The following is a 487,900-nucleotide window of genomic DNA, read 5'->3' on the forward strand; positions in this document are numbered from 1 at the left end:
TTCCACCGATCCTCTAGCAATTATCCTGCTCACCCTTCCGCCGACCAAATATAACTGACTAACAAATAAAATATAAAAATAATATGGAAAGAATGCCGAATTTAATTATCAAGTCCAACCTGCATTCGAGCAAGTGTCAACTTTAACAATAACATAAACAAGAATCATTCTCAAGCAGTGTGATCTTTTCTCGCACAATTCCTCCTAAACAAATAGTAGTGGATGTTTCAACAAACACACCTAAATTACGACAAACGAACATTCCCATATACATGCACACGTTGCTATACATACCATTGGCCACCATAGGTACCTTCACACCCACAACGTAGCCAACTATGGGAACGTGTAAAAATTGATACAATGCCATTCTAAGGGTAACCAATTATCCTGTTCATCCTTCCATCGACAAACGTAATTGACTAACAAATAAAATATAAAAATAGCATGGACAGAATGCAAGAGATACCTAAAAATACCATACAATAGGCACTTCCACCAGACTAGCTCTAATGGATGAAAACATCAAGGAACTTAACAGATTACCTCTAATATCTGAACATATAACCCTACAGTGGGTACATGTAATCATTAGAGTGCCCAAATTAAGCAGTCCCGAAATGATCGACACCCTCAAGGAATCCGCAATCAATTTCATACGACGCTCCCTAGGATATTTACTCAGCGGGGAGTGTTATAAAAATCTACACCGCCACCACCTCAACGGCCATCACGTATGCGGTCAATAAAGGAGTCAGTACTTATAGATGTACAAGAATTGGTACCAGGCAACCCAAGTATATAAAAGGCCAAATAATAAAATGTTAAAAAACTATATGGACATGCAATCAAACAGTGGAGCTAGAATATCTCCAGGTCCAAACAATAACAAAGATAACACCATTATGGAGGTTCAACCCTCTAATATATTTTGAGGTTGTATGTAGTGGAAACCAAACACAACATTCAACCCAAACAAAAAAACACAGACCCTGATCGTGAGAGATATTCCGAATATCCCACAAACGACAGGAAGATACACATCTCGCTGTGATAAGTTGATAAATATCATGATGAAGCCTAGGAAGTAAGCAACGTGTCGACGTGGTTTTAAACCCGATTTTTGTGGACCAACTTGCTAAACAAAATTATTTCAATTTATATTAACCTACTTCCATAATAAGATAACAATTATTGAGGCTTTGCAACCACAAATATGGCAAACGCAAACGATATCAGCAACGATGCCAATTCCTCCTTAATAAAATCCAACAACTCAACCTTGGCGGCCTTATCAGACCATCGAAAAATCCATATTTTACCGCAATCCTACTACAGAAAAAGAAGGGCAGTTCCACACAAATATCCGGTCGTCCACATATATGTTCAATGACAAGAACTATAGTACTTAACATGTTAGTATGACGTCTATAAAAATTTATAGACGCTATACTATGAGGACTTGACTTCATTCCATGTTACAATGATAACGTTCCCGTGATATCCACATCAAATTTTAATGGTTTTGGAAAATATAATGTCCCCTCAGGATAAAATCGTATGTTCTCGTTACGATGCGGCCACAGAGCATTGTATAAAACATCAACGTTCACCAAGTCGAGTTAAGAAAACCTAAACAAATCACAGCCATGATTCAGTTCACTACAAATAATTGAATTAATAAATTGGATTACTACGGGGAGTGCTTATTTACATCAGTCTAGCTGAAATGAATCGTTGATGCTAATAGTATAAAGCACAATGAATTCAAAGGCAGTTTACACTACGGAGCTATCAAAGAGGTTCTCAATATCGGCGGAAGAACTCTTTTATCAACACCGTGGACAACTAAACCTGTTACTGGAAAGGCTTCGTGGTTTCCTTAAAAAGGAAAAATTTATTTATATGGCCGACGTACCGACGTAAAGGTTTGCGACGGGAAATTCCTAAAGATTTAATATTACTGAGCATAGAAGAGGTATCAAAAGGATAAAAAAAAACAACAGCTGATAAATATGAAATCCCTAGATCAAGTTTGCAACACACAGATTTATAACCTCCCAAATTTTCACCGACGAAGAACAAAAATTGTCAAATTACGTGATAATTTGTTCTAAACATAATTTTGGATTGACAAAGATACAGGCACATAAATTGGCCTATGACTATGTTGTAGCCAGAAAGAAAACTAATATACCCAATAATTGGACCAAGAAAGCAATCGCATCTAAGGACTGGATAAGGGGATTTCTAAACAGGCAATCTCACTTATCAATACAGACACCAGAAGCTACATCGTTGTCACGTGCAACAAGTTTTAACAAGACAAATGTGGATAATTTTTTCGAAAATTTAAAAGCAGTCTTCGACAAAAACGACATCATTTTGGCCCCAAAGCTATATATAATATCAACTATATTGATATACAGGGTTGACGACTGTTCAGCGTACAAGAGTGATTGCTTCAAAAGGCCCGAAAAACAAGTTGGACAAAAAACACCTGCAGACAGGGGCTCACTTGTTACAGTGTGCTGTGGGATCAATGGTATTGGAAATACAATGCCTCCATACTTCATATTCCCGAGATTAAATTTAAAACACTACATGCTTCATGATGCCCCCGTTGGGTCAGATGGCTCAACACATCCACCTGGATGGATGACATCTTCAAATTTTATTAAATATATGCATCATTTTACGGAACATGCCAAACAGACGCCTGAAAATCCAGTGTAATCCTTAATCCGTATAAATCTCCTTGATAATCATGAGCCGCATTTCTGCGGACGTCTTAGACTTTTGCAAAGAAGTTGGCATTGTTGTGATGACCTTTCCACCACACTGTAGCCGCAAGCTACAGCCACTTGACTTAACAGTGTATGGACCACTAAAAAATTACTATAATAAAGCTTTAACAGACTGGATGGTCAGCAATCCTGGAAAAACCGTAACAATCTACAAAATCCCCAAACTAACAGCCATTGCTATACCTCTAGCGTTACTCTCGTACCTACTATACCTAAAAAACTGGCATCAAGCCGACCAAATAAAGATTTTAAAATAACCAAAGTACTCAAACCGGCAATTATCTATATGTAAAACTAAGAGCTGTCTTATCTAGTTGTCGTCAGAAGGATTCTCCTCACTAACAAGTAATAGAGCGTAATTTGTACCTACTTATTCAATTTGTCGCATTTACCGTGTCTCAACCGGCATTGCTTCTAGCTATCCTAGAATAATCAACCTAGAATCAACAAACATCTTCATAACATTGCATACTGTGTTCAACCAGAAAGCAAACCCAACCCAATTTTATCGATCGAAAAATTCCAGACGCCATATCCTCCATCCAATTATTTTATTCAAGGCGTACACCTACCTCCGAAAATGAATTCTTTCATACAAATTTCAACATCTACCACCAAACAAAATCAAAAACCTATAAAGAGCAGACTAACCTAAATAGTCATCTCACTACCCCGCATGAAGAAACCATCGAGACAGTAATACAACTTTGCCGATACAAGTACTTCCAACATCCACCACCAAATTAAATCCCAAATTACAAGCAAATAAAAATCTAGCGTCACAGCATCAAACGAAAAAACCAAAAAGAACGGACCAGCCGAAATACGGCAACAAAATACAAAGAAACTGGGTTACTCATTGATTAATCGACGAATATGTAGTCTCAATCAAAATAGCGAGATAAACCATAGTTTTCCATCGTTAAACTTTATCTGCCAAGAAATAAAAACATTTCTTACATTAATCACTACACCATCTGAATCCTGAAACTTCTCAAGTATAACAACCCACTCTGATCCATAATAAACCAAAAACTGACAAAGAACAAACAAAAGGGAAAAAGAGATATGACAACCTGTTAACACAGAATGAAAAATTTTGTTTCATAGCCATTCAGGTCACAAAACCAATAGAGAACTATTTACCCTAGCCATCTTACAATCAGCATGAAAAACAAACCAAATTTAGCGAAACAACATACCACCTAACATAGTCACCTTACAAACTTCAAAAGTAAAATAATTTAAGAACAAAATACTCCTGTATAGATTAAACCCTCGGAGTATAATCATCATATGCCTCTAGGTTTTTTTTTTAATTAAAAGACCAAGCACCTAATAATTTATTAAATAATAATACATTAAAAAATATCCATAAAATATGAGAGTCGCCATATATATCTTCATCTCTTCGTCAGCCTTGGCCTTGACGTTGTAAGCCAATCATCTAGAAACAAAAAAAATATTAGTTTAAAATCCTAGAGAAAACGTTACTATTGAAACCGAAATAATGATAACGCCGAAAGATAACAAAATATAATAGCATTGTTAAATAATGTATGAAATGCCACTCGAACACAAATTAGATTCCTAGATGTAGTACACTTCGATAATCTACGCATGTAGTTATCTATATATATTAATCGGCTTAGCGAAAATCTGGCCTATCTTTTTGAAGAGAACGGGGGCACTTGGAGGCATGACATTTGGCATGGTTAAAGCTCACATTAAGGAAGAACTTTTAGGCCCAATTTTTTTTTTGGTGTAATATGCGCCACAAATAAATATATTCCAATAAAATGAAAAGTGCCCAAATCAAGCAACCTGGAATAACCGTCAGATCGGTGACACAAAATATATAAACAAACCCAACGGGTAGCCATGGGGGGTAAAAGTTTAGTCCGCCGACGATAACGTACGAATCTCGCTGGTATAAAGGTTTTTAAGATTTTTCTGTAAATTTGAGTGCTACTAACTTCTGATTAATATCGGGTTTGATTAGTAAATTCTTAAGTAGAAAGCAATAGACTAACAAATGCCATAGAATACAAACTGAATATATAGTATCCACAAGGGCGAGATGGAAGAGTGAAATAAATAAGCAAAGAACAATGCAATATTATTTAAAAATTTAGATAAAGGAATTATTCTTTTATTCGGCCTGGTGTAATTATTGATTTTGTAGTATATGTTTTAGGTGAGAAATTTCGATAAAAGATAAGATTTATAAAAATACATAAATAAATAATGAAAATATGCAGCATAATTTGCATAGATGGAACGCATAAAACACTGATAAATATTAAGGTGTTTAATGATTAATGCAATAATATATGTGACTATATGACATTTTATTCTTAGAACCTTATATCAATTATTTTGATTATCTACTTTATAGACCTAAGTTTTGGAAAATCAATAGTTAATTTATTTATTGTAATATACATTTAATTCTTTAATATACATCTCTAAATGGTAAAAAATAAACTATCTAATTGTGTTCATTATTGTTTTAATGTACTAAAGTCAAATATCAATTTCCAAATTGTTTTATTCATATATTCTGTTTTAATATACAAACATGTATTAGTTCATTTATTATTCCATACTTTCTAAATACAAAAAGTACACAAGACCACATATATAAAATAAGATAAATAATTGATCAATATAATAAAGTTTGATCAAAAACAACTGATATACATAGCAATTACTGTTTGGGAAAAAGAGAAGCACTATAGGTTATTTTAGAACAAGAGAATAATAAGAAGGAAATAATTTGAAAAATATACACGAGAAATAAATGCCGTCAATATAAAATCAAAAACCTTCAAAGCCCAAAGAGGACTAAGACTGAGCGGTTATAGTCCAAACGGTCAAAGCGGAGTGAGCGGTCAAATAGACAAAATAGGACAGCATATAGGGTATAAGAACATGGAAAAAGTAGAAATGTCGATGGGAGCTTTTGCACATGATGTAATAATAATAACTGATGGCCCGAACTTCAGAACATCAAATATAAATCTACATGATCTTTCTTTATTTTTATGTTTTTATATATATACATATATATATATATATATATATATATATATAACATATATATATATATATATATATATATATATATATATATATATATATATATGTTATATATTTATATTTGACGCTCTGAAGTTATTACAGCTCTGAAAATAATCTTCCTTATGGTATTTCACTTTAACGTTCACAGGAATAGTAACTTAGATGCATTAATATATTGTTGATTATTGAAAGTTAATTGAAATTACATTTAATTACATGCAATTTAAAAAATGTCACTGAGTGTACGGACTAGCTTAATGCCAGTAAATATTTAACAAATACTAACTAAAATACTTACTATATTTCTGGCTTAGTTGGCGCAGTGGTCAAGACGACAGCACGGTCCACCTACTGATGCGATAGTCGAGGGTTCGAAACATGGGGTGCATGGATGTACTTTATGTTTGTGATTCTAAATATCCTTATAGGCAATAGTAGAAAAGCCAAGAATGAATAACCATCCCAGTCACGCCGGTAAACTAGTTGGGTAGTAAGACCGGATGTCTTCTGGGCTGCTCTCTAATTTGGTCTTTGGTCATTGGCCAATCAGCAGGTGGTTCGGTGCCCACGTTGAATAGTAGGTCTAGTATAAATAAACCCTCGTTAGTAAAAAGCAGACTCTAAAATATATTAAAAAAACTTACTATACTACATATATACTAATGTAAATAAAAATACCAGGAAGAATGAAGAATGTAAAATGTAACTAGCTATCTAACACTGTGTGGTAGGGTTTATTGTTCATAGTAGTTATTAAAAACAAGACGCTTATAGGTCTAAATTTGATATGAATACAGAAAACTACAGGTACTGACACTACTGCAGGCAATATGGAGCATTCAAGTGTATAAACGATAATATATCAAGAATAAATAATTATCATTATTAAATAAAGTAATTATACGTAGAACCGCGGAAAATTGAATTCGGACAGAACAAGCATATATGTTATATCGCGCGACTAATACGACCTTGACTATGGACTGTGCATTCAAAGGAACAAGGCCAGTACTTTATGTTAAGACTAAATGGTGTAATGACTAAAACATCTAGAGATGTGAGTTTGATTTATTTGGAATATGTACAGTGATTTGAAAATATATGCTATTATATTATTCGACATTAAAAATATACCAGTTAGAATTAAATACATCACAAGTGAATGATGGTCAAATTAATGATAGTTAGAACAACATACTGAACTTTTTGTTTCCTCAATTATGCAAATTATGAAATATTTGTTCAACTAACAAATTTAACAACTTTAGATCAACGGAAAAGTTAATTAATGAATTAAGGTTTCTTGAGAAAAAATCAAGCAGTTTAATATGAGAAACCAACATATAAGAGTATAATATATATATAAACATCAGCATTGATTTTATGTTATTGTCTTGATATTGTATTAACATCATATAGATCAATTTATTAATAATAATAAATTAGATGTAATTTCAATAAAACGATTGCCAAGTAACCATTAGTCGCCATCTCAATAGTCTCTTGTAAAAAATCAAAATTATTAAAGTAGAAAAAAGCAAACATGTTATCCAATGTATCTTCCTAAGTAATATCGGAGACCAACAAAAGCGAATGCTGTTCAAAATATGTGAATTGAAGATGAAATAATATTTCCTGAAAAAATTAATTTATCTGAAACTTAGGAAAACAAAATATTCTTCAATATATTTCACACCACAAAAAGCACTTATAACAATGGTCAATGATTTCAAGAACTAAGTTACATTTAAACTACAACATATAATATTAGATACCACTTTCATAAAATATATCTCTATATCACTATTGATGAATTAAGTGTTAATTAGAAAACTGCTCTTGAATCCATGGAAATTAATCTAAAATTCAGTAATACTATTATGAAAATACATATCAGTATCGATTATATGTTAGTATATCTTACAGTAATACTACTGATTCCGTAGGCTATTTTTATACCTATCAAACTTGTTTGTTGAATATTATTATTGCATTGGTAAAAAGCCAAAAATCATGTTCTTGTTCTCCTTGTCTTTATCTTATGTTATAATATCTATGTAATATTAGATATTTTCAAATTACTATCTATATTTATTAATTATTCGCTAAATATTTGCCGTACATTTAAGAACTTAGCCTCTTTCTCACTTACCACCATATAAATCAATAGAAAAAATCAATAATATCATAACAATCTAATAAAATATTTTACACAAATATATACATTGTCTCCTAATAAGCATTCTGCATTTTAACAGAAACAATTAAAATTAGAAAATTGTAATTGTACCATAACTGTATTTTAATGTGAACTGTAAATCCTATATTAGTTCGAAAACTACTAATAAAAAACTTAATAAAAAATGTAATATCAAAAACTACGTACCTTTGAATATTATAATAATTACGCCATTGTTGCACTTCGATAAGGAACTTTTTTCCAGAAGATAAGCCTTCCAAAGAACAAATAATCTGTTTGGAATCTATGATAAAAATATAAAATACATTTATATTAGAAATTATGCTAAAATTACAGCAAATGCAATCATATTTACATTACCTTTTACACATCTTTTTAAACAAAACCGTTAAGATGGCAGTCTTGAAACTAAATAAAAAACGCTCGTACTTTTACCGACCTCTACGACTTCCCCCCCAGTCTATTCCTGTTGTGGTATGTGGATGCATTAGTCGATTTACGAACTAAACCTGCATTAGTGTTGGGCATAATCGATTGGTAAAATTGAAATAATGTAGATTACATTATATTAAAATGAGTTAATAAATTTGTATATTGACATATATATTTTAGCATAATCAGTATGCCTCAATTAAATATTAATAAGTGTATGGAATTAGGGTTGTAATAATTTTCGTAATATCGATATATTTTTTTTATATTTAACATAGATTTAAATCGTTTCTAATATGTATTTGTTTGTTTAAAGATATCAACATTTTTCCCAAAATATATCAGTTTTGATGCCCTTTTCATATACATGAGAAAATTTCGATATTCAAAAAATACTGGTCTATTATACAAAGGCTTGTTAAAAGATATAGTTTAAGATTATGTTACAATAAAAATATATTTCTGGGGAAAATAAATTTTCCAATGCTGTTCGTCCAACTTTTGGCGTCCTGAACTGCGATGCTTGTGCCAAAAAACAACAGATTGGGAATATTCAAGCATGTAAGTGTTTTTTTGAAGTCTCCTTTTTACCAACTAGGGTTTAATTGAACTGGCCCTACAGTTTTAACATCCGGCCTTACCCAGTCTGAATATCATTTTCCTTGTCGGATTTCGCACTATTGCCTAGGACAATCACAAACAAATTTACGACCATGTCCCAGCAGGATTCACATACCCAGCAGTAGGTGAACTGTCCTGTCGCCTTTGCCACTAGGTTTTTACTTCTAATACTTCATAGCTACCGAACTTATATGCTATAGTTTTAGTTGAACTCCATCTCACTATACAAAAGAATGCATCGATAACTGTAGTGACATTGCCAATCCAACATTAAGTCTTCTTTTCTTGATATGTCTTCTTTCTATTGAAACATTGTGTAGGGTTTAAAACAAATATTTGAAATTATTTTACAAAATTAATCTCTAATTTCGAAGGGTAAATTACATCAAATTCTGATTTCTCTCTTGTTATTGGGGTAGCATTTTTGCAACTGACCGAATTTGTTCAATTATATTTTTGGCTTGTTGCTCAAGATCATTTATACTTTTGAGTCTTACTTTTAAACTAATATTTTCCTGCTGTATTAACGATAAGTAAATCTTATCGATTATATACAACTTTATTATTAATTTCCGCTAACTGTCAAATAGTATAATTATAATTCGAATTCTCAGCTTATTTATTTCCCTATAGGTTCAGAGGCAGAGCGGTTGTCTACAATTCTTTGGTAAGAAAAAAAATTAAAACATTTTTAAATACTTGGTATATAATTCTATAAATATTGTTGTCGGTCTATTTGTGAGGCAATTAATAGTAGCTGTGATAAATAATTCCGTATAAAACATGTAATAAAGGAATAAAATAATGACCTCTTTTTATTTTAATAAGAATAATATTTATAATATGCCGGCTTGGTGGCGCAGTGGTAAAGGCGATGGGATGGTCCTCCTACTGTTGCTATATAGCCGCGGGTTCGAATCATTCTGGGGCATGGTCGTAAATTTATGTTTACGATTTTTTTTGAAATTTGTGAATGTTCTAGGCAAGAGTGTAAAATCTGACAAGGAAAATGATCCCAGTCACGCCAGTAACCAGGCTGGGTAAGACCGAATGTCTTCTGGGATGATTTCTAAAGTTGGTCACTCGCCAGTCGGTAGGCTTAATGCTGAGGTAAATCCATAGTTGGTAAACGTAGACTTTAAAATATATTTAAAAAAAAATATTTATGATATGTGTATATTTTATTTGCAATGAACAGAATTACATTTTTTAAACAAGAATTCCATGTACATTCTTTATGAAATATTTTAGTCGCTGTTGTTTTAAATATTTAGTAAACGATTTTTAATGTCTTAAAGCGAAATTTTGAAATGAAATCATCGTAAATCCATTTGATTTCGATGTCATCGTTGGTAACATGGCGTTAAGCGTTAAGAATGAATCAAAGGACTTTGTTAAGCCAGCGTTAGACTAGTTGGTTTAATTTGGTTTTGCTGATTCTACTTGAATAATAGGGTATCTATGAAGTGATGTTAATATGTTTTAGTGATATGATTAGATTTTTGTCACTTCGCTGTAACATAAAATTGACTTGGACGAATTGGGAGCTATTAAGCTGTATTTTTCAGTCCATTAGTCCATACTGTGGACTTCTACTACTAAATTTTCTCTTAAAAAGATAACACTCCAGCAATTAACAATAGTTCCGCATAAAAAAATTGCTGATGTTGTGTTATAGTTGGTCAACATTTTGAGAAACATCCACAAATATTGTAAGCTCGCATTTTTAAGCGCTTTTTTTTATGTATTGTTACCTTAATTTCACTTAGTTGATTGTTGAGTCATGATTTTAACATCCAAACTATAAATCTACTATTTTTATAAGTGGTTTAATACGTTTTAATAACAATTTCTTAACTAAAATCGATATCTCAAGTAACGAGATAATAACGGTCTGCAAAATCCCTGTTGCTCTACCGTTTGGTCATGTTTTTAGCAATAATTATTTGTGGCGCCATTTTAGTTTCAAATTAGCGTAATTATGTGTGTTACTAGTTCTTCCAATAATCCAGGTATAGTATTGTTAACCGTTTTAGAATGGAGATTGTTGTCACTTTCGGTGACAAGTTCCACTAGAGAATTTTGATATAATAGGTAGCATGCAAACATTATTTGTAAACAAGTTCCTTTAGAATGACGTATTTCATACTATCTGTATCGGTCTTATATATTTTTAGTCATAATATATAGTTATATATCACAGGAAATGGGCATTTTCAAAGGCTTTTATACAAACTGGTGATCGCCCTGTTGTCGAAATTCGACCACAATAAAGGGAATACATTACAAATGACATGTTAATAATACTAAAACCTGTTTTGGCAATATTTTCAATATAAAATGATATATTTTTTATTATTTAATTATTACATTGTTACTAGTCGTTTCCGACTAACCTACAATTTGTCTTTATGATAACTTTAATCCAGGTATATAACTAGAAGAACCTATCGTCTCTATCTCAATCTCTGGTGAAATAATGTTTATACATGTCACTGCTATATTTTTTATTAAATGCGCCTCACTATACAACAGTACACAAGATCAGATGGTTTGATTCTTTTGAGTATGTGTCATGCTCTGGTGGTATCCAAAAGTTGCAATACTTCAATATTCTCATGAGAATGGAGTCTATATATATATATATATATATATATATATATATATATATATATATATATATATATATATATATATATTCCATATCATTCTTTCATGAAATATTTTAGTCGCTGTTGTTTTAAATATTTAGTAAACGATTTTTAATGTTTTAAAGCGAAGTCTCCGACAGCTGTAATCACAGATCATCAGCAAATGTAGTCACAGGTATACGAAAGTGTACTGACGCTCTTTATTTTGCTCCTTTAGCTTCTTTTATTGTAGAGTAAGCTTCTTCTTGTTTGACTCTAAACATTCTGGTTATAATGTACGATTTTTAGTAGTTCGGTTTGTTGTTTTGATAACATTTTCTGTAGTTTATGATCAAGGCCTACATGCAAAACCTTACCGAAGGCTTGTGCTACATCTAAGAATATTGCTCAGCATACTTTTTTTAGTTTTGTAAGCTTTTTCAATAACATCCGTTATTCTGTGGACATGGTCAATTGTTAAATGCTTGTTAATAAACCCAAACTGGTGTGTTGGTATTAGTTTTTTTCTCTCTATTTTTATTTCGTTTTATTCTTTTCAACAGGAGTTTTTCAAAAACCTTAGATATTACTGGCAGCAGTGATATAGGTCTATAGGCTTTTATTTCGTTTGGAAAATCATAAATGTATTTGATACATAACATTAATTACAACAAGTGTCTATATATTATTCTATATGCAAAATACCTCAATAAGTTACACTCACTAACCTTATTTATGTGCCACTTAATTATTTCTAATGTCTATTAAGTTTTCTAATAAGTAATTTATATATATATATATATATATATATATATAATATTTAATATATATATATATATATATATATATATATATATATATATATATATATATATATATATATATATACAATAATTATAAGTCCCGGCTAAGATAACAGAGCATCCGTCGGACTGAAAATGGTCGACTTGAACAGTCGATAGTAAAAAGTAGTTAATTACTAAACAATCGATAGTCAATTTCAGTTGAAAGTTCAGACATAAAGACTTGCCTTCCGCTTGCCGGCATTTTACGGTACAGCGTTGCCAAATTTGCATGTCCGTAATTTATTTACGTACAACAGAAACGGCGAATAATCTACCGTATTTGAATTCGAACTGACAGCGGGTCGGCCAGTTCCAATGAATAAAATGGATAATGGAGGATAAAATATTTGTTTATATTATTTGTGTCATCTATCTGAGGGCTATACGTGGTTGCTTGATTTGGACGTATTTCGTTCTATTGGAATTTATTTATATATAGAGCATATTACACAAAACCTTTAGTTCTAAAAATTCTTCCTCCGTATGAGCTTTAACCGATTAACATATAGATTCATCAAAAATATTGAATAATATATGATTTTTTTTGTTTATAGGTATTAAATGGAAATGTCAACTGAAACTGCGAGTGTAGGTGAAAGTGCAGAACACAAAAATTGGTAGTTTTTGTTACATTATAAAAATAATTAATTAATAAAATCTTTTAGTTTTTGGCTTTTTATTTACCAGGCTTTATCCTTTCATCAAACAAAAAAGAATTTATTGCATGAACATTGCCGGATAACTTGGGTTTCTTCGTGATTTGTTGCTGTTTATACTATTCTGGATGCTACTGTTGATATTCAGGTGGCTTTTGGTTTCCAATCTGATATTTGATATTTTTAAGGCAAATTTTGAATCTGAATTTTGCTTACTCTACTGTAATTATTTCAGGCATTCGAGGCATAGGGAGAGTGTACTTCTCAACCAATAGTGTGGTTTCGATGTAGTCTATTGTTATAGTCTGGTATCTTTTAGATAGATTTCGGTAATGTCGATCCTCTATCTTCCATCTAAAAGTCGATTTTATCACAGAAGTCTGTGCGAATTCGTTTATCATTTATTCGGGGCATGTCCATTGCTCCAAGCATTGTAACCTGCGTTTCTGGATTTGCTACTCATGATGTATGCAAAACGACTGGCATGACAAACATTTGAAAGAGATGAATTTTTAGTCTTGATTGTATTTTTTTTTTGTTTGACATGCGCCATCTTAGAGCAACTAGGCTCTTTGTTACTTCAGATCTTCATCTTATTTTCCCTCAATTCTCAAACCATATAGCTCCGCAATCTGAATGTTGTAACAATAATATATCATGTGGAAGCCTCAACATTTGTATCACCGAATATAACGGTAACATCAGCAAACCCTATGTTGGTCAAGGAACTTAGCATATTATGCTATCGTAATGAGAAACAATAAATTTAGAACAACAACGTCTTCTTGACGTACCACAGTTCGGATTTCCGATCTGATAATATATTTCGCCCTCGTCTGCAGCACAAAAACCATCGTTGCCTGTAGAAATTTAATAATTTTGAGAGAACATTTTCGGCTTCCAAAGCTGCCTAAACTGTGGATCACTATATACAGCCGAAACTAAAGCCAATATAAAAAAAGAAAGCATTTACTATAGCTGACGCGTTGCTCTAAAAACTGAAAGAGTGCGAAAATTTTATGTACACTATCTGCTCCTTGTCCGTCTTCTCTTTTAATGACATTTCAAATGAGACCTCGATGGTTTTAACGATGTTTACGATATTTATAATCAGTACCTTTTGGATGTTTCCGTATTAGTCGATGCTTCAGAATACATTAGTATACAACATAACAAACCTTGAAGTTATTTAGGAATGTGCTGAAATATTAAGATAGTTTCTTTTGTCGTCTAAGGAAAAGTAATTCATTCTATAACATTTTTTCTGTTTTTTTGGGTTTTTCAATTTGGACTTCTTTAATGTGAATCTTGCATATGATGTTCTCTAACCTTGAGAGAATATTATATTTTCCAAGAACCTTACTCCATCAATGTTGACCGCAACTTGTACTTTTTCTATAGCCTTAGACATGCTAATTGTGTCGCCAGCAAATGTTCCATATACTGTTTTTTGGGATATCGGCAGTATAGAGTAGATATAGGAGTGGTCCCAAGACACTACACTGGGGTACTCCAGCCGAGATAAATTTAAGTTATGAGAATGCCCCTTCACGCGAGAGTCTAAATTGTCTTTCGAAAAGATATCATTCCAGCAGTCGACAGTAACTGCGCGGTAACAATTTCCTCATGTTGTAGATTAATCCTAAATGATGTACTTCGTCAAAAGCTTGTAAGACATCCAAGAATATTGCAGAGCAGTATTCTATTCGAAAACCTTTTCAACAACCGCTGTTACTCTGTGAACTTAGTCGATTGTCGTCGAATGGTGATTCCCAATTACAAATTGGAGATCTAGTATTTTTTTAAATGGTTTAATGCTTTTTGACGACAATTTCTCAAATAATTTTGATATAGGGTAGCAGTGAAATAAGCCTTTAAGATTCAGCTTGTTTTGTATGTTTGTTAGGTTTTTACATGTACAGTATGTATGTATTTCCCAAATAAAAGTTAAAAATAAATTTATTCACTAAACAAATTCGTGTGGTTTGGTTCTCTTCAATTTTCTGATTTCCTGCGTGTTGTTCAATAACTGTATTGCTACCAAGTTGCTGTCATTTAGCAACCTTATTTCATGTTTTGGAGGGACATTTTGGATCGCTTGGTGTATCTATTTAATTTCGAGATTATCGTACAGCTCTTCGTTAGCTACTTCGTTAGTAGTGATAAAGATTGGTAATTAATCGAAGAACCCTGTTTTGGGTGCGTTGGATTACTAGTTGGTTTGATGTTTTAGTGCAACCCCATTTTTGCATCCCATAGGGCTAATTAGGCTTTATGATTGACTGATAAATTAATGTCTTTTATTTTAGGGCACATTGTGAGTATCTTCCGACTAACCAGTACAGTTGTTTGACTTTGAGTGTAATCTGCTCTGCTTTTTGTCTAACATGATATTTCCAATTTGATCTGTCATTGAGGTATATTCCGAGGTACAGGTTTGATTCTGCTTGAGGAATCGTACATCAGTCCAGTGATATATAACATGGACAGATTTTGAGCTATTAAGCTGTATTTTCCAGTATCTAGCGCATATAAATATAAAATTATAAACATATAAATATTGCAGGGCAGTATTGTCTTTGAAAATCTTTTCAACAACCGCTGTTACTCTGTGCACTTAGTCGATTGTCGTCGAATGGTGATTCCCAATTACAAATTGGAAATGGGGTATTTTTTAAATGGTTTAGTGCGTTTTAGCGGCAATTTCTCAAATAATTTTGATGTATGGTAGCAGCGAAATATTTATTAGATTAGATTTAGCTTGTTGTGTATGTTTGTTAAGTTTTTTAAGCATAATTATTCGAGCAACCTTAATACATTCCGGAACATGCTTCAATATCCAACAGGCATTGAATATATATTTGAACATGATTATTGCTTTTCGTTGCAGCTCTTTTAATAACCCAGGTGAAATATCATCACTTCCAGGAGCCTTTTCAGGATTGATGTTGTTATCAGTTTCTGTGGCAACTTCAGTTGGAGAATACTGCATCGAATATACCGGCAAATAAAATAGTCAATATAACGAGGTTGGAAGTAGCAAAATCGTATATTTACTACTGTAACGATTAAAAAAAAATCGGAATATATTTTAATATCTGACATAATTCCAGATTCTCTTCTAAATAAAAATTAGTTAATAAAACAAAATGAAAAAGTTCAATTTTCATCGTTCGAAATATTTTCCAATAACAATTGCCAATTTTGCAATTTTTCTTCTAAAATATTTCATGTCTTATCTTTCATAGAATTACTCACAAAATACTTGGAATCATCTATTGTTTTCATAAATATTCTCGTTTATTGAATATGGCGTATTTGGGTCCTTTTAAAGTATCAGAAACCTTGTTCTTTATATACTGATTTACTAAAAGTCAAACAATTTAGAGATCTGTACGATAGTTTTTTTTTATAATTACAACTAATCTAGAATAAGAAGAAGAAGAAGAAGTTCTGAAAACTTTGTATGACTTCTATATTTTCTATATTTATTCTTCTATATTGCTTCTCTTGCAGTCCCCCAAAGTTGTAATGCATTATGTCCACACAGGCTTTAGTACCTGTTTGTATATCATCAACTTATCTCGAATTTCTAGTTCAGAGTATGTACCTAATAGTCAATATAATTTTCTATATTTGAGATGCAGCTCTTCTCTTTTCTTTCTAATATATCATTTCTATCGTAACTTCATCTTCTTCATATCGTAACGTAGCGTCAAGGTTCATGACTAGGTACTTGCTGTGTTTGCATATGGAATAATACGATTATTAACAATTATTGGCATTTGAACAGTGTGTTATTGGTAAAATTTACAACCACTAATTTACATTCATTGAATTATTTCTTCTATTATCCTCTTGGAGTTTTTCATTAGCTTCTTGTTCCGTATTGCCAGCTGCTGGTACACATATGTCTATCGGAGATACAGCAAAGGACCCAGAACGCTGTCCAGTGATACCCCAGCCATAATTGATCTTAATTTCAAATACTGTTCTTGCGCATCTAGTGCGAAAGATTCTTTTATTATCATAAGGTTTTAATAGCAAGTTGTATTGCTCGGGTAAAAATTTTTTAAGCGTGTGTTCAAGTCCCCGATGCCAGACATGCAAGAATGACCGGTAACAAAGATATTGGTTTATATGGTGGGACTTCATTTATAGGTTTTGTGGGTTTAGGAATCATGATGACCTCCGCCACTTTCCAGCAGGTAGGCACGTATTTTAATCTAAAGTTTGCACTAAATATGTAAACATCACCAGTTTTTCTATTACTTTTATTTTCGAGTATTTAAGAATTTTTCCTGTAATCAGATCATATCCAGGTGCTTTTTTAGGGTTAATATTTGACTTTATTTCTTTTGTTCGGTGTTACTGGTTCTACCTATTTGGTGGTTACTTCATTTATTTGAGGTAGGATTTCAGTGACTTCTGTTTTATTTGGTTGGACAATATAGCCAATGTTCCGTTTTCTCTCCTTAAAGGAGAATTATGTGCTGTTGGTCTTTTTTTCCCTTTAGTGGCCATCCACAGAGAATAGTCAGTGTCTTTCTCATATGTAGTACCTTGAAGGCAAGAATTTATTGTTTCGTTCTTTATTTTCTTTAATTCTCTTAGAGTTTGTGTGATATTATTTAACCTATGTTTATTTATTGGCGGTCTGTTTTTTTAGTCTTCTTTTTTTAGCTGCAATATTCCTTATTTCAGTTGGATAATTGTTAGCAGAAATTGTTCCTTTTTTAAAATTGTAGTCACTTCAACACTGTTGTGTTATTTGGTGACTTAAACGTATATTTACTTTATTAGCACTGTGATGTATATATTATTATGTATGTCTAGTTGACAAAATCAAAACAGAATAAACATGTATCAAATACATATACGATACAAATACAATTTGAATAAATAATACAATAATCAATCAATATATAAAACAAGTTAAAACATAAATAAATATTATACATTTAAAATGTATCAATAGATAGATAGAATATAAAAATAAATATATAAATGAAATTAACTTAAAAACACATATAAAATAATATCAGTATAAAAAATTATAATTCGTAATATATAATATATTAATATATTGAAACCAAAGCAGTAGATAAAATATAACGTAAAGGTTATAAATATAAAATAGTTTGGTTTTTCTTAAATAAAATATAAGAATAAATATGAGATAAGAAATTAGATAGAATACTGTAAATTAATTTCATGTAAATAATGAAATATTTTATGGATGTGATTTGGAGTGAAAAGAGTTTTCAGATTTCTAGATATGTTATGTCTAATTCGAATAGACCGTAGAGCCTCACATGATTGTAAAACATGTCGAACTATTTTTAATAGTCCACAATAATCACACAACGGAGGAACATCGCCAGTCATAAGATATGAATGTGAGAACTGCCCGATCATTAGCCTATTTAACAGGATCTGCTTATACCTATTAGTAGATAATGTCATAGAAGTAAAAAAATCTTCCTTAATAAACCACAATTTATTATCGCCTATTGGTAATAATGGTATATAGATCCTAGCTGCTTTGTCTGCTCTCTCATTACCATCTATGTCCACATGACAGGGGACCCAAATAAATGATATTCTTCTTTTCCGTTCAACAAGATTGTGATAGATGTTATAGATACCAACGATAATAGGATGTCTAAAAGTTGCATTTTCAATTGCCAGGATAGAGCTCAGGGATTCAGTACAATTCAACCAATCGTCAGACTCAACCTCCAATACAGTCTGTAGAGCTTTCCAGATGGCTGTTAATTCTGCCGATAATATGGATGAATGTTTATGAAGTTTGTAATTTTCTATTCTAGAGGATCCAAAAACAGCTGCGCCTACTCCCTCGGACGATTTGGAACCATCCGTGTACAAAACTTTATAGCTTGGATACATATGACCTTGAAGATTCTAGGACCAAAATTATCCTTGCTGTGAATCGTTAGAGATCTATCTGTGGGCAGCGATGGAAACATCCATGGAGGTAACACACTTGTCTGTTTCACTAAACAATTGTATGATAGTATGTTAGAAATTATATACTTTTTTTTTCTTCATACGAGCCTATTGTCTGCATTTTTTTGGCCAGATGTTAGAAATGAACTACTCAAAGACAAAAATAAAAAACTGAATACTGAGAATAGTACAATTAAAATGGAAATAAGCTAAATAAAAACAGAAATAAATAAACCGAGAGAAGGAAGAAGGAACCAAGGAAGGAAAGAGTAAGATAAGATAAAGGTGTTTGAAAATTGATGGCGACAAGATCGGGGGAAGCTCCAGCTGTAGGTGACAACAAAAAGCAATGACGCACTTATTATGAAAACGGCAGAACACAAAATAAAGAGAATTGTCTGCTTTTCTTTTTGTCAGATGTTGGAAATGAACTGCCCAGAAGATGGGAATAAGCCGAATAAAAATTACAATCGATAATATCGATCGATGAAAAGGGAAACGTAACGTAGTTGTACGGGGATTGGTTGTAAAATTATAAATTGAGAACGAATTAAACAAATTATATACTGACTTTCATGAAATGCAAACTGGACATAATTTTATCTAATAGAATTAAAAAATAACAATGAAAAAGAACTTAAATAGTCATAAAAATAATCTGACCAAATTAATGGACATATTAGTGGGAAAATTTAAAGGACAGAGATAAATAAACCGAGAGAAGAAAAAAAGAAGCAAGGAACGATAGAGGAAGATAAGATAGAAGTCTTTGAAAATTAATTGAGATAAGATGCAGAGGAACTCCACTTGTAGGTGACAAGAAAAAGCAACGACGCACTTGTTATGAAAATGGTAGAATACAAAATAAAGAGAAAAAAATAAACACAGCAAGATGGAAACACCATAAATTGCCAAAGGAACTCGTGAGGAAATACAAACCCTAACTATAAACAAATTAGATTGTCTAATAAGTTACCTGGACTACATTCCGGAGAATTTGTGAGATGTGAGTGAAGAGCAAAACGAAAGATGGAAAAATATGTCTAATACTTTTGTTGGGCTGTTGGATGCTTCAGATAGACCTTCCATATCCGTCCCCTAAGCGGAAATGTACAAAAAGGAACCTTACTAGGAAAAAACACAGGTTTTAGTGTGCTAGTTAACAACAAATGTATCATATTATGACAAAAATAATGATTTTCGAATTCACAACACTTAAAAACATAAAGAATACACCTGTATTAACTAATGTTTTAGAAAATGGTGAATGCGCCAGTAGTGCTCCTATTTGCAGCACGCATTCTTTACACATAAATACACATATATATTCATTGTTTATACATAAAGCATCTGAGATACTATTGGAGTAATGTAATATGTTAAATAGCGTTTTATTAATATAAATATGAATGTCACTGCACCGACTACCAATAACCACCAACTGATTAAGTATTAAACTCAAAAAAGTATTTCTCTCCAAGAATTTGATGAATTATTTCAATATAAGTGTGATATCGTTGTGATTGTGTTGGTTTAAGTATCAACAAAGTATACAATAATGCCTTCCTAAATATAAGATGGCATCTTTATATTGTAACACCTTTTTCAATTTATTATAACTATAGTGTCCAAAATCCCAGTTAAAAAAAAGGAAACTAAACTTTACCAATATTACATATTGCTCATTTTTTTAATTACTAATCCATGGATCTTATAACTTATATTTAGTTGTATCAAGTATTCTTACGAATATTAATTTAAATTGATGAAGGAAGAGATGCACGTTATTTACTGGTATTATACCCCTAGAGTATTATTTTAAGCTATTTGTTTTCCAACTTGCTTGGTTTCTAGGAAAATATTTTATCTAACTTAAAAACAGAGAACTGAACACATACAATATCTTATAAATAAGTACAATACTAAACATAATTTGAAATCACATCTGGCTGGTTGTACTTTTATTTTAATATTCTAGTTTCGCCAATTTACAATCCTATATTTTATAATATCCCATAATAATAATATAATTGTTTTCCTTTCACACTACCATTAAGTCATCGTCAATACTAATCCTTAATGTCGTTTTTCTTTGTCTGCATATATGTTGAATGAAAAATGTATAATAATTTTAAAAGAGAAAGAGAATTTATTAAAGGTATATTGACCTATCACATTAAGTCTTCCTAAAAAAGAAAACAACACTCTAATATTTTCTACTTATGATAATTAAGTACATAATATATATTAAAATAATAATACTGCTGGTACTCAAGTGGTAATTTTAAAACACTTCAATTATGTTTAATATATGTATAAAAATAATTTAAAAGGTTTTAAAAAAATCCATATTTTTTGGCCAATATGTCAATATTTTTGTTTTCCCATATATGTTTATAAAATACAGGTATATTTCCTAGTTATATTATATTAATCACCGATATCTGGATGTTTTTTAAATATCAAACCGAATATATTATTAAAAATTTTATATTAATTTATAAAATGTTAGATGTCTTCATTCTAAATATATTACAAATTTTTATATAATGATATAGCAAATGTTAAAAAATTCAGCAATAATAATTAAACCACTGTAATTTCTTATTACCTATTATTAGCTTAAGATCATTTTTAAATTGACAATTTATTCTATCTTTTCGCCTTAATTCCTTGAAAGACAGTTTCAAAAAAAGAAGAAGAATAATATGATTTTTAAGTGAGAGTGATTCAATTTTCTAGAATAAATTAATAATTACAATTGCATTTCAAATCTTAATTGGAGAATCGAAAAGAAAGAAACGAAAGTGTATAACACGGATATTTCATTGGACATATTATGATAAATATCATAATCGATAATCTAAATAAGAGTCGAACATCCTTAAGTTAAAATACGTTTCCGATTGGCAGAACTGCGCAGCTTCAAAATTTTAAATTTAGCGATAGTGAAGGTCATTTCGTTTTCTGTTCGTTAGCTGCTTGGTGAGAGAGATTTCGCTCTAAAGGATGTTTAAAAGGTAATATAAGCTTTTATTATAAATGTAGTATAATTTTTAATGTATCTCTTTCGTATTTGTTTAGATTAAAAACAGATTATCTTGTTTTTGGAAATTTTATAAGAAAAATGATTCAGATTGGATGGCGAACAAAGGTGTCTTAGATAATATTCAAACGTAAGTGATTTTTAACATTAATCTTTATTGATTTTATGAATATCCAAACACGAAATATTTCATTCAAAATTATTCTGTTACTGAATTTTTGTGTTCTCTGGAATACATGTTTTAATATTTACATGTAATATTTTACTAATTATAAAATATTAGTGTTTCGGCATTTTTGGAAAATTACTTTAATAATTAGACTATATACAGTAGTTAAATGTTCTTATAGAACATAATATTTAATATTCAGAGTACTTTTTATCTGTAAATAAGCTGAGCTTATGTTGAATATGTTTATGGCATTAATACTGTTTTTTTGAATAACTTCCAGGGGTGATATTTTGTAATACAGAGGGAATCTGTTATCTTTTGTTTATTCTAAAGCTTCTTTCTTACACACTGAAAGTATGAGATGTATTTGTGGCACTAATGAGTTGTTTTTTCTTGTGCTCATTCCTAAAGGGCTTTTCTAAGAACCAGTTCATCTCAGTGATTTTAAGTTTAGTATACTTGGCATTTGGTATTCGGCCATTTAAGTTCACAAAATCTAGGTATATTTCTCTTGATATTCCTTTTATGTCTAGTGCATGGAAGATTTCTGCATTTTCAGTTCATATTATGGATTTTGTAAAAATTTGCCTTTAACTCTACTTGCTTTATTTTTTGTGCTTCATGTTACTTTATCCAATTGTTTCTTTGGAAGGTAATAGATTAACTTTATTTGTGTGTATATTTAAGTCTATTTTAATCTCCATATTAATGACTAGTGGCATAAGTAAGGAATTTTTCATTACTTCTTTAATTGGACTATTATTTCAAGGAGTCATCATACCATTTAAAACAGTATTATCATTTCTATTAACTTAGAGATTTTTAATATATATATATATATATATATATATATATATATATATATATAGTTAGTGTATTTTTACTGAATCAAATAATTTAATTAAACCGCACAAATTGTAATTTGAAAGTTCATTTTAATAATAGTCTTTTACAAGTAAATATGTATCGTGTAACAATCTTACAAGCATTTGCAACTACAATAATTTATCAAGCACTTCACAAACATCTCTGTTTAGGCTTTAACCTATAAAGTTGATTGACTGATGAGATTATTGACTCCCACAAGTGTACATTTGTGAGATTAAACCAGTCATATTTTATTGAATATATTATTTGGTAACTGAAAAAACTCCAAAACTATTAGACAATACTCCATAAACAAAACAAATGAGGCCTAAGATCAAATGTTATGAATAGTCTATTCACCTCCATGTTGCGTTAATTATACTTCAGACATAATTAAAGCTGCTTGAAATAGTAAATATATACATTGAAATAATATTGCTGGGAATAAATTACCGATGTTCAAACAACACTGGCTGGTTCCCGCCTTGCAATATTTTTCTACCTTGGAATGAAATTACACATGATTGGGGTTGTTAGCGACGTATAATTACTTTAGATCAGTCCAGTTAAACCCCTAGTTGCCAAAAGAAGACTTTCAAATATTTAAAAAAAAGAAAATGTTATAATGACTTTAAAAACAATTATATCCTCAATATTATTTACCGCCGTCGAATTTTGTTCTAAATTATTAAATGTAATTAAGGTTATTATATTAAACTAGAAATCTTCAAATGTAATGATACAAAAGTGAAAAGTGTACGGATATAAAATATAGTAGTTCAGGGTTTCTGAGAATAGAGGTAAAACGAAAAAAAAAGTTATTTATTGGCCATATAAAAAATATATAGATAAATATGGCAGCGGTATTACCTGGAGACGAGGCTTAGTTGTAGGCTATTTGTCGCTGCTGGCACCCCGCCCCATGTGCAACATCTGGGATTATATTTCTTGGTTCTTTGTTGACCGTTATTCCACGATGTAAAATTCGGCATGCCTCAAGATCGCTACAGTAAGATTGTAAAATTAATTCTACTAATTAATTTTAGTCATATGGATATTTTGTTAGATTCTATTTTAGGATATCTGAAATTTATGATTGTAATGTAAAATTTATAGGAACCATTTCCTTTTGTTGTAAATATTTAGTAACTAATGAGGTTAATTTGTATGTTAAGTTGACTTATTTCCAAATTTTTACTTCATTATTTAATTATATTTCATTGGCTGATGTAATAATAATGTGTAATGTATCTGTTATTTACAAGGATTACTGTAGATGGATTTTTTGATTTTTACGAGTAACTCTTCAAACTATTCCACCAACAATTTTTTTCTAATAGGCCGTTATATGTGAATACTGTTGATTTTTATGTCTTCTTGCTTTGTTCAGGTAATCTGTGTAAATTGTAACAGCTAATCTGTTAATGTAATACTTTTATTTGCTTTCCTATTCAGAATTCTTCCGAATAAAATATTGATTAGTTTTAAACATGTGGATTATCAGCTTTCCGTGTGTTTTTTCCATTTAGTTTAGTCAATATTTTTTCATCTCGTTAGTGTTAAGGACATGTACCATTCAAGGAAATCATAAATTGTTGATATTTTGGGACGTTTATGATTAAGTAGGAATGTTCGTCTGGTATCAACATATTCCAGTTTTCTCTTTTTAATTATCATTTATTATTTATTAAATCTCTATTTATTATGTTCTATTTGTTATTTTTAGTAGCCTTCATTTATTACTATCTATTTATTATTTCTTATTTAATGTTCTCTATGCATTACCCTCTACTTATTCATCTATTTATCATTTTATCGTCCTCTTATTTTATTATTTCTTCGAATCGTTGTATGGTCGATAATAATATTGTTAGATGATAATTGTGTAGTTGCAACTGTAAATGTACATGACTAGCGTTGATTGACTACTGTTTACTATCTATCGACTGTTTCAGTCGCTATTTTCGGTTCGACTGATATTATTACTATTTACTAGCGTTGGGAACTATCGACTGAAAACAGTCGAAACAGTCCATAGTAGCAAAACAGTCGAAACAGTCGATAGTCAAAAAAAATAGCGAGTGAAAATAGTAATTACTATTTTCAGCCAAATGCACGGTTCGACTGTTTTTTTCTATTCGTGATGTCAAACGAAGATGTACGAATTCTTGTCTGTATAAAATGTGAGATAGGAAAGGACGGAGATAAATGCTTGGTGCAGTTAATTTTAAATGACTTTATATTCTCCAATGGTAGTATAAACGAGACAGAGATGTATATATATTTATTCACGTGGTAACTTTAAAAAAGAAAAGGAAAAAAATTAATTTCTATTATCATGTAATAAATAATATAATTTTAAAGGAAGTAGGATTACTTTTATACTGAATGTTCTATGGGTGTGTAAAAACGAATGGAATAATAACACCACAAATGTTTTATCGTCTTTTAATATATTAATTGCTATTTTTAAATAACATAGCATAATAAATATAAATTATACATACAACTTAAATAAAACTTAAAAACTAAAGATTTTCAATAACCATAACTACTAAATCAAATGTAAACATATACCTATTCATTTAAAAATCTAATCCATGATGAACCTAAAAATGATCGCACAATAACTACCAAACACTTTTTAAATAAAAGTTTTATTTATTTTTGAACGGAAATATTTTTAAATTACTGTGAATATTATCATGTTAAACTTTTCTCCCGTGAGGCGATTTCTTCGATCGTTAATTATTTACCCAGATTTTGAAAAAAACTCGTTCCCAGGGGACAGATGTTGCGGGTATAGAGGTATTTTACATGAACTGATATAATTCAGGTAGTTTCATTTTATGGGTTTGCCAAAAATCCAATGGGTTTTCTAAACGCCCAATAAATGGAATTTCCAAATACTGCTAAATCTGTAAAGTTGCTGCAGTACTTGGAGTAATTACTTCTTTCATTTTAGTAATTTTTTTATCAAAATATCTCCAGCTGGACCAAATCCTGCTTTTTTAAATCTAGGATCTAAAAATGTGGATTTCCCTGAAATGTTCATTTTTAAAATTGCCAGTCTTGATGACATCTAATAGACAATTTTGTCATTTTTCCCCATTCACTTGTAAAAATCCTGGATTTGATGGAATGTTGCAATCCTCTTATTAACCGTATAGTTAAAGACATCGTTGGGATATCTTTCACCAGATAACTCGGTGGTCATTATTTCAATGGGCTTTAAAAGTTGAACACATTCTGTTAAGATAGTCCGTTCTTTAACAAATACAAACTGTGGTGCTCTTCTTAATAGCCAACAAAATAAATTGTTGAATATTAGTAGAGTTTTCCTATCAGAAAATTACAAATATTTAATATACTTTTTTTACCTCTTTGCAGTTAATATTTTTAAAAGAAATTTAACAACTTCTACTATAAAAAATTCTTCAAATCTTTTGGATTTATGCAATTTCTGAAACCTTTGGAACCTAATTTTAGTTTTCAAGATTTTAGGAAAAAAGTTTCGACAAACAAAACGCTTGGACAAAAATCGTGAAAGATTATCAAAAAAGTATTACCTATTATGCCAGTCAAAAGTATCTTAGTATTTCTCCTTTACAATTTAATTTTTTTGCCCTCGAAAACTAGCGTTCCAAAATACTGCTATATTAATTTACAACATATAGTTATTCACAAGCAAATATATAAGCATAAATTCGGGACATTACTTTCAAGGTCGGGGCTAGGACGGAACGCCAAAATGTTAAAAATCAGTCGAATGTACTAGTAGAACGAAAATAGTAACTAAAAGTAAACGACTGAAACAGTCGATAGTAAATAGTAATAAAATCTGTCTAGTAATAAATTTACTGTCGTTTGTTTCAGTCGTGTACTTTTAATTAAAATTTTGGTTTCATTGACTGATTTTTAGGCTCTGCCATCCTAGCCGGGACCTTAAAAGAATATGCCGAATGTACTTGTATAAAACTGTTTATTATATATTATCTTTATTGCAACTTCTCAAAGTTCTTGGCAAATATTTTATAGTACTTTTTACAGTTTGACTTCATCTTGGCCAACCAAGATCATTTCTCAATGCCTTGTCAAGAATTCGTCGAATTACATATCAACTAAACAACCTAAAATTGTTTTTTTAACCGACTTTTAAAAGGAGGACGTTCTATGTTCGGTTGTATATATGTTTTTTTAATGTATGTTCTCCGATTTATTAATCAATTATGGACCAATTTTCAAAACTTTTTTTTTCGAAAGCGGCCCCATTAGAACCAAGTTATGATCAGATGAGGGAAGAGGGGCAATCGAAGGATTTTCAAGCAATTTCAAAGGCATGTACAAAGTACACATGTCTGAATATTAAAATATAGAATGTGAAATTTGATCTTTTCCGTTTGATTTGTTGTTTTGTTATATTGATATATTCTATTGATGATGGTGTATTATTGATGATTTGATTTATTGATAAATTATTTAATTATAATTAATAATCCTACATTATTTGTTGCATTTCTTAATGACAATCCATACATTTATTAAATATGAATAATTTAATTGTCAATCAAGTTTATGTTTGATATGGATTTCACGGAAATATATTTACATTTAAAAAAAATTAAGAAAAGAAATATTCGGAAATATTTAATTTAGTGTCTTCAGTCTCCACTACATATATCCCTTTCATGCGATAAGAATATATTTAGTGTTATTAACATTATATCTAGATTTACTTAAATGCTAGTTTAGTTCTAATTTATTAATTTACAAGATATATGGCCGATTATTTCTCTTCAAGTGAATTATTTTTAAACGCCTCTTGATTTTATTTTAACCTTTTTAAAAAATTTTGTGATTGGATAGACTATACATTTTTTTGTGTACATATTAGTTGTATGTTATTTGCATATCCTTTGTATGTTCATAATTCTGTATTTTTAATGTTTGAATGTTCACTGTTTTCCATATTCTTAAAATATATTTTTTTGTTTCAGGTGCCTGGCTTACACTGTCAACTCAATCAATTTTGGGGGAATGCCAATGCTAACGACACAAGAAGAAATGTATAATAGATTGACCTAATCTAAAAACTTTTAATTATTTAATAAATTTACTGAGTTCCTTGTCTTTTAATTAACTATTAAGGTTGATGACATCTATCTCTCTTGAGTGGTATCTTCTATTCTTTCTCGATTTAGTTTAATGGTAGATGGTGAAGAATTAAAAAGTAAGAAGAAAATTAAATTGCAACACTTGGATGGTTGCTGCATGCTGTATCGTGAGGTGGCTATCACAGGTGATCTGTACTATTGTTTATGAAATATGTTCTGGTGACATATTGAAAATATATTAGCTATTATTGACCTACTTATTTTCCTACACTTGGATGGTTATTGCATGCTGTGTCGTGAGGTGGCTGCTCAGATGATCTGCTCTATTCTTTGTGGAATGTGTTCTGGTGACATTCTGAAAAGATAATAGTTATTATTGACCTACTTGGATGGTTACTGCACGCTGTGTTGTGAGGTGGCTATCACAGGTGATCTGCTCTCTATTGTTTGTGGAGTATGTTCTGGTGTCATGTTGGAGAGATATTAGCTATTATTGGCTTACTTGTCTTTCTAGACTTGAATGCTTCCTGCACGCTGTGTCGTGAGGCATTCACATTCGTCACAGGTGATCTGCTATCTTTGTTTGGGGAATATGTTCTGGAGACATGTGTTGAAAAGATATTATCTATTATTGACTTACTTGTTTTCCTACACTTGAATGGTTACTGCACGCTGTGTCGTGAGGTGGCTGTCACGGGTGATCTGTTATCTATCGTTTGTGGAATATGTTTTGGTGTTATATGTTGAAAAGATATTAACTATTCTTGACCTACTTGTCTTCCTACACTTGAATGGTTACTGCACGCTGTGTCGTGAGGTGGCTGTCACAGGTGATCTGCTCTATTCTTTGTGGAATATGTTCTGGTGACATTCTGAAAAGATAATAATTATTATTGACCTACTTGGATGGTTACTACACGCTGTGTCGTGAGGTGGCTATCACAGGTGATCTGCTCTCTATTGTTTGTGGAGTATGTTCTGGTGTCATGTTGGAGAGATATTAGCTATTATTGGCTTACTTGTCTTTCTAGACTTGAATGCTTCCTGCACGCTGTGTCGTGAGGCATTCACATTCGTCACAGGTGATCTGCTATCTTTGTTTGGGGAATATGTTCTGGAGACATGTGTTGAAACGATATTATCTATTATTGACTTACTTGTTTTCCTACACTTGAATGGTTACTGCACGCTGTGTCGTGAGGTGGCTGTTACAGGTATTCCGCCTTCTATTGTTTGTGGAATATGTTATGGTGTCATATGTTGAAAAGATATTAGCTGTTATTGATCTACTTGTCTTCCTACACTTGGATGGTTACAGCACGCTGTGTCGTGATGTGACTGTCACGGGTGATCTGTTATCTATCGTTTGTGGAATATGTTCTGGAGACATGTGTTGAAAAAATATTATCTATTATTGACTTACTTGTTTTCCTACACTTGAATGGTTACTGCACGCTGTGTCGTGAGGTGGCTATCACAGGTGATCTGCTCTCTATTGTTTGTGGAGTATGTTCTGGTGTCATGTTGGAGAGATATTAGCTATTATTGGCTTACTTGTCTTTCTAGACTTGAATGCTTCCTGCACGCTGTGTCGTGAGGCATTCACATTCGTCACAGGTGATCTGCTATCTTTGTTTGGGGAATATGTTCTGGAGACATGTGTTGAAAAGATATTATCTATTATTGACTTACTTGTTTTCCTACACTTGAATGGTTACTGCACGCTGTGTCGTGAGGTGGCTGTTACAGGTATTCTGCCTTCTATTGTTTGTGGAATATGTTATGGTGTCATATGTTAAAAAGATATTAGCTATTATTGACCTACTTGTTTTCCTACACTTGGATGGTTATTGCATGCTGTGTCGTGAGGTGGCTGCTCAGATGATCTGCTCTATTCTTTGTGGAATGTGTTCTGGTGACATTCTGAAAAGATAATAGTTATTATTAACCTACTTGGATGGTTACTACACGCTGTGTCGTGAGGTGGCTATCACAGGTGATCTGCTCTCTATTGTTTGTGGAGTATGTTCTGGTGTCATGTTGGAGAGATATTAGCTATTATTGGCTTACTTGTCTTTCTAGACTTGAATGCTTCCTGCACGCTGTGTCGTGAGGCATTCACATTCGTCACAGGTGATCTGCTATCTTTGTTTGGGGAATATGTTCTGGAGACATGTGTTGAAAAGATATTATCTATTATTGACTTACTTGTTTTCCTACACTTGAATGGTTACTGCACGCTGTGTCGTGAGGTGGCTGTTACAGGTATTCTGCCTTCTATTGTTTGTGGAATATGTTACGGTGTCATATGTTGAAAAGATATTAGCTATTATTGATCTACTTGTCTTCCTACACTTGGATGGTTACAGCACGCTGTGTCGTGATGTGGCTGTCACGGGTGATCTGTTATCTATCGTTTGTGGAATATGTTTTGGTGTTATATGTTGAAAAGATATTAACTATTCTTGACCTACTTGTCTTCCTACACTTGAATGGTTACTGCACGCTGTGTCGTGAGGTGGCTGTCACAGGTGATCTGCTCTATTCTTTGTGGAATATGTTCTGGTGACATTCTGAAAAGATAATAATTATTATTGACCTACTTGGATGGTTACTGCACGCTATGTCGTGAGGTGGCTATCACAAGTGATCTGCTCTCAATTGTTTGTGGAGTATGTTCTGGTGTCATGTTGAAGAGATGTTAGCTATTATTGGCTTACTTGTCTTTCTACACTTGAATGGTTACTGAACGCTGTGTCGTGAGGCATTCACATTCGTCACAGGTGATCTGCTATCTTTGTTTGTGGAATATGTTCTGGAGACATGTGTTGAAAAGATATTATCTATTATTGACTTACTTGTTTTCCTACACTTGAATGGTTACTGCACGCTGTGTCGTGAGGTGGCTGTTACAGGTATTCTGCCTTCTATTGTTTGTGGAATATGTTATGGTGTCATATGTTGAAAAGATATTAGCTGTTATTGATCTTCTTGTCTTCGTACACTTGGATGGTTACAGCACGCTGTGTCGTGATGTGACTGTCACGGGTGATCTGTTATCTATCGTTTGTGGAATATGTTCTGGTGTCATATGTTGAAAAGATATTAACTATTCTTGACCTACTTGTCTTCCTACACTTGAATGGTTACTGCACGCTGTGTCGTGAGGTGGCTATCACAGGTGATCTGCTCTCTGTTTGTAGAATTTGTCTTGGTGGTATATGTTGAAAAGATATAAGCTATTATTGACATACTTTTAGCGTTAATGCTCAGTGAATGGAGGTAAAACGAAATGAAACAGTGGTGTTTAAATTATGTGACCGTTATTTATTGAATATATAAAATAAAATGTGGAAAATGCAAGTGATAAAAGAATCGGCGCTGTCGATAGAGGTCGAGCGAAAGAAGTCATCATGATATAAACATAGCGCCGAAACAAAAGTCGAAATAATGATTAGATGGTGATGTCAAAATCTCTAAGCATTAAAAAAATTGTCAGAAATAAAATTTGGGAAAAAAAATGAAATGAAATTAAAGGTTCATTGTTCCAGCACTAAAATAAAATTTAATGAGGAACGAATGCTTGAAAGAATGTAATGCTGAAGGAATAAAAGTAAAATCGAAAAAATCTTGTGTGCTCTTCTGTCCTTCATGAATTTGCACATGTTTACATGTTGTGTTTTTTACTATATATTCCGGACAATCACAGCAATAACGAAGTATAAAAAATTTGTATACTCTGCAATATAATGTTCTGCAAGTAGTCTCACATACTTCCTCGATATTTACAGAATAACTTTAAGGACAGGGCAAACGTTAAAACTTGAATGTCACACTTTGGGTTATTATATATTTATCTCGCATTTTCTCTCAATATGTGTGCTTTAATAATTACTCTGTATGTAATAAGTAAATAGGTTCAGTTCTGTCTAGGTGGTTTGGACTGGCATTGGAACGTTCTATATTAAATATTCTCTTCCATATCTTGCTATCCACTATTTATTCAAGTAACTTTTCCACTGCTATCATAGATTTTCTCTTTAAATGGCTTGTCTTCAACAAATTATTGAGATACTATTGCCATGTTAGTATTTGCACCTGCATTTTTGCGAGAGCGGTGAGCATACATCTTGATTCGCTTCTCATCTCTTAAGTTATACCTAAAAAAACTTAACTACAGAGTGTATTACCATAAATTTATATGTATTTCGTTAAGTAGTTTATAAAGAATTCACTGTTTCAGAAAATTATTCAGTCACCATTATTATGCTTTTCAAATATCCCCCATGGAGTATTTTGGATGTTGTCGAGGGTGTATGCTTGCTTCATATCTGTATTCTGGTTCTTGAAACAATTCCGGTACTGGTTTTCTTCCTAGCTGATGGTGCTCTAGTGTGATGGCGCTGGTTGAACGTTGAAGATCTGATATTAAATTTTTTACAGGTTTTTCGATCAAGATTCTTCTGTAGGTATATCTTTGTGTCTAATTAGTTGTCGACCAAGAAGGGAGTTTGCAGACTTAGGACTCTGTACACCACTGGTGTTCAAAGTGATGCTTAGTACAGTGACCTAATTTGCATTGTGTAAACAGCTGTGTATGAATCTCCACAATTGCTACACTTGGGTCGGTGTTCGCGTACCTTGGTGCACGAACGGGTATCATGGTGAACGGCCCCTTATTGGCCAAACAACTGGATGTTGTAAGGATACGTTACTCTTCAGTTATCTCCTGACTTGGCGCATGTGCATATTAAGCTCAATTTAATTTTAATAAAGAGAATATTCCGAGTTTGGTAATAATAAAGTAAATAGGTTCAGGAGGTAAATAAAAATTGTAAAATTTTGGAAATAATACATTTTATTTAAAAAATAATTAATAAAACGAGATAATAAAAATATAATTAATATACGTTCAGCCATTCTATTTTTATAAAAACACAAGTGACTTACTCGAACTCCAAGCACAATATATGTAAACCTCATAGAAAAAACTTATAAAATCTACAAGACCAATCACCAACACTATATATTAAAGATATATTTAAGAATTTACATTAAGATGAAGTAAATATAAAGCTATATTTGCAGAATTTACTACAAGACCAATTACTAACCCATATTATATTATTTGGATCAAATCTAACATAGTTGCCTCATTAATACCTCATCTTTTATATCTTATTGGGAATACACTGTGAGAAATCACTTCGTATGGTCTATCGTAGGGCATCTGCAGTGGCGTTTTGGGACTGTCGTGACGTACGAAGACGTGCGTAGCTGTAGCAAGGTCTTTGAAGACAAACATCTTGCTGTCGCCGTGTCTTGTTCTTTCAACTGGTCACAACAACTTGAATTGCCTTCGTAAATTGCGCACGAACTCGACGGAGTTTTCTAGCTCCTTAGCGTTGGTTACCAGGAATTCGCCTGGCAGTCGTAATGGTTCGCCGTAAACCATCTCTGCTGTAATCGATTGTGGATCCTCCTTCCACGCAGAACGAATGCCCAGCAAGGCGGTTGGAAGGGCTTCCGTCCAGCGGTCAGGTTGGAGGCACTTGATCGCAGTTTTTAATTGGTGGTGTAGGCGTTCGACCATACCATTGGGTGGTAGGCCGTTGTCCGGAGGTGCATGGTTCCCATAAGATGATTGAGGCAACGGAAGAGTCGAGTTTCGAATTGTCTGCCCTGGTCTGTAGTAATCCGAAGGGGGACGCCGAACCGTGCGACCCAGTTGCTGTAGAAAGCCCGTGCTACGGTCTTTGCTTCCTGGTCTAGTAGGGGAATCGCCTCCGGCCACCGCGAGAAGCGCTCGACGCACGTCAGGCAATACCTGTAACCTTGGGAATACGGCATTACGACTAAATCCACGTTGACAAGTTCGAGTCGCCGAGATGGCATATGAAAGGTGCCGATCGCAGAAGAGACGTGTCTGGTGATCTTAGCTTGCTGGCACTGGACACAAGAACGAGCCCAGGTGCGACAGTCATTATCGATAGATGGCCATACATACCGTTCCTTCATTAGCCGTACTGATGCTCTGACTCCAGGATGTGACAGCCCATGAATTGCGCTGAAGGCTGCCCTGCGGAAAGCTTTTGTGAGAAATAGTCTAGCGGTGAAACAGTCTAGTGTCTTGACATCGCAGTATACCGCTGTCGTTGAGCCAGGGATGAGAATTCTTCGCATGTCCAAGCCCCTGTTGCCGTTTTCCAAGTAACTCCTCGTCTCGTTCCTGGGATGCTGCTAAGGCCTCGAAATTGACTGCTGGTGATGTAATCTCATCGATACGGGAAAGTGCGTTAGCTACAATATTGTCCTGCCCGGAGATATGTTGAATGTCTGTGGTGAACTGACTAATGAAATCGAGATGACGGAACTGGGGTGGTGAACATTTGTCGGTCTTCTGACGGAATGCGAATGTCAGCGGTTTGTGGCCTGTTAGTATCTTGAAGTGGCGTCCCTCTATCATATGACGGAACCGCTGCACAGCACTGTAGATTGCTAGTAATTCACGATCGTACGCACTGTATTTGCACTCCGCTTGGTTAAGTTTTCTTGAAAAGAAACCAAGCGGTTTCCAATGGTCTCCTGCGCGTTGTTGTAAGGCGGCTCCAATGCAGTAGTCTGAAGCGTCGCATACCAGTGATATTTCTGCCTCTGGTTCCGGATGTGCCAGTAAGGTTGCTTGGGTAAGCTGATCTTTGCAGTCCTCGAAGGCTTTTTGTGTTGCCTCATCTCACTTGATAGGCTTCTTCCCTTTTATGTTGTTCTTCAGCAGTTCGTTGAGCGGTGCTTGGGTTCTGGCTGTTCTATGTATAAATCTCCGATAAAAATCATAGCCAGAAATTGTCTTAACCCCCTCGCCGTTTCTGGCCGTCCAAACTCCCGTATAGCAACCACCTTGTCTGGGAGCGGCTCGGTCCCTTTTTCTGAGACCCGATATCCGAGGAAGTGAACTTTGGTTAGTCCAAAACAGCATTTACTAGGATTGACCACCATGCATCACATTGCTGCAGACGCTCGAACACGAACAGAGTTTGAAGATGTTGACGATGTTCCTCTTCTGTTGTTGATGCTACCAGGATGTCGTCGATGTAGGCATAGCAAAAATCAAGTCCCAAAAGTACCTCGTCGATGAACCGTTAAAAGTTCTGTGCTGCATTTCGCAGACCGAAACCCATGACGGTAAATTCATACAACCCGAAAGGAGTTGTAATGGCGGTTTTCGGGACATCTTCGGGTGCCATGGGCATTTGATGGTATGCTCTGACTAGCTCGATGGTTGAAAATACCTTCTTCCCGTGGAGTGTCTGTGTAATGTCTGGATTTTATGGACATGTGCTTTACAGGTTATCGGTCTGGGATGGTGCGTGCGTTGAGCGCTCTGTAATCGCCGCAAGGACGCCATTGGTCGCCCTTTTGGGGACCATGAGTAACGGAGAAGACCAGCTACTCTGTGACGGACGGCATAATCCTAGTTTCAACATGGTCTCGAATTCACTCTTGGCGTCTCTTAGTCGGTCTAGAGCCAGGCGTCGTGATTTCGCAGCTACACGCTTCATCGGGTCGAGTGATTTCCGGGAACTTCTGCAGGATGTCGTGATATCGCGAACTGTTGTTTCTGAGTTTTATACTCGCGATATTTTCGTACTGCGGTTGTCTCCCGTTGACACTCATGCGCGCGTATTCCGGTCCACCAATTTCCTGTTTCTCAGATCAACTAAGAGGTAACAAAATCAACCCCGATAATAGGCCTCGACACATCCGCGATAACGAAACTCCATGGAAAATCGCGTCGTAAACCGAGGTTTAAAGTCATTGTCTTAAAGCCATAAGTCGTTATGATACTGCCGTTCACCGCAGTCAGATCGTAGTTCGTTTTTTTCGATGTCCGTTCACCAATCGCCGAGGAAACACGCACAAATCCGCTCTCGTATCCACCAGGAATTCCTGGTTGTTGTTCCGGTCTTTGACGAACAGGTGGCGCGTGATATGATGGCCGTCACTTGCCACCATTAGTGACCGCCCGGCTGGTTTCCCGCATTCGCGCTTGGGCTTCTATCGTAACGGCACCCCGGTCTGCACCTCCGTGCCCTTTCAGAGTAATTGTAATGATACCAGCACAAACCATCGTAGAGCTCGCAACCGCGGATACGAGACCGGTCGGGACTTGACGAGCGCGACGATAACCGGTTACGGAACGATACGCGTTGGTGCTCTGCTACCTCGTCAACTTTGGCTTGCAGCCCGTGAATCTGCAGCCTCAACCGCGCGAACTCCTCCGCCAATTGGCTCTCTGAATTATTCGTCGGTGCCGTACCGCCTGCTGGCCGCCACGAGCCTATGGAGTCTTTAATGTTGTCAGCGATTTTCGCCAGGTCTGCCAGCTTGTTGCTCCCTTGCTGCGCCAAGATACTAGCTCGGGTAATGGGGTCTAACTGGTTCATCCATATTACTTTAATGATATCGTGGCCCTCTGCGTCCCCTGCTAATGATTGTAACCGACGGAGAAACTGCGACGGGCTGCGGTCCACCAATTTCTTCCCATTCAAGGAGTTGTCGTGTCCGGTTCTGGATTGACAGTCCTAAGCATTCCCGCAGCGCCTCTTTTAATTTGTTGAATGGATCTTCAGCTTCCGATGGGAGATTAAACAAGAGGCCGCGCACTTCCTGAGTATAGATGGGGTCCAGTGCTGCCCCTACGATTTCAAACTTTTCTGCACTTGTGGTTATCCCTGCGTGTTTCACGGTCCACTCGACCTGCAGGAACCATATCTCTGGATCGTTCGGATTGAACGCAGACAATCTGATGTTTGAAGCCGACATGATACTTTACAGGAGAATAAATAAAAACAACAAAATTGCGTCACAAACCAAAAATAACTAAACCTTCAAGAGTCCGGAAACGAAAATAAACCAGAAAAAAAAGTGGAATATAACACGATGTCGCACGTCGGTGTCACCAATTTAGGGTACAGGTGCGGTTAGATAAAGACAATATATTCGGCGATTTATTTCGGTACAAATGGAATCTAATTATATGCAAAGGAAATATTTATTTTTAGACGAACATATATTAAACAATAAACAAGATATTAAACACTAAACAAGATCACACTAAAAATATAAAAGGAAAGAAATGCACGTGGCAGGGTTACCTTCAGATGTTACGAACTGTGGCACGTCTAATATATTTTGTCATGTCACGAAGAAAGATGGATGGGATTCTTTCCTTTTTAGGAGCAGTGGTGGGATTTGGGTTCGCCGAAGGAATTTACATAGGTAGTTGGGTTGGAGTTTGTGACAGTTCCTAAAGAGTTTAGAACCGTGCTTGCTGAAAGAGAAATATTTGATGGCATAACTACTGACTTGAGTAGGCTGGGTTCTTTCCATGGTTTCTTGCACTTCTCTAATAATAAGTCCTATCAGAGCTTTACCCTCGTTGTAACTGGCGTCTGTCCAGATTGTAGTGTTTGCTGCTCCGTATCTGGATATTCTGGTGAACAGTTTTTCCACGTTGCTACTCTCCTCTTGCTGTCTGAACTTCCTTTCGATTAGGTTCGCGATATCCCCTATCTTCGGTAGTGTTTGGCCGACAACAGTACGGTCGCTTATCCCGTACTGCATTTTCTTGAAAGCCTGATGAATTTTGGTGGTTTTACCTTTAATTACGTCTAGGCATAACTCTATATTTTCTTTGAGTTGGGTGACATCCATCGCCACCAGTGCGCTAAGTCCAGCTAGTATTTCTATTTATTCCTTCGTGCATGTTTGCTTCCCGTTCTGTGGCCTCCAATTGTTCAGTATCTATCTTTTTTTTCTCGTGACGTGTTTGTCCACGTTGTGTCAGAGCTACTGTTAGCTCTAATAGCTCTGACTAGCTACTGTTAGCTTCTAGTAGCTAGTCAGTTACTGTTATTATAGCATTTTCGTAGGGCTATGCCCAAATGGAAAATGGAGCCAGTAACATTATCTATTTGGTTATGTTGGTATTGCCTTCTGCTAGACTGGTTTGATGCAGTTGTTCCTGTTCCCGAAAAAAGTTCCTGTCTCCGCTGACTTTAGGGGGGTATGACATTTTGAGTCGCCAGAAAGTTGCGGGGCCATCCATCCTTTGGTCCGCTAGAAATATCATTCCACGACATGATTTTAAGCCCTTTGAAAGCAGCCATTTTGATGAATAAACAACTGCTGAAAGTTAGACGATAAAGGGGGGGTTGCCGCTTAGGCGGTTACATTGGGAAGTAATTGTTGGGACTGAAAGAACTGCAGGATGCTGAGCATCTGCTGTAGTGTGAAGGTAGTTGGAAGACCCGCTGGCAGTGCAGAAGGTTGCATTGGGGCAGGGGCTGGGATATTGGCGGGAGCCGCCCGGTTGGAGGAGGCCAGCTTTTGAGCTAATCTCCCTCCCTGGTTGATCCACGCAGAGTTTGTGTTGCCGGAGGCTTGTCTGGATTGGGTTGGTCTAAGATTCCTGGGAGCAGGTCGACAGCTACATCCTGTGTAATTGGCTGTGTGTGGGTCTCCACAATTGCTGCATTTAGGTGGCTCATCGCGTACCTTGGTGCACAAACGGGTTTCATGGTGTCCGGCGCATTTGACACACCGGGGAGGCGCTCTACAGCGAGAGCTGGAATGGCCAAACAGCTGGCAGTTGTAGCACTGCACAGGCTGGCCGTTGCCTCGCTGGAGTTCGACTTTCACGATTGACAGGCCTATTTTGGTGAGATTAATGATGTTCCTTTCTTCGTTAGGAACAACGACCTGGATTATGGGAAGGTCTTCGCCTGATTTAAGTTTCCACCTTTGAAGAGATTTTGGGTGGAAACCTTGCGAAATAAGGTGTTCTTCGGCTTCGTCAACCGTTACAATCGTTGGGATGTTGCGGATGATGACTCGTATTGCTCTTTCAGAAGGAGGGCAGAAGGAGTGAAATGCGTATTTCCGGTCTTCAAGAAGCTTGGTCAGTTTGCGGAAATCGTTCGAAGTTGGTACAAATAAGCGAGTTCCGTCCTTTCGGCTTAAAGTTGCGGTAATTTCTTTTGAATTATCTTTCGCAATTCTAAGGATTTCTGAATATTTTTTCGTGTCACGAAGAACAATGGGTGGGATTTTTTCCTTTCTTGGAGCAGTGGTTGGATTTGGGTTCGCCGAAAGAGTTGGCATAGGTAGTGATGTTGGTGATTGTGAGGCAGTTCCCGAAGTGTTTGGAACTGTGGTAGCTTGAGGCGATGTATTTAGTGAATTAATAGCCTGGCTACTTACCTGAATTGGCTGGGTCGTCTTGACGGCCGCTGGTTTGGGCGTTGGCTGGGTAGCTGTCTTAATTAGCGGCTTGGTGGACGCTGATCTGACGGCATTTCTGGAGGTTGATGGTTGCGAGTTGGCCTTGGCTCTCTGCTGGATGGGTTGGGTAGACGGCTTGGCAGCCGGCTTGGTTGCAGCTGCATGTCTAGCCTTATCGACGGCCTTCGACAGCTGACTTGGTTGTGGTGGGGTGATGGGGCCCCTCTTCCTCTTTCCCACCACGGTGAATCCATCATCCGGATCTTCATTTTCTAGCGGTTGAGATGTAATTTCATTTGTTGTCTCTTGAGGTTGATGTACTAACTGCGCCGGGGTGGGTTTAGTAAGGGCGTCTTGCAGCATCATCCGCATTGCGGAGAGCTCTTCTCCTTACTTTGTTAGCAGTATTCGCAGTTGGGTGACCTCAATTTTGAGCTCTGCGTTTTCAATTTTTAGGTACTCGATAAGTTCATTACCTCTCATCGGGGCATCGTCAGGGCTATCATCGGCACATTTGTCGGTTGTTAGATGGCAACTTTCTGAAGGCGGTGCTGGCTCTGGCGTGTGGGACGCCATTGCCCCGCTTGTAAAACGCTTTCCGGCGTTTACAAACGTTAAACGTTGTCTGTAAATGCGCCTTTTCGGCGCTTACAGACGCTTTTTTTTTTGAAGTAGGCACTGGTGGAAACGTGATAACGGATCGACCGTCTTTGAGAAAGTTTCGGGTAATTCTCGGAAGCGCAGGTAGGTTCGGCGGACCGGACACGACCGTTCTCTTCGAGAGCTAGCACGGAACTCACTTACCGTTCTACCGTTGCACGCGGCGATTCGGACGGATGTCGCTACCTTCCCGACCCTTTTCGACGGGTTTTTACGAAATTTTGCACTGATTTTCGGCTATTTGCCGTTGTATTTAGGATAAACTGCACTTCATTCTTCTATTGTCCTGTCTTTTTCTATTCTATTGCGGGCAGCTATAGTCGGTTGCCTTGTGATTCGTATCATCTTGCTTGGATTTCGCCGCTCGCACGCAGTTGATGCACTTGGTAGTTTCCTGTTTGCAAGTGTTGCCCTCATGCTTCTCTCCGCATTTGTAGCATGCCGGTTCCGTTGCCGTGCAGTTCTTGTGGCTGTGTCCGTACCGACATCATCTCATGCAGGTCAGGACACTTGTCTCTTCTACCCTGTATCTCATCATGTCCACAATTATTGTCCTTTCCTTCATAATTCTACTGAATTTCTGCGGGGTTACCTCGATGATCCAGTTTTGTCTTTGGAATCGACTGTTCCGCGGGATATGGATTATTTTGATGTGATTTCCTTCGGATTGTTGCTCCAGCATTCCTTTTATTTTCTCGTTTTCGTTCTTTATATTATCGATGATCACCTCGCCGCGAATGTTGCTGGGTATCCCGATGATTTTAATACGAGGATTCAGCCTGATACCTTCTTTCACTTCCGCTGTATTAATTTTTCTCCATCTTCTCCTTCACTGCTTTCTTCTGTTCCGCGATTATGCACTCTACTAGGACAGACCCATTTTTTAGTATTCTGATGCCCTTGAAACTCGTCTGCAGCCCCTTAAACGTCAGATGTTTCTTTAGCTCTGCTTTGGACTCTTCGCTTTTTTTATTAATGAAACTAACTATAAGCTCGTTTTTCTGCTTGATTCGGTCCGGCGGTGTCCATGCTTTAGTCGTCTCCTTGCTTCTGTTGGTTGCGTTATTCATCCTCTTCTCCGTTTTCTTCTGCAAGGCTTTGACATATGTCAGTGTGGGCGTCGTTTCTTCTCTGTTTGTCTGTTAATTAGGCGTGTTTTTTCCAACTTGTCCATTTTGTTTTCCATGCGAGCCATTTGCTCGCCCATTTTGGTGAACATTTTCTCCATGTTACTCCTCCTGCTGCTTGTATTTTCTCTCCATAAGGTTTGCGATGGCCTATTTTTTGTAATGTTTGGCAAACAACAGTACAGACTCCGATTTCATGCCGCACCTTTTTGATGCCTGGTGTATTTTCGTAGGTCTACCTTTGATCACTTCCAGGCACAGTTCAATTTTCTTCTTTAGCTGTGTAATGTCCATTCCAATGAGAGCGCTCGTTGTTAGTCCGGATAATTCCTCTTTCTTTCCATCGAAGCCAGTTTCGCCGTTGTTTATTTCTAGTCCTTCTTATGTTTTGTTCTCGCTCTGTGGTCCACTTGGTCGGCATCGATAGTTATTTTTCTTGTGATGCGCTTGTCCAATTTTTTTCTAAGCGGTGGTGTTGTGTGTTAGTGTGGCTGTGCCCCGATGGTAGGGAGTGCTAGCGACAATGTCTGTCCGGCTAAGTTTTTCGCGCAGTTTGGTGACGGTGTCTCTAATTGCTTCTGGCGAGTGCGCCTGAGTAACTCTTATTCTGATGGATTGGCAACTGCCCCGGGCTTCTGGCTTGTTGAGAATATTGTGACTACATGCTGTTGTGATGAAATGGTGACTACGAAGTGTAATAATTTCTGACAACATGGTGACAAGGCCCCAAAAAATCGTCGGAAATGGCAGATGCGTTTAATACAAATAGAAACAAAACTTTTAAAACTGTTTTAACCGAAGATGTTACCAAATGTGACAATGACCAAAAATGGCAAACACTAGACGACACACACAAAATGAGAAATAAGAAATTAATATAATTAATTATATTAAGTATCGCTTGGATTCACTGAATTGTTCACTGGATTATGATCTGATTGTTTTAAAAGTTAATAAACGATCCTACCTTATAGTTTCCACGTGATAACCGTTAATTTAGATCAGGTAGGGACAAGAGAAATGTAGGCCATTTCCCCATTCTGATGCATTTACATGCTTTGAACCGGCCGCTACCAACTATCCGTTGAAATGACTCTCAAGGGAACCCTCCCGTGCCACCATCGCGTGACACACCACCAGCACTTTCTCACAAGAAAAATTAGCGGGGGGTTGAAGACCCTGTTGAGCTTTATTTATTACCTTCAAGAATGTTTACAATTTTCCTTACGCTAACAATATCTCTCCTAAATTTTACTTATACCTAACTTATAACTTCTACTTATTTTTTAACTACTTATTTCTATTTTATTCATAGTTCATTGTGTGTTCACGTTGTGTTCTAGTCCTGCGAGTGATGTGATTTGTGCACTATAGTTGGTAGTATAACCGTTTTTGTCTAACCTTTTACCACTTGTCACTTTATTCGTCCGGTCTATAAGCCACTAGGGGCTGCTCCTGGCTGGTGCTTTGCGAAGATTGTCTTTCCACTATGGTGTCTTCGATTAGCTTCTCCGCTATGTCGTTGACTCGTCGAATAGCCACCTGGTCGTTCATACCATTTGTTTTCCTCAGTTGTGCTAATTCAAAGCAAAATGGATATTTGGCCCTTATGCTGATTCTCTCCGGTCTCGTGCAGGTAAACAAGATGTGTTCGGTGTTTCCATTCCACATCTGCTTTGGCACTGTCCGGTGGTCTCCTGCAGCTTGAAGCGTGCCATATACGCGGCCAAGTTACCATGTCCAGCTATCAGTTGCGTGGCTTTATTGCTCACTGCTGGCGTGGCAAATTGCTAGTGTCCGCTTCTTCTCCCCGCATTGCGCATCCCACTAGTCGTTTCCGTGTTTAATTGTGACTACCCTCTTCTTTATCCTATTGCTCATGCCTTTCAAGATCTGTTGAAGTACGGTGGCTTGTTCCTCTATGACTTTGATTTCTACGGTAGGTCAATATCCATTTGGATATTCGCGAAGCGTTGTCTGATTGAATCTCAGTTTGTATTTCATGTTCCTCGTGGAGCTCGAAATCGAGGTACTTGTGATCGCTCAGGGTTTCTTCGGTTGTGTTGATGTTCCAACCGACGACTACGGTGCTCCTGCTCCAGTTTGTGTCCACGTTGCTTCTACTCCTGTTAGTGCAGAAGGTTGGCATCGTGTAATCACCTTCGGCGACCTGCAGACCCTGGCTCACTGCCCAATTAGTTCCTCACCTCTTGTGCTGTTTTCAGTACTGCCCCACAGTCTATATACGTTGGTGAAAATTACGTCGCCTGCATAAACTAATGTGATATTCTTGGATGACATATTTTCAATGAGTGTCGCCCTAATGGTACCCTTGATCCATATCTCTGTTTTGGTTCTAACTCTTTACTGTACAGCAGCTATCTTTCCCATAATGTTGTTTTTGGTGTCGGTTCTTGTATAAGAACTACATCGAATCTGCCTTCCGACGCTTTTTTTCCTCATTAGTGCCGTTGCGCTAATGTCTTTCCCTATGTTGATTTGCAGGGCTTTTATCATCCGTAGTCCGGAATTCTTCTGTTGTCCTGCCTCTTTTTATTTTGCTGCGGGCAGCTATAATCGGTTGCCTTGTGTTTTGTTTCCTCTGTCTTGGTTTGCCCTGCTCGTATGCAGTAGACGCACTTGGTGTTTCCCTTTTTACAGGAGTTGCCCTCGTGGTTTTCCCGCTTTTATAGCATGCCGGTTCTGTTGCCGTGCAGTTCTTGTGGCTGTGCCCGTAGCGACAGCATCTCATACAGATGAGAGCACTTGTCGTCTCCTCTACCCTGTATCTGAGCATATCCGCAATTACTGTGCGTTCTTTCATAATCCTGCTGAATATCTGGGAGGTTACCTTGAGAATCCAATTCTGTCTTTGGAATCTGCTGTTCCAAGGGATATTCTTAATCACTTTAATGTGATTTCCTTTAGGGTGTTGCTCCAAAATTGTTTTTATTTCCTTTTTTTTTGTTCTGGCCTAAAAACCAGGCGGTGGAATGCATGACGCATACCTGGTCGCGGAGACTTGCCTTGGATTGACAAGTTGGACCGGGTTATGTGGGACTGCCTCTGGGCTTACCAATACACTAAACCGAAACCGCCTCACAGTTGACCCCTGTGGATCACTACTGCTACTGCATTAAATGTGGGGATATGTTACCCGCTGATCGGGCAGCCGTTATTGGGCACGCGGGCCCGGCGATTCTATTGATTCGGGAACCTGAGTTAACACACAACTGGGTACTGTTGTATGGGGGCAAACGTTATGACTGTAGCGACGGATGAGGTCGCTTCAGCCTGGAAAAGGGGGGAGCTTGGCGGTGACGCGGTGCTAAGCTCCCAGCATGTCGACCAGCTCGCGAACAAGCGCGTTTTCAGAAGAACTTGAACTGAGTTGTTGTTTGTAGAATGATTGAGATATGAAGTGCTTGATTTCTGGAGTGTCAGTTTCCCTATAAATTTGATTATTTCTGACAAACCATGGAGCGTTTAATATTAGGAGAGGAGTACGGACCGCATTAACATCTTGTAAAATAAGCATTTGATGTAGATGGGAAGTCTGCTAGAAGGGCAGATCAGAGAAGATAGCAGGTTTGCTATCCCCGAACCTTTTTGGATTGCTTTCTAGATTTGGGAATGCCAACCGAACCGCCGGTCGAAGTGAAGACCTAGGTACGTGACGTTATCCAGCCATGGAATCATTGCGGTGTCGATCTTTAGTTGCGAGACGCGCAGTGCATAACGCTTCTTATGGAAAATGGTGGCCTGGGTTTTCAGGGGGTTGATTTGCAAGCTCCAGAATTTGAACCACTTGACCGCATGATCGAGCTGCTTCTGTAAACGTTCATGAATTGTAACTTCGAACCTAGCGACCGTGAAGAAAGCAGTGTCGTCAGCGTAAAACGCGACGTCAATGTGCTCTTTTCTCGGCAGATCTGAAATAAAAAGGTTAAATAAAGCTGGGGCCAGTGGGGAACCTTGAGGTACGCCAGCATCGATTTGTGTTTTTATTTCCTCGTTTTCGCTCTTTATATCGCCGATGATCTCCTCAGTTTTTAAATTGCTGGGTATCCCGATGATTTTTATGCAAGGAATCAGCCTGATGGCTTCTTTAATTTCCGCGGTTTTGATTATATCCATTTTCTCTTTCACCGCTTTTTTTGTTCCACCGTTGTGTATTCGACCAGTACCGACCCAATTTTAAGGATTCTGATGTCCTTAAATCCAGTCTGCAGCTCTTTTGTTGTCAGGTGTCTTTTAGCTCCGTCTTTGTTTCCTCCCCTGTTTTGTTGGTGAAACTAACAATCACTTCGTTCTTTTGTTTGTTCTTATCCGGGGGTGTCCATGCTCTGGTCGTCTCCTTGTTTTTGTTCATTCCTGTTGTCATTTGCTCTGTCTTGTTTTGCAAGGCTTTGGCATAGGTTAGTTTGCTTGTTTTATTCTCCATGTGAGGTTTCTCTGTTTGTCGCGTCCTTTCCATCTTCTCGATTTTATCCTCTATGCGCGCCATTTGCTCGCCCATTCTGGTGAACAGCTTTTCCGTATTACTGTTTTCGTCCCGTTTCCTGATTTTCCTTTCTATTAGGTTCGCTATGTCCCCTATTTTTGCAGTTTGGCAGACGACAGTACAATCTCCTATTCCGTACTGCATCTTTTTTAAGGCCTGATGGATTTTCGTCGTTCTCCCTTTGATTACTTCTAGGCATAGATTTATTTTTCTTTTTATTAGTCCAGTTAATTTACACTCATTGTTAGTCCAGTTAATTCAACCTCCTTTGTATCAAGGTCTGTTTCACCAGAGTTACCGTCTAGACCTTCGTACATGTTTGCTTCCCTTTCTGCACTTTCCAGTTGTCCGGTGTCTGTAGTTTTTTTCCTGGTAATTCGTTTGTCCATGATGTCGAATCGGTTTTGGTCAGATACTGCCAGTGTCAGACAATGTCTATTAGATGGCGCTAGTGCAACTGATTTTGTTGGTTCTATGCGATGCAACCCACACAATAACTCAGTAAAAAACAAGGACCACGTGGAATTCTTTCGTTTTTCCAATCATTCATTTGATGCGCTTTTATAGCTGATTTGAATGTTCTATGCCAGCGTTCGATCAGTCCGTTTCCCTCCGGATGGTAGCTTGTTGATCCTGATGATGGAGTTCCTATCATTTTAGCAAGTGCATCGAACAATTGAGAATCGAAATGCGATCCGCGACCTGTAGTTATCTTCTTTGGCTTTCCAAATCTGGCCACCCATGTTCCGAAGAATGCGTCGACTATGGTGTTTGCCGATATGTCCTTAGTTGGTGTTACTTCAGGCCACCGTGTTAGTATGTCGATTATTGTAAGACAGTATCGATAATCCTGAGATGTCGGCATCGGTCCTACAATGTCGATGTTAACATGGCTGAATCTCTCGTCCGGTATGGCAATATGAAGAGGCTCTCTGCGTCTTCCGGAGAGTCTGCGGGATATATGATCTAATGGTGGCGTTCGACACGTCGCAATATATTGTTGTTTCTGTATTGTCCAGTTGGAGTAATTTTAACGTCAACGACATCGGTTCTCGCAACAGCTTGTGTAATTCGGCATCTCGTTCTTGTTCACGTGCGATATCTGCAGTAGAAACTATGACGGGCATGGTGATGTCGTTGATGTGGGACAATGTGTCGGCGACATTATTCTTGAGTCCCTCGATGTGTCGGATGTCTGTTGTGAATTGTCCGATCAAATATAAATGTATCTGCTGCCGTGGTGATGCCTTGTCTGGATTTTGGTCGAAAGCGTAGGTTAACGGTTTGTGATCTGTGAATATTACCGTCTCCCTGCCTTCGATCATGTGTTTAAAGAATTTGATGGAGTCGTATATCGCCAGTAGTTCTCGGTCGTAGGTGCTGTATCTGGCTTGTGTCTGCGAGAACTTTCTAGAAAATAAACCAAGTGTTTGTCTGTTACCATTTGATATTTGTTCTAGTGCGGCGCCCATCGCTTGGTGAGTTGTTGTTTGCATTCTGCAAATGCAGCTTCTGTTTGCGGGATTCATTTTACGGGTCTTTTGTCTTTCTTTTTGGCGCATGCCGTGAGCGCATGAAGTGATGCTTGCGGTTCTGCTGCATGTTTTGATCATTGAATTGATCATACCCAGGAACCGTCGGAGCTATGTGACTGTTTGGGACTTCGGGAAATCCTGGATTGACTTGACTCTATCCTTCAATGGTTTGATACCGCTGGCGTTCACTTCGTGTCCAAGATATTCTACTGATAGTTTACCTAGGACGCATTTTTCGATCATCAAACCGTGGAGCTTCAACCTATCCAACAACTGGTTCAGGTGGTCTCGATGTTCTTCTTCGGTCTTGGATGTTACAGGTATGTCGTCTATATATCAAAACGCAAAATCCAGTCCCCGGAGTATGTTGTCCATAAATCGTTGGAAGGACTGTCCTGCATTTGTTAAACCGAATGGCATCACATTGAATTCGAAGAGACCGAATGGCGTGATCATAGTAGTCTTCTCACGGTCCTCTTTGGCCATTGGAATGTTAAAATAGGCTCTTTGAAGGTCCAACGTCGAGAAAACTGTACAGCCGTGGAGTTTGTGTGCGAAATCTGGAATATTAGGAACTGGGTACTTATCCGGAATCGTTGCATTATTCAAGTTCCTGTAATCACCACATATTCGCCAGCTGCCGTCTTTTTTCGTAGCAGAATTGCGCTGGAATATGGGCTCTTGGATGGACTGACAATCCCATCTTCGATTTCCTTTTTAGCTGCTTTGTATCTTCTGGGTGACAACCGTCGTTTCTTAGCGGTGCATGAGGGCCCGCGTGTTGTAATGTGATGCTTGACGCTGTGCTTCGGTTCCCGGATCTTCGCTGGTCGCGTTACTTCCACGTGTTGTTCGAGAACTTTATGAAAATCGGCTTCTCCATTCACGGTTTTATTGGTCGGCGTCCGTGCGTCTTGCGAGATTTGTCCGATGGAGGTGAGGCTGGTCGTACGGTCGATGAATCGCTGGTTTCACAGATCGGGTAATAGGTCGAATTCGTGAAGAAAATCGCTTCCCACGATCGGTCGGGCCACGTCAGCTAAAACGAACGTCCAAGGGAATGGTCTTCTTAAATTGAAATCCAACGTCACCCGTTTTTCTCCATATGTTTTAATCGCAGTTTTGTTGGCAGCATAGAGAGTTTTTTTCGTGGGACTCGCATAACTCGAATATGATTTGGGGAGCACTGAAATATCGGCACCGATGTCTATAAGGAATCGAGTGCCAGTTTTGATGTCCTTGAGTATTTAGTTTTCCGACTGCTTCTGCGGTGGTTTCCAGCTGCATGGGAATGTGCAACGATACGCTTCGGAACCAAATCTTTGATGGTAGAAACATATCGTTTGATCCGCGTTTCGTCGTGGTGTCCGTTCTCGACTACTGGCCCTGGGTCTGTTCTGATATCGTCGTGGATTGTGTTAACGCTGTTGTGGTTGTGTTGTCATTTCCTTCAGTTCCTGCCATAGTTCGTGCACCATTCTCGTGAGTTAATTTATTTGTTGGCTATTGTTATCCGGTTGTGAATACGCTTGCGGTGTTGGCATCGTCGCCGGCGTCGCCCGTACTTGGAATATAACCGGTTCCAACGATTCCATTATGCGGTCAGCCATTACAGCAAGCGCGTTCAGAGAGGTCCCATCGTTCAGCGCCAAAATTGTCTTCACTTGTTTGGGCAATTGTTCCAGAAATATGCGTTTGACTATTGCATCTGGGAATTGTTTCCCGCCTAGATTGCGTATCCGTTGTAGGTAAACTGTAACTAACTAAACTAGTATTTTCTTAATTCGCACGTCTTCGGAGCCCGAATGGAAGCTGATAAGTCTATCCTTCAGGGCCTCGTATTTTCCAGTCTTGGATGGCTAATCCAGAATGTCTACCACGAGGACCGCCAAATCAGGTTCCAAATTTGATAACACGTATCGGTATTTTACAATATACTTTATTGTTACGTGATGTAACGCGAACATGTTCTCGGCGATGTCGAAATACCTGACGGGGTTATACTTTCCGAATGGGTGCAACGTTATTTTCGTCAACGCTTGGACCTCGAAACGTTCTCGTTCTGCCATTTCGCTGAACAATGGTGCGGATGTTGCTGCTTCTTTCTCCATGTTCCCTTCTTATGTTGTTGTGGCTTTTCTTGTGTAATGATGTAGCCGGTTGGCGTCGTGTCGGTAATCACGTGGACTAGCACAGTGCTCAGAGAAACAAAAATGTTTGCCGAAAAAGGCTCCTACCTTGCTTTCCAAATCACGTCGGGGTCACCAATTTGTGGGTTCTATGGGATGCAACCCACACAATAACTCAGTAAAAAACAAGGACTACGTGGAATTCTTTATTTACAGACAACGGTCCGACACGACACAAGGGGTACTTCGTCTGACAGCGGAAAAATGAGAAAGAGGGTTTTTCGGGAGTTGCAATTTGGATTTATACCTGGCCGAATGCTATGGTGCCAATTACACCAGTTGGCAATCGGCCAGTGTAAAGTATAAGAAGAAATACCCTTCACTGTTGTCGGTTTTATTTTTGGGCTTTGCGCGTTGTACAGTATGGCTGGTTATCTAAGCCGCCACAATTTTGTAGGAATGTTCGACGGGTCGGTCAGTGGGTCGAAATGTGTGGCTGCCGCTGCGATTATTTATCCGAACACTCACTACTATTTGTGGAAGGAATTTGCACGAGAACTAAAATCACTGGTTAGATCAAACTTGTTTATTTCGTTATTAAATTGATACATGTGATCGACGGGAGAATTGGCAGGATATTAGGTTAGGTAGAGGAAGTACGGTACCGTTGTGGAAGTGGTACTGTTACAAGGGCATGGAGAAAAGAAAAGAGAACGAGACGTCGTCCTGATGGTCTTTTATAGCTTGGAACTGCATGGTACCAATCCACCTGTGTTTCCAACTTTGTACTTGTTGTTGGTGAATTCATGGCGGTCGCCACAATGAGGTAGATTCGTCAGACTTTTTTGTGATCAGTTTCTCATGTCTGGCCATCCTACCCTCCCACTTCTTGTCCATCATCTCCATCTTCTTTTTGATGGTCTCTTCGATGTTTTTCATTCCTTTGGTTGCCTGTTCTAACTTCCTTTTGATGTCCAATTCCATGGATATTACAAAGATGATTTTTAATAGTAGGTCCATTTTTTGCCCTTCTATTTTGGCGACCGCTTTCGTGAAGGTTAGTTTTTTAGCTAGCGGGTTTTTCTAAGTTACTAGTTGCCTCACTCTTTTGGCCTGCCTGTCCGACAGATCTACCAAGCTTTTAACCGACATACTTTTCAGCTCCTCCAGCTGCTCCTCGTGGTTTATATCTTCAGCCGCGTCGGTCTTTTCCACGGATTGCCTTTCATCCGTGGTCTACGACCTCGTTCTCCTTGGGCTTCCTTCTCTCGGCTCTTTTGTCGCCCTTATTTTGGTTAGGGCTGGGTTGTTAAACCAGTCCCCCTCCTTTATGGACGACAAGGTTGCCTCTGCGGCTGCTTCTTTAGAGGCCATTGTGACCTCCTTACCGCTACTTTGTTTATTACCCAACACCGCCTTGTTTATTAATTTATATTGGGCGTGTACTGCCTTTCATCGTGCAATTTTCTCTTTTCCAGGATGACTTGCAGTCTTTTCTTAATTATTGTGTCCAACACTTTCCCCAGGGTAGGAAGGAGGCTGATCGGTCGTTCCCCGCCACATTTTTTCTTGATCCAGCATATCCGGACTGTTTTCCATATTACCGAAAAATGGCCTGCATCGTAACCGTTCCTGTATAGTGTTACGATGCTGCTCTTTAGCTGACTTATTACCTGTTCAACTTCCTGATCGGTAATGCATTCTTCTCCGATCTCCGTAATTGGCCAGGTGCCGTTGGTGATTCCAGCTATGGCTTCTGTTATGTTCTGTTTTTCTTGCTGGTCTACCAGCGGATGGTACTTTTTCTTTCTTGGCTGATTTTTCTTTCTTCACATCTGTTGGCACCTTCAACAGTTGCGTTCTCCTGAGTGGGTGCCGACTGACCTCGCTGTACTCCTATCTTCGTGTGCCTTCTTCCCATACCGTGTGCCATGGTTTGGATTTAATGGTGTTGTTGATCACCGAATTAGTATATTCCCGTTTTTGTCATTTATGAGCTCGCTGTATTCCTTTCTTCTTTTGATTCGATGTTCCTCGATTAGTGTTTGATTGTCTAGTGTGTTTCGAACTCTTCTCTTGGAAATTGCTACTGTTCGCTTCTTTTCCTCACACTACGCGTCCTACCAGTCATTTCCGTGTTTGACTGTGATTATCCTTTTCTTGATTCTGTTGCTCATGCCTTTAATTATTTGTTGAAGTTATGTGGCTTGTTCTTCAATGGTTTGGATTTCAACGGTTGGTACAATATTCAATCGGATATTCGCGAAACAATCTCTGATGGAATCCCAGTTGGTGTTCCTGAAATCCCATTCCGATTTTTTGGTCTTCCTGGCCTCGTATTCGAGTCCACCCTCCGATGCCTTTTTTCTCATTAGTGCCGTTGCACTAATGCCTTTCCCCGTGTTGATTTGCAGTTCTTGTGGCTGTGTCCGTACCGACAGCATCTCATGAAGGTGAGGACACTTGTCTCTTCTACCCTGTATCTCATCATGTCCACAATTATTGCCCTTTCCTTCATAATTCTACTGAATATCAGCGGGGTTACCCCGATGATCCAATTTTGTCTTTGGAATCGACTGTTCCGCGGGATATGGATTATTTTGATGTGATTTCCTTCGGATTGTTGCTCCAGCATTCCTTTTATTTTCTCGTTTTCGTTCTTTATATCATAGATGATCACCTCGCCGCGAATGTTGCTGGGTATCCCGATGATTTTAATACGAGGTTTCAGCCTGAAACCTTCCTTCACTTCCGCTGTATTAATTTTTCTCCATCTTCTCCTTCGCTGCTTCCTTCTGTTCCGCGATTTTGCACTCTACTAGGACCGACCTATTTTTGACAATTCTGATGCCCTTGAAACCCGCCTGCAGCCCCTTAGACGTCAGATGTTTCTTTAGCTCTGCTTTGGACTCTTCGCTTTTTTTTATTAATGAAACTAACTATAAGCTCGTTTTTCTGCTTGATTCTGTCCGGCGATGTCCATGCTTTAGTCGTCTCCTTGCTTTTGTTGGTTGCGTTATTCATCCTCTTCTCCGTTTTCTTCTGCAGGACTTTGACATATGTCAGTGTGGGCGTCGTTTCTTCTCTGTTTGTCTGTTAATTAGGCGTGTTTTTTCCAATTTGTCCATTTTGTTTTCCATGCGAGCCATTTGCTCGCCCATTTTGGTAAACATTTTCTCCATATTACTCCTCCTGCTGCTTATATTTTCTCTCCATAAGGTTTGCGATGGCCTATTTTTTGTAATGTTTGGCAAACAACAGTACAGACTCCGATTCCATGCCGCATCTTTTTGATGCCTGGTGTATTTTCGTAGTTCTACCTTTGATCACTTCCAGGCACAGTTCAATTTTCTTCTTTAGCTGTGTAATGTCCATTCCAATGAGAGCGCTCGTTGTTAGTCCGGATAATTCCTCTTCCTTTCCATCGAGGTCTGTTTCGCCGTTGTTTATTTCTAGTCCTTCTTATGTTTTGTTCTCGCTCTGTGGTCCACTTGGTCGGCATCGATAGTTATTTTTCTTGTGATGCGCTTGTCCAATTTTTTTCTAAGCGGTGGTGTTGTGTGTTACAATGTGTGTCCGGCTAAGTTTTTCGCGCAGTTTGGTGACTGTGTCTCTAATTGCTTCTGGCGAGTGCGCCTGAGTAACTCTTATTCTGATGGATTGGCAACTGCCCCGGGATTCTGGCTCATTGAAACGATTGTGACTAGATGGCGTTAGTGCAACCGATTTTTACACAAAATTGGTGACTGCGCGGTGTTGCGCTGTTGTGATGAAATATTGACTGCTATGGGGTAATAATTTCGAACCAAAGATGTTACAATAGACAACGACCAAAAGTGGTCACAAACACTAGACGACACAAACAAAATGAGAAAAAAGAAAATTTGATATAATTAATTATATTAAGTATCGCTTAGATTCACTGCATTGTTCACTGGATTATGATCTGATTGTTTTAAAAGTTAATAAACGATCCTACCTTATAGTTTCCACGTGCTAACTGTTAATTTAGATCAGGTAGGGACAAGAGAAATGTTGGCCATTTCCCCATTCTGATGCATCTACGTGCTTTGAACCGGCCGCTACCAACTATCCGTTGAAATAACTCTCAAGGGAACCCTCCCGTGCCACCATCGCGTGACACACCGCCAGCACTTTCTCACCAGAAAAATTAGCGGGGGGTTGAAGACCCTGTTGAGCTTTATTTATTACCTTCAAAAATGTTTACAATTTTCCTTACGCTAACAATATCTATCCTAAATTTTACTTATACCTAACTTATAACTTCTACTTATTTTTTAACTACTTATTTCTATTTTATTCATAATTCATTGTGTGTTCACGTTGTGTTCTAGTCCTGCGAGTGATGTGATTTGTGCACTATAGTTGGTAGTATAACCGTTTTTGTCTAACCCTTTACCACTTATCACTTTATTCGTCCGGTCTATGAGCCGCTAGAGGCTGTTCCTGGCTGGTGCTTTGCGAAGATTGTCTTTCCACTATGGTGTTTTCGATTAACTTCTCCGTTATGTCGTTGACTCGTCGAATAGCCGCCTGGTCGTTCATATCATTTATTTCTCTCTCTTGTGCTAATTCAAAGCAAAATGGATGTTCGGTCGGTCTCGTGCAGGTAAACAAGATGTATTCGGTGTTTTCCATTCCACATCCGCATTGGCACTGTCCCGTAGGCTCCTGCAGCTTGAAGCGTTGCCATGTACGCGCCTAAGTTACCATGTCCGGTTATCAGTTGCGTGGCTTTATTGCTCACTGCAAGGGTTTCGAAACCGACTTTGGGGCAGAACTTATAGAGAGTTCTGCTCTTCTCCGATCTATTCCAGTAATCTTGCCATCTTCGTAGCACCTCGACCTTTTTTTCTCCCTTGATGGTATTCTTGCTGACCCAGCATAGTTCCGTTAGCTCGGCATCGCCAAGGTTCGTGGCCTGCCTTGCTAGTTTGTCAGCCTCGGTGGATTCCATTGATTGTAGCCTCTTTTCCCACTTGACAGAGATGACCTTCCCTCTACTTTCCATCTGAGCCAATCGCACTTGTGTTTCCGCTATCTTCTTGATCCTGGTTTCAGTGTCTTCCAGCCAATAGTTGGCCATTCTACTGGCTGTTATGATTTCTACCGGACCAAGTAGATTTTGCCGTTCGACTTCTTCTATGGCTTGTCTTATTGCCACGAACTCTGCCGTTCTCGCGGTTATTCCGTCCTGTATCCTGGTACTACGCAGTATGGTTTGGTCGCTGGTTGTTTTAGCCACCAACCCTATCCGGCTCTTTGTTCTCTGACACTTGCATCCACCCATATCCTTGTGGTTGGACTCGGGTCAGTTGGATTTTTCCAGGACTGCTCCCATGGCCATGGTTGTTCCGTAGGGTCTGGTTTCTCGGGTCTGTGTGGGTATCCGTATCTTGCGGTTGCCCAAGCTTGAGTTACTGCATCAATGTGCAGCGGCGACGTTCCAACTATGACTGGAAGTGCGTCTTTTGATGTAGTTCTGTACGCACCCTTTACCGCAATCAGCACTGATCTCTGTGCGGCTGCCAGTTCTTCCTTATTCTTTCGGTGTCCCCTCTAACTCCCCATATCTCGGCTCCGTATTGAATCGCAGGCCGTATCACTCTTTGATAAATTGTCTTCAGAGTTTCTGTCGCGATTCTGTCATTTTTCTTCCTTAGCGGTCCCCAAAGTCTTCCCATATTTCCGCTTGCCTTTGTCCTGACTTCTGTAACGTAATCTACGTACTACTCTCGTCTATCAATGGTGATACCCAGATATTTGAGCTTATCGGCTGGTAGTATGGATACTTCACCAAATGATAGATACTGTGCTCTCCTTTTGATGGCTTCCGTTTTGGTCGCGTTGTAGTTTGCTCTAACTTCCTACGACCACTCGTTTCATTTGTCCCAGCAATCCTGCCATGCCGTGTCCAGTCGTCCTTTGATCACTTTATAGCTTAGCGCAATAATCTGATCGTCCACAAACTCCTGGATTCTGATCTCGCAGTCGTTGATGTTGGCGGTATCCATCTTGCGGAACCATCCCTTTATGTTCAGCCTCGCTGAGAAAGGTCAGACTCAGAAAACATCCCCCTTTATTTTTGAGCTCCTTCTTCGCCTCCTCCCCCGATTTGTTGCTGATTTTAATAATCAGCTCCTTCTTCGCCATCTCTTTCGGCGGGGGGCTCCAGTTCCTTCCTGGCTTGGCCTCTACGTTGGCATAGCTGAGCATTCTTTTCGTTTTGTCAATCGTCATCCCTTTCGTCGCCATGTTGCTCCCTGCCATCCTCTTTTCATTGCTGGACGTCTTGGTAGGTTTGGCGGTTTTCTCATAACTCTCGTGTTTTACCATAATGGTTTTCCGTTTTACCAGTCTTCCTGCTGCCTGTATGGCTTTCTGAAGACAGGTCGCCTGCTCCTCAATAACTTCTTGTATTACTGTTTGTCCGATATTGGTCTCTATTTCTTCCAGTTTCCCCCTGACCAAATCCCAATCGGTGCTGGCGAAATCCCATTTCGCCCTTTTTCTTGGGTTGGTTTTCCCATTTTCGCTTGCCACTCGATATTCGATATATCTGTGGTCGCTTAGAGTTTCTTCGTCACCTTTGATTTTCCATTCCTCCACGTTTATTCCCCTACTCCACGTGAGGTCTATGTGCCCTGTGCCCCTATTACAATGCTGGCTGGAAGCTGGGCACCGTGTAGTCTCCTTCTGCGAGCTCTAGTCCGTGGCTGATTGCCCAGTCTAAAAGTTCCTCACCTCTTGGTGAGTTTCTGGAGCTTCCCCACAACGTGTTTTTTGCGTTGAAGTCTCCGGCGACTATCCATTTGCCTCGGTACCTGTTTATTCCGGCGTTTAGTTCGTCTAAACTTTTCAAAGCCCTTTCGCCAGGTTCCTGGTAGACATTTGTGACCAAAACGTCGTCTATTGCGATTGTTGTCACATTCTTTGTTGACAACTCTTCTATCAGTAGGGACTGGATTTCTTCTCTGGTCCAGATTTGGGTTTTGCTTCCTGTCATCCTTCTCATGAGTTTCCAACCTTCCCATGCCTGTGTCCTCGGCGTTGGTTCCTGGATTAGGACTACCTCCAATCCTTCTCTTGCCGCCTTTTCCCTTACCAATGCGGTTGCACTGATTCCTTTACCCACATTAACTTGTAGGATTTGGCGGTTTCCGCGGGCTCATTTTTTTTGTTCTTGTCGTTTGTGGAAGTGGATTCGACAGGTTTTTGTTTTGCAATAAGTTTTTCCAGTCTGTCCATCCTACCCTTCCACTTCTTGTTCATCCTCTCCATCTTTTTCCCGATGGACTCTTCTAAGCTTTCCAATCCCTTGTTGGCCTTCTCGGATTTTCTTTTGTTGTCCAGCTCCATGGACATTACAAAAATGACCTTTAGTAGTAGGTCAATTTTCTTCCCGACTGTTTTAGCGTCGGCTTTGGTAAAAAATAAAAAATAAAACATTTCTTAGCCAACGGGTTTTCCCGCGTTATTAATTGTCTCATCCTCTCAGCCTGCCTTCCCAACAGGTCTACCAGGCTTTTAACTGGCATCTCGTTCTGCGACCTCGTTCTTCTTGGGCTGCCTTCTGTCGGCTCTGTTGCCGCCCTTATTTTGGTTAGGGCTGGGTTATTAAACCAGTCCCCCTCATTAATTGAGGCCGAGGTGACCTCTGCGGTCGGTTCTTTAGAAGCCATTGTGACCTCCTTACCGCTAATTATATTAGTAACCCAACACCACTTTTTTTGTTGGGTCACGCCCTTAATTGGTTTTCCCAAGTATCATAATGTAATATACTGTTGATCGTATCCAAATACCGCTCTTTTATAAACTTATTGTTTGCTTAAGCACGGTGTTGAGATATCCCAGATGCAACAGCAAGTTTGGTGGATGTTTATTACACAGAGAATTTATTTTTATTTGAATGGTTCGGTTATAACCGTACGGATTAATTTGTTTATTATTGAGTTTAGACTTTGATTAAAATTTTATAATGACTTTATAGTGCAATAAGATAAATATTATTGCTCGCCGTAAGGGTAAATTTGATTATTTTGATTTTAATTACAGTTTAATGATGAATTAGCAGTATATGAATATTATTATTGCTATCTGTCTAATAAAATTCCACCCCGACTTTGATGATCGGTCACGCACGTTGTGGAATTTCCCAAAGTTTTAATGAAATTTTGATGCCTGATCGCGTAATTAAGCCGGATAAATTTTGCTGGTTTTTGTTTAAATCAATTTAGAATTTTGAATAATTTGGAGAATTAAATCCGGGACTGTAATTCCACAGCACTGCGCTACTTTAACCTTATTTTCTATCACTAACCTTTGTTTCCAGCGCTTCGGCCCCCTTTGACTTATCGCCACTTGGTTACCTACCTTCACACTGGTCACTGATTTTCACACACAGACACTGTGCACACCACTCGCTCTTTGTTTTCGGATAGGTTTCCCCTCCTAAAGAGTGTGTTTATCCTCTTCCTCCTCTGTACAGCTTTAATTTGGCAATCATGCAAGATTACACAAGAGAACGAAGTAGACCGAATAGTATCTAATAATTAGATTATATTCTGATTCAAATTTATTAGAAAAGCTCTAATTTCTTTTAAATTTGATTCACCCTGCACTTCCACTACACAAATTCACTTCTCACTTCCACTCAATATCACTTTATTGACCAACCTGAGAGAGCTCTCAGACACGACCGTTCGCTTGCTCGATGCGGAATCAGCCTACTAAGTTCCATTTCCAAACTTGCTGAAAGAGTAATTCTTTATGCTCTTAACGATTTTACGAAGACAAACAATATCATTCCAGATAAGCAATTCGGGTTCCGCGCCAAACACTCACCCGTTCATCAGGCACATTGGCTGGCCGCAAAATTCAACCGTGCTTTTCACCGACGTGAAAGACTTGGCGCGGTCTTCTTGGACCTAACCAAAGCCTTTGACAATTTTCCTTTCAGATATCCCTAGGAGACCACAAGTTGAGGCAGCTTTTTACGCAGACGACACTGCTTACTTTGCTTCTTCAAGAGTAGCACCGCACATCCGAAGCAGACTCCAAAAACTACTCGATGAGACGGTCCAGTGGTTACATTTCTGGAGGTTGCAGGTCAACCCACAGAAAACCCAGGCCATCTTCTTTCACAAGAAGCGTTTCGCACTGAGCATTTCGCGTCTTAAAATCGAGAACGCCGAAATCCCATGGTCAGAAGAAGCCACCTATCTCAGTCTATTCGATCGCAAATTTAGGTGGAATTCCCACATTCAAAAGTCCCTCCATAAAGGTGAAGGTATTGTTAATTTGCTGTTCCCGCTTATCAATCGGGCCTCCTCTCTCTATAAAATCTCTCCTGTACAAAATGCTGGTTCGATCAGTCGTTATATACTATCTAAAATTCGTCTCCCCTAGCAAGGTGGAACGTCTCCAAGTGTTTCAAAACAAAATTCTCAGGAGAATAATCAATGCCCCCTGGTTCGTCAGGAACAATCAAATTCATAGAGAAACAGACGTCCCCCAGGTTCACGATTTTATATCCGAGGTTTACTCGAGATATTTCTCTACTCTTCGTCTCTCGGACAATAGATGTATTACCGAGCTGGCCGATATTTTAGACCAATAACTCATTCGGGTCTTCGTAGCCTTATTCTATCACAGCCGACACTACGCCGTCGTGCTCTAACTCCAGATTGTCTCGACCTTCTCCGGTGAGCGATTAATTCATGTACCGCAAGCTGCGTGGTGTGATAACGACGCCACGTCCTTGCCTGGCCCTTGTGCCTCTTAACGGTGTTACCGGTTACGGGCACCCTCCTTACTAACAGTAAGAAGTATCAGTTAGGGTCATTGGATTAGCTGATAGGGTGGGGTTTAGTGGGTAGCCCAACTCGCTTATTCCTGCAGGCCTTCCTGACCAGGAAGACCAGGAGGATTTCAGTTGTTTACTTTTAGTTACTATTTTCCGTTCTACTAGTTCATTCGACTAATTTTTAACGTTCAGGCCTTTCGTCGTAGGCGCGACCTTGACTTTTATAGCCCATTGAAATAATGACCACCGAGTTATCTGGTGAAAGATATCCCAACGATGTCTTTAACTATAAGGTTAATAAGAGGACAGCAACTTTCTATCAAATCAAGAATTTTAACAAGTGAATGTGAATAGAAGACTGGCAATTTTAGAAATGAATACGATATGCGGGAAATCCACATTTTTAGATCCTAGATTTAAAAAGCAGGATTTGGTATTGCAAATAATTCTTAGGCGATACAAAAAGTTATCACAAAAGAGGTATCTTGAATTCTAACTTCAAAAAATACAAATATAGTTCCATAACTCGAAATTCGAGACAGCACTACTGACCAAGAATGTATTGACAACTGGAGATAGTTTGATAAAAAAAAATGGCTAGAATGAAAGAAGTAATTACTCCAAGTACTGCAGCAACTTTACAGATTTAGCAGTATTTGGAAATTCCATTTATTGGGCGTTTAGAAAACCCATTGGATTTTTGGCAAACCCATAAAATGAAACTAGCTGAGTTCTATCAGTTACACGTAAAATATTCCTCTATACCCACAATATCTGTCCCCTGGGAACGAGTTTTTTGAAAATTTGGGGAAATAATTAACGATCAAGGAAATCGCCTCACGGGAGAAAAGTTGAACATGATAATATTCACATAATTTAAAAATATTTCCGTTCAAAAATAAATAAAACTTTTATTTAGAAAGGGTCTGGTAGTTATGTACGATCATTTTTAGGTTCATCATGGATTAGATTTTTCAATGATTAGGTATATGTTTACATTTTATTTAGTAGTTATGGTTATTGAAAATCTTTAGGTTTTATTTAAGTTGTATGTATAATTTATATTTATTATACTATGTTATTTAAAAATAGCAATTAATATATTAAAACAGGATAAAATATTTGTGGTGATATTATTCCATTCCTTTTTACACATCCACAGAACATTCAGTATAAAAGTAATCCTACTTCCTTTAAAATTATATTATTTATTACATGATAATAGAAATTAGTAATTTTTTTGCATTTCTTTTTTAAAGTTATAACCTGAATGAATATATATACATCTCTGTTTCGTTTATACTACCATTGGAGAATATAAAGACATTTAAAATTAACTGCTCCAAGCATTTATCTCCGTCCTTTCCTATCTCACATTTTATACAGACAAGAATTCGTACATCTTCGTCTGACATCACGAATGAAAAAAAATGGTTTTGCGGAGAAAACAAATGAGATGTGCCCGCTTTATCGGAATGTGACAATTTTATCCCAACGAGGATAACAAGAATCGTCTGTTTTCTTTGGTTATAATATATTTTGATATATTAGATATTATTTGTTTGTTCTAATTATTTGATTGTTATAATATATTAGATTTTCAAAATCACAATATTAAATTAATTTGATGTCTGGTGAAGCAACAGAGAGACAGAAAAATTGTTCTTGCTTAAGCACTGTTATTAATTGATATTTATCTGCAGAGCAGACATAGTATATCATTGTATTAAAAGTAATTCTGAAGGTTGTTTATTTTATTCTGTATATTTTGGTGATATTAACTTCTGATTAATTTCTGTTTTCATTACTAAATGTATTTCTTAAGAAAGAAGTAACCGAATATTGCAGTTAATTTGTGCATCAAAATTTAAAATCATACAATATTAACAATTATAAAACAGTTTCATTTCAAACAGTTTTTTTCAGAATTTTAATTGGAACACAGGGACATAAGACAAAGCAGGAAACAATAGATAAAGGAAAACCATAGAAGCAATAGAACAAACTAAACATGAGCTATCTGCAAGGGCGAGATCGAAGAGTGAAACATTTATTTAAGCAAAGAACTATTCAATTAAAAATTACATAAAGAAATTATTCTTTTAATCAGCTTAGTATGTTTAAATTGCTTTTTTAGTATATATGTTAGGACAGAAATATGGATGAAATATAAAAACTATATGAAGACATAAAAGAAGTAATGAAAATATGCAGGATTTAAAATTACACTAGATACATAATTCACATAAATGGAACACATAAAATTGGTAAAGCCAAATATCAATTCCAAAATATATTGTTTGTTTTAATTTATAGACGTGTATTATTTAATTTATTCTTCCATACTTATGTTTATAACATTAATTAAAGAAATATGATGTATACTTATATTGCATACTTATATATACTGTAGAAAATTATTTTTTTTATGTATGCTCTGAAGATATTCTCATTAAACATTTCTGAAAATAATGCTATTTTACTTATAATATTTTGTTATAATATTCAGCGGTGTAGTAATTTATACTTATTATTACTTTGTTGATTATTGAAAGTTAAATTAAAAGGAATTTAAAAAGTATTAGTGAGTGTTATTTCTTGAGATAGTTTACATATATTTTAATATGTTGTAATATATAGGCATTTATTATTTTTAACATTATTTTAGTAACACATATCAAACATGAAAAACATAGTTAATTTAATATATGGTGGTCGAATTTGTGCCATTGGGCGATCACACGAAGTCTGACAGGTAAGAAGTAAATCCTTGGAGTGTGATGTTCCCCTGGCCGCCACCCTCTGTAACCTCTACAGTGTCTAGAGAACACCAAAACCTTGCGTACATGTAAATTTTTTTCAGCCATATTCAGGATAGAATGCGAACATTTCGATAAAGTCACTTTCAAAGAGTAAACGGAATAGCCGCTTAGCGCTTAGCATAATAACTCACAAACTTGTGAGTAGAATATCATGACATTTTAACAGCTTTCTTTTGAAGGTTTGTATTAAGCGGTGAATGGAAGCAAACTAGCGCCTCCTATGTGTTAGGACCGATACTTTTCAGCCCATGTGTTATAAGCTCACAATATCTTCTTTCTGAAACGGAGAGATAAAAATGTTGGAAAATACTTCAGGTGAGAAGATTCAGCAGTTAAATATAAAAAAACCAAGATCATTTTAATAATGCTATTCCATGTTAAATAAAACATACGGTATTAATGTCATCATATCAGTTTCACTTTTGATACCTATACCTATTACATTACCTATTTTTATAGGTAATTTCTAATTTTCAAACAGTATACATGTAAACTGAGATATGTAAGCTATCTTTAAAGATTATCTATATCCATTATCTAAATTTAAATATTTAATAATAAAACATACTGTAAGGTTCACGTGTCTTGCCATAGCCGGTACTAGGAGTGTTGATCTCCAATATATTGATATTTAAAAAAATATCGATATATTGGAGGAAAGAAATATCGATTTTTTTTACAATAGGTATAAAAAATATTGATATTTTACAAAAAAATATATCGATATTTTTAGGAAAAAATAAAAAAATGTGAAATGTTAGTCTAAAAAATTAATAACCTTTAAAATTAAGTAAATATCAAAAAATATCGGCTCAAAAATATCGATATATAGACCAAAAATATCAATATTTCGATATATCGATATTTTAAAAAATATCGATATATCGGAGGAAAAAAAGTATCGATGTTTTTTGCAATAGGTATAAAAAATATTGATATTTTACAAAAAAATATATCGATATTTTTAAGAAAAAATTCAAAAAAGTTAAATATTAACCTAAAAAATTAATAACCTTTAAAATTAAGCAAATATTGGCTCAAAAATATCGATATTTTTTGCAATAGGTATAAAAAATATTGATATTTTACAAAAAAATATATGGATATTTTTAAGAAAAAATTTAAAAAAGTGACATAAACGAATCCAACTCCAATAGGTATAAAAAATATTGATATTTTCAAAAAAACAGTAAGTATAAAGAAAATGAGTCTAAACAATTAATAACAGTAAATATCAAAAAATATCGGCAACAATATCGATATATAGGCCAGAAAGTTGATAAAGATAATGATAAAGGTAATGATAAAAATAATGATAAAGGTAATAATAAAGGTAATGATAAAGATAATGATAACGATAGTGATAAAGATAATGATAAAGATAATGACAAAGATAATGATAAAGATAATGTTCATGGTAAAGATAATGATAAATGATAATGATATGTTACAGTGAGTACTTTTTTATTTATATCCAAGTATAGCTGAAACTGTCAACAGTGAGCAACTAAGGCAAATTGAAGTTATCGTGTCTATCGTCGCTATGTCACTGGTGCTAATAATACAAATAAATAAAAGGGCTCCACAGGCAGTTTACTACGAGAACTACGAAGTTCTCCAATATCGATAGGAGAAAAATGTTACACATTGCATACATTCTTAATGCTCCTTTATGCTCAAAAGCCAAAAGAGGTATAGACAATTTGCGTTCTTTTTTTACACAGATACCCTTAATTTTACATTTCGGATCAGTCCGGTCGTGCTAGAGTGTTACATCCCTAGCTACTCCAGATAGTCATTCCTCTAATAAAAGCATGGAAATCGAAAGGTATGAAAATCAAATGAAGTGTAGAATGAATGCATCATCATCATTAAATATTACAATATTATGAGCGCACTAAATAAACACTGTATTTAAATAGCATGTTGGGCCATAGTTCAGAAGTCTTTGGTATTAAATAGTTACAACTTACCGTATCATCATAACACTACACCACTTTTTCACTGTTGATTGACTCGTTTCGACAACTATAGAATTATGAGTTTATATCAAAGTGTTCCAGATCCAAAATTCCAGCTATTTTTTATTACAAAATACGACGTATATTTATTTAAAAGATATTATATAAACTTCCTTGTCACAGTTAATCATATTAGTTTATTATACAAACAGTTCCTGTTATTTGTGGTGAAATATTTGGCGTATCGTATAACATTTAAAATAATCAAATATATTTCAGAATGGGACATTGGGTCGCTTATGGTTTGTCATGGTGTAAAAACTGTTAAGACAAAAAAAGTTAGTAGAAAAAGATAAACGTAGGAATAACAATTAAATAGGAATTATTAATCGTAATAGTTACTAATAATTCATTGCAGATATATTGTTTTTGTTTTTCTTACAATTGTTGAGTTGGAATGGTTAATAACAGATTTTAGTTTGGATGAACTCGATCAAGCAGATTGAAGAAGAACTCACTTGAATACAATTTTCTTTCCTTTTTTTTAATAATAACAGGTCAATTGAAAAGTCCCCGGCCTGACACATAGATGGCGCTACTAGAATTAAATCCATATGTTTTTTAGTTAACCCTAACCCTCAAAAAATGCGTGTATAAATTTGACAGCTGTCGGATCATTAGTTTGTGAATTATAGCATTTTGAGTGAAGCAACTTTTGTTATTGTGAAAAAAATGGATAAAAAGGAATTTCGCGTGTTGATAAAGTATTGCTTTTTGAAGGGAAAAATACAGTTGATGCAAAAATTTGGTTTGATGTCGAGTTTCCGGACTCTGCCCCAGGAAGATCAACCGACAAGGATTGGTATGCTAAGTTTAGACGTGGTGAAATGAGCACCGAAGACACGGTAGACGCCTAAAAGAGGTTGTTATATAGAAGTATTACTAGTTGCCTATACGACTATTAAATTTTTATAATTATTTATTCAAAAGAAACTGTTCCAAATTAAATATTAATAATAACTTATGATATTAAGAAAAATACAATTTATTTATAAATACTTTATTATAAACGTTAACATGTACATTATTTAAATAAAATAAATTGATGAACTGTTTCGTAATAATTACATTTGTGTTTTAAAACAATATTATATTTATAAAAAATACAAAAATATGTTTACTTTTTTTAAACGGTAGTCGTAATCGGTATCTCACGTCAAATTAAAAATTAATTTAGACGTATTTTGAGTTACATACAATTCAGGCGTATATCTGGCACACTTTTGATTTTGACGTTAGTTACGTTTGAGAATTTAAGTAGGTATTTTGTGCGAAAAAATAAAAATGAGTAGTGCGTGATTAATGTGCCCAGACCAGTGTTTCTACATATCGTTTTTAAAATTTTAGTACAAGAAGCTCCTAAAAATAGTTCATTATGTCACTAAACAGCAGAACTCCTCGTTTATTACTTCAACTATCGAAGTTTACCCTAAAAGGCAACTTTTGCACTCCGTCCACAACACTAACAACTTGCTTGAGATCTAACGTAAAGATGGATAAGAGAAACCTGCAACTCTATAGCGTATTGAGAGGCACTGCAGGTCACAAAGAGACAACAAGCATGACACAAGGTTTGACCAAGCTGCAAGCACAAGAACTGATCCTCAGACTGAACGACGAGGAGAGGAATATTCTAACTACTGCCCTTCACGAATATCAATCGAAACTAGTCAAAGATGAATATGAAGGCAAGTTCAGTAAAAATCATTGGTCTTGGATTGATCGTTTAGTGTGACTCGCTGTCAGACTCATTCAGCTTTAGCCTCTTCCCTTCACAACAACAGTTCTGTTTATTTTCCTTCATTGTTTTTTTCGTTTTTAGTTTGCGATTTTTATTTGATTACATCTTAGAAAACTAATTTAAAGGTCAGCTAGCAGCTTCCAGATGGAGAAGTAAATTTGGCAGGCCATCAAAACTACCGAGTTTAGGTGATGTGGATCCCACAGGCACATACTGTCCTGTACCGGAAGACTGGTTGATAAAAAAAGTTGGTAGGCATTATATTTTTTTTAATTCTCCCTTGAAACCAATAAAAATGAATAATACTGTAAAGGACTCCACAAATATCATTCAAGGTGTAATGTAGTAAAATCATTACATTTTACATCACTTTTTTTTCAAGTCTTTTATAACATTGCATGTATTCTTCTTGAATAATATAAATTCTTCGTGTACTCCAACAATTCATGAGAATATATTTATTGCTTTATTAAAGTAGGTTAAAACCTATTTTAAGAATTATATCAGATATATGTTAATGAAGTAAATATATTTTGATACATTGTTGATAGTCTGATTCATTATCTATAATCATATATATATAAAACCATTTGTAAATACCATCACATTATCATCAATCATCATTTGTCTGTTACATGTTAATTAAAAATGCATTCATATAATGCTTAATAGCTGGAATGTTCCAAATATACAATAGATTTAATTACTTCTTGGTTTCTGCAGATAATTATTGGTAAATAATCCTTAAAATGCCCTGAAAATAATAATTTAATGAACTTGAAGGTTAATCTATTCCAATGAAATTCAGACAGTACCTGTTAGTCTGGCTATTATATTTACCACAGATTAACAATGTTACCTTTATTAAAATCACTAGTTAGATAACAGGCTGTTGGCTGGAAAAAAAATGTTGGATTTTAAATATAATTTGGGAATATATATATTTTTAATTTGAGGTTTGTTCAATAATTTCTTATAAATCCTTAGATAAAAATTTAGAAGAATTCGTAACATCCAAAATTAATTATTTTTAGTTATTGTAAGCTAATAAGAAAATATTAAATTGACGAGTGTCATTCTGTATCTATATTTTGTTCTTTCGATGAAATGAATGATTGTGTATGTTTTTACATTTTCGAAAAAAAAGAGATAGTAGAAAATTAGACAGGATAAAGCCTAGTCTACTTGATAAAATAAAATAAGCCGATAAAGAAAGCAGACGATTTAATGAGTAGAATATAAAAAGTTTACTATTTTGTAATGATATAAAACCTTTTTTCCAAAAAGGGTTGATTTTACCAAATATTCTATCGGTTTCTTAAGCTTTTGTAGCCAAGAAACGTTCACCACGTAGTTTTTATTTTATCGAACCCTACCTCAAGTAATTACAAATTAATGCTATTGCAATTTAAATAATAACAACATTTTAGAAACGTGATAAAAGTCACACTTTTGAATGACTTTTTACTTTTTAGTGGGAAAATTAAATTGTTTCATTATTTTTTTTTAATAGCTGTTTTACAAATTCGATGTTATGCCCCAACAATTGTATGAGTGTACCTGGGGTAGTAGCCAATCTTGATCTTGGTTTGTTTTTTTTATAAATGTCAATTGAAAAACTCATATTGATATGTCGGAACAAAGAGGAGCAAAGTTACAATAGTCTTAATTTATTTGTCTATGATTATATAATTTATGCTACAATACTATACTATTAAGGGCTTACATGTCTTATTATAATCTCACTTTTAAAACGTGTATGGAGAAAAATATTTACTGTCGCTTTCTGTAACTTTTTTCATCTTTCGAGCGGACCTATTATCGCACTTTAGCATTTCGAAATATTGTACAATTTATCTGAAACAATGGTAATCAGAAGGCTAGTGAGTGCGTCCGTGTTGCCTTCACAAATTATGAACTTGTAAATGAGCGTTATTATGCAAGGGGATGATTTTGCCTCTGTTACTATTGTTGATCTTGCTTATAAGTCGTTTAATTGATTTCTGCAATAATAGCTTCTCTAAGTTTTAGCTGATTGCTGTTTTGCAGATTACACCATATGCATAGCAAATCATCATGGTCATTGAATATTCCGCTTCGATTTCAATGTGGGCTCTGGCTCGATGGCAATGGCTCTTTTGAGCTAACTCATGAGAGTTTGTGAGCTTTTTTCGTTCAATAAGCCCTGCGGTCTTTTTTAATATATTTTTTTATTCCTCCAGGCTGTAGTTATTAAAATTACTGCTTTTGAATAATTGAAACTAATGCGAACTAGTGAAATATGACGGAGTAGCATCACCATAAGTTTCTAAAAGACAATATTTAAGTTAAGATATATAATATATTTATCAATATATAAACGCCATCATCCCTAATCATCTTCGATTACATTGTTTAACAAACAAAAAGCAATCTTATTCCTATCAGATTTTTAATGTATTGTATTTCACTTTTTCATCCCTTTTGTGTCAATTTTATACCAGCTAGACAATGAGAATCTTTTGATAAATTCCTGGTCGATTACACTCGAATTTAAAAGTGATAATATTTTTACCAAAATGGGAACCCCCAATCTTAATAAACTTTGTTTGTATTGTACCGCTCTTTGCAATAAGCCAAAAAATATTTGCAATAAAACAACTTAATACTTAATAATATACTTTTCTTTCTGACCAGGTCTTCATTATCCAGTTCATATTTGAAGGAACTGATTGTATAGAGATTGTATCTGACTATTTCTAATTCCTAATACTGATAGATTTGGCATTTTCAATCAGAATAATTACGAATATTAAACAGCGGTTATCAAAACCAAAGCGCCAAAACAACATTTGCTGGTTTAGAACCTCTAGTTTTTATCATTAATGTTTTGAATAATTCTGCAGACCTATGGCAACAGTGTCTATCTCTATCGGCACAAACCGAATTTTATTAGCTTTTTTTTCTCTCATTTACACTAGAATAATTCTAATTAGTAAACTGAAGGGAAAATCCACTCCGAGTTTAATATGAGTTTTACATTGACGGGTTCATTGAAAAAACTTCAGTGGGAACGTGCATACCCTCCTCACTTACCATATATGCTTATCTTCGTTCCATACATTAATATCGACTGGACTACAAGCAATGTTGGGATTCACCATTTTTAATAAGTTCAAGGGCTAATCCAAGGACGCATTGACAAAGATATCCGCATTCGGTTGCAGTTAATTACACATTATTTGCAACAATAACCATATATAAAGTTCAAATAGCTAAATTATTTCTGTTTTGATAGTTAAGAGGTGCTAATATCAAAAAACAATTTCCCACTATCTGAAAATGTAAGGTATAAAAAATACTTTTTATAGTGATTTTATTAATTATGGAACAGATGATAGAATATTTGTGAATCGGAAAGGTATAAAAATACTTTTTATAGTGATTTTATTAATTATGGAACAGATGATAGAATATTTGTGAATCGGAAATAATCAAGTTCATTCCATATCGATAGCGAGCGTTTGGAAAAAATAGAGATATCTATTGGATTTAAATCGTTTTTTAAGTTAAAGAAAACAAAACTAAAACAATATTAGGTATAGAAATATACACTTCATATTAATTATTTTTAATTAATTTTTGTAAGAGCTCATTGAACAAACCTCACGCGAACTAAATTTTAAAAATATATATGAAAAGGTTTTTTTCCGGTGTTTTTTAACTTCGTTTGTTTAATGTTCACAGCCGCCTCTGTTCCCAAGCCAACGACGAAAAATTTAGTTGACAGTAAGTAACCTCAGTGTGTTTTAAATTATTACCTAGTGTGTCGATAATTCCTTTCCGGCGTATTCGAAAAAGTGAACATATTATTTATAATGGATAGTTAAAATGTATTCATTCAAAGCATTCAAACCATTTGATTTTACATATTTTGCCTATCTCTAAGAAAATATATGGATGTGATTCCAGAAGGGCAGTTTCTCTTTTAAGCTAAACCGTTCATCGAGCCATTTTTTCCAGTCAAATTTCATTTAATTGGTTTTGTTGTATGAAACGGTGAGTTGTCATGCTACGAAATCGCCTTATCCGGTCTTTGAGCGTATTATGGATGTTTTTCGGTCGATTCACAGTTCAAATTGATCATTTACTGTCGGTAGTGATCAGTATTAACTGTTTCTCTATTATTCGACCGACCATAATATACGACACCGACCTAGCCCCAACCAGACACTTAGCATGGTCTTGCAACCAAAACGACTTGGAGTCGATGGAGTAATTTCATCATATGATAACCCTCATTTTTTCGCTTGAGCTTTTCTATGTAAATCCGTTTTTCAACGCTCATTAACATTCGATTGAGAAATAACTTAGCTTCATACGTTTAAAAGTTTGCTCCATCGCTTATACTCGTTCTCGGATCTTCATCCAATAGCTACTGCAAATTCGCATCTTCAGACGGCTTCGGCCTACCAGGGCATCTCTACCAGCAAACGATGACTTTTAACGACCTTTTTCTTTTGATAAAACTAATGTTTTCAGACACACAACTCGTCATTTTCAAGAAAAAAACTAATCTATTACGCTGGCAGAACGTAACTAGTAGTAACCAATTTTACGGTTAATGTCAATAGAATCAAATGACATGTTCGAAAATCATAACAGTGTATATTTATGGCTAGTGAAATCTATTACAAAAAGCCGAAAGTAATTACTGACAGATCTGATGTATTTTGTTTTTGTACATGCTAAAAAGCCTTTATTTTCAGTTGCTATAGCGAATTCGATTCCCTTCATTGGTTTCGGCTTTCTGGATAACTTCTTCATGTTAATATTTGTAAGTGACACGTTTAATATCACTAGTTTGACAAATTTGGATCAACTTTTGGACCTGAGCAGATGAGAACGATTCTTAATATTATTTGATGCGCTGAATCCAGATCTTCAATCCGTTTGTCAAGATTGGTTCTAGTTTTCGAGCTCGCGCGTGGTGGGAGCACTATGCTCTTATAACGGGTGTCAGCTGACGTTGCATTAGACATCATTTGGAACTTATTGTCATGCTGTGATTGTGCCTCCAAGTGTATGAAAGTGCAGACAACGTTGCAAAGTATTTTTGTTGCGTTTGTGGATGTTATATATGATCGGTAAACGTGGAATAATCATGACAAATGCATGACATAATTATGACAAAGATTCGTATTTGCAGTACTTTGATTGTGCCGTAGTAGACACTGACAAATTGCAACAGGGAATACTTTAAAAATCTTGATGACGTATGTTCATTGCTTCTTTGGATAGGCTATATAATTACGTCTCAGCAGTTGCTCAGGTCCAAAACGCTGTATATTTGTGTAACAAAGAAAATCAACAGATCTGATTTTTTTTTGTTTTTAGGGAGATTACATCGACTTGTATTTAGGATCGTATTTGTGTTTATCAACAATGGCGGCCGCCGCCTTAGGAAACACCCTGTCTGACATACTGGGCATCGGCACGGCCTTCTACGTCGAGCGACTAGCAAACAGAATCGGCTTCACGCCGCCCAAACTGTCGCCCATACAAATGGACATGAATTGCTCTAGGAGGGCGGCGAACCTGGGCAGGGTCCTGGGGGTCACCATCGGGTGCTGCCTGGGCATGTGTCCGCTATTTTTCAAGCTCAAGGGTAGCTCGGACGAGGAAAAGTTGGAAGAGACTTAATAGAAATGACACGATGGCGTTCAGGCTTGCCGATAGGAGGTAAGAACCCCCAAACCACTTAGGAAATATACCCGTTACGTATTTGTTTTGTAAATATGTGTCGGTGCTTCGCTGCCTTATAGAAGACAATCAAAGTATTAGATCAGACCAAAGGCGAGTATATCATTTTATTATATGTTGTACTGTTTTAACGTGACCGTACAAAACAAAAACACGTCCAATGTCAGATAAGGATTGTTTTTTGAACTCGTAACCTAGCGTACATAGGCTACTTGATCAAATTCATAAGATAAATAGAATTTAGAAGTGAATGCATAATAAACGGCACAAAGGAAAAATGCATTCAAACATTACATGGAATTGTATTTCATAAACTACGGGTTTCTGATATGATAATATATTAAGCAAATGTCATTTAATCGATAAATATAGTCTATCCAATTAAACAACCAATGCTAGTCATCAAAATGTAACATGAGCACGTCACAGTGTTGGCGCATTAGCTTAGAATTTTGGTTTACGTTTTCCGGTCTGTAACCTCTAATTATTATCATTAACGTTTTGAAGAATTTTGTAGACATTTTCTTCAGACCAACAAAAATCGAATTTTTATATGATAGACGGATTTGTTACATATTTCAACGTATCACACAACCTTCTGTCTCACTTTAACCGGGGTAAAAGGAGAAGAAAAATCCGCCGCGAGTTTAAAACAAATTTTATATTTTCACAAACAGAATTTGTCAGTATATTCGACGTTATCTATGACGTGCATTGACTGTTTTATTCGAATTGTTTATCCATACAGGTGTTTTTTATCTGGTAAAAAAGAAAAATTATCTAGCAGTAGAAAAAAAACATTTATGTTCCTTTAGATTTTTCAAGAAAATTAATGACAATATTTTAAATACATTAATCCAAATATTTCTATAATTTTATAACAGGACATTAAGTACTTTTTAAAGTTTTCTTTCTAATTTTATATTTTTTATGCCATTTTTATGTTTTAAATATATAAAAATAAATAAAATATTTCAATAATTTTATTTAAATACGTTAAAATACTTTATTTCAAGTTTTTCAGTGAAATTTTGCGTCACTTTTCTGTCAAGATGTAATTGAAAAGAACAAGAGAAAATTTAAAGTAAATTTTTTTATACCTAACCAATACAAAAACAAATCGCTTATTATTAATTAATAGCATTTTATATGAAAAATTCTTAACGAAAACTTTGTTATTAAAATTATTTGTATTCTCTTAAATTTTATGTTATTTAGATTAAAATCCCTTATATTTAACAAAATAGAAAAAGTTACCTTAGCATTTTGAAAATAATAATTTTTGAATAAATTAAAATTCAAAATTGTACTCAAGATGTATCAATAGAATAGGAACTATTTATTAAGAAATTTTTATTTTACGTTTTTTTCTTTTTACATTTAACAAATAAGAATTCCCCCCACCTATATTTAATTACATTTTATATCATTTATTTTTATTATTTTTTAGTGAAAACTTATTTCTGTTTTTAAATTTTTTGCCACATTAATTTTTTTATTTTTTTATTATTACTCTTAGCGATTCAATCTGACCAGTTGGCAATAAACATCTGTTATTATTTGAAATAATAATATAAAATTTAAGGATATTTAAGTAAGCTCCTTTATATTTAAAAAAAACTTTCTAGTATAGCTGTTAAGGGGCTATATTACCTTGAAAAAAAATCAAAAATATTTTCTAAATCCATTTCATTCAAATCATATTAGAAAGCACTTTTTAATTTCATGTTTTTTCTTATGTTTAAAAAATAATGTAAATGTTCCTTTCGCCGCCACATGAATAATATTTGATATCAAGAATTCTTATTGGAAATTTGCATTAAATAAAGCTATATTTAAAAAATATTTTGTTGGAACAATAAGAAAGTTTATATTATAACCGTATGTAGCTATATTACCTTTGAAAAATCATAATTCTTTGAATAAATAAAAATGTTAGGAATTTTTTAGAATTATATGTTTTTTCTCTTTATTTTTTTAACAAAATTTTTAACAATTAGTTAATGTAGGGGTAGCTGTTAGCACTCTGAAAAATATACTTTTTTCGATACATCAAAGTAATTTTCTAATAAATCCGAAATGAATCATGTTTATTTGCAAGTTATTAAAGATAAGAGTTATAAAGTTGTGTGACATTTGTTCTGTGTACATATAACTTATTGCCATCTATCTTTGCTCTATTTAAATTCACTTCTAATTTCTATCTGTATTTTATTGACCAAATCCATCATATATCCTTTTTGGACAAGCTTTTACATTTTTTATAGAGTATTTCTGTATATTGTTTATTTATTTCTTGATTGCCATACACTCAGCTGCCATTCCTGAGCTACAAGTGAATTTATATATGTTTATATAATTTTTTAAAAACTTTGGGTTAATGTAACAATTGTCCTTGTAGTCATGAAATAGTTTGATGTACATAGTAGTAAAAATTGATTAACACCAGATAGCTAGGTGCTTCCAAAATTATATCACCACTTAAGATAAATATGACTAGCAACAACCTACAATGATACTCATTATGTTTCGATAAACAATAGGAATTTTATGAGAGAACAGTAATATCAAAAACTATAGGATCTCTATTAAATTAGAATTATTCCATTCTGGTTAAATTGCAACATAGTTAGTATGTAAAGTAGGTATCATTTCGACTGGTAGTATATTAAATGAGACTTGAACTATTAGGTTATAGTGAAGAATAGCTCGTTTCACAGGGTATCAAACATAGAGCAATTGTAAAACACCAACGTCCTAATGTAATAATTAATAGAAGTGTTAAGAATTGAAGCTTCCAAATTTTAGCACTGTTGTACATAATATTTTGAACAATATATTGCCAGTATATATATATTTTTATTTATACCAAATGGCTGGATAAGTTGTTTGCTTATTATGGTGGTCCCCATCATCTTTGTTCCAAACTTTGATTTGTATATAGATTTTTAATAATATAGATGTGCTTTTAATTTAATATATATATAAATATATTTATGTTGCCTATACAATGTTGTTTTATTCCTGTATAAATGTCAGAACCATAATACAGACACTGGTTCATGTGAACTAATTCACATTATCGAAATGTATGCATTAACGGACGTGATTTAAATAATAAACGTTTTATTAAAGGAACCGATTAACACATATACATATATTTAAAACAAATATTCTAACGGCTTTAGCAATGGGAAAGTCAATTACCTAATCAATCAATTTTACCCAATCAAATTATTACCGCCACGGACATTTACATTTATAAAGTATATCCATGTCCTGCGGGATTCGAATCTGCGACTACGCAGTAAAATGAGAACCATCTTATCGCCTTAAACATTGCGGCTGATGATGTTGGCCGCAGAGAGAAATATCGATATTTTGAAAACTAAGGAAGTTTGAAAAGTTTCTTTTTACCCTGCAGTCATCCATTTTCTTCTAAAAAAACATACCGCATTGAGAGGATGAGAGAAATATAACATCAACAATATTATATATTCAAACGACATAAGATGTAAAAAGGATATCAGCTAAAGTACAAAGTGCATACAAGATCATAATAAAAACTGTGAGCATAAAAAATTAAACGGATTCAGAACATTCGGTCAACTTTAGCTAAACATCAAATTCAGTTCATTAAATCCTAATAATATCCCAGAACTGTTGTGAACTGTGAGAGAAAACATCAAGAGCGCTATGTCCGAGCACTAAACATCTGACGCACTATGCCGCAAAAGTCCTTGACGGTTGATTATAGAACGATAACAGGCACTTGTCTAAATGGGATAACCTGATTTGAAAAACTTTCGCCCTAAAAATGCAATCTGCAACAATTGCGAAACGCCGGTTAGTTTTAGTTAACAAATGCTGCAATTTAATTGACCGTCTAAATCAAATTTAAAAAAACCGACGAATCTTAAATAAATGTACAACCTACCTTCGCTGTCCAACATACGTGAACCAAAATATTTTTATTTACAAAAGTCCATACAATTTATAACTGAATAAAATATTTAAAACAAATTGACTAATTTTTATTTCATAATTAAATTCACTCAAATACCTTAATTAATTATCACATAAGTTCGGGATTATTTCGCCGAATCAGCAGATACATTTTTACCGGGAGTAACACTATTGAACAGTCTATCTTTGATCATCTGGGCCATGAGGCCATGTATAATTTCGATGGTCGTCTTGCAACTGTCTTTCGTCGCCTTTAACAGCTTGTCCTCTGTTCGTTTTTCATTGGGATCAGCAGCACCTACTATGAAACCTCCCCTACCTAAATACAAATTCAAAGTGACCTAAAATATATGACCTATAAAATATGAAATTGTTTTACCTATGGCTGCTTCGGATTGTTCTAATTTTTCAGAGAGATCGAATATTTGGCCCGTGGTGTAATCAGCATTTGTCAAAAGACTGGATGAACTAAGTGTATTAACCCAGTATTTATTCCAGAGTGAATCCAACAGCCTTCTATCAAGAGCAGATTTGAAATATGACACTTCCAGTGAGTAATATTGTTTACAGTGCACGCCAAAATCTTCAATTTTATTTAGAGGTATAGTCTGATACTCTGATGGTTCCTCATTTGCTGGTTTATAGCCCTAAAAACATTGGTGTAATAATTATAATATCAAATCACAAAAAATTAATATAAATACCTTTGGGTAAGTCCTGAAAGCTCCCAAACAAACTTTACCCGCTGAAATTGTTCTCACTGGATCAATTACAATTGCAACAAAGGGTTCTTGGAAATTCTGATTCAACATTTGAGTACTGACATCTATTCCCGATAACCAGCAACCATATCCTGGGTGACTGTGATACCAACCGATAGCATTTTCCTGCCTACCGACCATTTTGGCTGCTTCGATGTAGGAGCTCATATACTCATAAGCTTGAGCTTGCGCGTTAACTCTGGTTTCGGTTCCTTCAACTGGTAGTGCGAATGAATCCATAACAATCATCGTGTTCCCGTCTACTTTGCCCAGAATCAAACCCATTACTTCAAGAGTGCCTCCTGATCGAGCATGCATTACCATCTTGAGAAGGGCGAGTGCAGATATTTTAATGTCTTTAAAAAAGTGAGGACTGAAATAATAAATAAGAATATAATAATGTAAAATTGATAAAGCAATCCAATATCTCACTCTTTATCCCATGGTTTTGCTGTCAGAATATCTTGCTGTTGTTTTCTATCATACTTATATATTTCATCAACGGAACTCACTATCTCTACATTGTTAGCTAATTCCCAAGTTTTCTGAGCTATTTGAGATTGAGCCTCAGCGCTGGTACTAGCCTTGGACATTTTTTCGAATATAAAATGACTTCTAGCTTATATTCTCAATTCGTTCTCAAAACCGTAACAATTGTATATACGTATATGGTGTATTGTTAAAAACTTCCCGTGTAAGGTCAACTCCACAAAACATTAAAATTGAAGTCTGTATATTTTGTGGTTAACTTCTTTGATTTACTTCATGTTAGGGGTGTTGGCCACCCTGTAATATCGATATTTTGATATTTAAAAACCTGGATATCGAAAACTATTGGCTAAAAAAATTTTGATATATCGGGCAAAAAAATACCGTCCAAAAATATCGATATTTTTTTCGGAAAATATCGATATTGTTTCCGAAAATATCGATATTTTTTCTGCCTCCCTACTTCATGTTTTGGATTCAAAAATACTAACCTCTATTTTCCCTATAAGCAATTTTTTGTTTTTTTTATCGCGCTTGTGAAATTTGTTAAGTAAATAAAAAATGTCAAAAAAATGTGTCAGCAATAATACTTCATGGGTTACATCAGCTATGGGTTTGACGAAACTTATTCATAGAGCGAATTTCCCACCGCATTAAATTCTATGCCTCTTTATTGTCATCAAGATAATTAAATTAGCTGTTGTTTTGTTTTAAAACACGCAGGCTATATTAGATAATAGCCCATCAGAACATCCTGGTCCCTCTCCATCTTGTAATATTCTTGACCTTATGGTGTGGTTTTAGTGAGGAATTACTCTTACTGGTGACGTGTTAATATTGCGACCATACAAATTTCGCACAAAACACCATGGACTCTTTATCGGAATATCTTCAACCCTACAAAGGATTAGTGGGCGAAGTAGCTAGTTATGTTACTATTCTACAATTTTTTTCTGGTTGTTTTGTCTGTAAAGACATTTATAACAAACACTCAACCAGGGGAATAAACCCAACCCCATTTATAGGAGGTATAGCTTTGTAAGTATTTATTTTATTATTTTATATATTTTATTGATATAAATAATTTTTGCAGGGGCATATTAAATTTAAAGTATGGGTTACTTTTATCTGACCCTGCTATGATTAAAGTAAATATAGCAGCAATATTTCTTAATATTGTGTACTCTTTATTCTTCTACCAATTTGCCGAAGATAAAGTAATAGAGGTTTTAAAACCCCTCAGTTTTGCATTTGCTATTGTTGCTGTGATATTGGGTTATGCAGGATTTGAAAACCCTGATAATCTGGAATTCCGATTTGGGTTTATTCTTACTGTACTTTCTTTAGCGCTGCTTGGAGCTCCATTGAAAGATTTGGTATGTTTTTTTTTTTGTTGAAATTTAAATATGTTTGAGTTTTTAATATCCTAGAGAAAAATCATATCCAATAGAGATGCATCTTCCATTCCATTTTCCATTACTTTTATGGCAACCCTTGTTACATTCCTTTGGCTTATTTATGGTGTAATTCTTTTAAACACTTTTATGATTGTAAGTGTCTGTTTTATCTGTAGAAGTATTATTTTGTATGCAGTGTTATTTTTAGATTCAAAATACCATTGGTTTCCTTCTATCACTTACTCAAGTGATATTAATATTCTTGTACCCCGGAAGGGAATCTTCGAGTAACAGTTCTCAAAGTAAGAAGAGAAGCACTTCGAAAAAGGACAAATAAATATCAGGGCGCTTGTTAATTTATATTTTATTCCAGATTCTTCATAGACTGTGTCATAAGAAAGCCCATCTAGCTAGAACAAATATAAATGTATATTGTTAAAATTAATAACAAATATTTCGATATATTGCTTATTTCTTTTTTGTGTCCTGTCTTTTAAAAGTTACCCTTTTACATTTTTACTTTAAAAGTATTTTTTACCAACGAGGGTTTATCTGGACTGGACCTGCAGTTTAACTTAGTTCCGAACCACGATCCTCAGCGTTAAGCCTACCGACTCGCTAGTGATCCCAATTTAGAGATCATCCCAGAAGACATCCGGTCTTACCCAGCCTGGTTACTGGCATGACTGGGATGGTTATTCCTTGCCGGTATTTTCCACTGTTCAAATCAAATATAAAGTACATACATTCTCTAGCAGTATTCGAACCTGCGACTATCGCAACAGTAGGAGGACCGTCCTGTCGTCTTGACGACCGTGTCAACGAAGCCGGCCTTGAAAGTTATTAAACAGTATTAAGTATATATAGGCAGTGTTATTATATACAATACACAGTATTATGTATATATTAATTTATATTCTGGTTTTTTTGCTTTAAGTATTGCCGCCACGGAAGCAACATGTTTGTGCGGCATACAATTTTGTTTAGCGTATAAAAAATCGTTGATCTTTTGGCCAATTAATTGAGAATTATGATTTTATCTTTTACATAATTATACATACATATTTAGTCATTATATATTATAAATATACATATATACAGTATATATTCTATATATTTCAATCTTCATAACAGGTATTTTATGTTGTATTTTGACCATAATCGAAATATTTCTATTATGTAACTTACGATGAACAGTACTAAAATTACGGATTTTTAATTTTACAATACGATTGATAATCATTTTATCATAAATAAATAACTTGCAGTTAATATATCTTAAATAATTTAAACTTGAAATACCTTGAAAACACAATTACCAAATAAATTTAACTATATAACAAAATACTCTATGTGGTAAATTCGCGTTTGCACTGGAATTAAAGCGCACCTTTCCTTACTCTTGACACAAAGCACAAAATATGAGAATTCCTCTGTGTTTTGTGACACAAAGCAAAACACATCAAAATTCTATCCTACCCCTACCTACAACACTTTCTTTCTTACTCGTATTTAATATAATAGTTTATATAGTAAAATTGGCAACGGCACACGACAACGTGACGTTCCGAGCCGGTTAAGTAAAAAAAGGTACTCACTACTCCGTGCGTTTGACTGAAAATAGTAATTATCGTTTAGCTAGCTAGATTTTTGACTATCGACTGTTTCGACTATTTCCGGTCGATAGTTCCCAACGCTATATTAAATCAAGCACACCTGATTAGACATGTGGGGAGCTGAGGAAAGTATTAGCTAGCCTCGGAGAAAATATCCTTACTTCTTTTTAACAATATTAATTGTCCGCCCAAAATTCTTTTTTGTCATTCAAAGGTTCAATCATTTTTGACATCGAACTTTTTACCAAAAAATGTTTTCATATACTTAAAAAAATCCTGGGTTTTTAATAACTATATTTTATTTTGAAACTCGAGTTCGATACCACATTTTTTGAAAAAATATTGATTTTTTTAAAAATTTCTCCTCCTCGAGTAAAGTCTCCTTTTACCCACTAGAGATTTATCTGGACTGGACCTAGTTTAACATGGGTTAGGGATACTGAAAAAAATATCGAATTTTTTTGTCCGAAATATCGATATTTTTTCAGAATAGATTAAATGATTTTTAAAAAACTTTTAAAATCAGTACATAATTTTAAAGGTTTAGTTAATTTTTCTTTTTGATATATTTTAAAGTCTCCTTTTACCAACTAATGGGTTTATCAGGACTGGGCCTAAAGTTTAACGTGGGCTCCGAACCACGGTCCTCACCATTAAGCCTACCGACTGGCGAGTGACCAGCTTTAGAAATCATCCCAGAAGACATCCGGTCTTACCCAGCCTGATTACTGGCGTGACTGGGTTCAATTTCCTTGTCGGATTTTGCACTCTTGCCTAGGACAATCACAAACATAAACTTACGATCACGTCCTAGCAGGATTCGAACGCGATAGTTGGCAACAGTAGGTGGTTCTTTCTGTCGCCTTTACCACTGTGCCACCAAGCCGACAGATATTGATTTTGAAAATTGAAATTTTTTTCCGTTTCAATCATAGAATAGTCAGATATTATGGAATTTAAAGCCCAGTGGGAGATTTAAAAAGTATATTTTTATTAAACAATTTTATTTGTAAAAACATACATAATAACAACCATTTGATATTTGAATATTAAATAAAATAAAAAATGGAAAATTAGGCCAATATTTTAAATGGAAATATACTATTAAGACTGTGTTATACTCACATAATTTGAAGACATTAAATATTATCTTATATTTCCTCAGTCACCACTAATAAATTTCATATGAATATACACGTAATTTGGTATGTGAAGACTTAGGAAATAAGTATATATTATATATTGTTAATAATTCATGCCTTAAATTTAATATAATTTTTATAACCGAAGGTACTAACATTTCAATGTAATATCTACATTTTGTACGCTGAGAAATACAATTGCTGTATTAAAAAATTTCACTACTTGCTGCTAACAAATAACAATTAGACATTAAATTTATTTAAAATTATCAGTTTACTCCCTTTAAAGAAACAATTGAACTAACCTCATGATCACTTTGGTGTTATACACTACTTGCTCCTTGTCTGCCCATAGTTGAACGTGCAGATCGATCTGTTACCATATAATCTATATAGAAACACGTTAAATTTTTCATTTCAATTAAAAAAATACCAAATTTTTTTTAAACTTATATTTGTACTGGGGATTCCAATATGAGGCTTGGATTTTTTTTTTCAATTAGTAAAGGACCTGTGAATAAAGTCAGACTATTTCAATTCAATGTGTATATATATATATGTATATATATATATATATATATATATATATATATATACATTGAGTCTTACAATTTAAATTGTGTTTAGGAATTGCATTTTTATTAAACAATGTTCTTGTTCTTCCACACTTGGTTTATAAATCCTCCAGCCTGAAATGTAATGAACAAACCCTTTTCTGCTGAAGCAAGTTCTTTACACAAGAGATTTCCTTTAGTTTTTGATTGTTCACCTTTAAAATCCATTTTTGGCTTAGAGCAGGCTCCATTTGAAAACTGCCTTATTATTTATTGGGGCATTTACACCTTGGAACAGAACACCTTAATTTCCTTTTACACATCAACAAATCATTTTTATCACCACAGCTGCAAAAATGACGTGATAAAATAAGCTATTCATTTCTAAAAACTTATTTCCTACAAGAACACTTAGTCAATATCTCCTCTTAATATAATGATATTCTAAGCAATAATTTCTTAGCGAAAGAAGCAAAATCAGTAGTAAAGAATATACATATTAATGAATATATTGACTAATATATTCAAATGATTAATATGAACTCCAAGCACCATGTATATAAATATTATATTAAAATATGTTTACAGAATTTACATGAAGATCAAATACCAAGAACAATTACATCAAATCTAGCAAACATAGATAAAACAAAACAAAAAAGCTACCAGCGCCATTTTACATGAAAGCTCTGAAATATCTTTAAAATATCTAAGTATGATTCAGATAGTTTTAATTTACTTTATGCATATATATGTTTATACCTTATCTTTTATGTCTCACTGGGAAAATTAGTCTGCTTTTCTATTTTTATTTTTTTGCATATTTCAGCCATGTTCCATGTTCCTTCCAGAAAACGCTTATTCAGTAATTTTAGTTCTTCAACATAAGTAGCCATTTCATCGAGACTAAGTTTCCTGTGCATAATGTTTATCTGTTCACATATCTGTAAAAGAGACAATCAAATTTTTAAACTTATACTTTTTATATGAGTACCTGTGTTAACAAAGAAGCTGTTTTATTCTTTAGCTGTTCTTCAGCAGAGGTGCTTTCTTGCAGATTATCCTTATAAAATATAATTCATTAACCGATGTATGTGATTTAATTATAAAAAGCTTTTTTTATTACCCTATCACCAACATTTAAATTATTTTCATTTGTATTATTGGTGAGGTTTTCAGTATGTCTAAGGTCAGAGTCCTCATCCTGTATATCTTCATACTTTTCACCTAAAACAATATATGACTGACCAATACAACTTTTACAAACCAATAGCCTATTTAATACTTATGCTATCACTGTTATGTTTTAAATTTGTGTTATTTTTGTCTCCTTTGCTGCACACTTCTACCTTAGGGGAAGTAGCCATTAGACCACTAGGTTGTCTTTGATTATTAATATTATAAGTTCTAATTATTCGTCTTAAAGTCTGCCTTGTCAATAAATTAATCCTTCTGAAAGTATTATCATTCACTATCTTAGCATCCTGAAGAATCTTATCCATTGTAACACCTGCAATTAACTGATCTCTAATTTTGGTTTCTTCAGCTTTTGTCAATCTTTTGTATCCTATATCATCTTCATGTCCTACATGCGTTTCAACAAAGTCCACAGAAACTTCACCTAAGGATGTAAAATGTTTACCACAAGATACCATAATTAAAATATGTTACTATTACCAGTTACTGCAATTGTTGCTGTTATTTTCGATGGACAAAACCCATTAATATACTGACTACCAATTTTTCTTGGTCGACGTACTGTACATTTACTTTTATAACCTTAGTTGAAGGAATGGTTAATTCCGAAAATTATATATGAAAATAATAACATTACTACCTGCAGTGTTACTTCGAATGCAATTGTATACTATTTTTCTAATACCCCTTGGATATTTTGTATTTATCCTACATGAATAATTTTCTTCTCTACCATCCTGACTCCTCCAGAATTGAAATTCTTCAATATTTCTAAAATGTAAGGTTGATATCTTAGTATTTATGTTGTGTGTCTCCAACAGATGTCTGCGGAAGTTAAGATGATGTACAAAACTCTCCAATTGTGAGCATAAAGGGCAGATAATTCTTCTTGTTGTTGTTTGTGTAGCTGCTTGAGAGTGAAATTTACGCATATGTTGATTTCGACTTGAAGTCGATGAAAATGATTTCTCACAAATGTGGCATCTAACATTATCACTATAAAAGTTTCATGCTCTTTAGTTCTTACACTTTTTAACTCTAAACTTTCATTTTATACTTACCCTTGGTTTTTCATCATTAAAAACAATTATTGCTCTCAAACACCAAAAATAATACACCGTAAATTGAATATATATAATCTTCCACTTGAAAGCACTCAAATGCAAAAGTACCTAATTAATTAACTCCGTATTAACACTGTCGGAGCTATAACATAGAATAAAGAAATTCTTTATTCTATGTTTTGTTTATTCTATGTATGTATGTTTTGTGCTTAAAAAGGCGATCTCCCCTGTATAAAAAAGTGACCAAATTATGCCCTGCCCCGCCACCAGAAGTCGCGCAAAGCGGATTTATTTTATACGGGGGAGGATTAAAAAATAAGAATAAAATTTATTTATATTACAGGAGGAAATTAAAAAATACAATATTAATAAAATATTTTATTTAAATACTAGTTAACATTTGTTTAAAATATTTTCTAAATACTTATAATATGACAACTTATTTTCTAATCGTATATTAATTATTGTCGTAAATATTATAACATAAAAATCTATAAGTCCAGGATAGTTACGATTTTGATTACGAAAACCTCCTTTTTTTATGTATTTTTATAATTAATTGGACCCTATACATACTATAGATGGCCATGCAAAATTTTTCCTTTTGCAATCGTGTTTACTTTTTTCATCTATCAGAACACTCAACACATAATTATTACTTTTCTTATATTTCCCCCTTCTGGATGTGGAGCACAAGTAATGGTTTTAACACTCTTTTTTGCTAGCATAACATTTTATCAAGAATATCCTTTAAATTTTTCTTTGGCACATACTTTGGGCAATACATAAAAAATTCTAGTGATGGCTTCAAAAACATATGAATTGAAACAAGTTCCTGGTATTGTATGACAACATTTGTTATACTGTTTGATACCCCCTTTTTTGAAAACGTTTTTCCTTTCATCATAGAATAGTCAGATATATCGATAAATTAAAAATTGGGACTAAATTATGGGATTGAGGCCACAGAGGACGCCACAAGCGGGAAATTTAAAAAGTATCTTTTATTAAAAAAATGTATTTGTAAAAACATATACATAATAACAATATAAATACAAATTCATATTTGAATATTAAATAAAATCAAAAATGGAAAATTAGTTCAATAATATTATTTTTAATGGAAATACACTATTACGATCCTGTTATACTCGAATAATTTGAAGACATTAAATATTATCCAAGTAAATCATATTCCCTTCAGTTAACACTAACAAAAAAATCAATTTTGCACTTCATATAAATATATGTGATATATATATATATATATATATATATATATATATATATATATATATATATATATATATATATATATATATACATATATACATATATATATATATATATATATATATATATATAGGTATGTGAAAATTTATTTCCTAATTATGTATTGTTAATAATTAATGCCTTAAATTTAATATGATAATTTTTATAACCAAAAGTACTAACATTTCGATGCCAATCTGCAAAATACGCTGAGAAATACAATTGGTTGTATTAAAAATTATCAGTTTACTTCCTTTAAAGAAACAATTGAACTAACCTCACGATCTCTTTGGTGTTATACACTACTTGCTCCTTGTCTGCCCGAAGTTGAACGTGCAGATTGATCTGTTACCATATAATCTATATAGAAACACATGTTAAATTTTTCATTTCAATTAAAAAAATACCAATTTCTTTTTAAACTTATTATATTTGTACTGTGGAAAGAATTGGTGATTCCTGTATGAGGCTTGGTGGTTTTTCTTTCTAATTGGTAAAGGATCTGTAAATAAACACAGACTGCATTTCAATTCAAGTATATATATATATATATCATAATGAGAGTCTTACAATTTAAATTGTGTTTAGGAATTGCATTTTTATTAAACAATGTTCTTGTTCTTCCACACTTGGTTTATAAATCCTCCAGCATAAAATGTAATGAACAAACCCTTTTCTGCTGAAGCAAGTCCTTTACACAAAGGATTTCCTTTAGTATTTCATTTAAAATCCAGTTTTGGTTTACCGCAACTGCTGCAAAAATGACGTGATAAAATAAGCTATCCATTTTTAAAAACTTATCTCTTAATCTAATGATATTCTAAGCAATAATTTCTTAGTGAAAGATGCAAAATCAGTAGTAAAGAACTAAAATTAATGAACATATTGACAAATTTATTTTTATAAAAACACCATATTAAAATTGACTAACATATCCGAATAATTAACATGAACTCCAAGCCCCACATATATAAATATTATATTGAAATATGTTTACAGAATTTTGCATGAAAACCAAACATAATAACATCAAATCTAGCAAACATAGTTAAAACAAAAGAAAAAAGCTACCAATGTCATTTTGCATAAAAGCTGTGAAATATCTTGAAAATCTCTAAGTATAATCAGATAGTTTTAATTTATTTTATGTTTATACCTTATCTTTTATGTTTCGCTGGGAAAATTAATCTGCTTTTCTATTTTTATTTTTTTGCATATTTCTGGGGTGTCCCATGTTTCTTCCAGAAAACGTTTATTCAGTAATTTTAATTCCTCAACATAACTAGCCATTTTATTGGGACTAAGGTTCCTATGAATAATATTTATCTGTTCATACATCTGTAAACAATACAATCAAATACATTTTTAAATTTATACTTTTATATGACTACCTCTGTTATCAAAGCATCTGTTTTGTCTCCTTCTTCGGCAGAGGTGCTTTCTTGCAGATTATCCTTAATAAAATATAATTCATTAACTGATGTATGTGATTTAGATATAAAAAGCATTTTTATTACCCTATCACCAACATTTAAATTATTTTCATTTACATTATTGCTGTGGTTTTCAATATGTCCGAAGTCAGGGTCTTCACCCTGTATATTATAATACTTTTCATCTGAAACAATTTATGATTGGTCAATACAACTTTTACAAAATAATAACCTATTTAATACCTATGCTATCATTATTATGTTTTAAATGTGTGTTATTTTCATCTCCTTTGTTGCACACTTCTACCTTCAGGGAAGTAGCCACTAGGTCACTGGATTGCTTTTGATTATTTATATTATAAGTTCTAATTATTCGTTTTAAAGTCTGTCTTGTCAATAAATTAATCCTTCTCAAAGTATTGTCATTCACTATCTTAGCATCCTGAAGTATCTCATCAATTGTAACACCTGCGATTAATTGATCTCTAATTTTGGTTTCTTCGGCTTTTGTTAATCTTTTATATCTTACATGATCTTCATGTCCTACATGCGTTTCAACAAACTCAACAGACACTTCACCTAAAGAAAAGCCAAAAAATCATTACTAAAAGACATCATACTTAAATGTTGTTATTATTACCAGTTACTGCAATTTTTGCTGATATTCTTGATGGACAAACTCCATTAATAAATTGACTACCAATTTTTCTTGGCTGACGTACAGTACATTTACTTCTATAACCTTAGTTGAAGGAATGGTTAATTACCACAAAATTTGTATAAAATAATAAGATTACTACCTGTAGTATTACTTCTAATGCAATTGTATATTATATGTTTAATACCCTTTTGAGATTTCATGTTGTTTACTCTACAAGAATAACTTTCTTCTCTACTGTCCTGGGTTCTCCAAGACTGAAATTCTTCAACATTTCTAAAATTTAAAGTTGATATCTTTATATCTATGTCATGAGTCTCTAAAAGATGTTTGCGGAAAGAAATATGATGGCCAAAAGTTTCCAATTGTGAGCATAAAGGGCAAATAATTCTTGCTGTTTTCGTTTTTATATCTACCTCTGGGTGAAATTTACGTATATGCTGATTCCTACTTGATATTGATGAAAATGTTTTTTCACATGTTTGGCATCTATTATTCTCACTATAAAAGTTTCATGCTGTTTAGATCTTACACCTGATTAATTTTAAGATTTCAATCTGCACTCACCTCTGCTTTTCCATCATAAGCATTTAAAATCCAATATCGCTATCAAATATCAAAAATAACACCCAGTTAAATAATTATCAACCCACAATTACAAATTTTATATATTACAGATCTTCCCCCTCAATACATTCAACAGCAAAACCACAAAATATTAAGATTCATAGAAAACAGAGACTGTATTTTAGTATTCTATATTTTGTGAGAAAAATGGCAAAACCGTAAAGACTAGCGTTGGGAACTATCGTCTGAAAATAATCATAACAATCGATAGTGCCAAAACTGTCAAATTAATCGATAGAAAAGACTAGCGACTGAAAATACTAATTTCTACTTCACTCACTAATTTTTAGAGAGGAAAAGACGGAGAAAAGTTTCTCTGTGCTGTACAGTGTGTGTTTGTAATTCTATGTTTTGTGATTATTTCTATTTACAAAAATCTGTATGCTTTACTCTATATTTTATGTATATAACCTTATTTTCTCTGAGTAAACCAAGCAGTTTTCTTTTAAAGGTCACAGTCGTGATTATGGGCTTCTCCAGTAGATGGCGACTTAGTATATTTTTAATTTTTAATAATTTATTTTTAGAAGTATAGACACATTTTATCAGATTTCTGTTATTAGGTAATAACATTTCACAAGATGTCATCATTAATGAAACATTTGACGAGATGTAAGATATGAATCCTTAATTTTAAACTAGACGGACAATGATAAAAATTATGTTATCTATTATTTTGATTTTTATAATCTTGTAAGAGGTACTCCATGTGATAAAGACAACGAAATCCTAGTCTATTCAGTACAGTCATCTTTATTAGCACGATGTATATATAGTTTAATAAATTAATTCAGCTGGTCTAGTGGTTGTTGTGTTGTATCATAGATCGTATTTTTAAAGTGTCTTGAAGCCTAAATTTGTTAATAAATTTATTTGGCCGTCATTAAAACGCCTACTATCAGTAAAATGGAAAGTATCTCCCAAATTCTGCAGCCTTACAGGGACATTGTAGGCGAAGTAGCCTCCTATGTAACCATTGCACAATTTTTTTCTGGTATTCTACTGTGTAGGGACATCTACAAGAAAGGAAGTACCAAAGGATTCGTAGCAACTCCTTTCATTGGAGGTTTAACATTGTGAGTATTAATTTGAGTTTTGTACTATAATTTTGTATCAGTAATATATGTATATGTAATAAATATTTTTTAACGTATGCGTATGTTGTTTCTAGTTATAAATATTTTATTATTTTATAAATAAAATTATAAATAAAAGTTATCAATAAATCTTAAATACTTTTTATAACTTTTTATTCGTAATATTAAGAAAAAATGTAATTACAGCAAATTTAGTCTATTTCAGAAGTTAGTTGTTACGTTAATTCAGACAAAAAAAAACTCAAAAATATTAAACATTTCTAGGATACTTCCCTATGTAATAGACACATTCGTATATCTACAAGAACTTTCGTGTACGTTGGGTTGCATAACACTATATAATACTTTATGTATTACTCAAACAAACATACTGATCAAGTAAATTGTTTGAATTTTTGAAAAATTATCTAAGTAATTAAAAAATAATAATATTTAAACACTAAGACCCTGCCTGTATTTTGGGTTGTATAGATACGGAAATATTTTTCTGAAATAGATTTGTTATTCTATTATAAAGAGGGAATTATAATTATTTACATTTCATGAATATAAATTAACATAACGACAGAGTAGGTGACATGGGGTGGCTCCGTAAACTTTTGTTATAAATGTTATTAAAATGTTTTTAATAGATTTTAGAAAGTATAATTTGAAAAAATATATGTCGATATATCGGAGAAAAACTATCGATAAAAATAAAAAATAAATTAAATACAAACATTTATCAAACATTTCAAATTAAATAACAATTTTAAAGGTTTATTAAAAATAATATTTTTAATTTATTTTGAAAAAATATTGAATAATATCGGCTAAAAATATATGGATATATCGGTAAAAAATTCTATCGATATTTTTTCCTAGTTCATACTGCTCACTTCGCCGAGAACATGATAAAATGTTGATCGTGGAAGCAAATATGTAAATATGTAGATGTATGAACAAAATCTGAATATAATATAATAAACGGAAATATTAGATTTTATATTATTTGATGATTTTATGATTTTATATATTAGATTTTATGTAGTGCGTCCTGTTTATTACCGATAATCTCGAAAGTTTTCGAGAAATTATACATAAAGAAGCTAAACTATATAATAGAAAAAAGAAAAATTATTCCAGAACATCAGTTTGGCTTTCGCAATAAAAATTCTTTCGCAATGAAACAAAATCCACGCATGTAACGTTTACCCTGCGTAGAAGAACATGTGCACCAGTGAATATCAATCATCATCAACTCCCCCAAGCAGAGCAAGTTAATTATCTTGGTATGCACTTAGATCGACGCCTAACCTGGAAGAAACACATACTCTATAAACGAAAACAACTTCGACTGAAATTATATCAAATGTATTGGCTCATCGGGCGCAAATCCAAGTTATCATTAGATAACAAGGTGTTGCTGTATGAGTCTATACTCAAGCCTATTTGGTCATATGGAATCCAACTATGGGGTACCGCTAGCAAATCTAATATATCCATCATTCAACGGTTCCAAAATAAATTGTTGCGTGTCATTGTTGATGCTCCATACTATATTTCAAATAAAGTGATACAGCGCGATATTCCTTTAGAACCTATAATGAGTGTAATTCAACGTGTTTGTGTGAAGTACTTCGAAAGAGTGTCAGTTTATGTTAGTTTATCCTAATGTACTCGCTAATCAGCTAAATATGCGACGTGATAGTGAAGTGCGTAGACTAAAACGTTAACACCACCTGATCTGATTACTGGTCATATGTAGACTTTAGAATAAGCTTTAGAATAAAACTAATTAATGAAGACAATATTTTATACAGAAGATTGCTTAATGAAGTGATTTTCTACATGCCATATATATATATAATATAGACATAAGAAATAATTATTGCCAATAGGGCAGATTGTGGAACCACGAATAGTAATAAAAAAAGTGTAGTGCGTCCTCGAGCATAGACCATGAATAGAGTTTTTAATTAACTTTTTACTTGTGATGAGATTTTAGGTTATTTCAATTATAGAGACTTATTTTAGAAACTATTGTACTGAGTTTCGTATAGTCTTGTGCTATTAAATTAAAACGAATCTACTATAAACACGTGTATGAATTTTAACGCTTGACATTTAACTTGATACTTTATTCAATAATGAATATGACAATTATAACCCCAAATACAAAATTTGCCTATCGATCGTTTCTCCAGAAATGGACTATGGCTCTCACCCATACAACGCTGTCTCCTACACCTACCTCAAGACACTTGAGGTCAACCAAATTCGGTGCTCCGATTTCCGATCATCACCAGCAATAAATTTGTACGGTCTTACATGTACCATTCCCTGCACTTGTCCCTTAAATTAAAGGTCAGATCGATTACCCGGCCTTTCTCCACCTACCTAGTCTGTTTATGGACTTATCCTCCTACCTGTGACCCCTTATACTCCAGAACTTCCTCCATTATATTTGACTTATCTTCCAAAAGTGAATTTAGTTTCCTTTATTTATTCCCTATTCCATTTTTCAAATTTCCCCTTGGATTTTCACGGCTTCTGTATAAATATTTCCCTCCGTCTATACTTCGAGAGGGAGCACTCTCCCTCTATCCCGAGAGCAAAACTTTGTTGAGCTAGTCAATATCAACCCGGAGTAGAGACACATTTATACTGACGGCTTCAGATCCAGAACAGGACTTGTTGTGCCTTTGTCTATAATGGGCGAATCTGCCTCTTCAGGGCACGATACTCACCGTTGAGTTATACGCCGTACACTAGGCCCTAAAATATATAGTCTATCCAAAGAAGTTTTGATATGACGCAATATCGTCGTATCAACTGCGAGTTTTAGTTCAACAAAATTCTATTTAATTTTTATGTAGTTGTATCCCCTGGAGGTTTGTTGGAATTTGAGGAATAGTTGTATATCTAAGTAATGTATTTTATTTCCATTAGAGAGCATATTTACTGTTTATGCTTAGTTCTTGTGCTCTTCGATACAGTGTTTCCTCGTAAAGACATTTTAATATCACTATACATCTTCTTAGTTTGTTCTGACACATTTTAACCAAATGCTCATGTATATTCTGAACAACTACACACATTTGTGCACATATCACAACATTGAATCATATCATATCCAGAAAGTTTCAACAAGTGAATAACTAAGTTGTTAATTTTTAATCTATCTAAAATTTGTTCACAATTCCATCATTTGTCAATTTCTTCATCAATGTGTCTAATCTAATTCATCCGAACCGAAGTTGTTATTAACCATTCCTGTTTCCAGCATCAAGTACAATATATCTGCAATGAATTATTAATAAATGTTACGACTAATAAAACCTAATCAATTGTTATACCAACGTTTTTGAGTGATGGGTGACCATTATTATATGCTTTTAAAAATTGTATTCTTTATCCGGAAGTTCCATTAAACCCCTTCGATACTTTTCAGATTAAGGGTTTCCTCTGAAATAATTGTATTTCATTATGTTTGTTTTGAAAAAGTACTCACTGTCTTGAAACATTTCATATATTTAATCTCTGATAGAGCTATCATCAAGCTGTTCTTGATTCGTCATCCGCTTCGTATGAGGACGATTTTTTTTCGATGAATTCAATGTTATATTGTAATTGAAATTGAAATTTATCAAAACAAGCACATTTTTGTTTATCTACGTCCTATAGTCGAAAAGCGGCAAAAAAGATGTCAATTTTACTTAGACAATCGCCTATATCCGTGCTATATCATACGGATATTTTTGAAAAACCAAAGATTAGCATAGCAGAATAGCATTAAACATCAGAAAATAGATCGAAGTCATACTAATGACCGTCACTTAATTAACGAAATATTTGTAGGCATAATTAAAAACGCGTTGAAAATGAATGTTTACGGGGTATAATGTCGTGTTTTGTCAACAATCGTGATGTAAAATGATAAGGTTAATGAAGTGAATGTCAGATATTAAAACCGCATCTTTGGGTTATCGAATTAAATATTATGTTATGTAACGGTTTCTTTATAAAATATTTTTAATAAAAATATTCAAAAAATAAATAAGGAACTCACTAAAAATTAAAGAAATAATCAAACTTAGATTTTTAACACAAAAAAAACTACTATAAAACTTTTTACAAATCCACGGAACATTCAGCATAAAAGTAATCCAACTTCTTTTAGAATTATATTATTTATTATATGTTAATAGAAATTAGTAATATATATTTTTCCTTTTCTTTTTTAAAATTTGCACGTGAATGAATATACATCTCTGTCTCGCTTGTACTACCCTTGGAATATATATAAACACATGTAAAATTAACTGCTTCAAGAAATTATCTCCGTCCTTTCCTATTACACAATTTATACAGACAAGTATTCCAACGTCTTCGTCTGACATAACGAATGAAAAAAAAAATATATGTCTATCTATATTATAAAAAAAATTCTATTTTTTTGACTATCGACTATTTCGACTGTTTTGCAACTCTCGACTGTTGCGACTGTTTTCAGTCGATAGTTTCCAATGCTAATCAACACCAATATATAGACTTTAAACAAGTACATTGCTTTTCTACACTTAATATGTTCAGTACAAAACATTAGATATCATATCACGTGCAGTCTCATTAATAGTAATAATGTAATTGTTCTTTGAACAGTTGCAATCAAAATTACGCACAACCTAACCTAAATTCGTCTGGTGTCAAAGGCCAACAAAAAACATTGACACAGATGGAATCTTTCTAAAATATTATTTACACGACGTCAAAACTATTTTCTGGTCGATCAATAATATTTTAAATTGTTTTCAGAGGCGTGTTGATGCTGAAATATGGCTTGCTGCTTTCGGACCCTGCATCTATCAAAGTTAACCTGGTGGCCATTGTCTTGAATATCCTTTACCTGTTGGTGTTTTATCAATACAATAATAACAGGACCCAGGATGTGCTTAAACCTCTTGGATACGCCACGACGGTGGTTGCAGTTCTGCTCGGATATGCGGAAGTAGAGAGTCCTGACAAAATTGAGTTCCGTTTTGGATTGATAGTGAACGGGTTTTTGTTGGCTTTAATAGCGTTTCCTTTGTTTGGCGTGGTAAGATTCTCCCCATAAGAAGGTATTCTGGATCTAGAGCGCTTTGCAAAATTCAAGTTCCCAACACATATGTATCATTTACGACAGTAGTTGTATATGGTTACAATCACAATATGAGTATTGATATTATATGAATAAAAACAATATAACACTGTGTGTAATAATAAACTACTGTTCTGTTGTACTTGCGTTAATACACAAGCAAGGCGATATACGGTATGGTACGATGAATACATCAGTATGTATTACAAAAATTAAAATACAACATACACTTATACAGTAAACAAGTTCGTGTGGTTTGGTTTGGTTCAATCATCTGATTTCCTGCGTGTTGTCTAGTAGCCATATTGTTTCAACGTTGCTGTGATTCAGCAACCTTATTTCATTTTTTTAAGGCGAAATATTTGATCACTTTGTGTATCTATTTAATTTCGGGGTCATGGTGCAGCTCTTCGTTGGTCACGCAGCGTTATACGTTATCCAATGCATAGGATTACTAGTTGATTTGATCTCTTAGTACAACCCCATAGTTACACCCCATAGGTTCAAATTGGCTCTATGATTGACTGATAAACCAATCTCTTTGATTTTAGGTCAAATTGAGAGTATCTTCCGACCAGCCGTTATAGTTTCTTGACTTTGAGTCTAATTTTCTCTGATTTGATGTTTCCAGTTTAACCTACCAACTGATTCAGGAATCAGGTATCCGTCAAGTGATATATTCAGGTTTTTGTCATTTTGCCGCAGCGCAAAATTAGCAAGGACAGATTTGGAGCTCTTAAGCTGTATTTTCCAGACTTTAGTCCATTTGTAGGTCTTATTGACCACTTGTTGTACATTTTCTACAGCCTTAGACAGAGATTCTTTTGACATGATGACGTATGCATATATGAATAGAAATTTGTACAAGATATAAACGACATTTGGATAGCAACATTTGCGATCGGGTAGCATGTTGTAGTTTAAGAATTTCAAGGAATATAAGGGGTTTAGGTGAACGAATCTGATAGACAGTGAGGAAAGTTAGGTTCAAATTCTCAACGTGGTCAAAGAATTACATTATAAAAGTATATGGTATGCTGAGCATGAGGAGCCATAGCGAGGACATTGAGACCGAAGGCGGTGAACGCAGCGGACGCTCAATAGAGGTTGTTACCGACGAAAACATTAAAAAAATTCACAAAATGATTTTGAATGAGCGTAAATTGAAATTGCACGAAATAGCAAACTCTCTAAAGATATCAACTAAACGTGTACATCATATCATTCACAAATATTTTGGTATGAGAAAGCTCTGTGCAAAGTGGGTGCCGCGCGAGCTCACTTTTGACCAAAAAGAAACGACGGGATGATGATTCGGAGCAGTGTTTGAAGATGATCAAGCGTAATTAACCCGAGTTTTTGCAGCGATATGTGACAATGGATGAAACTTGGCTCCATAATTTCACTGCGAAGTCCAATCGACAGTCATCCGAGTGGACTGCACACGATGATCCCGATCCAAAGTGTGGGAAAACGCAACAGTCGGCTGGCCAGGTTATGGCGTCTCTGTTTTGGGATACGCATAGAATAATTTTCATTGACAACCTTGAAAAAGGCAGGACCATCAACAGCGACTGTTACATAGCGTTATTGGACCATTTGAAGGACGAAATCGCCGAAAAACGGCCGCATTTGAAGAAAAAGAAAGTGATGCTTCACCAAGACAATGCACCGAGTCACAAGTTAGTGAAAACGATGGCAAAAATCCATGAATTGGGCTTCGGATTGCTTCCTCGTCCACCGTATTCTCCAGATCTAGCAGCCAGCAACTATTTCCTGTTCTCAGATCTCAAAAGAATGCTCGCTGGGAAGAAATTTTCGAGGACTGAAGAGGTGATCGCCGAAACTGAGGTCTATTTTGAAGCAAAGGACAAATCGTACTACAAAATTGGTATCGAAAAGATGGAGGGTCGCTACAATCAGTGTGTCACCCTTGAAGGGAATTATATTGAATAAAAAAAAATCCAAAAAATGTGTTTTACTATGGTAGGCCGGGGACTTTTCAATTGACCTGTTATATTGTTGAATTTGCCTTTAGACCAGAATATCCTGTTAAAGACAGTCCATCTTGCATAATTTGATTTCTTTTTTATAGAGAGAGATCATAGCAAAACGAGATGCATCCAGCATTCCAGTCCTGATGACGTTTATGTCCACCTTAGTGACATTCATGTGGTTATTATACGGAATTATATTACGAAACACCCTGATGGTGGTACGTACTGTTATCGAAACTTGACGAAACCATTGGTTATATTTTCTTCGTTTTCAGATACCGAACATTATTGGGTTATTGCTGTGCACAGTTCAGTTTACGTTGTTAGCGTTGTACGGGTCCAAGCCGCCGTCAAAGAGCGGAAAAAATAAAAAGAAGAAGAACAAGAAGGAATAGCGTAAATTAAAAAAAATAAAGTATTTGTTTTTAAAACTTGTTTTATTTAAAGATAATAAAAACCGACCTTATAATATACGTTCAAGAGTTCAAGTTAAGTTAATATAAAAAAATAAAATTACGTTATAGAAACACAGTGAGTATATTTTGAGGGATTTTTTTGTGAAAAATTGAATCCCTTGTTTTTTCACTGTCTTTCGTTGTGTTTTTTCAGTGCAGAAAGCAACGCAATAGCGTAACAACATGTGCATTATGCAGCGAAAAAAGACACCCTGCCTATTATAAAGTGTGTGTAGTACACCAGAAAAAAAGAGAACTTCAGGCAAAAACCTGACAACTGTACAACGATTAAGACAACTCGACAAAGCTCAAAACTCTACAAAACTATCTGTTATTAAAAATAAAAAACTATAAAAAGTAATTTAAAAAAAGCAAAGTAAGTAGAAGAAACGCAGGAAACTGTAACCAACGGGCTAACCATCGTCGACATGATGAAATTGTTCATTGAATTTTAGACTGAATGCGCCAAAATTTCAGTCAGTTAGCAAACATGGTAAAAAAATTAGAAAATTTCTAAAAAAAATTTAAAAAGAAACAAAAATGAGTAATTCGTTCTTAAGAATTATAACACAGAATGGCAGCGAGTCCAGGAACTAGAACTATTTGTAAGAACAAATAGCATAGATATGTTATAACTCTCATATCGAAGATTCATTATTGTAAAAAATTACATTTAAATACGGGGTTATGATGCATATTTTATAATACACCCAGTGAGCTCGAGGCGGAACAGCTGAAATAAACCTAGGAGCTATATATTGTCCATCAAGATACACAATAACCATTGCTTACAAGAAAACTACTAAAAAATATATAAAACTACATATATTACAAATAAATATATGTAAGCATAGATTGGGTACAATTTTATCAAGGTCGCGGCTATGACGATAGAGCCAGAACGTTAAAAATCAGTCGAATGAAAATAATAGTCGAATGAAACACTCATTGGTAAAAAGTAGTCAATTGCTAAACAGTCGATAGTCAATTTTAGTTGATAGTTCCCAACGTTATTTATAACCGAATAACACTAGCCCAATTATGTTAGATTCACTATGGTTCAAGGTGTTGAAAAGAGTAAACCTCAAAAATGTTTAAAAAACCTTATAGTACCTAAAATATTTAACAAATATAATTTGACATAGTTTATTCCATAAATTTTTCATCCTGGTAGCCGAACATTCAGATCTCCTGCTATTGTTTGAAAGATAACGACATCCGAATCATTCCAAGAAACCTATTTTCGGTAGAATGTAGCCCGGATATCATAACAATCGATTTCGCATCGACTAACGTAACCTCGTTTAAAATCAGTCCACGATGTAATCCGGAAGATAGCGCTGTTGTCCGTCACGGCTGTCACGATCTTCCCGCCAGACCCATTACTCTCGAATCAAGGATGAGCTCAATCGAACAACGAAAACAAGTGTCTTACTTAATCCCAATCCGAACCAATTGTGCATGCACGTTCTCAATAAATAAGGCATTACAGCCGACCTGACATGGCGCGAGTCGTATTTTTCAATGAAATACTGGCGATAATGAGTCGAAATTCTTCGTTAATTAGGCTTCGCGAGGTCGGAGAAACAATAAACATGCGACAGTGTCGAATAAATGGCGGTTACCCTTTTGATTTTAATACATCCGATGTCCTTGAACGATAAAAAATGCATTACACGTAAAAACATGTTTAATAACAATTATTAACGCTTGGTGTACGGTAACGATGATTTATAATAACAATTCATGTTGTTTACCTGGTGTTTCTTTCAGAAAAAATATATTTACTCAATACCCTAATAATAATAATTATTTATTTATAGCTAATAGTCACTTATTCAATGATTATATCTTATTTGGTGACTAATCATTTGGTTATTTATTGAACAATAGAGTTTAATTATAAATTCCATTACTAATATAAGCATACATATTTTATTATTATAGTAATCTAGCAAATAATAAGCTATTTTTAACCGACTTCAAAAAAAGGGGAGGTTCTAAGTTCTACTGTATATTTTTTATGCATATTCATCGATTTCTCCGTCAATTGTGGACCGATTTTCAATTTTTTTTTATTCGAAACACTATCCTTCCGAGGTGGTTCCATTGAAACCAAGTTAAGATCAGATGGGGGGAAGGGGGAAACTCGAGGGAAAACCTTTCAAATTTTAAAGACACGTACAATGTTCTCACATATTTTTTATCTAAAGTAATCAGATATTTGTCTATAATGTTATGGTTGAACTGATATTATTATTTCATTAATACATTGTTACTAGTCGTTTCCGTCTAACCTACAATTTGTCTTGATGATAACTTAAATATAGGTATATAACTAGGAGGGCCCATCGTCCGTATCTCAGTCTCTGGTGAAATAATGTTTATTCATATCACTGTTGTAATTTTTATTATATGCACCCGACTACACAACACTTTCTATTTTATTTGTTACTATTTGCAGAACATCCCCATAATTGAACTCCGTATGTCCATATAGGTTTCAGTATTTGCTTATATAATAGCAATTTATTATGTACTGATAATTGTGATTTTCTTCCAATTAGCCAGTATATTTTCCTATATTTCAATTCCAGTTTTTTTTTCTTCTTTATACGTTCCTTCCAGCAAAGTTTTGCATCAAGATTTATTCCGAGATATTTAGCGTTGTTGCTATATGATATCATTTAATGTTATTGGTGCTTGTACGGTCTGTTTATAGGTGAACTGCACATGTACAGATTTACTTTCGTTAATTCTTATTTTCCAAACTTGTGTCCAATTATTTATATTGTCACTTGCCTGTTGTAATTTTCGTCAGTCTTCTTCACCATTTTCTCCGACAGCTATAATCGCAGCATCATCAGCAAATGTAGCCATCGTAATATTCTCCATTTGTGGTATATCACAAGTGTAGAGTAGATAAAGCATTGGTTCCAGTACACTTCCTTGTGGTACACCAGCTTTAGCTTCTTTTATTGTAAAGTAAGGTTCTTCTTGTTTGACTCTAAACATTCTGGTTGTACTGTACGATTGTAATAGTTCGGTGTGTTGTTTTGGTAACATTTTCTGTAGTTTATGAACAAGATCTTCATGCCAAACCTTATCAAAGGCTTGTGCTACATTTAATAATATAGCTGAGCATACTTTTTTACTTTCGTAGGCTTTTTCAATAACTTCTGTTATTCTATGGACCTGGTCAATTGTTGAATGCTTGTTAATAAACTCAAACTAGTGTGTTGGTATTAGGTTTTTTCTCCCTATGATCGGATTTATTCTTTTCAGCAGGAGTTCAAAACATTAGATATTACTGGCAGCAGTGATATAGGTCTATAGGCTTTTATTTCGTTTGATGTCTTCCCAGGTTTTGGGATCATTATAATTTCCGCCATCTTCCAAATGCCTGGGACATATTTTAATCTAAATACTGTATTGATCAAGTTGGTGAGTCTTATAATTCCCTTTCTTGGTAGTTTTTGCAGTAATTCTCCTGTTATTAACTCTTAATATTAAAATAGCCTGGTGATTTCCTGGGGTTAATGTCAGTTTTAATAACTTTGGTTAGCTCTTTCGGCGTAACTAATTCAATCATCCAATTTTCAGCTTCTATGTCCGGCAAATTATTCAATTCATTTATATTCAATATTAGTTTCGTTTGGTTTGAAAGTTTTTTCTGGATATTCAGAAAATGCTTCTGCTTTTTGGTGATTGTTACGTGCCCAGTTCCCACATAGCTATCTTATAAGTGTGGAGTGGAGTGTGTAGACATGAGCGCTTTAGATATTTTTCTTGATCAGTCGGCCAATAAGTTTTCCAGTTGACGTGTAACTACTTCGTAGTTCAGCAGCTGCTTTATGCAGTTCATTTTTGAAATGAAATGTTTCTAATTTATATTTTTACAAATTGTATATAAACAAATTATATCTGGATGCATCATATCTAGGTCATATCTACATGGTATCGGGGTACTAAAGTCATCATTAGTTTCAATGTTGGGAAAAAAAACAGAAGGAAATGGAAAATTGCTTTTATTTGAACAAATAATAATACATATATTTTAATATTCCGATGACCAAATATTTAAAATTTGGAATGTTGGTTTTTAACATTTCCATAGATTACCGGTTGTTTTGATGATAATGCTCCATAAATAGTGGTATTAATAATAACAGTGATATTATTTACCCTCTGCATCATGTGCAGAATTAATATGCTTAATGGTTATTGCTACCTCTGCGTTAACAGTGATTTTAATAGGTTTTTGTAATAATAGTATGTGTGGTACTGGTTCACTCAGTGCATTGATTATTGTTACAAGAATTGCACTTAGTTAAAAATTGTTTATAGTTAAAATATGAGATTGCATTAGTTTATTTGGTGTTTAAGAATATAGTGGTTTTTTATTTACATTTACTTCGTTTATAGCTAAAATACATTATATCATTCGTTTACCCGTTGTAAAAATTGTATTTAAAATGGTTAATAGCATAGCAAAGGTTGCATATTTTATGGCTGACATACAGGACAGTGTTGGCTTACTTGTTCTGTTCTACAGATTCATTATACTTAGGGTTATCGATAGTCTTATCGTTACGTAACCAAAGAGCTGTACATTGACCTCGAATTCAAATGGATATACGAAGTAATCCAAGACTTTGCCTGAAAACTTGAAATAAGGTTGCTAAGGTAATAAAGTTGCAAGCGTAATAAAGCCGAGTTTTTGCGTCGATATGTGACAATGGATGAAACCATCATCTCATTTATTTCATCTCCATCATTTCATTTCGAAATTCAATCGTCAGTCATCCGAGTGGACTGCACACGATGAACATTCGGCTGGCAAGGTTATGGCGTCTATATTTTGGGATGCGCATGGAATAATTTTCATTGACTACCTTGTAAAAGGAAGGACCATCAACAGCGACTATTACATAGCGTTATTGGACCGTTTGAAGGACGAAATCGCCGAAAAACGGCCGCATTAAAAAAAAAAGAAAGCAGATCTCCAGATCCAGGTCTATCCCCAAGCGATTATTTCATGCACTTATATCTCAAAAGAATGCTCACTGGGAAGAAATTTTCGTCGAATGGTATATCAATGAAACTGAGCCCTATTTTGAAGCAAAGGACAAATCATACTATATCAAAAAATGGTATCGAAAAGTTGGAGGGTCGCTATAATCAGTGTATCGCACTTGAAGGGAATTATGTTGAATAAAAAAAACTAATTTTGCCAAAAACTGTGTTTTACTATGGTATGCCGGGGACTTCAATTGGAATGTTATAGATTTCATATATATTTCTGATCTTATGTTGAAAATATTGTCGAAATTAGTTTTAGTTTTAGTAACCTGACATATTTTTAAATTATAAATTATAATTTTCTATGATTTTTTTATAAATATTTCAAAGTCTCCTTTTTCCAACGAAGATTTACCTGGACTGGACCTACAGTTTAACGTGGGCTTCGGACCACGGCCCTCGGCATTAAACCTACCGACTTCCTGCCTGTACCGACCTGTTCTATCCGGCCTGGTTAGTGGCGTAACTGGGATAATTTTCTTTGTCGGATTTTGCACTCTTGCCTAGGACTCTAGAACAATCACAAATATTAAACATTCATAAACATAAATTTACGACCATGCCCCAGCAGGATTCGAACCCACGATTATCGCAACAGTCGCCTTTACCATTGCGCCAACCAAGCCGTCAATTATCTCTGTTATATGAGAAACACAATAAACTCAATAAATCGTGGTTTCTAATAAACAAAAATAAAATAAATCCGAATTTCGACAACTGGGCGATCACTATTTAGTATTAATTTTTTAGTAATATTCTAAAATTGCGTAACAGTTGGGAAAATGTAGTAGTCAGCGATCAATAATAATTTTAATTTCATGTGTTCATTAATTTTGTTATGAAATAAATGCATTTTTAACCACAAAGAAATAACCGAACTGCTGAATGATATGTATGTGTGGAAATACTTGGAGATGGTATTTTGGATGACTAACAAAATCAATTTCCGTATTTGGCGAACTAACAGAAATGAAACATCAGAAATTTGCAGCGCACCTCGTTGATGCTAATCGTGTGAAAAGGCAAATCACGTTTTTAACATTTGAATATAGACATCCTACGTTTCTTTGTAATAATTTTTGTTGGACGCACTATTCATCATTAAAAAAGACAGCTTTCCTCTAACGTTCATTAAGTAATGATATTTAACGATCATAAAAGATTAAAAACGATTTTGTGTTTTAATTTTACACTTCTTGATGAAAACAATACCGTTCAAGCGAAGCAACAGCTTGAAAAGTGTTATAAGGACTCCGCTCCATCAGATACAATAATAAAATGTCGGTTTGCTGACTTCAAACATGGCCGTAGAGATACCGGCGATGCAGAATGCAGTGGCCGTCCAAATGAGGTGGTAACACCAAAAAACATATAAAAAAATCAACAAAATCGTTTTGAATGATCGAAAAGTGAAGTTCTGTGAGTTAGCTAACATCGTAAAGACACCAAAAGAACGACAACGTTTTATATCGTATCAACATTTGACTATGAGAAAGCTCTATACAAAGTGGCTGCCGCGTTTGCTCACTGTTGGCCAAAAAAGGACGTATTGATAATTCTGAGGTCAAACACCATGTTAGAGCGGCGCTAGAATGATTATGTGGGACTTTTCAGCCCATTTGTTATATTAGCACTGATTAAATATTGCAATAATTGTAATAAATGCTCTTATTTTTAATTTTGAAACATATTGTTAATTATGAAAAAATGTTTACAGATAAAGACAGAATACTGAATTATTTTGTGAATAAAATTCGACATATTAATGGAAAATTTTTACGTTAGGCAATGTAAACCGCTGTAAACATCTAGTTATTGAATCTACTTACGACTGTAAAACTGAACTGTTATGAAACTCTGATGAACTTAAGACATATCAAATATTACATCTGAAAATAATGTTGCACACTTGGCCCAAGAGCGTTGCCATTTGAACTGGCCCTGTTACCGGATGTCAGAAATAGATTTCAAAACATGTTTTAAAGATTCCCAGAAATGCCTCAAAAAAGGTTTAAAAAACCAACTAACCATTATATTTTAATTATAGTTTATGATACTTTCTACGAATTGCATATCTTTTATATCTTTGTAAAGATTAATATAGGAAAAATAATTTTAAAGGAACTCTTAAAAACGTGTATTTCTTGAAAATCTTACGTACGTCTTAGTGAACAAATAGTTTAAATCCATCCAAAAAAAGCGCAGGCTTCTGCATTTTGTCCCATTTAATTTATTACATAGTAGTAGACCGACCATTAACCGATAACAAAAAATAATATTTGGTAGAAAACTATAACAGAGTATAATTCATAACAATTTGAATTTGTGACATGTGCCAGTTCTTGCAAATTATTTAAGGATTTAATATAAACAGAATATATTCATAAATGAATCTAAAATTTTCCTCGAAACTGAAGTCAAAATTTGTTGGTACAATTTTGATTACCTATAATATAAAAAATTTAATATAAAAAACCTTTTATAAGTCAATTGAATTTTAAAATAATTTTGAATGGAAATTAGAGAAAAAAAAACAATGAAATTATTTATCAATATATAAATATTATAATAGCAAACAAAATATGCTGTGAGGTGGTTCCTGATAGGTAGTTATGCTGATATGTAGTGAGTAGTAAAAAACACATAAGGTAGTTACACAGTCTGGGTACACTTTTTTATGTCATGTCCCTGTAAGTCTAGTTCATAAGCATAGATTTATCTCTACAATCACACAATAATATTTATTTTCTTTATAACATCTTTATTAGATACGCTTAGTACATTCTTAATTTACAATAAATTTATTACTACTTTTCCTATGTACTTGGATTAATTTACAAGCAAGACCAGTGAGAGAAAATACATCAATATGTCAATATGTATTCCTCAATTATAAAATTATAATAACTAAAAGTTATAGTTTACACTAAAGGTATACACTTTAAGTTCGTATGATTTTGTTCGCTTCAATCTCCTGACATCCTGCGCGCTGTCCAGCAGTTGTATTGCTCCCACGTTAGTAGATTATTATTTAGTAATCTTCTTTTGTGTTTCAAGACGAAATATTGGATAACTTCGCAAATACATTTGATTTCCAAGTCATCGTGCAGTTCTTCGTTGGTTACGTAGAGATAGGTATTGGTAATCAATCGAAGAACCTTGTTTTAACAGCGTTGTATGAGTAGTTGATTTGAATTTTTGTGCAACCCCATATTTCCACCCCATAGGTCCAAATTGGCTTTATAATTGTATTATAGATCAACCTCTTTGATTTTAGATCAAGTTGAGAGTATCTTCCGACTAACCGGTATAGTTGTTTTATTTTGGTTCTAATGTGTTTTGCTTTTTGTCTAACGTGATGTTTTCAATTTAACATACCGTCAAGATGGATTTCAAAGTATTTAGCCGATTCTGATTGATGAATCGGGCATCCATTTAGTGATATAATTAAGTTTTTATTATTTCGCCGCAATGTGAAATTAACGTGGACAGATTTGGAGCTATTAAGTTGAATTTTCCAATCTTTCGTCCATTTGTAGATTTTGTTGACTGCCACTTGTACTTTTTTTAATGCCCTAGGCAGAGATATACCTTTTGCCATAATAATTATGTCGTCAGAAAAGGTTCCAAATAGTGTTTCTTTTGCTATTGGAATGTCAGCAGTGTAGAGGACATATAGGGGAGGTCCTAAGACGCTACCTTGTGGAACTCCAATCATTTTAGTCATTTTACTAAGGTCGTCTAAAGTTAAAAGCTTTTCTTTCTGGAATATTCTCCAATGCCACAACAACGAAAATCTATTAGACCAAGTTGGTCAAACTTAGACGATGAAAAAAATACATATGTTCTTCGTTATTCTTTCCAATAATGATACCTATCGCCATCAATCAAAAATAACGATGAACAAACATATAGAGTAGCATCATAATTTCATCTCGACTACAGTGTAAATTACTCGGTTTTGTTTTGGTTTTTGTTTCGCGATAACGGCAGCGATCTCGGTTTCATTATGAAGTATAACAGATTTATTTATGTAAATGACTGAGGCGCGTTTCTTACAATTAGGAAAGGCAAGGTTAAGGTCAAAGAAAGAGTGACTCTGGGTCAGCGGCGCTCGAGTTCGGTTCCGTCATTCCGTATTCATCAGTCGATCGGTTGGTTGGGTTTCGCGGCCTCGCCGAGTAGAGCTCCACGCGTTTGTTTACTTTTACAACCAGTTCGCGTTCGACATCGTGCGCGTCGCCATGTCAGTCGTCCCGTTTTTGCTACTGACAATCGTCATCGCGTCTACCTATGCACAAAGACAATGCGAACGTATCACGGTCAATACGGACACGGTCGTGGGCACCTGTTGCCTGTCGCCCAAGAATCCCAACCGTCCCGAAGACGTCCGAAACTACGCGCTTCATTATCTACCCCCGGGGCCCCGTCCTGGTCCACCACATTCGCGTCCACCTCCCCCGCCTGACGGTAGACCGTTTCCCGACAGACCAAGGCCTCCGGTTCCGCCAACGTCATCGTCTCAAGCACCCCTGACCAGCCAGGCTTCAGCGGAGACCTCCAACCTCGAAAAAACCTCATCATCGACAACCATGGCTACCACCACGGTCACGACACAGTCTTCGTCCACCGCGATTGATAAGTCGCCCAAGACCACCGAAGACGGAGGGGACTCTGGTTTCGTGTTCCCCAACGAGATAACCACCACCGTGAAGACGGAGAACAAGATCGCCATAGACGTGCCCCCCAACGGTTGTGTGAACGGTGGTGCCAGAGACCCGAGTGGTAAATGCGTAACCCCATTTTAAGTTTATGTAAATCGACGCTATTTTCCTTTTTAATATAATAAATGATGCCTTTAGTTTTGATATAAACGGACGTTTTATTTAAGTCCCAACAATGTAAGAAATGCGTGTTGGTGATAAACAATTGCATTTTTTCACGTTACGAAAAAACTAGACCGTCGAGATTCTCTCGAGGGCGACGTATCAGGTGTGCGAAAATGTAATTGACGCGAGGCACTGTAAGTTTCTTCAAGATATCTTTTATTTATCGGTATTGGAAGGGTTTTTGGACTTGTATATAGATGCAGCATAGACAAAATAATATGAAAACCTACTTCCATATTGCCAATACCACTAGAGTGTAAATAATCCACGCATGTATTTATTGCTCAGTTTATATGCCAAGTCTTGTAACAGATCAATTGAAAAGTCCCCGGCCTACCATAGTAAAACACATCTTTTGGCAAACTTAGTTTTTTTTATTCAACATAATTCCCTTCAAGGTGATTATAGAGACCCTACAACTTTTCGATACCATTTTTGTAGTACGACTTGTTCTTTGCTTCAAAATAGGCCTCAGCTTGGGCGATTACCTCTTCATTCGATGAAAATTTCTTCCCAGCGAGCATTCTTTGAGATCTCAGAACAGGAAATAGTCGTTGGGGGACAGATCTGGAGAATACGGTGGATGAGGAAGCAATTCGAAGCCCAATTCATGGATTTTTGTCACGGTGCATTGTCTTGGTGAAGCAGCACTTTCTTTTTCTTCAAATGCGGCTTTTATCAATTTTTTCATAGAACTATGATTTGTCGATGTTAGAACTACCGATATATCTGAGCTAAAATTTTTAGAAGCCTCTACATTATTAAGAAAGTTTTTCAGAGACAGAACTGCAGTAGATATACAGAATCTTTACAGCTACTCCATCTCAATTTTTGCCAAGCCTTCTAAAAATATGTCTGCTCTATGTTATCGTGATGAAAGACAACGCTTTTCATATTGAACAGTTCTGGCCTTTTTTTAATTGGCTATTTCAATCGCATCAGCTGCTGACAGTAGACAGTCGAATTAATGGCTGTTGTGCCTCTTTTTCCTCCCGTTTATAAGAGAAAGAAAGTGGCAAGAAGAAGAGAAAACTAAATGTTGTTCTGAGCCTTCAATGGTTTGTGTGACGACTGTGTATATTTGTTTTGACGACTGTGGTCAGTTATTTATAGTGATGGAAAGACTTATCCACTGGTGATTTCCTTGTCTCCATACCCCTCACCTTTCTCACGGATGTTCAAGGTTAATACGCTTCTCGATATATATTTACTTATTAACACCATCGAAGGTCCAATCCGAGGTATTGAAATGTTAACGGATTCTGTCTGGCTCTTAGCGTTTGCACCCTCGTTATCTCAAATACATTGATGGTCTCAAATACGTCTGGTAATAGTTTTACAGGATCGATATCTTAGAAATTTAGGTAAGCTAATTTCGAAGTTCCAAACTAATAACAATAATACTTTTAAAGATTTTTTGATTTTTTTATCATACTAGTATATAAAAAATAATATTGATGATTTATAGAAAAAAAAAGTGAACTACTTTTTCATATATTTATACATAAGATATACTCAATGTCTTTACAATCGAAAAATGTTGGCAATAAATCGTAGTTACCTAGCGAACAAACGAATGACTGATACCGACGACAACGGTGTCACCACCGATGAATTGCAGATAAACATATCTTTTTTGTTCAGTAGTACAGTTATAATTCGATATTAATCGAATTCGCGAAGAGCATGAGGTAGAAAACAGGATTAGTGCTAGAAATAGAGAGCGGTTTTTTCGATGAGGTTTTAAAAGTATATTTCGTTCATGTTTTTGGTTTTTTTTTCTTCGATACTTGCCCATCCTGTTAGAATGTAAAAATTGTCAGTGGCAACTGATATGAATATGAGATTATATCAATATTATTAATAGAATAACATTATATTATTCTGTGTAAATGGTAACTGAAATTTTCTTCTATATATTACAGAACTGTGTCTCCCTTTTTGAGGAAAACGGTGACACCTGGAGGCGTAAAATTTAGCACGGTTAGAGAATATATCGAAGGTATTGAAGAAGAATTTTTAGGCCCAGAAGCTTTGTGTAACATACGCTACAAATAAGTAAATTCCAATAAATAGAAATTGATCAGTGACATAAAATATATATAAACAAATATTTTAACGCCAACAGGAAAGACACATTCTTAAGTTTCGTATTTGAAACAATATAAAATGGAGTCGGCTTGGTGGCGCAATGGTAAAGGCGATGGGACGGTTCTCCAACTGTTGCGATAGCCGTTATTATGTTTGTGATTGCTTAAAATTTGTAAATGTCTAGGCAAGAGTGTAAAATCCGACAAGGAAAATGATCCCAGTCACGCCAGTAATCAGGCTGGGTAAAACCGGATGTCTTCTGGGATGATTTCTAAAGTTGGTCACTCGTCAGTCGGTAGGCTTAATGCTGAGGACCGTGGTTCGGAGCCCACGTTAAACTTTAGGCCCAGTGCAGATAAACCCATAGTTGGTAAATATATATATATATATATATATATATATATATATATATATATATATATATATATATATATAGAATAGTATGATCATATAAAGTTTCATTTTACATGTTTTGTGATTTATCGGAATACGCTTTATCGAAAGGTACATATATGATATGATATGACTATATGGTACTTTTTTATAATATTCAATGGCGTGGTAATTTACACTTATTAATATTTTGTTGATTATTGAAAGTTAATGGGAATTAGATTTAAAAAATGTTAGTGGGTGTTTGTTCTTGAGATAATTTGCATATATTTTAATATGTTTTAATATATAGACATTTATTATTTTAAGTCAATTCCTTCACTCTATTATGAGAGAAAGGTTATTAATTTAATACATGTACGAATTTTGACCACAGGGTGATTACTAATAGAAATAAACAGACATAAATTGCTATCTCCCATGTAGAAAGTAGGATACATTGCTACACAACATCTCCGGATTTGGCACGCGCGCACTCTTCTGCGTAGAATAAACCATAGAAAAGAATAAACTATATGAAACTATATTGTCTTCCTTTTTTAATGGCGGTCAACTTTTTACGAGTCGATCGCTACGGTCGATCAGATCAAAACAACAAAAAAATGTAGAATATTTAGATTTTGTGTTATATTAATAATTCTATAACAATAATAAGTAAATTGTTGTGTTGTTCTTGGTGGTCTAACATACATTGGTTTTAAAATATGGCAGATCAAGGGTAAGTGCAGAATATAAATTGCTATCTCCCATGTAGAAAGTAGGATACATTGCTACACAACATCTCCGGATTTGGCACGCGCGCACTCTTCTGCGTAGAATAAACCATAGAAAAGAATAAACTATATGAAATTTTTAAATGATATAAAAATGTAGAATATTTAGATTTTGTGTTATATTAATAATTCTATAACAATAATTTTTTTTTTTTTTTTTTTTTTTTTTTATTATTACTCTTCGTGAGTCCACAATCAGCATCAATATTATATATACATGGCATGTAGAAAATCACTTCATTAAGCAATCTTCTTATAGTGGGAATTTTAGCTGCCAAAATGAAATTGGACCTGGAATAAATATCAAAATTTAGTGATGACAAGAACATAGAAGACAAAGATTGTTGTTGTATTGGAAGTAAACAAGTCATTAATAAGATTTGCCCATCAAGAATAGTAGCAAAAACTGTAGTAACTGGTAATAAGAAGAAATTAGACAGCATTTTGCTAAGATATAGAAACAGTGTACAGTAATACTTTGAAATACAAAATAGACCTGAATCAAATAAACAAAATATAAAACTGTCAACGACACCCTATTGATATAAGGACAAGGAAAATATAAAGCATTATTATATAAGAGTATAAATAAAAAAATTATTGTTTTGTTAATATAATGGTATATTGACTGAGATGTATTTTGTGCTTTAAAGTGCGATCATCCATTCGTTTTAGGCTAGTAAATGTACAATATGTTAATAGAAAGCTCGAGGTAGTCATTTCATTAACGGGCTTTGTGAATCAGGAATAGTAGCGATAATATTTGGATATTTTTAGGAAAATTTTTGCTGCTTTCATATTAGCTGCGTTTGATCTAAATGATTTTGGTCTTTTTTATGTTAATGTTATTAATACGGTTCTTGGAGTTTTTATTAATTGTTTGAATAAGTAAATTTATTTAGCTATGGTGTTTTTATAACAATAGAAAAGAATATAGAAATTATTTTTATTATTCCATTTTATTCAATAATTTTTTAAATAAAATGTGTTGTTTAAAAAAAATTTTAATGTTTATTTCTCTCCTTATATAGAGTATCAATATTAAATCAATTATTTATTATATTTGTGTATGTTTATTTATAAAAAAATAATGATGATGTGTAATATGATGTTTTTATAAAAATAGACATATAGCTGGACATATATTAATTATAATTGTATTATTTCGTTTTATTCAATGCTTTTTTAAGTTATTACTAAATTTACTTCCTGAACCTATTTACCTACTTAAGATATTCGATATTAAATCTAATAATCACGATAAAAATAAGTAAATAAAGCTGTACATACGCATGCGGAGAGGTTATGAAGCAACGTATCCTGTAAAAAGTGGTAATAGGATTTTAATCACATATTAACTAGTCAACATTTATATAAAACATTTTAAAAATACATCAAAAACACTAACACTCGTTTTCTAATTAGACATTTTTATTGTCTTATATATATAAACTAAAACATTATAAATTAAGCATTAATTTATCCAAAATAAACTTAAAAATACAATATTTTAATTTATTAATTATAGTAATTACATGTTACAATTTTGATTACGAAACCACTTTTTCTTGTTTATATATTTTTATGAGTACTTAATTGGAAACTATCCATAATATATGAAAATTGGAGCTAAGGGGTGCAAATATGGGGTTGCACTAAAACACCAAACGAACTAGTAACCCAACGCACCCAAAACAATGTTCTACGTTTAATTACCAGTGCTTATTGCTGCGTAACCAATGAAGAGCTGCACGATGACCTCGAAATCAAATGGCTTTAATATGTGATCCAACGAGTAGGAAGTAAAAAGATTGGAGCGAACTAAACATCACGAACTTGTGGTAGTGTTACTTTTAACTTTTACTTTACTTTAATTTAATATTTATTAATCCCGTACTCGCCTTGCTTGTGTATTAATACAAGTACAATAGAACAGTAGTAATAAATAAATTTGTAAATTAATATTATGCTAAACATATCTAATGTAATATGTAATTAGTAAAAAAGAATTCGAAGTTCTGTTAATAAAATTGAAAAGCATGTGTACATGTGAATGTAACGAACATACACATTTGTTTTTAAAACTTTTTTGAACGAAATGTGTTCTATGAAATAATATTTGTCGTTGCGACAATTTGACACCACAGGTTGCCTATAGTTTGTAATATTTCCATGGTAACCGCATCAAGAGTTATGCAATTATCTCACGCAACCTAATGTTGGGTTACCGCACATTCGCAGGACAAAAAACCGATGGATTATCATTTTCTTGGGTTTTATCTCGGTATTTTTTAATTTAAGAAAACTCTATCCTTCCAGGAACGCATAATATCGATGACGACATGTTACGAGATGTGTTGTTTCACTTTTTGTTAGGTCACCAAATACGGAAATGGATTTCGTTAAGTCATTCGAGCTATCGGCGATTGTTTCCAAGTTAAACGAAGAAGATTTAGGTTAAAAATATTTGCTTTTAATTTTTATGGTATTGAGTTAAGGTAGATACGAGGGTCAAGCAAGTTCAGTTATTTAGAATAGAAAGTTTAATAAAAAAATTTGGATTTTTATTTTGAACATTATCAATATAGTTTCCTCTATAGTTTAAATGTAATCAAGAAGAGTAGAGGCCAACTATTAAAATAATAAATTACTATCGAAATAAAAATTTTAATCAGATGTTCCAGCAAATGGTGCATTTTTCAATAATTTATTGTGTACAACATCATGAGCGAAGCGCTGAAATAATAAATCTATAGTAAAACACATTTTTGGTAAAATTAGTTTTTTTATTCAACATAATTCCCTTCAAGGGTGATACACTGATTATAGGGACCCTCCAACTTTTCGATACCATTTTTGTAGTACGATTTGTCCTTTGCTTCAAAATAGCCCTCAGTTTCGGCAATCAACTCTTCATTCGACAAAGATTTCTTCCCAGTGAACATTATTTTGAGATCTGAGAACAGGAAATAGTCCCTGGGTGCCAGATCTGGAGAATACGGTGGACGAGGAAGCAATTCAAAGCTCAATTTATGGATTTTTGGCATCGTTTCCACTGACTTGTGTCACGGTGCATTGTCTTGGTGAAGCAGCACTTTCTTTTTCTTCAAATGCGCCCGTTTTTCGGCGATTTCATACTAAGCGTAAAAGTGAGCTCATGCGTCACCCACTTTGCACAGAGCTTTCTCATACCCAAATATTCGTAAATGATGTGATGTACACGTTCAGTTGATATCTTTAGAGTGTATGCTATTTCATTCAATTTCAATTTACGGTCATTCAAAATCATTTTATGGATTTTCTTAATGTTTTCGCCGGTAACAACCTCTTTTGGGCGTCCATTGCGTTTACCGTCTTCGGTGCTCATTTCACCACGTCTAAACGTAGCATACGAATCCTTGATGATTGATTCTCGTGGATCAGCATCCGGAAACTCGGCATCAAAATTCCTTTTTATCCATTTTTTTCACAATAACAAAAGTTGCTTCGCTCAAAATGCTATAATTCACAAATTAATGATCCGACTGCTGATAGAGCCTCTGTTCATGTCTTTAGGTACACTCCTTGAAAACATTATCGACAATTTCTACCTTCAGCTTCTTATAAACCAAAAAATGGTCAAGGAAGCGTTGAAAGCACGTGGATGGGACATATTATCGTACCCGTGGTAGTCTCCAGATCTTGCCCCCCTGACTATCAATTTTTGTGCATCAGTGGGATGCGCGCTTGCAGAGCACCACTTCACCAATTTCGAAGAATTGAAACCATTTTTTTGAAATGGCATCGATAAATTGCCTGAAAGACGGACAAGACGTACAGCGCCAAACGGCCAATACCCTAAATAAATATATTTTCATCCGATAAAATAAACGATAAAGACTTTTGGGTACATCTGGTAATAATACTGGCAACTAGTAGTTGCTACAATGCCTTTATCAGTTAGTACAGTGATAACGGTTAGTAAAGGTAATTAATTACACCGACAAATAATGGTATTGATAACATCAACAATAGATAATGATAATGATCAATATCAAGTCAATAGCAATGACAGAATAACTATGATCGTTAATAATAACCTTAGACAATAATTATCAATGACAACAACAATTATAACAGACAATAGTAATAATTGATAGCAATCATAAACAAGTTAGAATGAAATACGATATGTGCACACGGTACAAAGGGACTGACGTACTCGTTTCTAACCTGCCACTAATTAGAGTCGACGTACAATGAGATCATGCATTGATGGCAGTAAAATCACAAATAAACCAATAAACAAAGTTGTGCACTCACCAAGAATGATGAACGTGCAGTGTGCACAAAGGAAAAACTCAAAGACAAACACGCTAGACATGCTATCACCATAAGTCGACAGGAACCACTGAATGGAATTGGTAACGTTTATGTTTGATTCAAATTATTAATAATCGATAAATATACATCAGTTACTGCTATCCACTTTGGCATCAGTCTGACTTATAAAATTGTTAGAAAATATTTTAGAGTTGCGACCATAAAACACTATTATTTTTAATTGTAATATGGGTAAAATAAGGTTCCGGCCAATCCGCACGCACGACTTTGTTCTTGTACTGTCGTTTCAAGATATCACATCTGACAATAGCGGCCTACGAAAAAGGATCAACAATTCATGTCAATTGTCTTTCTTGTTGGATAACCGCAAGGGCGTCAGATCCCAAAAAAAGGACGAAGCAGGAAACCCGTCTTGTTAATTTTTCATTATCAGATTCAAGAAAGTTTCGATTTTCTCGCTGAACAAAAGTGCCCATTAATAAGTTCTAAAATATAGAATTATTATTAGAAGGATTGTTTTTTAATATTTTAAAATCTCTTTTTTACTAACGAGGGTTTTTTTTTAACTGGACCTACTGTTTAACGTGGGCCCAGAATGACGGTCCTCAGCATTAAACCTACCGGCCAGTGACCAATTTGGAGACCATCCTAGAAGATATCAAGTGACAGGAATGGTTATTCCTTGTCAGATTTTCCACTGTTGCTTATAAAGATATTTACAATTTTAATCACAAACATAAAGTACATTCATACCCCAGCAGGATTCGAGCCCGCGACTATCCCAACAGTAGAAGAACCGTCCTGACGCCTTAACCACTGAGCCAAGCAAGCCGGCATTAGAAGGAATTGTAAATACCATGAATATTAGGATTACGATTTATGCATTTCCTTGAATGACATGTTTTCGTTTTCACTTGGGCTATAAGAAAAATTTATAAAGAATATATAATCAAAAGAAACTCGTTGTTATATCTTTAAGTTTATACCCTATATTACTCTGGTTCACTGTACAGTGTAATATATGGTTACGGCTTAGATATTGCCGAAATTTGCAACTATTATGTGTTTTTAAGATTAACTGAATGCTGTAACGAGAGACATGACGAGTAAAGAAGAGAGGTTCACGTTGGATTGATAATCGTTCAGCAGTTATTCGAAGTATTAGGTTCGGAAGTTAAGTGGAGTTCTGGCAAAAGCATCGCAGCTGAAACTACAAGGTCACAAAAGGTGGATTGAAGATACTTAAGAGTCCGTAAACTATTACAGGTAAGAAACATTGAGGCTTTGAAAAACACCCCCAAGTAGCATAGCCAATTAGAATTTGACAGAAGCTTGCAGTTCAGAGTGTACGGTCACCCAAGCAGATTGTAGTAGTTCAGTTTCTCATCCGTAGATTATTAGAATTCAAAGTCATCAAGAATTCATTTAGAAGATCAACAAAGGCACAGTGGCAGACAAAGATACAGGTGATACTCAAAAATAATTTTATAGCAACTATAAGATGTCTAGACGCAATCGTGCAATCGATATCATGCAATCGTTACTCCACTGGCTATCGCGGACATATGCAAGAACCATGTGTTTTTAAGACTGTCTGAATATATCTGGTGTAACGAGTGACATGATAGAAACCTTTTTATTGTTCTCACCTAAAACTAGGCAGTGGAATGCATGACGCATACCTGGTCGCGGGGACTTGCCCTGGAGTGACGAGTTGGACCGGGTTATGTGGAACTACCTCTGGGCTTACTGATACACTAAACCGAAACCGCCTCACAGTAGACACCTGTGGATCGCTACTGTTACTGCATTAAATTTGGGGATATGGCACCCGCTGGTCGGGCATCCATTATTGGGCACGAGGACCCGTCGATTCTATTGATTCGCGAACTTGAGTTAACACACGACTGGATACTGGCGTATGGGGGCAAAAGTTGACTGCAGCGACGGATAAGGTCGTTTCAGCCTGGAAAAGGGGGGGGGGAGGTTAGCGGTGTGGATTGCTTTCTAGATTTGGGAATGCCAACCGAACTGTCGGTCGAAGTGGAGACCTAGGTACGTATCATTATCCAGCCATGGAATTATTGCGGTGTCGATCTTAAGTTGCGAGACGCGCAGTGCGTAACGCTTCTTATGGAAAATGGATTGACGGCATGATCGAACTGCTTCTGTAAACGTTCATGAATTGTAACTTCGAACTTGGCGGCCGTGAAGGAAGCAGTGTCGTCAGCGTAAAACGCTACCTCAATATGTTCTTTTCTCGGCAGATCTGAAATAAAGAAGTTAAATAAGGCTGGGGCCAGCGGGAAACCTTGAGGTAGGCCAGCATCGATTGGTTTTCGACTGGAAAGTGTTTTCCTGATCTTGACCTGGAAAGATCTGTCCGATAGATATGACTTGAGGATAGCGGTTAGGTCTTCTGGGAGGCTTAACCGCACGCATTTTGCAATCAAACCGTCGTGCCAGACCTTGTCGAAGGTTTTGTTTAGGTTCAGAAGGACTGCTCCAAGCTTTTTACGTTAATCAAGGGCGTGATGGATGTGTGCGGCCAGACGGGATTGACCATTAAGTGGCGAGCGCAAAAGCCAAATAAAATCAGGAATGATTTTATTTTTCTTTGTGAAAGAGTTGAGGGCGTATAGTATTACCCTCTCGGCAAGCTTCGAAATGGCACTGAGAAGGCTGATGGGCCTGTAGTCAGATGGACGTGATAAAAACTCTCAGTGCCGTTTCGTAACACTATTCAACAACTTGCAACTTCTTTCCCTAAATAATATTAAGTATTTTAGTCAAATTAAAAGTTTTATCGTTTTAAACTCCTTCATATTTTATAACTAGTGTATATATTAATTAAAAATATATACTCTTATATACAAAAAGCAACATTTGCACTATGTGACCCCACTTAAAAAAAAATAAAAATTTAGATAAAATGCGTTCATCAAACCAATGTTCCTGATATTCATCATCTTATAATAAGTTGACAAAAAAAAATTAAACAGAGTGTTTTATTTACTGTATGATAATCCCTGTAATTAAAATCAGCCAGGATCAGTGTGCATAAACTGATGCCGTGTGCAATATATGTATAACTATGTCACATATTTAAAAAAATTATCCATACAAGAATTTCAATGATTATATTTATTAAAGTTGACTCATTATTATCAATTCATTTTTTTTACTCTTTGTGATTCCACAATCTGCCCTATAGGCAATAAGTATTTCTTATGTCTATATTATATTTACATGGCATGCAGAAAATCACTTCATTAAGCGATCTTCTGTATAAAATATTATCTTAATTAATTAGTCTTATTCTAAGACTTATTCTAAAGTCTATATATGTTTAGTAATCAGATCAGGTAGTGTTAAACGTTTTAGTCTACGCACTTCACTATCACGTCGCATATTTAGCTGATTAGCGAGTACATGGGAATGCACTGACACTCTTTCGAAGTACTTCACACAAACACGTTGAATTACACTCCTTATAGGTTCTAGAGGAATATCGCGTTGTATCATTTTATTTAAAATATAGTACGGAGCATCAACAATGGCACGCAACACCTTATTTTAGAACCGTTGAATGATGGATATATTAGATTTGCTAGCGGTACCCCATAGTTGGATTTCATATGACCAAATAGGCTTGAGTATAGACTCATACAGCAACAACTAGTTATCTAATAATAACTTGGATTTGCGCCCGATGAGCCAATACATTTGATATAATTTCAGACGAAGTTGTTTTCGTTTAAAGAGTATGTGCTTCTTCCAGGTTAGGCGTTAATCTAAGTACAAACCAAAATATTTAAATTGCTCTGCTTGGGGGAGTTGACGATGATTGATATTCACTGGTGGACGTGTTCTTCTACGCGGGGTAAACGTTACATGGGTGGATTTTATTTCATTGGCTTTAATGCGCCATGTCTTCAACCATAATTGTATTTGATCCAGGTGGGTTTGTAGGTATATTGATACTGTGACCGAATCCTCATGGGATGCCAATATTGCTGTGTCGTCTGCGTATGTTGCCACAGTAGTAATTTTTGTGGTGGGAAGATCGGTCGTATACATAAGATACAGTACTGGACCCAGTACACTAGCTTGCGAAACTCCTGAATATATGGGATTTAATTCGGTATGTTCATCGCCTTGATTTACAATAAAATGTCCATCAGTGAGATACGATTTTAGTAACTGATAATCCGGATGTGGGAGAAGTTTCTTTAGTTTAACCTGCAAGCCCGTATGCCATACTTTGTCAAAAGCCTCAGATATATCTAGAGAAGCAGCCGAACAATATCTTTTGGCATTTAGATCAGTGTTTATTTTGTTTACAAGTCTGTGCACTTGTTCTATAGTCCCATGCTTATTAGGAAACCCAAACTGATGTTCTGGAATAATTTGTCTTTTTTCTATTATATAATTTAGCTTCTTAATGTACAGTTTCTCGAAAACTTTCGAGATTATCGGTAATAAACTTATAGACCGGTAGGAGGCCACATCTTCTGGTTTTTTCCTGGTTTAAGAATCATTAGTATTTTAGCTACTTTCCAGATGCTAGGGAAGTAATTAATTCGTAGCATATCAATTCATTATTATAAAAAAATAAAAAGTATTATAATTTTTCAGTAAATTTCGTGTTTGATAAAAAAGGGCAACGAAAAAGTGGCTGGAAAAACTTTTCGAACCAATTTATAATTTCAACCAATTTCGTATTAGATAGCTTATCAGTTTTTTATAACTCACAATTCCGTTTCACAATATGACATCCATAATGTACCTCAAGAAATTGAGAAATTGTGATATACAAAATTTTTTAAAAATTATAGTATCTTTTAAGAATATTAAATTACTAAAATTAATTTACAAATTTGGTTATTTTTTATATATTTTAAAGTCTCCATTTTACCAACGAGGGTTTATACTTACTGGGAACCGCTTAACGTGGGCTTCGAACCACGGTCCTCGGCATTAAGGCTATCGACTGGCCAGTTACTTAGAGACCATCCCAGAACATACAGTCTGCCCGCCAGCCTAGTTACTGGTTTGACTGGGATGGTTATTCCTTGTCGGAATTCCCACTGTTGCCTACAAAGACATTTACAATGACAATCACAAACGTAAAGTACATCCATGTCCTAGCTGATTCGAACCCGCGACTATCGCAACAGTAGGAGGACCGCCCTGTCACCTTGACCACCGCGCCAACGGAGCTGGTTATTGTATTAATTAATTATAGCTTAACCCTCGTATTTGCCTTACACGCAATAACACAACAATTAAAAACAAATATTTTTTTAACCAAATTATTTTTCATTTAACATGGAAACAATCGCTGGTATTTTGGATGACTAACAAAAATCATTTCCCTATTTGATGAGCTAATAGCGGTGAGACAACAGAAACTCCTAACGAGCCTAGTCGATATTTTGCTTTCTTGGAAAAGTAGCCTGCTCTCGAGTTAATATGGACCGAGATAAAACCCAAGAAAAATATAATCCATCAGATTTTTGTATTATAAATATGCAGTCATCGTCATCATTCGTATTACCATTTCCCTTATAACCACGTCAAAATGCTATAGAGCGAATATCAATATAACAGGTTAATTGAAAAGTCCCCGGCCTACCATAGTAAAACACATTTTTCGGCAATTTCGTCTTTCACACGGTCCAATAACGCTATGAAATAGTCGCTGTTGATGGTCCCAAAATACAGACGTCATAACCTTGCCAGCCAACTGTTGTTTTCCCACGCTTTGGAGCAGGTTCATCGTATACAGTCCACTCGGATGACTATCTATTGGACTTCGGAGTGAAATGATGGAGCCATTTTTCATCCATTGTCACATATCGACGCAAAAAACTCGGATTTATTACGCTTGATCATCTTCACAGACTGCTGCGAATCATCAACTCGTCGTTGTTTTTGGTCAAAAGTGAGCTCGCGCGGTACCCACTTTGCACAGGGCTTTCTCATGTCCAAATATTCGTGAATAATATGAAGTAAACGTTTAGTTAATATCTTTAAAGTGTAAATATTAATTATTTCATTAAATTTTAATTTACGGTCATTCAAAATCATTTTGTGGATTTTTTCAAATGTTTTTGTCGATAACAACCTCTTTTGGGTGTCCACTGCGTTCACCGTCTTCGGTGCTCATTTAACCACGTCTAAACTTAGCACACCAATCCTTGATGGTTGATTTTCCTGGGTCAGTGTCCGGAAACCCGACATCAAGCCAAGTTTTTGCTGCGACTGTATGTTTTCCCTTCAAAAAGTAATATTTTATCAACACGTGAAATTCCTTTTTATCCATTTTTTTCACAATAACAAAAGTTGCTTCACCCAAAATCCTATAATTCCCAAATTGACCTGTTATGAGCGTAAAATTGAAAAAAATTATACTTTTTTATATGAGTTTATAATCTAGTTTCATAAAATTTGAAAATACAAAAAAAATATAAAGTACTTTCAATCAAACAATAAATTGATTGATCTTAAATTAAATAGGGAAACGTCGAATGTTGAAATAGTACCTGAGCAACCAATTTGTGAGGGTAAGGGTAAAATATAGGGAAAATTAAATTAGCCGTATTATTATTAAGATAATTATCGGCTAGGATGAATAATGATGATGATGATACTGATAAATAAGACTAATAGACTGATAATTAAATTTATACATCGGTCTGTTGAGTTTTCAGTGTCCATAGTGATAACAGCCAGACCAGATAGTGATACTAAAGTCTTGACGTCTAATTTTAGGATATTGATGAAAGACAATAGCTATATTTGATAGCAATGATAAACAGCTAAGATGAAGTATGAGATGTGCACACGATACTAAGGGATACTAATGGCGTGCAAAGAAATGCGAAAAAAAGAAAAAGCGCTATAGACAATTTTGATTATATTTGGCACAAGATATGTTATGTTATATATATATATATATATATATATATATATATATATATATATATATACATATATATGAAAATTTTAAACCTTTTCGTTTATAATATGTAAAGGTTTTCAGGATAAAATATTACGAATATTACATTCAGTTGATTTTTAGTTTGAAGTTATTCGAATTATAACAGGGAAAGATGAGGAATTTGCTTACAATGTAATAAAATTTAAAAAAATAGAAATCTAATAGATCATAAGATAAGAAGCAGAAAACTGTAATGATATAAATAAGTGGGAACAGACAAAAAGTCCTGAGAAATATGGCGTATACAACCAGGTACTATAGGAACAATTATTTACACTGACACCTTCGGATTCTAACTGTTATAGAGGAAATTAAGAGATTTGCATTAGAGTAATTTAAGAATTCAAATGTCTTTGTGAATACTGTATTCATGAAAACGAGTATTATTACTTACCGACAATTATTCTGAATACAATTAAAATTAAATGATAGTACTACGCTTAGATAACCGTGTCGATAACCTTTTACTTTCAATAATCAATATCTGTCAATTGAGAGTGATTGGACATTTTCAAAACAATGACGAAAATGTACAATATGAATATTTGCATAATGATGCAATATAGTAGAAGAGATGCAAAAGAAACTACAAAAAGCACTTAGAGTACATCATATGTGGATTAAAGCATCAAACACTATTGTAATAATTAACGAGATAAGGCATAAGCTTATTTTTATGTGAATTAAATTTTAATAAGTAAATTATTAGGATTGAGAGAGGCTTAAATGTAGTACGCTTCATCAAAATAATAAAGTTAAAGATTTTTGGGATGTTATTCTGCGTATTTATACCCTTAACCTACTAGTTTAAAGGAATTTTAGAAGGGGTGACGTTTTGTCAATATTTTCACAGCTTAACCCTTCAAGAATATGCCTTTAAGAGGATTTTCAAACTTGACTAGACACTAGAGATTACAAACTAGTGACACTAGAGAATCTAAACTGGCTAAACATTTCGTATTCTATATATATGTTATATATTCTGAAATGCGATAACCGAAGGTGTGTCCTGTCCTGTGTAGTAGGAATGCTGAAGAAATATCGAAAACAATTATTAATATTTTTTTAAATATCGATATAATGTAATATCGATAATTTTTTCGGTGAGCGACACCGCTACTGTGTACGCTGAAATAATCTTTCGTGCTTAGTATTCAATTGAAACCAATTAAATTATAATGTCACTTAAATTATAACCTTTAAGTAAGGTGGGCGCACGTACTCTGGATAAAATTCAAATAATTTTAGTCTCAATATTGTAGTATATTTCAAGTTTATTTGTATATGCGTCATCGAAAGTTGTGATGTCAAAACGTCGCAATGTTGCCGCATGAACTCTGAGTTTGACTTTGAAATACAACAAAATTCTAATTTAAATAAAATAATTGGACAAAAATATTATCAAATATAATTTATTTTAACATCATAGTACAACTAAAAACTATAGTTAATTATACAGCCGCAATAGTTTATAGGTTATAGTTATAACCTTTTATCATTATTGGTTTCAAGAATTTTGCATACGTCTGACAATCGGACGACTTTCACAGGCTCATTCGTTTACGTGTTTGAAGAACGTAAATATTCATCTAGAATCAGGCATTCTATTCTAGATCTAACGATTGGGATTACCGTATCCAAGGGTCTCTGTCGCCCGCAAAACCCAATTTTCCTGAACCTAAAGCGACATCAACAAAAAACCAATTGGTTCTAGCTGGTCACTATGGAAAAAGAAAAAAAAAGAAAAATAAAATGGATTTTTTTTCATACCTCGGTCGAAAGTACGTACTTTTGCCCCTAATAACAAAGAATAAAGTTAAACATTTACTACCTGTGAGAAGTACACTCGCGCCCTCTATAACGGCGGGAGGCAAGAATTTCTTATGCCTATTTATACTCGTAACTAGGGATTATTTATTTTCCCGCTACAACAAATTGTTTACCGATGTCATTAACGTTGCTACCTCTACTCTCAAAAATAATCATCAATGTTGTTTTGTCGCCTCGAGTCAATAATCCAGAAAAAAAGGAACAATACCACGGGCGAGGAAGATGTTATACGAAATTTTGATGCAGTAGCGCGATTGATAAAAAATACAGATACGTGGCCGAAGAAGTCTATTGATAAGTTAAATTAATAACGTACTTTCGACCGGCTATGAAAAAAATCGTATACACCATACGGACCAAAAGTTGAAATCTCTGTCCTGCAATCATGAACATGAGCGAAAATTCAACTTTCGGCCTTTGTGGTGTAATATACTATTTTCTCTTGTCCGAAATCCAACAGTGGTGTTATTAATTCCGTCCAGAATTATAAGTAATTCGTACCATTTTCAAATCCTATTAAAATATTTTGAGGGTCAATTTAAATTAGGTCGAAAATCCAGCAGAGAGAGTTCTTTGCGAGCGAATCGATCTGAAAAAGAAAATTCCAAGGCAATAAACATATTACGGGACAAGAAACCAGTTTTACGGGTGCATTAGCAGCATAATTTATCAAACCGGGTGATTCAAAATAATTTAGTGATATTTTTGACGAATCTTTAAAATTAAGTACCAATATACCTTTAGTACCAAAGTACCTTTAATGTAAATAATTTCTTACCCCTGTAGTAAAAAAACTACTTTGCGAGCCATCAGGTGGCTTGGACGAACAAAATTTGATTGCAACTTTATACAAGGGAGATCGCGTTATAAGTCTGTCCATTTTGTGGATGGATATTTGTCAAGGGTTGTCAAATTGTACATACTACAGCTGTCACGAAAACTTGTATACGGCTGCAAAATTAAGAATCATTTCATTCTGATTCTAATGCTAATCCAACTAAGTTTACTGTTTTCAGCGATGAGACTTGTGATAAAAGAGATTTCACCTTACTATTTGGAGTAATCACGCTTGCAGCTAAACATTTCAGGAAAATTGCCGTTACAGTTATCAAAATCATAGAGTATTATAGATCATAGATCAAAATCCAATTTCTGGCAAGGCTGTAATGCGTTGAAAAATAAAAGAACCTTCCGATATTCCTGCGTTTAACGATTAATATGAGGAATATTATACAATAAATCATATGGGCAGTGCAGGAAAAACGGAGGTTCATATTATTGTCGAAATGTTTGGTAGATTGGTTGAAACACATGGTGTGAAATATATTTGGGATAATGAAGGTGCAAAAATGAATTGGTGAACAAACATATGAATAAAACATGAAATTTTAACAGCTTTCTTTTGACGGTTAGTACTAACTGAAAATTCGTTGAATGCAATAAAACTAGCGCTATCTATGTGTTAGGCCTGTGACTTTTCATCACAATATACAATATATTTATTGCCGACTAGGTTTGGAAATGTGGTGTAAATGGAAAAAAGCTACAGATAAAGTTACATTAGACGAATTTGATCACGAAAACCCCTCTCTTTGTCGATTTAGGAGAATTTATCGTCTGAAATCTTACTGACTTGATATTTAGATTCAAGGAACTTAAAATAATGATTCTCTAAATTTATTGATATGGACTTTTCTGGTCCATAGAGGTCGTTGGTCTGAGAGAAAGAAGTTGGGAGAATGTTTTTTTTAAGTACAGGAAGGTCTAATGTATGACGGAAAAATTGTAAAAAATGTAAGTGTAAAGTACTCTTGAAATACTTAGACTGCATATCACTTTACCTGAAACTTTAAACGCGATTTTCTCGAAACTACTTTTTTCCAGACGTCTGATGTGATATCTCAAGCTTGACTGAACCAACTTAAGTAAATAAATTAAATTTCAGAAAATCCTCTTAGGGCACATATTCCTAAAAGATTTAGCTTTGGAATCAATTCAAAAATAAATTTTTAGACTGGGATACTAATTCTTAAATAGCTGAATAAAAAATACTTTCTGATCTTTGTTAAAATCGATATATATATTTCGAATAAAAACTTATATATCAATATAAATCACACATAACACAGTATAGCCAGGTGATATCGTAGAAAGGAGAAAAATAACTGAAAATACACTTTACCCTAACCTAAAGGGGAAAAAATCATATGTTTTAAATTTTTCTATTATCACAGCCTTCGTCTAGCCTAAAACAAATTTGTTCGTCTCTCCATGGGGTCCATCGAAACTATCCGTTCTCCAAGTTGTTATTCTCGCGCTTCCCGGTGCTTGCTATCAGTTTCGTTCGCGATCAGCTACGGATGAAAGCAGCTTCGCTTCGGAACTACCTGTCGAATCTATGTTATGGCAGTTATGTGTTGAGAATCAGAATCGTTCCTATAGCGGAAAAAATAAGTCGTCGTCAGGAAGCCACTCGCGCTGGGTAGCCAGTAACTTTCGAATAATTGCAAGGGTAGACGGTATCAGCGCCTACCCGAAAGGCACTAACACTGCAGAGCTCCGAAAGCATCAGTTGTATTCGCACATATGTCCGCAGCCGGTTGGGCATAGGCTCGTCTGAGACATCCATTGTTTGATGTGGCCGATGTGACCGCCATGTGAACAACCTTGGCACCAAACGTACAAACCTGAAATAGATCATTACATTTTATATACTCTTAATAATTCAGAATAAAATACGAAATAATCCACGGATGAATGATATAAGATCAATCAATAAGTTTTGTTATTAGATAAGAAAATAGGTTCGCAGTTTTCCATTCATGTTATAGCAAATTACAAACAGTAAAAAAACTACAAACAAACCAAAAACCATTCTGGTTTCAAAACGAATAAGGATTAAAGATATATTAACAAACTGATAAAACAATAAATTTAAATTATAACCTTACGGACCAGCTGAATATAAACATTCATATGAAATAACAATATTCACAATTAACACAAGTCTCCTACTGCTATGACACTTGTGGCTCGAATCCTATTGGCGCATAGTAGTAAGTAAAGATATTAGTGAACATGAAACAAATACTGATATTACCCAGATAATATAATATATGTCATAGCTGATGCAGAGATGGATGTAATTAAATCAGAAAATGGCGAAACCAAGTGGGAAACTATTATGCTGTAATATTGTATTAAAAATGATTATGAAAACAGTTCTACTTGAGAACAATGACAATTCGTATATCAACATATTGCAACATTTGGACAGGTATTTGAGGCTGTTTAAAAGTTTTATTTTAAAGTTTTGTTTAACAAAATTTGAGGTGTGTTTAAAACTGATTCATACTATAGTGACGCACAAGTAATGTAAGGAAAGCCTGATTGGATTTGGACAAGAGGATAATATAGTTTCAGTGTCAATAAAAAGGAAAATCTTTGTCACTGAAGATATATAAATGCGACAAGTACTTCAGAACAGAAACTAAAATACAACAGGAGAGATGAATACATCAAGGACCTCAGGAATCCTACAGAACCAAGAATCCAGCAAAAAGTTCTGATTACATATGCTACAGGTATTTTCAGATGTACATTGACTGTATCAAAATAACCATTGGAAATGCGATAAAAAGACATGAAGCGGTTACAAAGAACTGCAGAAAATATATAGATTTAACTTTATAAGTGAAATGGAGAAATATTTCGCGACGTCCAATATCTAGATGTCACTACTTTGAACTTATTTCTTTTTTAATCGCAATGTTAAGAGTAGTGAAAGCATTTGATTCGTGTATTTGTTGTTTCAATGTGCCTTACATAGGGAAGAATGCGTTTGGTTTTTTATACGGTTTAATAATTGAATATTTACTCATTCAGCAGACCGATAACTTGATACTAATTTTATAGACTCCCAACTAAATTGTTTTATTATATTGTTAGTAGGGCTTTGAGCGATGTTTATTATTTTATAGGGCGATGTTGCCACGTTGATAATATAACAGATTTTTTGTGAAATATTATGAAAAAAGTACATTTAAAAGGTTTTAATTGCACAATACATAATGATATTCCAGATAAAATATTAAAAATAATAACAAGGTAAGTTATAAACTTTTGGATTAAGCAAGTAAATGGAATCTTAATAAGGAAACAATCAAAGTTTGCTTTCAGTATCAGAAAACAATAAATAACACGGAACTCTTAATAGATCCTATTAAATAGATTAAAAAAATTGAGCACGAGAATCGACGAAAAAGAAAATTTTAAACTGTACATGTAACACACAGCAGTTTTTTCTTGTATATTAGTATTATTTTGTATATTATATTATATTATATATATATATATATATATATATATATATATATATATATATATATATATATATATATATATATATCTATTTTTATATCTTTATTGAATTATATTTAATAAAATTATTTCATAAAAAAATTGTTTTCTATTTAAATTTCGTTGGTTAATGAAAAAACTACTTGAATGGACTATTATAACCCCATCTGGATATAGCGAAACTTTTCTCCAGAGACCTTTATTGGCCTTTCTCTCTATTGGTCTATAAAATGAACAAATACAGTATTTTTGCCTCTGTCTAACATATACATGAATAAAAGATTAGATTTTGACAAAGAGGCCAGAACTGAGATTGTGTATGCGCTTTTATGATCCCATACTTAAAAATAGAATGGAAAAGGGTCTAACTAATACTCTTCATATTTAAACGTCGATAAAAACATTTTACCTTTAACCACCTGATGACAAACGCTGCAGAGTCCATATTCGGACGTGTGACACCGATCGCACAACCATCCCACTCTCTGTAGCGGCTTCAAACATTTCCCGCAGTTGGTGTTGAAACTGGTGCTCTGCTGATTCATCTGGCTGATGCTCGGTATCCAGGACAGTTTCAATATCCTCGTGACCAAGTTCCACAACTTGTACCGGGCCAGCAGCTCGATATACCCCATCATCCAGTGTTCCTGCACTGCCTCGCTGAGACCCGTCAAGTACTTCCGACTATCGCCGAGAACGATTAGTACCGTGGCCGCGGTCTGCACGTCCCCCAGCGTGGCGTAATGTTGCAACGTCTTTATAACGACCGAGCTGGGATCCCAGGTTAGTTGCTTCGGCGGTAGTGAGACGGTCAGCATCGCGGAATGCTGCTCGTCCAATTGGAAGGTGTGCAACGTGTCGATCTGGATGCTCGCCGAGTGATGATGGTTGGGGAACTGTTCCGGCGGCGGGGAATGATCCATTATCTCGTGCTGCAGCTGGAATGCCTCCGTGGGTAACGTCCAGTCGATCTGGTTGTACTCCAGCTGACTGAACCGTCCGTAATGGTAGTAATTGAAGAACATCGGGGCCCCGTCCAACTCCACGTCCAGCTCGTTCTCACCGAAGAAGAAGTCGCCCTTGGGCAGACACCCGTTACGGAGATTCATGTAGTTCGGGAAGGCGTTGTCCACCTGGTCCTCGGTCTCGGTATCGTCGTCGCCCCCGCTGAACTGACCGCCGGGTGTCTCAGTTCCCTTCTGATCATCCGATGCTATCTCCGCCTCCTCCTTCTCTGAGGGGGGCAGAGGGACAACCTCCTCGATCACAGGAGCGATCGCGGTCAGGTGCTGCACGAATTCCTCGCCATACATCGTCCCTACTATCTTCCAAGTCACGGCCACGTCGCTCTTGCCGAAGTCGCGCGCGATTACCGAATTTCGCTCGCATAACTCCGACACGCTGCGTCCCTGCAAGATGTAGGTCTCCGCCAGTCTCAGGAACGCGCAGGTGTTCTGCATCTCCTCCGTCTTCCTCTGCCCGTCCGTCTCCGGTCGGAAGGCGTAGAGGCAGCTGGAGGCCTGATGGAAGTTATCCACCGCCTGGGTCGTGGATATCTTTCGGATCATACCCACCGCTTTACTAATGGAGTTCTGCGAGGAGCTGTTGCTGTTCGACAGGGTGTTGGGGACCTTCCTTGAGTATATGATTTCGCCAAAGGTATTCAGAGTCACGCCCTGCGGGTTCGCCTTGCTGGCCGGTCTCTGACCGTCGCTGAACGCATGATGGTACAGCCTATAATCCTAGAAAGCAACAACAACAATTAACAATATAATTTTACTATTTGGTGGTGATTAATTTGGGATGATATAATCAAGATTAATTATAAGGAACTTAAACTGAAACGGTGTTTATTCTACTCATTTTATTCTAGTTAAAAAGAGATAGAATGCTGTCTGTGAATACGTTCGAACAGCATACAAAATTCGCCTGATTGTCAAACGACTGCGAAATCTTCCAGAACATTAGTGATAATAATTACTGGCAAACATTATTTTGAGTAGTGGCTATTTCTGGAGAATCTAAACCATATTCGGTAAACTTCTGTAGTTTTGGCCTGTTTATGCGACGTTGCCATTTACAAGCAATCGAGAAGTTTAATTCAACAGACTACAACAAATATTTTAGATTTGACCCTGGCATTGCTAGGAGCTCTGTCTTCTAAGGTTAAGAACTGTTTATAGTTTATTTGTTCTTGTACTGTTCATATTTTAATTATAAATGGTAAGCAGTAATGGGTAATTATCGATTTGTGAATATTGTCAAAAAAGACGTTACAACACTTAATCTAAACAGACATATGAGGACATTCCATCCAGGTGCATATCCATTCCATTTTTATTTTAATTTTACAAATTGAAATCAATTTTATACCGAATTATTAATATTTTAGGCATAGTTAAGCCTGTGGAAGTAACAGTACAATGTAGTAAAATTATGTGAGTATGAATGTGTGACAGAATCACAGCTCGTTGATCATGTAGTCGATCTACAGCATTAAAATTGAAAAAGAAACATTGGCGCGAAGTTTGGCTCGTTTGAAGTTTTTTAAGATTGGGGTTTCCTATTTTGGTAAAAATATTACTACTAAATTTGAGCGTAATCGATCAGGAATTCAAAAGAGTGACAGGGGAATGTTATTAAAATTAGATAAAAATATGATTGCAACTAAGCAAGCAGCTAAAATTCAAATGGATATTGGATGAAACACGAACCAATTTAAGTAGTGGCAATATAAAAAGACTAGGTTTATTGACTGACTCAAAGATTTATATAATATTCAACAAGCACACCAACTGAATTCAACAGATACAAATTATAAAAGAGACGTTACAAGTGATGAAGAATGGGTAAATGAAGGTAAAAATACAGGACGCGTGTTAAGAGCTGCATATACAAATCTTATTTTCTGAATACCTACCCTATTTTAAATAAAAAATATTTTATGTTAATCGTAATAAATGAAAAACAATATGAAATGTTATTGTATGTTAAAGCTTTTAACCATGAATTTATATGTCCATATTCCACACACAACAGGCTTAAATTTAATTGATATATCAGATCGATGGCATATAACTGTGGCAAAGTGGTTTCTAAATCGTTGTTGTATGGTGTCCCTGACAGCGCCACGTTTATTTGAACAAAAAAAACTAGTATTCCGTACTAAATTAATTTTACTATGTATATGATTTTTAATGATAAGTAGCGAGATTATTCGAGTGTCAACATTTTGCTGAAGCTGCTAGAAGTTGAGCGCATTTGTTTGTTGAGATGAAAATTTACAATCGAACTCACTCGATCGATTATGTAAATTATGAAACTATTAAAAAAAAACTCACCCTTCCGCTGCTCAAAAATATATTGGGATCGTCCTTCCAAGCGATTCGACTGGCTATGTCCCTGTGTTCTGTGAAAGAGGCAAAAGGTATATAAGGTCTGCGTACATCCCACACGTTGATGCTGCTGTCGATCACTAGGGCGCAGCTGGCGATTTGATACTTGTACTGCGGCCGCCATTTAACATGCCCTATCGACGCTATGGTATGTATTGTATACTCCAGCACAGGCTTATTCCCATTCAAGTCCCAAACCTGAATAAGAATCGTTAGGGTTATTGTAGGGTTGATAAATAAGTTTTGCCGTTCCACAATAAAAAGGGAATTTTGCAATTTAAATTATGTTAAATGGAATAAGTCTTAACATCCAGTTATTTAAAAAGATTATAAGAATATCATAAGCGTTCTCATACTAAGAGGGTGACGAATAGTAATCACTTTAATGTCCAGCTATGTAGAGAGAAGCAGTGTCTGGATATGTGGTGAGAAGTAAAGACTACAAAATAGCTTCGGTTTGGGTGAACTCCATGAGACATGTAGAAAAAGAAATTGGACAGCCCAATTATTGACTTCAATAGTGACTCAGAATGCGACATTGACTGAATGATGAACTTTCTGGATATGGGATTATGATCCAATGCTGACATTTACCAAGACATGGTGGTGAGAGTGGAAACAACTAAAGGTAAATAATAATTAATTGAATATAACTGTAGAAAATGGTATTATAGAGCGTGAAAGATTTGTGTGCACAGTTATGATTGTAATTGTTCAGAATTAAACATGAGCATTAGGTTAGAATGTATGAGAAGAGAAGGAATATTAACTCTTTTGCATATATGGAAAATGCAGTAAATCTAATTTTATCAAGAACAATAAACGCAGGTAGTAATAGAAGAAACTGAGGAGAAAAACAGTGATACCAACTAAATGTAAAAAGGTAAATATGTTCTCTAATGAAAGTAAAAGACATAACTTGGATATACTGTTGTTAATTAGGTGGATTAAGCTTCCAGGGGACACCACTACATATAAAAACGCGCCTAGAACTCTACCTCATGGGTGGTGTGAAAAAGAATTCAATGTAAATATAACAAACTCTAACTTATAAACTATTGCGGTTGTATCACTAACTGTAGTTTAAAATACTCAATAATATATGTATTAGATGTACAATAATGAACTATATGTATTTTAGGTTCCCGTTCTATTCCAAGCAAATAAACGAGTGTTTAAACGAAACAAACAAAATACGACGACAAAACTGATCTTGCTCATTTTGATTTTATTAGATACCTTGATGGTTTTATCCCTACTGGAGGTGGCCAACCAATGGTTTTCTGGATGCCAGTCGCACGAAAAAACGGGTCCTGAATGGGCAGTAAACTGACTCAAATACCGGTCGGGTTTTCTCACGTCCCATATTTGGACGCTGCCATTGTCCGACACTGCCGAGAAGTTAGTCGTACGGTGAGGGTTGATCTGCACATCTCGGATGCTTTCGGTTTTACTGAAAAAAAAATCGTTAATCCAGATGATAAAGTGTTACGCGAGTTAAAATTCATTTATTAAACACCAAAAATGTCCTTTGAAAAATAACTTTATCGATATACAAACAGTCCAACGTAGCATTGAACTCACGTCATCTCAATTTATGACGCCACAACGGTGCAATGTTGCCGTATTTAACGTTGAAATTTCACAAGTTTTAGTTACCATGACATATTCAAAACTTAATTTATGTTTTGCAATCCAATCCTTAATTACAGCCTTTGTCCACCACTTGTTGGGATATTTCTATTTTTAGCATGAAGAACAATATATCTTGCAACAAATATTAAAACATATTATGATTTACAAAAACTTTTACTTTTACTTTTTTCCATCAACTTTGCTTTCCTTTACACTCTTTTTATTAACGTCTTGCCAAGAGTGATCTGACGCGATGACTTATATCATATAAAAACAGTGAGTAGTCTTTGAGGCATGTAGAACTTTCCTTCGTATACTGTTAGGTAATATATAATTTAAATTGTTTAAAGACAACTCACGAAGAGGTCTAATGGAACTTCACAACAATGCTTTTAAAATAATTCCACTTTTAAAGGGATATAATAAAATTAAGGAAGATTTATTATTTCGCATTATGTATCTAAACGAGACATGGATGTTTTAAAATGGAACATTGGGACACTCTTGGCAAAACGCTAATAAAGAATGCAAAGACAACAAAAGTTGATAGACAAAGGTAAAACTTACAATAATATTTTGTTAGGTTTTGTTAGTCATAATAATTCATTGCAGATATATTATTGTTTGAGGTTTGACGGTGAGCTGAGTCAGTGTTTTATCACTCAAAATATATATTGATAAAATATATATTAAATGTTAAAAACTTAATTTTGATTTGCCAACCTTGTAGTGTTATAAATTGTGACGACGTACATCGGCTGTTTTTTTGAACAGGCCATATATAAAATGTAACCCTATTTCCCTTAGTCACGCCATAACTTGAGATCGACATTAGCGATTTTATTAATTATTTTTTACGTATTCTAAGACTCCGTAGGTTATTACGTCTAACTCATAAGTCTCGTAACGCAGTGAAACTAACCATTGAACACATCTAGTAAGCAGTAAAATCGAACCCCCGAAGAAAAATAATAATAACCCCTAATGCACAAACGGCCAGCAGCTTGGGCATACTAAACATTTCTGCAATAAGGAATCTAGATATGTGAAGTGTGCTGGTAAATATCCCAGAAATCAATATAGGCTGCAACGTAGTATCAATATAGCGTAGCAACATATTAGCACATGAGACTAAAAAGTTCCGTGCGTAACAAAGAAAACGCTTTTTTTCCTTCAAAATTGGCTTTATTCATCAATGTAATCTCTATCAAGAGCCACACAGTCATTACAGCACCGCTCTAACATTTCAATACCACTTTTGTAGAACGAATTTTTTACCCCAAAATTGGCCCGTTGCCAGTTGCTATCCACTCAGATGACGATCGTTTTGATTCCCGAGTGAAGTGATCCATGTTTCATCCATTGTCACATATCGAGCAAAAATTCAGGTTTGTTACGTTTAAAGATGGCCAAACAGAAACATTCAACAGTGAGCAAATGCGGCACCTACATGCAACTTGCGGCACCAACTGATATTACTACCTCATTTGGTCGGCTACTGCGTTCTGCATCATCGGTGTCTCGACAACCACGTTTGAAGTCAACAAACCAAAGTTTTATTGTCGTTTCTGATGGACCGAGTCTTTATAACACTTTTCAAGTTATTGCCTCACTTGAATGGTATTTTATCCCATCAAAAAGAAGTGTAAAATTAAATATCACGAAAGTTTAACAGCTTTCTTTTGAAAGTTAGTACTAACTGAAGAGGCGGTGAATTTAATAAACTAGCGCCATCTATGTGTTCTGTCCATGTGTTATGTAATGAAAAAGGACACCCTGTCAATTATAAAGGATGTTTTTTTTAGGTTTACCAAAAAAGGACTTCAGCCAAATAAAATTACAGCAATAACAATTCACTTGACAAAGTGACAAAAAGACAAAAGGCGCCAAAAAATCTAGCGATAAAGAAATCAAAACAAAAACGCAGCAGACTGTAACCAACGAGCCAACCATCGTTCACATGATGAAATTGCTCAGTGAATTTCAGACTGAAATGCGACACAGTTTCGGTCAGTTATTTAACGGTACAAAAACTGGAAAGTCAAAGAAAAAATGAGTAATTGATTCTTAAGAACTATATCATGGAACGCACATGGGTAAAATTAACGGGTTCAGGAACTAGAGACTCGTTTTTCAAAAAAAAAAAAACATTACAACACACTCCAGCGAATGTTCTCAAGGTAGAATAGCTCTAATTATATAAAAAATTTTTTCGATATTAAAAAAAAATTAAATACAAGCTACGATAGTTAGCATCGAAAAAACAGCCGCTGAAATAAATATTGGCGCTATATACTCTCCAGCAAGACACAAAATGACAGATACACAACAAAACACAGGCTTTTTTTAACATTAGGCCCAAGGTTTATTATTAGAGGGGACTTTAATGTTAAACATACAGCTTAGGGTTCGCCATTAATAACACCTAGAAAAGGAAATGAATTATTCACAGAAATTATGTGTATAATATTATTAATAAATTGTGATTATCATTGAATACGCGAACCAACTTATCGATCTACCGAGAGTAATGAAGTGTCAAACCTACTGGATTTTTACATTTCCGTATTGTTAACACTGGACGCAACAATCCTGAAAAAAAAAACAAAAAAAAAGTTAAATTTTACTAACAAATTTACTAACTGGGAGTTAAGTTTAGGCTTATAATCAGGAACGTCAGGTTAAACGTAAGACTTAAAAGTATAGAGGATCTTGAGCAACAAACCTGAAATATACATCAAGACAGAAATCAGAATATGAGGTAAATTACCCTCTAGAAATTGGGGAATTGATAAAAGGAAGACAAAAAGCTAGAAGAACCAGAAATTCTTCAGACAAAATAATATTTAATAGAATTAGTAAGCAAGTAAATTAAAAGATTAAAGAAGATTAACAGAATTGCTTTGAAAAATATGTAAGTGAATTAGACCCGGAAGCACACAAGATTAACTGCTATGGAAATAAACTACAGACCAATTTCCGGAGATTTAAAAGACCAATTATCAGAGTATCGCCCATTAAAAATGATTGAAATGAATGGGTTCCACGCAATGATGAAAATGGTTCACACGAATTATTCACACAACATTTAGCTTGTGTGTAACAACAGAACGGTAGTAATAAATTAATCTATAAATTAAGATTGTCTAATGTAAAATGTGATTTTTTTAACTGTATTATGAGCAATATTTTAACTGATTTTTTTCAAAAAGTTGTGGATCCAATCAGAAACTTATTACCTAATGATCTAAAAAATCAAAAAATCTATGCTCATAAATTAAACTTATAAATGATTTGAAACCAACGTGAACATTATTTTATCTCTTATCTATGGATAAGACCTAAGATCATGATCTTCCGTCAAAGTGAATCAGTTTTTTCAACTGCAAAAGGAGCTTTATTTCTACATCACCGCCAAACAAGTAAAACAATAGGCTCAAAGTATATATTAATTTTGGGGTCAACTACATGTAAAAATGCCTAAGAACAAAGTAGGCTTAAAGGGCAAAAATCAACGAAAATGTTCAGATAAAGCTTTTCCCTATAATTCAAAAAATCATAGCAAAAATCAGTTAATTTTAACCTTTTCCTCTTGTTTTACTCCTCGATATTCATTTTTATATTTTATAGTATCTTGGATTATTCAAAGTGTTAGAGTTTAACAATACTATTATCGTGTTACTAGCGGCCGTTTGTAAATGAGTAATTATATAATGAATAAAGTTGATTCTTAAAAAAGTCTGTTTTCATTCATAAGAAATGGTAAAATCTCTCCCCAGTCCATAAGTATCCTGTACTGTAATCTAGTCTCTCCCCTATTTTGAGTATTTTCCCTGATTTGTTATAAAACAGGATAAAATTAATAAATAGATTGGCTACCTTGGAGATATGCACAAATAAATTGTTTCAATAAAAACATTATATAATTTAATTAAAATTGTAACATTTATATCATGTTGCTTTCCATAACAAGCAAGTACCTCTTAATTTAGCATGACGTATATACACAGTGAACTTATGAATAAATTAGAATTGCAATTATAATTTCTTGTTCAAAGATAATTCACTTGTTAACAAATTATTCATAAAGCTTAAGGAAATATTTTTCTGTAAAGACATAATATATTAAATATAATATAAAACAAAACAATGTGCTTTAAAATTTTATCAAACCTGACGAAACATTACCTAAAAAAGGCCCAATCTATTTAATACTGCATATAGACAATACAGTAACTCTACAATGACTTAAAATTGAACCACTAACCAGTTTTGTTTAAAAAAACTTACATTTAAATGATATATAATTAAGGTACTAACCTCTGGAATATCAGAGCAGGAACTTCATTCCTAAGATCAAAATAACGCATAGTTCCATCCTGAGAGCCCGAAAGCAACTTGTTTGAATCATGGATGCTAAAAAGAACCTTATTAACAGTCCGTTTGTGGTCCTGATAATCCTGTATTGGACGTCCTGTTTTCGTTAAATCCCAAACAGAAACGTGCCCATTTGTGGCAGCAGCCGCCAAGCAGTTATCTGAAATCGTTTTAGTGACAGCCTGAGGAGTAAAATGCTAACAACCCTACCATCTGTTGGATTCCAAGCGACGTCATTACAAGAAAATCCCTGACTCAAGTATTTCGAATTCCTCAAATTACACAGCTCGCGAAATCGGCCGTCTTCGATCAGATACACCTTAAAAACTGGAATAAAAACAAACACAAATATGCAGACAAAAAATCAGTATGTCCTGTTTAATTGTCGAATGTGCAGTTTAAGATGAATTTGAAGCAATTAAGCCCCAAAAAGTGTATAAATACCGTGAAAAATGCAAGGTTCGTAACATTAGATATTACCATTGCGTCCTCCTATTGCCACACGACTGTAATCTCGATTTAAAGCTAAGGCATTCACGGGGCCATCCTGTAATACGCAAAACGTAGTCATGCTATTCGGACAATTACGGTTAAATTGGTGAGAGTTCGATTAAATGCATCAAAATTTTAAAACAACGCACTTCTCCGACCACATCATTATCTTTTTTGAGGTTAGGAAATTAATTAAAAGTAATGTTTGTTGACATATCGGATGATACCTTAACGCAACAGCAGAGGTCAGAAGACGGCAAATTAAACAAGATAACGTATATGATTGGTTCATGGTGCACATGCTCATTCTAATGAGATTCCCATAGATATTTTTAAAGACTACAGGGAAGTGAATTTATGTGGAAGTGAGCGAGATGTATATGATTGACAGAGTGACTCTGTGTACATTCAAATAAAATTAATAATGAATGAATATTTCAGTTTACTTTGGTTATATTAGGCTCGTATTTCGATGAAAAGTAAATTTAAGGATACTGTTTCTCTTTGACAAATAATTCATCATAATACGATCACAATTATTAATATTTTAGGAATTGAAAGTTTAGAATAGATATTTATGTTGCTCAAATATCAATTAGTATGCCTTCCTTCTTCACTAAAAAACTTAAAATAATGTTGAAAATAGTATTGAAGCATTACTGAAAACAAAAAGAAACTAAACAAAGCTGGTGTCAAATATGGTATATTTTAATATCGTAGTAACAGCGTCAATATATTAAATTATGCATATTCATCTAGTATAGATGTATTTCCTTTGCATTTGGTTTTTTCACACCACCAATATGATGTAAATGTTCCTTGTATATCTGCATTCTTCTCTTGCAACTCTATTTTTCAACTAGTAGGATTGATGCATTTTTCATACTTCAAACATGAAAAATACTGTCTGAACCTGCAACAAGTGTATATGCTCTCAAATCAAATTTTTTAATAACCACTAGGACTGAAATTAATGTTAATATATGAAGATTAAACATATACCCTACCAAATAGTGTTAATTAGTTAAATTTTACATTATGTAAGTTTTTAAATCATCCTGGTAATTCTGTTAATATTGTCACATTTACAATATATTACACTAAATATACTTAGTACAATTTTTATTTATATTTTTTTAAAATATATTTTAAAGTCTCCTTTTACCAACTATGGGTTTATCTGGACTGAACACTTTAAAAATCATCCCAGAAGACATCCGGTGGTCTTCTTACCCAGCCTGTTTACTGGCGTGACTGGCATCAGTTTCCTTATCGGATTTTACATTCTTACCTAGGACCATCACGAACATAAATTTTCGACCATGTCCCAGCAGGATGTGAACCCGCGGCTATCGTAACAGTAGGAGAACCATCCTATCGTTGTTACCACTGCGCCACCAAGCTGGCTTATTTATAAAATGATGTTACTTTTGTTTTGTATTAGAATCAATTTACAGGCAAGGCGAGTGTAGAATAAATTAAGAATTAGAAGATTAGAATTAAACTTAAGGTAAAGGTAATAGTGACATTTAAATAAGTACATGTAATTTTGTTCTGATTTCCTGTGGGTTGTTCAGTAATTATATTGTTTTCATGTTGCTGTAATTTAGTAACCTTTCTGTTTGTGGCAAAATCATTGATAACTCTGAGAGTCCATTTAATTTAGAAAATTATTGGTCATTAATCTGTATAGAAACTTTATTGTGGGAGCGTTGGAATACATATATTTTATTATTGACTGATAAATCAACCTCTTTTATCTTAAGTTTAGTTTGTCAAGTCTGTTACTAATAGTTATATACAACTGGCCGAGTTAATAGTTTCTTGTTTAAGTTTTAATCAACACATATATACTCCATAAACGTCTTAATTCAGTCTCACTATAATTTATTTTTTTATTTGTGTTAAAAATTTACTAAATGATTAAAAATATAATCTAGAAATATGAACTTTCTACATTTAGCGAAATAAATAATAAAATTAGAAACAAATCGTAATCATTGAAATACACATATACTTAACTGTACTGCATACTGAGGGAAGGCTGTACTGCCTATTTTTTGAAAAAAATATGGATATATTATATTATATATTTTATATAATTTTTTTTGGCATTCCTACGCTGTTCAAGGACGCTAAACTGACATATCGAGTTAACCTCATTCTGTCCGCAGTAAACAAATTACAAAATTTTGAAATAGTTTGAATTATATTTGTCGATTTAAAAGATATTTTAGAAATCCTATGGCCACCAAACAGGAGGTGCGATGGTCTCCCATAGAAAACCGTTTTGTTACTTGGACGTTTGATACCCTTTGCTTATACGACTCAAAACCTATAGCAGATTGTCATCAAAATGGTAAATTTCAACAATTCTTTAATATTTTTATTGATTATTGCCTATTTGTAGCGATTAGGATATCAAATAGGCATGGGGCGGAACTTATTGGTAACGTTAACATACAAAATAACTTAAAATGTGTAGACATTCATCCGAAGTGTGACAATAATGATTTACTCTTCGCCTTGGGATTATCAAATGGCACCATAAAACTGGCCACTTTCTCTCAGCTCGATTGGGAGCCCAAACCTACCCCAGCAAAAGAACTAGGTTTGTATTATATTTTGATATTAATAAATGTAAAAGATTCATTGCAAGTATTTGATATTCAAGTTCCTAAAAACCCAAGACAGTGCAATACAGTGGTTTTCAATCCGGTTGAGAATAATTTGTTGGCATCGGGACTGGATAAATATAAACCCGACAACTGTATAGCTATTTGGGACATAAACCACATATCAAATGCCAATAACGCGGCACGATTCGATCCCAAGGCAACTCCTCCGGCTGATCTGCCCAAACCTTTATGGGAGTATGGGCAATCAGAACATTGTGTATCTATAGATTGGTTCCACAATAACAGTAAAGTACTCGTTGCTGGCATGAATTTAAAGCACGTCAAGCTGATTGACATAAGAGGTAAGTGGTTGTTTTATGTTGTTCATATTGAATTCTGCCTATTTGATTTATTTGTCCAATTCTTAAAATTTAGGATTTGTCTTAGTAATACTTTTATTATATCTTTTCTTATAAAATTGGAATATAAAAACAAATCTTAACGTCTGTATCAGTGATTAGAGCGTTATCATCAACGAACATCAGATTGGTCTCTATACTACAATAATACTACTTTTATCTATAAACTGACAGAGTGCGAAAATCTTATCTAGACAACCTCGATTGGGTCTAAATTCCGCCTGCTCTTTTAGGCTTGTCTCCTCGTGAGTTCCTTGAGGTCTTGTTTGTATGATGATCATAAACACCCTTTCGACAATTCATACTGTTGCCTTTTTTCGGTATACATGCGATTTTCGCTTTCCTCCATGCTAATGGTACTCTTTCCGACCTTCTCTCCTACCTGCCTTTATAACTTCTGTCGTGACTTGATCGGGTCCAGCGATCTTATTACCGTTTTATTGATCTTGTAGTTCGTCCATTGTTGTCTCGTCATCAGGAAATAACGTTTCCGTTAAAAAATGTTGAACAAGGCCGGTAGGTGGCCAGGTTCTGTTTTTCAAAAAATTCTTCTGGGATTTGACAATTAATGATTTTAGCTACTTTCCAAATATTAGTGACAAGTGCATTTGGAACATTAAATGTAAATGGTATTAATTTTATGCATTTTTCTAGTAGCCCTAGTAGAATTTTTCATTCTTTCATATCTATGAGGTTCTTATTTTTGGGAATAATTTTAAAACAGGCTGTTACTGTTATTGGTAATGAATCAGACGACAGATCAAAGCATGATTCTATCCTTCTACACTTTTTTGTACAGATATTTTTCGTGACATAAAAGCAGGTTTCGGGGTTTTGGTTCCTATCTGATGGCCAATATGTTGGTTCAGCAGTAGATATATTGTAAGTTTTTTGTCTTCATCGTTTTGATTAATTACCTGCCTTTTGATGTTATCAGTCAGTCTTCTCCGACACGAGGGTTTAAGTTTACAACGTTGCCAGTTGTTCAAAATTATACATTTATTTGAAGAATATAATACAATAAATTATCTTGAATTCACAAGTTAATTTAATAACATAGAATCTAATGATTCTTTCGAGACGCAAGTTAAAATGTTTTTATAGATTTTTTGTCCCCTAAAAATGTAATATGAAGAATCTTGTATACACATCTTTCATTTTAAAATATTTTTAAGAAGAAAAAATAAAAAAATAAAACAACATGTAATTATTTAGCAATACATAAACACTACACTAACAAACCAAAGTTGTAGTTCTTGTAAATTATTCGTATGCTTCAGGAGTATAATATTTATTCTGGAATTTGAAAATTAACTTAAAATCTCACTTGACACTCAAGTTCAATTTTAACTAAGTTTGCTGTCTATTATTTTAAGCTTATATATTTTGTCTAAGTTATTTAACCCTTTCTAAACATATTTAATTTTAAAAGGAAAAAGAGAAAATAAAAAAAATGTTAGGTAACAAATATCATTTATTTATCAATAGATATAAATACAAGTATCCATTTATCTTGAAAATTGTTCAATAATATATCTTACACGGCACTAAAAATACTTTTGTACCTCATCGAATCTCTTCGGTATGCAAAAGCAGCATGAAAACCCTTCTCTCAAATTCAATTCAATCTTCATTCAATCAAGGCAATGAATGCTATTTAAATCGATATGCTTTAAGGCTGTGTGTAGAATATACACGTATAAATTCAAGGCTATATTATTTCTAACATTTCATATTGTCCTTCATTTATTGTGATTTAAAGTAGGGTAGATACTGAGAAACAAAGATTGTGGCTTATGTAACACACATCCTGTGTTTTGCCACTAAATTAGTTCGTGTTTCATCCATTTGAATGTTAGCAGCTATTTTGGCTGCAATATTTTTATCTAAACTCTTACTTCACACCCTTTGATATACTCTTATGAATTCCTGATCGATTACGTTCAAATTTAGAAGTGGTAATATTTTTAAGTACATAGATATAGTTATGTAGATATGTTTTAGTAAGAACCCCCAACATATTTTTACAGATAATCGAGTCATACATCTATCAGTACTTTTACTTTTAATTAATTACAATTTGCAAAATTAGAATTGAATGGATACGCACTTGAATTGAATGTCCACATATGTCTGTTCAGATTAAAAATATTATAATAGCTTTTTTGGGAATATTCACGAATCGATGGTTTATACATTACCGCCTTCCATTTATAATTAAAATATGAACAGTACAGGAACAAACAAACTATAAATAATAAAATTCTTAACCTAACAAAACAGAGATCTTAGCAGTACCATTGTCAAATCCAAAATGGCCGTTGTAGTTTGTCGGATTCCACCTCTCGATTGTTTGTTAATGACAACATCGCAAAATCGTGCGGAAATACCAAAATTTCCCGAATAACAGTTATGATTCTCCAGAAATAGCCACTACTCCGGAATAAGATCAAAGACATAACAGTATTATTCTTCAGCAGGACAACGCAAGACATATGTTGCAAAATAGGTGCAAAACCATACTTGGAAACATTAAAATGGGAAGTGCTACCACCCACCGTATTCTCAAGACTTTCCTCCTTCTGTTTACTACTTGTTCCAACATATGAGTCGTGACCTGCCTAAATAGCGGTTCACTTATTAAGATACTAAAAAAATGGACTGATTTGTAAATGGTTCTTTCGAGATAGAATTCGTGAATTGTCTGAAAGATGGGAAAAGTAGAGGCTATCGATGGACAATACTTTAAATAAAATACATTATACCGATTCATCACAATAAAGTTTCAAATTTAAAAGAATCCCTTAAAACTAATTTATAGATCTAATAAGCGTCGCTGTTCATATGTATTAAATAGCGATAGTTAAGCGGGTTAACGAGTTTTTAATGTTCAAAAATAACTTTAGAGACCCCAAGACTGATTAGCCAGACCCTGACAAAGGCTGCTTTGGGTGTCCATACGAATCCAAGCGACGACAAATATTTGGCCACATTTTACGACAACCAGATCCTCATCTGGGACACCAGACACATGGAGAAGCATGTACACATGCTGTACCAGCAGAAACAGATCGCCAAGATCGGTTGGAGTCACACGAGGTAAGGAAGTGTCATCGATATCACGGGTCAATTATTCGATGATGTTTCAGGCCCAATATATTGACCTGCTTGCTCAAGGAAAGCAATATACTCAATTTATATGATATTGATCATCCTATTGCCGATCCGGCGGCCGTCATGCCATTACTAATGGAGAGGATTGTGAATCCGAACTCACCTTACTTTCTCAATTCGTTCAGTTGGCACCCGACTGATAAAAATAGGATACTCAGCGTTGGAGCGTCAGATAAAAGTAGGTGGACTTAGGTGTGTGAAAGGAAAAATAAGTAATCTACGTTTTTAATCGTCAGCATAATTTTTTATATGGTCTATCTAAAGTAGCAGTGAACTCACGTCGTCTCAATTTGTGACGTCAAAACGGTGCAATGTTGCCGCATTTAACGTTAACATTTTACCCATTTTAGTTTATTCTAGCTTCAATATACGACAACATTCTAATAAATAAAATAATGAAACAAAAATATTATAAATTATAATTTATTTTAAAATTACAGTGGATATAATGTATATATTACTGAAAGACTTAAATTACAGTTAATTAAACAGCCGTAATAGTTTGTATGTTAGAGTTATTTTATTTTATTTACACTTTTGTAAACCACCTATGGTATCCTCTGGAGGTTTAATCCATCTAATTACTAATTGTACATTATTAGATTTAATCACTGAATTCTCCTTAATGCATTTGCCATATCTACAAAACAGTTTTCATTGTCTCCTCGAATATTTTAACCAAATGCTTATATATATTCTGAGCACAATTACACACCTATATCTCTATACATATGAATCTTCCAATCTAATACTAGTACATCATTCCACTATTTGTCAATACCTTCTTCTGTGTGTTTGATGAAGTTCATCCAAACCATAGGGTATTATTGTAGAAAGTGTATTGCTTTCCACGTATCCAAACAGTTCTTGACTTTATATCTTTATTGGCCTGCATATCTACTGTAGTAATTCATTGCCACAGACACACAGAGATTTGCAATGTGTCAAAACAAGCAAAGCCGCAAAACAACGTTTGCCTTTTTATAACCTCTTGTTATTACTTGAAGAATTTTGCAGACTTTTGACAACCGAACAACTTTTGCAGGCTTATTTGGTTACATGTTCGAACGTACCATAGAACATTTTATCTCTTTTTAACTGGAATAAACTGAAAAGGAAAATATTGTCTGGTATTGAAATAAATTTGCAAACTGTAATCGGCAATAAATTATACATCTTGATGACGTTGTTCACAGCTACTTCGGATAGACTATATATATATATATATATATATATAAATAAACGTAGTTTACTTTTTCACGATTACTATACTTGGTATTAGACCGTGTTATCGTCCCTTTGCTATATTGAACTTGTTTCAGATATTATGATTGACTCCCAAGTTCATGACAAGGTCATAATAGGGTGTACCCCAGCGTCTGATGTGGTGTGGTCTAGTGGCAACAAAGTTTTACAAAGCATAAATACGAATAGCGCGGCCGAATTGCAGGACATCTCGTCGAAAATGATGGACAGAGCCAAGAGTCAATACGGTTTGGCGGTAGGTAAAACTACCAAGTTCTAATTGGTCTTGGAAATGTTTAAGTAATAATAATAATTCTTAGTTAAAATATATCAGTCAGTTTTGGGGAACTCAGAATCCTCAATTAATTCATGAAACATCATTGCATCCTCTAAAAACAACTGTGTGGTGTGGTATTCATGCTGGAAACATCATTGGTCCCTATTTTTTTTAATGATCAAGGTGTTGCCGTTACTGTTACTGCTGAACGGTACCAAGACATGATTCGAAATTTTCTTGTGCCTGAAATGGAAAATCAGTAAATAGAGCACATGTGGTTTCAGCAAGATGGGGCCACAACAAACACAGCCCGTTCAACAATTCAATTATTGAATGACGTTCTTCCACGAAGACTAATTTCTCGAAATTGCGATTTAGCATGGTCAGCCAGATCTCCGGATTTAACAGCACCAAACATTTTTATGGGGTTTTTTAAAATCAAAAGTTTATGTGAATAAGTCCCAAACGATTCAACATCTTAAAGACAATATTCGTCACGAAATTGAAGAAATTCAGCCTCAGATGTTGCAGGATGTCATGAAAAATGCCTTTAAAAGAGCCGAAAGTTGCATAGCGAATCGCGGTCACCATTTAGCCGATATAATTTTTCAATCTTAACGAAAAAAAAATGTAGACCAAATAAACTTTTTATGAAAACCAAACTTACTTATCTTTTATTTACGCAAAGTTATAGGCTATCAAAATGGTAGCGGGACTTTTGTCCTACGTTGTATATAATGATTTACAGATAAAACAAGAGATTTTTTACACGAACAAGAACGTTTTTGGACAAAATAGTGGATATGGTAACAAGAAAGCAAATGAATTAAAGTCTTTAATACACCAAAACAGTAGCTTTCATTTAACTTTTCAATACAAATAATATTATTGTGTAGGAGGAGCTGTACAAGAACGCTGACGCCGTTAAAAACGACGAAGTTCTATCGAACGTCTGGAATTGGTTACATTTGAGCATGAAACTCGTGGAAGACGATAAACTCAGCATACCTGGGGTGATGTACAAACATCCAGGCGTGCTGTCTGTGCTAAACATCGATCCGGAAAAGAATCCGTCTGAGATGGTCAGCGTGACGTGGACCGAATTGGGCCACACTAATTGCGGAGGCACCATGAAATACTACAAGTAGGCCACGTTACTATTGTTCGGTGACGATCGTTCTCTAATGGTTTCTGGTGATTTTTCAGGCACGAAGACCGCGACAAGGCTCTGTTGCTGTGCAGTTGGCCCATCGACCGGAACGCGGAGCTGTTGAACACCGTTGTAGGCAACCTGGAGAGGGCCGGCGCGTATACCAGGGCGGCTGCTCTGGCTGTCTTCAATCTCAACGTGCAGCTGGCTATAGACATATTGAGTCGGGCACCTGAACACTACGGGCCCAGTCTCAACATCGTGGCCATGGCTCTATCGGGATTCTCGGACGATCCCAATAGCGTTTGGAAGAAGTTTTGTTCGTCCACCATCGGCACCCTGACGGATCCCTACCTCAAGGCGATGTTCGGCTTCCTCACGGCCGACGGTAATTACGAGAGTCTTCTGAGCGAGTCGAATATTGCGGTGGACGACCGCGTCGCCCTCGCCTGCATTTATTTGTCCGATGTCAAGCTCATGGAGTATGTTAAGAAACTGATCCAGGAACTTCGCGACCAAGGGAACCTCGACGGTTTATTACTTACCGGTATCGTCGACGGAAATCGACCTCAAGCCTCTTGTTAACCACTTTTTCTTTTAGGTAACAGTCCACAAGGTCTGAAGCTGATCGGTAAATACCTCGATATGACCGGGGACATTCAGTCCGCGGCTCTGTTAGCCGTAAAGGCGTTCAGCAATGAAATCAACACGACCACCGTGCAGAACTGGGTTTTGAAGTGAGTGTTCAGACGGGTAGTGTATTGAACCTAATCGAGTTTATTTCGATTATTTTCTATTATTTATCAATATGCTAATAATAACACTCAAGGTTTCATTTGATACTGCTTTGATAGAATCACATTTAAATTTTACTCATGATGGAATGATTTATTTTAATTAAATATTGTGAGGGGTATATAACAGATGTAGTTAATAGAGTTAAAGGCAAACAATTTGAGTCGAGCATATAAATAGTACATAGGAAATACTGTGCAAGAATGTAGAATACTCATATTTATGTCTCTAATTCAGTTCCAAAAAAGATATGTATTTTATTATGGTTATTTGACTGACGGCTTAAGGGGTCAATAGGTGTAGGCTTATGCATTTATGGACTTTTTTTGCCAATTAAAAATCAATTTATATTTTGAAATCATATTGTACGTGTATTTAAGAGTTTATAAACAAATTTTGACGAGTTTTTTTCATTAGAAATGCAGATATTGGAGGCCGAGCGTTGTGCATTTTCTTCTGAAACAAACTTTAAAAAAGTAGTTTTTTTAATGTCTTCAATGTGAACTAAGATTAAAAAAACGAACGAAAACGATTAATATTTCTTTTCGGAATGTGAAAATCAAGTACGATTTTTTACTATTTTTTTACACTTTCATGAAACAAAAAAATAGTAAAAATTGAAAACCAAATGGTTAAAATACTGGAACTTCCTTTATTAAATAAGCACGCAGCCAAATATACCGACGAGACCTCAACGATACTTAAACCATAATGCAAATGTTTTGAAGCCATTTGCCAAACTGTTGAATTGAAGCTTTCATTTGCATTTTGAGTCTAAGCTTCTCTCAAAAAATCTTCGTTTTCACTTTTTTCCTCTTTCTTTTCGTCCCCTTCTTTCACTTGACTGATGACGATCTTTTACAAGGTCTAGTATTACTGCTCGAACCACCTTACTCGTTTTTTGGATACGATGACAGTTTTTGTATAAATGAAGCGCACGCTATGTAAGTTAAATTAGACTTGAATTTAAAATGTAAATGCCCTTGCTCGGTCACTAATACTTCTTATACCTTTTTATCAAACATATTTCTTGTTGAAAGAAACAAAGAAAACTTCCAATACCGTCCTGTACTAGCCCTCAACTTATTAAACCGTCGTCACGTCACGCGCTTCACCCATTACACCGGAGGACGCTCGCTAAAACGCTTATAACTATTAAATGGTTTGGAGCTTTACTTTGAAATGTTCTAAGTATATTCTTGAATAATTTTAATATCTATTTATAACTTTGATTTTGTTTTCAGCAGCAATACTGAAGCTGGTGTAGGGAGTCATATGTTATCATTTATTGTTATTATTCATTTCTGTGACATTATTCTTTCGTGACGCTTTGCCGAACAGGCAGAAAAGTTTTGATATCTGTAAGATTGAGGTCCTTCAAAAGTGATGCCTAATGCAAATTATATTCGTTTATATCAAGTTCTAACACATTCCCTTTTTCTGGATAACATATCTGTATTTTCTGCCCGCAATCGAGTTATACACGATGTTCAAATTCCTCATAATACCTGTGAACCATAGTTAATAATCATGTCAAATCAACAAACTCCAACTTCAAACTTTCTTAACATATATGTACTTATACTTTTTTTATTTAATATATTCTCAATTTTTCGAATAACAAATGTTTATTTGATGACCTATTTCTCGTTCATTTTTTCACACCCACTATTTTATAAACATCTGTACAAAAAACTGGCCCTGGTTCTTGCAGTATGAAGTAACTTAATATAACAGCTGGAAGACGACAATTAAGAATTAAAATGAATTATTCGAGTTACTCAAATTAATTTATCGTTTCAGTTATCAGGCGTTGCTCAATAAGTGGAAACTATGGTTTGAACGAGCCCATTTTGACATAATGACCGTCAAGCTCAAAAAGGAGAAGCCACTGCCGCAAATATTCGTGTCCTGTGCTTATTGCGGCAAAAATATATCGTCACATTTGCGCAGCCTCAAAACACAACAATATTCCAGGATTAACATGACGGGATCGTCCAACAAAGTAAGCTGGAAACGTCTCATCGCTAACGTCATCTGATTTTTATCGGTTTTCACAGTTAACGGCGTGCCCCCACTGTCGCAAACCTCTGCCAAGATGCACCATATGTCTGATGAATATGGGTGGATCCGTGGAGGACAGCGAGAAAGACCGGATCGCCGGCTTCGATAGCAGCTTTACTTGGTGCCAGAGTTGTCGTCATGGAGGTCACGCGAAGCATCTTTTACAGTGGTTTGAGTAAGTGGTAATCTATGGTTTTGGTCATCAGTTCTAATGACGCTTCCTTTGCAGTGAACACTTGGAATGTCCTCAGGTTGGATGTGCTTGTAGATGTAATAGTTTGGATCCTATCACGACAAAAAATTAATAGTTCGACTGATTATTGTTAAGTGTTATTTTACATTTTGTGCTTAGTATACAAATATATATAATTTTTCTTCAAATGTTCATTTTATTTTATATTTTATATCTAGAATACGACGAAAGCAAAACCTCAATTTAAAAAAGCATATATGCATCAGTAGACTGGTCATGGGAGTTCAAAATAGGCGAGAGTAACAATGATTCATTTGAACTATGCTACCTTAAAGAACTCCCCTGATTTCTCAACAAAAGATAATGGATCATAATAGTCGGCTAGGATATTAAGTTTGCAAAAAAACCACATGCTATGCCACATAACATATAATATCCATTTCAAAAATTATCTTGATCCAATTAAATTATCCAGAACCTTGAATTAATTTATAGGGGTTTTATAACATTCGATCCAAATCACCCTAGACCTGCACCCTCAAAATGAGCAACAAGATTCAAGATAAAATACAACCTATATCAAGATAAAATCACTGTTCCTCCCATGTTTTCAAGGAATATCAGATCGTATTGGAAAGATCATAAAGAAACGCCTATTAGAATTATCTTAGTCTCGGTCGCTAAAGTTGTACTCACCTGTTATGTGAGTACAGATACGGTAGAGAATGGGAACGGGTACATAGGAGAAATTAAGGGAGGATCATAAGCGTACAGATAAACAGTCGTGTCAGCTTTGGATAGATACTGGCTACAGCATTCAGTTCAATAAATTCAAGGATCTACCCACTCCACAAGGATATTTTGGGAGTAAACATCGAGAAGGTTTTGATATCTATAAACGCAAAAATAGTCTAACTGGACAAGAGTTATCTTGTCTTTTTGAAGAAATTTTGAGAGAGAAGAGAGGGATAATTTGGATAGTCATTATTTCACATAATTCGCTTAATGTTTCTTACTTGAATCGATAAGTATTTTCAGTTATGGATATAAATTATAATGAGTGGTCATATACCCCGGTTTAATTTTGAAAATGTATGCCGAATAAAGATGTAATTTTATGCTTTTGAAGTAACAGACACGTTATGAGGATTTTGGTTTAAATAGTTTTTTTTTTAAATATTCTATGAAAAAAGTGCATGCTTGACTATATTCTTAGATTTAAACCAATCCTTTTAGATGTGGCAGGAAATAATACTACCGAACTCTCCAAAAGTTTTTTCTTTTATGATTGTTACAGTATATCTTTGTAGTAATGATAATGAATAATATAAAGTAATATATTAATAGCCTCAGTATAGCCATAACATGGTGAATAATATACAAGTTATCACAGATATATACAATAATTCCCATAAAATAATTTTTAAACAATGGAAAGTAGATAAATATATATAATCGTGACAAGCATAGCATGCCAATGAATAATAACGGGTGCTATGATCTAATCTACTTAGATGACCTTTACACATATATACACACACAAGTGGAGAATTTAATGTAGCTACGCTAGCTTAGTTCCGTTTGAAATACATGATTACACATTTTTAGTTACAAAATAGTAAATAATATAACTCAATTTACAGAAAATAATGTTATGAATAATTATAATTATTAGATGTACTAATAGTTTCTTCGTTCAACGAAAATAAATGTAAAAATGTCAGGTTTAAAATACATCGTAAAATTAGACATCTGTCAACAACATAACCTTCAAGTATTAATGATTTTGTAACAGTACTGCATTTTTTTCCCTTTTTTGATATTTTACTCTTTAATTTTAAGAAATCTGGAAGGCAGACCTAAAAGCGTATTTTCGTAATCCTTCGAATATTTATTTTAAGATTACGGAAACAAGCGGAATAATGTTTGGAGATTTTATATTGAACAACCTGAAATAGTTTACATTAAAATGTATAACAAACCAGGCTAGTTGGGATCAAGAAAGAGAATCACTTTTCAATCTACTCAATTATGTTCGTGGATGATTGAGAAAATTTAAGTTCCAATAAAACAAATATATGATTATTTAATTATATGACAGAATTCTGAGTTATTTTTATGTAATTGTTTATTTTAACTACTTCATCATGCATATTTATTATTAACATATATTTTAATAACTACTATTATCTCGAATACATCATCGTGACTATAACTGGTAATTTTAAAGTATGAAATAAATTATTTAAATTTATTTATTTTTTATATATATTTTAATGCCTCCTTTTACCAACCGACTGGCGAGTGACCAACTTAGAAATCAATCCCAGAAGACATCCGGTCTTACTCAGCCTGGTTACTGGCGTGACTGGGATCAGTTTCCATGTCGGATTTTCCACTCTTTTTTCATTTTTTCTTAAAAATATCGATATATTTTTGTAAAAAAAATATCGAAAGCGATATATCGATATCCTTTTCGGTTCGCTAGATGGACCGTCTTGTCGCCTTTACGATTGCGCCAACCAAGCTGGCTTTAAATTTATTTATATCAGTCATTCAAATTATTCATTTAAACCACATGACCTTAAATTGTTTTATTTATTGAAATTAGCTAAAATATAGTTTGTCTGAATTGCATTAACTTTGACAATTGTTCATTTGAGCTACTTGTGCTTAACATTGCTGTACGTAATGAAATAATTTTTTTATTTTGTATATGTTTGAATGGCTCTGAGCTAAACTCGTTGTCCATTCGAACTACTTATTTTTTGGTTTATTATATATTTTTTTATGCCGGTAAAAGTCAAATAAAAACAAATGTACTATTAAGTTAAACTACTTATACTTGTCAATGTTAAAATATGGCATTAACTTCTGTTTGATGGTATGACGGTTCAAAAATTCGAACCAGTAGCGATTCACTTTTTATGTAAACATAAATGTATGTTACAATTTATATAAAAAACGATAAAGGTGTTAAAGCAACGTCTTACACATCATTTTTTACATAAGATACTATGTAACTGTTTATTTTAATTATATTAGTTTATCCTTCGTATCGTAGAAAAAATATTTAGCAACGATAAGGCTATGTTTTCCTTTATTAAAATATGGATTAGTTTGTATTATTATAGTTTATATAATACTAACTTAATTGTTAAAATCATATATATTACGGATAAATCAACATATTACAAATCATTTTTTAAAACAAGACTTTATATAATTGTTCATTTGAACTACTTCATACTTTAAACTAATTTTAAAGTTCCTTTCAACTGAACAGTCTTAGTTTGTATACTGTACAATAACTTAAACTGTAATTTGAACTAGTGATATTGAAAAAATATCAATATATTGATATTTTTTTCAAAGTATGGAACTTTTAGTTCCAAACTAAAATAGTGATATTAAAAATCTAGTATTTTCGAACAAGAGTATCGAATTCTCGTTTGTTTGAATTACTTGCTGTTTCTTTTTTAGATTAATGCAGATTTTCAGCAGCAATAAACTAATAATTTATATTGAAATATAATACAGATCAAAGTTTGCTTGTTCATTAACACCACTCGCGATATTAATCCATTTATTTTTGCTGAAATAGATAGTTTTTATATCCGATCATCATAGCCGACAGGAAGTTTGATCTCTAACTATGGAAAATTAGATAAATGAGTTATTTGAATTACCGAATATGAATAAGCTCCGTTTTTCTATGAATTTGATTTATCACTAATTTTCTAGCACAAAGAAACCCAATAGCTTGCAATAAAATAATATTTATTTATTTTTTGTAAAGTACAATATGAAAACTTTATATAAAATTTGAAAGCGAAGTACATTAAGAGCATTGTCTCAATCGAATTATTTTTCAGATAACATTACATCATCTGACAACCAATACAAAATAAACTGAACTTCTATTAAAACTAGGTGAAAGAACAACTCAATATCATGGTCACGAATGGAACAATATCTTAGAACTAAAACATACTTACTGGCATCAAAACTATTTATTTTTCTCCATTAAATCAGTGCTTTTAGCGATTTTAGTTTCATTTATTTAGTTTAAAGCTTATCATCGCTTCAGATGGCGATGTTTTAAAACAATAGTTCAATCATAACCTAACTCATAACTGTATACTATAAACGGTGTGTACACCTCTTGTTTCAAAATCTGTCCATGGCCATCTTCAATTTAATGAACAAAATTGGGCAGACATCGAAAGGAAAATGGGCAGTGTAGACTACACGGATAAATAAAATCTAGTGGACTCTTAGCAATTGTGTCAGGTTTTTAGCTTACCCTGTACTTTGTTATTTACAGTTAATGTAAATTTTAATACATATTAATCATATAAATAATATATAAAATGAGTCATTGTCGATAGCATGAGGGCTTCCTTCATTCTTTTATATCAACACAATTACTAAGATAAAGGATATTTATACAAAAGAAGCTTACACATATCTTTACACATGTTTGTGGTGCTTAGGGAATTTGCACTCGGTTTAAATGCTTTTATTGGACCGACGTCTTTGACCTAGAGAATGCAACATTTCAGTTTCTTTTTCTTGTTTTTGTCTTTGCCTCGGCCATTGCTAGTCTTGTTCTCTTCCTTCTTTCTCGCTCTGATCTCCCGCATTAGATCGTAGAAAACCTAAAAATAGGTTATCAGGTTTTCGATTTTACTAGGCGAGTAACAGCCATACTTTATCAACGTGCTCCCGGGTTTTGGCCGAGGTCTCCACGTATGGTACACCCCACTTGTTGGCCCGGTCCTGGGCCTCTTGGAATGACACTTTTCGCTTCTCCTCTAAATCGCACTTATTACCAACTAAGAGGAATGGAATGTTATCGTCATTTTTAACGCGAAGGATTTGTTCTCTGTAATATTGATCAAATAAATAGCGCGCGAGGTCATTTGATTGTTATTCGGGACCCACCTGAATTCTTGGGTAGCTTGGAAACTTTCATCTTCAGTGATCGAGAATATACATAAAAATCCCTCTCCACTTCTGAAGTAGTTGTCCCTGATGGCGGCATAATCCTCCTGCCCGGCCGTATCCAGAATATCTATTTGGACTTCTTCGCCGTCGAGAAGAATTTTTTTCCTGTACGAATCGGCTTTGGTGGGTTCATAGTCTTCCACGAACTCGTCGTACATGAACTGGAGGGTAAGGGCTGACTTCCCCACGCCTCCACTACCTACCATTATTACCTTATGAAGGGCGGGTTGAACCGTAGGTTTCTTGGACATTTTCGAGTATCTATAACGAAGTGCTATAAAGGCGTGTGCCTCTACATTTATATGTATGTCACTGACCTGGGAGATGGAATTAACAGTAATAAAACTACGTTAATATAAACACTAACTTTCCTACTAACAGTCACATAAAATAGAGTATTTTAACATGAATTCTGTTTGATTTACGCGAGTTTCGGTGAACAACCGGATTGCATAAATTGCTCGTGTTTACTTCTGTCGTACTAATCACATTCACAATTATATATCCCTAAGCTTACTCATGTAATTCTTTGAGTACATCCAACGTTGTCAGATTAATTGTATTAAATAAGTGGCAAATTTATATCGTAATGAATACTAGTTATTAAAAATCTCGTTTCCCCTATTCTGTCAAAATTGCTTACCTAAACATTTTTAAGATAACTGTTTTTTTACGAAAAACGCCCCTTATAAAATATTGATTGTGTACATTTGGCAATGGTGGTTTTCCTCTCGATTCTGTCATATTCAACAAAAGAAATAATCACTTTAAACTGCTAAATACCTTTTTAATATGTCGATCCTTTTTTACTCAATGCAGTAAAAGAGATGGAGAATCGTTGTTGTTAAACAATCCTGTGACAGTTTACAAGTTTACTTGACGTGTAATAATAACAACGAATTTTATTGAAAAGCCTCCGATATACTTTGTAATTAAGCATAATTGTTTAACGATGCGTAGGTTCGTATGAGTGATATTGGGGGATAACTCGTTAGTTCCCATTAATTGTCGGATTTTTAGCTAAGAACAAAGTTAGTTTATATATTGAGGAATATAAACAAACTTAGACTACATGAGAGCTATGACGAAGCCCCCGACAGACAACTTGCCCACGGTTAAATTAGTGGTCGTGGGTGACGGTGGTGTGGGGAAAAGTGCCATAACAATACAGTTCTTTCAAAAATTGTTTGTGACTGATTATGACCCAACAATCGAAGACAGTTATATGCAACATGTCGAAGTTGATGGGCAGTGGTGTATGCTTGATGGTATATACATTCTTGTAACAAGTAATTGAACGAAGTACTTAAACCTATTTTGTTTAGTTCTGGATACTGCTGGGCAGGAAGAATTTAGTGCGATGAGAGAACAATATATGAGAAAGGGTGATGGTTTTTTGTTGGTATATTCGGTTACAGATAAAAATAGCTATGAAAATATTACCCATTTTCATACACAAATTCTTAGAGTCAAGGACAGGTAAGTACAATGTTCTTACATCAATCATTAAACATAATGTTTGGGTTTTATTAGAGATACATATCCAATGCTTCTGGTGGCGAACAAAGTAGATTTGGTGCATTTGCGTAAGGTAACAGAAGAGCAAGGTCGTGAACTTGCTCATAAACTGGGCATACCTTACATTGAGACCAGTGCAAAAGACCCACCATTAAATATTGATGCCACATTTCATGAAGTATGTAATTCCTCATAATATTTTGACAAAATTCATGCTTGGTATTGTGTTTTAGGTGGTAAGGATCATTCGAAATCAACCTCAAAATGACAATGACAAAAGGAAAAAGAACAAAATGCAGGGGTGCGCGAAGTGTATTTTGATATAGACGTCGTCCAGACTCCTCCCACTGTTCTTCATATTATTATTACCATATTTTTGGGTCAGGTGCATGACACGAAGCTTATCAATAAACCAATGTGTTCAGTGTCGTTCAATGTTGATTTTTGCTTCGTCATTCGTTGTTCTACATGGCACTTTCTTCTAGATTTGACGGGGCCGGGTCCCAGATCTTTATATACAGTTTTATTATCCAACGTATACCAAAGAAATCGAAGTGCTGTTATATGTTTCTTACGAGAGGCCTACATAATTGCAATGAAAATGTTTTCGTTAACACATTGTTCGCTATCTAATTGTGTAAATAAACTGCTCAACTTGTTTATGTCATTACTAATTATTGTTAATAAATGGTAAATATAGACGTACCTCTTGAATAATCGTGTTCTTTTATTATTTTTCCTATTTTTATTAAATATTTTTAATGGTTATAATTATTTGAATTGTATTTTAATATTGTTTGATGGGTATTATGCAACCAGATATACACATAAGGTTGCATTTAAAAATTTAACCTTGAAATGTTATTTTATTATTTTGTTTACTTTTATATTTATACTTTTTTATATTAAGAATAATAAAACAAGTAATATGCCGTAATTTAGTATACGTTCTCCAATCTGTGTAATTTTGTACTGTTTTTTTTTAACTAGAATGTCTCTTGACTTGAGAATTAATTAACAGTGAGCCCACTGTACTGAACATCCCTGGCGGTGATTATTGGTTCGATTGATCCTTATCTGATTATGGTTAAACCGTCAGGATAATATCTTTATTAACCAATGTAGCACGTTTGAAAGGATTAAAGTTAGGAACATTAGGTGTAACATGTTATTAAACTGTATCAAGCATGCGGGAAGTTCGAAAAACAGGTTGCTTAGATTATCTAAAGTACGATTACTAGTACTATTAAAGTACGAGTACGCTTTTTTTCACATTTGGCATTGGTACCACACTTGACAATCATAGTTATACTACTATTAAAGTAAGCGCTGCTGTATTAGACGTATAATGTAACATAACAGGTCAATTGAAAAGTTCCTGGCCTACCGTAGTAAAACACATTTTTTTGGCATTTTTTGTATTCAACATAGGTCGTTCAAGGGTGATACATTGATTATAGCGACCCTTCAACTTTTCGATACCATTTTTGTAATACGATTTGTCCTTTGCTTCAAAATAGGCCTCAGTTTCGGCGATCACCTCTTCATTCGATGAAAATTTCTTCCCAACGAGCATTTTTGAGATCTGAGAACAGGAAATAGTCGCTGTGGGCCAGACCTGGAGAATACGGTGGAATACATTGTCTTGGTGTAGCAGCACTTTCTTTTTTTTCAAATGCGGCTGTTTTTTTCGGCGATTTCTTCCTTCAAATGGTCCAACAACTTTATGTAATAGTCTCTGTTGATGGTCCTTCCTTTTTCAAGGTGGCAATAAAAATTATTCCATGCGCATCTCAAAATACAGACGTCATAATCTTGCCAGTCGAATGTTGCGTTTTCCCACGCAGTCCACACGGATGACTGTCGATTGGACTTCGTAGTGAAACGATGGAGTCATGTTTCATCTATTGTCACATATCGACACAAAAACTCGGGTTTATTACGCTTGATGATCTTCAAACACTGCTCCGAATCATCAACTTGTCGTTGTTTTTGGTCAAAAGTGAGCTCGCGCAGCATCCAATTTGCACAGAGCTTTCTCATACCTAAATATTCCTGAATGATATGATGTACACGTTCAGTTGATATCTTTAGAGTGTCTGCAATTTCATTCAGTTTCAATTTACGGTCATTCAAAATCATTCCGGGGATTTTTTAATTTAATTTTTTGTTTTGGGCGTCCACTGCATTCATCGTTTTCGGTGCTTATTTCATCACGTCTAAACTTAGCATACCAATCCTTGATGATTGATTTTCCTGGGGCAGTGCCCGGAAACTCGGCATCAAGCCAAGTTTTTGCTTCAACTGTATTTTTTCCCTTCAAAAATCAATATTTTATCAACACGCGAAATTACTTTTTATACATTTTTTTCACAATAACAAAAGTTGCTTCAGTCAAAATACTTTAATTTACAAACTAATGATCCGACAGCTGTCAAATTTATACACGCATCTTTTGAGGTTTCGGGCTAACTAAAAACATGTGGATTTAATTCTACTAGCGCCATCTATGTGTCAGGCCGGGGACTTATCAATTGACCTGTTATATGCATTTAGGTTATACATGTTTTGTATATTGTAAAATTCTATAGTTTTTTTTATGTTCAAACAACATTTTACTCAATATTTTTTATTGTTTTCGTGTAATTGTGAAAAAGTGCTACAGTGACAAGAGGCGGAATAGTTTTATATTTGAATGCAAACTGACTTCTGACCGTGAGAGTTTGTTTCAAATCATAGTTCACAGCAGAAATGTAGAGTGCTTAAGTTGCCAGAAGTTGACTGCAGATTCATATTCTGAAAAGAATCTAATTCATGACATCGCTTTCGCAGTTGCGTCAAGTTTTTTAAAAAGCAGATTTTTTAAACAAGAGAAATGTCGAAACTGCCAACAACATATTGTATTCAATAGTTCTCGTCAAAATGCTATAATAACACATGGATTGAAAAGTCCCGGGATTAACACATATATGGCGTTAGTTTTATCGCATTCACTGCTTCCTTGTGACACAATTATTGTTATTTTCAAAACAATGGATCAAAAACATTTTCGTGTTTTTATTTCAGAATACTCCTTCATGGGAAAAAATACCTTTCAGGCGAAGCAATGGTTTTTTTGTTGGAATTTTTGCGTCGATATGCGACAATGGATAAAACATGGATCCATCACTTCATTTCGGAATTAAAACGATCGTCATCTGAGTGGACAGCAACTGGTGACAGGTCCATTTTGAGGCAAGAGATAAATCTTTTTATAAAAGGGGTATTGAAATGTTAGAGCGGCACTGGAATGAATAAGAATAGATATTTGCCTAATATCAGAAACCCATTTAACAAAAGAATCCTTCATAAAATTTAGAGGATATACATTTTATCATACCGTACATCCAGCTAACACCGCAAGAGGAGGAAGTGCAATAATAATAAAAAAGAACATTTCCCACCACCAAGAATCCGGGCTCAATATAGCAGAAAATCAGGTAACAGCAGTAACTATTAAATCAAGCAGATACAAGGTTACAATAGCCGCAATTTATTGTCCTCTAAGATACAATCAAAAAAAAGGAAAATTATTTGAATGTCCTAAGCAACCTGGGAGAAAAATTTATAATTGGAGGTGATTTTAATGCAAAAAATACAACATGGGGATCCAGAATGATAACAACTAAAGGCAATGAACTGCATAAAGCAGCTGCTGAACTAAGATATAGTTACATGTCAACTGGAAAACCAACTTATTGGCCGACTGATCAAGAGAAAACCCCGGATCTGTTAGATTTCTTCATAGTATGAAACATAACATCTAACTATATAAAAGTCGAAGAAAATTTTGAGCTATGTTCAGATCATACGCCAGTGATTCTGACGTTCAGTAAAGACATAATAAGAAAAGAAAGAAACATAACGTTAACAAATAAGAGAGCAGACTGGGAAGGATTTACTGAAGAATTGAACAAACGAATTCAACTAAATATACTCCTCAAGACAACTGAACAATTAAATCTTAAAGCAGAAACATTCGTAGTAGATATTCAACAAGTTGCTTGGAATAATACTCCAGAAATTAAGAGTACAGCTAAAGGAATTATCCAAAAGAAGTAAAGGAAATGGTAGCTGAAAAACGTAAATTATCAAAAAAAAATGGCAACAAAACAGAACACCTGAAAATAAAAAGAGTTTAAACAATATAACCCAAAGACTGAAAAGAGAAATACTGGAAATAAAAAACAAAACCATAAATGACTATCTCAGAAATTTAACAGCTGGTAAAGAAACTTATTACTCACTCTGGAAAGCCACAAAATATCTAAAGCGCTCATGTCTACACAGTCCACCTATAAGAGACCTATGTGGGAATTGGGCACGTGACAATCGCCAAAAAGCAGAAGCATTTGCTGAATATCTAGAAAAAACTTTCAAATCAAACGAAACTAATATTAAACATAATTTGTCGGACGTAGAAGCTGAAAATTCGATGATTGAATTAGTCACGCCGAAATAGTTAACCAAAGTTATTAAAACTGACATTAACCCCAAGAAATCACCAGGCTACTATTTAATAACATGATAATTACTGCAAAAACTACCAAGAAAGGGAAAACTACCAAGAAAAGAAATTATAAAACTCACCAACTTGATCAATACAGCATTTAGATCAAAACATGTCCCAGACATTTGGAAGATGGCGGAAATTATAATGATCCTAAAACCTGGGAAGTCACCAAACGAAATAAAGTCCTATAGACCTATATCACTGCTGCCAGTAATATCTAAGGTTTTTGAAAAACTCCTGTTGAAAAGATTAAAACCGATCATAGAGAGAAAAAACTTAATACCAACACACTAGTTTGGGTTTATTAACAAGCACTCAACAATTGACCAAGTCCACAGAATAACAGATGTTATTGAAAAAGCCTACAAAAGTCAAAAAGTATGCTCAGCTATATTCTTAGATGTAGCACAAGCCTTTGATAAGGTTTGGCATGAAGATCTTGTTCATAAACTACAGAAAATGTTACCAAAACAACACACTGAACTATTACAATCGTACAGTACAACCAGAATATTTAGAGTCAAACAAGAAGAAGCTTACTCTACAATAAAAGAAACTAATGCAGGTGTACCACAAGGAAGTGTACTGGGACCAATGCTTTATCTACTTTACACTTGTGATATACCACAAATGGAAAATATCACGATGGCTACATTTGCTGATGATACTGCGATTATAGCTGTCGGAGACAATAGTGAAGAAGCCTCACGAAAATTACAACAGTTAAGTGAAAATATAAATAATTGGACACAAGCTTAGAAAATAAGAATTAATAAAAGTAAATCTGTACATGTGCAGTTCACCTATAAACAGACAGTACAAGCACCAATAACATAAATAATCTCGATGCAGAACTTCGCTGGGAGGGAAATATAAAGTAGAAAAGAAAAGAACTGGAATTGAAATATAGGAAAATGTACTAGATAATAGCAAATATTGAAACCTATATGGACATACGGAGTTCAATTATGGGGATGTTCTGCAAAGAGTAACATAAATAAAATAAAAAATTTTCAGAACAAAGTCGTGAGAGGTATCGTGGGTTCACAAATACTATAGGACTGATTACCTACATCGAGACCTTCAGATACCTATAGTCAGTCAGGAAATCCAGAGAATTGCAAGGAGGCATGATGAAAGACTCCATTCTCATGAGAATATTGAAGTATTGCAACTTTTGGATACCACCAGAACAGGACACAGACTCAAAAGAATCAAATCATCTGATTTTGTGTAGTGTTGTATAGTGAGGCGCATTTAATAAAAAATATAACAGTGACATGTATAAACATTACTTCACCAAAGACTGAGTTAGTGAGCCGATAGGTCCTCCTAGTGATATACCTAGATTTAAGTTAGCATAAAGACAAATTGTAGGTTAAACGGAAACGACTAGTAACAATGTATTAATTAAATAATAAAAAAAACTGGAATTATTGTGTGGCTCTTAATGGAAGTTACGTTGACGAATAAACCCAAAAAAATGTGTTTTCTTTGTTACGCCCGGGACTTTTCAGCCCATGTATAATTGTCAAATGTAACATTTATTTTCACACATTTTCACCGTTGGAAAATATAACCACATTTATAATTAAGTGTTTTAAGCAATTATCTCCGGCCTTTCTTCTATCACAATTTATAGAAGAAAGGATTCGTACATCTTCGTCTGACATCACGAATTAAAAAAAAATAGCCGAACCGTGTATTTGACTGAAATATTATTTTTTTTACTATTAACTGTTTCGACTGTTTTCAGTTGATAGTTCCCTACGCTACTAAAAACTAAACTAAAACTCAGAGTTGATGCGGCAACATTGCCACGTATTGACATCATAAATTGAGATCAGGGGTGTGCAACTCCAATGGTAAGTAGTGGGGCAAAGTTTTGCTTAGTTCAATCATTGGCGGCGCTGACACTGTGAATTTGATTGGTGAGTTTAAAATAGTTATGTAGGAACCTGTAAGGAAAATACTTTGCTTTGATTGGTCTGCCATTTCGCCTGATTACTTTGTGATGTCACATCTATTGGCCAATAGTATTTAAATGAAAATCAAATATAATTTTTAAAATTAATTTATTAAAATAAAATCCTATACAAATATACATAAGTGTAAATAATATAAATATATATAAACAAAAAGCAAAAAAAAAAAACAATTATGAACTCTATTCTAGGCAAAATTAAAATATCTATAATTCTTCTATAACGCCTTTCCATATATGTTTAGTGCCATCAATTTTATGGGATCCATTAGAGTTCTAACTTATCTTGATATATTGAAGTTAAACTTTAAATCCTTCCCTGTCGATATTCATATCCCTCATAATAACTTTTAAAATTTGGTCTTGAAAATATTATGGATTGGACAGTTGAAACACTAAATATTTATGTGTTTTTTAAAGATATTTAGATTTTAGAGTATTTAATCTGTGGAACTACTTAATATAGAATGTAGACAAATATTGAAGAAGAAGATTTTCAGAAGTTTTGTTAAATAGCCTGAAATAAGACTAAAATACAATATTAGACTCTTGTTTTTCTCAGAGCAAAGTTCTCTGAAACTGAAAATATAGACTCAGCTGGTGATTTAACAACCTCAAGTGGTACTAAATCTCCTGTTAAAAAAGAATATAAGTTATCTAACATGTTCATCTTCTTCACAATTTTCTCCGGGAGAATGATGTGAAAAAATTGAAGTGATCATGTGCCCTTTTAAAGATTTCTCGAACATACTAGCTGAAGGATGCTGTTTCTACCTCCATGACCTCTAATAGATCCAAAAAAAATTTTTAAGCAATCTTGGTTAAGATTTGTTAAACAAATGTAGTTATTTGTAAATTTCTTAGACAGAATAGATTTTCTTGACAAAATAGATTTCTTTAATTCCCTAAAAGTAGCAATTAAATGTTTAATTGATGGCACGGTAACAAATATTTTTTTAACCAGGCAATCAAATTTAAATATACAATACCTCTACTATAAAATTATTGAACACTGATTGTTCTAAATAGGTAAAGTATTACACATATTTTACAATTAAAAGTAGTATTTATTACTACTAATTATCCAGTTATATTAATCATTACTTTCTTGTAAGACTTCTTTATGTAGAGACATCACACTGACAACATACGAACAACTTGGTAGATTAATAATACCTGTTCGTGAAGGAAGGATAATTCTAAATTTTTCACTAATGTCCGTGACAGTCACCATGACGTTGATATATTTGCATTGTGGTTTATCCAGGTAACTTACTACTATTTACTTGATCAACCGATTTTTGGAAAGGAGCGAGATCATTATTTGGGAAACGATGTCTAATTTCCATAGTAGATTTTTACCCCGGTTCACTACAAATTTTACTACACTGACGCATTGTCATCAATTTTTATATTATCACTCCATAATAATGAATGTAAAGCAGAAAATATGCACAACGTAAAACGAAAATTTCTTGATCTAAACAAAAACCAAAACCTACAAACAACAAACTTAAAAATGGACGCCCATAGAAAATGCTGACTTCACACAATTAGATCGACCAATCACGTTTCATGTTAGTGGCGGCACCAGGAATTTAAACTAGCCAATCACAATTTGCGATCGCAGCGCTACCGTTGATTGAACTAAACAAAACATTTCCCCAAGATCGCCTATACCGTGAAATTTCTATTTTTCCTATGATTGAGGTTCACTGCTACTTTGGATGGACTATAGTAATTCCTTAAAATGAGTGCCTATAGTGTATCATCGCGTGGTAGCCTTTGGTTCGCTGTCACTGATTCAATGCTATGGAGTTATTCAACCAGTTATACACGTTTTTTTTTTGTATAAATATTGAACTTATAGCTTACATGTTCATCAAGTTAATATCAGTTAAGACATTTCTTGATATTCGGTGGTATTTTCAATTATTTGTGCGCGATATTAAATGGTATCGGGGGGAAGGAGGTTGGGAAGTGGGATAATGTTCCGTATTTACATCGCTGTTTACTACACGTCCACCGTTTGAACTAAATCAATAAAACTCCCGGTGTGGAGCTTCCCGCATTGTCCCGTTATTCGCGAGGGATCATGCGCGTCTCGACTCCGGGAATAAAGAGGGATATTTAGAGCGCCCCATTGCCGATATTATGCGTGTGCCGAACGTGTCCGTGACTAAAATAGGGGTTTAACGGGGACGATGGCACCGAATCAGAGACGAACGTGGCACAGTGACGGTTACGCGATGATGGTCGGTTCTACTTGGCCCTTCGGCGGTAAACTGTGGTGATGATCGAGGAGGAACTGGTTGTTATTGTTGTTGTTTGAGGTGAACGATGTGGAGTTCGGTGGTTCCGGATGATCCCCATGGACAGGCACCGTCGGCTAGGGCGAAGCATAGCGCCACGATAGTGGGGGAGAACGTTTATGTGTTGGGGGGACGAAACGGCAACCTGCCGTTGAAGGATTTCTGGAGATATAACTTAGGTGAGCGCGATTTTCGTGTATGTATTGGTGGCGTGAATACTTTATCCGCTATTATAAGTTTTTAACATGATCTTTGATATTAAACATCACCAGGAACGACGTTTTAAAATTGATAATATGCGGTGATAGCAACACGCTGTTCAATAATACTCCAGGATAACAAAGAAACGGTGCTTTCGGTTTTCGGTTTTGGTGAACTTTTATTCCGGGAAAAGTAGTTTTCCAAAATAATTTATCGTGTCTATTTAGAAATATGCTTGACGAATTTATTCAACATCTCTAGTATTAATTGAATAGATTTGTCAATAAATGAATAAGCTTTTCTTGTTGTTGTTTGTTCTTTTATTATTTTTTAAACTAGATACTGATTGATTGAAGGCCTTATTCTTAGATCCATTTCCTTGTTGCATTGTACAGCGTTCGATGTTTTAGTTTTGGTAGTTCATTGGTGTTTTACTTACATATCTCGGATCTCTAGCACAGTACCTCACCTTTGAGTATAGCTTATCTATGGTCATACTCAGGGGCACTACTTGTTAAAAACCGTACTTGTATGTCTATGATGTCAGTTGTAGTGAAAACGTTATTAACGTCGTCGTAATTTCTGATTGATAGTATGAACATATTCATAGGTTGTCTTATTTGGATGCCTTCTTTATAACATACTTATTTTTCTATATTTTGGATACTTTTTCCGGAATACAGTCTGTGTGACAATATTTTTGATTAATTAAGTATATAATATGTTATATCAATGTAAGGAATGTGTTTTATTTCGCCTGATCATCTTTACACAGTGTGTTTGCTTTTGGTGTAGTGTATCGGATTTTGCTCTCACCAGATCTTGACTTCAGTTTACATGATCTATCCTGTAGTAAAAATAGACGAGAGTAAGGGGTACTAACCAGTTTCGCATTTGGTAAACACAGAACATACATTATATATAGGAGAATATATTGCAGCGTTGAACAATCATTTATTCTCTATATATCCTAACTTATATAGAGAGTAAATTAATATAAATTGAGATAAAATAATTTAAGATTAATTTATAATTAATGAAGAGATAAATTGAGCGTATAATACATGTAAGGAATCTGTTTTATTTCGTTTTATCAGCTCCACTATTCTGAATTGTTGATGATTTTTTGATATTGATATCGCGTGTCCGAGCAGTGATTATAATATATAACGGTTTATGCGGTGGCAAACTGTGGTGGTGATCGGCGAAGAAGTGGTTATAATTTTTGTTGTTTGAGGTGAACGATATGGAGATAGGAGAATTTCCTGTGTAAAATATATAAATAATCTAATAAAACAGTAAAATAATATGTTCATTAATGAAATCGGATGGTAGTGAATGGTGTAGTCTACGCACATTTATCTGACTGGGAGATGACGCTCTTTGGATGTACTTAACACTAGGATACATTAAAAATAATTGTGGTGCGGTAGATTCTATTTATAACCAAATTTCTGATATCGGCATAGTATTAGGTAATGTTCATAAGTTTTATATCGACCTATATATATCACACATATATAAATACATAGTAAAAATGATCTTTAAAAAACAGTAAGATGATATATTAATTTAGAGCAGGTAAAAAAAAATTCAGCATTATATTAAAATTTTAATTATAAATTAAAGAATATAAAACAATGAACCTTAACTATACCATAAACCATTTACTAAAGTACCACATATTTGGATATACAATACTACAAATGTATTATATATCAATACAATTTCATTCTTTTATACTTCTCACACTAATTACTAATTAATTATAATACAATAAGAGTTTCAATAGCACATTTTTCCAAATAAATGCAAAGTTAATATATTTTAATTTCATTTCTAATTTTTCTAATTTCAGTAAACATTTATCTTGAAAAGTGTCGGAAAATCTTTACAAGTGACATTTTTTAAACCTAAACTTACGTATATGCTTACAAATTAAATTTATGAATGTAGATAAGCGTTAATAACTAAAAATACTGTTGCATGGCACAAGTATCTTTGAAGCTTTCGTGTTGTTTTTCATAATAAATATTGTTTCTTCAGTTGGCACCAGATTTCCATGAAAATAGTAATTACTATTTTAGTTTTTTTCCATTCCATGTCAGACGAAGATGTACGAATTCTTGTCTGTATAAAATGTGAGATAGGAAAGAACGCAGATAAATGCTTGGAGCAGTTAATTTTAAATGTGTTTATATTCTCCAATGGTAGTAAAAGCGAGACAGATTTTAAAGAAAGTAGAGTTACTTTTATATTGAATATTCTGTGGATGTGTAAAAAGGAATAGAATAATAACACCACAAATGTTTTATCGTGTTTTAATATATTAATTGCTATTTTAAAATAATATGGTATAATAAATATAAATAGTACAATACAACTTAAACAAAACCTAAAAACTAAAGATTTTCAATAACCATAGCTACTAAATCAAATGTAAACATATACCTAATCATTGAAAAATCTAATCCATGATAATCCCTTTTTATATAAAAGTTTTATTTATTTTTGAACGGAAATCATGTTGAACTTTTCTCCAGTGAGGCGATTTCTTCGATCGTTAATTATTTGCCCAGATTTTGAAAAAACTCGTTCCCATGGGACATATGTTGCGGGTATAGAGGAATTTTTTACGTGTAACTGATATAATTCAGGTAGTTTAATTTTCTGGGCTTGCCAAAAATCCAATGGGTTTTCTAAACGCTCAATAAATGGAATTTCCAAATACTGCTAAATCCGTAAAGTTGCTGCAGGACTTGGAGTAATTACTTTTTTCATTCTAGCCATTTTTTTATCAAAATATCTCCAGATGTCAATACATTCTTGGTCAGTAGTTGTGTCTTGAATATCGAGTTGTGGAACTATGTTTGTATTTTTTGAAGTTAGAATGGAAGATACCTATTTTGTGATAACTTTTTGTATCGCCTCAGCATTATTTGCAATACCAAATCCTGTTTTCTAAATCTAGGATCTAAAAATGTGTATTTCCCACATATCGTGCGCATTTCTAAAATTGCCAGTCTTTTATTGATGACATCTAATAGACAATTTTGTCATTTTTTCCCCATTGACTTGTTAAAATCCTGGATTTGATGGGATGTTGCAGTCCTCTTATTAACGGTATAATTAAAGACATCGTTGGATATCTTTCACCAGATAACTCGGTGGCTGTTAACTCAATGGGCTTTAAAAGTTGAACGCATTCTGTTAAGATTGTCCATTCGTTAACAAATAAAAACTGTGGTGCTCTTCTTAATAGCCAACAAAATAAATTGTTGAACATTAAAGTACAGTTTTCCTATCAGAAAATGTATTTATTACAAATATTTAATATACTTTATTCACCTCTTTATCCTTAATATTTTTAAAAGAAATTTAAAAACTGTTACTGCGAAAAATTCTTCAAATCTTTTGGATCGATGCAATTTCTGAAACCGTTGGAATCTAATTTTAGTTTTCAAGATTTTAGGAAAAAACAAATTGTTTTAACAAATAAAAGGCTTGGACAAAAATCGTGGAAGTTTATCAAAAAAGTATTACTTATTATACCAGCCCAAAGTATTACCTATTATTCCAGTCAAAAGTATCTTACTATTTATCATTTACAATTTTACTTTTTTTACCCTCGAAGACTAGCGTTCCAAAATGCTGCTATATTAATTTACAATATATAGTTATTCACAAGCAAACTACAAGAAAACATAAAACCACATATATTACATATAAATCTATATAAGCATAAATTAGGCGCATTACTTTCAAGGTCGTGGCTAGGACGACAATTCCAGAACGTTAAAAATCAGTCGAATAAACTAGTAGAACCGAAAATAGTAACTAAAAGTAAACGACTGAAACAGTCGATAGTAAATAGTAATAAAATCAGTCGGACCGAAAATAGCAACTGAAAACAGTCATTAGTAAAAACAGTCGAACCAAAAATAGCGACTGAAACAGTCGATAGTAAAATGTAATCGATTACTAAACAGTCGATAGTCGATTTCAGTCGTTTGTTCGCAACACTACTTAAAATGACATAAAATTGCTAACATTTTGAAGTTATATTACTGATAAACGACCATTATTTCGATATGTTGTTTTATATTACCAATATTTTGAAGCATAATTTATAGCATGGCGTCTTAAGCGGCAGAGATGTGTTTGTATCCCCAATAATATATCGATTACCATTCAGTAAAACCCTAGGGACACTTCTAGTTTGAGGTAAACAACTGTCGACGGTGAAATAGCATCAAGAGGGTGTTACTTATGTGATAAACATGGTTAGTTTCTAAAAGATGTATGTTATTAATCTCTTGGGGAGGGTATCGACTGCTCGAGACACTTTTATTTATTTGGCGACATCTACTATTTATTATTTATTTAGTCTTTCAATGTCGTTTTTGTTAGTTGATGCAACTGTTATTATTCATCGTTCCTATTTATATTGTTTCATTAACTTTAAGTGCGTTTACAATGAAATATATAAATATATCCCGGTACGATGTAACAGCATCTGATTTCATAACAAAACAATATTTGTTCTAATATGTTGTTATTATATAATTGTTGTTGTATATTGAATAAATCCATTTTTAGCGACAAAAATGAAGAAATATATAAGTTACTAGCGACCCGGCCCGGCTTCGCACGGGTGCAATGCTGATACTAAATTAAATACACTACTGAAAAAATATGAACGTTGTATATAAAAACATAGCGGCCCGCTCCGACTTTGCACGGGCATAAAATATATATGCCTATGTCACTCAATGAAAACATGATTAAAATCGATCCAGTATTTTTGGTTCATTCATTACTGCCCTTGGCCTGCACGCATTAAATTTGGAGTAAAACAATTCCTCTTCCCCTATACTTACTATGAAGATTTCCTGCTATCTTTGGAATATCTAAATTCATACAATTTTTATTACATTACACATTTTTAAACGCAAATTTTAAATTTGTAATATCTCCGAAAATATTTGTTTAATTTACATGCTGTAAGGAACCATATTGATCTATATTAATTGCACACTGTATTTAAGGTACTTAATTCGATAAGGATTAATGCCGTATTGCTTAAAATAGCTTCGTAAATAAGCCATTTTCTCACGTAAAAAGTAAACAATAAAAATGGTTAATGTGGGTTATCCCTAAAAGATAAACATATACCATCGCGGACTTTTTTGTAGACCTTTTTATGGTGTACAATACTGTAGTACATTAATTTGATCTAACTCGTAGGGTTAGGCAGCGTTTTTGCTAATTGCTAAATAAGCCTAAAAAATAGGTTAATTTACGACATCACGTTAGAAACCTCTAAAATTAGCAATGTTGCCTTAGTACATTATGCATGTATTATACATATAAACCTTCCTCTTGAATCACTCTATCTATTGAAAAAAACCGCATCAAAATCCGTTGCGTAGTTTTAAAGATTTAAGCGCACATAGGGATATAGGGACAGAAAAGGCGACTTTGTTTTATACTATGTAGTGATAATAAGTGAAAAGGTTCAGAACACATTCACACGTTCGCTCTCGATCTGGGATCAGATACTTACCCTAGAAGCCGACTACGTTTTTTTTGTTACGCGCCGGAGACAGATCGGCACGGAGGTTACTGAGGTATTGCTGATGACAGAGTAACGCGCGAGCGCGTGGCAAATGAAAACGGGCAGAATAGGAAAATACATTGTTGATTAGAAGATATAATTTAATATACCATAACAAAATTATATATATAACGGGAATTATTTAACTACTAAAATAAGATGCAAACAAACAAAATATCTATTGAAGTAAATTGAGAAGTCAATAGTAGTAAATGAACGACCATAAGCTAATAGAAATTTTCTCACTAAAAATCACAAAATAAATACAAACCCTATTCAAATAAATCATAAGAGGTTACTCATGACTAATTTTTGCGCAGTCTAAACTGTAACCAGGATATCCAGTACATGCACTGCATTTTTTTAGTAAATAACAATTTTTACATTGCTGTCTCATTACCTTTCCTGCTTTCTTCTCTTCTTGTATTTTCAAAACATATTCGCTGATAACCGCTCTGGATGTAGGTTTGGACGGAACCTTTAGTAACCTTTTTATGACCGACAAACGAAAGTCGTAAATTGGAAAGTCGTTTCATATTTATTTTTCCACTTTTAGGACGAGATAGCCCTGATATCGATATTATTTCCCGCTATATGCAATATAATACATATGAATCAACACGGAAGAATCGAAAGCAAGTACGTCAATGACTCACCTATAGTCTTCAGATAAGTACTAAATGCTGAACTAAATGCAGGGCTTAGAAAGACCATTGTACATTTGAGTTGCTGGAGCGTCCAAGGAAAGCTCAACATTACGCGCTAGCGCGTTATTGGCAGCGAACGTGTTAACATAAAGAAGAGGCGACTTGTTGAACGGCGATATAAAGCGACGCTGAGGATTCTTATTTATTAGAAAACACACTCCTCCTTCTCAATTGTGCACCATTCAGTTAGTTTCTATACAGATGGTCGGATAGTCAGGACCGCATTATATAACACCTCCCTCCTAAAGAAATGGTCATAGGGTCATATCAATCTGTCTTCTTATTCCACTTGGATAGTTAGTAGTTATTGTAAAATTATGTTTTAGTGTCGTTTGTAGTTTCACCCGCCAGTTTGCCTTTGAAGATCTTCGAAATGGCACTGTCTCAACCCAAATGTTCATGGCATCCCTTCATGATTCTATGGAACGGTTTCCCATCTTTGGTGACTCCACAAGATTCTAATAATCTACGGCTAAGAAACTGAGCTACTGCAATCCACATCTGATGACCATTCACCCTAAACTGCAAGCTTCTGTTCAATTTCAATAAACTATGTTAAATCACAGCAATTTCAATCCACCATTGGTGACTGTGATGTATGTGCCCGGACTAGGGGTGTTTATCAAAGCACGTATGGTTCTTAGGGGTAGTTGAGCTCCTTCAATCCACCCTTCGTGCCCTTACAGCTTCAGCTGCGATACTTTTGCCCGAACTCCACTTAACTACACCAAGAAACGCTTCGAGTATCTACGGATCTATTACCAAACTGTCTTCTTTTCTTGATAATTAATTTGATCTCGAGGAATTTCACCGACTGCGTGAGTTAAAGGGTTAGAAAACAAAAACTATTTAGCGAAAAAGATTTGAAAGTTGAAAGAGAGAAAAAGTTGTTGAAATATATATTTTTTATTACTCTTAGTTGTTCCACAATCTGCCCAATAGGCAATAAGTATTTCTTATAGTTTACAGTTTCAATAATCAGATCAGATGGTGTTTAACGTTTTAGTCTACGCACTTCACTATTACGTCGCATATTTAGCTGATTAGCGAGTACATTGGTATGCACTGACACTCTTTCGAAGTACTTCACACAAACACGTTAAATTACACTCGTTATTGGTTCTAGAGGAATATCGCGTCGTATCACTTCATTTGAAACATAGTACATAGTTAGGCGTCGATCTAAGTGCATACCAAGATATATACATATACATCCTCTGCTTGCGGGAGTTGACAATTATTGATATTCACTGGTGGACATGTTTTTCTACGCTGCGTAAAATTTATATGGGAGGATTATTGAAATATCGAGGAGTTTAAAACAATAAAACTATTAATTTACTTTAATTTACTATTTTATTTAGATGACACCAAAATTCGGCTTTGCTAGAATCTCATTGGTTCACATTAGGGATGCAGAAAAAATATCGATATTTTTGGTCGATATTTTTTTGACCGATATATCGATATATCGATATTTTTTAAACGTTATAAAAAATTGGTACTTTTAAAGATTTAGTATATTTTGATACTTGATTTTAAAACATTAGTATATTTTGGTACTCAATTGTAAGGATTTATAAAAAATAACAATATAATCAATATTTTTTTTCTCCGATATAATGATATTTTTTAAAATATCAATAACATATATCGAAATATCGATATTTTTCTCGGTGGCCGGCTGCTCTAGTTTACACTAAGCATGAGTACGTATGAAATTTGTTTAAATTCAATAGAGCTGGTACATTTGAAAGAACGGTCACGTGATTGGATTGATCACGTAGTTTTGTTTTCGTATGTGCATTTGTGTAGTGGGCAGGTTTTTAAAAATCAGCAACAGAAAAGTTAAAATAGATACAACTATGAATGTTGTATTATATACAGATTTTAATTTTATTTTATTTAACTTTTAATAATAGGGATTAAAAATTGGTTAGTTTAGAATGATAGTTTAAATGTTTTTAAGGTTACATTTCCATCTACATTATTCTTTTATGTCTAGGATAATTATGGTATACCCTATTAGCATAATTTATAAGTCCAAGTCATATTAGGAAAGTTATACAAAACTATCTGTTATTAAATCACTTTAATAGGCGGGATCAAAACCGAACTTGGTAGAAAGTCAAAATAAAAGTGATATTTAACAATTCTTATATTTAAGTGTGTTACATTCAATTCCTTTAATTGCAGTTATCGAAAATATATTAAGAAGTATTAAGTTGTTAAATAATGCTTTAGACAACAACAATGGTTGTTCGGCAGGTTTATATGAACATCCAGTAAAAAAAAAATAAAAAGAAAGGGAAACAGAAAAATGCATCTAGTTTAAAAATAGCATGTTATTTTTAGTTCTTGAAATTAACTATTCACTAGTAATAGAGAATAACTAGTCACCTAGTAAATATTAAATATTCCTCTTAGATGTTTCTTTGTGTTTTGCAGAATATTTGTGATAATAATTATTCATTAAAGAAAAACAAAAAAAAGCAATATGAATTCAATAATAATCCAAAGCACTGAATTTGAAAATAACACATTTTAGCAATGGAAATAAAACAAATCTTATGTTATAAAATATTGTTTATTTCAATATCAAGTTAATATAAGTGTATTTTATATAGATGATGTATGTTTTATATATATATACGATATATAGATGTAATGTAATGTTTACTCACAAAACTTATGTACAAGTTTTTATTTGTTAATGTCTACCCTTTAACATTCAAAGTTGGTAATGGTAGGTATGCTATTAATAAAAAATATAAACATTAATAAATTAAATATTGAAAAATAAAAAATATAAATATAAGTTGGATCCAACTATCATTTATTTATAGGAATAGTCATAATTTTAGACATTAGGAAATATGAGTAATGAAAATCCACCTCTGAAGGGTATTCAAAACGTCCAGGAAGTTGACCATTGCAAGAGTTGAAGTTATTGGGTTTTTGTGATAATCACCATATCTTGGTAATTATTCTTATTGTGGGGTTCTATATTAAATATATCTCTCATTATCCACACGTTTTTCCAGTACATTCAATAACTTTCTTACTATTATCGTAAAATTATTTTTAAGCGATTTGTCTTCAACAAATTGTTTGACAAATTGTGTTGACATTTCCTTATTTGTTGCATTCATTAATATTATAATCAGAGTTAGACTTCTGCTTTGTTCTAGTTTTTCTGCTTGTGTTTTGACGGTTTTTGATTTCATGTTATCTGCAATAAGGGAATTGATATTTATCCTCTATATTTCTTGAACTGTTCTTATCATTTTATTACTTACACCTCTTTGTTCTAATACAACCCATTGGATTGCATTTCTCTTCTTACTCACTCAAATGTCCTTTTTAAATCAATGAATGTTAGCTATATCTGTTTTTTTAAGTTAAAGCTTCTTCACTATTTATCTTATACTAAATATATGGTATTAAATTACTAATTAATTAAATATATGTCTTATAATAAATGACAAAAGCAGCAATACTATTTTTCATAGTAAATTTATATCCTATCTGTCTTCTTTCATATCGATTATATCAAACTAAGTATTGTATTTCATTTTACGGGGCCATTATTCCATCAATTTAATATTTTTTGGACTGAAAATTAATTTCGAGGCCCTCTTTGGTCATCAATTCCAATCAAGTCAAAATAAATTTCCTAAATACTGAAGATTGGAATATATTTTTAATCGATAATTTCTGTTTACTCTTTTGCCATATTTCCATATAATATGTTTGATCAATATGTCTTAACTTTCGTTAATATAACTCCCATTTTTGACTTGAAATAAATTACAGTATTTTTTTTTTCCAATTATTTGGCTTTTTTAAAACCTTGAAACACTTAATTTTTTCAATTAATTTCACGTCACATTAATTATGTTTAGTATAATCTTAATTTAAAAATTAATTTATTGTTTTTGTTATGTTGTACTTGCATTAATAGATAAGCAATGAATACGGGAATAACACATAAAAATGTTTGGTGAATACTTAATCACAATATAGCTTTTGAATATTATTTTTTAATTTTTCCAATTGTAAAATACTAATAGTCAATAAAAATGTAAAAGTAAGATACTTTTAACAAAAAATCAATAAATAAGGAACTCACTAAAAAGTATAAAATAATCAAACTTAGATTTTTAACTCCAAAAAAAAACGGTTTGAAATAAAATATGTACATAATAAGCGTTGTTATAACTAAATGAAAATAAACAAAAACCTTATTTAACCTATTCACTACACGTATTTGATTTTCTGCTATATACACTTATTATTTTAACTACTATTAACTGATCACACCACCTTTTTTGAAGTTGGTTAATAATCTAATATATTCCTTTAATCCTAAAAACAGATTACCCTATTCTTGTCCTTCTGATTTATATATAATTATAATCAAGTAAGAATTTCTACTGATTTTAATATTCTAGTTACGGGGCAATGGAGCCAGTTGAAGCCAGCAGGGGAGAAGCTGCCCTCCTTGCAGGAACACACTGCCGTAGCTTACAAGGACAATATTTACGTCTTCGGCGGCGAAGTCAGCTTCTCCGCGAGCACTGAAACGCCATTATGGATCTACGACATCCGACATAATAGCTGGAGAAAAGTTAAAACAAAGAAAGGTATGTACAGACAGTAGGAAAACTTCATTCACTAAAAACTCGACATTTTCAGCTTTAAGATTGCCTAAAAATCAATGAAAATTACTTTCTTTAGAGATAACCAAGCCGCTAACTCTATCGCGGTAAAATTCTCATCGAATTCATTGTTTTTATAAGTTTTCTTATTTATGGGCCAACAAAAGTGCCTTCTTTTAATTTATCATCACTTAATTTAGAGAAAACATTGAAAGATACAAAAATCCTTTAACATTTGTATAGTCTGGACAACAATTTTTATTAAACCAATTTTTTTTATATACATTTTAAAGTCTTCTTTTACCAACTATGGATTTATCTGGATTAGTCCTAAAGTTTAACGTGGTCTCCGAACCACGGTCCTCATCATTAAGCCTATTGACTGGCAAGTGACCAACTTTAGAAATCATTCCAGAAGACATACGGTCTTACCCAGCCTGGTTGCTGGCGTGACCGGGATCATTTTCCTCGTCGGATTTTACACCCTTGTCTAGACAATCACAAATTTTAAACAGTCACAAACATAAATTTACGACCATGCCCCAGCAGGATTCGAACCCGCGGCTATCGCAACAGTAGGAGGACCGTCCTATCACCTTTATCACTGCGCCACCAAGTTGGCTAATCCAAGTTTTAAGTGTATGGCTGGATGAATCATATCTTCTTGTGGAATAAGAAGTTCATTTTTAACGTTTGATTTGCCACAAAGAAAGTCAGTTGCTTGTGGCCAGTCTTTAACGTCGTAGTGGTTTTTGGTGTCTCTACTGTCCCACAAACAGAAAACACAACAATATTTCGTGAAACATCCCTGTATTAGAATAAGAAGATCAAAACACGTACATCATACATATTATTTATGTTAAAAAAATTGCGTCACGCAGTGTAATTAGAGATTACAAATCAAAATTCAAACCAAAGTTAATGGGGCAATATTGCGACGTGCTGACGTCATAAATTTTGATGACGTCATTAGTTTGTTTTATTGGCTAGACTATATGTGTTCTAACCAACATATTCTTTGATTCAGGAGTGGCAACGCCGAAAAACCGTAGAGGTCACACGTCGCTGGTCCATAATGGGTCGATGCTGGTCTATGGGGGATACCAGGACCTGAAGGGATCCTGCGGGGAGTTGTGGGCCTTCCATTTTGGTAATAGAGGGAGTTTTGAGTGCGAAATGATAATGACGGGTGGTGATTTCGATTTTAGAGACAGAATCTTGGCATCTGGTATCAACACCACCCAGCAAAGGTTCGGATCAGTTTCCGCCATCTCGTCATAAGCATTCAGCTGTGATACATGAGGAATGTATGTGGATCTATGGAGGTAATATACTATCTTAGCATATATTAACATATATAATAATTAACATATATATATATATATATATATATATATATGTTTTTTTTATCCAAATGTCTTCAAATGAAATATATTCGTCGTCAGTATTTGTGTCTTGAATTTCGAGTTGTAGTACAGTATTTGTATTGTTTGAAGTTAGAATGGAATATTTCTCTTTTGACATAATTTCTTGTATCGCTTCAGTATTATTTGTAATACCAAATACTGCAGAAGTTGAGGATTCTCTTTCAAAATATTCTCACACTACAGAACGTTTAGTTGAATGCATCATTCTACTGCTATAAAATAATAAAAATAGATTGTAAAAAAGACTTCCTGCCTTACCAGCTGATAAAATAAATCTTATCTAAAAAGTGTCGCGACCATCATTTTTTCTTGTACTTATATTTATATTTATTTGTATATATTGTATTTATAACCAAGAAAAAAAATTGTTGAATATTACAGAAGAGTTTTACTATCAGAAAATGTATTTAATAGAAATATTTAGTATAAATATTGAATATAGTTCATGACCTCTTTACAGCTAATATTTTTTATGAAATTTAACTGCTACTGCAAACACGTTTCGAATCAATTCAATTTCTGGAACTTTTCGAATATAAATTTTGTCTTCAAGATTTTAGCAAAGAAGTTTTGGCAATCAAAAGACTTGAACAAAAATCGAGACATTTAGATCGAAACCAAGATATTAATCAAAAGAACTATTACCTATTATTGCCATAAATACAGTATATATAAAAGTATTTTACTATTTATCATTCACAATTTAACTAACAATTAACAGTAACAATTTTGAAAAATATCGTTCCAAAATGCTGCTATGTTAATATACATTATATTGTTATTTACAAGCAAACTATCAAAATAATCATAAATCTATATATATATATATATATATATATATATATATATATATATATATATATATATACTAATAGAACCGAAAATAGTAACTAAAAGTAAACGACTGATACAGTCGATAGTAAAAAGTAGTAAAATCAGTCAAAAACGAATTTATTTAATGTCCTGCGGCCCAAAACAGTGTATAACATATTTGTATTATTTCTATTTAGGCATGATGGATCTACATGAGCGGAGCGATCTATGGAAATTCGATTTCTACACGAAACAGTGGAGCTGTATAAAGACGAAGATCAATCCAGGACCCCTTCACAGTCACGCCTGTTGCAAGATGCCATCCTCGATGATCCTGTTTGGTGGCGAACGTAGCGGTCAGAGCTCGAATGATTTGTGGAAGTTTAATTTCGGTGAGTTAGTTCTTTGTGCGGGTACGGTGGTCAATGGTAAGTTTTGTTCCATCGCAGACTTGGAATGTTGGGAGAAGATTGTGATTAACGGCGTCAAGCCCCAGCCCAGGAGCGAGAGCAGGGCCCTGATCGTGTCCGAATTGATGTTGAAGGGGACGTCGAGATTGTCTTACGAGTCCCGGGCGGTCAGGGTCAGAGCCAGGACGTCCAACTCGGTGGACAGAGGCAACAGACACTCCTCGTATCTTCCAAGTAATCGGGTGGCACCAGCGGAAAACACCTACGTGTTCCAACCGTCTAAGTTCAACTATACCGATGGTGAGTTAACGTTCATTAATAAAACATTAGAATCTCGATAACATAAATCAATAAATAATCATTAATTGCGTTAATGTAAACAATATCCGGGCTCCAGTTTTTTGTTCTGGCCTAAAACCAGGCGGTGCAATGCGTGACGCATACCTGGTCGTGGAGACTTGCCCTGGAGTGGCAAGTTGGACTGGGTTATGTGGCACTGCCTCTGGGCTTACCAATACACTGAACCGAAACCGCCCCACAGTTGACCCCTGTAGATCGCTACTGTTACTGCATTAAATTTGGGGATATGGCACCTGCTGATCGGCCAAAAGGACTGCTCCAAGATTTTTATGTTGGTCAAGAGCGTGATGGATGTGTGCGGCCGGACGGGCAGCCTGAAGGACGGATGAGCGTTGAGTGCGAAAGCCGAATTGTTCATCAGGAATGATGTTGTTGTCCTTTGTGAAAGAGTTGAAAGCGTAGAGTATTGCCCTCTCGGCAAGCTTCGAAATGGCGCTGAGAAGGCTGATAGGCCTGTAATCAGATGGAGATGATTTTGCTCCTTTCTTGGGTATAACCGCTATATGTGCGTGTTTCCAAGACGCCGGGAAATGTTGCAGCCTCATGATGGAGTTAATGATATTTGCCAGTTCCACGAGCTTTTTAAACAGGGTAATCGAAATTCCGTCGAAACCTGGAGATTTTTTGGTTTGAAGTTTGCCGATCATAGTCTGTAGAGACTTTGGAGACACGAAATGGTTGAGAAGAAAGGCTGAGGTTACTGATCTTTTGATGGAGTTGGATTCGTTGATGACAGTGTCATTGTCTTCAGCTTTAGTGTTCTCTGCGGGTGGGGGGAGGCATTTCATCTGAGCCTCTTAGGTCTCTGCGAGGAGCTCGACTTTTTCTTGGTCAATGACTGCGAAATTTCCTGTAACCGCTGACTTCAGGGGGGGATGACATTGTGCGTCTTTCCCACGGGGCATTTGGAGACACGCCAGAAAGAAGGGGGCCATACAGTCTTTGATCCGCGAGAAATGACTTACCCCCTTGCATGCTCTGTTCGCCTCCCTTTTGTCTGCAGTATCAAGGGTGAATCGAGCTAATCGGCATAGACCGTTTTTGATGCGAATTTCACGTTTAAGAGGAGCGGGAGTTCGGCGCGGTAGAGAGAGGGGTACTAGTTCAGTCATGTAACGGTGGGTAATTTGGAATTAAATATAAAACATGTAATATGGTCATTCATGAATACATAAACACTACAATAACAAACCAAGGTTATAGTTCTTGTAACTAATTTGTATACTTGAAGAGTTTATCAAATATTCTGGAATTCTCAAATAAACCTAAAATCTAATTTGAATTTCAAGCTCAAATTTAATTAAGTTTACTGCCTATTATTTTAAGCTTATATATTTTGTCTAAGTTATTTAATCTTTTATAAACATATTTAATTTTAAAAGAAAAGAGAATATAAACAACCTGTAAGATAACAAATATAATTTATCAATAAATTAAAATAATAAATTAAATATCTTTAAAATTACTCAATAATATATCTTACGCAGCATTAACATATATAGGACATATAACATATGTAGATAGGACGGTCCTCCTACTGTTGCGATAGTTGCGGGTTCGAATCCTGCTGGGCATGGTCGTAAATTTATGTTTGCGATTGTTCTAGGCAAGAGTGTAAAATCCGACAAGGAAAATGATCCCAGTCACGCCAGTAACCACGCTGGGTAAGACTGGATCCCTTCTGGGATGATTTCTAAAGTTGGTCATTCGCCAGTGGGTAGGCTTAATGCTGAGGACCGTGATGCGATGCCTACATTAAACTATAGGTCCAGTCCAGATAAACCCATAGTTGGTAAAAATAAAAAGTTGGTAATAAAAATATCTCATTGAATCATTTAGATATGCAAAAAATAGCATGGAAAACCCTCCCTAATTCATTCAATAAAAGCAATGAATGCATTTCAAATCTATATATAGTACCAAAATAGGAGCCCCAAACTTAAAAATCTTCAAGGGAGCCAAACCAAACCAAACTTCAATTTTTTTCTGTAATCTTGTGATGAGATATACTCATATAAATAATACCGAGTGATATTTATGTGTAATTTTACTTACGCAGGGTCAACTATGCGTAGGATATAAAGAATTTGGTATACAATGGAATTTAATATGCAAAATTAAAATAAAAATTGGATGGATACCTGGATGGAATGTCCTTATGAAAGAATAGCTTTCATGATATAAGATATAGGATGTCAAACAGTATATTCCTGAAGTGGTGTCATAAGGGCTTTGTCGCTCAGATATAACAATGATTTTGTAATCGTAAATGTTCTATTTATAATTTAAAAATACATATGTTGATAATTGGTAGATAAAAGATATTCCAATCAAACATATCCTTCATGGTGCAGGTATGAGGTACCTACATGTTTTTAATCAGCGATATGTATTAATATAAAAGAGTGTAAAAGATGTAAAAGTATTAATAAGTGTGAAATTTTATGGTTTTTATATTTCTCTACATAAAATCAGTGATACAGTTAATATTACTGAGTTATTTAGTATATATAGCCAGTGTTGCACACTCAGCATTCTTGCAAATCAAAAAACAAGTAAATCTCTACCCCCAGAATTCCATTTTTTGCCATTTTTTATAGAAATTTTCTTAACATAATAGTATGCTTACTTATTTTATGTTTTAGGTAGTACCTTAGCGCACCAATATGGCGACAACCGCTCTTCCAAAAACAGCTTCCTCCAGGAGATCTCAAAACTATCCCAGATCAACATCTCCAGAATCAGCAACAAATGCAACTACACCGTCCTCTCCAAGGGACAGGCCACCGACAGCACGGAAAGTTTGCTCAGGCAGCACTCCAGTCCTCAACAAGAAATAAACACGACTCTGGTCGAACCCGAATCGATAGCCACGCCATCTAGAGGTGAGTTATTCAAATAGTTTAGCGAATGCATTCAAGATTTAAATCATACAAAACAACAGTTTAAAAAATTACCATTGGCTTGTTTAAAAAATGATGTCGATTGTTGAATTGAATTGATATAAGATTTCAAAATTATTATCTTAAATGCTGAGTATTCTAACATTTTTCATGATGTAGTTCGCACTGAGCCTGAAGGCTATTGAAAAAAGAACCAATATTATAATAAAGATTAATATCCACCTGTTTCGAATGCTTAAATTAGCAATCCATCTCTATAGCTTCGAGATTTCTATTTCTATTACAGATTGATATGGGATCTATAAGTTTAAGGTTTTGTGGTCAAGCGTTATACTTAAGGCAAATTCGTCATGCTTTTCTTCGAGATTATGTTATTCATTCGTTCACACGTGGTCACACGTCAGGCGACGGTGAACCAGTGAACAGTTAAGTAACAAATTCATGGACGCAGATTCGATCAAATTAAATACATACGTCTTTGATTTTAGAGACAAGAATTAAGATAATCGAAAACGATTTTAAAGTTAGGAAACTAATGTTGTCCGAGGTCAGAACAGCTTTGGCTTATTGCCAAATCTGGCGAAGAATATTCAAAATCCTGTGGTACCAACGGCAGAGCGTTGATTGAAAACTGGACACTCTCTTCGAGCGTCGATTATTGATTGATATTGATGATGAGTCATGGCATTAAATTTTTATGAAAAAAAAAAGATTATAGATACAGTTGACATGATATCAAAAAATATTGAACTATGAGTTTTAGTTTATTTTGTCTTTGATCTATAACAAAATTCTAATCCAAATAAAATAACGGGTCAAAAATATAGTACATCTAAAAACTACAGTTAATTATACCGCCACAATAGTTTATAGGTTAGAGTTGTAACCTCTTATTACTATTGTTTTCAAGAATTTTGCAATATTGCCACATTAACTATGAGTTTTAGTTTATTTTGTTTTTGACCTATAACAAAATTCTAATGTAAATAAAATAATGACGTAAAATAAATACGTTTGACAACCGGACGACTTTGTCAGGCTGGTTCGGTTACAGGTTCGAATTTATCACCCAGCATTGTGTCTCTTTTTAACTAGAATAAAAAGAGAAGGAAAATATTGTCTGATTCTGAAACGAATTTGCAAATTACGACAGGCAATACATTACACATCTTGATCACGTATGTACAAAAAACTTTGAATGGGCTATTTTTATGCTTTTTTGGTTTTTGCCCACTGCTAACAGTGCTGTATCATCCGCAAATATAGCTACCGTATTTCCTTCAAGTTTTGGCATGTCACTAATATAAAGTAATAAAGGATAAGTCCCAGGCACTCCTGCTTGTATATCTTTTAGTTCAGAATATCTTCTTGTTTAATTCTGAAAAATCTATTGGAGATATATGGTGTTGATATCTCTACATATTGTTTTTGCAGCATATTGTTTAATTAATATATAAAGCCCTGCTACTAAACCTTATCGAAGGCTTGTGCTAAACTTAAGAATAGAACAAGTTCATAACGCTGATGAAAGTAGTCTTTATTGTAAAATGTTATCAGAAAAACATATGCTGCATCATCTGAAAAATCTCTCCTGAGTATAAAGCAGCAAAACCAACGAATAACGTTTCTAGCTTGTATTAAAGGGTACCCCTTTACTGTTGTATGTAATGTACCTAGTCATACTCTAGACTGAAAATTATAGGTTGGAAATGTAGTGACTGACGCGCAAGCTATATACGTTTTTAACCAAGCTTTAGATTGGGGCTGAAAGAGAAGTTTGATACCCAAATATTTTCGTTCTTTGTAAATTATTGGCACAGGCATTTGAAGATTATTTATTTTTGTTCTAAATAAAATAATTATCGGTGTTGAAATATTTATTTAGTTTGTTTCAAATCTATGTTTATGTATTAATGTTTCTTTTGATAAAACGTCTATTATTCGATAATGCGAACTACACTTGATTTGAATTAGTTCGTATTAACAGGCGCTTGTGTAGGCTCATTGAAAATTGGGTGTTATTTATGGAGATGAGTGCTTAAGTGAAATCGACGAAATTCTTAAAAATATGGAGGTTGACTGATATATTTCGACTAGACTGATATCTCGTGCCATCGCCAGGTTTCTGGGTGTAAAACATTTTTGAACCATTTTCATATATGGTAACAGGTCAATTGAAAAGTCCCCGGCCTACTATAGTAAAACACATTTTTTCAGCATAATTACTTTTTTGTTTATTCAACATAATTCCTTTCAAGGGTGATAGACCAGAGCGACCCTCCAACTTTTCGATATCATTTTTGTAGTACGATTTATCCTTTGCTTCAAAATAGGGCTCAGTTTCGGCGATCATCTCTTCATTCGACGAAAATTTCTTCCCAGCGAGCAATCTTTTGAGATGTGAGAATAGGAAATAGTTGCTGGCGGCCAAATCTGGAGAAAAGGGTGGATGAGGAAGTGTGTGAATGTGATGAGTTGTGACACGGTGCATTGTCTTGGTGAAGCAGCACTTTCTTTTTCTTCAAATGCGGACATTTTTCGGCGATTTCGTCCTTCAAACGGTCCATTAACGTTATGTAATAGTTGCTGTTGAGGGTCCTTCATTTTTCAAGGTAGTCAATGGAAATTATTCCATGCGTATCCCAAAATACAGACGCCATAACCTTGCCAGCCCACTGTTGCGTTTTCCCACGCTTTGGAGTGGGTTCATCGTGTGCAGTCCACTCGGATTTTTGGTCAATAGTGAGCTCTCGTGACACCCACTTTCAAAAAGCAATATTTTATCAACACGCGAAATTCTTTTTTATCCAGTTTTTTCACAATAACAAAAGTTTCTTCACTCAAAATGCTATAATTCACAAACTAATGATCCGACAGCTTTCAAATTTATACACGCACCTTTTGAGGATTAGGGCTAACTAAACATTAAGATTTAATTCTAGTAGCGCCATCTATGTGTCAGGCCGGGGACTTTTCAATTGACTTATTATAACTGGAGACGAAAACAAGTTCGATAATTGGGTTCCACGTGGATTTAATGAGCTTAATCTTCATTTGCGACTGTATATTGAAATGGGATGAAGAAAGTGGATCACTTATGTCAATAATGCATGAAAATATTAAAGTCGAAGCCTGGAAAAGCTCAACAAACGGTTGCAAAATCTGCATTGATCATGTTCATCATCTGAATTGGTTCAGAATTAGAAAGAAAGTAATTGTAATTGATCAGAATGCCATGAATTTCTCGTTGAAATTCGAAGAAATAATGCATATTGAAAAGTGAAGCCTGTTAGTGAGGGTTCAACATGAAGTTGGTTACAAATGTACCAGATGCGTTGTTGTAAATCCTTTAAAATTAATTTATAGATCTGACAACAAATTTATTATTTGGTGATAACAAAAACCGACATTATTTTTAGACAATCTGGTGTTATAAAATATCCCCGATATTTTCCATTTATTGATTTAAAGTTGTTTTGTATGATTGATGACATTTACACACTAATACACTACACCAACGGGGGTTATTTGGAGACAGGTCTAGCATGCTTTGTAAGATATATACGAAGACGTAAACGTGGTAATTTTTTCCTATTTTTGTTGTTCTAAGCTTTGTTCTTAACAGCTTTGAGCACTCTAACACCCATTGTAGACTTTATTCATTGTTCTAATCTTTGTTTATACATGTTCGACATGGCTTGTGCGACATTATTGTAGGTTATGCAAGTCCTTCTGGCCATATCACTGAAGAATGCGAGTCAAAAAGCTTCTATTAGTATTGCCGTTTGAGGTTAAGTTTTTTAAGCACTGTAGATATAATATAACTGATGGATGAAATTGATTGAAACATTATTAAGTTGGCAAGAAAGTATTTTCCATTTTTAATCATCTGAAAATAGATATAAAATTTGTGCACCGTATCATTGTTTTTAACATTTTATCCTGAAAATCGATTTATTAAATAAAAGAGATAGATCGAAGATCAACTAGCAGAATAATAAGCCAATTTTGATGGAGTTTATTGGAGCATGAGATACAGCATCTTGGTATATATAATGAAAAGAGAATATAAACAAAATTAACATTATTTTTTTAAGATGCTGGTTAAGAGATTTTTATTTTTACACATGTGGTTTAATAGATCCAAGAAAAATCTTCCATTTCTATAAATAATTTACTCCTTAACAAAATCAATGTTAAAATCAATGCTTTTTAAATATATTTTAAAGTCTCCTTTTTACCAACGAGGGTTTGTTTATCTGGAGTGGACCTACAGTTTAACATGGGTTCCGAACCACGGTCCTCGACTAGCCAGTGGCCAACTTAGAGACTATCGCAGAAGACATGGGGTTTTACAGTAATTATAACCACAAACATAAAGTACATTCATGTCCCAGCAGGACTCGAACCGGCGACTATCCGCAACAGTAAAGGGACTGTTCTGTCCTCTTGACCACTACATCGACCAAGCTAGCAAAATCAATCTGGCATTGGTTGATGCCATTTCATTAAGAATATCTTTAATGGGTAATACAATTTGGCACTATTCAAATATTGAACGGTTTTGCGCTAAACATTTTCATGTAGCCTAGTCTCATTTACCTTGTTATTATAACAGTGTGTCCTATTCGAAATTTTGGGTTTATATTCTGGATAACATTTTCATCATCATTACCTATTTGTTGATAATGTAGTGGGAATAGGAAACTTACTGTAAAGACGATGATTGTGTGTATTTATGTTTCACTTAATAAAGTGATGAGTGGGACGTCTAACAGTTGCCACCTCTTTCTGCAAAATAAAATAGTTTTTAAAATAAAATAATTTTTTTTAAGATTTTAAAATTTTCTTATTTCATTACATAATCTAACTAAACAGATTTGAGAGAACAAAAAGGAATTTGAAGTAGTCGAATAATATTTTTACTTAATACTGATCCACAAACTTGTTAACTCGAACTCATCTTTTATTATAATTTGTTGCAGATCAGAAATTAGAAACTATTTTCATTACAATTGTAATTTAATATAATTTATATACTAACACTAAATAACTTCCGTTTCTTCAATGAACGTCTGAAACATTTTTTATTCCTATAGTAGAATTTCATATGAAAATAAGTGTGTAATAATAATTTTAGTTGATAAATGATTTCATATTGGGACTTAAATGTTTCTAAATACTATCAAATGCAAAATGGACATCTTGTAATTTCGGTAATATGAAAATTTTTACATTATCGTAAATCTAACTTGCCTTAAATACAATATATGTATTTTTTAAGACCATTTATTTTTTTAAATATTTTCTCCAATATATATTTATTATATGTATATATTTCGACAATGTCCATATAAGCTGAATTATATTTGTAGCAATAAAAATGTTTTGTTATTTGTGATTGTGTTGACTTCCCTAATAAAAAAATAACAGTTAATTATTTTTAAATACAATATCAGGACAAAATTTATTGTCTTAAAAAATACAAGTATTTACTGGTATAAAATATTATTAAGCTGTGATTTTATGTTAAGTTTTAAGTTGGATGAAATCAAGTCCAGATATTGCTTCACCCACAAATACATTAAAATACCTCCTAAGCTTTTAGTTCAATTTGGAAACCCTTAAAAATGATATTTTGTTCTTTTTACGTTTTGCTAACATTCACAGATTGACTTCTGTTAATGCCAAAATTTTATTTATATTTTCATTTTCGAATGGCAATACAAAAAAAATTGTAAATGAAGATATATCATGTATTTAAAATCAATTACACACTGTTACCACAATGAGGGACTTCTGTTTAACTCTATTTTGTTAAACAAAGGTTTTCCATGTTCGGCTTTATAGCCAGCCTGTCTAAAATGCAAACTACGAACGTTTTAGGTCTTATTATTTAAGCAATTAAGCTTCTTTTGGTAAACTAGAACACAAAACACATAGGTGTATGACTAAAATTCTTAGGAATGCTACAGCTGCAGGAAATATTTAAACATTATACGAAATAGTACAAAATATATCTAATTATCGAAATTTTCCAAAAATCCAATATTTCTTCAATCGAATAAATGAAAATTTGCTTACTTCCGCAATATTCCTTAAAAGTAATTACGTCAAGTTTGTTATACATTTTGATTTAAATGTAAGACTTATAAGTATAGACGATGTTGAGCAGCAAACTCGAAATACAATTGAATAAATTTGAGCTGCTGCAAAATGAGTACCCCAACATCAAGAAATCAGAATATGAGGTAAATTATCCCTTTAATATTAACGAATTGATAAAAGAAAAACGAAAATCTAGAAGAGTATGGCAGAGAACCAGAAATGCTGTAGACAAAATAATATTTAACATAATTAGTAATCAGACGAATCAGAAGATAAAGAAACTGGAAAGCAACTCGGGTGTTATAAGACCAGTTACTAGAGTTTTTTTTTGTTCTGGCCTAAAAACCAGGTGGTGGAATGCATGACGCATATTTGGTCGCGGAGACTTGCCCTGGAGTGACAAGTTGGACCGGGTTATGTGCGACTGCCTCTGGGCTTACCAATACACTAAACCAAAACCGCCTCACAGTTGACCCCTGTGGATCACTACTGCTACTGTATTAAATTTGGGGATATGGCACCCGCTGATCGGGCAGCCGTTATTGGGCACGAGGGCCCGGCGATTCTATTGATTCGCAAACCTGAGTTAACACACAACTGGGTACTGTTGTATGGGGGCAAAAGTTATGACTGTAGCGACGGATGTGGGCGTTTCAGCCTGGAAAAGGGGGGGAGGTTGGCGGTGACGCGGTGTTAAGCTCCCAGCATGTCGACCAGCTCGCGAACAAGCGCGTTTTCAGAAGAACTTGAGCTGAGTTGTTGTTTGTGGAATGATTGAGATATGAAGTGCTTGATTTCTGGAGTGCCAATTTCCCTATGAATTTGATTATTTCTGACAAACCATGGAGCGTTTAATATTCTCCTGAGGAGCTTATTTTGGAAAACTTGAAGCCGTTTGAGTTACTAGAGTACCGCCTATTAAAATGATTGAAATAAATGAGTTCGACGGAACGACTAAAAAGCTGAATTATTCGTAGAATATTTAGCTGGCATATTCCAACCAAGTGATATAGAATCTACAATAGATGCAAGTCCTATTTATCAGCCCGATGTAGCTTTAAATCTGACACTAACAGCGGTTATTGAAAAGGCATTCGAACAAAAAAATACAGCCCTACAATATTCCTGCACATTTCACAAGCCTTTGACCAGCTATGGCTTTTGGAGCTAATCTAAAAACTGAGCAAATTGTTATGGCGGAACTATTGTCGACTTCTAGGATTATGTCTTTTCGAAACAGTCCCGCATTCTCATTTTTTAATTATTATTATAGCTGTCTAACGTCAAAAAATTAAAACATTGTTTCACATGAGCCCATTTAAGATATCCTTCCATATTCTCCATATTTTGTGCACGTAAATTTACGACTTACGTTGATTAGTTAGATATTTACGAGCCTGCGGTACACTCAATCATTATTTGTAACATCAAAATACTTTCTTGTGGACCTAAATTTTTAGGCAGTTGGAATGGCAGCTTTTTGATGACAAAGACAAACAGTATCTCCAAATAGGAACATACCTAATTATTTCACATGGTTCTTAAACATATTGCTTCTTTTTACGAAATCTCTCTATTACTATCTACTCATTCAGTCATCCCTTTCAACTAAACCGACCAACCAGTAACTACGATCGTGTTTGGTATAGGTACGATGGTGAAGTCCAAATCGGCTTACGTCATCAAGAAGAAATACGCGGACAACTCCCCATCGTCTGACGAAGAAGAAGAAGAAGAAGTGAAGGAGAAGACCAGGAAGAAGAGGGTGGAGTTCGACAGCAACATCAAGAAGATCCCCAGGGATCCTATTTCTGTGCCCAACTTCAGTTTGCTGACTCTTCCGACGCCTGTGCTCACACCAGTTGAAGCTTCCAAGCTCGTGTATCTGACTGACGAGGAGACTGATGTTGAAGCTAAGGCGTCTGCTATCAAGAGTGTTGTTGAGGTAGGTAATTAAATACTAAATTAGTGTTTAACTAATTATTTCTACACACATTTTGAAACTGGAATATTATAAATTTTGCGTTTGCAGGTGGAGTCTACAGAGACCGAAGAAGAAGAGTACGAAACTCTGAAACTTTTGAAGCGAACCGACAGCTACAGCTCTCACCTGGGCTACGCGGACAACCCTCTCTACCAGAACATGAGGGAGAAATCGGAAGAAATTGCATCCTCCACGTCCGACTACTACAGCATCGAGACCGTCAATCGCTTGTCCTCCGCCAGCAGCTACAGCGTGAAGACCAACACTCCCCAAGACGACGGCATCAAGCACAAGGAACCCGGCCAGAAAGAGGGTCCCTTCGGGTTCTGCAACCCGAACTACTTCGGGCCGGGATCGGGCAAGTCCATGCTTACCAGCGACGAGAAAAAATCGGTCGGCAAGATGCTGACGACTGAGACGACGACGGAACACCGCAGTACCGACGAAGAGGACATTCTGGAACTATTGAGCTACGACGGAATCCTGGACAGGAACACGAAGGTGGTGTATCGAAACTCTGGACGAGCCGGTCGTCCCGTTAATCTCCCTCTGGTTAAGAACCACCACCAGAAGAAGAACCCGGATCAGCGGGCTCGAAGCGCCGGCCGGGCCAAGCCCGATAAGCACATCAAAGAAACCGCGCAGTACGTGGACCCTTACCTCCCCCTCTACGTCTACGTGATCGGTGGCAAAGAGCAAGGTCACGTGACGATGTTCCAGAGACCCATCTCCATATGGAGACTGAAGCTCTTTTAAATGGTTGAAACACACCATAGTTCAAAACATCGTGCCAATAATTCTATTACCTTTTTTAAAATTCTACATTTCTTGAAATAGCGAAGGAGTATCGTTCAGTTGTAGAACATTTTGTGTGGATTGGTGATTGTGTAATGTTAACGCTAATTTAAGCCATTTATGATATTTAACTGTTGTTTCTCCTAGTAATAGTTGGCTTTGTCTGAATTGATAACAGTGTGTTCGATTGATACCTTATACTTATTTAAACCCCTTTACTTTTTAATGTTTTACCCTCTGAAACTGAATGGTACTCCTCGAATATTTCAAAATTTATTTAAAAATGTTTGGTGTTTATTAAGTAAGTAATCATTGATTTTATTGTATATTTTTTAATTAATCGTTTTAAGCAGTATTATTAAAGAAAACTAACAATTGAAAGTAATAATATTGATAACAATAAGAAACCCCTCAACAATGAATAAGACTACTGATAGATAGTTTATACTTTTGTAGGATCCTAGTCCGGTAGATTCGATAATTTGCAAACTGTAGAGGTGATGATGTGAAATCGAAAGAGAAATGTGAACATTTTCGTCCAAGTATTCAGTCCGTTCGTTGTAAATTTGTACGATACTAGATATAAATTATTTTTGGAAAAAATTCTATTTTTGTCGATCGGTAGATGAGCGTAGTGCTTGAACACAAATCTTCAAATAAATTTATTGGAGTATATACTGAACTGGTGAAGGCGCGAGACACGCTTCTTTTATGTAGCAAAACAACAATTTTATGGTTCTTAATCGGTTAATATCATTTTCGTGCAAATTTATAATATTTCTCTGACTTTGATTAGATTTGTGTTGATTTGTGCAATATTTCATATCATTAAGTTAAGTTAGTTCTGTTTTCGTTTCATGTTCATTTGTTTCGTTGTGTTTGTCGATTTGGAATGTCTGATATTATTAAATAAAAATAATTGCAATTTTCTTTGGCTTTTATTGTTGAAAATAATATAAAACAAGAATAGAATGATGAAGAGATATTTTGAGTTTCAGAAAGATTTCATTATCTTAGTTAAGTATGCAAGTTTGATATAAATCTAGTAAGAATCATTCAGTATGAATTGATGAAGCTGCTGGGTAATATATTTTCAAAACAGCAAAAACTAAATTTTTATAATTCTTAACATGTTATTATGGTTTCTTATGAAATCATAGTATAGACTCCTTTAATTGTTTTATAATTCTATTATGTTTTTGTAATTTTTAATATCATAGTTTAATATAATATCAATATATCATAATGTATTGCCGATTGCGTATAGTTATTGATTTTTATGGCAGAATTTTTAAATAATTTTCTTTAGATTTCTATTGATTGGTAAACTATTACACTGATATGGTTTTGCTATTGAGGATTTGGCATCGATTCGCATTCATTTTTTCTATAGTATTTGCTGATTTGGAATGTGTGATATTACAATAATATAGTAAAGTCAGTTGGGAATTTCTGTAGTCCTTATTAGTGCTAGGTGATTATAATTCTTGTAAATTAAGTTCTAATTGAAAATGATTAAAAGTAATAATAAACCAATTTATTTTAACTAACATTGTTGATTTTTAGAGAATCTAACAAATGCCGTTCGTTAAATTTAATACTTTTAAAAATTTGTTGAAGTATATAACGTACTGGTGAATGCGCTAGGATATATTATTATATTCTTGGTTTAATTTTCTTTATGTAATTTTTTTTCTTTCCTTGTGCTCGTACGGTTAAATGAAAAGTATAACAATATTCTTAAAATTTTTATTGTTCATTTCAATTGTTCAATTGGTTTTGTTGTAAGATTATCGTGGACTATTGTTCACAACAAATAATAATATAAAATGTAACAGTGGATCATTTGATTTTTAAGTACAAAAATCATTTAAATAAATAATCTTAATATACTCGACTTTCAGCGAAACATGAGGTATTCTAAAGTTCTTTGCTTGTTGTTGCGTCAACGTATGAGATGTATCTGTCTTTGTTTTCGCTCTAATTTAACTACAACTTGTGTTAAGATGCAGATTCATTTTTTGTATGGACGTGATGTAAATGTTCGTGACCATAGTTGGTTCTGACCCAGCTGATGCACTGATCAAGTTTTTCATTGTCTATGTTATCTGAAACAGTATAAAATTATCATACATAATTAGATTTCAGCTTCAGAAATGTTAAAACAACCTTTCTTACTACAATCTATGAAGAAGTCCATCGCTAAATCGTTGAAGATTTTCTTGCTCCCTATATGTTCCTGAAAAACATGGTGGAATATTTATATATTGTGTTTGTCTCAGATTTTTTCAGCGTTTCTTATATGGTTTAAACTTTTTCAAACTAAACTTTTTCAAACTAGATTTTTTAGTAGCTTTTGGAACTATCGACTGAAAACGACTACCGATTTCTTAGTAATTTACTATTTTTTACTATTAACTGTTTCAGTGATTTACTTTCAGTCGCTATTTTCGATCCGACTGATTTGACTATTTTTTACTATTGGCTGTTTTGGTCGCCTAATTTCAGTTACTATTTTCGGACCTACTAGCTTCATTCGACTGATTTTTAACATCTTGGCTTTGCAGACTTGGACGCGGCCCCGAAAATAATGTACCGAATTTATGCTTATAGATTTATATGTTATATATATATATAGTTTTATGTTTTATTTGCATTTTGGAACTCTATTTTCAAGATTATTGACTAACGTAATAAGGTAAAAAAATAACATTTTGATTGAGAAATAGAAAAATAGTATTGACTGTATTTATGTTATCTTGACAACTATTAACCGGTCAATTAAGTCCCTGGCCTGACACATAGATGGCGCTACTAGAATTAAATCCTAATGCTATTTTAGTTTTTTAGTATTTTAGTTTTTTAGTTTTTTAGTTTAGTTGTTTTAGTCAAAAGATGCCTATATATAAATGATGTATAAATTTCAGCTTTCGGATCATTACTTTGTGAATTATAGAATTTTGACTGAAGCAATTTTTGTTATTGTGAAAAAAATGGATAAAAGGAATTTCGCGTGTTGATAAAATATTGCTTTTTGAAGGGAGAAAATACAGTTGAAGCAAAAACTTGGCTTGATGGTGAGTTTCCGGACACAGCCCCAGGAAAATCAACAATCAAGGATTGATATGCTAAGTTTAGACGTGATGGAATGAGCCCCGAAGACGGTGAACGTAGTGGACGCCCAAAAGAGGTTGTTACCGACGAAAACATTTAAAACATCTACAAAATGATTTTGAATGGCCGTAAATTGAAATTGAATGAAATAGCAAACACTCTAAAGATATCAACTGAACGTGTACATCATATCATTCACGAATATTGAGTTGGTGATTCGGAGCAGTGTTTGAAGATGATCAAGCGCAATAAACCCGAGTTTTTGCGTCGATATGTGACAATGGATGAAACATGGCCCCATCATTTCACTCCGAAATCTAATCGACAGTCATCCGAGTTGACTGTACACGATGAACCCGCTCCAAAGCGTGGGAAAGGCAACAGTCGGTTGCAACAACAAAAAACGCATGTAATAATTTTCACTGACTACCTTGAAAAAGGAAAGACCATCAACAGCGACTATTATATAGCGTTATTGGACCGTTCGAAGGACGAAACCGGCGAAAAACGGCCGCATTTGAAGACAAAGGCAAATAACAAATTGTTCTATAAAAATGGTATCGAAAAGTTGGAGGGTCGCTATAATCAGTGTATCACCCTTGAAGGGAATTATGTGGAATATAAAAAACTTTTTCGAAATAACATTTTAATTTTATCGTTTATTGTATCGTTTTTTCTCAATCAATCTTTATCAACCATCGCACTCTTTTGAAATACAATATTTATTTTATTTATCATTACTAAAGAATAATTTAAGACTATTATTTATTGAAACTTGAATGAAAGAATATTTAACATTCAAAAGGCATGAACAAACATCCAGAGATTTAAAAAATCGAAAAAGTCAATAAAAAAATCCAATAGTTGCCAAAATCATATAAATGACATCATTATCACACATTTTTACCTTATTACATTAATAAATCGAAAGAAACTACTAAAACCGAAAATTGTAACTGAAATTACACGACTGAAACAGTCGATGGTCGTTTTCATTCGATAATTCTCAACGCTAAATCTAATGTTATTTTTCATCTGTTTGATACTTACCTTCACCATTTTATACTCCTCGGCCGCCTCACACATATTACTGAACACCTTGATGATACCGTTGAACAATGTGTGAGATGATTCTTTCGATAATTCCAGCGATTTGTCGAACAGATTTAAAATGATGTCACAGCCGATTAATTGATGATCGTAGAGGGCTTCGGCGTTTTCGGTCAAATGACTAAATTCGTTAAGAGGTAGGTCCTGAAATGAAGAAATTATTTATAAAGGTTTTTGTTTAATAAGCACATGTTAATATCGTTCTTAAGGTTTAGAACTAACATTTCAGACCTAAACTTAATTAGCATTTGATGGATGTACTCATACTTGACTCCACATACTTTTAAAAGATAGGCACATTTTTTACATATTGTTTAGTTATATTAGTTCAAAGGGTTTTTATCTCTTCAACTTTCGAAGTTTACTGTTTGTCGAGCAATTGTACGTCGTTATGTTTACGAAATCTCATTTGATGTTCCTTTACGCAAACCATTTACTTTCTACACTGAACTGACTGTTACTACCTTTGGATCTCCTTGTGGAGTTAACAATAATGCGAATAACTTTGTTTTGGTTGGATCAAATTGACATTAAATATATTTGTACAACCCCATGGTTGCATACCGTGTAGACCTGACAACACATGGCTGAAAAGTCCCAGGTGTAGCAAAGAAAACCCGTTTTTTTTTGTTACACTTGTATTAATTCAAGTACAACAGAACCGTAGTAATATAACAGTAGTAAATTGAAAATAATCAATTGAAAATTTCCCTGCCTGACACATAGATGGCGCTACTAATATTAAATCCATATGTTTTTTAGTTAGCCCTAATCCTCAAAAGATGCGTGTATAAATTTGATAGCTGTCGGATCATTAGTTTTTGAATAATAACATTTTGAGTGAAGCCACTATTGTTATTGTGAAAAAAATGGATAAAAAGGAATTTCGCGTTTTGATAAAATATTGCTTTTTGAAGGGAAAATATACAGTTGAAGCAAAAACTTGGCAGGAAAATCAACCATCAAGGATTGGTATGCTAAGTTTAGACGTGATGAAATGAGCACCGAAGACGGTGAATGCAGTGGATACCCAAAAGGGCTTAAAAAAGTGTACTGACGAAATTATCCATCAAAAAAATCCACAAAATGATTTTGAATGACCTTAAATTGAAATTGAATGAAATAGAAGAAACTTTAAAGATATCAACTGAACGTGTACATCATATCCTTCACGAATATTTGGATATGAGAAAGCTCTGTGCAAAGTGCGTGCCGCGCGAGCTCACTTTTGACCAAAAAAAAAACGACGAGTTCGTAACTCGGAGCAGTGTTTGAAGATTATCAAGCGTAATAAACCCGAGTTTTTGCGTCGATATGTGACAATGGATGAAACGTGGCTCCATCATTTCACTCCGAAGATCAATCGACAGTTATCCGAGTGGACCGTACACGATGGACCTGCTCCAAAACGTGGGAAAACGCAACAGTCGGCTGGCAAGTTTATGGTGTCTGTATTTTAGGATGCGCATGGAATAATTTTCATTGACTACCTTGAAAAAGGAAGGACCATCAACAGCGATTATTACATAGCGTTATTGAGCCGTTTGAAGGGCGAAATCGCAAAAGTTCTGCTTCACCAAGATAATGCACCGTATCACAAGTCAGTGAAAACGATTGCAAAAATCCATGAAGTGTGCTTCGGATTGCTTCCTCATCCACCGTATGCTCCACATCTGGCCCCCAGCGACTATTTCCTGTTCTCAGGTCTCAAAAGAATGCTCGCTGGGAAGAAATATTTGTCGAATGAAGAGGTGATCGCTGGAAACTGAGGTCTATTTTGAAGCAAAGGAAAAATCGTACTACACAAATGGTATCGAAATGTTGGAGGGTCGCTATAATCATCACTTTTGAAGGGAATTATGTTGAATAAAAAAATTAATTTTGCCACAAAAATGTGTTTTACTATGGTAGGCCGGAGACTTTTTAATTGACCTGTTACGTGACGTTTTCTTCTTCTGGTTTATTTCCATTCTTATTTCAACCACCATGTTTATTTGTTGTTAGGTATATATTTTTTGTTAATATTGTATGTCAATTTCTCAGCATCTATTTATGAGTTATTCAGTTCCTTGTCCTGTAGATCTGAATCACTAAATAGTATAAAACAAAGTCGCCTTTTCTGTCCCTATATCCCTATGTGCGCTTAAATCTTTAAAACTACGCAACGGATTTTGATGCGGTTTTTTTCAATAGATAGAGTGATTCAAGAGGAAGATTTATATGTATAATACATGCATAATATACTAAGGCAACATTGCTAATTTTAGAGGTTTCTAACGTGATGTCGTAAATTAACCTATTTTTTTAGGCTTATTTAGCAATTAGCAAAAACGCTGCCTAACCCTAAGAGTTAGATCAAATTAATGTACTACAGTATTGTACACCATAAAAAGGTCTACAAAAAAGTCCGCGATGGTATATGTTTATCTTTTAGGGATAACCCACATTAACCATTTTTATTGTTTACTTTTTACGTGAGAAAATGGCTTATTTACGAAGCTATTTTAAGCAATACGGCATTAATCCTTATCGAATTAAGTACCTTAAATACAGTGTGCAATTAATATAGATCAATATGGTTCCTTACAGCATGTAAATTAAACAAATATTTTCGGAGATATCACAAATTTAAAATTTGCGTTTAAAAATGTGTAATGTAATAAAAATTGTATGAATTTAGATATTCTAAAGATAGCAGGAAATCTTCATAGTAAGTATAGGGGAAGAGGAATTGTTTTACTCCAAATTTAATGCGTGCAGGCCAAGGGCAGTAATGAATGAACCAAAAATACTGGATCGATTTTAATCATGTTTTCATTGAGTGACATAGGCATATATATTTTATGCCCGTGCAAAGTCGGAGCGGGCCGCTATGTTTTTATATACAACGTTCATATTTTTTCTGTAGTGTATTTAATATATGTTATCAAAAAGAAAAACTGTAATATGATCGCGGGTAAACATGTATCACTGATTAGTATTTTCAGTATATATGAATACTTTATTTTGAAGAATATGAATAGGTTTGTTTCAAAACTTTCTCCTAATATTTTTAAAGGCCACTAAACACTGTAAACCAGGAGCTACTTACGTGAAGGTGTTGAAATAAATTCTCCCATAAAACTTGGCTGTAGTTTACTGCATATAGACCTCGGAAACCTTCGATGTTGAATATTATCCAACTAGAGTTTGCTATCCGTGGAATACTAACTGAAATAAAACAGTAAGTTTATTATTATCTATTCGTTGTCGAGTTAAGTGGTTACATGACTTTGAAGATATTAAAAAACATTCATTTGTTTCGTTGCAAGTCGAATGTTTTCCCAAGGACTAAGCCTAGGAGAAAATGTTTTTGAAATGTCTTAATAAATTATGTTGTATAAAAATTCTATATTTAAAGTCAGCAGACAACATTTACAATAACATTTCAAGTTGTATTGGTCATTCGATTCTAGACATTTTTGACCATCTCTCTCAATTTATGGATGCTACTCCGAAATAATAGTGTCTGCTTTGATCCAAATCATCGAAGGATCTTTTAACTTCTTGAGATTGGCAGAAGATTCTTTAAGATTAAGTGCTGCTTTGTAAGGGCGAGTCACATCCCTTTGTTTCTCAGGTATGAACGTGGCATTTGAATGAAGCCAGGTTTGGAGATTACGACGTGTGCTATAGAACTTCTATGTGTTATAGAAGTTAATTCAGTACTTCTAGTTTTGCTATATGTCTATTTTCATGCTGTAACATCACCTCATAATATCTTTGATTCAAGAGTAAATATTTATATTTCGGAAAAAGGAAAAAAACAAGTAGTTAAGCTGCGAATATATTTTTATTGTTTTTCAATGAATTCGCAAAGATGATCGATACACTTTTGCATACGCTTGAGGTATCTTTAAAACATGATTTTTGGACGCTTCCATAGCTTCTTCGGGCGATGAAAATCGTTGACCATGCAGTTTATTCTTCACGGATGGGAACAAAAAGAAATCGTGGGGTGCCAAATCAGGGCTATACGGCGGTATGACTGATGTATGACCCATCAGTTCGATGTTTTGAGTGCTCAAATAGTTTCTTGTTTGAGCCGATGTGTGAGAGCTCGCTTTCTCACGATGAAGAACAATCCGGCTTCTCTTTTTTGTTTTTTTCTATTTCACCGAATACTTCTGGCAAACAAATGATTGTGTACCAATCAGATCTACGATCCTCTAGAGGCACTGTTGCAATATGACCGGTTTCCCGAAGAAACAGGCCACCCTTTTCTTTTTTTGTTGGATTTGGTTAAACTTGGAACACCCATACAGTCACCCGCTGCTTACTTTCGAGCTCATACGAATATATCCATGATCCGCCGCCTGTCACGATTTTATAAAGGTCTTTCGAAGAACCGCGATTGAATTTTTTTGCACCAATCGACACGAGCTTTTTTGAGCGGTTGTGTGGAATCCAACGCAAACATAACTTTTGCACAGCTAAGTGTTCATGTAAAATCGCATATATGCTGGTGGAACTAATGCTTAGGGACGCCTCAATCTCACAATAGGTGACATGACGATCTTGCTTAATCATTTCGCACACAGCATCGATGTTTTCTGGCACAACAGGCGATTTTGGACCACCTTCACGAAACTCGTCGTACAGCGAACTAGGATTCCGATTGAATTGACTAAACCAGCGATACACGGAGGTTTTTGATGGAGTTTCATCGCCAAAAGTCAAATTAAGTTGATTGATGCATCCTTGTTGTAATAATCCGCGTCGAAAATCGTAAAAAATCATCGCACGAAAATGTTCACGATTCAGTTCCATTTTTTGCCGAGACGAAACTTTCAACTAAATATAAAATAAACAAATAGCGCCCGTGCGATAAAATGTTCTGTTGTTTAACTCTGACTCTATAATCTCTTTTATCACTTCCAACAGGACTTTTTCAAATACCTGGGATATTTCTAAAGACAGTGAGGTCGGTCTATGGGTTTTATCTCATTTGATAGTTGATATCTATAATGAATTAGAACATTATTTAAAAAAGTTTCTAAAAAATTTCTGCATTGAACTTCTTAAATAATAATTCTGATAAATAACAGTTAAATTGACAAATTGAACAAATTGAGTCTTGAAATTAATGGTCGTTAAAACGAGGCTCATAATAATGTTGTATAATTATTTTTTTCAAACTTTTATTCCGAACTTAATTTCCAAGGTATCCTCCCCTGGTTAGTACCAAAATATTTACCTGATTGCTGATCGTCTGAGAACCACACATGTCCAGTATTATTGCCTTCTTGCAGATACGAAATCGGAATAGTCCACCTGAAAATTAACTGTTATATCGTAACAAGAACCTTATATTTATTCGATTTGAGCTTACCTTCTGTCACCGTGCCACAAGTCATGTTGAGTTAGAACATAAGCATCGGTATGCTGCTCGACAGCAACTATCGGTAAACCGTTTTGGTACAGATAACTTTTCAGGAAGGAAGTGATGTTGCTTTCCGGTTTTTCTTTGGCAAACTCATCGACCAAATCGTTGGAACTGGCGGAGCTGTAGGCGAATGCTCTCAGGTAACGTCGGATGGCTCTTTGGAACGCGTCAGGGCCTAACACATTCTCTACAGAGTAGAATAAGGCGGCTCCCTATAATTTAGTCATCAGGACTCTTAAGCAATTACATATGAAATGATATGAGTTGCATATGAATTAAACTAACGAAATGTATATGTGAAATAAACCACCAAATTAAAATATTGAACGTAGGTCAATAAAAGAGATCAGGGCATTTAGAGATATAGGGCTACGAGGCTTAATTTTATCCTATGTTTATGTTATGTAAAACACCATTGATAAGATATATAAGAAATATATAGAGTAATGGCAACGTCAAACTCGCAGAAAAAATTATATTGCACGCCTTAAATAGTTAGCTTCACAGACGTAAACCACATACACCTAATTCCTTACGAACAATTCAGTTTCCATGTCAAACACTCAAGCCTTCATCAAGCTGCTCGCGTCGCAACCACCATCAACTAGGCTCTCCCAAAAGGTCGCAAGATTGGTGCTGTCTTTCTAGACGTCTGCAAGCTTTCAACCATGTTTGGTACGAGGGTCTAAGCCAAAGAACTAGGTTTTCCGGATGATCTAGTATCTAATATCACTGATTCACTTGGAAGGAAGGTCAAGTAAACATTGGTGACGTAATGTTCTTAAAATTAATATACCCAATGGTCACTCATGGCATGATGATAATAAAAATTAAGAAGAAGAAGAAATTGAATAGAAGAAAGAAGTATTACAATGGGTAGGCCAGGTAACGGTAACATGTCAACTGAAAAGTCACCGGCATGACACATAGATGGCGCTACTAGAATTAAATCCATATGTTTTTTAGTTAGGCTTAACCCTTAAAAGATGCGTGTAGCAATTTAACAGTTGTCGGATAATTAGTTTGTGAATTATAACATTTTGGGTGAAGCAATTCGAGAGCAACTTCTCGTGTTTATAAAATATTGCTTTTTGAAAAGAAAAATTCAGTTGAAGCAAAAACTTGGCTTGATGCCCGAGGAAAATCAACCATCAAGGATTGGTACGCTAAGTTTAGACGTGGTTAAATGAGCACCGAAGACGGTGAACGCAGTGACGCACAAAAGTAAGACCTTTGAAGGATGAAATCGTCGAAAAACGGCCGCATTTGAAGAAAAGGAAAGTGCTGCTTCACTAAGACAATGCACCGTGTTACAGGTCAGTGAAAACGATGACAAGCATCCATGAATTGGGCTTCGAATTGCTTCCTCATCCACTGTATTCTCCAGATCTGGCCCCCAGATATTATTTCCTGTTCTCAGATCTCGAAAGAATGCTCGCTGGGAAGAAATTTTCATCGAATGAAGAGGTGATCGCCGAAACTGAGGTCTATTTTGAAGCAAAGGACAAATCGTACTACAAAAATGGTATCGAAAAGTTGGAGGGTCGCTATAATCAGTGTATCACCCTTGAAGGGAATTATGTTGAATAAAAAAAACTAATTTTGCTAAAAATTGGGCTTCCCAATCGCCCTGTTACAGTGCGTATGAGGAAAAATAAGAACAAAGGACAAAGGAAGTGCAGTATTTCGAATAAAAAAATAAATTTAAATAATTGATGAAGAAATCGGCGAGCATAAATTATAAAGAATATAGACAGCCAAACATAGAACGCCCTTTTTTTTGAAGTCGGTTAAAAAATGGACAGATATTTTATTTGAAACAAGAAAAAATAGAAACCAATTTATGGCAAAAAGTGTGTTTTTAATGACCAAACACACGCATTTTCACACCTAATAATTCCTGGATTTAATTAATATGCAACTGGATTCCTACCTTTGCGTAAACAATATCGCCGAAGACTTTTTCAATTTCGGCATTGCTTTCGATTTTAGGCACGATGGGGATTGTGTTTGGTTTTGTCTCAAGTCGAAACAAGTCGGATATATCGAATAGTTTAAATAGCTAGAACGAAATGCAAATAACAATCGTCTCGTCGTGGATGCTTTGTGGGGTTACTTACCGCTTCATTCTTAGATAAATCGTTGACGAACTTCGTTGATATGTAGGTTGCCAATCCCTCCTGAAGCCACAGATGACTCCACCAACTATTTGTTACTGAAAAACATAAGATAGATACCATGCAATATTGTAACATCTTGTTGCAAGTTCAACTCCTACTTTGTGTAAATAATGTGTATGTATTGCTCAGTTTATATGCCCAGTTTTGTAGATTATATTTCAGTGTGCTATAAGCTTTGTTCGAAGTTACTTAACGCAAGTAAATGGTGAAATATGTGAATAGACTTCGAAAGAGGACACATAGTTGGCGCTGAATGAACTAAAAGTCAAAATTGATATGGCAATATTGCTACTTCTTGACGTCTTCATTGCGATGACGTGAGTTCGCTGTTTTATTGAGTTGACATTATATATTATATTGTTTATAGTGTAGTAATTTAAACATTAATAAAACGAAGTATGACAGACATAATAATCAACACTCAGGTTCTAAAACTTGAGCTGGAATATTTATTAGGTCTGATAGTTCCTGATAAAAAGTAATAATCAAAATAATTGTAGATGATTTGGGTTTCACTGGGCCATTTAGTCCTAAACATTTTCTTAGCGTTTCCCTGATTTGATCAAAAACAATGCAAATGATAACTTACAGTGGATATTGGAAAATTTTTCAATGATCAAGTCACGTTACAATTTATTATTTATACCTAAGTTACGTACCTAAATCGCCAAACCAGAAATGGGAAAATTCATGAGATATTGTCAGGAACCTTTGGAAGTTATCATAACCCAATAGGTTTTCGTTAATGGTACCGCGTCTGAACTGTACCAAGCCCCAGGTCTCCGTTGCCACCGCTCTCGTTTTGGCATATTCGATCATATCTGTAAAAAACGTTCTTACTCAATCTTTGTTTTATAGTATATACCATATACAAATGAAACATTTAGTTGTAAATAATACATTTTAAAATATACATATCGATTTATCGTCGAAAATCGGCTAAATTTGAAGTAAAAGAAAGTGCTGATTCACCAAGACGATGCACCGTGTCAGAAGTCAGTAAAAACGATGGTAAAAATCCATGGATTGAGTTTCGAATTGCATCCTCATCCGCGTATTCTCTAGATCTGGCCCCCAGCGACTATTTGCTGTTCTCAGATCTCAAAAGAATGCTCGCTGGGAAGAAATTTTCATCGAATAAGAGGCGCTGAAGAAGTAAAAAATGTGTTTTACTATGATAGGCCTTGGACTTTTCAATTGACCTGTTAGAATGTCTTACTTTTGAAATGCGTCATTTTAAATAGCGTCCCAATAAAAAACCCATTCCTTTTATGGAACGAGCGGAAACTCAATAAATTCGAATTAACAGGGTAATTAAATCAGATCCTAAAGTTACACCTGTTGAAAAAATGTGTTTGAACAATTTTCATAATAAAACTGTAGTTTCAGCAGCTCTGGCAGATTTGCAAGATCCTTGTTAGGTATATGTTACTAATTAAACAACGTTTAAAAGGACACGAATATCAAACATTTATTAAACAAACACATTTGAGTATCACAAATTTGTGAGTATCCATCCTGTATCAGAACAAATAGCGATAACAACAATTTGAATTGGTATTTATAAATAATATGGCACTTCCAGGAGACGAAAGATTTTTACAGAATTATGGAATTCCCAACACCAAAAGAGAAAACAACCAAGTTCGGCCCTCAATATAGCACCCAGGGATTGAGCTTAACCTATGAAAACACATATATTCGTCTCTCAAAGCCAAAAAGCTTGGTCATATATTCATACTTGGACGGTAGGTCTTTTCAAGTGAGGATCGGTGACGCAGTCTCCTCTCGAAAACAGAAGTCCTGCAAGGTGCTCCACTAGCCCCTGCCCTGTTCAACCTTTACATTTTTGATTTTTCAAATCCACAAACATTTCCACACAGCATTTTATGCAGTTTATACAGCTTTCTTCACAATCGGTTACAGTCCCGAGGCTAATTACAAATTCTGCAGGCTATGCTGTTCCACCGCAAGGACTTCCGCGCTAATCGCCTCCAAATGGATAAAGTCCCTATCTCCTAGATCCAGAAGGTATCATACCTCGGTCTCCAGCCTCGACCGCAGGTTCTAATGGTCAGCCCAAATCCAGCACGCTATCTGCAGAGGCAATGGCGTGTATACTCTACTCTTCCCACTTCTCTGTACAAATAGACTCTGTATAAAATGCTAGTCCGTTTAGTCTGCCTCTACGGAGCACAGGTGTGGTACAGGTATGTCTCTGAGAGACAATTTGAAGCACTAAAAGTGTTCCAACCCAAAAAGTCCGCGCGTTATTCTATGCCCCATGGTTTATGAGGAACGTCAACAGTCACTTCGGATCAGGCTTCTCGTTCGTGAAGATTCACGAACATGCTCAGTGCAAGGTTCTCCCTAGGCGCCTTAGAACACGACAATACCTTGATAAAGTCCTTACCCATCGACAAATCTTGGTAGAAAACTATCTACGACAATACCAGTCGTAACCCAGGTTCTTTGTCGCTCGCAAAACACTATGAACCCGAAGCGACATCAGCAAAAGACCATTTGGTTCTAGCTGGTCATCTTGAACAAGAAAAAAAACTCGACGGTCTCTTTTTGCTCGGGGTATCCTCGAGTAGTTGCGTTGTCAACTATAAATTCTCATTCGCCCGAATAAATCATAAATAATTCGGCTACTCTCGACTCACCAACTTCAACTCGTACACATCTTCAGTTCTTAGTGTAGAATTAAATATAGTATAGTGCCCATAGTGCTTATTAATTGTGACGCTATCACAAGTCAAAGATCGAAATGTAACTGAACGATAGTTAAAGTCATTAGGTCAAACTTGTTGAGAAATATATCTAAATAAACGTGGCATATTATTAAAATGTAGTATTTGATAAAAACTGGCCGTTTCGAGCAGCATTTTTATTATTCATTGAAGATAATGAGGCGGTATAAGCAATATAAATATTATTTTAAAAGTAATCTAGTTTAACAATATGAAGTAAAAGACCGGGGTGATTAGGTTGGTAAGGGTGTCGGAACTGAGGACACAATTAAAACCAACAAATTATGAAGTGTATAATTAAGCTCTTTTTTTGGGCCAAACATTATCATAGTTATCATTTTTATTATTAGTATTATTAGTCTTCTTATTACCAACTAGGGTTAATCTGGACTGCTTCTATTGCTTAATATGGGCTCCGAACCTCGGTCCTCGGCATTAAGCCTACCGTCTGACGAGTCACCAACTTAAATCATTCAAGACATCCGGTCTTGTTCAGTCTGGTTACCAGTTTGATTAGTATGATTTTCCTTACGCGATAGTGCACTTTTACCTTATCAATAATTGCAGACATAATTTTACAACCATGTGCCAGTAGGATAATATTTAGATTTACTCGAAAAGTTATAATTTTAAAGTTGTTTAGATCTATTAATACTCTTTAAATTGTAGTATAGCACATTTGAAAGGTAGCAAAACATTTGATGAATGTATGCTTGCTGGAAAGCTTTGAATGATTAGCATCAATAACAACATTGTGGGCTCCTGTGTGTGGACAGTTGATGTAAGCTGATATCAGACGTAATATTCTATACGATGCCACTGTTTCTATCCAAATTTCTATTGTGTCCCTTTATGGATCCGATCCAAATTCCAATAGTCTAAACTTGAGAACTAAGCTAAGGTTAATGGTTAACTAAACATTTTCAAATTTCATAAACATTTTAGCGAGACTAGCGAATAACAATTCATTTTTACATACGTAGAAGACAATTACAATAATAAAATTATTTACTTGTATAAAAATTCTAAAAAATAAGTTTCCTCATTCTTTTTTTCTACGCCAACTTATATTACCACTTATGATCCCCTTATCTTTCTTATCGATTTTATATCTTACAATCGATTTTTTTTAATATTAGGTCAGAAAGGTGTAACCATTTATCTGTCATTTTGTCATTAACAGCTACAAGAGAAACATACTGTCAATATGATGCTGTATTAACAGGAAAACTTCCATGAAATAAATGTCATTGGTGGAAATGAATTTAATCAGTAAATTAGCGTAACCTCCATGATTGAATTTTGTTTTAAAGTAATTGATATAAACAACTAATTGAAGTAAATTAACCTAATTTTTAGTTTATTTTTCTTGTTTAATTATTGCTTTATATATCTGATTATGGCTTATAACTAGCTATAGCGTTGAATTAACTTGAATATTTCGATAATTTTCGACTTTTGAGTTACATCTAAAGAAGTAACTTTAAACTAGTAACTAGACATGTTGAAAGCATTGCTTTTAAAGAATATTTATCTTTTGTTAGATCGGTACTGACTGTCATTTGTTACAAAATCAAGGGAATAGGAAAGTGGTATGACGTATGTGACTCCATTTTCATGTTAACACTGAATTATTGATCCAAAAGAATGATCTCACGTTGTATTACAGTGTAGTTTCATATTTTATTTCTTTATATATTCTAAATTTTTTTCTTAAAATACAAAGACCTAAACCATTCAAAGGAATCGTAAATAGTTTCGAATATCGCCTATTCGTCTATGTACTTTAAATAGATTTTAAGTATAATGTAAACTGAATTAGACAGGCATGCCGCTTATTTTTAACTATCGCATAAAACTTTGTCACCTTTTATACAATTCATGGATTTTTTCCATCGTTTTCACTGACTTGTGACACGGTGCATTGTCCTGGTGAAGCAGCACTTTCTTTTTTTTTTTAAATACGGCCGTTTTTCGACGATTTCGTCCATCAAACGGTCCAATAACACTATGTAATAGACATTGTTGATGATCCTTCCTTTTTCAGGGTAGTCAATGAAAATTATTTCATGCACATCCAAAAATACAGATGCCATAACCTTGCCAGCCGACTGTTGCCTTTTGTCACGCTTTGGAGCGGGTTCATCGTGTGCAGTCCACTCGGATGTCTGTCGATTGGACTTCGGAGTGAAATGATGGAGCCATGTTTCATCCAATGTCACATATCGATGCAAAAACATGGGTTTATTACGCTTGATCATCGTCAAACACTGCTCCGAATGATCAACTCGTTGTTCTTTTTGGTCAAAACCCACTTTGCACAGAGCTTTCTCATACCCAAATATTCGTGAATGATATGATGTACACGTTCAGTTGTTATCTTTAGAGTGTCTATTTCATTCAGTTTCAATTTACGGTCATTCATCAAATCATTTTGTGGATTCTTTAACGGTTTTCGTCGGTTTTGGGTGTCCACTGCGTTCACCGTCTTCGGTGCTCATTTCATCACGTCTAAACTTAGCATACCAATCCTTGATGGTTGATTTTCCTGGGGCAGTGTCTGGAAACTCGGCATCAAGCCAAGTTTTTGCTTCAACTGTATTTTTCCCTTCAAAAAGCAATATTTTATCAACACGCAAAATTCCTTTTTTCATAATAGTAAAAGTTGCTTCACTCAAAATGCTATTCACACACTAATGATCCGACAGCTGTCAAATTTATACACGCATCTTTTGAGGGTTAGGGCTAACTAAAAAACATATGGTATTAATTCTAGTAGTGCCATCTATGTGTCAGGCCGGGGACTTTTCTCTTGACCTGTTATTTTGTAAGTAGTTATTAAATCATTTATTTAAAACTGTTTTTATTTATTTAAGATGTTAGATTGTTTTGTAATATAATTTATAATATAACTCTTACTTGATGCCCTGGGGTTAAAATTAACCATACAAATATAGTAAGAAAAAACATTTAAATATATTTTCAGATACAGTTTCGCCCTGGAAATACCTTACTCTATATAACAATTTAGTGAACCGTATTCTAATTAATAAACTTTGTTTTGAATGGAGATACGATTAGTAAAAATTGACGGTTGAAAACCATATTTTTGGTATAACACGATAACGATTTGCACTAATAAATTAGTGACGATATCTGAAGACGTAATAATAATTGTCTGTGTAAATTAACGCGATTTCGCTTGGCCTTTGCGATAACATTTGTAGATTTCTTTATTCGGCACCGTGGTCTCGGTTTAATTCAACATTAATATTTTTTGTTGGTTTAGTAACAGAGATAACTAAAAGTAGTTACTCAATTAAAGTGTGTAGTTTATTACGTTTGTCAGTTATGTTTTTTATTATATATTATCTATTTTGGTAGTAGTTTGGGAGCTGCGTTTTTTTATAGTTGTAAAAACTTTAAAAGTCTCCAACGGTAATAGCGACCAATTATATCAATAAAAGTATTCTAATGCTTAACAAAACTTCATACGCAAGGAAAAATCTAGAAAATTACGCACAAAACTGAACATTTTCAGAAAACAACGTTTCTATGTTCGTACGTTTGGCAGTTCTTTTGCCATATAATATAGTTTTATATCTATCAATAAAAATTAATTCATTTCTTTTTGCACAGTTTACTATTTATGAACGTTTATCCAGTTTTGATTTTGTTAAGTAAATTTTTAAGAAGTTTTTGTTCATTGCAGTTACTTCACCGCATCACGCCTTGTACTAAAATTAATTCAATATCGAATTTTGCTAAGTTGCCAAATCACACGTAGTATACATACATGCAGAAACACCAACAAAGCCAATTTGTTATTTTCATTTGAATTTGATTCTTCAAAATATCATTGATTAAACGTACCAATTTAGATCGCAGAACTAGCAATGCTGCAACTCAAAGATATACACGAGCTAGTCAAACCAACGAGCAACGCGAAGTGTGAACTGAGGCATTGAACGAAATCGATGGAATCAAAGTCAGCAACATAGAACTGTTGCATTTAATCCCCACCAAGCTGCGTTCAAATCAGTGCAGTTGTGATTATAAAGTGACAATCTAGATTATTTAATTACGCGCTAGAAAACAAACTAAAATATTGTTGTTTATTAAAGAGTATTATAAAAAACACTATGTTTTTAAATAATGTTCTTATTATTTATTCCGGTTTGAATTGAATATTCATAATTTAGATAGGACAACGTCTGTCGGATCAGCTAGTATAGTATAATTATGTGCTAAAGGTAATTTTCAATTGTATTATGTAGAATAGAGATAAAATATTCAAAATGTATTTCACGTTTGCTATTTATATGATTAAAATATGATTGATGTTAAGTCAATCAAATGTGCGACGACATTAGATAAACTTAGTTGTTTAGGCTTCTCGAACAGGAGTTTATTTGGTGTCTTTTTTGTAACTACGGATAATAAGACTACGACTGATCACTGACGTGAAGCCGTGTTCGTCCTCTCGGTACAGTATAACCTAGTGATACATAACGGAGGCTTAAAAACCAACGTGACAAGAGAAAAATGCGAAATTATTATGGGTCTATTTAATTTCGAAGACTATCAATGTGTGCAAGGCAAAATATAAAAAACCTGGTATTGGCAATGAATAACCGTTATCATCCGCTATTGTATACTAATTATTTAAAGAATAGTCACTTAATTACACATATTACATTATTTTTTTAATCATATATGGTGCATGTCATAATAACGAAACTGAATTATTTTTTCGTTACAATCAATTTGCAGTAACAAATTTGGATTTTATTTAATATTCTCATTTTTACCAACTAGGGTTTATATGGTCTGGTTCTACTATGCATTAAATCTACGGGTTGGCGAGTGACCAACTTGGCGATTATCACCGAAGAGATCCGGTCTTACTTAGTTTGGTTACTGAGTGTTTCTTGTCCAATCTTGTTTTATGAATAATCATCATTTTTAAACAATCGCAAATATGTACAAGCGGCATTCGAGCTCGCTGGTCATCATGACCACTGCACCAACCGGTCCTGCTTTATTGATTAATGTGTTTTGTACTATTTCGACAACACTATTGAAATAATACGCTCTTCATCAATATGTTGTTCAGTAGGATTTCGTTCTCGCTTCGGATAGAGTTGTTTTCTTATTTTTTTGATTGATCTAAATGTGTTTTTTGACCTTCCTGTTGTATCTTTCGTCCACAAAGTTGATTTCTCTACAGAATCTACGAGGTATCATTTACTCTTCATATTACTAGTATGTTCAACATCCGATATAAATAGTCGGATAATTTTATTTTTAACCATCAAGAGATGTCGTCGTTTTTTGTAACGGCAGTGGTCGCGCGTAACCTAAAAGACCTATGGGATTATACTAGAGAAAATCAACACTTATTAATCAATATCATTTATTTTTTGATAATTAGGAGCATAACTTTACTTTAGGTGAAAGCTAACATAAAAAATCGAATATTACAACGATTCTTAGGATTCTCAGGCAAGGTTAAAAACTCAGTTTAAGAACAAAAATCATCTTAGGTGCTTATTTTTCGTTCTCTTATGTTTCTTTTTAGCATTCTTGGAACATTCATCATCAGAGATAGCTCCATGCCCAATTGACGTATATACGTTTGCCTTTGCCTTGGCTTTTTTTGTATCACAACTTTATTTGCCGTCAATATTACCATTGTGTTTATTGCAGCAATATCATAGAGACGAAGGAATAGTGTCAACGGTCATCTATAATTATTCGAACTCGAATACCACTCCGTCTGATGTGGTGTAATTGTTCTAGAAAAGAGACAAGAACAGCTATAATTCGGGGACGTATTTGATAGTATATCAGCGCTCATTAATGGGAACTAATTCTAAACGTAGTTCACATTAACAAACGTGATTTAAATCATGAATGTTTTATTACAAGAAATGATAAACACATATACATATATTAACAATAAACTAGGCAAATATTTCAATACCGATAATTCATTTTTAGTTAGAATTTTAGTTAGAATTAGAATTTTTAGTAATTGCAGCAATATCAAAGAGACGAAGGAATAGTGTCAACGGTCATCTATAATTCTTCCTTGTAATAGTATTCATTTTTACTTCTTTTTCGATTTCATCGACACCGCCTTTCGTTTTATTGTAAAAAGTTACTGTGTTTGGTTTATGATTTTCATTTATATTCTCATTAATTGCAACAGCGCAATGAAATGATATTAGTACCACAGATCTTTATTTTGGGCACGTATGACCCCAAAATGGAAGTGTCAGAATATACAAATCTACTTAAGGTAGGTATTCAGGTAGGTTTTTATCTGTAAAACAAAGAGGTATTTCTTTTTTTTACGCATGGTACCCACAACAGAAATCTTATGATTTTTTGCTAAAACACCCACCAAAGGAAGACTGATGTACCAATTATCGATTATTAGATTTAGAAATTAGTCTAACTACCTCTTCACTGCTTGTGCTGGAGCATTACTCAACTGGTATAGACCTTCTGGCTGCTTGGCGTCATAATGCCCAATGTTGAGGACATAAAATGTAAAAGCATCAAGAAGTAGATATAGCTTTATTCCGTATTTGTCGGGTATAGATTCAATATACCATCTAAAAGGTGCTTTCCTTCGAAAACATGTCATTAATGACAAAATCTTGTCCTATAGAATAAGGTAAAATGCAATTTCGTGTAAATTTTTCTAATATATCTCTGATCGCAATGACGTCAAAAGAAATGTTACTCTATATTTGAGTGTGACATCCGCAATGTTTTTGCAATATGCAATAACAATATGAATAGCACTTCAGTTTTTATAGCATCAGTCGGTTTGTAGTCACCGGGGTCTGTTATATGATGGTTTCTTTTTCTGTATAAATGAGTTGGTATATATATATATATATATATATATATAACAATTTTATCAATAATATTCTCAAAAATTGTCATCCCACGCCATTTCTACGAGGTTGGCGTTTCACTTTATTGTTGTTAGCCTTTTTTCACTTTGTTATTTTATCACGTGCTATAAAACACGAAATTATTTCTGAAAGAGGCAAATCTAAATATGAATTCTCTCTTTCTCTCTTCTCTATTCTTCAGAAGATTGACGTTTCTCTGAAACTATGTAATCTGAAGTTTATAATCCTTGTTCACCAAGGTCTGATTCACTCTCGTCATCTTCTTGTAGTATTGTCTCGATTATGACCTTCGGTGTTAACGAACTCAACCATTGGTGAGTTATTTTATAAATAAAACGCTTAGTTTAACAATACTTTATCATATTCCAAAAAAATATATCATCAGGCGTCGTGCGTAACCCTTTTGATGACAAGCGTGGTTTCAATCCTTCTGGGGTATAAATATACTTTATGTTTGCGGTTGTAAATGTCTTTATAGGCATCATTAAAAAATCTAACAAGGAATAGCCCCCCCAGTCATGCCATGTCATGCCATCAGGCTGGGTAAGACTGGATGCCTTTTGGGATGGTCTCTAAGCTGGTCACTGGCCAGTGAACCAGTAGGTCCAGTCCAGATAAACCCTCGATTGTAAAAAGAAGTCTTTAAAATATATAAAAACAAAATTATTTCTGTATTCTAAAGTAAATGAAGCTGTACATAAATATGTGCCAAATTCGAAATCGTTTGACTGACTTTTTAAATTATGTTTAATGTAATGTCGACTGCTAACAGCCGTTATAAGAGCACAGTGATGCCAAAACTACGACCAATATTGATTCAAGGATTGAAGATCTGAGTTCAGGCCATCAAATGGCGTTAAGAATAATTCTCATCTGATCAAGTTCAAAAGTTAACAAGAATTTATAAACTTTTGTAATGCTTATCAAACTTATCAAACAAACTAGTATCTTTGGATACGAAAACCTGTTTAACCGTTATTTAATATGTAATAAAAATAACAATCACCCGATGAGAGCGCAAAGTACATGCCTGTTAAGGAGGTCAAGGCTTGAGGTTAACCTTGAAGCATGTCGAATTTTACATCTTGGAATGATTGTCAACAAAGTACCCAGAAATATAATTCCAGATGTTGAACACGGGCGGGGAGCCAGCAGTGACAACTAGAACACGATAACGAATAGCTGGCAACCCCGAGACGTTTATCTGGGATGTTATTGAAGGGTATTTCTATGATTCAGTAACCGACCATAGTTTGGTTTAGACGCGCCACCATCGACTGCCCAAGCCTCGTCTTCAGGTAACACCGCTGCCATACGTTTTATCTATTTTGTATTTTCCACATTTTTTTGTATTGCCGATAAATAACGGTCACATAATGTGAACACCACTGTTTCATTTCGTTTTACCTCCATTCACCGAGCCATCTAATTTACCCTAACGTAGTGTTTATTTCACAAAATCTAAAAATATAAACAATGACAGACGACGAATAAGACTTACCCAGTTTGCTCAGGGGGTAACTGATGCCCGTGTAGTTCGAATAAAAGGACATGGCTTTTTGGGCATATCTTATAGCTCGTTTGTTGTTATACTCGCTGGCGTTTGATGAGTATACCCTTATTGGCAGGTATCTGTCGTCTAAATGCACTGTGTTCATGTAACAAGGAAAATTGGTCACCGCCAAAGATATCAGGTATGTGGACATCTTCGGGCTGTTTTCGAACTCGAATACCACTCCGTCTGATGTCGTGTAATTGTTCTAGAAAAGAGACAAGAACAGCTATAATTCGGGGACGTATTTGATAGTATATCAGCGCTCATTAATGGGAACTAATTCTAAACGTAGTTCATATTAACAAACGTGATTTAAATCATGAATGTTTTATTACAAGAAATGATAAACACATATACATATATTAACAATAAACTAGGCAAATATTTCAATACCGATAATTCATTTTTAGTTAGAATTTTAGTTAGAATTAGAATGTTTAGTAAAATGGTAATAAAATATTGCTAATACAACAAAAGTTGATGGAAAAAGGTAAACGTTGAAATAAATAATAATTGATTAAGTTTTGTCAGTCATAATATTTATTAATAATTAATTGCAGATATATTGTTCTTCGTGCAGGAAACAGACATGGTCAGGAATAAACCTGATAGAGTTAGTGTTTTCCTGTACATGGTTTTGCTGTGATTTGACAATTAGCTCTTAATGAACTACCATAGTATACTAGTGGAGAGGATCCCGAGTAGTAGGCAAAGGCTGTAATTAAGGAATGGCTTGCACTACATAAACTAAGTTTTGAAGAAACCATGCTAAAGAGTGAACCATTTTGCTCGGTAAATATAAATGAAATGTTTAGTTGGGTTTTATGTAATTTTTTTTTTAAATAGGCCTGAAAAAGGATACATAGTAGATCAGATGGCTGGACAAACTGAGAACATTGTTCTTGGCCAGTACAGTCGCCAGATCTCAATACTATTGAACAGTTATGGGGAGTTTTTTTAAAACAGAGAATGAGGATTGGATTTTCACCTCCAACATCATTGAAGAAGCTGGCCAGCTAGAATGTTATGTCATAAGAATGGCACAACATTCTGTTGTACACTATTCAAATATTCTACAAAGAAATGCAGATGTTTTAAAAATAAATGGTCTTTCAATACCGGTACTGGCAGTACGTGTTCATATTGTTTTGTGCATACCCTGTAGTTAAGCGTTTATACCTTTAGGTTATTTTTTAAATATTAATCTGAACTTGATACACTAAATTGAATTATTGAACGAGAAAAACGAGAAGCACTTAACCTAACTTAAAAACAGAATTACTTATTCATAACAACAATACTTACTATTTGTGGCATATTGGACACAGCGAAATACGAGCTATTAGGAGCAACCAAGATTATATGAAACGTTGCTTTGAAATGAGGTTCATCAAAGCAAGGAAACGCTTTCCTAGCACCAATTGGTTCGAACTCGTTTACTATGAGCACCCTGCAAATCCATCTTTTAGTTTACATCGTCATAAAGGTATCGTTGAAACCTACCCTGTGCTATTACCTTCAGTGTACTGGACTTTTCCCAGTCCAAACTCGCCATAAGTTCCCCGGAACTGTATGAAGAGATCGTGTTCCCCTGGTTGCAACTCGTCCCCGCTATCTAAGACAACCTCCAAGAAGTCGTTGATTGTTGTGGTGGCAGTAGCTGGTAGACCATCGAGTAAACTTTGCGATATATTCAACAAACTCGAGTGTAGAGTTATTTTGGGCAATGTAATGGTAGTGTTTAAGGTTATGTTGACTTGTCCTACGAAGAAATTGGTGTCGAGGTCCGGTTGGAACTTGATGGTGTAGTGCGTTGGGAAACTGGTATCCGGTAAAAGGAAACATGATGCTGAAATAAATATAGAAGTTGTTTAATAAGCTATATGTATATTAATCGGTTAAGCGAGAGTTTATAAGCTTAGTTCAGGGATACATTCAGGATAGATCTTGCGACCAATGCGATTTAAATCTTATTTTGACGTAATGTAATTTGGTATATTTTCAAGTTTAAAATCGGTAGAACAAAATGACGTTTGTATTAAATCATAACACTGCATACTTGCTGATTTTATTAAGCTTTATCCAATGTAACGCATAATACCAAGCAACCAAATGAAGAAAATCAATCTAAGAGAAGAACTGAAGAACACCTGGGACATTTCTTTAAAATAATAACAGGTCAATTGAATAGTCCCCGGCATACTATAGTAAAACATATTTTTTGGCAAAATTAGTTTTTTTTTATTCAACATAATCCCTCAAGTCCAACTTTCCAACTTTTCGATACAATTTTTGTAGTACGATTTGTCCTTTGCTTCAAAATAGGCCTCAGTTTCGCTCGATCACCTCTTCATTCGACGAAAATTTCTTGCCAGTCAGCATTTTTTTGAAATCTGAAAACAGGAAAAGGCTGGCGGCCAGATCTGGAGAATATGGTGGATGAGAAAGCAATTCGAAATAAAATTCATGGATTTTTGCCATCGTTTTCACTGACTTGACTTACGTGACATCGTGTATTCTTTTGGTGAAGTAGCACTTTCTTTTTCTTCAAATGCTGCCGTTTTTCGGCGATTTCGTCCGTCAAACGTGTGGTTCATCGTGTGTAGTCCACTCGGATGACTGTCGATTGGACTTCGGAATGAAATGATGGTGCCATGTTTTATCCCTTCTCACATATCGATGCAAAAACTCAGGTTTATTACCCTTCATCATCTCCAAACACTGCTCTAAATCATCAACTCGTCGATGTTTTTGGCCGAAAGTGAGCTCGCGCGGCACCCACTTTCACACAGAACTTTCTCATACCCATATATTCGTGGATCATTTTGTGGATTTTTTAATGTTTTCGTCGGTAACAACGTCTTTTGGGCGTCCACTGCGTTCACCGTCTTTGTTCCTTTGTTCACCGTGTTAATTCCATCACGTCTAAACTTAGTATACCAATTCTTGATGGTTGATTTTCCTGGGGCAGTGTCCGGAAACTCGGCATCAAGCCAAGTTTTTGCTTAAACTGTATTTTCTCCCTTCAAAAAGCAATAATTTATCAACACGCGAAATCCCTTTTATCCATTTTTTTCACAATAATAGAAGTTGTTTCACTCAAAATGCTACAATTCACAAACAAATGATCCGACAGCTGCCAAATTTACGCATCTTTTGAGAGTTAGGGCTAACTAAAAAACATATCAATATCATTCTAATAGCGCCATTTATGTGTCAGGTCGGGGACTTTTCAATTGACCTGTTACGCCACAGCTCAAATATTCAGAGATAAACAAGACATCTATTTCTACAATCAAAAAAAATATGCTATAAGTATTATATGCGTAATATTATAATAAAAGCTATTAATTAAACCATATTTGTTGATGATGTTGCAATGCCAATAGTGGGAAACACCGTCCCCGAGGCATAACAAACAACATAAATTCATGAAAAGGACAATGACGTAGTAAGATAAATAAACGTAATTGTGTTTCTAGTAATTTATGAAAATAAAATAATATCGTTCAATTCGAAAACAGTTCATAAAACTTCTACGAATATCGTAAAAAAACAATCAAATATTTAAACCTTAACTTAGATGACGATTTAACATAACAAAAATTAATGTTTCATTGAAACAAAAGTAAAACATGAGTCATGGGGTTCTGATATTGTAACTATATGTGTAAATAATTTCGAATTAAGTGATATAGCTTTGATGATTTAAAAATAATAATAATAATGAAACCATTCTGTTTTGGATTGGTTGTGTCAGTGTGGCTGAACTGCTTACTCGTTACACCACTCAAAAACAATTGGAAGAGGCGTTAAATGTGACCCAAGAAACGATTAGCGAGCGATTACGAGAAATGCAGACATCCAGAAAATGAAAATTAAGCCGGCCGATCGACTTCATGGCCAAAATGTTTTGGTCGCAAGACAATTCTCTGTATTTGGTGGGTCAGAGTGGTCCTCTATTACGAACTATTGATTGAAAACTGATGAAATAGTTAATGGTGAGCACTACCGCCAACAAATGATCAATTTGAACCATGCATTGACCGAAAAACGCCCAGGATGGGCTCGAAGACACGGTAAAGTTATTTTATAGCACGATAACGCGTCACCGTCTCATAAAGCAGAACTGTTCAATGAAAGGTATATGGATGGGACTTATTATCGCACCTGCCCATCTCTTTAGACCATGCCCCGCTGAACTATTACATTTTCGCCTCAATGGGACACGTGCTTACAGAGCAGCACTTTGAGATAAGTTAGTAAATGGCTGAATTTATCGTTTTGCTCAAAGGACCAATAGTTTCTTTGGCATAGCATTCATAAATTGCCTGAAAGATGGGCAAGATGATTTCTTTAAAATTATGTAGTTTTTTCTTCCCCGAAAGAAAAAACGGAAGTGACTTTCGGATACACCTGGTTTGTCATTTGCCTTCGTTCACATTGTTATTATTTAAAGAAGTATTTTAATATATGTGTTATTATAATAATTAATTATATATAATTTAAAAAAATATCTCTCGTACCGCATAATGGTATACATGTGTTATGTTTTACATTATTCCTGTTATCTCTTTAGCTTTAGTCTTTTTGCTTCGACCGAGAATTTTCTTCTTCTCTGAAGCATATCTCTAATACATTCATTCCAGTTCAGTTCCAATCTTCGTAGGGTGAAGACGTATTTTCAATACGGTCCAAGCTATAAAAAGATACCTTTCTTTAAAAAAAACCCAGTATTTTATTACGGTTATTTAATAGAGTGTTAAAAACGCATAACAGATGCGGCTATCCGTCTCTCAGTGGACCTAAAGTGTAGTGAATACGTGTTTACGTGACCAGACAAAAGGACTGCATCTCATTTTTATTAGTGTTTAAAATTATTTCATCTTATTTTACAACAGTCCTTTTGAAATTCATTTATAGTATTTACAGTAAAAAACTAGTGCTAAAATAACGTAAGTGAAAAATGAAGTGCGTGAAATAAACAATGTATTTATTTTATTTTTTTTATCCTCTGGAAGTAAATTAAATAAAATATTAAAAATTAAAAAATGGCAAACCATAGCGATTCAACCAAATCACCTGCACACTTTGATATAAGATTAGAACAAACAGCAATAACGCAAACTCCACCATCAGAATGGACTACAGTCATTAACAAAAAACGATTGAGAAGTCCAGAAGAAGAAGTCGCGAGGAAACAAACAAGAATCAGTGACTATTGGTTGCAGAAACCGATAGAGACAAAAAACAGTTTTAGCAACCTGTCGGAAGAAATTGAAGAGAACATACAACCAAGCCCTGAAAAAGTTGTTCCCAAACCACCACCAATAACAGTCTATAAGGTAGGAATAATAAAAAACATCCATGATTTATTGAAAACCATTACTACGAACTACACAATTAAAACAGTGAGCTATGAAACAATTAAAATCCAATTGTACGAAGCGGATCACTTTAAAGTTCTTATAAAAGAATTAGATGAAAGAAACACCCAATACCATACATTCAGGCCAAAATCCGAGAGAACATTTAAATTCGTATTAAAAGGATTACATCACGGGACGGACTTTAACACCATCAAGGTAGCACTAGCTGAAAAAGGCCACGAGGTCGTAAATATTCACAATATACGACATCACACGACAAAAAAACCTCTGCCTATGTTTTATATAGACATAAAACCTAATGGAAATAATAAGGCGATGTATGAAATCACCAAATTGGAAAATAATATTATTAAATGCGAACCACCACATATAAAAAGAAGTATACCACAATGCACAAGGTGTCAAGCGCACGGGCACACAAAGACTTACTGTCGCAAATTATATAGATGCGTAAAATGTGCAGGAGAACATAAGACAGGAGATTGTACTCGTAAAGTTCGCCATGAAAAAGTGAAATGTGTTAACTGTAACGGAAATCATCCAGCGAACTACAAGGGTTGCGTAGTTCACAAGCAACTACAGCAGAAACTCTATCCTACCTTAAGGGAAAAAAGACATCAACAAAAACAATCCACTACTACCAATCTACCACTACCCACCAGAACAAGTCAACCAGACATAACTTATGCCCAAATAGTTGAAAATGGTTCAGCACAAAAACGAGAGACAATATCTCAACCTACTGAAACTAGCAACATCTCAAGATTAGAAAATATGATGGCCAAACTAATGAATCAAATGAGTACGATGCTTGATCTACTCACAACCGTCGTAAGCAAACTTGCCTAATGCCTGAAACCAATAGCTACAAAATCGCCGTCTGGAATGCCAATGGGCTCCAACAAAACGCCAGGGAACTAAAAATGTTCGTAAATGAACAAAATATTGACGTTATGATGGTTTTCGAAACACACTTTACGGACAAGAATTATCTGAAAGTTCCTAAATATAAGCTTTATCATACAAATCACCCTGATGATAAAGCACATGGAGGTACAGCCATAATAATTCGAGATGATATAAAGCATTTCGAAAAAGAAAAATTCCGCAAAGACTACCTGCAAGCCACCAGTATAACCATAGAGGAAGCCCATGGACCATTAACAATTTCTGCGATTTATTGCCCACCCAAACATAACAACAAGGCAGAACAATTTCAAGAATTCTTCAGTACGCTAGGTAATAGATTTATAGCAGGAGGAGATTATAATGCAAAACATTTAATGTGGGGTTCAAGAATAATAACCTCAAAAGGTAGAGAACTGCTCAAAGCCATAAGGAAAGATAACTTACAACATATCTCTACTGGTGAACCAACATATTGGCCTTCAGACAGAAATAAAAAACCAGATACAATAGATTTCTGTATTACAAAAAATATTGATCCAAAAAAGTGTCAGGCAGAATCATGTTTCGACCTGTCTTCTGATCATTCACCAATAATAGTAACAATTTCTTCAAAAATTACCATCAAAGATAAACCCCCTTCGCTGTGCAATAATAGAACTAACTGGCCCTCATTTAGAGAAAACTTAGACCAAAATATCTCTCTAAACTTACCGTTACAAACTGAAATGGATATAGAAATAGCAGCAATAAATCTTACAAAAAATATACAGGAGGCAGCATATTCCGCGACTCCCAACAGTGAAACATTTCCAAGAAAAAATACACATATATCATGTACAATACAGAAAAAGATAGCAGAAAAAAGAAAGTTACGACGAAATTGGCAACAGCAAAGGACTGAAGAGAATAAAAGAAAATTTAATAGGGCCATAAAAGAGCTGAGAGATCTAATCCAAATTGAACAAAACCAAGGCATTCAAGAATACCTAGAAAACTTGACATCAACTGAGGCTACAGACTATTCGTTGTGGAAAGCAACAAAAAAGCTTAGGAGATCCCAGCAGCATAACCCACCTATTAAAACAAGCGAAAATAATTGGGCGAGAAGCAATAAAGAGAAGGCCGACATTTTCTCAAAACACTTAAAAAATGTTTTTAAACCTTTCCAGTCTCAGCTACATAAAGATGACGAAAATAAAATTACTAGCTTTCTCGATTCGCCATTTCAAATGGATTTACCGCACGAGAAATTAACGGTCAAAAAAGTTAAACATACAATAATGAGAGAGATTAATATTAAAAAAGCTCCTGGTTATGACTTAATTACTGGCAATATTTTAAAAGAACTATCAGAAAAGGCTATAAAACTATTAACATATATTTTTAATGCTATGCTACGAATTAATTACTTCCCTAGTATCTGGAAAGTAGCTAAAATATTAATGATACTTAAACCAGGAAAAATACCAGAAGATGTGACCTCCTACCGACCTATAAGTTTATTACCAATAATCTCGAAAGTTTTCGAGAAATTATACATAAAAAAACTAAACTATATAATAGAAAAAAGAAAAATTATTCCAGAACATCAGTTTGGCTTTCGCAATAAGCATGGGACTATAGAACAAGTGCATAGACTTGTAAACCAAATAAACGCTGACCTAAATGCCAAAAGATATTGTTCGGCTGCTTTCCTAGACATATCTCAGGCTTTTGACAAAGTATGGCATACGGGCTTGCAGGTTAAACTAAAGAAACTTCTCCCTCATCCGGACTATCAGCTACTAAAATCGTATCTCACTGACAGACATTTTATTGTAAATCAAGGCGATGAACATACCGAATTAAATCCCATATATTCAGGAGTTCCGCAAGGTAGTGTACTGGGTCCAGTACTGTATCTTCTGTATACGGCTGATCTGCCCACCACAAAAATAACTACTGTGGCAACATATGCAGACGATACAGCAATCTTAGCATCCCATGAAGATCCAGTCACAGCATCAATAAACCTACAAACCCACCTGGAGCAAATACAATTATGGTTGAAGACATGGCGCATTAAAGCCAATGAATCAAAATCCACGCATATAACGTTTACCCTGCGTAGAAGAACATGTCCACCAGTAAATATCAATCATCGTCAACTCCCCCAAGCAGAGCATGTTAAATATCTTGGTATGCATTTAGATCGACGCCTAACTTGGAAGAAGCACATACTCTCTAAACGGAAACAACTAGGACTAAAATTATATCAAATGTATTGGCTCATTGGGCGCAAATCCAAGTTATCATTAGATAACAAGGTATTGCTGTATGAGTCTATACTCAAGCCCATTTGGACATATGGAATTCAACTATGGGGTACCGCTAGCAAATCTAATATATCCATCATTCAACGGTTCCAAAATAAGGTGTTGCGTGCCGTTGTTGATGCTCCGTACTATATTTCAAATAAAGTGATACAACGCGATATTCCTCTAGAACCTATAACGAGTGTAATCCAACGTGTTTGTGTGAAGTACTTCGAAAGAGTGTCAGTGCATCCCAATGTACTCGCTAATCAGCTAAATATGCGACGTGATAGTGAAGTGCGTAGACTAAAACGTTTAACACCACCTGATCTGATTACTGGACATATGTAGAGTTTAGAATAAGCATTAGAATAAGTCTAATTAATTAAGATAATATTTTATACAGAAGATTGCTTAATGAAGTGATTTTCTACATGCCATGTATATATAATATAGACATAAGAAATACTTATTGCCAATAGGGCAGATTGTGGACTCACGAAGAGTAATAAAAAAAAAAAAAAACTCGCCCCTTGATTTTTCTCCGGCCTTGTTACCCATATGCTCTTCTGTCTTCTGTAAGTGTCCTTATCAACTTTCTATATATTCAATATGATGGTATTTTCTTACTTCTATACTTCTCATCCTGTTCACCTTCTTTATACTCCTAGCTCTTCTGGGGTATTTCATTTCTGCTGCTTCTATCTTCCCTTGGTAATACCCAGGGTTGGTAAACGAATGTTAACGTAACATATGTCGTAACATATTCAATCTGTTTTATATTTTCTGTAGGTATTCTGGCCTATGAGTTGTTATCATTATATCATCTGCAAAAGCTACTGCCAACTTTTCTTACCAATTACTACCAAACTTTCGCATTGTCTTAGCCCGCCTAGGCTTAGCAGTATAATGATGTATTGGTATATAAATAATATAATTGGTATAATAAATTTTATTACATATATATTTTTGTTCAATCTATATCTTCTGTGTGCTCTTATTTTATCTTATTGTTGCTCGATATATCTTGTGGTTCAGTGGACAAATTATTCTTCCAATTCTTCTCATCTCCCAAGAAAATATTTCTATCAATACTCCTTTATTATTTTATCTTTTCTTTGTATGTCTACGTTTCTACCTTTTACGCATCTATAATTACTCTATATTTCTCTTCTGCAATCTTATAAAGTTTTATAAAAATGTGGCTTTTCGCCCATCTCCATCTCCATCTCAATTTGTGAGTCTCCATTCCTTCTTCAAATTGTATTCATATTTTTTATTATTTGTATTATTTATTTTACTTCTTGTCTTTTTTATTTTCTTGATTTTGTCGAAATTTTCTTTTGTCAATAGTACTGGTGAATTTCTCTGCATCCAATAAAGAATTCTTGAACTAATTCGACAGCTGTTTAGTTGTTTGTTCTTTATATTGCTTCATATCTCTGTTAATTTTCTATTTTTTTTTAGTAATTTGTAAGTTTCTATGGTATCCAACTGTGCATCTTTCTCTGTTCACTGTTTCTGTTGTACAGAGTCACTATCTATTTACTACTACTAAATTCTGATCATCAGCTATTTTTGCTTCACACCTAGTGTAACATAAACAATCATAATATTTGTGCTATCAATTTTGCCTATATTTCTTAGTGGATCAATAGAAGTATAGAGGATATTTAATGTAGGATAAATAACAAATATTTATCAAAAATAATTTTACATTCTACTATTTGGTTATCAAACATTTATTTTTTATTACTTACCCGATATCTGTGAGACATTGGTTTAATTAATTTCTTAATTAAAGTTTGTGAAATTTCGTTTATCAGCTCTATTTGTTTTGGTTGTGTTTGGGTTCATTATCATGTCGTAATTTCCAAACCAAGTATATGTTTTCTTCAGCATAGATTATTATTTTATTTTTTAGTATTTGAAAATATGTGCAAATATATACTTTACGATTGATAAACATTTTAAAAATTTTCTGTAATTTTTACGAAAAAAAAATCTATTTTTTATGAATTAATTTCATCCTAAGTTCTTTTCTGGTAGTCACTTTGTCATTAAAATTGTCTATTTTGGAGACAAATTGTTTTCCAATAGATAGCATGGAAAAAACTGTTAAACAATGTGCGGCCATTTAATTTCAGAGAAACGTTTTAATTCACTTTAGTGTTGTGAAACACCTTTCGGCCTCTGATTTTGTGATGGGAGCTGTTACCATTTCTCATAGTTGTCTAGTCTCATTCAACGTGTCTCCAAGATTGTTTGTTATTAAAAATTTTAGAAGGGGTAGTGCACTATTTAATGTTCTGCAATCATTTTTTGAATAAACAACTGACAGTTTTGTTCGTAATCGTTATTTGTCAAGCGTGGGATAAAAGCAAAGCATAAGTTTACGACCATTCTCCGGCAGGATTCGAACTCGCCACTATCGCAGCAGCAAGAGGACCGTCCTATCGCCTTTACCACTGCACCAACCAAGCCCGCTGTTTAAAATTTAATGCAGTGACTTTAGTATTTGTCACAAAAATTTGGTTTGGTTTGGTTTGGTATGTTCTATTTATTTAAGTCGTATAAATGTAATCCACGTAATTTTTCGAAAAACTGTGGCTAACATCAGCTAATATCAAAACGTTAAATCATCGTATAAATTAATAGCTACATTTATTTTAATCTAAAACAATTTTCTACATACAGAACTATAATAAATAATAAGAAACGTTATAGGGTTTAACAAGAGTTAACTAATATATAATAAGTTTAACAAAAGTTAATAACTCTATTTTAATTGTAATGTTTTAATTCTACATTTTTCTATCCTACAAAGTAAAGTTTTTAATTGCATTGTTTTCTAGTTACAATATTGAGACAACAGTAAATAGATTATAAGCAGCTGTTAACATTAATGAGCGGGGTAAGAAATGGTGAATCTTTGAATTCTTCAAAGTTCACAAATGTTGATTTCGTGTATAAAATGTAGTAGAGACAGCAGAAAACAAATGGAACTTTTAAAAAGAAACGAGAAGAACTTTGTGGGAGCCTTTGGGCTAGGATACTCCATTAATTCACAGACATGTTTTGTTTGGCCTGTTAGATACCAAAATGTTTAACGCAGCTAACATAGATTATTATTTCTCACAAAAAATGGTTTATTTTTATTTTCTTATTATTTGTACAAATCTAACCCAAGTGACATTTCCAAGAAGTGTGGTTAAAGTATATATTGTGTTTGTATACATGTTTCGTATTAATTAATAGCTATAGTCCATTCAAAATTTTTTGGTACATACGTTAATATGTACAAAAGACATCAAGATGTTTAATTCATTGCCTGTCGCAATTTATAAATTCGTTTCAGAATCAGACAATATTTTCCTTCTCAGTTTATTCTAGATGAAAAGAGACGCGATGCTATTTGATTGGTTCGAACACGTCAATGAATAAGCCTGTCAAAGTCGTCCGGTTGACATATGCAAAATTCTTGAAAGCATTAGTGATTAGAGGTTATAACTCTAACTTATAAACTATTGTGGTTGTATAATTAACTGTAGTTTTTAAATGTACTATAATATTAAAATAAATTATATTTGATAACATTTTTGGTTAATTATTTTATTTAGATTAGAATTTTGTTGTATGTCAAAGCCAAACTGAACTAAAACTCACTGTTGATATGGCAACATTGCGACGTTTTGACGTCACACATTTAGATGACGTATGTACAAAATAACTTTGAATAGACTATATATCTATTTTAATTGAAAAAATCGATATGTTTTGCTTATATCCGTATACCTAACGGTCATATTAGAAACTTTTTTGGATCAATAAAGTTAATAACTCTGTTTTAATTATAATAATCAATAAAGATTTTTTTGTCGTCTCATGACATATGCATAATTTGGTGTCAATGAAGGTGGCTGTATATGGTTACAATTGCAATAGGAGTATATAAAATATAATAATATAAAAATAACAGAGTAAAAAGGGGCATGCCTAAAAACATATAGAAATTTGTAGAAGGTATAAATGACAGCAACATTTCTGATCAGATATCATGTTGTAGATTAAGGATTTCAAGGAATCTAAGGAGTTTAAATAGGTTTTTCGAGGTGAACAAGTCTGATAAACAGTGAGGGAAGTTGAGCTCGGTTATATAACATACTGAGTAAGGAGAATCACAGCGAGGGCAATGGGGAAGATGGTCTCTCCTTTGTAAAAGGGGATGGGTGAAGTTACAACGCCCTATCATAAGTCGGTTAAGGATAACTTGGCAGGGTCTGGGTTTGTATAGTATGATAGAGGAGACTGTATAATTGCTCAATGTTTTTATGATAGAAGACATAGAAATTCGACTGTATAAATGTTTATAAATGTTTTCCAGATTTTCAAGATAACATTTTATGTTAGGTATTCATTATATTTTTGGGTCAAATAAATGCAATATTAATAATAAAACACTTAAAGCTTGCTTTCAGAACAACAAAACTAGAAGATAGAACTCTAATGGATCCCATAAAATTGATGGCATTAAAGAAACATGAAAAACGGAGAAGCTGAACAATAACATTTTAACTATATAGCTTGGAACACTCAGTTTTTAACCTTTTTATTTATACACTTATATTTTTTATTTTTGTAATATTTGTTAAGTTATTTATATATTTACATGAAGGACCGATCAAAATAAAATATTTTCTCCAGAGGTTTCTATATGACCAACTTAATCTGAAAACATCTTCCCAGGAGACTGGTCTTTTTATACAGATAGTGTACAAAAGTGGATTGTTGTTCTTGTGTTGATACACAGACAATTGTTAAATTTCGAGAAACCTGTATTGATAGTTCTTTTCGATCTAATTTAAAATATTCAGTTTCGGACAAGGATCAAAACACTGTTATCTCAACGTCTTGGCAGAGACTTAACGAATCGGAAACGAAGATAAACCGCGTTACGTCACTGTTAAACCGATCGATTAATTCGTTAATACGCATCGAGTAAACGGAAGGAAATGCTGTTAAAGGAACCGTACCATCTCAAAGATGAGTGAAGAGAGAGACTTACCGTCAGCTGACAGCAACACACAAACCAGACACGCGAATATGAACTGCATATTTGCCACGGAAAATGGCCAACGAAGAACACCCGAAGCGTACTATCGACGACAGTTGATAGTAGTCACGCGTTCGGTTGAAATACGGATTTGGACGGAGACTGTTTGTTCTGGTGATGTTCGTTGAATCATTTGTGTAGCGTCGATCGCGGTTACACGGCAGCGTCGCCGGATATGGGACGATATTTGGAACGAAACACGTCATGGTTTTGACGATTGACGTTAGGACTGATTATCCGGATAGAAAGAAATAAATAATAAACGATGACGATTTATATATTGTATCAATACGATTGTCGCGCGTCTTTTTCCTTTCGCTAATAAGAGAGAAACTGGCAATTTTCTATTTATTATTCTTGTACTTCCACAATGTTCAATAGTTCAATAAGTATTTGTTATGTTTATATTATATATACATGGCATGTAGAAAATCACTTCATTAAGTCATCTCCTATATAAAATACTAATTTAATTAATTAGTCTCCTTCTAAATTCTATGTGTCACATGATCAGATCGGATGGTGTTAGATGTTTTAGTCTACGCACTTCAAAGTCACTTCGCATAATCGGTCAATTGAAAAGTCCCTAGCCTACCATAGTAAAACACATTTTTTTGGCAAAATTAGTGATTTTTATTCAACATAATTCCCTTCCAACCTTTCGATACCATTTTTATAGTACGATTTTCCTTTGCTTCAAAATACGCCTCAGTTTCGACAATCACCTCTTCAATCGACGAAAATTTCTTCCCAGCGAGTATTCTTTTGAGATCTGAGAACAGGAAATAGTCGCTGGGGACCAAATCTGAAGAATACGGTGAATCAGGAAGTAATTCGAAGCCCAGTTCATGGATTTTTGCCATCGTTCTCATTGACTTGTGATACGATGGATTGTCTTGGTGGAACCGCACTTTCTATTTGGTCAAATGTGGCTTTTTTTTAAATTTCGTTAATTACTCTCTTTACGAAAGAGGCTTGTTAACAAACGGCGATACACCTTTTTTTATCTTCAATTGTCAATCAAGTGGTATGAATTAAAGCTGTTATTAGAACATTTTACACTAACGGGCGATGACTCTATACCTTCAATTTCAGATATTCCTCTACGAACAAATGAAGTAAGGCAATATCTTATGCTCCAGATGTTGTTTCATTATACTGCCACTAGCTATTTGAGCTACCTCTTTTATTTTATCTCACTATAATAATATTTTCATATAACGTTTATAGTCTATTCAAAGTTTTTTTTTGATAATTGATAAATGTGGTGGCGCAATGATAAGGACGACAGGACGGTTCTACTGTTGCGATAGCTGCGGGCTCGAATTCTGCTGGGGTATAGTTGTACTTTATGTTTGTGATTGTTTGATACTTGTGATTGTCCTAGGCAAGAGTGCAAAATCCGACAAGGAAAATGATCCCAGTCGCGCCAGTGATCAGGCTGGGTATGTCTTCTGGGGTGATTTCTAAGTTGATCACTCGCCAGTCGGCGGACTTAATGCCGAGGACCGTGGTTCGGAGCCCACGTTAAACTGTAGGTCCCTGTAGGTAAGCTGTAGTATATGTTGTAGAAATGAACAAAAAAAAAGAAAATTTCTAGAACAGCTCTGATATATTATTTATCTACAATGATTTAAAAAATCGGTTATTTTACTATCTCAATTAGTATTTTATTTATTTATTAATTGATAGCTATATTAAGCATTACAGCTCAAGGTTTCTTGATATTTTATCGACCATACCAATGTAAATATATTTTTTTTCGTGTGTGATAATTGGAGAATAACATTACGTTTTTCTTTGGAGAGCAACATTATGTTTAATTACGTTTTTCTGGCGTTTTAAACACATCCGTTATTTTACGCTAGCCAAATTTTTCATATCTGATAGTAAAGGGATAAGCGATTTTAATTTTGATACCTTATAAGTATATTTAAAGTTTCCTTTTTACCAACCAGGGTTTGAACCACGGTCCTCGTCATTAAAACCTATCGACGTCAAATGAACAACTTAGAAATCATCCTTCATCCATCACCTTTTACCTAGGACAATCACAAATATTGAAGAATCACAAAAATAAATTCACGATTATACCCCAGCAGGATTCGAACCCGCAATTATCGCAACAGTAGATGGACTGTCCTGTCGCCTTTACCACCGCGCCAACCACCCGGTTTTCGGATCTTTTAGTTGAATTCCTGTTTCTAATATGAAGAACAATATATCTCCAATAAACTATTAAAAATATTATGATTTTTACTTTTTACCATCAACTTGTATTTTCTTTATAATCTTCTGGCCTAAGGCGGCCTAATATTCCATTTTGAAATACCTGTACATAAATTGAAATAATCTATTAATTTTATTATATGCTTTTAAAAATTATTTTCTATTAAAAACAATGCCTGGAAGCAGCGTTGGACGAAGAATCGTGGTTATCTTTATACTATTGAATTCCGACATTTCCTAACAGTTTTTCCAGTGATGTTTTATATCCCTAATTTTTGAATACTTTCCATATTAACCGTTATCTCTGAAATAATTGTATTAATATTATTTAGACTACAGCATTTCTGGTTCTGTGCCATACTCACTGGGGAGTAAATGTTGATTCTTACATTTGAATTGATTCGTTTTGGCATTATAAGTCTAAACATGCCCGAGTTCCTAAATGTATGAGTAAGATTAGGCTTATTTGTTTGCTTTAGAATTGTCGCGCCTAGTGTTAACAATACTGGAGTTAACAATTTGAATTTTTATTTGATTGCATGAGATGCCTTTCGAAATATAAGTGTCCAGTAGGTCTGGCATTTTATTGGAATGGGCCAGTAAGTGGGTAACATTAAATTTCCCTCCAATAGTAAACCTTGGGCCAAATTTTATAAATAAATATCTGTGTATAACTCCTATGTTTATTTCAACGTCGTTCTTTTCAATACAAACTATCATAGATTGTATTTCTTCTTTTTCCTCGTCGTGTTGGAAATGCTATATATTTTGTTTTATACTTAGAGCTGTTCCACATTTAGTTCATTCATTGATGTGTGGACCCAGTAAGCAAAATAACCCCGTATAAATAAAAAAATTGGATTAAACAATTATATCAATTTATAATTATGTTATCAAACATTATATGAGAGAACTATATTTATGTAATTTGTACTCAGAAATAATTCTAGTTCCCGGACTCGCTGGTTTAGCTCATGTGCATTTCATGTTATAATTCTTAAATTATTAAACGAATTATTCATTTTTGTTTGTATACTTTCATATGAAGGGCTGTTAATTCATTCTGATTCCTAATTTTGTTAATGTTGTTTTAATATTTCTGTACAGATTTCCTAATAGCCTTCGCACATTTTACAAATAATAAATGTAAACAATAAACAAATAAACAACCTTAAATTATTAATCAAAACTTAATTTTATTATTATCCCTATATATATATATATATATATATATATATATATATATATATCACTACATAGTATAAAACAAAGTCGCCTTTTCTGTCCCTATATCCCTATGTGCGCTTAAATCTTTAAAACTACGCAAAGGATTTTGATGCGGTGGTTTTTTTCAATAGATAGAGTGATTCAAGAGGAAGGTTTATATGTATAATACATGCATAATATACTAAGGCAACATTGCTAATTTTAGAGGTTTCTAACGTGATGTCGTAAATTAACCTACTTTTATAGGCTTATTTAGCAATTAGCAAAAACGCTGCCTAACCCTACGAGTTAGATCAAATTAATGTACTACAGTATTGCACACCATAAAAAAAGGTGTACAAAAAAGTCCGCGATGGTATATGTTTATCTTTTAGGGATAACCCACATTAACCATTTTTATTGTTTACTTTTTACGTGAGAAAATGGCTTATTTACGAAGCTATTTTAAGCAATACGGCATTAATCCTTATCGAATTAAGTACTTTAAATACAGTGTGCAATTAATATAGATCAATATGGTTCCTTACAGCATGTAAATTAAACAAATATTTTCGGAGATATTACAAATTTAAAATTTGCGTTTAAAAATGTGTAATGTAATAAAAATTGTATGAATTTAGATATTCCAAAGATAGCAGGAAATCTTCATAGTAAGTATAGGGGAAGAGGAATTGTTTTACTCCAAATTTAATGCGTGCAGGCCAAGGGCAGTAATGAATGAACCAAAAATACTGGATCGATTTTAATCATGTTTTCATTGAGTGACATAGGCATATATATTTTATGCCAGTGCAAAGTCGGAGCGGGCCGCTATGTTTTTATATACAACGTTCATATTTTTTCTGTAGTGTATTTAATTTAGTATGAGCATTGCACCCGTGCGAAGCCGGGGCGGGTCGCTATATATATATATATATATATATATATATATATATATATTCATTCATATATTAATTATCAATTCATATTCACAAGGAAAAACTGTATCCAATTATTGATTCATAGTTATCCATATATGTTAATTTTTCTATTACTAATCAAAATTATCAGCCAATAACCTAAACGTAAACACCGCTATTCCAATCAGGTGGAGTTCTGTCAATTTTTCGCGCTCTGACGTATATAGACAAATTTCGCAGTTATTGTATAACGCTTTGTTGAACATTTGTATTTTATTTATCAAGAAATACAAGTATTTCTTACATGAAAGTTAATGAAAATTAGATTTAACTAAATGTTATTCAAAATGTGTTAGTAAGTTTTGGTTCTTCAGGTAGTCTACGTATATTTTAATGTGTTTTAATATATAAATATTTATTATTTTAATTAATGTTATCATCCATCAAATATATTACTATTCTTATATTGAAAATACTTTGAAAACAAGTTTTAATAACTCTCATCATTCCCATCATTTTTAAATTAGTCCTTTTACATTATTATGAGAGAAACATAAATTAATATGACGCATTCTTGTCGTTACCAAATCCAAGTGAAATATTTGCCATTAAAACAATCCGGAGTAAATGCGATTATGTATTTGAAATTTTTGTTACATTATTATTTCTTATATTAATATTTTAAGAATTATCAATTTTTGCAATGACAAACACCATCTACGCAAACACCATAATGGTATCCATCTACCATGCAATGAACTGTGCATGCAACAGTGGTGCCTCCATTGTGACCGTTGCAAGTCACACCAAGGGGTTCTTTGGGTGCTTCGTTATCTAAAAGAGAGAAAAGAAACGATTTATTATTGAAGCTGTGAATTAACTTTATGAGATTTATCAATAAATGGCTTAAATAATACTTCTAGTAACAGTAATAATAAGGTTTTTAGTATCTGGCGTTTCGGATTTTTGATCAATGGATTGTTTTCTGCTTTCAGAAATTCAGGCTTTCTATTATTGAAGTTCATAGCGATACCGCTCCATCATGGATTAGCGGTCAAGTTTGATTTCTACGATTTAGTAACAATTATATTCAAAAATTGTTATCTGTGATAAAAAAGAACCAAAATAAAATTAAGAATGCAAAGAAATTCAACTATAATTGGAATAAAGGTCATGTAGTGATTTTCCCTAGCGTTGGGAACTATCGACTGAAAACAGTCGATAGTCAAAAAACTAGGGAACAAATGCACGGTTCGACTGTTTTTTTCAATTCGTGATGTCCTGTATAATCGTGTTTCCTGTATAAATTGTGAGAGAGGAAAGAACGGAGATAATTGCTTGGGACAGTTAATTTTATAACAGGTCAATTGAAAAGTATCGGACCCAACACATAGATGGCGCTACTAGAATTAAATCCATACGTTTTTTAGTTAGTCCTAACCTTTAAAAGATGCATGTATAAATTTGACAGCTGTCGGATCATTAGTTTGTGAATTATAGCATTTTGAGTGAAGCAACTTTTGTTATTGTGAAAAAACTGGATAGAAAGGAATTTCGCATGTTCATAAAATATTTCTTTTTGAAGGGAATTCAGTTAGTAAGGCAGAACATTAAAAATATTCGGTATAAAACTCGAATGAAGTAGCCCTGAACAGTCGGCAGTTCTGTTCATTTTATACTTCCCAACGTTACTTATTACCCACTGGATAAATTGTTGTATTACAAAAAATAACAAAAATATATGCTTACCAACTTCCTTGATAGCTGCAGCCTGCGTTAGAGCAGCACTACATATCATCACTAGAGTGATCACGAGGATAAGTTTGGCGAAAAGGTTTTTGAACTGCATGTTGGACCTTTGAAGTTTAATGCTTCTGACTACTTACTAGAGACCTAGCAGGGCACGGCTTATATATACTAATTCTAAAATGTTTGTCAGTGTATGTTTTGCTTATTTTATCTGTTATATTTGTGAAAACACTCTCAATAGCTTTTTTTTGTTGTCCGATAAGTATATAATCAGTATTTTTACATCTAAGACCGTATATTTAGTGATTTGTTTACATATCGTTTAAGGATGTTGATAGTAATAAAAATATTACCTTAAATTATCAAGCTACTCTGATAAAAAAAAAACAATAAGACGTAGAAAATATGGTAGTACGATAGTACCCCATGGACCCATTTTCGCATCTCCTGTACTCCGCAACTGATTTCTGTGGATGATTATCGGTCGACTATTCTCTAAACTCGTAAATTTTTTTGGCAAAATGGGTCATTATAATATTTACATTAGCTCAGATCTGAAACCTACATTAAGGTTCGTTTTCTCAATATTCCAGACGGTAGTTCGTGAATACAAGAAACATGTTAAGCAGGCGTAATCGTAACCATGTTCTCAATGTGCGTATAAGTCACTAGAAGACCGAAGATACAAAAGCAAGAAGGAGTAACAGATTTATTGCCTCTTTCTCTTTCACAAGCTTTGAAAAACAGCAACAATGCACGCACTAAATCCATAAGGCATAGAAGTATAGGAAGGGAACTTAAATAGATACACCTGTAACCATGTTTTGCATGTCCGAATCTCTAGAGGACCAGACGTGATTATTTTCTCTATATTAATTTGAAATTTTGTAAAGCGTTTAAGTCATATTTGGTTTCTTTCTATTTTTAATCGAACTCAAAAAAGAGGAGGTTCTATGTTCGAATGTAGATTTTTTATGTATACTCACCGATTTCTCCGTCAACTGTGAATCGATTTTCAAAATTCATTTTTTTATTTGAAAGTGTACACTTCCGAGGTGGCCAGGAAAAAGGAAAAAGGATTCCTCAAATTTCAAGGGCAAGTACAGTGTTTTCACATAATTTTTATCGAAAATAATTAGATATTTGTGAACGGTTAAGAGTTAGAAGATGTTTCTTTAAATGTTATGGGGACTTATAGACAACAGATCATAAAAGCCGTTGAAACATTGGTGGTAACTGCCTCTTTGGTGGTTAAACTGTTCAGCTCACGCGCTGTGGTCGTGTGTTCGATTCCCGGCGAGGGCAACTACTTTTTGTTATTGTTTGGTTAGAACATTTGTCAGATCACCTCCAATGGTTTTTTATTTTCAATCATTGTTTTTTTATTCCCATTTTTCCTCATAGGGACTGCACCTCTACTTGACCTACCCATTGTAATAATATAATTTTATGTCATATACATATAGTTAAATTACGAACAAAACAAATCTAATTTGTTGCTCGTACTCTTATTGTAAGATATTGTCCCTTCCACGTTGTGTAGCTACCCCCTCCAATCTCATAGATGGTCCCATACCTATTATAAGATCAGTTACGAGGTAATACAAACTGTTGTCCTGGTACCCTTCTGGGAATGATATCAGATCGTACTTTTAGATCTACTGATCCTCTGGTCTTCTTCAGGACTAAAATCTAACAATATGGATAGTGTACAATTAAGTACATATATAAAATATATAAAGAAGTAAAGGAGGTTTTGTCCTCAAAATTGTAACATGTATTTACTATATTCAGTAAATTCAAATATTGTATTTTCAAGTATATTTCGAACAAACAATTTTGCAATCTACAGTTTTTTAATTTTTGGTATTTAAAGAAATAACAGTCTACAATTAGAAAATAAGTTGTCAATTGCCAAATTGATGCGCCCCCTGTTGATTTATACGAACAAAACTCGGCTAAATCTTTATACAGGGAAATCGCAAGTCTGTATATTCTTTGACTGAACCATTTCACACATATTAACAACACAATCCTCGACGACATTCGGTTTTCGTGCCAAAAACTTCAGGCTTAATTAAGCTGCTTGCATCGTAGCCACCATCGACAAGGCTCGCCGTATCCAAGACCTTCAACCAAGTTGGGCAAAATAGAAGATAAAAAACTAGGTTTACCTGAGGACCTAATATCTTAGAATCACTTCTCTCTGGAGGATAGGTCCTTTTGAGTTAAAGAAAGTCCAACTATATCTCATGGCCAAGTAAAACCAGTTAAGTAAGTCAATTCAATTTAAACACAGTTAACAAATATTTGACCTTGAAAACAGTAATAAAATTTCTAGAATATATTCATATACCATGCATTTAATACAAATTTATAAATGTTTATATAATTTCTGCCCTTCATCATTGACAGATAAATTTCCTGATGACTCCATTTATACATTTGGTGCCATCAAATAAAAGTAATATTATTAATTTATGGTTTTCTTATATCTATCTCATAGTATCTCATAATGAGATGAGATATCTATCTCTATTGAGAATAGAACCTTTTCTATGTAATATTTTGTCGTCGTTACAAAATTGTCGATGTCAAGAACGTAAAGTTGTATAAACGTAATTCTTAACTGTAGAGAAAAAATTAAGGAACAGTTTAATTAAATAATTAATTACATCCATCCTGAAAATGATAACATTATTAAAACAATTGACACCAATTTATATTTTTATGATATAATTATTATTGGAAAATAAAAACAAATTCAATAGAAATATATTACGTCAAAACAAACTTATTTTATTGATATTATCAAATTTATATAATTGACTTTCAATTAAAGGTTATTCTCAAGTACAATTTACCTAATAAATAAAATCAGTTAGAGATAAAATCCAACATACTCGATACAATAAAATTAATCACTAAGTTATCCCTAATTAATTTATCATATGTACAAAACAGTTAGTATTCATTATCTCCTCATACATTCTAACCTAATGTTCATATTTAATTCTGAACAATTACACACATATCTAACACATAAATCATTCACACTCTTAGATACAACTTCTTACACTTACCGTATATTAATTATATACTCACTTTTAGTAGTTGTTTCCACTCTCATCACCCTGTCTTGGAAATTGTCAACCTTAAATCATAATACCACCTTTAGAAAGTTTAATAAAAGTCAATAACTAAGCTGTTAATTTCCAATCTATATAATATTTGTTCACGATTTGTCAATTTCTTCTTCAATGTGTGTGATCGAGTTCATCCAAATCAAAGATGTTATTAACTATTACAACTCAACAATTCTAAGAACAAGAACAATATATCTCTAATGAAATATTAATAAATGTGACGACCAATAATACCTAATGAATTGTTATTCCAACGTTTATCTTTTTCATCAACTTTTATTGTCTTAACGCTTTTTATTATTATCTTGCCGTCAGTGACCCAATATCCCATTCTGAAATATTCATAACCTCTTCGTGGTTTATCTTTACACGTATTATATCTCATGGCGCCAAGCTATCTATGGATACTTTCTAGACAATTTCCTCTGAAATAATTGTATTAAATTATGTTAATATTGAAAAAACTACTCAAATACTACTAAAAACTGTCAAGCATCATGTTGATCTTGATTGGTCACCCGCTTCGCATGAGGACTTTTTATTTTCGGTGAATCCAAAATTATATTTTTAATTTTTTGAGATATTTTAATGACCGTGCCCATATTAATATTCAGGGTAGCTGCGAACGAATTTTGCAGGCCCATTTGTATACGTGTTCGAACGTATCAAACGGCATTGTATCGCTTTTAACTGGAATAAAATTGGAAGGAAAATATCCGATTCTAAATCCGATTCTGAACAGAAAACTAACACTATTAAGGAGCTCATAACATGGTAGGAAATAATAATGTACTATGGACCAGAGATAATATGTAATAAGCAGAACTCTTAGCTGAATATCTGGCTAAGATATATAGTCTCAAGCAAGACAAGTAGACAATAAGCATAAGTTAGCCTTTATTTATGATTTGTCCTATTACAGCCAGCCCTTAGGTTTTAGACAACCAACCAGTATCAACACAAAACAGTACTGCAAGAGCTCTTATACGCTACGCCATGCAATCGATATGGCGCAATCCTCCAACACTTTCTTTCAGGAAAAATCAGCGAGGATGGTCACCACTCATAGAGAAGCAACGCCCCCCGATATTGAAGACAAATCCTAATAATCACAAGCAATTCTGGCCAATTTGCTCATTGTTTGTGGCCTTATCTATAAATATTAACGTATTTCGCACTTCCTTTTTTAAAATTTGTTTTAATACAAAAAAGCAATGATATTAATAAAGTTTCCCCAACCACTACTATCATTGTTTATTTATATAGTTATTATTCCCTTTACAAACTCACAAAATTTAATTCTTATCAGAAAAAAGTCTAAAACCCTTAATTTTCTTTGTGAATTGGAAAAAATCAAAAATCTTATATTTTCAACCCTAACCCCCTTGCAACTACTCATACCCTCGCGAGTCGTCAATCACCCTGTTTTACCATGTATTTATATTTACCAGGCTTAATTCGCTCACACATCCCCTTCATCCCTCAATTCCCCCTCATTACTGATATGATCAACCCATGTATTTTTTTTAATTTTATATATTACTTTATTATCGAGTCCCATGTTTGTACACCCCACGTATTTATATAATTCAGTTAGTCCCCTACCCTTCTCTTAATTATCCCACTGCATCTGCCAACGATGTAAGACCTTCCTTTCTTTTAGCGATACACGATGGTTTTTGATGGAGCTTCGTCGCCAAAAGTCAAATTAAGTCGATTGATGCACCGTTGTTGTGATAATCCACGATTGGTCAACCATTTCTGGACGTTTAACACATGAGCTGAAAAGTCCCGGGAGTAACAAAAAAACGCACTTTTTTTGCTCAAAGTTCATCAAGAGCCACACAGTCATTCCAGCGTCGTTCTAACATTTCAATACAATTCTACACTTTTGACGATTCAGATGACGATAGTTTCGATTCCGGAATGAAGTGCGGGGTGATGTTTCCTCTATTGTCACATATCGATGCAGAAATTCCGGTTTGTTACGTTTATACATGGCTAAACACTGCTCAGAATCATCAACACGTTCTTGTTTTTGGTCAACAATGAGCAAAAGCGGCACCCACTTTGAACAGAGCTTCTCATAGTCAAATATTCATGCAATATGAAACCAACGCGTTCTTTTGATATTTTTACGATTTTAGCTAACTCACGCAACTTCACTTTTCGATCATTCAAAACGATTTTGTGGATTTTTTTAATGTTTTCTGGTGTTACCACCTTATTTGGACCACGTTTGAAGTTAGCAAACCAATATTTTATTGTTATTTATAATGGAGTGGACTCCTTATAACACTTTTTAAGCCATTGATGCGCTTGAATTATTTTTTCATTGCTTGATAAACAAAGGATGAAATGTTTTCTGACGCGTATTATGATTAAGGATGAACAGTTGACCACTATTATAATCCCAAGCTCAAGAACTCATAAGTTAGTCATCGACAAGACATTAACTGAATAAACTAAATGATAAGTTATTGCAAAGAACGCCACCAATAACAAGTAAAAGTCGCAAAGTTATATTTTTGTCTAACCGAAATTCTACCGCAATTGTTGTATCTTCCATGCATAATGAACGGCTTTAAAATATTGAAAAAATGCGAAAATAGATCGATAATTGGATAACAGCCAAACTAACATGGTTTTTTTCGATAACTAACATACATACAACAACTAAATACTAATGATGATGATAAGTTAAGTCTCATGCAAAGAAATACATTTATAATGAAAGACAATCCGTAAGTTGCCGAAATATATGCGAATGATGTAACACCAGATATTCATACTTGAACGTCAAATAAACAAAAGATAAGGTCTGATGTATTTACAATATAGCCATAAGATGAAAACGATTATCTAAAATAACCTAATTAGGTTCATCTATAATTGTTGCTATCTCTTATCGTTTTTTTTGGATTTAATAAATTGTACTTGCAAGTAACCTTTAAATGAAAGTCAACAACTTAAATCTGATAATATCAAAAATCAATTAAAGTCATTTAAATATATCATACGTTATCAATAATATTTATATAAAATTTGTATGAAAACGTTATTTTTCGTTTTTTTTATTAAGATATTTTTCTTGTGGAGTAAGGGTTCAGATGAGCTTCCTAGGAGCATATAAGAACTACTAACAGGTCAATTGAAAAGTCCCCGGCCTACCATAGTAAAACATTTTTTTATCAAAACGCAAAACTAGTTTTTTTTTATTCACAATAATTCTTATTATAGATTATAGCGACCTTCAAACTTTTCGATACCATTTTTGTAGTACGATTTGTCCTTTGATTCAAAATAGGCCTCAGTTTCGGCGATCACCTCTTCATTCGACGAAAATTTCTTGCCAGCGAGCAATTTTTTGAAATCTTAGAACAGTAAATAGTCGCTGTGATCCAGGTCTGGACAATACGGTGGAGTTGCCATCGTTTTCACTGATTTGTGACACGATGCGTTATCTTGGTGAAGTAGCACTATTTTTTCCTTCAAATGCGACCGTTTTTGGCAATTTGGTCTTTCAAACGGTCCAATAACGGTATGTAATAGAAGCTGTTGATATTTATTCTTTTTTGAATATTATTCCATGCGCTTCCCAAAATGCAGACGCCGTAAACTTGCCAACCGACTGTTGCGTTTTCCCACGCTTTGGAGCGGGTTCATCGTGTGGAGTCCATTCGGATGACTGTCGATTGGACTTCGGAGTGACATGATGGAGCTATGTTTCATCCATTGTCACATATCGACGTAAAAATTCGGGTTTATTACGCTTGATCATCTTCAAACACTGCCCCGAATCATCAGTTCGTCGTTGTTTTTGGTCAAAAGTGAGCTCACCCGGCATCTACTTTGCACAGAGCTTTTTCATACCCAAATATGTATGAATGATATTATGTACGACGTACAAGCCAAGTTTTTGCGTCAACTGTGTTTTTTCCAGAAAAACGCAATATTTTATCAACACATGAAATTCTTTTTTATCCGTTATTTTTCACAATAACAAAAGTTACTTCACTCAAAATTCTAGAATTCACAAACTAATGAACGGACATCTGTCAAATTTATATAGGCATCTTTTGAGGCTAACTAAAAAACATATGGATTTATTTACAGTAGCGCCATCTATGTCCACCGAATTTCATTCTTTGACACCAAGGAAATGATTCACCAAACAAGCTTTCCTATGGCATATTAGACCCGCTATTTATGAATATGGAGAGTATTTCAATTTATCTCTTATATTTTCCGCTATAAAGGCATCCGGCTAGAGAGTCATATTGAGATATATATACAGTTCTTATATTCTTTGAATGATTTTTTGAGATTAAGATCTATATTATAAATTAAAATTAAGACTACTATTTCATTAAAAGTTAATTCAGTTTATATACTATCGATTCCATGATCAAGATAATGAATTCATGAAATTTGCGTTCAATTTAAAGCATCAGGACTATCCTTAAATTCTATAATATTATAAGGACGGAAGTTTAAAGGACGAAATCGCCGAAAAAACGGCCGCATTTGAAGAAAAAGAAAGTGCTGTTTCACCAAGACAATAAACCGTGTCAGTAATCCATGAATTGGGCTTCGAATTACTTCCTCATCCACCGTATTCTCCAGATCTGGCCCCCAGCGACTATATACCTGTTCTCAGATCTCAAAAGAATGCTCGCTGGGAAGAAATGTTCATCAAATGAAGTGGTGATCGCCGAAACTGAGGCCTATTTTGAAGCAAAGGACAAATCGTACTACAAACATGGTATCGAAAAGTTGAGGGTCGCTATAATCAGTATATCACGCTTGAATGGAATTATATTGAATAAAAAAAACTAATTTTGCCGAAAAATGTGGTAGGCTCGGGATTTTTCAATTGACCTGTTATACTTCTGAAAGCCACAGAGCGTCCCAGAGGGAGAAAAAAATAGAGCGCGATATCGAATTTATTGACAAACAGTAACTTAATTAAAAAAAAAATTCTTTGTATTTTACTTCCCTACGACTGTGCACGCTCTTGTCTCATGTACTTGCTTTGTAACATTGTAATTTCTCTTGAGGTAGTAATCTGTACAAGCAGATCGATAAACACGAATTCTGAATCCTAGCAACGTATTTGTAATTTTGGAAAATTTATTATCACGAAATACAAAAAAAAAATAACAATGTCGAAGCATACGTTGATCAAATGTTTATATTATTATTGAAGACGGTTTTGTTCTAAATAATCAGAAGTGCTTTCCACAAGTATTGTTAGATAAAAGTCACAAAAAAAGATAGAAAAAATCTATTCTGCGGGTATATATACGCAGCGTTCTTATTCATATCCCAGAATTCAGTTTAACCTGTTACCAGAACAATGCAGATCAAAATCTTGAGACTTCTTCTCTGTATCACCCTTGCGGTGCTATTTTTTGTTCAAGTAGCCCATGGTGCAGCCATCAAAGAAATTGGTAAGTTTATCTCAGCAGAGTATTATATTTTACATTACATTTTTTCAAAACTAATTTAATTTAACATTTTTACTTTGTTGGTTTGTATATTTATTTGACAATATAAGCCTAATTATAAGTTAGTCAGATAGAATATGTTTTCAACTATATATTCTACATATAGGGAATTGAATAACATTTATATTAATTCGAATATAACAAACCGAGTTCTAGTAGAAAAAATAACTTTATTTTTTCGCCACATATTTAGAGATACGTTTAGTACAATATTAATTCATTCTCCTTTTTCTTTTGTGTTAGCAATATACGAGCAAGACGAGAATAATACAACAGTCTGTATTTATCAAATTAATATTAAATATGATTAATTTCGACTCTACAACTTCGTGAGGTTCGATTTGTATCAACCTTTTGATTTTCTGTGCCTTGTCCAGTATATCTGCTGCTGTGTCAGACTCAGTAACCTTTTTCATGTTTTAAGACGAAATCTTGGGAAACTTAGTAGATCCATTTGATTGAAGTTATTCGTTAGTTACGTTGAGATAAGCATTGGTAACTAATGTAAGAACTTTTTTTTGGTAATGTTGGCTTACTAGTGGAATTGATATCAAAGGTCAACTTGGAAGTATACCTTGACTAAAAAGTACAGTTTTTTGATTTTGAGTCTGCTCTACTGAACTTTTTGTTTGACATATTTTAAAAATATATAATAGGAATCGATTTTGGTATTGTAATGAATAGCATTTATAATATTTCTTCTATTTTCAATAGTTTTGGCTGTGTACTGACTATAAACGCAAAAACGATTATACTATTTTCTGTTTCAGAAGATGCGCCATCCTCAGACGATTCTGCGCCTCTCCGTATAACATGCGATGGTCACAATGGAGGTACTACCATTCCCTGTACAGTTCATTGCATGGTAGACGGATATCATTACGGCGTTTGTAAAAATGGCATCTGTCATTGCAAGAATTAATCCTTACGTTACACTAAATTAACTAGAAATTAAGAGAAAATAAATGGACTCATCAATATACCTACATTTATTTCATTAGTTTCCTTTATTTTATTTGTCCTATCGCTATAAGCCAGACAAATAATTTTTAACGAGAGAAAACAGTAACAAAGAGAGATAATTTAATTATATTATGTGTAGACAAACTAAATTCCGACAATTTTAAATATGGTAACTGTAATATACAAATAACACTCTTTTAAGGATAAAAGAATGAATTATAAAAAATAATAAAGATAAATTAAACAAATATTTTATAATTTACAGAAGCTATATATATTTATTTTTTGAAACTTCATTACAACAAATGTACAGAAACAAAGAAATAAAGGGATTAATGTAAGTTAGTCAATCTACCACTGCAAAGTGTGATTATTCGACGACAGTTATAACACTGTTGCTTGTTTTGTGATTGCGGCTGGATAACTGAACAAATATGTAAGTTTGAAAGCTTTCCAGTTTTGTTGCAAGCATTTTGTTCATGTTTTAGCATTGCCTACTTACACAATGAAGTGTTGAATGCCTTAACTTTCGAAGTTCGTACAACATTTTTTTTATAACATCTTTATAAGATACGCTTAGCACAATCTTAATTAATTTATTACTACATTTCATTTGTACTTGGATTAATTCACAAGCAAGAAGAGTGCGAAAAAATGCATTAGTATGTATTCCTCAATTATAAAATTATAATAACATATAGTTATAGTTTACACTAAAGGTATATACTTTATATAAGTTCGTATGGTTTGGCTCGCTTCAATCTCCAGAGATTCTGCGCGATGTCCAGCAGTTGTATTGCTTCCACGTTAGTATGATTTAGTAATCTTCTTTCGTGTTTCAAGGCGAAGTCTTGGATAACTTCGCAAATACATTTGATTTCCAGATCATCGTGCAGTTCTTCATTGGTTACATAGAGAAAGGCATTGGTAAACAATCGAAGAACCTTGTTTTGACTGCGTCGTATGACTAGTTGATTTGAATTTTTTATGAAACCACATATTTGCACCTCATAGATCCAAATTGGCTTTATATATATCAACCTCTTTGATTTTAGATCAAGTTGAGAGTATCTTCCGACTAATCAGTATAGTTATTTTATTTTGGTTCTAATGTGTTTTGCTTTTTGTCTAACATGATGTGTGTACAACATTTGATGAACAAAATATCCACCAATAATAGTATATTTTCAAACAAAACTCTCAGGTAGCTAACAATGTTGCAAACGTTGATGATTCAACCAAAATAATACCTGCGACTGAAATATGCACTGATGATGTTATCACTGATATTGGCTTAAGATAAAGTACAACCCAAAAGAGTCAATATTCATCAGTATCACGTATTAATATAGTGAAGGTAGTACCTCTACAGCCATATCGTAACAAAATATTACATAAAAGAAATATGTTCATCATTTATTTCATGTCATTTTCACCAGCATACCTAAAAACAGAGGAGAAAATAAGCTAAGGAATTTTTTTTATTTTTACAAAAATTTTTTAAAATAATACATATTTTATTCATATGATATACATAATAATCATTGTAAAAACTAAATAAAAATAAACAAAAACCTTATTTACCCCATCCAATAGGTCAATTGAAAAGTTCCCGGCCATAGTAAAACATATTTTTTTTGCAAAATTAGTATTTTTATTCAACATAATTCTCGTCAAGAGTGAGACACTAATTGTAGCGATCCTCCAACTTTTCGATACTATTTGTGTAGTACGATTTGTCCTTTCTTTCTAAATAGGCCTCTGTTTTGGCGATGAATGAAGAGGTGCATTCAACGAAAATTTCTTCCAGTGAGCATTCTTGTGAGATCTAAGAACATGAAATAGTCGTTGTGGGCCAGATCTGAAGAATACGGTGGATGAGGAAGCAATTCGAAGCCCAATTCATGAATTTTTGCCATCGTTTTCATTGACTTGTGATACGGTGCATTGTCTTGGTGAAGCAGCGCTTTTCCTTCAAATGCGGCCGTTTTTCGGCGATTTCGCCCTTCAAACGGTCTAATAGCGCCACGTAATAGTCGCTGTTGATGGTCCTACCTTTTTTAAGGTGGTCAAAGAAAATTATTCCATGCGCATCCCAAAGTACAGACGCCATAACCTTGCCAGCCGACTGTTGCGTTTTCCAACGCTTTGGAGTGGGTTCATCGTGTGCAGTTCACTCGGATTGGACTTTGGAGCGAAATGATGGAGCCATGTTTCATCCATTATCACATATCGATGCAAAAACTCGGGTTTATTACGCTTGATCATCTTCAAACACTGCTCCGAATCAACAACTCGTCGTTGTTTTTGGTCAAAAGTGAGCTCGTGCGGCACCCACTTTACACAGAGTTTTCTCATACCCAAATATTCGTGAATGATATGATGTACACGTTCAGATGATATCTTTAGAGTGTCTGCTATTCAATATCATTTTGTGTATTTTTTTATGTTTTCGTAGGTAACAACTCTTTTTGAGCTGCACTGTCTTCGGTGCTCATTTCACCACGTCTATACTTAACATACCAATCCTTGATGGTTGATTTTCCCCGAGCAGTGTCCGGAAACACGGCATCAAGACTAGTTTTTGTTTCAACTGTATTTTTTCCCATCAAAAAGCATTATTTTATGAACACGCGAAATTCCTTTTTATCCATTTTTTTTAACAAAGTTGCTTCACTCAAAATGCTATAATTCACAGACTAATGATCCAACAGCTGTCAAATTTATACACGCTTCTTTTGACGGTTAGTGCTAACTAAAAAACATATGGATTTGATTCTAATAGCGCCGTCTATGTGTCAGGCCGGGGACTTTTCAATAGACCTGTTAAATCAAAATGCATAAAATATCGACTTTAAAGGAGTCAACGTTGAGAAATGGACATGACATCAGCTCACTCTTTCTTTGGATAGACCCTGTATAAAGGATACATAAATAAAACAAAGGGATTGATTTTTTTCAAATATATTTTGGATTTTTATTGATTTATATATTGTTTCTTATTCCTCTTTACATAAACAGTATTTATCGAAACATCTCTCGTCCGATTGTCTAAAACGGACACAAAATGCAGCACATGTATACAACAATTCTATGAGACGGTCGTCGCATAATTTATTAAAACGGAGCTTAAAATCTATATAATCTGAAACAATAAAAGAAGTAAGGCCTTAAATAGTTCTTCTGTTAAATAATATATAATATAATAACGCATTGGGGAAAAGGAACTTTTATGTGATTCAAGGCAAATTTATTTCTACTGAGAGTGATCATCATGTGATCGAAATTCAACCGCAATGTATTTAATTAATCGTGTTTGTTTCATCGCTTTCAGAACAAGGTTCTTCGAATGATTACCAATGCCTATCGCTACGTAACCAACGAAGAACTGCACGGTAACCTGGAAATCAAATGGATTTGCGAAGTTATCCAAGATTTCGCCTTGAAACACTGAAGAGGATTACTAAATCATACTAACGTGGAAGCAATACAACTGCTGGATAGCGCGCAGTATGTCAGGAAATTGAAGCGAACCAAACCATACGAACCTATTTAAAGTCTATATCTTTAGTGTAAACTATAGATATAGAGGAATACATATTAATGTATTTTCTCGCACTCGTCTTGCTTGTGAATTAATCCAAATACAAATAAAATGTAGTAATAAATTAATTTATAATTAAAATTGTACTAAGCGTATCTAATAAAGATGTTAACAAAAAATATTTGTTTCATAATAGAGTAAAGAGAATAATTTAAAAACGTTATGTTACTAAAATTTGTTTTTACAGTATTTTCAGTGTAAGATCAGAAATGTTTTTAATAAATACATAATAACAATTAAAATAATCAATGTCCGTATATCCTTTCATTAGTCAATCAAATATTGCAGACAAGTCTCTGAGACCATGTCAAAAGTCTCAACATTTTTGACTTTTTTTAGTATGAGATTGTAACAGAACTATGAACAAAATTTGTTTTAACTAGTACATGAATAGGGCCACTTAAAAATGCAAGTAATTTAATCAAAATAAAAAACACTATTTTAGCTATATAGGATTCTTAAATACTAGATTTTCCTAAACATTGTAATACGTTAAAGTAGTAAATCTATGCATTTTTGAAAATACTTTCTTTATATGCTGTACATATTGTAGTAACATGTTGCAAACACATAAATTTGTTACAGTTACAACACGAAAACTGTGTTTTCCTATTTTTTAGTCACTGTTGTGACACAGTTTTAACTTATTTTATACTTATGACATGGGAAAAGGATTATGACTTAAGACAAAATATAATATCACACGGTATCGAATATCTGGTGATAACATGCCAATCAAGAAATGTCCACTGTCAATTATCCGTACCCTCTACCTGAATGGGATCAGGACAAGTTTACTATGGATCCCTTCTCTCGTTGGCATAACGGGAAATGAGCACGCAAATAGTACGGTTAAATCGGCAGCCCCTCCCCATTACGGATGTTTGTGTCCATACCGATCTTATACCATTAGCTTCCTATTTCACAAATAGCGAGGTACAACGTCGTTGGACCCAGGAGGCCAACCACAGCAGACTATTTGAGGTTAAACCTGATTTTTTTCTCCCCTTCCCTTCATCGTCATACTTAGCTCATAGCTTTATACCGACTAAGACTGAATCGTCACTATCGCTTCTCGCACGGTCACTTGACGACTGCAAGCTCGTCTGCTCACTGTGAGATTTGTCACCGTGCCCCTATTTCAGTCTACCACATATTGAACAACTATCCACGGCTCCCCCAGACTAGAATTAACTATGGGCTGCAAAATTTTAAAAATGCCTTAATAGGAAAAAATACAGACAGACTCCTCGAATTTCTGCGAGAAATCGATTTTCTCCATAGAATCTATCGTATACTAAGTTTGGTATTACTGACCAAATAACCATTATCACTTTGGTTCGGGTGCAGATGTGTGCTATCTGGATAGAACCTCTACTTCGTTATGGTTGTATTTATAGTCCTGTATTTGTGTTCCTTTTTGGAATTATATATACACTATTTATGATTTTAACCCCCTTTTTAATTTTATTAATTTTATAGTATAGTCACGAAATGATGAAATCCGTCAAAGCATTAAAAAAAAGAAAGGGTATCCCATCGGCTCGTTGCCGAGTATTTCGAGTAATAGGGTTTCAAGTACCGAGGCTGCTAGACGAAGCCTGTCAGTGGTTTCACCTTATGACCCCTTTAACCGTAATTCGAAATTCAGGTGTTCTCTGGGCATGAGACGTTTCTTATTGGAAGAGTCGTTCCCGCCCCGATATACTGAACCAATCGGAGTTTCTAGGACTAGCCTTGTCCACTACCACCAAGAACCCAAGGGCAATTAAACCTGATGCATCGACAACGAGAAGTAGTGTTGTTAGAAGTATTATAAAATAGGTTTTGATAAAAATATCGAAGAAAACATTTGATAATGAAATCATTGTTAAAAGCATTGATTGAAGAAAGTATTGTTAAACGCATTTGTTGCGACGCAAATTTAATTATTTATATTTGGGGCTGTCGTGTAAATTTAAGTTTAGGTTAATTGTAGAAATATAGGTCGTATAGTTAACAGGTCTAATTTATTAGACCTTTAACTGATGTTCCTAATATTTATAACAAGGGACAGGCATAGTGATATGGATGCAGTTGGCCAACCGAGGTAGGTGCCGAGTAAAGAGAACATGCGTGTTCAACGAAGAAGAGTCCCATCGGCTCGTTTTCGAGTGTTTCGGATAACGGGGGTTCACGTACCGAGGTTGGACGAGTCGTGTCATATCAAGAAAACCAGAAATCGTGGAATTTTAGGGGAATTCCTTAAGAGCCCGAAACGCGTATGTTTCATCAGCGTGGAAAGTTCCTAACTGGAAGATTGTGTCCCGCCCCGATATCCCCAGTCAATCGGGGTACAGAAGAGGTTTCCTTGTACCATCCTTGTCCACCACCCTCAAGAACCCGAGGGAGCAGCTTCGGTGATAAACCACCTGTGCATTGACAACGAGGGGAAGAAAATATTGAATTAATTGAAGAAAACATTGAAATAAGAATCGTTAAAAGTATTAATTAGTAATGTTAACTCGAACCAAGCGCAACCAGTAGAATTCCAGTAGAATATATATATATATATATATATATATATATATATATATATATATATATATATATATATATATAATATTATTAATTTAAATAAAACAATTCGTCTTTGGGCTGAAGAATTTACTGAAAGAAGAGAGAAAATAAAGTGTACTTTATTTCCATTTTGCTAGACATTTGCTTGTCCCTCTTACCGGTCTATCCCCACCACATCTTGCGAACGCAATTTCAAATTTCGTGGCGAACTGCTCATAGCTGCTCGTCTACGTAGGTGCGGATTATCCATCCACTAGCCATTTCTAGCAGAAACTCCCTTCGAAACACATTTTGTGGGTTATTAAGAGCAGTAAATATTAAGAAGGAATCTATTTCGGCGATGTTCAACATTGTATAAAATATTATGAGCCTCTAAATATTCCTGATCTCTCCGCCAAAGATCTTAACATATCAGTCGAGTTGTTCTATTCCGCTCGCTGCAGATAAGTCCAAGCAAAGCACGGATTCCAAAAATATCCGTAGGACCGTTTCATGTGAGTAGTTTTTCTTGACAGAAGTGACATATTCATTAGTGTTCTCAACAGCAATATGAACATAATTGTGTTGTCTACAAAATACTCCCATATTTCTACAGGTTTTTCCAATAACTTTGTTTCCTATGTTGGCCCAGGTAAGCATATTATAAATTTTTTTTCCTTGTCGTTTTGAACCACTGAAGTGTATAGACGAAGAAATTAACAGGTTTACAAAATAACATCATGAAAGGCTGCCTGAACATAAAAATGTCGAATTACCAACAAATCCATTGATCTAATAGCGTTAAGTGTGAAAACTGTGGAATGTTTCAAACTAGTCTATTCAAAACAACAATAAACTCACGTCATCAAGATATTGAATATATTGGCTATGGCAATTTGCAAATTTATTTTAAAGAATGACAATATTCTCCTTCCCAATTTATTTTATTTTAGAAAAAATTCTAGAAAGATATACATACTAGATTTACCGAAAAGACGAATTACCTTGATATTATCCCTATCACAGATCAAATTTGTAAAATGTATAAAAACGGTGAGAATTGTTGGTCTGGAAAGTATCTCTAGAAAAGTTACAGATATACAGCTCCTTGAGAGATGTAGAGAGCTTCATACACTGTTGGAAAACATAGAATTTAAATGCAGTAAAGAAAACCCACGAAGAGTATTAATTGAATAAAGGCGTCGTTTTTAAAAGAATGCATTGTTTAAAAGCCTAATAAAATCAAGGCTCGCTATTTAAATTTGTCTATTTATATGAAACATGAAAATTATACTATTTATGGAAAAATGAAATGGTGTAAAAAGAAACAAAGTTGATAGAAAGTGATGATCTGATTCTTTATTTACTTTATTAATGGATGATTAATTAATTCATTAATTCTCTTTGATTTATGTTATTGTATTAAATAGTTTATTAAAAAAAATACAGGGAACTCATGTCGTCAAGATGTTGAATGTATGATCTATCGCAATTTGTAAATTCGTTTTATTTAATATCACACCAAATTTTCCTTCTTAAGAGTCCGAGCATGCAACTGAATCAATCAATAAAATTCGTCTAGTTGTCAAATATCTGCAAAAGATTTCAGAATATTAATGATTATGATTTTCAACCACTCTATCAAGTTAACAAGTCAATTGAAAAGTCTCCGACCTGACACATAGATGGCGCCACTATAATTAAATCCATATTTTTTTGTTAACCCTAACCATCAAAAGATGCGTATATAAATTAGACAGCTGTCGGATCATTAGTTTGTGAATTACAGCATTTTGAGTGAAGCAACTTTTGTTTTTGTGAAAAAAATGGATAAAAAGGAATTTCGCGTGTTGATAAAATATTGCTTTTTGAAGGGAAAAATTACAGTTGAAGCAAAAACGGCTCGATGCCGAGTTTCTAGATATTGCCCCAGGAAAATCGACCATCAAGGATTGGCATGGTAAGTTTAGATATGATGAATTGAGCACCAAAGACGGTGAACACAGTACACGCTCAACAGTGGTTGGTACCGATGAAAACATTTAAAAAATCCACAAAATGATTTTGAATGACCGTAAATTGAAATTGAATGAAATAGCAGACACTCTAAAGATATCAACTGAACATGTACGTCCTATCATTCACGAATATTTGGGTACAAGAAAGCTCTGTGCAAAGTGGGTGCCGCGCGAGCTCACTTTTGACCAACAACGACGAGTTGACGATTCGGAGCAGTGTTTGAAGATGATCAATTCTCGCTGGGAAGAAATTTTCGTCGAATGTACCTGTTCATTCATCGCCGAAACTGAGACCTATTTAGAAGCAAAGGACAAATCGTACTACAAAAATGGCATCGAAAAGTTGGAGGGTCGCTATAATCAGTGTATCACCCTTGAAGGAAATTATGTTGAATAAAAAAAACTAATTTTGCCAAAAAAAGTGTTTTACCATGGTAGGCCGGGGACTTTTCAATTCACCTGTTAATATTAACATAAATTATTCGTTATAACATTTTTGTTTCATTATTTTATTTGCATAAGAATGTTGTTATATATAAAAGCCAAAATAAACTAACATTTTAACATAAATTTAGATGACGTGAGTTCACTGTTTTTCAGGGTATACTATAAAATATGACTACATAAATGCTATCAAGTAACATATTTATGATTAAACACAAACATACACACAACTAATGTTCATTAATACAGGAATAAACGTACCCTCTGGCGGTTCCCTTAACAAGTCGTCTGGGTGTTTCAAGTGCCTAGGCTGTTTACCCTCAGCTAGGATAACGAGAAATAACAGGATTAGTATTTTGGCGGACATATCACTGGGACCTTTTCGACGTGTCTTCGTCCTAAACGAAATTAAATCAATTTGAGAACGGACAAGTCTCTTTATACTTTCTAGATTCTTAATTGTTCAATGACGCCTTTTATCCGAGGTGAATAGAACGAGTCAGGAGTTCATTGAAAGATAGCGTCAAGTTAATTTTCGCTTGAGCCGAATTAGAGGAAAGAAAAATAAGCCGTTAGTTTTATAGACGAAGTAGTAGTTAGTCGATGGTATACATATAATACAAAAATTGTAATGTCCAAATGTTCATTAAATCATACTTGACAATATCAGAATCAGTTGATATATTTTATTAGTCGAATAAAGGAGGCATGAATAAACATAGAATAACAAAAATATAGATTCACATTAATACGATTTTACTACAGTCTCTACAAAGTTGTTGTGAACATACGTCATCAATATGTTTAATGTATTGCCTGTCGCAATTTGTAAATTCGTTTTAGAGTCAGACAATATTTTCCTTCTCATTTTATTCTAGTTAAAAAGAAATAAGATGTTGTCTGATACTTTCGATCACGTAAATGAACCAGGCACCAGGCTATCAAAGTCGTCCAATTGTTAAACGTATGCAAAAATGTTTAAAACATTAGTGATAAGAGGTTATAAAACAGCCAACGTTTTCTTAACACTTTGCTTGTTTTGATAAATTTCAAATAGCTGCTTATTATTACTCTGATTAAAAATGCCGATGTCACAGGAAAAGAAGAAGAAGAACACAGAAGAAGACAGAACAGATTGACACTCTTATTAGTTACTTCAAACAGGAACTAGATAGTGGAGGCCAACTCTAACTATAAAATTCGTTGCAAATTGGTGCAAGCATTGTTACTATTATATACCAACAAATCAATTGAAAAGTCCCAGGCCCGACACATAGATGACGCTACTAGAATTAAATCCGTATGTTTTTTAGTTAGCCCTAACCCTCAAAAGATGCGAGTGTGAATTTGACAGCTGTAAGATCCTTAGTTTGTAAATTTTGTTATTGTGAAAAAAAAACGAATAAAAATGAATTTCGCGTGTTGATAAAATATTGTTTTTTGAAGGGAAAAAGGAAAATATACAGTTGAAGCAAAAACTTGGCTTGATGCCTAGTTCCCGGACACTGCACCAGGAAAATCAACCATCAAGGATTGGTATGCTAAGTTTAGACGTGGTGAAATTAGCACCGAAGACGGTGAACGCAGTGGACTCCCAAAAGAGATTGTTACCAACGAAAACATTTAAAAAATCCACAAAACGATGTTGAATGACCGTAAATTGAGAACAAAAACAAAGACGGGTTAATGATTCGGAGCAGTGTTTGAAGATGATCAAGCGTAATAAACCCAAGTTTTTGCGTCGATATATGACAATGGATGAAACATGGCTCCATTATTTCACTCCGAAATCCAATCGACAGTCATCAGAGTGGACTGCACACAATGAACCCGCTCCAAAGCGTGAGAAAACGCAACTGTCAGCTGGCAAGTTTATGGCGCCTGTATTTTGGGATGTGCATGGAATAATTTTCATTAATTACCTTAAAAAGGAAGGACTATCAACAGCGACTATTACATAGCGTTATTGGACCGTTTGAAGGACGAAATCGTCGAAACACGGGCGCATTTGAAGAAAAAGAAAATGTTTCTTCACCAACACAATACACCGCATCACAAGTCAGTGAAAACGATGGCAAAAATCCATGAATTTGGCTTCGAATTGCTTTCTCATCCACCGTCTTCTTCAGACCTGGCCCCTAGTGACTATTTTCTGTTCTCAGGTCTCAAAAGAATGCTCGCTGGGAAGAAATTTTCGTCTAATGAAGAGGCGATCGCCGTAATTGAAGCCTATATTGAAGCAAAGGACAAATCGTACTACAATAATGGTATCGAAAAGTTGAAGGGTCGCCATAATCAGTTAAGGGAATTATGTTGATTAAAAAAAGCTAATTTTGCCAAAAAAAATGTGCTTTACTATGGTAGGCCGGTGACTTTTCAATTGACTTGTTAATTTTTTCTCTCGACTACTCTAAAAGTAAAATATAACTTAACGTGTCCATATTACTTTTAGTCGTTTTTTATCCAAACTGCTTAAAATTCTTGTTTTTGTTTAAAATTTAAAGGTTTATCTTTCGATTCAAAATTGCCTGCCGTCATTATGCGTTCGTGATTGATTTATATACAACAGAAACGAGGAATAATCTACCGTATACGATTTGGAAATGGCAGCACGTTGGCCAGAACCTAAAATATTTCTTTATATATTTTGTATCACATATATTTGAAAAACATGATAAATCAAAATTATTTTTCATCAATCTACTATTTTAAAGCTTTAACCACAACGTATTTTCTTGTCTACATCACTATTAATAAGTTTTAAAAGCATATCAATGGAACTAACAACCGAAAATGAAAGTAATGAGTGTTTTTTCCGTTCAAGTCAATTGAATACGCAACGGTAATAGTATACAATACGCATATAGTGTTTGTTGACAAATTAACGGAAGCAAACACTAATGAGTTAAACGTGCTGCCACCTAAGAGAGTTCTAGACAAGTGTTCAATAATTTCAATTAAGTTACCATTTCTTATCCGATGTATAAAAGGTTTTTATATGACCAGAAATTTCAATATGAGTTTGTTCTCTCATTTTTTACCTACCTATACCCCCCGTTTGTCTTGAAGACCTATAAAAACCTCCATTTGTTGTTATTATTGTATATAGTCAGCTTGATAAATGGTTGTTTTTTGAATTTTCTGCACGGTAACATTAAATGCATTTCTGCTCTCCTCGACTGCTAACAATCTGTGTAGTTTAGTTTCTTTTTTATGTACATATTTTAAAGTCTCCTTTTACCAACTAGCGGTTTAACATGGGCTCCGAACCACGGTCCTCAGCATTAAGCCTACCGACTGGCGAGTGACCAACTTTAGAAACTATCCCAGAAGACATCCGGTCTTACCCAGCCTGGTTACTGGCGTGACTGGAATCATTTTCCTTATCGAAATTTACACTCTTGCCTAGAAAAATCACCCGCGGCTATCGCAACAGTAGGAGGACCGTCCTGTCACCTTTACTACTGCGCCACCAAGCCGGCAGGTTCGTTTAGTTTTTGTTTGAGTGCCATTGTTTGACAACATTGACAAAATGAAAAAAAGAAGAAAAGGGCATTTTTGGCGCACCAAAATCAAGGAGAAGATAATACTGTAAGAATTCTACGCCATCAACAGATAATAGACAGACATAGAATGTGATTTCCCATGAATAAATCCATGTTACGAATCACTTATTCGGAGCGGGATAGAGTTATTAACACCACTTATGTCTTTAGAGCCTCGATACAAACTACAACGCCCTCTACTTGTTCTTCTTTTCTACATACTATAGAATTAGCTCTTGTATATGCATGAATCATATATTTAACACTCCATCTCCATTTAAATATATCTAACTAACCTAGTTAATATTATGAACAAATATCATTACAAAAATATATGTAAATTGCGAGAATAAAACCATTACATTCTACATATAGATTTGTTTAAACTATTCTATTTCTACATCATGAGAATTTAATTTTACTTAATGATATCACTGAATAAGGCTGCACAATTATCTGGAAAATGAACGTAATTAACAATTAACTTTTTTCTTTAAACGCTATTAAAAACTTTAAACAATCATAGAAATAACCGCCAACAACTGTCCACTTTTAACGCCAATTAATTAGTTTGTTCTTGGGCTGTCAAACCTATGCGTATTTGCCTTCGAATGGTATAGGTAGGTATTAAGCTAAGTTGTGTGTATAAGTAGAATATAAAATACGTGTAGTAGATATGTTAAATAAGGCTTCTGTTTATTTTTATTTGGTTATTACAAGGACTATTATGTAATATTTTATTTTAAAAGGTTTCTTTGTGTTAAAAATAAATTTAAAAGAAATAAATAAAATTTTTGATTATTTTTTTACTTATTATTGAGTTCCTTTTTTATTTTTTAAATTTAAAATTATTATATGTATATATCCTGATACTTAAAAATCTGTTTTCTAGAAACAATAATCTAACATATTGTCAGATTTTCATCGGTAGATATATTTTTAGCTGAGTTGTGCAGCCATTGATGTCATCCTCATGTTGTCTCTGCGAATTTTAGTGTTGGATCTACTTCGCTGAAGTATCTTAGACTGCTCAATCCCTGCAGTTCAACTATCAGCAGCTAACTGATATGTGTTCATATATTGCTCCAGTCTACCCTGACAGTTTTTGCTGTATGATTCAATTTCTTCCTTCATTGTTCGTAGTTTCAAATCTAAATACACATATTTATTTTTTATGTACGGTGGAAACTAAAAAATAATGATATAATATTTGTTGTTATAGTATATTTGTTTAGTTTGTTATAAACATCAAATTCCTTAATATAAACATTTCGATTATGCCCAACACTAATTTATGTCACTATCGAAATATTTCGATTATATAATCCTGCAACGAATAACTCGGCATATAGCATAAACTACGTTAGTTATAACAAACCTTGTTATCAAACTGAGTCAGATTGCTAAATAAAAACAAATTCTGATTTGTCAACAATTATATCATAACCATTAATATTCAATATCAAATTACTGTAATTTATCTGAACATTAACCAAATGCTTATGTTAAAAGATTAGCCAGATTTGGCTCCCAGCGAGTAGTGGCTGTTCGTAGACTTCAAAAAATGCTCACCGGTCAGAAATTTCGCAAGAATGAAGAGGTTATCGCTGAAACTGAAACCTATTTTGAAGCAAAATATAAATCGTTCTGCAAAAGTGGTATTGAAATGTTAGAGCGGTGCTGGAATGATTGCGTGGCTCTTGATGGAGATTACGTTAACGAATGAGGCTAATTTTGAACAAAAAAAAACACGTTTTCTTTATTACACTCGGGACTTTTCAGCCCATGTGTTACTATGTGCATGTCCTACTATATTTTAGCATAGTAGTACATTTCACACTATATTTAATAATAATAATTGTTATTATAATTTAAAAGAAACACCGTTTTGCCTAGTCGGCTAATATAATCGCAACAATTTACTAATTGGATAATACTAAAATAATAATAATAAATAATAATCTAATAAACTATGATGTTTTGTAAATTTTATTAAGGTCAGACAATTAAAATGCAATTTAGCTTACGATTGTTATAAAAGACGCTGTCGCTGTGTAGTGTCATGTTAGTGATATTTTGACAGATAAGGGCAAAATGTTGGGGAAATTTGTCGTTTTGTTGTTCGTCGTCATGGTCGCCGTTAATGTGGAAGGCAAGTATACTCAATTAACAATATGTTATAATTTATTTCTAACACAAAGCAATACAATACATTCATTTTCTAAATATTTTACAATAAAAAAGATTAAGCCAATAAAACGAGTTAATAATCAGATTTTTTTAAGGAATTTGGGACCCAACATTGGAACCGCCAGTTGTTGAACGGGTGATATTTATGATGAAGAATTCTTTAAGAGCTTATACTTGCTTTGATTTTTTCCATTAAATAGTTTTATTATTACTCTATTTATTTCCACAATCTGCCCAGAGGGCAGTAAGTATTTTTAGTTTATACTATATATATATAAGGCATGTAAACTCTATTTAAAGCTTATTTTAAAGTCTATATATGTCCAACAATCAGATCGGATGGTATTAGACGTTTTAGACAGTGCACTTCACTGTCACTTCTCATATTTAGCTGATTAGCGAGTACATTGGGATGCACTAACACTCTTTCGAAGTACTTTACATGTTGAATTACACTCGTTATTGGTTTGAATGTCGCGTTGTATCACTTCATTTGTTTGAACCGTTGTATGATGGATATTTTAGACTTGCTAGAGGTGCCCCATAGTTGGATTCCATATGACCAAATAGGCTTGAGTACAGATTTATTAAAAAATATCTTGTTATCTAATGATAACTTGGATTTGCGCCCGATAAGCCAATATATTTGGTAGAGTTTAAGTCCAAGTTGTTTTTGTTTGGCGGGTATATGCCTCTTTCAAGTTAGGCGTCGATCTAGATGCATATCAAGATATTTAGCATCCTCTGCATACGGGTATTAACAATTATTGATATAGACTGGTGTACTCTTGTTGGTAAGAACGAGAATTTAAAATATAACAAAAAGAATTATATTAAAACTGTTAAGTAATTTGACATGTTCATTTACAGCACAATTTGAAGCATCACCAGGGTGGAGCCATCAGCAAACAGCTTTTATACCAAGTTCTCAAAGGGAGATGTGCTCTGAAGGACAAGTTGGATCAACACGGCTCTGCAACGAATTCTGCCAATTGAACGGTGGTTCACCGGGACATTGTAACGAAGGAACTTGTACTTGTCAACATTAGAAAGAACGTTAACGTTTATAATAAATATCTTATTTTTTCACGTGTTTTACTCATTTTAACTAATCTGAACTTTTAATTTCCATATTTGTTGATATCCCATTTCGAAAATATTAAAATGACAATCCGACAATGAAAGTTATGTCTATGGCTTGTACGGTATTGTATAGCATCTTTGATTAGTTTAGTGTTTGAAGGCGTATTATAGTCTAGAGACATGAACTTTTAGGTATTTTTCATGTAAATTAAAAAGCCAATAATTTTTCTGTCTATTTTCACTAGATATTTTTGATTGTTTAAACAAAACATGAAAGAAAAAAATATAAAAATAAAATCAATCAGTGCATCCTAAATCAGTAGAAAAATTGGCGTGTCCTCGTTAACACTATAGCAATCTTCCTGGGAATCTGAGTTGAAATAAAAATTAATTTAGTGATGATTTTTTATTACCGTTAGCAGTTCCGCCAAAATCTGCTCAAAGGACAATAAGTATTTGTTATGTTCGTATTATATATATATGGCATGTAGAAAATCGCTTCACTAAGTGATTACACTGTTAAGTAACAGTATTTCTAATGAATTAGTCTTATTCTAAAACTTATTTTAAAGTCTATGTATGTCCAATAATCAGATCGGATGATGTTTAGTATACGTACTTCACTATCCCTTCACATATTTAGCTGATTAGCGAGTACATTAGGATGCAGTGACACTCTTTCGAAGTACTTCACACAAACACGTTGAATTACACTCGCTATCAATTTTGAGGAATATCGCGTTGTATCGCACGCAACGTATATTAAACTTGCTAGTGGTGCCCCTTACTTGGATTCCATATGACCAAATCGGCTTGAGTATAGACTCATAGAGCAATACCTTGTTATCTAATGATAACTTGGATTTGAGCCTGATGAGCCAATAAATATTGCAGAGTTTAATTCCAAGTTGTTTCTGTTTGGCGAGTATGTGTTTCTTCCAAGTTAGGTCATCCTCTGCTTGCGGGAGTTGACAATTATTGATATAGACTGGTGGACATGTTCTACGGTGCGTAAATTTTGTATGACTAGATTTTGTTTCGTTGGCTTTTATACGCCATCTTTACAGCCACATTTGTGTTTAATTTAGGTATGTTTGTAGTTTAGGGTAAATGATGTGGCTAGGTGAATGGAGGTAAAACGAAATGAAACAGTGGTGTTTACATTATGTGACCGTTATTTATTGGCAATATAAAAAAAATGTGAAAAATACAAATAATAAAACGGATGGCAGCGGAGTTACCTGTTGACTAGGCTTGGGCAGTCGATGGTGGCACGTCTAAACCAAACGAGGGTTGAGGACTGAATGACCGAAATACCCTTCAATCACATCCCAGATAAACGTCTCGGGGTTGCCGCCAGCTATTCCTTGTCGGGTTCTAATTGGCGCTGCTGGCACCCCGCCCGTGTTCAACATCTGGGATTATATTTCTGGGTATTTTGTAGACCGTTATTCCACGATGTAAAATTCGACATGCCTCAAGGTCGCTACAATACTCCCCTACCAGAATTTTACATAAAATTACTCTTCTGTATCATTCTCTTCATTTACGATATTTAAACGTAAAAATATTTTCCGTAGGCTTTTTTTTTGGTACAAACATTGTATTTACAATAACAAACACAACAAAAAAAATATACATCGAATTTGGTGCAGTAATTCTGAAGTTATGCGCGTACATACGTTTCGGCGATTCGTTTTTATTTGTACAGATGAGAATTCTGAGTGATTTCTCTTCCCATTTCAAATGTATCATCTTTCTGTTCTCAATAATTGTTGACTGACCCTCGTACCTAGTTCAGATAATGTTTGCTTGTTGTCAAGTATAATTACTGATACAAGATCAGTTCTCGTATGTCGTTGAACGAAATATCTACGCGAAAAAATGTTGAAAATATGCATCGTGGCTTTATTGTTAGTGGCACTAACAGCCAATGCCCTGCCTTTGAATAACAACATGTTTGCTACTTATGGTAAGAAAATAGTACAGTATATGAATAAAATATGGTACAGAAATAGGTATTAACTTCTCTTTAGATAAAAGTACATTTAATCAGTCCCCGCAATATTTATGCTCAGATGAAAAAGCACATACATCAGACGATTGTTATAGTTTCTGCTATTTATCGGGCTCATCATCGGGGCAATGTATTCTAACTAAATGTATATGTCAACCATAGTAAAAATATATTTTTATGAAATATGACAGAAGTATTATTCATCCAATATATCAAGGAATTACTTGTTCAAATAAAAATATAACAGGTCAATTGAAAAATCCCCGGCCTGACACATAGATGGCGCTACTAGAATTAAATATATTTTTAGTTAGCGTTAACCCTCAAAAGATGCGTGATAAATTTGACAGCTGCTGGATCATAAGTTTGTGAATTATAGGATTTTGAGTGAATCAACTTTTATTATTGTGAAAAAAAAAATGGATAAAAAGGAATTTCGCGTGTTCATTAAATATTGCTTTTAGAAAGAAAAAAATACAGTTGAACCAAAAACTTGGCTTGATGCCGAGTTTCTGAACACTGCCCCGGGAAAATCAACCATTAAGGATTGGTATGCTAAGTTTAGAAGTGGTGAAATGAGCACCGAAGACGGTAAACGCAGTGGACGCCCAAGAAAGGTTGTTACCGACGAAAATATTTAAAAAATCCACAAAATGATTTTGAATGACCGTAAATTGAAATTGAATGAAATAGCAGACACTTTAAAGATATCAACTGAACGTGTACATCATATCATCCACGAATATTTAGGATGAGAAAGCTCTGTGCACAGTGGATGCCGCACGAGCTCACTTTTGACCAAAAACAACGACGAGTTGATGATTCGGAGCGGTGTTTGAAGATGATCAAGCATAATAAACCGGAGGATCCATGAGTTGGTCTCCCAATTGCTTTCTCATCCACCGTATTCTCCAGATCTGGCCCCCAGCGACTGTTTCCTGTTCTCAGATCTCAAAAAGATGCTCACTGGGAAGTCGTAGAATTTTTCGTCGAATAAAGAGGTGGTCGGCGAAACTGAGGACTATTTTGAAGCAATGGACAAATCATACTGCAAAAGTGGCATTGAAAAGTTGGCGGGTCGAATAAAAAAATCTAAAAATGAAATAAAAAATGTTGAATAAAAAAACTAATTTTGCCAAAAAAATGTGTTTTACTATGGTAGGCCGAGGACTTTTTAATTGACCTGTTATCTGTTAGGTGCTTGCATGTATTATAATAGTTTTTCACTTTAAGAAAGGTAATTGTTGCGACAAATCGCCAATATATTTTCCACTATTTTCTACAACTTTTTCCATATTTCTGGTAATATCGTGATTCCATTTTTACAATCTCTTTGGCAATATGGCGGCATTATGTCGAAAAAACGACGTTGGTTTGGTAGTGATTTAATTACTTGCCGTTTTTTATAACAACGCGTTGTTTATTCTCAATTTTCAATTCTTCAATTTTTACAGATAGACTCTGACATTCGGTCTCGGCAGCTCGTAAATTACTACACCTGGCTGATTCCACCAAGGCACGGCAAGACTTCATAGCTCCAACGTACACTCCCTTCGTACCTCTCACATAATTGCAGATCTTCTGGAATTGGCTTATTGCATCATTTCCTTGTCCACTACCCAAATTTTCCCCCTTGGATCTTCACTACCCCCTTCATAAACATATCTTCATATCAATTTTATAAAAGAGAACATTGTCCTTACCTTATTCGGTCCAAGTTCTGTGAACTTCTTCACTTTTACCCTGGCCGTAAGCACATATATATCGATGGCTCCAAATATCGCAGCGGGCTTGGCAGTGCAATTGTGGTGGACAACCGGGCATTCGCGATATTCAAAGCTTTAGCGTACATCTCAGCACAATCCTTCAAAGAATGGCTAATCCTAACCGACTCCTGAAATGCTCTCAGTGGTATCCCCTGGTCACCGTTGGTGTACCTCATCTTCTCTTCCCATCATAGATGCCTGTGTCCATATCGACCTTATTCCATTCGTTTCTTGTTTCACAAATAACGAGGTACAAAGTCGTTGGGCCCAGAAAGCCCAGAAGGCTCTTTGAGGTTAAAGCTGATTGTTTCTCCTCTTTTCGCTTTCCTTCCCTTCGTCACCATGCCGTAGCTTTTTTGGTTTTCGTCCAATAAGCTCTACAATTCATTGTCTTAGGGCCCTTTTGGTCCTTCAGGCTGTTCCTTGCCATTGACACCAAAATCACCACGTCAACATCGTTCAATGTTTAAATCAAATACAAATTGATGATTAGCCTCTGCATACACTGAATAACTCAATAATACTAAATAGAAAACTGTTATTTTATGAACCGACTTCAAAAAGGGAGGAACTTCTATGTTCAACTGCACTTCCGAGGTGGTCCCACTGGAACCAAGTCAGGGAAGATCTCAAATTTCAAAGGCACGTGCTAATTTTCACATACTTTTTTTAAATAATCAGATATTTGTGTGTAATGTTAATGCTGATGTGATGGATGACCGGAAAGTCGTTCAGTTGCAAAAGCCGTTCAGTTTGCTTTTTAAGTATTACCCATATCATATGGAAAACTAGAAACATTGCAGGCGACTGCTTGTATGGTGTAATGGTTGGAGCGTTCAGCTCACTCGCGGAGGTAGCGGGTTCGATTCCCGGCGGGCGCAACGACTTTTTGTTGTTGTTCTAGTTTGATTAGAATATTTGTCAAATTACCTAGGCTAGGTAGCAGACCCCGGGGCCTGAAGCGTCCCTTATTTTCAATTATTGTTTCTTTATTCCTATTTTTCCTCATACGGGCTGCACCTTTACTTGGCCTACACAATGTAATACTTCATAAAATAATGTAATTTAAAACGGAACAATAAAATACTTTTAACAATTTTTTTTAGAATTATTTCAGAGGAAACTGTATGGAAAGTATCCATAGATAGCTTAGAACTATGAGATATGGTCTTTGAGACACGTAGAACATCCCTTAAATATCTGATAACATTTTTGTTTAATTATTTTATTTAGACTAGAATTTTGTTATATGTCAAAGCCATAATAAATTAAAATTCAGAATTGATGCGGCAACATTGTGACGTTTTGACGTCATAAATTTAGATGACAATTTTATTGGATAGGTAGACTATAAGTTTACCGAATGCCGGTTATGATTCTCTAAAATCAGCCAATAATGCCAGAAATAAGCCGTCTAGAGTGTAAACTCCTTTTGGTCCAGTGATTATCTCTTTGCTATTCCGTAGGATTAAAAATCAAGGGATCCTTATTGTAATAAAAAGATGTCCTAGATTTTTTTCCATGTTATTTTCATTTTCATCATAACAAAATACATAGAAGAAAAATTGAAAATCAGAGAACAATAGAAATCGCGGTCTAACCAGTTTTCAGAAGTTCGTAATATGAATCCACGTTATATCAATTGTCACTTACTGACAAAAAACCAAAACAAACAGCGCTGTGGATCGTCAATGAATTGTTTGTGACCAAATGCGGCAACCACTTTGATTACAACTTTCTCACCGACAGATGCTCATGCGAAATAGTGAGTTGTTTCAGCTTTTATGTTATCTCACGCAACTTTAATTATGACTAAAGTTTTGTTGCCACAACTGCTGAATTAGTTTTGTCTCATATATATTTGTGTAGAGCACCAGAAATATGTATCAAGCCAATCATTAAAAAAAGAAATAAACCAAAAAGTAACTATTTATAAAATCCTTTTCATTTATAGTTTGGATAACAGCAGAAGTTCTTTCGATAAAATCTCTGTAACCTTTAAATCGAACGCCTGATTGCCATTTTGACATATGTCACGTCAAGTTTCAACTGTTAGATTAGGTTTTGGAGGTTAAGTGGTGTCATCTATATGTCAGGCCATACTTATTAAGTGGTGTGCTAATCGTTAAAGTTAACCATATAAATTGGTTTTGTACTGGGATAAATCAGTAAATTTAAAGAAAGTAAGTAATATTACAGAATTATAACATTATATTTAGCTGAGTTAGATGACGTTAGCTATTATTTATTATTAATATTTATACTACAATAGGTACATATAATGTACATAACATTAGCATATTGTAATTGTGATTCAGCAGTAATGATAACCTTGTCCATAGAAAAAGACATGCTCTACTGCAACACTAAGAGAAATAGCAAATACCTAAAATATTTTTTTATTTACGCCAAATTCTGGGCAGTGCTTTTCAGAGATTTTCAGTCTCAAATCGGCAACAGTACAAACAATTATTTTTCATTATTGCTGATCCCGTTAGTACTAACATTACCTTTCTCTATAAACATTACTTCAACTTTTACTTACATAAACTACTTGTCTTTTAAGACTTTAGAGCCACAGTATTATACTTTTGCAGCCCCATTAGTTAAAACTTAGGGTGAAAAGCTGCTGACATTTTATATTTGACATTGTTTTTGTTTCGTTTAAGAATCAATATATAATACCTGAAGATTATGTTAGTTTTACTTTACTAAAATTTATTTCTAAATATTAAACAGATTATCAACTTCTTTAATCAATGATTGAAAAAATAAAATAAATATACAAATACACGGTATATAAAGTATAAGAATAAAATATGTATAAATTAAATTTTTTAAAAAACACCCTTTTTCATATAAAAGATAAGATAAATATATCAGATTACTAAATACATATTTGGCTATAATTTTAGCCATTTTACTTACTACATGGATCTAAACTTGTTTAAAAGTATCAGTTACGAACTTTTTGTCCTGATATGTGGATATTTTAGCACTTCTTAAAAACATTTTTTGATTGTCTTTCTCTCTGTTAATTAATAATTCCTTAACTAATTGAACATATTCAAATTAAATATCGGGCAATAAATAACACACATATTTTACTAAAACTTTTATTTTGACTTTAACAGCAACAAATTTAGCTTAAAATGAAATAAAACAACCTTACTTAGCTACAGAGTCGTATGTAATGTGTTGTGTTGTTTTCTTTTATATTGGAACGTTGTAAAGTCGTCAAACTACATACTTTTATGGTTAATACGATTAGGATTGCCTGAGCGATTATTACACAGTACACCTAAACTTTTATTTATCAGAATACCGCGATACCATGCAAGTAAAAATGGGAATACTCTTCATTGATTCGATAAGACTACACTCAACTCCAGTCTAACCTAATTGGCAAATAATAACTAGTTCTATATACAATACAAAGTAAAAACAAGAAAAGAAAAAACTATTTACATTACCTAGATAATAATAACAGCACCAAAATTATCATTAGAATTACTATTTGTGTGCTTAAACTGCTTGATAATCTTCAGCTCACATCATCAGATCAGTAGCAAATTAAAATCAATCTCGTAAATCACAATATTGGTTTTTTTTTTCAGACTCCAGAATATTTTTTTTATTTTAGGGTATTAGACGTATATGAGCATTGATAATATACCGGGTTTGTAGTAGGCACCTAATAAAGATCCTTCATTGGATCAAATACTATTCTCGACACCGATTTCTTCAGACTAGATTGGTTTTGTGTGTGTATGTTTGTTTGCTGGGGTGAGAAGAAAGTGGAAAGCCCAATCTCTGGCGGGCCTTTACGCTTCTGGTAAAGGGCGGGGAGAGTGAGTTTTCACGGGAGATCCGGCGATTTCGCCATTTCAAAACAAACCCCCCTTCCTACCGAAGAGCAGACTGCTCAGGGTGCCCAGAGTGGATGACTGCGGCTGCTTTTGTTCGCGTTCGGGCGTCTGTCTTGTGGAGACCGTTCCTAGGTCGGGGCGGGTTTGCCCGGTGCCCCCTTGTCTTCGTTGTTTGCGGGCGTTTAACTGATCCAAGCGGCGATTCAAGGTACCACTGCCCGGTTTACCTGGTACTCCCAAACTTGTGGCTGGCTTTGTAACTGCAACAAAAAAAAAACAGGTCACGTCAACGACTTGACTTTGACAACGAACATGCTGCCGGTTTTCTTTAACGTTACGGACGAGTGTCTCAAGAATCTGCGCCAGTTGGAGCTGGAAGCGTACTCGATCCTGGTGTCGGTGCTGGTAGCGCAAGGGCCTTTGACTACCGAAAAGAAGAAGCTACTTAAGGATGCGGGGCGGATACTGCACGTATGTACGGACCGGCATAAGTTGGAAGTTCGCCGAGCGGTGAACGACGATCGCCTAAACGCCATCGCGTACCACGTCTGCGGGACTGGTATTTCTACCGAGGATTGGTGCCACGAAGGCAGCAGGACGCTGTCGGTGATGCAGAGAATCGCTCCCCAAACTCTCAGACCCATCGTCTCAAGAACGTCCTTCGAAATAGAGCCGGTGTCGGAAAAATGCGAAGGCGCCAAGGAAACGCCCAATTCTGAACAGAAGGAACCTTATACCAAACCGATGTCGTCTACGTTTGACCTGAACAGAGCGAAGAAAACGTTGGGAAAAGGACAAAAAGTGATGATCGTTCCCAATTCTCAGTCCACTACCACCAACAGTATCCTACACAAAACCCTATCGGTTCCCATGACAAAGGTAACCAAACTCAACCTGGACAAGTTCAAGATCATACCCAATAATAATCCCGCTGCGTCGGCCCTACAGGTCGCCACCATCAAGTCCGGTAAAAAGATCATTCCCTTGTCACAGCTTCAAATACTGAACCACCGTTTCGCTCCGAAAGGAAGCTTCAAGGTGCTGCCGCTGAAGGGCAAATTCATCGGGAAGAACGTCACCATGGCCCGCATTACACCCATTCACGACATGAAGAGCGTCGTCCCTCCTTTAACCATGGTATCCAGCAACGAAGACAAAGCGGAAGCGGACAACACTCACCAAAAAGCTTCGGATGAACAAAAACCCGAAACCATCAAAGAAAACGACCCGGGGCAACCTCAGGACGATGATGCCAATGGTAAAAACGAGGACTGTTTAAAAGAAGACCGGGAGGGCGAAGAGAGTTTACCGAAACTGATGGATATAGATACAAACGAGTTGATAGAGTCAGAAATCAATATTCCGACTGCAGCTCCGGTGCCTGAATCAAAAGAAGATTGATGTTAAAGTTCGATTTGATTATGTAAGATTGTTATGTAAAATACGACTTAAAATTATATTTTGTATAATTTTAAAAGAAACGATTTTGTTTATTTGTTTACACTTTTATCTTTAGTGTTGGTATTACAAAACATTGTTGCAACGTTATTAGATAATCAGCAGTACTTTACTTGGCCATAAAAATGTATCTTCGCACAATTTATTTAATAAAACTATTTCTTCTCCATTATTTTATTTCAATATTGCTACAAATCTCGTAATTATCAGGATGAAATGCTTAATATTATGGAGCTTAGTGATTTTAGATGATTAATTATTCCATTTTATGGTCTTATGTTTACTGTCGACACTAGAAAACTTTGTTTCAATAATGATTCTTTCGCCATCTCATCGATTCATCATCAGTTCTTTGTACCCTTGTTTTTTTGTGCGTTTATTCATCATTTTTCCTGCTTCTTTTTATTAAAAATTGCACTCTTAGGTCTGTTTAAGTCTTTTGTCCTATTTACTGTATCTTACGTTTCTTTTATTGATAGTGTACTGTTCATTTTTTAGCCTCATGTCCATCTTCTCTTAACTCTTACTTTTTGCTTTAGTTCTTGTATCTTTGTTCGTTCCTATAATTAGTTAATAAAACCCTTTTTTAAAATATATTCTTAATAGTTATTTCATTATACCTCTCAAAGCAGCAGTCTCTTTTTTTGTACTTTTCATTTCTTCACTTTTTTGTAATTATTTTTATTACGACACTATCTCCTTTAATAAATCAGATCTTTCTCGCTCTAACACATACTTAATACAATTTTATTCAACTACACATCATCAGAATATCTTAAGCCTTGTTATTTTAGTTGATCAATTATATCCAATTTCTGTCTGATATTAGAATATTTTGTAACAGTGTTACCGTCATGAGAAATCCAGCTCCAGATATATTACTCAATCAAACCGTTTATTTTTTATTATTTAATTGAACAAGCGTTAAAATGTTAATGCTTTGTGATTCTTCAATCCCATTTCAATAATATGAGAATATAGACTGTGTTTTGAATCAGCCTCACTGTTTCTATTTTTTGAAAGCTACATTATTTTGGCTTTTTTTCTTCCTTTTTGCTTGGTTCTTCAACAAAAACATGGCCATAAATGGATTGTCCATTATAAGCTACGGACAAAGAGCTTTTGAAAGAACCTAGCCAACTGGTTCCATCAAATACATTGGGGAAACTTTCAACAGTGGATATTTGGTGAATAACAATGAAGAACCAAATTCGACCACATCGGCAATAAAATTAGATAATGATCCAAAAGAAGAACGTGTTGACGTCATTTATGTTCGAATAATCTAAATTCGTTGTACATCAACTAGTAATGACCAGCTCTATCAACGAAAAACAGCGAGCTTACCTGCTGATGTGAATTGTTGCATGTTGGATGCGGATTTCTCGGTGATGTTGGTCAAGTTATCACTGCTCTGGCTGGGCAGCAAGCATGTTAGTTGTGCCATAGGACTGGTCAGAGAAGACCGGGAGTACATGCCTCCTGGTATGGACATGGCGCCGCTGCCCGTCATCAGGTTGCCTATTCCGATCTTCTCGATCTTCCCCACCAAACTCTGGAACAGAAAACAAACGCCAAATCAATAAAAGCTCGACGGAAACGGTTTAAGTTGGCCAGCCTGTTATCGAAAAAAGTTCGTCGGCATACAGAATTAATATAGCATTCTTGACCTTTGTACGAATGTCCTACCTGAACATGAATAATCTAGAATATTTATCAATTTTTTTTACTTATCTCGTACATATAAAAGGTAAATAAAAGCAAGAAGCGAATGTATTAAGCAGCCTTTTATTTACAATACAAAAATATAAGAACCAAAACAAATACATATCTATAACAACAACAACAGTTAAATATTGATATTAGTGTTCTATTTTTAGTCGACATACGCTGAAGGTCAAGCCAGGCTATTAACCGAAACCCAAATATAGTGTATTGAAATACCAGGAGTACTCTATTTGTATGCAGAATAAAATATGTGTTTTCTAAATTTTAAAAATCATATAATATAAAAAATTATCAAAAATATATATACAAAAATATATTTCTAGGAATATTAGACATTAACGACAAGTTAATGTTAATAATTATTTTAAAAAACCCTATATGGCCTTTTTTTAATAGTAGTTAACCAACCATTTTTTTAGTATAATGTTGATGTTTTTCAGAATGACTATTTTTTAAATAACTGGTTGCATATATAAGACGATGTCAAATACAATAGAATAAAATAATAATAAAACTTTCAATATCATTACTTGTCAGTTGACAGATGATGATAATAAATCAACTCTGAAATGACGTTTATCAAAATTAGGCAATATGTATACATAGAAAGGGACGATTTAAAAACTGTACGAATGACGGGCCGGGCTTTATTCCCTTAAAAATGAAGCAGACTGAACAGGTATGTAAAGGATATGATTTTTCAATTAAAGTAGGATTTCACTTTAGATTTAATCAACACAAGTTTTAATGCAAGCCAAAGTTCTATCATGCTAGAAAATGACACTTAAAACATTAAAATGGTATATGTAATTAAAAACCAGCCCCTTTTTAATTAAAAAAGCCCATAAAAAAATTCCATGGTTGCCTACAAATTAGAATAACAATTGGATAAATGTCTTAACGAATGAGTTTCATATCGCTTATTTTTGTTATAATCATAAATAATTACCTCAACGTAATCAAATTTAAAGCTTATCATCGTTGTTCATTTTACCAACTTTAGAATACAAAGTAATTTAAAGGATATTAAGAGCTTTAAAATTTTGTAAAAATTACTGGTTGTATATCAATCAGAGAAATAATTATGTTTCTTTAGAGTGTAGTTATTTTGGTGATTGTCATTTTAACAACTGGAGGCAGATATAAAAAATTAAAAAAAAAATAGAAATTACTATTAACCAAAACCTAAATATAGTATTCTCATATACCAAGCAATGTATTCGATTACACTAAAACTACATCACAGAATAAGATAATTGTGTCTCAATGTCCCGCCCCTCTCCGATTCACTACACCTCATAAATAGTCTCAAAAAAAGCCAGCTTGGTAAAAGGACAGCTGTTTACCTCTTGTTTCTCCACTCGCGCTGCCCTCCTGGTGGCCTTCGTGTGCGCTGGTTTCTTGACTCCCACGCTGCCCCGTAAGAACTGAGGCATCGAACTGAGCAGTAGTTGAGGCAGACTGAAAACTTCCGCAGGCTCGGGCGATCCGTCCCTGGTACTACATGGGCTCTGGTCTGGGCTGTTGTGGGGTGTGGCCGTCGGTGTAAAACTGTTGGGTCCACTGGGCGTGTTGAAAGCGGACGGCGTCGCCGCCTTGATGCCTGCAACCGAATCGGAGGTTGGTTTAGTGATGAATCGATTCGTGCGGGTGGAGGTGTACTGGTGATGCAAAAGCTCGCACAACGAAGCTCTATCGAATATTTACAGTATGTGGGCGTACAGGAAAGCACATACCTCGCTCGTTAAGCATCTTAGCAAGACCGAACGTTGTGGAGAACGTGCTGCACGAATTACGCCGGCTCAGGGCCGCGGGCGTCTGAGGCGGCGAGTTCTGAATACTGCTACAGACTGAAGCCACTCTACTACCTCGGTTGCTCGGCGTCACGAAGGTCCCGTCATCGGGATGCATCACTGTGCTGTTGGTGTACGTGTAGGTGTGTACGGAATTGTCGAACAACTTTCCGGGATTGCTGTATTCCTCGTCTTCCTCCAGGTCGCTCAAGCCATAACACTCCAGTCCCATGTCTTCCAGTTCTTTGCCACCTCTGCAAAATTAATTTTATTAATATGATTATACTGGCTGTATTTGCTTTGGTCTTGATACCTTACTAAACTAGTTTCTGAGTTACAGTTAATATTTGAGTAAATTAGGTTATGGTTGGTATATTTTTAAATTACTTTGAACTACAGTTTGACATATCCAGTTTACAAATTATCCAAATTGTTTTGAGTTATGATTGATATATTTTAGTACTTTGATTGCAACAAACACGAGGAACACGTTTGAACCACAGCAGACACTTATTTAAATTGTTTTGAGTTATAACATTTTGAAATACCACACTTGAACTACAGTTAATAGCAAATTGTCTTGAAATAAATCTGATATATATATATATTTTAGATTATACTTTTGAGTTGCAGTTGACATTTGTTTAAATATAAGTTATAATTAATAGTTTAGTGCTTGGATTTGTATAATTAATAGCTGTATTTAGTGGATTGTAAGAATAATTGATATTTTAGCAAGTTATTTTTTACATTTAATTTGCAAAATAACTTTCAGTTTTAAATTTTAGCCAATATATAGGACATCGTTTTGATCAACGTTTAATACTTTGGTACATATTTTATTGTATTAGTTATATAGTTAATATTTTCCTAGACTATTTTGAGCTATAATTAAAGGATTAGTATTTTTTTAAACTAGAGCTGATATTTTAATGCTTATTTTGAGATAGAAGAAAATAGATTTTGAGAAAGGATATTTTGATGTAATATTTTAAGCTAATACTTATATTTTTCAAACTTTTTTGTTAATGGTTTAGTCATTTTTTGAAATACAGACCACATTATAGTACCTGGTTCGTTGACAGTGTTCTAATTTGTTTACAGTATTCTAGTTTTTTGAATATTTGATATTTAAATAAGTTTGTGTTGTGGTTAATGCTTCTTTAGACAGTTAATGGCATAACAGTGGCTTTGAACTACTGGAGATATCTTATTACAGTGGTTTATATGATGATCCAAGATGTTTAGAACATTTCAGCACAATTAAAAATTACTATATACAAATACTTAAATAGAATTATATATATTGGTATATTGTTTTTGGTTTATAAATCAACAAAAAATCATACCTAATTTTAACTCCAGGTCGTTCTTCCAGTAGGCCTCCGAATGTAGGCTGCGCTAATTGCGACCAATGGTGTAATGTTTGCGAGCCCTCCATCGGTTTCACGATTTGCAACTTTTCGGGCAATTTCCAGGTGGTTCCGTAGTAGTTGCTGCCAGAACCTGTAGACATCAGGCTGTCTGGTGTACGACAACCATACGGCAAGTAAGTTTCGCCCTCGTATCCGCCATAGGAAGTTCCTGTTTGTAGGTTAGCTCGCCGGGCCAGCACGGCCCCTGGAGTTAGTCTCTGTAAGGCGGCTTCTAGTTCGGTTGCACCAGGTATGCCCGGAACGCCTTTACGTGGGGCACCCCTGAAATAGAAATTACGGATATTCAAATCGGATATCGTCCACAACAGTAAAACCGCTTTCGACTTACGGATAACCCTCCTCCGAGTCCGTGGTAGGCATAGAGTCGCTATCGGACTGACCTGTCGAGTCAATGCTGGGATAACCCAACGAACTACTGCTGTAAATTGATGAAGACGATCTTCTATAACTTTGGCCAATTTGGGATCTAGAAACCAGTGAAGTATTATCAAATTAAGATTTAAAATTGAATAAAAACAAAATTGTAGCAATTGTTTAAGAATATTACAGTTTCAACAACAAAATCAACAAATGGGCCCATTGTTTCATTAAAGACTATGTTGAAAAGAAATTATGTCTTGACCAAATAGAGCTGTTATTATAGGTAAAATAGGTATAAGAGAAAAATCAATTTTTACCTAACGCTCATTCTAGGACCACCTCCTTGCAGACTTGAACTGCTAACGTAACCACCCATGGAGGAATGTAAGCTGCCCAGACTATCAGCGCTACTCAACGAATTCTGGGAAGCACATCGCACAGTTTCGAATACCTTCCTATACTGAGGCCTGCAATTTGTTCATAATTTATTAGACCAAGCACTCACGCCAAAGATCAGTACGTACATGTCGTTGGTAGATATTCCCGAATCCATACTGAGCTCTGAATGCATGGACATCTCCAGTTCGTTCTGCAGACTGTCATAAGGTGCTGTACCGGTGGCTCCCAAGGACGAGAACAGACTCAACCTAGCGCCCGGCGTATGTTTCTTGCGCAGCTTCCTTATCTGGTCTTGAGCATCTCTGAGCAAAGCTTCCACCTCGTAATATCTGGCCTTGAACTCCGAGAGCTCCACCGCTAGGCTGCCCTGGTTGTCTTTGGTGATTTGAAGCAGTCCACTCATTTCTGAGTTCTCGAGTAACATCTGCAAGAAATATTGAATGTCAGTGGTTCGGTTTTGCTGAAAATATTAAGGGCGCGAGAAAGTAATTCGTGCATTTGTAATTTTCAACTTGCCGAAGTGGATTTCCATCAACAATTACATTTTTGTGGTGCTGAAAAATTGAATGATGGCCAAAAGATTGGGTTGGTTGGAACATTTTTTCGAATCCATACATTTTTCCACGTATTTTTTTATAGTTTTTAATTATTCTTATTGGGAAATAAGTCTGAATTATAGACATTTCTAAATAAGAAGTTACATGTGAGGTTAATATTTTCTTTTCCCTTTGCCTCGAAGAATCAAAATTATTACTTAATGTTATTGTTTTAGAACAGTGCTTCCTTAAATGATGGTTATTTACCTTTCTCAATTTGTCTTCGGTGTCTTGAAGTTGGGACTGAAGAGAGAGAATTTGTTCGTGCTGGGCTCGGTTCTCGTCTTTGACGCGGTCCAGTTCATCCTCAAGGAAACCCATGCTGGAATTGGCACAAGCTGAAACAGATTAGTAAAGTGATACAGTGTTATAACGATCTGTAGATGAAATTTAATTTCGATTACAAATGGCGGTATAATGTGGTTTTAGTGTACTTTCTACTATTGTAAATAATATTCAAAATATGGTTATTACTTTTTGACGAAAAATGATAATTTATTCGAGAAGCGAATTGGCTTGGTATATATTAATCACATCTATAGACACCAGCTTATCCTAGAACATTAACATTACCACGAGTACGGCTTTATAAAGTGTGTAAATAAGTTTTGAAACTTTTTGGTAACTCTGAAGCCTTATTTGTTAGAAATTGAAATATTGTCCTCCCATAGCAATCACTGTTCCCCAATCTTTCAGGAATCATACGGTTTCGGATTGAGGACATCTTCAAAATTAAATAATACAAATGTGATTCCGTCTTTTGTAAAGTAAGCATCATTTACTCAGCAGTTTGTATTTGTTACATTTGGCAACACTAATACATGACAAGTGCGGCCATAAAATCTCACTATTGGTTTATAAAATTTGTTTTAAAAGCAAATAAATAATTCATTTTCTGACCTGGAAATACCCAAGTTTATTTTAATAAAGCATCATTTAAATTTTGATACTTATACCTCGAATTATTTTGTATATCGTTATATAAACAACTGCTTTTTAAAACCATTGCATTTTGATTTTTATTTTTAGATGTTCTAAAGTTGTTAAAAATACGTTTCGTATTTAAAAATGGTTTCTCATTTATTTTAATACGCTAAATTAAAAAATTACCATACATAAAAGTGCAGAGTAGATCTAGTTTTAAAAATACAAGTGATCTTTGCTATATTTTCAGCAATGGCTAATATCATTGTTCATATAATTTCTTGTGAAGACTATCTAGGGTCTATATCAAGGCAGGGGATCAAAAGCAGTCATACATGTTTCAACTCATATTGAAGATTATATTACAAGAATTATTGGTAAATAAAAAAAAAACGTTAAATATTTTTGTAAGGCCAATTAATAGGCCATTGCTATTTTTATTTAACTCAGGACATCTAACGCAGGACTATTATTGAAGAAGGAGTAATGAAATATCCAAACCTTCCATGTGCTATTATTCAGGGACAGTTATGCAATTAGAAGAACTCAATGAGTACTTCAATATATTGTAAATAAGCATATTCATTCATTTAATTAAAATATTAACTTGATAATTTAATAATATGTTCTATTAGGTTTCTGTTCTCATCCGTTTTCGAAGCTGTCTAACGGAAATTAACATTGATGTTTTTCACTTTTTTGTCAAGAATAGTACAAATTAGTTTACTAATTAAAACAATCGTTTTTTATCTTACGGGTTTCGATACGACTTGAGAGATCTTCCATGTTAAAATAATAGTTCTTTTGGCAAATTTTCTTTAAATTCACATTCTTGCCAGTATCATGCAGCCTCGATTTGTTGTGGCAATAAATTTACTATACGAAGAATTTATAAAAACTAGCTTTACTATTGGCGACAAAAATGCGAACTGGTTCCTCCAGTTAAGTCCTTATAAAATGACAACCAGTTTCCTTCTGATTTTTTATGAAACCCCGATACGTTACGTTTGCGAGATGTAGTAAGAAATCCATTATTATTCGATTTAGGTCAAATATGTATGGTTTTATTCGATGACTTGTTGCCAGTTTGAAGATAAATTCTATCTCATACTCTCATTATCGAAGTCCCTATTGATGCGAATTTCTCATCAGCAAAGAATTTAGCATGGACAAAAATAGGTGGTAATCACTTGGTACCAAGTCCAGACTATAAAGTGGATGCGGAAGAATCTCTAGGATTTTTCTAGGGTAGTTATTACCGTTTAGTTTCCGTCTGATTTCTGGAGCATTTTCCCATGCCGATTGCTCAATATCCTTGATCAAATTCTCCACCTCAAAATCCAGTTATTCCTCAATCTCTATCCCAAGTATCCAATCGGGTTTCCTATTAAACAGACAGCAATTATTTGGCTTTATGATGCACTTACATAAAGTCACAACCATCAGTGAATGGTCTGAGTTTAGTTCTAGATTTTCTGCAATTTTCATATAATTGCTTGAAATGTTTCTAGTAATGGTATAGACATTTGATGCGGGAGGTTTTTGTAGTTTAACTCGTGGCATCTATATATCCAGCTTCACTTTAAACCTAAGCTTTTTAAATGGCTTTAAACGGTTTTCTGTTTAATATACTTTTATTACTGATTACAGTGCCTGAACCATAAACATCATTAACATTTTTAGCCTCCTGGATTGGGCTTCCACTTTTATCGAATAAAAACTATAAAATAAGCGTATTTTCTCTTTAGTGGCCCATCTTTGATGAGATTTAAAACTAAATCAAATACATGGTCTATACACGTAATATGCAGGAAAAAATGTTTGGATCAATAAGTACCTATTTTTATTGTAATATTATATAACTGTTAAAAAAATCTCTATATATGATCGTTATTGTTACTTTATTCATAGTTAATGAATATTGATGGCAGAAAATGTCAATGAATCACTTGTGTGCATTGCCATTTTAATTATGGGTTTTTTAGTCATGCTGTTACATAAGACGCGATATTTGCAGAATAACAAAATTGTTGATGCACTATTTGTTTTCAACAAATGTAATCGTTTGTTTCTGATTCGCATAAACTAACCGGTTTCTTTTTTAAAAACAATTTTAATTTTTAGGTTAACTTTAGGTCAATTTTCGGAAAACAACCATCGTAATGATAAAATAATATTGTTTAATGCGTTTCTTTGAGTATTTTTGAATATAATATAATATTATGTATTAGAAGTCGGAAATTTATTTTACTTATGGACCTTAATTAATTTTAACGATATAAGGTTTAATTATCGATTTAACTTTTAGTTAAATTCATTAGATTTGACAATTTTTCAGCACGAGATGTTATTAATATTTCATTTACTTTTTACACAATCTAAACATCTATAGAAACAATTTAGAATCTGAATCTGAATGAGTTCTAGTTGTCAGAGGTTGTAAATAAGTTTGACCTAAGTTTTGGAAAATCAATAGTTAATTTAAATAATTGTAAATATTTGTAATTCTTTTAATGTACATTTCTAAATTGTAAAAAATAAATTACCTAATTGTATTCGTTATTGTTTTAATATACATGGTGAAATCTAATATCAATTACAGTTCTGAAAATAATGTTACTTATGATACTTTGTTATTAATGTTCAGTGGCGTAGTAATTTGCACTTATTAATTCTTTGTTGATTATCGAAAGTTAAAAAATTAATGTGCGTGTTAATTCTTGAGATAGTTTGCATATATTTTAATATACAGACACATAGATGTGTATATAAATTTGACAGCGATCGGATCAATAGTTTGTGAATTATAGTATTTTGAGTGAAGCAACTTTTGTTATTGTGAAAAATATGGATAAAAAGGAATTTCACGTATTGATAAAATATTGCTTTTTGAAGCGAAAAAATACAGTTGAAGCAAAAATTTTGCTTGATGCTGAGTTTCTGGACATAGCACCAGGAAAATCAACCAAGGATTGGTATGAAATGAGCACCGAAGAAGGTGAACGCAGTTGTTATTGTGAAAAAAATGGATAAAAAGGAATTTCGCGCGTTGATAAAATATTACTTTTGAAGGCAATTCAGTTATATATACAGTTGAAGCAAAAACTTGGCTCGATGCCGAGTTTCTGGACTGTGCCCGGAAAATCAACCATCAAGGATTGGTATGCTAAGTTTAAACGTGGTAAAATGACCACCGAAGACGGTGAACGCAGTGGACGCCCAAAAGAGGTTGTTACCGACGAAAACATTAAAGAAATCCACAAAATGATTTTGAATGACCGTAAATTGATAATGTATGAAATAGCAGATACTCTAAAGATATAAACTGAACGTGTACATCAAATCATTCACGAATATTTGGGTATGAGAAAGCTCTGTGCAAAGTGGGTGCCACGCGAGCTCACTTTTGGCCAAAAACAACGACGAGTTGATGATTCGAAGCAGTGTTTGAAGATGATCAAGCGTAATAAACCTGAGTTTTTCCGTCGATATGTGACAATGGATGAAACTTGGCTCAATCATTTCACTCCGAAGTCCAATCGACAGTCATCCGAGTGCACTGCACACGATGAACCCGGTCCAAAGCGTGGGAAAATGCAACAGTCGGTTGGCAAAGTTATGGCGTCTGTATTTTGGGATGCGCATGGAATAATTTTCGTTGACTACGTTGAAAAAGGAAGGGCCATCAACAGCGACTATTACATAACATCACTGGGCCGTTTGAAGGACGAAATTGCCGAAGAACGTCCGCATTTGAAGAAAAAGAAAGTGCTGCTTCACCAAGACAGTGCAAACGATGGCAAAAATCCATGAATCTGGGCTTCGAATTGCTTCCTCATCGACCGTATTCTCCAGACCTGACCCCAGCGACTATTTTCTGTTCTCAGATTTCAATATAATGCTCGCTGGGAAGAAATTTTCGTCAAATGAAGAGGTGATCGCCGAAACTGAGGCCTATTTTGAAGCAAAAGACAAATCGTACTACAAAAATGGAATCGAAAAGTTGACGGGTCGCTATAATCAGTGTATCACTTTAGTACGGTTTTACTATAGTAGGCCGGGGACTTTTCAATTGACCTGTTAACATATGATTTTTAAATTAATCCTTTTACTATATTATGAGGACAGATCTATATTACAGGGCGATCGCTAGTTTTTATATAATCTCGTAGAGAATGAAAGAACACGCATTAAAAATAAACCGGATCAATGCCGCGTGATTCAGCGCATCTAAATCGAGCGTGTCGTACTACTTACTCAACTGTCCGGTCAAATCCCTAAGCAATCGTTGTTCCTGTGCCTCGAAGTCATCGGCACACGACGCCAATCGACAGAACTCCGTCTTGAGGCTCTTGTTCTCGTCCTGCAACGACGCTGCAACAGAAACACCACCAACTTTAAACTAATTCCGTCTGAGACGACTTACATAATCGGGTCGGTACCAAGTCCGCGCCATTATCAGTGCGGTGGCATCATCAAACAGCGCGGCGCCGACAAAAAATAACATCAACATCACAAACTAGTTATTAGTAATATTTTTACTTTCGATGGTAATTGATGAGTTGCGAGCCGGTTGTAGTGTACCGGAGAATGGCAGCACGAGCCAAAACTATCTTTACGCCGAAGGCTGTTACAAGTTATATTTACAGTGCGACCAACTCTTTAATCTGTCTGGTTATACAGGACTCTCTATCCTGAATATTCCAGTACAGATAACTGTTAAATTAAATTGGTAAGATTTTATCAATTACCTTAGATATTTTTTTATTTACAAACTAAATCTAAAATTCGATATGATTTTTTATTATTTAATAATATCTCAATGTTATCACTAAAAATTATAAGCTGAACAATTTTAGTTCGTGGGTTTGGAACATGACCCATGGGTATGGAAGTTATTATTACCAAAAGAGAACCAAATTAGATACTACTTTTAACTATCAATTGTTTCAATCGTTATTTTCTTTCCGACTGATTTTACTACTTTTTACTACCGACTGTTTCAGTCGTGTACTTTGGGTTACTATTTTCGGACCAATTAGTTTCAGTCCAGCCGCGACCTTGAAAATAATTTGCCGAATTTATGTTTACATAGATTTATATGCAATATATATGGTTTTATGTTTTGTATGTAGTATGATTGTAAATAACACAATATTGTACATTAATATAGCAGCATTTTTTTTATTATTTATTAATGTAATAAGGAAAAAAGGACGTTTTGATAGATAAATAGAAAAATAATTTTGGCGGCCTTCACGTTATCTTGGCCACTATAGGATATTTTGATTGACTTTGTCTCTCTATGTTTGTTTATGCCTCTTAAATTTTAAAACTTCTTTCATTCAAATTTCACGAATAATATAAAATATTCCTTGTTAATTATAAATAAAATTATTATTGTATTTAATTATAAGAATGCTATGATTAAATAGTTGATAAAGATTGATTGAGAAATCATAGCAATTATTTCATTTCTTTTTCTTTCCCACAGAAAGTTGGAAAATAAATGTGTACATCTCTGTCTCATTTATGGCATGGTTGAAAAATTGAATGGAATAGAAATAAACCAATTACTTTTATTATATTATGTCATTGTTACTTTCCGAATATTGAAATACCATTAAATATATTTCGGATCATTATTCCATTCCTTTTTTCACACTGCCACTTGTCAATTTAAAATTAACTGATCTGTACAGCGCAGAAAATAAAATAATTATCTCTGTCGGGAAGGAATTCGTACATCTCGGTACGTCATCGTTGGATAGAAAAACAGTCGAAATTTGACTCAAATAGTAATTGCTGTTTTGCAACTATAACTGTTGTCTACTATTTTCTTATAGCCAATATTCTTATTCCTAACACTAGTTATTAGTAATATTTTTACTTTCGGTGGTAATTGATGAGTTACGAGCCGGTTGTAATGCAAACAATTAGTTGTAACATTTATTAATAATTCATTGCAGATATATTGTTCTTGTTCTGCTTAGAATTGTTGACTTGGAATGGTTAATAACACCTTTGGTTTGGATGAACTTGATCAGACACATTGAAGAAGAAATTGACAAATGATACCGGGAACAAATGTTAGATAAATTGGAATTAGTTAGTTATTGATTAATATTAGTTATTAATTTCCAAGACAGGGCGATGATAGTGGAAACAATTAAAGGTGAGTATATAATTAATATACGATAACTGTAGGATATCTTATTGTAGAGTATGACAGATGTATATGCATGAATGTGTGTGATTGTTCAGAATTATATATGAGCATTACGTTATAATGTATGAGGAGAGGATATATACTAACTGTTTTGTAGTTATGGTAAATGCATTAGTGAGAATTCATTGATTAATTTTATCAAGAATAGTGTACACAGGTAGTGAAAGAAGAAACAAAAAATACAGTGATACCAACGTAAAAAGGTAAATATGCTCTCTAATAAAGTAAAATACATTACTTGGATATACAATTGTTAATTAGGTGGATTAGGCCTCCAGGGCATACCACTACATACAAAACGCGCCTGGAACTCCATCTGATGGGTGTTGTGGAAAAGAGTTGAATGTAAATATAATAAAATAACTCCAACCAATTGTTAAAATAACTCCAACCAATTGTGGCTGTATAATTAACTGTAGTTTAAATTATTCGATAATATATGCATTAGATGTACAATAATGTTAAAAATGAATTGCATTTGATAAAATTATTGTTTCATAATTTTATTTAGACTAGAATTTTGTTATATTCAAGAGTTGATGTGGAACATCGCGACGTTTTGACGTCATACATTGAGGTGATCTATGTTATCATATAGTAGCCCGTATATATATAAAATAAAGTTGAAAATGTCGATAGAACTCACCAATTCTTTTTTGCATCAGGTCTAGATTGATCCGTCCGGATGAGGTGCTTTCCAGCGTGGATTCGTCCATGTCATTGGTAAGTATCTGAATGAGTTCGGTTTTTTTCTGCAACTCATGGCTCAGCTGGGTGATTTTCTCGTGGGCGGCCTTCAAGTCGGTCTCCAAAGAAGCGACGGTATTCTCGAGCTTGTTGTTGTGCTGGAGCAGTTCCTTGCCGATGCGTGCGGTCAGTTCTAAATCTTTTTCTTTCTGAAAATATCGATTCAATGATTTGAGGTACCGGAAACATAAAGGGGAAACGAAGAAAACGAAAGTAGCGGTTACGTAGTATTTTATAGGTTAATGTTATGTTTACATTATTCTTCAATAAGTTTATATGTTATTTCTGTTTGGGACTTTTGAACAGTTTTGAGACCCATATTTTTCTACCTGAAGACCTCTGCTTTGCAAGATAATACGATATGTAGGAGGATTTTTTAATCGGCATTAATTGACCATTTTAATATTATACAAATAAACTACAATATTTAGATTTTGTGACGCATTAACAAATCTACTACGGCTGTTGGCCACCGAGAAAAATATCGATATTTAAAAAAAATCGATATATCGGAGAAAAAAACATTTGATATTTTTTCGCAAAATATAGATATTTTTAATAAAGCCTTACAATTAAGTAACAAAAATTAAGTACCAATTTAAACTATAAAATTATTAAATGTTTTTTATAACGTTTAAGAAGCATAATTAACTTTTTTGAAAAAATATCGATATATCGGCCAAATATAGCTATGTCAATAATTAAATTGTTGTGTTATTCTTAGTGTTGTAACATAACAGGTCAATTGAAAAGTCCTCTGCCAACCATAGCAAAACACATTTTTTTGGCAAAATTAGTTTTTTTTTAATTAACATAATTCCCTTCAAGGGTGATACACTGATTATAGCGACCCTTTAACTTTTCGATACCATTTTTGTAGTACGATTTATCATTTGCTTCAAAATAGAAAATTTCTTCCCAGCGAGCATTCTTTTGAGATTTGAGAACAGAAAATAGTCGCTGGGGGCCAGATCTGGAGAATACGGTGGATTTTATGCTATGTAATAGTCGCTGTTGATGGTCCTTCCTTTTTTAAGATAGTCAATGAAAATTATTCCATGCACATCCCAAAATACAGACGCCATAACCTTACCAGTCGAGTGTTGCGTTTTCCCACGCTTTGGAGCAGGTTCATCGTATGCAGTCCATTCGGATGACTGTCGATTGGACTTCGGAGTGAAATGAAGGAGCCATGTTTCATCCATTGTCACATATCAACGCAAAAACTCGGGTTTATTACGCTTGATCATCTTCAAACACTGCACAGAGCTTTCTCATACCCAAATATATATATATATATATATATATATATATATATATATATATATATACATTACATTAAATTACGTTTAATTAAACATTTTATTAATAATTCATAGGTTACACACATATTTTCAAATTGTCTGCAGCTAATTTTCTTCATTAAGTAACAAAGAATCATATAAACTTATTGAAGAACAATGTGATCATAACATTCACCTAAAAAATACTGCCTAACCCTTACTCTCGCGCGGTCATTGTGGCTCAAGCGTGGTCATCGGCATAGAAATGTTGAAAATATTATAAATGTTGGAAATATTTGAGCAAGCGTAATGCACAAAATAATACAGGATAGGGCGAACTTTAATATATGCTATATTTACCTCCTCTAGAAGCCGAGTTACTGCTTCTATATCATCGTAGGTCTTGGTCATTTGGCTTACGCGGTCACTACATAGAACTGAAACAAGAAAACGTCAAGTTAATTTAATCGAAAGCAACTATTTTTACATAAAAGTGACATTAAATATAACTATAATTAAAATTATAATTAAATATAAATAAACACAGTATAACAACCGGTACAACCTTCACGAGAGCCTCGCCTTAATTACATATATGAAAAAGTAATCCACGTTTATATTATTTTATGAGCACCTTTTACATTACATTATTTATGTTAAATATGTTTAAAATAATTTCTGTTCGCAATAATATATTCAACAGTTAGTTTAAAAGCTTTGCTTCAATTAAAATATAAATTACAAACTACCACCTCTCATGTAATTAAAATATGAAAACAAAATATTACCTCATTTGTCCTTCAAAGTCCTTTATTTGAAATATAAAATGCAGTTTATTTAACAATTTTTATTTAAAATACAAAATACGAATTACAAAATATAGTCAGATGTTAGGTTATGTAAATAGAATAGACCTAATCTAGCCTGTCAATTAGTAAAAGAAGAATTTTAAGAAGACGTACTGAGTCAAAATAAAAATATTTTATTTTTCTCTTTTTAGTATTATATATTTAGTCAATGAATTACGCAAATATACACAAATAACTGATTATCATAGATACAAAATATGTGAAAAGGTTGTACGTGTCTTTGAGATTTTAGCGTTTCCCTCGATTTACCCCCTTCCCCCAACAGATCCCGATTTGGTCCAATGAGACCACCTCGGAAGTGCACTCTTTCGAATAAAAAAAGAATTTTGAAAATCGGCCCACAATTGACGGAGAAATCAGCGAACATACATTAAAAAAAATTATATACAGCCGAACATAGAACCTCCTCCTTTTTCGAAGTCGGTTAAAAATATACAGCATATCCAACAAGACGAGATAAAAAAAAGAAATAGCATACAAAATAACGGCTCTGAAACAAACATTGGCGTTACCCACGTTGCACAAAGCTTTCTCATACCCAAATATTCGTGAATCATATGATGTACACGTTCAGTCGGTATCTTTAGAGTGTCTGCTATTTCATTCAATTGCAATTTGCGATCATTCGAAATTATTTTGTGGATTTTTAAAATTGTTTCCTTGGTAACAACCTTTTTTGGGCGTCCACTGCGTTCACCGTCTTCGGTGCTCATTTCATACCAATCCTTGATGGTTGATTTTCCTGGGGCTGTGTCCAGAAACTCGGCATCAAGCCAAATTTTTGCTTCAACTGTATTTTTTCCTTTCAAAAAGCAATATTTTATCAATACGCAAAATTCCTTTTTATCCATATTTTTCACAATAACAAAAGTTACATTCAAAATGCTATAATTCACAAATTAATGATCCAACAGCTGTCAAATTTATACACGCATCTTTTGTGGGTTAGGGCTAACTAAAATATATATGGATTTAATTCTAGTAGTGCCATCTATGTGTCAGGTCGGGTTTTCAAATGATCTGTAATTCCAACCAAATGAGATATAACCTACAATGGATACAATTCCTGTATATCAGCCTGATGTAGCTGATTTCTCCAATGGAAGTTATAGCAGAAATTGACAACATCAATATGCATGGAATGAATCAAAAGGCTTCTGGAACTGATGATATTTGACCTGTGTTATTGAAAGGGCTAGCACGAAAAGCAATAAAATTGATATACATATTCAATGCCTGTTTGAGACTGAAGCATGAAGTAAATGAAACAAGTTACATTGATAACTTTGGTACTGTATATATTCTTCCAACATCATACACTGGTAGTGGGTGGCATATACAAGAATGTAGACTATATTCAAGACGCTTTTATAAGAATATATTCACGGCTTTTGTATGAATATACGGTCGCCCAGATCTGTCCATCGTGTTTAGGTGCAATCCAAACTGGGAGGAAATGAAAATGTTGTTAGGTCAAATATCAATGCATCGCTTGATATCACCACACGTTTGTTCAAACAAAAACTAAAATCGTTGGTCAACGTGACTATACATCAGTCGGCATGAAAAATGATGTTTAAACAGGACGTATGTCCGGTCTACTAGTTTCTCTATAAACGTTTTCATCCAAGCTTACATCATCAAAGTAAATCATGACATTTTCATGTTATTCGTTTCATTGAAATGCGGATACATCAAAAGTATCAACCATATAACTCTTATATGTTCTCCTGTCGCCTATTCGAGTACATCGACGCCATTTTGGCCAGCATAATGAATGGCATCAGATATTAAGTATTCGTATCACATTCTTTCTTAATAACAATATCGTGACTCATACGGCTTCATTGCAAAACCAGTCAATAAACGTTTAAAGGCGACGTCTGTTGCTCGGTCGTAACATTCATTCCCTTGCCATTTACTTGCCGGCCTGAAGATAACACGCCTCAAGCGGAGAGAAAGGTGAAGTATACGAGGGCGAATGTGGATCGTAGAAATATTAGAATGTCCCGAAATATCGGTTTCGTTTTTTTTGTGTGAGGGATATTCATTACTAGAGGCTCAACTACCTTAATTTCGTTAATTTTTTAACATATGGCCCGATCTGACTCATGTATGGGGCACTATTATTGACAAACTCATATAATACAACACTACTATTTTGATTGCCTATAACTTTACCCAAAGAAAATATAAGTAAATACGGTTTTCATAAAAAGTTTATTTGGTCTTTACATTTTTTTTCGTTATGATTAAAAAATCATATCGGCTAAATGGTGACCGCGATTCGCTATGCAACTTTCGGCTCTTTTTAAAGCATTTTTCATGACATCATGCAATATCTGATGCTGAATTTCTTCAATTTCGTGACGAATATTGTGTTTAAGATGTTGAATCGTTTGGGGCTTATTCGCATAAACTTTTGCTTTTAAAAAGTTCCACAAGAAAACGTCTGGTGCTGTTAAATTCAGAGATCTGGCTGGCTATGCTAAATCGCCACTTTGCGAAATTAGTCTTCGTGGAAAAACGTCATGCAATAATTGAATTGTTGAACGAGCTATGTGTGCTGTAGCCCCACCTTGCTGACACCACATGTCCTCTAGCCCTTGCTCTTCCATTTCAGGCACAAAAAAATTTCGAATCATGTCTTGGTACCGTTCACCAGTACAGTAACTACAACATCTTGGTAATTTTGAAAAAAAAAAAGGGACCAATGATGTTTTCAGCATGAATACCACACCATACAGTAGTTTTTAGTGGATCCAAAGATGTTTCATGAATTAGTTGAGGATTCTGAGTTCCCAAAAACGAACTATTCTGTTTATTGACGTGACCACTGAGAGGAAAATAGGCTTCATCACTCGTTATCAATTCAGATGAAAAATCTTCAATTTCACCAGACAGCCTTAGGATTGCATTGATGTATTCAACTCGATAGATGAAGATCAAGATCTCTCGGTAGCAAATTTTGGATTAATATAGATTTTCAAATCAGTTTTCAACTGTTTCGTCTTAAACTGCGTGCAGAAATGTGTAACTGGGAACCACGTCTTCGAATTGATGTTTCTGAGGACTCTGCAACACTATCGCGCACCAGAGCCACATTTTCAGCGTTAAGAGAAGTCTGTTGTCATCCTCCCGAGGCCTGTCTGCTGTACTGTACCGTACTGTCGAAAATTCGCATGTAAACGATAAATTGTGATTTTGTGAGGCACTGGACGTTTAGGCTGTTTTTGAGTTTAAGCAATTTCCGCCGAGTGGCAATAATGGAACGATTATTTTCAATAAATATTGTCACTATTTCTGCTCGTTGTTGTGGCGTATATTTATTCATAATAAAATATAGACATCTACACAACACAATGGTTAAAGCCAACCTGAGTTAAACGTTACTTAACCAAGATGGCGCGCAATCGAAACAGTAGTGGGACTTTTGTCCCACCTGCTATATAAATATTATTCTTCAATCACAGCGTATTTCAACCATTAAGTTCAAGCAGTTGTTGGGAAATATTTGTTGTTTTAAAAAATAATATCGTATATTCATTAAAGATTGTTTTTAGATAGAGCAGCCAAACAAAGAATGGGTAATAGTTACGGCCAGAATTATTATTTGACAACAATCAGTAACTTCTGCACGATCAATTGATGAATACTGATTTATATTGTTGATATTCACTTTCACTAATATTTCTTCATCATAATCAAAAATGTCACTAAAAGCGCTCTTTCTTTTGCATTATCCATGTTGTACTTTGATAAATAAATTTAGACTAACTTTTGGACATATTAACTGCTCGTTTTTGTTTTCATTTAAAACTGGAGATATTATTATCAATGACAAAGAACGGCTTGGGGGACCAAAAAAGGTTGAATAAATAAATCACAAGGGTTACTGAATGAAAAGCTAGTTCACTCTCTAAGTCAGAATCAGACAGCTCAGCAGCTAATGAGTAAATAGTTTCTAGATATTAATATGCAATGGGAAAGATTCAAAAAGAATAAAAATGGCTACCACATAAATTAACTGAAATTGCCATTTCCAACCATTTCAACATTGGTATTTCATCTACTAGATAAAAACAGAAGAGTTTTCTTGAAATCTCAAAACAAAAGTTCGTTGTTATTATGATTTTTCAAAAAATATGTATATATTTTATGTAATGCGGCTATGACTATCCGCCCATGTGTTTGAAAACTACCTGAAGAGTGAACGAGTGCGGCAGTTTGGCCTGTTTTCTAATAGATAAGAACCTCGGTATCGCTCTTTAGCTCCATTCAGACCAGTCGCTTTTTCTTTCCATAAAATAAAATAGTTTTTGTAAGTAAAATAATAGTTTATTTTTGGTCAAAAAAGTTGTTTTATTTCGTACATACTTCATCTAAATTTACGACGTCAAAACGTCGCAATGTTGCCGCATCAACTCTGAGTTTTAGTTCAGTTGGGCTTTCATATACAATAAAATTCTAATCTAAATAAAATAATTGAATGAAAATGATATCAAACATAATTTATTTTAACATTACAGTACATCTAAAAACTACAATTAATTATACAGCCACAATAGTTTATAGGTTAGAGTTATAACCTCTTATCACTATTGCTTTCAATAATTTTACATACATCTGACAACTGAACGATTTTGACAGGCTCATTCGTTTACTTGTTCGAGCTAATTAGACAGCATTGTATCTCTTTTTTTTTACTAGAATAACACGAGAAAGAAAATATTGTCTGATTCTGAAACGAATTTACAAATTGCGACAGGCAATACATTAAACTGATGACGTATGCACAAAAAAATTTCAAAATTTACTATTTCAAAAATCTTCTCCGCCATTATTTGACAACTTTTTAAGGGAAAAAAACCTGTTTTATAAAAAACAAATTTTATAGTTATTATACTAATGTTCCTGTTATTAATCTTAATATAATACTCCTGCCGAGAAAAATAAAATATATGCAAGGCTATTTATTAAAAAAATATAGTTAATAAAATATATATAAATATAATTTTAACTTCCTGGACTGCATGTTCGCCTTCACCATTATTGTTAATCTATTCAAGGGAAAAATTATAATTAGCGGCAATTGATCGGAATATTGTGGTCTATGATATAGTCACGCTATTAAAATCGCTTTATTAAAAATATAAATACAACAATTAAATAAATGAAAGTATATGCAAGCGTATTTCGATTAATGTTTATGTTGAAATGTGCTTTCACCAGATTTTCCCATCAATAGAAGTCCCGAAATTAGTTACACATAATAAATTGTCATCCTTTCTATGGTCATAACATTAACGTTTATATTTTTTAAGTTAATATGTTCATCGAGTAAAAGAAAGCGTGCATAAGACTATTTTATATATTTTCACTAGAAAACCGCCTTCGCCATTTTTGAAAAACATTAAAATGGAAACCAAAATTGGGTCATGTGTAATATTTAATAGTTTATTCTTTATTAGCCGTGTTATTAGTGTTATCAAAAGCTTATTAATATATACGAAAGCGCCTTCACCGCCGAAATTAGGAATATAATATCTCGGAAAGTGTTTTTTTTAGTCGTTACAAGATTAATATTCCTGTTAACACGCCCATCGAGAGAAAGACAATGCATGCAAGGCTATTAATAGAAAAAATCTAGCAACCGATCAAGATAATGTTGGTTTGTTCTCCTCTTTTGTATTTTTCTCGATGGTAAAGTAAAAACTAACGCTAACTAACTTACGAAAATAGTTTAAGGTCTCTCGGATCTGGTCCGGCGATAGCTGTAGGTCCGTCTCGTCCACTTGCAGTGCTGGCGATGGTATAAACCAGTCCTGGTTCTCGTATCCTGCAAAAAACACCCAAAAAGGTATTATCACTGACAGTACAACAACCAGAAAATTACAGAAAACGACATGTTTATTCAATTTAATAGTGACAGGTAGCGTCAAACAATGACGGACATCTCTCATTAAACAATCTCAAGTATGGAGTCATCAGATCTAAGCCGGGTTTGTATTTAAGATACTTCACTTCTTATAAGACTTCACGACTCACCGGATCTCATCCCGTGTGATCACCGATGTCTTCATCAATGTATAACAGTGCAAAATTAAACTACACAGCGCTGGATACGTATAGAGACTAAAATATGTACTAAAAACTGTGTTATTGCTCGATAAAAACTCCTCAAGGTCGATTTTTATCTTAATTAATGTAAACATATAAATAAATTAAGATTAATGTATATATAATACGTCTAGGAAAAAGTATTGTCGTTTTTATTCAGCTTTGGGATTGGATTAATGCCATTCTGGTAATGCCTACGAATTTGAGCAAATCAATCAAAGTCTTTCATAAAAACCTACATCGATAATTGATTTGAAATACTTTTTTTTTATTATTTACAAGTTAAATATTGGAATCAGCCGTTGCTCAGCTTACCTTAGAATCTTGAAGAATAATTAGAGTTAAGCACAAATCTCATACTTTTTTCAAAGGAAGTAAACTGGAAGGTTTGAAAATAGCAACTTGTAATACATGAAAGACATGATTTAGAGAAATAGGTGAATCTGTGGCTTCAACTTGCTGATTACAATGCTGTTGCAAGAACAAGACAATATAATATTAAACAAACTAAGATCTGCCACATATACAGGTAATAATGCAAATAAGAATTATTATCTTAGTTAGTTAGTTAATTAATGGTAACAGGAAACTATTTTAATCCGTTTATGTGGGAAGCTACCTCTAGACTTTTTATTTATTGGCAAGAGAATGTATATAACCAAATATAACGAAAATTATCATTCATATATTGCCAGGAAATGGCGATCTTTTTTAAAATGATTAATTGTGCACAACATACAGAGCAAAGACAATGTAATAAGAAAAATAATAATAATAATAGATGTTGGTTGTTCTGGTGGATGGCAAAAATACTGATAACTACCAACAACAAATGATCAATTTGAACTGTGTATTGATCGAAAAATATTCACAACACGTTCAAATACATGATAAGGCGATTGTGCAGCATGACAACGTGCCGTTTCATACAGCAAAACCAGTCAAAAAAGCGTTGAAACCATTTAAATGATTCTACTACCATCTTTTCGCAATAATGGGGCGGGCGCTTACAAAAAAAAACCACAAACTTTTCTTTTGAACTGGCTTCCATAAATTGGCTGGGAGATGAGGCAAAGAAATGAGGCAAAATGTATAGAATCAAATGAGCAATATCTTGAATACATAAATGTTAACCGCCTGTTAACGACACACCTGCTATACTACCAGTTTTATTTAGAGATATTTCAAAGCTTAACACACGAGAAAGAGCTTAAAAGAGGCTTCAGTTTTAAACAAGTGAGCATTGAAATGGGTAAATCCGATCATATCAATTTCATTCAAATTAAATCAACAAAACGACGTACAAAAACTTAATAATTTAATATCCAAAACAAACCTAAACGCTTTATAGTGTATCACAGAAAAGAAAATAATGACAGATTGAGATACATACACGAAAACCAACATGAAAGAACATCATGAAAAGTTATGTATCGACCTTGAACTTCAATACGTCGACCCAAAGGAGCATTAACTGAGATTATGCCCCAGGATAATGAGGTTTTTAATGGAGTTTTAATGAACCCTGCTATATTACATCAACGGAGAAGATTACGGTAGAGTTGAGAAAAAGTATAAGGGCGTTTTGTCTGCTATCAACATCTTAAAAGTGATGAAAAAGTAAATCTTACTCGGTTAATAAATGATAACAAGTATAATTGATCCCGATCATTTAAAGTGGATTAAATATTTTATTACATTGATGTTTCATTGTTTGTAATATTCTAACAAGTTAATTCAGCTCGATAGAATGCAGTTGCCAAACTTGTCACGTGTTACCAAGTCAATCTCTTTCGCTTCACCTGGTACCACGTGACTTTTATGTATTCCCTAATAAGTTTAACCTGAATTAAAAGCCAAATTAAAAAAAGCGCATAGAACAAGACATCCAATATTGCTTTGAACCAAATATGGATTGAAGAGAGGCCTATATTTAACACAATTAATAAATATATGATATTATTTAATTATTATTAATTAGCTACGGAATTTTCTAGCTAGATCTCATACGGTAAAACCATTACAATTATTATAGCGTTATATATGTTGTTAAATTTCGGTGAAATCTTTGAAAACGATCGCTATATACAACAATTAAGTGAGTTTGTGAAGAAATGCGAAGCCCATCTGTTGTTAGAAAGATGGCAAACATAGAAAACAGAGTTGTTGTTTTTTTAAATACCATATATTTATAAATAACAATATTCTAAAATAAGTATTCATTTAAAACTAATAAAATATTTTTAACAGAAACATTGAACCGACTTAAAAAATAAATATCTCGCTAAAAAGTAAAAAATAATCTTATATATATATATATAAATATAAATATATCTTATATATATATATATAATAAATAAATAATATATATATATATATATATATATATATATATATATATATATATATATATATATATAAATAACTTATATTTAAAACACAAAATAAAAACGTTTTAAATCAAAATACGTATATAATAATCGTCATAATAACTAAATAAGAATAAACAAAAACCTTATTTCACCTATCTACTACGCGTATGTTATATTCTACTATATACACACAATTTAGCTTATAATAGTACCCATCTAAACTTATTTATCTACATACAATATTATTTTAGCTACTACCAAATGATTACTTTAGAGTCGTGAGTAATTTGCGAGATAAAAGCAGTAGAAATGAAATATAAGAGTCAGGAGTGTAACAAAGGTAGACAGAATGAGAAGTAAAGAAATAAGAAAATACAATACAATGGAAGAGTACTATACACAGAAAGGAGACGAGATTAGTTGGTGGAGACACTAACATCGCATGGAGGATATAAGACAGGTAAAAACATTTTGGAAACTATGGTAAGCACAAAAATCAGAGGAAAACCTAAGTGAAGGAAGACAGGACTGAGAGTTATTGCTTAACCACTTATTATTCAACAACCAAGGAACACTGATGACACATTCATTTGACATTGAACAAAAAACAGGTTTAATTATATTTAAATATATGTAAGTAAATATTATATGTTGCATTATCTAAAATAATTATCATATATCATAATTATCACATTTTAGGCGAATATTTTCGAACAGAATGATCAAATGAAATACTCAACAATTATGTTCAACATCAATCAAAACATGAGAAGCTCGGATAGCCTGGATAAAACCAGTTAGTTGTATTTATATTTCCAGAACAAAAGAAACCTGAATCTATACGCCTTAATTTCTTGTTATTCTCTAATCCTCATTTTAGTTGTTCTAACTAAATAATAATCGATTTCAATAAGATAAATTTTTATATTGAACCTAAATTGTAATATTTGCTCTAAGATATCTGCTTGCTCTTATGCACCAAAATTGAACTCTCCTTGCTGTAAGTAAATTAAAATTAAATGACATAATTGATATAAATAAACAAAAACCACCCTAACACAAGCAGAACGATGTCCTCTTTCGATTATCACTTGTTTAAGTTTAATTAAGTGACGGACAATACAGCTAAAAATAATAATGGACACAGTTTTTACGATGGGGCTTTGAAATACAATGAAAACCTCGGAATTAATTGTATTCCTTTTAAAAACTTGTTGTAATTTATATGATAGGCACTTTAAATATTTGGCGAGTGACTGCTTCGTTACCTTGATAATCTTACGAGAAATCGGCACTATGCACAATGATTTAGATCATCCAGTACACTCGTCGTCAACTAAAAGCCTACAGCAGCAAAAGAACACACCAGGAAGGGTGTTGGGACAAGACTTAAACATATTTTCTATTACGTATTTCAAATATATTCTAGAATAGTGCTTTTTAATTCGAATTTTAATTAAAGCAAAACGTATATTTTGCTCAGCTCTGGTTACAGTATAAAGTGGAAAAGAGTTAAGGAAGACTTTGGAAGGGTTGTACTGTATAATTTATTGATATTCAAAAGAAATTTAAAATGGAAGAAAGCGATGACAATCTGATAATGAAAAACAGTATTTGAAATGTTTTGCAGTAACTATCATCTGCAATACCTTGGTTCTCACAAATTTCCTGGTAAAGATTTGGGAAACAAAGGTACTCTATCGGTAAAAATGTATAAGTATTACTTTGAGCCCTAAAGAAGAAACAAAAACCACCCTAACATAAGCAGAACGATGTCATCTTTCAAATATCACTTGTTTTAGTTAAGGACAAGACAGCTAAAAATACTAATGGACACAGTTTTTTGCAATGGGGCTTTGAAATACAGTTAAAACATCAGAATTAAATCGCATTCCTTCCAAAAACTCGTCGTAATTTATATGATAGGTATTCTTTAAACAAATATTTGGCGAGACTGACTGCTTCATTACCTTGATAATCTTACGAGAAATCGGCACTATGCACAATGATTTAGATCATCCAGTACACTCGTCGTCAACTAAAAGCCTACAGCAGCAAAAGAACACACCAGGAAGGGTGTTGGGACAAGACTTAAACATATTTTCTATTACGTATTTCAAATATATTCTAGAATAGTGCTTTTTAATTCGAATTTTAATTAAAGCAAAACGTATATTTTGCTCAGCTCTGGTTACAGTATAAAGTGGAAAAGAGTTAAGGAAGACTTTGGAAGGGTTGTACTGTATAATTTATTGATATTCAAAAGAAATTTAAAATGGAAGAAAGCGATGACAATCTGATAATGAAAAACAGTATTTGAAATGTTTTGCAGTAACTATCATCTGCAATACCTTGGTTCTCACAAATTTCCTGGTAAAGATTTGGGAAACAAAGGTACTCTATCGGTAAAAATGTATAAGTATTACTTTGAGCCCTAAAGAAGAAACAAAAACCACCCTAACACAAGCAGAACGATGACATCTTTCAAATATCATTTGTTTTAGTTAAGGACAAGACATCTTTTAGTTAAGGACAAGACAAGACAGCTAAAAATACTAATGGACACAGTTTTTTGCAATGGGGCTTTGAAATACAGTTAAAACATCAGAATTAAATCGCATTCCTTCCAAAAACTCGTCGTAATTTATATGATAGGTATTCTAAATGTTTATTGAAATTAGGATTAGATAAATTAAACAAATATTTGGGTTGTAAAAAACACGGCGTTTCCAGCAAAGTGAGATTGTTTGAACCTGATGACGTAGCGGACAAGAAAAATAATTTCAAGATGGTCCCCCGTAGAATTCCGTGAATACAAATGTTTTTTATGTCAGACTGACTGCTTCATTACCTTGATAATCTTACGAGAAATCGGCACTATACACAATTATTTAGATCGTCCAGTGCACTCGTCATCAACTAGAAGCCTGCAGCAGCAAAAGAACACACCATGGAGGGTCAGCACGAGTTGTACCGCGACGAAAGACACCTGAAATCGATCGGAATTGTTTTTTGAACGGGCGACGTTCATGATCACGTGAGCGAGACACGGGTACGAGGCGGCGCGGCTTCCGAGATGGTGGGTACCGATCGACTAGCGGGTACTGCACGCCGAACGTACGAAAAATCGCACCGTTTCGGATCGAACCACGACCTAACCGTTCAGGGTGGGACCATGAATGGAATAGCTGGATAGTGTACAGGGTTCGATCGAAATTATCTCAGATAGGAGTATGCTTGGAGATATTTGTACCGGTATTTTCTTCTCCCGCATTTGATGTTAACCATATTTTAAAAGCGTGTTTTATTTGTTTATATTTTTAGTTGGTATTTTTTTGCCATAACACAGACGAAGATATGTACCATTCAAGGAAATCGTAAATCTTTTCGAACAAGTATGGTATTTAGAATTCTACCTCGTACTTCGATATTTTAGACATTTTAATTTTCGATCGTTTATGTTTTTTTTAAAGAGGTTGAACGATAATGTAAAGGAACTAGGCGGGTTTGACGCTTCTTTTTAATTGTAGAGTTTGTTGCCTTAGCGAATACTTAGCAATTACCATGAATTGCAACATTGTTTGTTTCTTCGGGGGCTCTATTTACTACATATGATATATTAACGGGTTCAAGGGACGTTAAAATGAAGCTCTATGAAGAGTTCATTTGTAAAGACGCGATGTTCAGAGCACGTACATTTTCTTATTTAGTTTATTTTACTGTGTTTTGTACCGCCCAAGCTGAGTTTCATTAAATGGTGAGTTTGTTTACAGAGCATTTCAGTTTTCCCTTTTTAATTCCCATTTATTATTTTATATTTATTAGTCTTTTTTACATATTTTAAATTTTCCTTTTACCAACTATGGGTTTATCTGGACTGGACCTACTATTTAACGTGGGCTCCGAACTACGGTCCTCGGCATTAAGCCTACCGACTGGCGAGTGATCAACTTAGAAGTCATCCCAGAAGACATCCGGTCTTTTCCAGCCTGGTTACTGGTGTGATTGGGATCATTTTCCTTGTCGGACTCTTGCCTAGGACAATCACAAACATAAATTTACGACCATGCCCCAGCAGGATTCGAATTCGCGACAATCGTAATAGTAGAACGATATATATATATATATATATATATATATATATATATATATATATATATATATATATATATATACTAGCGACCCGCCCCGGCTTCGCACGGGTGCAATGCTGATACTAAATTAAATACACTACAGAAAAAATATGAACGTTGTATATAAAAACATAGCGGCCCGCTCCGACTTTGCACGGGCATAAAATATATATGCCTATGTCACTCAATGAAAACATGATTAAAATCGATCCAGTATTTTTGGTTCATTCATTACTGCCCTTGGCCTGCACGCATTCAATTTGGAGTAAAACAGTTCCTCTTCCCCTATACTTACTATGAAGATTTCCTGCTATCTTTGGAATATCTAAATTCATACAATTTTTATTACATTACACATTTTTAAACACAAATTTTAAATTTGTAATATCTCCGAAAATATTTGTTTAATTTACATGCTGTAAGGAACCATATTGATCTATATTAATTGCACACTGTATTTAAGGTACTTAATTCGATAAGGATTAATGCCGTATTGCTTAAAATAGCTTCGTAAATAAGCCATTTTCTCACGTAAAAAGTAAACAATAAAAATGGTTAATGTGGGTTATCCCTAAAAGATAAACATATACCATCGCGGACTTTTTTGTAGACCTTTTTATGGTGTACAATACTGTAGTACATTAATTTGATCTAACTCGTAGGGTTAGGCAGCGTTTTTGCTAATTGCTAAATAAGCCTAAAAAAATAGGTTAATTTACGACATCACGTTAGAAACCTCTAAAATTAGCAATGTTGCCTTAGTATAATATGCATGTATTATACATATAAACCTTCCTCTTGAATCTATCTATTGAAAAAAACCGCATCAAAATCCGTTGCGTAGTTTTAAAGATTTAAGCGCACATAGGGATATAGGGACAGAAAAGGCGACTTTGTTTTATACTATGTAGTGATATATTATTAAAGACTGAAACATATTTCTTGTTATTAATTTTAAGTTTGATTATTTTTAGTGAGCTCTTTATTTATTTTTGATACCGGTTCAATTTTTTTTGTTAAAAATATGTTTTAAAGTATTGTCCATCGATCAAATATATTTCCGATCTTCGTTCAAGCTCGAGCTTTATACATCTATTAATAAAAAAATATATATTTTTTTAACTTCAGTCATGAACCAGTCACCAGTTACCATGACCACGGCGAGATAATTTTATTTTGGAGAGGTCATTTGTCGTATTTAACAAATACTTTTGTATAATTTGAAACCCACCCAAGCTTTTAAGCGAAAAAAAGAAGTGCAAAAAATATTTGCTCGTCCCAATACAACTGTTTCTCGCGTGTAAACGCGAAAAATTTGCGCCTTAACAAATTTATGACCTCTACAAGTTCGGAACGGCGTTAAACGTTAACGTGAAAAACCAACAGAATGCTCATCACGGTTATATTTAGTCTCATCCAGTCGTGCACTTGCAAATTAACAACCAGCCGGTCTAGAGAGCAAAGCAAACTGAGAATATTTTTTAGTATTCCATTAAAAACAAACCGCAAATACCTTGAACATTACATAATCGAAAATATGAAAATTAAAATTAAAACGGCGACTGTACAAATTTATACGATGACTTTTAGAAGACGACTTTAACGCGACGACATTTTTTACTTGATGAAATTATTGATTATAAAGGTTGACACGATTTCAAGTTGTTTAATATATTTATTAATTATATCTTACATTAGATATTCTTAGTACAATCATAATTTATAAATTAATTTATTACTACTGTTCTGTTGTATTTTTTTTTTGTATATTTTAAAGTCTCCTTTTGCCAACTAGTGGTTTATCTCGACTGGACCTACAGTTTAACTTGTTTTATTATATATATATATATATATATATATATATATAAAGTCCCCTTTTACCAACTATGGGTTTATCTGGACTGGACCTAGTAAACGTGGGCTCCGAACCACAGTCCTCGACATTACGCCCACCGACTGACGAGTGACCAACTTAGAAATCATCCCAGAAAACATCCGGTCTTACCCAGCCTGGTTACTGGCGTGACTGGGATCATTTTCCTTATCGGATTTTGCACTGTTGTCTAGGACAATCACAAATATAAATTTACGACCATGCCCCAGCACGATTCGAAATCGCGACAATCGCAACAATAGGACGACCGTCCTGGCGCCTTTACCACTGAGCCAACCAAGTCGGCTTCTGTTGTATTTACATCGATATACAAGCACGGAGTCAATAAATCTTCTGATTTCCTGCGAGTTGCCCGATAACTGTATTGCTTAAATGTGGCTATGATTTAATAAACTTATTTCATGATTTTGTAGGGTAAAATGATGTGGCTCGGTGAATGGAGGTAAAACGAAATGAAACAGTGGTGTTTACATGATGTGGCCGTTATTTATTGACAATATAAAAAAATGTGAAAATACAAATAAATAAAATGGATGGCAGCGGAGTTACCTGTTGACGAGGCTTGGGCAGTCGATGGTGGCACGTCTAAACCAAAGGAGGGTTGAGCACTGAATGACCGAAATACCCTTCAATCACATCCCAGATAAACGTCTCGGGGTTGCCGCCAGCTATTCGTTGTCGGGTTCCAGTTGGCACCCCGCCCGTGTTCAACATCTGGGATTATATTTCTGGGTATTTTGTAGACCGTTATTCCACGATGTAAAATTCGACATGCTCAAGATCGCTACAATTTAATGCCAAAAACTTCGTAAATTCAGATGATTTAGATTTAGATTAATCGTAGAGCTTTGTTTGGGCAGCGTTGGATTACTAGTTGGTTTGATGTTTTTGTGCAAATCCATATTTGCACTCCATCTCCAAATTAGTTTTTTGATTGATTGATAAAACAGTATCTCTGTTTTTGAGTCAAGCTGAGAGTATATTCCGACTGAACGGCTTGATTTTGAGTCTGATCTGCTCTGGTTTTTGTTTTCAATGTAACCCACCATCAATATAGCTACCGAAGTATTTAGCTGATACTACTTGAGGATCCGTCAAGTGATATAATTAGGTGTTTGTTACTTCACCACAACACAAAATTAACATGGAAATATTTGGAGCTATTCAGCTGTTTCTTCCAGTCTCTAGTCGATTTGTAGATCTTGTACTTGACTGTCACTTGTACATTTTCTACATCCTTAGACAGATATTTCTGTTGGCATAATAACTGGGATGTCAGCAAATGTCCCAAGTACCGTTTCTTTTATTACTGGGATATCAACAGCGTAAATTAGATACAGGATGGCAGTAATTCCGCTATAGCAATTTGCTCATATTGTAGATTAATCCCAAATGCCATACCCAGTTAAAAGGTTGTGAGATATCCAGGAATATTGCAGAACAATATTTTTTTCCTTCAAATATCTTCTCAACACTCGTTGTTACTCTGTGAACTTGGTCGATTGTTGAGTGGTTATTTCGAAATTTAAAAAGGAAATCTGGTATTTTTTATGAATAGTTTAATGCGTTTCATCAGCAGTTTTTCAAATAAGTTTAATATGTTGTTAAATGTTTAAAGAAATGCTTGTCTGTATTTTCACCAGCGATAACAATTTTTCATTTAATTTTATTGAGTTATTTAGTGTTGTTTTCAGTGTGAAATGTATCAATATAGATGAAAGATAATAAACTTTGCACTAACTGTACATTTTCTTACCTCTTCTGACAATTATAAGGATAAGGAATTATAAGGATTCTCCCATGTACTAAATAAACTAGATGACAGGCAACAACAATAAAACGTGACCTATAAATGACCATCAGTTATGACCATGATGCATACAATGACCGTCAATCTGGCAGAGAGTCCCAGACATACCCTCATAAAGTTATAAAAGTGACGATATAATAAAAACGGTATTTCGAGATAAAAATTTCAAACTGACCTGAAAAAAATTTCTGACAACCTAAACAAATATTTTCTACAACATCCACACCAACACGAAATATTCATAGCCATAAAGCCTTACTATGAATATGGTGTGATCAGCAAAGTATAGAGTAGTATGCTTTATTAAAATCGATTGAGGCGATTCTTCTTCGCCTGTGTTGCTACTGAAATATTTAGAGAAAAAAAGCTATTCACGAGATGTGCAACCTCTCAAGGAAAAGAGCATCACTCGTAACAGCATATTGTAAAGAAGTGGTTAGATTATATAAAATAATGACTTTGATAATGATACAATTTTTTATTGAAATTGAAATGCTTTGATTTTAATTTATAACGCCTAAAAGTTTTAAAAGTAAAGAAAAGCTGTTTTCAACTGACTGACTTCTATCTAAATTGACACGCTGAAAATGAAAATAATATGAAAAATTGTTAAGACGTCTGGATTTTCTGCAAAATATAAAATTATTATAACGATACGGTATTTTTTAATTTCCAATTATCATAAAAATAATTTTTTATACTAGATACCATACTAGGATAGTAGATACCTAATAAATCACTGGACCAAGAAGAGAAGAGTCCGCCGAGCGAACTTAAGGTTAAGGGTAAAAAGAACATCTTCACAGTGTTTTTATCAGTGCTGCACCTAAAGTTAGGATTGATGAAGCAACTTAGAAAAGCACCTCCCAAAGATGGATATTGTTTCAAATATATAGTACATTGTATAGCAAAAGAAGAGTGAAGAGCAAGGTGAACGATTTCACCAGGACATTAAAGAGATACGGAAAAGATACCAAGAAAAATGGAGTATCCCAGTGATATTGGACACTTCAGATAGACCTAGTGAACGTATATTAGATAAAAAAAAACATTGGTATGGTTAATGGTTTGTAAATTAAATAGTATTTACCAAGTTTATTATCTGTTATACTAATGTAACAATGCCTTCAACATAATTATCCAAATTGTCAAGAAAAGTATCATCCTATGACAAAAAAGGAAGTCATTTTCTGATTCAGCACACCCAAAAACATAAAAATTACGTCACAAAACCTGAACAGCTCTTAGAATGTATTTACAGACTAGTGTAATTATTTGCTGATTTTATTGCTAACATTGTTTCAAATATATAGTACATTATATAGCAAAAGAAGAGTGAAGAGCAAGGTGAACGATTTCACCAGGACACTAAAGAGATACAGAAAAGATGCCAAGAAAAATGGAGCATCCCAGTGATATTGGACACTTCAGATAGACCTAGTGAACGTATATTAGATAAAAAAAACATTGGTATGGTTAATGGTTTGTAAATTAAATAGTATTTACCAAGTTTATTATCTGTTATACTAATGTAACAATGCCTTCAACATAATTATCCAAATTGTCAAGAAAAGTATCATCCTATGACAAAAAAGGAAGTCATTTTCTGATTCAGCACACCCAAAAACATAAAAATTACGTCACAAAACCTGAACAGCTCTTAGAATGTATTTACAGACTAGTGTAATTAATTGCTGATTTTATTGCTGACATTGTTTCAAATATATAGTACATTATATAGCAAAAGAAGAGTGAAGAGCAAGGTGAACGATTTCACCAGGACACTAAAGAGATACAGAAAAGATGCCAAGAAAAATGGAGCATCCCAGTGATATTGGACACTTCAGATAGACCTAGTGAACGTATATTAGATAAAAAAAAACATTGGTATGGTTAATGGTTTGTAAATTAAATAGTATTTACCAAGTTTATTATCTGTTATACTAATGTAACAATGCCTTCAACATAATTATCCAAATTGTCAAGAAAAGTATCATCCTATGACAAAAAAGGAAGTCATTTTCTGATTCAGCACACCCAAAAACGTAAAAATTACGTCACAAAACCTGAACAGCTCTTAGAATGTATTTACAAACTAGTGTAATTAATTGCTGATTTTATTGCTGACATTGTTTCAAATATATAGTACATTATATAGCAAAAGAAGAGTGAAGAGCAAGGTGAACGATTTCACCAGGACACTAAAGAGATACAGAAAAGATGCCAAGAAAAATGGGGCATCCCAGTGATATTGGACACTTCAGATAGACCTAGTGAACGTATATTAGATAAAAAAAACATTGGTATGGTTAATGGTTTGTAAATTAAATAGTATTTACCAAGTTTATTATCTGTTATACTAATGTAACAATGCCTTCAACATAATTATCCAAATTGTCAAGAAAAGTATCGTCCTATGACAAAAAAGGAAGTCATTTTCTGATTCAGCACACCCAAAAACATAAAAATTACGGCACAAAACCTGAACAGCTCTTAGAATGTATTTACAGACTAGTGTAATTCATTGCTGATTTTATGGTATTTTATTTAATCTAATCATCCGCAAAAACCGATAAAATAGGACGTATATGATTAAAATACATAAAGCAATAATAGATATTAAAATAAACTACAACTTTGCAATTATAGGTCGTTATTTAACAATTAATAACAAATTACATATCCAGCAAATCAGTTTGGAATAAAATTCACGTATAATGAAACAGCTTGAAGTTATCTGTGAATCACATAATAATTTCGTGGTTTAGCACGTGACTTATTAATGAAAAATTATCTTTTAATTTATCTGTTAAAATCAATTATTTATTGTCTGGTTTTTAAAATAATTATTTTACGAAACTAAGCAGTATTCCAACAGTGTTTAAGTGTCACGTATGTTATATTAATACTGTTATCAATTATGTTTGAGTAGAACTAACTATCATTTATATGCGATAATACAACATTTGGATTAGAATATACGTAATTTAATTTTAAACATATACGCACAGCTAGTTATAAATCAGTTTTGGAAAAAGTCGTGATGATTTTTGTTATTAACTAGTTTTTCTATATGAGGGTTGCTATTTAAATTGTAAGCCTAATAATTTAACAGGTCAATTGAAAAGTCCCCGGCCTACCATAGTAAAACACCTTCTTTTGCCAAAATTAGTTTTTTTTATTCAACATAATTCTCTTCAAGGGTGATAAACTGATTATAGCGACCTTCCAACTTTTCGATACCACTTTTGTAGTACGATTTGACCTTTGCTTCAAAATAGGCCTCAGTTTCGGCGATCACCTCTTCATTCGACGAAAATTTCTTCCCAGCGAGCATTCTTTTGAGATCCAAGAACAGGAAATACTCGCTGGGAGCCAGATCTGGTAAATATGGTGGATGAGGAAGTAATTCGAAGCCCAATTCTTGGATTTTTGCCATCTTTTTCACTGACTTGCAACACGGTGCATTGTCTTGTTGAAGCAGCACTTTCTTTTTCTTCAAATGCGGCCGTTTTCCAGCGATTTCGTCCTTCGAACGGCCGAATTACGCTATGTAATAGTCGCTGTTGATGGTCCTTCCTTTTTCAAGGTAGTCAATGAACATTATTCCATGCGCATCCCAAAATACAGACGCCATAACCTTGCCAGCCGACTGTTGCATTTTCCCACGCTTTGGAGCTGGTTCATCGTTCTTCAGAGTGAAATGATGGAGCCATGTTTCATCCATTGTCACATATCGACGCAAAAACTCGGGTTAATTACGCTTGATAATCTTCAAACACTGCTCCGAATCATCAACTAGTCGTTGATTTTGGTCAAAAGTGAGCTCGCGCGGCACCCACTTTGCACAGAGGTTTCTCATACCCAAATATTCGAGAATGATATGATGTACACGTTCAGTTGATATCTTTAAAGTGTCTGCTATTTCATTCAATTTCAATTTACGGTCATTCAAAATTCATTTTATGAATTTTTTAAATGTTTTCGTCGATAACAACCTCTTTTGGGCGTCCAATGCGTTCACCGTCTTCGGTGCTCATTTCACCACGTCTAAACTTAGCATACCAATCCTTGGTTGATGATTGATTGTCCTGGGACAGTGTCCGGAACTAAGCTATATGTTACATAATCAAGATGGCGCGCAATCAAAATAGTAGCGGGACTTTTGCCCCATCTTTTGTCTGGGGACGAGATATTTGCAGGATGGCTGACTGTAAGCTGATTTGTTTGTACAAATCCCTCCCACCTTTTTTTATTACTCTTAGCGGTTCAACAATCTGCCCAGTGAGCAATAACATTTTTTTATGATTATATTAGATACATAACATGACATATAGAAAATCACTTTGTTAAGTGATCTGATCTGTGTAAAATATTTTAATTAGTTAGTCTTATTATGAATGTTATTCTAAAGTCCCATACCCAATTCCAATGGTGTTACACGTCTTTTAGCTCAATAACGAGCACATTGGGGTAGACTAAAACTCCTTTGAAGCACATGACACAAACGCTTAGAAGCAGCAGATATTTAACATCCTCAGCTTGGTGAAGTTGACAATTATTGATATTCATTGGTTGTTTCATTTGCTTTAATACGCCACGTCAGCCGCAGTTGTATTTTACCAAGGTGTGTTCGGAGGTTCTTTGTATGCTGTTATTGGATCTTAGGGAGATGCAGAGATGGCTGTGTCATCTGAATATGTCCCCACGGTAGGAATTGTTGTGATTAGTACACTGATTTGTGGAACTCCTGAATATTTTGGATGTAATTCAATGAGTTCGTCGTCTTCTTTATAATGAAATGTCTACGTGTGAAACTGGAAAGACGCAGTTTTACCACGACCCTCACAAAAATCTCAACGCAAGAACACACACCAAAGAAGAAGAGATAAAGATCCACAGTTAATATTTTCGATAGCACTGAATCTTCAATATCTGTAGATTTAAGAAGGACGAAGATGTCCTCACTGGACAAAGAAAATATTATGGTCGCAATTCAGAATTACTCCTAGAAATGGTTAGACCGGGAACCGAAACTCTGACATTAAAGAAAACACACAAAATTTGGGAATACTTATACAACGACACAAAATAATTCCACTTAATCATCAAAACCCAACAATAGAGATAATTTGAAGTGACATAATTGTAATCACGCCAAAAGGAAAACAAAACAAAAAAACTTACGTTATCGTTTCATTGTTTTCAGATAATTCCTAAATAGAACATTATCAGCTAGTTTGTTTGTTTTCGTCCACTCGAATTCCGACAACAATCTGAATAGTAGCCGTCGCTTTTCGCGGATATTCATTTGTTTTCGAGTATGATTGTCGTCGTGGATAATTTACGCGCGAGAGGAACGGACGTGCCTTTCGGAATGTAGAGCGTTTGTGGCTGGAATCGGTTTCGGCGCTCATGTAGGTCAAGCTCGCCTAAATTTGGCAAGTGATTCCAAACAGTGCGACGAAAATACTGTCACGAAATCAACTACAAGGGATCTGATAAAAGTATGGATCGATGTTGTATCAAAAGAGACCTTCTTTCAGAGAAAGAAAGATATTCTCTCTTTTCTCTAACTGGACTGCAAAAATTAAGCCTTACGAGATTTTCATTGGTTTTTATTAAACATGCGAGATTCGTTTAAATATTATAGAGAGGGAATAATTGACGGAACAATCACGTGGTTTAAAGAGTCTCATGAAAACGACGGTAAAAGGACCCCACCATGAATGTTGATTAGCCAGAACTGCTCATGCGCATTTATTTTCAACCAGTTGGACAGATTTCACTGCCACGCGTTGTTTACAAAAATTTTGGTTAGAATGTAATTTTTTAAGGTTAATTTTAATTTTACAAAAGTTTGTTGAAGTAATACAATTATTTATTATTTAATAATGAAAATTAACTGCTAACAATGTGAAAAAATATTAGTTTTTAGTTAAATTGTTTTAGTTACGGCAACAAGGCTACAAAGGTTATTATGTTCATGGCATGTTTTAAACAACATTCCCGTAAAAAGGAAAATAAAAAACCTGGAACTTAGAGCGCAAATGAAGGAAAAAAAGACAAAAATTATTATTGAAACATACTAAACGAAATTTATGCAACTGGCGGATGTGTACATTACAAAATCACGAAGTTCAATTTTTAACTTATTTTTGCAAGTATGTGGTACTACTATATGAACAATTACTTTATGGTTACATTATTTTTGCAGGTAGTAATTATCAGATGAGACAGGATACAAATGTGGTGGGCTCATTGGTTCCAAAAAAAAACGCTGCAATCAACACAAAAATAAGAAAAGTAAAAAAGTTTTTAGTAGTTCTTGAACAAACTCGTAATAATTAATGCTAGGAAATAGTTGAAAAACTATAAGACTCATTAGTTGATTTGATATCGAACGACCAAATGTTAATAATTATCAAGATGGTATAATTAGCAAAGCCCATGAGAAAACTCACAAAAGATAAGTACATAATCCAGACAATTTTGCAGCATTCAGGCAAATCTGAAGTAAAATATTAGGATAAAAAATGTGTTACAGTATACTATGTCAAAATAAATATTTTATTTATGTCATTTATGAGTGTGCATCTTAATTAATCCAATAATTGTGCAATAAAATTTGCATATATATGTATATATATATATATATATATATATATATATATATATATATATATATATATGTATATATATATGTATATATATATATATATATATATATATATATATATATATATATATATATATATATATAAACCGAAAGAAGTAATAAAGCACAAAGCTTCAAATCTTATGTTACTATATCTTATATTTATAATATCCTACATTCATTTAAACATCTACTACTTTGTTAATATTTTAAAATATCTTTACTATAATGTTCAAATAAATTCTGTTTTCATATTATTTAATATAAATATAACTATGTTCCATAGCAATCAACAAAATTATAACATTTTACTAATAATTCATACCTTATATACTTATTTTCGAATTATCTGCCGCTATTTTTCTTTATCACTACATAGTATAAAACAAAGTCGCCTTTTCTGTCCCTATATCCCTATGTGCGCTTAAATCTTTAAAACTACGCAACGGATTTTGATGCGGTTTTTTTCAATAGATAGAGTGATTCAAGAGGAAGGTTTATATGTATAATACATGCATAATATACTAAGGCAACATTGCTAATTTTAGAGGTTTCTAACGTGATGTCGTAAATTAACCTATTTTTTTAGGCTTATTTAGCAATTAGCAAAAACGCTGCCTAACCCTACGAGTTAGATCAAATTAATGTACTACAGTATTGTACACCATAAAAAGGTCTACAAAAAAGTCCGCGATGGTATATGTTTATCTTTTAGGGATAACCCACATTAACTATTTTTATTGTTTACTTTTTACGTGAGAAAATGGCTTATTTACGAAGCTATTTTAAGCAATACGGCATTAATCCTTATCGAATTAAGTACCTTAAATACAGTGTGCAATTAATATAGATCAATATGGTTCCTTACAGGATGTAAATTAAACAAATATTTTCGGAGATATTACAAATTTAAAATTTTCGTTTAAAAATGTGTAATGTAATAAAAATTGTATGAATTTAGATATTCCAAAGATAGCAGGAAATCTTCATAGTAAGTATAGGGGAAGAGGAATTGTTTTACTCCAAATTTAATGCGTGCAGGCCAAGGGCAGTAATGAATGAACCAAAAATACTGGATCGATTTTAATCATGTTTTCATTGAGTGACATAGGCATATATATTTTATGCCCGTGCAAAGTCGGAGCGGGCCGCTATGTTTTTATATACAACGTTCATATTTTTTCTGTAGTGTATTTAATTTAGTATCAGCATTGCACCCGTGCGAAGCCGAGGCGGGTCGCTAGTTAAGTAATATATTGATTATATTACCTCAAAAAACATTTTGTAACCTAAACATTAATTCCTAACCACAACTGTCGTAAACAACAACGCGTAGCTGTGAAATCGGTCAAGTTAGTTTAGACTAAATGCCCATGAGAAGCTTTGGTCGATCAACAAACACGTTGGGGTCCCTTCTGTCATCTGTCATCTGTCAAATGAGCACACAATACTACGTGACCATTACAATCATATGGCTGTAAGTGAATCGATATTCGGTAGACATCGGCACTTTCCGCATTATTTTGCGATGTTGCCGTTTTACAAACGACCAAGATGTAGAATCCAATGAACTACAGCAGTCATATTTGTTTTTACGCTAGCATCCGTAAAAACTCTAAAATTCTTTAATGTCTGTTTTTATATTTCAAGAAAAACATTTAAAATAAAACTAACGTCAATTTAATTTTTCGACACACTTAAAAAACACCTGTAGTAATTAAATTAGTATTTTATCCATACTCTTATTCATGGCCTAGTAAGTTCCTCGAAAATCAACGTATATATCCTTCAGAGTTAATTAAAAATAACAGACTTTTCATTAAACGAAAACTTAAATCAATTCATGCTAAAATGATATAAATTCATTAATTTAATGAATAAGATTTCTGAAAAATCGTGTATTGTGTGTTGAATTATAAGTCAATTGAAAAGTCCCTGGCCTGACAAATAGATGGCGCTACTAGAATTAAATCCCTATGTTTTTTAGTTAGACCTAACTCTCAAAAGATGCCTGTATAAATTTGATATTGTCGGATCATTAGTTTGTCAATTATAGCATTTTGAGTGAAGCAACTTTTGTTAAAGGAATTTGGCGTGTTGATAAAATTTTTTAAGGGGAAAATACAGTTGAAGCAAAAACTTGGCCTGATGCCGAGTTTCCAAACACTGCCCCAGGACAATCAACCGTCAAGGATTGGTATGCTAAGTTTAAACGTGGTAAAATGAGCACCGAACACGGTGAACGCTGTGACCGCCCAAAAGAGGTTGTTACCGACGAAAACATTAAAATAATCCACAAAATGATTTTGAACGACCGTAAATTGAAACTGAACGAAATAGCAGACACTCTAAAGATATTAACTGAACATGTACATCATATCATTTACGAATATTTATAGAGATATAGATATAGATATTTATAGAATATTTATATAGTATGAGAAAGCTCTGTGTAAAGAGGGTGCCGCGCGAGCTCACTTTTGACCAAAATGTTATTTGAAGCAATGTTTGAAGATGATCAAGCGTAATAAACCCGAGTTTTTGCGTCGATATGTGACAATGGGTGAAACATGGCTCCATGATTTCACTCCGAAGTTCAATCGACAGTCATCCGAGTGGACTGCACACGATGAACACGCTCCAAAGCGTGGGAAAACGCAACAGTCGGCTGGCACGGTTATGGCGTCTGTATTTTGAGATGGGCATGAAAGAATTTTCATTGACTACCTTGAAAAAGGAAGTACCGATTATTACATAGCGTTATTGGACCGTTTGTAACACGAAATCGCCGAAAAACGGTCGCATTTGAATAAAAAGAAAGTGCTGCTTCACCAAAACAATGCACCGTGTCATAAGTCAGTGAAAACGATGGCAAAAATCCATGAATTGGGCTTCGAATTGCTTCCTCATCCACCGTATTCCCAGATCCCCAGCGACTATTTCCCGTTCTCAGATCTCAAAAGAATGCTCGCTGGGAAGAAATTTTCGTCAAATGAAGAGGTGATTTGGTGAATTGAGACCCATTTTGAAGCAGACAAATCGTACTACAAAAATGTTATCGAAAAGTTGGAGGGTCGCTATCAGTGTATCACCCTTGAAGGGAATTATGTTAAATAAAAAAAACTAATTTTGCCAAAAAAAAATATGTTTTACTATGGTAGACCGGGGACTTTTTAATTTTAGACATGTTACATAGTAGAATCTAAAATACGTGTCATAGATAGGTTAAATAAGGTTTTTATTTATTTTTATTTAGTTATTACAACGATTATTATGTATAGACTTTACATTAAAATGTTAAAGTTAATTATTTTTCTCTTTTAGTGCCAGATATTTATTCAATAAATTACGCAATTATTTTAATCAATATTACAATGTGTGGGCCAAGTAAAGGTGCAATCCGTATGAGGAAAAATGGGAATAAAGAAACAATGATTGAAAATAAGGAGCGCTTCAGGCTCCGGGGTCTGCTACCTAGCCTCGGTTATTTAACAAATGTTTTAATTAAACAACAACAAAAAGTTGTCTCCGCCGGGAATCGAACCCGCAACCTCCTTTTGGGAGCTAAACGATTTATCCATTACACAATAGAAGCAACTGCCTACAATATCTCTACGAGATCTTATATTCTATAGATCTTATTTGCTTAAAAAGCAAACTGAATGGCTTTTACACTGAAGGACTTCCGATTTTCCGTCATTTGAGCTCAGAAATAACATTATACACAAATATCCGATTACTTTAGATTAAAAAAATGCGAAAAGTTTCTACGTGCCTTTGAAATTTCAGTTATTCCCTTGATTCCCTCCCTTTCCCCCATAGATCCTAATTTGGTCCCAAAACAATTTTAAAAATCGGTCCATAATTGACGAAGAAATCGGCGAACATACATTAATAAAATATATACAGCCGAACATAAAACCTGCTCCGTTTTCGACGTCGGTTAAAAAAGCACGAGAATGTCTTAGAATTAAAAAAAACTTAAAAATTAAGTACCCTATCATATTATGAGAATTACGAAAAAAAAACTTACCGCCGAACTTCGTTAGAGTATCAGCTCTCAAACGGTAGCGGGGTATCTGCTCCTCCAGGAGACTGATGATCTCTACTTCCGGAAGAGATTCACCACTGCACAGTTCTGAAACAAAAACCACCAGGTCAGTTTTCACGCGGCGGCATGATCCGAGCGCCGAACACCCGACGCTCTCATAACAATAACAAAAACAAACGCCGGCCGACCGGTCATAGCCACCTCTAACAAAATCCGCGGAACTCGTTCGCGACTCCTCTCCCCTCCGCGGTGCTGTTATCCGTAAGAATAGGGGAATACGGTAAAGGTAAAGTGGCTGATCGATGAATAAACCTGCGTTAATGAACATAACGTTTCTGTATTCTCGGTTAATTTTTCCCGATTAAGAAACATATGATAGGCGGACGTCTGATAACAACTCATTATACTACCGTCTTAAGTGTTGTCTACATTAATTTCCATATGGTGTTAAAACCTATGTTAGTGGTAAAGACTATTTTTTTTAAATAATATAACTGTTGAAAATATTGGATGCTTATGAAGGTTCTCCAGTTTCATTCAGAAAAACTATATTTGAATTCAACTTCATAATTGCATGACATAAAAATCAGAGCACCATTTTCTTCTGAAACACAATTCGCAAGTAAATAACAGAATTCGAGCTTTTATGATAATCTGGTCAAAAAGACTCCAGTACTTATTTATTTTCTTCCTCAGACTTGTATTATTGCATGGTAAAATTAAAATAATGGAATCATCAAAGAAAATACTTCATATAATACCGAGAATCGAAGTTTAAACAGTATATTTCACATGTATTTTTTTTAATTGTTTAAACAATGCACGACATAAATATCTTTACATTTCATAACAGAAGTAAATATTTGCACAGATGCGCTAAAATTATGAACAAATATTTATGTAATGATTATAAAACTAATGCAAAAAGTCTGTATTTCTACACTGTAGTATTCTTTTAATATAACGGTTTAGAGGCCCCTTTGGGTCTCCAATCTTAAGAAAAGAATATCTTATGAAGGGTTTACTTGCCAAACCAATAAAGCATTTTGATTAGCAAAAAAAAATAGATATTCTTCAATTTAACAAGAATCTGTTGAACAACCAAACCTAATTCTTAAATTTGATGGCTTTGATATTTGTGTGCAACGCATGGGCTGAAAAGTAACAGATAGATGGCGCTAGTTTTGGCAACTTTTTCAGTTTGCACTAACCTTCAAAAGAGAACTGTTAAACTTTCGTGATATTCTAATCATAAGTTTATGAGTTATTCGGCTAATAGTGACATTATTTTTGATATTTTCAAAACACTTGATCAAAAACAATTTCGTATCTTAATTTTACACTGTTTTTTGATGCGAATAAACACCGTTCAAGCGAAGCAATGGTTTGAAATGTGTTATAAGGACTCTGCTCCATCAGAAACAACAATAAAACATTGGCTTACTGACTTCAAACGTGGTCGTAGAGACACTGATGATGCAGAACGCAGTGGACGTCTAAATGAGGTGGTAACATCAGAAAACATTTTAAAAAAAACACAAAATCGTTTTGAATGATCGAAAAGTGAAGTTGCATGAGTTAGCTAACATCGTAAAGATATCAAATGAACACCGGCGTTTGATTATGAGAAAGCTCTGTTCAAAATGGGTGCCATGTTTAAACGCAACCAACCGGAACTTTTACATCGATATGTAACAATGAATGAAACATGGATCCATCACTTCACTCCGGAATCAGTGACAGACAGACCCATTTTGCGGCAATAGGTAAATCGTTCTAAAAGTGCTAATGAGATGTTCAGTGAGTTGCGGTTCTGGAATGGTTGTGTGGCTCTTGATGGATAAAGCCAATTTTGAACAAAAAAAACCTCCGTTCTCTTTGTTACGCCTTGGACTTTTCAGCCCATGTGTTCTTTTCTTCCAATTGGCGAAGTGCTGCTCTTAATGCACGTGTCCCATTGATGCGAAATGTTAATAGTAGAATGGGGCAAGGTCTGCAGAAAATGAAGGGTGCAATATGTCAATTTCAAGTGCTTTCAACGCTTCCTTGACCGGTTGCGTTTTATGAGACGGCGTTTGTGCTGTAAAATCACTTTACCATATCGTGCTCATTCTGGAGATTTTTCCATCTTCGTTTTCTTTTTTATTTATTTCTTTACTGTTTACCAACAAACTATACCGCGCATATTCACTAATTAGATAACAAAAGAAACACAAACAATGCCTTATATGATTCTCTGGCGCTGCTTTATCTAGGATACTTATGAAACACAGGCTAGAATAACAATAGATAAGCTCATATTTCTCTCCCACGTAATGAGAACTTTTTAATTATAATATACGACAAAGATCTGACGGAACCATTTCACCGATAGGTTTCCCACCGAAACGTTCTCATTCTAAGACAATGAAGTTCGAACAGAACTGTAAATATAACTGGCTAGAGGGTTTCTCCGATATACTGACAGGTAGAGAAGCGTAAAATAAGCGAATAAGCGCAAAATATTCAGAACAGCGGTTATATCAGATGCTTGCATATATTTATCATGATTATTTATCTTTATTATGAGGTAAATTACCCCTTCGAAATTACAAAATTGACAAAAGATAATGGAAGAAATTGGTGACAACCTTAATACCAAAATTGCACCTAGGTTATTGAAAGAGCTGCCACGAAAAGCAATAATCATGTTGACATATATATTCAATGCCTGTTTGAGACTGAACCATGTTCCGGAATGTGTTAAGGTTGCTTGAATAATTATGCTTAAAAAACCTGATAAATCAGCACAACATTGGATCAGAAAGTTGGATCTTACAGTCCTATTTCGCTGCTGCCTGCGATATCAAAATTATTTAAGAAACTGCTGTTAAAACGTACTAAACCACTCGACAATCGACCAGGCGCATAGAGTAACAGCGGTTGTTGAAAAGGCAATCGAAGAAAATAAATACTGCCCTGAAATATTTCCGAATGTCTCACGAACTTTTAATCGGGTATGATATTTGGGCAACAACAACAAAATGAGCAAATTGCTACCGCTACGTATCTTTTCGAAAGAAAATTTAGAGTCTCGAATGAGGAGCATTCTCAACACTTAAACCAACTTCAGTTAGAGCTCCACAGGATAGAGTTTTGGGACCACTTCTATATCTGCTCTATACTGCTGTTATCCCAACAACAAAAGAAACGGGACTTGGAACATTTGCCGACGACACAGTTAAAGCAAAAGATTATATCTGTCTAAGGGTGTAGAAAAAGTATATCACTTGACGAATGGTCGATTCCTCAAGCAGAATCAGATACTTAGGCATCCACTTCGGATTCATCGATCAGCAGAACATATCAGACTCAAAATTAAATAATTACACGGATTAGATAGAAAGATACGAAAACGAAAGAATATATATATATATATATATATATATATATATATATGTGTGTGTGTGTGTGTGTGTGTGTGTGTGTGTGTGTGTGTGTGTGTGTGTGTGTGTGTGTGTGTGTGTGTGTATTTTTTCTATATGTATATGTATTTTTTCTTCTTTTATTTTATTCGCACCATCAATGTGCTCTAAAAAGCTGTTCAGGATGCCAGAGAAATATATGGATAAAATAATGAAGTAGCAGGAATAAATTTAGTTAAGTAAAGTGTCAACGTGTGACGCAAGAAAGTCTAGCTGAAATCGTCAGCTGTGAACAACCAAGGCGCAAAGTAAATCTACAATAAAAAAAAGAGCTCCTATTGCAGTTTGCTATGATAGCTATCGAAGAAGTTCTACAATAGACGATGAGAGAACAAGTTTTATTACCATATTATATAGTAACATATGTGTACATTGCGTACTCTAAACATCAACAATTCTCAATCACATTCCTCACATATTCTCACGTACATGCTTACATATCATATTCTCTGATAACCACCAAGAACAATGTTCATAGAATTAGCTAATAATAAACATCCGGTCTGACCTAGCCTGGTTACTGGCGTGACTGGGATTATTTTCCTTGTCGGATTTTACTCTCTTGCAAACTTTTACTCTCTAAGAACAATCACAAACATAAACTTACGACCATGTCCCAGCAGGATTCGAACCCGCGACTATCGTAAGAGTAGGTGGACCATCCTGTCGCCTTTACCACCGCGCCAACCAAGCCGGCTCATAAAACATTTTGTTTATAAATGTAGACTATTAAAAAACTAGTACGACCATATTTCTTTTTCTTTCGTTTTACTATTTTCGGAACAAACTTGACCTCCATATCTAACTTAGTAAGTAATAAATATTCAGTGTTTTCAATCCCCTCGCAATTTCCCTTTAAAGGATAGTTAGTGAGTGCGTAAACAAAAATCAATATAACACACATTCCCAGACATGCAAACATCTAATAAACGCAATTGGCTGAACTTTTGTTTGGAATAGTTGTAGGTTGACCCTCGTATAAACATTCTTTATCTGTTTATTTATTATTATTATTATTGGAACGGTTTAAAACGATAAAATAAATGGGTTTGCAAAAAATAATATTGCGTATTACTAGAATTCAATATTGTTATCTTTAAAGACCCATTTTGAAAGTGATAACTGATTACATTTTTCGGTATAACATATTTTACGATGTTTTACTAATTGGAAAGATTTATCGTTACCTTGTCACACTGGCGAATTTGTACAATTATTTTTACGTAAATAATTCAATGACAAGGCTTATCAATATGTTCAGTGACTTGTAAAAACCGCAGAAATTCGCCAAATCGCCTGTACGTCTCGGACAAGTACTTTTCGAGCTCTTTTCACACAGCGGTACTTACGGTTGTGACTTCTTCGGGATGTAGCAACCGAATTAGTTAGAGACTACGGGACGGACAGACGTAATTACATGGTTTCTGTTCACTAACCGCGACCAGATCAATCAATCAACTAGAAAGCCACCGGCTGCATGACTATGATTATCACTTTTATCTTATCTCGTTAGGTATTTGCGCTATTTAAAAATAAAAAACCAGTATTCACGCAAAAAAAATATCTCTAGACGTGTCCTCCGTGTTTACAGATGAATATTTGCTTTGCCGTTTTCTTATTGCGTTACCTCAGTAGAGATAACAATTAGCGCAGTGACTTTATATGAGGGTTTACGTGGACCAATACCCGATATAAACTAGTTGCATTTGGTAATAGCTCTAATTAATATTTTAATTTATGATATTTAACAGTCAAAGATATCTACTAGAAACCCTGTAGTATAACATTTGGGTGAAAAGTCCCGGGAGTAACAAAGAAAGCGCGTTTTTATTAAAAATTGGCTTTATTCATCAAAGTAATCTCCATTAACAGCCATACAATCATCACAGGTGCTGCTCTGACATTTCAATACCACTTTTGTAGAACGATTTATCTTTTATCCCAAAATAGGTCTGTCACCAGTCGCTGTCCCCTCAGATGACGATCGTTTTGATTCCGAAGTGAACTGCTGGATCCATATTTCATCCATTATCACATATCGACGTAAAAATTTCAGTTTGTTACGTTTAAACATGGCCAAACACTGCTCAGAATCATCAACACGTTCTTGCTTTTGGTCAACAGTGAGCAAAAGCGGCACCAACTTTGAACAGAACTTTCTCATAGTGAAATGTTCATGCAATATAAAACCAACACGTTCTTTTGATAACTTTACGATGTTAGCTAATTCACGCAACTTCACTTTTCGGTCATTCAAAACGATTTTGTGGATTTTTTATTATGTTTTCTTGTGTTACAACCTCATCTGGACGTTGAATGCATTCTGCATCATCGGTGTCTTTACGACCACGTTTGAAGTCAGAGGGTCAACTAACTTGGTCTCGATTTTTGCCGGTTAAAGCTTCAAGCTCTCTACATACTCAAATTGGTCTTATAGAGAATACTTGCCAAAAGCCTCGATATTTCACATATATTTAAAAACATTAAATTGAGAGCATAATAGCTCCAATGCCCATATAGACTATGACTATGACAATGGATGCAGAATGTCGGAAATTTTATAAGTCTTAAATTCACCTTTTTCGAATACCCATCTTAACAATCCTTCTATATGGCTCCCAGGCTTGGGCATTGTTACCAGTTGATATATGTAAACTTGAGGTCTTTCAAATGATTTCAAATGACATCATCAATGATCTGTCCAATAGAAGGTAAACGAATCTCACCGAAATTATGTGGCGAAAGCAACCTTTAACGAATGAAAAAATTCGACATGGCAATATAACTCAATATAATAAGACATCACTTGCAATTGTACGACTCAATAGCATTCGATTGGATCAACTACAAGCCGGAATAAACTAACGATTTTAATCAGATCACATCGGTCAAACTGCAAGGACTTTAGCTTCTGGGGAATTATGTTAAGATGACAATACATACTAGTTAAAAAACAGACTCTTCTAAATGTATATTTTGACAATTCTGTATGTCCCCGAAACTTAAAGACTTCTGCAGGGTGATTTTTAAATATAATACCTAAGAAAACTGCCTTTTTTCAAAATCATATTAAAATGATGTTACTGGATTCAATTGTGGCCATCATTGAAGAGACAAATTAAACAAAGAATGTGTATCTTAGAGATTTATGTAGAGGAATAGATTTTTTTAGACTAAATACTAAACGATCGCAAAAATAAATATATTTGGATCATAAAGAACAACACGGAATGAAGGCCAACATATCGACCACCAGCGAAACGCTACGGGCCGAAGTTAAAAGGAACGACGTTAAGGATTGATGATGATGAATGATTAATTTAAATATAACCTACCTTTCAGCATAACAAAACCGCTTCACACACATTCTTAAATAGACTCCCGCTGTCGGACTAGTAAAATATGCGGTTATTAATAACTCATACACTTTCCATAATCCATATTTAAGTATGTAAGTAAAAAAAGGATTCTTTTAATAGGTTTCCGAATCCATAGGAGCTTGGCGGAGGACAACTCTAGGATATTAACCTCGAAAATACAAGATTTGTTTGACAAAAACAACGATCTGGCAACATTGGAATCATCGAACAGCGCTAAATGACGTTTAACTGTTAATAGCGAGAGCCGACTTAAAATCACAATATTAAAAAAGGTTATTGGAAAATTATGGCTTCTTTTTGAGTATGTGTGAAGTTTATATAGATTGATTCATTCATTCTTTCTTTAATAGTTTAGAAGAATTGGTTGATGAATTTAAACATTTAAAAAATTTAATAAAACCTAAAATAGCATATTTTGGTTGAAACTATGGGTTTCGGACAGCTGTGTGCATAACGAGTGTCCCAATAATATATATTTTCCGTTCAATAAAACAGTGAACTCACAGTTGCCACGTCAACTTTGAGTTTTAGTTCAATTTGACTATGATATGTAACAAAATTCTAATCTAAATAATGTAACATTCTTGTAAATTGTAAATGTTAATCCATAAAATTCTCGTTGTAGTCAGCATATATCATAAATAAATAAAAAAATGCATGTAATGCATCTATTATCTCGTTCTGATGGCTTCAGTATTTCCGATCAGAGTAATAATAAGCAGCGATGTGAAATGCACCAAAACGTTTGCCGGTCTATAAACTTTAATTATAACCAATAATTCTTTGAAGAATTTTTCAGAGGTCTGACAACGAGGCGAATGTTGTAGGCCAATTCGGTTACATGTTTGAACGTATCAAATAGTATTGTATCTCTTTTTAACTAGACTAAAATGCGAAGGAAAATGTTGTCTGATTTTAAAAAGAATTTACAAATTGCGATAGGCAGTATATCTCACTTTATGTATTGTTTTATCGATATGGATGAAACATGGGCCTATAATAGTAAATCGAAATCAAAAAAGAATTAAAAAAGAACAACTGTTGTGTATTGGATACTTCGATTTCCAGTGAAGTTAGAAATCGGTCAAAAAATATGTGTTAGTTTATTGTGGTATAAAAGGAATTTATCTCGTGTATTATTATCTGCCATACAAGCAAAACAATAAACTTTAATCCTTTGAGTCAGTTGAATGTAAAAGTCGTGAAAAAAAATCTTGATTTATCGAAGAAAAAATATTTAGGTCTAGTTATATGGTCATTTATGTCCACCTAAACAACTTACTAACCTTTAGACTTAAGAATAGCTAACACAGCATAATTTTACTATAAATGTAAAGGCAGAATGCCTAGATTTCAGTCCCGCCTATTCCTCTGTATTGTGCATATCAGTGTAGTTAAGTCTCGCTTATTGTAGTCTTAATCATTGTATTGTATTGTAACAATTGTTGTAAACCTCTTCATTATTATTTTTGAAATAAAGTTTGTTTTTTTTAAAGACATTCTGAGTTTCAAACTTAATTGGCGCAGTCGGTAGGATACTTCCGGATTATCATATAGTTCGCAGTGAATTGTGATCACCGTTTGTATCTACAATTAAGAAGAAAGAACCACCACTCAACGTTGTTACTTCAATTGGAAGGCGGACTCCTGCTTTGGAACTGGACAAAGAATCCCAACCATTAGCAGTTAGCATAAGGAACCAGGACAACTTGGCGTAGCTAGTGTCCAAGGCGTATAGCAGACCAGTCGAGAAGTGAATTCTCCTCGCAGACGGCTTCTACTATTACGACATCAGGAGCAATCCAGAGACGAATACATTACTGTAAGTCACTTATTGGTATAATCCTGATTAATTAAGAAACAAGAAGAATAATAATTATTGAATTGAAAATCTTGATATTTATATACTATTTATATAACAATTATTGTAAAAAAGGAAATCCAAGGACAACTTATTCATTAAAAGTTGTATCCCATTGGTGCATTCCATATAATTTCATTGATATTTATATACGATTTATATAACAATTATTGTAAAAAAGGAAATCCAAGGACAACTTATTCAATAAAAGTTGTATCCCATTGGTGCATTCCATATAATTTCATTGATATTTATATACTATTATTATATAACAAATATTGTAAAAGGAAATCCAAGGATAACTTAGCTTGATAATTATAGATAGTATAATATAATAATTAAGTTATATCCTATTGGTATATTCCATATATATATTGTAATTTCATTATTTTTATAAACTAGTTGTATGAAAAGATTTACGAAAAAATTAGAGGGAATAACATACCCAACTATTAGAAACAGAAACAGAGAAAGCTCCGACGAAAGTTTAGAAAATATTTATTCACACCTAATTAATTTTTTCGATACCGATATGGCAGAATCATTAAGATCAACTGTTCAGTTATTGAAAACATTCGACGGAACTTCATCTAAATTAGATAGCTTTATTAACCAAATTGACACATTTTATGCTCGATATTATACGAATGATCAATCCCAACAAGAATATGTGCTGTTAGCAATCAAATCAAAAATAATTGGTGAAGCTGAAGATTTCATACTTACACGTCCCGATCTAATTTCTTGGGATCAAATTAAAATTGCTCTTCAACAAAAATTCAGTGACCCAATAACTAGATGTAACTTACAACAACAGCTCATCTTCTTGGTGAGAAACAAAAACGAACCATGCTTAGATTATATTCAAAGATTGAAATCCATTAATACTCAAATTAATACTAAGATTTGTACAGAAGTACAAAACTTAGAAGCACGAAACATCTTAATCAAACAAAACGAATTAACAGCTACACAAAATTTACTTGCTAATATATCGAACGAGTTAAGAACTTTATTGATCGTACAAAATCCGCAGAATTTAGATTCCGCGATTGATATTATTACTAATTACGAAATATTGTCAAGTCAAGACAGATTTAAGAATAATTTTACACAGAATTTTGAGTCAAAAAGTCAAAACATTAATTTAAAACGTAACTTGTTCCTTAAACAAAATATGACAACATATCCAAAAAATCAATTCCCTAGTCAACCAATACCCATTAGACCACAACCGGTTAAAACATATTTTCCCCCAGCCTATGCAACATTTGGCAAAAACTTCCAAAAAACTCAAACTCCTCACGTTAAAAGTCAATATCCAAAACCCATGTCAGGTGTTAGTATAACTCCACGACAACCCCAACAATCAAACTTTCAACATCAATATCGAAACAAACCACAACATTTTAATACCAATCAAAATCATTTCAAAAATCAATACCCTCCAGGTCAACAAAGATTTAAGATAGAAGAATTAACTCACGTCGAAAGAAACTTACCAGAGTCATCCTCAGAATCAAACGACTCTGAAATGAATGATCCACCTAATGATTATCCTTTCCCTTATGATGACCAAAATCCAGAAAATTTATATCCAAATGAAGAAGAACAAAATTACTACGTAAACTTTCCCCCCGAATTAGAAGATAACGAAAATTTTTGTTCACAAGTTTCGGAAAATCATGTCTCCAATTAAATACTTTTCAAGTCAACCAACTTCCTTATATCTATATCCCAAATTTAGATTTAAAATTATTAATTGACACAGGTTCTCATGCCTCTCTGCTTAGACCTTCTATAGCCGAACATTATTTCCCAGAAACAATCAAACCTCATATAACAACACTCCACACTTGTACAGGCAGTCAAAAAGCATTTTCAAAAGCCAGAATTCCTCTATTTCTTAGTTTAGGAATATCCCAATCAGTCAATTTCGTATTATATTCTTTCCATGATTACTTTGATGGAATATTAGGAATCAAAGACCTCAAAAGATTAAACCTAAATATTAATCTAGAAGAAAACCTATTATATAATGACTATCTCAGAATACCATTCTATTTTCGCGAAGACTTCAGTACATTCATTGTAGAAATTCCTCCTAATACAATAAAAAACACAAGATTGTTCACCAACCTTCCTGAAGAATCTTCTTGGTATATCCATGAATATAAAACCGACCAACTAACAATTCAACCTACTATCGTAACAATTAAAAATAACTCTTTCTGCGTGGATATTAAAAATCCAACTAATAAACATCAAACAATTAGGTACTCGATAACAGAACATCCCCAAATGAGTCCATTTAACGAAGATAACTTCGACATTTATAACCTTGATATTGGAACTAATAATAATTATTATAAATCAAACGAAATTAGCGACAAATTAAATTTAAAGGAACTAATTAGACATTCTCATTTAAACCACGAAGAACAAAACAGTCTATTCAAATTATTACAAAAGTACCGTCACGTTTTACATAAAACTGGAGATAAACTGACATTCACGAACGAAGTAAAACATAAGATCAAAACCACTGACGAAATTCCAGTGCATGCTAAAACATACAGATATCCCTATGTCCATAAGAACGAAATAGAAAGACAAATCGCAGAAATGCTTGAAAATAAAATCATACAACCATCAAGCTCACCTTGGAGTTCTCCCGTATGGATAGTGCCCAAAAAACTAGACGCATCAGGACAAAGAAAATGGCGCTTAGTAATTGATTACAGAAAACTTAACGAAAAGACCATCGACGATCGATACCCCATCCCGAACATTTCCGACATTCTCGATAAGTTAGGACGAGCACAATATTTTACAACTTTAGATCTTGCTAGCGGTTTTCACCAAATCGAAATGGACCCAGAATCAATTCAAAAAACTGCTTTTAACGTAGAACATGGTCACTACGAATATTTACGAATGCCATTTGGTCTAAAAAACGCACCCGCTACTTTCCAGCGTACAATGGATAACGTATTACGTGGTCTACAAGGAAAAATATGTTTAGTATACATGGACGACATAATTATCTTCTCAACTTCCCTACAAGAACATTTGGAATCTTTAAGAAAAGTCTTCGATCGCTTAACCTCCTATAATCTAAAAATACAGTTAGACAAATCTGAATTTTTAAAGAAATCAGTAGAATTTCTTGGACATGTAATCACTCCTGAAGGAATTAAACCAAATCCTAAAAAGGTATCCGCAATAAAGAATTTTGAAATCCCGAAAACTCCTAAAGAAATAAAATCTTTCCTCGGATTAATAGGATACTATCGAAAATTTATTAAGAACTTTGCAAAAATCACAAAACCTCTCACACAATGTTTAAAGAAAAACTCCAAAGTTAATCACGATAGAGCTTTTATAGAAGCATTCGAAACATGTAAGAATATCCTTATGAATGATCCTATTCTTCAACACCCAGATTTTCAAAAACCCTTTATCTTAACAACAGATGCTTCGAACTTTGCTATTGGTGCTGTATTATCTCAAGGCACAATTGGAAACGATTTACCTATTGCATACGCTAGTCGAACCTTAAGCACTACGGAATGCAATTACTCCACTATAGAGAAAGAACTATTAGCCATAGTTTGGGCAACCAAATACTTCCGCCCTTATCTTTTCGGTAGAAAATTCTCAATAGTAACTGATCACAAACCTCTTCAATGGCTATTTTCTATTAAAGAACCCAACTCAAAATTAGTACGATGGAGATTGAAACTCCAAGAATTCGACTTTACCATACATTATAAAAAAGGAAAGCAAAATCTAAACGCTGACGCTCTTTCCCGTCCTCCTCTTAAACATTCAATTGAAATACATCCTGTAGAAATACCCAAACCTCCTTTAACTCATATCTCAGAAATAAGTGATAGACCAGATGTAAATACTGAAGATCAATACCTATGGCTTGATCGAGTAAAACACTTTTTCGAAACGCAAGAACAAATACCAGTCTTTGAGAAACCAAAAAAGATAAACAATAATAATAGTGAATATGAAATTTGGAACAAAAACTGGATGAATATAGAATACTCAGAAAAAATTCGAGAAATTAAAGGAAATCTCTTCGAACAATCAACAGATTACTCATTAGCGCACTGTGTTGCAGCTGACCTTCGAATGAATAAAGGAATAGCGTGCATATTTAAGCACAAATATAAAAATCAGAAGGAACTATTAGAGAAAAAGGCCAAAGAAGGAGAAATACTTATATGGCCAGATCAAAAAGAATCCCATAACATATATTATCTAATTACAAAACGAAAATCGGAAGACAAACCAACGTACGAACTTCTATGGAAAACATTAGTCCTTATGAGCGAACATATAAAAGAAAATCACATTCGAAAATTAGCCATCCCAAGATTAGGATGTGGCCTTGATCATCTGGATTGGAAAAAAGTAAAATCCATGATAGAATACATATTTAAAAATATAAGCATTGACATACTTGTATGTAATTTGGAAGAACCAATGATATCGATAAAAGAAAAGCCTAAGATCAAAATCATTTCAGACATACAAATTAGACCACCCTACAGTAAATCAAATATTCAAGAGAAATCGCAAAACTCCAATGAATCAAATATCCCTGAAAACGCTCAAGATAACATTTCAGAATCCGATACGATACACACCTCTTTGGAAAATCCTATACTTGGTGCTCCGTATGTGAATAAAAGCATCAACACTTTCAAAAACCAAATCGTTTTTAAATGGACAAACAAAATTAAACCATACGTGGTAAAACAAAACTTGTTTAACGAAAAGAAAAGAACATTTATATTTGTAAATGAAAACCCCACTACGGAAGAAATTCAAAATTTAATCATCAGTTATCTACCTCCAGATACATATTGTCTACACTTCCCATTTAAGGAATTAGAACCACTCATTCTTCGAGTATTCGCAGAAACTTTCAAAAACAATGCTTACAAATTAACTATATCAAACACTCTATTAGAAGATGTAACCAATCCTGATAAACAGAAGGAAATTATCGAAAAATACCACAAGACAAAGACATCTCACAGAGGTATTACAGAAAATATAAAAAATATAAAGCAAACATATTATTGGCCAAGCTTAGAACGAGATGTAATAGACTATATAAAAACATGTGAAACATGCCAGAAGAGTAAATACGAAAGACATCCGTACAAAGTAATTTACAAACCTACACCTATCGGTTCTAAACCCTTTGAACATATATACATGGATATATATACCATATCATCTCAAAAATTCCTAACGATTATAGATAACTTTTCCAAATTTGCCTCTGCTTTTCCTCTAAACGACAACTCGATAGAGATATGTCAAAATCTAATCAAATTCTTTTCTCAACATGGCACTCCAAATATTATTACCACCGACAATGGCACTTCTTTCAAAAATAACCTCCTACAAGAATTATGTAAACTTTACCAGATAGAACTTCACTTTACTACTCCCTATAACCCAAATTCAAACTCACCAATTGAACGATTTCATTCCACATTAAAAGAAAGCTTAGTTGCATTAAAAGACGAGCATCGTTCTAAAACAATCCAAGAATTAGTAGACATTGCCCTCTTAAACTATAACAATAGTATACATTCGTCGCATGACTACACACCGTTTCAAATAATTAAAGGAAATTTGAATTACCAATTAAATTTCAATAGAAGTCTAAATCAAATGCAGACAGATTACATATTTGATCTATCAAATATTTTCAAAGAACTAAACGAACATATACACTCTAAATTAAATGCAAGAAAAGCAACCACTTTAGCAAAATTAAATAAAAATCGAGAAAACGACCCCGAAATACCAGAAGGCACAGAACAATTAATTCAAACTCCCCATAGGCTACCCACGAAAAATCTCAATCCAAAATTTATCAAAACTAAGTTTACTAATCAACGACATCCAAAAGACGTTAAAAGATTTAATTAACCAACCACTTCCAGATAAAATCCCTATAAACAATCCTCTTCTTTATAACTTACATGTATGAACAATACAACATAGAAACCTAAGATAAATCAAGATAATATATTAACTATGATGGGTAATCTTTCTGTAACGATGTCAATGACAACGCTTACTACACACTTTATCCTAACAATGGACAATATAGAAAGTAATTTGCGTATCATATCAGATTTATGCAACAATATACAAACCGCAATCAACTTTGCTGAGACCGGTACCCTACATCACAGCATAATAAAAATCACAGACCTAAATAAAATTATCATACAGATAAATCCCAAGGCGCGAATCCCATTCGATAACATAATCAAATATTATGAAACAGCACACGCTGACGTTCTAATAAAAAATAGTTTAATCATATTCCATGTTGCAATCCCGCTAATCTCGGACATACCATATACATTATACCACCTTTTTGCTATACCGATTCAAAATCATATTGTATCTATTAAAAATCCTTTCCTTTTATTAAATAAGAATGATTATTTTAATACCCCAGAAAATTGCATTAAAATCGAAGAAATAATATTATGCTCAAAATTTAACTTGAATAAAGATGAAAAATGTATAGTCCAAACTATTAATGCTGAATTCGATCATTGTCCCATGATACCCATATTATATAATCAAACTAGTGTAAGACAACTGCAAGATAACTCCATCATAATTATACCAGCACTTGAAGAAAGAATATCACTATTTTGTCCGAAACAAAATTCTATTGAAATAGTCAAAGAACCTTCAATTATTTTCCCAAAAACATGTAAGGTTAATGTTAAAAATGAACATTACGAATCCCAAAAAAATCAATGTAATTAATTTACGGCTTAAATTGCCATCCATAAAAATTAATACTGGTTTATTCCAACAAAATAAACCTGTAAAATTAAAATCAATAAATTTAGAAACTTTGCATAATGATATAAAAGCTGTTGATTCCCTATCAATTCATCCTCTCCATTCTTTCAATGTAGGAGAAGGAATTTCAATTTTAACTATAATTATTATATGTATTGTATTTGTAACTTTAGGAATATATATGTACTTTAAATATATTAAAAAGGACGATGTAAAAATGAGCATAAAACTAGACCCACTCGAGAATGCCACCCCATTCTCTCATACTTAAGGAGGGAGGAGTTATATGGTCATTTATGTCCACCTAAACAACTTACTAACCTTTAGACTTAAGAATAGCTAACACAGCATAATTTTACTATAAATGTAAAGGCAGAATGCCTAGATTTCAGTCCCGCCTATTCCTCTGTATTGTGCATATCAGTGTAGTTAAGTCTCGCTTATTGTAGTCTTAATCATTGTATTGTATTGTAACAATTGTTGTAAACCTCTTCATTATTATTTTTGAAATAAAGTTTGTTTTTTTTAAAGACATTCTGAGTTTCAAACTTAATTGTCTACACTCTCACATCACTATCACTACATAGTATAAAACAAAGTCACCTTTTCTGTCCCTATATCCCTATGTGCGCTTAAATCTTTAAAACTACGCAACGGATTTTGATGCGGTTTTTTTCAATAGATAGAGTGATTCAAGAGGAAGGTTTATATGTATAATACATGCATAATATACTAAGGCAACATTGCTAATTTTAGAGGTTTCTAACGTGATGTCGTAAATTAACCTATTTTTTTAGGCTTATTTAGCAATTAGCAAAAACGCTGCCTAACCCTACGAGTTAGATCAAATTAATGTACTACAGTATTGTACACCATAAAAAGGTCTACAAAAAAGTCCGCGATGGTATATGTTTATCTTTTAGTGATAACCCACATTAACCATTTGTATTGTTTACTTTTTACGTGAGAAAATGGCTTATTTACGAAGCTATTTTAAGCAATACGGCATTAATCCTTATCGAATTAAGTACCTTAAATACAGTGTGCAATTAATATAGATCAATATGGTTCCTTACAGCATGTAAATTAAACAAATATTTTCGGAGATATTACAAATTTAAAATTTGCGTTTAAAAATGTGTAATGTAATAAAAATTGTATGAATTTAGATATTCCAAAGATAGCAGGAAATCTTCATAGTAAGTATAGGGGAAGAGGAATTGTTTTACTCCAAATTTAATGCGTGCAGGCCAGGGCAGTAATGAATGAACCAAAAATACTGGATCGATTTTAATCATGTTTTCATTGAGTGACATAGGCATATATATTTTATGCCCGTGCAAAGTCGGAGCGAGCCGCTATGTTTTTATATACAACGTTCATATTTTTTCTGTAGTGTATTTAATTTAGTATCAGCATTGCACCCGTGCGAAGCCGGGGCGAGTCGCTAGTAGCTTATAAATTATCGCAAGAGTCAGTTCATTAAATTAGGAATTGGCATACACCCTTACTTATCAGATAATACAGGAAATACTTTAAACTTAAGTACCAATTTTATGTTTTTTATAATGTTTAAGAAATATCTAAAATATTCTAATATCATATGGCATTCTCCCTTTGTAGAAGAAAGTATCTCCAGTAAAAATTAATAGCTATGAACTCCCGCAAGCAGACAATGTTAAATAACTGGGAATAAATTTTGATCCACGTTTAACATGGAAAGAACATATAGTGACAAAACGTAAACAATTTGGGCTTAAATTAATCCAAATGTATTGTCTGATAGGGCGTAAATCTAAATTATCATTAGACAACAATATTTTGCTTTATTATTCATTACTTAGGCCCATTTAAACCTATAGTATTAAGCTGTGGTGTACTACTAGCAAATCTAACATAGCTATTCATAGCTTCAGAGGTCTCAGAATAAAGTGTTGCGAGTCATCGTCGATGCCCCATATTACGTCTCCAACAAACTATTTCAGCGCGATATCCCCTTAGAACCCACAACGAGTGTTATTCGAAGTGTTAGTGCAAAGTACTCTGAAAGATTGTTAGTGCATCCCAATGCACTTGCCAAACAGTTAAATGTGCGCGAAGACAATGAAGTGCGTAGGCTCAAACGTAAACTACCGTACGAACTGATTAATAGAGTGAAATATAATAATCTCTAGAATAAGTTAGAGTAGTCTACAGAAAAAGTTCAGTTTTGAATAGTTTGTATATTTACTAAAAATAAACCGTCTTTATGCGAAACAGGTGACGAATCAAGATCAGCTTGATGTCAGCTATATCAGAGATCAAATATACGAAATGTATAAAAACAGTAAGTAGTTTTTTTCAATCAAAACATAATTTAATACAATTATTTACAGAGCAGTGTTTGAAGATGATTAAGTGTAATAAACCTGAGTTTTTGGTCGGTATATAACAATGGATGAAACATGGCACCATCATTTCACTCCGAAGTCGAATCGACAGTCATTCGAGTGGACTGCACACCATGAACCCGCTCCAAAGCTGGCAAGGTTATGGCGTCTGTATCTTGGAATGCGCATGGAATAATTTTTATTGACTACCTTAAAAAAGGAAATACCATCAAAAGCGATTATTACGAATTAGCGTTATTGGACCGTTTGAGGGACGAAATCGTCGAAACACGGCCGTATTTGAGGAAAAAGAAAGTGCTGCTTCACCAAGACAATGCACCGTGTCACAAGTCATTGAAAACGTTGACAAAAATCCATTAATTAGGCTTCGAATTGCTTCCTCATCCACCATATTCTCCAGATCTGGTCCCCAGTGATTATTTCCTGTTCTCAGACGTAAACGACCGTACGAACTGATTAATAGAGTGAAATATAATTATCTCTAGAATAAGTTAGAATAGTCTACAGAATAAGTTCAGTTTCGAATAGTTTGTAGAGTAAGATTTATAAGTTTGTATAGCAGATCACTTACTGAAGCGATCTTCTATATGTCAGTATAGTTATATTGTATAACGGAAATATAGATAAAGTTCTAAGAAATTAATAGAAAAGATACTGAGTATGGGATGGGATTTCCTGGCTGACCAGCCATAATTTGTCAGAGCTTGAGTGGATTGCTTTGATGCATTAACTAACCTTGAACTGGCCATTGGAACTAAACTGATTTTTTATAGAAAAAAGTTCGAAAAAAATCAGTCAGTTTCTACATCCTAAGGAAATCAGTCGAATTTGTGTAAAAAACCGAAGAAAACAGTAGTTTCAATACAAACAAAAAGAACCCAACATATGATCCACCCTATAAAATTCATTTCTCAATACAGAACGTTGATTTAGTTGCACTGATGATAAGACGCTGCATATGACGCAACCATCTCACCGCCTCCAGCAGCAATCCCATTTCGATCAAAACACGACTACATCTGTAGGCGAACAACAGATAAACACATTTTTTTACGCACGTAAACTTTCTACGTCCAACCGGCTTCTAGTTTACCAACAGTGTCCGAGTTCGATTACCTCTCCACCGACCCCATCGCACCACGTGACGTTACGACATCGTTCCGATCGTTTCTCCTTTCGTTGATGCCGATCAAGTCACCATTAATCTCGAGGTGCACCGGCCCGAGGATCGGAATGACGCGCGAGATGGTTCTGGGTGCGAGGAATTCGTAGGAACCCGTTTCAGTACTATTATGACCGACATCGGAGGGAATTTAAATAAGGGGTCACCGAAATCCGACGGAAAACGTTTTCGGGAAGGGGCGAGAGGGGAACGGTCATCCTCCAGTTCGGTTTCGAGCAGTCGGAACGCTGCTGGGCTCTTTATCTACGAGGTTATCGATCGTCATTAAGAGAAATACGGATTAGATTAGAGAAGGAAACTGAACTAGGCGGAGAAAGTCTCGAAGGAAAGAACGTGTTTTGTATTGGGTTCGTGTCTTCTTGGTTTTCGTGTCACATCTCTGGGAAAATTCAAAATTCTTGATACGAGGGCTGTTTTCCTTGACGATATACAGGAGAGGTTCCTTATTTGAGATGTTTCTATTCAGAATATATAGTCTATTCAAAACAGTAGTGACGCTCGTCTTCAATATGTGGCTGTTAAAAGTTCGTTAAAAAAAGTTAAAAATTCGTTTTACAGTCAGATAATATTTTTCCTTCTTTTTCTGTTTCACAAATTCGAACATGCAACCGAATGAGCCTGTAAAAGTTGTCCCTTTGTCAAACGTCTGCAAAATTCTTCAAAACATAATAATTACGGGTTATAAACCGGTAAAGGTTGTTTTAATAAATTTCATATCGCCGCGGTTTTTATTGAATACATGTTTTAGCGCCTTGCAGCTGCACTGAATATTGGTATAGACAGGGTCACTAAAATATCTCAAAAAATAAAAAAACAATATAACCTTCAATTCACCAAAAAGAAACCGTCTTTATGCGAAACAGGTGACGAATCAAGATCAGCTTGATGTTAGCTGTATCAGAGATCAAATATACGAAATGTATAAAAACAGTAAGTAGTTTTTTCAATCAAAACATAATTTAATACAATTATTTCAGAGAAAATTGTATTGGTCTGGAAAGTTGATGATTCAGAGCAGTGTTTGAAGATGATCAAGTGTAATGAACCCGAGTTTTTGCGTTGGTATGTAACAATGAATGAAACATGGCACCATCTTTTCACTCCGAAGTCCAATCGACAGTCATTCGAATGGACTGCACACCATGAACCCGCTTCACAGCGTGGGAAAACGCAACAGTCGGCTGGCAAGGTTATGGCGTCTGTATCTTGGGATGCGCATGGAATAATTTTCATTGACTAGCTTGAAAAAGGAAATACCATCAACAGCGATTATTACAAAGCGTTATTGGACCGTTTGAAGGACGAAATCGTCGAAAAACGGCCGCATTTGAGGAAAAAGAAAGGCTGCTTCACCAAGACAATGCATCGTGTCACAAGTCATTGAAAACGATGGCAAAAATCCATTAATCAGGCTTCGAATTGCTTCCTCATTCACCGTATTCTCCAGATCTGGCAGCCAGCGATTATTTCCTGTTCTCAGATCTCAAAAGAGTGCTCGCTGGGAAGAAATTTTAGTCGCTCTAATCTATGTATCACCCTTGAAGGACATTATGTTGAAAAAAAAACTAATTTTGTTAGATTACCGAGAAGGTGAAAAGTCCCTTTAGTTTATTTTAACGCTAGGACTTGCAAAATGCTAATTTTATTGATATTCAATTCTTCAAAAACTATTCTGTGTTAAATCCTTTCATAATACCGTTGCTAGTCTCTGTCCCGATGCTATTAAAACGGCAAGAGAAACGGGAGCTATCCACAATTAACGATTAGAGATAAGGCAAATGAATGTAAAATAATGTGAAATGAAAATCGGACGAAGTATGTTGCAATACGGTTCGTCTAGTGCCGATAGAAATTCATTTACAGTTAAACGGCCGCCCGATTACGGCAAATGATAATGGTAAAATTCCGAATCGCGTCGAGAATGTGCATTTTTAACTTCCTTCCCGCTTCCACGACCAAGTACGACCGACGTACTTTCACGCTAACTGTCGATGATGAAAAGTAACGACCCTTATACGGCCGAAAAATCAATTTCTTTTTCGTTTAACAGATCGAGGATCGTCAGTGCGCTGTTCCTTTCCAATTTGTGTAAACAATCGTTCAGAAGAAATTGTTACACAGGCTGAGAAATAGTAGTACTGATAGTGTGACGTCTTTCTCGCTTTCTTCTTTTAATCATCAACATTAGCCCTTTCAAGAACGACTATTTTATCGCTCAGTTTATCCAGGTGTGTAGTAGTAACTCAATGTTTCAACAATTGATTTCGCTGGTATAGAGTGTCTAAGTGAAAAGTAAGAAGAACCTTTAAATTTGAAAACTCTATTGATGAAAAATACACGCAAGATGTCTTACTGGACATTTTTAGATTTCAAAAACTATCCCCTACTACCAGAACTTAAAAATTACAATTCTGTATAAAAGTATGTTGTAAAAAAATACGTATATGATGGACAATATTATAGCATCATTCATAGGAAAAATCTGCACAAAAGATGACTAAAAATATGTTAACCTGATATTATTTTAACTAATTGTATATATAGAAGCAAACAATATTGTAGCAATATTTATACGATTATTGTTCATAATTACATACAGCTTTACATTAGGGATATCGGCCACCGAGAAAAATATCGATCAGTTTTGGACATATATTGATATTTTTAATAAACATTTACAATTAAGTATATAGGTGGAGAATTTGACTATAATTAAAGTTTATTAAGGCAAAAATACAGCCAATAAGGTACTACAACACAAACTGATTTTAAGGAGGTTCGCCAAGTCAGCTAGTAAATATTATCTTATTATGAAATTCGTAATGTTTTTCCTATTTTACTAAATTAAATCAATTCTAGAACAACTCGAGGCAGTTTCTGGACAACTCACTTTATTCTGTCTTTAGATTACTGCGAAGAAGGTGAAAAGTCCCTTTTGTTTATTTTAACGCTAGGACTTGCAAAAATACTAATTTTATTGATATCCAATTCTTTTTTTATAATGTTTAAGAAATATTTTTCTTTTAAATATCGAACAATATCGGCTTACAAAAATCTCGATATATTTTTTTAAATCCACATATCGATATTTCACATTACCGATAAGTGTACAATCGCCTTTAATTTTAGGACACTATTCAATAACAATTAATTTCGCTAGTAGAGAGTGTCCAAGGCGTTTTCAGATATAATGTTTGATTTTTAAAAGTATTTCTTGTTATAATTTTGCTTCGTCTATTTTTTTTATTACTGGCGTGTCCGACTGATACTGGCGTAACTTATGGACAACCAGAATTATCTATGGCTTCGGTCTGCGACGAGGCCATCACAAATAGAAAGATATATGAATAGAAAAAATAAACTGTTTCTACGTAATCCTCAACAGTAACAGTAAGTGTTTGTCAAATTAAGTATATTCGTCACAGCTTCGTCCACAGTGGTCCTATATATCTATTTGTTCGACCAAAAAATTGCTGAACGATGTGTTAACATACATAGTGTCGACAAACACATTTTCATTTCCGATATACAATTAATTTTTATTCCGAAATACTACCAAAATAATTCGGTTAAACAAGTATTTATTGAAAAAAATATCGAAAAATGATTGATGGTAATTGTGAGGATATTAATTAATTCCCGAAATTGAAATCTAACATTGCTTGACAAAAATGTCATTGAAAAAGACTAAATGCACTTGATAAAATAACCCATTTGCTCATTTTATTTTAAGTCTTATTATTTTTAGATCACAAAGTAAAATTTCACAATATATTTTTTGTTAAATATCTCCTACAATGAAGGTAAAAAATATGACTCTTTTCTACTGCCTTTACAAAATAAAGAATCCAAAAGGTATTTACAAAAAATATGTAGGTGATATAAAACATGAAGCGGAAGACACCTGAAACAACCTTCTCCCATAGGGAAGAAGCAGGGTCCACTGAACTGAAAAACTACCTGGTTTACAGCCTGTGAAAATCTCCAACCAGTATTTGATATTTAAAAATGTGAGCACCAGGGTTTGTATGCTGAGCTAAAAAAATAACGCACCATAACGAGCAGGAGATAAAAATATTAAATATTGTAACAGTTAAGACACAAAAGATAATAATACTAAACTGTACACTAAAGGCTGTGATATAAAAATCATAATTTGGTGTAATAAACACGAACCAATACACAAACAATTAAACATTTTCTAACAATAATTTTTCAACAAAATTATCAGCCCTAAACACGAAAGACATATCACAACAAATGTGAAGGGGTTGTTCCCTTGATGGGTTTGCTTTTATCTTTATTCAATTGAATAAACAAATTAAAAGGACCTATACTCTGAGCTGATGACATACAGCTCTGGTACCTCTGGCCTTAAGGAAATGACATCATATTCGTATGACGCCAGAAAAATCAAGAACAGTGGTTAAATATTATAAAAATAAACAAAAAATAAATCCAACAATATATTGTTAATGTATAACAGAATATAAAAAGTAAATAATCAAAGATCTATTAAAACAGTTTTTCTAAGCAATGCTGTCTTGTAGACACAAAAACAACACTCAGGTAGGGTCTCTGTTAAAACGAACACCTAAGATTACCTTTTGGAAATGTGATAAATCCCACTAGTTTTAAATAAATACAAAAAGGAACGTGAAATACTTTTTGAAGGATTTACATGACGTAACTTATGCTACTATCAAACTTTTTGGTCACTACATTTTGGCTTTTCCGAATTTTTCAAAAGCAGTAAAAATAGCAAATCTTGGAACGATAGAAGAATGTATAGAGAAGGCTCACATGAAATTTTAAACAAATTGATCAGTAGAACTAAAACAAGTATATCACTGAAAATAATATAATGTTGGGAAGTCCCCTTAAAACTAATATAAAGAATGCTTGGATAATATGGAAAAAAAACGATCTTTTCAAATCTCTACAAAACAATTTAACGTTCAAAATTTAGAGAAATATTGAAAATTGAAAAGAGAGCGTATAGATGAAAAAAGTCGATTTATTAATATATATTATTTCCCCTTGACCGAACACTTATTAAATGATCAATTAATAACAACTTTTAAAACTAGTTCCCTACCAGAACATAAAAATTAAACCTACCGTCATAAACTTCATAAAACTCGAAACTCTAAACCTATAAATAAATAAACAACAGTTCTATACAATTGTGATATGAACACATAAGATATATGTACGTACAAATCTACACAATATCTGAAAAAAGCATCAGATCGAAAGATCATCAAAAATATGTCAAGCAATATTATTTTAGCCAATTTTATATAAAATACAAGCAAACCACATCGTAATTTCATCAAATTTTGGTAAATGACACAATTTTGAAAGGATCATAAAAATGAAAATATTAACTAATGATTATTTTCATTATTTCAAATATATATAATTATTATTATTTATTAATGGTGGTGTGTTACATAAAAACAATTTATAATATATTATAATTAAGCATAAAATGAGTGTATTTTGTGATTCCCTGTAAGTTTCAGATAGCCAACACGTTTATAACCGTCTAAATATCATATAATAATATTTCCAAAACAATAAACAGATGTTGTAATATGAATAAAAAGACACAACAAAACATATATTACTACAAAAGAAATACAACACAATCAGAATATATTTTCAATATGTATACCTCAATAAATAACTACCATTTTGTATAAAAAATAGTACAAGTAAGTAGATTCAACATCCTACCTTTGAACTCTTTGCTTGTACTCCAGAAAAGAATGATTCTCACGCAATCGAGGTGCAATGAAGAGATGTCGATGAATCTCGACCGGTGCCGACGAGGAACCACCAGAACGAGTACCATTTCTCGACCGTGACGACTGTTCAATGATAAGTCTTGAGTGGTCATCGAAATAGTCGAACTGGTCACGGATGGACGTAAGTCCGACGGTAGGTCGTTAGATGGCGCACCGATGGCGACCTACCCTCGGAAATCGGTGGTCTAGTTCGAGTAACACGCTCTGAATAACGCCACAGATCAAGAGCAAGATCGTCTACGTGACTATTTGTTCAGCTCGATTCAACGATGATACATTTTTGGATCGAGTGAATATGATTAATACAAATAAAGCTGAACAAGAAACCTTTTGATAATACTCTTCAGCCAACACCAAAAATTTACTTTAAATAAACCATAATAACTTCATTAATTCGTTTTTTTTTGTCGCTTTCGATGATTTTGTCGATATTCCGCACGTATACAATTGTATTTCTGTAATTAGAACCGTATATTCTATACAAAGCACATGGACAAACATAAATGCATATATGTATAAATAGAATATATATAATAAGCTAGAGTAAATTAAAACAAAAAATGATAAAGTAAACAAAAACTTATGAATAGATAAAATCGTAAACAACGAACTGTCAACTAAGAATAGTAACTATTTTGCAGATATGGCAAATGCATTGGGGAGAATGCAGTGATTAAATCTAGTTTTTTCAAGAAAGATGTATACAGGTATTACCAGAACAAACGAAGGTGAAATACAATGATATAAAAATATCTTTACAAAGATGCACTGTACCGAAGGACACAAGAACTAAGCGCAAAAGGTAAATATGCTCTCTAATGAAAGTAAAATAATTACTTGGATTGTTATTATTGATTATTGTTGATTACTTGCAATTGTTAATTAGGTGAATTAGGCCTCAAGGGGAACAATTACATAAAAAAACGAGCCTAGAACTCTACCTCATGGGTGGTGTTAAAAAGAATTCAATGTAAATATACCAACTCTAACTTAACAACTCTAACTTTGAATAGATTATAGTTAGTTATTGTTACAAATAGTAAAGTAACGCAGAAAAGTTTTCCTTCGAAGAAGTATTTGGATGTCTTCAAAAATGGTTCATCACTACATAGTATAAAACAAAGTCGCCTTTTCTGTCCCTATATCCCTATGTGCGCTTAAATCTTTAAAACTACGCAACGGATTTTGATGCGGTTTTTTTCAATAGATAGAGTGATTCAAGAGGAAGGTTTATATGTATAATACATGCATAATATACTAAGGCAACATTGCTAATTTTAGAGGTTTCTAACGTGTTGTCGTAAATTAACCTATTTTTTACGCTTATTTAGCAATTAGCAAAAACGCTGCCTAACCCTACGAGTTAGATCAAATTAATGTACTACAGTATTGTACACCATAAAAAGGTCTACAAAAAAGTCCGCGATGGTATATGTTTATCTTTTAGGGATAACCCACATTAACCATTTTTATTGTTTACTTTTTACGTGAGAAAATGGCTTATTTACGAAGCTATTTTAAGCAATACGGCATTAATCCTTATCGAATTAAGTACCTTAAATACAGTGTGCAATTAATATAGATCAATATGGTTCCTTACAGCATGTAAATTAAACAAATATTTTCGGAGATATTACAAATTTAAAATTTGCGTTTAAAAATGTGTAATGTAATAAAAATTGTATGAATTTAGATATTCCAAAGATAGCAGGAAATCTTCATAGTAAGTATAGGGGAAGAGGAATTGTTTTACTCCAAATTTAATGCGTGCAGGCCAAGGGCAGTAATGAACGAACCAAAAATACTGGATCGATTTTAATCATGTTTTCATTGAGTGACATAGGCATATATATTTTATGCTCGTGCAAAGTCGGAGTGTATTTAATTTAGTATCAGCATTGCACCCGTGCGAAGCCGGGGCGGGTCGCTAGTAATGTAATAAATCCCAAACTGACTGTTTTAAATATCAAAAAAAGGTCGTTATAACGTGTTTTGTTGTTGCAAGTTGGGGCAAGTTTATTCATATATATATATATATTATTTATACATAAAATATTTATATTTTAAATTTATAAAATAATCCCCTTCCGAAAGAAGCTATGCAAACGGAGATATACTTTTAATCTTGGATTAATTAATTGATAGTTGCAACTACTCTCAAATAATAACTACTGAATGCAAAACTTTTAACCGAGGATTAACCGTAGTTCAATACACTAGGAATCTTGGTGCAAAGCGATTCAGAACCTAAATGTTATTGCCAGTGAAAGAACAAATTTGTTAAACTGCCATCAATTACAAATTTAATACCAACCTTGAGGGGGTTCATTTCATTAAAGAAAAAAGTGTAATTATCCGAATAAATATATTTGCATAAGACTTTTTGGATCTATTGGATCTCTTGGATTAAGGAATATACATCCTTTGACTAGTATCTTTGAGAAATCATTTAAAGTACTCGGCATAAATTCATATTTTTTCATCGCATTCGCCTTTAGGAAATTGTGAAGGGAATGAACATGAGGGCCCTTTAGATAATTTACATTCCATAATAACGGGGGATGTATTACCTGTAATTGAGAAATTGAAACTGAAGAAAGAATTGAGAAATTGTCAATAATATAACGTATTTTTTATCAAATATAAATTTAAAACCTTTTAATTGAACGCTACATAATGATCTTCCAGGTAGAATATTTAAAAAAAGAGATGCCCCGTATACTGGATAAAACAAGTAAACAGGATTATAATATGGAAAAACTCAAAGTTTGCTTTGATGAATATGAAAAAGGTAAAAGAAAGAAGAGATAATTTTGATTTGTTCCAAAGTTCACCAAAGTTCTTTGTTTATTATTAAATATTTATTTATTTATATATTGGTCAACTAAACGTGACATCAGTCCTGTCACGTGCCAAACTTTATCAAAGAGCCAATCAAATGTCTTCACAGCAAAATGGTTTTCCGATAGGTGACTATAATGGAGATTTAAATTCACCAATTAAATTGCTTGAATGGCCGAAGTATGCAAATACTTTTTAAAACGAAAAAAACTTATCAGAATACATGTAAGGATATAATATATCACATGAATCAAGAGAAATAATGATTGTTTATAAATATATATAAATACAACAAACACAAAAACAGAAAGTGATCTTTTAAAAATTCTAATTAACATTAAATAATCAAATTGATGATTAATAAGGATTAAAGCTTAACTCGTTTCAAAAACCAGGATAATTACCATCATTCCAATTGGTCAGCAGCTCGCTCTGCTTTTGCCAATCGGGCAAATTTAATGCTCTTCCTCCCCTAACCCTAGGTCGTTCTCTCGTTATCCTGCTCATCATGGATCCAGGTCACCACACTGTTATCACTAAACGACATATTGGCACATCACTGTCCCCTCGATTGTACTGTTAGTTATTTATTTATTGTCTTCCTATTCAGCCGTATTGCACCGTCTATTGTTATTCCAACCGATTCCGAAAATAGCAGTAACTGAGTCTATTAGAATTTTTTATCGCCCCAGCGTTCTGAACAAGTGAAAGGCGGTCGAAATTTAAAAAATCACAAACGGTTAATTGCAAAGAATTATTTATTATTTGCAAAGTACGAAGGAAACACTCTTCGTTGTTCTAAAATCAACAATGACCGCTTTACTTCGTTCAGCGAGTGTATTGCACGCAATTAAACTCTATCGGTCAGGTGAATTTCACGATAGAATAGAATTTGCATTTAAAAAGAAATTAAAAACAATTAACGTCGTTATTACATTACATGGCGCATTCGCCATAGTGACAAAAGATCATTCACCATTTTATCGACAACGGTATTTGCTTCAATTATTAATTCGTTTTTATTAATTATATGTTTTGTTTGTCTCATGATCTGTATTATTTTTAAAACGCATTTAAAAAATATATGGTAACTATGATATTACGTAACAATCTGAATGAATTGTATAAAAATAAAAACCAGCGCAGTCACCATTTTATCCTGAATATTTTCATATGGTTTTTTAATTTATAAAATTATAATATGTCATACTAGTATATTTACTGCAAAACAAGGAACTAAACCACCAACAACGCTCGCACAATTTTTTTTGTTAAAAACTGTTTACCGACAAAATCTCGGGGCACTTTTCCAACAAAGACGTTGTGAATGAACGCGTATGTTTCCACGCCACGTTTAAAACTGCGAGGAATCGGGCCTCCTCTCGATAGACCTCCGAAACGTCCGGATCCCGGTCTGTTGGAATTGGGCCAATTTTGACGGTTACGTAAGGAGAAATTGGGAAAATTATCGTAAAAAATAGACTGTCGAATCGATTTTTCCTCGCGTATGTGCGAAGAAACGCGAGGTAGCCTTGGTGGATTCAAAAAGTGAGTTGATAACGAGTAAAACAACGACTGGGTAATGAAAAATAAATCCCGTAAGACGAATGCGGTGTTTTGGCGAAGGCGCAATAAAGTTCATCGATTTAGGACAGTGCCAACGATGTTATACGAGCAAATGTCAGTAATATTTAATTTACAACCGCTTTCTGATGCCAACAGTTTTATTCAAACAACAACAAAATTTGACCAGTACTAAGAGTAGACAATTGTATTTTTGTTGGTGTATTCATGAATACAACACTGTTACACGTTATAATTGTTGAACGCTCTATTTATTTTTTAACCTTCAATTAACACCAATATGTAGTAAAAGAGTTATACAATTTATCAATACATCAACGTAAATATTACATAATACCTAGTCATGGTTAGTGAATGAAATATAAGGCTTGTTAAATAAAAACAACATTTTGGCATATGCTGAAACCGTTCTATATGTTTTGATATTCCTAGTAGCAGTACATTTATTACTGAATAGTAACAGGTCAATTGAAAAGTTCCTGACCTACCATAGTAAAACACATTTTTTGACAAAATTAGTTTTTTTTTATTCAACATAATTCCCTTCAAGAATGATAGACTGATTATAGCGACCCTCCAACTTTTCGATAGCATTTTTGTTGTACGACTTGTCCTTTGTTTCAAAATAGGCCTCAGTCAGACCAAAAAATCGCTGGGGGCCAGATTTAGAGAATACGGTAGATGAGGAAGCAATTCGAAGCCCAATTCATAGATTTTTGCCATCGTTTCCATTGACGTGCATTGTCTTGGTGAAGCAGCACTTTCTTTTTCTTCAAATGCGATTGTTTTTCGGCGATTTCGTCCTTCAAACGGCCCAACGCTATGTAATAGTCGCTATTGATGGTCCTTTCAAAGTAGTCAATGACAATTATTCCATGCGCATCCCAAAATACAATCGCCATAACCTTACCAGCCGATTATTGCGTTTTCCCACGCTTTGGAGCGGGTTCATGGTGTGCAGTCCACTCTGATGACGGATGACATTCGATTGGACTTCGCAGTGAAATGATGAAGCCATGTTTCATTCATTGTCACATATCGATGCAAAGACTCGGGTTTATTACGCTTGATCATCTTCAAACACTGCTCCGAATCATCAACTCATCGTTATTTTTGGTCAAAATTGAGCTCGCGCGGCACCTACTTTGCATAGAGCGTTCTCTTACCCAAATATTCGTGAATGATATGATGTACACGTTCAATTGCTATCTTTTGAGTGTCTGATACTTCGTTCAATTTCAATTTACAGTCATTAAAAATCGTTATGTGGATTTTTTCAACGTTTTCGTCGGTACCAATCTTCTTTGGGTATCCACTGCGTACACTGTCCTCGGTGCTCATTTCACCACGTCTAAACTTGGCATACTTGATACCTTGATGCATACCTTGACGGTTGATTTGGGGCAGTGTCCGGAAACTCGTCATCAAGCCAAGTTTTTGCTTCAACTGTATTTTTCCCTTCAAAAAGCAATATTTTATCAACAGGCAAAATTCCTTTTTATCAATTTTTTCACAATAACAAAGGTTGCTTCACTCAAAATGCTATAATTCACAAACTAATGATCCGACAGCTGTTAAATACACGCATCTTTTGAGGGTTAAGGTTAACTAAAAAACATTTTTTTCGATTTTGATTCTAGTAGCGCCATTTATGTGTCTTGGCCGGGAACTTCTCAATTGACCTGTTATTAGAGATACTTTAAAACACCGTCTTAGTGAAATAATACGAAGGTATTGCTGACTGCTGGTAAAAATATCATGCATTACGTGTTCAACTTTAGTATTTGATTTGTTTGTATTAAATCCTACTGATATAACGTATGGACAAAATCTAGTCATGATTGCTGAATGAATAATGATATTTGTTAATTAAAAACAATATTTGGTACATATGTTTAAAAACAATTTTCTTCATTATATTTTGATATTTTCTGTAGTAGTATAATAATTATTGAATAGTATATCTATTAAAACACTTCCTTTGTGAAAAAAATAAAGATATTGCTGACTGCAAAAAAAATTCATACATTATGCGTTTAAGTGGTGTATTTTATTTCTTTGCGCTATATGTTCATAATATAAAAAAAGTTTTTTCGTCATTATATTTTGATATACATTATTATTAAACAATGTCTCTATAAATAAATAGCATAAACTGTGAGAGAATTTCCTGGTTATTACTGAGTTAAAATGACTTTGATAATAATTAATACTTTTATAAAATTAATTCGGGAATAAGACTATAAACTCCTTGGCAATTCCATACCCTTTGAATTCAACCGAAATTATTGCTAACTGAAAATATAACTTACATGAAATGTACATGATCATTGGAAAACATTCATTACTGTGTGTTAAAAACAAAACAAATAACAAAACCTGCAAAATTTATTATAAATATTAAATTTAGAAAGTGAGTGAATATACGAATATACGAGGTTTATCATAAATAAATAATGTATTAATTATTTCATTATACAATTAAACATTCCATTTTAATAGTTATACAAATCCGTATATATATACTATAAATTTGTCTGGCTATTTTTTATAACACTGTGAAAACTGTTATTGTCTTTTTCATTACTGGGGCCTCTATTGGACAGTCGAGTGTTAACCAGAAGATTTTTTTACTATTGCTGAGTGAATATTATACTTTAGCAGCTTTAAACTGCTGATAATATAATATAGTATAGTGTATGACCTTGTAATTGAGTAATATTTGACAGGTTCAGAGAAATTTAAATGTGAAACATTCGGAAAAACTGCGTATTATAGAAACACGTCCAAGTTTTTTGCTATCCCCGTTAAAAACGACGTTCTTGACGTCAAGCAAGACGAGGACGCTACACTGGCGAACTGAAGTATTTATAATGAATGGCAATCACGCGACCAACCAATCGGAAACCGTTACTATTAATCAGCGTCTAAAATAAACAATAAACCGAAGGCATATGTTAAAAAAAGGAAGACAATGTCCGCTCTTTAATAACCCTCTGATGTCATATCGAATTTATTTCATTTAAATTCAACAGCTGTTCACTATGTACGAGGAATAAACATAAAGTTATCGGATAAGAGATAAAATGTGTGATTGTAAATGACAATAAAAATATGTTTCAATGCCATTGTTATCATTAGTTTAAATATAGCATAAAATCGTGTTTAATTGCCTAATTTGCATAGTTCTGTATTCATAAAGATAATTTTGGTATTAAATACATTATTATGATTATTTTTTAATGGTATTTGAAATCAAGCCATTTTTAGATAAAATAAACATATTTAAGGTAGATCTGTTGCTGAGTGTCTGCAATTAACTCTTATTATTAAAATTTATTATTTACTTATTAAATTTATTTAATATTAGAAAAATAAAAAAAGTTCGCCTGTATATTTTTTAATGTATGTTCCTGGATTTCTCCGTCAATTGTGGGGCGATTTTCTAAATCCTTTTTTATTCGAATTTACTTCCGAGGTGATTTCCCCCTTTCCCCATTGGGGAAAGGGGGCAAATCGATAGAAACCTTCAAATTTCAAAGGCACGTACAAGTTTTTCACATATTTTTAAACTAAAATAATCAAATATTTGTGTACAATGTTATTGCTGAGTTGATGTGATGGTCAATCGGCCATTGTTTACTTTATAAGCACTATATCATATGAGATTCCGTAGAAATATTATAGGCAACTACTTCTACGGTGTAACGGTTAGAACGTTCAGTTCACGCGGAGGTCGCGGGTTCGATTCCCGATAATACAATACAAAAATAATAATATAATATTGTGACATATACAAAAAATTAAATTACTAACAAAACAAATCTAATTTGCTCGTATCGACTTCAAACTGATCAGTTGGTGATAGTTAAAATAATATTGTAAATAGATAAATAGGTTTAAGTAGGTATTAAGCTAAATTGTGTATATAGTAGAATATAAAATACGTGTAGTAGTTTGTTTTTGTTTAGTTATTATAAAGATTATACATATTTTATTTTACTTTTTTTTATGATAAATATCAAAGTTTTATTATTTTTTACATTTTAGTGAGTTCCTTATTTATTTTTTGAAGTCGGTTCAAATTTTTTGTGAAAAATATTTTATATTTAATAACTTTTTATCCTAATTTTTCTAATCCTTTTTCGAAGTCGGTTAATAAAAACTGATGCATTGCGAATATTGAAGTAATAAACTATTAAATATGTTAACTGAACGATAAAATATCTTTTTTCAATAATGCTGGTCGTAAATTGAGTATAAATAGATTACAGCTACTGAGTGCAAAATGAATATAATCAAAATATGACTAGGTAGTTAAAATTTCACATCACAATTAAAAATATTAAATGTGTTGCTTTGTGATTATGACTAGCTATAGATCATTTTTACTTGCTGAATGAAACAGATATATAGAATATTAGTGTTGCTGACTAGAAATACAATAAATATTACTGTGAGAAGTTAATACCAGATGTACCGGAGGGTCATCAGTGGTTTTTCTAAAAGATGTTGCTAAGCATAAATATACGATGTTAACTTGACACATGTAATTTTATTCAGCTGATGTCAGTCTTCAAAGCTATACATGTTATATTTGGCAAAAGTAACACCGCCATAGATTTACACCTCTTTGAAATTATCAAATTTGGTGCCTGAAAACGTGGATTTCCGGCACGCATAACTTTCTTGGAGCATGCGCTAACCTCAAAAACATACGAGGCGTGGCTTCGAAATTCGAAGGTAGTGATTTCGATGTGCAAGACAGAAAATGTTCTGGTAGATCGAAAAAGCTTGAAGATGCGAAACTGCAAGAGTTGTTGGATGAAGACCCAAGCCAAACTCAAAAACAATTGGCAGAAGTGTTAAATGGGGAAAATTCAAAAGATGGGAAGATGGGACATCAATTGAATGACAGCAAATGGAAAATTCAAAAACCGTCTGTGAAATGCTGCTTCAAAGGTATGATCAGAAGTCATTTCTGCATCGAATAGTGACTGGGGATGAAAAGATGAAAAGGATTCATTTTGAAAACAGTTATCAGTTGGAAGAAGCCGGCAGATCGACTCCTAGGCAAGTCGTTTTGGGGTCGCAAGACGATGCTCTATATTTAGCGGGACCAGAATGGCGAGGTGTATTACGAATGATCGAAAATTGGTGAAACAGTTAATAGTGATCCCTACAGGCAACAAATGATCAACTTGAACCATGCGTTGATTGAAAAAAGTCCAGAATGAACCGGAAGACACGGTAAAGTTATTTTACAGCACATAAAGCAGACCAGAATGGCGAGGTGTATTACGAATGATCGAATCCTGGTGAAACAGTTAATAGTGATCCCTACAGGCAACAAATGATCAACTTGAACCATGCGTTGATTGAAAAACGTCCAGAATGAACCAGAAGACATGGTAAAGTGATTTTACAGCACATAAAGCAAAACCGGCATAGACAGCGTGGAAATCACTTGGAGAGGACATATTACCGCACCCGCTGTACTCTCCAGACCTTGCCCCATCCGACAATCAACTTTTAGCATTAATAGGGGACGCGCTTGCAGAGCACCACTTTCGAAAATGTTATAAATGGCTTGATGAACAGTTTTGCTCAAAAGACGAACAGTTTTTTGGGACGGCACCCATAAATTGGTTGAAAGATAAGCAAGATGTAATAGAATCAAATGGCCAATACTTTGAATAAATAAATGTTTCTATTATTTTGAAAATTATGTAATTTTGTTTGAAACCGGTAATGACTTTCCGGTACATCTGGTAAAAACGGACGCTTTGCAAGTATTGAAACATTGCTGAAAATATCTGATAATGTTATTAAATCAATCACATAAATGATGAACTAACATATGGGCTGAAAAGTCTCGGATCTAACACATAGATGGCGCTAATTTTACTGCTTTCGCCGCTTTTTCAGTTAGTACTAATCTTCAAAAGAAAGCTACATTTCAAGATATTCTACTCGTATGTTTGTGAGTTATTGTGCTAAGAGTGACACTACTTTTCTTATTTTGAAAACAATGTATCAAAAACAAATTCGCGTTTTAATTTTACACTGCTTCTTGATGGTAAAAAATACCGTTCAAGCGAAGCAATGGCTTGAAAGGTATTATAAGGTCTCCGCTCCATCAGAAACAACAATAAAACGTTGGTTTGCTGACTTCAAACGTGGTCGTAGAGACACCGATGATATAGAACGCAGTGGACGTCCAAATGAGATGGTAACACCAGAAAACATAAAATAATCAATATAATCGTTTTGAGCGCTCGAAAAGTGAAGTTGCGTGAGTTAGCTAACATCGTAAAGATATCAAAAGAACGCGTGAGTTTTATACTGCATGAGCATTTGACTATGAGAACTATGACAGGCAAAAGATGAATCGTTCTACCACAGTGGCATTGAAATGTTAGAGCGGTGCTGGAATTTGAATGTGTTGCTCTTGGTGGAGATTACCTTGATGAATAAAGTCAATTTTTAACAAAAAAAACTTGTTTTCTTTGTTACGACCGGGATTTTTCAGCCCATGAGTTATTAAGTATTTTAACTGAATGAGAAAGTAAATATTAATATAAAACTAATGTTTGATATCACATTGTTTGTATAAGAAATGTTTTTTTCTCCATTACGATGTTAATATAGGTGTCAAATAACACTCAAATGACTGACGATAAACCCAGCGGTGACGTTAATAGAGTAGAATGCTAATTGCTGATAAAACTTATCGATACCACTATCGTTTCTGATACAGAAATAATAGAAAGACGGTGAAAAAACACTTTTTGTCACAAACGGTTATCACGTTTAATGCGTTCACATTTTCGCGACGATGACGACACGCCCTCACGCTCGATGGGTCGTACTGGATTGGATTTTGTTTTTTCGACGGCTAGACCACCGTGCCACGACTGATTCACTTTCGCGGATCTAATTACTGGAACTAACTCGTGACTGACATACGAACGGGCGAATGTTTGAAGATTCCATAACCAAATTAAAATATCGCGATAAAATTTGTCCGATAAAATAATTAGCGTCGGCGTAACAATAAGCACGACAAACAAAAGACGGTTTTTTCAATTTACACCGAGCGATGCATTGTCATTATCAAGTCGGCGATAGCAAGGGTAGATCAAAATTATAATAGCAAGGCGGCTTCTAAATATGGATTGATGTATTAATTCCGTTATGACAAAATATATGCCTATAGAATATCTAAAAAAAATAAAAACAACATACATTAACAAATTAACTTAGGCGTCACCGAAAGATTGGAACGTTTATGGAATTATATAATACATGGGCTGAAAAGTCCTGGCTGTAACACAGAAAATGCGTTTTTTTTTGTTCAAAATTGGCTTTATTCATCAACGTAATCTCCATTAAGAGCCACGCAATCATTCCAGCGCCGCGCTACATTTCAATACCACTTTTGTAGAAGGATTTATCTTTTACCTCAAAATAGGCCTGTCGCCAGTTGCGGTCCACTCAGATGACGATCATTTTGATTCCTGAGTGAAGTGATGGATCCATGTTTTATTCATTGTCACATATCGACGCAAAAATTACAGTTTATTACGTTTAAATATGGACAAACAATGCCCTGAATCATCAACACGTGCTTGTTTTAGGTCAACAGTGAGCCAACCACCTTGGACAGAGCTTTCTCATATGAAATGCCCATGCAATATAAAACTAACACGTTCTTTTGATATCCTTACGATGTTAGCTAACTGACGCAACTTCACTTTTCGATCATTCAAAAGGATTTTGTCGATTTTTTTTTATCTTTTCTGGCGTTACCACCTCATTTGGACGTCCACTGCGTTCTGCATCATCGGTGTCTTTACGACCATGTTTGAAGTCAGCAAACCAACGTTTTACTGTGGTTTCTGATGGAGCAGAGTCCTTATAACATTTTTCAAGCCATTGCTTCCCATGAACGGTATTTTTCCCATCAAGAAGCAGTGTAAAATAAAAGACAAAATTATTTTTGATCCATTGTTTTAAAAATAATAAAATTAGTGTCACTCTTACCACAAACTTATGAGTATAATACCAGGAACTTTTAACAACTATCTTTTGAAGGTTAGTACTAACTGAAAAAGTGGTGAATTCAACAAAACTAACACCATCTATGTATTATGGCCGGGACTTTTTAGCCAATGTGTTATGCGCAAAACTTAACAGGCATCATAGTAATATTTTATATAAGCAAATGCACGTTTTCAATACAATCAACTGTATTAAGATTTTTCAACGAGATATAATTCAAAAGATAATAGTTAAGCATTATTTTGGTTTTTGGTGGATGAGAAAAGTCAACAAAAATTCAAAAGGCCAGAATGAAACGTTTCTTATAGCAACATTTAAATATAATTCAGCTTATATGGATGACGTACAATTACATACTTACAATAAATATATCTCAAAAGAAAAATTTAAATATAGATAGTCTTCAACTTTATATATATTGTACTGTACTGTGTTGTGTACTGTTTTAAAAACAATTTGTACTTAGTTTTTTATGTTAGTTATGATATAACGATTAAGAAAAATATTATATACTTTACATTATTTGTAGGGACAACAAATAAACGTGTCCCTTTTATCGAGAGTTATATTCAGCTGTGAAAGAAAAAACCGATATCTGTGACACGATTTCGTCCTCCAGAATAACAAGAATGATCTCTGCTCTGTTTATAAGGTATTTAGATTTTCGCAAGCAGCTTTTTCAGATTCATAACATGAACATCAATCGATACATTATTAATTTTAATAATTTCAATTAATTTGATATCTGGTGAACACAGATCAACTACGAAACATTGTCTCTGCTTAAGAACTGGTATCTAGACTAGCATCAATGAACTTACAAACATACCTAAATCAAATACAACTGTGGCTGAAAAGATACCGTATAAAATCTAACGAAACTAAATCCAGTCATATAACTTAGAAGAAGCACATATTCGCTAAACGGAAACAATTTCAACTTAAACTCTATCAAATGTATTGGATTATCGAGCGCAAATCCAAGTTATTATTAGATAGCAAGACATTATTGCATAAATCTATACTCAAGCCTATTTGGTCATATGGAATCCAAATATGGGGAACCGCTAGCAAGTCTAATATATCCATCATGCAATGGTTCCAAAATAAAGTGTTGCGTGCCATTGTCGAACGCGATATTCCTCTAGAACCAATAACTAGTTTAATTCAACGTGTTTGTGTGAAGTATTTCGAAATAGTTTCAGTGCAACCCAATGTACTCGCTAATGCGAGTGATAGTGAAGTGCGTAGACTAAAACATCTAACACCATCCGATCTGATTATTGGACATATATAGACTTTAGAATAAGAGGAATTAATCAAAATAGTATTTTATACAGGAGATCACTGAATGAAGTGTTTTTCTGCATGTCATGTATATGTAATATAAACATAACAATGTGGAACTATAAAGAGTATTAAAAAAAGAACTGGATATAGAGGAAATTTTAAAAATTCATTAAGATTTGTCTGTAAATTTTATTTCTAATCCATTTCAGGTTTCATTAGTAAACGAATTTGGTAACAAAACAATTACCAGATATTGCAGGTATTAAATATATTTATTTCGGCATCAAGAGTTAAAATTTATATTTTATTTTCTCATTTGTTGGTAACTTCTTAATCCTCATGTAGGACACAACGCCAAGTAGAAAGCAGTAACTATATTAACGAAAACCATAAAAGATAAGTTAAAGATGAGCTATCTGTAACGGTGAGATTCCAGAATATTACATAAAATTATAGTTTGAAATAAATAGATTTACTGACAGAAAAAAAATATGATAGCTACTCTTTAAATATTGAATAGTGGAATAAATAAGTAAAGAACGATGCAATTTTATCTAAAAATGTAGGTAAATAAATTATTATTTTATCAGCTTTTAAATGAGCCTGGTTTTTTATTACAATTGTTTTTCAATGTATATTTTAGGTAAAAAATGTGTAGACAAAGTAATAAATATTAAGATGTCTGACCAATAATGAAATACAAATATGTAACTATGTGACAAGGAGATTTTCACGTCTTATCTATTATTTTAGTTATTTACTTTAGAGCCCCAATTTTGAGTAGTCATTATATAATTTTTATATTGTAACAAATAAAGTGCTTAATGTTTAAATTATTATACAACTATGTATTACTTCAGTTAATAATCCATGTTTATGTTCATAACATAAAACTAAATAAAAATCATATATACTTATATTTGATGCTGTAAAGTTGTTGCAGTTCTGAAAATAATCTTACTCATGATACTTTTGTTATAATGTCCAGTGATTAGTGAATTAGTAACGTTATTAATACTTTGTTGATTATGTAAACTTACTGGAAATTATTTTTAACTAGTTAATTAAAAAAGTTTTGAGAATGTTAGTTCTTGTGGCAGTTTGCATGCATTTTAATATACATACATTTGTTACTGTAATTAATGTTATATATCATATATATTTCCCATATTATAATGAAAATATTATCAAAACAAGTCTTAGTAATATTAATATATCATTTTTAAGCTATTCTCTTTACTTTGTTATGAAAGAAATTTGATGAACTATATAAACTGGGGTCGAATTTTTATTCGACTCGCGAATTGCGATCACTAGTGACTATTAAAATTGACAACCATATCATGATATATTACATTACGTAAATTTTTCCCACTAATAATTGACTTTGCCTAATTCAGTAACAATTGATCTAACTTTGTGGCATCCATTTTGGCAATTATGAAAAATCAGACAAACCGTAAGGAAACGATGATAATATTAATTTCATGGAATTTTAAAATCTACCTACAAACTAGATACATATAATTTTTTTTTGTTTTGGAAAGAAATTGTCGATAAGATAGCCGGTTAGAATATTTTTAGAAATATTATTTCAATCGCTGATATAACGGTTCAAACGTCAGTGGCGCAGAGAAAAAAACTGAAAATAAATTGGGATATATTCCCACCATTTCCTGTCTAATAGTAGCAAAACATCAATGGAAAAGCCTTCGAATATTTTTAGTATTCGCAATATATCCGATATCCAATCTGTGTAAGACTTTACATTAAGCGTTTATAATCCTTTTATAGTGCATTATCCTTTTATACGCCTTTATATAGTATTTCCCGTATTATGTTTATCACTGGTATACACACTGATCCCAGTTTGTTTTGAAATAATTGCGCGTTATGTCTAAATATGATAAAATGGCGAAGGAACCATATAGGGGATCATCCTTCACCATTTTATTGCAATTTTATTCGTCATATGTAGATTAGATTAAATAATTCACTGTACAAATCAAATATAATAGTTAACCGAGATATTACTTATAAAATGCTAATTATTTTATGCATCCATAGATGTTGTAAATAAATAGGGGAAGGGTAATTTGTTAGTTTCTTTTTCCTAAAAAACAGTTAACAAAAATTAAAATTATGTTAATTAAAAAGTTAATACATTAGTGCACCATTGACCAATCGAGTCCGGACAAATATAGGTTGTTTGACTTGATAAATCCTTGTTAATTATTTTTTTCACAAAATTAGTATAAAATTTATTTTTTAACTGAAATAAAATCGAAATGCGCCAAAAATTCAGGCATTAGATTTTCTACTAAAACATTAGAAACCATTCTTGTAATTTAAAAATAGATAAAGTTTTTTGATAACTTTAACCACTTAAATGAGTAATACATTTTAACAACATTGATGTCAACTTTGACAAGATACCTAATATGACGTAAACTTGACAATTATGTGCTCCATTGTTCTCTTAACTTTGACAACTGAGCTTCCAATTATAAATCTTCAAATATCTTTAAATGTTGTTCAAAATATTACTTCATGAAGTTGGCAATATTTATTATACTTATAACACGAGGGTTGCTATTTATATTTTTGGCCTTGGCAGCACAAGGTGTTATTAGATACCATCTGACGTGTTCGCAAGAAACTTGGCATTGTTGAACTTAACCTTCTTAAGAAAATTTTCTAATTTGAGAGCGATTTTTGTTGTTTACAGTGTCTCGAAAAGGTAATCGAACAAATTAAGTTCTAGTGAACCAGGTCCTTGAACCTTTCTGTGATCTTTCTCTATACATTCTTGTATCGAATCAAAAGACGAGAAGTCAAACAAAAAATATTTTTTACAAAAAATTCTACTGTTTGGGTGAGGCACCGACTTCAAACTGGTAGTTGGTGATAGTTAAAATAATATTGTAAATAGATAAATAGGTTTAAGTAGATATTAAGCTAAATTGTGTGTATATAGTAGAATACGAAATACGTGTAGTAGATAGGTGAAATAAAAAGGTGGTTATTATTAAAACATTTTTTTATGTTAAAAATCTAAGTTTGATTATTATTTTTTATGATAATTTTTAGTGAGTTCCTTATTTATTTTTGAAGTCGATTCAATTTTTTTATTAAAAATATTTTGCTGGGTTAGATATTTACTCAATAAATTACGCACTTAATTTATTTAATATTACAGTGGGTAGGTCAAGAAAAATTGCAGCCTGTATGAGGAAAAATAGGAATAAAGAAACAATAATTTAAAATAAGGAGCTTGAAGCGCACCATCCAGGTGATTTGACAAATGTTCTATCTAAACAACAAAAAGTTATCGTCCCCGCCGGGAATCGAACCCGCGACCTCCGTTTGGGACTCCAAACGCTCTAGCCATTACACCATAGAAGCAGCTGCCCACAACATTTCTACGAGGTCTTATATGCTTATGAGCATCTATTCTGTATCAGAATAATTAGCGACGTCAACAATCTGAATTGGTCTTTGTAAATAGTATGGTATTCCCCAGAAGACAAAAGGTTTATGGAGTTCTCAACACTAAAAGAGAAAACGCCCAAGTCCCGCCCTCGATCAAGGACCGAACTATGGAGTTGGACCTATAAAAAACCCCGACACAGATAGTCGACGGTTGCTTCTTCTCCGGGTTCCGTCGAGTAGCTGTGTCTTCAACTGTAAATTGTCAATCACTCGAATAAACCATAAATAATCTCGTTAGTTTCTATCACTTTACCACGTGTCCATCCTTCAATTATAACATGCTATAGTTAGCGTTTAAAAAGCACGTTGAATGGCATTTGCACTGAACGACTTTAGATTTTTCGTCACGTCAGCTCAGCAATAACATTATACCTAAATATCTGATTATTCTAGATAAAAAATATGTGAAAACCTTGTACGTGCCCTCGATTTACCACCCCCTTTACTCCAACATATTCTGATTTGGTTCCAATAAAACCACCTGGGAAGTGTACTCTATGGAATAAAAAAACAATTTTGAAAATCGGCCCAGACGGAGAAATGAAGGAGAAATCGAAAAACATACGTTTATATACGACCGAACATAGGAGGAGGAGTCCTTTTTCCGAAGTCGGTTAAAAATTATACTTAAGTTAAAGTTAAGTATTTATCCAGTTTTGATGCCTATTATCAAACCAATAGTGCATCGGTGAACTAAATTCTTGATAAGGCGAGAAAGTACCATCTTACAGCAGTGTAACAAACTGGTATAACGAATTCAATCCTAGTTGACATTCGCTCCAGGGGGAATTTAATTCCAGAAATGTCATTCTAAATCGTTTGTTGTCATAAAACACCTTATAAAGCAAAATCGCTTACCACAAACAGTTTTAAATAAAAGTTATTCCCGGAAAAAACAAATGGTTACCTGATTCTTCGGCATTATGGGTCACCAAGTGACAATGGCGTTATAACAACGTAGAACTGTTAATTCTGAAAGATATACGACCATTTGCTTGCCAGATGTTTTCGGATACATTCGAAAAATCGATGAGAGTCAAAAGGTTTTTGTGTACTTTTTTATACTTTCTGGTGTTATCACCGCATTTGCACGCCCGCTGCGTTCTGCACCATCGGTGTCTTTACGATCACGTTTGAAGACAGCAAATCAACGTTTTATTGTTGTTTCTCATGGAACGGGGTCCTTATAACACTTTTCAAGCCATTGCTTCACTTGAACGGTATTTTATCCCAACAAGAAGTAGTGTGCAGTGTAAAATTAAAACATGAAATTGTTTTTGATCATTTGTTTAAAAAAAAGAGTAGTGTCGTTCTTAGCACAAAACTCACGAACTTGTCGGTATAATGAAATTCGTGAAATTTTATTAGCTTTCTTCGGAGATTAGTACTAACTGAAAAATTGGTGAATGCAATAAAACTGGCACCACCCATGTGTTAAGCCTGGGACTTTTCAACCGATGTGGTGACAAATATCAATAAAAGATAAGGACTACATGAATACATAAATGAAATGATGAAAATATGCAGGAATTACATAATTTGTATGGATGGAACATACAGAAAAAAATAGAAGAAATTATGAATTACTAACTTAATTAATTATTTTGATGTTTTAATATAGACATTTATTAATTTAATTAATATATCAAGCTTTAGTATCATTATATTATCATTTTTTCATCATTATTTTTAGTATAATATCATTTTTAAATTATTCCCTTTACTCTGTTATAGGAGAAGAATGATTAACATAATAAATTGTGGTCGAATTTCCACCACAGGGCGATCACCATTTTATTTAATTTAATGTCAAAAGATATGTTTTTCTCAAACTAAAACCGCATTAAAGTAACGCCACACTTTCTCACTTCGAAATTTCGTCAGGTTAACACCCACAGTCTCAATCACCGAAGAAGAAAGACGCCGACATCCTTAACACTTCCTCCGACCTGAAACGATCTTAGATCCAGACGCGGCATCCGTTCTATTTTCGAAAAGTCGCCCGCGAGGTATTGCTCCGGACAGCTGACGGAGTCCACGGCCATATCTTCGTTGAAATCCAAAAATCCAAATTATCGCGTCCCGTCTTTTTCAGTATCGAGGATGGCGTAGCATACTGTCACTTGTTTTAGAATAACGACCTAAAAATATAAACGAGCAGTACAGCCACTCGGTCAGAACTGGCCCTGGCCCAACGAAAAACGATCGATGGTCCGTACTAAAAATAGAGAGAAATTCGATATTTTTACAAAGGCGTGGGGGTTGGTTATTAAGGAGAGTGCATTCAAATAAATTAACTGACAGTTAGGGGTTACGGTTAATTTGCAAATTAAGAATTAGAACAATTAGAACTAATACCTGTACACCAATTTGGGTTTATTAACTAAAATTCAACAATTGACCAGATATATAGAATATACTCAAATATAATTGAAAAAGTCTATGAACGTAAAAAAGTATCTTAAAAGTATATCGTATAAAAAGTTGTAATATAGCTATTCTTAGATGTAGCACAAGCCTTCGATATGGTTTTACATAAAGGCATTGTTCATAAACTACAGAAAATGCTACTCAAAGAATACACTGAACTATTCAGATATTATATTAAAATTAGAATATTTAGAGTCAAACAAAAGGAAGCCTACTCTACAATAAAATAAACTAAAGCAGGTTTGCCACAACTACATGTACTGGGGCCAATCGTTTATGTTATAAAGTCCTTATAGATGAGATGTAGCTAGAATTTGTTGAGTGAAGTCAAAGAATGTGAAATTGAGATAATCAAAGAAGAAAAAATTAGACATGAATTTTCTAGAATGCAAAAACAGATATGATACTATGAAATAACAAAATTTTCTAACAAAAGTAGACCTGGGGATCAAATAAACAAAATATAAAACTATCAACAACACCCTAATGATCTATAGACAAACATGGAAAAGAGAAGGCATTTTTATATGAGTATAATGATATATTGACTGGAGATTTCTTTCAGCTTAAAAATACGATCATCCATTCATTTTAGGCTAGTAAATATACAATATGTTAACCGAAAGATCCAGGTAGTAGTCTATTCATTAATGGGGTTTGTGGATCAAGAATAATATAGAAAGAAAGGTCCATAATTGACAAAGAGGTCGGCGAATATGCATTAAAAAAATACTGCCGAACATAGAACGTCCTTTTTTGTAGTTGGTTAAAAAGCAGACAGAAAAACAGTCTTCTCTAAAAGAACCATATTTGTAAGAGCATACTGCAAATTAAACGAAAATTAATTTAGATATAATTTATTCTTAATTTTCACATCTAATTCGAAGTCGCGCTACAGGAAGCCACAAGTTATAAAAACGGACATCAACCCAAAGAAATCACCGGACTAAGATATGATGACACAACGAATGCTACAAAGTCTACTAAGAAAGAGAGTTGTGAAACTGATTAACTTCATTAATGCAGAATTTCGACGACATGTCCCAGATGTTTGGAAAAGGGCCGAAATTATTATGATCCCGAAACCAGGAAGCCTAAAAATGAAGTATCCTTCTACATACCTATTTCATTACTATAAATGATAGTTAAGGTATTTAGAAAACTACCGTAGAAAATACCAAAGCCAACTAAGTAACATTTACCAACAACTATACACCAGAAAAAAGCATATGAAGATAAAAATCGTTTGCTCGGTTATATTCTTAACAGACGAATGTGGGACTTGCCCACAAACTTCATAAAGTGTTACCAAAGCAACACACTAAACTCTTAAATTCATACATCTTATCAGGAATATTCAGTGTCAAACAATCAGAAAAGACAAAAGAAAAATATCACTATCGCTATGACACAAAGTTACTGATGTAATACTTGCTGTTGGAGACAATAGCGAAGAGGCAGCCATAAAATTATAAACACACGAGATGTAACACTCAAAAGACATTCAATATATTTTGTAATTGATAATGTAAAAAATAACAAGAAGTTTAACAACCCCACAGATTAAAAATGCATAGAAAAATCTGCACTGTAACATATTAGTGGTGCCTCCATATTGGCCACTTTATCTGTTATTCTGTGGGGTTTGAATGAATCATAAACCAAACCCTATTATAGTACCAAATATTTATGACCGAAAGGACCGACAACGGTTCTAGCCGCCTAGACGGTCTCAATGCTACTTCCGTCCCTTGAAGATATCTCATTTATTTATCTTTTAAATTTAAAATCAGTCTCGGAAGTACTTCGAAGCAAGCAATAAAGAAGGGACCTTTAATCAAGTAATGTTACCATTATTTCCCAATTCACAGAACTTACTAATTATTACCTGCGCAACTTTAGCAATTTATTTTAGAAAACAATAAGACATACAGCACGAGTGTTTATATTTGGTGAAATAATCAAAAGATTACTGGATAATTTCGTACTTCCTGGTAATTTTATACTTCCTACACAAACAATTTTATTTATATAAAAAAGAATCGACAAAGCTTTTGTTGCTTTGTCGAAACAACGGAAATTTAAAAACTTACACGCAAACACATTAAATATTTTTATTTCGATAATTGTTTTTTACAGTTCTATTTTAGTTCAAATAAACTGTTTAAATCTAAGCAATTGTGTAAGGTACAAACATACAAGAAGAGGACTTCAGGGTTGTGACAAGCTTACAGAGAATTGTGCTATTAGGTGAAAAATAAACAAAATGCAGATTAAGCGCTGAAGTGAAGTGTTCAATAAAACTATTGAGGATACATTACTCCGCAACATCTCAGAATCTGGCGCATAGAATAAATTATAGAAAAGAATAAACTATATTGTCTTCCTTTTCTAATGGCGGTCCATTCTTTTCGAATCGATCTGGTGCAGTCGATTAGATCAAAACAACAAAAAATCTAGAATATTTAGATTTTGTGTTACCTTAATAATTCTATAGTAATAATAATTAAACTATTGTGTTATTCTTGGTGGTATAACATACATTGGTTTTGAAATATGGAAGAATGAGAGTAAGTGCAGAATGTAAGGTTATATTTGTAAAAGTTACAAAATCCAAACAGCATCAATTTTATTTATAGTGGGAATTTTAGCTGTCAAATTTATAACACATCATTTTCAATCACCTGAAATAGGTATCAACATATGCCAAAATTTAATGATAACAAGAACAGAAAAGAAAACGATTCTTGTTATGTTGGAAGTAGTCAAGTCATTAATGAGGTTTGTCTATCAAGAATAGTAGCAAAAACTGTAGTAACTGGTAATAATTAGACATTTATTTTAAACATGATATATTTTAGTAATGATTTAAATTTTATTTTATAGCTAAGATGTAGCTAGAATTTCTTGAGTGTAAATATCTAAGAATGTGAAGTTCAGAGAATCAGAGAAGAAATTAGACAAAATTTTGCTAAGGTACAAGAACAGTGCACAGTAATACTTTGAAATAATTAAATTTGCTAACAAAAGTAGACCTGGATCAAATAAACAAAATATAACACTATCCGATATATAACGACATCCCAATGATCTAATGACACGGAAAATACAGTGTATTATTATATAAGAGTATAAGTAAATAAATTATTGTTTTATAAATATAATGATATATTGACTGAGATGTTTTGGTTTTAACTATATCGATTGTTTGATATAAACGATTTTGATCTTTTTTATGGTAATGTTTATTTATATGGTTCTTGGAGATCTTGTTAATTGTTCAAATATGTAAATTAATTTAAATATGGTGCCTTTATAAAAATAGAAAGGCATATAGAAATTATTTTTATTATTTCATTTTATTCATTAACTTTTTAAAATAAAGTGTGTTATTTCAAAAAATGTTTATTTTCCTCTTTATATATAGTTTCAACATTAAATCAATTATTTATCATATTTGTGTATTTTTATTTATAAAAAATAATGATGTGTAATATGATGTTTTTATAAAAATAGAATAGTTGGACATATATTAATTATATTTTTATTATTTCCTGTTATTCAATACTTTTTTAAATAAAATGTGTTATTTCCAAAATTTTACAATTTTTTTTTACTTCCTGAATCTATTTACCTGCTTAATATATACGACATTAAATCTAATAATCACGATAAAAAATAAGTAAATAAAGCTGTATATACGCATACGCCAAACTCGGATTATTATAGAGATGACGACGACATTGTCCACACTGCAGAATTGATACTTTTTTCGATAAATTAATATATTATGTATAATTAATATGTATAATCGCACAACCATCCTGAGCGTATTTTGAGCATAATCCCACTTCTGATTTGTAAGAAATAAAAGTATTTCTTACAATATAATTAAAAAGATAATAATTTAAGTGTTGTTTGTTTTGGTAGGTGAGAAAAGCCATCAAAATCGCAAGAGGCAAAATTTAATTTTGATTGATTTTTTGATTGCAACATCTAAATTTAATTCAGCTTATATGGATGACGTACAATTATATACTTACAACAAATATATCTCAAAGAAAATATTTAAAAGTAGATAGTCTTCAAATATCGTGTATTTAACTCAGTTATATTTATGATAATGAAAGTTTCATATCCAAAGTATAAATTGCTTTTAAAACCATTTATACTTTGTATAAATCTTTATATTTTATAAAACTTTGTATATTTCATAGTATAAAAACTTAACACTCCCGAATATATTACGAAATTATTTTGAAAATCAACATTCAGTGGAATGCCATGTTTCTCAACATCCGGCAATATGAATCAGAGTTGGAAGGAAAAGACAAAATTAGAAACAGGTTACGCAAAATATAATATATTATAGTATAAAAAAATATTGTTTGGTATCATGAAACTTGGATAAAAATAAAAAGGTCTAAAGAACATTTACAAAATATAAAATGATGATTTTTGTAAAAAACCGAAAAAAATTGTTTCTCTTGACTATCCTACTGTATTAAATCAACCTCGGATTGATAGAAGACGAACCTGTGTATATGTAATTAAAATGCACATCTCCAGTCCAAAACAATCAAACGCGTCACACGTAGATGGGAGCATAGAAATGCAAAAATCGAGATTTTTTTCGAAAGTCGTGCCTTGGTGCTCGTAATTATGCGCAAAAATTGATAAGATAGGCTGGTGGGATTCAGGTAACGTCACGAGACGACCTCGCGTGTGTGTCTAACGACACGTAGGGCTTTTAAAGGTCCCTCCTGCAAGGGTTTATTTATGCAACACAATAGTGAAGAGATAGCGAGTACCCTAGACACTACACCTGACGATTTGATGTTAAAAAAGAAAAAAAAAAAACAAATGTCCTTTAGTAGATAGTGAAAACCATATTTTCCATATCTCGACTCCATACTCGATAAAATTTTGCCTCCGTTTTTGAAGAAAACAGGGGCACCTGGATAGGTGAAATTTGGGATGGTTAAAGCCTTATGCAGGAACAATTTTTAGACCTAAAATATTTGTGTAATATGCATTACAAGTAAATATATTCCAATAAAACGAAAAACCTCGAATCAAGCAACCAGGAATAACCGTTAGATCGGTGACACAAAATACTTAAACAAACCAAGGGGATAGCCATGCGGATTAAGAGTTTACGTCGTTGACAATAACGTAACAGGACAATTGAAAAGTCCCCAGCCTACCATAGGAAACCACATTTTTTTGGCAAAATTAGTTTTTTTAATTTAACATAATTCCTTTCAAGGGATTCAAGAATACACTGTTTATAGCGACCCCCACAACCTTTCGATGCCATTTTGTAGTACGATTTGTACTTTGCTTCAAAATATGCCTCAGTTTCGGCGATCACCTCTTCATTCGACGAAAATTTCTTCCCAGCGAGCATTCTTTTGATATTTGAGAACAGGAAATAATCGCTGGGGATCTGGGGAATACGGTGGATGAGGAAGCAATTCGAAGCCCAATTCATGAATTTTTGCCATCGCTTTCACTGACTTGTGACACGGTGCATTGTCTTGCTAGAGAACCATTAGTTATTGTTATGGATAATGCAACCATACCACAGCACACTGGTAGAGAAGATCCCAACAAGTGCATCAACAAAGGCTGTAATTAGGGAATGGATTGTAAAATATACAAAAAGTTTTGAAGATACCATATTAAAGAACTAAATTAAACTATTACTATTAGTGAAATACTATTGAACTATTTCAAATTTTCAAGATGCTGACAATTACCAAGGCAAAGTGATGAAAGAGGAAACAACTAAAGGTCATTATATAATTAATATAATTTAACTGTAGGAAATTGTATTATAAAGTGTGAATGCACATAATGCATGTATGTTATTCTTCAGAATATACATGAACGTTTGGTTAAAATGTATGAGAAGAGTAATACTACTGTTTTGCAGATATGGCAAATGCATTAAGGAGAATGCAATGATTAAATCTAGTTTTGTCAAGAAAGATGTATACAGGTAATAACAGAACAAAATAAGGAGAAATACAGTAATATCAAAATGACTTTACAAGGAAACATTGTATCGAAGGAAACAAGAACTAAGCGTAAAAGGTAAATATGTTCTCTAATAAAAGTAAAATACATTACTCAGATATACAATTGTTAATTAGATGAATTAGGCCTTCGGGGATACCACTACACAAAAAAGGGTCCAGAACTCTATCTATACTAGTGTGGAAAAAGTTCAATGTAAATATAACAAAACTAAGCTCTCTAACCTATAAATTATTGTGGCTGTATAATTAATTGTAGTTTTAAATCGATAATATATGCATTAGATATACTTAAAATAAATTATATTAGATAACATTTTTGTTTCATTATCATTTAGATTAGAATTTTGTAGAAATGTACTAAAACTCAGAGTTTATGAGGAAACATTGCGACGTTTTGACGTCATCAATTCAGATCACGCGAGTTCACTGCTGTTTTGAATAAACTATACATGAGTATTTTATTAAAATGTAGGACAAATAATACTAAGATTTAATTATGATTAAATCTTAGTTAATTCTATCTAGAACAAGGAATACAGTGGTATCAAAATTACTTGATAAGAAGACAAGAACCAGAAAAAAAGGTAAATATACTTTAATCAAAGTAAAATACAATTGGGTACAAAATTAATTAAATTATTGAATTATTAAAAATTGTATTAGAATATCAGAGTTGACGTGGCAACGTCGCGACGTTTTGACGTCATCAATTTACGTATAGAGAAAAACTGTAAGAAAAGCGAAACTCTTTCGAGAAAATTTGATTTACAAGACATAAGGACGGACTCACCTGTGATGGTCTCCTGGTCAACCCTAGAAGAGGTTGGGGCGCTCTGGGCGCCACTGGGGCCTTCCTCGGTTGCCAGCTTGAAGATTATCACACCTCACTTGTCCTGAAAAAAAAAACGTCAACATCAATAAAAAAAAACTATAAACCGGTAATTTATTGATGTAATCGATAAATATCGTTTTATCAAAACATTTATGTAACTAACTAAAGTCGTAGTCAATAGCGAACAAATTTGGTACCAATTTTCGGAATTAGAAATGTCTATAAAATACTTTTCGACAACAGGTTGATCAATTTATTATAGCAAAAAAAATGTACGGGTCTGGTTCACTTTTAATACAATTAGTAATAATGATCGTCGTAGCATAAATTAATTTGTTTTTAATGTTTTATTGAATTTAACTGTATGGCTATAATAAAAACTGCAAATTATATTTATATTTTTTAAATTTCTTATATAACTACTAGTGGACCCAACATCTTGCCTGAACATCGGCTTTCTAATTGGATGAAGCAATTCATTTGGACCATAAAAGAAATACTATAAGATTATCACAATTAGTGGCTTAATTGTTCAAAAGATTTCTAAAAGAAAGTCTATTGTAGCGGCACCTACTGGACCTGGTTGTGGATCTAACCATTCTCGAATCTCCATCCAGCCGTTTAGGTCACATGAAACAGGTCAATTGAAAAGTCCCCGACCTACCATAGTAAAACACATTTTTTTGGCAAAATTAGTTTTTTTTTATTCAACATAACTCCCTTCAAGGGTGACACACTGATTATAGCGACCCCCCAACTTTTCGATACCATTTTTGTAGTACGATTTATTCTTTGCTTCAAAATAGGCCTCAGTTTCTGCGATCACCTTCATTCGACGAAAATTTGTTCCCAGCGAGCATTATTTTGAGATCTGAGAACAGGAACTAGTCGCTGGGGGCCAGATCTCGAGAATACGGTGGATGAAGAAGCAATTCGAAGCCCAATTCATGGATTTTTGCCATCGTTTTCACGGACTTGTGACACGGTGCATTGTCTTGGTGAAACAGCACTTTCTTTTTCTTCAAATGCGCCCGTTTTTCGGCGATTTCGTCCTTCAAACGGTCCAATACTGCTATGTAATAGTCGCTGTTGATGGTCCTTTCTTTTTCAAGGTAGTCAATGAAAATTAATTTTGCCGAAAAAATGTGTTTTAGTATGGTAGGCCGTGGACTTGTCAATTGACCTGTTATCTATAGATTAACTTTCAGTTTCGTCCTCTATTTCTCTTCGACGATGATGTTTTACTATATTTTGTGTATGTTGTCATTACCGTGGATACTGTCGCTAGTTAAAGTTTAAACAACTACTCCGCCGCAGAACAAAACTTATAATAATACACTGAAATATAACATACAGGATTTGGCCGGTATGTAAACTGAGCAATACTTAAGCGTCGCATTATTTGCACGGAAGCAGTATTGCTAGTATTACACACATCTAGATGGTGCTAGTTTTATTGCATTCACCGCTATTTCAGTTAGTACTAACCTTCAGAACAAAGCTGTTCATCATATTCTACTCATAAGTTGATGAATTGTGCTAAGAATGACACTAATTTTATTATTTTTAAAACAATGGATCGAAAACAATTTCATGTTTTAATTTTACACTGCTTCTTGATGGAAAAAAATACCGTTCAGGCTAGAAAAGTGTTATAAGGACTCCGCTCCATCAGAAACAACAATAAAACGTTGGTTTGCTGAGTTCAAACGTGGTCATAGAGACATCGATGATGCAGAACGCAGTGGAAGTCCAAATGAGGTGGTCCCAAAATCCACAAAATCGTTTTGAATAATCGAAAACTGAAGTTGCGTGAGTTAGCTAACATCGTAAAGATATCAAAAGAACGTATTAGTTTTATATTGCATGAGCATTTCACTATGAGAAAGCTCTGTTCAAGGTGGTTGGCTCACTGTTGACCTAAAACAAGAACGTGTTGATGACTCTGGGCATTGTTTGTCCATGTTTAAACCGGAATTTTTGGATCGATATGTGATAATGGATGAAACATGGATCCACTTCATTCAAGAATCAAAACGATAGTCATCTGTGTGGACAGCAACTGGTGACAGGCCTAATATTGAAATGTTAGAGCGGCGCTGGAAGGATTATGTGGCTCTTGATGGAGATTACGTTGATAAATAAGGCCAATTTTGAACAAATAAAAACGCGTCTCATTCTCCCTGGACTTTTCAGGCTATGTGTTACAACAATATATACTACTAGCGACCCGCCCCGGCTTCGCACGGGTGCAATGCTGATACTAAATTAAATACACTACAGAAAAAATATGAACGTTGTATATAAAAACATAGCGGCCCGCTCCGACTTTGCACGGGCATAAAATATATATGCCTATGTCACTCAATGAAAACATGATTAAAATCGATCCAGTATTTTTGGTTCATTCATTACTGCCCTTGGCCTGCACGCATTAAATTTGGAGTAAAACAATTCCTCTTCCCCTATACTTACTATGAAGATTTCCTGCTATCTTTGGAATATCTAAATTCATACAATTTTTATTACATTACACATTTTTAAACGCAAATTTTAAATTTGTAATATCTCCGAAAATATTTGTTTAATTTACATGCTGTAAGGAACCATATTGATCTATATTAATTGCACACTGTATTTAAGGTACTTAATTCGATAAGGATTAATGCCGTATTGCTTAAAATAGCTTCGTAAATAAGCCATTTTCTCACGTAAAAAGTAAACAATAAAAATGGTTAATGTGGGTTATCCCTAAAAGATAAACATATACCATCGCGGACTTTTTTGTAGACCTTTTTATGGTGTACAATACTGTAGTACATTAATTTGATCTAACTCGTAGGATTAGGCAGCGTTTTTGCTAATTGCTAAATAAGCCTAAAAAAATAGGTTAATTTACGACATCACGTTAGAAACCTCTAAAATTAGCAATGTTGCCTTAGTATATTATGCATGTATTATACATATAAACCTTCCTCTTGAATCACTCTATCTAGTGAAAAAAACCGCATCAAAATCCGTTGCGTAGTTTTAAAGATTTAAGCGCACATAGGGATATAGGGACAGAAAAGGCGACTTTGTTTTATACTATGTAGTGATATTGCATGGTGTTCATATTATTTTATCTATTGCCTGTAAATATCCACTACCTGGATGATAAAAAAATAATTAACACCGATTGCTAAATAAATGATGACTCCTACACATTATTATTTGGATCCGATAAACCAGATATCGATTAATCTAAAATTCGGAATATGTTATTTGGAATTGTACTCTATTCAACAAAAATAATATTGAGTAATACTTTGGTTTCATAAATACATTCTTTTATTGAAATATATATGTTCAACCCTTTGTTGAACTCTCTGGTGCTACCATTGACCACCCAAGCGTCCTTCAGGTAAGACAGGCCCGCTTTCTATATTTATCTCTGTGTATATACTTATAATATCATACTGATAATAAATAACGGTACATCATGTAATCATATAACTGTTATATCTCGCCCTACCCCCATTCACCGAGCCATAACCACCAAAGTAACTATTAACATGATGCCTCCAATTCAATTTCATTTCAATACAGCTACTTATTCAAAAATTATACAAAATATGACTATATTCAAAACCTAGATGTAATTTAAAATTCGGATTCATCACAGATTACCTGTGAAACATTGCCACAGATTGCATAAGAATAAATTATCAACGAGCAAAAAAACAACCGATAAACCCGGTCAAAAATATATTATTTACAATATTTTTTTTTTTTTTTTTTTTTTTTTTATTATTACTCTTCGTGAGTCCACAATCTGCCCTATTGGCAATAAGTATTTCTTCTGTTTATATTATATATACATGGCATGTAGAAAATCACTTCATTAAGCAATCTTCTGTATAAAATATTATCTTAATTAATTAGTCTTATTCTAATGCTTATTCTAAACTCTACATATGTCCAGTAATCAGATCAGATGGTGTTAAACGTTTTAGTCTACGCACTTCACTATCACGTCGCATATTTAGCTGATTAGCGAGTACATTGGGATGCACTGACACTCTTTCGAAGTACTTCACACAAACACGTTGGATTACACTCGTTATAGGTTCTAGAGGAATATCGCGTTGTATCACTTTATTTGAAATATAGTACGGAGCATCAACAATGGCACGCAACACCTTATTTTGGAACCGTTGAATGATGGATATATTGGATTTGCTAGCGGTACCCCATAGTTGAATTCCATATGTCCAAATGGGCTTGAGTATAGACTCATACAGCAATACCTTGTTATCTAATGATAACTTGGATTTGCGCCCAATGAGCCAATACATTTGATATAATTTTAGTCCTAGTTGTTTCCGTTTAGAGAGTATGTGCTTCTTCCAGGTTAGGCGTCGATCTAAATGCATACCAAGATATTTAACATGGTCTGCTTGGGGGAGTTGGCGATGATTGATATTTACTGGTGGACATGTTCTTCTACGCAGGGTAAACGTTATATGCGTGGATTTTGATTCATTGGCTTTAATGCGCCATGTCTTCAACCATAATTGTATTTGCTCCAGGTGGGTTTGTAGGTTTATTGATGCTGTGACTGGATCTTCATGGGATGCTAAGATTGCTGTATCGTCTGCATATGTTGCCACAGTAGTTATTTTTGTGGTGGGCAGATCAGCCGTATACAGAAGATACAGTACTGGACCCAGTACACTACCTTGCGGAACTCCTGAATATATGGGATTTAATTCGGTATGTTCATCGCCTTGATTTACAATAAAATGTCTGTCAGTGAGATACGATTTTAGTAGCTGATAGTCCGGATGAGGGAGAAGTTTCTTTAGTTTAACCTGCAAGCCCGTATGCCATACTTTGTCAAAAGCCTGAGATATGTCTAGGAAAGCAGCCGAACAATATCTTTTGGCATTTAGGTCAGCGTTTATTTGGTTTACAAGTCTATGCACTTGTTCTATAGTCCCATGCTTATTGCGAAAGCCAAACTGATGTTCTGGAATAATTTTTCTTTTTTCTATTATATAGTTTAGTTTTTTTATGTATAACTTCTCGAAAACTTTCGAGATTATTGGTAATAAACTTATAGGTCGGTAGGAGGTCACATCTTCTGGTATTTTTCCTGGTTTAAGTATCATTAATATTTTAGCTACTTTCCAGATACTAGGGAAGTAATTAATTCGTAGCATAGCATTAAATATATATGTTAATAGTTTTATAGCCTTTTCTGATAGTTCTTTTAAAATTTTGCCAGTAATTAAGTCATAACCAGGAGCTTTTTTAATATTAATCTCTCTCATTATTGTATGTTTAACTTTTTTGACCGTTAATTTCTCGTGCGGTAAATCCATTTGAAATGGCGAATCTAGAAAGCTAGTAATTTTATTTTCGTCATCTTTATGTAGCTGAGACTGGAAAGGTTTAAAAACATTTTTTAAGTGTTTTGAGAAAATGTCGGCCTTCTCTTTATTGCTTCTCGCCCAATTATTTTCGCTTGTTTTAATAGGTGGGTTATGCTGCTGGGATCTCCTAAGCTTTTTTGTTGCTTTCCACAACGAATAGTCTGTAGCCTCAGTTGATGTCAAGTTTTCTAGGTATTCTTGAATGCCTTGGTTCTGTTCGATTTGGATTAGATCTCTCAGCTCTTTTATGGCCCTATTAAATTTTCTTTTATTCTCTTCAGTCCTTTGCTGTTGCCAATTTCGTCGTAACTTTCTTTTTTCTGCTATCTTTTTCTGTATTGTACATGATATATGTGTATTTTTTCTTGGAAATGTTTCAATGTTGGGAGTCGCGGAATATGCTGCCTCCTGTATATTTTTTGTAAGATTTATTGCTGCTATTTCTATATCCATTTCAGTTTGTAACGGTAAGTTTAGAGAGATATTTTGGTCTAAGTTTTCTCTAAATGAGGGCCAGTTAGTTCTATTATTGCACAGAGAAGGGGGTTTATCTTTGATGGTAATTTTTGAAGAAATTGTTACTATTATTGGTGAATGATCAGAAGACAGGTCGAAACATGATTCTGCTTGACACTTTTTTGGATCAATATTTTTTGTAATACAGAAATCTATTGTATCTGGTTTTTTATTTCTGTCTGAAGGCCAATATGTTGGTTCACCAGTAGAGATATGTTGTAAGTTATCTATCCTTATGGCTTTGAGCAGTTCTCTACCTTTTGGGGTTATTATTCTTGAACCCCACATTAAATGTTTTGCATTATAATCTCCTCCTGCTATAAATCTATTACCTAGCGTACGGAAGAATTCTTGAAATTGTTCTGCCTTGTTGTTATGTTTGGGTGGGCAATAAATCGCAGAAATTGTTAATGGTCCATGGGCTTCCTCTATGGTTATACTGGTGGCTTGCAGGTAGTCTTTGCGGAATTTTTCTTTTTCGAAATGCTTTATATCATCTCGAATTATTATGGCTGTACCTCCATGTGCTTTATTATCAGGGTGATTTGTATGATAAAGCTTATATTTAGGAACTTTCAAATAATTTTTGTCCGTAAAGTGTGTTTCGGAAACCATCATAACGTCAATATTTTGTTCAATTACGAACATTTTTAGTTCCCTGGCATGTTGTTGGAGCCCATTGGCATTCCAGACGGCGATTTTGTAGCTATTGGTTTCAGGCATTAGGCAAGTTTGCTTACGACGGTTGTGAGTAGACCAAGCATCGTACTCATTTGATCCATTAGTTTGACCATCATATTTTCTAATCTTGAGATGTTGCTAGTTTCAGTAGGTTGAGATATTGTCTCTCGTTTTTGTGCTGAACCATTTTCAACTATTTGGGCATAAGTTATGTCTGGTTGACTTGTTCTGTTGGGTAGTGGTAGATTGGTAGTAGTGGATTGTTTTTGTTGATGCCTTTTTTCCCTTAAGGCAGGATAGAGTTTCTGCTGTAGTTGCTTGTGAACTGCGCAACCCTTGTAGTTCGCTGGATGATTTCCGTTACAGTTGACACATTTCACTTTTTCATCGCGAACTTTACGAGTACAATCTCCTGTCTTATGTTCTCCTGCACATTTTACGCATCTATATGATTTGCGACAGTAAGTCTTTGTGTGCCCGTGCGCTTGACACCTTGTGCATTGTGGTATAATTCTTTTTATATGTGGTGGTTCGCATTTAATAATATTATTTTCCAATTTGGTTATTTCATACACCGCCTTATTGTTTCCATTAGGTTTTATGTCTATATAAAACATAGGCAGAGGTTTTTTTGTCGTGTGATGTCGTATATTGTGAATATTTACGACCTCGTGGCCTTTTTCAGCTAGTGCTACCTTGATGGTGTTAAAGTCCGTCCCGTGATGTAATCCTTTTAATACGAATTTAAATGTTCTCTCGGATTTTGGCCTGAATGTATGGTATTGGGTGTTTCTTTCATCTAATTCTTTTATAAGAACTTTAAAGTGATCCGCTTCGAACAATTGGATTTTAATTGTTTCATAGCTCACTGTTTTAATTGTGTAGTTCGTAGTAATGGTTTTTAATAAATCATGGATGTTTTTTATTATTCCTACCTTATAGACTGTTATTGGTGGTGGTTTGGGAACAACTTTTTCAGGGCTTGGTTGTATGTTCTCTTCAATTTCTTCCGACAGGTTGCTAAAACTGTTTTTTGTCTCTATCGGTTTCTGCAACCAATAGTCACTGATTCTTGTTTGTTTCCTCGCGATTTCTTCTTCTGGACTTCTCAATCGTTTTTTGTTAACGACTGTAGTCCATTCTGATGGTGGAGTTTGCGTTATTGCTGTTTGTTCTAATCTTATATCAAAGTGTGCAGGTGATTTGGTTGAATCGCTATTGTTTGCCATTTTTTAATTTTTAATATTTTATTTAATTTACTTCCAGAGGATAAAAAAAATAAAATAAATACATTGTTTATTTCACGCACTTCATTTTTCACTTACGTTATTTTAGCACTAGTTTTTTACTATAAATACTATAAATGAATTTCAAAAGGACTGTTGTAAAATAAGATGAAATTATTTTAAACACTAATAAAAATGAGATGCAGACCTTTTGTCTGGTCACGTAAACACGTATTCACTACACTTTAGGTCCACTGAGAGACGGATAGCCGCATCTGTTATGCGTTTTTAACACTCAATTAAATAACCGTAATAAAATACTGGGTTTTTTTAAAGAAAGGTATCTTTTTATAGCTTGGACCGTATTGAAAATACGTCTTCACCCTACGAAGGTTGGAACTGAACTCATTTACAATATAACCGATAAATTGATGCATAGCGATGTTTGTCACTTCAACTAATCAACACAATTCTGCATTTTCAGGCAAAATTTGTGAAATTAATTACAAGTAGTATATATGAAATTAGAATGAAGATATCCGCAATCACCTCACATAAAAATTCCTTGAATACGTATAATGAATACTTAGGTATATATAAATATAATTGATGGGAATTTCGCAAAAATATCGAAAAAAATTCAGATGAGTGATAATCCGCAAAGGTTGAGGTCTCTTGAGTACTTTATGCATTCACTGAATAACATTTTTGTTTGAGGAGTTTTCTTATTCGGACGTGTGCAGTGCGAATCTGGATTGTGAAAAGAAACCCAGGATGGGGTAAATCCAAAAGATGGGAAGATGGGGCCCATATCAATTAAATGACAGGCAAATGGAAAATCGAAAAATTGTCTGTGAAACCCTACTCCTATCAATTTTTCGAATCAATGGGACATGCTCTTGCAGAGCAACACCTCGTCCATCTCTAAGAAATACGCTCGATTTTGGGATGGCATTCATGAATTGTCTGAAAGATAGACCAGATGTATAGAATCAAATGGCTAATACCTTGAATAAATCAATTTTTCCATTATTTTGGAAAAATTATGTAGTTTTTTCCGAAAAAAAAAACTGTAATGACTTTACAGTAAAACTGAAAAATCATCTATGAAATTCTGCTTCAAATATATGATTGCAAGTCATTTTTGCATAGAATAGTGACGGATGATGAAAAATGAATTTATTTTGAAAACTATAAGCGCAAAAAATCATGTTCAATACCCGGCGAAGCCGGCCGATCATCTCCAAGACCAAACAGTTTTGGTCGCAAGACAATGCTTTGTGTTTAGTAGGACCAGAGTGACCTTGTGTATTTCGAACTGTTAAAACCTAATGAAGCAGTTAACAGTGATCACAACAGACAACAAATGATCAATATGAATCATGCATTGATCGAAAAACGTCCAGAATGGACCCGAAGACACGGTAAAGTGATTTTACAACACGGTAACGCGTCGTCTCATAGAGCAAAACCGGTCAGGGAAGCGTTGAAAGTACTTGGATGGGACTTATTATCGCACCTGCCGTACCATCCAGACCTTGCTCCGTCCGACTATCAACTTTTCGCATCAACGGGACACGCGCTTGCAGATCAGCGTTTCTCCAATCATTAAGAATTTATAAAATGGCTCGATGAATAGTTTTGCTCTAAGGACAATCCAATTACTACCAATTAATTAGTTAATCCCCCAAAAAATTAGTCCCCGAATTTACCTAGTTAATACCAATTGGTTTCTCAGGTCCAAAACTTTGTATACTTGTATAATTTAAAAACTATTCGAGACACTCTAAGAAACCATCTTGACGTATTTAATAGATGAATGTTGTTGTAATCACCATTGTAATACCCTGTGTATTGTTAAAATAGTGACCATTATAATGTCTTGTTGAATGTTTGTATTTTATTTGTAAAAGTATGTCTTACAAATCAGAAGTGGGATGTTATACGAAAAGTGACTGTAAATATGATAAAAGGAAAGTGAAATTTGATGTATATCCAGATAAGGACTGTTGAAGTTACAGAGTTACTATCAAAATTGATGCAGAAGTCTGAACAATTTTTCAAAAGAGTGAAGATGAACTGAATAGATGAAATGAACTGGAATATTAAGATGTGGATAGGCGATAGTCTTAGTGAACGAAGCCGAAAATTGGATTAACATAAGATCGAAATCGTTGATGTCCTGAGGACATAGAGATTGGCAAGTGTCGTAAGGCGTTTAGGCTAGGAAAAACAATAACCGAGACTGTCGTTGGGGCGTGGAGAATAACAGAGGAGACTGCTTGTTATTTGAACTGAGACGTAGTGATTACTGTTATTGGAGTCTGATTGAAGAATGAAAATTTGCAAAAGGAGCAATGCGTGATATTCTTGTTAGTTTCAGTTGTGATTGTTCGAATTAAATTTCTAAAGGATAATGTTAAGATGCCGATATTACTGTTGATGATGTCTGTACTGATTGTCCAGTTTGATGTTTTACGAAAAACCAAAGAAAGAGGGATTGTTTCTATTTGTGAAATGTCAATGTGTTTCCGTCACGAAAATACGTAGTGAAGCTGTGATTTGTAGTCTTAGGTTTGATTGACTTGCTATTCATGTCAACGAAAAGGCCCTTACAAATCCAAAGTGGGATCATACTAAAAATATGCTCAGTGTGGTTGTGATGGTAAACATTTAGTCGTAAGAGAATATCCTGAGAGATGATGCTGATAGTGTTAGTTCATAACTGGCAATTATAGAAGTTCATTTACCGCAAAGAAAATGCATTAAATGTCAGTGCAGCTACAGAGTCAAGTGAAAATTGATCCAGAAGTCTGAACAATTTTTCAAAATAGCGAAGATGAACTGAATAAATGATATTGATTGGGACATTAGGACGTAAATATGCGATAGTTTTAGTGAACGAAGCTGAAAATTGGATTAACACGAAGGTCGAAGATGTTGAAGTCCTGATGTCAAAGAAATGTTGGCAAGGGTCACAACGCGTTTAAGCTGGTTTGTTAGAATCTCTAGAAGAATATCTTGTTGACGTATCTGACAAACGAATTTTACTGCAGTTACCATTGTAATATCTTGTATGTTGTGAACACGGTGTCCATCGTAATATTTTGTTGAATGTTTGTTATTTATTTATCAAGAAATAAAAATATTTCTTACACGTAATCTGAAATATCTATCCACAGAATACTTACGAAAAAAATATGATACACTGGGAATAAGAGCCCTGATGGGGCTTCAACGCCACTCGAAACTAAGTTTGACGTACCCGATCGCAAAGTGCAGACTGGCGATTCCGTTGACTAACCGCTATCAGATAAAAGGTCGTACCGTCCGCCTGTTATCTGCACTCACACGACAGATTAACGAAACTCGATAACAGAAACCAGGACCGGGCCGGGAGAGTCTCGTGTTCTCTTTTATTTCCCGAATAACCGAACGAATAATCATCCGCGTCTTCTCCGAGGTTCCGCGATCGACGTCGAAGCCCCGCCGGAGACGTGGGGGACGATGTCCCACGGGACGGACATGATGGAGCTGCTGTTGGTGATGATGGTTCCGTACGCGGTCGCATCACAATAAACAATGAGGCTAAATCGCCATCGCCAACACAGCGAAGGAACTGGTACCATTCTGTTCGGCTTGCGACCGCGAAGGCCGCGGGGTTCTGCAATCTTTGGGTGCCACACGGGTACGTGACGGCGGTCGCATATGCTGAGAGGAAACGTCGTCCGTTGCTAGAGGTAGCGAGACAGTGACAAAAGTGCAGTGTGGTGTGAAACGGCTACGATGAAAAAATGGAAGCAAGATCATGATTTTTCGAATTTTGGTTCAACCAGAACGGGAATGATTACGATGTCGGATTGAAAAGGAGAACGGTGAGTTTATTCAAACAAACGCCTAACGAAAGAACTCCTTATATAATATTGCCGACAAGATAAACGTTATCATCTCTATAGTCGATCCAAAGCAGTAGTGAACTCACGTTATCAAAATGTATAATGAATCGTCTGTCGCAACTTGTGAATTCGTTTTAGAATCAGACAACATTGTCCTTCTCATTTTATTCCAGTTGAAAAGAGATACGATGCTCAAAATAAATCAGCCTGCAAAAATTTTTCAAAAAAACTTCAAATCGCTGCAAACATATGTAATTAAAGAGATAATCCAGCCAGAAACTATAACATAAAATATAACGTCTATATATATATATATATATATATATATATATATATATATATATATATATATATATATATATATATATATATATATAAATATATATATATATATAAATTAAGTATTTAATCAACGCTGTTATCATGTGAGTCCATCTGACGGTTCCATCGTAAAGTTTAACATTTTTGACGACATACGTACTCAGAACATTTTGTCGCACGGATGCTATTTGTTCATTTTATATTTAGTTAAAAGTTTCGTCTCGGCAAAAAATCGAACTGAATCGTGAACATTTTCGTGCGATGATTTTTACGATTTTAATTTTTTTGATTTTTCATTTTTTGGACTTAATTTGATCGCGGTGCTTAAAAGGCGTTTATAAAATCGTGACAGGTGACGAATCATGCATATATTCGTATGAGCCTGAAAGTAAGCAGCCGTCGACTGTATGGGTGTTCCAAGATGAACCGAATCCAACAAAAGTTGTTCGCGCACGAAGCACTTCAAAGAAAATGACGGCCTGTTTCGTCGGGAAAACTGGTCTTATTGCAACAGTGCCTCTAGAAGATCGTAGAGCAGTAAATTCTGATTGGTACACAACCATTTGTTTGCCAGAAGTCTGCGGTGAAATAAGGAAAACAAACAGGAGACGGCGGATTGTTCTTTATCATGACAATGCGAGTACGCAAAACATCGAATTGATGGGTCATCCGCCCTACAGCCCTGATATGACACCCAATAACTTATTTTTATTCCCATCCATGTAGAACAAGCTGCGTGGTCAACGATTTTCATCATTTTCATTTTTTTAAGAAATTTCAACTAAACATCGATGATTATGTGCTTCCTTTACTTAATAATTAAAAAAAATCAAATGAAAGGCAGATCAGACATCAAGACCAAAAACAAGAGTTAATTATAACATTACAAAATATTTCATGAAAAATAGTGTCTATATTCTAATAAAGATAAATATTAGGATATTATTAAATATTATTCTACCAATAAATTATAATTTGATAGTTAATATATATGATAGTTGATAATTATATCACGAGGCAATTTTGAATAGTTTTAGAAAAGAAAATATTCAATAACAGCGAGTCATTAAGGAGTTATTCCAAATTTTTTATAAATTTAAATATTATAATAATATAATAATTTCAAAAAATTGTTTAGTTCTGGCGATCTTTCGTTTTTTAAGCTATGTTTATCGATTTTTGTGACTTTTTTACTTACAAAAAAAAATATATCCACTAAAAAATAACAACCACCACACTATACGACACTAATCCTTTAAATTGCGACCTTTCTAACAATGTGGAATTTTACTCGGAAATTTCAACGATGCACGAGAACGACAACTAATGATCGCGAAATTTGAGAAACTTATTTTTTTCTGTGCAACGCAAACTAAGGAAAGGTCATGGTACAGTAGGTGGTGGGCTGACGAAGGTTGATTCTTCGGATAATGGGTAAACACATGTCTGGCGGTGTGTATGTGACTGCGGTCGCCTATTTCCTATCGACTGTCGTGCGACAATTGCTAAAATAAACAAGCAAATTTGAATAATAGAAAGTCGTTGACTTAACAAATTGATAAATAACTTTTTGCATATTCGTATTGTTGAAATATTGGGCTGACGGAACGCTCTAGTTACCAGACATCTTCGAATTTCGACAATCTACCCTTCCCTTTCGCTCTCTTAACCGAGTGGTTTAATAATAACAGGTCAATTGAAAAGTCCCCGACCTGACGCATATAGATGGCGCTACTAGAATTAAATCTATATGTTTTTTAGTTAGCACTAACCCTCAAAAGATGTGTGTATAAATTTGACAGCTGTCGGATCATTAGTCTGTGAATTATAGCATTATGAGTGAAGCAACTTTTGTTATTGTGATAAAAATTGATAAAAAGGAATTTCGCGTGTTGATAAAATATTGCTTTTTGAAGGGAAAAATACAGTTGAAGCAAAAAATTGGCTTGATGCCGAGTTTCCGGACACTGCCTCAGGAAAATCAACCATCGAAGATTGGTATGCTAAATTTAGATGTGGTGAAATAAGCACCGAAGATGGTGAACGCAGTGGACGCCCAAAAGAGGTTGTTACCGACGGAAACATTTAAAAAATCCACAAAATGATTTTCAATAACCGTAAATTGAAATTGAATGAAATACCAGGCACTATAAAGATATCAACTGAAAGTGTACATTTTATCATTTACGAATATTTGGATATGAGAAAGCTCTGTGCAAAGTGTGCAAAACGACGAGTTGCTGATTCGGAGCAGTGTTTGAAGATGATCAAGCGTAATAAACCCGAGTTTTTCTGTCGATATGTGACAATGGATGAAACATGGCTCCATCATTTCACTACGAAGTCCAATCGACAGTCACCCGAGAGGACTGCACACGATGAACCCGCTCCAAAGCGTGGGAAAACGCAACAGTCGGCTGGCAAGATTATGACCTCTGTATTTTTGCATACGTATGGAATAATTTTCATTGACTACCTTGAAAAAGGAAGGACCATCAACAGCGACTAGTACATAGCATTATTGGCCCGTTTGAAGGACGAAATCGCCGAAAAAACGGCCACATTTGTAGAAAAAGAAAGTGCTGCTTCACCAAAACACTGCACCGTGCCACAAGTCATTGAAAACGATGACAAAAACCCATGAATTGGGCTTCGAATTGCTTCTTCATCCACCGTATTCTCCAGATCTGGCCCCCAGCGACTATTTCCTGTTGTCAGATCTCAGAAGAACGCTCGCTGGGAAGAAATCTTCATCGAATAAAGAGGTGATCACCAAAACTGAGGCCTGTTTTGAAGCAAAGGACAAATCGTACTACAAAAATGGAATCGAAAAGTTGAAGGGTCGCTATAATCAGTGTATCACTTTACTACGGTTTTACTATGGTAGACCGGGGACCTTTCAATAGACCTGTTATGATCTGGGTGTTCAGGATATCAGAGTTAAATATGTTTATAAAATCATTTATTTTTATTTCCAAAAATACCATTTTTATAACATCTGCCATTTTATAGTTTTATGACTATATTTTGGGTCTCTCTGGCGGATGAGTGTTTCACATTTTATTGTCACTGTCTGGCCACTTGGAAAAGGCTTACTTATCAGTCACTATTGTTTCCAAGATAAGGTGATTGTCAGATTCAATATAATATATGGACTGAAAAGTCCCTGGTGTAACAAAGAAAATGCTTTTTTTTGTTTAAAATTGGCTTCATTCATCAACGTAATCTCCATCAAGAGCCCCACAATCATTCCAGCGCTGCTCCAACATTTCAATACCACTTTTGTAAGACGATTTATCTTTTACCCCAAAATAGGTCTGTCACCAGTCGCTGTCCACTCAGATGACGATCGTTTTGATTCCGAAGTGAAATGATGGATCCATATTTCATCTATTATCATATATCGACGTAAAAATTGCGGTTTGTTACGTTTAAACATGGCCAAACACTGCTCAGAATCATCAACACGTTCTTGCTTTTAGTAAACACTGAGCAAACGCGGCACCCACCTTGAACAGAACTTTCTCATAGTTTAATGCTCATGCAATATAAAACCAACACGTTCTTTTGATATCTTTACGATGTTAGCTAACTCACGCAACTTCATTCTTCGATCATTCAAAACGATTTTGTAATTTTTTTTTGGTTTTCTGGTGTTACCGTCTATCATTTGGACGTGCAGTGCCTTCTGCATCATCGGTGTCTCCTCGACCATGTTTGAAGTCAGCAAACCAAAGTTTTATTGTTATTTCTCATGGAGCAGAGCCATTATAATAGTATAGATATAATATAATAGAGCCATTTATAATACTTTTAAAGCCGTTGCTTTACTTGAACGGTATTTATTCCAATCAACAATCAAGATTTGTTTTGTTCGTAATTTAATTTTGACACAAAATTATATCATTATTTTTGTATTGTCTGGGCTCGGTAGCGACTTCAAAGTGATCACTTGGTATTAGTTAAAATAATACTGTAAATAGATAAATATATTTAGGCAGGTATTAAGCTAAATTGTGTGTATAGAGTAGAATATAAAATGCGTATAGTAGAGAGGTTAAATAAGGTTTTTGTTTGTTTTTATTTAGTTATTACAACGATTATTATGTACATAATTTATTTTAAAACGTTTTTTTGTGTTAAAAATCTAAGTTTGACCATTTTTTATCTCTTTCTTTATTTATTTTTTGAGGTCGGTTAAACTATGTAAAATGAATTTTGGTAGCACTGTCAAATATATTTGCATCTGTATCTTCAAATTACCATCAAAACATTTTTCTGATTTACTAACTTAAAAATGATTAACTGCACTTTTTTAAAATTTCAGTAGTAAACTGATACTATTTTTACTTAACGTTCTCCAATATTCTACCACATTTCGTGGTTAGTGCGCCGGGTATATTCACTCACTTAAATTCAAAAGTTCTAGTTAGTGTTGGAAACAATCGACTGAAATCGACTACTTTTTACTATCGACTATTTCAGTCGCTATTTTTGGTTCGACTGTTTTTACTAGTGACTGTTTTCAGTCGCTATTTGCAGTCCGACTGATTATATTACTATTAACTATCGACTGTTTCAGTCATTTACTTTTAGTTACTATTTTCGGTTATACTAGTTCATTCGACTGATTTTTAACGTTCTGGCATTGTCGCCCTAGCCGCGACCTTGAAAGTAATGCGCCTAATTTATGCTTATATAGATTTATATGTAATATATGTGGTTTTATGTTTTTTTTTGTAGTTTGTTTGTGAATAACTATATATTGTAAATTAATATAGCAGCATTTTGGAACGCTAGTTTTCGAGGGCAACAAAAATAAAATTGTAAATAATAAATAGTAAGATACTTTTGACTGGCATAATAGGTAATACTTTGGGCTGATATAATAGGTAATACTTTTTTAAAAAACTTTCACGATTTTTGACCAAGCCTTTTGTTTGTCAAAACGTTTTTCCTAAAATATTGAAAACTAAAATTAGGTTCCAAAGGTTTCAGAAATTGCATCGATTCCAAAAGATTTGAAGAAGTTTTTGCAGTAACAGTTGTTAAATTTCTTTTAAAATTTATTTTGATGGCTATTAAGAAGAGCACCACAGTTTTTAATTGTTGACGAATGGACTATCTTAACAGACTCTGTTCAACATTTTTAAGTCCCTTGAACTAATGACCACCGAGTTATCTGGTAAAAGATATCCCACGATGTCTTTAATTATACCGTTGATAAGAGGACTGCAGCATTCCACCAAATCCAGGATTTTAACAAGTGAATGGGGAAAAAATTTTCAAAATTGTCTATTATAAGCAGTATTTGGGAATGCCATTTATTGGGCATTTAGAAAACCCATTGGATTTTTGGCAACGCCATAAAATGACACTATGTCAGTTATATCAGTTACACTTAAACTATTCCTCTATACCCGCAACATCAGTCCCCTCGGAACGACGTTTTTCAAAATCTGGGCAAATAATTAACGATCGAAGAAATCGCCTCGCGGGAGAAAAGTTGAACACGATAATATTCACAGTAATTTAAAAATATTTCCATTCAAAAATAAATAAAACTTTTATTTAAAAAGGGTCTGGTAGTTATTGTACGATCATTTTTAGGTTCATCATGGATTAGATTTTTCAATGATTAGGTATACGTTTACATTTTATTTAGTAGTTATGGTTATTGAAAATCTTTAGTTTTTAGGTTTTGTTTAAGTTGTATTGTACTATTTATATTTATTATACTATGTTATTTAAAAATAGCAATTAATATATTAAAACACGATAAAACATTTGTGGTGTTATTATTCCATTCCTTTTAACACATCCACAGAACATTCAGTATAAAAGTAATCCTACTTCCTTTAAAATTATATTATTTATTACATGATAATAGAAATTAGTTTTCTTTCCTTTTCTTTTTTAAAGTTATCACGTGAATGAATATATATACATCTCTGTCTCGCTTATACTACCATTGGAGAATATAAACACATTTAAAATTAACTGCTCCAGGCATTTATCTCCGTCCTTTCCTATCTCATATTTTATACAGACAAGAATTCGTACATCTTCGGCCGACGTCACGAATGAAAAAAAAAATCGAACCGTGCATAGTAATTACTACTTTCAGTCGCTATTTTTTTGATTATCGACTGTTTTGCGACTATCGACTGTTTTCAGTCGATAGTTCCCAATGCTAGTTCTAGTATTATTTTTAAAATCATTCTTTCTGTTGTCGTCACACGGTACAGTCACCATCGACGAATCGATTCCGGCTAAATTTAGGTTATTTGGTTTGATAAAGCCCAGTCCAATTTTATCCTTTATCTGGTTAAACCAATTTTATCCTTTATCTGGTTAAATGACGGTATGTGACGTCAATATTTCAGTCAGAAGCGTAACATGATGAATTTTGTGTTTTTATTTCCTATAAAACAGTAGCAATACCACTTATTCCTAACGTGACAGTATTACCAACAAGGATAGGGTACTTGTTAAAGCTCATCTAATCACAGATAATAAAAAAAATCATCTAAACTGTTTTGTAGCATATGTATTGTATATATCAATATTAGTGTCAATGCTTCTAGTAGAAATACCAAAAAAATATCGATATATCGAAATGTTTTGAAAATATATCGATATTGGCCGATATTTTTAAGATAAAAATTAAGATATTCATAAACCATTATTAAAAAATATTGTAAAATGTTAAAATTAATCAAAGGTTTTGTAGCGACCTTGGGGCATGTCGAATTTTACGTCGTGGAATAACTGTCTACAAAATACCCAGAAATATAATCCCAGATGTTGAACACGGACGGGGTGTCAGCAGCGCCAACTAGAACCCGATAACGAATAGCTGGCGGCAACCCCGAGACGTTTATCTGGGATGTTATTGAAGGGTATTTCGATTCATTCTGTACTCGACCAGCATTTGGTTTAGACGTGCCACCATCGACTGCCTAAGCCTCGTCAACAGGTAACTCCGCTGCCATCCGTTTTATCATTTGTATTTTTCACATTTTCTTATATAGCCAATAAATAACGGTCACATAATGTAAACATCACTGTTTCATTTTGTTTTACCTCCATTCACCGAGCCACATCATTTACCCTAAAGTTTTATATATTTCAATTGTATAGTCACACACTTGTAGATAATATTGTACATAATTTAGGTATGTAAAATCCATGTAGCATCCATGTCTTATTAACATATAAAAAGAGAGGAATCCAAACATACAAAGAGCATTTAGAGCTCGTAGGTGATGTGAATATGATGAATCGATGTTATATCGCGCGACTGTTCAAGTGACACGTGTTTCAACACTGAATAACGAGTGATAGGTCTTAAAATAGACGTCGAGAGGTGTTTGGTTTGCATTCTAATATATAAAAACTAGCGTTGGAAACAATCGACTGAAAACGACTATCGACTGTTTCAGTCAACGGTACTTTCAGTGACTATTTTGGCTTGGTAATGTACCGAATTAATTCTTACATAGATTTATATGTAATATATATAGTTCTTGGCAACCAGAGGGTCTTTATTTGATCGACTTTTCGATTTTCTAAATCTCTCGATGTTTGTTCAAGCCTCTTGAAAATTAAATTATTCCTTATTAAAGACAAAAAAGCATTTAAAAATGTTAAATTATATGATAAAGGTTAATTGAGAAAAAAAGATATAAATATTTTGTGATCATTACTCCATCCCTCTTTTCAATCAAGTCAAATATATAAAATATAAAAACAAGTTTACATAATTCAAAACAAAACTATTATTTTCAAGGCACTCACTTACAGCAATAATCTACTTCCATTCATTTCTCAAAGATAGTTTGAAAACAAATATGTACACCTCCGTCTCACTTATTGCACTATTGAAAAAAAAAACAGTAAGTACATGGTGGAATGAAATAGAAATAAATCAATCAGTTTTATTATATTATGTCATTGTTACTTTCGAAATTTAAAATACGGTTAAATATATTTGGGATCATTATTCTATTGCTTTTTTCGCACTACCACTTGCCAATTTAAAATCATTTTAATTGAATTGACCTATACAGCACAGATCACACATTTATCTCCGTCCTTTCCTCTCTCAAAGTTCGTACATATAATTGTAAATACTATTTTCAGTCGCAATTTTTTTTACTATCGGCTAATTCGACTGTTTTGCGACTATCTACTGTTTCTAATACTTTTAGTCGATAGTTCCCAACGCTAATAAAAACTCCCTTAGTGTTGTTTCGTATTGCCATTCAACAAGTCGTAAAAAATGTCGTGCTTTAAACCCTCTCACATTTCATAACCATATAACAACATAATCACATTTTCGATATTTCATATTTTCCTAATTTAATATGAAGACATCCGCTGTTAATTATATATCAATGAAGAGTCATATCAATCAAAGTAAGAGAGAAAAAAAATGGCGAACGATGATGACAGGCGCGAAACAAATAAAAAACGGACAAAAAGTAAGAAAGAAAATCACAGAAAACAGGCGAGAGCTGGTATATTAAATATTTTCGCCAATTGATTTGAAGAAATCCACTGTCAATTATAGTTTTTTTGCTTATAAATGGCGATAATTTTAATCTCATCGCTTTTAACATAAGGGGCAGAGTCTCAAGAAAAAAAAAACGAATAAAACAAGGGAAAAAACCGATGAACGGTGACAACAGACGCGAAATAAAAGTTAAGAGATTTATATGACGGGAAAAGTGATAACAAAAACAATACCTAGAATATCATGGAAATTATGTGAAAGAAATATCATACTATATGATAATATATAAAATATCACTAGTGAACTAATATGGATTGATGCTGTCAAAAAGATCTAGAAAAGTTACTTAGAAGCCATTACATTTATCGTACATAAACTTAGAATTCCAAAGGAAATGATAACTACAGTGCCTGACTAAGTTCGTTTAAAAATTTGAACGAAGGACTATGAAAAAGGCAAACAGTAACAAATAAAAAGCACAAAATTTTACGAGAGCTGTAAAAGACCCATTAGTAAAATTCAGAGAAGAAATGTACCAAGCCACACTAAGCGTATTTACCACTTTCTACACGTAATACACACAAATACAAAACAATTGCGAAAATTGATAGATACATGAAAAAGTGATGAAAGCTCCACAAAATATTCTTAATAAACGAACATACAACAGAAACAAATATATAAGAGAATGATATACATAAATGAAATACAAAAAGGAAAATGCCGAAATAAAAACTTACCGCAGAATTATTTCGACACCCAAATCACTCTCCGTTCACCCTCACTCACCAGCTGAACAAAACTGATAATATTTCCAATAAATGTGGGCCTACAAGGCAACAAATAAGGGATGGGGTAATAAAGACAAGTAATTATGCCAGATGTCCAGACATCATTAGAGAAGACAATTAAGAAAACGGTACTCTCCTTTTCTCCAGTTTACCTACATTATATCATTATTTAATAAAAAAAATATTTACCCTCTTTACCACAGATTCGTTAATATATATTTATATAAAAAGAAAGCGACAGTGATCATAAATAAATCCGACAGCATGGAAGGTCAAAACGAAATTTCATAACTTTACAAAAATAGTATATTATAAAAAACGGTGTATCTTTAAATTGGATAAAAAAAAGTGAATCTAGAACGTCCTTGTTATATGCACAGGCAACTCAACATACGCGATTTGAAATGAGAGTTTGTGAACTCGAAAGAAAAACGAAAAATGCGACTTGAAAAATATATATATATATATTATAAATACACATTTTTGAAAAGTAACTTCAGTAACAGTAATAATCAGTGTTCTTTATATTTTCTACCTTTGCTGCAGTCCCATTCTTACATATTTTGTTTATTAAGTCAATACATTTCTTCTAATATGTGTAATATTTTGTAACTTTAAATATTTTTTTTAGATTTTCATCAAGTATTTTGCACTATTTACTAATTGAACTAGTTATTATTAACATTTAAACAAATTATCAAAAAAATGCTATACTGGTGATATTGTCAAATAAAATTATTATAAACAAATTTTTTTCGCACTTCAACACACACTTTTAAGAGACAACACAATCAATTTAAAACAAAAAAGTGATACCAACATTTAATAAATTAATTCACACAGTAAACAGATAATCTAAACATTAAACAGAAACATTTAGAGAAAAACAAAAACATCATTGTCAAATATTATTTGAATGCAAATCGTCAAGTCGTCAAAAGTTTGAAATAGTGTCAAAATTATCTGAAAGCAACTAGATCTATATTTGTTTAACAAATAGTGCGTTATTCCAAAAAGTAAATAAGGCCCAATTTATCAAACAAGAAAAGGTAATATTTTATTTACTCTAGAAATATTGTACAGTTAATGTAAACCGTGGGTAAAATATAGGAATGACTTTATGGAAATAACCGGCGTTTTCAACCTATGACATTGATAAAAAAACGGTTCAACAGATAAAAAATGCGAATGATCGGACGTTTCCATTCTAAAATCATTAATTTGTCCATGATGCAAAATGTTATATAACATGATACATTAATCCTACTAATGCAATAAGACAATGTTAATTTATATTACAACGTATAACTTACATGACAATATAGATAACAATAGGTCTTAGCTTTACCTCGTCCCCGTAGCACCCTAACCTAACTTTATACAAGCTCAGTTCAGATTTTCTTTCCTCCCGGTTTTAGTTTATCCGAAAAAACTAATGGTGCACGTTAAATGTACAGTTTGAAGGCCATACTATTTTAAATTTAATCGCTGATTATGTATATCAACCATGCAGCGCTGAAGCGAAGGTGATTCATGTTATATTGACAATTAACTAGATCATGCAGATTAACGTATAACATGGTACATTGAAAACTTACTCATATACATTTCATATTTCGAAGTGCCAGTTGGTATTCAAAAAGATTACGAAAAAAATAAGAAAACAAGTAGTAAAATCAATACCCACACAAACGGAGCAAAATAAAACAGATAAAATAAACACTAAAAACACAGCCGAATAATGGTATCACTTTTCAACACACATTTTAAATCCGTTTTCGATCAACGCCGCTGGAAACACCGTCTTTAACGAATTTTTCGCCAAACTCCAGACATCTATAAGATAGACCTCCGCAATTTTATGACTTTGACAGCGCCGGACAGATGTTTCATTGAGCGTCAAAGAACCGCCTCTTTGTCAAACGTTTCCGTCATTGTTGCGTGCACGAGTGGAAAAAGAACCGCACTAAAACGGGGTTGGGTCAAACGTCAACCGATTCTAGTCCAGCATAGCCAACCAAATAAAGTAAACAAAACAATCGCGGAACAATGAAAGGAGGTATTTAAAGATTAAAGAAATCATTGTCTAATAAAATTTGGGAAAATAATTTGAGATTTTGTGCATGAATAAACATTAGTTTTTTTTCCGGTAAAAAATTAAACTTTTAGTATGAGTCAAAAATAGATAAACAAGCATATTATTTAAAATTACGTACAGTATCGTATAATTTGGAAAATTGCGATAAATCTGCGCTAGATCGAGTGACTGTAAACAAAATTTGGAAAACTCGTACGACAGGGAAAGTGCTTTTTCTTGGTTGGCCAAGACGTAATATTGATTTTAGATAAAATGATGGCTTTTTAGCCTATTTTTAATCAGAGATAAAATGTGTAAAGAAGCTGTAAATATTTATCTTATCACTTAAATGGTTATTATGTGACTGAAGCGTAGTGAGAATGGCTGAATTGGATGAACAACCAAACGATCAGCACTTCTGTTTGCGATGGAATAATTTCCAAGCTAATATAACCTCTCAGTTTGAAGCTTTAAGGTACAATGAGGATTTTACTGATGTCACTATTGCATGCGAGGGCCAGCAATTACAGGCTCATAAAGTGGTACTGTCAGCTTGTAGTCCCTATTTCAAAGAGCTTTTTAAGGTAATATAACTATAAAACTGTCGAGGAGTAGAGTAACAACTGATATTTTTTAGGCAAATCCATGTACCCACCCAATTATATTCATGCGGGATGTGGAGGCTCGTCATATCATGGCCCTAATGGAATTTATGTATGTGGGTGAGGTGAACGTTTCCCAAACACACCTTTCCGCGTTCCTTAAGACTGCAGAATCCTTGAAAATACGAGGACTCACGGATACATCTTCGGAGTCTGATGCAGTGCCAGAAGAGAATAGTTTGTACTTGAAGCCGCAACCACAGAGATCAGTGAGGTACAAATCAAGGTAGAACTAGTGTCTAGTCTTCAGGCAAGGATTTCATTTTGCAGAAACGGTCTCCTAGTCAACAAGGCCAAGCAGAAAAGTCCACAGATATCCTCCACCAGCACTGTCACTTCTAGTCAGGATGTATCCCCAGATAATGCCACTATCCCTGTGCCAAATAGCTCTAGTCCCACACCGAAGAGACAGTGCAAATCCGAGACTGATATTAGGTTAAGAAAAGATGATTCTATGACTGTGAACCCGTTTGCCATACAGAGTGACTCCAGGAATTCGGCGGAGATGAAACCCAGTTTACTGCCGAAGGTGGAATTGCCGGAATACATAAGCGATGACGAGAACGATAACGAACAGGACGATAACTCGCCCAATTTTTATACAGGAAATGACACCAGCTTACTAGCAGGTTAGAAATACGTTTTACATCTAATAATTGCTTTTTTAAGTAATATTATCAAGATTTCTGTATGTTATTTTTATTTAAGGTTTATGTCTTGTTTTTGTGATTTATTTTAATATAATCGAGTAGGTTACTGTAGCGTTATGGCAAATAATTATTAAGAATTACTACTAACAGATGGCGGTTGGGTTCCAAAATACTCTCGCAGCCACCGTAATGTCCGAATTCTATTTGTTTTTTAATTTTAGGTGGCGTTGACATCATTCCTCAATCTGGAAACTTTGGAGGCAAAGAATTAGGACAAGAGTTTATATCTTCAGGTGAGCTTATTGATCTCTGAATTCTCAGATACCATTAAATACATTAGTTTTAAGTCAGTTAAATTATTTATATTGCTATAGGAAAAGAGATTAACTTAAATCCGATTTAGACTTTGTCAATTTAGCTGAATTAAGATTATGTCAATGTCATTTCTCATTTGTAGATAATAAACAACTTTTCAAATTAAATAAATTAAAGTCAATTTATACATTATTATTTATAACTTAATTCCATCACAATACATTTTATAGGGTGCAGATAATTTTAATTTATTATTTGTATTGATTAACAGGGCGCATAAGTTATAACCAACTTGATCATGTTAAAAGAATATATCACTTATATAATAAGATGTTAACTGGTGTTAATAAACATTATTTTGTTGTTTAGCAGGCTTTAGTATCAGATTCACTTCAGCAGCTTCATATTTCAGTCTAAAACTCTAAATCTTTTCTAAGTATTTTTTAAAGATCTCTCCAGGAATGCTTTTGCTGTTTTAGATTCAGGTTTGTCTTCATTTCCTTAGTTAATTATTTTGGTATAACTGATGTGATATTGCTTATCGTCTTTTTTATTTGCTCATTGTTTCCTTTTATAGAGGAATATATGTTATTATGAATATAGTTGTATATCTCTATATCTTGATCATCATCTTGGTTGCTCTCCACTGTCAATAATTGTTCTCTTTATAACTAATGATTAAACTAGTAATTTATGTAACATCACTTGGTTGTATACCAGGCTTTGCTATCTATATATCTATATAGCTAATCTAAAATATATTTTTTTAGGCAAAGACAATTTATTTTGGGATAACTGGTGTAACATTTCTAGATTTTTAGTTGTTGTGATTTGTGTTATTTTTGGATAATTTTTTTAATCAATTCATTCACTCTTATCTTAGTTCCTAGCATATTTAAGCTGTACATATATTTCCATCGTGTTTTAGCTGAACTAGACTATGTCCATCTCGAAGATGACCTGAAGGCCTTACATAAAAAATCAATATGTAAGCATCTGTTATTGTTAATAAAAACAATATCTAATACTGCAGATTATTTTAAGGCGTTTAAAATATTAATAAATTAGTTTCAAATGGTTTATTATTTCTGATCATTTTAAATCAGTTATGGCCAACTTGAACAAGTTAAAAGGAGGTTAATGTGATTTACGTTTTGGCTAAACTAGTTTCTAGAATATATATAATAACTTTTAAAAATCAGTGGTGTTTGATTCAGGGCTTCCATCCGTTTTTTTTTAATATTCAAGCTGACATTAGGTTTAATGTTTCTCGAAAATTTCGTGGCACGAATTATTTAATGGGTTAGATCAGAATCAATACGTTAATCAAAGTATTGTCCATTATTGGCTACTACTTCTTATCATCTCTCGTGGAATTTCGGAATTCCATCTTTCTTTTTCTGAAAATATAACTAATAGCCGATTTTCTATTTATGCGAAATAAACGGACCGGTAGAGCGTTGCCACACATTGTGAGCGCCGAACATAAAAAGCTCGTTGGTTTTTCCTTCTCGATAACTTGACTGTAATTGACAACATCGCCAAATCGGGCGGAAACTTATTTAAGTTTGCCAAATGCCTGTTAAGACTCTCCAGAAATAGCCACTACTGAGTGGTACCAATCCTCGGACATTGCCAACCGTAGAATCCTATATTTTTTTTTACTCTTTGTTATTCTACAATCTGCCCTATAGGCAATAAGTATTTCTTATGTCTATATTATCTATACATGGCATGTAGAAAATCACTTCATTGAGCGATATCCTGTATAAAATATCATCTTAATTAATTAGTCTATTATGTCCAGTAATCAGATCAGGTGGTGTTAAACATTTTAGTCTACGCACTTCACTATTACGTCGCATATTTAGCTGCTTAGCGAGTACATTGGGATGCACTGCTACTCTTTCGAAGTACTTCACACAAACACGTTGAATTATACTTGTAGGTTCTAGAGGAATATCGCGATGTATCACTTTATTTGAAATATAGTACGGGGCATGAACAATGGCACGCAACACTTTATTTTGGAACCATTGAATGATGGATATGTTAGATTTGCTAGACGTAAGAATCCTATATGGGCGTATATGTGGTTGTCTAAAGAGTGATAGCGCTCGCTACATATCCATAGCGACTAGAGTAATCTTTCGAAAACCGAACGAACTAATTTGTACACCCGGTAACCCTCCTATGTCTGTCTTATTCTTTTCCGTTGCGGTGTCCGGGAATTCTCGCGGCAGATCGGTTCGAAGTTGCCTGCAACGGCTGCCTAACTGATAATTTTATTTGTTGCAGGCAACAACAACCGGAAGCTGCACTCCCTCGACCCCCGGCCCTGTTCCGAATGCGGCAAAGTCTACAGCAACCTGTCCAATTTGCGCCAGCACATGAAACTGATCCACTTCCCCACGTACGTCACCTGCGGCACCTGCCAGAAACAATTCAAGACCGACCTCTATCTGAGGAGGCACATCATGAGCGCGCACACCGGGATCGAGGTCCGGGATAGCTACCCGTCCTCCGTTAACCTCCGCAACGGTCTCTCCTACCGCTTCGGCAAGAACATCACGTTCACCCGACGAAATTCCGCCTTCAAGCGCGACAACACCTAGCTGTCGACCGTTCGCAGTGTCGGTTTTCTTAATTAAAGTGATTTCTACAGTATTCCTATAATGTATCTGTGTGCGTGTGCCTGTGGGACATCACTTCTATTAGAAAACGAGTCTAGTTGAGGATATTTCACTTATAAAGATCATTGTACTGAAATAAAACATGTTTAAAATCAGTCGTTCGATGTTATCTTGATTGCTCCTTATAATAGGCAACCGATTATGCAACCGTCAATTCTCCATCGTTACTGTATTCATTGATACTTTTCTGAGGTTCAGGATTGTTAAAAGAAAACCTTTCATATATATAATGATCTGTATATTACGTTATTTATCAAGTCATGCTACTGTCTATCATTAATAATAATAATAAAATCTATTTAATGCTTTTTAACATTATTTCGACCACAGATTGTACAGAATTGTAACTAACACCCATTATAACGTTGAATGTCTAAAGTACATCCCAGTTAACAGGCTCTTCAAGATTAAATAAGCTTCAAAACTTTACTGTTAGAATAAGTTTGATGGCATTGGTTTAAATTGGGTTTACATGCGCATTGTATTAAAATTCGTTTGAAATTGATATTTCCATCAACTGTCACATAATATTGTTTATAATTATAAAATTCTCAACGACATATTTTCTATTTTCAATAACATTTAATCTCTGGAGAAAAGTTTGGCAACGTCCAATATCCAGATAATACTGTGATCACCATTCTAACAGGTCAATTGAAAAGTACCCGGCTCGACACATAGATGGCGCTACTAGAATTAAATCCATATGTTTTTTAGTTAGCCCTAAGCCTCACAAGATACGTGTATAAATTTGACAGCTCATCATCATTAGTGTGCGAATTATAGCAACTTTTATTATTGTGAAAAAAATGGATAAAAAGAAATAGCAGACACCCTAAAGATATCAACTGAACGTGTACATATCATTCACAAATATTTGGGTATGAGAAAGCTCTGTGCAAAGTGAGTGCCGCGCGAATTCACTTGAGCAAAAACAACGACCAGTTGATGATTCGGAACAGTATTTGAAGATGATGAAGAAACAGCACTTTCTTTTTCTTCAAATGCAGCCGTTTTTCGTCGATTTCGTCCTTCAAACGGTCCAATAACGTTATGTAATAATCGCTGTTGATGGTCCTTCCTTTTTCAAGGTAGTCAATGAAAATTATTCCATGCGCATCCTAAAATACAGACGCCATAACCTTGCCAGCCGACTGTTACGTTTTCCCACGCTTTGGAGCGGGTTCATCGGGTACAGTCCACTCGGATTACTGTCAATTGGACTTCGGAGTGAAATTATGGAGCCATATTTCATCCATTGTCACATATCGACGAAAAAACTCGGGTTTATTACGCTTGATCATCTTCAAACACTGCTCCGACTCATCAACTCGTCGTTGTTTTTGGTCAAAAGTGAGCTCGTGCGGCACCCACTTTGCACAGAGCTTTCTCATACCCTAATATTCGCGAATGATATGATGTATACATTAAGTTGTTATCTTTAGAGTGTCTGCTATTTAATCTGGAATGGACCTACAGTTTAACGTGGGCTCCTAACCAAAGTCCTCGGCATTAAGCCTACCGACTGGCGAGTGACCAACTTAGAAATCACCCCAGAAGACATCCGGTCTTACCCAGCCTGGTTACTGGCGTGACTAGGATCATTTTCCCTGTCGGATTTTGCACTCTTGCCTAGAACAATCACAAATATTAAACAATCACAAACATAAATTTAGGACCATGACCCAGCAGGATTCGAGCCCGCGACTATCGCAACAGTAGATGGACCGTCCTGTCGCCTTTACCACTGCGTCAGCTGTGCTTTCTTGTATTTGAACTGTGAAGTCCATTTTGCAATTATTTTAATTATTTTTTCAACTTTAGCTGTCTGCTATTTTGGTGAATTTTTTTGCAACATTCAACGTTCAATTTTATTTGTCCAGAAACATTTTTATTTTTGAGGAGCGTTTATGTTATTTACGTATTGGTAAAATTTAATCAGTTTGTGATGGGACTAATTGATTAATACAATTGAAAAGCAATGGGATTATGTATTAGTTACGTTATCTTTTCATATCTCTCACCGAGTGTGTTCACTTGTCGCTTTAAACTATTCTATCTTATGCTGTAGTGATGAAAATAAGGCGGCGACGATTATCCGACCACTGGACCCCGTACGACCTACACAACGACAGTCATTCGTCCGCTTACGACCTGTCCTCCAGGGTACCAGAGCAACAAAACGAAATAGAAAGCGGAAACAAGCTAGTAAATTGCAGCAAAACTCTAGTATAAAGTGGTTAGTTTCACCCATGTGGTTTTCAGGTGAAACTGGGCGAGGGCATCGAGATTTACGAGGATCAGTTGCGGAGCATCAAGTGGAGCGATTACAGGAAGCTCACCAGGGGCCTAGCAACCATTTTATTCAGTCCAGCCGAGTTGGCTACGTGTTCGGTGACAGGACAGAGATGGAGCAGGGCGGGGAGTGGCGAACGACCGGTCAAGCCGGCTCTGGACAGAGCTAAAGTACAAGCCATCATATGTACAATATGCACAGGGGACGGAGTACAAGCTAATTTAATAATTGCGTTGACGTTTTCCAGCTTACGTCGCCACCAGGTTTCCGATGGTCGAAATCAGCAGGATAAAGCAGGTGCTGGCCTACAAGTGCAAGGAGAACTCCACGGCTTTGAAACTAAAAGCCGTCCGATACTACGGCCAGGATTAGACCCGGCGCATTCGCCATTCCCGCAGCGACCATGCCCCAGTTCCGAACACTTCTATTTGGTTCGTCGAGTCCAACAGTCCACGGCGTTGCCCCTCTTATCCCAAACATAGAACGGAACATAGACCAAATTGTTTGTTGTTATTTACATATATATACATATATTTTTCTTTGTTATGTGTCTTTTTGTATTAATAAAATAATTTTACTTGATAAATACAAGTTGTAGGATTGTTTTAGACAAATCAGTCAATTTTGATGGAATTTCCTTCTTCCACTTCTCTCCTAAAATCGTAGAAATGGTGAGCGCACTTCTTCTCTCCTAAAATCGTAGAAATGGTGAGCGCACTTCTTATTTTATAAGGTCCTGGGCCAATTTAATTTTGTGGATACATTCTTTTGGAAAACAGCTTCTGTATTTTTGTATCCACAAACATGTGGATTGTTGTAGTGAATTTGGTTAAAATATTTATGAACTCCAACCGAAATAGGATTAAGTGTTGTTGCGACGCAAATTTGTTATGAATGGTTGGGACAGCTCTGTAAAATGTAAGTTACGCTAATTGTAGAACTCTTTCAGTTCTATTGTTAGAGGGTCTAATTTATTAGACATTTTAACTGAAGTTTTTAATATATATGACATGGAAAATGGTAGTAACATGGTAGTATATTGAACGTCTGGTAAATATAGACAGGCAAAAAGATACCAAGTTAACAAACAGACGTGTTCAACAAGGATAGTTCCCATCAGCTCGTTGTCGAGTGTTTCGGATAACGACGGTTCAGGTACCGAGGCTAGACGAATCATGTCGGATGTTAGACCTGGTAGAGGACTCTTTATGGCGCCTAACCATAAATATCAAGAAGCTGGAAGAGAGTTTCCCACCCAGATATTCTCAGGGAATAGGGGCACAGAAAAGGGCTTCTTGGACCAGCCTTGTGCACCACCACCAAGAACCCGAGGGAGAGCTTCATCGATAAAACACTGTGCATCCACAACGAGAAGACAGTCTGACAGTAATTTGCATGAACACAGAGGAAAAGAGTGTTCATGAAAATGAGAAGAATAAAGTATTGCTGAGAGAAAGTATAGAATTGTTTGAAGAAGAAACTATTCAATTGAATGAAGAAGAAAGAATTGAATGAGCATTAATTGAAGACATTATTGTATTAATTGAAGTATTATTGAAAGCATAGAATTCCTGTCTACATTAGCCAATCTACACCTTTCGTTAATAAAATACATTCATTATATCACTACATAGTATAAAACAAAGTCGCCTTTTCTGTCCCTATATCCCTATGTGCGCTTAAATCTTTAAAACTACGCAACGGATTTTGATGCGGTTTTTTTCAATAGATAGAGTGATTCAAGAGGAAGGTTTATATGTATAATACATGCATAATATACTAAGGCAACATTGCTAATTTTAGAGGTTTCTAACGTGATGTCGTAAATTAACCTATTTTTTTAGGCTTATTTAGCAATTAGCAAAAACGCTGCCTAACCCTACGAGTTAGATCAAATTAATGTACTACAGTATTGTACACCATAAAAAGGTCTACAAAAAAGTCCGCGATGGTATATGTTTATCTTTTAGAGATAACCCACATTAACCATTTTTATTGTTTACTTTTTACATGAGAAAATAACTTATTTACGAAGCTATTTTAAGCAATACGGCATTAATCCTTATCGAATTAAGTACCTTAAATACAGTGTGCAATTAATATAGATCAATATGGTTCCTTACAGCATGTAAATTAAACAAATATTTTCGGAGATATTACAAATTTAAAATTTGCGTTTAAAAATGTGTAATGTAATAAAAATTGTATGAATTTAGATATTCCAAAGAGAGCAGGAAATCTTCATAGTAAGTATAGGGGAAGAGGAATTGTTTTACTCCAAATTTAATGCGTGCAGGCCAAGGGCAGTAATGAATGAACCAAAAATACTGGATCGATTTTAATCATGTTTTCATTGAGTGACATAGGCATATATATTTTATGCCCGTGCAAAGTCGGAGCGGGCCGCTATGTTTTTATATACAACGTTCATATTTTTTCTGTAGTGTATTTAATTTAGTATCAGCATTGCACCCGTGCAAAGCCGGGGCGGGTCGCTAGTAGGTTAATAAAGTACACATGATTTGAATCATAATCCTTTTCTCATGACGTATTAATTAACATCTTTTAAATGTATATATATGTAATATTTATTATCAATTAAACAACTAGTCTTTGGGTATTACTTTACTCAAGGAAGACAGAATATAAATTGTATTTAATTTACAACCTTGTTTTCTCCCCCTCAGCTCAATAAGTGTTGAGAATGTCCCTTCATGCGAAACTATATTTTCTTCCGAAAAGATATGATTTCAGCAGTCGACAATTGTTCCGCGGTAGCAATTTGCTCTTTTGTAGATTAACCCCAAAAAGCTTATCCAAGAATATTGCAGGGCACTATTTCTTTTCTTCGAATGCCTTTTCAAGGACCCCTGTTACTCTATGCACTTGATTTATTGTCGAACGGCGATTTCCAAATCCAAACTGGAAATCGCATATTTCTGTAAATGGTTTAATACGTTTTAACAGCAGTTTCTCAAAAATTTTGATATCGGCTGTAACAGCGAAATAGACCTATAAAATCCAACTTGTTCTTCCAGTTTGTCAGGTATTTTAAGCATAATTATTCGAGCAACCTTAAGGCATCCGCTTTATTTCCGGATGATTGCTTTTCGTGGCATTTCTTTTATTATCGCAGGTCAGAAATGTCATTATTCCAGGAGCCTTTTTAGAATTGAGGTTGCTGTCAATTTCTGTAGCAATTTCCATTGGATAAATCAGAAATACACCTACATCGAGAAGATAAATAGGATTTATATAAACAAAATTCGTGGGAAACGCTTAGCTGGCAGTACCCTGGCAGTACCCTGCAGTTTTGCCAAATATAAAGGCAATGTCTATATATTGTACTAAGTAGTAAAAAACGTATATAATCTATTATTATTTTTTGTTTGATGACAAAATATAAAAGTTAATATCAGAAAATCTTGTTAAATAAATGATTTATCTAAAATAAAATACATCCATAAGGCAAATAATCTAACGGTAAATTTGGCAACATTGACTTTTGGCTTTAAACATTGATAAACTGATATAAAATAAGGCTGTCACAGCAAAACAAATGTGGTCCAGTTGTAATGTGTGCATAAGTGTGTTTGTGTTTTCGACGGTGGAGTCGTAGCGTTCAGTTATTTATCAGTCTACGCGATCAGTATTTATTGTATTGTAATGGGTGCATCGGAAAGTACTCCGAACAAGACATCAACACCTCAACTCCAACCAAACACATCTGAAGAACCCCATTCGGCGAATACAAGTTAGTTGAATCATATTTAATTTTTGAACAATGTTATCAGTGTATTAATGTGTCAATATCAATTGGATTGTCAATATCAGTTGGATAAATGTTAGAAATCGGCGCTTGGGAATCACAGAACGTATAATAAGCAGCGTTGTGAACTTGTGTGGAATTTCTCGATCTGCACGTAATCTCATATTATTGGGGATTGGTGTGAAAGGATCTGAAAACAGGACATAGTGTTTTCGTCGGTAAAAACCTTTTGGGCGTCTACTGCGTTCACCCTCTTTGATGCTCATTTCACCAAGTCTAAACTTAGCGTACCAATCCTTGATGGTTATATTTCCCTTCAAAAAGCAATATTTTATCAACACGCGAAATTATTTTTATCCATTTTTTCACAATAACAAGATTTGTTTCACTCAAAATGCTATAATTCACAAACTAATGATCTATATAATTAGAACTAGAATGAATTCTAGTAGTGCCATTCATGAGTCAGGCCGGGGACTTTTCAGTTGACTCGTTATATTATCTGAAATATAACTCGACCAAATACAGACTACAGTACATGCATTTAGTGATATAAAATATTGGACAGACTGTTTCTTAAGTTAAATTTTGTGCATTTGTGCAACAGTCGAGACATCATTTACCAACTAAGTAAAAAAAGTCCCTGGCTTTGTCAAATTACATCTATCATACTGTCGAACTTTAATAACTTAACTGTTCAACTCACTAACATTTCCAATGTTTTCCTTTTTCTATGCTACAGCTAAAATAGAGGCATGTTATATTTTTCAGATCTGTTACATATAATTAATATAAAAGACTTACAATTTAAATAACAACTGGAAACCTTATCCCTGTTATGCAATACTCCTTCCACATTTCGGTTTGTAGTCAGCCCGTGTAAATGTACCCCACAAACCATTTGGCTCTTATTTAAAACCTCATAAGAGATTCCCATCAGTTTTTCATTATTTATTAATAAAAGCCATTTCTGATATAGAAACAGAATCCTAGGAAAGCTGTGCATTCTATTTAAGGGGGGGGGGGGGGGGGGGCGGACAACATCCTGGGACGCAACACCTAAGATGAGTTCAGATTTAAACAAATCATTTTAACTAAAAAAGTATTATAAAAACACAGTTAACCAAATAAAGACATTTAACACTAAGCTTATAAGTTTTTAAGTATGCTTTGTTAGCCACGTTAAAAAATGCTCCAATTCGAAAGAGACGCTTTCAACAAAAGCTTTGTCGAAAAAAATTAAACCGAAATTCCTTGTATATAAATCAAATTGTTTCTATAGGAAGTATATAATTACTATATAAACTTCTTAATTATTCCCTCCAAATATAAACACGCATACTCTACGCCTTGTTATTTTCTGGAATAGCCTTCTGAAAGCAGAAAGTGTCAAATTTCAACTTTCCTACCAAATTTATACCTCGAGCCACCTAGCCCCAAATGAACAAACCAAAACACTGTTTCGCATGCGCCCATCTAAGATACCCTTCCAAATTCTCAATATTTTATGGTCAGATCCAATGAAAATGGAGCCCAAACTATCTGCTTATGTACTATGTGTCGCCGATTTGACGTTTAATTCTAGTTGCTTCATTTCATTTTATTGGAATTTATTTATTTATAGGGAATATTGCACAAAAATTTTAGGGCTAAAAATTCGTCTTCAGTATAAGCTTTAACCGTGCCATTTCCGTTCCAATTTCCTCAAAAAAGGACGCAAAACGTTCGCTAAGCCATTTAATATATAGAAGATAATGTAATTTTTTTCTAGGCAGTGGTACTCCTACAAGGTCTAATGTAGATGTTGATACGGTAGCCAGTGGTACTCCTACAAGGTCTAATGTAGATGTTGATACGGTAGCCATATCGTCTCTGGATATAGATGCACCCGATTATCTGGAAGATCCCTTGAGAAATCTGATAGAGAATGTGTTGGCTCTTCAAATAAAAGAGATCAATGTTCTCCTATATGGCGACGATAGCGCCGAAAGATCCTCGTTCATTAATTCTCTTTCCGGTTATTTGAAATATGAAAGTTTTAATGCCGCGGTACCGGGAAAAATGAATGCACCGATACCGACCATCTTCAAAATCCTCGAGAATTATGGCGATTTGGAGATGATAAAAGTAGGCGACGCTGAAGACGTAGGAGGATCGACCGTTCAGATTCTTCGAACTTACAACTTCCTGATAATGGACGGCAAGTGCAAAATGCAAATAATTGACATGTCCGAACTCAAAGACGCGAACTGTAAAGATGTTCTGACCTATATGAGTAACATAGGTCAGTTGCACGCCATCTGTTATTTGTGCAAACCGCGGCAAGATATCACCTCGTATTTCCAGCGCTGTATCTCGCAGATCACCACCCTGCTACACATCGATGCCTGTGATAATTTGATATTTATTTTCACCGATAATAGCTACGATATAGAAGCGTTCCAAAGCCTGAAGAAGTTGACTGACTACAATCAAATCAACCGCAATACATTTTTCTTTAACAAAGAACCCTTAGTATTTTTAAAGGCAATTAAAGAGAACGATAAAATGGAAATGGAACTAGCAACATATGCCGCGAAAAATTGGAAAATAGCTACTGAAGAATGCTGGAGGTAATATGTTTATATCCTAAGAGTTCTCTCAAAAGTCACATAAAATCTCGTGTAAATTTTACAAAAACGGGTTTCTTAGTAAATATTAGTGTTGGGGACAATCGACTGAAATCGACTATCGACTGTTCAGTAATTGACTGCTTTTTTACTATCGACTATTTCAGTAGCTATTTTTGGTTCGACTGTTTTTACTAGTGACTGTTTTCAGTCGCTATTTTCGGTCCGACTGATTTTATTACTATTTACTATCGACTGTTTCAGTCGTTTACTTTTAGTTACTATTTTTGGTTCTACTAGCTCATTCGACTGATTTTGAACGTTCTGACCTTCCGTCCTAGCCGCGACCTTGAAAGTAATGCGCCGAATATATGCTTATATAGATTTATATGTGATATATGTGGTTTTATGTATTTTTTTGTAGTTTGCTTTTGAATAACTATATATTGTAAGTTAATATAGCGCCATTTTGGAGCGCTAGTTTTCGAGTGCAAAAAATTAAAATTGTAAATGATAAATAGTAAGATACTTTTGACTGGCATAATAGGTAATACTTTGGACTAGTATAATAGGTAATACTTTTTTGATAAACTTTCACGATTTTTGTCCAAGCCTCTTGTTTGTCGAAACTTTTTTCCTAAAATGTGGAAAACTGAGATTAGGCTCCAAGGGTTTCAGAATCTTCGCGCAGACCTCGAACTGTTCGCTTCGTTCATGTCTGTACTCACCATTAGGTTGCTTAATTTATTTCCCGTAATTGTGTTTATTAGTTCCATTTCGTTAGAGCATGCCAGCATGCTTAATATATATCGTATGTCATGACCTTCCAAGGTTAAGGTTATAGTAAAAGAATCTTCTGCAAAATAATATTAGGGTCCATTACAACAGAAAAATTAACAGACAAACTGTTTTACTTTACTTTTTCAAACATTTGAATTTTTGATAATCATGATTTTTTGTTGATGGAAAAATACATTTTTAATATATATTTATGTGTTGTAATGATCATAAATTTATTTGATGCTTAATCCAATCGATTTGGGATCTTTAATATTATCAATCATTTTTTAATGACAACCAAATACTACTTCGAAAGAAAACGATTCTGCATTTCTAGATCGGGAATTCATTTTACTTATACTACCGACTTATATATACTAATGAACTAATAACTCAATCTCTCATCTGAAAATGATGTGATAAACGAAGTGAGTTAATCGTATCCCGTCGGGGCTCTTAGTATAGCGATTAAAGCAAGTAATAAGTTAAAAGTAGCGATATATAGACGTTGAACGTTGCGAAACATTTCTCCAAATTTTCCTGTAAAGTTAAATTTTGTTTCTCTATGATTTATGTTATAAACTTCAAGTACACGGGTTATTTTTTCAAGCACATAGTATGGTTTATTATTAATCTTCAAACTGAATTTCAGAATGATGGACTACATCACGAAACTCAAACCATATCAGATATGTAGGAATTCTGTGATTAACGAAACTAGATCTCTCATCTATCAACTATTGAAACCCATGGCCGATATTTGCCAGTTGGTGCAGGACAATATTTTGGTGTTGCAGTATCACGAGCACGAGATGAAGCTGGAGAGTCGTAACACACAGAAGTTAAGGCAGTTGTTCTACGTTCCGTCTATCGAACTAGAGGTAACGAAGCTTAAGAAACCGGCAGTCATATGTGCAGATAGTAAATGCTGCAAACTCTATAAAGTAAGTTCAGTTACCGTTAAAGTATGATAGAATGGCCAATGAATTTTGTTGCCAATGTATAATGGTGGGTACAGATCTTCGCATTCGGGGCAAAAGAAGTATATAGTCCGTTCGATAAAAGAGTGAACTCACGCCATCTGTTGGGCAGAATAGGAAAATACATTGTTGATTAGGAGATATAATTTAATATACCATAACAAAATTATATACATAATGGGAATGAATCAACGACTAAACTAAGATAAAAAATATTCAGCAGAAAACTGAAAAAAAAGTGACTAAGTAAATGTTATACAAATAAACAAAATAATACAAATTTTCCTTGTAATTCTGTTTTTCCTTGTAATTTAATTATTACTATAAAGATGTCTTTGAGTGATAAATATGTGTTTTATATCTATTATTGATTAATAATAATACATATAATTATATAAAAACGTTATAAAAGACATGAAAAATTAAAATATTTATATTTTACTTTCTGGAATCTTCTTATGATATCTGAAATAATATTTAACTTCGATATCTATTTCGCAAATGGTAAGTACAAAAAACGTGTCAAAATTATGAATTGTTATTCTTATATTTCATTGAAGAGAATTACATTTATTGACACTCTCCATAGTACAAAATTTGTGAAATAGACATTTGTGAAAAGAACACTACAGTTACCGTCGAAAAATGATTCACAAGACATTTTATTTTGGCATGCCATTGTGAAAAGTATAGTTATAAACAAAAAGATACAAGATCCCTAATCAAACGATGAAAACCGTCAGATGATTTTTGGAGACCGAAACTTTCCGAGAAGAACTGAACGCCCCACGAATTGATTTCGATCACCGCGAACGGGGAAATTTTCACCGAATTCACGCAGACCCCGAAGGTTCGCTTCGTTCAACTCTGTACTCACCATTACGTGCTAGAACGTTATTCGAAGCGAACGTGTTAACTGGAAAAAAGAGAATATTATCTGGTATTGAAACGAATTTACAAATTGCCGTAATTGACGACGGAATTTCACTGCTTCTTTGTCCACTAATTTGTCCACCCACTGTATTATTAATATATATATTTTTTTTGATAAAAATTAACTCATATTATTAATTTTCTTATTTAAGATAGAAGGGCGTAATGAATTCTATTATAATACCCGATGTCATCATCCCTGTAATCTCCATAATGTACAACGTGAGGTTATTGGAGCACCAGAACTGATCAATTGTGATATAATGAACCTGGATGAAAGTTGCAAGAACTGTGGTTGCAGCTATAAAGTACATATGCTTATGGGCTACCTTACGAAGAAAACAAGTGGGTGTAAACCTGATATAACCATTTTAAACAGTATCAAGACCGAAGAGGACGCAACTCGAGAAGCGAATAAATTCATTAAAAACATTGAATTAAAGAAACGTCAGTTTGATTATGAACTATCCATTATTATGAAAAGTAATGCTAGATTTCTGCATTTCTTAAAAACACATTCTATAGTAGCTTTCACCGATGCGTACGCAAAATACCTCCAATTCTTAATATCTAGGTAAGAATTATTTTATTTTTTAAATCTAATAAGTCAATTGAAAAGTTCCCGGCCTGACACATAGATGGCGCTACTCGAATTAAATCCATGTGTTTTTTAGTTAGTCCTAAACCTCAAAAGATGATTGTATAAATTCGACAGCCATCGGATCATTAGTTTATGAATTATAGCATTTTGAGTGAAGCAACTTTTGTTATTATGAACAAATGGATAAAAAGGAATTCCGCGTGTTGATAAAATATTGCTTTTTGAAGGAAAAATATACTTGAAGCGAAAACTAGGCTTGATTTTGAATTTCCATACACTGCCCCAGGAAAATCAACCATCAAGGATTGGTATGCTAAGTTTAGATGTGGTTAGATGAGCACCGAAGACGGTGAACGTAGTGGACGCCCAAAAACGTTGTTAAAAACGCTCAGGTTGTTGAAAACGTTTTAAAAAATCCACAAAATGATTTTGAATGACCGTAAATTGAAACTAAATGAAGTAGCAGGCACTCTAAAGATATCAACTGAACGTGTACATCATATAATTCCCGAATATTTGAGCATGAGAAAGCTCTGTGCAAAGAACAAAAACAACGACGAGTTGAATGGGAGCAGTGTTTGAAGATGATCAAGCGTAACAACCCCGAGTTTTTGCGTCCATATGTAACAATGGATGCTCCATCATTTCACTCCGAAGTCCAACCGACCGTCATCCGAGTGGACGGCACAGGATGAACCCGCTCCAAAGCGTGGGAAAACGCAACAGTCGGCTGGCAAGATTATGGCGTCTGTATTTTGCGATGCGCATGGAATAATTGTCATTTACTACCTTAAAAAAGGAAGGACCATCAACAACGACTACAGCATTACTGGACCATTTGAAGGACGAAATCGCCGAAAAACGTCCGCATTTAGAAAAAGAAAGTGCTGCTTCACCAAGACAATGCACCGTGTCACAAGTCAGTAAAAATGATGGCAAAAATCCATGAATTGAATTGTTTCCTCATCCACGATATTCTCCAAATCTCGCCCTAAGTGACTATTTCCTGTTCTCAGATCCCAAAAAAATGCTCGCTGGGAAGAAATTTTCGTCTAATTAAGAGGTCATCGCCGAAACTGAGGCATATTTTGAAGCAAAGGACAAATCGTATTATAAAAATGGTATCGAAATCATATTTTTAAACTTAAGTTACTTAAATAAGTTTATGATGAAAGTAAGGACCAGATTGCTATACCCTTTAGGGCTTTTTGAGGAGTTTTTAGTATAACCGTATTCTAATACACTAGGAATTTTGGTGTAAAGCGATTCAAGACTTATATAGCGCTTAAATTTTATTGGCCAAATAAAAAGAAATTTGTTGAAGTGTGATCGATTAAAAATTGAATAATTACCATGAGATGACACCATGATACAGTTTTAGGCAAAAAAGGGTTGTCACCTGCCAAACTTTATTAAAGAGCCAATCAAATGTCTTCACAGCAAAATGGCGTTTTTACAGGAGCCTGTAAAGGAGATTTGAATTGAACAATCAAAGTACTTGAGCGGTCAATTGTAACCATATGGAGGTTGGGCAAAGCAGCACTTTCCATTACTCTACGTGTTTGTCTAAGGTCGTCTAGGGTTGTCGACAGCCGAGTAAAATATCGATTTCATACATCATTTACATTAAATACATAAATTAATCATAAAAGAGATGAAGACCAATAACTTGTAAAGAATAATGGAAATAAATAAATAAATAAATAAAAACAAATGATAAAAACACATTTAAATGTAAAATTTTATTGGGCCAAAAGATCTAACAGATTAATCACTTATTTACATCATTTAACAATTAAGTACAATATAATAATACATACTAAGTAATTACAAATTGTTTCATTTTATATATAATACACTTTAGATTCATAAATTATTTTTTGGAATTTGCATCTGCTCGTATATTTTCCTTTTTTTGGACATTCCTCCAGTTTTATTCATGGAGAACTTTTTAGTAACCTGTTCTATATTATCGTAATACTTATTCTGTTCACTAAAATCAAGCCTAACGGTAACATTGCAGATGCTACTTTTTATCTGAAAGACACACAATGTAAATATTTAAGAATGTTTGCTATCATAGCCAAATTACACCTTGCACTCTTAAGATTTTTTCTTATTCTATTTCATGACTGTTAGCCTTGAATAAATAACGACACAAAATAGTATATATAATATTTAATTATTTACACCATATTACCATATCGCTAATACCTAAATTATTCTTAATTTGGCTAGTTGGACCTGTATCAGGCTTGCTTCTTTGGTCAAATAAAATCACTGCATGAATATGCTTACATATTATGGATTTAAAGCTATTTTCAGGGCATTCGCGTCTATAACTATGCAGCATATTCTATGGCCGTAACCTGATTGACAATCATCCTCGTCAACTTAATTTGCAGATACTTCATAATATTTATCCTATGCTGTGAAAGATTTCACCTTAAACAAACAACAACCCAAAAGTTCAATTTAGTAAATCATTCCTTCAGCTCTTTTGTGGCCTTGCACAGTGGCTCTATGCTGATAACTATTAGAATTTGGTGCTTCTGTATTTATAAATGTTTTCCAAATTTTTTCATTTAAGATTTCTTCCAAAAGATCCAATTAACTTTTCAACCCTAAAAAGAACCATTTTAATATGATTGCATTATACTTTGCTTCATTATATTTTACTTTTATCCAAACATCATTAGAAGGACGAAATCAGCGAAAAACTGCCGCATTTGAAGAAAAAGAAAGTGCTGCTTCACCGTTCACGTTCACAAAACAATGCACCGTCAAAAAGTCAAAAATCCATGAATTGGGCTTTGAATTGCGTCCTCATCCACCGTATTCTCCAGATCTGGCCCCCAGCGACTATATCCTGTTCTCAGGTCTCAAAAGAATGCTCACTGGGAAGAAATTTTCGTCGAATGAATAGGTAATCGCCGAAACTGAGGCCTATTTTGAAATAAAGGACAAATCGTACTACAAAAATTTTATCGAAAAGTTGGAGGGTCGCTATAATCAGTGTATCACCCTTGAAGGGAATTATGTTGAATAAAAAAACTAATTTGGCCAAAAAAATTTGTTTTACTATGGTAGGCCGGAGACTTTTTAATTGACCTGTTATTTGACTGTTAACTCACTATCACTCAACTGTTGTTACAACCCGGTAAATGGGATACACTGATTTAGGTTAACGTTAAAATGTAAATATATCAAAATATTTTTTTTTTTGCAGGGAGACATCGCTTGGTAAAGATTGCGATCATAAGAAGCTATCAGGATTGGAAGCACTCCTTAAGGAACATATTGGATATATGAGCTGGTGTAAGGTAGATGGAATATTGGGTCCCCAAAGTTCGATTACTCAGCGAAGAATCTTACAAACCATGTCTCAGTTATGCAATCTGCCACTGAGCGGGAGATACACCAAGAAGCTGTGCGATTCACAAGGAATATATTTGGAATGCAAGCTCGGTATCACCGAAGACACTCCCGTGCTAACGTCCAATAAAGAACAGAAGACAAATCAGAAAAAAGATCAAAGTTATCACAGACCAAATCGCAATGAGCGTTCTGGAAAACGTCAAAGAATCAGATCAAAAAGTTTTTCAACATCCGCAGAGCCGGAAATACTCTCGAGTTACTATTACCCTTCATAATTTCCGGTTGTGTCTCTCCTTCTATAGACCTCTACGGATCATATTCAGCTCTTTTTTGAGGGATTTTGATGCAAATCCAGGTCCAGATCACCTTCTAACAAACAGTGTTCATTGTCGAAAACTCAATAGGTTTCTGGAGAAATGTTTTACAGCATCCAAAATCCAGACTCCAAAAGTGTTAATTTAAATTTCTATTATAGGCACCAGTAACGAAAATATTTTGTGGTTGACACCAGACGTTATATTTTATTGATCAATAAAATTGAAAGAAAAAATTAAAATTAATTTCATTCCTTCAATTTAAGAAGATCTATTAGAGTACTCTTTGTTTCTTTGTATATTTTTGTTTCATTGTTTTGAAAACAAATTCTATTTCTGGCGTAATAACACAATATTGAATGGTTTGATTCTTTTGAGTCTGTGTCATGTTCTCGTGTTATCCAAGATTAGATATATACAGAGTGATATACAGATTGGCTTTGTTGTATTATTTCGATATGGACATCAGAATGAAGTCTGTATGATCTGATTTCCTGGCTAACAGTCGTTGAGATCTCGGTGTAAGTAATCAGTCCTGTACTATATCAGTGCACGTACACTACTTCTCAGGACTTTGTTCTGGAAAACTTCAATTGCGTATGTCCATATAGGTTTCAGTATTTGCTTATATAATATTTTTTTATTACTCTTCCAAGTAAGTAACAAATACTCTTACCAAGTAACAATTTAAAATAGTTCATTCTTCAACAATATATTTTAAAAACTTAATTTATGTCTTGCAAGCCAATCCTTAATTACAGTTTTTGTCGACCACTCGTTGGCTTGTTGCTTCTAGCATATCGGACAATATATCTGCAATAAATTATTAAAAGTTATTATTATTTACAAAACATTCTCAAATATAATTCTTTTACCCTTTTCTGCCAACTTTTGTTGTCATTAAACTCTTTTTAGTAGTCTCTTGCTAGGGTGACCTTATGTTCTTTTTTTTATTACTCTTCGTGAGTCCACAATCTGCCCTATTGGCAATAAGTATTTCTTCTGTTTATATTATATATACATGGCATGTAGAAAATCACTTCATTAAGCAATCTTCTGTATAAAATATTATCTTAATTAATTAGTCTTATTCTAATGCTTATTCTAAACTCTACATATGTCCAGTAATCAGATCAGGTGGTGTTAAACGTTTTAGTCTACGCACTTCACTATCACGTCGCATATTTAGCTGATTAGCGAGTTCATTGGGATGCACTGACACTCTTTCGAAGTACTTCACACAAACACGTTGGATTACACTCGTTATAGGTTCTAGAGGAATATCGCGTTGTATCACTTTATTTGAAATATAGTACGGAGCATCAACAATGGCACGCAACACCTTATTTTGGAACCGTTGAATGATGGATATATTAGATTTGCTAGCGGTACCCCATAGTTGAGAATTCCATATGTCCAAATGGGCTTGAGTATAGACCCATAAAGCAATACCTTGTTATCTAATGATAATTTGGATTTGGGCCCAATGAGCCAATACATTTGATGTAATTTTAGTCCCAGTTGTTTCCGTTTAGAGAGTATGTGCTTCTTCCAGGTTAGGCGTCGATCTAAATGCATACCAAGATATTTAACATGCTCTGCTTGGGGGAGTTGACGATGATTGATATGCACTGGTGGACATGTTCTTCTACGCAGGGTAAACGTTATATGCGTGGATTTTGATTCATTGGCTTTAATGCGCCACGTCTTCAACCATAATTGTATTTGCTCCAGGTGGGTTTGTAGGTTTATTGATGCTGTGACTGGATCTTCATGGGATGCTAAGATTGCTGTATCGTCTGCATATGTTGCCACAGTAGTTATTTTTGTGGTGGGCAGATCAGCCGTATACAGAAGATACAGTACTGGACCCAGTACACTACCTTGCGGAACTCCTGAATATATGGGATTTAATTCGGTATGTTCATCGCCTTGATTTACAATAAAATGTCTGTCAGTGAGATACGATTTTAGTAGCTGATAGTCCGGATGAGGGAGAAGTTTCTTTAGTTTAACCTGCAAGCCCGTATGCCATACTTTGTCAAAAGCCTGAGATATGTCTAGGAAAGCAGCCGAACAATATCTTTTGGCATTTAGGTCAGCGTTTATTTGGTTTACAAGTCTATGCACCTGTTCTATAGTCCCATGCTTATTGCGAAAGCCAAACTGATGTTCTGGAATAATTTTTCTTTTTTCTATTATATACTTTAGTTTTTTTATGTATAATTTCTCGAAAACTTTCGAGATTATTGGTAATAAACTTATAGGTCGGTAGGAGGGTACATCTTCTGGTATTTTTCCTGGTTTAAGTATCATTAATATTTTAGCTACTTTCCAGATACTAGGGAAGTAATTAATTCGTAGCATAGCATTAAATATATATGTTAATAGTTTTATAGCCTTTTCTGATAGTTCTTTTAAAATTTTGCCAGTAATTAAATCATAACCAGGAGCTTTTTTAATATTAATCTCTCTCATTATTGTACGTTTAACTTTTTTGACCGTTAATTTCTCCTGCGGTAAATCCATTTGAAATGGCGAATCTAGAAAGCTAGTAATTTTATTTTCGTCATCTTTATGTAGCTGAGACTGGAAAGGTTTAAAAACATTTTTTAAGTGTTTTGAGAAAATGTCGGCCTTCTCTTTATTGCTTCTCGCCCAGTTATTTTCGCTTGTTTTAATAGGTGGGTTATGCTGCTGGGATATCCTAAGCTTTTTTGTTGCTTTCCACAACGAATAGTCTGTAGCCTCAGTTGATGTCAAGTTTTCTAGGTATTCTTGAATGCCTTGGTTTTGTTCAATTTGGATTAGATCTCTCAGCTCTTTTATGGCCCTATTAAATTTTCTTTTATTCTCTTCAGTCCTTTGCTGTTGCCAATTTCGTCGTAACTTTCTTTTTTCTGCTATCTTTTTCTGTATTGTACATGATATATGTGTATTTTTTCTTGGAAATGTTTCACTGTTAGGAGTCGCGGAATATGCTGCCTCCTGTATATTTTTTGTAGGATTTATTGCTGCTATTTCTATATCCATTTCAGTTTGTAACGGTAAGTTTAGAGAGATATTTTGGTCTAAGTTTTCTCTAAATGAGGGCCAGTTAGCTTATATAATAGAAATTTTTTATGTATTGCAGTGGCAGCTCCTGATAAAAATTTTAAATTGTTCTGCAATTTTTACAAAAAAAAAACTTACCTATTCTTTATAAATTCCATCCTACGTTCTTTTCTTGGAAACAGAATTTGATAACCACTTTATCATTAAAATTGTCTATTTCGGATAGAAACTGCTTTTCAAAAGATATCATGGAAATAGCTGTTAAACAATCTTGCGCCATCGAATTTCTAACATTAACATTTTGGTGTTGAGAAACACCTTTCAGCCTCTGATGTTGTTAGGCGAGTTCTTTCTTTAACGTATCTCCTAAATTGTTTGCTATTAAAAAAACAAGATTTAGTACACCATTTAATGTTTTGCAATCATTTCTTGAATAAACAACAGATCATAACAGTATTTTATCAAGTATGGGATAAAAGAAATATAGAGAAGTGATTTAGTCTCAAAAGTACCCCTAAAAGAAAAGTGATGGAACTACTAGATGGTCTTTGAAATCAAACCGATCTTTTGCACATTTTATTATAACATCACACACCTTCAAAGTCGAAATTCGGTGATCAAATTTAGTGGACTACCTGGAGTATCCATCCACAAGTCCATTTATTTTTTAAATAAATGTCTCTATTAAATTTGTGCACTTTTCGTTATTTTCTTCCAATTAACCAATGCATTTTCTTATATTTCAACTCCAGTTCTTTCCTTTTCACTTTTACATGTGCCTTCCAGTGAAGTTTAGCATCAATATTCATTCCTAGATACTGAACGTCGTTGCTAGATAGAATGATATTATTATTTATTGCTATTAGTGCTTGTGTAATCCAATATATCGTACATCATCTTAACATAATATTTGTAACATTTTATCCTGAAACCCCCTTACGTATTATACAATGAAAAAGTTTAAAATTTATATTTTTAGAAAGATATCTGTTAAAAAGAAATGCTGTGACGTTATTGACATCAAGAAACAAGAAACAGTAGAATTGCAATGGACCAATGAAATGCCTTCGCGTAGCGATTGGAACAAACCAATAAAATTGATCTGAAAAACGTCTGTCATCTAGATATTGGACGTCGAAAAACATTTCTCTGAAGTTGCCTATAAATTTAAATCTGTAATTACTTTGTGCTTCGCTTCCGACAGTCTTTCCTCTCTATATTACTATCTTTCACCTATACATGATATTAAATAGTTTTAATTTGAATTACTTTCTTATACTGTACAACCTTTGTGTATTTTCTGTTTCATAAAAATAAATTATTTTCGCAGGAAATATTTTCAGTTTTTTTTCCTATTTGGTACTTACATGTATTTTGATCAGAGATATCTATTGGCATCAATGTACAACTGTTAAACAAGTCAACCTAACTGATAGGTTCGATGTTTTGACATTTATCTACAAAATAATTTTTTATTACTAATTTTTTTATTAATTTATTACAGAGCGCAATAAGTATTTGTTATGTTTATATTTAGAAAATCGCTTCTTTAAGTTATTTCCTATATAAAATACTATTTTAATTAATGAGTCTTATTATAAAGTCTATATATGTCCAATAATCAGATCGGATGGTGTTAGATGTTTTAGTCTACGTACTTCACTGTTACTTCGCTGATTAGTGAGTACATTGAACTACATGTACGTTGAATTACATTCGTTATTAGTTCCAGAGGAATATCACGTTGTATAACTTCATTTGGAACATGGTACGGAACATCGATAATGGCATGCAACACTTTATGCAACATTTTAGAATCGTCGTGTGCGACTTGCGCTGGTTGCGATGGCGCCACTGTTTCGACTATTCTTTTGTTACCGGTGTGACGTAGTGACACACTCTCATCTTTAGTTTTCATCTCTCATAATAATGGAGTCCAGAATTATTGGGTATTCTCGCAGAAATCCTTCGGCACACGTCACGCGATTGTTCTGAAAGCATGTGCGGAACCCATGCCCATATACCTTGCAATAGCCAAGTTTTTCGGTCAAAATGTTGTCGATGGTTTTTTCACAAATCTCAGAAACTGGCCACTCAGCCCCCGATGCGTTACCCTCCGATCCTCGAGCGGAATGCGCTCAATCTTCGCCACGACTTCGTCGGACACCGATGGTCTCCCGCTCCTTTGCTCTTCGTAGACGTTTATACGTCCTTCAGAGAACACCCTTCGTCAATGACATGTTGGACGGTGATGCAAGCTTTGCCATGAACTTCTTCCAAATGTCTATGAATTTCAATAGGTTTAATTCTTCTCGTTTAAAAATCGAATCACTGAACGCATTTCACACCTGGCGGTGACGGCGATAGTGGGCTTTTCGCGAATGGCTGTTGGGTCGGCACTGGGCGTCGCCGCGATCGCTTCCAGTAGTGGGAATGGAGAGTGGACCAACAATCAAGGCGATGTAGCCAGATTTCACCTACCATCTCAGGCGGCGAGTGTACAGCGTTGGGAAACTTATTTTTAACTTGTTCCTCGTACATCAGTATGTACTTAAGCTAAAGTTAAGAATGTATTTATACACTATATGAGTAGATTAGTTTATAGTACCCATTTTGGAAGAATGCTAATTGTCATAAAAGAAAAAGACTAAACATAAAAAGGCACCATATTTTTGTAGGAATGAAGAAACATACCTGTGGTGGTGTAATAAACCCTTGTTGATAGCCAACTGGGGATTGGGGACATGAAGTGAATTGGAGGTGACGTGAGATGAACGTTGTATACCAAAATGACCTCGAATTGGTGACCACAAAAATTGATTTAAGACCGGCCATAAACCTCTATTAGTCACAAAGAAAAATGGCTTTAATTAGTTTGGTTGGGTAATTGGTTAGTACACCGATGGGACAGTCTACCTGGGGCAAAGCCCACTTCTAATCCGTTTCACCATCATCGCCTTGGTAATCGGCCTGCTGGAGAATGTTATATGGAGGCTGGATTTTGAAACATGAGAAATTGGTCGTGGGGTTTTTAATCATTATTTTGCAGGTGATAAAACTAATCAAACGAAGCAGGACATTTTGTTGGCGAGAGCAGAAAATCTCTCGTTAGTTTTTCCTCTCCAATTTTCATGATTTTCTCTTTTAATAATTCGTTTTCCCATGTGACCTCATTGTTACGGGCCTGTCTTTGCTATATCAGTATGCGTACCTTCGAGGCATCCTTGTTTATGTCTTGGAGGGCTTTTATCCTTCCGTATTACTTCAAAATTGAGTTATTTGAAGAAGAAATTGGCAAATATGATGGAATTGAGAACAAGTGTTAAATAGATTGGAAATTAACAGTTTAGTTAGCAATGCAATGCAATGCTGCCAATTCCTAAGACATGGTGATGAGAGTGGAGTATTGTAAATAAATATGAGCATTTGCTTAAAAGGTGTCAGGAGAGAAAGAATAATAGGAAAACATTATTTTGCAGAAGTGGCAAATGCATTAAGGAAAATGCAGTGATTAAATCTAGTTTTATTAAAATATTTCAGAGTGGGACATTTGGGTCACTCATGGTAAGAAATTAGCCGTAGGTTTTTAATTATTATTTTGGCAGCAATTATAAACTTAACTGCCCACTGTTGCGTTTTCCCACGCTTTGGAGCAGGTCCATCGTGTGCAGTCCACTCGGATGACTGTCGATCGGACTTCGGAGTGAAATAATGGAGCCATGTTTCATCCATTGTCACATATCAAAGCAAAAAATCGAGTTTATTATGCTTGATCATCTTCAAACAGTGCTCCTAATGATCAACTCGTCGTTGTTTTTGGTAAAAAGTGAGCTCGCGCGGCACCCACTTTGCACAGAGCTTTCTCTGTACCCAAAATACCCAAATATTCATAAATGATATGATGTATACGTTCAATTGATATATTTAGAGTGTCTGCTATTTCATTCAATTTCAATTTACGGTCATTCAAAATCATTTTGTGAATTTTTTTAATGTTTTCGTCTGTAACGACCTACTTTGGGCATCCACAGCGTTCACCGTCTTCGGTGCTCATTTCACCACGTCTAAACTTAGCATACCAATCCTTGATGGTTGATTTTCCCAGGCTAGTGTACGGAAACTCGGCATCAAGTCAAGCTTTTGCTTAAACTGTATATTTTCCCTTCAAAAAGTAATATGCTTTCAACACGCGAAATTCCTTATTATCCGTTTTTTTCTCACAATAACTAAAGTTGTTTCACTCAAAATGTTATAATTGACAAACAAATGATCCAACAGCTGTCATATTTATACACGCATCTTTTGAGGGTTAGGGCTAACTAAGAAACATATGGATTCAATTATAATAGCGCCATCTATATGTCAGGCCGGGGACTTTTCCATTGATCTGTTATATACACGAAATACATCATGCAGTTGATACAAATTCATACCTTTTATATAATTTCTGTTCATATCATTGAAGGATGAATTGCCTGATGAATCCATTTATACATTTTGTACCCTCAGATAAAGTGACGTGTGCTCGGATGCACAGATAATGAGCAAATCTATCATTGTTTTCCATTAAAAAGCAGCCTGTGATCTTTAAGAAATGAGTAGAAGGATGCTGTTCCTACCTTCATGACGTCTAATAGATCCAAAAAAATTCTTTAAGCAAACTTGGTTAAGATTTGTTAAACAAATGTTGTTATTTGTAATTTTAAACAAAATAGATTTCTTTGATCTAATAAATCCCCTAAAAGTAACAATTAAAATTTGAATTGATGGCACCGTAACAAATATTTTATTAACAAGGCAATCAAATTTAAATATACAATACCTCTTCTATAAAATTATTGAACACTGATTGTTCTAAAAAGTTAAAGTATATTTGTAATATTTTAGGTATATTTTACAATTAAAAGTAGTATTTACTACTACTAATTCTCGAGTTATCTTAATTATTACCTTCTTGTAAGACTTCTTTATGTAGAGATATCACACTGACAGCACACGAACAACTTGGTAGAATAATTGAATTTTATTACTACTAACATCTTCATAAGTAGGTTCTGGTTTTCTGTAAACAAACAATATATAAACAGACATGTAGTAGATAGATAATTTTATATATACTCGATAAAAACAATGATGGATATGCATTTACCCTAATACTTGTTAATGAAGGAAGGGTAATTCTAAATTTTTCACTAAAATGTCCGTGACAGTCACCACCACGTTGATATATTTGTACTGTGGTTTATCCAGGTAACTTACTACTATTTACTTGATCAACCCATTTTTGGAAAGGAGCGAGATTATTATTTGGGAAACGATGTCTAATTTCCGTAGTAGATTTTTATCCTGATACACTACATCTTTTACTACACTGACGCATTGTCATCAATTTTTATATTATTACTCCATAATAATTAATGTAAAACAAAAAATATGCACAACATAAAACGAAAATTTCTTGATCTAAACAAAAAACCTACAAACAACAAACTTAAAAATGCATAGAAACCCATAGAAAATGTTGACTTCACACCATTTTATCGACCAATCACGTTCCACGTTAGTGGCGGCACCAGGACTTTAATCTAGCCAATCACAATTTGCGATCGCAGCGCTACCGTTGATTGAACTAAACAAAACATTTCCCCAAGGTCGCCTATGCCCTGAAATTTCTATTTTTTCTATGCTAGCTATTTAACTACTAGTTTTTTTTACAGATTCGACTGTTTTGTGACTATCGACTGTTTCGACTATTTTTTATTTCCTTTAAAATGAATTATATTTCATAATATTTTTGTTCAATTATTTTATTTAGATTAGAATTTTTTTGTATGTCAAAACCAAACTGAACTAAAACTCAAGGTTAATTCGGCAACATTTACAATATTTCGACGTCAAAATATCCATGATGCATTACTAAAAAAACTTTGAATAAACTATTTTTGGATATATAAATAATTGGGTGGATGTGCCTACATCTGACGTCCTCTGACGATGTATATATGGTTGCATAAGCAGATATTAAACAGTTTCCTGTAAATTGTAATGAGCGCTACGGCGCATGCTCGTACTAATGCCATCCGGACAGGATGAAGATCCCGCCATCTTCATTCATTCACTGTTGGGGCTTTGACCGAGATGTTTGTCGAGATAAATAGAGAGTGACTCATTTGAATCCAGTGTTTTAATTGCCCAAACACATTCACCAAATCGATTCAACACAATCGGTTCTAACACTATTCAAGACCAGCGATGTAAATAAAGTTTCTATTTTATTCCAAAACCATAAGTTGTGTTACTAATTCAGTCCCGTCCCGAATCATAAATTATTCATATCGGGTTTTACAGTTGTCTTCTAATATATCTATATATTATATATAAATAAAAAATCCGTCGTATTCGACCTTCATTAATAAAAATTCTACACTAGAGGACACTAACTTGGGGATAGCAATGACAGAAATACTACACCATGTCATAAAGATGTTTATGTTTACATAAATTACAGTTTGGTTTATCTAATCTAGAAATGACACGATTCTTATTAATTATTTTAAGATGAATCCGAGTTCCGTAAAATACTCAGCTTTATTTAAGTAAAAATATTTTCTACGATTTATCGTTATTGGTAATTCCGCAAATCATAATTTATGTTAAAGCGAGCTTTATTTGTTTATATTTTATTTATTTGTTATTTTTATTAAACAGTTTGAATGGTAATGTAATGGAAACAGATGGATTTGCCACCTTTAAATATAGAATTTGTCGCCTTTAAGAACACAAAAATAATTACCATGAATGGCAACATTGGTGATGTTTCTTCGGGGGCTGTATTTGCCACATGTGATATCTTAGCACGTCGTAGGGATGTAAGAACTTCATAACTGTTCATTTCTAAAGACGCGACGGCCAGAGTCGCTATGTTCTTTGTATTCGGTTTATTTGACAGTGTTTCGTGCCGCCCAAGTTGAGTTTCATGAAATGGCTAGTTTGCTCATAGAGTTTTTCAGATTTCTCCTTTAATTATCATCTGTTATTTATTAAATATCTCTTTATTATGTTCTATTTTTTATGATATATTTGTTATTGTTTATTTATTATTTTCTATTTATCATTTTCAATTTGTTATTCTCTATTCATTGTCCTCTACTTATTTAGTTATTCTATTTTATTTTATTATTTCATCGAATCGTTGTATATTCAAAATAATTTTGCAATTATGGTAAATCAAAAATAATAGTTTTATGGTTACAACTCTAAATATAAATCATAACTATTTTATAAACTAGAAACTAACGTCAAAGTGGCTAAAGTTACTTATGTGTAGTTATGAACTATGACTAACTAGAAACATACAAAAACGCCACCGAAAGTGGTTTCTGGCTCTTTCTCTTCTACGCATTGCATGTTAATTAAGTACCAATTTAAAAGGGTTATAACAGGTGGAGCAAAAGTTCCGATACCATATTGATTACATAAAACTTTGCTCAAAAACCAAAGATAACTAAGTTTGTTTCTCATATAAAGTTTATTTGGTTATATGATTGAAAAATTATGTCGGCTAAATGGTGACCGCGATTGGCTATGCAACTTTTGGCTATTTTTAAGGCATTTTTCATGACATCCTGCAACGTCTGAAGTTGAATTTCTTCAGTTTCGTGACGAATATTGTCTTTAAGATGTTGAATCGTTTGGAGCTTATTCACATAAACTTTTGATTTTAAAAAATCCCATAAGAAAAAGTGTGGTGCTATGAAAGCTGGAGATCTGGTTGGCCACGCTAAATCGCCACTTCGCAAAATTATATCTTTGTGGAAAAGCGCCATTCAATAATTGAATTGTTCAACGAGCTGTGTGTGCTGTAGCCCCATATTGCTGAAACCTCTAATCCTTGCTCTTCCATTTCAAGCACAAAAAATTGTTACCGTTCAGCAATAACATGAACTGCAACACCTTCGTCATTTAAGAAAAATAGGGACCAATAATGTTTCCGGTATGAATACCACACCATACAGTTGTTTTTAGTAGCTGAAATAATGTTTTATGACTTAATTGAAGATTCTGTGTTCCCCAAAACCTACTGTTATTTTTATTGATTTGGCCACTGGGAAGCTCGCTTATTATCTTATCATCGCTTATTATCAATTTAGACGAAAGATTTTCAATTTCACCAAACAGCCTTAGAATTGCATTACTGTATTCAAGTCGTCTCTATAATAAAACTCGAACGTCTAAACAACACAATGGTTAAGGGGAAACTGAACTAAACGTCACATAACAAAGATGACGAGCAATCAAAATTTTAGCGGGACTTTTGCCCCACCTTATGGAAGAAATATATTTAATTCTTTTGAATAAATATCGAAAAATATGGGCTTACAAAATTATCGATATATTCGTCAAAAAATATCGATATTTTTTCGTAATCCCTGGTACGCACTAAAGAATTTATAAAAAATATCGATATATCCATTTATTCGATATATTTCGTCATTCCTCTATCGAACGATTCAATACTTTTGTTCCCATTACTATCTTTGACAGTGGGATCGACCTCAGTTATTCCCCGAACAACAATTTAAGATAAATTACTTAAATACACTTGATAGCTTCATTGTGTTACTCGCTGGGCTGGTTACAAGGTCGGTATACATTTTCTAAATATAATTACACAACTGTGTGGAGTGTTTAATATTATTTTGCGGTAAATGTGATAAAAGATCCATCGAAAGGTTTACAAACAACGGTAAGTTAAATACTTTAAGCTAATAGAAAGATGTATAATGTAATTGGTCTAGTTTTACACAGTAGTTCATGCCGTTTTATTGTTCATTTTAAATAAATATTTTTATTAAATGATATCATTTAAAATATAATTTACAACTAAGGTTTATGGTTTGTTAGGGAACTATTTATTATTTAGGTTGTATGCGAAATGATAAAGCTACGAAACATAATACATACATGTTAAGACGATAAGATAAGTAACCTATAAACGATCAAGGTCATACATACCCGATATAACGACGTATCTTTCTCCTTGTTGTTTCAAAGTGTTGCTATTGATTAGATTGCTTTTAGCGAAAAGGTATAATTAAAATTATAAAATAAACTGTTTGGGTAGTATTGATATACAGTAATCTCTCGTTATACGCAGGATACATTAAAAATCATCTTGGTCCGGTAGATTGACTATACTGCGCTGGCGTTTCCAGTGTTAGAAATTTTTGAATATTTTCAGTATTGCTCGGGACTTCATGAGTAGGGTAGTGTCGGCATACTGTTAGCCTTTGAAGCGTAAAATATACCCTGTATTAGTTATTAAAATAAAGGGAAATGTTCATAAGTTTTATGTTAAGATATATATATATATATATATATACATATATATATATATACATATATATATATATATATATATATATATATATATATATATATATATATATATATATATATATATATATATATATATATATATATATATATATATAGTAAAAACGACTTAAAAAACAGTAAGAACATGATATTACTTTACGAAACATTTTAGATGAAGTAAAAAGAAAAATACAGCATAATACTAAATGTTTGTATTATATTCATTTATATATTTTAAAATTTAATATTAATTTTTAAATAATTTAGAGGATATAAAACAATGAACCTTAACTATGCCATAAATTATTTACTAAATTACCACATATTTGAATATACAATACTACAAAGGTATTATATATAAAATAAATTTTATAACAACTTTCTTGAAGATACAGGCCTTTATACTTCTCACACTAATTACTAATTAATTACAATACAATAAAAGTTGCAATAGAAAAATTTTCCAAATAAAGGCAAGTTTAATATATTTCATGGAAAAAGAGCTAACCGTCTAAAAAACACCACCATAATTAATGAAATCAAGGACTCAAGTACCTAAAAACTCAATGATGTTAATATTTTGTTTCATTTTAGTATATAAACCTTTCAACTATTTTCTTTTACTTCTGCTTGGGTCTGCTTTTCTCTTCTTTGATATTTTGGCAGATTACTTTTCCCTATCAACAAATCATACAGCTGTAAAAAGTACAATAACTTTCTAAATAGCTGCCTTTTTCGAAATAATGATATGCAATATTTTCCTGTACTTCTGCAAAGCCTATAAACTGGGCAAAATTCAATTGTCGAATATTATTCTGGGATTCATATTAGCTACTTGCATTTGCTTCAATATTGAGTCTGATTCTATTCAATATTGACTCAAATTAATTTTTTGCCTGTAACTCTTCTTGACTTATCGTACCCTACTTAAAATTCTTGTTTTCTAAGAAATTCTTTAAGCAATATTTCTTTTCTTCACCGTTCTGTGGCTTCCAACTTTCAAAGACTTGTTATCGGCTTTAGTTGTGCAGCAAGCTCATTGTGAAATCTTTCTTCCTCTTGCTACTAAGTATATCATTTAATTAATGTATCCTATTTGTAACAACTGAAACTAAACCTACCTTTGACTCTCCATATTTGCGATCCTGTTAAAACGCTGAAATGTTAAACTAAAAGGCCTTCTTTTTAAGTAAAAAGAAACATCACAATATAACTTTAAAAATACCAAATCAAATGCTTTAATAGTTAAACAATTAAATGCCCAAAGTTTAATCAATGTAATACGGTAGATCACCATTTCTTTTGAGAAATGCTTGGTTTGCAATACCATGCAGCGTTGCCAAATCTAAGTGCATGACTATATATTGTACTAAATATTAAAAAAACGTATCTTTTCTATAATTATTATTTTTTTTAAATAAAATATAAAAGTTAATGTCAGAAGGTCTTGTTAAATATATTATTTTTCTAAAATAAAATACATCCATAAAGCAAATAGCCCAGCTGTAAATTTGGCAACGTCGACTTTTAGCATTTCGGCTTGCGGCAAGTAGATTGCGCCAACGAATATACAGAGGCATTACGCATTTCTGAGATACATTTCTCCCATATATTACCTGTGAACAGGTTTAGCATTCATCTGCTACCAAAGGGCGCGACTGACAATATGAGTAGCGGGAAATTTAAAATATTTTTTTAATAATAATAGCACTAATAAAAATAGTAAAAATAAAAAATGCAATGAAAGTTTAAAAATTCATTTTATTTAAATAGAACTATCGACTGAAAACAGTCGAAACAGTCAAGAAACTAGAGCGGGTCGACTGTTTTTTCTGTTTAGCCTGTGATGTCAGATGAAGATGTACGAATCCTTTCCTCTATAAATTTTGAGAGAGGAAAGGACGGAAGACTAGGGGTAGTCAATTTTATAAGGGGTTATATTTTTCGACGTTAGTATAAGCGAGACAGAGATGTATAAATTCCTTCACAAACTAACTTTAAAAAAGAAAAGAAAAAAATAATTACTGGATACTATTATAATAATTATAAATAACATGCAACTCATAATTTAAGTTTAAACTAAGTAGAACTACTTTTATATTTGAATGTTCTGTGGAACTGTGAAAAGGAATGGAATTTTTCTATGGAATGGATTAATACCCCACAAATGTTTTATTGTACTTAGTAGTAAGTAATCCAAATATTACCTATTATTGCCATAAAAGCAGTTGAAATATTATCTTATTTATCATTCCCAATTTTAATCTTTTTACCCTATTACATTAACAATTTTGAAAAATATCGCACCAAAATGCTATAATATTAATATACAATATATTGTTATTTACAAGCAAACTACCAAAAAATTCATAAAACTACATATATTACATATAAATCTATGTAAGCATAAATTGGGTAAATTTTTGTCAAGGTCACGGCTAAGACGACAGAGCCAGAAATAGTAACTAAAAGTACGACTGAAACAGTTGATAGCAAATAGTAACAAAATCAGTCGGACCGAAAATAGCCACTGAAAACAGTCACTAGTAAAAAGTAGTAAAATCAGTTAAACCAAAAATAGCGACTGAAACAGTCGATAGTCAATTGTAGTCGATAGTTCCCAACCCATTGAAACGTAGTATAACTGATTTAACACAAAACTTATGCTTTTAAATATACAAAGTTTAATAAACTATTGAATATGGAACATTTTATATTACCTTAAATATATCTCGACCAAATACAGAATACAGTAAAATATATAAGTGGAAGACTATTTATTTTGAAATGTCTTTTTAAATCTTTCTCTTTGTACACCATTCTTCATAAAATTAATCACTGAATTATGTCTAATGCATTTACCATATCTACAAAATAGTTAGTATTCATTCTCTTCTCATACGTTCTAACCTAATGCTTATGTTTAATTTTGAACAATTACAATCATATCTGTGCACACAAATCTTTCACGCCCTATAGTTATATTTTCTATAGTTATATTCAATTAATTATATGCATACTTTTAGTTGTTTCTACTCTCATCACTTTGTCTCAGGAATTTCCAGCATTGCACATTCCGATTTACTGTCCAATTCAATCACTAAACTGTTAATTGCTAATATGTCCTAAACATGTTCACGATTTATCAATTACTTCCACTGTATGTATTATCGAGTTCATCCAAACCGAAGGTGTTATGGTTGACAATGCTTCCTTCCACATGTCCAAGCAATTTTTTATGGAATATCCTTCTCATCCACCAATAATGACCAACAAAACCTAATCGAATGCTATTGTAACTTTTTTGCTTTTTCCATCAATTTTTATTGTCTTTACACCTTTTTATTACTGTATTGCCAACAGTGCCACAATGAACCATTTTGAAATATTCGAGATTCATCAAGATACACAAATTCAAATAGTATCTTCCTTGGTCTTATTTTATACCTTTAAGAGTTGAATTTAAGGCAATGTCAGCAATTAATAACAGTGGGTTAATGAGATCGTTGTGACAAATGGATCATGTGAAATTTTCCATAATCATTAGCAGACATGGATGGACATGGTCTCCATTTCGTAGAGTTGCTGCTGTGATAGACATGTCTCGGCCTTTGTGGGATTGACTAGCCTTAACAAACATAATGTTATCACTTGCCCCTAATTCGTTCATTAGATTAATTGCATATCCATACCATTCCCCATAAAATAGTTAGTTATCAAATTCTTGAAGGGATCAAATTCTGACAGCATGATTAACGTCACAACTTACGTGCACTAGAAGCAACAAATGGGAAAGGTTACCAGCTGCTATCCCGACACAGTAGGGTTACCATTTTTGAAGAAGATTGTCCACCGACTACTTTGTAACTGTCACCACTTATATCACTAGAGTAATTCTTATTTAATTTACTATTATTCCTCATTTCTACAGTGTCAGCACGAATTTTCTGATCTTTCAAATGTTCACATTATTCTAACCACACACACTTTATTGGAGAAGAATCCAACTGCTGATTTTAGACATTTTCATTTTATTCGACAAAAATACTGTTTTGGTACGACAGGTACGACAAGGCAATGTATATATACATATATATATATATATATATATATATATATATATATATATATATATATAAATAGCCCTGCGGAATATATTGGGTGTAGGTCAGTGTATTCGTCACCCTGTTTGATAATCAAATGTGTGTCTGTGAGGCATGATTTCAGCAGTTGAAACTGCGTATGGGACAAAAGCATATTAAATTTAACATGCAGTGTTCCACACCTTTGTTTTTTTAACATAGTTTTCTCTCTTTAACAACTCAACACCAATTGTTTGGTTAAATTTTAACGATGTTTTTATTTTTAGGTAGACAAGATGAATAGTAAAGGGCCGGGATCTGATGGGGTTAGAGATCTTATAGACCTGCTCGGAAACCTAAAGACGAATACGGAAGAATCCAAAAAGAAACCGATAAATATTCTCTTATTGGGCGAGACTGGCGTGGGAAAGTCGACGTTCATCAATTCCCTTGTCAACTATCTGACTCATGGAGATTTCAAGGTGGCGGAACGTAAAGATCTCCTCGTTCTGATACCTAGCGTATTCAGCATGACGGATAAGAATGGCGATTTGCGAATGATAAAAGTAGGCGATACTGAAGATACGAACGAAATCTTTGAGGTCGGCGAATCGGCCACGCAGGACGTTCGCACTTATTGCTTCAACGTTAAGAACAACGAGTATCATATACGACTCATCGACACGCCGGGAATGGGTGACACCCGAGGTATAGAACAGGATAATTTGAACTGCGATAACATACTGAACTACATCAGCGGCATTCACGAGTTGCACGCCATCTGCTACTTGTGTAAACCGCAACTTACGCGCGCCACGGTGTACTTCCAGTACTGCGTGTCGCAGATTATGACCCGTCTACACGCGGACGCCTGTAAGAACTTCATATTTATCTTCACCAGTTGCAAGGCGGAGCAATACACCCCGGGCGAAACCATCAATTTACTGAAGAGGATGGCTGACGAGATTTCAGCGAAACCCGCCCACGCCAAGCTTAAATTGGACGACAATAAGTTCTGTTTTGACAACGAAGCCTTCCGTTATCTGGCGGCGGTCAAACAAGGTGTTCAATTGAAAGCGGAAGTTAGAAGTGACGCCATCAGGAGCTGGTCGAAAGCTACCGAGGAGTGCTGGAAGTAGGATAATATTATGTTTAGCTATATATAGTCTATCCAAAGCTGCGGTGAACTCGCGTTATCTCAATTTATGACGGCAAAATGTTTCATATAGTCTATTCGAAATTTATTTCTATATGCGTCATGCGAAATTTGTGACGTCAAATCATCGCAATGTTGCCGCATCGGTCAGTTTGGCTTCGTAATACAACAAAATTCTAATCTAAATAAAATAATTGAACAAACATTTTATCAAACATTTTTAGATTATTTTAACATTATAGTACATCTAAAAGCTACAGTTAATTATACAGCCACAAAAGTTTATAAGTTAGAGTTATAACCTCTTATAACTATTGCTGGACGACTTTGACAGGCCCATTCGTTTACGTGTTCGAACTGATCAGACAGCATTGTGTGTTTTTTTTAACTAGAATAAAATGAGAAGAAAAATATTGTCTGATTCTAAAACGAATTTACAAATTGCGGCATTCCATTCAACAACTTGATGACGCATATACATCATCATCTTCAAGAAAATTAAATTTAATCACGGTTTCCTTAATGTCTTTGCCATATCTGCAAAACGCTTGGTATTTATTTTCTCCTCGTATAACGTGGGGCAAAAGTCCCGCTAACATTTTGATTGCCTATAACTTTGCTCAAAGAAAAGATAAGTAAGTTTGGTTTTCATAAAAAGTTTATTTGTTTTATACATCATTTTTCTTTCGTTATGATTGAAAAATTTTATCGGCTAAACGGTGTCCGTGATTCGCTATGCAACTTTCACTTTTTTAAGGTATCTTTCGTTACATACTGCAACATGCGAGGCTAAATTTCTTTAATTTCGTGACGAATATTGTCTTTAAGATGGTAAATCGTTTGGAGCTTATTCACATACACTTTTGATTTTAAAAAATCCCATAAAAAAAAGTGTGGTGCTATGAAAGCTGGAGATCTGGTTGGCCACGCTAAATCGCCACTTCGCAAAATTATATCTTTGTGGAAAAGCGATTTTAAAAAACCCAATAAGAAAATGTCTGGTGCTGTTAAATCCGGAGATCTGACTGGCTATGCTAAATCGCCAATTCGCGAAATTAGTCTTCCTGGAAAAACGTCATGCAATAATTGAATTGTTGAACGGGCTGTGTGTGCTGTGGCCCCATCTTGCTGAAATCACATGTCCTCTAGTCCTTGCCCTTCCATTTCAGGCACAAGAAAATTTAGAATCTTATCTTGGTACCATTCAACAGTAACAATAACCGCAACACCTTATTTTCAAAAAAATAGGGAAAAATAGGGATGTTTCCCGCATGATTACACCATAATTTTCAAAATTCGCCTTAAGCTACATGCATAAATGTGTAACTGGGAACCACATCTCCGAGTTGATGTTTCTGGAGACTCTGCAACACTATCGACCACCAGAGCCACATTTTCAGCATTACGAGACGTCCGTTGTCTTCCAAAGCGAGTCCTGTCTACTGTCGTACCGTACTGTCGAAAATTCGCATGTAAACGATAGATTGTGGTTTGACGGACCACTGGACGATTAATATATTTTTTCTGCTGAGTGACAATAATGGGACGATTATATTGTCACTATTTCTGCTCGTTCTTGGGGCGCATATGTATCGATAATAAAATTGGACGTCTACATAACGCAATAGTTAAAGCGAAACTGAGCTAAACGCCACATAACCAAGATGGTGCGCAAACAAAATGGTAGCAGTACGTTTGCCCCACCATATATATCTATGTATATATTTGTTATCATTACACTCTTTTTAGTAGTCTCTTGCTAGGGTGACCTAATGTTCCTTTTTTTATTACTCTTCGTGAGTCCACAATCTGCCCTATTGGCAATAAGTATTTCTTATGTCTATATTATATATACATGGCATGTAGAAAATCAATTCATTAAGCAATCTTTTGTATAAAATATTATCCTTATTAATTAGTCTTATTCTAAAGCTTATTCTAAAGTCTGCATATGTCCAGTAATCAGATCAGGTGGTGTTAAACGTTTTAGTCTACGCACTTCACTATCACGTCGCATATTTAGCTGATTAGCGAGCACATTAGGATACACTGACACTCTTTCGAAGTACTTCACACAAACACGTTGAATTACACTCGTTATAGGTTCTAGACGAAGATCGCGTTGTATCACTTTATTTGAAATATAGTACGGAGCATCAACAATGGCACACAACACCTTATTTTGGAACCGTTGAATGCTGGATATATTAGATTTGCTAGCGGTACCCCATAGTTGGATTCCATATACCCAAATGGGCTTGAGTATAGACTCATACAAAAATACCTTGTTATCTAATGATAACTTGGATTTTCGCCCGATGAGCCAATACATTTTATATAATTTTAGTCCCAGTTGTTTCCGTTTAGAGAGTAAGTGTTTCTTCCACGTTAGGCGTCGATCTAAGTGCATACCAAGATATTTAACAGGCTCTGCTTGGGGGAGTTGACGATGATTGATATTCACTGGTAGACATGTTCTTCTACGCAGGGTAAACGTTATATGCGTTGATCTTGTTTCATTGGCTTTAATGCGCAATGTCTTCAACCATAATTGTATTTGCTCCAGGTGGGTTTGTAGGTTTATTGATGCTGTGACTGGATCTTCAAGGGATGCTAAGATTGCTGTATCGTCTGCATATGTTGCCAGAGTAGTTATTTTTGTGGTGGGCAGATTAGCCATATACCGAAGATACAGTACTGGACCCAGTACACTACTTTGCGGAACTTCTGAATATATGGGATTTAATTCGGTATGTTCATCGCCTTGATTTACAATAAAATGTCTATCAGTGAAATACGATTTTAGTAACTGATAGTCCGGATGAGGGAGATGTTTCTTTAGTTTAACCTGCAAGCCCGTATGCCATACTTTGCACTTGTTCTATAGTCCCATGCTTATTGCGAAAGCCAAACTTATTTTCTGGAATAATTTTTCTTTTTTCTATTATATAGTTTAGCTTTTTTATGTATAATTTCTCGAAAACTTTCGAGATTATCGGTAATAAACTTATAGGTCGGTAGGATGTCACATCTTCTGGTATTTTTCCTGGTTTAAGAATCATTAATATTTTAGTTACTTTCCAGATACTAAGGAAGTAATTAATTCGTAGCATAGCATTAAATATAAATGTTAATAGTTTTATGCCCTTTTCTCATAGTTCTTTTAAAATTTTGCCAGTAATTAAGTCATAATCAGGAGTTTTTTTAATATTAATCTCTGTCATTATTGTTTGTTTAACTTTTTTGACCGTTAATTTCTCGTGCGGTAAATCCATTTGAAATGGCGAATCTAGAAAATTAGTAATTTTATTTTGCTCATCTTTATGTAGCTAAGACTGGAAAGGTTTAAAAACATTTTTAAGTGTTTTAAGAAAATGTCAGCCTTCTCTTTATTGCTTCTCGCTCAATTATTTTCGTTTGTTTTATTAGGTGGGTTATGCTGCTATAGATACAAATATCAATGTTCCATTTAAAAATATTTATATCTGTAAAGTTGCGTTGGACCTATTCGTGGATTAGCTTTATACTATTTAAAGCCTTTGTTTCCTAACTGTGTTTGAAGTAATGACTTATATCCCTCAAAGAGCTGCATATTCCTAAATTTTCTCTGCATACTTCCAAGTAATGAGAGTTATCTCTGAAATAATTGTATTCAATTATGTTTATATTAAAAAAATTACTCGCCGTTTTTACATTTTATAAATTTAATCTTGAGTAGAGTTAACATAAAGTTATGTAGATACCTTCTTTTCGGTAAGTCCAAAATTATATTGTTTATATTATTATTTTTTGGAGAGATTTCAGTTACCATATATGTTAGTGCCCATACTATTATCCAGTGCAGCTGCAACACGCTAAGAATATTCCCAATAAAAACCTCAACAATTCAATTTTACTGTCAAGAAGGGGCCCCCGTTATCTCGTGCCTATTTGAGGTTACTGATTAGAAATGAAACCTTAAGCGATGTTTGTCGGTATACAAACTCTAATTATTATAACTAAACTTACTTTGGAAAATAACATATGTTATAAACGTTGGTTTAGACGTGGTCATAGAGGCACCCATGATGCAGAACGCAGTAGACGTCCAAGTGAGATGATAACTTGAGAAAACATTTGAAAAAAATCCGCAAAATCATGTTGAATGATCGAAAAGGGAAGTTGCGTAAGTTAGCCAACATCGTAAAGATATCTAAAGAATGTGTTGGTTTTATATTGCATGAGCAAGTGACTATGAGAAAGCTGTATTCAAAGTAGGTGCCGCGTTTGCTCACCGTTCATTACAAACAAGCACCTATTGATGATTCTGAGCAGGGTTTAGCCATGTTTAAAAGTACCAAACAGGAATTTTTGCGGCGATATGTGACAATGACTGAAACATGGATTCATCACTTCACTCCGGAGTCAAGACGATAGTTTGACGCAAAAAATAAATCGTTCTACAAAAGCGGTATTGAAATGTTGGAGGAATTGGCTAGAATGATTGTGTGGCTCTTGATGGAGATTGCGTTGATGGATAAAGCCAATTTTGGAAAAAAAAAACGTATTTTCTTTTTTTATGTCCGGGACTTTTCAGTCCATGTGTTATTAGGGAGATTTGACAAGTAGGCGAATTTTATAGCCTGATTTGGTTTCATTTTAGTAGTATCTCTTCTTAACTAGAATAAAATGAGAAGGAAAAATGCTGTTTGATTTTAAAACGAATTTATAAGTACTGAATTAGAAAATATATTCGAATTCGTGATGACGTGACTTCACTGTTATTTTGGATGGATAATATATACTGTGTTAATTGTTCTCAATAAAAGGTTTTTTAATGTAAAAAAAAATAATCAGGGTCCATGCAAGCACTTTCTAGACGATCGAATGTATAGTTTACTCACCAGGTTATATTTCAGATTGTTCGACTATATCACTAAGCTGAAACCTCACCATGTAGGAATCACATCTGCGGTAAATGAAGCCAGGCGAGTTATTTATCAACTCAGCAAACCTATGGCCGATATTGCTGAGTTAGTTCAGGACAATATCAGGGTGTTGGAGCGCCACGAACAAGATTTGAGCATCCAAAGTGGCAGTGTTCAAGATTTAAAGCGAAAACTCTACATTCCTACCATCAAACTGGAAGTGACCAAGCTGAATCAGCCAACTACCGTTTGTGCTGATATTAAATGTTGCGACGTATACCAGGCAAGTTCTCATTACTAAATTCGCTGATTTTGACATTTTTCCACATACAGTTTTTGTTTATTATTTATTACATTGTTACTAGTCGTTCCCAACAAACTTACAATTTGTCTTTATAATTATTTAAATTTAAGTAACAGGTCAATTGAAAAGTCCCTGGGCTAACATAGTAAAACAATTTAATTTGGCAAAATTCGTTTTTTTTATTCAACATAATTGCCTCCAACTTTTCAATACCATTTTTGTAGTAAAATTTTTCAGTTTGCTCAGTTTCGTCAATCGCCTCTTCATTCGACGAAAATTTATTCCCAGCGAGCATTATCTTGAGATCTGAGAACAGGAAATAGTTGCTGGGGGCTAGATTTGGGGAATATGGCGAATGATGAAGCAATACGAAACCCAATTCATGGATTTTTGACACGGTGCATTGTCTTAGTGAGGCAGCACTTTCTTTTTCTTCAAATGCGGCCGTTTTTCGTCGATTTCGTCCTTCAAACGGCCCAATAACGCTATTAAATAGTCGCTGTTGATGGTCCTTCCTTTTTCAAGGTAGTCAATGAAAATTATTCCATGCGTATCCCAAAATACAGACGCCATAACCTTACCAGCTGTCTCGGATGACTGAAATGATGGAGCCATGTTTTATCCTTTGTCACATATTGACGCAAAAGCTCGGGTTTATTACGCTTGATCATGTTCATACACTGCTCCGAATCATCAACTCGTCGTTGCTTTTGGTCAAAAGTAAGTTCGCGTGGCAACCACTTTGCGCAGAGTCTTCTCATACCCAAATATTGGTGAATTATATGATGTACATGTTCAGTTCCTATATTTAGAGTGTTTTCTATTTCATTCAATTTTCATTTACGATAATTCAAAATCATATTGTGGATTTTTTTTATATTTTCGTCGGTAACAACCTCTTTTGGGCGTCCACCGCGTTCACCGTCTTCGGTGCTCATTTCACCACGCCTAAACTTAGCATACCAATATTTGATGGTTGATTTTCCTGAGGCAGTGTCCGGAAACTCAGCATTAAGCAAAGTTTTTGCTTCAACTGTATTTTTTCCCATCAAAAAGCAATATTTTATCAACAAGCGAAATTCCATTCTTTTCACAATAACAAAAGTTGCTTCACTCAAAATGCTATAATTTACAAACTAATCATCCGAGAGCTGTCTACCTTTTACTTTTAAGTTCTATTCCCCTGTACTATCCGTCGTCGGCCTACTACTTCTTCTCATTGATACTGAGATATCTGGTCCCATAACCTCTTACGAATGACCTATGATTCAGGACGAGACAGAATTAAAACACCTTATGGCCTTGGAACAAAAGAGAAACTTTATTTAGATCCCCGATATTTTATACAGACTCCATACAAGTTACGGCGCCCTCTACTAATTCTACTTCCTCTTTTCTACACTGGCTCTTGTATCGACACAAATCATATATTTTACATAAACGACTCGGTATAAATCCGTTTTTCAAGAAACCAATGGAACAATAACCAATAAACTAACCATATAGCCCACGCCAACAATAGAGTAATACATAGAGTATTAATTTAATACAAATAATTTCAGAACTGTTTTTCGTGGTTTCAACAGGACGGCGCTGACAACGTCATTTCGCTACATTTTATTGGTTAGTTTAAATGACCATTACAGGCACCTGTAAAAAAGCATTTTATTAGGAAAGCGTTTCATTAGTTGAAAATTTCATATGCATTACGTGGCCAACTTCTAACGTCACATTCTACTGACTGATTAAATTTGTAATAAAACCCAAATGTAATTTTCCTAACCAAAATTCCAAAATTTATTGAAATAGAATTCTATATAAATACCAATATTATAAAATATCAAAAAGCTAAAATATAAGTAGGTAATGAATAAATATATACATATTCATATATTATATATACATATAAATATATATATATATATATATATATATATATATATATATATATATATATATATATATATATATATATATATATATATATATATATATATATATATGTATATATATATATATACAATAAATATATATATATTAAAAATATATATATATATATATATATACATATACATATACATATATATATATATATATATATATATATATATATATATATATATATTAAAAATATATATATATATATATATACGTATATATTTTTAATATATGCACACAAACATAAATTATTTACTAGACTGTAGGAACTAATCAGTTTAAAAGTAAGACTTAAAACTATAGATGATCTTGAGCAAACATATAACTGAACAAATTATTCGGTCAGCTGCAAAAGATGCTACCCCAATAGCAGGAGAGAAATTAGAATATGAAGTACTTTACCCCCTCGAAATTAAAGAATTGATAAAAGAAAGGCGAAAAGCTAGAAGAGTATGGTACAGAACCAGAAATGCTGCTGACAAAACTACGTTTAACAGAATTAGTAATCAGACGAAAAAAAAGATCAAAGAATATAAACAGAATTGCTTTCAAAATTATTTAAGTCAATTAAGCCCACAAGCTGACAAAGATTATTCGCTATGGAAAGCAACTTGAAGATTTAAAAGACCAATTATTCGAGTACCGCCAATTAAAAATTATCGAAATGAATGGGTTCGACGCGACAATGAAAAAACTGAATTGTTCGCACAATAATTAGCTAACATATTTCGACCTAATGATATATAATCTACCATGGATACATCTTCAGTTTATTAACCCGATGTAGATCTAAATCTAATTTCTCCACTGGAAGTTGCCACTGAAATTGATAACCTCAATCCTAAAAAGGCACCTGGTATAGATGACATTTCACCTGGATTATTGAAAGAACTGCCACGAAAAGCAATCATCATGTTGACATATTTATTTAATTCCTGTTTAAGTCTGAAGCATGTCCCGGAATGCTCTAAAGTTGCACAAATAATTATGCTCAAAAAACCTGACAAACTTGCAGAACAAGTCGAATCTTACAAGCTTATTTCGCTACTACCTGCAATATCAAAGCTATTTGAGAAACTGATATTTAAACGTGTTAAACATTTGGTAACAATATCAGATTTCCAGTTTGGTTTTCGAAATAACCATTCAACAATCGATCAAGTGCACAGAGTAACTGCGGCTATTGAAAGAGCATTTGAGGAAAAGAAATACTGCCCTGCAATATTCCTGGATGTCTCACAAGCTTTTGATCGGGTTTTGCATTTGGGATTAATCTGTAAGATGAGCAAATTGTTACCGCGTAACCATTGTCAATTGCTGGAGTCATATTTATTCGGAAGAAAATTTAGAGTATCGCACGAAATGGTGTTTAAAAATATCGACATTTAAAAATATCTCGGCTGGAGTTTCACAAGGTAGCGTCTTAGGACCTCTCCTGTATCTGCTCTACACTGCTGACATTCCAACAACAAAAGAAACACTTCTTGAAACCTTTGCTGAGGACACAGTTATTATGGCAAAAGATATATCTCTGCCTAGGGCAATAGAAAAAGTGCAAGTGGCAGTCAACAAAATTTACAAATGGACGAAAGGTTGAAAAATTCAACTTAATAGCTCCAAATCTGTCCACGTTAATTTTGAGGCGAAAATTTTTCCATTGAGGCGAAATAATAAAAACTTAATTATATCACTCAATGGATGCCCGATTCCTCAAGCAGAATCAGCTAAATACCTTGGAATCCATCTTGACGGTAGATTAAATTGGAAGCATCACGTTAGACAAAAAGCAAAACACATTAGAAACAAAATAAAACAACTATACTGGTTAGTCGGAAGATACTCCCAACTTGATCTAAAATGAAAGAGGTTGATCTATAATACAATTATAAAGCCAATTTGGACCTATGGGGTGCAAATATGGGGTTGCATTAAAAATTCAAATCAACTAGTCATACAGCGCTGTCAAAACAAGGTTCTTCGATTGATTACCAATGCCTATCGCTATGTAACCAATGAAGAACTGCACGATGACCTGGAAATCAAATGGATTTGCGAAGTTATCCAAGATTTCGCGTTGAAACACGAAAGAAGATTACTAAATCATAGTGACGTGGAAGTGATACAACTGCTGGACAGCGTGCAGGATGTCAAGAAATTGAATAAAACCATACGAACTTATATAAAGTGTATACATTTAGTGTAAACTATAGCTATAAGTTAATAATTAATAAATAATTATAATTTTATAATTGAGGAATACATAATGATGTATTTCCTCGCACTCGTCTTACTTGTTAATTAATCCAAGTACATAGGAAGAGTAGTAATAAATTAATTATAAATTAAAATTGTACTAAGCGTATCTAATAAAGGTGTCATAAAAAAGATATTTTGATTTTAAAGTATGGGTAATATTTTCGTGATTTTTCCTGTTGTATTCCTCTAAATAACAATATATATCAATACAACAAATGCCCTATATAAATAATTGTATACGTACCAGATAAAAGTGATGCTATCATAGTGATTATAATTAAGGCATAAAACTGCTGGTCACAGTCAGTATCAGACACACAAAAATGACGTCATAAACAAACCATAGAAACAAACAATCGGTTTATGGAAATTAGCCAACCAAATGTCATTGTAGGGAAATTCAAATGAACCAACTAAAAAAGTGGTCTCAGAGCCAGCATTGGTTGGATCACCCAAAACTTTTCTTCTGTTTTGCCTATTTAAGTAAAACCTTTATATATACTCTATGACGCCAATACACCCAATTGTCTACAAATTCATATATTGTTTGTTTTGTTTTAGATCGATTCTCGCAATGAATACCACTATAAAACGCGATGTCACGAACCCTGTTACCTACAAAACGTCAAGGGTGAAGTGATGGGTGCGCCCGAACTGATGTCTTGTGCTGCAATGCAGGGGGGCCAGACTTGCAAAAAGTGCGGTTGTAGCTACAGAGTGCATATGCACGTGTATTATTTCACTAAGAAAGTGGAAGAGAGGAAAGAAGATAAAACCATTTCAACAACCATCAAGAGTCGAGAAGATGCCATACGGAGAATCAGACAGCTGATTCAGGATTCAAGAGAAACGAAACGCCTATATGATGCCGAAATGGAAACCATCACCAAAGCCAATGCCAAATTTGCTCATTTCTTGGAAAGAAACGCTATTGCCGCTTTCACCGATGCCTATGCGGAATACATTGAGTACTTGGTCACTAGGTAGGTCTGAATATTCTTTTAGTTATCAACTTTAACTAGTGATCTCGAAATCTCGAAATCCGGACACAATATATTAAATCAATCGCGTTTCTCGCATAATTGAGTAAGAGGACTAATTTAAAAATGATAACAGATCAATTGAAAAGTCTCCGGCCTACCATAGTAAACACAATTTTTTGGAAAACTTAGTTTTTTTATTCAACATAATTCCCTTCAATAGTGACACACTGAATATAGCGACCCTCCAACTTTTCGTTACCATTTTTGTAGTACCATTTGTCCATTGCCTCAAAATAATTTCGGCGATCACCTCTTCATTCGACGAAAATTTCTTATTTGGAATATCTTATATGGAATGATAGTATTATTTAATGTTATTGGTGCTTGTATGGTCTGATTGTAGATGAACTGCACAGGCACAGATACTATCATTAATTTTTATTTTCCAAGCTTGTGTCCAATGATTTATATTGTCACTTGTATGTTATAATTTTCATTAGAATTCTTCACAATTGTCTCCGACAGCTATAATCGCAGTATCATCAGCAAATGTAGCCATCGTAATATTCTCCATTTGTAGTATATCACAAGTGTAGAGTAGATAAAGCATTGGCCCCAGCACACTTCTTTGTGGTACACCTGCTTTAGCTTCTTTTATTCTAGAGTAAGCTTCTTCTTGTTTAACTCTAAACATTCTGGTTGTAATGTACGATTTTAATATCTCGGTGTGTTGCTTTGGTAACATTTTCTGTAGTTTATGAACGAGGCCTTCATGCCAAACCTTATAGAAGACTTGTACTACATCTAAGAATAAATCTGAGCATACTTTTTACTTTCGTTGGCTTTTTCAATAAAATCTGTTATTCTGTGGACCTGGTCATTTGTTGAATGCTTGTTAATAAACCCAAACTGGTGTGTGGGTATAGGGTTTTTTCTCTTTATGATTAACTAGAATAATGACGATTATTAAAATGAGGAAGAAACATCCGGTCCGAGTTTAAAATGAATTTTACGTTTTTACAAACTGAATTTGGCAGTATATTCGACGTCATCTGTGACGTGCATTGGTTGTTTTATTGGCTATATATCGCGTGGCGTTCACGTTATTTTGTCTATTGTCTGTATATATAAAATGACACATCTATTAACTTAACGATACATTGGAAAGTAAATTTTTTTTGTAGGGAGCAGTCTCTGGGACGAAACTGTGACAAGCCCAGGTTAAGAGCATTGCAAACGTTACTGAGGGAGCACAACGAGCAGAAGAAGATATTTGACGATGCCGCTAAAGAGCAGGAAAGGTTGGGCAGGCAGGATCCTATCACCCCGCAAATCATCTCGCAAACCATGTCCGAGTTGTTCAATCTACCACTGAACGGCGAATATATCAAAACGATGTACAATTCGCAAAAGACGGCCAGGAAAAAAGAGCATGCCAGCACGGAATACACGCATTCCTTGACGCTTAACCCAACTACCAGACCTAATAGTACTGGAGGCAACCGTGGAGGTAAAGCTGGAGGCAACCGTGGAGGTAATGCTGGAGGCAACCGTGGAGGTAATGCTGGAGGCAACCGTGGAGGTAATGCTGGAAGCAACCGTGGAGGTAATGCTGGAGGAAACCGTGGAGGTAATGCTGGAGGCAACCGTGGAGCTAATGCTGGAAGCAACCGTGGAGGTAATGCTGAAGGCAACCGTGGAGGTAATTCTCGAGGCAACCGTGGAGGTAATACTGAAGGCAACCGTGAAGATAATGCTAGAGACAACCGTGGATGGAATACCGGGGATAATCGTGGAAGATATCGTGAAAGTCAACACAATCGTCAATCTACCCATCGTGAAAGAACTCCTTCGCCAATTCGTCTATCTTCTTCGAGATCCAGGGATAACCTCGGTCCGGCATATCCGGAGTACCGGCAAGCTTATAGAAATCCTTCTCCTCCCCCTCATCTTCCGCCTGTTTATGATCAGCGTTACTGTTATTATCCAGACCACGGTCCAACATCTAGGGATTACTGCCCTCAGCCGGATCGTTATCGGACCTCGGATTACCACGCTCGCTCTGCAAACTATCGACATTCTTATGACGACCGTCCCACTGGCTATTATCATCCCTCACGCAATAACGACTATCCCCCGCCATATGAAGAAGAACGAGATTGGCCACCCAGATACAGAGAGCACAGTTCCTACGAGTAAGTTAACTTTAAACTGTTAACCGGGAAATTTCCTTTTTATTATTATTTTTTTATTATTATGGAGCATATAAGAGGCGCGAGCTCCTTCACTAGGACGGGTCAGTACGTTATATAGTCTATTCAAATTTCACAAAAATCACAAAGAAAATAGTTTACAAACAATTATAAAGAGAACACATATATAAACAATAAAAAAGATTAAATTAAAAATATTAAAAATTTAACAATTACAGAACAATAAGCCAAAGTACACAAATTAAATAGAAATATTAAGTTTAAAAAAATAAAATATATATAAATAAATATTTCCGTGTGGTATTTTTTAAAAGAACTGTTGATACGTAGTGCTACCTTACATTCCGGATACTATTATGTAGATTCTTTCCTAACACTTTTTTTCGACCCAAGTCGACATTTTCTCGATTTGGTTTTTCACTTTTCACTATATTACTTTTCAGATATGTGTTCAAATGTGTTCTAGAAAGTGCCTTTCAACTAAGCGTAATGCTTTAGGTGCAGAGCTGCTTGTTGATGTTTTTGGGTGGGTTTACACTATATTGTTATCTACCTATATTTCTCTATACACTCTATCAACAAATTATAGGCCAGATTGATTTGGGAGATGGAGTTACATCTCCCAAATCTACGCCTCCCATATTCTTGACGTATTGTAGGACATTTGGTTTTTCTTGCCTTCTTTCTTTCTTTCTTTCCGTCATTATGAACTTAACATCAACATGTATTTTTATCTATCCATTTGATAAGCGTAAGTTTGTCTCTGAATCTTATTATGTGTTCAATTTTCTGTAATTTTTTGTTTCTGTTTATTTCACTGGGGATTCCAACTCTGTTTATCCTCATTGTTCCAACAATATCTGTAATGTTTTGACACAAGAGTTCAGCCAAATGAATTCACGTATAGAAATTATCTAAATAAATCCCATACCCTTTATTCAGTAAGTCATGTGTCATGATGGGTACAAACCTGAGCATTTCGAATTTGAGGGAAAATTGAAAATGCGGATGAGCAGAACTGAATTCGGCGAACGTTCGTGCTAAACATGTTTAAAATGGGTTCAAAGTCGTAATACGTATACGCGTTACTTAGGTTCAGGTTCAGCGTTCACGGATCGGGCCAACAAATTTGAGCGATAATGGGAAAAATAAAGGTTTTGGTTTCGAGAAAATAACCCTTTTCATTTCCTTGTAATTTAATTATTACTACAAATATGTCTTTGAATGATAAATATGCGCTTATTATCTATTAATGGTTAATAATAATACATATGATTATATAAAAACGTTAACAAAAAACATGAAAAATTAAAATATTTATATTTTTGCTCCAAGAATCTTATTTTGAAATCTGAAATAATATTTACCCTGGATTTCTCTCTTGCAAATGGCAATTATCAAAAATGAGTCATAAATATAAAATAGTATCTTAAAACATATTGTTTTTCTATTTTTTATTGAATTGAATGGAATTAAATTCATTCGTACCTTTGGTAGCATAAAACTTGTCAAATAATATGGAAAACCTATTTCGCAACTGGTGAGAGAAAAAATGTTTAATAATAATCTCAATTAAATAATTACATAGTACAATGCAAACATTTTAAAATGTATCAAACATATCAACATGTAAATATAACCACCCGTTAACTACACTAAACTCAACAATTTGTTTTTAGCTACTTTCCGAAAAGACTATCACATTTTTGGGCGAAAATGTAAAATAGAACTAATTAAATATAGTAATTTTAGAAAAGAATCACTTACTTATGTTATTCTTTAGACAGCAGTTATATCATTACTGTTTCAAGATGTCACTCCTTTCCAAAATATGTCTGAAATGTACTTGTTAAGTTTATATTTTAGTTTATAATTTGAAAAAATACTAGCATAATATATTCTTAAAGGACGATGGCTCTTAATAAGAGTAAGAATAAGAGTAAGAATAATCGGCAATTTGAAATTTATGAAAACAAGCAAAGCACATAAACAATTATTTGTTCGAACATATCAGACAGAATTTTATCTCTATTAACAGGAATAAAATGAAAAGGAATATAACATATTGTCTGATTTTGAAACGAACTTACAAATGGCGATACGCAATACATTGGACATCGTAATGATGTTATTCTGAACCGAGAAGCCTAGAAACCTCTAGAACAATTATCATCTTTAGATCGTGCTACTGTTAGTTGAAAATTTTCCTTTGCTTTGCACTTTAGGTGACCTTCATTCCTTAGTGGACATAACAATTAGTGGACTCAAGCTTAATATTTAAACCTTATAAATGTTTTAAAAAACCAAGTACCATAGTCAATATTTTTGCAATATCAATCATTTATAAGAAAGAAGAAATCGTACGTAATATACATACGTCATCTAAATTTATGACGTCAAAACTTCGCAATGTTGCCGTATCAACTCCGAGTTTTAATTCAGTTTGACTTTGATATATAATAAAATTCTAGTTTAAACAAGATACTGACACAAAAATGTTATTAAATATACATATAGCCTTTTCAGAGTTTTTTTACATACGTCATCAAGATGTTTATGTATTGCCTGTCGCAATTTGTAAATTAGTTTCAGAATCAGACAATATTTTCCTTCTCATCTGGTTCTAGTTAAAAAGAGACACAATGTTGTCTGATTAGTTCGAACGTAAAAGAACGTGCCTGTCAAAATCGTCCGATTGTCAGACGTATACGAAATTCTTAAAATCAATAGTGGTAAGAGTTTATAACTAACCTATAAACCATTGTGGGTATATATATCTACAAAACAGTTGGTATTTTTTCATTAATCGCACATTTTAATTAAATACTAATGTATATTCTGAACAATTACACACATATCAAATGGACATAAATCTTTCACACTGTTAGAATACAATTTCTTACAATTATGATATATTATTTAGATACACACCTTTAGTTGTTTTCGCTCTCATCACCCTGTCTTGAAAATAATATGCATTGAATCATAATCCCATATTCAGAAAGTTTCACTCAAGTGAATTCCTAAGCTGTTCATTTCCAATCTATTGAACGTTTGTTCACGATTCCATCATTTGTCAATTTCTTCTTCATTGTGTCCGATCAAGGTCATCCAAACCGAAGGTGCTATTAACCTTTCACGTTTTCAGCATGAAGCACAATATATCTACAATGAATTATTAATAAATGTTATGACTAATAAAACCTAATCAATTATTATTCCAACGTTTACCTTTTTCCATCAACTTTAGTTGTCTTAACATTATTATCATTTTACCATGAGTGACCTTTAGATATATTGGCCCCATTCTCAAATATCCATGTCTCATTTATATACACTGATACGTATGAGGCAATTTGTTCTGTCTGGCATCGGAATTTTTAATCAGAGATCTGAAATGTATCTAAACAAGCAAAGCGCTAAGACATCGTTTGCCGATTTATAATCTCTTATCACTATTGTTTTGAAGAATTTTGCATATGTTTGACAACCGGGCAATTTTGACAGGCTGGTTCGTTTACGTGTTCGAACGTATCGGACAGCATTGTATCTATTTTTTATTAGAATAAAATGAGAAGGAAAATATTGTCTGATGCTAAAACGAATTTACAAATTGCGACGACAGGGCAATACATTAAACATATTGATGACGTATGTTTACAGCAACTTTGAATAGAGTGTAGTAAGTTATTTTATAACTTCCTTTTGTTTTTAGAGCACGAGGGGCTGATCCAACACATAACCCAAGTTACAATCCACGTTATGAAGATGATTATCGTCGTGACAGAAGACCCTACAACTGATTACACTGGCTTCTGGCACCTTGGTGATTCAATATTTGTATTATATTATTTAAAATTATTATATATTAGTCAATATTTTCAAAGTAATGAATACAGTAACAGTGAATGGAAAATTTATATGGATATAAATATAAAAATTATTTCTTATATCCTTAATTAACCAGTTAATAAATTAAATAACCAATTAAATATTTTTTTTATTTGGTCGGCCATGATATATAGCCTATCCAAAGCAGTGATCCTACATCATCTCAATTTATGACGACAACGGTGCAATGTTACCACATTTAGCGTTGGCATTTTACGTATTTTGGTTTATTTTAGCTTGGATATATAACAACATTCTAATATAAATAAAATAATCAAACACAAATACTATTCTAAAATATAATGTATATTAACATTATAGTACATCTAATGCATATATTATCAAATAATTTAAACTACAGTTAATTATAAAGCCACGATGGATTATAGGTTAGTGTTATTTTATTATATTTACCTTTAATTCTTTTCTTAATCATCAATACATTTCTCCTTAGTAACTTCTGTTGCTATCCGTGTACATTTGTCTTGATAAAATCAGATTTTCACACTCTACAATGCGATTTTCCACAGATATACTATATTAATTAAAAAAGGTGTGTATATACCTTTAATTGTTACCACTCTTATCACCCTCTGAGGTGATCTTGGCCTTGGAGTTGTCGGCATTGGGTTATAATCCTATATACAGGAAGTTTCATTCACTCACTGTCACATTTTGAGCTACTGTTCAATAATGATAAGTCAATAACTAAGCCTTTAATTTTCAATCAACAGTAGCTCACATTTCCATTCATACATATCCAAACAGTTCTTACTCGACCAGCACATTTACTATAGTAATTCTTTACCACATTCCATAACAATTTGGTCTGATTGAATATGCAGCGATAGACAGAGAAAGAGAAAGAACGACGTTACAGTCTGGGACCATATTGTTCAGCCATCTCTTCTACTGTGTATCCTTTTCAGACCTATTTCTAAGAGAAATAAATTACATAAAATACAACTAAACATTTTTCATTTACAATTTTTTTACCAAGTGATAATTAGAAATATTTTACATTTTTAGCCTTTACCGACCACTCGTTGGCTCTGTGTTGGATTCCTGTTTCTAGCATCAGGAACAATATTTCTAAAATGAAAAAATTCATCATTCTTCAATTTTTGTTAGCAGCATTCCGTATATGTGATACCTAAAAACTAGATTTTTCAGATACATTTTCAAGATCTTTAGCCGACTTCCAAAAAGGAGGAGGTTCTATGTTCGACTGTATATATTTTTTATGATGTACACCGATTTTTCCGCCAATTATAGACGGATTTTCAAAATTATTTCTTTTATTCGAAAGAGATCTCTTCCGATGTGGTCCCATTGAAACCAAGTCGGGATCTGATGATAGAATCGGAGGAAATCGAGGGATATCCGCAAATATCAAAGGCACGTACAATGTCTTCACATATTTTTTATTTAAAATAATCAGATATTTGTGAATAATGTTATTGCTGACCTGATGTGACGGAAGACACAAATCCTCGATGGTTAGGAGTTAGAGGTTATTTGTTTAAATATTATGGGGGGCCGTACAAACAACTAATGTATACTGTGAAGTTATTTAAGTAACGAAATGAAAGGTGATGAAAGCAGGACCGGACCGTTTCAGGGGTTTTTTAGGAGCAAGTTTTAGTAAAGGTTTGCTTACAAAAATCGTTCAGTGCGAAATATTGCCATTAGCACATATATTCCAATATAATAGCTATATAATAGTATATTACTGTCGTTACCTCATATATTACTAATTGGCAAATACATTGGATTGGAACTGGAACTAATTGAAGTGGTTACTCGTGAGTAAGCTATACAGTGATCAAATTTTACTAATACAAATAATATGCGATCGAAGGCAATTATCATTACGGAAACAACCAAGTAGGTGCTCCAATATAATAATCAGAGGTAAACACGAATCCAATGAGTTCTATAGGGATATCACGCTGTATCATTTATCATTATAGACGTAGTAGAGCATCGAATATAGTACGCAACAAAAAAGTTGTTTAAATTACTTGAATGATGATTGAATATTAGCTAGAAGTAGTCACAGTTGGAATCTGTAGTACAAAATAGCCCTAGGTATAGACTTGTTATTACAACTCGCTCTTGCTCTTCCATACAAACACCATATAACTTTTTGACATGCTATTTACGAAAACTTAAAGAATAGTATAGATGTATCTGAATATTAGGTCAATGCCAATCAGCGCATGCGCACTGATTTGATACTACTATAGATATTATTACATTTTTAGATTAACTTTTAGACAAGCCAGCATATACTGTGAGTTGCTTCACTTGAGATATAACTACAATCGCACATACTTAGAGATAACCATCTAGTAATACCAAGGTCCTGTTCATAATTTACGTTTTAAATTTTAAATGAACTCAAAATATATTGATCGCAATTCGCACATTAAATACCTAGTATTGGGAGTTATTGAATAGAGTTTAGCGGAATGACTTTCCAACATTAACAGCTTATTTATCATAGCATTATTTTATTACTGCAGTGTTGCAGAGCTCCAAAAGAAAGACCTAAGGAAGCCTCCAAAAATAATTATGTAATCTCACTGAGATGCTAAAATATTTTCTATTCCTTACCAAAAAGCAAATAGCACTTAGCGTTCGCAAATTCTTATTGTAATCACTACATAGTATAAAACAAAGTCGCCTTTTCTGTCCCTATATCCCTATGTGCGCTTAAATCTTTAAAACTACGCAACAGATTTTGATGCGGTTTTTTTCAATAGATAGACTGATTCAAGAGGAAGGTTTATATGTATAATACATGCATAATATACTAAGGCAACATTGCTAATTTTAGAGGTTTCTAACGTGATGTCGTAAATTAACCTATTTTTTTAGGCTTATTTAGCAATTAGCAAAAACGCTGCCTAACCGTACGAGTTAGATCAAATTAATGTACTACAGTATTGTACACCATAAAAAGGTCTACAAAAAAGTCCGCGATGGTATATGTTTATCTTTTAGGGATAACCCACATTAACCATTTTTATTGTTTACTTTTTACGTGAGAAAATGGCTTATTTACGAAGCTATTTTAAGCAATACGGCATTAATCCTTATCGAATTAAGTACCTTGAATACAGTGTGCAATTAATATAGATCAATATGGTTCCTTACAGCATGTAAATTAAACAAATATTTTCGGAGATATTACAAATTTAAAATTTGCGTTTAAAAATGTGTAATGTAAGTAATAAAAATTGTATGAATTTAGATATTCCAAAGATAGCAGGAAATCTTCATAGTAAGTACAGGGGAAGAGGAATTGTTTTACTCCAAATTTAATGCGTGCAGGCCAAGGGCAGTAATGAATGAACCAAAAATACTGGATCGATTTTAATCATGTTTTCATTGAGTGACATAGGCATATATATTTTATGCCCGTGCAAAGTCGGAGCGGGCCGCTATGTTTTTATATACAACGTTCATATTTTTTCTGTAGTGTATTTAATTTAGTATCAGCATTGCACCCGTGCGAAGCCGGGGCGGGTCGCTAGTAAATGATAAAAAAAACTGCAATGAAAGTGGGAACCACGGAGGTGACGTAGACCAGTGGAATAACCGACCGTCGGTGAGCTACCGGCTGACGATATCGCTATCAATATTCATTTTTATTTGTTTGGGCCACACAATTATGCTCTATGACCTCCCGCGTGCCAATCTGCTACCACCGTATCTGATCATACGGTCTAAAACAAAGATAATGTTGTAGAGATTTCGCTACATTTAGTCCAGTGCCGTATGGCCCGTATGTGATATCGATTTATTAATTTAGAGGGAAAGATAGACCATTACCAGATATTATTGAGAAATATGGCACAAGTTGAGAGAAAAGTTACAGCCGTAAATTTAATATAGAGATATTTATTTAAAAAATGAATGGACTTGTGGATGTAACAAAAATAAATGCGTTGTACTGTAGAAGTCTTAATAATTAATGATTTCGAAGCATTCTTTGGAATGGGCCTGGTAGCATTAGTTAAAAGATTTTTAGAGCTCAAGTTTGATATTTACTATTACGAGAAACAAATATTGGGTCAGGCAGTGGGATCTTCGGAGGTACACAAAAGAGATCTTGAAAATATTCGTCGAGTACACTGCAAATTGGCGTTGCTAGGAATTTATTTTGAGATGGACGATGTTGTCTGCGATCCCCTAGATTCTGTTCAAACGTCCGAAATAATCAGGTTTGGAATATTACTATGGTCTGGGAATAGGTTGAGCTTTACGCATCAAATATTCAGTGAATACTTTATCGGCGAATATTTTGCAATAACAATAAATCAACCTGTTAGGCAGAAATTTTTATTTGCAAGGATATTTAGTGATGCAGGTTCCAACGACAATTTCACACTAAAAGTTTTCGATAATTTAATAGAGGGTAAATCCCTCAATATATCTTTGGATGAACAGATCATCAAAGATATTAGAAATATTGCGAAAGAGACCAAAAGCGAAGTTAACAAAAGGGTCAACGGAAAATCGAGAGAAAATCTGTTAGGATTTTATTTTAGTTATGTTTGAGATGACTCACTTTATAATATCGTCTTGTTTATTATGAATGCCTTAACACCCCACCCTGACCTCCTTCTAAAGTTACTCTTGGGTACTACAGACGAATACCATCATCGCAATACATTAGAACGTAATATCTGAAGACGTACATCCAGTAAAACAACAAATTAAGAAGCTCTGTGTAGATTTTATTTTAACTGATGTTACTGTAAATAATTTAATTATAAACGAACACAAACATCTTGAGATACTCTTAAACAAGGAAACACCATTTGTAACTTTATTAAGTGAATTATTGACGTCCCCTGATGGTGATTCCATTGGGCACATATTGAGAAATTATAGGAAACTATCTCAACAGTATAAATTGATGAGTTCCCGTTATGCCAACCATCGAATATATGCCTTCGAAAAGTTGATTTTCTTTTTTGATATTGTTTTGAAATATAGAGATACGATTGATCTCAGCATTACTCGAAGAGATATTACAGAAAGTGTTTCACGAGAGGAATATAATAATTCAAATTTTATACAAATAAATTTTTTATATCTAGGAACAGATAAATACTGTATATCTATCGACGAAAACTTTAGGAACTTGGAAGAAGAACAAAGTGTTTTCCAAAATTTGTCTGTGACATTAACCAGAACGAAATTGGTGGAATACAGATACAAATTTGTAAACTCGCATATCATTGAAGAGGATGCATATTGGAAAGGTATTATAAGACATCCGATCAACGACGAAAATTATTCTATTATATTCAGCGATTTACGGAATTGGGATATACTTGAAAGCTCAGAACAAGAGGGATTCGACCGAGGTAAATTGATTGCTATCTTCAAGAAGAAATAGAAGTAAGTAGAAATATAATATTTTTTTAGCCCTAGATCCGTTTGAAACAGACGAATCTGTGCCTTCAATTTCATTCAGATAAGAACCAGACAGTGTAACACAATGTATTGCAGTCAAGAATTGTTACATATATTTTTATAATTCTGCTATTGTCATTCGTTATATTATCTAAATATTATTTAGCTGTACCAGGAACAAATAATACTGTTATAGTATATAAATTAAAAAAAAATTAATATCCTATTTTTTAATTTCCCCCTGTAATAAAAACTTCCGCTTGGCATGCCTTCAGGAGCTTAGAACACGCAGAAGTTAGCTACAATTTTATATATAGATGGTGAATCGCGTTCCATGCCTCTTTATTTTCTCAGTTTGATTATTCAAAAGTTATCATTTTGGGCTGTGGAAGTAAATAAACGACATTAAAAATTCAGTAAATCCTTTATGCACTGTGGAATTCAAATAATCAATGAACATTTGAATGTCTAAATAATAATGATATTTAAGAACTATATAAAACCGCTAATTAAATACTTCTGTGGGTATAGTACCTTAGGCAACACGCAATATACATCTTTACCTTATATTCTAAATATATATATTAAAACTCGTATGATAATTTACATTGTGGTAATTCATTATATAATGCAGATATACTATAAATTAACTGTTGATAATAGTAATTATTATTGGGCCTTCTCGATATCTTTATAGGGGAATCGAATTCAATAGTTTCGATTTTATCGAAGAATATTAACTTGTTGATAAAAAGGGAAACAAGGGATTTACGCATACGACGCGTTTATCCAAAAATACATATAATGAATTGTAACGTTCACCCTAAGAGATATTTATTAAAATATATTATAATCGATATATTTCGATAAATGAACTCATAATCGAACAGCACTAGATGTAACCTAATATAGCTAATTCATTTGTAAATACGTTTGTTTGTACTATTATATATTCTATCATATATTTACAGGAATATAAATAACTAATATTGTAATATTAAATACTTACAGGTTTTAAATATAAGTACTAGTATATCGATAAGAATTATATACAGTGAGAAATACAAACTACTATATACACAGAGCATATAAACATTCTATTAAATATCTATAAATTCTACTCACTATAACAGAAATCTATTAAAGAAACAATATAATAAAGAAGTGAAGCCCGTCTGACAGCTTTAGCACATATTGTTTTAAATAGAACACATATCGCGAGAGTGAAAAGGTGTTTTACAGGAACTACAGATTTTCTTTTTTTTCCCGAAGCAAGAAGCAAATGAATTTAAAGAAGTGGTACATTTCAACAGAAATTAGAAGGATTAAATTACAAAATTTAGAAAATATGTTTTAGAGTCCTCCAAGAAAATTATACGCATCGAGTAAATGAAGAAAGATATTGCCAGTTGAATGAAAATATGATATTAATATCTTTAAATAATTCATGGCTTAAGAAATAGTTCATTCCTGAGTTTAGAATTAATTAAGTTTAATAATTCATGAACAGATAAGGAATCCATGGTGTTTCAGGGAATTGTACACACGGGGTATTCTGTACTCTAATAAAATTGTACTGCTCTAGTTTGTATTGTAAACACGAAGGATTAATTATAAATTAGTACTGACTTGTTAAATTAAAGCTTACCAGTGAATTGTAAAATGAAAATATTAAACAGCCACGTACCGAAAGGATTTCTTTATAAGGGTAAAAAATAAATAATGTTTCCGTAAAGTTAAAATAAATTAATTTATGTTTTGCCTTCTTTTAATTCCTAGTTCTTATTAAGTTATTATCAATAAATATATCCTATCAATTGCAGTATAAACATTCTTAGCTTATTGAAGTAAAAATATCGAGACGGTAGATGATATATCGAGAGAGCATTATTGAATCAAGTACCCATTTGGAATTTTGACTTTGCCTTCTTGCCTGATGTTGACACCATAAAGAAAGCCTTAGCGATTAAAATCTTGCACCAATCTATCTTCGAATAATAAAAAAAACAAATGATTTACCGGGTGCTTGTTTTTATCAATATTAAAACAATGTTTATTAAATATGTTCGGTAACATATATTCAAAAATAAGCATACAATAACGGCGCAAGCTATCTATTATTTAAAAATGCCGAGCGGCGCCACTTCCATATAACGGATTATAAGATAACTAATCGTACGCTTTGCGTTATTGTTGCAGTTTGTGTAATGCGATTCAGTTGTTTTCTGTGACTTGTTGCAAAAAGTGTTGTTGGAATATGTACATTAGGATTACTAGCAAAGGTACTTACTATAAGCTTACAAACGTTATTGACCATTCTATTACCAGATATATATCCCTGAAATTAAGTTTAACGTCTTGCCGAGATTAATAAACAATTTTTATTAAAGGGAATTAGTATGACTGATATAGGTTGATAACATGAACAATGAAAGCTATATATCTTATAAATTATATATATAAATGTAAAGAACATACAGATGTCATTTATTGACTGTATTTAAACAGCATTCTTTGATTATTGAGATTAAGATAATAAAATAAAGTAAGCAGAGGTTTTAGATGGGCGTTTCAAACAAAGATTCCTAGTGGTTGCTATGAGAACTATCGCAAAATATTCGAAAGTAGAAAGTGAATTATCCAGGCAAGAGTTGGAAAGTCAGAAAAGTAGATGAATGAAAATAATAATTACTATTTCATTTCAATCTAGGCTTAAGGGCTTACGTAATACTCAATGTTTTTTATTCCAATGTATGTACGAATTATATACGTAGCGGTAGTGTAAAACTAATTGTGTATTTTATTATTAATTTGAACTTGTAAATAAATAATGGAATAATCATCCCAAATATGGTTTTTTTTCTTTTCTTTTTTTTTGGGAAGTAATAATGTTATAATAAATGTAATTGGATATTACTATTTCATTCTAATGTGTGCTTGTTAATGCTTTTGTTTTTATTATCAACCGTGTCATAAATAACATGCAGTTGTACATATTCTTTATCGTACTAGTTTTGAAAGAGAAAAGGAAAGAGATAATTGCTAGGTTCCACTTTGTTGAAAATCCTGAATTTAATTTTGAATGTCGGTGAACTAGTACTTAGTGTTGTTTTAGATTTGTAAACAGGAACGGAATAACGCAGCCAAATATATGAAAAATTTTAATAGTGTATTAAAAATTTAATATAATATAATAATAATAATAATTTTATTATTATAGCAATATATTAAAATTAAATTGAGTAAAGAAAATTAATTGAATTATATTATGATTAGTGTTGGGAACTATCGACTGAAAATGACTATCGACTGTTTAGTAATTGACTACTTTTTACCACCGACTGTTTCAATCGCTATTTTCGATCCGACTGATTTTGTTATTATTTACTATCAACTGTTCCAGTCGTACTTTTAGTTAGTATTTTTGGTCCTACTTGTTTCATTCCACTGATTTTTTAACGTTTTGGCTCTGTCGTCCTAGCTGCGACCTAGACAAAAATGTACCCAATTTATGCTTACATAGATGTATATGTAATATATGTAGCTTTATGATTTTTTTGGTAGTTTGCTTGTAAATAACAATATATTGTACATTAATATTATAGCATTTTAAAACGATATTTTTCAAGATTGTTAATGTAATAGGGTAAAAAGATTAACATTCTAAATGATAAATAGTAAAATACTTTTGACTGTTTTTATAGCAATAATAGGTAATTTTTCGATTACTCTCTCGATTTTTGTTAAAAAATATTTCCGTTCAATAATAAATAAAGCATTTATATCATTTCATTCATGATTATGTATATGTTTAATTTTTATAGAGTGTTTATGGTTATTATACATCTTTAGTTTTTAGGTTTTGATTAAGTTCTGTTGTATTGTCTATATTTATTATAGTATATTATTTAAAAATAGCAATTAAGACATTAAAATACAATAAAACATTTGTGAGGTATTATTCCATTTCATAGAAAAACTCCATTCCTCATCAGCAGCAGTTTATTTTTAACTATAATAAAATGAAAACGGATATATTGTCTTAATCTAAAACGAATTTACAAATTGCGGCAGGCAATATATTAAACATCTTGATGATGCATGTACAAAATAACTTTGGTATACTATATTATCATATTTTTCATTATTTAAGGTACTTTTATCGCTAAAGATTTTCCGCCGTAGTCGGAATATAAACATGTAAATAAAGAAATGACAGATGAATTAAAATAATTAATTTGGTTGATATTTCATGCCTAAAACTGAAAAATTTTTACAGCTAAATGGGTTCGAACGAGAGCAATTTGAGTCATCAAGCACATCACAAAGTACATCGAATGTCTACTGGATCATTGCCCTCAGAGGAACCTCAGAAAGTTTCCCAAGGCTCTTCGCAGACAACTCTTCAAGAAACACCTCATGATATTCGTCAAAATGCTAGTAAAAAGACTAATCATGAGATAAGCCATAAGGAAACGCCAGTTGCTTCTCAGACAGTACCTCAGAAAATAATCCCAAACTCTGAGGCAATTCCCGTCACTGGTACCAGTAAGTTGTCTTGTTTTTGCTTCTTAGGCGTTTTTCTTTTAATATTTCTGTGTTATTGTGTTTTATATATAATAGGTCAATTGAAAACTCCCCGGCCTGACACATAGATGGCGTTGCAAGAATGAAATCCATATGTTTTTTAGTTAGCCCTAACCCTCAAAAGATGCGTGTATAAATTTGACAGCTTTCGGATCATTAGTTTGTGAATTATAGCATTTTGAGTGAAGCAACTTTTATTATTGTGAAAATAATGGATAAAAGGGAATTTCGTGTGTGGATAAAATATTGCTTTTTGAAGAGAAAAATACAGTTGAAGCAGAACATCGGACACTGCCCCAGGAAAATCAACCATCAAAGATTGTTATGCGAAGTTTACACGTGGTGAAATGAGCATCGAAGACGATGAACAAAGTGGACGCCCAAAAGAGATTGTTACCGACGAAAACATTTAAAAAATCCACAAAAAGATTTTTAATGACCGTAAATTAAAATTGAATGAAATAGCAGACACGCTAAAGATATTAACTGAACGTGTACATCATATCATTCACGAATATTTGAGTATAAGAAAGCTCTGTGCAAAGTGGGTACCACGCGAGCTAATTTTTGACGTATTCACAAACTAATGATCCGACAGCTGCTAAATTTATACACGCATCTTTTGTGGATTAGGGCTAACTAAAAAATATATGGATTTAGTTCTAGTTACGCCATCTATGTATCAGACTGGGGTCTCTTCTAGGATTTTTTTAATTAATAAAAAAAATAAAGGTTTATAGGGACCTGTAGCTTATTACATCTCATTCCGGGGATAACTCTGTTTTTTGGCTTCTATGATAGACTGTTGATTAATAATTACGATTTGCAGCCATGATGAGTGCGAAGACGGAAATGACAAAGGCGATAAAAGATATCAATATTCTATTGCTGGGAGAGACCGGCGTTGGAAAGTCCACCTTCATCAATTCCATCTTCAACTATTTACAGTACCGAGATTTCAACACGGCGGAACACAAGAAGCTAAACGTTCTGATACCGGCCATCTTCAGTACGTTCGACAAGGACGACAACTTGCGGACGATACGAATAGGAGCGGATCGGGACGAGAATGAGTGCCGCGAAATCGGCGAGTCGGCCACGCAGAGCGTCCGAACCTACATATTCCAGATCAGGAACGGCCAGTACAGGGTTCGACTCATCGACACGCCCGGAATGGGAGACACCAGAGGCATCGAACAGGACGACCTGAACTGCGAGAACATCCTGAACTACATCGGTAACTTGCAGGAGTTGCACGCCATTTGTTACCTGTGCAAGTCGCAACAAACCCGCGCAACCTCGTACTTCCAGTACTGCATGGCGCAGATCATGACCCGTCTACACGCGGACGCCTGCAAGAACTTCGTGTTCATCTTCACTGGTTGCAAGGCGGAGAATTACACGCCCGGTGAAACCTTCAAGGTGCTGCAGAAGGTCGCTGATGAAATATCCCGGAAATCCACACACGCCAAGCTTAAATTCGACGACAATATTTTTTGTTTCGACAACGAAGCTTTCCGCTATCTGGCGGCGATCAAACAAGGAGTCAACCTGATTCCGAAAATTAGAAGCGACGCCATTGAAAGTTGGAGGAGGGCCACCGTGGAAAGTTGGAGGTAAGACTCGGCAGATGTTCGACGAATTTCTCTTATTTATTTTAATGTTATTCCAGGATGATCGATTACATCCTCAAACTGAAACCCCATTACGTACAACACACCTCTGCCATTAACGAGGCCAGACGCCTCATCTATCAGCTCAGCAAGCCCATGGCCGATATAACTCAGTTAGTGCAAGACAATATCATGTTACTGCAACGCCATAACCATAACATGGACCTAGAAACAAACAGCATCCAAGAGTTGAAGGAAAAACTCTACATTCCCTCCATCAAGCTGGAGGTAACCAAGCTCGATAAACCGGTCACCGTATGTGCTGATATTAAATGCTGCGAACTATATAAGGTAGGTTCAGCGAACTCGTGTATATAGTATAACCAAGATAGCATTACACTCACGTCATCTCAATTCATGATGCCAAAACGCCGCAATGTTGCCGCATCAACTCATCAACAAACTTTTAATACAAATAAAATAACTGTTAAGAATTACACTTATAAAATATAATTTATTTTAACATTACAGTTCAATTTATGTTTATATCATCAAAGGACTTCAAATTACAATTAATTATATAGTTATAATAATTTGTAGGTTAGGGTTATGTTTTATTATATTTACATTAATTTTTTTTTCAATGCCATCTATGAGATAGAATCCCAGGCGCGTTTTCTTGAAGTAGTGGTATCCCCTTGAGGCCTAATCCACCTAATTAACAATTATATATCCAAGTAATATGCTTTACTTTCATTAGAGAACATATTTACCTTCTACGCTTAGTTTTTGTTTCCTTGTAAAGTCATTTTAATATCACTGTATTTCTCATTAGTTTATTCTGCTACTACCTGTATACATCTTTCGTGAAAAAACTAGATTTAATCATGTATTTTCCTTAATGCATTTGCCATATCTACAAAACAGTATTATTTCTCTCTTCATACATTTTAACCGAACGTTCATATATATTCTGAACAATAACACACATGCTCATAAAGGTCTCATATTTTATAATACAATTTCCTACAGTTAAATTATATTAATAATATATTGACCTTTAATTGTTTCCTCTTTCGTCACCCTGTCTTGGTAATTGTCAGCATTGAATCATAAAGCAACATTCATAAAGTTTTCTGTTGCAATCACTGTTACTTTCAGAGTCACTACTCAGGTGAATAACTAAGCTGTTATTTTCCAATCTATAACATTTGTTCACAACTCCATCATTTGTCAATTTCTTCTTTAATGTGTGTGATCGACTTCATGTAAATCGAAGAAATTAACCATTGCGGTTTCCAGCATGAAGATCAATATATCTACAATTAATTATTAATAAATGTCTAATAAAACCGAATCAATTGTTATTCCAACGCTTACCTTTTTTATTAACTTTTGTTGTCTTATCAGTATTATTATTACTATCTTGCCATGAGTAACCATTGGATATATTGGTCCCATTCTGAAAATGCATGTCTCATGTAAATATGCAAATTAACATAATAAGTCTCCATTGATTTTACAGACAGATTTAATTAATATCTTGAACAGCATTGTATCTCCTTTTAACTAGAATAAAAAGAAAAGGAAAGTAATGTCTGATCTAAAACGAATTTACAAATTGCCGCAGGCAATACATTAAACATCTTGATGACGTGAGTTCCCTGTTATTTTGAATAGACTATACATTAAAATTACCACCACATCTTATAATTCGTATTATTTTATTTGGCCGAAGGAAAACAAATATTTTTTATTAATTGAATCACGCACCACGTAAGTTTAAAATTCGTAATTAACATGTACCATTATTTGTTTTTGATGCTTTGAATTCTATTGTTTACGGTTAATTTACATAGCACATAACATTATACACATATATCGGATTGTTTTAGATAAAAGATATGTGAAAACTTTCTACGTGCCTTTGAAATTTGAGGGTTTGAGTTCGATTTCCCCGAATTCCACCATCCTGCCTTGGTTCCAATGGGACCATCTTAGAAGTGCACTCTTTGGAATAAAAATAATAATTTTGAAAATCGGTTCACAATTGATGGAGAAATCGATGAACGTACATAAAAAACATACATATACTGTCGAACAGAGAACCTCCTCCTTTTTGAAGTCGGTTAAAGAGGCAATATATTTTTCTTAAACTTAAAACTAAGCAATTTGCTTAAATGTTAATTATAAATGTGTCGTAATAATAAACTTTGTTTCTTGTAACAGCAATATTTTTTTAAGAAATCGCAACTGTGTTAAATTGGAATACTATAGAACAGTTTTTCGGTATTAACCATCTTGCTTATCAGTTGATGAACAAGTACTAAATGTTGCGTTTGATTTGTAGGGTGAAGACGCTTGGTAAATATTGAAATTTGATTGATTCTAAAGTCCTCATTTCGTTTTAGGTCGATGAGCGTAACGAATACCACTACAAGACGCGATGTCACGATCCTTGCATAGAACTGAACACCCAGCGTGAAGTTATCGGAGCGCCTGAGCTGAAAAATTGTAGCGCTATGAACGAGCAACAGCTTTGCAGTCGGTGCGGTTGTAGTTATAGGGTTCACATGCACGTGTACTATTACACGAAGAAAATTACGGTGGACAAACCCGACCCAGTCGTCCTGCAGAACATCAACGACCGAGAACACGCTGTGCAGAGATTAAAAGTACTCGTCAATAATTTGGAGGAGCGGAAGCTGCAGTACGAACGCGAACTCGATATCATCACCAAGGCCAATGCAAAATTCGCACATTTCCTGGAGAAAAACGCCATTGCAACCTTTACGGACGCCTACGCGGAATACATACAATATCTGATCGTTAGGTAAGAATTTTATTATTTCATATTGAAATAGAGTAGACGCTGGATAACGTAATAGGTTAACTGAAAAGTCCTCGGCCTGACCCATAGATGGCGCTACTCGAATTAAATCTATATGTTTTTTAGTTAGTCCTAACCCTCCAAAAAATGCTTGTATAAATTCGACAGCTGTCGGATCATTGGTTTGTGAATTATAGCATTTTGAGTGAAGCAACTTTTGTTATTAACTATATATACAAAAAATAAAGTTGAAGCAAAGACTTGGCTTGATGCCGAGATCAAGGATTAGTATGCTAAGTTTAGACAGCAGTGGACACCCAAAAAAGGTTGTTACCGACGAAAACATAACGAACGAACGACCGTAAATTGAAATTGAATGAAATAGCAAACACTCTAAAGATATCAACTGAACGTGTACTTTGAGCTCACTTTTGAGTAAAAACAACGACGAGTTGATGATTCGGAGCAGTGTTTGAAGATGATCAAGCGTAATAAACCCGAGTTTTTGCATCGATATGTGACAATGGATGAAACATGGCTCCATCATTTCACTCCGAAGTCCAATTGACAGTCATTCGAGTGGACTGCACACGATGAACCCGCTCCAAAACTTGGAAAACGCAATAGTCAACTGGCAAGGTTATGACGTCTGTATTTTGGGTTGCGCATGGAATAATTTTTATAGACTACCTTGAAAAAGGTCCCCCAACAGCGACTATTACATAGTATTCTTGGACCTTTTGAAGGATGAAATCGCCGAAAAACGGTCGCATGTGAAGAAAAAGAAAGTGCTGCTTCACCAAGACAATGCACAGTGTCACAAGTCAGTGAAAACGATGGCAAAAATCCATTAATTGGGCCTGGAATTGCTTCCTTATCCACTGTATTCACCAGACCTGACCCCCAGTGATTATTTCCTGTTCTCAGATCACAAAAGAATGCTCGCTGGGAAGAAAATTTCGTCGAATGAAGAGGTGATCGCCGAAATTGAGAGCTATTTTGAAACAAAGAACAAATAGTACTACAAATATGCTATCGAAAAGTTGGAGGGTCGCTATAATCAGTGTATCACCCTTGAAGGGAATTATGTTGAATAAAAAAACTAATTTGGCCAAAAATTGTGTTTTATTATGGTAGGCCGGGGACTTTTCAATTGGCCTGTTAAACACTCAACGATGACGATATCGCGTTAATGTAAACATAATGTCACAATAATGTAACGTTTTTTATTAGTGGTCGAAATTCGACCACAATTTATTAAATGAATCATGTTGGTCTCATAACAGAGTGAGGGGAATAATTTGAAAACGATGCTAAAACTTGTTTTCATAGTATTTTCGATATAAGATCAAAAATGTATTTAACATATAACATTAATGAAAACAATAAATGTCTGTATATTTAAATATTTATCATATGATGAAATGAAGAAAGTATTGATAAGTTTGAATTATTACACCACTGAACATTATAACAAAGTATCATAAGTTTTTTTTATATTAATCTCTTGGAATTTCAACAATTTGCCCGTGTGCAATAAGTATTTACTAAACTGACATGTAGAAGATCCCTTCACTAAGTGATCTGCTGTACAAACTTATAATCTAAATCTAATTCTAAATACTATTCTAAAGTATATCCTAACTTATACTAAAGACTATTCTAACTTATTCTAGAGATTAGTAAGTCTCATTATAATTGTCTATTAATCACTTCGCATGGTAGTTTGCGTTTGAGTCTACACACTTCACCGCCACATTTAAGTTAAGTCCTTCTAGAAAGAGTACAATTCGATTTTATTTGGATGAAGTTGGAAGTTTTTTGTGGCTGATATTGGATAATTGTGCGATGATAAAACCGCTGTATCGTCAGCATATGTTGCAACAGCAGTGTTTCTTGAGGTTGGTAGGTCAGCTGTATACAATAGATCTAACAATGAACCAAGGACACTGCCCTGCGGAAGACCTGACACCTGATTGGTTGTGGATCAGTGTATTCGTCATTCTGTTTGACAACAAAATGCCTGTCTGTGACGTATGATTTCAGTAGTTGAAAGTGCATATGGGGCAAAAGCTTTTTCAATTTAACCTGTGATCCAGTGTGTCACACCTTGTCGAAGGCCTTCTTTATTATTTAGGTTTTTGTTAATTTGGTTGACTAATCTGTGTATTTGTTTTGTTGTTCCGTGTTAGTTACGGAAGCCAAATTGATGGCCTGGAATAATATTTTTCTCTTCTGTGATTACTCTTAATGTATAGTTTAAAAAAAAAATTGAAGATCACAAGTAGCAGGCTTATAGGACAACAGGAGGAGACGTCTTCTGATTTTTTGCGCCATGTTTAAGAATCATAATGATTTGAGTCACTTTCAAAGTACTAGAAAACTAATTAAGTTTTAATATGACATTAAATAAAAACGTTGTTAATTTGATGCACTTTTCTGAGAGATAACACAACACTTCCTAGAATGAGAATGCATTTCAACTACACTTCCTAGAATGAGAATGCATTTCAACTACCGACTTGTATATACTAATAAAATAAGAATTATTTTATTTAATTATTATTTAAGAATATATACGTTATAAAAATCTAACCACACTGTTCTCTATATAGGACACATTGAAAATGGCATACAAAATAAATAAACAGTAGAACGACATGAACCAATAATATCCCGTCACGGATCTTAGCATAGCGAATAAAACAAGTAATATGTTAAAGGTAGCGACATCTACATGTTGGACGTTGCGAAACATTTTGCCAAAATTTCCTACGAAGTTAAATCTCTATTTCTCTATGGCCATAAAGAAGATAGTAACTATTGAGAGATAATAACGTTATTTTCAAAATGAGCCAATTCTAAACGAAAAGTAGTAATACATTAATGTATAATTAAGATCGCACTAAACTTATCTAATAAAAGTATTATATCTACTTTTCAGAGAAAAGTCACGTGGTAAGGATTGTAACATCGCGAACGTAACAGCGTTGGACACTCTACTTAGACAGCACAATGAACAGAAGAAGATCTTTGACGCTGCCGCTCAGCGACAAGAAAAACTTGGAGGCGAGGGCCTGGTAACACCGCAAAATATTTCGCAGACCATGTACCAGTTATTCGGTCTACCGCTGAGCGGAAAAGATATCAAGGCGATGTACTTCTCCCAAAAAACGGCCAGAGAAAAGGAACATACAAACACTGAATACACGCACAACGTCACCTTTAACAAAACCACAAAGAAGCAAGAAGCTACGCGGCCCACCGCTTCTTCCGCTAGTTGCTCGAAGGGCCGTCGAAGACATCAGTCGGAAGGTCGTCGAGTCAGAAATACTTCACCCCCACCTCCGTATGATGCTTCTCCGTCACAAGCACGAACACCAAGACAACCTCCCGCGGACCACCGCACTTCCCACTCTCCACATTATTCGTCCCACCTTGCGGTTTCCCATAATCCACCGCCTGGTGACAGTTACCAGGCTCGGTACTATCAACTACTACAGTACTCCGCTGAAATCATGCAAACTATGGCCAACAACCTGGGTCATCCTTCCGATATCAACAACGGGTGCCCCCAAAATGCGTAAGTATTATAATAAAAATAATATCATATAGGATATCAAAACAATGTGTCTTAGACTTGAGATTTATGGAGTGGACCCGCGTTTATTGACTAAAAAATGCCTACCTTTAATCGCACCTTAAATTAGTCAAAGAAAAAATTTTAGTTTCGGCCAATCTCGCAAAGGTCAGATCTATGGAACATATGTACTTTACTAAAAGTCTATCCTTTACTGCACTGCCGTAATTCTTAGAGGATCCCAACAGATGATATTATCAACCAAGCAAAAACTTCAAATATTGTTCACAAGGAAAAGAAGGAATGAAATCCGCAGACATAAAGTTAATTCTGTCCACACTACCAAACTTCCAGCTTCCAACCAGAGCAGAGGAAGGCCCAGACAATCCATGGCCTTAATAGAAATGAGGACATTCTCAGTTTACCAGCTGACAAGCTTATAACGACAAAAATCTTTAAATTATTTCAAAAACTATTTTATTTAAAGATCGAAGTCGATCGACTTGTTGAACGGCGATATGAAACAACATTGATGATTTTCAAGCCCCCCTCGGCATCTATTTTGGAATATCCCTTTCATTACACCATTCTTAAAACATGGCGTCTTAGATCGCAGTGCAGTCTGTAACCAGTGTCATTTGCAATGTTGTCTCGCCTGGACTTATAGTTCCTGGCTTATAGTTCCAATAAAATCATGTTTGAGTATCACCTATGTCTTCTTCCTCCAGTTAGCTTTTAAAAATCTTCGAAATGTCACTGTTCTAACCAACATTTTCATGCTGTCTTTCTATAGAATAGTTTTTATAAACTTTTGGTGGCTCCTGATTCCAATGGTCTACTAGTACGGCTGAAAAACTGAGCTACTATAGTCAGCATTTGGTGGTTGCTCATGCTTGTTCACGACAATTTCAATCCACTTTTGGTGGCGTTACACCCTGAACTTTGATGTTTATAGCGGGGAGTACACGGAGTAGAGTTTTTTTTCAAAACTTGAATGTTTCCCAATTAGAATAGTTTATGGCTAGTGATCTTTGAATACCTTCAATTCAGTTTTTGTGACCTTGCAAATCTACTACACCAAGAAACGCTTCGGGTTACTGCGGAACAATTGCTGATCCAACGTCAACCGGTTCTTTTTTAGGTAATTAATTTGATTCCGGTTGATTGAATTAAAAGAGAACAGTCTTATGTTCCAGTTATGAAAAGGGGCAAACACAAAATCTACTAATTTATTTAAAAGGTTATTTTATTTAAGTTTGGAAATGTTGGCAATTTTTTTGTCATACTCAACATCTAACCACAAGGACCTTTTTTTTTGGTAACACATACAGACCTGCTGACTACGCCATCCATACCAACAATTATCTATCCTGAATTCTGTAATTTATAAAGAGAATGAACAGATTTTGAGAAATATAAACAAAAAGACCCCAAATGAACAGTAAATAAAAGATAATTCATTGTTCAAGGAAAACAAACGGGAGATATTATATTAAAATCACACAAGAAGGTGCCAAAACTCAAAGCTAAAGCAGATACAATAAAAGTGGCAGATGTGTTCAAGGTTCAAGACAAAGTTTGTATATTAAATAAGATAATATGATTAGAAGGGCTTCAGCATCAGGGCTTATATGCATCTTTAGTCAACAAACGAGACTCCAATCCGGAAACCAATAATTCAGATATTAAAAGTCTGTTTTGGAACAGGTCCATTTCTTCCAGGCCACATCCGCCATATCCTGGGCAAAGCAATTATGACCAACACAACCAGAGTCACGGTGGTATAGGTAAGTCCTTATGTCTACTATTTTAAACGTCTGTTTCAACCAAACTAAATTATTCGATAGGTCCTGAAGGGCGCAACTATCCAGTATATGACAGGGAACGCTATGTTTGGACTAAAAAAAGCTAAAATGTATACATAATATCGTTATAATATTATTACAACCAGTTTAATCATATGTTATTTTTTTATAGAATAGGTATAGAATAGTCTATTATAGAAATAGGTCCAATAAAGTTTTAGCAAGACTATACGAGATGATTTCTTTTATTTAGTACGACTTCAATTCCAATAATTATGTATCATTATAAATGATAACTTTTCAGCAATAATATTAAACAGTTTAGTAGTTATAGACAGTTTAGCTCAACAGAAGTAGAAGAAAAGGAAGCAAGATCTGAAAGTGGCAGATGAGATTCTTCCCGAGATGAAAACGTCGTCAAAATATTAAAAGCTCTTTTCAGAACCAACCGGGATAGAAGCCCGGCACTACACCCGTGGAAGTATCAAATTCCGACTGTTTGCGATTTTCTATAGATATTCTAGCACATCCATTGTTATTATTATATCATCTTCAGAAGCTTCTGCTGATATTATTTTTTCCCATAGTCTTACATATATATAGTATATATATCTTACACATATAAATTTTGCGATGTTTGAATAGACGGACTCAATGTGTACATTCAGTTCTGAACACAAAATATTGAGAATTTAGATAGTATCAATCACTACATAGTATAAAACAAAGTCGCCTTTTCTGTCCCTATATCCCTATGTGCGCTTAAATCTTTAAAACTACGCAACGGATTTTGATGCGTTTTTTTTTTTCAATAGATAGAGTGATTCAAGAGGAAGGTTTATATGTATAATACATGCATAATATACTAAGGCAACATTGCTAATTTTAGAGGTTTCTAACGTGATGTCGTAAATTAACCTATTTTTTTAGGCTTATTTAGCAATTAGCAAAAACGCTGCCTAACCCTACGAGTTAGATCAAATTAATGTACTACAGTATTGTACACCATAAAAAGGTCTACAAAAAAGTCCGCGATGGTATATGTTTATCTTTTAGGGATAACCCACATTAACCATTTTTATTGTTTACTTTTTACGTGAGAAAATGGCTTATTTACGAAGCTATTTTAAGCAATACGGCATTAATCCTTATCGAATTAAGTACCTTAAATACAGTGTGCAATTAATATAGATCAATATGGTTCCTTACAGCATGTAAATTAAACAAATATTTTCGGAGATATTACAAATTTAAAATTTGCGTTTAAAAATGTGTAATGTAATAAAAATTGTATGAATTTAGATATTCCAAAGATAGCAGGAAATCTTCATAGTAAGTATAGGGGAAGAGGAATTGTTTTACTCCAAATTTAATGCGTGCAGGCCAAGGGCAGTAATGAATGAACCAAAAATACTGGATCGATTTTAATTATGTTTTCATTGAGTGACATAGGCATATATATTTTATGCCCGTGCAAAGTCGGAGCGGGCCGCTATGTTTTTATATACAACGTTCATATTTTTTCTGTAGTGTATTTAATTTAGTATCAGCATTATACCCGTGCGAAGCCGGGGCGGGTCGCTAGTATATATATAAATATATATTATATTATATATAATAAAATATTACTCTATGGCTAAAATTTGACACTTTCTGCTTTGGGAAGGCTATTCTAAAAAATAAGAAGGCGTAGTGTACGTGTGTATATATTTAGTGGAAATAATCAAAAAGTTACTGGATTTTTTGGTAATTCTATGCTTCCTATAGAAACAATTTGATTTATAAACAAATAATTTTGCTTTAATTTTTTTCGACAAAGCTTTTGTTGAAAGCGTCTCTTTCGAATTGGAGCATTTTTTACCATGTCTGACAAAACAAACTTAAAAAACTTTCGTGTATATACATATTATGTTGTTAACTGTGTTTTATGGTTCTTTTTTAGTTAAAATGAATTGGTTAAATCTTAAGACATCTCAGATGTTGCTTCCCTGGATGTAATACCATTTCAAATAGAATACCCAGCTTTCCTAGGGATCCTGCTCTATGTCAGAAATGGTATTTAGCAATAAATAATGAAAAACTGATGGGAATCTCTTGTGAAGCCTTAAATTAGAGCAAAAGGGTTTGTAATGTACATTTTACATAGGATAACTACAAACCGAAATGAAGAAGAGCGGTTTCAAGTTTTTGTTTAAATTGTAAGTCTTTTATAATGTTAATTATATGTAACTGATTTGTAAAATATAACAAGCCTCCATTTTTAACTGTGGCATAGAAGAAGGAAAACATTGATGCAAATATGTTAGGAAATGTGAGTTGAACAGTGAAGTTATTAAGGCCCGGCAGTATAATAGAGGCAATTTGACAAAGCCAGGGACTTTTTTTACTTTACTGGTAAATGATATCTCTACTGTTCTATGTAATTTCCAGATTATGCACAAAACTTAACAAGCAGTCTGTCCAATATTTCATATCACCAAATACCTATATTTACGATTTACTGTTTTAACAAGACACTTCAAAATAACTAGTCTTCAACATATATATTGTACTGTACTCTGTATTTGGCCGAGTTATATTTAAGATAATATAAAATGTTCCATATTCAATAGTTTATTAAACTTTGTATATTTAAAAGTATTAGTTTTGTGTTAGATCTGTTATATTACGTTTTAATGTATTGTTAGTATAATATATTGTCATTAAATAAAAAATTCTAAAAATTCTCCTCTGAAATAATATTTACAATGTAAATTTTACACATTTTTAAATAAAATGTATTTTAAAACTTTTATTACATTTTTATTTTTACTATTTTTATTACTGCTATTATTATTAATAGAATGTTTTAAATTTCCCGCTACTGATATTGTCTGCCCTCTTGTGGCAAATGAACGCTAAACTTTTTTCATGCGTAATACATACATACACTTCAAATTCTTCTGTGTTTTGTGGTTCTGAACTATTTCTATAACAAATTTCCCAGGAAGCCAAAAGTGCGATGTCAACTGTAGGTGATATCATCTTTCCATACTCTGTTATGAATGTCCACTTATAATTCAATGGTTAATATTATTACGAATCACTGACGATTCGGGACGGGACGGAATTAATACACCACTTATGGCCTTGGAACAAAAGAGAAACTTTATTTTTATCCCTGGTAATTTATACCCACTCGATACAAGTCACAGCGCCCTCTACTAACTTTTCTTCCTCCTTTCTATACTGGCTCTTGTATCGAGACAAGTCATATATCTCTTGTATCGAGACAAGTCATATATTTAACAAATATAATTTAATAGCTTTGTGGTTCAATTTTGTTTTTTCTGTCTTGACCCAATGCTTTCCCATTCTTCAGTTTTCTCAGTATGCTGTTGAGTTTTTTAATTTTTTTTGTCCCTTTGTTCCAGCCTTTCTGATACTATCGTATCTTGGACTGACGTTTCTCCTTTCTTGAGATTTATAAAATTAAAGAACTGATAATTTATTGAATTTACCACTATTACTAACAAACTTTACTCACAAACCATTTAAATTCAATATATTTCGACATAATATTATTATTTTTTAAATTTAAGTTGTTTTTTAACTATATTCAAATGCCACTGTTAACTATTTTTCTGGTCACTATATAATAGTTTTTATATCGCATTTATGGCGAAGGTTCCGGCTCGTACAATAAATATGAAACAGTAGCTGCATTAAAAGAAAATAATGCTGTAATTGTAATTCATATTTACACTACAAGCGAAACCTTAAATACAATGTATTATAAGATATGTTCTAAAAGGTTAAGCCTAACAGATATATTTATGTGAGATTAATACATATATAGATACTACCATAGTGAATTGAATATGTATGTAAATGGGCAAAACTCACAATACTTTTAGAGCTTTTCTGATAGAATAATAATCCTTACGTTTATTTTAATTCTAACTTAAAAGAACAAAATTCTAATAAAAATAAAATGAGCTTTTCAGTGTTGAATAAAATTTACTTCTTTGATGTAGTACTTGAAAGCTGAGAATTTGTTTTAGCTGATAATTTTGGAAATTGCACAATATTTAGAATATTAAATTCCCTTATATTCCCATTCCCAGTTTAACTATTCTTCTAAAATTTAACATTACAAAATAATTAAATTTTTATTATTTCTTGTCATCTTAATCGAGATCGAGACTCATAGTAAATAATAAAAATCAATATTCAAAATCAAAATCAAGTCCAAAACATAATATAAAATAAAAAATCGAATAAACGAGATAATAACAAACACAATCTGGTACTAAATTTGGTTGTAAAAAATAGTTAAAAAAAATAATTGGAATAATTCTAATAATTTCTGCATTTTTTGCTATTTTTTATAATATATGCATATATTAATTTTTTTATTTATTATATCTTACATTAGATATATTTAGTACAAACTTAATATAAAAATTAATTTATTACTACTGTTCTATTGTACCTTCATTAATACACATGGCGAGTACGGGATTAATACATCAGTATGTATTTCCCAAAATATATTAATATATTTAAACATTGGAAATATATTATTGCTTTGCTCTAACCAGAAGTTGCCATTCTTCATTATGGCGACGGTGCTTTACTGGTTTCTGAAATTAGTATAAATCAATAAGAATATAAAACTATCTTTCTTATCGCTATCTGAAATTAGCAGAACAATGAAAATTTATATTTATAGTCTGTCATTGATAAAATATGATGAATGTACTATAAAATTTAATATCGAATTTAAATTTAATTTCACCTGGTAGAAAATTAAAGATCATACAAGCGGAAATATAAATTTAGTATTTTTCATAATTTTCACTGCTGTGCAATTTTCTTATATATAAAAACATTAAATTATATAAGTACTAGTTATATATCATAAATGTTAAATATTTAATATATAGGCAACCAATTATTCAACAGCTGTTTAATTGATAAACAATCTCTTAATTAATATTGCTACAGATGGAAACAAAGTGAATAATCTATATTAATAACAATTACTTTTCAAACAATAATCATATTTTATGTTTGCAATATTAGAAATTGATATTCAAAATTGTAAATAATATAATGCAAAGAATACATAATGAGGTTTCGTAAAGGAAACTTTTTCTTTAAAATGAGAATTAGTATTTAAAAGCGTCATGTGAAGCCCGAAATTTTCGATTTTGATATGTAATAAAGTTCAAGTGTATAATGAGATAAGTCAGGGATTTCGGTGAATCCCCCAACGTTACTTATTTTAGGTTGACAATACTGTGGTACAGCCACATTCTAATTTTGCTCTTGTGAGCGAGTTGTTGTAACTACATTTAATGTGAAAGATTTTTATAGTTTTTGTGCAAACGTCGATATTAAGAATATTTATTAGCAGGATCATTCCTACAGGTAAGTTTTATTTTATATTTTTAAACGACCTTGGAAGCTTTCGTACGATCGTATAACAGTCCCTGTTTAATTTACTATAACTATAGAAAACTTGAGACGAATTCAATCTAAAATAACATCTAATAAATACATATTTTTTTAATTTTAAGGTAGTTCGCATAAAATATATATAATTAACTTAACTAACATAGCGTTAATAACATTTACGTGAGTGAGACAGATATACTTCTTTGTCAGTTGAAAGCTTATCATATCGGAATTTGATAAAAGTTTTTATAGCAATTTGGGTAATAGATTACGTGATTTTGTGATTTTTTGTTTGCGAACGTGATGAGATCTTGATGGAATCCATTTTTTTCATAGTGTAATGGGTTCAAGTGAGAGTACCGAGGTACCAAGTGATGGAAATTTGCTGAACACCTCTCAGTCAAGTACAGGTTAGTCATGGAGTGGTCTGTTAAAGTTGTTTATCATATTGCATTGTCCCTCTAAACTATATGTACTAGTTCTGAATGTAGGCTTTTCATTAAATTAATGTAAGCGTTTGTATTATATTGATTGGATCCATTTTTAAAACAATTTCAGGTATAAACAAGGATGACATTTGGCATAATTAACGTTTATATGGGAAAACCTAGAAGGTCAAACTGTAATATATGTAATACGCATTACAAATAGCGGAACTAATTACCCTGGCGCATTCGCCACTTCTGAAAAAGAAATAATTTTTAGATAGTATGAACAGTAACAATCAGACGTGATTTTTGTTAACATCATATACCAGAATATGATTTGTGAAAGGAATATTTTCTGTATTACTGACATTTCCTACATCAAATCTTGATAAGAGTTTTATAAAAAAAACAGTGGCAGTTTTGAGTTACATGTTAATTTGTTGTTTTTTTATTGTCTGTCCTATAATTCTTTATATTTGCGAAATATAGTTAAAACAGTGAAAAAACTGTAATATCATTGCTTTTTATAGACTCAAAAAGATCTTAAAATATGATATTAATATTGTGTTATTAGTTTATCGAGTGGCACTTTTATCAGCTGTCGAATATTTCTATTGTTGTTTATAATTATAAATGTTCTCATTGATATAATTGAAATAGGATATAGTTAAAACAGTTGATTGCAATATGTTATTAATATTAACTATAGATATTTTATTCCACGGATCAAATGTTGAAGGAAAGGTATTTCATTTTTGATATAAAATGATGAAGGGCAAAGAAAAGCTTTTATTTTTAATAATTTATAATGATGAGTACGTTAGCTAAATATTATAATTATAAGCAAAATATTGTTCAAGTGGACAATATGGTACAACTAATAGCGATAGCTTAATAAGCTTTAGGATACACTCATTTGTAATTTACTAGATTGTTTTTACTATTATAGTCATTTCGTTTTGTGTTATTTAGAGATTTTAAACGTATATTTATTTAATTAGGACTCTGATATATATTTATAAATTAAAATACAAATACGAATTAGTGAACAAAAACAAAACATGGTTCTGCCATGGCTCACTTGAATTCAAATATTACATCTCCGGCTGTTGCGAGATATTGTTTTAAAGAAACGTTTACTTCTTTTAATTCAATAAGCCATTTTAGGACAATGCCTCTTGAGAGCCATCACACCTCACAGTGTAAAAGATGATGTTCGTGATCACTTCCCACTTCTTTCCACAAAACAGAGTATAATCTAGAGTTTTATAAAGTTTATAAACTTGACACACTCTTGCGTCATTGCTGTTAAGGGTAAAGGTCTTTTTATTGACAACCAATGCCTCTCTATGAATGGTACAGTGTGTCCATACAGATTCCGGCGCTACAACTTTTATCCTTGGATAAAGCCGAATATAAATGCCTGACATTGCTCATGAGCCATCACTATTCAATCCCACATACTTCTTCCATTTTATGTTATTTTTGTTGATATAATCATTAATCAAGTTTAATATTTCTTAGAGTGTCGTTCGTAGTGGCGAAAATTTATAAAACAAAAACTCTTTATAAATAGTATTCTCAAAATCATATCCTACAAAACATATCAGATTGGCATTATCCGATATGTCTGTACTTTCATCGATTAGCAAGGAAAAATAATGACATTATTTCAGATGGTCTACGACTGTTTTTTCAATATCGTCTGCTATACCCACAAACCTACGCTTTACCGTGTTATTCGATAACGCTAACTGACTTACTTAGCTTTGCTGATTTTTTTTCTCAAATCAAATTTCGAGATTCTGCAATTTTTAGCTACGAAAGTGTTATGTTCTTACCAATAACATATGGATAGCTTCATTTCAGACATACTAACCAAAAAATGTGGTCCTCGTAGAACATTAAATAAAAATACTACCAGTATAATACTTGGCAAGAAAATGCAGTAAATAACTCTCAAGACTACCCAATAATAACACAATCGCCACTTAGGCAATGTGAAAGTAGTATTATTGAAGCCAAGCGTTCTATATTTGTTGGCAAACCTACCGAAAAATTTTATGATTAAGCAATTGGAAATGTATTTGACAGGGCTACCATAATATTAATTTTACATAGTTGAATAAAATTATTAGAGATAAGTTTAGACGTGGTGAAACGAGCACCGAAGACGGTGAATGCAGTGGACGCCCAAAAGAGGTTGTTACCGATGAAAACATTAAAAAATCCACAAAATGATTTTGAATGAGCGTAAATTGAAATTGAATGAAATAGCAGACACTCTAGAGATATCAACTGAACGTGTACATCATATCATTCACGAATATTTCGGTACGAAAAAGCTCTGTGCAAAGTGGTTGCCACGCGAGCTTACTTTTGATCAAAAACAACGACGAGTTGATGATTCTGAGCAATGTTTGAAGATGATCAAGCGTAATAAACCCGAGTTTTTGCGTCGATATGTGACAATGGATGAAACGTGGCTCCATCATTTCACTCCGAAGTCCAATCGAGAGTCATCCGAGTTGACTGCACACGATGAACCCGCTTCAAAACGTGGGAAAACGCAACGGTCGGCTGGCAAGGTTATGGCGTCTGTATTTTGGGATGCGCATGGAATAATATTTTAACTAACTTGAAAAAGGAAGGACCATCAACAGCAACTATTACAAAGCGTTATTGTACCGTTTGAAGAACGAAATCGCTGAACGACCACCGCATTTGAAGAAAAAGAAAGTGCTGTTGCACCAAGACAATGCACCTTCGAATTGCTTTCTCATCCACAGTATTTTCCAGATCGGGTACCCAGCGACTATTTCCTGTTCTCAGATCTCAAAAGAATGCTCGCTTAGAAGAAATTCTCGTCGAATGAAGAGATGATCGACGAAACTGAAGCCTATTTTGAAGCAAAGAATAAAACATACTACAAAAATGGTATCGAAAAGTTGGAAGGTCGCTATAATCAATGTATCACCCTTGAAGGGAATTATGTTGAATTAAAAAAAACTAATTTTTCCAAGAAACTGTGTTTTACTACGGTAGGCCGGGGGACTTTTCAATTGACCTGTTAAGAGACGGGATCCGATTGGCTCATTTCGTTTCTGTGGTACGTTTGTTGTTTATTTATTTTGAGCGCTATTTTCAATTTAGATATTTAATTATTAGCTCATTAGTGTATATAAGTCGGTAGTATAAAAAGTAAAGTAAGTAATAAGTAATGTGATCGGGTGATCGTCGAAACTGAGACCTATTTTGAAGCAAAGGACAAATCGTACTACAAAAATGGCATTGAAAAGTTGATAATCGCCCTTGAAAGGAATTATGTTGAATAAAAAAAAACTAATTTTACCAAAAGAATATGTTTTACTATGGTACGCCGGGGACTTTTCAATTGATCTGTTACATTAGAGTGATATTATTGCTGTGAATAAATTACTGATATTCAAACTACTACTAGTTGTCCGCCTTGCAATATTTTTTTTGTCTTGGAACGAAAATATACAACCAGTTTGAGTTTTTTAGTAATGTATAAATAAATTAGAGGCCCTGAGGTCATCGATGCACGATATAATGTCTAATTTAAATTCAAAATTATTAAAATAATATATAAATAAGAGATAGATACAGTCTCATTATATATATATATATATATATATATATATATATATATATATATATATATATATATATATATATATATATATATATTCCTAGTTATTCCAGGTTACTTGATTTAGACGTTATTTATTTTGTTAGAATATATTTATTTGTGGTGCATATTACACAAACATATTAAGCCTAAAAATTCTTGCTCCATATAAGCTTTCACCGTGCCAAATTTCACAACTGTAGGTGCATCTGCTGCGGTTCGTTTTCTTTAAAAATGGAGGCCAAATTTTCGCTAAGCCTATTATATGTCGTCATGGATATTTGTGACGTCGAAACATTACAATGTTGTCGCATCAACTCTGAGTTTTAGTTCAGTTTGGCTTTGACATACAACAAAATTCTAATCTAAATAAAGTAATTGAACAAAAATATTATGAAATATAATTTATTTTAACATTATAGTAAATCTAATACATATATTATCGAATGACTTAAAACTACAATTAAGAGCACAGGTATAGTAGTTTTTAGATTTTTTTTTTGTTTACATTGAATTCTTTTCCACGCCACCCATAAGGTAGAGTTTCTAGGCGCGTTTTTTATGTAGTGGTATCCCCCTGGATTCCTAATCCACCTAATTAACAATTGTATATCTTCGAAACGTATTTTACTTTCATTCGAGAGCATATTTCGTTTTTACTTTTAGTTCTTGTTTGCTTCGATGGAGTATACTTGGCAAGTCATCATGGTATCACCGTATTTTTATTTCTTCTGCTACTACCTGTGTACACCACTCTTGATAAAATTAATCACTGAATTCTGTCTAATGCATTTACCATATCTACAAAACACTTAGTATTCATTCTCTCCTCATATGTTCTAACCTAATGCTCATGTTTAATTTTGAACAATTACAATCATATCTGTGACCACAAATCTTTGACGCCTTATGATACCAGTTATATTCAATTAACTATGTACATTTAGTTGTTTTCATTCTCATTACTCTGTCTCAGGAATTTCCAGCATTGCACAGCATATCAAATATCCTGAAAGTTTCCTTCAATCACTTTCACTTTACGACTCACTGTCTAATTCAATCAATAAACTGTTAATTTCTAATCTTTCCAAAACATATTCAATATTCCACCGTTTATCAATTACTTCCTTTGTATATCTTATCGAGTTCATCCAAACCGAAAGTGTTATGGTTGACAATGCTTCCTTCCACATATCCAAACAGTTTTTGATGGAATATCCTTATCGACCAGCAATATATCTGCTATTAATAATGACTATTAATAAATATAATGACCAACAAAATCCAAATGAATGCTATTATAACTTTTGCCTTTTTCCATCAATTTTTATTGTCTTTACACTTTTTTTGTTACTGTTTTGCCAAGAGTGCCACAATGAACCATTTTGAAATATTCAAGTTTCTTATATTATTCTATGCCTTTGATTGAATTCTTTTGAAGGTAATGTCTGGAAGTTCCATTAAACCTTTCCGAGGGTTATCTTTATGTACACTATTTGAACCCTATACGTGGATACTACACCCGTAAGAGTGTATTAAAGGATGTCTTACATCCTTCAAAAAACAACATGTCCCTAATTCTTTTATGTATACTTTCCAGAGGGACAATTTTCTCTAAAATAATTTTATTAAATTATGTTTATATCGATAAAATAGTTTGAGTACTTACTGGTCTTATACATTTTATATACTTGGTCTCGAGTAGAGCCAATATCAAGATGGTCAAGATTCGTCACCCACTTTGTAAGTAGACGGGTTTTCTTGGGTGAGTCTAACGTATTATTCTTCATTTTGTAAGCGATGTTATTCACAGTGCCCACAGTAATATTTAGCACGACAGCAACCCCCTAAATAACATTTTCACTAAAATTGTAGGAACTTATATTATTTAATATCATCAATAATTACCCCTCTAACAGAATTTACCGGCAAAAGGGGATCTCCGTTATCTCGTTCCTTTTCGAAATAACACATTAAAATCACAATCAATTTGTGACCCTGAATATCTATTGTTTTCGGCATTTTCAAACAAAGTAACATGATATATTACGGAGCGACCTAAAATTTAACAAAATAAAAGGCTAAAATAATATTTGCCGATTTATAACCTGTAATAATTATAACTAATATTTTGAATAATGTAGCGTACATCTGACAACCGGACGGCGATCAGCTGTCAGACATATGCAAAATTCTTGAAAGCAATAGTGATAAGAGATTTTAACTCTTACCTATAAATTATTGTGACTGTATAATTAACTGTAGTTTTTCGATATAGTATAATGTTAAAATAAATTATATTTGATAACATTTTTGTTGAATTATTTTATTTAGATCAGAATTTTTTTGTATGTCAAAGACAAACTGAATAATTGTTACCACCCATGCGATCACTGGTTGTCATAAAGTGTTTTTTTCACAAATCTAGTCATCTAGCTTATTGTAAATCCTTTAAAATCAATTTGTAGGCCTTAACAATATTTTGTTTGCAGGTGAAGCTAGCGGTATGGATCCGAACGTAGCGAAAATCGAAGAGAAGATGGGAGATCTCAAGGTGGACGCGGCGAAACCAAAGAAGGATATCAATATTCTATTATTGGGCGAGACTGGCGTGGGCAAGTCCACGTTCATCAATTCCGTCTTTAACTATCTGCACTATCAGGACTTCGCAGCGGCGGAGCGCCAGAAACTGTACGTCTTGATACCGTCCACCTTCAGCATGTTCGACAAGGACGGCAATATGCAGACGATCAAAATAGGGGCGGCTGACAAGAACGAATCGGTCGTGCTCGGCGAATCGGCCACCCAGGACGTGAAGACGTACACGTTCCTGATAAAGAACGGCCAGTACCAGGTGAGGCTCATCGACACGCCCGGCATGGGTGACACCAGGGGCATCGAACAGGACGACCTGAACTGCGAGAACATCTTAAACTACATCAGTAACATAGACCACTTGCACGCCATCTGTTACCTGTGCAAGCCCCAGCAGAGCCGCGCCAACTCCTATTTCCAGTACTGCATGGCGCAGATCATGACCCGTCTGCACGCGGACGCCTGCAAGAACTTCGTGTTCGTCTTCACCGGGTCCAAGGCGGAGAACTACACGCCCGGCGAGACGTTCCAGATGCTGAAGAAGATCGCCAACGAGATATCCAAGAAACCCGCCCACGCCAAACTTAAGCTGGACGACAATAAGTTCTGCTTCGACAACGAGGCCTTCCGCTATCTGGCGGCGGTCAAGCAAGGCGTCAACCTGACGGCGGAGACGAAGAAAGACGCCATCAAAAGTTGGACCAAGGCCACACAAGAGTGCTGGAAGTAAGTAGACGACTTTAAGCAATCGTTATTCTGCAATCCCTGTGCGCTCGGGTATAATCGGAATAACCTTTTGTGTATGATCGTGTATTGAAGTGGATTTTTTTAATGCTTTTGTCGGTAACAACCTCTTTTGGGCGTCCACCGTCTTCAGTGCTCATTTCACCACGTCTACTAACTTACTACAATCTACTCGTACCATCTATAATGGTATTTTTTCCCTTCAAAAAGCAATATTTTATCAACACCCAAAATTCCTTTCTATTCATTTTTTTCACAGTAACAAAAGTTGCTTCACTCAAAATGCTATAATTCACAAACTAAATTTTGAGGGTTAAGGCTAACTAAAAAAATATGGGTTTAATTCTAGTAGCGCCATCTATGTGCCAGACCGGGGACTTTTCAATTGACTTGTTAGTATATCGATTAAAGCATGTGTTAGGTTAAATATGTACTATCTAAATGTTGGACTTCGCGAAACATTTCCGCAAAATTTCCTATAAAGTTAAATTTCTGTTTTCCTGATATTTATTGTGGATTCTAACATTTATCATTTGGTTGGAATACGTCAAACCCATATATTTTAATCATTATTTAATAGGCGGTACTCTAATAATTGGTCTTTTAAGTCTCCGACTTGCGAGTTCCATAGAGAGTAATTTTTGTTTTCTTCCGGGCTTCCCTTACATATTTTTCGAAGCCACTCTGTTTATATTATCTAATCTTTTGATTTGTCTGATCACTAATTGTACTAAATATAGTTTTGTCTATAGCATTTCTGATTCTGTGCCATACTTTTTTAGTTTTTCGTCTCTCTTTTGATAATTCCTCATATTCTGATTTCCCTCTTGATGTCAGGGTAGCTTCTTTTACAGCAGACCTAATATGTTCAATTATACTTCGGGTTTGTACCTCAAGATCATCTATAGTTTTGAGTCTTACGTTTAAACTGATTTGTTCCTGCCTTATAAGTATAAACGTGTCCCAGTTAGTAAATTTTTTAGTGAAATTAGGCTTTTTTGGTTTTTTTTCAGAGTTGTCACGCCTAATATTAACAATAGCTCCAGTGTGATCAGATGATAATTCGCACAAGCTCTCTGTTTGTCTGTAAAAGTCCACTAGGTTACTATCGGTAGGCCAGTAGTCGGTTCACGCCTTGAACGATGTTACAATTAGTAATATTTATTGCAGCTCGTCATTCGTTCCCTTTTCCAGGTGTTATTAATCGTGAACCCCAGACCGTATGTTTAACATTAAAGTCCCCCTCTAATAATAAACCTTAGGTCATATTTTAAAAATAAATCTCCGTAATGTTGTTGTGTTATTTTGTACCTTGGTGGACAATATATACCAATATATTGAACAATATATTTAATAATACAGGATTTTATTTCAGGATGATCGATTATATCACCAAACTGAAACCCCATCAAGTGAAGAATACATCTGCGATCAACGATGCCAGACGGGTGATTTACAATCTCAGCAAACCCATGGCGGATATTACGCAATTAGTACAAGACAACATATTGGCGCTGCAACGTCACAAACGCAACATGGAATTTGAAAATAACGATCTTCAGGAGCTAAAAGCTAAACTTCACATCCCCTCTATTGAGCTGCAGGTGACCAGGCTCACTCAGCCAGTCACTGTATGTGCAGATATTAAATGCTGTGAACTGTACAAGGTAAGTTAATCCGTCTGTTGTATTTTTGGAGGTGGGACGAAATAAAACAGTCATAGTTACGTGAAAATTTATTTATTACATTGTTGTTAGTCGTTGCTATCCATCTAGGTCTATTTTTTATTAATCTCCTGGAACGTCAACAATCTGCCCATGGGCAATTAGTATTATTATATGATTTCAGTTATATAATATAACTATCTTAACATGTAGTAGATCACTTCAGTAAGTGATCTACTACATGTTCTACTACAAGATGATCTACTACAAGAGCCTCCATTATCTCGCTCCTGTTCGAACTTATTACAAACGCAATCTGTTCGGTCTGGCAGCGGCATTTTTTATTAAGATTAATAATAAGTAACGATTTTAAATTTATCAAAACAAGCAAAGCGTTAAAACAACATTTGCCTGTAGCAATATTATATATTATATGCAGTTAAATTAGTTATAACAACGTGTAGTTGTTATAACTAAGATTTTGAAGAATTTTGCAGACAACTTACAACTGAATGACTTCTGCAGGCTCATTTGTTTACGTGTTTGGACGTATCAGATAGCATTGTATCTCTTTTTAACTAGAATAAAATGAGAAGGAAAATATTGTCTGATTCTAAAACGAATTCACAAATTGTGGCAGGCAATACATTCAAAATCTTGATGGCCCATGTTCAAAACTTCTTTGGATAAATTATATGTGTTTTTCATGTTTTTTTAAACATCCACTAATCATACAAAATTACTTTATTACTTATATATATTTAAACATGTTTTTATTTGATTATTAATTATTTTTAGGATCGTAGCGATTTTGATGAGATATACTCATATAAAGGACATCCATTACTGCTACCATTTATAATCAAAATATGAACAGAACAATAACAAATATAAACAACAAAACGTTTAACCTTACAAAACAGAGCACCTGGTCAAATCCAAAATGGCTGCTGTAGTTTGTTTGGATTCTACTTCTCAATTGCTTGTAAATGACAACGTCGCGAAATTAATTCAGCCTATAACGTCAAGTTATTATCATTAATGTTTTGAAGAATTTTGCAGACATTTGACAACGTGGGCCAAATCGAATTTTATTGAATAATTCGAATTATCGAATATTCTTTCGAACTTCTTCTAACTATGATAAAATGTGAAGGAAAAATCAGCTGTGAGTTTAAAACGGATTTTATCTTTAAAACAATTTACAATTGGCAATACATTCGACGTCATCATCACGTGTTTTACATGCCCCTATTTCGTTGAGAATTAAATTTAGTTGAGTATATTGTTGCTATTTGAAGAACAATTCATCAGAATACGATTGCAATTATCAATATTTTAGGATAATTAATTAAATTGCAAGTTGATACATTTAAAATAAAATAAAACTTTATCGATGTATAGTCTATGCAAAGTTTTGTTAGTAATGCGTCATGGATATTTGTGACGTCGAAACATTACAATATTGCCGCATCAACTCTGAGTTTTAGTTCAGTTTGGCTTTGACATACAAAAAAATTCTAATCTAAATAAAATAATTGAACAAAAATTTTGTCAAATGTAATTTATTTTAACAATATAGTATATCTAATACATATTTTATCGAAGGACTTAAAACTACAATTAAGAATATAGGTATAATAGTTTGTAGGTTAGATTTGTTTTGTTTACATTGAACTCTTTTCCACACCACCCATGAAGTAGAGTTTCTAGGAGCGTTTTTTATGTAGTGGTATCCCCCTGGAGGCCTTATCCACCTAATTAGCAATTGTATATTTGAGAAACATATTTTACTTTCATTCGAGAGCTTATTTACTTTTTTCGTTGTTCTTGTTTCCTTCAATGGTGTGTTTACTTGTGAAGTCATCTTGGTATTACTGTATATTTTATTTCTTCTGCTACTATCAGTGTATACCATTCTTCATAAATTAATCACTGAATTCTGACTAATGCATTTCCCAAAACTACAAAGTAGTTAGTATTCATTCTCCCATACGTTCTAACCTAACGATCATGTTTAATTTTGAATAATTACAATCATATCTGCGCACACAAATCTTTCACGTCCTACATTGCCATTTTCTACAGTTATATTCAATTAATTATGTGCATACCTTTAGTTGTTTCCACTCTGTCTCAGGAATTTCCAGCATTACACAGCATTATTACATATCCTGAAAGTTTCATTCAGTTACTTTCACTTTCCGACTAACTGTCCAATTCAATCACTAAACTGTTAATTTCTAATCTGTCTAAAACATGTTCACGATTCCAAACCGAAGGTGTTATGGTTGACAATGTTTTCTTCTACATATCCAAACGGTTTTTGATGGAATATCCTTCTGGACCAGCAATATATCTGCAATTAATTATTAATAAATATAATGACCAACTAAACCTAATCGAATGCTATCGTAACTTTACACTTTTTTTATTGTGTTAGTAACAAAATCAGTCGGACCGAAAATAGCGTCTGAAAACAGTCGCGTAAAAATATAGTCAAATAGTAAAAAAACTAAACAGTCGATTGTCGATTTCACTCGTTTGTTCCCAACACTAATTTAAACCATTTTCCTAAATGCGTATGCTTGCTCAATGTGGCAACGCCGAATTTTCGTGTCGTCTCATAACTCGAACAACTTTTTGTTTAACTTAATCGCAAATAATATGTGAAACCGAAATTTGAATAGATGTATTTTGCAAACGTGTAAATTCAGATTCCTTGTCTTATTTTAGGTCGATGACCGTAACGAGTACCACTATAAGACGCGATGCCATGATCCTTGCTATCTACAAAATGTCCAGCGTGAAGTTATCGGGGCGCCTCAGCTGATGAATTGTTCTTCGATGAACTACCAACAACTTTGCAAAAAGTGCGGTTGCAGCTACAAAGTACACATGCACGTGTACTATTTCACGAGGAAGAATAGGGTGAATAAAATGGATATGTCCGTTTTACAGAATATCAACACTCGAGAAGAAGTCTTGGAAGAAACTAAGAAGACCATCGCAGCTTTAGAGGACCGAAAACAGAAACATGAACGCGAACTGGAAATTATTACCAGTGCCAACGCCAAATTTGCCCATTTCCTGGAGAAAAATGCTATAGCGGCTTTTACTGACGCTTACGCAGAGTACATACAATATCTGATCGTTAGGTAAGGATGTATATTTCGATTATTCCATATTTTATTAGGTTTAATCACCACTTTACACAGAGCTCTCTAATACCCAAATATTCGTGAATGATCGTCTGCTATTTCATTCAGTTTCAATTTACGGTCATTGAAAATCATTTTGTGGATTTTTTTAATGTTTTCGTCGGTAACAACCTCTTTTGGGCATCTACTGCGTTCACCGTCTTCGGTGCTCATTTCACCACGTCTAAACTTAGCATACCAAACCTTGATGGTTGATTTTCCTGGGGCAGTGTCCGAAAACTCGACGTCACGCCAAGTTTTTAACTTCAACTGTATTTTTTCCCTTCAAAAAACAATATTTTATCAACACGCGAAATTCTTTTATATCCATTTTTTTCACAACAACAAAATGCTTCACTCAAAATGCTATAATTCACGGACTAATGATCAGACATCTGTCAAATTTATACACGCTTCTTTTGAGGGTTAGGGCTAACTAAAGACATAGGATTTAAGTCTAGTGGCGCCATCTATGTGTCAGGCCGGGCATCATTATCAATTGACCTGTTACTTGAAATATAATCTGATAATCTGAATAATAGACGATGACCATGGTAGGCAATAAAATTAGAAAAATAGAATAACCAGGATGGTTAATAAAAATTTTAGTCCATAGTAGTGAATAACATTGATGGGCAATCATTATAAAACATACAATAACGGTATCTGATAGCGATGATAAACTATGTTAGGGTGAAGTCTGACATGTGCACACGGTACGCAAGGATAATAACGCACGAGGTACCAGCTTATTTATACCCTAACACTAACAATAATGGCATACTATGAGATCAAGATAAGTAACGCGCGAGATATGCTGGCACTAAGGTTAGTAGGCCTCGCTAGGATTAAGCTAAATTCTCAAATAAATAAATGTACAGTACTGTTCCTAGTGAACTCACTTCCCCAGCTCCAGCTATGGTGGACGTGCAATGCGTACAAGTGAAAAAGCTGAAAGCCACACGCTAGATACGTTGCCACCAAGCGCCAGCAGAAACCACTTTCGGTGGCGTTTATGTAGGCTTCAAGTTATCCGTAGATCATAACTACACATCAGTAACTCTGGCTTTGGTAATTTTGGCGTTCATTTCTGGTTCGTAAAATAGTTATAATTTGTATTTGCAATTGCGGCCGTAAAACTATTATTTTTGATTTACCATAATTTAAGAATTATTGTTAATATACGACGATTCGAAGAAATAATAAAATACAGGACGATAAAATAGATAATGATAAATGGATAAATAAATAAATAAATATGTAGAGGATAATGAATGGAGAATAATAAATAGATAATAACAAACTCACCATTTGATGAAACTCAGCTTGGGCGGCATAAAACACAGTAAAATTAACCGAATAAGAAGAATGTAGTGGCTCTGGCTGTCGCGTCATTAGAAAGAACTCTTCTGAAGTTCTAGGATGTGATCATGTCTAGCAAAAACAATCCTCGAAGAAAGGTCAACAAAGTTGCCATTCGTGGTAATTATTTCTGTTGCTAAATATTCGCAACGTCGACAAGCATCCAATAAAAAACAAACGACAATCCCGCCTAGTTCATTTACATTATCGTTCAAACCTTAAAAAAGTATAAACGACCCAAAATTAAAAGGTCTAAAATATCGCACTACCAGATGGAATTCTAAGTCCCATAAATATTCGCAACGATTTACGATTTCCTTGAATGGTACACGTCTTGGTCTGTTTAAAAAAATATATCGAGAAGATATAAACAAATAAAACTCGATTTTACAGTAGTCCGTAGGTTTTAGTCTAAATACCGCTGCAGTTTTGAAGGTTTCACTGGTTCGCTTACACAGCATTGTGTCTCTTTTTAAATAGAATAAAATGACAAAGAAAATATTGTCTGATTCTAAAACGAATTTACAAATTGCGGCAGGCAATACATTAAACATCTTGAGGTGAGTTCACTGTTATTTTGATTCGTATTGACGGTTATCATTGTTTACGGTTAATTTACATAGAAGTGACATCAGAAGCGGGCACTATGGCACCGGATAGCACGAATCTAAGAACTTAAGAACAACCTTCATTGATAATGTTGTTTCTGCTGACAAGAATATATTTTTAAGAAATCGGTATTAAATTGGAATATTATAGAACTAATATTATAGTATCAAGTACTAAATGTTGCGTTTGATTTGCAGGGAGAAGTCGCTTGGTAAAGATTGTAACTCGTTGAATCTAACAGCTCTGGAGACTTTGCTGAGGCAACACAATGAACAAAAGAACGTATTTGACATTGCCGCCAAGGAGCTAGAGAAACAGGGACGCCAAGATCCTATCACCCCAGAAAGCATTTCTCAAACCATGTCTGAATTGTTCAAACTTGAATTAAACGGTAAAAATATCAAGTCACTCTACAATTCTCAAAAACCAGCTATGAAGAAAGAGCATGCCAATACGGAATACACCCATACGGTTACCTTCAACAAAGTGAACAAGAAGCAGCCGCAAAGTAAACCCACCAATCCTGGAAGAAATCCCGTACGGTCTAACAATAACAGACAGAGGAACAGGTCGGAAGTTCGTCACGTCAGAAGCCATACACCTCCGCCTTCTTACGACGCTTCTCAACAACAAGCCTCCAGACAACCTCCTTTAGACCGCCGCTCTACCCCTTCAAACAATTATCAGTCTTCCACAAATGATAATCCGCCACCTGCAGATCATTACTCCCGCCCTTGGGCAGAACATCGACCACCTTCCGATGATCATCGTCCGTCTTCAAGTGATTATCGACCCCCTCCGAGTGACTATCGTGCGCCTTCAAGTGATTATCGTCCGCCTCCCAATGATTATCGTCCACCCCCGAGTGATTATCGCCCACCTGCCAGTGATTATCACCCACCTCCTAGTGATTATCGTCCACCTCCCAGTGATTATCGCCCACCTCCAAGTGATTATCGTCCACCTCCCAGTGATTATCGCCCACCTCCAAGTGATTATCGTCCACCTCCAAATGAATATCGATCACCCCCGAGTGATTATCGTCCACCTCCCAATGATTATCGTCCACCACCAAATGATTATCGTCAACCTCCCAGTGATTATCGGCCACCTCCCAGTGATTATCGACCACCTCCAAGTGATTATCGTCCACCTCCCAGTGATTATCGTCCACCTCCCAGTGATTATCGTCCACCTCCAAGTGATTATCGTCCACCTCCCAGTGACTATCGTCCACCTACAAATGATTATCGATCACCCCCGAATGATTATCGTCCACCTCCCAATGATTATCGTCCACCTCACAGTGATTATCGTCCACCTCCCAGTAATGATCGCCCTCCGTCTTATGATCATCGCGCCCCTCCCGCAGATTACCATTCACCACCTCCAGATTACCACTCCCGTCCGTCGGACTATCGCCCGCCTCCCGCAGATTCTTCCGTGGCCTATCGTTCACCTCCTGCCGACTATCACCGTCAGTCATCAGGCAACGATTATCAGCAATCATCAGATAACAGACAAAATTTGCGCTCCAATTCTCCAAATAGGTGAGTATTTTGGAAGATAACTTATTTATTTGGATCAATGATTTTCAATTTATTTTTCTGTCAACACAATTTCAAAATTCACACTATCAACATTTAGACATTTTCAAAATTGGCGCAATTTCAAAATTTAACACTTTCATAATCTATACATTTTCAGAATTCATACAATTTCAAAATTCGCACAATTTCAAAATTTATCAGTTTCATAATTACACATTTTCAGAATTCAGACACTTTAAAAAGTTTAAAAATTGGTTACTGATATACAGATTTCTGGGAATGCCCAATGTTCAACTTAACTATGAGAACTGTATTTTATATTTTCCAATTCAGTTTGAAAATCTCTCAAGTCCATTTCTCTACTTGTATTATTATTTACTGAGGAGTTTTGAATCATAGAATTAGAAAATGGACATACATGGAGCAAGAAAACATCATAGAACACGATTTTAAAATTCGAAACCTCTTTCGATTTTGTCACATTCTTCCTTAGTTTTCAGTATAACGATTATCTTACTAATATCCGGCATCTTTTATCTCCTTAGGGAACTAATTTTATTCCTTTAGCTGTACATCATCAATTTCCACTCAGCGGAGCTTAGTTTAATACAAATGAAAAAATAATATTAAAGACAAAATAAACTTTTAAATAGATTTTTATGAAAAAAACAAATTGAACTAATGTTTCAGACAAGAGTATAATTCTGGAGAATACGCCCATACGAATAAGCATTTGAGTTTGCAACATTGCCAGTTATTGAAAATTATATGTATATTTGAAGAATATAATATAAATAGAATCAAATATCTTGAATTTACAAGTTAACCTAACATTTCTGTTGAGATCCAAGTTAAAATGTTTTTATATTATATATTTTTCGTCCCCTATCATTTAAAAAAAAACCTGAATAATATTTTATAAGCATCTTTCATTTTAAAGTCATTTTGAAAAGAAAATAGAGCAAACAAAACAATATGCTAGTTAGTTCTTGTAAATGTGTTGCCTCATAAAATCGACGTAGGAGTTAATAAATTTAGTCTTTTTAAATTGCCTTTTACTTAAGTTAGCTCGTTTCATACGCTCGTAATTTTAGCAATTACTTTAGTAACACATTTTTCTGATTATCTATTAGTCTGATTTTAATAACATTCACCTCTCACTCTTTGATATACTCTTATGAATACCTGCTCGATTATGCTCAAATTTAGAACAGTAATATTTTTACCAAAATAGGAACACCCACCCTTAAAAAATCTTCAAGCGAGCCAAACTTCAATGTTTCTTGTTCAGTTTTAATGCTGTGGATATGATTAACAAACTGTTATACTGATAAGATACACTCACATAAAGGACATAGAGTCATATTTATCTGTATTTTTACTTTCGCAGAGTCAACTATGCCTAAAATATAAAGAATTAGGTATAGAATTGAATTAGCAAAATAAAAACAAAAATTCAATGGATACACATGTCTGGGTAGGTTCTTATATGTCTGTTCGGATTAAAAGTATAGTAATAACTTTATAGACAATATTCACAAATCGATCATTTACCCATTAATGCCTATAATTTATAATCAAAATATGAACAGTACAAGAACAGTACCTCTTGATTGCTTGTAAATGGCAACGTCGCATAATTAGACAAATACTACCGAAGTTTACCGAATACGGTTGGGATTCTTCAGAAATAGCGACTACTATGTTTGACTGTTGAGTTACGTTTTCAGCAGCTGATATCCATTAATTGATGCTATTTTTTTTTTATAGAAACAGGAGACCTTTCAATCAGAACAGACAACGCGATGACCATCACAACAATAACTACCGTGGCAAAGGTTTCTTCATTATTTTATTATCATTAAACTTTTAATTGATTCAAATTTTCTGGCAGGTCGCGGAGGGATTGAACGGAAATACCGAAAAAAGGACAACAATCAGCGCAGTGATGCGTTTAAGAAGAACTGATGGTCTAATATCTTTCTTAGCTATTTTAGCATGAAGTATATTATTTCTATATGTATGTTGTATGATAACGTTTATATATAATATAATAAGTTAGTGATATCGATTATGTCACATAGACTTTGACACTATGTATTTTATTATAAGATTTATAAATGATTTATTGTTTGGTGTTTATGTAATAAAATAATACTGCTAAATAATATTTTAGTCAGGTTAATACCTGGTAGCCTTCTTTTCTGTCTGTGTGTTTATAATTCTCATTACAACCTAAGCCGGGTCAATATTGATGGGATTTTTCCATAGAGTAATAGAGAGTCAATTTAATAAAAAAATAAAATGGGGTTATATCGGCTGTTCAAGTATTTTTATTGGCCAATTTAAATCTACATTATAGGTACCTGTAAAAAAACATTTATAAGGTTTGCCACGCAGGTAATTTCTAAAATGAATTTGCTAATTCGAGTAATGATATAAAAATAATCTGTAAAAATAAGTATATCTATAAAATATAAATATTATATATATAACATAATAAACAAAGAACTTCGAAATAAATCAAAATTATTTCTTCAGTCTTTTCCCTTTTCTATATTTGTTTAGTATCATCAATTTAAACTATTAGAGATCCATTATGGGTTTACCCAAAAGTATATAGCACACCTTATTGTTGTTACATTTTTTTGGAGATATTTGACAATAATATGTTTTCTGGGGCATAAGATATATTGTCTTGACTCGTTTATTCATATGGAAACATCTGGAATTGAAGTTATAGAGTCATCCCCCGGTAGTATAGAATATACATTAGTTAAAGAGCCCTCATGTTTATACTTTTCACAATTTCCTAAAAGCCAATGAGATCAAAAAATTAACTTATGTTGAGCGCTTCAAATGATTTCTAAAACAAACTAACCGAAGATGTATATTCCTGAATCCATGAGCTAGATTCAAAAAAAAAAATATCTTGAATAAGTAGTCTTAAGCCAAATATTTATTTGGATAATTACACTTTTTTTTCTTTAATGAAATGAAACACCCAAGATAGTTATTAAATTGATGACACTTTAACAAATTCGTTCTTACTTGGGCAATAAATTTTACACCAAAATTCTTCGTATATTGAATATCGGTTAATCCTCTCTTAATGCATACAGGATCTATTATTTTATTGAAACAACTATTGATCCAAGAAGTAAATTATATAGCCGTTTGCATAGCTTCTTCCATTTTTTTTTTTTGTTTTTGCATTACTACACTTCCATTACTATTCAAACATTTGTACGATTATCGTTTTTAAATTTCATGGGGCTAAATTTCTCCGTCGCGGAACGATACACAAAAAAAATATATTAGACTAAAATGTTCAACACCAATTACAAAACAAAGTATATGTTCAAAGTTCACTCAGACTATTAATTCAAATAAATGAAACTGCGCATGCGCTAAACTGAAATTATATTCCGTTTACTCTATCCTCGCTGTAGGTAAAGGAAGAAAGAGCGCATGCGCCAGTTCAAACATTCCCTTGAGTTTATCATACTGTCTTTTTTCTGGGCAGTCGGTAGAGACGACAGTAAAAAGCTTATACATACGTGCCTGTAAAAGTTTCGATCGGCTAGAACTGTACATGCGCACTTTTTCTAATCTAGTCTGAGAGTTTTCACAACTACACGTCCTGTATCCCCGTATATACGCTTTGTTATTTATCACAGTTGTGGTCAGAAGAAATTTTTAGGTTAATTTTGTATTTACTTATTATTATATTAATATTTACTTTATGTGTAATATAAAGGTAAAATAATTATTTAATAAGTGCTGTGCGTTCGGGTATAACCGTGTACTTATGGCCGATCCATTTTTAAAACCAATCGTTATAGCTTTTATTATTAAAAATATGCTCTCAGCCATCTATCCCACTCGCACGCAGCGTCAAAAATGGCGATCGTCCGGCGATTATTCCCGATTGTAAATTCCGATTTTACCCGAACGCACAGTGTCTAAAGTTTAACGAATAGTATAAGGTATGAGTTATTAGTAAAATATTATCATTTTATAACACTTTGAAGATTACCTTGGAACAAAGGATATATTTTTATGTTAAATAATATAATAATATGGAAACAGAACTTATTTGAGGATTATATAATGTAAATGGATTATATGGATTATAAATGTAAATACAAAATTAACACTGTGTTACAACTGTGTTAAAAAACAAGGCGTATATAAAAAGGGCGCGTAATTATGAAAACTCGCAGTCTAGATTAGAACAAGTGCGCATGTGCAGTTCTAGCCAATCGAAACTTCTATAGGCTTTTTACTGTCGTCTAGTCGCTAGGCTTAATACCGAGGACCGGAGTTCGGAGCCCACGTTAAAGGACCACGTAAGTCAAATCCAGATAAATCCTCGTTGGTAAAAAAGACGATTTTAAAATTTATAAAAAAAAACATTTTCCATTCACCGTTCTATAATCTTTATATTTTATATCATAAATAAGGTGATGCGTAAACTCTTGTCTCTCGGACTGGATTCAATTAATTTCTCTAAACCATTAGGCAGCGTTTTAGCTTTATCTCTCCGGTGAGATAAGAAACCAGAAGGGTATTGATGGGTCTGGGCTGCCTATCTCAGCGGGGTTTCGTTAACGTTCGGCGAAAGGTAGGAGATGGTGGCCGAGACACCGGAGGGATACTTTGCGGCCGACTCGAACTTTTTTCACTGGTGTTTTGTTTTATAAACCTACGCTTTCTATTTTCTTTTAAATAACAAAACATTTTTTAAATTTAATTACAACTGACATTAGATATGCTTAATACAATCTTAATTTACAAATTAATGTATTACTGTTGCACTTGCATTAATACTAGAACAAGGCGAGTACGGGATTAAACGTCAGTATTTATTGATACGAAGATAAGAATATGAAACATATCTTATCATAAATATAACTCGACTCGACAATCGACCAAGTGCACAGAGTAACAGTGGTTATTTAAAAGGCATTCGAAATGACGAAATACTGCCCTGCAATATTGCTGAACGTCTCACAAGCTTCTGACCGGGTTTGCCATTTGAAATTAAACTACAAAATGAGCAAATTGCTACCGCGAAATTACTGTGAACTACTGCAACCATATATTTTCGAAAGAATATTTAGAGTCCCACATAAAGGCCAAAAACATATTTCGGCTGGAGTTCCGCAGGGTAGTGCCTTAGAGAACCACTATAACAAGTCAATTGAAAAGTTTCCAGTCTCACACATAGATGGCGCTACTAGAATTAAATCGATATGTTTTTTAGTTAGCCCTAACCCTCAAAATATGTGTGTATAAATGTGACAGCTGTCGAATTATTAGTTTGTGAATTATAGCATTTTGTGTGAAGCCAATTTTGTTATTGTGAAAAAAGTTGATAAAAAGGAATTTCGAGTGTTGATAAAATATTGCTTTTTCAAGGGAAAAATACAGTTGAAGCAAGAACTTGGCTTGATGTCGAGTTTCCGGACGCTGCCCCAGGAAAATCAACCATCAAGGATTGGTATGCTAAGTTCAGACGTGGTGAATTTACTCTATACTGCTGATATCCCAACAACAAAAAATACAGAACTTGGAACATTTAAGGACGACATAGTTATGATGCCAAAAGATGTATTTCTATCTAAGGCTGTAGAAAAAGTACAAGTGGTGGTCAACAAGTTCTACAAATGGACCAAGAGACTGGAAAATACAGCATAATAGTTTCAACCTTTTCAAGTAAATATATGACTTAAACATCAAACCAATCTGTCAAAACAAAGTTCTACAATTAATTACCGATGCTTATTGCCACGTAACCAACAAAGAGCTGCATGATGATCTTGAAATAAAATTGATTTATGAAATAAGGTTACCTAATCACAGTAATATGGAAGCGATATAGCTACTGGATAACACGTAGGAAATTTACTACAGGCACTACAACTTTCCAAATTAAGCAATATTTGGAAATACTACTTATTGGGCGCTTAGAAAACTCAATCGAGTTTTGACAAGCTCATAAAATGATATTATCTGAATTATATCAGTTACAAAATCTGGCTAAATTATAATATAATATTCTTGACTAGTAATTTAATAATATTTCCGTTTAATAACAAATGAAACTTTTACTTGAAAAGGGTCTGGTGGTTACTGTGCGATCATTTTTAGTTATGACACGGATTAGTTTTTTTTTCTATGATTAGGTATACGCTCAATTTTTATTTAATTTTTATGATGATTGTAGTACATCTTTAGTTTTTAGCATTTGTTTAAGTTCTATTGTATTATCTATATTTATTACAGTATGTTATTTAAACATAGCAATTAACATATTACTCAAATACGATAAAATATTTGGAGGTCATTATTTGGAGTCATTTCTTTTTACAGATCCACAGAACATTCAAATATAAAAATATCTATTAAAAAATCAATTCAATCTATTAATATTTATTTCCTAATAATTATTTATTTCCCTTTCTTGTTTAAAATTAATACGAGAAAAAATATGTACATCTCCGTCTCACTTATGGATCGGTTGGAAAAAATAAGAACATTGGAATAAAATATAACAACCAATTACATTTATTATATTATGTCTTCAATACTTTCCAAATATTAAAATTAAATAGGATGAAACGTA

At 33.9% G+C, this 487,900-nt stretch overlaps 22 protein-coding genes and 11 long non-coding RNA genes across 74 annotated transcripts; 19 read left to right on the plus strand and 14 right to left on the minus strand.

Annotated features, from left to right (window-relative positions):
- Window positions 1–1,338: 1,338 nt before the first annotated feature.
- Window positions 1,339–8,572, minus strand: LOC143200357 (uncharacterized). Its single transcript, XR_013006698.1, has 4 exons — window positions 8,452–8,572; window positions 8,278–8,374; window positions 6,190–6,474; window positions 1,339–4,254 (listed from the first exon to the last, which is right to left on the minus strand). It is a non-coding gene; the product is annotated as an uncharacterized LOC143200357 (long non-coding RNA).
- Window positions 8,573–9,777: 1,205 nt separating this feature from the next.
- Window positions 9,778–15,327, plus strand: LOC143199661 (uncharacterized). Its single transcript, XR_013006518.1, has 2 exons — window positions 9,778–9,811; window positions 13,174–15,327. It is a non-coding gene; the product is annotated as an uncharacterized LOC143199661 (long non-coding RNA).
- A 6,806-nt stretch (window positions 15,328–22,133) lies between these two features.
- LOC143199486 (uncharacterized) lies at window positions 22,134–28,696 on the plus strand. Its single transcript, XR_013006446.1, has 3 exons — window positions 22,134–22,265; window positions 22,330–22,421; window positions 28,328–28,696. It is a non-coding gene; the product is annotated as an uncharacterized LOC143199486 (long non-coding RNA).
- Window positions 28,697–36,456: 7,760 nt separating this feature from the next.
- LOC143200236 (uncharacterized) lies at window positions 36,457–37,267 on the minus strand. Its single transcript, XM_076410631.1, has 2 exons — window positions 36,944–37,267; window positions 36,457–36,879 (listed from the first exon to the last, which is right to left on the minus strand). Exons 1-2 carry the CDS (start codon window positions 37,265–37,267, stop codon window positions 36,457–36,459), a joined length of 747 nt encoding a protein of 248 aa, XP_076266746.1.
- A 1,256-nt stretch (window positions 37,268–38,523) lies between these two features.
- LOC143199857 (uncharacterized) lies at window positions 38,524–40,170 on the minus strand. Its single transcript, XM_076409972.1, has 2 exons — window positions 39,971–40,170; window positions 38,524–39,724 (listed from the first exon to the last, which is right to left on the minus strand). Exons 1-2 carry the CDS (start codon window positions 40,097–40,099, stop codon window positions 38,666–38,668), a joined length of 1,188 nt encoding a protein of 395 aa, XP_076266087.1. The 5' UTR covers window positions 40,100–40,170; the 3' UTR covers window positions 38,524–38,665.
- Window positions 40,171–65,552: 25,382 nt separating this feature from the next.
- Window positions 65,553–74,838, plus strand: LOC143200265 (transmembrane protein 65). 4 transcript variants are annotated; one of them, XM_076410695.1, is made up of 6 exons: window positions 65,553–65,608; window positions 65,699–66,039; window positions 66,218–66,343; window positions 69,819–69,860; window positions 70,841–70,908; window positions 71,469–74,838. In XM_076410695.1, exons 2-6 carry the CDS (start codon window positions 65,727–65,729, stop codon window positions 71,772–71,774), a joined length of 855 nt encoding a protein of 284 aa, XP_076266810.1. In that variant the 5' UTR covers window positions 65,553–65,608; window positions 65,699–65,726; the 3' UTR covers window positions 71,775–74,838. The 4 variants fall into 4 exon arrangements, with proteins under 4 accessions (XP_076266810.1, XP_076266808.1, XP_076266812.1 ...); XM_076410696.1 differs by lacking the exon at window positions 65,553–65,608 and adding an exon at window positions 65,626–65,642; XM_076410693.1 differs by having other exon boundaries at window positions 65,586–66,039.
- Window positions 74,839–75,852: 1,014 nt separating this feature from the next.
- On the minus strand, window positions 75,853–77,321 carry CSN5 (COP9 signalosome subunit 5). Its single transcript, XM_076410691.1, has 4 exons — window positions 76,994–77,321; window positions 76,505–76,934; window positions 76,180–76,447; window positions 75,853–76,119 (listed from the first exon to the last, which is right to left on the minus strand). The coding sequence occupies exons 1-4, from the start codon at window positions 77,152–77,154 to the stop codon at window positions 75,926–75,928; spliced, it is 1,053 nt and encodes a 350-aa protein (XP_076266806.1). The 5' UTR covers window positions 77,155–77,321; the 3' UTR covers window positions 75,853–75,925.
- Window positions 77,322–77,780: 459 nt separating this feature from the next.
- On the plus strand, window positions 77,781–78,911 carry LOC143200266 (sugar transporter SWEET1). 2 transcript variants are annotated; one of them, XM_076410699.1, is made up of 5 exons: window positions 77,781–78,088; window positions 78,144–78,426; window positions 78,481–78,600; window positions 78,656–78,749; window positions 78,821–78,911. In XM_076410699.1, exons 1-5 carry the CDS (start codon window positions 77,919–77,921, stop codon window positions 78,829–78,831), a joined length of 678 nt encoding a protein of 225 aa, XP_076266814.1. In that variant the 5' UTR covers window positions 77,781–77,918; the 3' UTR covers window positions 78,832–78,911. The 2 variants fall into 2 exon arrangements, with proteins under 2 accessions (XP_076266814.1, XP_076266813.1); XM_076410698.1 differs by having other exon boundaries at window positions 78,656–78,911.
- A 2,139-nt stretch (window positions 78,912–81,050) lies between these two features.
- On the minus strand, window positions 81,051–84,282 carry LOC143200260 (uncharacterized). Of its 2 annotated transcripts, XM_076410688.1 has the most exons (8): window positions 84,018–84,282; window positions 83,597–83,952; window positions 83,437–83,538; window positions 83,045–83,380; window positions 82,886–82,986; window positions 82,754–82,822; window positions 82,522–82,703; window positions 81,051–82,107 (listed from the first exon to the last, which is right to left on the minus strand). In XM_076410688.1, exons 1-7 carry the CDS (start codon window positions 84,032–84,034, stop codon window positions 82,530–82,532), a joined length of 1,155 nt encoding a protein of 384 aa, XP_076266803.1. In that variant the 5' UTR covers window positions 84,035–84,282; the 3' UTR covers window positions 81,051–82,107; window positions 82,522–82,529. The 2 variants fall into 2 exon arrangements, with proteins under 2 accessions (XP_076266803.1, XP_076266802.1); XM_076410687.1 differs by lacking the exon at window positions 81,051–82,107 and having other exon boundaries at window positions 82,311–82,703; window positions 84,018–84,276.
- A 103-nt stretch (window positions 84,283–84,385) lies between these two features.
- On the minus strand, window positions 84,386–88,369 carry LOC143200259 (uncharacterized). 3 transcript variants are annotated; one of them, XM_076410684.1, is made up of 10 exons: window positions 87,951–88,369; window positions 87,526–87,884; window positions 87,366–87,467; window positions 86,969–87,304; window positions 86,810–86,910; window positions 86,684–86,746; window positions 86,449–86,630; window positions 85,863–86,042; window positions 85,353–85,794; window positions 84,386–85,253 (listed from the first exon to the last, which is right to left on the minus strand). In XM_076410684.1, exons 1-7 carry the CDS (start codon window positions 87,971–87,973, stop codon window positions 86,457–86,459), a joined length of 1,158 nt encoding a protein of 385 aa, XP_076266799.1. In that variant the 5' UTR covers window positions 87,974–88,369; the 3' UTR covers window positions 84,386–85,253; window positions 85,353–85,794; window positions 85,863–86,042; window positions 86,449–86,456. The 3 variants fall into 3 exon arrangements, with proteins under 3 accessions (XP_076266799.1, XP_076266801.1, XP_076266800.1); XM_076410686.1 differs by having other exon boundaries at window positions 87,526–87,659; window positions 87,951–88,106; XM_076410685.1 differs by lacking the exons at window positions 84,386–85,253; window positions 85,353–85,794 and having other exon boundaries at window positions 86,014–86,045.
- A 395-nt stretch (window positions 88,370–88,764) lies between these two features.
- Window positions 88,765–96,657, plus strand: LOC143200267 (sugar transporter SWEET1). Its single transcript, XM_076410700.1, has 4 exons — window positions 88,765–89,086; window positions 93,905–94,187; window positions 96,325–96,444; window positions 96,502–96,657. The coding sequence occupies exons 1-4, from the start codon at window positions 88,917–88,919 to the stop codon at window positions 96,619–96,621; spliced, it is 693 nt and encodes a 230-aa protein (XP_076266815.1). The 5' UTR covers window positions 88,765–88,916; the 3' UTR covers window positions 96,622–96,657.
- A 28,472-nt stretch (window positions 96,658–125,129) lies between these two features.
- On the minus strand, window positions 125,130–137,546 carry Wdr24 (WD repeat domain 24). The gene is made up of 7 exons (XM_076410666.1): window positions 137,315–137,546; window positions 137,045–137,161; window positions 136,778–136,994; window positions 132,062–132,275; window positions 130,769–131,020; window positions 127,837–129,169; window positions 125,130–125,755 (listed from the first exon to the last, which is right to left on the minus strand). Exons 1-7 carry the CDS (start codon window positions 137,403–137,405, stop codon window positions 125,637–125,639), a joined length of 2,343 nt encoding a protein of 780 aa, XP_076266781.1. The 5' UTR covers window positions 137,406–137,546; the 3' UTR covers window positions 125,130–125,636.
- Window positions 137,163–149,449, plus strand: mio (GATOR complex protein mio). 3 transcript variants are annotated; one of them, XM_076410662.1, is made up of 13 exons: window positions 137,163–137,293; window positions 139,555–139,685; window positions 139,737–139,937; window positions 140,001–140,306; window positions 143,270–143,462; window positions 143,513–143,715; window positions 144,860–145,038; window positions 145,956–146,203; window positions 146,266–146,756; window positions 146,811–146,946; window positions 148,808–149,009; window positions 149,065–149,243; window positions 149,298–149,449. In XM_076410662.1, exons 1-13 carry the CDS (start codon window positions 137,238–137,240, stop codon window positions 149,371–149,373), a joined length of 2,601 nt encoding a protein of 866 aa, XP_076266777.1. In that variant the 5' UTR covers window positions 137,163–137,237; the 3' UTR covers window positions 149,374–149,449. The 3 variants fall into 3 exon arrangements, with proteins under 3 accessions (XP_076266777.1, XP_076266778.1, XP_076266779.1); XM_076410663.1 differs by having other exon boundaries at window positions 137,217–137,293; window positions 139,564–139,685; XM_076410664.1 differs by lacking the exon at window positions 137,163–137,293 and adding an exon at window positions 137,620–137,718.
- Window positions 149,450–153,024: 3,575 nt separating this feature from the next.
- Window positions 153,025–155,011, minus strand: Rala (Ras-like protein A). The gene is made up of 4 exons (XM_076410703.1): window positions 154,589–155,011; window positions 154,209–154,532; window positions 153,975–154,149; window positions 153,025–153,922 (listed from the first exon to the last, which is right to left on the minus strand). Exons 2-4 carry the CDS (start codon window positions 154,520–154,522, stop codon window positions 153,806–153,808), a joined length of 606 nt encoding a protein of 201 aa, XP_076266818.1. The 5' UTR covers window positions 154,523–154,532; window positions 154,589–155,011; the 3' UTR covers window positions 153,025–153,805.
- Window positions 155,012–155,098: 87 nt separating this feature from the next.
- LOC143200268 (ras-related protein M-Ras) lies at window positions 155,099–156,506 on the plus strand. 2 transcript variants are annotated; one of them, XM_076410702.1, is made up of 5 exons: window positions 155,099–155,231; window positions 155,292–155,539; window positions 155,597–155,750; window positions 155,805–155,967; window positions 156,023–156,506. In XM_076410702.1, the coding sequence occupies exons 2-5, from the start codon at window positions 155,344–155,346 to the stop codon at window positions 156,113–156,115; spliced, it is 606 nt and encodes a 201-aa protein (XP_076266817.1). In that variant the 5' UTR covers window positions 155,099–155,231; window positions 155,292–155,343; the 3' UTR covers window positions 156,116–156,506. The 2 variants fall into 2 exon arrangements, with proteins under 2 accessions (XP_076266817.1, XP_076266816.1); XM_076410701.1 differs by having other exon boundaries at window positions 155,128–155,539.
- Window positions 156,507–164,534: 8,028 nt separating this feature from the next.
- Window positions 164,535–190,723, plus strand: LOC143200250 (uncharacterized). 2 transcript variants are annotated; one of them, XM_076410668.1, is made up of 10 exons: window positions 164,535–164,816; window positions 175,617–175,808; window positions 176,851–176,973; window positions 177,032–177,148; window positions 178,261–178,455; window positions 178,513–178,773; window positions 181,479–181,718; window positions 185,275–185,316; window positions 189,494–189,789; window positions 189,877–190,723. In XM_076410668.1, exons 1-10 carry the CDS (start codon window positions 164,666–164,668, stop codon window positions 190,582–190,584), a joined length of 2,325 nt encoding a protein of 774 aa, XP_076266783.1. In that variant the 5' UTR covers window positions 164,535–164,665; the 3' UTR covers window positions 190,585–190,723. The 2 variants fall into 2 exon arrangements, with proteins under 2 accessions (XP_076266783.1, XP_076266784.1); XM_076410669.1 differs by lacking the exon at window positions 185,275–185,316.
- A 1,635-nt stretch (window positions 190,724–192,358) lies between these two features.
- LOC143200251 (aminopeptidase N) lies at window positions 192,359–227,731 on the minus strand. The gene is made up of 13 exons (XM_076410670.1): window positions 227,351–227,731; window positions 215,196–215,541; window positions 214,998–215,142; window positions 213,639–213,897; window positions 203,112–203,273; window positions 202,393–202,487; window positions 202,206–202,334; window positions 200,219–200,484; window positions 200,084–200,160; window positions 197,939–198,057; window positions 194,788–194,991; window positions 192,793–192,862; window positions 192,359–192,731 (listed from the first exon to the last, which is right to left on the minus strand). The coding sequence occupies exons 1-13, from the start codon at window positions 227,397–227,399 to the stop codon at window positions 192,625–192,627; spliced, it is 2,028 nt and encodes a 675-aa protein (XP_076266785.1). The 5' UTR covers window positions 227,400–227,731; the 3' UTR covers window positions 192,359–192,624.
- A 4,645-nt stretch (window positions 227,732–232,376) lies between these two features.
- On the minus strand, window positions 232,377–233,663 carry LOC143200373 (defensin-1). The gene is made up of 2 exons (XM_076410849.1): window positions 233,503–233,663; window positions 232,377–232,587 (listed from the first exon to the last, which is right to left on the minus strand). Exons 1-2 carry the CDS (start codon window positions 233,600–233,602, stop codon window positions 232,445–232,447), a joined length of 243 nt encoding a protein of 80 aa, XP_076266964.1. The 5' UTR covers window positions 233,603–233,663; the 3' UTR covers window positions 232,377–232,444.
- An 8,290-nt stretch (window positions 233,664–241,953) lies between these two features.
- LOC143200274 (uncharacterized) lies at window positions 241,954–243,138 on the plus strand. The gene is made up of 2 exons (XR_013006671.1): window positions 241,954–242,101; window positions 242,929–243,138. It is a non-coding gene; the product is annotated as an uncharacterized LOC143200274 (long non-coding RNA).
- A 2,902-nt stretch (window positions 243,139–246,040) lies between these two features.
- LOC143200273 (uncharacterized) lies at window positions 246,041–252,117 on the minus strand. The gene is made up of 2 exons (XR_013006670.1): window positions 251,987–252,117; window positions 246,041–246,266 (listed from the first exon to the last, which is right to left on the minus strand). It is a non-coding gene; the product is annotated as an uncharacterized LOC143200273 (long non-coding RNA).
- Window positions 252,118–257,264: 5,147 nt separating this feature from the next.
- Window positions 257,265–258,547, plus strand: LOC143200275 (uncharacterized). The gene is made up of 2 exons (XR_013006672.1): window positions 257,265–257,422; window positions 258,331–258,547. It is a non-coding gene; the product is annotated as an uncharacterized LOC143200275 (long non-coding RNA).
- Window positions 258,548–260,364: 1,817 nt separating this feature from the next.
- On the plus strand, window positions 260,365–260,745 carry LOC143200276 (uncharacterized). The gene is made up of 2 exons (XR_013006673.1): window positions 260,365–260,515; window positions 260,580–260,745. It is a non-coding gene; the product is annotated as an uncharacterized LOC143200276 (long non-coding RNA).
- Window positions 260,746–265,428: 4,683 nt separating this feature from the next.
- Window positions 265,429–385,832, minus strand: milt (trafficking kinesin-binding protein milt). 15 transcript variants are annotated; one of them, XM_076410649.1, is made up of 16 exons: window positions 385,555–385,832; window positions 362,549–362,651; window positions 311,038–311,142; window positions 289,752–289,856; window positions 283,509–283,585; window positions 281,765–282,014; window positions 279,147–279,263; window positions 274,173–274,303; window positions 273,495–273,793; window positions 273,288–273,437; window positions 272,939–273,076; window positions 272,524–272,871; window positions 271,118–271,428; window positions 270,728–270,984; window positions 269,001–269,208; window positions 265,429–266,455 (listed from the first exon to the last, which is right to left on the minus strand). In XM_076410649.1, the coding sequence occupies exons 5-16, from the start codon at window positions 283,557–283,559 to the stop codon at window positions 266,214–266,216; spliced, it is 2,502 nt and encodes an 833-aa protein (XP_076266764.1). In that variant the 5' UTR covers window positions 283,560–283,585; window positions 289,752–289,856; window positions 311,038–311,142; window positions 362,549–362,651; window positions 385,555–385,832; the 3' UTR covers window positions 265,429–266,213. The 15 variants fall into 15 exon arrangements, with proteins under 15 accessions (XP_076266764.1, XP_076266766.1, XP_076266768.1 ...); XM_076410651.1 differs by having other exon boundaries at window positions 385,644–385,831; XM_076410653.1 differs by having other exon boundaries at window positions 385,720–385,785.
- LOC143200261 (uncharacterized) lies at window positions 266,474–267,700 on the plus strand. 2 transcript variants are annotated; one of them, XM_076410690.1, is made up of 2 exons: window positions 266,474–267,074; window positions 267,144–267,700. In XM_076410690.1, exons 1-2 carry the CDS (start codon window positions 266,508–266,510, stop codon window positions 267,594–267,596), a joined length of 1,020 nt encoding a protein of 339 aa, XP_076266805.1. In that variant the 5' UTR covers window positions 266,474–266,507; the 3' UTR covers window positions 267,597–267,700. The 2 variants fall into 2 exon arrangements, with proteins under 2 accessions (XP_076266805.1, XP_076266804.1); XM_076410689.1 differs by having other exon boundaries at window positions 266,474–267,162; window positions 267,223–267,699.
- On the plus strand, window positions 279,286–292,934 carry LOC143200278 (uncharacterized). 3 transcript variants are annotated; one of them, XR_013006675.1, is made up of 2 exons: window positions 279,286–279,621; window positions 292,761–292,934. It is a non-coding gene; the product is annotated as an uncharacterized LOC143200278 (long non-coding RNA). The 3 variants fall into 3 exon arrangements; XR_013006676.1 differs by lacking the exon at window positions 292,761–292,934 and adding an exon at window positions 290,509–290,585; XR_013006677.1 differs by lacking the exon at window positions 279,286–279,621 and adding an exon at window positions 289,798–289,877 and having other exon boundaries at window positions 292,761–292,878.
- On the plus strand, window positions 280,926–281,605 carry LOC143200283 (uncharacterized). Its single transcript, XR_013006682.1, has 3 exons — window positions 280,926–281,064; window positions 281,216–281,321; window positions 281,380–281,605. It is a non-coding gene; the product is annotated as an uncharacterized LOC143200283 (long non-coding RNA).
- A 118-nt stretch (window positions 385,833–385,950) lies between the features above and the next one.
- LOC143200254 (uncharacterized) lies at window positions 385,951–393,240 on the plus strand. Of its 3 annotated transcripts, XM_076410675.1 has the most exons (7): window positions 385,951–386,617; window positions 386,671–386,909; window positions 386,966–387,324; window positions 387,567–387,638; window positions 392,425–392,561; window positions 392,619–392,835; window positions 392,897–393,240. In XM_076410675.1, the coding sequence occupies exons 1-7, from the start codon at window positions 386,414–386,416 to the stop codon at window positions 393,019–393,021; spliced, it is 1,353 nt and encodes a 450-aa protein (XP_076266790.1). In that variant the 5' UTR covers window positions 385,951–386,413; the 3' UTR covers window positions 393,022–393,240. The 3 variants fall into 3 exon arrangements, with proteins under 3 accessions (XP_076266790.1, XP_076266789.1, XP_076266791.1); XM_076410674.1 differs by having other exon boundaries at window positions 385,958–386,617; window positions 392,619–393,240; XM_076410676.1 differs by lacking the exons at window positions 392,425–392,561; window positions 392,619–392,835; window positions 392,897–393,240 and adding an exon at window positions 389,959–390,448 and having other exon boundaries at window positions 385,958–386,617.
- Window positions 393,241–396,204: 2,964 nt separating this feature from the next.
- LOC143200252 (uncharacterized) lies at window positions 396,205–408,610 on the plus strand. The gene is made up of 6 exons (XM_076410671.1): window positions 396,205–396,403; window positions 398,235–399,030; window positions 400,460–400,751; window positions 401,873–402,294; window positions 405,551–406,319; window positions 407,800–408,610. Exons 1-5 carry the CDS (start codon window positions 396,316–396,318, stop codon window positions 405,972–405,974), a joined length of 2,022 nt encoding a protein of 673 aa, XP_076266786.1. The 5' UTR covers window positions 396,205–396,315; the 3' UTR covers window positions 405,975–406,319; window positions 407,800–408,610.
- A 9,007-nt stretch (window positions 408,611–417,617) lies between these two features.
- On the plus strand, window positions 417,618–440,276 carry LOC143200245 (uncharacterized). 2 transcript variants are annotated; one of them, XM_076410661.1, is made up of 6 exons: window positions 417,618–417,709; window positions 422,815–423,662; window positions 428,582–428,873; window positions 433,650–434,071; window positions 435,256–436,266; window positions 440,000–440,276. In XM_076410661.1, the coding sequence occupies exons 2-6, from the start codon at window positions 422,824–422,826 to the stop codon at window positions 440,085–440,087; spliced, it is 2,652 nt and encodes an 883-aa protein (XP_076266776.1). In that variant the 5' UTR covers window positions 417,618–417,709; window positions 422,815–422,823; the 3' UTR covers window positions 440,088–440,276. The 2 variants fall into 2 exon arrangements, with proteins under 2 accessions (XP_076266776.1, XP_076266775.1); XM_076410660.1 differs by having other exon boundaries at window positions 417,629–417,813.
- Window positions 440,277–440,546: 270 nt separating this feature from the next.
- On the minus strand, window positions 440,547–441,054 carry LOC143200284 (uncharacterized). Its single transcript, XR_013006683.1, has 3 exons — window positions 440,918–441,054; window positions 440,741–440,858; window positions 440,547–440,684 (listed from the first exon to the last, which is right to left on the minus strand). It is a non-coding gene; the product is annotated as an uncharacterized LOC143200284 (long non-coding RNA).
- Window positions 441,055–447,756: 6,702 nt separating this feature from the next.
- On the plus strand, window positions 447,757–460,255 carry LOC143200248 (uncharacterized). The gene is made up of 8 exons (XM_076410665.1): window positions 447,757–447,890; window positions 449,888–450,156; window positions 451,025–451,811; window positions 451,868–452,159; window positions 454,220–454,641; window positions 457,583–458,221; window positions 459,926–460,005; window positions 460,066–460,255. The coding sequence occupies exons 2-8, from the start codon at window positions 449,892–449,894 to the stop codon at window positions 460,128–460,130; spliced, it is 2,550 nt and encodes an 849-aa protein (XP_076266780.1). The 5' UTR covers window positions 447,757–447,890; window positions 449,888–449,891; the 3' UTR covers window positions 460,131–460,255.
- Window positions 452,920–463,093, minus strand: LOC143200281 (uncharacterized). Of its 2 annotated transcripts, none has more exons than XR_013006680.1 (3): window positions 462,953–463,093; window positions 453,189–453,377; window positions 452,920–453,127 (listed from the first exon to the last, which is right to left on the minus strand). It is a non-coding gene; the product is annotated as an uncharacterized LOC143200281 (long non-coding RNA). The 2 variants fall into 2 exon arrangements; XR_013006679.1 differs by having other exon boundaries at window positions 462,949–463,065.
- Window positions 463,094–465,285: 2,192 nt separating this feature from the next.
- On the plus strand, window positions 465,286–483,434 carry LOC143200242 (uncharacterized). Of its 10 annotated transcripts, none has more exons than XM_076410638.1 (9): window positions 465,286–465,438; window positions 465,802–465,875; window positions 472,038–472,866; window positions 474,260–474,551; window positions 477,285–477,706; window positions 479,917–480,914; window positions 481,041–481,269; window positions 483,040–483,107; window positions 483,164–483,434. In XM_076410638.1, the coding sequence occupies exons 2-9, from the start codon at window positions 465,806–465,808 to the stop codon at window positions 483,235–483,237; spliced, it is 2,982 nt and encodes a 993-aa protein (XP_076266753.1). In that variant the 5' UTR covers window positions 465,286–465,438; window positions 465,802–465,805; the 3' UTR covers window positions 483,238–483,434. The 10 variants fall into 10 exon arrangements, 8 of the variants coding, with proteins under 8 accessions (XP_076266753.1, XP_076266755.1, XP_076266751.1 ...); XM_076410640.1 differs by having other exon boundaries at window positions 479,917–480,893; XM_076410636.1 differs by having other exon boundaries at window positions 479,917–481,269.
- Window positions 483,435–487,900: the final 4,466 nt, after the last annotated feature.

Source organism: Rhynchophorus ferrugineus, unplaced genomic scaffold (assembly GCF_030347505.1).
Source record: "Rhynchophorus ferrugineus isolate W39M unplaced genomic scaffold, kcgeb_rfMv2 rfM7, whole genome shotgun sequence".
In the NCBI taxonomy this organism is placed as follows: domain Eukaryota; kingdom Metazoa; phylum Arthropoda; class Insecta; order Coleoptera; family Curculionidae; genus Rhynchophorus; species Rhynchophorus ferrugineus.

Bases quoted from the DNA above. Each gene is read 5' to 3' on its own strand.
- LOC143200236 (XM_076410631.1), bottom strand. From the start codon at position 37,267: ATGTCGGCTTCAAACATCAGATTGTCTGCGTTCAATCCGAACGATCCA. The intron at 36,880-36,943 runs GTTACAATCATT...TGGATGAACCAG, and splicing joins CCGTCGCAGTTTCTCCGTCG to TTAGACCCCATTACCCGAGC.
- LOC143199857 (XM_076409972.1), bottom strand. From the start codon at position 40,099: ATGCGGATGATGCTGCAAGACGCCCTTACTAAACCCACCCCGGCGCAG. The intron at 39,725-39,970 runs GTGGTGGGAAAG...GCGGCCGTCAAG, and splicing joins ATCCGGATGATGGATTCACC to ACGACCCAGCCAATTCAGGT.
- LOC143200265 (XM_076410695.1), top strand. From the start codon at position 65,727: ATGTCACTAAACAGCAGAACTCCTCGTTTATTACTTCAACTATCGAAG. The intron at 66,040-66,217 runs GCAAGTTCAGTA...ACTAATTTAAAG, and splicing joins AGTCAAAGATGAATATGAAG to GTCAGCTAGCAGCTTCCAGA. The intron at 70,909-71,468 runs GTAAGTGACACG...TTTTGTTTTTAG, and splicing joins ACTTCTTCATGTTAATATTT to GGAGATTACATCGACTTGTA.
- CSN5 (XM_076410691.1), bottom strand. From the start codon at position 77,154: ATGTCCAAGGCTAGTACCAGCGCTGAGGCTCAATCTCAAATAGCTCAG. The intron at 76,448-76,504 runs GTATTTATATTA...CAATGTTTTTAG, and splicing joins CTTTCAGGACTTACCCAAAG to GGCTATAAACCAGCAAATGA. The intron at 76,120-76,179 runs GTAAAACAATTT...ATTTGTATTTAG, and splicing joins ACAATCCGAAGCAGCCATAG to GTAGGGGAGGTTTCATAGTA.
- LOC143200266 (XM_076410698.1), top strand. From the start codon at position 77,919: ATGGACTCTTTATCGGAATATCTTCAACCCTACAAAGGATTAGTGGGC. The intron at 78,089-78,143 runs GTAAGTATTTAT...TAATTTTTGCAG, and splicing joins TTTATAGGAGGTATAGCTTT to GGGCATATTAAATTTAAAGT. The intron at 78,601-78,655 runs GTAAGTGTCTGT...TGTTATTTTTAG, and splicing joins TTTTAAACACTTTTATGATT to ATTCAAAATACCATTGGTTT.
- LOC143200260 (XM_076410688.1), bottom strand. The intron at 83,539-83,596 runs GTAGTAATGTTA...CCTTCAACTAAG, and splicing joins CATTCGAAGTAACACTGCAG to GTTATAAAAGTAAATGTACA. The intron at 82,987-83,044 runs GTATTAAATAGG...ATATTGTTTTAG, and splicing joins ACATAACAGTGATAGCATAA to GTGAAAAGTATGAAGATATA.
- LOC143200259 (XM_076410684.1), bottom strand. From the start codon at position 87,973: ATGCTTATGATGGAAAAGCAGAG. The intron at 86,911-86,968 runs GTATTAAATAGG...AAATTGTTTCAG, and splicing joins ACATAATAATGATAGCATAG to ATGAAAAGTATTATAATATA. The intron at 86,631-86,683 runs GTAGTCATATAA...TATTGTTTACAG, and splicing joins CAGATGCTTTGATAACAGAG to ATGTATGAACAGATAAATAT.
- LOC143200267 (XM_076410700.1), top strand. From the start codon at position 88,917: ATGGAAAGTATCTCCCAAATTCTGCAGCCTTACAGGGACATTGTAGGC. The intron at 89,087-93,904 runs GTGAGTATTAAT...AATTGTTTTCAG, and splicing joins TTCATTGGAGGTTTAACATT to AGGCGTGTTGATGCTGAAAT. The intron at 96,445-96,501 runs GTACGTACTGTT...CTTCGTTTTCAG, and splicing joins TACGAAACACCCTGATGGTG to ATACCGAACATTATTGGGTT.
- mio (XM_076410662.1), top strand. From the start codon at position 137,238: ATGAATTTGAAGCAATTAAGCCCCAAAAAGTGTATAAATACCGTGAAA. The intron at 140,307-143,269 runs GTAAGTGGTTGT...AAATAACTTTAG, and splicing joins CAAGCTGATTGACATAAGAG to AGACCCCAAGACTGATTAGC. The intron at 149,010-149,064 runs GTAAGCTGGAAA...CGGTTTTCACAG, and splicing joins TGACGGGATCGTCCAACAAA to TTAACGGCGTGCCCCCACTG.
- Wdr24 (XM_076410666.1), bottom strand. From the start codon at position 137,405: ATGACTACGTTTTGCGTATTACAGGATGGCCCCGTGAATGCCTTAGCT. The intron at 137,162-137,314 runs GTAATATCTAAT...TTTTTATTCCAG, and splicing joins GGCAATAGGAGGACGCAATG to TTTTTAAGGTGTATCTGATC. The intron at 131,021-132,061 runs GTATCTAATAAA...ATTCTTATTCAG, and splicing joins GTAGGGATAAAACCATCAAG to GTTTGGGACTTGAATGGGAA.
- Rala (XM_076410703.1), bottom strand. From the start codon at position 154,522: ATGTCCAAGAAACCTACGGTTCAACCCGCCCTTCATAAGGTAATAATG. The intron at 154,150-154,208 runs GTGGGTCCCGAA...TCAATATTACAG, and splicing joins CAAGCTACCCAAGAATTCAG to AGAACAAATCCTTCGCGTTA. The intron at 153,923-153,974 runs GTATGGCTGTTA...ACCTATTTTTAG, and splicing joins CCCGGGAGCACGTTGATAAA to GTTTTCTACGATCTAATGCG.
- LOC143200268 (XM_076410702.1), top strand. From the start codon at position 155,344: ATGAGAGCTATGACGAAGCCCCCGACAGACAACTTGCCCACGGTTAAA. The intron at 155,540-155,596 runs GTATATACATTC...TATTTTGTTTAG, and splicing joins GCAGTGGTGTATGCTTGATG to TTCTGGATACTGCTGGGCAG. The intron at 155,968-156,022 runs GTATGTAATTCC...ATTGTGTTTTAG, and splicing joins TTGATGCCACATTTCATGAA to GTGGTAAGGATCATTCGAAA.
- LOC143200250 (XM_076410668.1), top strand. From the start codon at position 164,666: ATGTGGAGTTCGGTGGTTCCGGATGATCCCCATGGACAGGCACCGTCG. The intron at 177,149-178,260 runs GTAATATACTAT...ATTTCTATTTAG, and splicing joins ATGTATGTGGATCTATGGAG to GCATGATGGATCTACATGAG. The intron at 178,774-181,478 runs GTGAGTTAACGT...TTTATGTTTTAG, and splicing joins TAAGTTCAACTATACCGATG to GTAGTACCTTAGCGCACCAA.
- LOC143200251 (XM_076410670.1), bottom strand. From the start codon at position 227,399: ATGCAGTTCATATTCGCGTGTCTGGTTTGTGTGTTGCTGTCAGCTGAC. The intron at 203,274-213,638 runs GTAAGTCTTATT...CGTTTTTTACAG, and splicing joins TTACCCCCTGAGCAAACTGG to ATATGATCGAATATGCCAAA. The intron at 192,863-194,787 runs GTAAGTATCAAA...CATGTTTTTCAG, and splicing joins AGGAGTATAAAATGGTGAAG to GAACATATAGGGAGCAAGAA.
- LOC143200373 (XM_076410849.1), bottom strand. From the start codon at position 233,602: ATGCAGTTCAAAAACCTTTTCGCCAAACTTATCCTCGTGATCACTCTA. The intron at 232,588-233,502 runs GTAAGCATATAT...TCTCTCTTTTAG, and splicing joins TGCAGCTATCAAGGAAGTTG to ATAACGAAGCACCCAAAGAA.
- LOC143200261 (XM_076410689.1), top strand. From the start codon at position 266,508: ATGCTGCCGGTTTTCTTTAACGTTACGGACGAGTGTCTCAAGAATCTG. The intron at 267,163-267,222 runs GTAAAAAGATCA...TCGCTCCGAAAG, and splicing joins GGTCGCCACCATCAAGTCCG to GAAGCTTCAAGGTGCTGCCG.
- milt (XM_076410646.1), bottom strand. From the start codon at position 339,364: ATGATGAGCAGGATAACGAGAGAACGACCTAGGGTTAGGGGAGGAAGA. The intron at 311,143-339,258 runs GTAATTATCCTG...TTTTTGTTTCAG, and splicing joins GCTGACCAATTGGAATGATG to AACTGTGCAGTGGTGAATCT. The intron at 273,438-273,494 runs GTACGTACTGAT...AACAAATTGCAG, and splicing joins GGAATATCTACCAACGACAT to GCCTCAGTATAGGAAGGTAT.
- LOC143200254 (XM_076410674.1), top strand. From the start codon at position 386,414: ATGGCTGAATTGGATGAACAACCAAACGATCAGCACTTCTGTTTGCGA. The intron at 386,910-386,965 runs GTACAAATCAAG...TTCATTTTGCAG, and splicing joins CAACCACAGAGATCAGTGAG to AAACGGTCTCCTAGTCAACA. The intron at 392,562-392,618 runs GTAAATTGCAGC...TGTGGTTTTCAG, and splicing joins TAGAAAGCGGAAACAAGCTA to GTGAAACTGGGCGAGGGCAT.
- LOC143200252 (XM_076410671.1), top strand. From the start codon at position 396,316: ATGGGTGCATCGGAAAGTACTCCGAACAAGACATCAACACCTCAACTC. The intron at 396,404-398,234 runs GTTAGTTGAATC...TTGATACGGTAG, and splicing joins ACCCCATTCGGCGAATACAA to CCAGTGGTACTCCTACAAGG. The intron at 400,752-401,872 runs GTAAGTTCAGTT...TTCTTATTTAAG, and splicing joins AATGCTGCAAACTCTATAAA to ATAGAAGGGCGTAATGAATT.
- LOC143200245 (XM_076410661.1), top strand. From the start codon at position 422,824: ATGAATAGTAAAGGGCCGGGATCTGATGGGGTTAGAGATCTTATAGAC. The intron at 434,072-435,255 runs GTAGGTCTGAAT...TTTTTTTTGTAG, and splicing joins ATTGAGTACTTGGTCACTAG to GGAGCAGTCTCTGGGACGAA. The intron at 436,267-439,999 runs GTAAGTTAACTT...TTTTGTTTTTAG, and splicing joins AGAGAGCACAGTTCCTACGA to AGCACGAGGGGCTGATCCAA.
- LOC143200248 (XM_076410665.1), top strand. From the start codon at position 449,892: ATGGGTTCGAACGAGAGCAATTTGAGTCATCAAGCACATCACAAAGTA. The intron at 452,160-454,219 runs GTAGGTTCAGCG...ATTTCGTTTTAG, and splicing joins AATGCTGCGAACTATATAAG to GTCGATGAGCGTAACGAATA. The intron at 460,006-460,065 runs GTAAGTCCTTAT...ATTATTCGATAG, and splicing joins CCAGAGTCACGGTGGTATAG to GTCCTGAAGGGCGCAACTAT.
- LOC143200242 (XM_076410636.1), top strand. From the start codon at position 465,806: ATGGGTTCAAGTGAGAGTACCGAGGTACCAAGTGATGGAAATTTGCTG. The intron at 465,876-472,037 runs GTTAGTCATGGA...TTTTGTTTGCAG, and splicing joins CACCTCTCAGTCAAGTACAG to GTGAAGCTAGCGGTATGGAT. The intron at 474,552-477,284 runs GTAAGTTAATCC...GTCTTATTTTAG, and splicing joins AATGCTGTGAACTGTACAAG to GTCGATGACCGTAACGAGTA.